General features: G+C 44.8%; 1 protein-coding gene across 2 annotated transcripts; it reads left to right on the top strand.

The window, feature by feature from the left end:
* The first annotated feature begins 88,499 nt into the window (after positions 1-88,499).
* On the top strand, positions 88,500-401,461 carry CDH2 (cadherin 2). 2 transcript variants are annotated; one of them, XM_085605715.1, is made up of 16 exons: positions 88,500-88,978; positions 119,634-119,745; positions 315,252-315,478; positions 331,209-331,355; positions 338,140-338,295; positions 345,896-346,040; positions 347,998-348,170; positions 353,778-353,915; positions 354,578-354,763; positions 360,130-360,383; positions 371,177-371,319; positions 372,134-372,367; positions 376,564-376,797; positions 381,277-381,416; positions 384,293-384,457; positions 400,060-401,461. In XM_085605715.1, exons 1-16 carry the CDS (start codon positions 88,886-88,888, stop codon positions 400,264-400,266), a joined length of 2,754 nt encoding a protein of 917 aa, XP_085461841.1. In that variant the 5' UTR covers positions 88,500-88,885; the 3' UTR covers positions 400,267-401,461. The 2 variants fall into 2 exon arrangements, with proteins under 2 accessions (XP_085461841.1, XP_085461840.1); XM_085605714.1 differs by lacking the exon at positions 88,500-88,978 and adding an exon at positions 118,911-119,115.
* The last annotated feature ends 175,255 nt before the right edge of the window (positions 401,462-576,716 follow it).

Here is a 576,716-nt window from a genome sequence, read left to right on the forward strand (position 1 = left end):
TCCAGCACCTCCGGAGAGTGCTAACCGCCCTGCGCCAGGCAGGCCTCACAGTAAAAGCCAGCAAGTGCCAGATTGGGCAAGGATCAGTAGTCTACCTGGGGCACCAGGTCGGGAGCGGTCAGGTCACCCCTCTACAGCCAAAGATCGACGCCATCCTAGCCTGGGAACCACCCACCACCCAAACGGAGGTCCGAGCCTTCCTGGGCCTCACTGGCTACTACCGAAGATTCATCCGGGGGTTTGGCAGCCTGGTTGGCCCCCTCACCGAACTCACATCAAAAAAACAGCCCAAGAGGGTGCAGTGGACAACTGCCTGCCAGGAAGCGTTTGATGCCCTAAAATAGGCCATGTGCACGGCCCCCGTCCTCCAGGCTCCCGACTACTCCAAGGAGTTTGTAGTCCAGACCGATGCCTCCGAGCATGGCATTGGGGCCGTCCTGTCCCAGGTGAATGACCAAGGCCTAGACCAGCCCATCGCCTTCCTCAGCCGGCGGCTGTTGCCCAGAGAACAGAGGTGGAGCACCATTGAGCGCGAAGCATTTGCCGTAGTCTGGGCCCTCAAAAAGCTGCGCCCTTACCTGTTTGGCACCCATTTCAAAGTACAAACCGACCATCGGCCCTTGCGATGGCTCATGCAGATGCGAGGAGAAAACCCCAAGCTACTGCGGTGGTCAATCTCCCTCCAGGGGATGGATTTCACCGTAGAACATCGCCCTGGTACGGACCACGCCAACGCGGACGGCCTCTCCCGGTTCTTCCGCCTCAGCGAAGAGAACCCCCCAAGATGATGGGTAGTTCTCTCCGGCTTTCAGCTGGGGGGGACGCGTGTTAGACCCGGCCTCGTAGCATGGCTCTTCCTGTCCTCGCACTACCTAACCTGGTACCAGGGACCCCAAGCACACGGCCCAGCTGATCCTTCCCACCAGAACACACACACGCAGCCCGGGCCTCCCCGTCCATGGCCTCTCTCCTTTCGGCCACCCCGGGCACGCGTGCCCACTTCGTGCACCAAGATGGCCGCCCGGCCCCAGCACAACCCAGGCCTAGAGGCGCCACTCCGGCTGGAGGACATCACGCTTCTAGGGGATGAGAGAGGGAGGAGCAGTTTCTATCGCACCTCTGAACTCCCCTGGGACGATGGGTTTCGATCGGCCCTCCGGCCTCCCTGAGGGCTGGCTCCACGCCTGCTGGGTGTCTGGGACTCCTCCCGACCCGGCCCTGAAAGGATCAAAAGACAATAGCAGGAAACCTCGACAAGCGACCCCCAGGTGACAAGACCCCTGCCTGCACGGACTCCGGACATCAAAGAGGGGTCGACCTATAACAAGGGGTGCTCTGGGACTGTCCGGCAGATTCGCCTTGGAACATCTGAGCCCTGCTGAGTGACTCGCGGCTCCCCGAAGAACGTAAGACCTCCGAACTTGTGCTTGAGCCCTGCTGAGTGACTCGCGGCTCCCTGAAGATCGTAAGACCTCCGAACTTGTGCTTGAGCCCTGCTGAGTGACTCGCGGCTCCCTGAAGATCGTAAGACCTCCGAACTTGTGCTTGAGCCCTGCTTAGTGACTCGTGGCTCCCTGAAGAACGTAAGACCTCCGAACTTGTGCTTGAGCCTTGCTGAGTGACTCGCGGCTCCCTGAAGATCGTAAGACCTCCGAACTTGTGCTTGAGCCTGCTGAGTGACTCGCGGCTCCCCCTGACTCTCTTTGGTCCCGCCGGACCCCACGACGACAAGCGTATCCCCCAGCTCGAGGATTGTGAGCTGTGCGCCGGGTACGCTCCTGCATTTGATCCGATTCCCCCCAAAGACTGTCCCGCTACCTCCTACCCCCGCCAAGACTCTGTGAGCCCACGCTCTGCTTGTAAATATCTGCCTTGCTGATCATAAAGATCCTACCACTTCGATTTGATAAAGCTTGAATCCTAAGAACCCTCGGTGTGGTGTCTCTTTGTCGTGTGGTGCCAAGTGTACGATCCTAGGTACGAGATTCCTCCCCTGCGGAATCTCCCGCCAGTGCCCGGCTACGATACCTTGAGGGTGGGTCTCAGGACAGTCAGGGCCCCCTCCGGGCTCCCCTGAGGTCGCCTTCTAACAGCCGTACAGGCTTCTGCCATTACCACTTGACAATATCTTCCACTGCTATCTTCTCAGCAACCCTTTCCCGGCATATGGGGGAGGGGGACGCTGACTCGGTTCTGCACACGGGCAGTGACCTGATTGGTGCAGAGTCATACTCCTCACACCTCGAACCGGGAGTCCACTCAACAGGCCACCTCACTGGACCTTAGTCCCTCCAAGGCTCTCCTCTTTCGCACATGGGTTTACTTGTCTTGGCAAGCAGGCAGGCTCTGATGCTCCAGGTACCAGGCATTGGTGCCTGGTCCTGGTCACAGGCAGAAGCCTTGCAGAGTTTCCCCTCCTCACAAACCCCATTTGGCTGTTTGGCATATGACACTTTTGGTATCTCAAACTCCCCTACTTATAGTCCACTTCCAGACACCAAATCTGATTTAGGGTCTTTTAAGACCCCAGAGGCACAATGGTTTTATAGAAGAGGCAGCAAACACTTGTGCGGCCCCTTCTGTAAAACTAATAGCACTGCTGCCAATGCTATCATGAGATAGTGTTTCCTCATTTTCATGGTGACGTTGCTCCCTGCAAATGAGGGATCCACTTTGCCTCTGCGCCGTATTGCCGACGTGGGTGCAGAGGCAAACATGCCTTCAAGAGGTGCAGTAAAAGTGCAGCAAAAAAGTGGCACACTTTTAGAACACCTCCTATAGGCAGGAAAGAGACAAGCATATGCCATGGCACAAACACATAAACCGTGTTTGCCCATGACAACAAAAATCAGTTTAGGGATCCAGACATCAGTACAGTTGAGCACTCAGGGCAGGAGTGCACGTCTATTACCATAAAAAGGACTTTTTCGTCAAGGATTCAGAATACGTCGTCACCTGTAGAAAAACAAGGGGGAGTGGCAAGATAAATTGGGGCAACCCTCAGCATCCCTTAAATGTTGTAATCAGTACACAAAAGAGGGAAAGCCTCACAACTGATGAACTCCTAACATTTTAAGAGGTCACATTAACTGGTTTAAATATATAACAAAGTGGAATGGGATCTCCACCCAGGTGAATCGGTGTGACCCTAGCATCGCATGGATATATAAGAAGGATCCTCACTCACTAGTACCACCAGTGGCATGCTTCATCGTTGGATCTTCATCCACTGCACCTAGTGTGAGTGGGTGGGCTCAGCACAGTTTGTGAGCAGGGCTCTTTCTAAAGCCTTAGTCAAATTAAAAAAGCCTTCAGTGTCCTAATTGTTGTTTATTAATGAGGCCCTTTAGCTGTGATTAAAACAGTGTTATGTTATATCTGTCCAATAACCCCTAACATCTATAGCTCAGTAAGGTCGGCATGTTTCAGCCTGTTACAGGTGCCACTCAGGGTCAGTAGGCTTTCTATAGGACCGACTAAATCTGTAGATTTTCTACAGATTATGTTAAATGCCAACACTTAATGCTGGTTTACACAGTACGCTGAACATGAAGCATGCAGTCATACAGACCATATTAGTAATAGCTAGGTCCCATTGGTGGCTCAGATAGTTCACAAGGAGAATTCTGTATCTCAGTTTGAGGTAGGTGTGTTTAGTAGATGCTGAAGAGATTGAGTTTAAGCATTATTCATAGATGAGCACCGATTTCCCTAAAATGAAACTTCAAGTTAAAGAACTGGTGGGAATCTTGTGATCAATGATGCTAAGGAATGAGTCTTGTATCTGCATTTGATCATGTTTGAAGCCTCGGATGAGACTGATTATCCACAATTTGGACTAGCCCAATAAGGACAGCTTCCTCCAAAAGTGCCTAAACCAACCCAAAGATCCACCGCCGACCTAAATATCTTTATCTCTGGGGTGCACCATAGGCTTGACTACTGTAATAGGGGCCTCAGTCTGGCCGTAGATCCAAAGTCCTTTAGGCCAAGGTCAAGTAGCATGGGTATAGTTGGTGTGCTAGAGGTCAATTCCAGCAGTGTTTTGAAGAACTGTACTTCACAGTATGATAAGTCGGGAAGTTAGAAAAACCCAACACTTCTGCACCATACAGAGTGCGCTTTAACCTTGTGCTCTGTTCATCTCCAAGGCCACTTGGATCAGGTGGCCACCACTGTTTTGAGCAAAAAAGAGAGTGATTCTGGTTCGGTAGCCCATCAGATTTCTTAAACTGATGACATGCTTCCTCCGTCTCCAATCGTAAGAAGAGTTTATACCCAGATACATAACATAAAAGACCTGGCTGAGGGGAGTAGTTTAAAACAATTTTTTTTCTTCTAAATGCCATTGTGTGGGCGAATCCTCATTAATCATTAAATCAGTTTTCAAATTGATTAAAAGACCATTGGAAGATACAAATCCTCCAAAATTGTTGAATATGCTCTGGAGATCAGTGGGGGGTTTTGAGACCAGGAGAGTGTTGTCAACAAACAAAAGCGTTGCCATTTTGGTCCCGACCAGGGCTGGAGCATCGCATATACAGGAATTAACATACTTCTCCACCTCGTTGACGTAAAGTGAAAATAATATGGGAGCTAGGAAGTTATTCTGTCAGACCTGACTTTGCCCTTGAAACAGTCTAGTGGCTTCACCAGCTGTGCCTCAACAAATCATTGCGAAATTCCCTTCATGCAGGCTAATTCCTAGAGTTAAGGTTCCAGATGGAATACCAACATCACACAGTGTATCTCACGTAAATGGTGAAGAACCTTTTCAAAGGGAAAGTGTAAGTCAACAAATACCACATATAGTGGTTGATTTGTCAGGACCGCAAAATTGATAAGTAGGAGATAGAACCTAAATCATTCGTCTGTGGGTCCCATTTTGTTCCTGAAGACGGTCTGGCAGTTGGATAAGATCTTGTGTTCCTCAGCCCAGCTATTGATTCTTGAGTGTGGTGCCCGTACATCAAAATGTCAATTTCATTAGGAATATCCACTTGATATTATAACATATTGAAAGATTCTGCCTTGCATACTCTTATGTAATCATTTTGTGAATGGATAGCAACAACAAGCTGCAGACCAGCACTAGTTGCAAGGTTCAGCATCCTACTAAGAATGCACATCATTATGCAATGAAAGCCCACAATATACTACAAATTGCCACTAGTACACCATTTTACTCATTATTCCAGGAAATGGAAGGTGAAGGGGCGACTACCATGTCATGGATGCCAAAAATGTGTATGAAATTGCCATCGTCATGCAAGAGCCAGCATAATACCAATGATCGTCACCATTATGCCATGTTGCCACCAATATGCAAGGAGTTATCACCAATATATCAGGTCAGCATTAAAGCACTGATGGGCACCATCATGCCCAATTATGTCCACATGTGCTATGCAAAAGAATAACGATGCAAGTGTCGGCATTATATCAGTGGTCGGTACTATTATGCTATACATGCCCACAACATTCCATGTCTACAACACACCTCTTTCAAACAATAAATCAGTATAAGGTTGCAATCCTGTTTTAGGAGTTGGTAAACGTTTATAGACTACTACAATGGGATTTCTACATAAGAAAAACCTATTCTGCGATTGCAAACTCTAATTCAGACTATTAGTGACTATAAATTAGATCAGTACATCTGGGAAGAGACTCAATAAGCCAAAGGACCTAAGTAATTGAAAGCCTGCCCGAAAAGCCAAATTTTTAAATTTTTAAGAAAGAGGGAACAATCCGCAACTGAATGGAGAGCTAACAGCAGGTCATTCCATAGTCTAGCACCCAGAAATGCAGCAGATCCACCACCCAGTCGGACCTGTTGAAATATGGGTCGTTGTACGATAAAAGCATTTGGTGACCTTAAAGTTCTTGAGGGAGTGTAAAAAGAGAAGATATTCTGCAGACCAGTCAGACCAGCTTTAAGAACAGCTCTGAGAATATGACATAACATTTCAAATTGAATACACCTAGAAAATGGGAGCCAGCGAAGATACCCCAGTCTAAGAAAATCTGAACAATGTTTAGAAATGTTAAGTAACAGTCTGGCTAAAGTATTCTGAACAGTATGCAGTCTGTCTATATGTTTTTTAGAGGTCCCTAGGTATAGGGCATTTGAATAATCCAGCCCAGAGGTGATAAACGCCTTGACTACTCTTTTCTTGCCCAAAAAAGGTAAAAAAGGAAAAACCTTACAAAAGTTTTTTAGTACACCAAAGTAAGTGGCAGTGACATACTGAATCTGCAGCTGAAAAGATAATTGAGAAACAAATTTGATTCACGTGTTGCATACACATTCGATCGGATACAGCGGGGTGCACAACTCTCCTGGCCATATATCCAATATTGAGGAATAGGGCTGAGAATTAGTAATTCTGTTTTATCAGAACTTTATTTTAGATGGTTTTGAGGCTTCCAGATGGCAAGTGATTTCATACATTGTTTAAATTAACATCTAGTCTGCTCATCATCCAGAGTCAGCAGAACAATCAATTGAATGCCGTCGGCATTGGACAACACTTCAAAGCAATAACCCTTTATGAATTTGGCTAGAGGGGCAACATAAATGTTAAAGTGCATCAGGCTCAATACCGAGCCCTATGGGACCCCACAATTGATTTGAATAAGGATGGAAAAATAGGAGGGACCCTTGACAGCTTCTTGTCATCCTTCCCAAAAATCTGAAAGCCAATTTCGACACCAATTTCTCCCAAGTGATGAACGAGAAACTTGTGGGAAAAGGTGTTGAAGGCTGCTGATAGATCTAATAACATAACGGCTATTGTGCCCTTATTATTCAGTATATGTTTCAGGGTTCCCGTTTGTGTAGGACTTGGCCCTTATTGGCTAAAGTCCCTAAACCTTTTGCTTTCCCCCTAGACCTTTTTTCTGACGTGGCGTTGCCAACTTAGATGCTTTGGACACTTTGCCACTGCTGATCAGTGTCAAAGTGCAAGTGCTCCCTGTATAAAGTGTAATGGTAATTGGTTGTCCATGATTGGTATGTTTGCCTTACTACTAAATTCCCTAGTAAAGTGCACTATGTGTGCCAGGGCTGGTAATGCAAATGCTACTAGTGGGCCTGCAGCACTATTTGTGCCACCCACACAAGTACCCTTAAAAAGGGAACTCAGGCCTGCCATTGCAGGGCCTGCACGCAGTTTGTTAAACTGCCATGTTGTTCTGTCAAGTGCACTCACTTGCCAGACCTTACCCCTTCCTTTCTATGCACATCAGACACCCCTCTGGTAGGTCTAGGGTAAGACCTGGACAGGGTGTAGTGCATGTGAAAGGTAGGATATGTACTAAAGTGTGTGTCATGTCCTGACAGTGAAATAATCTCCATTTCGTTTTTCGCTGTTGACAGAATGGGAAGGCTCTGTAATATGTTTTCCAGCCTATCTTCCCAAAGGCTTAAGGTGGAAAGGTGAAGTTTAGTATGCCTAAACTCACAGTGTAATAACACATCTTTTTATGTAGGTGGTTTTTGCATTGTGTGTTCAGAAGTCACTCTTTTAGAAGTGGCTGAGATTTTGTGCTCTGACATTTCTGTGTGTCTCTGCCTGGCTGTGGATTGAATGTCTGGATTTGAAAGCAATAGGATCTGGGGAATGTCTTGAACCAGGAGAGGAGGCGAGACAGCAACAGGCTGACCTGCATCTGGAGTGTAGGGGGAGGAGAAGCCCCTAGAGGTAAAGAGGCATTGGTTGCTGCTATAAAAACAATTGGCTCATCTCCTGCTGAGTGATTGAGAATCCAGACCCCCACAAATCAAAGGAAGAAATGTGTCATTGGCAGGGAGGCACCCAGAACTGGTTTGAACAGGGGTCAGAGCCCCCTGAAACACAAAGACTTCAAAGCCATTGAGGGGTATAACTATGAGAGCTGAAGCCCCTCAACTTTGGAGAATGGCTTGATCAAGTGTTAACAAGACTGGAGCTACTTCGTTGTCAAGAGGACCTTTGCCAGGGAAGAAACAGCTTAAGAGACTGAAGGATAGGACTGACCCATGCTGTGTGTTCTGGGGCTGGCCTGCAGTTTGCTGTTTTAAACAAGGAAAGGCTAAAGGGACTTTGCTGTGTGCTATATCCCCCTGCTTGAAGGACTTTTCTGTGCGCTGTGTCCTGAAGTAACTTACCCCAAGGGCCCGAGGCGAGCTGGCTCCCTGTTTGGAAAACACAGGAACACAAAAGTTTCCATGAGAGTCTCAGCGGCACTGTGTGTGCATGCTTGTTGCAGCTTGAGACCCTCTTAAGGCATGCACTGTGATCGTGGGCACCTGGAGTCCAAGCAAGGATCAGCGATGCGGTGTGCGTGTGCTTTGTGCAGCCTGAACCCCTTTGTGAGGATTGTCTAGTGATCGTGTGCACCGGAATCCAAGTGAGTCACATCGACGCTGTGTGCGGGTGCGTTGTGCACCGTGAGACCTTTGTGAGGATTTGCCTTGTCATCATGTGCACCAGAGTAAAGTGACGCTGTGCGCATCATCTTCGTGCAGCCTGAGACCTGTGCGTGGAGTGCCCAGTGATTGTGCACCTGAAGCATAAGGAAGACTCAGCGATGCTGTGTGCGTGTGCTTTGTGGCAGCCTGAGATCTTCGTAACTGAAGCGGCCCGGACCAGCAGTCCCGAAGGGGCTGAGTTGCCGGCCCGAGCCGCCATTGCCAATTCACAAAGCTGCATTGGAGGCCAAGGCTCTAGACGAGGAGAGGAAAGTAAGTTTGTGCCCCCAGGTAACGTGTGTCGACTCCTGGGGCGGGGCACGGGAGTGGAGGGAGATGCTCTTGGCCTCGCTCTCGTGTTGGCAGCGCAAGCCTCTGCTTCGGCTCGTATCGCTGCCCGTATTGCCAAGGGAGTGGCAGTACAGGGGCTGGAGTGTGAAGCTGCACTTTTTCATTACATTGTACCGTGTTGGGGGCAACTGAGAGAGGCTGACTGCAAGTCAGAAGGAGAGGCGGAGAGACCGCCTAAGGCCCGGTGATCGGGGCCTGAGTGTATTATGCATTATTCCATTTCTGCAGAACGGAGTACCTGACTGTCGTATTACACATTGCATCATTTCTGCATAACGGAGTACCTGATTAGAGTATTGCGCATTGCATTATTCCTGCATAACGAACTACCTGATTAGTGTATGACACATGGCATTTTATCTGCATAACGAACTACCTGATTGTCGTATGACGCATTGCCTTGTTTCTGCATAACGAACTACCTGATTAGCGTACTGCGCATTGCATTATTCCTGCATAGCAAATTACCTGATTAGTGTATTACGCATTGCCTTATTCTTGCATAACGACATATCTGGTGATTGTATAACGCATTGCATTATTTTACCTTGCAAAGTGCCTGATTGTTGCGTTACGCATTGCATTCTTTTCATTGCAGAGTGTCTGATTGCTATGTTACGCATTACAATGTTTTTACATTGCAAAAGTGCCTGATTCTAGCATTACGAACTGTATGAGATGATATTAGGAGTAAAGGAGTATGTTTAGAAGTGCTTATTTAAACCACCAGCTGGTTGGCCTAACAACCGGCCAGGAGAAATAGTACACAACCTCATATGTTGGATTTATATTGTGTGGTCTTATGAAATGAAATGAAATGAAAACAGATTTATAAAGCGCATGGCTGCCCTTGAGCGTCCCAGCGCTGAGTAATACACTGAACCACTACCCCAGGACACCAGGAGGGACCTACAGAGGGAAAAGATGAGTCTTCAATGTTTTACGGAATTTTACGGAACTTATCGTATATCGTTTTATATAAAATGTATACTTGTTTTCATAAAACTCGTGTGGAATCTTTTTGTGGTGTCATCATTGGGTTGTTGTAAGCGTGGTTGCAAATACTTTACACATTTGCCTTGAAGATAAGCCTGGCTGCTCGTGCCAAGCTACTGAGGGGGTGAGCGGGGCTATCTAAGAAGGTGACCTTCTTTTCCCTGACGTTTTTCCTGGTCTGTGAGCAGAGAAAATTCTCTCAGATGTGGACCTTCACACCCAGCCGCGGCTGCTGCAGGTTAGAGTGGTGGGGCAGTGGGGCCAGGTGGGGGGGATTTCAAAAAACGACCATGAGGGGAAATTAATCATTTATTGAATTGTTCCTCGTGGTCATCTCTCAAAATCCCCCCTCACCTGGCCCCACCGCCCCACTGCTCTTACATGCAGCGGCCACGGCTGTTCATACCTAGTGTTGGATAAAATAGGTGTTAATATAGTTTCGCCGAAAGAATGGCGTATAGTCAAAATCTTTACGTTAAAGTAAAGTGCCAAGGAATCGCAAGTGGCTTGGGAATGATTGACTTGTTGTCTAACTGAGGGCAGGAGATAATAGAATTGACAATCTTAAATATGGCCTTACTAGAATGCTATGTGATGCGATCTTGAATATTTAAGGAGTAGATTTGGCCAGTCTGATCTCTTTATGGTATGATTTTACACATACTGCATTGGCTTCTTTGTCTGTAGCCGCTGAAGTAATGTGCCATTTCCTTTCCAGCTGGCGTCTGCGACACTTTAAGCCAAGATCTTTGGTGAAATCATTTAGCAGGTGCTGGAAGAACCAGTAGGTCCTGCATATTTTCTCATCAATCTGCAACTTTGTTCCTAAGAATCCTCTCCTCCTCTCGATCTTTCACTGGGCATTCCATACTGCCAGATTCACACTTTCCTCACTGTTGCATACAATAGTAGTCTTCCTTCTACTTTCTGCTGAATCTGTTTCCACCCGCTGTGAGTTAGCCCAAAGTCACTTAATTTTTCTCCATTTTTGCTAAGTTTGCAAATTTGAGACATATCATCAGTGGCTCACTAGCACAATCAGCATATTTTGCATAGCGACTCTACGTTTGCGGAATTCACTGCGATTCACATGTGGTTATTTTCACTCCTACTTGTGCTCTGTGCTGCTGTTGTAATTTATGATATTTTATTGCATTTCCTCTCTTCTGATTGGGATGTGCTGCAGACTCGCAGCTAGTTCGGACTAGTGGCCTGGCTGTGTTACTTATCATGACACCGCGAAAGCAACCAGGCCACTCTGGGTACTTCAAGGACCTTTTCCTTCGTATGTTGAAAGAGGTATATGAATTATGAACTATACTTCGGCTGGAAGAGCCAATCAAGGACTACTGGGGAACAGCTGAAACCTAACATCTGACGACTTCAAAATAGTTATGTATGGTCCGCTTTACGTAGATAGATTTTGACATCTGTTGTGCTTGCTGGTTATTTAGACTAGTAATCATCTTTCTATATTGTTAATTTAATCTGGATGTATGTTGTTTTACTGCTTGATAAACTGGCTCTGCCCATAACAATAAAAACAAAAATAGGTGTGGCTATCTGGATGTTTGCTCTTTGTTGTGGGGGTGGGGTGCAGTAGGAAACATTGGTGTAACAAATTATTCATTTTTCCAAACAGCCATAGAAGCCTGTGTAAGAAGCTTATGTGGGAAAACATGTTGTCTAAAATGGACCATTACCTTGTTTAGCTTCATAAAATACACTAGGCGTGTAGCAGTGAACCCCTATATGCACCATCATATTTCATATATTAGGCACATTTTCTTGATCTAATAATACGTATTTTTACCAACAGTGTAAAGATGGGAATAGGGCCATCCAGTAGGCATATTATCCATGGTTGTCTTTTGTAAAGCCCACTTAGCATCAACAGATTCTTGTGAAATGCTGTGTAAATTGATAATGAGATATTGCATTACCCTAGTGGCATACAATATGTCTGACCCTGAGGCAACACAGCTGTGTCGAATATGTAGAATAGTAAATGCTTAGGGAAACAATACTCCTAGAGTAACCAACATACATTTGTAAGAAGAGGGAAATAATGTATTAAATGAGCATGGCACAGAATTGGTGTGCTCGATTCTTTGTCTAGTAATTAGAAAGGATGGTAAAATATGTTCTTTTCATTGCTAAACTATGCAAAAGTGAGAACAAGCTGGCATTAGATATGGAGGTTTCCTTGTGGCCTCTCACGAGAAAACATACTTTTCCGGGGGTCCTTAAAGTTGTCAGATGCCAAGTATAAGAGACCCTTCTCTATTTTACAAGTATTTTCCATCACTAGAGGACAGGTATAAACAACGTGATATACCTGACCCAGTTTTCAGAGCAATTCAAACTTCTCTGTCTGATATAAGGTGAAACACTGTTTTCTTTTTACTTTCCAACCTCTGACATACAGGTAGATAAAGATTCTGAAATACATCCTGTCCAATTCGTTAATGTACTGAATACAGAGCGACCCTCTAAGAACTATAATTACAATTGAGCTAAGAACATATAAATTAGTAATCTCTAAACGCTCTTTAATTACCTTTTTCTGAAACTAGTGAATACAACAGGCACTAGCACTTAATACTGCACTCTAAAAAAAAAAGAAAAAAACGTTATCGACTTTTAAGAAATAGCTACAATCATATTAACCATTTCCCCCAATTAATAGAGCATTCATTTGCTAAAGTGACTGCTGCAGGGAGAGAAGGGCGATTTAAAATGTATCTATATACTTGTATGAATCAATTTGCAGTGTTATTTTTAGCTTTTATCTCTTTGTGATGGTTTTAATTAACTGATACAAATAAAGTATGATAGTACAACGTTAACATACGAATAAGAAGTGCAGTAATTGTTTAAAGGGGTCTTTTGATTGTTTATTTAATTAGTTCACACTAGAGACAGCATAGAATGTGTTTACTTCCGTGCGAATTACTTTATGAATGACATTTATTGGAACTCCTCAACTGAGAAAGATGCTTGGACAGAAACCAGGGTAGGATCAGCAGCATTTTGAGGTGGGGTAGGTGATTTTTGCTGAATATGCATTAACACAAGTCTTTTACTGCATGTGTGGGTACACACATTCTCCCCCTTCGATTCCAAAACCTTCACTTCCCAGATCGAATAAAAGGACGTAGGGTTGCTAGGGTCCGGGCAAAAACCTATTTGTAGGCAATAAGCTCAAGGATGATGTGGCATGACATGAAAAACAGCTTTGAATAACAGGGAAAAAATAAGATTCGTGAATTGCTTGAATAAATGACAAAAAAGGTTCAGGGATGTCTTTGCCTACCACGGGGATGGGTGGCTGTGTTATTGGTTTGCAGGAAATGCAGATCTTAGAGGAATGTGGACTCCACCATGGTTTGCAGATCACAGCACATGTAAGCCACTTTTCCTGGAAGACACTCTTGATACTTTCTGCATATTTTTCCACCCCCTAAAGGTGATGAATGCCACATTAACTGTTCCCTTTCCTCTAATTCAGTTGTCATCACGTTCTCTCAATTCCATATTCAGCTGAAGTTTGTAAACTCTTTCTTTCACAAGATTGCTCCTATTAAAACTATCAATGAAGAAACGGAAGGTGACACGTTTGGTTCTTCCCAAACCAACATGGTCACCTCAGCATCGAGTAATGTTGTCACATCCTAACCTACAGTCATACACTGCTTCCTGGAGGTCACTTACAACTTCCTCTTTCACCTACTTCCTGTTTCATTCTATAAAAGGAGCAGGGGCTGTCAATACCATGTTTTGCAAATGCTCTAGTAACTGTGGTGGTGGGGTTTCCCTTCTGGTTATGTGCCACTGGTTTCCAGTTTTATCTCCTAGAATCTTTCTTCTTGTAGAATTCTGCTCCTTCTCCTGGAATCCTGCTTCTATCCCAGAATCCTTGCTTCATCTCCTGGAACCTAGTTCCATCTCCTAGAATACTGTTACTGCTGCATCTGGTCCATTTTTGTGAGTAACGGGTTCCTCAACAATCTCCACTTTGGATATCCTGTCTACCTGGAGGTCTTTTAGAATCATGTTTTTTTTCCTCCAACCAGTGACCCATCATGGAGACACCCGTTTCTCCTGCATGATTTCCGAAGTGTTATGCAACACAGTGCCTACTGGAAGGGTCTACCTTACTTCTGGAATCTTCGACAAGGGAAGAAGGTGTAACCACTGCGCTCTACTTTCAACATGTTGGGGCTGAAAGAGGACGAGCATGGAGTTAGAATATCAGAATCACAATGAAGGTAATTAATCCTTACCATGTCATCCCACTCACATTCCATCCCATTGGTCTTTTTTTTTTTTTTTTTTTTTTAGTCCTCATCTCACCAATAAACACCTGTGGGTCTTATGAAGCCGCTTGAACGATCTGTGGGGGTAACACACCCGGCTTACCACATATGTTTCCGTTGGCTGACCAGTCCCTTGTTTAGTATGGGTATCTGGTGTAATCATTGGACCAAAGTATTCAATCGTAAGTTGTGGCCCCAGCTCATGAAAGGATGCCAAAGATTGGTAGATTTTTCCTCTACTCCATCATATTCCAGATGGGCCATAGCAAAGGAAACCTTGAGCCAGTCTTCTCTGTTAGGTGGTTGGGGGTCCTTCCACCTCTTACATATCTCTCTTCGTGCAAGCAGAACCAAGTATAACAAAAGACCTCTATGCTGTTGTAATGCCTTCATACAAAATAATCCATCATCTCCAAAGAAGATCAGTGACATATTAACCTCGATGTTAGATTTAAACACATCTTTGAGGATGTCTCCGATTTCCTTCCAGAAGATCTTGATTTCTGGGCACTCAAAGAAAATGTGGAGGTCATTGGCTAGAGGAAGCTTGCATCTTGGACATTTCGGGGTTGGTGCTGAGGCGAATTTTGCAATTCTTGCTGGGGTGTAGTAAAGCCTATTAATGATGAAGAAATTATTCTTTTTTAAGGCCGCAGATTTAATATATTTGTACAGCAGCTTCAGTGAAGGCTCAAACAGTGCTTCTATTGTAGGTCCAAGGGGGGACTGTTCCCAAATTTTAATCGATGGGGGGGTCATCGGATCTACAGCTTCTAGGGCTAGATTGTACCACACCGATACCTCTTTTTTTATACCCAGGGTGGAGTGACAAAGCCTTTCTATCTCCCAGTGTCCTCTTGTTTGCTCTTTCTCTGCCTCAAACCACGAAGTCAGCTGTAGAAATTTAAACCTAGAGAATCCGGTACCTATCCTGGACCTCGAGACCTCCCAGGGCAGGATCCCCTCTGAGTCTACCAATTCTGACCAGATTTTGATTCCAGCGCTCTTGATTGGTAAAGCCAGCCCGTCCTTAAGACAATGAGGTGTCCCGGGGGAATCCCAAATGGGAGCATAGTGTGAATAATACCCTATCCCCCATGTAGTTCTAACTTTATGCCAAAGAACTAGGGCTGCCCTTAAGACCTTTAGGCGAACTTTTTTGAAGTACTTAGGAGCGCCAAACTTGTGGAGAAAAGCCTCTTCACTTCCTCCCCCTCCTTCCGCTCTTGCCATTTCACCCAGCAGCCTCCCCCAGGCCGATTCTTCAGGTCTCATCAATAGTGTGCGGATAGCTTTAAACTGAAAGGCTACTGCGTTCCAGCTAATGTCCGGGAGTGCCAATCCCCCCTTGAGAAGTCTACGCCTCAGTTTTTTCCAAGACAATCTGGTACCCTTATCTCCCCAAATGAAACTCCCAATTTTACTCTGGATTTTGCTTATTAGATTTTGGGGAAATGAGAGAAGGATAGCAGAGAAGACGTAAGAGAGCTTAGGGAGAGTGATCATCTTTACCAGATTTACTTTCCCGTATATAGTCAGAGGGAGGTTCCTCCATCTAGAGAAAAGGCGATCAATTTCCTTGGTTACTCTGGTCAGATTTATGAGGGGAACTTGTGCCAAGTCTTTAACTATATAGATACCCAAGTATCTTAATTCTAAAGAATCGGCTCCTCCCCATTGCTCAACATTCCAGCCCATCACCTCCGTCTTAGATTTATTTACCAAATACCCTGACAGTGCCCCAAATTCCTCCGTAATTGACTCTAAACAGGAAAGAGCCTCTCTAGGATTACTTGTGTATACGGTCAGGTCATCAGCATACAGAGCTAATTTGCTACTGTAGAGTTGAGATTTAAAGGGATAAATGTCGTTGTTTAATCTGATGGCTTGAGCTAGTGGTTCAATGTAGATATTGAACAGGAGTGGAGAGATCGGGCAACCCTGCCGGGTTCCTCTCTGGATGCTGAAGCTTGAGGTGAGCATCCCATTCAGTAGGATACGAGCCGATGCACCTTGATAGCAGTTTTTCAGGGTTTGGATAAAAATTGGGCCAAACCCTAGTGCTGTCAATACCTCCCATAGGTAGACCCAGCAGACTCTATCAAATGCCTTGGCCGCGTCCAAGGCTATTATAGCCAAGGGGTCAGATCTCGTAATGGCCAGGTCGATGTTCCCTATCATTAGCTGAGTTTGCTCTTGAATCTGCCTGCCTTCTACAAAGCCCTTTTGGTCACAATGAACCAACTTAGGGACCAACTTCGCCAATCTCCCTGCCAATATGCCCATAAAGATCTTGTAGTCAGCATTAAGCAGGGAGATTGGGCGATATGAATCAGCTCGTAGTGGGTCTTTACCAGGTTTAAGAATCAGGACTATGGTTGCCTCTTTCCAAGACTCCGGTACCTTACCAGCAAGACAATAGACCGAGTTAAACAGAGAAGTCAAGGCGGGGGTCAGTTCTTCGGCCAGAAGTTTATATACTTCATTAGGGAGTGAGTCCATGCCGGCTGCCTTTTTGTTCTTACAATTTTTAATTTGTGCACTTATCTCTTCCATGGTGATAGGGGCCTCTAATCTATTTCTGCATTCCTCTGTAATAGAGGAAAGAGACTTTGTGCTTAGCCAAGCTTGAACTGAGCAGGGGGAGGGCTCCAAGTCCTCTTTATATAGATCTGAAAAAAGGGAAAGTAGACAGGATTGCAGATCTTCAAATCTACTTGAAGTCTCCCCCGTGGTGTTTATTATCAGTCTATTAATGTTATTTTTCGCTCTATCTACTCTAGATTTCCAGGCAAGGAGGGCCCCTGCTTTCTCCCCATACTCAAAATTCTGCATGTTTTTTGCGTGCCACTGTGCTCTGCATTTTGCTTCTAGCTTTCCTCTAAACTCCCGTCTTACATCTTCTAGGTCTTTTAGAATTTGTGGTAGCTGATCTAAGTCTCCTGGGGGTAGTCTGTTCCTTTCCCACTCCAACTGTCTTATTTTCTCCTCAGCGGCTTTTAAGGCGCTTGCTTCAGATCTGTTTTTAAAACAGATGTGGCTATGGAAACTGCCTCTCAAATTAGCCTTATAGGCGTCCCATATATAATCCATTGACGTGGATCCCTTATTTAACTCAAAGAAGTCAATAGAGGAAAGCTTAACAGCCTTGATAATCTCGGGGACGGCTAGCATTGTTCTGCTTAATGTCCATCTACATTGTAGTGCCGACCTCTTGGCCCTATATACAAACTGAATTGGCGCGTGGTCTGAAAGATGACTAGGCTTAACTAATATTTCCTCGATGTCATTAAGGGATGGTGTATCTGTTAAAACATAATCAATCCGGGAGGAATGGCCATACTTTTTACTATAAAACGTAAATTCCTGTATCTCTCCTTTCTTTGCCCTCCAGACATCTGCCAAATCTAAGTCCTGCAGCATATTAATAAGGGCTCTACGGGATTTTGGAGCGCCAATATGGTAACTCAGGTTAGATCTATCTCTAACCGGATCGAGGAGAAGATTAAAATCACCTCCGATAACAAACGGGGGAATAGCCAATGTTAAAATCGACTGAAGTTTACAGATATGTGTAGGGTCGTCTATATTTGGGCCATAATATGACACACAGGTTAAGTTGGTACAATCAACCGTCAAGTTTGCCACTAACCACCTCCCAGAGGTGTCTGTCAGGCAGTTTTTTATAGAGCAATGTAAACCTTTTTTCACCAGAATCGCGACCCCTCTATTATGGGATGACTGCTGAGAGATACAAAAGCAATCTATCCAGGGGACCTTGGAGAAAAGGAGGGAACTTTCTATTTGACTCAGGTGGGTCTCCTGTAATATACAGACCTGGGCCGAGGAGAGCTCAAGGTATTTCAGAATCAACCTTTGTCTGCGGGGGCACCTTAGCCCGTTAACGTTCCAGGAGGTGAAAACAATCCTCCTACCCCCCATATTTTGGTTTAAGGCCATTTACTTTGTACCCAACCCCCAGACCGGAGACTCCCAGAGCTTGTGCTTAATGTGAGATGAGGTTCATTTTTTTGTTTTTTTACCCATTGCTCCCCACCCGTGCCCTCCCCCCCACCCTCACCCCACCCTCCCAAGTGCCCCCTTCTACCGTAAGGAACCCTCCCTTCCAATAGGCATGCCTATTCGACCCCCCCCCCCCCCTGGACTAATAAATCAAAAAAAAAAAAAAAAACATATATCAGCTGATTGGTTCTAGCTTAGAATCCCTTACAGATAATTATTAACTTTCATACCCTACTCCTTCTGAAGTTACTCTAGATAGGACTCCAAACCTATTTCTCTTTGCTACTTTTAATCCTCTCTATTAGGGCGTCCGCTTCTTCTCCAGTTTTTATTTGGTACGTTTGGTTGTTCCACATCACTCGGAGAATAGCGGGAAACTTCAACTGGGCTTTAGCTCCTATACTTTTTAACTCTTCCAATCTTTTCCCCAGCTCCCATTGCCTTGAAGCGGTCACATGGGAAATGTCAGATCTAATTTGAAAGGAAAAGGGGGTAGAACCTCTGAAATTGATGGAGCCCTCTTTGAGAGCTGAGGATAGAACCAATTCTTTTACTGAGTATGTCAAAAAATTAACCAGTATTTTCCTCGGCTTTGATTTAGCTGGGTTTCTCCTGAAAGGGTCTCGATGGACTCTCTGGATATCGTGATCAAGATCGATCTCTGAAGCACCCGTCAGGACAGTTTCCTTTAAGAGGGTGATGATAAAACCCTTTAAGTCCGCGCCCTCCAGAGCTTCTGGAACATTCAGGAATCTTAAATTGTTCCGACGAGAATAATTTTCCAGGCGTTCTACATCATCCCTAAGGTCCTTATTTTGGGCTGATATCTTGGCGAGCTCCCCTGCTGTTGAATTAATAGTATCCTTGATTTTTGGGATCTCTGCCTCTATTGCATCTGTCCTTAGGGAAACCTCATCCAGTCTATTAGAAAGAACCTCACAAGAAGCTTGGATGGCCGCCTGGTTTGTCTCGGAGATGGTAAATCTTTTTGATAGTTCTGCTTGGTTCAGCTCCGACACCTTGAACCTATTAGACAATTCCTCTTTAATTCCAAACAGAATGTCATCCAAGGAATGTGGCTCTGCTCCTAAAGTTGCTAAATTTGGAGCTGAATCGGCAGTCACTGTTGCAGCGCCAATGGCCATACCCAAGTTATCTAGACTGTCTGGTAAGGGTTTCATACCTATCAAGGTAGAGGCGGCGGCGCTATTATCCCCAGTTCGGGATGACTCTTCACCCCCTGACCGACCTCCGCATGAGGCTAGGGGAGAATATCTGTTGGATAGAGGTATGGCGGAGCACACCTCAACTGACACTGGCGCTGAAGTTATTGACAATTGAGCAGCTGATGCAGAGGCAGATTTAATCGTGTCTGGCAGGTGCTAGTTAGAATTGCATGAGGGGAAGGTACATAGGCTGAGGTACTCGCACTTGAAGAAGAAGACATAACCTTGTAAAAAGTTTTAAGGGAGGGGGTGATTTTAACCCTTGAGGAAGAACTCTTTTTACCTTTTGCTCCTCTCTTACTGTTGTCTGCCCCTTTATTTTTAATCTCCGCTCCCCCCTCTGTAGCCCCCCTCCGTTTCACTTCAGATACTACGGGGGGGTGCGGGAGGGATATCCAGGTTTGTCAATATTGGAGGCGCTAATTACTCTTGTCCGAAGGGTGTACCTGTTTGCTTTGGGTATGTCCATCCCATTGGTCTTGAATTTGACTTTATAGCCCAAATGCTGGAAGCAGAGATGGCACACATCTGACCAGTTTTCTAGTAAACCATTTAACAGAACTTCCTGCGGTAAGTCAGCATTTTGGAAAAATATGCTTAAAAAAAGCAAAATGGGTGACCCAAGTAGAAGCAACAAAAATGTCTTCATTGAGGATATGCATTTGAAAAGCTACTGTTACCGCCTTAGTTCTAGTGAAATGAGAACAAAGCTTTGTATGAAGATGCACTCCTCTAGTTATTTTAGTAAATCCCCCTTATGAGGTGAATGGATGATTCTAGTTTTTTAAAATGCTAATCGTCTCCAAAGAAAGGTCAAAGCTCTACACCCAGGTTAGGTAATGTCCTCAGCCTAGGAAGCATGAGGTCTTGGCTGCAAACTCTGATAATAATTAATTGGAGATGTCATTTTATCAAAATGTTTTGAATAAAAGGGGCCTATTCCGAGGACAGCCTTACCTATAAGAAGCAATAAAAGGATCAATGGAATAAGGAGTCTGAAGTTATTTTATCCTTACTGGCACAGTCATTCAAGTGTAATTTTGAACAATAGTTTGAATGGGGCCACCATTGTTCAAGTATGACATCAACATAAGTGAGGTAATGGTAAAGTCTTAGATCAGCATAGCATCTGAACTCAACATTTTACTAGCCCTGAGGTAGTTATGTAAATGTAATGTAATTTGGAAAAAGTATTCCCTAATTGGCTTGGATAGCATTTGGTAGGCCCTATCAAATTGTTAGTAATTGCTTCAAGTGTGGCTTCTGTGCAGTTCCAAAATGACACTGATTTGTTTTAAATCTGAAGGTAATACAAAAGGTTGGTGGGTTTCTGTCCTCACCTTCTAGGCAAGAATGTCTTGATCAGAATGGATAATATAACAGTGAAGGCATACATATCCTTGGGAGGGGATGGGAGACTCACTCAAACTTTCTGTCCAACATTTTGGACCAGATATTCAAATTGGCAGAGATGAATGTTGCCTCCCTTTCGGTGGCTCACATTGAGGGTGTTAAACTCAGTGGAAGATACTCTCAGCAGAAAGATTCCTTCTTCCCAGAGCTTTTGTTTGAATGCCAGTGTATTCTGGAACTGTTTGCAACTTTAGAGAAGGCTCTACTTCGGCAACTTTGCACAAGGAGGAAAGGGCCTGGAGTCAGGATGCACTGAACTGCCCTAGACCTCGAGCTGTTCTGTATGCTCTTCCCTCTTCTTTTCGATTTTGAGGATTCTAGTGAGAATGAAGAAAGAGAAAGTTCCTGTGATTTCGATTGCTCCAGCTTGGCTTATCTTAGTGTCCTCTACTGATACTGATGAGAATTTGTCATCACCTGTCTGAGACCTGGCATCTTTTGGCATGTTTCCTCTGTCTTTTTGCTGTCTGACCTTACGGTTTTGACTCTGTTTTTGCTGGTTTAGTGTCTCTGCGTACTTTCTCACTGCTGTTCAGTGGTAAAGCGCAAGTGCTCCTATTGTAAATTGTGTTATTGATTTGATGTTTCCATATTTGGCATATTTGATTTTTTAGTAAGTCCCTAGTTAAGTGCACTGAGGGTGCCAGTGTCTGTAAATCAAATGCTGCTAGTGGGCCTGCAGCACTGGTTGCGCCACCCACACAAGCAGCCCTTTAAAGGGTTCTCAGGTCTGCCACTGCAGTGTCTGCGCGCAGTTTGTAACTGCCATGTCGTCCTGGCATGTGCACCCACTTGCCAAGACCGAATATTACCTTTTCTTGCATGTAAGTCATCCCTAAGGTAAGCCCAAGGTACCTCTTTGGACAGGGTGCAGTATATTTCAAAGGTAGGACATGTACTGGTGTGTGACATACCCTGATAGTGAATCACAGCATAATTATTTTTTCACTATGGAAAGGCTATCTGTCCCATAGGATAGAATGGGAGTTTACTTATAACATCTTATAAGCATATCTTCCCATTGGGAGAAGATTGAGAAATGGGGTTTAGTATGCCTGAACTCAGAATATCAGTCAAAAATAACTTTATTTGGTCATTGCGACCATAAAACTCAGAATATAAAAATGCATTTTTTAGTAAAGATGATTTTTGTGTTCGGTGTTTGAAAATACCACTTTTAGAAAGTAGGTATTTTCTTGCTTAGCCATCCTGTGTGCCTCTGCTGGTTTGTGGATTGACTGTCTCACTTTGGAGTGACAAGGGCTGGAAATGTGCATTTTCTTCAAACAGCCACTGTGGGGGGGGGGTCGAGGTGTGTTCTGCCTTTCCTGGATGAGTCAGGGCTGGGCTGAATAGACCTGGGCTGCATTTAGAGTAGTGGGAGGAGATTTCCGTGCACTTAAATGGGCCTGGTCTGTCTTGGAGAATGCTGTGTCCACCTCCTGCCAGGAAGCTGGGCCTAGAGGACAGAATTGGTTTGGGCTGTGCACAGACACTCTCTGCCCAAGAGAACAAAGAGAAATGCAGTATAAATATTGGGACCAAAACACCAGAACTTTAGTACTCGCTTGGATCAAGGAACCTGCATAGAAGATGAGCTGGAAAAACTGCTAGGAGGAGTACTGCCCCTTTGCTGTGTTGTTGCTTTGTTGCGTTGGCCTGCAGTTGCTGCTTCTGCCATGGGCAGTGAAAGGACTGGACTGAACTTTCTTAGCTTGTGCTGAGTATCTCCAAGGACTTGAAACCGAACTTGCCTCCTGTTCACGATATCTCAGGGACAGGAAAGACTTCTCTTACCTATTGGTACCACCTCTGGAACCGGGGGTTTCAGTTGCTCCAGAGGGGGAAAAGCAGCCGACTCCATCACCGACTCTATTGCTGGCTCTGTGTCCTGAAGGCACCGCAGAGGGCACCGCTGCATCTTGCACCGCAACCCTGGTTTCACTGACGATGACGACTGCCGCCTCCACCGAGCCGCTGCATGCACCGTGACCTCTGGGCACCGCACTCCACACAGCATCCCTTCACTGTGACCGCCTCGCTTTACTTTGCCGCCCTGGTCTCACCAATGACATCGCTACCCACTGACCCCGACATGCGTGACCGCAGAGTGGTTTGGGGGCACCGCTCGGAAGTCACATGGTGCATCGCCCCGTCCCACACCACCATCTGGAACGACCAACGCTAGCTCCAACCAACCGACACTATCGCTTGACCTGGGACCTGTCAGCACCGCCACGAACACCGTCTCACTCTGCACTGCAGCCCTGGTCTAGCCGACGCTGCTGGATGACCGTTACCAAGCCGCTGTCTGCACCGCGACTTGAGCGCACCACACGCCGCACCGTTACGCTTCACATGACAACCGCGACAGTTGTCTCGACCGGCCCACACCAACATGATCGGCCACAACGAAAAGATACTGTTTACGATATTGCTGACACCACGACTGATGAGGTCCGATGGAACTGTTGGATTTTGCTGTTTTCAGTACCGCTGTAGCACCGGATGGAGCTACCAACCTCAAGGAACTGCATTTTAAGATTATTCTTGCAAAGGCACATATTTTTAAGTACTGTGAGTTGGATTTTTATCATTTTGGTCTTGTTTTGAATATATAAAGTATTCAGTATTTTTCTAACCTGGTGCTAGGTCGTTTTGTAGTGTTTTCACTGTATTAGTGTTGGTTATGTGCAAATGCTTTACACAATGCCTCTAAGATAAGCCTGACTGCTCATGCCAAGCTACCAAGGGGGTGAGCAAGGGTTATTTCAGTAGTGTATCCCCCTTATCCTGACTAGAAGGAAGGGTCCCTACTTGGACAAAGGTGCAAACCATTGCCAACTAGTGACCCTCATTTGTAACAACCTGATATTGTTTTTATATATTGTTCATAGTTCCCTCCTCTCAATGCTTTATAGTTCTACAGCAAGAAAACTTGAAGAGGCTTGATAGAGCGCGATGGTGCTTTTTCATTTGTATGGGTGCATTATAATCATGAGTAGGTCGCACATACATTTATTTCTTGGTTGTTTTAACCTGTGATAGTAGAATATGTACTGTAATAATGTGAAACATGATGTGCTAGGTATATATTTCATATAACGTGGAAAAATTACGTTGCAATATATGTGTGCTTAGCTGAAAACCTCAGTGGGTTAACTTGTGCTAAATGCTTGCACTTATGCATGCATCTGATGTGTTCATGTAACCTCTTGATTTAGAAAGGCTCAATAAAAGAGCTCATTTATATGTAAACTCGTGGGGCCTATGTATTATTCTCTTATGTTGGCCGATTTTTGTAGGTCTGAATGTACTCTCCCTGGTGGTCTTTATTAATGTTCGAATTTCAAGTGCATGTTGGATTTGTTATTTTCTTACGTTTCTGTTGCAGGTGGAGAAACCTGTCTTTAATAGTTAGAATAACGCTTTTGTTTTAGGAGTTAGGCTCAGGGGAGGAAAGAATACATTTACCCAAGAAAGAGCTGCTAACGTGGGACAGTGTTCTTTCTCACTGGAGAAGGCCTGTGAATTAAGGTCCTCGAGCCAGGAGCTGGGAGTATCTAAACTAACTGGAAAATCAGCTATGAGGAGTGCTCAGCCAGGTGAGGTGATCGAAGACGAGCAGTGGGCGTGCTAAGAGATTTTGGTGTTTGAATTAGGGACAGTGACCCGGGGGTTGAGTCACTAGAGGAGAGGAGATCGATGAGGAGGGAAGGAGCATCTTAGAGCTCTGTAGCCTTCGGCTACTTGACCCATACAATGTGAGTGTACTTCTCAGGATGTCTTCACGCACTGACCTTTTCCTGACTTGCCAGGGGAATGCTAAGTAGGGAGTGGTAGAGTAGGGACAAACTAATGCTTTTTACTTACGAACCTCCAATGAAGAACGCTCTAGATGTGGGGTCACTTATTGCCTGCATTCTGGTCTTAAAAAATCTCATCCTTTTCATGTTCCAGAAGCTGAATTTCAGTCATAGGTTTGGCTTTGTATTAGTTCCAATCTATTTATACAACCTCGTCTTGAGGTGCTTGTATGTCCAGTTGTTTTTGGCTTTGTAATAAACCTACTAAACCTGACAACCTGGAGTCTGTGATTCTTCGGACACCGGATTCTTTGTGCTGGGGATTCCAACTGAGTTATTTTTCCCCTCCACACTTCTAAAGCAGACACCAAAGGTCCATTGACCGAGGGTTCTGGAGTACAATTGAGCGAGGGAACCCGGCCAGGGCCGGACTGGCCGTAGCAGGCACCGGGCGTTTCCCCAGGGGGCCGATTTTGGGCCCCGGGAGGTCGGTTTTTTTACAGTGCCTTTTTTTCAGCATAACTGCAATCTTGGCCCCTGGAACAAAATCAGCCCAAACCGGCCCGGGCAAACATCTCATCCGCACCCTCAACCCCCCGGGGGGCCAGCCGAGCACTTTGCCAGGGCCGGTTTTGGTTCCCAGTCCGGCCCTGAACCCGGCTCCTTCAGGCTCTACATAGCAGTATGGAGGATGAATTCACAGGGTTAATGAGGGAAGGGCTTTCGGAGCTTATTCATTTATTTATTTAAAGAGCTTTATATAGCACGAACGTGACCCTTGGGTATCAGAGCGCTTCACAATTACATGAGGTAGGTTAAAGATACAACTTGTATAGCAGAACGTTTTACAATGATATGAGGTAGGTTAGGTATGCAGCTATACAGTATTAGCATACATATATACAGTGACACGATTTAGATTACCGTATTATGTCAGCAATAACATATATATATGTATTTCCTATATATGTTTATCTTCAATGCTCCAAATAAAGTTATTGGAACTGCTTATTGTACAAGGTGTACTGGAACTTCCAATACAAATGGTTCTGATTGTCTTTTTTCGTGCAACCTACATCCACGAGTCTCGAGTAGTATAGTACCGTGAAAGGTTATCCCCAGTATAACTGGTGACTTTATCTTTACTTACTTCGAAGGTCTGTTTTGAGAACATCTATATCACGGTGCTAGTAATGAACTGTCTTGCCTACGGAAGGCACTTACTCATTAGGAAGATCTTCGCTTCCCTCTTGAATGTTGCCGGGTTTGGAATTTTCCTAATGTTTGGAGGGAGTGAGTTCCAGATTCTGGGGGCTGCTCCGGAGAAAGCTCTATCATACGTTTTCTTCTTCCGGAAGATGGGTGGTCTCAGCAACTGCTCCTTGGCACTCCTGGCAGGTCTGTTTCCCCCTGATAGCTCAAATATCTTGGTGTTTTGTAGTGGAGCGCTTTGTGGGTAATACATGCCATTTTAAGTTGAATTCTGGCTTCGTAAGGTAACCAGTTTAATGCTTTCAGGTGTGGGGAAATGTGGTCGAATTTCCTCGATCCGGTGATGAGTCTTGCGGCCGCATTGAGACATGCTTTTAGTGGTGCTGTGGAAATTTTTGATAGACCTGCTAAGGTTGTACATCCATATTCAATCCTTGAAATTGCTAAGTGATTGGACTGCCAATTTGAGGTCTGCCGTAGAAATTAATGGTTTAACTTTTCTAATGTAGTTCAAGTGAAATCAGGCACTTTTTGCCATTGATTTGATGTGGGCTTTCATGTCTAAGTTCTTATCCAGTTTGATTCCTAGCGATTTCGCTGATTCAACTAGAGTAGGGGTGCAGTTTAGTGCTGTGATCAGTTTCATCCATTCTTTCGCTTCTGTGTGGTTCTATGGTGGTGAGATTAATAGGAATTCAGTTTTTTGTGCATTTAGCTTCAGATGATTGCTAGTTAACCAGTGTAATGATACTTTTAAAGCCTCATTCATTAACTTGATGTCTTCCAGAGACGCGATCATGATGTATATCTGCGTGTCGTCCGCGTACATGTGGTAGGATATGCTTGCATCTCTGAGAATTTCTGTAAGGGGTTCGACATACAGGTTGAAGAGTGATGGAGATAGTGTGGATCCTTGAGGGACTCCAATTGAATTTGGGCATGTTGGGGATAGCGTCTGGTTGACCAGGAATCTTTGCGCTCTGTTCTGAAGGAAGGATTCAAACCATTTCAGCACATTTCCAAACAATCCCATCCTGTCATGAAGCCTGGCTAGTAATTTTTCATGATTTACCGTGTCAAAAGCTGGCGACAGGTCAAGAAGGATTAGTAGACATGTTCTACTGTGATCTAGGGCCTGTAGCGCATCATCCACAATATGTAGGATCGCTGTTTCCATGCTGTGGCCTGTTCTGAATCCCGACTGGCAGTCGTCCAGCAGCTTGAAATTTGCGATGGCTCAGTTGATTTTCACACATTTCTCAATTAATTTGGCAAGTAATGGAATATTGGTTACTGGGAGGAAGTTATTAGGTTCTCCCGGGTCCACTGTAGGTTTTTTGATGATGGGCACGACTTGACCTGTTTTTAGACATTCTGGAAGGATCCCTTGAGATAGAGAGGCATTTATTATTTTTGTCCATATTGGGATGACGATATGGCTGATTGTTTTTAGGCATTTAGAGGGGAGTGGGTCATTATAGTGGTTATTAGGTTTGATATCCGAGAGCATTTTGGCGATGGTATTCTGGTCATATAGTTTGAAGGTAGCCCATTGTGTCTTGTTTTTTGTTCATTCATTTTCGATTGTCGTGGTGGCATTGTTCAGTGTGGGTGGTTGGTTAGGAAGGTTGTCGGCTGCCATCCTGAGCTCTCTTTCAAGCGTGTTGGCCTTGTCGTTGAAGAATGTTGAGAATTCTTCACAACTCAGTTGAGTTTTAGTAGTTTCTTGGGCCGATTTTGCCAACTTATTGGATTGTTGATTTAAGATCTCGAATAATTTCCGTGGTCTGTTTTTGGCGTTGTCCAGTTCCGATCTAATAAATTCCTTTTTAGAGTTGAGGATCTTTTTTTTGTATTCGTTTCTGATTTTTCTGAGAGATTTCAGCTTGGGGGAAGATGGGTGCTGTCTCCATTTTCTTTCAGCAAGTCTTAGTTTCCGCCTATCTTCATTCAGTGTTCCATTAAACCATGGATTTCTATCCTTCCTTGTGACTCTTTTCAGTTTTAGTGGCATGGTGGAGTTGACTATATTTGTTACTGACGTAATGTAGTAATCCGTTAGATCATTCACATTCTGCAAGTTGTTAGGCGGAATTAGGTCCTTCTCAAATCTTTCTATTAGTAGTTCAATATTAGAGTCTTTGGTGTCCCGAGTCCACTTCTTGAGTTTGATAGGCTGCGTGGTCTTGTTCTTTTTCAAGGTGAATATCAGGAAGGTTATTGCATGGTGATCTGACCAGTCGCATGGAACAATTGAGTGGATTGAAGTATCCTTGTTTCTCGATATTATCCAGTCTAACGTTGCTCCTTTCGAGTGTGTTGGCTGTGTGCAGGCTTGGGTAAGGTTTAGCTCAGTTAAAAAGTCTTATAGAAGAGTTTCTTCTTTAAAACCATATTCTCATCATTGGGGTTCATTTAGGAAATTGTGTGAATCTAAGGATCTGTAACCATTAACAGTGACTTTAATTCATTTTCCACAGGATGGTTTTCAGTTGTGTCTTAAATTGGTTACTATTTACTTCAATAAACAGCAAGTGAAGTATTCAAGCATCCTTGAGATTGTTTTTCTTCCATTTTAAGGGTTTTCTTAATATCAAGCCATCTGTTTAGGCAGTGGTTCCTTCTTGGATTCTCCTGCTGGTGTTAAAAGCTTTAAAAGATCTGCCTTTTGAGCCTTTAGGGTCAACATACTTTAAGCTTCTGTATCTGAAATATTTGTCTGGTGCTGTTTGTTCAGCTAGATGTCTTGGTGAACTGGGTTCTTTGTCTTGCAAACATCCTTTCTGTACAGCGTTTCCAGATAAGGTTGTCCATGGATCAGGATCTTCTTTTGTTCCAAAACCTGTTGAGCAAAGATTACTCTTCCTGAATTATGTTCTGCTCCTTCACCTTCAGAGAAAGAAAGGCTGCATTCATTAAATGTTAGATTTGCTCTTCTCTTCCATTTGTGTTTCATATTCGTTGTTTGTGAATTTTCGGCTGGCTGATAGACGTTCTAAACCTTCTGCTAAGACCTTAAGTCAATAGATCAGGTATTTGATTTCATAGGCATATACAGTTTCTGGCTCACTTTTTTCCAGTGGGTGTCCAAGGCAGGTCCACAAGAGATATGCCAGCGTCCTGAGTTGAATATCAGGAGCATCTATGAAGGAGATTTGTATGGCAGCCACATGGGTAGATCCTTCTATTTTCATTAAGCATTAAAGGATAGAGCAAGATCCATGATTGAATGAGATCCTTAGTTCGAGAGTACTCTCTTCTATGATGTAATAAATGAGAACTTTCTTTTTTTGTGGATTTGGTATTTTCACGATAAATGGATTTGACTGCACTGATTACTTAAGTCGTCCTATCTTTGAAATTTAGTTCATTTCAAATCATAAAGAATCAGGCGAGGGGGGGAATGAGGAGGTAATGTCTTCTATTACTTGCCAGTAATTGCATTACTCCGAGTCCTTCTCCCTTACTTGATTCAATATTCCCTCCCTCTCGTCACTTCCTGATAAGGCTTACATAATTTACTCTGCAGCTTCGATAACACAGGACGTTTGGTGAGGAGAGCGTTTATAGCTTCTTTTTTCTATTTAAGCATGGGATTGGTATGTTTGGGAGGAGGCGGATGCAGCTCACAACGTAATGAATGTGGGGGCATATCTACAAGGCGGCGATTTAAAATTATCGCCGCTTTTGCGGCCGTTTTCGGCCGAAAAGCGGCGATAATTTTATCTTTATATCAGGAAGGTCACTCTATCGCGTGAAGCCTTGCCTTAGCGCCTGAATTCCTAACGCCCATCTTTGCATCTCTAATGAGATGCAAAATGGGCGTTCCTCCCCAGGATAACGGGAGAAATGTCGCTAAGCGACATTTCTCCTATTATCAAGCCTCACGCAAAGCAGCATAGCCACAAGAAAAGTAGCGATAACCTCTGTTATCGCTACTTTCCTTACGCCTGCTTTGAAACTGACTTAGCCATGATATCCTATGTAAGGTGGATATCATGGCTAAGTATGTGAGGCCCTATCAGCAAGCTATCGCCAAACTTTGTGGGATTATCGCTGGGTTTCCAGCGATAATCTCACGTTTGATCGCTTTTGAGATAAGTGTTGCTAATAGCACGCTGTCTCAGTGATAAAAATCCATGCTAGCCGGCGATAATTATCATAGCTCTAAGTGCGCTTAGGGATAATTATCGCCGGTTGTTGCTGATATGCCCCCAAGTGAGGTAAGTGAGGGGCAAGAATTCGGAGTACCGTAATTACCATTAAGTACTTCAAGGCATGACTGGAACGCCCATGTAACCCCTCTCCCAATGAATACAAGATTTATGAATAGAATAAATCAAGTTCAACTCATAGTTCGCACTCTGTGGCACATACGAGCACGTACAACAGACTTGAATAAAATGGCATGTGTTTTAGCACCACTTAGTTCATTACATTTGGAAATCTGGAGGCCTGCTTGCTGCGTTGAACTAAAATACACCTCAAATCCCAAAATTATGAAAAGAGTGAAACATCAAAACCAAGAGTGCAAAATTATTACAATATATATTAAGGAGGAATGCCACCAATCACCAGGCAGATTCCTGCACTAAAGTAGTATTTTTATTTAGACGTAGATCCCCAAAGAGAGTAAATATAATTGAAAACAACATTAAAACAAAGCTATATGTGAATGAAGTGAAACGCTAGGTAGAAGAGGAGGACTAAGACGAAATGTAAATGATATTGGCATTTTCAGCCAATAAGAAGCATTGTGGGTCTGTATTTTACCTCAGAGGAGTGGTGCTAACAAAACATCTCACAAATGGGAAATACATTTGGCTACAAACTAAGCCGGTTCAACATAATCACACTCATGACTTCCCCGCCTTTAGAAAAGAACAAAATCATTTATACACTCTGTATAGTGCAGGAGATGTGTTAGGGTTGATTTGTAAACAACACAAACCGTAACTGTAAACAGTGCCATCTGTTATCTAATGTTCTGTTGGCCGGGCTAATGAAACGTGTGTTGACGCTGCCCGGAATGATAACAGATCTTTTAATCGGTGTTTGATGGAGATTAGGAGGATGTTTTCACATAAGATAACATTCTTTTAGGTTTAACAAAGGGTTAAAGAAAATACGGAAAAGGGCAAAAAGTCTCAACAAGAAAACCTCACCCAGAGCATATTTTAGGTACTAAGGGGGTGTAATGAGAGAAGTAACGCCAAAATGATTTGACTGTTAGCTTTTTGCTCACAATGGAGTGATGCACCAATACCACCTTAGTGGGGTGACACGCATGTGCAGATTTTCTAAATGTGAGTGTTGGATGAAACACACGTTTGCCACAAACAAACTGCCAAGTCACACGTGCAAAATGTGCGGTACACCAGCTAACTAAAAACTACACACTACTAACTTGGGGAGGGTAAAAGAGGAAGAATATCCAGCAGTGTCACTACTATCTCTGAACACTACGGCCCACATTATGTGTAGGATGGGAAACGACGATAGTTCCTCGGTTCCCCCGACCCTAGGAGTGACTGGGCTACTGTGGACGCCATTGACTATGAGGTGTGTTTTGGGGGTTGAGGGAAGGATATAGAATTACTCTTCATTATTTGAGGAATAGGGTGCAGGGATTTTTGTTGTTGTGCTGATTCTCGTATTTTTCCTCTCATATTTTCCACAGCGATTTCAGGTGGTTCAGCTGGCGAAAAATATGGGTGGAAAACACTGGGCAGTGATGTTCCTGCAAAACGTGTCATTTTGACTCGTTTGAACTCGTTACTGTGCCCATAAATATTAACAGGCCCTCGTAGTGAAGTCCTATGCCGTATCCGGAGTGTATTTATGGTGGCCCACCGAGGGTTGGGCACACACATATACTAGATCCTGAATAACATTAACTGCATCGTACAAATCTGGAAATGAAACTGACATTTCTGACAAAATAGCCTGTACTATTACTTGTCCATCTGTAAAGAGGTGCGCATTCTCCATATTTGGCATAGGAGATGTTCCTAATCGGTTGTGTTCTCCCTCTGGAACACATTCCTCCGTCAATTGTATCTAGTGCTGACCACTTACCCTCCAGGAAAGATCTAAAGAAAGGGCAGATGCTATGGAGAATCAATGCCGTCTTCCTGCGTTCACTGAATGTGCTTAGAAGTAGTTGTTAGACACTGTCACTGACCAGACCAATTGTACCATGCCTGACCATCCCTGCCGCTCAAAAGCAGGCCCAACATCGCTTTCTATTCAAAAACCCAAACTCAGCTAACTTACAGGTTAAGCCAGTTTGACTCTCTCCATACTCTACAATCAGCCTTACTGCAACATCCGGCTCCAAGAATTCACCAGAAAATGTGTACTGTAGCTACAGCTGCATGCTTGCCAGCTCAGGCTCTACACTGCCCACAAGGGAAAACACCAGGCTTTGCAGTGCTCTTGCATCATAATAAAAGGAACTTATGTTTGCATAAAGGACATTCATTCTATTAACGCCAGGGCCAAGAGACGAATGTATGACGATACTTAGCATGCCATTACTACGCATGCATTTAGTGCGACTTTTTTACATCGCAAACGGCATTAGTACGCATTATATTACTACGCTTACCTTAACTTCGTAAAAGCATGAATATTACTTAGCACTCCACCACTATGTGTTCATGCCCCTACACTACACATACATGACGACACTACACAGAAACCTTTAACACTACACACCACTACTCTTCCCTAAACCCTATATCACTACCCCCAGCACAACTTCCTACACTACAAAAACGCAACACTACCCTGAACCCTAATACGCCACTCCCAGCACGACCCCCTACACTACATATACACCAAAACACTACCCTAAACCATACCATACGACCCACCTACACTACCCTTAACCCTAAAACACTAACCTAAACTACACATACACCACAACACTACCCTAAACCCTAAAACACTACCCAAGCACGACCCCCTACTCTACACATACACCACAACACTACCCTAAACCCTACACTCAAACCTTAAACACTACACATACCCCTTAACACTACCCTCAACCCTTAAACTGTACCCCCAGCACGACCCCCTACTCTACAAAAACCCACTACATCCCCCTTACCTCACTCTCCTCGTGGTTCCTCTCTCCTCCTGGGACCTTCCTCACGTCGTCTCCGAGTGGCGGTGCACGTCGTTGTGAGGAAACAGCCTCAGTTTCCTTACAACGACATGGATCGATTTCTTTTCAAGCATACCATTGCAACGCTTGCGTAGTAACAACGCTTGCGATGTAACAACTTGCGTACTAATGGTACGCGTTGTAACATTGCAAGCGTAGTAACGCTTGCAAAGTAATGGTATGCGCAGTAGCAGCCGCGCACTAAAGGCTGTTTACCCCAAGAGACCCCAAAACTGGACAACACCTCTACCCACACCCAAACTAATCAATGACATGACATTATACCATGGCATTGGTACTGGTCTGGTTCATTCACAACAAATCATAAGCACAACATTGTTATTGAAGCCGCATTTAGCACTCTAAAAAGAGAGCACAGGTCTCTGGTTATAGAACATAACATTAAAACAAAACACAGCAAATAATCTTTGCACACTACATGCAAAGGGTGATGCATGAGTTGAATGAGTATTCACCAGTAGAAAGGAAAGCAGCAGCATCAAGGGCTTGACCCTTAGTCCAAATCGAACCACACAGGTAAAACCACCTGTGTCCCTGAGGGGCGGTACCACCACCTCGAGCACTTGACCACCTGCCATGGTCTCATGCCGCCCCAATGCCAGGCTGCCTCAGGGGCACCTAGAAAGTGGAACATGGAGCGACAGCCCCAGGCCCTACAATGATGAACCATGAGCTAATGCTCTTGAGCCAGTGTGAATGTCCCCCCCAGGATCTGGGCTCATGTTACTGTCCCATCACCTCTGTGCTGACCTAGGAAATATTGGAAGAAGAGTCCCTCTGCTGCTGAGGAGGGTTATTGCTGTGAGATGCTAACATGCCAAAACACCCTAAACCATGTTTGTCATGACAGAAAGGGGTAACTCGTTGGGTGGGATTTTGTGCTCAGGGTCCTCCTCTCTTCCCGAGTCCAGTCCTCCCCCATCACTGTGATGTCACAAAAGAATGGAACTCAGGTGGACTGGCCCTAAAATAGCACCACATCGTGACATCGCACCGAGGTGGGTGGAAGTGACGTATTCACCATACACCGCCTTTCTGTTCCTGCCTCTGGCTCCACGTCTCGCATGCCTGGGAACAGCAACTGCCTTGTGAGAAATCCCATTCACCCTGCCTTCAGCCAAAGAGTCGCAAGAGCAGGGGGAAGGCAAGTGTCTAAGGGGGTCCTCGGTCCTAATGGCACCTACCCCGACTGGGTGAACTTAATGTATAGGATCCAGAGAACCCAGACTGGACAAGACCTCCCCCTGCACCCAAACCAATCAATGACAAGACATTATGCTACAGCATGAATATTGGTCATGTTTATTCACAACACATCAAAAACCCAACATGGTTATTGATGCCAAATGCAAAACGCTACAAATGAAACACTAGTCTAAGAGTATAGGACATAACATTCAATAAAAATCACAGCAAACATTCGGTACAAATGATATGCAACAGGTGATGAATCAGTCGAATGAGCACTCACCAGTAAAAAGGAAAGTCACAGCACCAAGGTGTTGACCCGTAATCCAAACTGGACCACATAGACAAAACCACCTGTGTCCCTGAGGGGCAGGACCACCTCGAGCCCCTGACCCCAACCATGATTCCACCCCTTCCCCAACACTAGGCTGCCTCTGGAGACTCTATGAAGTGAGACCAGGGGCGAAAGTTCCATGCCCTACACCGCAAGCCGATGCTCCTGAGCCGGTGTGAATATTTCTCCCAAAAACTGGGTTCTTGTTCCTGTCCCGTCACCTCAGTGCTGACCTAGGAATATTGGAAGGAGAGTCCTTCTATCACTGGTAAGAGCTATTGCTGCAAAATGCTAACAAGATATTAGGGCAATGTGGGCAATAAGGTCCTATGCTCTCCATTCCAAAGAACAGTAACTGTGAAAAGGCCCAGATGCCATCAATGAAGAGATCAGTTCCTGCATCTAACAAATGCACTCCATCTTTGTGAAACTTGTCCTTGTCCCTGATTAAATTGTGAGGGATGTACTATAAACACACAAGTCAATTTTGCCATCTCAGCATTCAAACTCCACACAGACACATTCATGGCCCTGGGCTTGACCTCTCTACCCTAAATGCAACATGGCACAAGTAGAACCAAGCGATGATGGCATTTGGAAATGTACACCCTAACCAAGCAAACTGCAGCAGGATTGATTCTTTCAAGTCTTTCCCAACCAGCTGTACTAGGTCATTACCCCCAAGAAGCAACAATGCCAGATTTGGGAGCAGCAGTCCCACATGGCCTTTCATGTCTTCCACTAGACTTCACTGCTGGTTTATCTTGAGGCCACCAACATTGCACCATTGCAGCCAGTATGCTGCCCGTCACACAAAGAAAAAGCTAAGCACACAAACAACTTGGACTGAATGCTTACTAAACCAAAGAGAGAAAAAGAGGGGAGTAAGGAACCAACAGTGACCAGACAAGCATGCATACCAACTTCCTTACTCCAAAAGCTGAGGGCCAACATAGCATTTAAAACAAGTAGAGGACTATCAGCTGATCCTCTTCCTGCTATGAAAGCCCTGCACAAGCTGTCAAAATCGCTGCCCCTATCCTGAATGAATGGGAGGAATGTCCTGAGGGGTGTAGGTCAATGATTCTCAGGGCCGCGGGCAAGAACAGCCAAGAACTGATAGCACAATTGCCTATTTATGGTTTTAATAACCTCCATGTTGTCAGACGAGAAGATGACACTCATATCCCTGAAAACCTCAGACCAGAGTGTGAAAGACACAACTGAAAAAGCACTAGCACATGAGGGCAGCCAATTGCCCAAGACCACTGAGTGCTCAAAACTGCCCCAAAACCAACAATGACCACATCACCCATAAACAAGCCCAGGGTTTGAATGGATACTGATGGGCAGGCCACACCATATCCATTGAATTGTGCAAGGAAGCTGTGCCGATTCTGGAGGTCCTCCCTGACATGTGCCAGAAGTCTGGTGCAGTGATGTTTCTGAGTGAGCCCGGCCATTGACCTAGCGAGAGATCTAGAAAAGTGGCGTGCCATGGGTATGATCTTTAGAGTGAAAAATAAGCCATGCTACCAAGACCTGCAACATCACCTTTTTGAGGGATAAGACTGTGCCTATTGATTCAGAAAAGGTACTCACTTTCTCTGCCGGTAGGTAGCAGACCCCCAACACAGTGTCAGTCTCAATGCCCAGCAAGGTTAAACAGGTTGACAGAAGAACTGGTTTGTCAGAGGCGAGGAGCACGCCTTGTTCTTGGTATAAAGAAATTAAAGCGTCCAGAGTCGCCTTGAAACAGGTTGACCCGGGTGGCTTCATTAAGAAAGAATCAGACAGTTAGTAAATAACATCCTGTTGGCCCATTTTCTCCTTAAATATTCAATCCAATGCTGAACTGAACTGCTCACAGTAGGAGCAGGAGACCGAGCAACCAACTGGCATACACTTGTCATAGTAACACATGCTCAGAATTCAAAACCTAAAAGGTAGTAATCGTCAGGGTGCAGGAGGAGGAGCCTGAATGCAGATTCCATGTTGGTCTTTGCCATCAGGGCCTCAGGCCTCACGTCCTGAGCTGTACCACGTCCTGGCCAACTGAAGAATAATTTGCAGACCAGTCCCGGAAATCTATTGCATTGTTGACTGAAGTCCCTTCTGGGGCAGAGATGTTTTGGATCAATCTGAACTGCCCTGGTTCCCTCTTGGGAACCACCCCCATGGGTGAGCACATAAAAGCCTCAAATGGAGGGGTAGGGTAGGGGCCAGGAATTCTTCCCAGAGAAGACTCCCTAGGAAAATTCTCTGACACCTCCCCCACGTGAACACGTGTTGAAATGTGGTTGTCGCAATGGGACTGACATCAAGGGCGGGATTCTGAAGCTAAAGGAGAAGCCAGAGAACAACATCAAGGCTGCCTGCCTATTTGGGTACATATGAAACCAGGGCAGAAACTTTTCAACTAAAACAGGAGTAGACAAAGGTTGTCTAATTAGAGGATTTAGTCTAGTCCTTGCCTTTCTATTTGGACTTCTTGATGCACTTAAACTCGGGGTAGGAGACCTAGCCACAGAAGGAGCAGACATGTTTGAATTTACAAGATCACGCTGGATGGGTTGCACACCTTTCTTTTAAAGACCCTGGAGACTTCCTTCTTGTCCCCAGTGGAGTGTTGTGAACGGAAAGGTTGCTTAATGGAAGTCTTGTTGTAGACATTCTCTAGCCACACACTGAATTGCATCTGATCCCACCCAATTTCCGGATCTTCCACTCTGTCCCATCTGAAATAACAGAGATAATCTAACCATGCATTACCCCCGAGAACACGATGTGTCTTAAGAATTTTGTTAGAATTAAATATCATTGCGGTTGCCAGATTGGGATGCTTCTCCATCATAACAGTCATATAAACACTGAAACCAATATTTTCCCCAACCTTGGGTCTCTTTTCTTTGGAGGACTCCTTTTCATCTTTCTCCTTTGCCTCTGGGTCCCTCCCTTTCACCCGAATCAGGGAAAAGACAATGACAAAGTCACCCTTCAAATTTTTTCTTTGAGGATGGACCTCGTCAGCGTAGCCGTGCGGTAGTGGAGGCGGTTCACGCTCTCCCTCCGTGCTCCGGAACACCTACCCGGTTGCCGCTCTCCCTCCGGCTCACGGAGGGAGAGCGTGAACCGCCTCCACTACCGCACGGCTACGCTGACGAGGTCCATCCTCTAGCTAAGGAGGGCCGCATCTAGGGACACGCATAAACGACGTGTTCCGGTCCAACTTTTTCTACAATAATTCCTATAATTTAGGACTATTGGGATTATAGGGTGTCTTTTCCCGATTCCCATATTGCACATTCTTTCTTAAGGTCCTGATGAAGCGCTCCCAGATCCATTAGGGACTCACAAAAGCGCGAAACATGTCGACCCCCTAACATATCCACCTTTTTCACTACACGGGTGAGAGAAGAGGGAATGTATTTGTTTAATTTCCCCTCTCACATAGGCAACTGACCTTGCTTCTCCATCCCCCGTGATATATCTTAACCAGACCCCAGGGACATCCTCAATAAATTGTTAGTGTCCTTGGGTCTTTTTATATCTCACTCACCACCATCACTTTGTCCCACACACCCTCATGCACAAGTGCGGCAAACTCCTAAAAGATCTCCATCAAAGAGCCCCGTGAAACGGGCCCGTGAGGGACTGCAGCGCCACCCCCACGAGGAGCACCAGCCCGATGATGATGCTATACACCTGATAGGGTGTGTGAGGGCACCTCTGGATCCACACAGGAGTACCTTACTCTCTCTCGGCACACTCGAACTCTTTTGGAGACATCTCACACTTCTCTTCAGCCTACCTGGCTGTTTTTTCGCATTTCTCTACCTATAGGAACTGTTACCATCCCACTTGTATTACCCTGGAAAATAATCTAATAATATTTTATAAAAGGAACAATAATAAAAGAGAAAAAAATGTATGTAACACTCTCTTCCTTTTTCCTCGTCTGTTTCTTCATAAATTTCTAGGTGTCTATGTATATATATATATGTCTTATGGGCTTGATCCAGCCAGAGTGTCATTTTGTCCGTACTTAAATATATGATACATTGTACATATTCCAATAATAGGGGTAGAGTATAGCTTCTCTGCGTTGTAAGTATCCTTCTGCCAGACCCAGTTGGAATGATCTAACCTCATGTCTTGGTGTAATGTCTCGGGAAGCCGGCCCCAGTGCATTACCAAATGCACTCTGTTTGAGTGTGCAATCCTATGCAACTATCTTACTTCTTAGGATGAATGGCAGGACCTGCAGAGCTGCCTCTCATTCACAACTCTCAGTAGCTTCATAATAACTCTGGTGTGAAGTGCCTCTCATGGAATTCAAAACAGATGCTGTTTAAATAATAAAAAAACGGCCTTATCTCATCCTGACTGGTGCAGAAAAAATCTTTACTTAGTCTGGGTAAACAGTCATCTCCTACGAGCATAAAATAAAGCAAGAATATTGCGTTCTAATATGTGTCCCTGAAACTTACAGTGCAGAATACAGAACAACAATTCTTAAGCAGTAAAAAATTGTATCTTGTTAAATTAGCCTCTGCTCTCATGCCTTTTGCATACCAGCCGCATTTTGTGTTTCTACGGGGACTCTGGTGAAGTTAGAAGTTACGTGTTCACTGAAAGCTGGTTGTATTGATAAGGCTCGCGTGTCAGAGTCAGCAGCCCTGCCCTGCCGATGGGCCTATGTGCACGGATGTCTAATCTGTTAGCCCACCAACGCCTGTAAACTCCCTTGCCTATCTACAAAGTTGACGTGGGTAGGGTTTTTTCAGGATTCAACAGTTCAGCATGTAAGCATTGTGTAAAGGTTCACGTAAGGGGTTGTGTAAGGGGTTGTGTAAGCGTTATGTAAAAATGCTAAAGAGGATTATGTAAAGTGTGATGTAACCATGACAAAGGGGTTTTTGGTGAAATCCTATGGTACCCAAAATGTATAAAAGACAGGTCTCAGACAGTTCTAGTTTGTTCCCTCTCAGGCACTTGCAGTGTCTGTATGACGGAGCCATCTCATGAGATATAATAAACTTGTGTTTTGTGCCACTCCAGTGTCAATCCTCATTTATTGAACCCGTAGACAAGAGGGTGTCCCTGCACCAGTGAGATTGATAAGAATCTCGCTTCTACAATTGGCATTCAAGGTGGGACCCCATTGGGGGACACAGTTGGACCAGAAGGAGGTTGTTTTGACAGGACAGAAACACTAAGGGGTGCCCCGCAGACTGAGACTTGTTCTCGCGACCAAGGTGGTTTTCAGCTTATCGACCTTACCTTTGAGGCTGCTGTGTGTCTCAACTGGGGCTCTTCGGTTGGCATTTTGGAGGTGATCTATTGCTCCGAGGATCGGCAGGTGGGAGTTGGAGTAGTGCGATCAGGTAAGATCGAATTGGTTGTCTTTTTGGATTTTTGTTAGTAAAAGTCATTTGTGCAAATGCCTTTGACAGATAATGTGAGAATTTTTTCTCAGCTTTTGGTTTTGGTATAAGAGTCTCTTAACACTATTGTTAAGAAGTATTTGGTAAACATGCCTGTTTTGAGCACTCTTCGTGCACTATGTTGTTGTTGCAACAATAATAATGGTTTAGAAGAAAGACAGCCAGCACCTTTAGAAGGCACTCCGAATTATGAAATGTACATTAAGTATGATATTTCTTCCATACTGTTTAGTGCATTATGGAATAAATATACAAAAGTAGATGCTATTTTACAGTGGCCACTTCATGGTACCTTTGATTCAAATAAATTGCAATATATAGAAGAGCAACTTTTTAAAAAGAAAAGTAGACAGAGTATGTTTGATGCTTTAGCATTATGGAAAAATATATTAAACAGACACAGATTGAAGAAGACAAAGAGAGAGAGAAAGAAAGCTGAAGAGCAGACTATTGTGCAAAATATTAAAGAGTTACAATTAAAAATACAAGAAGAAAGTGTAGAAAGTGATGAGAGACAATTTAAACTTCAATTGCAGAAAGCATATGTGGCTAAGGAAGAACTAGTGTCTAAGGGTTTAGAGGAGGAGGATTCAGAACTAGAAGAAATGCTTTGCAGGCCAGCCCCGCCTCCTTATTGCCAAACCCTGTCGGGAATAATGCAGTCCCGATGGCATCTCCCCAGTTACCCCCAGTAGTTCAAATGTATCCTCCATTGCCTGCTGTCCCTGCTGCAACCCCTGTCCTTGATAGAAAGATTGGAACCCGTACACCCACAACTCCTAAACTACATCATAGATCTACCCTTACGGAAGATGACAAAGTGGTATAATTGGTTAGCGCTTGTGAATGGTTTTGGGATGACGATATACGATTGGATGAGGTATTCACAACTTTAACACAATACCCAAAAATGACTCAGCAGTATGTTGAAGGGGAAGTGGCCAATGCACTGATAGAGGACTGGAGGACTAATATGGATGAGGAAGCCCCGCATGAATTAATTAGGATATGTAAAAGAACAAATGAAGGAGCGCTGACCACTGCTCCTTTAAAACTAGCATTAGAAGAGATATTTACTCAGAAAAGAAAACTTAAGAGGCTCATGTCGCCATCAGCTAAAGCTTTTCCTATGCGAGAAGCGACCCCTGTGTTTCAAGCAGCCGTAGGTGACGGTCAGGGTGCTAACACGGCTGGGTTCTGGTTCCAATGGACTTATTCCCCTTGGAAGCGATCGGACGTATTGGCCCTTAAAAATTATTTCCCTGACCCTAGAAAAAACCTGAGTGCATTTTATGAGGAATTGAATGCTGCCGTGACTTCTTGTGTTATGACTTTAGTTGATATTGATACGTTTTTCGGATTGATATTGGCCCCTGACCTTTGGCTTATGGTCCGCAAACAGGACCATGCGGCTTTTGGTGGTACTTGGGTGCAATTACAAGCGGCGGATATTGATAGGAAAGCGGGGGAGAAACCACCACTGCTTATATTAGATTTACCGGGTCACATAATTACTTATTTGAAAGAGATAGAGCCACCAAAGAAAATATCATGGGCAAAATTGGTAGCTTGCAAACAAAGGAAAGATGAGTCGGTTCCTGATTTTTTCACAAGGTTTGAAACAGCATTTCATGATTACAGTGGTCAAGATATAACTTCTGATACAGGTCAACATTTATTTGTGGACAAATTTGTAGCTAACTTGTTACCTGAAATTTTGCAGAAATTACGAATAGCTGAAAGTACGTGGGCTTCCTCTACTCCGCCAAAGATTTTGGACATAGCCCAGTATTATGAGAACCAAGTAAATGATGAAAAAGAAAAGAAAGAGGGTAAAACTAAGGAATTAAAAACTAAAATGTTGTTGCTTTTCCATTCCCATTGCTTCCTCTAGCAGGTATTTGTTTGGTTTCTCTATTAAGGGGCGATCATTACAATTCTGTTGTGCTCCCCAGGGGTATACAGAAAGTCCAAGCATTTATAGTCAGGCCCTTAAACTTCAACTTGGTACATTGCAGTTACCCCCGGGCACTTCATTGTTGCAATATGTGGATGATCTGCTGATAGCAGCCGATACCACTGCGTGTTGTATTGAGGCTACCCTGCTTTTACTGACTCACCTTGCGAAATTGGGCCACAAAGTATCGAGAAAGAAGTTAGAGTTTTGTCGACCAGAGGTTACCTATTTAGGTCACCTCTTGTCGAAGGAGGGAAGGACGCTGACAAGAGACAGAATTCAGGCTGTCATACATAAACCTATTCCTCAAACGCAAAAGGACGTTAGGGCATTGATTGACATGGCTTCCTATTGTCATCATTGGACCCCAAATTTTTCACTCATTATTAAACCTCTTCTTGCCCTTACGACCCAAGATACCCCGTTTCCCTTGCCTTGGTCTTTTGAGTGTCAGGATGCATATCAGCAACTCCGAACAGCGTTATGTTCTGCACCTGTATTGGGAACACCTGATTATAAGAAACCATTTTCTCCCTATGTACACAAATGAAAAGGTTGTGCATTGTCTGTCCTAACACAGCCACAAGGGGACAAACAACGCCCATGTGCATACTTTTCTGCATTTCTGGACCCTGTGGCCACAGCACTCCCTGGCTGCCTGAAAGCTGTGGCAGCAACTGCCATTTTGATCAGACAATTAGCAGGAAATGTATTGGACCACAAATTGATGGTTTTTGAGACACAACATTTGACGAGTGCTCGTCTTACCGGGTACAAACTCACTCTGTTAGCACCACACATTACTCTTAAACGATGTCTAACCCTAAATCCTGCCACTTTGTTACCATTGCCTTCTGAACAGCCTAGTGATATACACGATTGTACTTTCACCACTGAAGAACAAACTAAGGGTCGAGTGGATCTTACCGATACTCCTTTGTCTGATGCCCAGGGTAAATTGTATAGAGATGGGTAGTGCTTTAAATTGCCTGATGGCACCACGACTGCAGCCTACGCTATTACTACGCTGCACACAATTGTGGAGACGGCTCGAATCCCCTATAAGTCTGCACAAGCTGCCGATCTTATTGCACTCCTGAGAGCTTGTGAGCTCAGCCAAAACTGTCTGTAAATATCTATACAGACAGTCAGTATGCCTTTGGAGTTGCACATAATTTTGGACGCTTGTGGCAGGAAAGGGGGTTTCTGACGTCACACGGAACAAAGATCCAACATGGAGAATTCATTCAAAATTTATTGACTGCATTAATGTTACCAAAGCAGGTGGCAATTGTTAAGTGTAGCGCACACCAGAAAGTAGTAGATGATGTGGGAAGAGGCAATGCTTTTGCAGACAGTACTGCAAAAGAAACAGCACGAAGCCAACAAGGAAAGATGTATGTAATGTATTCCTCTGCAGAATAAATTTGGGATATCAATGAAGAGATTAGAGAGATTCAACAGGTGGCAACAAAGGAGGAAAAATAACAATGGGAAAAGACAGGCATATTGGACAGTGAAAATTGTTGGAGAAAAGGGCTCAATGGGGACAGGTGAAAATTGCCCAGCTCTTATGTATTACCGTTTGTCACTATGGTACATGGCCTAGCACATGTTAGCACAAAAAGTATAACCACACAGTTAGAGCAAGTATGGGAACATCCAGAGAAAAGAAAAATAGCTGAGCATCATGTTGGACACTGCATTATCTGTTTGCAACACAATCCGGGGAAGGGAGTGGCTACCCCAAAAGGAGGGTTCTCTCCACCTTGTGCACCATTTGAAGTCCTGCAGATGGATTTCATTGAACTATATATGTGCAATAACCTTAGATATGCCCTGGTTATCGTATGTGCCTTCAGTAAGTGGGTGGAGGCATATCCTACAAAAGATAATACTGCACTCACCACAGCTAAGATTCTTTTAAAAGAGTATTTCCCTAGGTTTGGGATTTGTCGAATTTTATGGAGTGATAATGGACCTCATTTTATTGCACATGTTATTAAATTAATTACTGAGAGTTTGGGCATACGTTAGAAATTTCATGCTGCTAATCATCCACAATCTGCTGGGTTGGTGGAACGTTATAATGAGACTTTGAAGCTTAAATTAGCTAAAGTGCAGGCCTCGACCGGGCTTAAGTGGCCTGATGCTTTGCCATTAGCCCTCATGTCCACACGAGCAGTGGCACATAGCAAGTCCAGCCTTACACCTTATGAGGTGGTATTTGGAAGGCCAATGAATGTGTGGGGTCCCCCACGTCCTAAGAAAATGAGAAAACTTGAGTATCCTATTTTGTTAGATTACATGAAGGAACTTACAGACAATCCCTCTTTGATTCATCAACAGGTGCGAGACTCACTTCCTGACAATTCTGAAGGTCCTGGGCACTTATTACAAACTGGTGATTGGGTCCTGACCCGCAATTTCCAGCGTTCGATGACCTTGGAACCTCGTTGGAGAGGGCCGGAACAGGTCCTCTTGGCAACGCGAATAGCAGTCTGAGTTACGAACAGAAAGAGTTGAATACACGGCTCGCACTGTAAAAAAGTGCCAGACGATCTGACTCAGATTACAGAAAACGAGAATGCAGGAATTGCACACAATATTCTCAGCAACGAAGAAAAGACGGATCATTACTTTACCACACATGAAGAATTGCTTTTCACTGATCCAACGATAAGTGGAAGAGAGAGGTACAATCTGAGACCTTGTGTTACCCACTGAACGGAGTGCTTTGAAGAAAAGGGTGCGGCGAGTCTGGTCCGGTTAGAGGGGCTACTTGGCAGGAGACTCTGTGTTGCTGAGGCGGCCGAACTAGGTTCGGTGCGGTTTGTGGTGTCGATATTCTGAATCTGTGGAAGAACCCACAGTTTTGAACCATGAATTGAGTTGTGGCAAAATCATCCGTCTTGCAGTATTCGAATGGAGAGAATTCTAGGGTTTACGGTGCAGAAAACCCCTGACACTATTCGAGTGATTATCAATCTGCTATGCCCTGGACTGGAAGTAAAGTCAGAACTTTCCACTTCTTGGCCAAGGAATCCGGTCTAGAGTAAAATAGCTGTTGTTTGCCTTGGCCCAGAGTTTCAGTTCCCTGACTTTTCCCCCAACACGATTTTATAGGAGACATGAATTGCATCCTTTGAAAGAGGCAGTATATACGATTCTTGAAGCTATAGGGGATGAATTAGTGTACGATTTTTCTTGAGTACTTGTAATATTGGCTTTCTTTTTACTATTATTGTACTGCAAGCCTTCAACTAATTTTTGTTTGTTTTTCTTTATTTTTTAGTTTGGACTTTGTTGAGGTGAATAAGTGTTGTTTAATTCAAATGTTTGCTTATCCTCTAATATTCCCCATTGACTGGTACATGCATTGGACATAAACCATAGACACTTTTGTGCTGAATTTTAAAGAGACAATACAGTTAAGAACATTGTTGGTTTTTGGTCGCTAAATATGGAGGAAGAATGCAAGGATATTCAACACCTCACGTCGTCGAGAGAGAAAAACGAAAATGGATGTCCATCTGTTTAGCAGAAAGATTAATTAGTGTTATAGGAATTTGTGCAATAGCTTGGTTTGTACATGTGAAATTTCCTGTGCATACGCTTGTACCCCCAACATCCACACCGTCCGAACATTACCATTTCACACTATCACCGATAGATGAAAAACATAGACTCTCCTACAAGAACAATTCATTTATTCGAATGTTGCATTACACTCATAGCATTACTAATATTTCTATTTGTTGGGTTTGTCGATTGTTACCTGCACACCTGGGTGCAGGGGGAACTCCTCTCGTTCCTCTCCTATTTTCCCACAATGGTTCTTGTTGTCCTTGGTTTGCACTTTTGTGGGCGGCAAAAACTAGGGGTGTTTATAGGGCTGATGTAGTGGGTCTTAATAAGAAACTGAATACAGTATGTTATCCAGACGATGATGGTAATCCGCAAGCAAAGGGATCGGAATGGGAAATTGAGGAATATGCTAGAGGTACCGCTGCCATGAGATATGTCTTCACAAGCACACCAACCAAATTAGAGAAAGGATTCCCTATTATAACAGTAACAGCTACACGAGCTCCCCTATGTGTAAAATGTTTTGGTCCCATTTTTGTAGGTAATAGTGATTGTAACACTGTATTGACTATAACAGGTCCGATTCTTAGTAGTTTTCTAGCATCCCATAATATATATTTTATTTGTGGGAACAAGGGTTATTTTTATCTACCTCCAGGATGGTCAGGGATATGTTATGTATCTTTCCTCCTCCCTTCCGTTTATTTAGCTCCAGCTTCTTATCATAAGACCTGACTATCGCCTCTCAATCCTTTATTAACTCGGACCAAGAGAAAGATAGATATCAAAGCAGTGGATCAGACTGACACCTCATTGCAAGAATATGTTGACATAAACTTGGGTATGTTTTTCTTCGTTGGGCCACCCCTTAACAGTAGAAACATACAAAGACTCGCTAGAGTAGTTGAGGCAGTATTTAATCAGACTATGACAGCTCTAGGTAACATCACTGAGGAACTACAGGCGGCAAGGCTTGTAGTTTTGCAGAACTGTATGGTTGTAGATGTTATTCTTGCAGATCGTGGAGGTGCATGCCGAATTATCAGTGCCAGTTGCTGTGTTTATATACCAGACAACACACCTTCTGTTTATGAGGCAATTTCTAAATTACATAAGATAGCGCCCGAGATACACCAAGACACTGGAACATGGACCTGGTCTAGTTGGTTTTGGGGTATTGTTATGTCGTGGGGATGGAAATTACTTAATATTGCAGCCTGTATAGTAGGTGCTATTCTAGGATGTTGCCTTTGTAGTCAATGTATGCCTATTATATGCCCCCTCTGTACTTCTTTATGCATGCTCTGTATCCCTAAGAGAGTGGATATTCGTGATGCCAATAAGCAGCTTATGCTTCCGCAAAAAATAGATGAATTTGTGAAAATAGATACTGAAAGCTTGAACGATGCAGATAGAACACCTTCGAGTATTGCAGTATAACGTTGATTTGGTTCTTTATTTTTTATGTATTATGTATTCTGTATTATTTTTTTCATGCATATGTTTAAAAGATATTCTTGACTGGACAAAATGTATTTAGCAGAGGCTAAAATGAGGGACTGTTAAGCGGTAAAAAATGGTATCTTCTTAAATTAGCCTCTTCTCTCATGCCATTTTGTATACCAGCCCCATTTTGTGTTTCTGCGGGGACTCTGGTGACACTGTGTTTTTAAACTTGCTCTACTCTTTTGTTAGTAAAGCGCAGTGCGGGGAAGATTGTGGGCTTCGGTTGAAGTAGTCATGTTAATCACAGCTCGTGAAGGGGCTGTGATTAACACGAATACTTCAACAAAAGCCCACAGTCTTCCCCGCACTGCGCTATACTAAATAAAGAGTATAGCAAGTTTAAAAGCACAGCGTTTAAGTACACACTGCATAGCTGCCAACGTTTCAGATTGCTAAATGTGACATTTTCCTAATTACAGTGTAATTATGAGTGACGTTTCAACATGTATGAGTGACACTTTCTTACAAGCAAAAATCAAGCAATGAAGACGAGGTAAACATATCAATATCAGAAAGTAGACCCATTTAGGCTTAGAGAAACTCTAAGAAGATCTTAAAACTGGTGCAAACGTCTGCGACAGCTGACTTATAATTAAAATGAAATTATGAAACTGTCACACATAGCAATCTGAAACCATGGCAGCTATGGTGATCTAACCACTCGGTGCATTCTGGGAGCTGTAGTCTTGATATTCCTCAGTGGACCACTTTGTATAAACACACTTGATAGCCTTGGATTGTAAACATGGTGTCCGGCTCTTTTTTTAGAGGAATGGGACACATTTTTCATTATTCAGACGGAGTACGAGATAAAGGCGGAAAAAGAAGAAGGGATAGGAAAAATGTAAAAAATTAGAAAGCATAAACGAAAATGCACCTTTGAGAGGGCGATAAAGAGACAAGCAGTGTTGGGGTGGAAAAACAGACATTAGTTATCCACAAGTCTCGTCACTCCAGCATTCGGCTGCTCCTGCAGCGGGCCCCTGAGAAAATCTTTGGGTCCCTGTGCTTGATATTTTTTTAATTAGGCACAGTCTCTCTCACTAACTCTCATTTCCAAGAGTTGACAGTCTATGCTTCCCTAGTTCAGGACGTCCCTCCCTTGTGGATGATTTGTCCTCGCTCCCTGCGAGGCCTGGCCTTCACAGGTGCTCTGTGTTAAGGGCTCCCGGACTGCTTCCCTTCCCGAGATAATATTGGACCCCCTATCACTGTCTGTGTCTGCTGCTGTTTTCAATACGATGTGGCACCTGGGAGTTCTGGTGCCTCTCGCCCCTGGGTTTGTTTCCTGGTTTTGGAGGCCTCGTTCCCTGGCTACAGCTGCCAACTCGGTCTTCAAGGCGCACTAGGGATTGTGGGAAACACGCCTTGCAGCTCATGGCCTCGCTTGTGCCGTGTATAATAAGGCCACCTCAAGAAGCATGCAAAGCAGGAGAGAAGGAAAGTGCGGAGGGAGGGGAGGTCCAGAGAAGGGAGACTTCAGCAGAGAGGACACCATCCTGACAGTGTTTGCCATGGACATCCCCACAGTGGATGCCATTGTGCTGTCTTTGCTGCAGCTCAGCCTCACTCGAGCAAAAATTAGTTATTGCTCAGCCGCACAAAAATGAGGAATTTCAGCCATGCCCCAACTCTGTGACTAACTGCGCCGAAAACAGTTGCAGCAGCATAAGCAACTAGGATTAGTAATGAGACACTTACTTTTGCAGCAGCTGCTGCCAACGAGCCTGCTCCTGCGCCTTGCGGCCACAACGACTCAGACTGTGATGGGCCACCCCGCTGTGCCATTGCCTTTCCCCTGAAGCAGCTCCAACTGTGGTCCAGGCCTCGAGTCGAGGACCGTGCCAACGCGGCATTTGATAATGGCCTCAGTGCTGCTGGACACGCAGCAGGTTGCAGTGTCTGCTGAGGCACACCGGGGAATCGCAATCACGGATTATGCTACATTGTGGCAGTTGGAGTGAGTGAGCTTGCCAGCAGCCTTAACTCTGCTGGGAGCCCCACGCTGGCTATAGGAGCATCGAGCGCACCACGGACGGCGCACTGCCACCCTCAACAGTGAGGCAGCACTTTCAGTGGCAGCTGAGACCTGCATATGCGTGGCAATGCATTTCAGTGCGGTAATGCGGAATACCACACTGAAATGCGTTAGTCTAACGCGCGATGCGTGATACTTGACAGGGCTGCCGCTGTGTTTTTAAACTTGCTCTACACTTTTGTTAGTAAAGCGTGGTGTAGGGAAGAATGTGGGCTTTTCTTTAAGTATTCATGTTAATCACAGCTCATGAAGGGGCTGTGATTAACATGAATACTTACACAAAAGCCCACAGTCTTCCCTGCACCGCGCTTTACCAGTGCTTAATTTGTAAAATAATAAGTGCCGGGGCCCAAAAGTACTCAGAAATCGTCCACCTCCCCTATTCTGCCTTTCTATCTCCTGATCTTGGTCAAAGTATGAAATGTAAAAAAATAAGTCCCGGTGCCAAAAAATGAATGCTGGTGGAAAACACCTGCAACCACTGGCTCAAATGAGGCACCTCTTCAGCCTTTCCTGTGTATGTGGCTGCATAGACATGGGTGTATAGCTCAGTGTGACTCCTGTAGGGAACTGTTCAGGTATGGAGCTGCGTGCTTTGTAATGTAGAACCCTGTGCTCCCGGGCACAGACCGCAGGCATCCCTTCTGTGCTGTGCTAGAGTAGTGTGTCTGCATAGACCAGGCTTTATAGCTCAGGGGAGCACCTGTTCCTGTGGAGAGCTGCCCGGGTAGGGGCTGCTTACTATATAGTGTAGAACCCTGTGCTTTCCGACACAGACTGCAGGGCACCTCTCCCGTGTGCCCAGGTGAAGAGGTGTACACAGATACCCTGCTGTGCTAGACTGTCTCTTCTCCGGCTGTCCTGTGTACATCGCTGCACATACAGCGAGGCTCCAGTCCCTGTGCAGAAAGCTGTATGAGCAAGGAGTATTATTGGCACTCATCTGGGTAATGTTGGCCCAAAAGATTGATTTTCTTTGTCCAAACTAATGCTAACTAAAACCAGTTTAATCTTGTAGCAACTGTCCAGGAGCGAGAACAGAAACAGTGAGTAAAGAGAGGGAGGTAGGGAAATAAAAGGAAAGGAGTGATAGGGAAGGATAGGGCCTCTAGGAGAGGTGAAAGGGAGGTAAAGGCTAATGGACAGGAGAGTTAGAAGGGCAAAATGGAGGGAGAGATAAATGGAATAAGGGCAGAGGAATGAGACAAGGCGATGATAGAAACAAAGATCACCTGTGATTGAAGGATCAGGGAAAACTAGAGCAAAGGAAGGAAAAGTAGGAAAAGAGAAAAAACAATAAGGAGATGAGAGGTGAGGACAGAAGAAGAGAAAAGCAAAAAGAAGAGGATGAGGGGAGCAATGGGAGGAGACAGAGACAAAAGGAGAAGCAAGACACATGAAAGAGGAAAGGAGAGAAAAAAGGGTTGGGTTAGAAGGAGGCATAGAGTCTTTTGGGGGTCCACTGCCATTGATGCAGTATCTTAAAATAACTATCTTTCAGACGGGCCTCCCTTAACCCTCAATCATGCTCTTCTAATGGCTCCTCTGAAACCCCCTCAAAGAATTGTGTCTGTAATTGCACTTCCCTCCAATTATGAAGTGCATTTGAGGTGGCTTGCAAGAAGAGCTTAGAAATTAGAGTTGCATATAAGCCAGAATCCGTCCCACCATATTCCTTCCAGGTCAGTAGATATTGAAGAATTGGGGACTGTGGTATGTAGATAGGTCATGGGCCCAGTTTTCCACGTATTGGGTGCACCAGTAGAGCATGTCTCCCCTGTTGGGTATGTGGGATAGTATGAGATTGCACTAAGTCATGGAAGGTTCTAACTAAAGTATGTCAGTTATCCCTGTCAGCTTGCAGGCTCTCCCCATCGCCCATCTAATTTCTTCTCCCCAAATTTCATTCTGACCATTCCGTTATAATGGCATTTTCAGCTGGAGAACTGCATGTACTTCAGGCAGTCTATGGACCCTCAGCCGTTGGAGTCTTGTGCTTTTCTAAACCTAAAGTGTACTTGCCTGTGTAACCAATTCATATCATGTCATTGCAAATCTGTCTTAAGCCTCTTAATGTGGGTTGTATGTGTGGAAATGCACCGTCTTTTCAGTTTTTTAAATCAAAAGTTTGGAGTGATATTTGGCGCTGGTTCCTGGTACACACAGCCATGGCTACAGCGCACAGAGACCCTACACTGCCGCACACAGAGGAAAAAAATTAGAGGGAATATTGGACGTGATACTTCAGTTCCTTACTGCGAGGCAGGGGAGGTGATGCGTCGGTACCTTACTGCCAGGGAAGGTGATGTGTCGGTTCCTTACTGGAAGGGGAGGTGATGTGTCTATCTTGTGCAGTGATGCATCGAGAAAACAGGCGCTGGGAGTCGATGTGTGGACTTTTTCTTTAAATCACCAAGTTGCACTTCCAAGGGCCCAGAAACTGGATTTGGCACCACTTGGCAAGTCAGAGCTCTAAACAGAGGAGACCAGGCACCAGTAGGTGAAGTCTTTGATGGCCCCAAGATTTCTTAGCAGGAGGCAAGCATGCACAAGCCCTTCGACAACTTTGGAAGAAGGATATAGAAAGCAAAGTCCAGTCCTTTCACTCCCGGGACAGAAGTTGCATGTAGCAGGCCAGCACAACAAAGTAACAGGCTGGGTGGCAGTCCCTCCAACAGCATCCAGCTCTTCTTCCTGGCAGAATGGCCTCAGTCCAGAAGTGATCTGTTTTGGGGTGTCAGAGGTCCAATACCTATACCCCTTTCTGCCTTTGAAGTAGGCAAACTTTAAAAGAAAGGCTTTCTGGTGCACAAAACCATGTCTTTCCCTGATTTGGTTCCTGGCACACTACAGGGAGGGGGGTGTCACAGCTTTCTGTGAGGGCAGGCACAGACCTATTCAGGTGTCAGTGACAACTCCTCCCACCACTCTAGCTCAGGAAGGCCCATCAGCCTGGTAATTGCCATCAGAATATGCAAGGCACACTTCATTTCCCTTTGTGTGACTGTCTAGAGTGAATGCACAAGAGCCCAACAGTCAGCTCACCCAGATGTGCATTCAACAGACAGGCAGAGGCACGGAATGGTTAAGCAAGAAAATGCCCACTTTCTAATAGTAGCATTTTCAAACTCACTATTTAAAAACCATCTTCACCATAAGATGTGTTTTTAAATTGTGAGTTCAGAGACCCCAAATCTCTATCTGCTCCCATGGAAAGTCACACTTAAAAGATATTTCAAGGCAATCCCAATGTTAGTCTATGAGAGAGACAGTCCTTGCAATTGTGAAAAACGAAATTAGCAGCATTTCACTATCAGGACATGTAAAACACAACAGTACATGTACTACCTTTTAAAATACACTGTACCCTGCTCTTTAGGCTGCCTTGGGTCTCCTTACAGGCGACTCATGTACTAAAAGGGAAGGTTCGGGCCTGGCAAGTGGGTGCACTTGCCAGGTCAAACTGGCAATTTAAAACTGCACTCACAGACAACTGCAGTGGCAGGTCTGAGATATGTTTGCAGGACAACACATGTGGTTGGCACAATCAGTGCTGCAGGCCCACTAGTAGTATTTGATTTACAGGCCATAGGCACACCTGGTGCACTTTACTTAGGACTACTAGTAGATAGAAAATATGCCAATTATGGATGAACCAATCACCAATACAATTTACACAGGGAGCACTTGCACTTTAGCACTGGTCAGCAGTAGTAAAGTACCTAGAGCCCCAAAACCAGCAAAAATGAAATGCAGTGCGAAGTAAAAAAAGCGAGGTCAGAAGAAGAAAAACAGGGGAAATCATGCCAAAAGATGTCAGGTCTACTATGTATCTTTACAGCATTGTATTGAGATTTGTTTACCTTAAACTGACTGTTAACTTTTTTTTTAACTTGTTCTTTTACTCAGAAGTGCACAAAAAGTTAAATCACATGTTGTCTCACAAGGAGCAGTGAAAAAAAATTCAAAAGCAAGGGCCATCATACAACCTAACTACAGATGCAGTCTCTACAATGAACCGGATGTACTGTTGGCTCTCACAGCCCAGGAGCAACATGATGAAACACACATTATATTAGTGTACAGTACAGTTCATTTGGAAATTAACCATTCAAGGAAAAACATAACAATAAAAAATAAGTATGGCAGTGACAAAGTGAAAACGGGTACTACTGCCCACAGGATACTCGCACAGTGAACACGAGTGGGATATACAGAAGCTGGGCCCCTGGGTTTCTAGGGAAGACAAAAGTCCCTCCTGAATAGGGTTGCCATCTGGAGGGTTGGTACGGTTTATCAGGCAATGGTCAGCCCAACCCATCGATACAGGATTATGGTCTATATAGACTTTAGTAACAATCGGCCACCCAGAACCTGACTGCTAACTTTTTAAATATAGTCACTGATTCCTGGGCCTTATGGTGCAGCCAAATGGGTTGCACTGTTAATTAAATTAATTGGTGAAGTACTAACTTCCTTTACCTCTCAGTCGGCGAAAAAGGTCCACCAGATAAGAATGGTAAGAGGGTTGGCACAGTGATGGATCAACTGCTAGCTTGTTGGATGGTTTGTCACTGAGGTGAAGGAGTTAGGGTCCCATTCAGAAATTGCCCTGAGCCCAGTCCTAACCCCTAAAGCTCATGGTTCGCTCAAAGGATTGGTGGAGTTCCATGGGTTCAGAAATGATTTGCAGCAGCGGAGGTGTGAGTATTAATAGGGTTGCCGGTTGCAATTGCTTAAGTTTAGCTTGCTGTGTTTTGCAGTGATTGTGTGGGGTTCTGTGGAGATGGTTTACGTTCTTGTGTGAATATGGTGCTTAAAGCAGAGAAGTTGAAGTAATTCTTTGGTCCAAAGTGGCCTAAGATCCCAGGATATAAACAGAAAAGTTATCAGTGTAGAAGACACTGGGTGTAGTTGTCTGCTGTATTGTGGTGACAGTGGTGAGACATCGTCAACAGCCCTAATGAGATAGGGACTTTATCTTTGTGTGTTTGTGAGTGTGGTTGGTTGCGTGAATATCAGTGCATAGGGAAGAACTGTATCAATACAGCTCAGACCCCACTGGTCGAGGTTTCATTTCAAGTGAATGTCAGGGTAGGTCGGAAGTGTTGCTACGGGCCGTTTCTTGTGTGGCACCAGTAGATGTGAGTTCCAATTCAATGGGAGAGTGTTCAGGGATGACGGCCCCTCAAAATTGGCCTAAATGCCACAGATGCACTGACTGTTCCTTTTACAATTGGCCCTGTAGTTCACTTATATAAACCTGGTGTGGTTGGATATACTACACATCCTTTGACTGTTCCTACTGAGATGGGTACCTCAGGTAGCAATCCTGTGGGCTCGACAACAGGACCAATTCCTCAAATACCTCTGGTTCTGACACAAGGGAATACCCCATGTGCTGCAAGTGAACATTGAATCGGACAGGGTTTGACCCCACTGGAAAGTTTTCCCAAAGATCGCCACCCTTTTCCATGCCCCACACGAATGTGCCACCATGTGTTAATAATAGTACCCCCACAACAGAAATACCTATGGGTTCACCAAGTTCTGACATGTCTCTTTTGAAATAACCACCTAATGCAAATCGTGGTTCTTTTAGCAGAGAGATAATTCTTAATACCCCGGTAGAACAACATGGTCGTACTGCCTCAGAACTTTATGATTGGTTCAATCGCATAGACACGCCAGCTGGTAGTGGGAATCCCGTACCAATTGGAAGAAATATTCAACTCCCAGAGGGAAAAACCAATAGATGTAGCCAAACTGAAACTAGAACAAGTCAAATGATACTTGGAACTCTTGAGATGTCCCAATTAAACGCCTACTGAGATGATGAACTTTTGTTCATGTGTAAATATATTACTAGACATGCTAGACAAGCTCAAGAAAGGTTGTCTGAATTGGCTCATAGATATGAAATTGACTTACAGAAATCCAAAGCGTTACAGAAAAGTTCCCATTTAAGCTTTATTGACTGTGATCCCACTAATATGAGACTGTCAGGAATTAAATTACAGATCAGAGAATTAATTGGCTATGTCCAAAATTGGAGTGAGCTGGATAGGCAGGAAGGCAGGTGGGCAGGTGGGCAAAGAAAAGAGAACCGAAGAAAGTCATATTAGAACTGCCTCAGTCTAGAACAGAAGAGAAGGATGAGGATATATATACACATGGTTCCAATGCGAGAAGTGCCTGGTGGAGGATATGTCCATGCACCTTGGAAAAGAAGTGATCTTGCGTCGTTCACAAATGATTTTCCAAAATTGAGGGAAAACCCAGTGGAATGGTATCAGCAGGTTGACCAGTTTATGAAGCTCTTAAAGGTTTTTTGGATAGATTTTAATACCTTGTTTAAAATTGTGGTTCCAGCTGACTTGTTACTTGAATACAAAATAGCTGTGGAGTGGCCCAATAAAGAACCAATGCGACATCCCATAACAAAGGATCAGTCGCTAGTCAAAGCATCAGTCACTAGTGGTGATGAAATAGTATCATCAAGTGATTACATTTTTAAAATTGAAGGTGTCCCCTAAGGATTTTGATTGGCAGAAGATTGACAGGTCGACCCAAGAGTTCAATGAAACTATACATTCTTATTATGAGACACTGCTGCAAGCTTTTAAACAGTACAGTGGTACAGAGACTATTGAAGCAAAAGACATTGGATATTTTGTGTTCAGGTTTGGCAGGGACTGAAATCTGGGAATAGCATGATGATTCAACAGCGTCCGATTTGTTGTCAGAATAAGTCATTTGATGAGATCTTGGGGTATGTGAAATATTGCAGTGATGAATCGGAGCAGCAGAGCAAGAAACTGAAGGAGAAGTTGATGGTGGTACAGGTGAAAGCTGCTCAAATAGGTCAGAATCAGCAGTTTGTTGGGAATGTTGGTCCCAAGCAGGGAGTGTATCCTGTAATGTAAGGTGGAAATGGATTTCAACCGCAAGGCAGAGGATGTGGTGTCCCGATTGAAACGAGTACAGGGATTAATGTGCCTACTTTGATGAAAACTAATCCTTGCCATGTTTGTGGAAGTGGGAATGTCATCTAAATGCTGGTAACATGGCAAATGGGAATCGGGTTCAGAATGGTTGATTTGTGCAATCTCAAGGTAATAATTTGGTTCAGACACAGCCAGTGCAGAGGTAGAGAGTACAACATTTCAAGGTGTCCCAATCTCATGTGATGCAAGCCCCACAAGCCAGTACATTTGAAACAAGCAGATGAGGATTACGGCTCAGACCCATCGCAATGACGCTGCCTGAGAGGGGAGGAGGACTGGGAGCTTGGTGCAACCTTAGAGGTAGACCAGGGCGGTCCATTCGCTGAAGGTCAGGTGAATGGCCGCATCATTCTTCATCGATACTGGTGCTACCTGTTCTACTGTGAGAACAGCAGAGGTTCCCAACCAACACCTTTCTAGAAAAAGTATCCAAGTTGTAGGAGTTGCAAATAAACATTTGACTAGCCCTGTCACTGAAGTAGCACCTATTAAAATAGGGTCCTTCGAGATGAATCACCTATTTGTGGTATGTGATTCGAGTCCTGAGAGTCTGCTTGGACGCGATCTTTTGTGCTAGTTGAATTGTTCTATTTACTGTACCCAAATGGCATCAAGTTTCAGACTCATGATGAAGACTTTGTTTTCAAAATGCAAACCAGAGTTCAGATGTTAGATTGTACCCCATGTTGACCAAGGATGATCTGCCCCCAGAGTTGAGAGTCACTGTGCTACATGAAGTCTGAGACTTTTCAGGGAAAGACATAGGTCTCATTAAAGGTGTTGAACCTGTCCGCATAACTGTGGAACCTAATGCTGAGTATCCGAGAATCCCAGAGTTTAATCTGATCCCTGAAACCATTGCTGGTATTACTCCTGTGATTGACTCAATGAAATAAACAAGGCATTCTGAAGGAGAATAGTGGGTTGCAGTAGAAAATCTTTAAAAAATGTGCCCCCTCAAAATTAGTACTCAGAGCACGTTTGCCTCCTATCAAGCCCATTATCGCCGCTTTAGCGGTAGTTTTCTGCCGCTAAAGCGGCGATAAATTTAACTCCGTCCTTGATAATATGGCCCGAAGTTTTTCTCAGAAAAAATCAGACTAGCTGCAAACTCCACTAGGGAACTTTTTCAAACTGTCAAAAATTTGGAACAATAGTAACATCTTCATACCGGATGAATCCTTCTGTTATAAGTTAGCGGATTTCTTCCAATTCAAGGTCAACTCTATTTTTCAAGCATTTCTCTGAACACACTTGGTACTGACCTTTCTCTTCATCAGGAGGAGGCCATGAATCTCGGTGTATCCACAGAGTCCCTTTTATTTTTGAGAAGTTCTCTACTCTCTCGTGGGATAAAACAATCAGTCTCATGAGCTCTATCAAATTAGGAGCCCCCTCGGACCCATGTCCCCCACTGATTATCAACAAGGTGGCCAACCAGGTGGCTGGGCCACGCAAAGATTTACTAAATGAGGCACTCAGCTCCGGACACTACTCAAATATCTGGAAAAAAGCTTCCATTCTTCCCCTGGTGAAGAAACCTTCCTTGGACCCTAAGCTGGTGGAAAGCTACAGACCAATTTTCCAGATTCCGTTCTCTGCCAAGTTGCTAGAGAAGGCCATGAATCAGGAAATCCTAACTTTTCTGGACACTCATCAGTTGCTTGATTCTGCTCAATTCGGTTTCAGAGCAAACCATTGTACGGAGTCAGCACTGATGTCTGCAGCAGAGGAAATAAGAGTCAGGGTGGACAAAGGCGGCAGAGCTGCATTAATCCTAGTGGATCTCTCCACCGCCTTTGATACAGTCCATCATGTAGTACTTATTAAGCGTCTGCACGCCTTATGCTTTAGGAGCACTGCACTAACTCTGTTGAGCTCATTTCTGGAAGACAGAAAACAGTGGGTAAAGATGGGAGATGCAAGGTCCTGCCCTTGCTCCCTCCCCTGTGGGGTGATGCCGGGCTCTGCGCTTAGTCCCACTCTTTTCAACGTGAATGTCACCCCCCTGGTAAAGCTCATACATAGTTTTGGTCTGACTGTACTGTCCTACGCGGATGATACACAGATAGTGGTATCCATCTCATCACAGGTTGAAAAAGATGCAAGCAATTTCTGCAGATATGTGGCCGCAGTCGCGAGTTGGATGCAGAGTAATTGTCTCAAGCTGAACTCGGACAAAACGGAGGTGTTGCTCTTTGGGAAAGAGACCTCCTTTTGGAATGCATCCTGGTGGCCTTCGAAGCTGGGCAACTTTCCCAAGCCAGTGCAGAGGGCAAGAAACATGGGAGTCAACTTCGACACCAAACTGTGTTTCTGGGCTCAAATTAATGCGGTGACCTCTGGTGGCTTTTTTAAGCTGCGGGTTCTCAAAAAAATCCTCCTGTTCTTTCCATTTGACTTACAGAAGACGGTAAAGCTGACCCTCATCGCTTCCAGGATGGACTACTGCAATGCCCTTTATCTATGCACCTCCAAATACCTGATAAAAAAAGCTGCAGTCCGTCCAGAATGCTGTAGCTAGAACGCTCCTGAAGATTCCCATGTTCAAACCAGTCTCTCACTTATTGCACTGCCTTCACTGGTTGCTGGTGGAGAAGAGGATCTCCTTCAAGGCTCTGTGCCTAATGCATAAGGCTCGTCACAGGACCGGCCTGTCTTATTTCCAAGAAAGGTTCACTTGGAACACGCCTAGGAGAAACCTTAGATCTAGCTCTGGGCACATGGTCAGGGTCCCAAGAATAAAAAGAGTAAACTGGGGCGGTAGAACGCTGGTTTACCTGGGGGAAAGCTAGGGAACTCCCTTCCTCTTGAACTCCGTTCACAACCTACCATGCAGCTATTCAGAAAGCAGTTAAAGACCTGACTATTTCCTTTTTAAACAACTGAGTCACCTAGAATTCACCCTCAGCTAGCTGCACCTCGTTCGGCTCTTGATCTGCTCAGTGCTAAGACACCCTCAGGTAATTCGCGCTCTATAAAACTATCTCATTCATTCATTCATTTTATCATATGCCTCTGACTTATGGTGTGTTTTGTAGTTTGTTGAAGAGTCTTTTCTATGGAAAGGGATAGTTCTAATATTATTTTTCAATTATGACTTAGTCTTTTCAGAACTTCCCTTGATGAAATATTTGAATCGTCTGCCTGACGCTAGAACACTGGATATGGTTGGACATTTCTTTAAACTCACCAAAACATTAGGTACAGCTTATGCCATAGACTCATTTTGACTTGAATATTGACAGACGTTGAGAAGAAATGTATAGATTCAGTAGAAGAAAAAAAAAATATTATGGCTACAGCAGCGAATCACACAAATGCACTAACATGGGCTAAACCATAACATGAACATAAGTTAGCCCAGAAATGTAGCCGCATTAGCAATAGATTGGCAACATCATGGAAAACTGTGTGTATATACTTGAAAATCTAATTGAGATACTTATTTTAGGTAGGAGTGAATGTGACCAAACTTTTGAAACCCGCGGAAGTGGGGATTATATATAAATGGAGCAGATCCTGTTACTGCAGTACTCTACTGTATTTGTGAGAAGAATGTTTATTACAGGGTACCTACCAACTGCAGGCCTTACTGCCCTAAGGCAAGGTGCATTAAATCATGTGTGGTCATATCTGCCTGAGCAGATATTACCCTACAATATCAAAGTCCACTCTTGGATATTGTAAGTGTACAGGGAAGCCATATAGAGTACATGAGCTGGACACCCGCCATTGCGGGTTACCCAGCACCATGATGGCCTCACTGTGCCCAGGGATGTTTGGTACCAAACATCTTGTCCTAATGAATCCACACTGATGCCAGTGTTGGATTTATTAATTAATGCACAAAGAGGGCACCTTAGAGGTACCCCCTGAAAACCTAGCAAACACTGGTGTGGTCTCTGACTAGTCTGAGCCCGCCTGTCACTACTAGACATGTTTTTGACCTCCTGGAGTGACAGCCTTTGCTCTCAGAGTCCAGGAACAATGTCTGCTCCATGCCGGAATGATATTCGAAGGCTGGAAGCTTCAAAGGCGATGCCGCTTTTGAAATACAACCCAGGCATCTACAGTTAGTCAAGGATGCCAACCCCAATGTCCTGCTCCACTTTTGACTGGAGGACAGGCAGATGAATTAGTTAGATTTGGAGGTGTACCCAAATTCAGCCAGCACCACCCCTAAGTTGGGGCAGATGATGTGGATCTCACTTTTCCAACTCCCCCATCTTGTCTTGGAGAGACTTAGTCAACCAGGGTCAGGGTTATGACATATGAGGGTGTGGTTACCCTAAAGGTAGGTAGCCCATTGACTACTACCTGTCACCCCTTTAACTCCCGTAAATTTAGTATTTAGGTGGCACCCCATGACCCTCAACTTCAGGTTTGACAAACCTAAGAAGAAAACGGACAAAACAAAGCTGCTGACCTGAGAACCAAGTGCCTACTGTGGACTTTGGGCTCAAAACCTGGCCTACAGCTGCAAAACCTCAACCATTGTGGTGTGTTGGCTCGTCCTGCTGCTGTGAGGAATCTAAAAAACCCACAGAACTTCCAACCCTTCTAAAATCTCCCAAGAACTCCTTTAGAGTAGAGGAGCTACACCTTTGCAGACCGCAGGCACCGAATCCACAGAGTCAAGCCTATCAACATGTACTCATGACCTGGGAAGTCAAATCTGTCTCCCTACTGAGAGTGAAGACACTACGATCTACCTGAGTTGTGCCGTATCAATCCCTGGGGTACTGGGCCACTGGTGACTAACACCAACCGAGAGTGTCCACTTTGGAATCCAACTGCCAAGGAAGCAATACCCGACGAGGCACATTAGAACCCCTCAGACCCACTTTGTGAGTTGCCCAGCTGTCCAGAAATCATCCCTTCAACCTGCTTGCCCCTAACCGTAATGACCATCTTGATGCACAGAGCCTGGCTGACCAACCTGCTCTGCACCCAGCCTGCCCAGCATGGGTACCAGCGAACCAACAGTGCTCCTGTGCTCCTGAGGTCCTTGTGACCTGGTCCCTCAATTGGGGTCCCTTGGAGTTACCTACAAGTCCCTATGTGCAGCCTCTTTTTAGGTGGTCACCATCTTCGTGGCGACCCAGCTATTAACGCCTTCAGCACCCTACTCCCGGCTGAAACCGGGACGCCCCTGACAATCTGCTAGTGGAACATTGGACCTTGGCCTGCTGAAACTCTAAACCTCGAAGGTGAACCCCCTACAACCGACTGCACGATTGTGTATGTATTTTTAAATTTTCTCCAATAGGATATCATTGCGCATAATTGCGCTCAATAGTGAACTATTTTTCGGACTTTGATAAATCATGAGAAATTAAGTACAAAGTTCTTGGTCTGAAAAATTATATAAAAATATTTGTTATTTTTACACATTGGTCTCGGATTTATTCTTGAGTATGTATCTCATTTATTGCCTCTGTGAGTACAACAAATACTTAGCACTACCCTCTGATAAGCCTAACTGCTCACCCACACTACCATAAATAGAGAATTAGTATTATCTACATTTGCCTCTGTATACCAATCTGGGTCTCACTGGACTCTCTGCACAGTGTATTTTATATTAGTACACGATATAGAGAGCTAGCTTCCTAAATTGGTGGATCAGCTGTGGGGTTTATGACTTTTTTGCTGATACTACTTTGTCAATAATTGACCACACAAACAAATACACAAATTGCCTTTAGCTAGTTGTATTTTTTGATTGTTCTAAATTTTCCAAATTTCTAAAATCAACAGTTAGGGCTTTGGCTAAGTCCCTTAAAACAGTTGTTAAATTAAAAAAACTTACTTTAGTTAGGACAAAAAATTGTTCGTTTTTTTTTACTTTTCAAAAAGGTCCCAACTTTAGTGCAATAATGGATAACCCACAAGGGCAGGCTCAGGAGCTCGACCTGACACCTTACATGGAGATGTCATACTCCAGGTTAAGGGCTCTCTGTAAAGGTTATGGTGTTAAAACTGGTGCTCATGCTACCATTGCAAAATTTAGAAGTCTGTTGGCAGAGTATGAGCGAGATCATCCAGTGGATGAAAATTATTCCCATGAGGATCAAACAGGAAAGGATGATGCTGAAGAGGTGGTACAGACCCCTGTCTCAGAAGAAGAAGCTCCCTCAGAGGATGTGCTTCCTCTAGAAAGATTGGCCAGGATGGCAGCTATAGAAGCTCAACTCCTGGACATAGAGAAACAGAGAAAAGAGTTGGGACTAGGACCAATCTCTGGTGGAAGCAATATTATAACTAGGGAAAGCATGGAAATCTTTCACCCTAAATCCCCAAAAGAATTTTCTCCAAATATACAGATGATGATGATATCACAACATGTTTTACTGCTTTTAGATTTAAATATTTTTTATTGACATGGAGCAATGAGAATAAAGGATGCATAATGAGTGCGCCTTGCAGAGCACGTTATGGTAATTGTAAATGCAGGAAAATATCAGCGCTCCAATGTTAAACAAACGACCCCCCACCCACCTAAATGCAGAGAAGGGAAAGGAAATTTAAAAAAGGGAAGAAAGTGGGAGGAGGAGGAGGAAGGGAGGGAAGGAGACCACTCTTCACCATATCGGAAGTCGTTGACTCTTGGGAACATAGCATGGGGGGGCGTATTCCAGCTGGGGCCGAGGTGAATCATGCGGGAGGGTCTGGAGTAGTGAGGTGTAGCAGGCGTAGGTACTTGGGACAATACAGTTCCCTAAATTCTGGGGCCAAGAGGGCTAAGAAGGGTCGCCAGATGTCACTGAAGGAGGAACCCTTGCCCGCTAAGGTGAGCAAAATTTTTTCCATGCCCAGCATGTGCCACAGACTTTGGTACCACCCCGTGTGTGTGGGAACTCGGGCTGTCTTCCAGTGTATAAGTATGTTTTGAGTAGCTGTGCCAAGGGCAATGGCTATCTGTTTCCCCCTTCGTGATTTCAGGGGGTAAGTGAGTGGGTTGGGGACGTCAAGCAAGACATAGGCGGGAAACCGAGGGAGCTCCGTTTCCAGGTGCTGGTCAATCTCGTCAATCACGTGTATCCAATAAGATTGAATGTGTGGGCAGTCCCAAAGGAGGTGAACCAGGGAGCCCCTCTGTCCGCAGCCCCTCCAGCAGTCAGGGCTATGTGTGGGGTTGGCCTGATGTACTCGCTTCGGTTTGTAGTACCAGTGGTATACTAGTTTGGTAAGGGTTTCCGTTAAACCGACATGGGTGGCTTTGTGGCGAGCCCTGTAGCACGCACCATCCAATTCCCGAGAGCTAAGGTCACGTCCCAGGTCCCTCTCCCATCTTGCTCACCCGGCATGGTAGGTGTGAGTATATCTGGACAGGAGCATTTTCTAGAGGTCGGAAATCAGTTTCTTATCAGAGGGGCGTGTGATGAGCCATCGCTCGTATTGAGTAAGAAGCCGCGACGCATTAGTCCGGTTAGCGGGATCCAAGGCCAAGGGCCATATGTAGGTAGCCTAACATTTACCACTTCATAAATACCGAATTTTACCGATTCGGTATTTATGAAGTGGTAAATGATATGTAGGTAAAATAATACCGAATCGGTAAGTGTCGGTATTTTAGAATCGGTATTTACCGATTCGGTAATGGCAACTGGCTTCCCATTCATTGGAGGCCCATAGGAATGAATGGGAAGCCAGTTGCCATTACCGAATCGGTAAATACCGAATCGGTAATGGGGGAGGGATCATCATGGGTGGCAGGGTGTCACATTGACACCCTGTTGCACCCCTGATTCGTGCATGTGTGCACATGTGGCACACATACATGCCCTAAGGGCATGTATGTCTGCCACATTGCACACTTCAAAGTGCACAAAAAGGCTTTTTTACAGCTAATCGTCATTTACCACCAACTTTTAGTTGGTGGTAAATAACGAATCCCCACACCAACCACACACTCCCCCTACATATCATTTCAGGATTCGGCATTTACCGAATCGGTAAAATTACCGATTCGGTAATTTTACCGATTCGGTAAATTACCGAATCCTGAAATGTGCCCCCTACATACCAAAAGCCTAAATACCGGTTGGTAACGGGATATTTACCGAAAATCGGCCGTTACCGACCGGTATTGGGCTTCCTACATATGGCCCGAAATGTCAGACCTGTACATAACGTATGCGTTCCGATTCAGGAAGAGCATGGTCAGTTCGGAGTTGCGAAAAGGAAGCTATCTCGCCCTTGTGGAACAGTTGACCTAAGGCGCGGCATTCCGCTTCCCTCCATAGTGGGAAAGCCCAGAGGCCAACTTCAGGTCTGAAGTCTGGATGATCAAGAAAGGAGGTGAGAGGGGAGGGAAACGTGGTGAGGGCATGTCGTATATTGACTCGATCATAGACCCTGAGGATGGAACGTGTCACATGAGAGGCATACAGGTTGGGTGGACGGTGGTGTTTGGGCATGAAGGGGATCTTCATGAGTGACGTGCCAGCAACCGCTCGGTCCTGGAAGAGCCAATGTTTCTCAGATTCTGCTCTACTCCATTCGACCAGGTACCGGATTTGCGTGGCAGTGTAATAGAGTGCTAAATCCGAGACTCTGAGGGCACCCTCTTGCAGTGGAAGAAAGCTCACCAGCCGCTTCAGTCTCGGCCTACGCCCCCACCAGATGAAGGAGGAGAGGTTGGACTGGATCGTTTGAAACCATCCAGCAGGGGGAGGAAGGGGCAAGGTCTGGAAGAGTTATAGGACCTTGGGGAGGATAGTCATGCTGCTATTCGCCCCCGCCATTAGATTGGATACCGTTTCCATTGCAGCAACGCTGCCTGAACGTGTGTTTGCAGGAGGGAATAATTGATGTGACGCATAGTTTGTAAAGTTGGAGCCAGCTGAATGCCCAGGTATGGGACCAACTCTTCAGACCAGTGTAACGGGTAACGGGCTTGAAGATCTGCCAGAACGGCTGGCGGCAGGGACAGACTAAGCGCCACTGATTTTGTCAAGTTGATCTTAAAACCAGAAGCCCTCCCGAAGATCTCCAACTCCCCCAGGAAACCCTCGAGGGCGGTCGCCGGGTGCGTGAGGGTGGCTAGGACGTCGTCCGCGTAGAGGCTTACCATGTGAGTATCACCACCGAAGCGAATGCCGGTAATCTGGAGGTGGTCGTGGACCCTGTGAGCGAAAGGTTCCATATAGAGTGCAAATAACAGGGGCGACAGAGGGCACCCCTGTCGAGTGCTTCTGCTGATGGGAAACGATGCCGAAGTATAGGCATTTACTCTGACAGTTGCAGCAGGGAAGCGATAACAGTTCAGAATGTGTGTTCGCATCTTGTCCTGGATACCGGCGTGTATTAGTGTCTGCTCGAGGTATGGCCAGTAGACGTGGTCGAAAGCTTTCTCCGCATCCATGGCCAGGAGTATGTATTTGCCAGGGATGCGGGAGGCTTTTTCGATTAGATGTATGACTCGTTTTGTACTGTCACTCGTCTGGCGCTGCAATATGAAGCCTGCCTGGTCTGGATCTACCAGTCCCTGCATATAGGCTCCTTGGCGAGCGGCCAAAATCCCAGTATATAGTTTCAAATCAATGTTTAAGAGGGAGATGGGACGGTAGGAAGCGCACAGTGTCGTGTCTTTCCATGGATGCGGGGATTGCTCCAGGTTCGGCAAAAGAGTTAAAGAGCCGAGTGAGCAGGGGGGCCAGCGTGGGGCAAAATTGCTTGTAAAAGGCCGCGGTGTAACCGTCGGGCCCCGGTGATTTACCCAGTTTCAAGCGCGCAATGGCAGTTATGACCTCCTCGACCCTGATTTCTCTCTCTATGTGGGCCGCCTGGTCGGGTGTCAGGCTGAGGAGATGGGCCTGGGCTAGATAAGAGTCTATGTCCAAAGCTTCCAAGGGTTGTTCAGCTTAGAGATGCATGTAGAATTCACGGAAAGACCCGGCAATAGCCGTGTCGTCTGTGAGGATCGCCCCTGAGTGGTCATTAATCTCTCGAACCCCATCCTGGTGCCGGGCTTCTCGCAGTTTGTGCGCAAGTAGCCGCCCACACTTGTCTCCCCCCACGTAGAAGGAGTGGCGTAAGCGCATTGCCGCGTATTCTGCCCTATCCCTATCCAGGGCGGTCAGTTGCGATCTGGCCGCTGTCAGTTGTCTCCAAGCCCGCAGGGCCCCAGTGCGGTGGTGCATCTGCTCCAATTCCCGTACCTTCAGCGTCAACTCCTCTCTTTTCTGCTGGCGCTCTCTATTGTCAGCAGTGGATATGGCTATGACTTCCCCCCTTATGACCGCTTTGAGGGCCGCCCACCTGGTGGAGAGGGATGTGTCCAGGTTGTCATTATGTGATAAATAATTGTCCAAAGTCTGTTGTAGCCTTGTGACCGTGTCTTGGCGGTGGAGAAGGGCATCCCTGAATCGTCAGTGCCGTGTCGGGGGAAGTGTCTGAGGGAAGGCTAAGGTGAGCAGCACGGGGGAGTGGTCAGAGAAGGTCGGTGGCAATATGGCCGCTGAGAGCACACTGTCTAGGACGGGTTTGGTGCCCAAGAAGTAGTCTAGTCTGTCGTATGTTTTATCTGCATTGGAGTAGAAAGATAAGTCTCTTGTGTTAGGGTGGAAGTGTCGCCATAGGTGTGTGAGGCCCAGGTCATGCAAGTTTGCGTGTCCGGCTGGGGAAAGGGAAACAACCTGACTGGCACGTTGTATGGAACGATCCATGACATTATCAAATACTTAGTTGAGGTCCCCCCCCGATCAGTATGTGCGATCCGGAGTGGCCATCGCTTCCAACAGTGCTTCACCCAGAAAGCGTTCCTGGCCCTCGTTGGGTGCGTAAATAGAACCTACCATAAATGCACGTCCCCCTGTAGTGAAATGGCTGGTGAGAAGCCTCCCCCGAATTTCAGCCCCTTTGTGCTCCATCTTGCCCTGAAAGTTTTTTTGAGACCAGGATGGCCACCCCTGCTCTCTTTGCCGGGCCGGAAGAGTGGAATTGAGTTGGGAAGAAGCGAGATCTGAGCCTATGACAGTCTTTGGCGAGGAGGTGGGTTTCCTGAAGAAGACAGATATCCGCCCCTGTGCCTTCAAGATAAGAGAGGAGTGCCCGCCTATTGATTGGGTTGTTAAGGCCCCTCACATTGAGAGTGAGTATTTTAATAGAAGAGGGCGGCATTTAGTCCAGAGGGAGGTGTGTGCACTCCACTGTGAACCATTTAGAGCCAGGTCTCCGGCGCAGCCAGGCACATGACAGCCGCCAAGTGGCCGAGAGGCTGAGGCGACTTGAGGACCCCAAGACACCCCATGGTGGGGAGAGGAGGGGGAAGGAGAGGAGTGTGTAAGAGAAAGAGGGCGCCCCATCTGCAAAAAGAAAAAAGACAAAGAAAGAAAGCCCCACATTGCGCAACAGGCGCTGAAATTGGTTCAGTGTCCAAACATTTTCCGTCATCCAAGGATGGACGTGAATGAAGTCTATCGGGTAATCGCGTGGCCAACATCAGAACTACCACATTCTCTCTTCCACCCAGAATTGAACCCAGAAAGAATACAGCAATATAGCCAGGTACAGTCACTCAGTCGATACTTTGGCCAAGGCCTCCAGGAGGGACTCCAAGGCCGCCTGTTGCTCCATCTTGATTACTGTAGGGTCCGGCCTGTGGGCCCGCTGACGTCGCCTCTGCTGTCTCCACTGCGGCCGTCCATCACCCGACCCCTGGACGGGGCGAGCTCCCTCATCTGTGTCATCTGGAAGGGTGATTCCGAGGAGCTTACTGTCCTCTGACAGTGAACGAAGTTGGAATAGTTTGCTGTCGTGGCGGAACACCAGTCAAAATGGATGTCCCCAAGAATAGGGGATACTTCTGTGATGGGCGGGAAGGTCGTGCGCTTCTGAAGGGTGATTGCTGCAAGGTCCTGGTAGAGTGAAGGCATCTGGTTGTGGAAGGAAATTGCCTGGAGCGAGGGTGCCTTGAGTAAGATCTCCTCCTTGATTTGGAAGTCCTGGACGCACACTACTATGTCCACGGGGGGTGCTGTCGCTGCCCTAGGCGGACCCACTCTGTGGGCGCCGTCCAGTTTCAACGGGGTCTCAGGGGGATTACCCAGAATGTGGTTGAAAAGGTCCCGGACATAAGCAAAGATGTCCCCAGCTTCTTCATTGGTGCCTACCCCTCAAATCCGGATGTTGTGGTGCTGGGAGCTCTTATCTAGGTCCTCCAGATGAGATTGCATATCCACCTGCTGGTCGTGAATGAGGAGCACCTCCTGTTGGAGATCTGCCATCTCGGTGTCTCTGGAGTCGCTCTTCTCCTCCAGGGTCGCCACTCTCTCCCCTATGTCATCCACATCTCTGCGAACATCCCGAAGCTCTGCGGTGAGGTCGCGCTTGACAGTTTGGAGGTCCTTGCGTAGGGTGGCAAATAAGGATTCCAAGAATTCCTGTGTAACAGGAGCATCCGCTGAGGGCGAAATCTGGGAAAGAGGACTCGAGTGGTCCGGATCGCCGGACTCCTCGGTTGGCATCTTGGCGAAAAGGTATTTTAGTGCGTTCTTTTCTCTAGTGGAGGACTTGTCTTTTCGGCCTTTAACTGATGACATGGTTATGGCCCCCCTGGCCCCGGCAGCGGCAGCCGTTGGTGGAGGGAGCGGAGGCCAAGCGGCGTTGGTATCGGTAGGGCAATGGGGCGCTCCTTACCTGCCGGTGTATACGCCTGGAGGTTGGTGCAAGGCGCGTCTCGGAGTGCCTGTGTGGGGACCCCTCGAAGAAACCACATGTTCATACAGGTGCGGCCAGGAAGAAGCAGAACATATAGGGCGAAGCAAGGAGACAGTCTCAATTAGGGTGCTGGGCCTGAGTCCCGCGGGGGGGGGAGGCAGTGGTCTGGTGAGGTCAGGTCTGCAGGTCCCGGAAAGTCCTCCTCAGGGAGATCACCCCCAGCTCCAGCCGCAGGGCCCAACCCCCAGTAACTCGCGCAAGGCACCCGGGATCGCGATGGCGAGCAGCTGTAAACACAAGTGCCAGGACGTTCCAATGGCAGGAGGCAGCTCCGGTGACCCCGGGGATCCGGCGGTGTAGGCCGCAGGGCCAGAGGCCGAACCACCCCCCGTTCTGCCACCTCTTGAGTGCTAAATTCTTCACTGCGCAGGAAGGGTCCCCGCCAGGTCCGAGCAGGCTGGTCATGGGGGCAGCTGCAGTGTCGCTTCCCACAATAGCGACAAAGGATCAGTCAGAAGCAACGGAGTCGGTCCCCACTTGGGCGGTGGCGGCAAAAGCCGGGAGGCGGAGAAAGGGAAACGGCTGGTGGTCGCTAGGCAGGGTGCAATCCCAGGGCCGCATGAGGGCAGCCCGTGGGCCACAGGGTCGGAGGCCAAAATGCCCCCCGATCAGCCGCCCCCCGGAGCACTGGTGTCGCCGCCACACAGGGACGGCTCCCGCCAATGCCAAGCAGCAGGTCGGGGAAGTGGTGAAGATGGCGCTCGAAGAGCGGGCAGACTGCTGCCTCCAGCAAGGGCGAGTGCCGTGGTAGCCGATAACAGCAAGGCCAGGACCCCCGTGGGCGAGGCAGGCGAGGATCGAGTGGGAACAGAAGGGCTCCTAGCGGTGATCAGTGCTACAGGATCGGAAGGTCGGAGGCGCGGCAAAGGGCGGAAAGGATGCCGGGCTCGCCGCCCGGGAGCGAGCAGGCCTGCTGAGTTTGGGCTCCACAGGCCTCACCAGGCCCTGCGGGAGAACGCTAAGTCTGCTGCAACTCACCGGCGGCGATCTCCAGGCTCCACAGGTCAGGGAAGTACTGCGGGACCACTGTTCCCACTGCCCCACGGGAGGGACCACCCGATCTCCCAGCTCAGGGGCAAAGCCGCGGCCTCGCTTCATGTAGCACGCCGGTCAGCACGCCGGTCCCCCTCAGCGGCAGTTCCGGAGCCGAGGGCTGGCCCAAATTGGCAGCCAAGGAGGCCCCCACGCAGACTCCGGGGGCTCCCAGTAGATCGTCTACTGTTCCTGGGTGCTATAGGAGACACGGCAGCCGTTTCTGGTGCTTATTAGGGCCCAAGGCCGGTGCTGAAAGTTGGCGGTGGAAGAGCAAAGACAAAACACGTCTTAGCTCGCCGCCATCTTGGCCACGCCCCCCTGGTTTACTGCTTTTGAGGGAGCTTGCATCAATAGAAAAGTAGCCAAGAAGTTTTGGGACTCTCTCCTTTGGGAACATGTCTCTGGTAAATGCAGGGATAGACTCCAGACAATAAACAAGACAGATGCTAAGTGTTATGACCTCGTGAAGGGTAACCTGATTGAGGGCTTATTACTCACCACTTGAGAATGTAGAATCAAATTCTGGGAGATTCTAAAAACACATAGTCCGTCCTGGGTTGATTTTGTAGACTTTTCGGTTAAGAGACTAGGTAGCTGGTTAAAAGGTAACAATATGCATGTCAACAAAGGGCTTTACAGTTTAACCATGAAAGAGTTTCTGTTGAGTCATTGTTATCAGGAGAAGTTGCATCAGTTCCCGGTAGACCTAGGCCCACTTTCTCCTCAAGAGTTTAGGAAGAAGGCAGTTCCTGCTAGACCTAGGCCTACTTCCTCCTCAAGAGTTTGGAAAGAAGGCCCACCACTGGATCAAAACAAGGGTGACCAAAACAACCACTGGTGTGGGTGATCAAATGTAAGAGGCCATAAAGCCCCCCAAGAGAAAGATGGTAACCACAAAGATAGAAACAAAGAGTCTTCTAAAGGCCCCCAAAAACCTGCCCAGGTCCCATTTTGTCAGGGAGAAGACCTGTCAGCCCAAGAGTGAACTGAGCCTCAGGAGCTTGGACCTTACATGGCAGAGGTCTTGGGCCCAGAGGGACCGTCTAGGGAAGATCTGTGCCAGGGGAAGAGAACCTGTCCCACTCTTGAAGGCCTGAGACAGCAAGCTGCTGATCAGGAAAAGGGAGGTGTCAGTGGCTGGGAGGAGAGACTCCTCTACACTGAGGCCAGAGACCCCACATTTGGTTCCACTAGGAGTGCGGTAGTGCCTCAGCAGTTTAAGAGAGTGTCTCCTCACATTGGTCCATGTCATCCCATTTTCTGGGCATCTTGTCTACACCAAAACATGAAGTAGGATGGCGACCCTCTTCTACAGGCCAGGTATGTCCCAGAAGGTGAAGGAATTGTGCATCTCCTGTGCCTTCTGTCAAGCCAGTGGCAAGACAGGTGGCCACCTGAAGGCCCCCATCATTCCACTTTCAGTGGTTGGGTTCCCTTTGAAAAGGTAGGGATTGACATTGTTGGTCCCCTTGACCCTCATACAGCATCAGAATACAGATTGATACTGGTAGTAGTGGTCATGCTACCAGGTAGCACCCCAGACCCCGATCTTCAGATTCAACAGGCATAAGAAGAAAACAGACAAAAAAGATCTGCTAAACCTGAGAACCGAGTGCCTGCTGTGGACTTTAAGCACAAAACCTTATTGTCACTGCAAAGACTCAACCATTGTGGTGTGTTGGCTCGTCCTGCAGCTGTGAGGGATCTAAGAACCCCAAAGGACTTCCAGCCCTTCCAAAATCACCCAAGAACTCCCTTGAGTAGAGGGGCTACACCCCTGCAGACCGCAGGCACACATCCTGCAGAGTCCAGCCTATGAACTTGCAGTTCCCCGGCCCACCAGACACTGCAGCTGCCCAGGAAGACACACACGCGCTCTGGGAAGTCAAATCTGTCTCCCCACTGAGTGTGAAGACACCAGGACCTACCGGAGCCATGCCGTACCAATCCCTGGGTACCAGACCACCTGCAACCAACACTGACCTAAAGAGTCCACCCTGGACTCCAACTATCCAGGAAGGAAGCACCTATCAAGGGACATCGGAACCCCTTGAGACCCACTTTGTGAGTGGCCCAGCTGTCTTGAATTCGTCCCTGCAACCTGTTCACCCCTGACCGCGATGATCATCTTTTTTTTAAATTTTTTTAAAACATGTTTTTAATGCAGAATTATGAATAAGGCATCCATTAAGTCAACCTGTACACGCATGTTATCTCAGAGCACACCCATCGTTATAGCAATGCACACAGCCATTCAGCCCACATCCCGGGGGCCGGGCGGCGTACTAGTACAGAGACTCAGAGTATCATGGCGATCACCTCACAGAGATGTCAGGTCAACAGCCTAATACCGCAATGATCATCTAGACGCACAGAGCCTGGCTGACCAACCTGATCTGTACCCAGCCCGCCCAGCCTGGGTACTCATGAACCAGCTGTGCTCCCGTGGTCTGGGGCCTTGTGACCTGATCCCTCATGTGGGGTCCCTCAAACTTGCCTACTAGTTGCTCTGTGCAGCCTGTTTTTAGGTGGCCACTCATCTTCGTAGAACACGGGCTACCAATGCCTTCAGCACCCTACTCCCAGCCGAATCCGCGACGCTCTTGACGATCCGCTGGTGGAACATTGCCCTGCAGCTACCCTGAACCTCAACGGAGAACCCCTAGAGCCGACTGTATGATTTTATATGCATTTTTTTATTTACTGCTATAGGAATTAATTGTGCATAATTCTAATAAAACAGTTTTTCAGACTTTTGATAAATCATAAGAACTTAAGTACTTACCTGTGAACGAAGTTCTTGTTCTGAAAAATGATATAAAATATGTGATATTTTTACAAACAGGTCTCAGATTTATTCTTGAGTGTGTGTGTAGTAAGTGAGTATTTAATGTAGTTTTGCTCGTGGATTCTTTACGAGCATTTCTTGGGTTAAGTGAGTATTATGCTCGTTTTGTACAGGGGTATGCTCTTGTTGTGCAACCCCTTAGGAGTTTGTTAAAAAAACATGCAAAGTTTGACTGGTCTTCAGATGTTGATGAAGCTTTCACATCAGTTAAAAGGTTAATTCTCAATGCACCTGCTATTAAACCATTCACATATGTAGTTCAAAGTATCATAACTGTTGATGCTAGCGCAAAAGGTCTTGGGGCTGTTTTGAGTCAGATTGTGAATGGTCAAGAGTCCACGATAGCTTTTGCTTCGCGTACGTTGACCTCTGCTGAACTCAACTATAGCACCATTGAGCGTGAGGCATTGGCTTGTACTTGGTCAGTGGAAAAGTTTCGCATGTATATTTGGGGACTAGGTTTCAGCTTTTTACTGATCATAAACCGTTAATGTACATGCTTGGTGACAGTTCTTCCAACAAAGCATCTTCACGGTTGGTGAGGTTGTTAGCTAAACTTCAGGAGTTTAACTTTGAGATCAAATATATTCCTGGGGGCAAAAATGTTAGGGCTGATTGTCTCTCACGCATTCCTCTTCCTCACTGTCAAACAAACATTGATTCTGATGATGAGCTTGAATGTCTTTTTAGTTGAAGACGTTGTTCAAAGTTACAAAATCACGCAGGAGGATTGGATAAAAAGTTTTGAGTGTGATGATTGCTTGCAGAATGTTAAAAAGTTTTTAGTTAAGGGTTGGCCTTCGGACAGGAGTCTTTCTGTGGAGGAAAGACATTTTTCACAAATCGCTTCTGAATTGTCCTTTTCTAGTGATATTTTGTTACGACAGGATAAATTTGTTCCCCCTAGGGGTATTCGGGACAAGATTATTCTGCTTGCACATGAGGGACATCCTGGTATCACTGCTACAGTTAACAAAATTAAGCAAATGTACTGGTGGCCTGGTATTGACAATCAAGTCAAAACTCATATTAATCAATGTCCTCAATGTCTTTGTTCTGACAAGCATTGGAAGTCTGCTAATTCTCCCCTGTGTCCTGTTCAATGGCCTTCTGCAGCGTGGAAGAAAATTGGGTTAGATTATTCTGGTCCATTTTCTATTTTCAATTCAGATAAAAAGTATCTTATTGTTGCTGTTGATTATTTTTCGAAGTGGATTTATTTTTCTTTTGTCAAAAATGCGGATTCTGGTACGGCCATTTTATTTTTGCAACGATTGTTTTACACTGAAGGAACACCTGATGATGTTGTTACGGATAATGGTTCTCATTTTACTGCTAATGATTTTAACTTGTTCTTAAAAAAATTTGATGTTAAGCATACGTTAGCTCCTTTGTACAGCCCAGCTACTAATGGTTTGGTTGAGCGTGCTAACAGGGTCTTGAAAGATGCTGTACAAACAGCTGCTAGTAATGGTTTAAACATTCCTTCTTTCTTGTTTCAGAGAGTATGGAACTATAATACCACACCACACACTACCACAGGTGTTTCACCGTTCATGTTGTTGAGAGGCCGCATACCTACCTCTAAACTTAATCCGTCATGGTTAATGGAGACAACTTCTAATGTTCCACTTGATGTAAACAAAATCAGAGAGAATGTAATCAAAAAACAAGAGAACTATAAGCAAGATTATGATAAACGTATGCATGTTACTGATCAACCTTTATATCCTGGTGATTGGGTCTTGATCCGGAAACCAATTAGAGTTTCTAAAGGCAATTCTAAATTTTCATCTCCTGTGCAGGTTCTAAAAGTTTCTCGTATGTGTGTTCTTTTGCAAGATCGGGGCTGGTGGAAAAGAAATGCTCTGATTAAAATAACCTGTAAACAAGCTGACATTATTCGTAGTAACAAGCCTAATACTGATGTGACTGAAAATTTGAATTCTGATTGGTTTGGTGTCTGTGACGATATTGGTATTCGTTCACGGAGTCTTTCATCTCCTGGAGATGAAGGTCCATCTGATAGAGGTGATTCTAATTTCACTTTATCTCATCAAATCTCACCTTCTTCTACACCTCAAAAAGGAGAAGGTGATGGTAGTGGTGTAAGGTCAGTTCCTGGCTTTTCTGTTAGTTCAAGGGTTAGGTCAGCTCCTCTTCGTTTCCGTGATTATGTTATGACTTAGTTTATTATTTTGTTATTTTTGTTCTCTGTATGGATTATCTTTTATGGTTATGTTCTTATAGTTGATGTCTGTTTCTATTTTGTTAAAGGGGAGGATGTGTAGTAAGTGAGTATTTAATGTAGTTCCTTTATATTGTATGTGGTTGCTTTAAGATGTAGAATTCATGTGAGTGTTCTGCGTGACTCAGTATGATTCTGGAATGTTTATGTGTGACATCCAGATGAAGACTTGGTTGCGGATAGAGCACGTCGTGGGTCAACTGTACTTGGAATAAACCTCTTAACATTTAAAGTCTTCCTGTGTATCTGGTGTGCTTTACGATCCTTACTTCTGGAAGACGCTTACTACAGTGTGTTTCATTTATTGCCTCTGTCAGTACAACAACTGCTTAGCGCTGGGAGGTCTTCTGGTAGCCATGCACTTTAGAAATGCAAATTCATTCATTCGCACTACCCTCTGATTAGCCCAAATGCTCGCCCACACTACCAAATAGAGCGTTAGTATTATCTACTTTTGCCTCTGTATACCAATCTGGGTCTCACTGAACTCTCTGCACACTACACTTCATTTTAGCACACTATAGCCAGCTTCCTACCAAGACCTTGACAAGGAACATGGAGAGCCAGAGTGTTAACTGAAGGTTTCCGTCAAGGACTGTTGAAAAGAGTCACTGGTGATCAAGGACAATACCATTCTCATGTCTAGCCTGGGAGAAATTGTTAATGTTTCAGCTCACAACATGAGAATGGAAAGGACAACGGAGACCCTAATGATGCGAACATAGGGGTGTTACTTAGAAGATTCTGGTGGAAATAACTGGAGTCAACACTGTCTGAAGCTAAGCTACTTTCCTTTGGACTCTGAGAGGTGTAGACCTCTAAGCTTATCCTCTTTGACTAACACTCATTTCTCTATCCTAAGACTCTTGACAGAGCTTCTGAAATGCTGACACTTTCCAATATTTCCCCCATTTTCCTATATTCTTCATTTCCCTAATTCTTTAGATCCTTTTAGGGTTTTAAACCATCCTCTAAAGTTTGTACTTAATCTAGATGATTTTAGACTTCACCCATGAAAAGAATAGAGAACCAGAAACTTTACTCTGAGCATCAAATTCTGTTATTGATCTTTGGTATTGGTGTGACTGAACTTCTTGCCTGCCTTATTCTGGTATGCCTAAATTTTAGGAGGTTGGGTTACCCAGTTGTTATTCTGTATCATTACAGCATGGTTTTGAAATATGTTTACCTTAACCTGACTGCTAACTTATAATAAACCTTCTTAACTGTAGTCACTGATTCATTGTCCTTATTGTGTCGCCAAATGGGTTGCACTGTTAATTAAATTGATTGATGAAGTGCTAACTGCCTTTAACTTTCAGTCTGAAAAAATGGTCCACCAGATAAGATTGGTAAGAGGTTGTGCTTGATCAAGTAAATGCCAATGTTTAAATATTCTGTGGCAATGTGTGGAAAGGTTCAAATGAGATCTTATTGTTTTCTTTAGATAAAGTCTAGATAAGCATAAATGTACAACTAACTGCAAACCATCTTATGGAGGTATGCTTTTCCTCTATCTTCTGTGCTATCCAGAAAATGGTGGTGTGTAAGGAAAGAGAGAGAGAGAGTGGTGTTCATAGGTGTATCAAGGCAGGGTTTCTTACTCTCATTGCTTGATCACTTCCGATTGAAGAGAACTCACCAAATTGAGCAGTCCGCTGTATACATCTTACTCTGGACTGAGGTGAAATGGAGTCTGTAATCAAACTGGTAGGAAACTTGATACGTTCTCCTGTAGCTAGGTTTCTGACCAGTAAGATGCTGGCCTGGATTCTAATCCCTGCTTCAAAGCTTTAGATAGGTGTCAGTATTTGTGATTCAAATGATATATAATGAATGGCCAGATTACTATGAACAAGTGTTTGCTTTATTACTATGTACAGCAATTGTGGCAGACATACTTTACTTACAAAGAAATAACAATTTCAGACTGCTGGCTAATCTAAAAAAATAAGAAACAGGAGACTTAATTCTTTTTCATCCTTCACAAACCAGGATATCAGAGTTGCTTCACCTATGAGGGTTCACAAAGGGATCTTTCTGGGATCCAAATCTAAAATGTTTTTTTTACTTTCTACGGAGATCGATCGGTTTCTATTCTGATCGAAATCAATTCAATCTGATATTTTGGTGGCTTGCAGACCTCCACTCAAGACGTGCTACAAAGACTTCTGTCACAAATAGTTCCTTCACAGAATGGATGGGAAACCCATTTAAAACAGTAAGCTGTCACTAAACGTTGTGTAATATCTTCTTCCGAGAGATTATAGCCAGCACTCTCTTTCTCTCATGTGCATGTTTACAGCCAATCTACAGCTCTACAGCTGTGATTTCTAATTTGTTTCAAACGGGATTGTCCTGACTAGAATATTCACAAACTACAGCCAAACCTATGCCAGTATATAATGGAAGCTGACTCTCTCCACTGGCTGTGTGATCAGCAATCTGGAATATTACTCAAAATATTGGCTTCCATCAGTTGGTGAGAGGCCCAACACACCCCAATGGAAACATGTTCCACCTCATGCTCACATACAACCATTCAACCTTGAATTTAGAGATGTACCTTCAAAAATAACCTATCCAACCAAATACACATGACCAGTATCTGCGACTCTCTTCCCTGTCCTTACAGACATTTCAAAAATATCTCGAAGGATGATTTTTAATCATCAAACAGAATGATATAAGCCATGATACCTGACTCTACAGACAGTGCAGATTTTCAGGACAATCCAGAGCACGAGTCGGGGCTACACGCGGGTGGACGGCGTCTACCCCCTTTTTTCACAGGGTGAACGCCGTCCACCCTGCCAAGAATTTGGGTCCCACTGAATAATGTGCTGAACTCGTTCCGGTGTAATTTCCAAACACCGGGACACTTTCAGCAGTGCCTGCACGTTGTCTGCTATCCACATGCAACAAGCAACAACGTGCAGGCAGGGACGGGATGGGGCTTTCTTATTTAAGATTCCTGCTGGGCCCATAACAAAGGCCGAATTTGAGGGGTCATCAGGCCTCCTTTTGTTCGAGTCTCTTGGCTGGGAGCAGTTAGAAGCCTCACACCTGATGCAAATGAAGATGATGGGAAACAAAGGTTCACAACTTGTTAGCACTTCACACATACTTAAGAAAGGCAGCTTTTCACGTTGTTCAGTCCCTGTTTAGGAAATATGCATGCACTGTAAGAATGTCAGGTGTGTTGGTCTTTGCCAGTATTAACACAAAGCAAATTGCATTTATATAGAGCTTACTTCCCCTGAGGAGGCGTTGAAATAATTTAAGTACCACTATTTTTTCTTGTATAGTCCTACTCATTCCAATGCAGGGTGTCAGAGCGCTTTACATCAACACATGCATATTACATGTACAATAAATTATATAAGTTTGTGAATGAATGTACAGGAAATGGTACATAAACCTGGGGGATTGCAAGATGTAGAAGTCATATATTATCTTCCATAGCTCACTGTGCTATTATCCTCGCAATGCGTCAAACATACACACGATAGACCTGCTAAACATATATGTGATTGCTTTATATCTGATGTCACTTCTTGTGATGTCACTTCCTGTAAAGTCGTGGCTTGTGATGCCACCTTCTATGATGTAATTTCCTGTGATGCCATGTGCGATGTCATGTGTGCCGTGATGTTGAGCGCGTTGATGACACGCGCAGTGATGTTGCGCGCCGTGATCTCACTTGCATACTGCCTATCTAGGTTAGTCCCCCCACTTCTATTTTTAAGGACTTGTGCCCTGGGACAATCTCTACTGCAGCATATCTTCTGCCCTCAGTATTTTAGCTCCAGCCACAGTGAGAGAACCCAAACTAGGTGTCAAAGCAACCAATAAATGGTTCAAGCAAAGACTTGGTGAAAACTAATGCATCAACTGAAACATTTAACTTAAATGGTGCAAATCAAAGGCAAAGCATGCTAAAGCTTGCCTCAAGATATACAGGAGAGAATACTATAGAGCAATCAAGACAGTCTAAAAGTCCTGCTAGGGTCGGTGAATCAACATGGCAACCCACCAAAAAAGGACATCTACATTTATCACAATCTATCTAGTCCTGACACGCTGAAAATGGGGAAAGAAGGAGCCCCGAAAACCCAACGGGATCCCTGCCATTATTTTTAAATCAGCATAAACTTTCTGGACTGGGTTGCTCATAACGCTTTTCAACCATGCCGACGCCATCACAATGATTCCGTCATCTTGGAGAGGATCGATTATTTTTCCTATCCATAAAAAGGAGATCGTTTGAACCCTGCTAATTACCGGCTCATTGCTCTACTAGACCTCGATGCAAAAGCATACACCAGAATCATATTCGAAGAGCTGGAAGCCTTGGTATCTGAAAACAGCATTCGCCCTTTCTTCCAATCCGGATTCAGGTCAGAAAGCTCCACTGTGGATAACATACTAGCACTGACATATTTGTCACACCAAGCCACACGGCCCAAGCAACCCCCTGTGTTCTGCGGCTTTGTTGACTATAGCGCAGTGGTTGGATCGATAGATTGGGGAACATTTCCTGCCTGGGGGATCCCCCCACAGCTTCTCAAGGCCATAATATCCCTATACCAAGTGACCTTAGTCCAGATAAAAAACATTCCCGCCACTGCAACTGCTAAAGTGCCAACCAACAACAGTCTCAAGCAAGGCTGAGTGGTGGCCCCTCTTCTTTTTAATCTTTATACAGTAGATCCGGGCAGAATACTGGAAGACGGCAATCTAATAATTCCAAAGCTGGGGAAGGTGTGTCTCCAAATTCTGCAGTACGCTGACAATATTGCAATCATGCACCACTCCAGAATCGGCCTACAGAGAGCCCTCACCGCCCTCCATAGGTACAACCAAGCGAGTAAACCCTTGGTGACTCAAGGAAAGAACAACATTTTAATATTTGGTATATACCCACGCAAGAAACTAGCCCAATGGCAACTCAGAGACTTGCAAATAACAACATGCACGAATTACAACTACTGAGGCAGCTGGCTTACTGAAGGGGCTAAACCAGGAACCCATTTAAATCACCTCAGAAGCAAGCCTGAAACGCCTAAACCACCAGCTACACAGCCAAACCACGGAACCGATACTAAAAGTCCTGAGAGCAAAATGTATCCCCACTCTAAATTATGGTCACTTAGCCTTCTCCAGAGCACTGGAAACGTACCTTACGAATTCTCAAACCTAAGCTTATAAAAATATCTTCAATTCTCCTCGGCAGGCCAGGAGAGCAAGACTGAGACTGGAGCTGTGTCTCAGAAGCCCCGATCTTACATGTCTAGGGACCAAACAAAATATTATATTAGGACTCTGGGGTCCCAGCATCCTCTCTCAAAGCACAACTTAAAACAATTTTAGAAAGAGGAGGGCTCTCCATGGCACACAGCTCACAGTTGCCACCAGTCGCTTGAAAAATGAGACCTCCAACCTGACAAACAGGACATTCCGTTCTCATCCTGGAAAAACGCAGTGAATGGGCAGGTCAAGAAAGCTGAATTTGAACAGGACATTGAAAGACTCCGCCACAGAGCCATCTTCACCGCTCTGGATGCCTCATACACTCCGGGGAAAGCCCAGCCCTATTTTCAGCAACCATTGTCAGCCCAGACACGAAGGAAAATCACTTTTATGGGACTTCTTGGGCTTCCTATTGCAAATTTCAACCCAGCCTGGTCAGAAGGGACGAGGGAATATCCTACTGATTATGTAACTACAACCGAGAATCTTGATTTTACTGGCTGTGCTGCTGCCCCAATCTGGTTAGCGACCGACGTCGTCTGTTAGCTCCCTAATGCTGGGCAAATGGCATCAGACATTATAGAGAAGCTTCGGCCCTTTGCTTCTCCACCAACACCCCACAGACTCTGGCTAGGTTGGGGAAATTCACAGACGCCATTCGATCCACACAGCTTAATGCTACAACAGGGTGAGAAGGGCTCAGACACTGCAGAAATGCATCAGTTCGATGTCTCTCCGTCAATCAGTTCCAGATTCTAGCCGCTAAGGAAACCCACAGTCGTAACTTAAACTGCAGGCTTAGTGACTATGAAGTAGCCACACCCAAACTCCTTTCTACTCAAGCGCTTCAAATTTGATATCTAAACAGTAAGGCGACAATGATCAAATCTACAGGACACTTTAAATGCTGTAATAAAAGTTCCCTTACGGTCAAGTTCAATAGCAACACAGGCCCATAAACAGTAAAGCTAGAGCTTACAATATTTTTACCACAAGGAATTTAAAAGCTCACTGATGCTGCTATAACTTTTTAAAAGCTTAATAATCGTATAATTCTATGTAATTTATAAACATTTCCCAGTATGGTATAGTGGAAACTGTTGTCATTTGAGGTATACATGTAATGACTTCAAGTACCAACCGAGCAAAGCGACAACAGACAAGTTACAAGACACTTTAAATGTGGTAACATATGGACTGCTCCCGATCTCTCAAAAGTTCCCTGACGGCCAAGCTCAAGAACAATAAGGACCCATGAACAGTTATAAACATTTCCCAGTATGATATACAGGAAATTGCTTCCCTTTGATGTTTACATGTTATGATTTTAAGAATTCAAATATGAATAAATTTACTTACGGTGATAAAGCATAGACGGTATCTTTCATCTATCCCCACAATTTTACCCTGAAAATTGATTTGTGACATTATTTTACGATAATGACAACTGTGTATCAGGTTAAGAAAACACACAAACAAACTTGATTTCGATACTGCATCGTAAAAGCATGTAGCATGTTAGACGTAGGCCTCTGGTAACACCTATCAATAAGCTAATGTGAAGTTTAACAATTTTATTGACATATGTTTTCATGCATGGAGGAATATGGTAAATAAACGATAATACAGAACATTTCTCATATGTTAAAAAAAACGGTTAATAACACTTGAATGTGTAATGTGAGCACTGACATTGACGAGAAAAAAAAAATAGATGTTACACAAAGTGGTGTTATAATTTGTGCTTCGTAAAGGTTTATTTCAAATGTGCTTTAAAATCCTGAATGTTGTATTAACCTATAACGTGCATAGAAACTTACATTATATGCAAAATAATAGTGAAGTGTACATTTTTTTGTAGATACTTTACACTTACATGAATGAATTGCAATTTATATTGAAAACATAATAATCTGTCTAATTTAAGAACTAATGTACTGTTTTGAATAATTTGAGATTCCTATTTTAGAACAAATTCATCGTGCAAAAGCTGTGTTTCATGAAGGGCTCAAAACTTGCTTTCTTTCCTAGTATGAACTTATGAACTGAATAGTTTGAAGCCTATGGGAACCTTTCATAAAGTTTCTACTTGTGTTCTAACACTCAAAGGATTTCTTTCAGGTTTGTAGCTTGCTTGACAAAACTTGCAACAGAATTGTTATTTTCTAGAGCACAATGCTTGGGAAAAGACTGACAAGAGATGAGAACATTGACTTGCCTACGTCCTAAGTGTCACAGCCAATCAGATGACTAAAGAACAGTGGTCTTAAGGAAAATGCAAAGTAATGGATTACTTAATTCTTCTGGATTTGTATACTTTACCTACTACATCATCTCATCCTATCGAAACTGACCAATGGGACAGACTGGTCTGACAAATTTGGTGATGTCAAAGGGTGTAAACCTGGAATCGATGGGAGTATAATTGCCTAAACTTAGAACATGAGCAGCTCCTATCTTGTCCATCTCCCCTCTACCCATCTTGCGGTAGAGAGACTGATGATTTGGACTTCCAGAAACAATGCAAACTGTCACGAAATAATGCGTTTTTTGGTACTTGTTCGTATGCTTGCGTAGTGGAACCGTTTTGGCTGAAACAGTTCCGACAAGCCGCTGTGGCATTGACGTTGCAGTACAGACAGGGGCAGTCAATTCTGTCCATGGACTGGAACTGGTTATTTGGAAACTACTGACCTTTTATTAATTGGATTGGTATGAGAAACAAATGATTTCCTATATATTTACTTGGTTAGTATAAATTCTCCCTCGGCTGAGGAAGATTTGCTCCCTTCATGTCTGGATTTGACAAGCTTGTTAATGCTTATTAAATCTGATTGAATTTAAAATTAGAATTGTATGGAAATTATTTGAAGCCAGCTGAAAATACAATACAGTATAGAATATTTTGCTGATTCTGTTTCAATATTTGCAGTGGCTAAATTAATCTGATCTATGATCAACTAATTGGGTGGTAGAAATTTCCTGGGAGGTTACTTTGACTTATTGAATACGAACAAATTATTGAATATGAACAATTATCTTATTCCAGGTCCTCATATGATAGTTTTTGATCCCCTAAGTATTCTGGTCCCTTAAAGCACACAGCAAGATCCATTGGAGGACCTAAAAGGTTTGGTATGGTAGCTGAGGCTCTTCTGAGATAAGAGAAACTGGATCAATCAAAATAATTTATGAAGCCCAACACGTTTGCACAACAACAACTGTTACCTGCACCACCCATAAGACATGCTGGGGCATGGATCTAGCTTACTTTGAGAAATTTGCACAAATTCGCTAAAACTACAACCATATATCTCCAGACCTGTTATCCCTGAATTGGCTCCCATATGAAGCTCGGATACAGTTAAAAATTGCATACATGGCACACTAAACCATTCACTTCAATACCCTGCTGTACCTCGCTCAAAAATTGAAGCTCTCGTGTGGTTCGAGACCCTCCAGAAGCACCAGCACCCTATTGCTCAAACCACAAAAATGCAAGAAAAGAAAAACCTACAATTGAGTCTTCTCAGGTATTGCACCGAGGAATTGGAACTCCCTACCCCCTGAAGTCAGGGTGAATCCTTCCACTGTCCTCTTCAAAAAGGAAGTCAAAGTGTTCTTGATGAAGAAATTTCTGCCTCAGATTGGCTATTCCTTTTGATATTGAGGTCACAGTCGCAGATTTGTGGCCCAGCTGCCTGGGCTCCTGAGAATGCCTGGCTTTACAAGACTGTGAATTTTTCGCTTTGTTGGTTCTGTTTTAACTGCTTATATCCCTCTTGATGTATAAACTGTAAATCGCTCTGATACCCTCGGGGGTCATGTTCGCGCTATAGAAATCTTTCTAAATAAAAAAATAAACTGTACTCCAAAGAGACACCAGCGTTCATCCTCTGCCCACTTGATCCATCAATGATCATTCAGGAGGATGAAACTCAGACGTGGAACTCTGGGACTACCATGTCCTAGATGGTGGAAGGCCCTCAACCCATCATTGGGATTGGAACCAACCCAGCAGCAAGTTATTCAGGAAATTCCTGAAAACTGAACTATTTAGGCATACTTTTAACTGAACTTTCAGATCAGGGATAGTAATAGAATAATATTTGATATGGGCACTGACCCTACCCATGTGGACTCTAATCTCTCAGGTCACTTCCATCAAACCGTACACGTACTACACTCACGAGCAGAGGTAACCAAAAGTTTACATGCAGCGCTTTATAAAACTTCAAGATCAAAAAATAAATAATGTTTGTGTGGAAAAAGTATGGCAGGTCTTGGGTAATATTATTATGGCACTGGCTACTATTAAACACACTTTACTTTTAAATGATCCAATTTAAAATGCAAGGTACATACACTAAGTAAAATGTAATACATCATGCAACACACGCACATCGCAATGAAGATGTTTCCAGGGTCAGACTGGCCTATATGGCAATCAGGCAGTGCCCAATGGGGTCGTCTGAAATGTCAGTGTTTGGGTCGTTTTTTTGGTTGTTTGTGGGTATGTTTTTATGGTTTTCTGTGTCGATTTTTTTGTGTTAATTTCCCTGATATTCAAACAAAGTTTACCTGTAGTAAGCACAAATCAATGCAGTCTACCGTACCTCGCAAAACACTTATGCAGCGTGTCTTTATAAGTTCAAAACTGCCCCAAATTGCAAATATGGGCATTTTTTTAGATACCTAATTAACTAATGGGGGTCACTTTTATTTTGGTGCCCAGAATATTTTCTGCCCCTCTCAGACCCTGGGCGTTTCCTCTGGGCATTTCATTGATTCAAATTAACTGCACTATATGTTTTGAACCAACGGTCATAAACTAAATATATATACGAACATAGGGGGTCATTACGATTACAGCAAGACCTCCAAACAACAGGCTGTCAGTGGCAGTCGCACCGCCTTCGGAAGGCCATTCCCCACCCACCATATTACGGTGGCTGGCGGTTCCATGGTGGTCGGAAACTCTGACGCCCATGCATTCGACGGGCTCCTTGAGCCTGCAGGTGAGGTGGAGGGCCTCTTAATCCCTGCATTGGTGGCTGTGCCTACCAGGCACCGCTGTAGTGATTAGAATGTCCCTCCCCGCCAGCTTTTCCATGGCGGTTCACCCGCCATGAAAAGGTTGTCGGGTTGGACATTAGGGGCCCGTAGCGGCCCTCTTCCCCCCTGGCACATTTCTTTGGGTGTTGGGGGGCACCTATAGTGCACCCCATATATCCCTGCACCAAATGGCAGGCACCGCTTGGTGCTTGCCACGTAGTGCAGGGATATGTAAAATGTCCTGTTTTTATTGCGGCAGTTGCTGCAGTCATCAGCACCCGTCGCAATGTAAAATATGGGCATTGCTACCGCCGTGGTGGCGGTCACATTGTAATTGGCCATGTGAGACCGCCGCCTTGTAGACGGCTGGTCCCAGTCCCCGATACGATGCCGGATGGACTGAAGTCCGTCTGCCATTGTCGTGACCCCCATAGTCACGTCGGTAGATTTTAGCGATGAGCTGCACTTTGTACTGGGGATGTGACCACTGACCTGCCTAAGGGTGCTACTCCCAGGCGTTTGTGTCCATCTGTTCTCGACATAGGGATTACCAATGAACAGCAGTAGGTAATACCTTAATATCACGTGGGAAAATGTGCTTGTCTATTTTATGAATGAAGGACCTGCATAGTAAATCTAGGTTAATGTACGTCCAGACTACAAACTCAGGAAATCAGAAAGGTGGAATTGCGAAAAACATTTTTTTCTTTTTTTTTTTAGTTAAAGCAATAAATGAGTCGGGTGGCAGAAAATCATCTTGTGTGCTTCCGAATGCAAGTAACACCACAGATAAGTTCTATTTCTTAGAGTGACAATGGTTCCATTTGTGGCCAATAACATTATAATGTAATAGTCTGTAAAGTACATATGCATTCATTTGAAAATAATGTTACAATGTCTATGCTCGAAATTAAGCATAATATGGACTCTAAAACCATATGGAATAAGACTTTGGCACTCTCGATTCGAAGGCGGAAAGAAGCCGCTTCTGTGCAGTGTGCAGAAGGGGGCGAGATAAGAGTGCGCCTCTCGCGGTACATGGAGTGCAGATTAGGATATGTCCTAATGAGGTGGCAAATGGGGGTGGGCAAGCGGGATGCCGTTTTCCCCCGCATAATGTACCCGCTCCCCCCATGTATCGTATCGTTTGGTTGTTGTACGGTGCAAGCAGCCTGACGCCTGGACACTGTTCAAACTCCAGTGGGAGATGCACCTCAAAGTCAGTCGGCCAGCTCCATCCGTAGGTCTGGCGGAAACGTGTAGCACTGGGGCGGCAAATGGCAACTGAAGTGGGGTCATCTCCCTTCCGGGGGGCTTTCCCACCACCGCCCCCTAGTTTATTTAAAATTAAACGCTGAAGACGCGCAGCTGTTTGGAGAGGTTGATATTAGAAGCCCTTAAGAACAAAGCTTATAGAGGGGAAAAAACATAAAGACCGTTTCCAGCGGAGGTGACAGATGCGGGTCATTGATTGCTGCTGCCTCGTGGCAGCTAGTCATGGGTAGCAGTGGCATCCGGGAAGGGGATAGAACAAGTCCTTATACCATTACGAATGTGCCTGCGATCGCGTTGTCGTAAGACGAGTTTGCTTGACTACTGTATAGTGAGTTGGTATGTGTTTCGGAGAGTTGTACAACGTATGACAAAAGTGAGCGTACTGGCGGCAGCATTCGAGGTGTGTGAAAGAGTGTCAGCCAGCATGTTATTGTGTGAACGCAGCGTCGTGCCAGTATTGGTGGCATGCCCGTATGAGGGAGGGGGAAGTCCATCAATTTTTAGGGAAGTGCCAACCAACATGTTACCTGGTGTGTGCGATTGGCAGTACCAGAAAGTATGCAGTACGGGGTTCGTGTGCTTGTGAGGGTAGTGCCAGCCTGCGTACAATAAGCCGGCCTGCGTGTTATATTTCTGTGAATAAAGAGAGCAACCTCGCATGATATGTGAGACTGGGCAGCTCGCGCTAGCATAATATAGGAAGGATCTAGACTGCATGTTATGGGCGTAAGTGCTGTTAGCCTGCACGACTGCGTGACGAATACCGGAATGCATGCTATATACGCATGACGACGGGGTCAGCCTGCATTGCATACCTGTGTGTATGGGGCCGTCCTATGTAAGAAATGCAAGTCTCCATGGTGTGTGACTAATACCAGACTGCAGATAATAAGTGTGAGATCACTCCAAGCATGCCTGCTGTGAGTGCAAGTGGTGCAAACGCCTATGCTATGTGAGTGTAGGAGCAGTGCCAACCTGTATGTTATCTGTGTGTAAGTGCAGCTTCAGCCTGCGTGTATTGTGTGAGGGATGCAGTGCCAATGTTCACTATATGCGTGTTCAATCGCAGTGGTAGCCTGCATTTGATGTATGTGCGAAGGCAGTGCCAAGCGCCATGCTCAATGTGCCTAGGTGGGTGGCAGTGTACATCTGGCATCTGTGACGGCAGTGCTAGTCTGTCTCTTACACCTGTAAGAGGTCTGCCAGTTCGGTTGTTCTTTTTCAGGGCAGTTTCAGCCTTCTTGCTGTCAGGGTCTAGAGAAAGGGTAGGTCCGCATGATGGCAGTGGCAGCAGGCACACTGTATGGTTGGCACTGCTGGCCTACACTCTAAGTTCAACCGGCAGTGGCAGTATGACACTGGTCTGAGGGTACAGTTGCCTGTATGTAAAGAGTTTAATAGTGGCGCAATAGGACATAATTGAAGGCAGTGGTAATCTGCATACATTGTGGACAGTATGCATCCGCCTGCATATAGTGAGTGGCCACTGCAGGCCTTAAAAGTCGTGCGAGGGCGATTTCCCAAGGCATGTTGACTTTGTCTCCTTGCTGCGAGGGTCTCAGAGTGTATCAGCCTTTGTCGAAGTGTGTGAGGGTGCTGCTAGTCGGCACATTGTGCGCGGGTAGGACCCGCGTGCTCGTTACTGCAGGCTGGGTGTGGTGCGTGTGGGGACAGTCACTCGTTTTAGACGGTAGAATCCGCCTCCTGGATGTGAGGGTCTGAGGGCGGTGCCGTGCCAACCTGCATGACACTGTGCTGGTTTTGCAAGGGAAGCACGGCACAGGCAGTTTACATGTCGCTGGGGCAGTGGCGGCTTTTACCCTGCGAGCTGGCTGCAGTGCCAGCTTACATTTTATGTGTGAGGGTCGGTGAGGGCGGTGCGAAGCTCCCAGCCCCTCTGCTTGCCGTGTCTCCTCTTGTATTGTTCTCGGCGCTGATGGGGAGGGGAGGAGTGTAGAGTGCCAGGGAGACGGGAGGGGGAGGAGGAGGACAGGCACAGCCTGAGCGCACACACAGCCACCATGGGCTTACACTGACTGAGGCTCAGAGCAGCCGGAGGAGCGCAGGAGCCAGGCACCGGCAAGCGGATCCCATCCCGGCCAGGGGAGCACCGCCACGGGCAGCATCATCACAGAGAGGAACGCAGCACACGCAGCACCGTTAGGAGCCGGCATCAGCAGACCAGGCACCGGCCGGCACAGGGAGCGCCAGTCAGGGAGGTGCGGGAGCGGGACTCGCTGCACCGGGAGCGCCTCCTTCAGCGACAGCGGCTCTGCGGGCGGAGCAGGGGTCTCAGGACGCCGCATCATCACCGGGCGGACTCTGCTGCTCACTGCAGCCGGATCATCGGGGGCTGGGAGGCCGCCCCGGAGCGGCGCATCATGTGCGGGGCAGCGCGGGGCTCCCCGCGGCGGAGGACACCGCTCATCACCCGGGCTCTGCGGCTTTTGGCGGCCGCCCTCCTTTTGCAGCAGGTGAGGCACTGGGGCCACCGTAGGGCGCCCGCGAGACGTCCCACTAGGGGGTCTTGGCGGGAGGCAGCGTGGTGTCCTACTTGAGGGGGCTCTCCCCCCATCCCGGGCCGGCACGGAACCCCTCGCGTCACCCCGCGCGCGCCTGCACCCGCTGTGACTGAGTGACTACGGGCGCATGTCCGCCCGCTACGAAGCCTTTCTATCCCTCCGGGGCAGTCGCGCCCTGAGGGGACTGTACCACCTGCGCCGAGAACGGGAGGGGGCGAGTATGAGCTGAACGGTTTATTGATGGTGCACGCACTACACTTGCCCCAATTCGTTGAAATCACTGTTGTTTCATAGAAAGGCCCCTGCCCTGTGACTGTACGAGGCTGCACCCCTCCGTCCAGAGCCGCTGCAGGTGCATGCGGGGCGCACGCTTTCCCTGGTAACGGTTACTGCGCCCTCTGGTGACTGGCCGCAAGGAGAAATCCGCTCTCCCGGAGACCCCACCCCCTCCGAACAAGCAGCATCCTGCATGGAGGGATTGTATGCGTGGGTGCTGTTCTTTGGAGGTTTTTTACAAAATTGTTATATTTAGTACAATTCTGAATAAGGTAGATCGATTGGCGCTTACCATGACCAGCAGCACGCCACCACCTCCCCGGCGAGTGGCCTCAAATATTGGAGGGTCCCACGCTTCCTAGTCTAGCTTCCATACATCCCAGTGCTCCGTGATGCCCCGCGCTAGCGCCTCTTATTATTTAATTTGCCAGTTGGGAATGCCCTTTTGTATTACCTTGTAGTTTTCATTAGAACTCGTAGATGTCGCCTGCGTGTCATTTTCTCCCACTGCAGGTGTAATGGTCCACCCTTGGGTGCCATGTGCATGCCCTCTACAACTGGGTGTACTGTTGCACCCCAAGAGTGCCCCCTCACGCTTTGGAGTCCTCTCCCATAACAGCTCGACGCCCTCTCCTGCCCTAGAAGTAGCCTTCCTTTCTTCCAGGGTGCCATGCTGCAGTGTGTGGCCCTGTGTCCTCATGGCCGCTCTGTGCAGCGCGCTGTGCGGGTCCTGGGCGCTGTACTGCCTACGGCCCCCTCGTTACTATGCGCTTGTGTGGCTGTCACACTCAGTCCGCTTCTCGGACGAAAGCGTGAATGCCGTGTATATGTTGATTACTGTTAAAGTAACCGGGATCAGTGCACCCAGTACAGCGAAGTACAGACAGATGTGAGGTCTGTGCCATCTCTCATAGTGTCCTTCAGTCTGTGGTAGGGAGTCCCGGTCCCAGGCGCCCGCTCTCGGCCCCCCCTTGATGCGGAGCGGGGCCTGGCCCTTCTGACGGCTGCTGGCGGCCCGGCCACTGTCCATGGTGTTTAAAGCTGCCGCAGCCTGCGATTATGCACATACAGTTGCCGGTACAGCCTCAATCAGCCAACACCGCAGAGCGAGCTCGTGCTGCGCCTATAATAACGCCCCACCCCCCACCGTGGCGCCCACAGTGTGCACAAATGATCCCCTTTCCACACCATCCAGTAAGCTGCCCATAAGTAGGGGAAGAAAACACAATGCCCGAGTTGTGGATCCAGAGCGCAGGGTGGCGAAGCAGGGTTCTCTCAGCTCAGTGTGCCTGCTTAGAGTGGGGGCCAGTCTAACCTCCCTGCGATGCATTGCCCGAGGAGCGCGCACCATTTAGCACCTGTACTGAAGAGTCGTGCACCATACTCTACTTGGGACGAACAACGATACGTTTGCATACACTGCCTCGATCAAAGGCGCATACGTGCACTGTCATATACGCATACAATTCTGTCCACACAGACCAGTCGCACAAATCTACAAATTATAATTTACGGAAAGCAACATACACGAGCTCACAATCACGTACATTTGTGCACAAAACTGCGCACACGCATTTACCACGCAGTCACACAAAAACTGACATATGCACTCACCTCCGCAATTAATTATAAACAAAACATACAATGACAAGCAGCAATCACATACCCAACACAATCAAACAACATGCATCCCCCAGTCACTGCCTAACTAAACACCACCATGGTCGCCACCTGCATTACATCTATTGTTTAGTAAAATGCACACTAATATGATTTTGATTATTGCTATGCAACTGTGCCTTATTCTAATTTATTGCACATTGGCACTCCCAACCTCCCCTCGCCCTTGGTGCTTTCACCTGCAGTACAGCTCAGCTCCCCTTTGTGTTTAGGGAGTGGCGGAGATCAAGTTGAAGGGAGAGGGTGGGACAGAAACAAAAAACCCAGACATGCTGTTGCTGCTTTTCACAGTTTTTACACTTAGAGGATCCGTGCCAAGCCCTGCCGCTTTCATCCTCGTCCAATTAAATGTCCCTGAGACAATGTTGGCTATCTGGTGTGAACAGGAAATGGCCTCGGTGCCTACTCATCAGCCAGCATCAGCGCTAGGACTAATGTTACGGTTCAAGAATCCAATTTCCCCTTGGATGGTTTTGGTACTTATTAAATCCGGCGAGATGTTTTTGATGTGCTGTAACAGATTGCCCCTTCTACACAAAATCGATTGCTTTATTTATTTGCATCCCAGAGCAGGCTCTGTTTTTAGATTTCAGCTGAGTGTTTCTGGTGGGTGGAGCAAGCAGCACTAGGCGGCCATCCCACTTTGTGTTTTTTTTCAGATTAACATTTTGATCGTTTTTGTGGAGTGAACTGTAGCCATTTATTTCTCCGTCGGTTACACTCGTCCCAGCCAGTTTACGCCTTCCTTGTGCACTGCGCAACAGGCACCAAGTTTGTGAACCTCGGCATCCCGGGTCTAAATCATTAGCCTTGTAGCACTGCTGGGTGGCCCTGCATGCTGCACCGCTGGAGACCGATGGGTGGAGTAGTGGTCGAATGCTTATTAAGAGCTGGTGGATCCTGAAAGGGTTAAATGCTGCCGCTGTGGTGTCCACGCCGATTTCAAAGCACACACCTTAAGTGTAGTGCATCACAAATCAGAGGGGCATTGGAATTCTTCGAATCTGTACATTCTGGTTTTATTAATTTTTCTCGCTTGTAAGAAGCAATCACTGGAACGACACAGCTATTTACTCAGTTGAAATGCTACTCATTCAAGTGAACTCGCAAATGCTCAAAAGGGCAGTCGACGCATAGCAGAAACCAGTCACTAGTTTTATTTGGCGCCTGGTTGAATATCAAGTATATAATAGAGGTGTTAAAACATTGTTTTACAATGCTTAGCAGTAATTCTACCTACGAGCTTATTAACAGATGTGGGTACTGTTTATTGCCCCGTTTCTTCCCACATACCGACCTGCACCTCTTTTTATATGTTTTCTACAATTGTGTGTTTGTGTGCCAACTCTTATAGCACCTGCATTAAAAGGGCCGCGCCTTTTGCAAGCACGCGCGCCCAGCTGTTTCTTGTGGGGGAAGTCTTGAGAGGTTCATGATGCGTTCGATTCTTCAGAGACGTGTACAACCCCTGAACCAGTGCTCAGGTTGGAGAGTCGTCTCTCTCAGCATTGCCATATAACTCAGAGCATTCTATGTGTGAAGCAGTTTGTGATTGCTCGCACTTCAGCGGAAGCACAAAACACGCATTTGCTTTCTTCAGACACCAGCCGGTGACACCACCTGCTTCAGTGCCCCCACGCTGCTGTTAGTCGCAAAGACAGACACACTTCCGGAGACCCAGCACAAGGGCACCGAGGTCGAGAACGTTCCCTCTAAATCTTAACTCCTCTCACTGCCACTGCAGAGTTGGGGGTTATTTCTAACTCGAGGAAACAAATTGATTGCTTTTCCTCCCCTCATTCTTCTTTCTGCCTGTCCTGTCACCGGGTCATAATTTCTGCTCTTTAGAGGGAGTTGACCGTATTACAGAGACTTCACCCGCGTTGTTTACTTGCCAGAGACAATGATGCTGCTGGGGAAGGCCAACATTTTGGAATAAGGGGCGCGCATTTATCAATTATTGGCTTTCCACGGGAGTCTGGGAAATACCACAATGGACGGAATTAGAGCGCGGCCCAAAACCATGGGTACTTTGAAGTAACCTGTTTTCTTGTTTTCCTTTGAAAACAGATTTTAGTAGTGTGCGTTTTTAACAGAGACTGCCTCTTTTACCTATCAGGCGTGAGTGGAGCTGTAGCAGAGGAGATTATATCAAAACACGTTTCAATCGACTGGCCAGGTGTTTTGAAATTCCTGGCCCAGATGACAGCGTTAATGCAGTCGTATCCCGCACCTACCACTCCAAGGGGCCAGTTACAGCTCTCAGTCACCTCGTATTTCCCCCCTCAGACGAACATGGAATGTGTGCGAACAGGGGAAGGTGGAGCCAGCAGAGAAATGCCAGATTCCGTTCCGCTGAGCAGTTAATGTGGATCTGCTATATTTCTACAGACACTTCCCCTGGAAAGGGCTACAACTAAAAAAGGATATGGAAGGGGCCCTGGGCTGACTTCACTTGCATCACTGGCTTCTTGGTAGAATGATGGCACGTGATCAGGTGGAGTACTATGTCAGTTGATTTAAGTAAAGCATCTCCTTGGCAGCATCCTGCTTCTCTTTATTTAACTTTACTGTGTGCCTATACGCTAATGATCCCCACTAAGTACTTTCCCAGGCTGATTTCCATTTCGTGCAGCATGTTGATATCTGAAACAAGTACATGCATTTATTTTCCGGCCTGGTTTCATTGTCTGTTCAGAAGCCTTTATTAACCCACTCTTTGGAAATCTGCAGTGGGAGGAAATTCAAAGATGACACTTTCTGGGTGCCTGACTTAAGAAGGCATGCCACCCCTCCTAGAGTTCCTGTGAACAAGCCTTTTCTGGGGTTACTATGGCCAACAGGGCTCAATCTGCATTCACATGAGGGAAACTAGTGGGGTAAACAGCCAACTTGTGCAATTGGGCCAGACAGTCCTTTCCAGGGCACAAGGGCCTCTAGAGCGTCGCTACAAATCTCATTGCAAGATCCTGCAGATGGCGTCAACGTACACAAACTGCGGAGTTCAATCCAGTGGCGCTCATTGGGCGCCTTCCTGCTTTGATCAACCCTCTACTTAAGCGGGCAAGCAGAAAACAAAAAATAAGCTACTCACCTCTCACCATAGTAAATCTAATATTCTAGGGATTTCATTTGTCCATCTCAGCCCTCTTATCTACCACTCCTTCATCCCTGCTGGTGCAGGGGGCATGATGGAAATTTTACCTGTGTATTATCCCTGCCACTCCAGGAGGCATGATGGGAATTGTAGTCTCTCAGTTATGCAACGTCTGATTAATATGTTAACCCACCAGTATCCTTGCCTTTGCTGTGATCCAGTAACACAAACTGCTTTCCTTCTTGCTATACTTTCAATGAAAACATATTTTTAGCTGTTCACAGCTCCACTATCTAAAAGGGATTCACACAAACTTATGACCCATTGATGTAGGTTATATATTTTATTTCATTACAAGTAAAAACGGCTTAACTGCGAGCAAACAAATCTCAACCAGTGGAGAATTTCTATATAAAAGCACTCTACAAAATAAATGCTTAAATAAATATAAATGTACCCCGCTTCATGATCACCAAAAGCTCAGATTTTTACAGAACCCAGTGACACTTTTGCCATTGGGCCACTTTAGCTCAGGGCTGTTGCAGCTTTTGAATTTAATGAACATTTTGATTTCTGTGGCATGCATTTCTGCAGTGGTGGTGGGCAAGGGTGCCAGTGCAGGTTGCTGCTAGGTTAAACAACAGGATTGCTGGTCTGTATCCGCCTGTTACTCTGAGTCAACAGTCTGTTCCCAGAGCTTGGTGGTGACAGTGGCATACAAACATCCTCCTTAGGCACTATTCATAAAAGAGAGTGCCTTGGAGAACAAACAATTAAATAATGCATACAGGGAGAACAGACGCAGAACCCCCAAGACTGCAGTCTACCCTGGAGGATTCTTTGCGTCTTTGTCACCACAGTGACTGGTGCATCTGCGACACTGCAGCTGTATTTAAGAAGATGAGCTCACAAAAAGCCATACCAACGGATCTCTTGCATGCAGCGTAAGCTCAGCTGTTCACACCGGTTCCGGATATTCAATCTTGGCAGGGCGAATTAGCAACAGGCATTGAGGATTACTTGAAACAAATTCAGAATTGAGCAGAGGTACATAGGGTGTGTCCTGCCCCCAAGGATGCCAGCAGCCCCACAAGACGGGAGGAATGGACTGCTTTCAGCTACAAACGGTGAAGTCCCAGTGACTCATTCGTCTCTGCATGAGGAAGGATTAGAAAATACCAGGATATAACACTAGAAACAAAGCTCGGATCAAGAAAGCCACAAATCTGGTGTGACTCAGGACTCAGTCAGGAAATGGGACAAAAGAGCGGAATTAGCTACGATGCAACATGGCTTATAAAGACAAGCTTTCAAGCCCACCAAGAGATTTGGGCCACTACAGCGACATAGTCCTGGAAGAAGGTATTGTTAGGAAATGGCAAGTACTCATAAGAACGCTTGTGCTAACTCAAGGAGATGGTCATGCAGGATTATATCATACCACACTCTCCTTACTTCATGCGTGCAAAAGAGACCCTGCTGACGACAGGGATGTTACAGGCTGTTTCTTAACCTGGATACGATGATGGTGCTGCCACATGTAGGCCATGTTCATCCATCCACTGCACATATTGGACTGATCTGTGAGCCAATATCTTTGTGCTGAGTGCCCTTTTGATGCTGCTTATCAAATTTTTTCCACATTTCAACTTAGCATGTTGCTTAGGTTGTTCACATTATTTGGGCTCAGCAGCAAATTGTTCATGTGGAGAGCGGACTCCAGACTTATTAACAGCCCAGTATGCCCTAAGTGGGGTCCATTCTTGTTTTCCCTAGTAAGTTCCGTGGATATCCATAGCAGGATTACTTTAATGCGCTATTGCTTGTATTATTCTTTGTAACTGCATTGACTCGCATCCCTGCAAGTGAGTTTTCCAACAGTACTGGGTTTTCTTCCATGTTCTTAGTTTTCCATTCCCTTGTAGCATTTGGTTTTTAACAGAATCCACTGTTGTGTGCCACAGTCAGCACAGTGACGTATGTATGGCCTTACAAGATGCAAATGAAATTATTTGTGAAAACTGTTGGATCGCAGTTGTTGTTGTTATTCAGTTAATGTCATGGCGTTGCTACTTACGGTTTCATTGCAAGTAGCTGGTGGCAGGTGCTCACTACCGTGCTTCATCTGTGTACAGTAGGTAGATATGTCACAGGTCTTAATGCTGGGCAGTGTGCCTCGGCTCTATGAACGCTCGATGCAGAGTTTGCTGACTTTATCTGGGTGTATATGAGCTAAGTCTGACTGTACATAAGTCTGGGAGCTGTAAATGCATGGCATTTGAAGGTACATTCATTGCATGTTACATACAAGAACATAGTTCATCCAAGCAGCAGCCTTCTTGGTGGTTCTGTTTATGGTCATATTGTACGCTAACTTTGTTTCTTGAAAATATGTTGGTAGTTTCAGCAGCCCTCGGCTATGAGCTAAGCAAAATTTATTTTTGGACCACAAAAGAGCGTTCAGCCTGTTCATGTGATTTATTTTACTGTGATCAATGTACGCAGTGCAGTGCAAAACTATGTCACTTTCACAGTCATGACCACAGCACATACCACAAACCTTGCTTCTCCAAAATCCACTCACCCTGTGCACTGTTTATCCATACGAACTGCCTGCCGATATTATTTGTTTGTTCACTCTTGGTCAGCGAAACTTTAGGTTTTAAGACTCAACCTTACTGAAGAGTTAATTGTTTCGAGTTGTACCATACCGGTGTGGACTGCCATAATCTGAGGGCAGGTTTTGGTGGGGTTGGATCAGGGTCTCTCTCAGAGCTCTACAGTGTCTAGTGGTAGGGGACTGTGTCGGGGTCTAGCGATCACCAGTGCAGCGGCCGCAGGACCCTGTGGTGTGATGGGCCTACTGTAACTTAACTATGGCTGTCTTCTGCTTGCTTGTATCAAGGACCATGGACACTGGGGTCGCGACCAGGAAGTCATTACAGTCTGATTGTAGTTTGAGTCTGTGGACTGAGGTAGAGGTGGCTGCGCGAGGGGCTGCCCCCTTCCCATTGGGCTGTAGTCCACTTTCCACTTTGTTAGAAACACCTATCGGTTTGCTTATCAGAGAGGTTATAGGGCAAAGTGTACATGGATCTTTACCCTCTTCCGGGGGTTTTCAGGATTAGGGGAAACATTACAACAACCGCTGGCGCTGTTCCCAATGGTGTTTACATGAGGTTGATACCATCTAACGCTCTCCATCCAGAAGCTTCACTGGACTTAAACTCTGGAAGCACATGGGGTTTTACTGTGTTTAATTAAACTGAAACTGTTCCTGAGCAAAATGTTGTGAGCAGGTTCTGACCATCAAAAGGGAGAACAAATGCACCAGTGGGAAAGCAACCAACCGTTGTAGACTATAGATCATATACAATACAAGGTGACCACCGACAAACCGTATCTACTTATATGTTATGTTACAGAGTTGCATGGCAGTGTATTGCGATTCATAGGAGCCTGTAGCGCTTTGAGGGTTCAGGCACCTTTACCGTCTGGTCTAGAAAATTCCAGCCAGCTTAGCCAAAGTGCTTGGCCATCCGGTTGCGAGGATGGTGAGAGCTCACTCAGCTCAGTGTGAGTGACCCACTTGCCTCCCATCAGAACTATAAAATGGACACCCTCCAAATCGTTTAATACAATAAACATCATCCAACTTTCTTACCTCGACCCATTAAAAAAATGCATGCAGTTTAAAAGTTTATAAGTAGCAGCCTACTGTAGTTTTTCAAAGTTAACCTAGGATCTTTGCACTGGCGGCCTATGTGTGCACGCTGCATGGCTGCCTCCCAGGTTTCAGCGTAATTAGCAATGTTCGGTTAGTCTTTGAGGCGGAGGGGCCGTTCCCATGGACCGTTTTGTCTGTCATCGTCAGCCTCTGAAATGCAAACCCCTTGATTGATGGATAAACAGTGCAGTTTTCGTAGGCGCGCAGAGTGGTGCCTGCAACAAAGGGAGCCAGGGAGGGAGGGGGGTGGGGGGGGGGGGGCAGAGGGAGGGGAGGGCGGAGACCGCATGAAGCAGACCCATAATCCTATCGAGAGTTTATGAGAGCATGAAAGATGGGGGTTTGCAATCCCTCTCGGTACCAGGGATGTCATGTTTTCCATGCCTGTCGCACAGACTGCCAGCAAATGGGAAGGTGGCATTTAAATCTTATCAGTGGTTGAAATACAACCCCGGTCTTTTTCTTCCTTTCTTCCCGTGGTAGGCTTGTGTCTACAGCAGGGGTTGTGGTTTGCTGTGAACTGCAGACCTGGATGGCAGTCTAGTCATCATATCATTTGTGAATTTATTTCGTTGATTTATGTTGCCACTTTTGCCGTGACTTCCGGCGAGGCACTTTCACTTTTGTATTTCATGTTTTCTGTTTTTTTGTTTCTTTACTTTCTCTTTCAAGTAGCTCTGGCAATTGTTATTCTACCTTTGCTGTATTTTCCGGCGAGGCACTTTCACTTTTGTATTTCATGTTTTCTGTTTTTTTGTTTCTTTACTTTCTCTTTCAAGTAGCTCTGGCAATTGTTATTCTACCTTTGCTGTATTTTCCGGCAAGGCACTTTCACTTTTGTATTTCATGTTTTCTGTTTTTTCGTTTCTTTACTTCCTCTTTCAAGTAGCCCTGGCTGTTGTTATTCCACTGCCCGGGAGTCCATATCACGGTTACTTGCCCTACTTTTGGGCAAAGGCCGTCCGTGCCTAAAGGCGATTAGTTTCACAGTGTGCACAATTAGAAGCAGCGACAATAGTTCCAGATAAAATTGCACCCATTGAAGCGTTAATGTAATTTTGTGTTTTTTTCATGCAGTTGATTCTACATCAGTGGCAGTGTTGTTCACTTAGCGAACATTCCGAAACTCAAAAAATTTACATTTTAATGATTTAAACAGGGCTTATGTTTGCCTTGTTAGTGGCACATCTGGGAGAACAAATGGGAAGTAACAATGTTGTAAAACGTAACCGTAAAATAAGTAACTATCCTGCTTGCTGCCTTCGCCTTTTTTTTTTATATTTCCTATTTACCTTGTTAAGTAAATGGTAATTGTTAACTTCCGGCTTGCAAAGTATTTTGGTTAGTTGTTAGGTATCAGAGCACATGTGCAACACGCCGGTTGCCTTATCATAGTAGCTTTAAGTATGAGTATTTCTGGCATTCTACGATGGTTGATTTTGCCTCCATGTGCTCTCCACTGTGGGCTCCCAGTACTTCAGTGGGGGACGAAAAAGGCATGCAGATGTTTGTTTGGCACCATCGGTGCTGTCCTCCCGCTGGTGTTATTTTAATTGTTTCTGTTCATGGTTATTATCTTATGTCATGGCTTGTCTAAAACAGGACCTACTCTGAACATGATAGGCTCGGACTGAAAAGTGCAGTCAACAAATAGTACACTTTTCTACAAAAATCCACAACCCACCTGCGAATGAAAGCGCACGCACTCACTCTTACGAAGCAGCGCATATAGGCTTGAACAGGTGGTGGACTCATTGTTCTATCCAAAGCAGTTGTCCACTGTATGCTGATGCGTGGACCACTTTGCCTGATACCTACCAGCCCCAAAATAAAAATTCAGGCCTAGGATGGGCAGAAGTGACACAGATGGTTCGGTGACTTCCGGTGGTTAGTGATGTGGACAGGGTGTTAAACTCCTTGGCAAGAGGTCTTTTCCCTCATTTGCTCCTTCTCTGTCTCGCCTTTGAAGTCCTGCAGCAGGGGATGATGGCTCTCCAACAAACTCCTGCAGGATTAATAACTTTCATCATTTTTGCAGGCGTGGGGGTGTACTTTTTCATTTCTGGGGCGTGCAGTGTTTGCCTTTGTGCTCTCAGACTGCAAATATTACGGTTCAGAGGGTTGGGAGGGCAGGTCTGAGCCAAGTCATCTGCGGTGAATGGTTGCCAGGGCTGTCTCCTAAGCATGTGCTTGAGTACTTTCATACACATTTTAAATACAGCTGGTTCTCTTCAAATTTTCTAGACGGTTTCTTGAGGCATATGGCTTGTCTTGAAATGCTCAAGGTGTAATATTTAATCTCATAAGTAATAAATCCTTTATTCCTGGACATATGTTGATTTGTCCATGTTAATGTTGCAGATTAATTTGATTGGTTTGTGTATTACAGATGACCCAAAATATTTTCTATAAAACTGTAGTGGTCTGAAAATTCAAGCGTTCACCTTCATTTATGTTCATCACCTCAGTCTTAAGCATCCAATCTGGTTGTTCCATAATGTGGCAGCCAAACCTCTCTTCTGTTACAGCATCTTTTAGGTCTCGCTTTCAGACTTCCGACAGCCTTGAGCTTATTTTTGGTTGATACAAAAAGTACATATTTTAATCAAAGCAATAGGCCAAAACGTGAGAAGTATTGGCTTTTTCAATGCTTGTTTAATTGTTTAGTTGACTTGTAGAGTGTGGTGTATCCTCTGTGGCATCTTGACTTTACTAGAAAGTTGCCTTTGCAAAATAGAATGGAAGGCACAGGCCTTGCTTCGGAGTTCTCTCATGTTATCTTTACAACAATGGTGTCTTTCGTGTGGGAGGAGCCTGGTGCCTTCATGGAGGGGAATGGCCTGGCTGTTGTCTTGGTCTGAGGGGAAGGCAGTGCTGAAGGCTTGCCGACTGAGTTCTCTGACCTGGTCTGGCTTCCGTGCATTGTAAAGTCGTGGCACAGTATTCTGTCCCAAAGCTTCATCCACTTAAATGTGGTCAAGGCAATCAGATCTGCCTTGCCAATGTGACATTGTGGCTTGGAGTGTAGTGATGTTTCAGCAACTAAAGGCATTGTGGGCTGTTGAACCCAAATGCTTTAAAAAGGGTGTTCGATCTTCTGATTGTTTTTCTATAGACCACAGGGAATTATTCCATCTCTTAGAGGGGAAATTTATGTAGTAACAGCTCAAAATCAACTCTGAAATATCCCTTCTGATGAAAATTCTTTGACAAATAAAAAAAGAGGCAACTTGGGTAAACTATTTCTTTATTTATTTCACTCTGCGAATATAAGAATTTTAAATGGACAGTTTAAGGACGATTTACCTGCAGTTCCAACCTGCATTTCCACTTTGACAATCTAACAAGGGTGAATATGTTTAATGATGTGAGGTCTTTTAAAATTGACACTCGAATCCAGAGTGATAGTTTTACAAAGTTGATGGACCCATACGTCACTCATGTATTTAATCTGCAAAAGCTAAAAAAGGCAAGGCCCTGTTTTAGAAGAAATAATGCAATACTCGCAATCAAGTTGCTAAATCCATGGTGTGCACCAAAGAAGAACCAAATGTTAGTACTGATGAATTAATAAATCCTGAAAAATGGTCGCGGTTTGTAACAGTCCTGATGGAAACATTTGGTATGTCACACTGTGTTAGAGCCTCAAGTGTGGTTCCACATTCACAGCAAGGTCTGTGTGAGACACTAAAAGTTTGCCACTGCAAAAAAAACAGAAGTAAATGCAGAGGAAGCAAAAAAAAGTACATCTAACTCAGAGATAAGTTCAACATGAGCAAGTTAAAGAATTAGGATCCCTATATGATAAAAGCAATTTAGGAGGCACAACTAGATAAAATGTGGTCTCATCTATATCACTACTGTAGCCTGAACAATGCTAAGCGCTTTTCGGGCTTTTTGAACAATATAGCCATTGGGAGCAAGCTAGCAAATAACTTGAACATCAGAGAGGAAGATTGGATTACTCATGTGGTCAGAGTGAATGGCAATGGTGGAACACTAGCAACTATTGAAGAATCTGATATTGACATGAGTGATGAAATTTACAACACTTTTAAGGATACACAGTTAAGACATTGTCTCTGGTCCGAAACTTTTGAAAAAGATGGAAAATATTGGACAAAAATTCTTACTCCACTGTTTAACCAATGTCTACTTTTGAACTCTATACTAGAGTCCTGTAGAGGCGCTCTCCTTCACTCAATTTGAAAGAATGGGCACCAAGAAAATCCAGCCAACTATAGGATAATGGCCTTGAGTGAATACTTTATTGTATGATTACTTAAAATCATTACAAATGTGTGCAATTCAAAATAAAAGCATATTGGAAAGGGCAAGCAATTGTCTTGATAGACATAGGGCCTGATTCACAGAACTAACTTAAGACAAAATCCTAAACTTACTACCATTTTGGTATTCACAGAAGGCACTTACTCATTTTGGTATTCACAGAAGGCACTTACTCATTTCGGTATTCACAGAAGTTAGGAGTCCTAACTTTAGGACTCCTAAATGCCTTCTGTGAATACCGAAAGTCTTAAAGTTAGGATTTTTCTCAGTTTAGGAGTAGTAAAGTTAGGACTCCTAACTTTAGGACTCCTAAATGCCTTCTGTGAATACTGACATTCTTAAAGTTAGGATTTTTCTCAGTTTAGGAGTAGTAAAGTTTGGACTCCTAACTTTACTACTCCTAAACTGAGAAAAATCCTAACTTGTTGGCTTTAGAAATTCTGATGGTGAAGCCCTGTGATCAAACAACCCTCAACATGCCTGCTTTGCAGATGTAAGTTGTGGCTTTGTTAAGGTCCCAGGACAGCAATTGTGGGTGAAGCTTAAAGGAGGGCCCATATCAACTCACTTGAGTAGTTATACGCTGATACATGGGTTGCTATAAGTTGAAGTTTCTTCCATACAGGATGGGCAATACTCCTACAAAAGACTGTTTCCAAAAGGAAAGTAACATGATCTGATGCAAGCTTCAGACTTCAGACTTTATGGCTACAAAGAAGAGACCATTTTACATACTTTATGTATATGTCCAGTTCAGCTGAATGCTTGTAGGAAGTTACTGTGGAAGAGTATTGATCAGCTCCACATAAGAATCTGTATACAGGCTCTGCTACAGAGCCTACATGGACGATATATGCAATTAAACTGCAATTTTGTCAAATTTATGGAGCATTTTTAAAAGAAGTTGGAAGCCATTCTGTCTTTTAATCAAAGTTTGATCCATATAAATTTTACATTTATTGATTTTTATTCTGATTTTTATATTCATGTAGAGAAAGATATTAATTGTGTTTTATTGGTTTTGCATACCACTTTATCTAATGCAGTGTCTTTTCGCATGTTGCAACGGTTTTTATTATTATTTTTAAAAGAAGTTGGAAGCCATTCTGTCTTTTAATCAAAGTTTGATCCATATACATTTTACATTTATTGATTTTTCTTCTGATTTTTATATTCATGTAGAGAAAGATATTAATTGTGTTTTATTGGTTTTGCATACCACTTTATCTAATGCAGTGTCTTTTCGCATGTTGCAACTGTTTTTATTAACCATGTGCTATAAATTCAAATTGAATTGATGATAAGCTTGGGCAGAGTCTGGTCATCTAATTTAGAAGTCTTGCGCTTCTGATATTCTTGTGGGGGCCCCATGAAGATTATATTGAAGTAATTGAACTATGCATGAAGTAGAGGAATGTCTGTATGAGGACATTTTGTGATGTTGTGAGTTGACGGTTAATATTTTTTGTGGTTGCTGGAGTGATGTATAAAGGAGAGCGCTGGGTGGATCACGCCAAGAGGTTTAAGTGTCTATACAGGGCTTGCTCCAGTGTAGCTGCCCAAAGGAAAAAACATTGTTCTCTTGATGGAATAACAGTTCTCAGTATTTTTGGCCCTGGTGCTGTTAAGGTGCATGCTGCTTGATGAATAGCAGTGATAATGCAGCATTGTCCATTCTGAGATAAAGGATTGACTCCCCTATGGGGCCATGCCTGTAGCCGCAGCAGAGTTTCCTAGTTGGTCCAGGGAATTCACTGGTCCCTTGTGCCATATGCTGAAGATGTCGAAGATGATCTGGAACAATAATTGAACTGCATCGAGTAAATGGATCTTCATCTGTTATAGTGGTTTTGTTGCCCTTGGGCAACCTGAAGGACGATTGTGGATTATACAGAATGTTATTGGAGTCCAAAAAAACGCTTTTAGCTAGGAAAATGAAGGAGTTTAGGAATTTGCCAACTCCAAAGGCCAGCTGTTTTACCAGCAGTGCATTCAAGTTGGTGTGCTTCAAGATCCAGCGACTGACGCATCGTTAAGAGGAAGCATTCAATTACAGAAATGCTGGATTTCTGTCCTTTTTTAAAGACTTTAGTTCTCCCATCTGACAGTGAACGTACATTTTTTATCGTTTCTCAAATTCCCATCCTCTTCTCCCCTGCTTCTAAATTCATTGGGCGAACGGACTAAAATGTATATGCATAGTAGTAAGTAGGGTTTGCAACTGTGACCCCTAGTGGTTTGGCTGACAACTTCTGCGAATGTCTGTCTACACTATGGTCAGGAAACAAATAAGTTGCTTTTAATTAGAGTCTTTTCAGAAGAGGAGCCACCTTCATACCCAGCAAGCATTATAGAGCGCTACTTAATTTACTCTGTACTTGTTATTGTTGAGGAACGTCCGTGGACCTATTCCCTTTACTTTGCTCAGACAAGTTTTAGCAAACATCTGCAGTGAGAATTTCGAGGTCCACAATGTCCTGTCACAAGAACCAAGGGTTCTGCAGATAGAGAACTCTTATGCAGGCTTTGATTGGGAGCGAACTCCGGTTGAGTTGTGGCCGGGTGGACAGATGTGGGCAAAGATGCTTGCCATAATTTTTCTGTACTGAACGTCAAACGTACTAGGGAAAGATGTGACACAGTTGATTGATATGAAGTGAAAAACATTTGAGAAAATAGGCTTTTAATCCTACTGCTCAGACTACACACCTCAGGGCTCACTTTGTCTGAGTGGGGCACATGCTTTTTGCCTCTGCTCTCCTCTTAAGTGTATGCTAGATATTTTTTCTGTGCGGTGTGTGTTTCTTTTTAAATCCCCCAACTCATTGGGAAATGCTTTGCGGTGACATAGCAGGCTTCTGTGCAGTTTGCAGTAAATTGTTGCATTTACTGTTCTAAGGTGTGCATGTGAATCAGGAGCTGAGCCTGGCACTGTGCACCAGTCTCAAAGAGGACCAGAGAAGAAAGAAAGCAGATCCTTTCATTGTGGACTGCTCATCTGCTGTTATTGAGCAGAAGGCATCGAGCCTCGCTATCCGCACACAAAGTGTATTACATGTTTTCTAGCGGCAGGAATAGTGCCCTCTAGGCACTAACTGCAATATAGGTTCGATTGGATTATTTCAGAGCTCTTTTCTTGTGCACCGTCTCGCCACTGAAAAGCTCAATCTGTCTGATCGCAGGAGTGGATTTATGCGTGCACCGGCAAACAGCAGCAGACATGTTGGGCTAGGTGCGCTTTGCTGTCTGCATTATTTAACGCGCCTCAGCTGTCAACAGGTTATCTTGTTTCTTGATGCTGCTGAGCAGCCCCGATGGTTCAAACGAGAGTGATTCAGAGGGCCCTGCAAAACCGTGCTCTTCTGAGAGGAGCAATTGTTTTTCTCCCTGCAAAGATGACCTGTTTAAAAGCAGGCACAAACCACCTGAAAGGCTTCACTGCTGCATCTTGCCGGTTTCAACAAGCAGCGACATTTTGGCAGCACTTTTGAGAAGATGGGAGGTTCAAGCCACCCAGCTAACTTTATTTCTTGCCAACAACATTGGTTTCCCGTTCAACAATGCAATGTTTTGTTACTTTATATGTGCTACACAGTTGTTTGGTCTTTTTTCGTGGACAGACGGCACATTTTCTATTGCAATATCCACTACATTTGCACTGACATACAATTGTGCTATCATTTGCTCATCAACAAGTAGTGTCTTAATTGTCTTGATCCTAATAAAATCATTGTTTTCATCACACTCCAGAATTGCAAAACATGTGCTTCATTTTTGTTGTCCTAACTGCTGAATGTGTACAGTTCACACTTCACAGGTATTTACATTTTGTTGGGTGCTACAAAAACATTGTCAGCCTACAGCCTTTACTTTCACTCTCAATTGTCACATAATTCACTTTACTTTTCTTTCCCTGCAAAGTGGGAAGAGTTTGCAAAAGCAATCCCCATGTTACAAAGAATAGGCAGCAATTTGTCAGAAGGCATAGCCTGACATGTGACCTCTGTCTTATGTAACAATACATATAAAGAATTTAAAGGTTTCTTTTTTTATTGCTTGGACTTTTGTGACCCACCAAAAATCGGCTGGTGACCCACCAGTGGGTATAGAAAAACATATCTGCATTAAAGGCTTATTCTATAAAATTTTGTGCCGATTGGGCATGGGATGAGGAAGACATAAGAGTGCTTCAAAAGCTGCTTTTCTCGCCATAGTAGTTTCACCTTTGCACTACATCTCACGCAAAGGCAATGCCGATAGGTTTAGTCTTTGAAAGGGGGTAGGCAATATTTTGGTTTTGCCAATGCTTGTCGATGCTGTTCAGAATGGACTAACCCATCATATATACACTGGTATGGATCACTATGCCTTCATATTGTATGTATGATGATACGTTGCCAAGAAGTTTTTCATGTATTGCTAGCCCCAGCATGATGACCTGTAGGTGTGCATGAGTCATCTTTATTTTGTTTTTCAATTTACCATTCCAAGATAGTGGATACCCATCTTGCAGTAGTAAATAGAACATTTTTTTAATGGAGTGCCCGAAAATTCATTGTGAAGAAATGAGGGACCTGGAAGAGCACTGCACCTGTTGGGCCCACTTAAAGAAAAGACAAATTTGAACATGGGGCAGAAGAGTGAGTAATGGGGGGGGGGGGGGATTTAAGAATGCCTAGCTGACTAAAGCAACAGTGAGGGGGAGAGGCAGGGGAGCTTTGTAAGAACTTTAGGGTGCAGGAGGCATAGTAATAAAAAACTGAGCAGGATGGAAATGAGCGAGGGAAGCGATAGACGAGCTGAGTGGGGGAGAAACACCAAGATTGTGAGGCGGAAGCAGCACAGTGGGGAAGAGATCGAGAAGCTGCATGCACTTCCATGGAGTACTGAAAGCAAAAGGAACAATCTTTGGCAAAGCCAATAGTTTTCACCTTTTAACCTATTGACTTTCACCAATGCTTTGTGCTGATGGTTTGCAGCTTCACTAGAAAGCCCATGGATATTTACAGATACTGTGTGACATCACCAAGAATAGGAGGGGGAAAACTGCAATGATGCAGCTGGTTCTGGCACGTTGTTCTTTAGGCGCCTCTGTGTTATGATGTGTACCTGCCATACGGGATGATACAAGTACATTTTCTTGTAGATTTATCCATCCAAAACGGCAAATACCATTTGGATTAGTAAATAAAAAAATAATTTTAGTTGCCCAGAAGCCCTTTTTGGATTTGGGCATGACAATAGAGGAGGTGGTGGAGAGAACAATGGAGAGTTGTGCAGGAGGCAAGGTAAAACAGAGGTGCTTTAGGCCAGATAAAAAGCCTAGGAGGTTGTGGTGAAAGCAAAAGATAAGCTTGGGTAGAGATGAAGGAAGACTACAGAGAGCAAGAGGGAGGTTTTTGGGAGCGAGGCAGCAGCACACGAAAGAGAGAGATTGAAAACCCATACACTCATGGAGTGTGGTGAAAAAAGTAGTTCCCCGAATGTCAGCTGTGAAAGAGTACAAATCATCCAAACTAAAGGATGATAAAGAGACTATGATCCACATTAGGAACAAACAAAAGTTAATGATAGCAAGCCACTTAAAAAGAAACAAGCAATTGAGAGTGACAGTAAAGCCAACCAATGGTAAGCATTTATAGTTTTGAATATGGTCGTAAGAGCTCTTTTTCAAGTCGACAGCTGAAATCTGTCTGGGAAGCAAGACCTTGGAAGATATTCCTTGAATGTAAGCAGTGGGACATGCAATTTGTCCACTCAAAAGAATGGTAAAGAAGCTATGCTCTGGACAATGGATAAAAACAAGAAGAGGAAGGAATGCCATTGAAAATGAAACAAACAAATAAAAGTGACAAGAAAGCCGACAAATGATAAGCAATGGGCTGAACCAAATCCCATTCTAAGTATTGACATTGTAGACAATAGTTCTTTGAAGATCAGTCAGCAAAAGCTGTCTGTGGGCAAAAACTAAAAAATCTGCTGAGTGGAATTAACAATTTTTTGGCTTAGATCCTTTGATTGGCCTGTGTAGATCTGCAGATTTGAAACAATGAAGTCAAAACAATTTAGCAATATCTCTTTGGTTGGGTATGTAAACTGATTCCAAAACTGAAATGTGAATCTCAACTTTTAATATAATTAGTTGAGAAAAGCTTATCATTTTTAGTGCTGCAGCCATTAGGTGGTCCAGAGATCTATTGGTTTGCAATCCTTGTTTTGGCAAAAAAATACTTTGGCTATGAGATTGCAAGGTAAGCTAAGTAAGTTAAGCATGATCGGTCTCATGGGAATGGCTGTAGACCCCCTCCTGTGCATTTGGGGTACAGTCTTGCGTAGCAGGATGTGGATACACAGGTACTGTACATAATCACATCCCTTGCCCAGCAGACAGTGTAGTTAGGGATCCAGTGTACTGGGTAAAGCTAAAGACTATAATCTATGCCAGCTCGTGTTTATCACAGCTGTAGACTGTCCAGATGACGATGGGCCCTTGGATACTGGGCCTGGCCATAGAGCCAGCAGACACTGAGGATGTGCCCAGCGGGTACTGGGGCAGGGACGCTAGACAAATGATATGCTATGTATTATGCCAGGCATTGTACCCAATGTATGCAGGGAAAAGGGCATGCTGAAAATCAGAGTTTGTGCCATACGCCCTGTACAAACATGGTATGGCCCCAAGATGAACGCAATGGGTTCAGCTGGCATAGGTAATTCGTTACAGACCACAAAATTAACTTGGTCCAGACCACATGAGATCAGTTCACCACCATTTTTACTAGACAAATAGATGTATGGACATCAGCCTTGAAAATACACAGGCTTACCAGCTTTAGGGGTAAAGCTTGTGTCAGCAAGAATCAAGAGGTAAATTATTGAAAGATTTAAATAGAATTCTTCCAACATAATAATGGACTAACATAGAAGCGATGGGTAAGACATGGGAAGGGACAAGGAACCCACTACATTGATATTGACAAAGGATCACATTACAAGTAAATGGACCAATGCAGAGTACAAATTAATGAGGTATAAAAATATTATGTGAATAAATAACAGCATTAAAACAAGTTATGATTGGGCATTATTTTATTAAAAACCAATAGAATGCTTCTCATAAACACATTTTTTCAAAGTCATTTATTTGCATGCTTTTGTGGCCAACCTGTTAGTTACTTCTCTAGTCTCTTAATGAAACAGAGCAAGAAGATTTGATAACTGCAGAAGTTTATGTCTTGACCCTTATAAAGTAAAGTCACATCAAAAGGGGCATTTACATTTTTTCTGCAGAACATACATTTTTAAAAGAGATGTGTGAAAATTGTAGGAGATGTGTAGTGCTTTGTAAGCCACTGTCTGTCAGAGTTTTTCTCACTATTTTTATTTTTAAAAATGCACTTGTCTTCAGAGCAATACACTTGCTAATAGAAGTACTGTCGAGTTTATTAAATGTTTTCCAGATTATATGACAGCTACTTTGTAGCACCATTGTAATGTTTTTTCTGCTCCTTTCACTCTTGGGGCACCTATTAACCTGCCTGTGGTGTTGCAGGTTTGTGTTGCTACTCTTGGGGCACCTAGCAACTCCCTGTGGTAATGCAGGAGTGTACCGCTTGCTCTCTTGGCACCTGGTAGTATCCTGTGGTGCATGGGGCTTGCGCTGGTCGCTCCCGGGACCTCTCCTAACAGCCTGTGATAGTGTAGACATGCGCTGCTCACTAGTGCAATCCCTTCACAGCAGACTTATTTCAGCAGACATTTACTGCTTGCTGACTTTGGTCTGGCTTGACTTTGCAGAGCTGTTGTCATTGCTACAGTGCTTAATTTGTGCTGGTGGTGTCCGATGCTCGTCACCGGCACTTAATTGTCAGCGCCGGCTATAGTGACAGTCCTCCACTCGGTGGCGCATGATCTTTTTTAAATTTTGAGATCAGCACAACCGTGTTTATTAAGTCAATATACATTGAAAATTAATAATACTAGCCTCTCGTGCCGTTATTATAGCTGCGTGTGGCCTGAATTGTCACACTTGTAGGAGTGCTATAGTTAGGTGTCCTGTTGGTACTACCATTGTCAGTGCTGGCAGGGTATGGGTGGTGTAGGCCGCAGTGGCCTTCCGGGAAGGGCCCTGGCACTTCGTCTTTTACCAATTAAGCACTGCATTGCTCTTTTAAAAAACATATACAGTGGGCTTCAGTAAATATCTGTCACCTGGCGCTATTGACTATAATCCCATCGCCTTGGAAGTGCTTCCATTGCAGATCATGATGTGCATTGTTCACTATGTGGTGATGCAGAAGTCATTTTGAAAATGTTTCCTCCTCTACAAACCACATGTTCCACTTTATAAGCAAATGCTTATTCAAAGTGCGATTTAAAAAAAATACGTATGTTAATGCTTTATGTTATGTGTTGATTTTTAAAGAAATTATATTTTTGGTGTGGAAAAATGCTATGTAGAAATATTTTCTTCAAAAACGACACCTGACAAATATTGTCCAGCATTTACATACTTTTCGTGATGAATTGTACCATTGGTTTAATCACATCCTGCTTAATTCACGACGTTGGATCGACCAGTTTATTTTCATTACGAGTGTCCCCCACAAACGTATGCCACACTGTAATCCTTCGTCAGTGTTGCTGGTTGTATTTGCCACTGTAGTCCTTCTATTTTCCTTGTTGTATTAACCGCTGCAAACCTTCCTCCAGGTCAAGTGCAGTGCTAACATTTGTTGCCTTAGCTTTTGTAGCTTGTTTGCTAATTTCAGAATCTTTCTCCTTGGTGGAAAGCATAAAAGCTTTCATTTCTCTCATAACAAGTTATTTTTAAAATAAAAATGAAGCACTTGTGTGCTTTTTCAGCCTGGCAACAAACTGACTGTGAAAGAAAAAAAACAGAATAGCCGAGGGCAGTCAGTCAAAATACTTTCTTTCCAAGATATAAATTCTTATAGAAATATACTCACAATTCATAAACAAATGGATGATATTCTTTTAAATTGCCTAAAACAACAGTTTGCTCAATTAAACAACATGGTAAAATGTTTGCCTATGACAAACAATTCATATTATGCCTATCGTCTTGTATAAAGTGCAAAATATATAGCAGCTTATATAACAACTTCAATTGTCTCTCTTAATCTTGCTTCAATTTAAGACCCACTACCACTCTTCTTGCATATTCCTATTTGGAGATCCTCTCATTGCAATCTGGGTTTCCTTACTAAGTAAAAAACAGACCCATGCCAACATTATTTTAAAATCCTGAGAAAGTGGTAAAATCGCCGGTGTCTTTAAGATTTTACACAAATACTGGCCAATGGCTATCACTACATCTCGGAACCTAAAGTCATGTATCAAATCCAGGCCCATTTCCCTCATTTTAATCCCATATTTTTAAAATATAGGACGGAGTATTTTTTTCCTTTCTGCCATGAGGAATGTACAATCCATCAATATGTGGCTCACTGAATATATACTACCTCGTCTACAGGGGCACTGTCCATTGTTCTTCACAACTTCTATTTTGAATCCCTTGATACGCCACCCAGGGTCCATTCCACCATCAAACGCAAGACTTCATTATGTATGTGCCTGTCCGGAATGTTGTACAGGAATAGCTGAGGCAGTATTTGGAAGAAAAAAAACTGCCCTAGATGAGGTGTCAGTCGCTGGCCCGGGAAGTTGACTCACTTTTTGTTGCAGACACCTCTGTTTTCATGCATGAATTTAAAGATGTCTGACCCCCATGGGATTCGTTAATATTCTGCCCCGAATGCCATATTTTCGTTCAGAAAACTCAATTCTCATCCCCGTGCTTCTGGGGACTTTTGGACTGCGAGATCTTTTTTTAACTGTTCAATTAATAGAATGCGTAGGACAGCTTATTGACCTAACTTCAGCACGTGACACCTGTCTACCAGTATTCACTTTCTGCTTTAACAAACAATATCACAAGTGGTGATGGGATGGCTTGAGATACAAACCTTTCAGAGAAGCGTGGTGTTTATGACAGCATCTGTCATGTTTTCTGTAAATATGTTCTTTGGGAGATTCATTATTAGGAAGGATCAGATTGCCTTCTGCAAGCTAAATATGATAAGCGGTGGGTCTTTTATACTTCATCTGTCTCCTTTCAGCTGGCCATCTCTCAACATTCAATATTAAAGGAGATGATTTAATCAAATTATTTTAAATATAAGGCCTGTATATGAAAACTGTGAATTCCCAACAGATCAGACCTCATACTGTCTGTTTCGATCAACTGGTCGAGTACAGTGTTCCCCTTAGGGTCAATGCATGGCCTTAAATTCAACATAACTCAAAATTTATATATCATTTATTTACTTTTAATTTGCGCAGCTCTGATGCTGTTATGTTGCTTTTTTTAAACGCTTCGCCTTCAGGGAAGGTGAAAAGGAATATCGGTCTAATTGGGTTCCTTGAGCGTTGTGGCTTTAATGGACAAGGATTGACCCTGCAGTGGATTTCCAGAGAACACGTGGACACAGCTTGGTAAAAGGTGGTTTTCGGTCTATACAGAAGTTGGAAATTACATCCAAGCTTGAGATCGAGAGCATAAGAGGTTCAAGGAGTTGAAGCTCCAGTGTTGATCTCTCCCATGAAACATTTGTATTTGGCAGGATGAATGTTGAGCCAGGTCAGTGGGGGGTCTCACTAACTAGGCTTCTGATTGGTAGATATTGCAGGCAGCATTTGGAGAAGCATTTATCAGTATATCATATAAAGTATCCTGGAACAAACATAGGGTTTTGAAGTTTGAACTTATTTGAAGCTAAAGTTTGGCCATCTGTGCCGGAGTGACGCGAAAGAATATCATAACTTTACAATGGGCTGTGTCATGTGGTTTAGCATCATTTACAGTTTGTAGGTGATATTCACTGGCATCCAGATGTGTATATAGTTGCAATAATCAAACATTTATGATGTCACAGCTGGGAGGAGGGTGACCTAGTGCTGAATGGTTATGAAGGAAAGAATATGACTATGAGTAAATGCAGATTGTGAAGGACACACTTAATCATTGCATTGACATCAGCGGGGCAGGACGCTGTAAAATTAAAAGCCAACCTGTGGCTTTGGGTTGGGATCCTGTAGATACAAGTCAGTCACAATGAAAAGCAAGCATGCCAGTAGAAGTAAGGAGCTAGTCCTCAGCTTGAGTTAAATTTGAGCAGTGTTTGTTTTGGTTCATCCAATGTTTTTGCAGGTATGCATGAGTTGCGGCTTATACCGTAACCCCTAATGTAGTTTAACCACTAGCTGAATTTTGTGAGCATTTGTATGGTCCCTAATGTTCAAGTATTTGAGGATTTGAACCAGAGGGTTACTGTGTTTGCATTGAGCATGACCTCTCGCAGTGTAGATCCTTTGGGGATGCGACTGTGAATTGAAGTGGATTTTGAGAAGAAAGTGCTTAAATTAACCTACCATTTCCCAATCTCCAGGAAGCCAGACAACCAAATAAAGGACAGTGTCTTCCAATCCATCACATTATCAAAGGTTTTTCAGGAAAACCTTGTCGTCAGCATTATTAAAAGGCCCGGAGCGGCCGAGAAGCAGTAGGGTGTATGCATAACTGTGATCCGAGGATACGTGCAATTCCTTCCTTATGTTGGTGAATGTGGATTCTATCCCATGTAGTGCTTACAGACACCAGGCTGGAAGTCACTTTGGAGGTATAGGCTGAGAGTTTTAGGGCTCCACTCATTTTTAAGTCAAAAGACGTAACAAGGTGAAAGGGCGGAGTATAAAATCAGTTACAAATTAACTCAAATCTGAAATCCCATGTATTTAAAAAAATATAGGCTACAACGTCTGTGTTCCGAAGATATAGATTGTAGGTGCCTTTTTTAGGTTTTTAGATTTTTAATTATTTTGTATTGGTTATTACGTGAGGAGAAAGTCCACATGAATTAGCAGAGGTTCATGACTTACTCAAACATACCATCCTCTCTGTACGTGTGCGCACACACACTTTTCTCAATCCTTTAATTGATCCTCTTTGTAGCATTTTTCTTTCAGTCTGTGTCGGTCTTGTAATGCATTGCCAGATCATGGTATCAGTTGCCGGCCTCCTGTGCAATGGTAAAACAATGAACAATTACACTTTCCTGGGATTTATTTGGTCCCCCGAACACCTGTAGTCCCACGATTTAAGTTTTGGGCATGTGTGGTTGAACTGCTACCTTGAACCCATGCGTGGGGAATGTTGGGGCTGTTGGTGTTGAGCTGGTGGGGGCAGAGATTGCTACCACCTATTGGTGGCGGGAATACCCGCAGTGGATTCTTTCCAACGCCCGCAAAATATCTGCACTTCTGGACATACACTTGGCTGTCTCTGAAAAAAGAGTTTTTGAAAATGCTTAAGGGTCATTGAACCTTTTCTTTTCTGATATCAGTAGCATGGTTCTCTCTGCAAAATAGCGTTTAAGAAGCCACTTTTATTTTAAGAGTTGGCTGGGACGTTTAAACACAGATATTTACCTCTGTACTTTGATTTGCTGTGACTTGTGGAAATAATTATATAAACAACAAAGTTGCTTGTACTCAAATGTAGTTTCTTACAGAACCTGTTGAGTGATAATCTTGGTTGGTTAGCATGTGGTATGTGTCCACTAAAAAGTGATACACAGCCTAACAGTCCATGGTGCAAACTTTCAGCTGGGCTCACAAGCACGTTCCTGTGCAATAATATTAAGACTCCTTTAGCAGTGAGGTGATACCACAACCATCACTTCTCTACAAAATGATGCTGTGGTAGAAGTTAGTGTGTTGTCATTGGTTGGGTCCTTTCTGATTAGTTCTTGTTTCGTTGTTCCTTGATAGTGAATGCACCCAAAAGCTTTTCGAGAGAACTTACTTGTGTGGCAATGCAGTTGGTACACACGCATTTGCAGCATCATGCACAGTTGAACATCAGTCTTAGGTTGTTGTGATTCTGGGGCTTGGAACTAGAGACTGAAGGCCTTCCTGCATGGTGTGTTTTCACTTTCTTTCTAAAGGTCACGTATGTTAGGGTTGGAGTGACAGGTTACAGGTAGGGGACCGCACCAATGCCCGTGGCAGTTGTGCGAAACCCTGGGGCCTGCATTATAGACCACCCTCTACAGAGAAAGGCAAAGAATTGACCTGAGTCAATCAGATTTTGCGTTTGGGAAAACAGTTCTCAAGCCGTATTTATTACACTACACAATAGCATTAAAACATTTGATTGCTATCATACAGTGTGCATACTTTTACTTTTCAAATGGAAAACAGTTGGAGAACATTCATGCATTGGAATCATCTAACCACATTGTTGAAGTCATGTTTGGCCACCAAAGCACTGGCTAATTGACTTGGGAGCCCAAGTGCTAGCCACCAAGACCCCAGATATCATTTTTATAATGCGAACTCCCCTACTCCCTCACACAGTCAGCTGAGACCCTTAAACATCCATGCCAGTGCAACCCAAAGAGCGATCCTCCCTGCACCCTGCAGGAGAAGGACCTGGTAACCGGGCCAGGTCTTATCCACAGGCGCATGCTCCAACTCCCCACAATCTCCAGGGCAGTATCATAGAGTAGCCGGAGAGCCAAGGACAATTGCTTTAGCGCATATACCTGGCCCTGCCTTACAGGCGGTAGTACTTCTGCCCCATTTTGATCAAAGGTTTGAAGCCAAATGTATCCAGAATGTGACTGCCTTCTTGTTCCAAGGTGTCTGCTACCTTTGTGGCCAAACCTAAGTCTGTCTCCTTAACAGGCTGGTTTGGTTAACTGACCAGCCGGGCCTCTCCTGTACATCTACCCACCCTATGGATGAGAAAAATGTTGCGCTTGCAAAAGCCTCCAATGATTCCACAACTATTTTACTACCCTGTGTGGATAGGTGCAAACTATCTTTGTGAGAGAAGCTTGTGTGCAGGGCAGCAAGTTATTTCGGCGGTTGACGGGCACAACAAACCAGGAAGCAATGTGGATGCTCAAACCTATGGCTTAAATGTCCCTTCCTGTGCCCTTTCCCACCGCTCAGGTGACCCCTCTAACCCCTGGTAGCCGATGGGCACCAAGCGCGGTTTTCTGGGCAACCGGGAAAGCACACAAATTTGAAAAATTGTCACCGAGCAGAAAATACATTTGGTGTGCCCCTCCCCGGGCCAGGTATCATCCCCACCTGTGGCCGGATCCCGCCATCGCGATGTTGTCCCTCTTATCAGAGTTTTTGAAAGATTCTGCCAGGCTCATAGCCTGGACCCTGATTGTAAGTTTTTTAGCAATCTTTTTTTTTTAGGTGATTCGATTTGCTTTGGGACCACGTGTTTGGTCTAGTTTTGCTTGGAAAGTGAGGTTGTTTGTTTTCCAGTAGTTTGAATACCTGGTGTAATGTGCCTAATAGTGATGAGGCTGTTTGCTGATTGCTTTCCTATGGGGGTGACAGGCCCTATCTGAACGATGGATAGAGTGTTTGTGTTTAGGTTGAACCTGTCAATGGACTTGAGTCAGGGTGTTTTTCTAGGCGTGATGATAGGAGAAGGCTCGAAATGCACTGCACCTTTTATGCTGCTGAGTTCAGTGCAGAAGTTCATCGTACTGGTTTGAAAATCAGTGCTACAATTCCTAAGGCGGGTGTGTTCATATTGCTGTCCCTAAGTATCTGAATTTTAAATTTGAAGGATAGCAGGTCACTGACGAATCGGTGAGAGTGAGAAGTGTATTTTAAACCCTGTGGTGTTCCTCACTCTGGGGTGATTCTAATATTTTTTTTTACACCTAATAGAGGAAAAGGTGAATTTGTGTTATATGATTTTGCTCCAAGTTGTGATTAATTTTGTTATCCTCTCTTGTTATTTCTCTTCAGTTGATGGAGACTGGAACTATTTCCCCTTCCGTGCCCAACCCACCTGTTCTGACTTTATTAGTACGTCTGGTGTTTATCATTCACATTTTTTGCCGATTTGCCTACAGTCATCCCCAGTTTCACACACCCTTCCCACAGTAAACACTGTAAATAAGAAAGCACACAGAGTTGTTTCGCCTTTCAGTAAAACACACACCAGTATCATGAGGTCATGTCCTGCTGTAAATTGTAGTGACGCTTCTGGCTGTAAACTGCAGGGCGAGAGTTGACAATGGGCCGTGCATGGGAACGTGCACGAGGCCTGGCGCCCGTGAATGCCTGTACTCCGGAGGGGGAGGGGTCTGAAGCAACCGGGGCGGCCTCTGATTCGTTAGGCTCGAGGCTTTGTTTCAGAGGCTATTGTTTCTGGTTTACAATGGCGTAGTGTGTAGCTTCATGCACAGGCTAAAGGATTCCCAGGCCCCTCATCCCGGGTTTATAATCCATCCCCTCACCTGACCTGCCCACCCAGAAACCGTTCGGATTTATCACAATGGAGCTTCTGTTTGCGCCCACTCCATGTCTCCCCTACCTTGAAACCGCCCGACAGTACTTGTCTTAATTAGAAGCAGAACGCTTTTGGAAATGTAGCACCGCCATATTGTAATTTCTATTCACACTGCTCCAGAGAGAGCATGAACTCTTAACACCGATAAGAGATACCGTTTCTCTCCGGTGGTAACAGAGATGTCCACTCAGGAGCAACACCACGCTCATGACGTCTTGTCTCACTTGTTTCCAAAACATATTTCCAAAGTACAATAAATATGCCTTCTCTGTCCTGATCCAAATTTTATGTAATGCTAATCTTGCTAAAGCTTTTCACGTTGTAAACTTATTTTGCCCTTCTGCCTGGTCTGGCAGAAGGAGCAAAACGCCCACCCGTTTAACTTTCAAACGTATGGTGTTCAGTTAAAAAAGGGCTGAGGGTGGAATTCAGTGTTCTCGGATGGAGAGAGAACTCTTGTGTTTTTTTTGACGAAATAGAGGGTAAAGGTATTCGGAGTAAAAAATACATAATTGGGAAATTTGTAAATATGACGCGTTTGTTGAACCGTGACGTGAGCTCGAAGGGTCCCTCTTAAATTTGTTATGAGTGAATTGATGGATTGGGTTTCACGTGTGACACCGCAGGAGGGCAAAGGAGGCCAGCGCCTCTGAAATCTCGTTTGCAGTCATGTGACGTTTGTCAGTTTGTGTTAGTGTTTCATTTTGCATTTTAACAGAGGCTGCTTTATGCTCATCAGCCTCCAGTAAAACCCGAGGCATTGCCAGGAAGTGAGCTTTGTTACAGGCTCCGCAGCCAGGGTTCAGCTCCCAGAAGCACACAGTAATATGCACCTGTCTGTCTTTGATGTGCGTGGTTTAGAGATGACACTTGCGCACATGTTCGATTTTAGGCAGTACCGTACCAAGCCTGCCAAGGCTGTGTGCAAACGAGGACACTGCATATCTAACAATTCACGCGGTGCCGCCGTGTGACACACGATATCGGCTCCCATCACCTGGTCACCCGGCGAGGAGCCGATATTACACAGTGGCAGGGAAAACGAGCTGAACACCATATGAGGGGACTTACTGCTGACTGATTAAGGGATGCGAAAACACCCCAGTTTCCGCAAGCTTTTTTTTTTTTTTTTTTTTTAGGAAGGGGCTTGGGGTGGGGTGGGAGCAAAAGTGCTTTTTAGATCCTTCTCGTACGAGACCCCGCCCCCCTCCACACACAGTAAGATTTTTCTTCATGTTATTAGCAGGTATGAAACTGGACTCCACTCCTCACAGCTGGGTACTAAAACAGAGTTATATTGGGGTACGGAGCCCCCCTGACACTCCCTGAACCCCAGTGCCACTGCACCTGCCATAATAATGAGCGCTACACCATGGAAAGCTATTTGTCCTGTGGACGGGTCTGTCAGCAGGCAACTGCCCATGCGTGCCGCATGGCGCCACCTTGAGGCGGGCGCAAACCTGCGCACGCAGCAGTGGTGTTCAAGGGTGGTAGTGAGAACGCTCACCTGTGGCTCTCACGCCTCCGGCTGCAGGAAGGAGTTTCAGCTCCACATTAAGGAGGGCCTGGAGCCTTGCCCAGACATCTTAGAGCAGGCCAAGGAACACGTAATTACATTTCGCGTGAAATTGTGTGGGCCGCAATTTTAAAAGTACATCTGGATTATTGCTTGGAAAACCAAATTCACCTTACACAAACCATCACAAAGCAAGCGCCACCTGCAAACGCTTAAGCCTTTGGAGTGGTTGCGTCTCCTCTTATAGGCCTGGTGTGCCTGCGCCAAAGAAGTAAGCGATAGCGCTTCCGCGGCGCTTATTTCTGCTGCGAGGAATGCGTTTAGTCCCCTTGTAATTCCACTTAGGGCCCGATGACTAGGAAGTTCAAATCTTCAATCGCTGGAAGACAGACCTTGCAGTATTTAGGTCTCGCCGGACAAGAGGGATTTGTTCCTTCCATTCCCGTTATCAGAAAGTTGAACCTCCCTGCCCTGCGATTTCTAATTGAGGCCATTAGAAACAAAGAGTTGTTTGTGCCAGTGGTGGGGAAGGTGGGTTAATGCCAAGGGGAATGTCTCTGAGCCGCGGCCCTTGCAAGTATTAAATGAAATGTGTGTGTTGCTTTTCAGGCTCCAGCCGAGGCCTCTGGTGGGACGACGCTATGCACAACAGGCTTCCTGAAGGATGTTTACCACACCACTGTCTACAGGAACGTGCACGAAGGACAGCCTCTCCTGAACGGTATGGAACTACAGAGAACCCTTATTCTAGGTTCCCTGTTTATTTACAAAATGTTATACTTTTATCTAAAACAGATATTAAACTGGCACTTTGGGACAACCTAAGAACTCAACTTTTGAGAAAGTTAATAAAATGTAACAACACACACACACATACCATGTTTGTGATCCCTTAGTAACAAGGACATGACAGGGACTGTTAACAAATCACAGACTGACACAAACCCTGTTTTGATATTTACAGTACTACTACCGTTTCTATCACAAAATGTAACTTCTGGGTGCCTGAAAGGTGCCTTTGAAAAATGTAGGTGCTGGGTCAACCATGCGCCCTTCAGGCATGTGGACGCACATTGTGGAGCAGCGCAAGGGCATTTCTGGTTGGTCTGTGCCAATGAAGGGGCGGGGCAAGTAGCACTGGAAGAAAGACTGCTGGTGTGTAACAGGCCGCGGTCTGCTTTATTGTGTCACAGGAATGCTTGTGGGAATACATTTATCTCTTTTTTATACAATTGTAACACATCCTCACAGGTATTGTTAGTAAATGATTTTCAAGTGGTCCATGTCTGTGGAGAAGAATAGATTACTTGGCGTTAATGTTTAGCAAAAATATTTTCTTAAATGTGCACTAGGGTGACGCAGCCTTTGGTCCCCAGGTCCTGTTTTTCCCACCTCGCAGAATTTGCTGGCAGTGGGAGTACGTCAGCATCCGCCGGGTACCCTCCATTTTGGACAGTGGTGACAATGGTCACAATGAAATGTGTGTGTGGTTTGAAATTCTTGTGTATTTGGGTCCACTGTGTGTTGTCTGTCAGTGTAATAGGGGTCATTGCAAAATATTATACAATGTCCATGTTTGGGAGGGAGACAAAATTGAGAAAATGAGGGCACAGGAATTAATTTACAACCAATTTAACTCACAGCGGAATGTGGGTTTGATGCATGGATGTTTGGCCATATGGGGCAACCAGTGTGGGATTTTAGGGCAACAGAGGAAAGGGGTGAAAGTGATTGTGTTATGCATTGTTAATGTTTGTGGTATTTAACCTCATTACATTTATCCACTACCAGTAGTGACATCTTAAGGATTTTTGGGGCTCTGGTCCAAACGTATTTTGGGAGCCCTTGTTCACAACAGCTTTTAATTTATGATCCAATAACAACTCTGTCATGCCCTCTTTGGCCAGGTCACTGACAATGCACAGTCACTAAATGTGTTTACATCTAAAATTTAGGAATAGTGATGTGTGTTTCTACTGCAAATTATCTCTGTGACCCCCCTCCAATTTCTCACATGTGAGGTCCTCTTTTGATCTAAAAGAAACTTTTTTATGGCTATTGCATGAAACATAAACACACCATTTCCCTGCAAAATGTCTGTAATAGATTCATACACATAAACCACATTAAAAAAACATCTCTGACTGTCAGAGGTGATTTCTCCCTACATTAACTGACCCTTCTATGGTAAGAGTGTGCATTTCATATCAGTGGGACATGGCACTTTCTGCACCTGGAGGGAATTCCCTTGTTCACACCTTGCCTTGGCAAGATCCTTTCTGGGTCGTGGTGCAGTCTGTTGCACACCCTTGATTGTGGGTGCTAGTTTCCCTTGATAACCCATTTAGCAGCAAATATTAGGAAGCTAAAGCTGTCTCTTGATTTTACACCTCCTTTCCCAGTTGGGCTGTACCAAACAGCGACAGCATTCGTTACAACCCTAAAAACAGACCAGCTTTCGCAATAGTTACTACAATTAGCATCTACATTTGCTACAATATTAACAAAACGTGGCAGACCAGGAGCTCTAAGAGGAGTGTTTTAGCAGTGTCCCTTGCACAGAAAAACACCCTCAATTTGCAATGGTTTGGAATGTTTAACACGCCCGCCATGTAATACAGAGATATTTGGCATTAATAATAAAGGAAAGGGACATCCCCAAAAAGTCAGTGCGATATGTTGCAGTATCTTCAAGTCAGATTTAGACCAAAGGGAGAAAATTATACATCTTACTGCTTAAAGGAATATTCTTACATAAATAAGGATTTAAAATGCAGACAGCTGTTACCCAAGAGACCTACTTGGGGTGCAGAGGGGTCAGTCTTCTCACCAAAAAAATTTCAAAGTGTATTTCGAACATTACCATGGGTTCGTTAGTGCTTCAAATGCTAATTTCGCTAAGGTAGGCGTTTTTTCCTATTTAAAATTGCGTGGATGAGGAGGTCAAAATCTAGAAGTTTAGGTTTAAACGTCCAATTTAAGGTATGATTTTAACAGAATAGAGCTCTACATTTAATTGACATTTTTATTGAGCAGGCATATATATTTTTCCTTGTGATAAACTGAGGAACTGCCTTGTCTTTAAATAGGCAACATATGACATCAGTTGCTCTAACCTGTATTAGGAATGGCCTCCTTGGAACCAACCTCCATGCGCAAGGGTACTGCGGCTGTTGCAGAGCGCCAAGCGGTAAATATTCCCTCTGCTTGCCTGCTCGCGTGGAAGCGGTGAAGCTGCTCTGTGAGATTAGTTTCAGGCCGCTTTGAGTGCATTTTAAATAAGGATTCATCTCCTTCCTGTAGCCGGGTATCGCGCATATAAATCTGTCTTGTCGAATCTGGACTTCTAGATGAAGGTGCAAAACAAATGGTTCTTTGAGACAAAAAGCCATAGACTTGATTTAACTCGACTCTGTGCGGCAATAGCTCACATTAATGATATTTTCACAAACCTGCTTTCCATTTTTCAACCATAATTGAAACCTAAATGGAGAAAAAATGGATTATCTCAGAGTATTTCAACCAGAGGCATCAAATGACGCCAGTATTTTAGACCGTTATTAAGAGCACGCACTACACCTATATAATTAACTTTTCAAAACAAGCTTGCTTGAGAGCTCTCTGGAGGAAGGGAGGGCTTTGCTTCTCGAAGCATTCGCTGCAAAGCGCACCAGGGGGAATCTTTTTGGAGAAAAGGGGATTGATGGTTTCTCATCTGATGGAATGCCAAGGGGTACCAAGTCATGGGAAGGCCCGTGACCTGTCTGAAAAATGACCCAGGGAAGAGAGAGCCGTCTTCGCTCCCAAGCACAGTCCTCTGACTAGACCCATTGTAATGGTTGTGCCTTCAGGAAATCCTGCCAGGCCTACAAGCCTATCATTTTTGGTTGCACGTAAACATACAGTGTATCATTGAGTAGCTTTTTGACTTGACTTTAATTGCCCGGACAGTTTGAAATACTGTCATTATCCAAAGCCCCTTTTCCGGTGATTAAACTGGATGCAGATGACGGGGTTCGAGTTGTAGCTGCTTGCGAGTCACCTTCTTAACAGACACTGGGAACAAGTGTAATATAAAATTCTGATTGGCTGGTGACTCAGAGATTGGCTTTGCCATGCCAGGGTGTTTTCTCCCCAAAGGAGGTCCATAGATGGCTGTGATACGGGGTCACCCAGAATGCACTATTCCGCTGAGCACAGCCCTGCCTCCTTTCCTTTACTCTCTGATTACAACTGGTGATATATATAGATGTGGCGACTTAAACTGTGTATTACTGATAAGAAGTGTATTATAGACCCACACACAAAACAGATATACTGGATATAAATAGCATTATTTATATGGTACTCGGTACAAATATACGTTTTTTCCCCATATTGCTTTTTTTTTTTTACTTGAGCCCTCAGTGACAGGTGATGGGGCAGCGTGGGGGAAATCGTGAAAAAAACAAATAATAGAGTACTTACCTGCCACTGTCTGGTGCCGCCCCGGTGCTTCTGCTCCTGTTCCAACTCCCTGTAGCGTAACTTGGGTGCAACTGTGTGTCCGAGGCTTTTTATTGATTGTAGGTTTGGTCCAATTGTCCTTTGTTAATATAGCTTTTTACCTGCGGCTCTTTCAGTGGCCCGGAACAGTGAACTTTGATCACTGAGGCCCACACACAATGTTGTCAGGCCTCCCTGCTCACACCCACTAGCTCTACCTCCAAGGCAATCTTCTGAAGAGGTGGTGGCAGGCATACTATGGCTCGGGCTGGTGCACACTGCATAGGCTCCCCAACGCCAATTATAGCATTACCAGCATGAGAGAAGCGCTGGGATTGGTCTGAGCGAGCTGCTTTGACTCTCAGTTAGGGTCTGGGAGCCTGTGTCTGTTCTCCACTAAGTTCTGCAACACAGCTCCGGTTGTAGAAATCTAAGTGCGCATGTCTGTTTGGCCAACCTAAGGAAGCCCACCAAACTGACATGCGCACTAACAGTGCCCACTACTTCTAACTTTCCGTCAGAATGGCCCTGCCCTGCCCTAAGACTCGACTGGCTCCGGCTCAGTGAAAAATAAAATGATACTAAGATAGTTTTATCATCATTTTATTTTTCACGTTTGCCTCTGGTAGCTCTCATCAGTGGGGCAATGCTCCTCTGCCTTAACAGAGGAGCCACCGCTGCAAAGTTGAGCTTGTCTTGGTGAAACTAAAATTATGGAGTGTTGTAGTCCATTAGACTAGACAGATTGTATCTACAATTCTTTTGTAGTGAATAACTTCCCAAAGTTGGGGATAGGATGTAGCCTAACGGCTAAGTTGGTTGATCTCAAATTTGGAGAACCGGGTTCGTGTCTCGGCAATGACGCTCAATATCCTGTGATTCTGGGAAAATCACTTAATCTTCCCGTGCCTAACAAAAATGAATGTGTCCTTGTGTAAGCAACTGGAGCTTATGTAAAGCGCTCTGATACCTGATACCTTTGGGTCAAGTTTGTGCTATATAAAACTCTGGGGAAAAAAAGTCAAAAAATTGCATGCACAGTTCTTCCCTGCTGACAGTTGCTTTGTCAAAGATTACTTTGCTGCTTCGTGTTTGTCTCGTGTGCACAAAAATACAGTCTTTTTTTTCAAGGCACAAGGCTGTATCCTAATGTGATGCAGATAATTATTGAGGTCAGTTTGTCAGGTCTCGTGCAGTCCAAATGTTTCTGCTCTTGGACACGCGCTCTAGGCACCAAGGCTAGGCTCAGCGATAGGCGCCATGCACCACAACACGTTTTCCTTTCGATAATTAACAATTAGGATACATGTTCTGTATTACCTGCCTTACTTATTTTGCACTACTCACATTAGTTTGCAGTTTGTTACTTTGCATAGTCTCCTCAGTAAAGCTGCTGTGATAGTGAAGCCAATTGTTGGCCTTTCCCTGTGCCCCCCATCACGGGTGGACAGGAAACAGCAACCAGCCCTGGCAGATTGCTGCTCAACCGGCCCCAGGAGGAGAGGGGCAGGGGCAAGGGGGGGTATTAGTGCTGCAGAGAAGCACCGACCCGCTTTTGTTACAGGGGGCCAATATTGCAGTCCTGATGCAAAGCCAGCCCCCAGTAAAAACAATGCCCCCCGCCCATGGGTACAAAACCATCCCCCACGCCTCCCGCCTACCGGGGAACCGTCCCATGCCCGCTACGGCCACTCCGGCCTGCTCTACATGAACCCCATCCTCTCTTTTGAGGGATTGCAGTGGCCTCGGGAGACCTGTGTGTTCTCCAATTCCATCTTGCATTGGCCCATAAGTTATACGTTGTGTCAGCGACGAGGCCTGTGTTGGGTTTTGGTAGCACAGCAAGGGGAGCCATCAGTAGCCCAGCTAGCACAACCCTAGAAGAGCTCTCCCTCCCTACTCAACAGAGGGGGAAGAGTAGGCTGATTTATAAGGACAGATTAAGAGAGTAGGGACTCACAGGGGGAGGCTCGCGTGTCACATAGCACGTTCACAGCCGGTTTTGAAATGCACAAAGGTCCTTCTCAGCTATATAGGCGCTAGCAGATCCAGAACAGACGCAGTGAAGTGAGAGGAAAGTGAGCAGCGCAATGGGAGAACACCAGACAAATAGAATTTTTTAAAGTTACCGTACAAGTTAGCCCAGAAGGAACCAAAGTCCATCAATGTACCTAGAACAGTGGTGCACTTTCCCCCTGCACGAGTCGGGTACCTCCGGCTAATCTTTTGCTGTTACTCAAGGACTCTAGATGGCCTGATCCTTTTTTTGTGAGTGAGTGCCAATCCAATATCCTGTGGTTGATAGCTAGGCCTTCATTTGGGGTACAGCTTTGTGGTCACCCTCTCAGGTGGGTACCTTACAGAACAGAGAGTTTCTGCCAAGTTTGTGGCCAGTGCAAAGGGGGCTCTGGGGGTTAACTAAAAGGCACTTAGCTTTGCTCATTCGGAAAAAACCCATAAGATAATAGACAAAAAGCAGACATCTTGTAAAATGCGACTCCTTGCCCTTGAGGATTAAAGTCTGAGCCTTTTAGGCCCTAGCTGTAAAAATGTGTTGTTATGAAATACCAATTTAACGTGATTTCTTTTCAGTTGCCTTCATGGGCAGCGTTGAAGCGATGGAAACCCTATATCTTCCTAGCTTTTATGAGTGGGTTCAACTGGAACACACATGGGCAGAGTTATAAGGTGTTACTGTGGACTGGACGTTTATTAGGGAACTGGGGGCAGCAGTTGTCCAAATTCCAGACCCACGGTGATTGCACAAAAGCTGGTACTTGTGCACTGTGACATGTTAATTTAGTGTGGAGGTTCAACTCATGCACATCTTGTTAACATGCGGTTATTGTTTGATCTGTTTGTAAAAAACAAAATATATCCATCATTTTTTTTATAGGTCTGTTATAGAATAAGCACATAACCTTATGTATTTAATTGGGATTGCTTGCAGGTCATACATACGGTGGGTGCTTGTTCCGGCCTGTATTTAAAGAATCCTGTTGTTTTCTCAGATCTGTAAGTTACTACCAGGTAGGGTATACGAATACCACCTATTGATTGACTAGTTTGCGTTTGCTTTATGCGGTGAGTAAGACTCTGAACAAAGTGGATTATGTTATGTGAGGATGTGACCAGCCGTGGCCCGTGCAGGTAAGAGGGGTTGGGGTCGGGTGGGGAGTGGGGGGGATTTCGATAGACGACAAAGTGGGAAAAATCATTATTTATTTAATTTTCTATCAGTTACGTCTGTTGAAAACCCCACCCCCACCCCACCGCTCTTACCTGCACGGGCCGCGGATGGATGTGACTAGAACATAAAATCTCATTTATTGTGGTGCAGACATCGCTTTGCCTTTTGAGCTCTTGTTATGTTCAGGAAGGAGCCGTTCAGGTGTCGTGCTGCCTCCGGATTTTTTTTAGCTTGTGCCTCACACTGTGTGTATGGTTTTGCAGAGATAAACACTACAGACAAGTGCTTCTTAACCTTTTTACTTCTGTGGATCCTCACTTAATCTTTACTGGAAACCGGGGACCCCCACTGAATCATTATTGGAATCCGGAGATACCCACAGAGTTACTGCTAGCAGTGGACCCAGCCTGAGCATTTTCGGTGATTTGTGCCACATAACAATACAGAAAAATACAGAAACAAGCATTTATCAAATACACAGATGAAACATTTCATTTTGTTCGTAAACACATATTAAAAAAAAAATAACATTTTACGTCTAAGTCTAATGTGAGCTTTTAAAAATACAATTGAGGCTACTCATCGTCCCTACTATGTTCATATAATTTCTGGCCTCCAATTTCAAAATTCCTACACATTAATACAATGTCAAAAGGACATTTTGCCTCTTTATTTATATACACTTTAATAATCTGTTATTATTTAATTTTCTAAGCAGTTGCGGACACCCAGGGGTCTCAAGACCATGGGTGAAGAACCGCTGCTCTAGACGGAGTTTCTACTCTGACAGGAGAGGAGGATTGAAAATATTGGAACAAATCTGGATTTGTTTTACTTAGGTGCTGTCCAAAGGAGGAGCTAAGACAAAGCTGATTTTATTGTATTTTAGGTGTCTACGTGGCCTCCTCTACCTTTTGGTAAAACAGGTGCGGTCTTTGCATTATTTACTAAATGTTTTGAAACATATCCTTTCAGGGTCTTTGCTGTGAACTGAAGTATGGTGGTGTTTGCATACATCCCAGGCTGGGTAACAGTCTCTGCATATTGGGCTGGTTGACTCAGTGGTCACTGTTCGCAATGAGAGGCCCTCCAAGTGCTTGACTCCCGATAGAATAAACACAAACCACAGTGTATGGTTATCCCCTCTGGCTGTTTTTAATGCCTAGTTACATCCTATTGTAATCATGCTGTTTTAAAAAAAATAAAATAATTGTAGCATCTTTTATGGAATTTTTAGATGGCTTTCTAGTTGGAACAATAAATACATTCAAAGTTGATTTGATGTTAAAAAGGCAGTAGATCCCATTGCTCATCCTCATTCTCTGCATTTAATACGTATGTGGCTGATTGAAATGTACATTGTGTTGAATCAATAGTACTGAGAGAGAACCTCTCTTCACAGACAGTTTGATTTTAATTGAATAAGTTGTGATGGATACCATTTTCCACTAGTGGAAGGATACACTTAATACAGTTGGCTGCGTAGAAGAACTCTTCATTCCTGGATGTTATTGTAGAAAGGCTTGATTTATTGAACGTAGTCTACAGCTTCTTGCTCTTTAGAATGTATTTCAAATATACCTACTTGTCTGCAAGGTGTTATGTTGTTATGTTATGCTATGTTGATTTGTCAAGCACACTAATCTAATCACCCAAGTGGGTATCCAGATGCTTGAGCAAGGCGTGTGGTCCCAAGGTGCTTATATGATGAGCCAGGTCTTCTGCTTTTTGCTTAACTCAAGAAGAGAGGAGGAGGTTCTGATGTATTGGGGGAGGTTGTTTCATGTCTTATGTGCGATGTACGAGAAATAAGCTACCTCCAGTTTTGCTTTTGTGGATGCAGGGAGTGTGAGCAAGTGAGAGTGAAGCAGAGTGTAGATGTCTGGTGCTCTAGTTTCATATAACAATACACAATTGTAGAAATTAATCTCATAAACTGCGAGCACCAAATGATGCAGAGAGATAACCTCTGATATGGAAAATGTTACGAAACGTACAAGTATATAATGTAAAGAGAGATTTAATAATTGTTAGACACATAAATCCAACATGTTACATCCCATGTCAGAAGATGTTAATAGACACATTTCATTTCGTGCAATTCTTAAAGATGCAGATCTTGACACGTAGAGCGTCGTATCAGAAACAGCCAACGCGCGTTTCGTCACCACCGTGACTTCCTCAAGGCTGGGAAAGTAATCATGAATAAAAAGTTGGAATGTTCTAACATAAACACAGAGAGGACTTTGATTGTTTATTTCTAAAATTCTTCTCCTTAAAAAATAGTCAGTGAAGAGAAAATATTGAAAGAGATTTCTAGATTTATAGTTAGCCCTTCATCAATGAAAGTGAATAGGTGAAAACAAAAGACTTGAGTGAAAAGGGATCCAGGATGATCCCTTGATTTCTTGCGTGGTCTGTGGGTGTTGCTCCTAGCTCCGAAAGCCACCAGATGGAATCCTGCGTGGAGGTCTTATTGCCCAACACCAATACTTCGTCTTAACCGGAGTTGAGCTTCAGGAAATAGTTTTGCATCCAGTCTGCAACCATGGTCATGCAGTTGGTGAAGTTGTTTCTGGTGGTGTTTTTCTTGTTCATAAGGGAGAGGCTGAGTTGAGTGTCATCTGCATAGGAGATGAGGGTGATGGCTTGTGATCGGTTGATGCTGACAAACCGTGCCATGGATATGTTGAAAAGAATGGGGTTGAGGGACGATCCCTGTGGGACACCCCATATCAGATTCCTGGTCACTGATGTGAAGGTTGGCAGCCTGACTCTGGGCTATTTCCTTGAGGACGGAACAGATCCATTTGAGAGCGGATTCTTTTATGCCAATCTTTTGAAGTCTTCTGATGAGGGTGTTTTGGGAAACAGTGTCAAATGCCACGGAGAGGTCGAGCAGAACAAGTGCTGCTGTTTCGCCTCAGGCCAGAATGTTTCGAATGTTGTCAGTTGCCGTGATGAATGCTATTTCGGTTCTCTGGTTCTTTCTGAATCCTGATTGTTGTTTAGAAGATGGTGAAGTTTGAGGTGGGTTGTAAGTTGCTTGTTAATGGCCTTCTCAATCACTTTGTCTGGATAGGGGATCAGGAAGATGGTTCAAAAGTTGCTCCGGTGATTTGGGTCGGCTGTGGGCTTCTTGATGGTGTTGATTTCTTAAAGTTCCCATTCATCTGGGAAAGTGGCGGACATGATGGAGGTGTTAATGATGTGCGTCAGGATGGTGCTGATTGTTGATGTTCCCAGGTTGTAGATGTGGCGGGGACATGAGTGGATGATCCACATCATTGCCGCTTTGTTGTTTCTTCTGAGGGTTGTCCAATTGGTCAGATGGCCTTCTTGGTTGGTGGTGGGTAGATTAGCAGTGAGCTCACTGGGGTTAAGTTCATGTGCTAAGTTGCTGTAGATGTTTGCACAAATTTTGGTGTAGAAAAGTTTGATAAGTTGTCACAGAGATGTTGAGAGGCAGCAATGTTGTTGACAGTGGCTGAGGGTGAGGTGTAATACTTGATGATTGAGAAGATCTCCTTGTAGATGTTGGAGCTTCCTTCCCTGCGGTTCAACAGTGCTTTTTTCTTGGTGTCTCAAATTTGCTTGTGATTCCGACTGAGTGCAGCCATGTAGGTAGTTCTGTTGGGGTGTTGTGGCTGGCTCTCCATTTCCTTTCTAGCTGTTTACATTGTTGTTTAGCATCTCGGAGGTCATCTGTGTATCATCTGGCCTGCTTGTTTGATCTACTATGCTTGTTGGGTTTGATGGGTACGAGGGGGTGCATGCAATTCTTGATCCAGTTGAAGTTGTTGATGTCCTTGTTGAGGTTATCTGTGGGGCTAGGCTAATCAGTTCTGAGGGCACAGAGCCAGTCTGCTTCTGTGATTTTGCCCCAGCTGTGGCTTGGAGTATTGAAACTGGTAGTGGTGTTGAGTTGAGGTGTGTTAATTTGGGTGGATGATCGAGTGGTCCAGTCCATGTGAGCTGTGTGGTGGAGTTGTATTTGGTGCTGTCCGGTGGTGAAGATGGGGTCCTGTGTGTGTCCTGCGGAGTGTTTTGGTTCTGTGGTGAGGTGGGTGAGTCAGATATTGCTCAAGCTTTTGAAGAATGCTGCGGTTGTTTCAGTCCTCCAGGTGAAAGTTGAGGTCCCTGAGGAGAATGTAGGCTCTGGACTTGATGGTGAGCACAGCAACAAAGTCGGTGATGAGGTTGGTAAAGGTGGCTCGTGGTCCGAATGGTTGATAGGCAAGGGTTCTGTTCAGGGTGAATTGTTTAGAGATTTGCAGCTTGAAGTGCAGGTGTTCCATGAATCATGCGGCGCTCTCTGTGAATGTTGTTTATTTGATGAATTTGTTGTAGATGATAGCGAGTCCTCCTCCTGGCTTGTGAAGGCAGTCCTGTTGAGTGAACACAAGTTCAGCCAGCCAGGATTGCTGTAGCAATGTTGGGAGCCGATGAGGGGTGGAGCCAGATCTCTGTGATGTCTATTGCGTCTCTATTGAGAAGGTCCCATATTTCGGTTGTGTGTTTGCTGAGTGATTGTGCATTGAGAAGCATGCATACGAGTGGGTGTTGACTTGTGGGTGTGCTGTGGAGTAGGGTGGAGGTGAAGGCATTGTTGGTGCTTGTGTGGTGTGTGGGTTGGGAGTGTTGTTAATATTTGTGTGAGGGGTGTGAGTGGGTGGCTGCACAAAAACTGGCAGTGGGTACAAGTGAAAGCTCCCACCATGGTGTGAGGTGCAATGCGGCAGGAGTTAGGATAACTGCGTCTGGGGCCTAGCGACCTACGGAGTGCTGCAGAGCATTGCTTGTCGCTGATTGGACCAGGGTTTTTGGCTCTGGGCGCGATCCAGGCGCAGATAGACTTGCATTTGGGGTGGCTTCGCCATGCCCACTGCGCGCATCTGCTGCACGTCCATGTTGCTTATGTTATTAAGTAGGTCGTGGATGGACAGAGACGTCCAGGGTGCCATGATGCCATTTCCTGTGCTAATGGGTGATGGGAAATGAAGTCCGCTAGCTTGCCTTCCTCTTTTAAAGATGTTTTGGATGGAAAACCAGTAATGTCACTTCCTGTCCGAATAGATGATCGGAAATTGAGTGATGTCACTTCCTGTGCAGATAGATGATGAGAGAACCAGTGATGCCACTTCTTGCGCTGATGGGTGGTGGGAAATGAAGTCCTCTTGCTTGGCTCCTTCTTGTAAAGACGGTTTGGACGGGAAAACCAAGATGGTCATCAAAACCAAATCCAAAGGGAGCTTACGCTCAGAAATAGGTCTTCAACATCACTTTCACGCTCCAAAGCACTTTCTTACTTCTGTTCGCTCCTCCACACATTGAAGACATTGAACATCACAAGTACAGAACCTCATAATAAGCTTGCAATGAATATTCGCTCCTGAGGTTTTCATTATTTTGCCCAAAAACAAAACTTTCAGAAATTCATGTTCATGAGTAGGTATGTGGGAGAAGGGTAACAGTATTGCTTGTTATAACGTGCCCATCTTGACTTACTCTTTGGTAAATTATAGATTAAAGACCGTTGTGGTCCCCCTCTTCTTGGCACAGATTGAGCAGAGAGCTCACAATTACGATTTCAAAGGGCTGATTTATTAAGTCTAAACTAGGTTTTGTTTTGAGTAGATCAGTACTTTTTACTCAATTCAAGAAAGCTAGAGAGAGTCAGAAGAATCCGAAAAGAAAAATAAAGGGTTTCCATCATGGCCGAGAGTTTGAACGATGAGAATTTTAAGGGGAAGTGCATGGATCTAAATATGTATATAGTACATAAATGGCCAGATGAACACAGGTTGAACTGAGCCAACAAACAGGTAGCCTTGAAAAATGGCATAAACTCAACAGAGCCAAACAACAGGCAATCCTATAAATGGTGCCACAACATGACATCCTGTAGGCCATCTGATGAATGGATCCAGGAAACAAAAATTATTTCAAAAGGAGTCAAGAAACATGCCACCCTATGAAAAAAGCGAAAACTCAGGCAATATGATGAATGACGACCAAAACGGCCATTCTACAAAGGAAGTGAAGAGACAGAGCCTCTGATGAATGTATTCAAGCAACAGATCTTACAATAAAATGCAGCAAAGAAACAGCATCCAACAGACACAAAATAAATTCCATCTGACCAATGGTGCCAGGAAGGAGTCAGCTGCAGAAGGGTGGCCATTGGAGCTATAAAAAAAGGTAAGGAATGGGTACAAAATAAAGGCATAAAGCCAAGAAATAGGCTAGCGAAGGAAGCTATAAAGAGGGCAGCCGCTGCAAAGAGTGGAGAAACAATCTGCCTGACCTTTTAATAACTGTAGTCGAAGTGTAGCTTTAAAGAAGGGGTTAATCAGATTATCAGTAAATCCATAAAAACATGGTGCTGCCCATGTGTGCTGCTTTGTGCATCATTGACGCTGTATTTATGTTTTTAAATGGTTGGATGAAGTTTAAAAAATAACGGTTCTATAAACTTAAGGCAAGGCTATGTCCCTGATTAAGGTTTGAGCATAGGATCACACTATCTGGGTATTTTAGTTGTGCCAAACAGGCCTTGCTAGCTAAAAGGCATGACACAAAGCGTGTGTTTTGCAGAAGCGTCTCCTCGAATCAGCTATGGTGTGGCATATTACCTTTTTGTACAGCCCTTTATGCCCAAGAGCAAAAGAAGGCTGTTGTAAACATGGATGCCAAGAGGCAGCTGCATAGCTTGCTCTCTGAAATTCATCTTTTCGCAACCTTCTTAAGATGCTATTTCAAGCAATGGGGATAAAGCACAATGCTCTGAATATTTCATTTGTGCAAGGTCTGTGCAATCATCGCTTCATTTTGCGACCTGGAAGACCTTCCAAGCTGCAAACCTATCAGAACATGTTGTTTTTTTCCCCATAGTACACTGCGCGCTGCCTGTTTGCTTGTTAATCATTTCAGCCTATTATGCGCACTTGCACAGTACAAGCGCCTGAGATAGCTAGAGAACAGGACTCTGTTGCTCTGCTGTTCAGCAATCCCACTCTGCACTTCACGCATGACCTGGCAAACAGTGAGGGGCTTTGTTGGTGCTGATCAATAAATTCAGAACCTTTTGTTTTGCGAGATCAATACACTGTAATGAAGTCGGTGCTCCTGCTCCCCGCTAAGAATCGCCACAGGGGAGGGGAAAGTGTCTATTTTTCTGCTTTAGAGCCCAGAGAAAATGTATAATTTGAAATTGTTTTCTGTTGTTTGGGGCTCGAGCAACATCCATTATTTATGGACTTTTCCGTGCCAGCAGTATGAAGATTACGTGCATTAACCCCGGGCTTGGATTGAGGCGCGTTCCGCCACTTCCCTCTGCTCCAAGAACAAGCAGCGAGTTAAAATGGTCGCCGCCCTTTGTTTGAGAAGACGGAGTCGTGGAACTCGGTTACGTTCTTGTCTCCCGTAAAATTTGTATCAGAGCATCAGCAATGTCCGCTTTTGCATTCTCGTTTAGGATTGCGTTAAGCTCTCAATAACCTCATTTAAAGAGGAGGCAGAGCTTTAAGTGGTATGAAAAAACTGGGCGGGTCTATCAGAGGGGCGTGGCCAATGTAATAAGGGCATGGCTTAAAAACACATAAGCTAAAAATATGTGCTTAGCATAGTGTGCCACCCGCCTTGCATTTTGCTGTTTCTGTCAATGCATCCAGATATATGATACAAGTAATATCATGCCTACAAGTCAGGACTATTGGCTTTATCAATGGTTGTTAGTAGCATAAGATAAATTAGCAGCAACTATGACTTGTATACAATATTGAAAAAGCTTCCACTTAAAGTCCTGGTGACAACACAACAATGTTGCTGCTCCTGAGTTTCAAAAATAGAAGGGAAATCCTGAGAGAAACTGACTCTCTTTAAAGGATTTCCGTTCCCCTACAATGCTCACCTGGTATGATGTCATGCCATAACTTCTTCACTGGTGAGAAGCAGGGTTGGATTGGGATTAGAAATCGGCCCGGGCACGCTAAAAAAAAAAATGGCCCACATTTGCATATTGCCTTCCCTCAAAACACTGCTTCCGCAAAGTTTTATAAACACCTGAAAACAAGTGAGGCCACTTCTGAGTCCCCTGCCCCCACTCAGCATGCACACATTAATTGGCTGGCCCAGCGAGAGAAAGGGAGTGACACCTCTGCCCGTTGATAAATGGGAGGTAATGGACGCCCATCTGCCTCCAGAAAGGCCACTCAGGGCCACACTGTGCCGCTGGCGACATCGGAACAAACCAGACACAGCCCAAATGGGCCCCCAAGGCTGCCCAAAAAAGCAGCCCACAGCTGGAACTTCGATACCGGCCCCTCGGCCATTGCCCGAGTACCCGCCTTACCAATCCGACCCTGGTGAGAAGTGAGCAGTGTGGGCACGCGCACATCAATGTGCCTGCAGTCACTGCAGTCCAGAAAAAAAACAGACTGCCTGTGTCAGGGCACAATACAGAGTCCGATAGAGACCCGTTTCAATCTGTGGTGCTCAGCACCGGTGAGACCCGGCCCACTTAAAGCCCGTAGCGCATGCCAGTGCCAAAATGGATGTTCTCGAGATTCCTCCAGCGGTGCAGTGTAAGGCACTGCCCGGAAGGGCTAGGAGCAGCCAGGCCTTCACTGGGCCCAGGTTTGAAGAAGCCAACCAGCTACGCACGTGGAATGCATTCGCCTGGTCTCTCTTGATGACCCTCTTTGAGAAGCTTCCTCCCTCCTCCGGCTCACATGATTTATAGCAAGTGGACCTCAGCATTTCTCATGCGTTCAGCAGATTTCATATGCTAGTTAATTCTATTTAATAATGAAAATTGCTGTAAAAGAGAGTTGGGGACCTGGTAATTGGATGGCGGTTGCTCTTGAATAGCATGAAAGACGGAGCGAATATCGTTTGGATGTGATGTGAAGAGCCGCTTTGAATTATCATCTCATTTAAAAGAGAATTGAACTCTGCAGTGCTCTCCATCCCGCGCCTGACCTCAGTGTGAGCTCCATTTCCATTTTCTTTTGAAAGTACAAAAATTTCCAAAATGATTGCCTTATTTTCGGAGGAGAAAAGGTGAGCACCGTCTGTTCTTGGCATGGGCCAAGTACCAGAAATGTTCCCTGGGTATCTGCCTGATCGCAAGCACAGGGCCTTTTTTCAGAAACGGCTGGCCTGCACTAAGTAGGGTTTTTTTGCATGAGAGACATTGCCTGCTGTTCAGGAGTGTACAACAACGAAAAAGGAACATCCATAACTTCCATTTTGCTACTACAAGACATATATTTAAAAGAACTTCAGTGTTTAGCCGTCTTTTTTGCATTTTTTCCTCCATCCGTGGTAGTATAAAAAAAATTAAATTAGAAGCACTCTGAATTAGACACTGGAGGAGCCATCCTTGCCTAACGCTGGGGCAGAATTCCTGTGTGTAAACCCAGATACCTCCTCGGATGTTCATACTCTCCTGCCTTTGGTGCAACACCCATGCAAGCTCCTACATCCACGCACACACACACACGCACGCATCCTGATACATTTTTTTTATAACCTCCGCTCCTTGATGGTGGCAGTCAGACAAAAACTCCCATCCCTCAGCATACATAGCAGTGCTGGTGCGTGAGTTATCCAGGCCCTGTCTCTTAGCGACTCTGACCTGATACATCAGGGTCGTCCCTGAGGTTATGGAGAGCATTTAGGATCAGGCCTTATGGGAGATATTCACTGGGGTACCCAGATCAGACTTTAGATCAGCAGAGGGTGGCACTTTGTTGTTTGCTAGCAGGTCTTGGTTGATGCTCAGTTGTGGGGTTTCTGTCAAGAGATAGGGATTTGCGTTGCGGCAGCAGGTAGGGGATGGCTTACATTGTGCATTTCCCTTTGCTGTATGCTTTAGACAACAGGTGCTGCTTTACAATGTATCAGCATGCAGAGAATAGCATATATTTTTAGGAAGCTTCCACAGGTTGATGGTTACCTGTTTGGCAGCAGAAAATTCATTTGATGTTGGCATCCAGCTGCGTCATGTCCAGGTAAGAGTGGTGGGGTAAGGGGCCGGGTGGGGGGGAAGTTGACATACGATGACGAGGGAGAATAAAATGTAAAAAAGAAAAACACTTACCGTGCGGTTGCCGCATCACCGAGTTGGCGATGCGGCAAACGCAAGGTAAGTGTTTTTCTTTTTTAAAATGTTATTCTCACTCTTTATCATATGTCTATTCCCCCCGCCCCAACTCTCTTTCCTGCACGGGCCGTGGCTGTTGGCTGGCTTCTGCCCGAAACCTGGTAAGATCAAAGAAAGATCATCTACACCTTCATCTTCCACACGCTTCTCACTTCCACAGCCCCTTTCCAGTTTCACTCACCTTCACCACCCTTTCCATTAGCTACAACTTGTTGCTCACGTCTATATTAGATACTTCTATTACATATGAATCTTCTGAAGCATCGCTCTGCGGAGTGCTTTCTTAAAAACCCCACTCTCGCCATTAGTTTTCTTGTTACCTTTGGGACCGTTCCTGTAGACACATTAAAATGAAGGTGGGCAAAGCGCAGCATTCCCTCACCTGCAACTGAAGGGCTCTGGGTTTTCTAGAACCCCCTGGGGAGAAATCTAGGTGGGTGTCCTTGATGGGTGTAAAATATATACCTTGGCATAACGTAAAATTCCAGTGCGCTAAAACACATTCTTAAAAGGACTAGTAACATACAACGCATATGTGTCACACACAGAAATCCTACATTCTGGGAAAGCATGTGCCACCCTCAGTTCTGGTAATTTGTCACTGACATTAGTGCCTGACTCGCTCCATTGTCACAATCTGGGACATATTCTGAGGTGGGTCAATGGTGCAGCGTCATCTCATCCCTCCCATGGGATCTAGTGTGAGGGGACCGTGATAAATACGCTACTACCGAGACAGGTATATTTATCTTATCGTTGGATTTGATTGGGGGATATGGTGTAATTTGCGGTTTTCAGGCTTCTGGCAATGTATCCTAGAATACCTAAAGATTGATACCGAAGAACTCATTTACATAGTAACATAATAAGGGGTGGGTAAAAACGTTTTGAATCCAGTTCTGCTGTCATAGACAACTTCTCGGACAGGCGTTCATAGTTGCCCAGCTCCCGAACATCAAAGGTAACTGGGCCCAATCCCCACGATTGGGACCTATGAGCCCCTGCTTACCACATGGCCCTACAACCAGTTCTGACATAGACAAAACAGATTTCTTATTAACACGGATTTTCAGGCAAGCTCAAAACCCTGCTTGAAACTCGTACTTTCATGTTCCACTGTCAGCCTCAAGGCCACACTGGGTAGGTCCATAGCTTCAAATTAATGGAATATGGTGCAGTTTAGATGTGCCTTAGAACCCACACACTTCACAAAGAGCACGCCTGTTGAGGGAGAAAAAGAGAATAAACCATAAGCAATACAGCAACATTAAACTTGGAATTACAATTATAAGACACATTTTTCCAGACAGGCTGCCAGGGCGGCACAGGAGTTGGCACCTTAGAATAACACACAAAACCAGGCTGGGGCAGCAATGTGCTGCTCATATCTGTTAGTGGCTGCCAGCATGGATCGGAGGTAGGAGGGCGAGAGGAGGAGAGGACTCAGGGGAAGCGGGTATTAAAAAATAAAATTACAATTAAAAACGTACCTTCTCGAGGCTTCCTCACAGCATTTCTCCTTCGTAGTCCTCCCTCGCTGGCCGGAACAGGAAGCACACCCAGGCTCCCAGTCAGCCAATCACAACGCTGCCTTAGCATCGTTGTGATTCGTCTGAGCGCCGTGTTTTGGCGCTCCAACTCTGACTGGAAGCCGGGGCATGTTCTTCACGCAGGCTGTAATGCAGCCTGCATGGAGAACATGCGAAGTACGCAAGACTGTTCGGCCGGCCCGTGATGGCCGGCTAAGCAGTCATTGCACACTTACCACTCCTTCCCTGCCCCTGCCCCCTCACGCAAAGCTGCCAGAAGTAGGACAAAATAAAATGATAATAACGCAAGTTATTATCATTTTATTTTCCCTTTATTTCACTGCTAAGAAGCAGTGGGCGACGCTCTTCCGCCTTGGCGGAGGAGCCGCCACTGCTGTTAGAGGCCATGAAGGCCTAGCAACCCGTGAGGCTCTGTTAAAGGTGGTCCAGGCGCAGCGAAAGAGTCCTTGCCGCGGAAGCTAAAAGAAGGAATGCCAGGCAAGGCATAGGTTATCTTTTATTTCTAAGTACTTACTCCAAGCAGCAGAGAAAACGCATTTTAAGCTCCGATTACATTTTTTGATCTGGCTGGCGGTGAAGAGAGTAATGAGCTCTTGTGGGTTTCTGCTGTGTCTGGGATTTCTAGGGCCGAAAACTAAAACAGAGCACCTAATAAAAACCGAGTCCCACATAAACTAATGGCTATTGATATATTGCCTTCCTGGCGACCCGAATCTATCTTGCGCTCCCTTCGCTTCCGTGAAGGGTGCAATATTATAAAATGGCCGCCACTCTGGAAGCTTCACAGATGAGGGGAAACCAGTCAAGAATCCCTTGTGGACTGCTGGGCACTTGTGTTCTGGGACACTACAGTTACGAAGTTACAGCCAAGACGCATTGGCTTCGAAACCTTTGAGTTACGTGTTACCCACAGAAATATGTGTTATATGCATGATTATGGAGTGATGGGATGCGCGATACACTAGTATTAAATAAAGTACTTACATTGACCACTAGAGGTGGAACTAGCGGCGGCAGTTCTTGAAGGATGTTAAAGATGGTTTACACATTCAGCTTTAAAGCTATGACACCAGCTCCACATTTTGAAAATAGTTCCAGCACTACTAAAAGTGATAGAATATCTAATGCCCGGCTCCTATACAAGCTAGGCGCAGATCGTGTACTGGAAGAATATTAAAGTCTCAATGCCAACAAAAAACACAAACCAAATCATTTAAAAACGAAAATAGCCAATTGTGTACATTCTTGGCTCAATTTCTCGACGCCGTGTTAATATCGTTAGGATATTAAAGTTGCTGGCAATCGCTGCAGCGTATTTGAGAGAAAAGCTTCCCTCACAACCCTGCGGCCACTTTAGTCATTTCAGAATGAGGATGTGCCCTGTTCATGGCGACGTCTAGCCTCTAAAATGCTGACATGAATGAAAGAACAAAAATACATGACAAACAATGGTGACATCCTGATACTGCTGCTCTGTGTCCTCCTGACAGCGCCCCGCCGAACTCCTGAACCCAGGAAACTCATAAAAAAGGACAAAAGAAATCCCCAAGGTCACTGCCCAGTGGATCTATAAGGCGCGGCGTGACACCAGCATCCCAGAATTCTCCTTAATTGGCGTTGTTGGCACGTTTTTTTCCCCTTATCTGGGGAGCGTTCAAGCACGGGGCACTTCAGTAATGAGCTGAAGCAGAGAGGCATCGGAAGCACTCGTGATAACAGCACGGTGCAGTCAAAGGTCACCTTGGGGCTCATCTGAGCATGGGCACCCCTGACAGTCAGAATATTACATTTCACTTAAGAGTCACTGCGGGGAAGTCGCTGCAGCGTTAAAGTGAAACGCCAGGTTTTTTTTTTAATCCTAAATGTTCTCACACGTATGAAATCCCAACGACCTTTTATTATCTGGGAATGCATTATTTAGCAACGCCACCTACCTGCTCCACAATGGTATGAGCTCTCAAATAGGTATTCTAGGAGAAATGCAAAGTTTGGGTGGCTGTGTTCTGATCAATTGCACTTCCTAACTGACCCATGTATAGGGTTGAGTATGGGTGAAAAATTGTTAATGTATTTGGTGGAGCTGTGTTGGGATCGGTACACCCTGCCACTCTCAGTTTTAAGTCTGATAGTAAGCCCTAGGGTTCACCATACTTCAATTACACACAGATTTATACAAAGCACTCATTTACATAGCAATCATAAAATATAAGGTCCACAATGTCGGGTTATGTGGCACAATAAAGTCGTATTAATTCCATTCGAAGTTTCCAACTGGTCCGATATCCAATTAGCATTTACAACATCAGGCAGCCGACACGTGTTTCGTCTGAGGTGACTTTTTTAAGGTTGCAAATGTACAAAGATTACGTAACCGATATTTCAATCTTGTTATAATGAGTTATGATCTTCTTAGACCTTAGTATAAAAGGTTTGAAGAGAAACAAGATACTCTGAAACGAGAAAGACACCCAGTGATCCAAGTTGGGTAGTGATAAAAAAACTCCTAAACATACGGCAATACCCAGCCGTGATGGTAATTCAAAAGAAAAAGACCTGTGTATATCTAAGGCATGTGTAAGTATTAATACAGGTATCACAACCAAGAAGAGTCTTCAGCGAAAGGTGTAGTGTTGAGAAATATAAGATATATAAAAAAATATATACTAAATATGTATGTAGTCCAAAAAATACCTGAGAATGTGTCCATAAGTGTTGGACAGAAAGTCAAAAAGAGCATACCTGAAAAATAAAGTAAGCCAAATATAGCAATACTGTCCAAAATTGTTGGTATGATTGCATTAGAAACAATAGCACTTTACGAATGCCGAGAGATAGACGCGCATGGATAGAAATGAACAGAGGACTGGACTCCTATCAGCGAACTGTGGTTGCCATGTTGAGCCGGTGTAAATGTAATATGTTTGATAAAAAGGGCACATGTTACCCCACTGTGGAAAGCCCTTTTTGTAAAGGTTGACTGATCACTTTTCTGTTGCTTATTGCTATATGTGGATGTTAAACTGGTACTTATGAGGGGCAATATATGCCAGGACAGAGTCTTACAAGGGTAAAAATGACAAAATAATGCATTAATGCCATCACAAAATGTGCAGCATTATGCAGCTTAATTCACATTTGCTTGCTGCATAATTTAGTCATCCCTGCTGCATAATTTGATCTTCTCCTGCCGCATAATTCCAGTGGCCATGTTAATAATGCTATGAGTTCCCAGCCTGTGGTAGAAAGCACGGTGAATATGTAAGTCATTATTTTAAAATAGTATTTCACATAGTCTAAGCTAGGCTGCTGCAAAATGCTGCAGTGTTTGAGATAAAACAAGTTCATACAAAATATAGTTCTTTGTAATAAATAATCAGACTGTACTTAATGCAGACATTTTTATAAGTGTCTCCATTATTCCAGAACTCAGCTGATAACAGCCCTACATTACATCTCAAATAGAATAAATCTTTGCCACCACGAAGCTTTAAGCAGAGCCACTGGAATTATTCAGCAGGAGAGGACCACATTATGCTGCAGGGTTGACTAAATTATGCAGCAAGAAAAGGTAAATTATGCTGCACAATACGGCACATTTTGTAGTTAGCATTACTTCATTATGTTGACATTTTAACTCATGGTTACACTGTCAGGGAACTATTTCACCTAATTCGTATCAGTTTAGCACCCAAAAAGAACAATATGCAGGTACAAGATTAACAGTCAATCTTTGCAAAGGGCGTTCCACTGCTCTGGAACACTTTGCCTCATTTTAAGTAACTATTGTTCCGTTTGAGCAAGAATCCATTTTTTGTGTTAAAATTTGCAGACTATGCAGCAGATGATGGATTATGCCAAATGTAGCAAACTCATACTCATGTGGAAAACGTTGCTGCTGCAGAAACTCATAATTCCAGTGGCCCTGGCTTTAAGTGGCTTAATCAGTTAACGGCTGGTAAGAAGGCTGGTTTCTTGTTTAACTTTCTGCACTACCATCACACTCATCTCTTTCAGGCAAAGGGAACTCAAAGTCACCATTAACCGTTAAGGGGCAGTTTTTTGTGTGAAAGCTGTGTCCATTGGGTGGCAGGTAGAAGGCCCGCAGGGTTGCATTCAGAGGCAGAGCCCTAATCCCCTCGATCCCTGGGGCCTCACAGTAGTAGTTCTGGAGAAAGAGGAAAGGAGTGAGATTCATGGATATTGTCAAAGAGATGGTCCAGAATAGAGAGCACTGAATTGGGACTCATTTTTATGTTTACAAACGGCCAGAGTCTGCTTCTTTGGAGAAATACCCAAAGAAGGGGACAATGTATATTTTTCTTTAAAAAAGCCATTCATTAGTGCAGCAGGTACTGCTGCCAGATGTGTAAGTAGCCACTGCTGGTTATCATTGATGAAGCACATGCAGCTGGACTTGGGCGCAGGAGTTTGAGGGACCTACTGCATCAGTTATGAATGTCTACCTTTAAAAAAGAGGCATTGGAGCTTATTTTTATTTCTAGCATTAGGACTGAGGGGACACTTTCAGCAAAAAGGGAGACAACATGTGGGAGCTCTTTTTTTCTGAAAGGGGCAGAGAGCCTGTTTCAAGATCGGAGTGATGGCCAGGCATGGAGGGGAAAAGGTGAAAGATGCAAAGGAGATAGCCTGCTACTCAGGACCCCTGTTATCATTAATGCAGCAGGTACAGTTGCATTGGAGATGAAGAGTGTGAGGTACTCACAAGACCCCAATCATGGGGAGCAGTATTTTTTGTGTCAATATATGTTTTTGTTTGATGCATTTGCTGTTTTATAAGTGTCTTATTTAATGTGGAATATGAGCTATAGAACAGTACTCCTGAAATCATCCCATAAGCCCCGCCCCTGCACTCAGCCATGTCCCCTCTTCCAAATCTTTTCCCCACCTCCCCCGCTCCCCCAATCCTTGCCATAGAGTTTTGGAGGAGGGTCCGACCTCAAAACATTTTGCCTAGGGGGGGGGGGGGGGGGGGGGGTGGCTCAAAGCAAAAATGTTTGAACAACTCTGCACTATTGGGTTTTTACCAGGGCATCAGTCAATAAGAAGTCCTGGAACAGTGACTTGGCGTTTCAGTTCCTTTCTTAGATAATATTTGCAGATTGAGTTTGTAGATTCTCCAGGCTGAGCAGCAGGACTGATTCTAGGTGGCTCTGCAAGTGTGTGCTTCAATCTCTAGACAGGCCAGCCATAGTCTTTGTCTTTACATGCCATCAGGAAGGAGGGATCAGGCTAAAAGTCTAAAGCTCAGAGAAACCCAAAACGCAGACATAAAGGAGAAATAAGCTTTCACCTATTAACCTGCTTGTGGCAACACATTTTGGCTGATACAACACACTGGGCATGGGCAAAGGCTAACTCTGAACTTCTAAAGGAATAAATCGCCGCTTTACTTTTATAATCCGTAGTATAGCTACTAACGGAGCCATCAGTAATGTATGGAAGCATCCCTGCAATAGACATTGCTTGCCTGGCAGTCCACCTCTGTCACCCAGTTTGATATCTATCCTCACAGTGGAAATCCAAAGTAGATTCCATTGTGCCCTCAGTCACCGATGATATAACATTCCTAGTTCTTCCTGCAATGCACATACTGTGCAAATGCACTACATCCCCACAGACACCGGGATACAGCAAAGGACCCAGCTGAAGAGGACTGACAGCCAATTTTAAGGTTCCAAGTCCAGTAGGTAGCTTCCTGCACTGGCCACAGATAAAAAGGCCCTTCCTATTAAATGAACACATCACTGCCACTGTCATTATCGTGCAGCCTAGCTCCTCCAAAAACTGAGCCCCTGGCATGTCCATCAAAATTAAGAAACTTCTTTACATCCCTCTGGCTTTCAGGCGGATATTGTGAAACAGCTGGTCCTCACCAGACATACATGCTAGTTGTGTGCTATGATGCCCAAAATACTGCCAAAATGCATCAGAGAAAAGTACTTTGGATAACTCAGGGCAGGAGTGTGCTGCAGCAAAACCTGCTACAACAGACTCATTTTTTAAACATCTTGTAATGCAAATATGTAAAACAATAATTGTACACTGTGCTGTACAGTATAATCCCAATTACACACACCCTCACCTGCTTCAAACCCTATTTTCTAAAATCCTGTTTTAACAGGACACTGCTGTTCAGTACATAACAACTCATGTCATAACACTGCAACAGTAACAATGTTTTCTGTAACATGCTGTACTACTCCTTGGAGATAGGTGTATGCTATATGCTTTAAAAAATCAGCGATGATTTAATGAGCCTAACCAATTCTCTTTTCAGTGTTGCCTTATTCTAGTTGTTATGGAATTGCCAGATAGGTAGAACTGCTGACTTTAGAACAAGGATGTTAGAAGTTTGGTTTCTGGTTGGCAGATGTATGCACCCTGTTTAGGCAGGAACCATAATCCTAGTCAGGGTAAGTCAGACACACACCATAAATTAACCTGTGCTCACCCTCTGGTAGCTTGGCACAGAGCAGGTAGGCAAGTATTAGTGCAACACCTCAAACAGTAACACAGTTAAAACAAAAGAAAAATACTCCACACCAGTTTAGATAAATATCTTATATGCTTATAAAGGAAACAAGACCAAAACAACGAAAATCCAATAAGTATATTCTGAGTTATGAATTTTTAAAGAATAAATGAAAATGTAATGATTAAAAGTTTAAAGCACCAACTAGGGATGTCTTGCAGGGCTTGACCTGTGTAAATCCGAAGGTTCAGGCTTACCACGATGGAGTGCATGTCGGATACAGGGACCAGCCTTGGCCCGCTGAAAAAGTACCTTGGTTTTTTAATGTGTCTACGTCAGAGCTGAGATGTAGGAAGTGAAAGTCGAAGTGTCGAGGTCGAACTGCTAGATCGAAGGCGATGCGTTGTCATCGAGCCGTGGAAATTAGAAATGCATTGCCATTGAGCCGCAGGATGTAGGCGATGTGTCGGGAACTGGAGGTGATGAGCCAATACAAAGTTTGTTGCCCATGCAGTGGCGGCGATGCATCAGCGTCGAGGAAGTTGCTCCGGTTCTGATTAGCAGAACAGCGTTGATGTGTGGATTCTGGTATCTGCAGCATTTTATACCCACTTCCAAAGTCCTAGGAATGGTTTGGCACCACTTGCAGGGCAAGACTTGCAGCAAGCAAAGTTCAGGTACAGTTGCAGGTGAGTTGAAGTCTTTGATGTCCCTGAGACTTAGAACAGGGGGCAAGCCAGCATGCCCTGGGAGTCACTGTGGGTACAAGTGAGATGGTACCAGCCCTTCCTCAGCAGGGCAGAGGGTATCGGGCAGCAGAGCAGAAAAACAGTTCTTCCAAAACAGCCGTCTAGCAGAGTGGCAGTGCTTGTAGCAGCACAGCAGTCCTTCTTCCTGCAAGAGTTTTTCGCAGGTCCAGGAGTCTACTGAGTTGGTAGGGTCAGAGGTCCAGTACTTGTGCCTTAGAAGTGAGGGTGACTTCATAGAAGGGTCTTTGAAGTGCACACAGGTCTTTTCTTCCTTCCCTGGCTCCAGACTCATTACATGGGGTTATCTGAACCTGTGTGTGTGGACAAAGCACAGCCTATTCTGGTTTAAGTGTGAGGCTGTGCCCAGCTCCTTCCTCCCTTCCTACTAGGAAGTTGCATGAAGTCACACCCAGCCTTCCTTTGTGTGGAACTGTCTAGAGGAAATACACAAACTGAACTGTCACCCAGCCCAGCCAGTGACCAGACAGGCAGCAGACACAAAATGGCTAACAGCAAGAAAATACCCAACCTTCTAAAAGTGGCATTTTCAGAATGGTAACTACAAATCGATCTTCATTATCAAAGAGGATTAGTCATTTCCATTCCAAATGTATTCGACATGACACCTCTACCTTCTCTCCATTTGGAATTAATGCTTATTAAATGTAATAATGAATCCCAAATGTTAACCTATAAGAGGGGTATGCCTCTCAGTAGTGAAAAACGATTTTGTGGGTTTTTCACTCCCAGAACATGCAAAACTTGAAAGTACATGTCCTACTTTCAAAATACACTACACCCCGTCCAGTGCCTACCTCAGGGGTAACATATGTATTAGGAAGGAAGGTTTAGTCCTGGCAAGAGGTTTAACTTGCCAGGTCGACATGGCAGTTAAAAACTGCACACACAGGCTCTGCAGTGGCAGGCCTGTGACATTGTTAAGTGGGTGGCACAATCTGTGCTGCAGGCCCACTAGAAGCATTTCATTTTCAGGCCTTGGGCACATGTAGTGCACTTTACTAGGGGCTTATAAGTAGGTTAAATATGCCAGTTGTGTATGAGCCAATGTTTCCATGTTTAGAGGAGAGAGCACAGGCACTTTAGCACTGGTTATCAGTGGTAAAGTGCTCAGAGTCCTAAAGACAACAAAAATGAGGTCATAAAAACAGGAGGATGAAGGCAAAAGGTTTGGGTTGACCCTTCAGAGAGGGACATTTTCCTACAATGGGGAACCAGATTCAAATCCCAGCAGTGGCTCGAAATCCTGTGGTTACGGACAAATTATTTGATCTCCCTGTGCCTAAAAGAATGGGTAATATTGTCAGTTTCTGTTGTAAAGTGATTCAATACACTTGGCCGAGGTTCATGCTATAAACCAACTGCAAATACATTTTAGGTATAATTCTTTACTTTAATTGTACCTCTTGAAGTAGTAAACCGAAGAACTAATCAAATAGTACTGCAGAACTGCTTTCTTTTGAAAGTTGCAGTACCTCTGCAACCTGTTTATAATACTATGATTCCAGGATTGAGAGATACAGGGTAAGGCACATGCCAGCACGTGCTAAGGATATGATTATCTGGAACACTGAGAGCGATAGCGTTATCCGCCAAGCCTAAGGTAGGAGGGATAGAGTGGGTCGTTTGGTCCTGAGGCTAGCAAAAGACAAGGCTTTAGAAAGTTCCTGGTGGTTTTAATTTTTTCTCCTTTTTCCAGTCTGAGAGGAGACTGGGGGACGGCTGAGTATGACCTAGGATGGTCTGTAAAGCTGACCACATCGTGTGGAAACTGGTGCATCTATGGCTCAGTTCAGATCAAAAGCTCGGGTTTCTGCCCACTAAGCCAACTAAGTCCCTTGGGAGTAGTGGTGAGAGAAATGATTTTTAATTATTGATGAGAAAACCGCCTCTGAAAACTGAGTGTGTGATGTATCAAAAGCATATCTTTGAGAGTTATGACTCTATTTTTGACATTTCCAAATGGATCCTGCATTGGAGAGGCCGCTGTTAATGTGCCCCTCAGCATCAAAAGGGCACGACAGGCATTAAAGAACAGTATCTGGAGTGTAGAGCCAGAGCGCGACCATTTAGGTGAGCAAAGCTGGGTATTTTCTTCTCGTTTTAGATCGATGATAAAAGTCCTCTTCGCAGTTTCGCTGGTCTACAGGTCTATTTGTGCGAGTCCTATATGAAAGGGAGATTTTAAGAGGTTGGGTTTCAAGTGTAGACAAAAATGCATAGTACTGAGTGAATTGTTGCCAACTCTATGACTTTTCTTCATGTTTGCAAATTATGTAATCGGCAATCCAGCCTAATGATTTTACAAATAAACTTGTGGTCCCAGAGTATCCAAAGCCAGTTTCTTTTACCTCCATAGAGAAGGCTAAGGAGGAAGGGGGTTTCCAGTGACAGTGGGGAACGGGACAGAGTAGGCCAGTCTAAGGCATAGTTTCTTGCTTCCATTTTCTCTGGAATTGTTTACCTACCTGCAGCCTTCTTTTTGTTAGCCCTTGTGTGAAATATTTGCAATAGGAATGGGTATTATGTCCCCAGAGAACATTAACTTTGTCTTTTAGAAATCCTGGACTATTTCAGACTTTATGTCACAAAGGTTAGGCAAGGTCACAAAGGTAAGACAAGATGTACTGCTATGCAGTAGTTGCAGTCAATGCTTTAATTCGCAAGTTGAGGCTTTTAATAATGTAATAAATGCACTAAAATATTTCTGTCTTACACACAGAAGATTAAGTGCTTTGCCCTGTTCTAGAAATATTGAATGAGAATATTGCAGGATATTGTTTCCCGTCTCATGTAGATTACTTGCTAAATGAAAAGGCTGGAGGATTTCTGCAAATAGCTCACAGACTGTCACACAGTTTTAGACTTCCCAATAAAATAGATGACTCAGTTATGAGTGTCTCGCTGAACAGCCCAACTCTAATCCTTCTAATTAAGTTTATTGTGCTTCTAGGTGAATCTTGTTTCCCTGATAGAAACAATGTCACTGACTTTTACTTTCTAAAGCTTTCACTTCACTACAGAGGCAGTATAAAGCCACCTAGGCAGCATCTGTATGATCAGCCCTAGGGAGGTTTTGCGTTGGGTCACAGAAACCTAAGGCAGATGGCATACAAAGGTTTTGGAACACTTCAGTGCTGTGTTCCCTTGGTTTTAACGCAAGGTCATATCAACTTCGCACTTTTAGGATAGCCATCTTTAGATCGATAGTTGGGGTTTCATGGTGCTGACGAAAGTTTGACTTTCACTCACTAGTTATACGTGTAGATTCCCATGGCACTTCCTTAATGACCTCAGAAAGGAGAATGGTCCTAAAAGTTATAAAGATATGTTTCATATATTTATTCCATTTTGTGATGATGGATTACATTAAGGCTAACATGAAAACTTTTCTATACAATGGTAACATAAGTCATGGAAGTGGGGATAAGAGAAAGAATATGCTAGGGTGACAGCGTCCCAAAAAGCATACTCTTGTGTGGAACTTGATTGCTATTATTCTCCGCGATAATGGATATGATTTGATGGCAAAGTGGAAACTGAACTCAAGTACAAAAAACGTGTGGGCCATTGGAGGAAAATAGAAAATGAATTAATTTGTAAGTGCTGCATTTCTGTCGGAAATGCTTTACATCATAACACGTTCCTTCAATACAGCATTGGAAGAGGAATGGTTAAAAAGATGTGGTGGAGATGATTTCCGATGAATGGGACATGTCAATAAAGATACATCTGTTCACATATTTCTATATGATATTACACATATTTAGTCAAATGGTCTTTGAGTGTTTTTCGCGAGGATCTCGCAAGATCAAGAGTGGAATCCAGGATTAGACCCAGGCCTGCAGACCTCTAGATTCCAATATCAGCCACCTGAACATATGCCATCCCAGTAAAAGATCTAAATCCTGAGGTGCCACAGGAATATTTAAGGGAGGGAAAACAGTGGTTTGAGATTAATGTACCAAATGAGAATTTGTACAGGAACTGATGACAGAAGCAGGTAGTCGGGGTGGATCTGGGGAGGTTTCAAATTAAGAGGGGACCAGGTTTGAGAACTTCCTCCGATGTATGGAAGGTGTAACATAGAAGTCAACAATGAAACGTTCAATTGTAATGCTATATGAGCTAGGTCCTGGTTTTAGTGGTGAGGCATGTGAGATGAGCAGACCTTTTGTACTTCGATTAAGTGGAGATGGGCAGGAATGGCCATAGAGATGATGAATTTAGGCAGACGCATACTGTCTTCAAAGCTTACTTCAGGGTTTCAGGTTGAGTGACAGGAGATTATGCTCTCAGGAGGGAATTAGAAAGCTGATGGAAAAGATGTGGGCACAATGGGTGATAGTCTAAAATTAATTTGGCCGTGTTCTTTATGAGGAAGTGTAGGGCCATCCAATTCCAAACTGTGGTCTGGAAGTTTGATGCTTTCACTTAGAGGTGATGAATTAAGGTAAGGAAGAGGAGTATGATGGTATCAGAGGCAAAAACGTAGCATGAGTCTTCATTATGAGATGCAGAAGTATCATAGCGTGGTAGTGTACAGTTACATTGACAAGACCAAAGACTCAATCTTTGGATACCTCCTGGTACTGTGTGGGATTGGAGCTTGAAGAGCACCAGGATTGAGAGTAGAATAGCCAGAGACAGAGCAGTTAGACCCACAGATTGTAATGCTTGAGATTACCTCAGTAACCGGGGTTGATAGTTGTGTGTCAAAGACATCAAGAAAGGTGGGGATGGCGAACAGATTAATTTGCAGGGCTGCTGAGAGAAAAAGATTGAAATGGATAAAGGAGCTCTTGGTTGACTGCTGTTGAGAGAGGTCAGAGATTGTTTGTGTCGAGATAGTACGTGAGGCTGTTAAAGGTCATTGGCTAGGATTTTGGCTAAAATGTGTAGATTAAAGACCCAGTGGCAGTTGGAGAGCGTATGATACTCTTGCTATGGATCTTTGGGTCAGTGCATTCCGACCACCATCTTTTGATAAAGAGGTGAAGAGAAATGGATGGGTCTTGGATGGATGACATGACATGCCTACAGAATTCTGTTTTAAAAACTGCAGAGATGTGTGTGAGAGAGTTGGGAAGACAGACTGGAAGAGCATACATCTTCAACATGCCCCCATTAAGCCAAATGGAGCAAGTGGTAACGATAAACGCCAGCTTAACATACTTTGAAATCAGATGGTAATTTAATCCACATTTTACTTGTATTCAGGTTAATAGTATGAAAAGTAAACAAGTGATCTTCTCTAAGCGAAGACACATTAAATTACATATTGCATGTGCTTACGATCATGCTCAAAACTTTCCCAATCTTTCTAGCCTGCCAATGTTTTTTTCTTTTTCTATTTTCAGTTTATTATAAATAGATAAACACCTATATTCTTCCATGTATCGCTTATTAATGAGCCTCACTTAGCTAGAGAGCACACCTGGTGGTCTAGTGCTGAAGCCTGTGTGTAGTATCATAGATCACAGATTAGAGCGCTCTCAGGGAGATGTGTAACTTGAAAGTGAAAGCATTGACTCCCAGTAGGCTCACTCAAGCTATTTTCATCCTTCCAGGTTTCATTAACATGAGTAAGATTATGTGGATTAACACTAACAGCTTTTAGAGCGCTACAAAATGGCTGAGCTGGAGTATCAAGGGCTCTTTAAGACAAGTTATTTATTTTATGTATTCATTCCTTTAAAACATATATATCTAACCCTTCTAAAAGAAGTGCTGTATGTAGCAACAAGCAGGACAGGTGCGCACCTTCAATACCGACACCACAATATCGATGACAAAATATTCGAAATAAAAAATCGACAGGTAAGTTTTGTTTCTCTATACTTACTCCATTTATATGTACCTTTGTATATATATCTTCACGGTACGTAGATGTGGATTAAGGAATAGTAAATGTGTACTTCCCTGTTCACTTGCCTTTTGATATTTTGTCCCTTGCTATTGGGTCCTCAATATTTTGTCCCACAGTACTCGAGGGGACAGTATTCAGTAGTACAATCAAGGGAGCATAAGCCCTTTTCTAGTCAGAGCACTACTTAGAAGACAACTTGATGGGTGATGACTTTAAGAAGTGAAACACCAATAGAAAGATGTCCGTGGTAGATTATGAGAAACCTCACAGTCCCGGTTTCGTGGCCACCCTCAGCAATGGGAGGCAAAAAATTGTCCTGAGACAATCAGGTTTGCATTTGAGAAACAGTTCTCAGGTTGTATTTATTACAATAACTAGATGGCTTTCAAACATCAGGCTACCGTCACATAATTGTACATACATAAATTGCAAAAAGAGTATACATGAGAATCACCTAACCACATCCCTAGTTTATGTGCCATATCTGGAACCTGAGACACCGGGGTATACACCTCATATCAAGTCTGTACGTGGGTCATGTTTTCCGATGACGTATCACTGATATATGCAGCTGATGTGTACCACTATTGAATGTACTATCTGTTATAACTATCTGAAAGATCTATATGATGTACAATGTGTCTAATATAAGAATTGCAATAAAAATAAGTTACAAAAAAAAAAAAAATGAGAATCACCTAACCACATTTGTTTGTCCACCCCGCTGGTTCTTAGAGAACCGGCTAGGTGACTTGGGAGCCCAAGGGCTACCCACCTGGTCCCCCAGATATACTCTTTACAAGGCGACCATCTCTTGCTCCCTCACACGGAGAGGAGTCAAAGGAGTTAAAGGCTAGCAAGTCAGCTGAGCCCCTGAAGCCACCCATGCCAGAGCAATCCCAACAGGGAATCCCCCTCAACCTTCAGGAGATGGGCCTGGGCAACCGAATCTTGGTACCCTGGCGCAAGCTCCAACTCCCCACAATCACCAGGGCAGTGCCATAAAGTACCCGTAGACCTAAGGTCAATCTTTGTAGCGCATGTTCCTGCCCCTGCTTTATACACAGTAGAACTTCTGCTCCGACTTGATCAAAGGTTTCACGCCAAATGCAACCGGAATTTGCCTTGTCTCTTGTTCCAGCTGCCAAGGTGTGTTTACCAGCTTTGTAACCAAACGTGACTCTGTCGCCACAATAAATGCGACAGTCATGAGTAGATACATAGAGGATACCAAGATGGAGCAAATGAAAAACCATGAACAATCCTGTGCACCCTTTTACCCCAGATCATTGAACTAGGGATGGGTGAGCAGGTTAAAGCTAAAGTTCAGCGCAGCAGGGTGCATCGACGACTGGCAGGGGCACAGCTCTTTAGGAAGCAATGTGGGTGTTTTCCACAATCTATGGCTTAAAAACCCCTTTCTGTCCCCCTGTCAGCTGTCCAAGCGACCCCGCTGATCGCCTACGACCAATGGGGGCCAAGTGCGCTTTACCGGACAACCCAGGGAAGTGCATGAAATTTAAATAAAAATACCAAGTGGCAAATGACTCATCTAGGGGCCGAGGCCGCCATTATGCCATTACCCCTCTCTTCAATTAGAGCACTAAAGCAAAACTTGACGGGTGATGACTTTGAGGAGTGAAACGCCAACAGAAAGATAAAGACACAAATACGAAAACATGGTGATACATTTTGATACCAGTTATTCACACTATGTACAAAAGGCCATATTTCGCAAGGTGGTTCAAGAGCGACGCAAACCCAAAGTAATATTTTTGTAGCCACGCAGAGCCACTTTGCTTGGCTTTGAATGGCTTCATCAAAAATATGGAGTAATGCAATGCCGCACAAATGGCTGCGTTGCATTATTCTGCGCAAGGGAGGCTTTGTGTGGGTTTTCCCATGCAAATCGCATGGTTTTTGATGCAGGTAAATCTGGGAATGCGCCAAAAAGATAAACCTCCCTAGGGGAGGCGTAACAAGAAGTATGTTTATTTCTCCTCGGTTTTTCCTCTGTCTAAGACTGCTGCATTCTACAGCACACATAGAGGAAAAAGCCTCTTAGGACTGTTTTTGTGCAGGAAAGTGCAGCTTCCTGCATAAAAACAATCCAGCCTACAACACAGGCACCCATGCACCATGGTGCAAGGGTGCCTGCGTTGGTGCTTGACTGCCAAACCGGCACCAGCGCAAGGGGAAAGGACAGGAATGGGCTGTATTGGATAAATACGGCGCATTCCTGCCCTTTCCCTGTGAAGCAGGACAGCGCTGCCCTGTGCCACAAGGGTCATAAACATGACCCAAAATTTCTTAGGGGCTTTATATTATTTGCACACGAATCTTGAACAAAATGCATGATTGGAGACGCCTGCCTTTATCTCCCCTTTCTTCCCTAAGAAGCACTTTGCGAATGGCAAAATACCGGCATTCGTTGTTTTTCAAAAAAAATAATAAATCTAAACACTCAAAGTTACCCTTTACCGGGTTTGTGTGGGGGAAGAGCAACTGTTGTCAGGTTTTCTCACTAAAGCGCGATGGGTTTACCAACACAGCCTCCTACTGATGGACTTTGTTTGAGAAGCAGCGTGACTAACAAACTTGACTCACAAAAAAAATCTCCATAATGAGCCACTGCTAGAAGCGGTTTAAGCCTTAAACATACTGTGTTCCAGCGAAAAGCATCACCCCGGTGCCAGCTCTGGAGGAATGTGTGCGTGTGAAGCATTTCCAAAGGCCTTTCAGCTTGGTTTGTGCCGAGGTCAGCGTTTGCATGCTTCCCTGCTCATTTAGATCACCATGTGAAATTCTTCAGGCAGATATCATTAACCAGCACCCGGGACAATGAAGGCAGAGACCAGCCAGCCTTTCTTTTGGTCCACTGGGCCCGTCTGTGGCCACATAGCTGGGCTATGAAATCAGGCGGGCCTTTGAAGCAGGCGGGTCTGCGGTGGGTGTGATGTGACGGAGTTATCTGTGCGCGTGACAGCACTCTCCAAATACTATTTGGCGCAGATAGTCAATCTCTCCTCAGCTAATTGTTAGCCGTTATCTGCTGGATGCTGGTATGCGGTGATTCAGTCAGCGCCGACGTGTGCAGGGCATTGCAAATGATGCTTGTGTGCTGAAGAGAAGTCTTTCCAAGATGGCGTCGCGGCTCCTTTGTCTAGCCGTGAGTCAGTAGAGTTAAGGTGTATAGAGAGATTCTAACAAAGAGAGAGAGAGACAAATGAGGCGCAGTTTGGGGGTAATGGTCCATGCTCACAATAGATTTAAGATCCATAAAATGATAAATGTCTGCCCTGACGAAATAACTGCGCGCAGCAACTCCTTCAGGCGGCCACTGTGTGGGTCAGGGCAGTGGTTGATGTCACTGTAGACAACCATGGAAGGTGAATAAGCGACATTTAGCTCCCTCGTTTGCTTTACACCAGTTTCCCACTTGCTCATCCTTGCCGGCTTAGCAAGCTAGTCAAAGGAATTTTCCAGACGCCCTTTTCATATTCACAGTACCAGTCTCACTAGGTACACATTGGCTGCCCCTGGACTGGCCAGAGCAAGCAGAATACCTTGCGTCTTTCAGTAGTTTTGTAAAGTCCAGCTTTCTCTAATGTCAGACTGGATAAACAGCTAATGAAAACACGTTTTAATCTGCAATATGGATTCGGGAGAATTGTGTGCTCACAGTATGCTGTTGTTTTTAATGTTCTCTTCACCTGATATACAGGTGAATTTTTGCAATATAAAAAGGTACTATATGGATTATGGGTCAAATTTTGGGACCAAAGGCCTGCTAATCACAGTTTATCCCCCTTTTTAGCTCAGTAAGCAACAGGTAGGAAGGCATTGGCAGTGCTGACTATGTCGACCTAGGAAGGCTGAAAAAAAAAAGTGGCTTCAACCTGCTTGGAATCTCTGGAATTACAGAGACACACTGGTAAATGAGTTTGGTGAGCCACCTTCCCTCATAGGAACAGGGTCCTATTTGGGAAGACTTGAGTAAAAAAACATTTTTCCAACAGCTCACAGATTTAAACATGCATGAGAAGGAGACTCTCCTAATGTTCTATTGCAGAATGTAGGTAGACAAGAAGATGAAGAAATCAAGGGAGGCCTTCACGTCCTTCAGGAATAGAGTTAATGTTGTTGTTGCTCATAAAATGTCACATTTCTGAATATATGAAACATAGCCCCAAGCAAATCATGCCGTGTGAGTTACATCTCCTGATGTTCTCTAGCAGAGAGGCTGAGGCCAGTGACCATCAGATTTTCTCGGTGATGGCAGTGGGCGCGAGTAGTGATAAGGGGCCTAAGCGCTTCCATTTGGAGACTTTGTTCCTTGTGGTTTGTGTTCCTTTAGGGCCTGATTCACAAAGTGAAACTTACACTTTATTATAAATTTACCCTTTTCTGGAATTCACAAAGGAATTTTACGAGCAGTATCTTTAAGAGTGTGGAGTCTCACTACATAAAAAGATAGGCAGTTGTAAAGATACCACTCAGAAAATTCCATTTTATATGGTTAGCTCTTGTTACGTACCCTTTCCTGTCATTGATTCAATCTGGAATCTTCTCATGTGCTAGAGTGCCATCTTGTATGTCCTTGCTCTTACAACTGCAAGATCACCTGTTTAAGTGTTTCCTGAGTTGTCCTTCCTGGTCCCTTTGCTACTTCCTGATGGTGCTCTGTAGCATGGCGTAAAAGGCCAGAAATCTTAGTTAGGAGCACCCTCACGGTCTGAACTTTCCTGCCCTGTATCGATGTATTCTTACAGTCTCTTTGCCTTGGTGGTGGGCATGCTGTTAGTGGTCTGTTTTACCTGATTTTCCAGTTGCCACTTTCTTGGTATTCTCCGAGATGAAATCGATGCAGGATGTTGATTCCTTCATTGTGAGTAGTGCACATGGTTGATTAATTAAGGCTATTTAGCAAGGGTGATGGTGGGAGAGGGGAGCTCTCGTCCTCAATATCCTTTCTGCCCTGTTGGTGATCAGTCCGTCTTTTACTTTGTTGTGAGACACTTAGAGACCCTTGTTGATCCTTGGCAAAAAAGCTGCTTCTGTGTTCATTATTGTTCGCATAGACTGCATTTTGGGAATAAATTGTACGAAATCTTGCAGAACAGGAGAACCGATCATGGGTTATATTGTATTTCCTTGGTTCCCCTGTGACTCTACTAACTATAAATGGACTGGGATTGTCAAGGCACAGAATAAGAAAATATATGTAGGGTTAAAAGATGTCAACTGTGAGTATGGATAAGCCCAAATTCTATAAAGTACATTTAGTAGAGATCCTATGTTGCCAAGTCTGAAAGCACAACTGAATGGCAGTATTCCACGTCATGACCAGCCCAGCTCTGCTATAAAGGAACAGCAATTTCTATAGGTAATTATTATTCACTAGATACGACCTTTTTGTAGTGGAGTTGTATCGTTGCTTGGAATTTTGCATTTTGATTAATTTTACTGATTAGTTTAAGACCTTCTATCTTAAAATTTTTTGAATTTTTGCTGCCATTTTGATTACATATCATATAGATAATAGTTTCAATTTCTAAAGCGTGCAAGCATGTTTAAGCATCAGCCCCAAAGGACAGGCATGTTTTTGATGTCAAAGCCTTATTGGCCGATGTCCTGGCATTGGCACACTGCTCTGTTATCTCCTTTCTACCTGCCTTCTGGTTCTTTTCTCAGACAGACTGGTAACCAAGGATATGACTCCTTCCCACCCACTCATGAAAAGGAGGGGCAGAGTGAAATTAGCAGCCATTCATTGTTGCCCACACATTCTCCCTAGGTTGTGTCATTCACCTTTCATTGCCAACTCCCATGGGCACACATCTGCCCAACCCTGGCAGGTCTGTGTAGGGATGCACAACCTTGCAACATGTTCCTTTCGGGTAACCTTGACACTTCCCCCCTCTTTCAGCTTATCCCTCCTCATCACACCTAAATGCTGCATGCAAATTCAAAAAAAATAATGGAGCTTAGCAATGCAGTTTTCTAAATGTTAATTGAGAATGGTGCATAAGAGTCCTATTAGAGCATGATTTGTGTGTGAAAACAAATCATGAAATCCGGTGCCTAAAATGTTGGCATCTAATGTGAAGGCACCCTCGCTCTCATGAGAAGAAGTTTGGGTTATGTTAAAGAGATAGAGGCTAACATTTTATTTATTCTTTTTTTCTGCTTTACTGTCGGGTAATATGAGGAGGGAAAGTGTGAGATTATCTGGGTTTTTAAAGGCCTGGAGCAGACCCTTACCTAAGCAGAGAGGATACGTTTTACATAGTTGAGGGTAGCTCTAGTCAACATCGCAGCTGACAGGAAGTGACGAGGCACCGAATCACCTCTACACCCGGCAAATCATACTGGGCGTCGCACTATTTTAGTGAGTTTTCACTGTTTAGAATATTAGACTTGTGCCTGGTCACGTAAACGATACTAAAGCCATGCTTGGAATTTCAACCTGCTGCTTTGTTTTTGTGTATGTGTATTACAAATGTGCTTCTCAAGGAAACTTGTCTTCTAATACCGAGTCCGGCTGCAGCTGATGTGAGCGAGGGATTCGAACGCGTCTCGCGGCAGCTGTGCGATTAAAAAGTGCGCGCGAGGCTGCGAGGATGCTTTCGGCCTGGCACCGGGCCAGCCGCGAGTAATTGCATTTCATCTGTTTGCTGCCTCGACAGCTGGACCGGTTGAGCTGGACACTCGCACCCTTTGTCCTTCATCAGGGGCTGGACGTCCCCGAGACTTACATGGCAATTAGAAGTTAGCCGTTAATGAGGACATATGTTGAGAACACGACATGTAAGCATCTTAAGCTGGGTTCGTATGTATCCATGTGACGTGGCAGGATGCTCGATCTAATTTGTGACAAAATGCAGTTTTGTCGACGTCTTAACATAATAAGGCCTCGTGTTGCTGGTCTCGCCCAGCAGCATGGCATTCGTCTCTTCTGCCCGGCAGCCGTGTGCACAGGGTAGGTTTCTGGTGATGACAGGCAGCGTGTGTGTCTGTGGTGTGCTCACCTAGCTAGCAGCAAGGTATGATAGTTCCTCCCCTCCCGAGCTCCCGCCATGGGTCGCCATTCTCCCACACCACTCTTCCGGTCGCTCTACACCCTCTCCCACCGCCTGCAACCTAGCAGTGCCATTTAACACACGTGTGTGGCTCAGTTAGGGCATATTATCAAGAAACGGCGTTAAAATTATTGCCGCTTTAGCGGCAGTTAAAGCGGCGATAATGGGCTTGATAATATGCCCTTGAGAATTCCCTTAGAAGCCCATGTTCTGGTGTCAACATGAGCTTCTATTGGAATTCTCTGCGGCATATTATTAAGTCCATTATCGCCGCTTTAGCGGCAGTTTTCTGCCGCTAAAGCGGTGATAATTTTAACGCCGTGCTTGATAATATGCTCCTTAGGGGCATATCATCAAGGAGAGGCGATAAAATTATCGCTGCTTTAGCGTCCGATTTCGGGCGAAAAGCAGCGATAATGTTATCGCCTTATCAGCAAAGACACGCTCTTGCGTGTTTTGCTGACTTAGCGCCCGTTACATCAACGCCCATCTTTGCATCGCTAATGAGATGCAAAGTGGGCGTAACTCACAGAAATTACCAGGAAAATGTCGCTAAGCGACATTACTCCTATTATCAATCTGCACGCTAACCTTTGCAGCTATGATAAAAGGAGTGCTAACCGCGCTTATCGCAGGTTTATTTATGCCTGCTTTTCTTTTGACTAAACCATGTTAGCCTATGGGTGGTGGATCATAGGGCGGAGACCACCCAGCCCTATCATCAAGGTATCGCATGTCCTGTGCGTTTATCGCTGGATTTCCAGCGATAATCGCACCTTTTTGCAACTATCGCTGGTTTATATATCGCATCGGAGATAAGCGTTGCTGATAGCACGCTATCTCTGCGATATAAACCAGCGATAGCCGGCGGTAATTATCCTCGTGCTAAGCACACTTAGCGATAATTATCGCTGGCTGTTGCTGATATGCCCCTTGGTTCTTTAGATCCACCACTGATGTCCAGAACTCCGAGTAGCTCAGTGTTAGGAAAGTACTCCAGGTGCACGTGCCCCTGATTAACACGTTGCAATAAGCAAATGGCTCTGTTTTAGAGGCTGATAATTGGGACTTTCACCTCGTATAATAAGTTTATCAGCTTTGCTCCTAGGGCGCTATTTAACCTGACCAATCACTGACACTGCGGCAGGCCGCTCTGCTGGTATTGGACGACACTCAGTGGCTCACACGTCCTGTGCCCAGGCCCCTCCTCGAGGTTCTGATCATTCAAACTGCGTGCTCCTCTTCCTTGGAGTGCCCTCCCGTACTCTCTCCAGCAGACACAGCCTTTAAGTGAACCCCACTTACTTAACCTGGAGAGGTTTACGACTGAACCTCCCGGCCCCTCACCACCCCTGAGACCGAGACAGTGCAGAGGCTGCAAGCTTAGGGGCTGCTGGCCCGCTGGACCAGGGTTTCTTCCGCGGGAGATGCTCACATTGGTATTAATAGTCGAGTTTTGCAGACTGTGGGGCAGATTTACAAGCCCCTTACGCCACTCTTGCGTCACTTTTCCCATGTTAAAAGTGACGCAAAAGTGGCGCAAGGGGCTTGTAAATCTGCCCCTGTGTATTTTAAATTATCCGCACTTTCTGCTACCTGTATTAAGTGGGAGAGGATGTGGCGTTACGGCCAGAGCTGCTGCCTTTGAAACTGGGGAACCAGGTTCGAGTCTCTGCATCGGATCAACAGCCTCTGATTCTAAGCAAAGCACTTAGGGGCATATTATCAAGAATCGGCGTTAAAATTATCGCCGCTGTAGCGGCAGGAAACTGCCGCTAAATCGGCGATAATGGGCTTAATAATATGCCCATGTGAATTCCAAAGAACCCCATGTTCTGGTGTGAACATGGGCTTCTATTGGAATTCTCCAGGGCATATTATCAGGCCCATTATTGCCGCTTTAGCGGCAGTTACCTGTAGCTAAAGCAGCGATAATTTTAACGCCGCTCTTGATAATATGCCCCTTAATCTCCCCAGCCTTAAAATGTATCTGACTTAGTGTATGTAGCATCATTGGTGCTTATGTAAAGCTCTATAGAAAACCTGAAAAACAAACTGCTACTTTTTTCTGGAGTTTTGTGCACGTCTTCTGTTGGAATAACTAAAATGCATTCAAATACAGGCAAAGGAGACCACAAACAGCACTTCAAACCACCCCCCCCCCCCCGCCCCTCCCCAAAAAAATACAGTGAGTGCTTCTGCGGTGGAGCACTTCAAAGCCCAGTCTCCCCCGCAGCCCCAGGAAGACTTGAGAGGTGCTGCGCCCTTTTATGGACCAGCTTCTTCCTGGTGGCTGCCAGGTGCCAGATAGAGAAGGTGCTAATTGCGCTGCTTCACCTGCTCTCTCACGTCCTCTCCTCTTTTTTCTTTCTAGACGTTTCCCATTAAATGTGATTGAGAAAAGTAAATCTACTTTCCGGTGAAGACATATTTTCGTGTCTTGTCCTTAATGTGGAACTGAGCATATCTAGCTGTTTCGCTCACACAGTGTTTGATAATTTGCTACCGAAAAGGACAGCGATCAAAAGCTGTGCGTGTTTACGTAAGCGCTTGCGTCAGCGCGTGCGTGCCAGGCTTTCGTCTGCAGTTATATTTGCAAGCATGCAAACAACAACACGCTGGAATCAGCTGCAGACGAAGGCCTGCCTTGAAGTGGGATGAAAAAAAGTGTGTGTGTGTGGGGGGAGGGGGGGGGGGTTATAGAATCCCTAAAAGGGGGATGGCCCATATAATTAAGGGGATGGCTTAAACATGTTCACTAAACTTCTGCGCTTTCAATGGAGTGCTTCCCAACCGGTGTTATTGGTGCCCTTCTGAGGTTTCTTTTGCTGAATCCAGATATATTATATACCTAACATCTACATCTAAAACCATCCAGGACTTTTTTCTTTGACAATGGCTGTTAGCTGTTCTGAACAACAGTGATTTTGTTGTAAACAATTAATGTTGAAAATGATTCTATTCTGAAATTAGGAGACTGTGAATTAAACATTACTAAGATCTATTGGTCTTCAGAGTGTCTCAGTCACTCCCATTCTTCCCTTCACAGAACTTTCCTCTCCAGTGAACGTTAGACCCTTGCACCCTTATTCTCACCACATCTTTCTGAAATTCTCCATCTGAATATCTCACCTCATCTCTTTCCTCTCAGCACACCCTTTTCACTGTACCACCATAACACACACCCTCTGCTGCAAGCACTGCATTCCTTTTCACTTCGCCTGGTCAATATTTTGACACATTTTGTGCCTCCTTCACATCACACATTTGCACAGAATCACAACTGCAACTTGTATAGGTGACCACTGCTCCGTGCCCTCTGCATAGAGGCCATGGATGTGATGACCTTGTATGCTGAACACCTTGTTGACCCACTGACTGGCACTGAGAGAACCTCACACTGACTTCAGCCACAACAACTCCATAGCTCTCAGCCGTGGCCCGTTATAAATACATTGAGGCTACTCAGTTGAGAGTATGCACTGTCCAAGTGTAAGATGCGAAACCCATAAGATAGGATACTGGAAAAAGCAAACACTATTTGGGAATGCATGTTTAACTAAAATATGTGAAATATAAACAAGAACAACATGGATTATCTTAACGTTTTTTATATTCATTGTTCAGAAATAGATCAGTGTGTCTGTTAGGAGAAAAAAGAGAGAAAGAAAAAAAAAAGAAATAGATCATTGTTTTTGCCTGTACAGTTAAGGACATGATTACAGGGCCCCACAAGCACCTGATTCAAAGTCTGTTTTATATCACTACTGGGTCTGAAAAAACATAGGACTGCCTAAGATATTCACACTTGATCTAGTCCCACATGTAGCACTCTGAAATAATTATAAAGTACCTTATTGCCAGACTAGTCAACTCACAGGTTGCAATGGCGTGTTACGCGATACGTTTTATCTTGGTGAACAAAACACTAACTGAATAACACTATGTAGAGTAGGTTTCTAGCTTCACGTCCATTACTGGCTTTGCACATCTCCCAGGACATGGGGGGTTCCTTCAGAATCCTTTGTGTATTCTGAAGATGGTAGGCAGACCACTGGAACTATGCATCAAGGGAGGAACAAATAATGCAGCATACTTGACTAAATCTTGTGGCAAGAAAAGGCAAATTATTCTGTGTAGGCATGACAGATTGTAAACTCTCGCTCCCTTTCCATGTCCTTATCCCTTCCATTGCCCATCCATGGCTGGTCAGGCAGTGTACACTCAAAGCCCCACCTCCTCACCAGACCCGAGACCCTTCAAGCCTACAGCTCCTTTCTCACACCACAGAGATGTTTTATAAAACTCATAATTAATTAGCATTGGACAGTTTGTTTTTATTTTGCTAGTATCATGCCTTCAGTGATTCGGTGAGAGGGGATAGTGGTGACTACTGTAAGTCAATAACTCACCTGGTGAAAAAAATAATGAGTTATATTGTGGAGTATGAACATGATCATAAGTAATGTTTCATTCAATTGGAGATACAGTTCAAGGAAGGTGTTCAACATGGATGTTAGTGAGGGACCACATTCAAATTCACCAATATCTAGGACTCTCATGTGAGCAAAGGGCAAAATGCTACAGCTCAAGGACTTCTCAATACAGTACACTGTAAGGAAAACAGTGCTTTTTGTTTTTGCTTTTCAAAGCCAGGTGTTGCTTTTCAAAGCCAGGTGTAGTTTTACGTGGTACCTGATGGATCCGCCTTTTCTCCGCATCATGTCCTCCTGCTGTCTCAGTGATGAGGTTGGCATAGGACAATTGACACGTCTGCCAGCTTCCCAGCTCTGCTGCCACTGTAGGGTAACACCCAGGGGTGTGAAGTAGATGAGCAGGCTCTGTCCATGGCTCATACATTGATACTCCTGGTTCGTTCCTCGCTACCATGGCTTGTATCAAGGCATAAGCAGGATAAGAATGTAAACAGGGCTCCCAGTGCCTTGCTTGCTCTCAGTAGTTTCATCTCTGTGCAGTTCCCATAGACCCTCAGTAGCAATGAGAGGCTGTTGAGGGTCTGTCAGGGTGGGCGGGACAAAGGGACACACCTGTGAGGTCATCACTGGATGTCATCACTTTTCAAAGGGGAATGATGTTATTTTCACTTCCACTAATGTTTAGATGAGTCGACTTTAACATCTACATCACAACTACATACAACAAGCATTGTCAAAGGCAATAGGTCTCGTCTATGCAAGAGCTATTGGCTTTGCCAATGTCTTGTAGCCATGTAATTCTCTAAATTATGCACATACATATTGTGAAACATGTTCCTATGGTTTCACTGAGATTCCGAAGCAGGGAGTGGGGCTGAACAGGAGTGAGCTGCACATATGCTGCTGCCTGTCTTTTGTCGGAGGGGGGCACAGGTAGATAGGGCCCTGTCAGACCCTACCACGATAATGAATGGGCGGTGTGTGAAGACAGGTGCACAAACACAGCCCCTGTTTGCAGGCCACTCACAGCCACCTCACCCACTCTGTCCTTTAGTTATCTAATTTTACCTGTTCGTGCCTCCCCTGTAGGCTGCAGCCCCTTCACTGGCATCCCCTGTCAGCGCAACCACCAATTATTGAATGGCTTTAGATCCCTCCGCAATAAAGCATTCACTTGAAACCATGGTCGGAATGCAATGGGGCTGTGTGTGGGGAGGATGGGGATGATAAAGCCACGCCCCTTCCTACACTTTTCTGTAGCTGGGAGTAATTAAAAGGGGTAAAAGTGGAATAATCTACGTTAAATCCCCATAAAATAATATCAAACCGGACAGAATCCACAAAAATAAGTTCAGAAAGTTTCCTGTGTGTAAGAAGAGGATGTCGTAAACGTGTGAAGGGCGCGCCCTAAGGTTCGGGGGCACTTGTTCTTGCACAGGTACACATTGTCATCCACACAGGCACAGTGTCACGGGGACTCCCCTGCAAAAAGTAGCTCCTACTTCAACACATCTTGCTGAAGTTCCTCAGCTCACTCAAAAAGTAGCTCCTTCTTGAACACATCTTGCTGAAGTTCCTCAGCTCACTCAAAAAGTAGCTCCTTCTTGAACACATCTTGCTGAAGTTCCTCAGCTCACTCAAAAAGTAGCTCCTTCTTGAACACATCTTGCTGAAGTTCCTCAGCTCACTCCTTTTCTTAACGCATCACTTTTTTTCGGGTCAGTTAAGTTTCACACGAGCAACCCCAGCCCTGCATGTGAGTGCAATAATAGTGGAAATGCACGACTAAGGCTGGCACTGTATGGCGGATGGTAACAGGGAGGGTAGCACAGACAGTGGAACTGGGGCAAAGGTGTGGGGATTGGTGAAAAAGTGTGTATGCCAACCAGAAATCCCTCCCCTCCTCCCACCGAACACTCACTGAAAGCTGCCCATAGACTGGCCATCTCTCCGTATCAGAATACAGTCAGCAAGCACAGTGCCTCCTGCCTTGGCTCTCCACTCCCCTGGCTCCTCGTGTTGTAATGTTCTGAAATTTGCTTCTGCACTTCCTCGGTAACACCCTGCTTTTATAACCTGCAACTTGTAGCGTCAGGTTAAAACGTTTTACGGACCACAGTACACCTGCCTTTACACCCCCTCCATATGTTTTTGCAGTGTATAGTTACAAATGTACCAGGGAGTGACACAAGGTATTTAGAGGTACACATCATTTAATATGAGTATTTCATCTCTTTTTTTTTTAAATGTGCTCCCTGGTAGACTGTGTCAAGTTAATTCCATGCTCATGTTGAGGGAATGCTGGATAAACACATTCTCCCTAAGAGTGTATCCCAGAAAGGCAGCTTAAAATTAAGATACATATAAAGACTTTTTTTTTAAGTGCTAGGATACGACCAGTGTTGACTGCGTCATAGCATATTCTTTTATAAGTCAAACAGCAACAAGCAACGGGAGTGGGCGACAAAAGGTGTAAGTGGGTGTATGTGCAAACAAGGATGGTTGGAAGGGAGACAAAAACACTGAGAGGTGGGGTGTGGGACGGGAAAGAAGTAACATGGGCATAAAAAGTACCTGAATCACAGCAGGAGCAACTGAGGCAATAATTAATAAGAATCAATCTGTGCTTGGTCCATGTGCCAGACAAGAAACAGGAAGTGATGCCTTGCCGGCACTGTCCAATTAGGAGGCAGCAACGAAGAAGTGACAAAGAAGCCACCAAATGGTAAGCAATGGGCGGGCTCCAGGCCCTTTTTGTAAACTATAGTGTCTCACAAGCAGGCTCGGCCCTAAAAATCTTGCTTCTTCCAGTCTTTAGTGCCATGCTTACCAGTGCTGTGGTCTTCCCCGGATTCAGGCCTGCAGATGAACTGACATCCCTTCTATGTCCCCTGCACAAAAGTGTTAAAGAAACAACCATATCTAGCAAAGAAAGAGGTAGCAAATGCTCTTAGCCAAACGTAAACAAAATCGTAATTTATGTTGATCATGAGGAATATATACTGAAAAGCCGATTTCAGGTTAAAACTTGTATTTATATTTTTTTCCAAATTCCCGAGCAGCTGGACATTTTTGCCTGCGGCACAGTTACTGTGACTTCCCTGTTTTCAGTCGATCGAATCATACATTTTTTTCTTTATTTCAGAGACAGCCAAGAGGTGAAAGATTATACGTTATGCTTTGCAATTAGCACTTTCGGAGTGTTTAGAGCTCTGGACCGTTTGGGAACAAACGTGCCCCTGTGCTGGCTGTCTCTTGCATTTGCAGCACACACTGGGCTAATCTCCTCCCCTACCGCGCAGCAGACGGATTTACGGTGCTTTCATGGACGGATTTCGTTTTTTTGTTTTTTTTGTTAATAAATAGTACTGTTTAGGTGTATGTCTAAATGGGGAGCAGTAGTGCAGCAAAACGAATGGGTGCACATGGGCAGCGAAAACGTGAGCAGTCTTTTTTTTTTTTTAATAAATTGTACTGCTAAATAAATATTTGTATAAAGGTATTGGCAAATATACTAAATGTCAGATGGCCGAAAGCGTTCATTAAAACTAACTAGAACAAAGAACCAACAAAGCTCACCTGTATATTCGTTAATACTTGCGTCTACCATGCCACAGCATGGCCGCTGAGTAGTAAACCAAGTACAGAGGGAAAACTGTCCCAGCCTCAGCCTCCAAGGATGGAGGGAAAAAAAGCAGTTTCTAGAATGCAATGAGATGTGAAACTTAAAGAAAGGTAGCCACATGGCCTTGTAAGAGGAAAGAAAAATGGTGCTCTTGACATGTTCTGCGTGGCCAAGCAACCCTTCATACAGCTGAGTTCAGTCTGAAGGCGAACAAGAGATCTGTTTAGTGGTAAAACATTTCTCTGAGTTTTTCTTGTAGAGGTAAACAGTCCATTCATCATTGAACAGCCCATGCCGCACACTGCAGATCCCAGCTCATACCGATGCCCTATTTGTTTCTCAAGGATTAGGGCGAGAAGCAAGGCCTAAAGCCAAGAAATATTGAGGGTCGCATAAGATGTTACCAGCACTTTGTGCAGAAATGCATCCTTGTGTACAGTTTTCACAGAACAGCAAGCAGTTTCAGACATAGTGCTTCCAGAAGGAAGGGTCTAACCCTACCCCAAGCTGGCCTTCAGATTAACTGTGCTCAAGCAGCGGGCTGACAAGGGCCAGAGAAGCGAGCCACTTCATAGGCCATGAGAATTATTCACTGAAATGTAAGGAAAAATAATGACTCTTTCATTCAGTGCGTTTCTGTTCCTTCACTGAGAGTGTGCAGACAGAGTTGAGCGGAAGCAAATTGGCCACTTGCAATTTGGGGGTCATTATCCCTTCCCAAAGCAGCAGTACTAAAAAATAAATGATAGGAAAAAACAAAAAAAGGAATCAATCTCGACATTCATTACAGGTTTTTAGACGGTCGTTGGTACTAATTACTTTAATTGCTCCTCAGCAATTAGTAGAGGAAAATAGCGAAAGTTGTCCTTTGTCACACTAGGTGATCTTTTAGAAGATCACCTTTTGCTGTGTTCGAGTTTCATTGACTTCGGATTGCAAGTGTTAAACTGATGTAGCCTCAAATTTGCCTTCTTCCAGAACCCTGCAAAGACTGACTCGTGAATGTGAATATTGAGGTGACCACAATAGCACAAAACGTGATGGGTGGATGCTTAATTGAATCAAAGACACTGACAGCTACTGTGGTCTTCATTCCAGTCCATCAATTTTGGCTTGTCTGTGTCATTATCGACAGGGACCAATCAAATGGAAATCAGTCCTTGTTTCACCGCCACACGGGACAACAACATTGCTAGGCCAGGCTCCTTCTGAATAGAAACACAAGCAATCTTAGGCCAGTTTTGGCTTGGTGGGCCTCATCGGTGTCTGGGCATACTGCTTCTACTTAGGAACACCCACCTGGCATTATAAGCGATGGGTGGAATGCCTGGATATTTGAGATGCGAGGAGTACTCTTCCAACTGATGCCAGTTAGGTTCATCAAGCTCTTGCTCAGGTGGAAAACACATGCTGAGGACAGCACTTCAGATATGTAAACATATTGCATGATATAAGGGGGATCTGTATAACAAGGTGGAAGCTTAGATTTAGCTGTACTGTCTTGAGGGATTTTGAGGTGTATGTTCCCCAAAATATTTGAGGGAGCAGCCAGTGACTTTGCTTTAAGCAGGGTCACCGTTTGAAAAAAACCCATCTCAAAGCTCCTTAAGGTCCATATTATATTTGTGTCACATGCCACTAAATCACTGTCAGAGATGTCCAAGCTTTGCCCCGGCCCGAGCCGACTCTGGAAATCCCACATAAACGACTGAGGAGTGAGTATATGCTTCACAAGGATAATTTGCACCTCTCAGACGCGGTTCCGGATTTGTTCATTGAGAATATTTTGGTGGTCCCAAGTTGGTTGTTTTGTGGTGGGGAGGGCAAAGTACCTTATTACCCTGGTCGCCCTTGTGGCTGGAACTCTAATCCTGAATTCACCCCTAGTCAGTAGAGAGGTTCTCTGATACAGAACCCCCAGAACAGCACCCAGGGTAGGGCCCAGCAATCCTAAGCCAACCAGAGGATGTACACACCAGCTTGGGGGCTAGGGCATACAGCTCACTATGGGTGGGCATGAGGCTGTAGCTGCTGGTCACTATATCGCAGCCCCTCAGGCAGATTGGTGTTTTGGGGGCTGCGTCTTGGGATACGGACAAGGATACAGTGAGGTGTGGACCGCCCCTCACAGATGCAGGTGGTTGCTCCTATGTGGTCCAATGGTGTATGGGATTGCCAAAGGCCCTGGTGTGTTGATGTTCATTGCGGTTTGATATTACGGGAGAGGACGTGGTCTGTCGGCTAGACTGACGACTTTGGTGCTGGAAACCAAGGTTCGAGCCTCGGGGTAGCGTCCACATCCTGTGATTCTGGGCAAATCACTTAATCTCCCCGTGCCTGAATGTGTCCTTGTGTAACATAACCGGTGCTTGTGTAAAGCGCTCCAATACCTTCGGGTCGAGTTTGCGCTATAAAAAATCTGCAAAAAAAAAAAAATATAGGTCTGTATATGTTATGATTCTGAAACAGTTATGATTTAGTAAGACTTACTGCATTGCTTAATGGGTGATGCTTTTCTCCGGGTGCCTGACTCTTCTAGATGTGTTCCTGTTATGCTTTCTGATTATGCTTCACTTGCTTGTAAGAAATATGACTCTCTCACCAATCTCTGTGTGTTCTGTCAGTGCCTCGCTTGGGTTAAGGAGGGGCGTGGGCCAGTCTGGGGGTATCCCGGTCCTATTGCTTCTGACCTTTGTCCCCTGTCTCACAGACATGAAACGCCCAACAATTTAGTCAATAGTAATATCTGTTAGTCGGGTATGTGTTGAAGCTTTTTTTAATCATTTATGTAAGGGGAGTGCTGATTCCTGGTACTCAATTATGCATGCGAGGCAGAAGCCTTTGTAGCTGGCTGCATTTCTGATTTTCACCTTCTCTGTCGATAAACTTCAGCATTAACTACCCAACCTGTCACTTGTGGTTTTACAGGATCATTATTTTTTTCATGATGAAAAAAACTACATTTAAATTCATATTCTCGGTACTATTATTACCAGATCTCCAGCATTCATGGCTGAAAAAAAATTCTGATGGCTAGAAAAGGAACACTGTATATTTGACCCACATCTCATGTCTTGAGTACTTTTTTTTGGAAATTGTGAAGGGTAACTTTTTGACATTTGTTCATTCTGGATTGGACAAGACAAGAGGTGGTGACCTGTGGAACAAGCACTTAAGTTGACGAAATAGATAGATTCCAGTGGTCTAGCAGAGGAATTTTGCTTCAGACTGATTTTCTGATGCACCTGAAGATGATGTGCCAATTAAAAATTTAGAGTGGCCTGGAATGAGTGAGTCACTCTTACCACACAAGAATGGACAAAAAGCATTGTGAAGCAATGTGACTCTACACAAGAGCACTCAATGCTTTAAACTCTCATCATTTATCTTGCCTCCTGTGTCTTGTGTATTGGGCCTTCTGGTATAAAATGACAAATTGAGTCATGGCTATGACACACATCTCTTCGTCCTTTTCTTGGGAGCCCCTACTGTGATTGTGACTGCCCGCCTGCTTTCTTGGCATAACCATGGCGATATAACAAAACAGTGGAATTAGAGCCCGAAGAGTTTCATGCCATGGTCATGCTAAATGAGATGACGCTCAACTCTTGGGAAACAATCTCATAAAGGAACACATTCCAGAAGTGCCCTTAGCAACAGGGCTCCCAACCTTGGAGTAGAGTTGACCAGTGTTTACATATGCAGGCCCAGAAAAATGCAGAGAACAAAAGTTTTTTTTTCCTATTTCTCCTTAACGCTGACTTGCAACTCTTTTTCTGATAGTGCGCTTGGAAGGGCATGTCCACATCTTTGTTCCACCAAGATTGGATTTTCTTAATAGCTTCGTCCATTTTGCAACAGTTTTAAAAATGGAATACAAGTACCGTATATCCACTGAAGGTGGGGACTCATGGTTTGTAACACTAATTTCTTTTGTCTATATAGTGTTTCCATTAAAGTCTTTCAGCACCCTTTGTAAACCACACTTGCCTTTTATAGAGGGTTACAACTACACAACTCAGCGGTATTCATTTTATACACATTAACAGAATGAAAGGAATTAAAACGTGAGTGAGACTGGTTAGGTTCAAACTTTTAGGCTGCAGGTGTACACACGTCAGCAACCAATGTATTATCCCACTGAGCTATCTTACAAGCTATGTTACACCTATTGTCAGAGAAAGGTGAACTTGGTATTCCATTAACCAATATATCTCTAGTAATACTGTAAGACCAGAGATATTGGTTAAGGGATATGCTGTAGGACTCTTACGGCACATAACATAAATTAAGATAGCAAACACCCGTTTGACAATAACCTACCATGGACATTAAAACCAATATCTGCATATATGTGACACTTGTATTCTGAAATTCAACTTCATGAATGTGCGGGTCATTGTCAGATCTGATTAATAGAACACACTGATGAGAATGATTTGTAAAGTCACCTGACCAAAAAAAAAAAATTGTTTTACATTTTGAATTTGGTAACTGTGAAACACTTCACAATGATAATTTTAAACTTTAAAACGAATGTATTTTTGTAATTCAGGTCATTGCATGGTATCATCTACTAAATAAATGCAGATCTCATTCCACAGTAGGCCGCCTGCAATGGCCTTATCTGCTTGTCTTTACTTTTAGTCAGCTTGCTAGTGCTATACTACAGTATATAAAGAAAGATTTGCTGTGACCATCAGTTCCTGCGTGTAATGCAAATATTGCACATTTGCACACACTGTTGTGTAGGACAAATAAGCGCTCTCGATAGTTATAAACTAGATCTGTTGGCTTAATCAGTGCTTGTTAAGTTTAAAGATACAATTTCTGCAGGAACCACAACAGTAAAAACCTCATGTAAAGGGCCATCAGTAGCAACATTTCTAACAGTTTATGTTAATGGTTTTATTTGGAAGCCCTTATAGCAGACTTAGTATATCAAATTGATGTGTGCCAGGCATACAGTGTACGGGTTAGAGAGTATTCATTCACGTAGCATGTTGGGTTACACATGTCATTAATACTTTACATTTTAAAAAGGTGGTGCAACGGGCCTTAGTGGCTGTTGGACCATCTGGGACTGGTCATGTGTGTCCAGGATTATGCCAATCTGTTGGAGCAGGAGATTTGTGACTACATACTGGTTGGTGCTGAGAGAAAGTCTGAATGCATTTGGTGTCTTTATTTTTCCAAAAACACAAAGGGGCTTATTTACCAGACTCTTGCAACCTCCCTTCCGTCACTTTTAATATTGGAAAAAAGTGATGTAAGGGGCTTGTAAATAAGCCCCAAAGGGTCCGGTTGACAAAGCAAGTAGTTAATCTACTTTTGTAGATTTCCATGTACATGCAAGTGTAGATTTAGTACTTTCTGGCTTTTCCAGAAATACACATAAAAGAAACCCGCACCAGGTGCAGTTTCTATTCATATTCCTGGAAGGTCATGTGACATTCCCATAAGAATCCTGTTAATACTGAACAGAGTTCTCCATAGTGGAGAACTGTGCATGGAGAATAGGATTTCAGTGGAATTGTTTTTTTTTGTTTAGGTAGGAAAATATTATCCTTACCTCATATTGCACCAAACTGGTGGTGATCCATTCACCTTCCAACCCTGGAAAGTGATTTACTCAAGCCGTTGGCAAAAGTAAAGATCCAACTATTTCCGAACGGAAAGGGGAATGAGAAAAGTTTATGAATGTGAATGTTTGTAAGCATGAATGCTCATAAATGTAAGTTTGAGGGCGTTCACAAACTTCCAATGCTAATCATGCCTTCGAACACCCACTTTCCCTCACCTTGAGTGGGATTTATGAGAACAGACAACTCCACACTTGTGGCAGAGATCTCTCCCAGGTGAAGATCTCCGTACACATACATGGGATAATTGCCACCAGACTACTACCAGCCTTTAAAATGGTACATCTAGTCTGAAACTTACATATACAACCTAATTTATCATAAATTATTATTTATCCTTGAGAATAGGGCCGTAACTTTAGGACTCGTTTATTGGAGTCCAGCAGGGGTGGCAGTGGCAACCACCTTCAAACTTAGAATACTAGCTTCAGCCCTACCGGATCAAACTGCTCCTCTTGATAGGAAAAGACTGATTTCTACTGGTAAACAGACACTGCACTGCCTTGGTGTCGTTGCTGCTCTCTGGATATAACACTCTTCTGAAATTACCAGAAGGGCGTGTTTTATGTGTGCACGATTATTTGCCGCATGCTGTCCTGGGTAGGATGAAGTGATGCAGATATAATATAAGAAGGGCAGGGGGTAGGAAGTTGTTCAATCAGGCCTTCCCTTTCGGCCTTATCTTGAAGCAATTTCCGTAGTACGCTGACAAAGGATTTTGACAGCATGACCAGGGTTCGAGCCACTGGAATCCATTTTGTGACTAAAGCCCAACATCCGCCAATATCCTGCTTTTCATGAGGTCATCGATTCGCTGAGCTAATTTCGGCTTTCAGGGCCAGAACAATTTCTAGCTACTAAATTGCACGCTGGGAATCCAAATATCTCACCGGAAGCTTGATACACAGAGCAGCCCAAGTCTTCCCAAATCCCCCACATCTTCGAAGCTCGGTTTTTCAACAAATCCTAATCATACGTGTTTGTTGCTTTTAACTCTGTTGCAGCTGTCTGCACAAGGTACGGAATAATGCTAAAACTTGGCGAGTCAGAACAGCGCATGCACTTTGTTTTTATTTTGCACCCATGTTGTGCTTTGCACGGAAATCCATTAATCGGGGTGCCACAGAGTTGCCTCAAATCAGCCCTTCTGTCTTCGCCTGGAAGGGTCGGGTTTTGGAGCACAGATGTGCGCGCGCTCCATCTCCGATCGATTCGACACAGTCCAGGAGGTGGGTGCAATGATTTACGGAAGGGGCCGGGCAGCGGTTAGCTATGCGCATAGAAATCGCTGAACCGATTTGTGTTGGTGTTTTTATTGTGCTGGTGGGTTTGGCAGCCTTTCATTTAGGAGCAGAGAAATCCCACCCGTCTTTATGCTTCAGTCAGCCTGGGCTCACAGGCCTAAGAATGCTTATTATATCTGACCAAAGTTCAGTTCGTTTCAGACGTCGGAGGTTGGTAGTGTTTTGTTACGTGAAACAGCCTTCATTTCTCTCTTTTAAAAGCAGTTATCCTTTACTGCAGCTTCCCTGAGGTTTTGTCAGTGTAAAAACCTACAGATTTCTCAGTCATAGTAGAGCGCGCTTTGATAATGCTGCGATCAATGTAAGATGTCAGCCAAAGCCTTGATTGTCCCGGGAACAAACACTGGAGGTTTTTTAATGTTTCGGTTTCTACTGCTTGCCCGAACAGGGGAACTTAAAGATGCCCAGGTCTATTTCCAGAAATGGCTTCGCTTTCACAAACGTTATTGCAGTTGTGAAGCACAGACATATATTTATGCCCAATTATGGACATGCAAAGGTTTGTTGATTGTTTTAAGAGACAGAGGAAAGTTGATGGCACCTGTCACCTGTCTCACCTGTCTTTAGGATGTTGATAAGACTTTGATATAGCACAATGGTATTTAAAAAAAAGTGTTCTGAAGGAATTATCCTTCTCTTTGCCCGCCTAGACTTATGGTCTTAAAGAAAGTACCTTAGTAACACTTTCAGGGCGTCGGCAGCAGCAGCAACTGCATAGGGGAACTCCACAGAAGTGTTCAGAGTTTGATAACAGATAAAGACTGCAAGTCCTGCTTAGTTAGGCCTTTCTCCTTACATAATGAAAAGGCAGGTGTTACTTGGTCTCCAACTTATTGCAACTTATTAACGAGCATTGGCAAAGCTAATGTGTCTGGCTTACATTTTGACTTCTAGCTAAATAGGCTCCTGCCCTGAAACACCCCCAAAACAATTACTTTCTGTATATAATGCATCTGTAAGTTGAAGCATTTATTGTGTGATAATTCGGAATACTTTTGAGTTGTAAAATAGTCCCTCATGTATAACAAAACAAGAACACAAACGGGTGGAATAATGCACTAAACAGCCAATAGCATGAGGTGAAAGAGATGCACTCATTTGGGCAGAGCAAAAACTCACTCAATGTATATTTTAAAGTACTTGTAACAATAGGTTCTGAAGGCAGTTGTGTTGTCAAGCCAGACCTAAAAATATGAGCACCAACTAATTCTTCGCAGCACAGTTTATTCCTATCCGAAAGAGGATATCCAAAAAAACAAGTAATTAATGAAAGGGGATGGGTTAGGTTCCACAAACAGTCATATAACTGCAAAGAGGCAATTCATATTTAGATGAAATTGTTCAAGTAGCCATTTTGGGGATAATGCAAATTTCGAGGCCCGTCATCTCTGTGTGCATAACGAGTTTGTAGATATATTGGACTTTGTGAGTTTGAGGATCTGTGCTTCATGCACTGAATCCCCGCCCCTCGTGGTATGTTGTTGGCAAATTTAGTCTTATTCACAAAAGTACATTTGCATGTGTAGATCTCATATGTAGATCTACACCTACAGCTAGATGTAAACCTCCTCGTTGATTCTGCTTACCATTTCCATGTGCAAATTTACAACTAGTTGCAGGCTTAGAAATTACAGTGTTACTCTTTAATATCTGTCTGTCTGACAATGTAAAGTCAGCAGCTGGTGTTGCTACATCAAAAATAGATACCATCTTTAACCCTATTTCAACTCGCCAGTTGGAAAGTAGTGCCAAGAAACACTTTTCTACATGACATTTTTAGAACCTTTGCTCACATGACCTCACTTGAAAACCATCATGTTACATATATAATGAAGATGCCTATCCATGCACTGTTAGTTGGAGGCTGGGTTAGGAGATGCTCTACGCAAGATTTACACTATTAACAATGGAAAAGTGAGACCTACCCTAAATGCAGGTGACATTACTGCGGGAAAGCCTGGTAACTACAGTGTAATGATAAAGGCAGAATGTCATGCAGGAAAATGCACATTTTCCTAAGTAATGTAATGGAAATCTTTGCTGCTCTCAGTTACTCATTTAAATTTTACAAGCATTAATCAATTTACTGACAACCTTAGCAATAAGATTACCGTATTAACATACAATATTTCAGGAGCATCCTCTATTGAGAGAAGTAGCAACAAACAGGAGTATTTGCAATCCAGTGAACCAAGAGTGGCGTGAGTCACTGAGTTGTCTTGAAGTATAGATCTCCTAGTGCACTCCTGAGGATGGGTGTCAAATACAATCTATGTAGTTTTCATTAGGAAGGGGTACTTTTTCAAGCATTTGAAGACACAGGGGTGAAGAGTGGTATGGAAGGGTGTCCCGTAACAGGTAGGTGAGCCAAAAAATAAAAGAATTCCAAATGACTTTTGATAGAGACAAGTGAATGTCAGTTCTGAGTGGTCAAGTTAGTGGTATCAGTTTATCGACAGTGGAAGGCTGAGCTGTTAAATCAACCGACCAAGAAAGCTTGTGACTGGAAGGTCACTCATAGATAGCAACAGTGAGCTTAACTCAATAAGCCACTTTGTCAGTTATTACAGCACCTCTTTCTTACTAAAACCTGTAACTCTGTTCTCAATGTAGCATCATCTTCATAGGAGTGAAAAGGAAGTTTTTTTTCACACTTCCAGTTCTTTGTGTTTTAAGAATACAGTTTTGCTCACATTCTGTGATGCTGGGGTGGTTAGTAAGCAGATTGCACGTGGATAATGAAAGTCTGTGTTCTAGTAATATAAAGTCACATTTGCTGATTAAATACGAGGTGATAGAAAAGAATACAACCGTACAAACAACAGCCGTATTGTGAATGTGAATATACAGGTGAATTTGGTGCAAAAACGAACCATTAAAATATTCTTTGCACAGGGTATCTGGACGTTTTTTCTCCTGATTCCAACTTTTGTCCTGTGCAATTTGCAATGGGGACATATATGATGAGGTGTTTGCGATTTTAATTATAGATTTGTTTTTTGCTCATGATTTCCCTTGTTGCACTCTTTAGTCCACAGAAATATTTCCAGATAGTACCTGGAAAACTTTACTGAAGGAAAACTCCAGGATTGAACTCAATTTGATCGAAACCCATGAATGTAAAGTCGGGTACCATCGCTCTCTGTCCCTCGATTTTACACATAACTAGGCTCTCGAGTAAACGTTGAAAGGGACTGAATTCCTTGTGGTCGTTTTTTTGTTCTGTTTAACTAAAACATTTACACTCATGTCTACGGGTAGAGCCCTGGCACAAGATTACATACTAAAAAATAAACAGGCATTGGCAAATCCAGCGGGTCTGTTTTTAATGTGCTATATTGTATGCAAACTGCATTTGCGCGTGCCTCTGTTTCCATGTGTTACCACATTACAACCAGATGCATGGGCTTTGCCAATGATAGTTATGTATTAAGCTGCTGGATTGTGTGCTATTTTGTGTGTATTTGTGTGTGTCAGTAGCAGAAGAATACTCCTCTGGGCGGTGCCAATGCCCCTCTGTATATTTTAAAGAAATGGTAACAATACTTCATATAGACTACTCCGCTGTCAAGGCATGAAGTTCAGCTTCATATGGGAAACTTTTCTGATTGGAAGGAAGCAACAAGTTTCACTGCCTGAAAGGTGCTGCTCTTAAATCTCCTCATGTTCTTACTGGTGGATTGGCTGGTTGTACACCTTGATGTCAGCCACAAAGCAGTACCAGACATGCCAGTACTCTAGTTTCACAGACATGATGTACCAAGATGCAATGCAAATCACAAACATTGTATCAGTGAGCAAAATGTGCACGATTCAGAAAGAGGAAAAAAAGTTGTGCTTGTGTTACACAGTGTCTCGCTTGCTTAACTCGAACATTCACAAAATGCAATTGCTTGCAGAACAGCAGGTAGAAGGAGGGTGCTACAGTGACATCAGCCTATTTGATATTCACATGGGAGTGATCTACGACGTGATGCAAATGGTGGAAACATCCACCAATGGTGCAGGGTGGACACATTCCCAAATAAAGGCACATTTTGGTCTTTCAGCCAACCCAGCCTACCACCCATCCAAGGCCAGTAAATTGGGCACTATTAAATGTAGTGATGGTGACAGCTACAATGCGTAGAAACAGCAGAAGTGGGGGAGAACTTTATATAAAACAAATTACTTGCAACATGTAGCTGCGCGTGTTCCCAGTATACTGTTTTTGCTAGCTTCTCAAGAGTTTGAATGGAAGCTAGCGTGCGCATGAAAGCAAGCGCTGTACACTCCTAGCTAGTTTGAAGCAGTGCCATTGATCGATCGGCTTGGCCCTGGTCTTGTGGCTTCTGCCCTGTGCATTCTTCAACTGAGTGTACGTGCAAAGTCACCTTTGCTTTTCCATCTTGACAAATCCAGTGCATCTGCTGCAGAATTCCTCTTTGACCTTCGGTGTGTAGAACACAGAGCCTGCCCTGTTCAGAAAACACGAAACACATGCTCCATGTCCTCGTCTCCCCACCTCTCCTCATCTCAGCTGCCACTACCCTTCCCCACCTCCTGGCCAGTGTGTATGCAGAGTGTGCCGAGTGGCTAGTCAAGAGGGCTGTCAGTGGCGACGGCGAGACATAATCAAGGCACAAGAACAACTAGAGGAATGCATCTGCTCTTATGTTAATTTCTTCGCCACTTCATTGTGCCTTTTTGACATTTTGCTGTTGATTATGTGTGTAATTGCTGTGCAGCAGTACAATATAGACTCCGTCCGTCTGCATGCTGCTGATTACAGTCTGGGTTTCTGCTAGAGAGGGGAGTGCATACACTATGGCAGTGAGAACTTTTATCTGGGTAGAGACATGCTTTCTGCCAGTGATGGCTGTGTATTATCTATGGGAGCGGCATCGTTTACCTTGTCAGGTAGGGGGCGAGTGTCTACCACAACTAAAATATACCTATGGGTGCGCCATCCAGCTTGTGTTTGTGTCTTGATAAGGTGGTGATCCAGTCAGTGGTTACTTTGTAAAAAAATAAGTGTTGGGGCTCTCGTCAGGAGGCAGCTTGCACCAGCCCATTTCTCCTGTTAGCGCTGCCTAAAACAGAACCAATTAGTAACCATGAAAGTGGGGAGAGGGTGTGGCGTAATGGCCAGAGCTGCCAACTTCAGAGATGAGGAACCAGGTTTGAGTCTTGGCATCAGCCCAATATCCTGTGATTCTTGGCAAATCACTTAATCTCCCTGTGCCTACTATAAATGAATGTGCCCCTAACTGGTGCTCATGAAAAGTGCTGGTGTAGATGATTAAGTGCCAGTGCTGAGCACCGGAAACCACTGGCTCAAATTAAGCACTGATCCTACTGTGTAACGTACCAAAGCCCATTGGATAACCCTGCGCATATTATGCTGATTTAAGTCAATTCATTGTTCTGCAGCTCTAAATATCCCAGAAAACTTGGTTTAGCAAATTAAAACCCAGGGCTGGGAAGAGGGAATCGCTGAGACAGGAGTCACCTGTGGAGGAGGCACATGTGCAGAAATTATTAGGGAGATTACACAGTTTTTCTTGGTTTTATTTCCAAATGCAAACCTGCAGGGATGCAATGAGAAAAAAAACGAACTGGGCCCGATACTCCTAGGGGTTGAAGAAGATTCCTGCACATACATTCAATAGCTTTATTACTGGCCCTTTCAAACCCTTTGATGTGGAAGCTGCCACCTTTTGTTGCGGCTCAGGCAAAGGTTCATGAGGCCCAAGGCCATCATTCTAAGATTTCTCAATTTGCCCCTTGTCAGCCATGACTAATTCACTGGGCCCTGTTATTTGTTCGTATTATGGCGTTTGCGGCTTTCCTTTTCGAATTATGTGTGCATGACCGCAATTACCAGAATGTACAGGGAAAGGGAACACGGTGGACCTTTCACACACCGCGTGGAACAGCCCCCGCGCTGTCACAAAATATCTAACACACGATTATCTATGGCAATTTTATGGCATCTCTGAACACCTGACATAAGACAGCTTAAAACTGACCCATATTAACGGCAAGAAGTTAGCTTTCTCAGGTCATCACTTTGCATTTCGGTGCTTCTAGTTTTATTTCTGCTGCCTACAGTTGCAGCTGCTCCATGAAAGATAGGAGATAAAAAAAACAGGAAGCTAAAGTTGCTTGCATGAACATCTCAGACTGTGGTGTGACGGCAGAACGTAAAGAGGGTGCATTTCCCTGTTGGCTTACCCGGGAGTCTGGAAGAAAAAAAAAGGGCGAATAATAGAAATATCAGCAATTACAGTTGATTATGAAAGCCCCTGCGTCCCCCGCACGGGAGGGTATTAGTCTCCCGCCAGTGAAGCCTGGCGCTGTGCACATCAGACGGAAGAGCGCACAGGGGAGAGGTTAGGGGGCGGGAGTCTGGAGCGGAGCGATCGCCCCATTTCTCGGCAGCGGAGCCGAGAGACCTCCAGTCTGTCTCGTCTCTCCCCATCCCCGTCGGCTCGGCGCAGGACTCAGAGCGGCTCCGTCACGCTCTCCCTCCCACAGATGCACGGCCCTTTTGTGCCGCCTGCCCCCGACTTGTCTTTCATCCCGCCTTTTGTCTCTGCTGCGCCGAAATCGATCCCTTCGCGAAGACTGCTATCAAATTCAGCAACTGGCAAAAGGATAGCGTTTCCAAAGGCGGAGGAGGAGGCTGCAGGGAGAGTCGCCGAGGGATGAGTCCCCGAGCAAACAACATGGCCGCCGGGGCGCGCTGCTGCGCACCCGGGCCGCGTCCGAGGGATCCCACAGTGTGCATAACCCCGACCCCGACTCTGTGCAAAGCAGGGACTTGAAAGGGCGCCTTGTGTGCCAGGAGGAGAGGGTAAACCTCAGCCGGGCCGTGGAGGGTCCACCAGGGTTGTCCGTTTCTATCATGTAAATGGCGTATTCTGGAAGAAAAGGGTGCCTTCTGACTCAGTTCCGTTAATTAGACCCAAATTACATTCTTTTTGTTTGGTGGTGACTGGAACTCCGCAGGAACTGCGGATGCAGGAATGCTGGGGAGGCGGAGGCCTGTGATACCCAGCAAAGAGCTCGCAGCAGGGGCCCATTCGGTACCAGCCACCCTGCTTTCTCTCGCTCCCGTTTTGTTCCTTTACCTTTTTGTTTTCCTAATGCATACTTAAGAGTTTGTGACAAACCCACGTCGAGGCTGATCCTCCACAGCAGGTGTTTGCCAGTGTGTAGCATTTTGAAAGGCCCGTTCGCACAATAAATCACCAACCACCACTTACTTGTTAGCAAAAAAGGCCACTTTATTAAGACAGGTGCCAAATCATAATTTTTGCAATGCAATAATTTTCCACAGTTTGTCCACAAATCACCCCAAACCTAACCCCCAATGTAAAAACCCTACCCCTAAACAGAATCCCGACCCCTGTGTGCATTTTCCCTTACTTCTCATTTCCTGATCACGTGACTGCTCCCCCCCTCCCCCGTTGGAGGATAGGCTAACCCGCTCAAGGCTGCCCACCCCCCCAGCAAAAATCCGCCTACCCAGGACACTATACAGCCGTAAAAACAAAACACAAGAAAACCTGTCTTAGCGTGGCAAAAGGAAAAAGAACGTCGATGTAATGACAACACCAGGAAAAATTGGTGAAGAAAACAATGCTAAATAAACCAGAGGGTGGGTGGGTGGGACAAAAAAGAGTAAACCAGCCCCTCCTCCCCGCTCCCGAGGGCCCAGTGATTTTCCCGCCCCTGCCTCCCCCTACTTATCACCTTCGGCGCGCCTCGCGCCCCTAATCAGCACTCTACCCTGGCACCTGGGTGTCCGCTCCATTGTGCGAAGCCACCCAGGGGGAGACCTGGCTCGCGCCCTGCACCCCCTGGGTCCCCCCTCGCACAATAAATCACCAACCACCACTTACTTGTTAGCAAAAAAGGCCACTTTATTAAGACAGGTGCCAAATCATAATTTTTGCAATGCAATAATTTTCCACAGTTTGTCCACAAATCACCCCAAACCTAACCCCCAATGTAAAAACCCTACCCCTAAACAGAATCCCGACCCCTGTGTGCATTTTCCCTTACTTCTCATTTCCTGATCACGTGACTGCTCCCCCCCTCCCCCGTTGGAGGATAGGCTAACCCGCTCAAGGCTGCCCACCCCCCCAGCAAAAATCCGCCATCCAGGAAAACCCACAGAGTTTTCCTGCCCCACCCCGCAACTTAGTGGTCGTGCACAAAACCTTTTCAAGCGCACCATATTTGTTCCTTCCAAATTTTTGCAATCAAATCCCGCAACTCCAGCAGGTAATATGCTTGCCCCATCGTAGATAAATGCACCCCATCCTCCCGAAACATATACCCTTCCGTGCATTTAATGTTGGGGTGAGCTAGGACCTGCACCCCATGACCCTCACAAAAATGTCTCATAGTACGATTAACCTTTCTTCTCGCTTTTTCCATTGCTGCATGATGCCGTGCACCTCTCCAGTGCAACCTCGTAATGAACTCCGTCCAGATCAACTGAGTGCTCTCCCAGGTAGCCCGGAGGACTTCCAAATCATGTTTCATCAACTTTATTAATGACAGCCCTGACAAATCAACGAGGTCATTTTCCCCCAAATGAAGAATGAGCAAATGTGGCGGTCCCCTTCCAGAGCACATCGTGGCCAGCATCGGAAACAAACCCCCCAACGCATTCCCCCTTTTCCTTTCCATACCACCTCGTGGTTGGCACTGCACAGTCCAAGGGAACGCCCACACATCTGCTGTTCGGCATAGATTGCAGCCCATTTCACGAAGGAGTGTCCTACTATCCATGTCGATTTTTTCAAACTTACGGGCCCCGGAGCCAGACCTAGACAGAAAACAATGATTAACCAAAGAAAAACGAGAACCTATGCAGAGACTTTCCGCACATATTTCTCACAACATTTGGACTTCCACCTCCCAATACGGCGTATGTCTGCCCAGGACCACCCCAACCTGGCCGCCTCTGTAGCCGCCCCGATCCGAAAAGAGTGTGTCCCAAAACATAACGGGTTTTCCCCTAAAAGAAGAAGTACCTTTCTCATGACCGCTAGCAACTGAGCCACCAAAATAGGCTGCCCTGAGGCGTGGCAAAACACAAGCCCCATGGCCAAACCACTAGAAGTCTTGAAAGTTTCCCATTCCCCTACCGGGCAGCACAACCCATCCTCACTTCTGTTTAAGAAAACCCATTTACCCCTGCCCAGCTGATCCGTCTTTGACATTCTCAACCACAGGCTCAACCTGTGCCCCTCAATAAATACCTCATCACTGCGGATACCTGTCCTATTACGCAGCCCAAGCAGTTCAGAAGCTCTGAAAGCCCCAAAAAACAACCATAAGAAACATAATCTAAACAGCCTGCACTCAGACTCATCGTAACATACCAAAGGTAACTGCCGCAGCATTCCTTGCAGTAAATCATAAGTTATTGCCCTGCGTAACTGTTTTGTCCCCGCCTGCACCCTGCTTAAGCCTTTGAGGACCCTTTTCACCAAAACCCCCTGAACCAAATCCCTCCCCCACCACAATTGCCCGTAAAAAGAAACCCCCGCCAACTTGCCGGAAATGGTAGTATGCGAGAGGCCCTTGTCAATCAAGTGTAACACAAAACCTAGCACCAACTGAGCATCGGTCCAACTCCCCCTATTCTCAGCACACAGTTTACCATAGTGCAAGAACTCTTTCCACGCCTGCTGATAACTCCGTCGTGTAGAAACCGCTATGGAGTTTTCCACAAATGCGGCAAGTCTCAATCCCCCCACTCCCAGACACACTGTGGGATTGGCGTCTTGTTGTGTTCCGCCCCAGGAGCCAGCCTGCGAAATCTCGCCCACTGTAAACGAGACAGAGAGTCTGCTATACTGTTATGCACACCCGGGATATGACGCGCCTTAAACACAACATTGAGCTGTAAACATTTGAGCATAAAAGCGCGCAGCAAGCGTAAAACTCTCAAATCCCTGGCTTTCTGCTGGTTAATCAACTGAACCACCGTTAAATTGTCAACGTGGAAAAGCACTGACCGATTCTGAAACTCATCGCCCCAGACATATAGAGCAACCAAAAGTGGGAAAAACTCAAGAAAAGCAATACTGCGCCCTTGTGACATCCAATGCCGTGGCCAACTCTCAGCGCACCAGCGGCCCTCCCAAAATACGCCAAATCCATGCGCCCCAGAGGCATCCGAGTAGATCTGCACTTGCCAAATCATGTCTTCATCCGCAAAAAACAAAGACACCCCATTAAACTCTGCTAGAAATGTCAACCATATAGCCAGATCAGCCCTCGTAGCCGCTGAAATACGCACTCTGTGGTGCGGAAGAAAAGCCCCAGACATAGCCATGCCCAACCTCCTGCAAAATGTCCTCCCAGCCCGGACCACCCTGCATGCAAAGTTGAGATAACCCAACAGCTTCTGCACCTTCCTGAGCTCCAACTTGCGCTCTTCAATCACAGATGACAAAAATGCAGAGATTTCTTGAACTTTCTCCGCTGGTAACCTTGCTACCATTGCAATGGTGTCTATTTCAATACCCAGAAAAACCATCGTCGTGTTGGGACCCTCTGTCTTATCCGGGGCCAATGGCACACCCAGCTCCTGCGCCAGCGTCTGAAAAGCCCGCAGAGCTCCCTGGCACTGACCTGTACCCTTAACTCCAATGAAAAGAAAATCATCCAAATAGTGACAAATGAGGGCATGGCCAGTAACCTGAGTGAATCGCCACTGCAGAAATGAGCTGAAAAGCTCAAAGAGGGCACAAGAGATAGAGCAGCCCATAGGAAGCATTCGATCTACATAAAAGGCTCCCTGCATCTGCATCCCCAACAATTCAAAATCAGAAGGATGAATGGGTAACAGCCTAAAAGCAGACTGGATATCACTCTTGGCCAATTGCGCCTCCCTCCCTGCCGATCTAACCAAACGCAAGGCATCATCCACCGAAGCGTATGACACACAGGCATCGTCGGGCGAGATGAAATCATTAATGGAGGAGCCCTCAGGCCATGACAGGTGGTGTATCATACGGAATTCCCCCGCTTTCCTTTTAGGGACCACCCCCAGTGGAGATACAATCAAATTGGGCATTGGACAGTTGGAAAAAGGACCAACCACTCTTCCGGCGTCTACTTCACCCTGCAACTTCCGCTGAACCACCTGTGGCAACTCCTTAGCTGACTTCAGATTATCAGACCACCTACCCAGTCTAGGCCCCTGGTAACCTATCTTGAAACCGTCCTTGAAACCCCAAAAAAGCCTACTAGCGGCCTCAACATCAGGATACTCCTGCAACCATTGCCCCAGAATCTCCACCTTAACCGGAGTAGGACCCCTTTCCTGCAAACTGGACAGCATTGCCCCTTCCCCTCTGTCCCCTCCCCAGGTCACTGAACCTCTGGCCGGCGAAACATTGCGTGAGGGGATGCCTCCCACCGCACTGAGAACATTCATGTTTATAGCGGCAAAACTGCCTATTGCAGAAACCCCTGTTGAAATTCCAACAGGCTCCAAAAATAGGGGTCTGACCTCTGCCTCCAAACCCCGCCCCAGGCTGGGCGGGACGAGCGGGAAAGGGCCGATAGGATATAGGTAAACCACTAGCCGTGTGCGTAGTAGCAGGCGGCTGAGAAGACGCCATCCATTGAAGCCACAGTTCGGAATCCACATCACCCCAAGGTCTGTCCTGAGACACACTTAGCCGGGCTCTAAACTCCTCGTCATAAGACAGCCACGCAAAACCCCCAAAGTAACTCTGAGCCTTCCGAATAATATCCATGTATTTGAAAATCGCTACCGCCCTATCTGGGTATTTTTCACAATATACACTGGCATATATCAGGAAAGCAGACGACCAGTTCTCAATATTCTTAGGCACCCTGGGACGCCTCGCCAGCTCCCACTCCTCCTCCTTGGAGCCCTCCTTTGCCTGAATGTCACGGTGCAACAGTTTAAAAACATCTACAAACTCATGTCTCCAAATCCTGTTTTTTGTCTTATCAGATAGATGTGAGCCCAACGGCATGGCAATCCCCATGTACGGCAATTTCTTGTGGATATTTTTATCTTCCTCCACTACCTCCGGGACCCCTTTACCTTGCTCCGGAAGAGGCTGAGACCCAGGGACGGGGGCAACCCCCCCCTGCCCCACACCCAAGGAGGAACCTTGCTGCGCAGGCACTGTCTTGTCCCCCAAAGTATCTCCCCCAGTACCAATAGACCTGGTCGCTTTTGTTGGTTGACCCCCCTGTTGCCAAACCGACCACCACCCCGTAGTACCTGAAGGCAAAGGAGCTGTTCGAAGAGTGTTGCCGGGCCACGCTGCTTGCTTGCGACTTGTATCTTCCAGAGCCTGGTCCGTTGCATTGTCCGCACTAGACGTCTGCAAAAAACTAAGCACATTTGGTTGCCCCACAAAACCCCTCTGCCCCTTCACCGCTTTCCCCACTTTTTTCCCCCCGGCACCATCCCCATCTCTCACTTCCCCATCCTCCAATTCCTCATTGTCCACTTCCATATTTCCCAATGTCTCCAACACACCCGAAGGCGCCCCACTGTTCCCATCGTGCCCAGAAAGCTCCCACTCCCCGCACCTAAATGCCACTGTGCATCCGTGTGAGCCAAAGGGTGACCCAACTGAGAAAGGAGATCCGCTCCAGATCGCCCTCCTGTAGTAGGCCCCCCAGACAGAGCCGCAGTGTGCTCCATCCGTCTGGAACGCTGGCCGGCCGCAAGCCGTGTGGCTAAAACCGGTATATCTTCCTGGAAGCCGCTCAAACCCTGTGGTTCCTGTGCGCCCTCAGCAAACTCCCCATTTCCCAACAACCCACTCCTACCAACTCCCGGGGCACCCCCCCTGCCCACCCAGACCCACTGGCCCACCTGAGAATCCGGTACCCTGGGTGTGGTACCCCCTGACAAAGGAAGAACGCCTGGCTTGAGCCCAGACACCCCGACAGATCCCCTCTCCGTAGTCTGGCCGCTGAAATGAACCGGCGAAGCCAGGGGGCATGCGCCCAATAATGCGGGCGATCGGACCGGCAACTGCTGACAATCCACCCCGCCATGTGTACTCCTCAGCCTCAGCGCGCCTCCACCATCTTGGCCTGCCCTCGTGCCCACCACACCCGAGGCTCCCTCCACACTTTGCAGGGACCATATCCCTGATGTCCCCCCAGAGGGGCCCTCAGAGTGGGGGTCCGTATTCACCAATACAGGCATGGCAGGTGCCGGGCTCAACAGAAAATTCTGCCCATTTAGCTGCACCAATTGCGTGCTGCACTGCCACCCCGCACTCTCAGACCCAGCCAGCGGTGGGGTAACTTGCTCCTGCACAGGCCCGGGGGACTCCAGCCCCATACAACTCTTCGCCCTTCGTCCGCGCGTAGCGCGCCTAGGCAGCCCGCCGGCCCTGCCCCCAGCGCTCCTCCCACGAAGCCCGGTCGACGCCAGGGACCTCCCCCGCCTTCCTCGCACTGTAGCGCGCCTCCCAGCCACAGTAAAACAGGCAGGCGCACGTACCTGGGACAACGCGGACCCCTCATCGGAAGGGCCAGCCTGCGCCTCCTCCCCTTCAACACGGGCCGGTTCCAGACCCACCTCCAGACCATGCGGGACCTCCGTAGCTGCTGCCTGCCCCGGGGATAAACAGGCCGCCACCGCCTTCGCGACCCCGCTGCTGGCCTTCCGCGGCGCCCGTGTCAGGCCCACCCACGCCTGGCCAGCGACTCCCGGCTTCAGCAGGTCGCTTCTGCCTGCCTCGCAGAGCACCCGGACCGCTTCCCGCACCGCCTCCTGGGACGTCATGCTGCCTAGGTAGGCCTACGGAATGCTACTCTGGACAAAAAAGAGTAAACCAGCCCCTCCTCCCCGCTCCCGAGGGCCCAGTGATTTTCCCGCCCCTGCCTCCCCCTACTTATCACCTTCGGCGCGCCTCGCGCCCCTAATCAGCACTCTACCCTGGCACCTGGGTGTCCGCTCCATTGTGCGAAGCCACCCAGGGGGAGACCTGGCTCGCGCCCTGCACCCCCTGGGTCCCCCCTTCCAGCTGCTGCTTGCGTTAGAAAACATTCCAGTGGCGGATTTTAAGTTTTCAACATTGATTCACCATTTATTTCGGCGATGTGCATGTAGTCTCTCTCCTATTGGGGAGCGAAAAATGATTACAATTGATTAGCTCTGAAGGAGAAGCGTGTAGCGACTTACTCTGCTAATCAAGGCAATTTAAGCCCCAGATCTTTATATCGATTCGCGCTGTTTTGTTCCTTCTGAGAGCTAAAAAATAGTTTAGACGTGACGACACTTTGATCAGAATGCAGGAAGAAGAAATTAAAGACTTGGGACAACTTGTGCATGATTGATTCAAACTGCGCGTGGCATTGGGGCTGATTGGCCAATTTTTCAAGAGAGCGGTCGCCATCTTATAGGGAGCATGGCGCTTGGACGGCGATGAGCTTGAAAGAAGAAACTGTACTTAATGTGATGCGTGGAAAAATGAACCCTCGCGTAATCGACACACCAAACACGTGCTTTTACACCATTAATCTGCAGGTGCACTATTAGCATAGACATGCACTTTTTCACGTTAACAGCACATGTGGTATTAGCACCTTGTCTTGATTATAATGCAACAATGATCACAAGCAAACGTGACAATGAGGGTTTGCAAAAACGCTTCCCTTCTGTTGCCATGATACAGTCTCGGATGAAGGTGCTAGAGATGTAAAATAAAATTTGCGCATTGGACTCAAAAGTTAAATTTTCAGTAGGAGTGCTCGCTTCAAATAACACATTTCAAAATGCCTGTATTTCTTTGCATCGTCTAAGCGATCTTTTCCTAACTGCTGAACATGTACGCTGTGTGATGTCAGATTCATCCATCCCTCTTAATTATTATATGTTGTGCATTTTGGTACCTCTAGATTTGTATGCATAGTGGTAAAACGAGCACTACAAGTACCAGATTGTAAGGAAACGGAAAGCTCTTGGTAATCTATCCACACCAGTACACTCACATTATGTTTCCCAATTAACTTATGTCACCATGTCTTCAACCACCCTATTTAGATCTTTACGTAAAGTTACCAGAAGACAGCGTGCCACGTGACACTGTAGTCATTGTCTTCGATCTGATTAATCCGTGCATTCTGGTAGATGTAGTCTCAGTTATTTATATGCATTGAAACAATTTATACCAACAAACCTGTGAACAATGGTTTGCACATGTAAAGCTCAGAGGTGGAGAGGTTGCATTCCGATGCCGTGGAGCAATTGATAACCATATCTCTACTTTAACTGACCTTTACTCTGGCATGGCTCTTGCACTTAAATTAGCAACAGCTCGACTTACATTAGAAAATTAGTCAGTTCAAGCAAAGGTCAGTCAAAAGACAGGTCAAAGAAGGGAGGTTAAAATCTAATAGCCATTCGGTGTGAATTTATCCTGGCCCACACTAATTCTGCCCTCTGTCATTTTTGCAAAATCTTGTCTATTTCCTCTTTGGTTGATTTGTCTTGGGCCGAGGTGCTCATGAGAACAGTTTTCTCTTGGTTTATATCTTGTTGATCTAATTTGTTTTGAAGCTATCAAACAAACCTGTTCTAACACCTGTATTTTCATATACGTCTATAACCGAAACCATGGATGCGCGCAAACATTTTCCCAGGAGCCAAAAGGGTTGGTATGTGATGTGACAGAGGGCCGCATTGATGTCAGCTGGTGGGTGGTCGAGGGTTGGCGGTAATGTGGGTGTAGGGGAAGCAAAGCATATACATCTAGGGGCTGAGTTGCACAATGTGAAACCAGAAAAGCTGGGATTAATCCTGGCTTCCCCACTTAACCAAATTCTATGATCCTAGGCAATTATTTTATTTCTGTTTCCCTACTTTTTCTTCTTTATCACATAGAAGAGGACCTTGAAATGCATGACTTCAGGATGTGCACTGTACAAAACCTTCTCCTGTACTTGATTTAATCAACTCTAATGTTGTTCCTGTGTAATAGGAACCCAGGCCACCCATAGAGTGACCCTAACAACTGACTTGCCTCTTAGTTCACTATTGGCATTGTTGTCAGGGTGGGGGGAAGAATTAATGTTTCTAAATCCATGTTTCGAAACTATCACTTAAAAAAGACCTCTCAATACACTGATAATCTGATGTACTAAGGTGAAACGGTTTTGCATTTTAAGGAAATACACATTTTGAATTCTGAAGAAACTTTATCATATTTCTGCACTTTTGCTGCAAGCTGTTTTATAAAAAAAACAGAAGGTGTTCCTAAAGTGCAGAACACCTTAGTTCCTTCCTTTCTTTAACTTTAATTATTAGCCCAGAGTTCAAATTCTGGACTCTTCATTGCATTCTGTTCAAATCACTTTTCTATAGCATTGGATCTTTCATAGATTTAAAAACTTGAATAATTCTGATAGTCTTGCTGGAAAACCCTGTTTTTTCAAATTAGCAAAAAAAAATGTTTTGACATTCCTATTGGCAGAACAATGGTATTTGTTTAGTAGCACGTTTACATCATTTGAAACCGTCCAAACTTCAATCAAGAAGGAGAAAGGGCTGAGATATTCTGGACAGTGTTGAATGCAATGCCCTTGTTTCTCAATCAAATTATTTGAATATCATGTCTTTAGGGATATCATAGGACACATTTGCTCTGGCTGACACGGGATTCACATGCAAATGATTCTTCCTTTGCAGTGCATAAAAAGCGTTTGAGTGTTGTAGCATAAGAGTTTACCACCAAAGCTCTGTTGGCTTCACACAGTCAAAGCAGTGTTTGACTTTTAATGTAGGTCTCATTAAAACGTCTAGACCTTACTAACATTTTGTAAAAACATGATAAATGGAGTGGTAAACGTGGTTCTCAAGTGTTTCAATTTATTAAGTGATGGTTCTTTATATATTTTTGGGGGGATTGAAAGAGGCTCTGTGTTAATGATCCCAGCAGCATAGCCTCGGTATTTTATCTTTCCAGTTTTCTACATCCAAGTGGTAATGCCTAAAATGCAGTATCTTAATCTACTGTGATGGTTAGGACAGTACTTACAAGATTTTTGCAGATGAACACAGGTTTCTTTTCATTCCTTTTAATGGTTTTTACCACAGAGAAGTTGTCACAATGTTAATGAAGAAAAAGGCATAGTTTGCTTACCACATTTGCATGGTAGAGGATTGCAGGGGATGTGATGTGATTTATTTTGTAACTAAGAAACAGAACACAATTAGCACCATGGCTCGCCTTTTGTTAAGAAGCGAGGCAAGTCAATATTGTTCGATTAGTTGCTGTTGTCATGGTTACATTAGCCAGTAAAGTCAAATGTGATAGTTTGTTTTTAATAGTGATCAACAATACATCGAAGTATCTTTTCACTTTAAGAAAAAATGCACATTTATCATGTCCAACTTGTTATTTTTTGTTCCCTGGGCCAAAAAGGCTGACTCCTTTGAAATTTCGCTTTCAGAATACAAAATCAAATTATTGGATCCGGCTGACAACAGGTTATGTGTCAGAACTAAGGGTTGTAATTTGAACAGACATATTCAGCCGTCGTCTTTGAGAAATGGATATCTGGTAGCACGCAAACAATTAGACATAAATTATTCTTCAGCAATACAATATCCAGTATCTATCCTCTGTGGTGAACGGTGGTGCCCAGTCTCAAAAACTATTAGAAGAATATGGATGCAATAATTCCATGTATATGTCATCTGCCAAGCCCATGTAGCAAAATAGAAGATAAATGTACCCTAAGATCTTTTACGGCAGCCCAGATAAATTACTGGCCTTTGTTTTAACAGACACTAAGTTTTTTCCCACAAACATAGAATCATTTCTAGTCCAAGTGATTTAGTACTAGCAAAGGTGTTTTTTGGAGGAGCACAATGCTTTCCATGTTCTTTGTGTACCTATGTACTGTAGACTTGTGCTTCAAGGGACTCAGCAGAAATCTGTAACATATGCATGTTCTAAGTTCAGAAGGGCATATGCATTTTTTTAAGTTCAGGCTTATAAAGAAGTTACATTTTATACTCTTCCACTGACTCGTTTCTGGACAGGACAGCAATAGAAAGTGACTCCGTCTGGCATTATCATTTGCTGATGCTTGGTGCACATGTTCACAGAAAGAAAGAAGAGGTGTATTCTAAAATGGCCCTTGATTTCCCTGAATATATTTGCAAGCTGGGTCTTTTGGTCCCAAGATTGGTGCCTGAGATTAATTCCGGCATTTCATCTATTATTTTTTTGTATATTTCAGTGTGATAACCGAAGTGGGACAAATATGCCCAGATGAATATCCGGTGCTTACTTTGCGACTGGAACCAAGCTGCACCCGAGTGACGAGCCCCAGGCAGGGCAAAACTTGTCTTGTGTTGCTTGTATTCCGGTGCAAGGAGGGCCTGGCTTTGCAGTTTGGGCTGGACTGTCCCTGTTGGAGCAGGGTCACGACTGATTTGCATATGGCTTGGGTCCAAACTGAATTGGCATTGTATGCAAATAACGACGGGAGTGGGATAGGGGCATAACAGTGCCTGAGACTAATTTGAGAAGTCCATCTATCACTTTTTGTATACTTCCTTATTCAAATAAGCAGTATACCAAACTCAAGATTTCTCACCCTCATTGCACTGCGGATATAGGACCCAGACCCCCCCAGGTTGGCTCCAGGCCCCGGCCCCACCCCCATCCAAACCTACAAATCAATACTTGACGACCAGAGCTGTGGGTAAAAGAGGCCATGTTTATTACAAACCATCACAAACATGACAATATATATAAATAATACAATTTGATACGATATGGATTTATCAAATTCAATCGCTAAACAATATTTACATTTACGTTGACCATAACATCATAATCCATCAGCAAGTCTGACAGAACTCCATTTATATACACGAAGAATGTTGTCTATTGCTCCAGCACTAAGTGGCCTTCTGGCTCGCGTCCCCCAACCAACTGAGAACCACGCAAGGCACAACCCACCTGCATCCTTGAGAGGTGAGCCCCTGCCATCTGGTCCTTGTCCGCCAACTGAGGGCCCCCCCCTCCGCCACCAGGCTGCCCACCGGGGCTCGTAGGGAATAACCAGGGGCGGATGCCCCATGCCCTAGTTTGTAAACTGTCGCCCTTGCCCCCAGTCGGTGTCTCCATTCTCTCTGGGGTGAGCTTACCGTCTCTCCCCCTCAGTGCTGGCCTATGGAGTATGCAGGAGAACTCCCCTTAACAATGTAAAGGCAATTTATGTGGCCTCCTTACCGCCACTATCTAATCCACTTCCAACACCTCCCAGAGCTCTACCTCTAGGGACGGGTGGGAGATTCACGGAGACCCCTGCATACCGGGGCCGGCGCCGTAAGGAAGAGAGGGCGAGGACCAGGGCAAGTTGCCCTAAATAGGCCCATGCCCGCTCCTCCCCCTCGTTGTTGCCGGCTCCGGCCGGAAGTGACGTCACAACGTTGCCCCGGAAGTGATTCCTGCTGTAGTGACGCCCAATTCATTGACGAAGAACCAAAAAGGGAGGGGGGGTGACCGGGTTCCAGGGGGGCCGCGTCCTAATGGCGCGCTTCATTATATTTCACACTTTTCCATAGGACCCAGACCCTCCAGGTTGGCTCCCGGCCCCACCCAAACCCACAAATCAATACTTGACGACCAGAGCTGTGGGTAAAAGAGGCCGTGTTTATTACAAACCATTACAAACATGACAATATATAAATAATACAATTTGATACGATATGGATTTATCAAATTCAATCGCTAAACAATATTTACATTTACGTTGACCATAACATCATAATCCATCAGCAAGTCTGACAGAACTCAATTTATATTCACAGAGAATGTTTTCTATTGCTCCAGCACTAAGGGGCCTTCTGGCTCGCGTCCTTCAACCAACTGAGAACCACGCAAGGCGCAACACACCTGCGTCCTTGGGAGGTGAGCCCCTGGCATCTGGTCCTTGTCCGCCACTTGAGGGGCCCACCCCTCCACCACCAGGCTGCCCATCGGGGCTCGTAGGGAATAACCAGGGGCGGATGCCCCATGCCCTAGTTTGTAAACTGGCGCCCTTGCCCCCGCCGGTGTCTCCATTATCTCTGGGGTGAGCTTACCGTCTCTCCCCCTCAGTGCTGGCGTAGGGAGTATGCAGGAGGACTCCCCTTAACAATGTAAAGGCAAATTATGTGGCCTCCTTACCGCCACAAGGGAGATCAGGGCAGACCGCCCTTCGCCCTCCCCACCACGAGGCAACCCCTGGATCATTCAGTTCCCACCAATCCTCAGGCTCTGAGCCATGTCGGATTCAAATGCCCGGATTCATCCTTCTGGGTCCCAGGTATACCTGTGCCCACCTTTGCAGTGAACCCTACGATCCCCAAGCCCCAACTTTTTGGCTGCATCAACAAGAAGGCCCCCTACCCCGGGCAACGCTAGGCCATACCGGCCCTCCCAGCATTTGGCCGAAATTTAACAGGGCATCTAACAATAGACGTGGCTCTTAATTTCCCCCTGGCATCATGAAACCACGCTATCTCGGAAAAAACCTACCCAAATATGGGCAAACCCAGACTGAGCTCCCTCGAGGCCCGTTGACCTATGTAACGCAAGATAAACCAACTCAGAGGACTGCAGTCCCACATGGTGTCTTCCGCCAGCTGCCAATGTGTGGGTTCCGAGGATCCCCTGAGTCACTCACCCGAGGGAGACCATCTCACTGCCCCCCGAATGCAACTCGCGCAGCTGCTTGCAAAAGAGCCATGCCGACCCAACGCACCGGCAAGCGACCCAGTATCTAACTCGCTTTTGGCAAACATATCAACTCGATCTTGTTTGGTGAATTATACGGGTTGTTGCGCATATCGCGACCCCACTTCTGATTAGAGTGACCGACTACCCCAATCACCCATCTGCGGGAAATAATCCAGCACGCGATATGCACTAACTATGCACAAGTCAGCACCTGTTAATCGAGGGCATGCACGCCCCCCCTGAGCATCCACCAGCCGCTACAGTTCCCTTCCAAGTAAGCTCAGGTCATAAGCTCCCCCAGGGAGTGAGTCTGTCTACCTCAAGACCCAGTGAGCAGGAACTGCATACCCCTCATTGACGAGTTTTGGTACTGCCGGTTTGAAATAGAACAGGAAGATGAACCAATAATGCATGATTCAGTTTGGCCCAGTCCTATCTTTCTAAACAGCCTTCATCAACTTCCCAGATGTGTCACCTGGCAGGGACCTGAGCGACACCAAAAATAGTGATGCATTATAAATGAAGGTGTGCAGAAAGCCCCCTTTGCCCAAATGTCTTTTTTCCGAGTTTTATATAGCGCGAACTCGACCCGAAGGTATACGCGTGCTGCACCTGGGCACCAGTTGCGTTATAGACGGACACAATAAATTTGCTATGCATGGTCAGATTAAGAGGCAGGTTTACAAGCTCCTTGCGACTTTTTTTGCATCACTTTAACAAGGGAAAGCAATCTTATTCAAAAGGAAGGATTTCTGGCCTGGCAATGGGCAGCTTCCTTGAGTCATGAATCACTAATGGGCCTCATCCGGTAGTAAGCTGATTGCAACGCGGCATCCGCAAATCTGCCTTATTGGCTGCCCTAGAGACTCAAAACCGTATGAAGAACGGGTCACCTGAGAGTCCATCCAGTGCAATGTTACACTAAAGGGAAGATTTCCGGCAATTAAGTCAAGCCATCAATCCCTGCCAAGACTGAGCCTAAAGTAAGCTGGGTTAAGTGCAAAAACTACCAGACCCAGAAGAGGTGCGGCTAATCACAAAAAAAGGGTTACATGATGCCTACATGGGTGGTGTTGAAGGACACTTTACCCCCCCCCCCCCCACCCCCTGAGTATCCTAAGAAAGGTACGCGGCCTACTGGTATTCCGCAGTTGAACTTAGATGAATCCTGTAACCTGAACAAGCTGCCCAGAAGCCCTATTTTTAGCAAGCATGTTCCCTGGCTGTACACTGCAGACAATGGGACACATGGTAGACCCAGTGATACGGGCGACTGACTTATGACGGAAAAAGAACAGATTACTCCAGTCCTGCGAACATACCTGTGTAAGGTACACAACGCCACCCCTGGCCCATGTACGTTCTCCCCTGGAAGGAGCAATGCAGCAGAGGGGCAGGGGACCCAGGGATGGAAATGGGCAGAGAGCCTTAAGGCAGAAGCTATCTCTGCTACCCTCGACGGTCCACTGACAACCTATTGTCTCACAAAATGACCACCTTGTTACCATCACGCGCTCATTACGTCCGCGCCTCCACTAAGCAGGTACAAATATGTCCCCAATACCAGTGTCATTTCCCAGTGTAGTCACTAGGCGCGATTTCCGGCCCACCCCCTTCAATGCCCGTATTATAAGTCCCATTGAAGCGTACATCTAGGACATCATCCCCCTTCATCACTCCCGGGCTGGGTTCTAGTATGGACACCCCCTTAATCCTAACTGTCTTCTCGCTTCCACCCCACGCGAAGTTCATGAAGCACCTACTACTTCGGCACACGCAAGCCCCTACTGCCCTTTTCCCCTACTCGCGTGATAGATGCCCCCATGCTGCTGGCGACGTTACCTCCCCGAGGACTAAGACACAGGATGCAACCCAATCTCTTGATTAATAATGGGAGCTTCAGAGCACTGCACAAGAGCTCTAATTGTGTTACAGAAGAACTCACGCCATGCTGTCATTAAGCGAGCCTGGCATTAACCTCCTTGAACCCCATCTTTATTTCTGGAAATGCCCTGCGACATTCCAAGCAGCATCCTATTCCTGCTGTATAAAATTCTTCCTAGCGATGAACTGTGCAGAGGCGGAATAGAATCCCCTGTACAAACATACTTAATCTGGGACCACTCCGTTCCCCTTCCCACCCTGAAAGAGGAGTTATGCCAGACCTTGGTTGGGGGTAAATCACTGAACATTTCAAAAAGAGCAATTTGCGAATGCTGACACATCGCCATGCTTATATGAATTAAAACTGAATTTCCTTTAGGAGTAAGCCCCAAAGCGGATTCCAAGAAAAACTAAACTTACACTCGCATTTCGGTGTAACACTGCGTGAAGAAATGTAACTGTCTTTGTAAATTTGGCTGCAATTATTTACTAATATTAAATAAAAAAGTGGAACAAGGAACTCCAAAGCGACCTATACAGAGCACAACATGCATGCTGTGCGGCACACAGCAGTATTACCTTGCCTAGCGCTACCTGTTTGCTATGCACCACAGTACGATTACTTAGGGCCTGAAAATTACTCAGGGCCCGAACATTTACCCAGGGCCCGAACAATTACCCAGGGCCCAAACAATTACCCAGGGCCTGAACAATTACCCAGGGCCCGAACAACTACCCAGAGCCCTAACAATTACTCTGGGCCAGAACAGACCACTATCAAGCCTCGCCCCCATCATCTACCGCCCCTTCGGGACACTGGAGCAGCGCGAACTATAAGGACTATCACTGGACATTTCAACAGAGCGTCCGAAAAAACCTAAATTTACGCTCCACCCGGCACTCTAAAACGCCCTGTACAGCGCACAACGTGCATGCTGAGCTGCACACAGTATTATTTTTCTTAGTGCCCCACGTTTGCTATGTACAACCGTACAATTACTTAGGGCCTGGACAGACCTCTATCCAGCATCACCCCCATCCTCTACAGCCCCTTCAGCTCTTTAAGAAAAGAAGCAGTATCAACCAGACCTGTTTTGAATACCTCTCAAAGCGATCCCCGTAACCCGCGCACCGTGTAAGCGAGTATTTCAAGTCAGTCCCGCACCCGAAGCACCGCGGCGAACTATCTTTCTTAGTGCCACACGTTACCATTAACATAATGCAGCCTCCAATTTTCAGTCAATATTGTGTACAATTAGCAATGATCGCCATCTGATTGGAAGGCTGTGTGAAATTGCTTTATGTGGTTCAAGGATGAATGTAACGCCACTTCTGCAGAAATGAGAATTAAAAACCGCAAGGCCAGGGCGCGCCGATAATCACATAAAACAACAGACTCGTTCCACTTGAAAGGGACTCACTCATCAGTTCTATACGGCGCAACTAAGACCCAAACAAAGACCACAATTGCTACCTCTGCAGACGGACTCAACTGCAATGACTCCGACCCGCAAGCCCTACTTTTAGGACCTCCGTGAGCAGAGTTCACATATTCCAATGTTCTGCTTCGCAGGAGAGAGCCCCTCACCACCAACGCCAAATTGGAGGTCCACGACCACTTCTAACTCTCTGCAGCCGCCACCCCTCCTGAAGCAACTTGCAAGAAACTCGCTCCCCATCTTTAGAAGGCGCACCCATGAGCTCCCCCACACAAGGACACATTCATGTCTTGAATCCCCTGATGCTGAGCCGAAACAAGGCTCGCCCTGGGCTAGGCGCCGCACATACAAAGCCCTAGCTATGTCGACGTGCCAAACATCCCCACTCGGTGCAGCAGCCTGAAGAAACCCGTCTGCATACACATTGTGCCACGCACCTGCAAAAGGTCTATACACTGCACCAAACGCTGCATTCATTTCCTGGTACTCACGAAACATCCAGTAGTACCCGCGAAACTCTGCATGGAACGCACACGGTCTTCTAAATGGCAAGGAAATCCACCATTACTGAAACATGTAAGCCATACCACCAAGATGGGACTCGAACTCACGACCCCAACTCCGGAAACTGATGCCTAATCCCTTCAGCCACTGGATTAATGTAATTAGAGGAGGAAAGGGGATGAAAGGCAACTGAAGCGGACACTCCTTTCCCGCGCGTTTTAATTATGCGCACTGGGCAGCCGCCGGGACCATAGGCGAGGGGGGTCACCTGATCCAGTCCCCCCTGTTTTACCATAAAACATTCAAAAGCCTCCCCCACGATTGCCCTGTGACACAACCAAAGGCTCCCCTTCCTTTACCTCTGTGCACCGCAAGTACACTACTGCTAAATCCCCTCATCCAAGGCTGCGCCGCACTTCTGGCTGTACGGGAACTCGCTGTTCTCCACATCCCTGACTTGCAGCGAGGCTATTACAGAACTGCCATCCGTAAACTTCGACGAGTGCCGGTCCCCCCAACGTCGCGTAGACCCGACGACCTGCATAAAGACGAGACATGAAAAGAGAAGCCTGCGACGATCCGAAGATTCACGGAGACCCCTGCATACCGGGGCCGTGCCGTAAGGAAGAGAGGGCGAGGACCAGGGCAAGTTGCCCTAAATAGACCCATGCCCACTCCTCCCCCTTGTTGTTGCCGGCTCCGGCCGGAAGTGACATCACGACGTTGCACCAGAAGTGATTCCTGCTGTAGTGACATCCAATCCATCGACAAATAACCAAAAGGGGGGGGGATGTGACCGGGTTTCCGGGGGGCCGCGTCCTAATGGCGCGCTTCATTATATTTCACGCTTTTCCAGAGTTGCTTTCGGGTAAAGCCCGCTCGCGATCTAGGCGAGTAGCAGAGCTCATTACCTGTGCATTATCTAAAGTGGGCGAAAATTAGCTGCTTTTTTCCCTTCTTTGCAGTCTTGGTTACAGGTGTACCAGATTATTCATATTTCATTATTATACTCTTATGAAGCGCCTCGACTTCTCTCATCATTCAGAGGCAGCCCGAACCAGCTGGATATATGAATGGTATTAAATATATTGTGGCCTACGGACTGTACAATAACCTCATAGACGTCTTATAAATGATCCCTTTGTTTGTTTTCTGCATGATCTTTTCTGCGGTGAGGGGAAGATCAGAGACTTGGATGTGGCCACTGAGACAAAGCCGCTGGTGAGGACCACAGAACGGAAATGTCACCATTGTGGAATCCTTCTGCCTGTCCCCCACAAGCATTGCTGTAATTCACCAAAGTGTTCGGAATTTCTCCCGCAGCGTATATGTATGTACAGAGGCCAGTTCTTGGCACACCTCTGTTTTCTTTATCACACACCTGCCGTAGGTTTTCGAGCTATTTTGGTCTCGTGCTGAGAATTATCGGGCATTCCTGCTCATGACAAGAAATAAACTAATATCGGTTGATTCAAGAATATCAATTTAAAACACAAGAATAACTGATTTGCTCTATACTATAGCTCTTGATTCTACTTTTCTGCTGTTTTTATCTCTCTACATAGTAGGTGTTACAATTACCCAATTTCACACGCTCTAAGAATGTTGGGATTGTGTTAGCCTACCTAAAATTTGAACTGTTCAGCTGCAGATGGCTGCATGTTTTAGGGGGAGTGTTGAACTCATTGAGCCACCGGGTTGGCTAAGCGGCGTCCATGGTGTTCAATGATACCATGGTCCACGTGCAAATCATTTTATAGAAACATTTCACCTGTAGGCAAAGAAGCCAGCCTCTCGTTCACAGGAGTAGTGAAAAAAGACCATGCTTTTAAGGTTCCGTATCACACTTCTTGACGTCTTCAAGGAACATCAACTTTCCATTCAAGCTTTTGTAGCACAAGGAATTGCGTATGTGCACAGTGTCACATACAGTGCACATACCAGCACCAGCAATCATAAACTTCGACCTGAATCTCAGTGTGTTAAAACGTCGACTGAGAGGATGTGTCTGGAACATTTTGTGCTGTTTTCTAAGGATAGATCCAACAAGTGGCGCTAAATAACACGCGTTATCATTGATTTTCATAGATGTTCCTTTGTAAAAGTTTTATTTGGGAGATACATGTGTGGACCATTACTGTTGTAGATGTGTATATACAGGCCATCAATATAGCATTTAACTTACAATTGCTACACGCACTACACAACACACTATCTGAAGCCTGCTGTAGTTGCAGGGGTGGTGCCACTCCACTGAGGAATAAAGTATTTCATTTGTGTCACCTGATGCACGCACTAAACCAAATTAAATTAGGTTGGCATGAGTGTTGTGTAGTTCAAATATGTTAAGAGGCGACAAGATAGCTGCTGATCACTTGTGTGAATAGTAAAGTCTTTTGACACCAATGCATACTGTTGGCGAGGTGGATTGAAGGATTGCCCTCCATTTTATATTCAAATTGCATCTTCTCTGCAAAAATGCCCCGGTTACTTGCCGGTAATCTTCATTACTCCGAGTCCTGGTCTTCCTCGCCACAGTAATTACATAATGACCTTTAGCCTCCCACAGAAACACCCATGTCAAAAGCCAGCATAAAAGCCTCCCATCCCTCCAATATGGCCAACATCCTCTTCCACCTATAAAGAGGAAGCCCACCCACATCGCATCCTGTTTTTTGGTTTCTGCACTACTCCAAGTGCTATCTTCTGGTTGGTATGGTGAGTGGGGATTGCGGACCTTCTTTAGCGGACTATATTTTCCCGGAGGGTCGAGTTGTGCTGGGCTTGCCGTTCCGACCACTTTCTCTGTGATGTTCACGCTCCCCGGATTCGACAGTCCTGCTATAGCAGACTCCCAGGGAGTGCGGTTGAGGCCTTGTACATGTGCAGGCCGCAGGCTGGGTTTGCTTGGCTGCATCCTCTACGGGCTTTGTCCAGCTAGAGCAGACCTGCCGGTGGGTCGGTGCCATGATTTTTGTGTCCCGGCAATGATGTGGTATGGTTGGTTGCTGTTTTCCTGTCTTGCCTGGGCCTACAGCCAGTGCTCATGGACTGAGCACTGGATGTCTGTGGGTACTATAGAATATAGAAGTGAAGGTACTCACTATTTAGAGTACCAGTTTGCTCCTGAGAAGAGCAGGTACTCTTCCCATTAAGTGTATTGTAGCAGGGCTTAGGAACGCAGGTACTCTCCCTTTCAAATTAAAATTAAAGAAGTACGGGACAGTACCTGCCCATTTAAAGCACTGGTCAACTATGTTAAGTAAACCTACTTGTACTTATATATACTTACCTTCTCAATATTTTCATTATCAATATTTTTGCTTCAATTTGTGGGTTGGAAAAGGATAACAAAAAATAATACTCCCTGGTTGCGCCGGTGCCTGTTACAAAATTATGATTCATTTCACCTAATTATCGTTCCTAAGCAAAGGCAAAGATATCTATAAAACGGTTTAGGATTTCGAGGGGTGAAGCGACTTTCATTAGTACTCCTGATGATCAGTCAGTAAGTTTGCTGCATCCTAAAAATGTAATACAGAGATGATGATCCTTAACACAAATGTTTGCATTTGTCTTCAGCAACTTAGTTGCGCCTGCTAGAACAAATGTGCCCATCCCTCTCCAGTTCATCTCAAAGTTCTCATTTTGGGACTTCCCACAACTCCCAGACAAAGCTACTCCTCCAGTCCCTTTTGGATTGATTCCAGGGGGCGTGTTGGAGAGACTTGGATACAAAGTGGATGGTGACAGGGGTGCAATGACTGTTGGAGCAGAATGTGGAAGAAGTATGGTCGAAAAGCGTAGCAGTAAGTTGGGAAAGAAGTAACAAATCCGCCAATTTCTAGTATAGTGTAGAGTGGGGCAAGACATGGAGTCAAAGGGACAGGGAAGGAGGGGCGGGAGACGGGAATTTACATGGGCTTCTCCGGCAGGCCGATTCAAGGACACAAATAAGTCTATAGTTAAAGAAATTAAAAGTAATATGTGATACCGAAATAATAGGCATCAGATTGGAAGCAGCAGTATCACCTGGAGCTGTTCATTGCCATTTCTGTTTTGCTTTGATCCATTTACTCAGGGATGCAGAATTTCACCGAAAGCCTATAGACTGTCATTCAAAACTCCTGTCTGTGAATTGGCTTGGTTGATTACGATAGTACCTGAACTATTGTCTCGTGAAGACCAACATAGAGATCTAACAAAAGGCTTATGGCAGTATCAAAGAACTGAATGCAAGCAGCACCCAGTCATCAGGGCCTTTGCTGATTCTCAGCCAAAGTAACTATTCAGTACAAAACCATGGTCCCAGTTTGCCAGACTGTCTCAGTTGGACAGACAACCAAAGTTGGTATCCAACTGGAGAACTGTGTTTATTAGAGCAAGGAAACTCACTCCCCAGATTAAAGACAGTTGACAATACAGTCCATTGACTCTCGCAACCTGACCCTGTCTTTAGAATTCCTCTTCTCGACTTTCGATTTATGTGCAGCCCCAACTATTCAAAATGACTGTCCTGTGTACAGACAAATCTGCCTCTACAGTAACCATGTCATTCAAGTATACTGTAAGTAAACGGCGGTCCATAGGTTAATATGGACTGGCTATTGGACCAAACCGAGATAACCAGCTCCTCGATGGTACCACCATCATGTTTGGTATCAAACACCGTGCTTTTTCACCCATTACATGATTCTCTTGTTGAGGGTGAGCTGGCATAAACCCAGGCGGCACCCTTAAAGACTGCCCACCAAGATACCAAGTCTCCTTACGTGTTGACAGTGTTTCTTAGCTGTTTGCTGCCAAGACCGAAGTCTGACCTGATGTTTGTGAGTACTACCACTCCCAGTGGACGTGAGACAAAAGACCTGGGCAGGGAGGAGGTCACACCTTTTCCTTCCCAGGATGGCTAGTGAAAGACCCATCAGGGTGGTGAGCCTCAAAGGTTTCACCGCCTCTGATATGTAAGTAACTTGTCTCCCAGTGGAGGCAAGGTCCCCCTGCCCCCAGGCACTCGTGTTTGTGAACAGAAATAAATTAGGTATTCAGAATGCGTACACCCCCCAAAGGCTAGCCACACATCTAGGGTGGGCTAGTGGGTCAGTACAGCTGAGAATGGTGCATGCCATCTTGAAAAAGTCCTAAGAACAGTGGGGTCTGGGTAGTTTGGTGACATATACCCCCAGATGTTGTCACCTCAGAGGCTAATTGGCCTGAGGACTAGCAGCCCATTGGCTACTGCCCTCACAGACCTAAATACTCACCCCCCTAAATCCAGGATTTAAGGCCCCCCCCTGACCCGAGAACTCCAGATCTGCACAAAAGAAGAAGAGAATATAGAAGAGACAATGTCAGGACAGGACTCCACGAAGAATAGGTGCAAAGTACTGCTCCTGTGGCAGCCCGCTGCAGCCACTGAACTATAACTCGTCCAGGACCAGAGTCAGGTTCCAAAAGGAAGGTGAACCCCTCTGTGACCCAAAGACTTCACCAGGACTCCCTAGGACTAGAGGTACTAGTCCCCTGCAGTTGGCAGGCACAAACCGCACTTCCTAGATCCAAAGAAGGAGTGTCCGCCGGTCTCCGTCTACGACCCACCCGATAATAACCAGCCAGGTGCCTTCTGGGAAGCATAGTCCTGAACCTCAGCGTGTCTCTGCCCTCTGCAGTGTTCCCAAGACTAGTGTAAGAAGATTTGCTTCACCGCTGCATTTGCCGTGGCCAAGGTTTGTTGGTGGTCTTGCTAACTACTAACTACTATACTCGATGCGCCAAAATAAGGGAATCCCATGCTCCGTGAACTATCTCCTTCTGTGGCGCAGTTGCCTGCGTTGGCACACCTGGTAAAGTCAGCTTCTGCAGTCTCGTTCAGTACCACGGATAGCCATGTACACCTCTGCACTCAAGACGCCCGAGCTAGGCAGAGCTGTTCTGCCTGGCGATTCCTGGTCCAGGGACCTCTCCAAGCTTCACCCCCAAGGGGCTCTTGTGAACTCGACCTGCTAGAATCATGTTGCTGAGTATTGCTTTTCAGCACCTGTGGCTCCTGTTCTGTTCAGCACCAAGGACAACCAAGTCACCTCTGCACCCGGACTCCCTGGGCATGATGAAAATGTCCTGACTCGAAACTTGGTCTGTGGAACCGCAAGATCTTAACTCCAAGTGGGCTCCATGGAACTCACCCCACAAGGGACAAGGTGTCACCTGAGATTGTTCTCATTGATCGCACTGATAACGTTTGGCAGCTCTGCAAATATTGATGTTATTATCACTGTAAATTCTATAACTCTGGTTAAACGAACTGTACTAACTTCATTCTGGTGTCTAAAATTATATACAAAATAAGCTCTATTTTTATAGTTTGGTGTCTGATTTCTTTTGAGGTGTGTCAATCACTTATCATCAATGTTGGTACTGTAAAATGTTTTACACATGTTACTCTAAGTAAGCCTGTCTGCTCTTTGCCACTCTACCAGGACCGAGAGAAGGATTACTGGTATGAATCCAAGGTCCACTTTTGGGCATTGTGTTAATTTTACATGGCAAGGTCTCCCGGCCACACAACATAATTTTGCCACCTTGCTACAGCGCTGCTTTGCCCTACTCCAGGTTTTTAAAGCCATTCGAAGCCACGGAAAGTGGCTTTGCTTGGCTTCAAAAATCTAACATTGAGGTGTGTGTCATGCATGTACCAAGTTGCATGGTGCAAGCATGACGCAAAGCTCTCATAAATATGCCCCATTCATCCGAGCCATTGGTGGGTAGAGGTCTTCAATCTCAGGAGTGGACCCCAGTGGGCCTAAATTTATCAGGGGAGGAGCCAGGCTCTGGCCAAGAGGTGCATTTAATATGCCCGTGGAACAAATATCATGCTTAAAACCGTGCAGTATTTTTAGTAAAAGAAAACAGGGGCAGTGAGGCACTCTATTGGGCCATCAGCAAAGTCGCTTGTCACTTATGTGCTGGATGGAAGTTGGTGTCCAAGTGTGTAGGGGGAATCCCAAATAGCACTTCTGAAAGTGTCTCCCCCTTTTCTGATAAGCAATCACACCCTGGATACTTTTCACTTTTATGCAGAACAGCCTCCCTATAGTATATTGGCAATCATGTATTTGGTTGCATTTTTCAAAAGGACAACTGAACATAACTGCATTGTTTGAATTGTTAAATCTGTTCAGAGCTTTCAGTTTTATAGCTACATTTTGAAAATAATGTTTAGTATTCTGAAAGGGCGACGATGACATTTTCTTTAGTCAAGTGAGGTGCGGTATTGAAAAGTTTAAATACCATTGCCTTTAGGCCTGCAAAACCTATTTTAATGTAGAGTACTTAAGTCATAACAATATCATAAACAAATAATTCAGTTTAAATAAGTTATGCTTTCCTGTTGATGGCAGAGATCAAAAATGGGAGCTGTGCAAATCTAACATTGGCTTTTAAGGTCGAAATAATATGAGAAAGCAAAATGCATGCAATACAAAGGAGCACAGTAATTCTTTCTCTGTGCCACTTTTTCGACGCGTGGGCGGATAGGTTTTTGATAGTTTCTCATCTACTTCCTGAAATAGAAAACCGAGCTGTGTGGTTTATTCTCCGGACTCTATTCCAGAAGTGTTATTTTTTTGTGGTGGCTGTGTGTGCCCTCTTCAATGCTGTATTCCCTATCGTATTAAATAGAAACAAAACTTCGAGACAAGTTCCAAACGTTAAATGGCTTTATGTCCACAAGAAAGCGCTTGAGAGGCTGTAATGAGGCTGTCGAACGAATGTGTTTTCGTTTAAGAGGAGGACGCTCCAGGAGGAAAAATAAACACACGTGAATATGTTATGTTAACAACCTTATTTATGCTTGAGCATGAAGTCATGTTTTTCTAGTTTGCAAGCCATGCTTTACAAAGTGCCTAATAGAAAGATAAATATACATTTAAAAAGACACATTTTCTTTGACAGCTCTCTGAGCTAGAGGCTGCGTATTTTTTTTTCGCAAGCCAAGTAGAATAGTCCAACAAGAACGCATGTACTCACAATGCTTTCCTTAAGTTTCTGTTTTTGCCATTCCTGGGATTCAAATGCTACCTCATCCTGGGACTTTAATTGAACTCCATTGAGGACTATTTTAGGCATATAGCCCTCTCTGTGCCCTCCTGCTGGCTTCCTCTTGATTGACTTGTTCTATTGTGCTAACTCTGCATGCATTAGACCTAGGCATTTGGGTGTTGAAACACATATCTAATAAAGATGAAACGCCAAAAAGCGACAAGAAACATTTAATACGTGCGTAGTTCGCAGGCTTGATATGTCGGTCTTGGATGGAACGCAACATTTGTAGCTCTGATAACCTCAGAGATTGACGATAGAGTTCCACTGGTGTTGTCCTTGATTCAAGAGTTCTTGCTAACCTGTGGTGTTAAACCTATTCTGTTCTATGAAGCACTTGTCAAGCACGTAGCTACCAGTAGGCATCCCTGCGCTGAAGGTGCGGCACAGAATCGTTACGGAGAATTAAAGCGACCGGATCTGAAAAAGTCAAATTTTTAATGCTTTCCGAAAAGGGAGTTCCTTTTTGATTGAGTGAAGAGAGTGGAAGGCTGTTTCACAATTAAGCAGCATTGTATACTTAGGAGCGTCCTCCGTATTTTGCCCTCTTGATGACTGGTACTTTGACAAGATTTGCATTGGAGAAACAAACAGATCTCCCGGGAGTGTAGGAGGACATCAGTGCACAGTATATCAGAGGCCCTTTCTCAAGGAGGGTCCTATGAGCAATGCATAGAGAATTGAATTGATTCTCTCCACAGCAGGGAGCCAATGGAGAAGGCAGAGAACGTCTGGCAGATTGGTGTCTGGGAATATTGTGCAGTATCCGGGCAGCGGAGTTCTTCACTGCCTGCAGTTTCTTTATTGTGGCTTTGGTTGCTCCCAAACAGAGAGAGTTGCCGTAGTCCAGACAAGAGAGTAGAAGCACCTGTACTACCAGTCTCTTCGAGGTGGGGGGAAGAAGAGGGAGATTTTTACGAAGCATTCTCAACATACCAAAACAGATAGCAGCAAGCTTTACTACTTGGGTGTCAAATTTAAGTGATTCATTCAACCACATACCCAAACTCCTTATAACAGGTTTTGGGGGAGGCCTAAGCAAACTGGCAAACTCAGACTCAAGGAAAAGATTGTTGCCCAAGACCATAAGCTTGGCTTTGTCTCCATTTAATTTGAGACAGGAGCTGGTCATCCACTTAATAACTTTTTCTAGGCAAAGGCCTAGAAAGGGGGAGAGGGAATCTTCATTCTGAGTGAGCGAAAAGATCAGTTTTGTGTCGTCTGCATTAGATATTAGCAAAATCCCAAAGGGAAGGACGACATCAGCAAGTGGTCTCACATACAGACTAAAAACTGTAGGGCTCAACGAGGAGTCCTAGGGTACTCCCACATTTTAATGGGCGACTGTTCGATGTGCATTGCCTATCGAAGACACAAAAGGTCCTATCTTCCCGTAATGACTTGAGCTAGGCCATTGGCGGTTCGAGTAATTCCAGCACTCTGTAACCTGTTAGCAAGAATACTGTGGCTTACAGTATCAAAAGCTGAGCTGAGATCGAGGAGAATAATCGCTGCCAAACCTCCTCAGTCGAGCATCCTTTTTGCTTTTTCTACAACCGCCAAAAGGGCAGTTTCAGTACCATGATAGGGACGAAATCCGGTCTGAGTTGAATGCAGGGTATTGTACTTTTCTAGGAATTCTGAGAGCGAACAACGTACATGTTATTTTAAGATTTTACTTATCGCAGGCAGAAGACAAGAGAGATCAAGCTATAATTTCCTAGCTTAAGGGTATCCAGGCTGGATTTTTTCAAGAGTCCTTTGACCATGGTATGTTTCCATGTCACTGAGACAAGGCCAGTGGTAAGGGAGAGATTTAACATTTCGAGCAGGGTCGGAAGAATCACCTTGGCTATTTAAGCTAGGATGCGTCGGGAGGCCGGGTGCTTTGGAGACCCACAGATTTAATTTTGCTCAAATTGCCTGATAAACTGCCTAATGTCAGAGTGGGAAAAGCGCTCAACGTGGTCATATTCGTGACCACCAAGTCATTGCTGTATCCACATTGGGGAGAGTGTTGAAACATGTCATGAACTATCTGTATTTTTCTCAGAAAAAAATTTGCCTGGTCATTGCACAGGATGGATCCGGTTGAGGAAGGCTCAAGGAGTGTTTTCACAACGCGAGACATTCCGCGCGAGGAGTTGGCAGCACAATTAGTTTTATCCTCAAAATAAACATCATGTTCTTTCTTGATTTCGGCATGATAAATTCTAATGGTGTCATAGTTTTTCTGCTTGCATGTCTCCCGATAATCTGTTTTACAGAACTATTCTGCTTTTTTACACGCTCACGTTCTCAGAGGTTGGGAGTATACCACGGTGCAGATTTATCTTTAACTCCTAAAGTATGGGGTTTTTGGAGGAGAACTTATCGAGTGAAGATTCAATCCAGTGAGAGATTCTGTCATATGCCAGGGTCGGATCTGGCCCTTAAGTTGGTCTAGATTTCTTAAGCACCTGTTCCTCAAAACAATGGGCAATTTAGACCATGGACAGTCTGTCCAGCTGAATGCTTTAGAGTTTGAGGGTAGCTGAGAGTATTCCAAGGTAATCTCAAAAAATGATCTGACCAAGTGACCGGGGATAGTTCTTTGACCTTTAACAGGTTATCATTAGTGAAGACAGGATCCAGTAGGTGGCCTTTCTCATGGGTGGGCCCTAACACACTTTGTGAAAGTTGAATGGTCATCAGTTCTTGGATAAGGCCTGAGGCTGGAATATTCCCTGTCTCTTCCAAATGTAGATAAAAGTTTCCTAAAATAGAGAAATTTGCTCTGGCACTAGCCAAATAGGGAGTTACTTAAGGGAGGCAGTGGAGAAATGTGCAACTTAGCCCTGGGCGTCTATACAGTAACGTCCCACAGAATGTGGAATTAGGGGACCAGGCAATAGCGAAAGCCAAGCTTTCACAGTCTGGGATATACGTAGGTTCAATGAGGCAGTTGAATTCTTCCATAAGAATAATCGCTATCCCTCCATCCTTCTTAATTTCCCGGTCTTCCCTTAAGATGAAATATCAGGAGGACATAGCCAGAACGAGCTCTGGTCCAAATTTAGCATGGAGCCAGTTTTCTGTAAAGAGTATAGAGTCTGGTTTATTATCATCAAGCAAGGCTAAGAGTTTTCGTTTCTGAGGCGGCAGGGGTCTACAATTAATTACGAACAGTTGCCCCATATTTTTACCATTAGAACGTTTCTTGGGATCCCTTGCCCAGGGAAAGGACCAGGAACAGTGTTTGCAGGTAGTTTCTCCTGCACATGGGACAACAGAGTGAAGCCAGCTATCATTAAAACTCCCTCGTAAGGTCAGTAGTTGGAGGAAAGAATAGACTCGCTCACTCGCCTGAAATGAGCTATGGTTCCTGGACCACTTCAGGTGCGGTTCGGCATGCGTATTCCCTGTGCGTCTGCACACTGGGTATCATTATATGCAGAATCCCCTGACAAAACTGGAGCGCTGCCCCCCCCTTGTGTCTCCTTGATAAAAAAGTGCAACATTGCACTGCACGTTAAAAAAGATATTTTTTTAAAAAAGGATTAAAAAGTGCACCAACCACAATTTCCCGCTCTTCCTCTCAAATAGCAACAGTACGATAGAGTTCCCCACAGTTTGGCAGTTTGTAACACTAAAGGCGCGGCTGCACGCCGGATGTCATATGCATAATCCTCCCCCAAAAAACTGAAGCGCTAACCTCCTTGCGTCTCCTTAATAAAAAGGTGCAACAGTACAGTTCAAATTTAAAAAGGTATTTTTTTAAAAAGGATTAAAAAGTGCACCAACCACAATTTCCCGCTCTTCCTCTCAATTAGCAGCAGTACGATAGAGTTCCCCACAGTTTGGCAGTTTGCAACACTAAAGGCGCGTCCGCACACCGGATGTCATTATATGCATAATCCTCCCCCCAAAAAACTGAAGCGCTAACCTCCTTGCGTCTCCTAGATAAAAATGTGCAACAGTACAGTTCAAATTTAAAAAGGTATTTTTTTTAAAAAGGATTAAAAAGTGCAACTACCGCAATTCCTGGCTCTCCTTCTCAATTAGCAGCAGTACGGCAGCGTTTCCCTCAATTCGTTAGCACAACACTAACAATGCGTCCACACACCAGATTTCATTTTATGCAAATCCCCCCAAAAAACTGAAGTGCTGACCTCCTTGCGTCTCCGTACTAAAAAGGGCAACAGTGCAGTGCAAGTTTAACAAGCATTGGCATAGCCAATAGGTCTCGCCTTTGGGACCTTATAAGTGTTTAGCCATGCAACAGTTGCATAACTAAACACTTATAAGGTCCCAAAAGCGAGACCTATTGGCTATGCCAAGCGGCCACGAAAGTGAAAGTAATCGCGGTAAAAGCAGCGCGCCCTCGCACATGCACTGTGGCTCTAGGCTGGCCTGCTAGCACTTTTTGGAGCCCTCTCAATAAGTCTCGCCAGACCAGCGCATGCACTAGGTCAGGCGAGACCTAACCAGACCAGCGCATGCGCTGGGTCAGGCGAGACCTAACCAGACCAGCGCATGCGCTGGGTCAGGCGAGACCTAAAAAGGTGTTTTTTGAAAAACGGATTAAAAAGTGAAACAACCACAATTCACCGCTCTCCCGCTCAATTAGCACGCCTTTGCACAATGCTAAATCTAATGGGCAAGTACAAGGGTTCATACATTTATTAAGCATAAACATTATAATATCTGATGTAATGTACATGAATATAACAACTTTCTATGTCTGATGCTGCCATGAGAATAAAGGAACAGAAACTCCCACATGTGTAACCGGATCGCGTGAAGACAAACAAACTGCATCATTAGTGTCAGTTAATCCTACCCCTTGCAAAAACAGCATTTCACCATGTTCCATGAAACAAACAGGATGGCCATCAGAAAGGAAGCAAGACATGGGGATCAGTGGTACGCTGTTTGACTGTTCTCGGTGGTACAGGATTGTTTGCGGTAATGCATACCGGTGCAGCTTTTTCCTGTCTTCCAAAGGAATAACTGTTCTCTTTTGTGCTTGTCCTCAAGTTTGTTTATGCTGGCCCCTCTAGTTGTAGACGATGCTTGCATCAATTCAAATACCACCTTCTCGTACAGTAATAAGTAAAGGAGGTTGAGTGGGGCCAATTCCTAAATTCCTTTAATATTGTACGATAATAGCAGGGAGCCAGGGAGGTGATGTGATTTGACCAGGCTCACTTTTTGGGGCCAGGGTCAAAATCTGAGTTTGGAACACTGGACTCCACGACCCAGCCAATTACACCTGACTAGTGCTTTAAATAGACTGGCATTATCAGGCATTGAGTATTTGCACTTTATTGTGAAATGCATAGTACCAACACCTCAGCAAGGATGCAATGTTTTAAAAATGAGAGTATCGGCACTTCTCAGCAGCAAACTGGTACTCTTGAACAGTGAGTTCCTGCTTTTTTATATTTCAATTTCAAGCACTGCAATAGAACACATCTGTTCTATTGCTGCTGACCGTTCTTTCACTTCTTGAAATCTGTTATGTGCAAACTTTAATCCTTAATGTACTTCTCTTAGCCAATACCTCCTAATTCACCTTTTTAGGTTTTGCCTAAGACAGAATGCATGCGCGGTCAGCAAATTCCTTTGTTAACAAAAAAAGAGCTTAAAACGGGCTAGAACGTGCCCACTACTTACGATTACTTTCTTTTGGTTGGCTTTGACGTCACTCTTGTTTCTCTCCTTATTGGTCAACGCTTGCTGCTCGCCTTCTACTTCCGTCTGGGTCTTTCAATGTTTGTCCCTGCTTTGATGCATTGACCGTGTACAGTGTCCTGTCTGCGACCAGTGTTCTTCCACTGGCCGCAAGCTCCTATAGGTACTTTGAAAAATATATTTTTTAGATGCGCTCTGTAAAAGTGCATGTGTCTCCAGTCCCAACATCATCCCACGTTCGTACTATTGCCCCCACCCACTCACCATTGTGTTGCTGTTCCCACCCTCCTCCGCCACACATCCCTTGTGTTGCTTAATCCCCCTGTGCTCCCCACGCCCTCTGTTGTGTTGCTAGTCCCTCCCTCCTCCCTGACCTGGTGAACACTGGCTGCATGATATGACTTTTTGTTTGTACGTCAAGCTATGTTGTACAGCAGCACACGCTGCCTTGCAACGTGTCTAAATAAAAAAAATGGCAAAGCCATTAAATCTCGCATAAGCGAAACCTATTGGCTTTGCCAGTGTGTGTTCTCTGCTTCTTTGCTTGGTAAAGCATGTCCATTTTTGTATCCCTGTGGCATGCCACTCATTAATTTTTGTTATAAATGCATTGGCCATTGCTTTGAGCAGCAGTGAACAAAGCAAACTTTTTAATGGGTAAGACCTCGCCTGTGACATGAATTCAGATTGAAATAAATTGAATATAACCCCTGTCATAAAATGACTATTGGAAATACAATTACAGAATAATTAAGTTGTGTTTTCTAATTTGTGTTGTCGAATAATATTGTGCCTCAATGCCCTCTCCTGCTGCAGCATTGAGTAGTCGGACAAAATAATCTCCTCTATCAGTCAATGCTGCTTACATCGACTTTGATTCAATTTACTTTCATGAACGTCTTTCATCTTACTCTGCAAGATCCTTCCTACTTTTCCACATTATTGTGTTGTTTTTCTTTTCCCTCCTCATGCGCCATATTATCCAGCGGGCTCCAATGTGCTTTCTTTTCATTGTTGTATTTTCTTTTCCGTTTCTTTTCTTTAATGTTACTGCCCGATTCTGCTGCTAGACAACCACAGGCTGTAGGATCCGGATCAGGACCTTACCCTGTACTCTACTAGAGACACCGTGATCATGATGATTTAGGGAAGGGTGGGAATGTACGATCATCTGAAAAGAGGGGGGTAACACAATTTTTTCCGATAAATGTAATTTCTGCTGGAGGAGTCTTGACACGAGGAGTTACCGCCTCCATGCTGGTGATGTAGTTTCTCGGTTATAGAGCTTGCTTGACGCAATTACTCTTATGGAGGAAATCAGATGCCCATTGTTTTGTTTACTATTGCACCTTAGGACCATTCTCTAAAAGGACCTATTAGTTTGACCCTGTACTTAGCCGAGTCTGTATCCACACATCTTTGTCCTCTGTTGGTATCTGTTCTTCAGACACGTATTTGTAATCTGTACGTGCTCTGAAAGCAATCAGTAATGGGTCCATTCTCATCTGTAGCTCCAAATCAATAAACCATTGAAATGATTCACGACCCGACTCAGTTGTGCCATGGAGTGACCATCAAACATGAATAATTGTCATTGCCTACTACCCGCCGGAGCTTAAAATGGCAACCAGGAGAAGACAGACTGTGTCTTCTCACCTTCTGACCGTGAAGTGTGGCTATAGGCGACTGTTGCACAATCCGAGGCCCACATATATTTATTTTCTCTGAAGACTACCAGACCATGAGCCCCTCTATGTCATTCTACATCTGATCAGAATGGTGGTCACACTTTCAGACTCATTTACTTGTCAGATGTAAGAAATAACTTTTTTCAAAAGTGTTATTTACAGTATTTGTTCTTCAGTATTTTGTAAAAGTATAAATGCACCGAAAATGTGTGCTCACGCAGCACACCATGTACTTACTGTGTGCCATTCCTCTGGGTAAAAATTGTGATTGGAATAGAAAGTGTACAAAGCCTTTGCACATAGAACATTGTCGGGCCTTCTCTTTAAATGAAGTCTGATGGACAGGGCAGATGTGTTTACCTCCCCTTCAATGAGAATTAAAGCAGTGGGGATAATGCAAGGATAATGCAACTACATTGGCTAACTTCCCTCTCCTGCTGCGCCTTGGGGCCTTCAGTGTGCTTACTTTGTACAAGGTGCACTTTAGCGTTTGTGCATCCTACTTCTGCCTTGCCTCTCCTGTGTTTTGCTAGGTCTAATGTAAGTCAACACACATTGTTTGAGCATCTTTCGCGTTTCCTGTCTGTCCTGTGATGGTAGTGTACTGAGTCGATGTACTCGAAGGGTCAGGTGCCACCCGTGCTGGACTCGGGTGACATTGGCGCATGCGCATCTTTAGGAATTACAGGAAGTTGTACACCCCTCAAGGACTCAATGAAAACCTCCAGTACAGGATGGTGACTTTGCCTCCTTAAGACATGCCCTGGAGAAAGGAAGGTGGCATCTTCTAAAGGTTGGATGAGGATTCCATGCTCATGGCTGCAGTAAATACTTACATGTGCTGTGCAAGTGGCGACACCCCTTCCCATCGAAGGGAGACATGGTCTTATTCAGACCATTTCTCACAATTTGCTGTCTTGGTTGCATTTGACATAAAAAGTGTATCGGGTTACTGTGTCCTTAATATTTTTAAATCATAGTCTATGGGTGTGCTTACCTGGGTAACCTGCTGTAGGTGATAGAAGGACCCATCTGGGCATCTGTTTACAGACTTTCTCCTTTAATTCTTGTTTAATCCTTTTTCTCTTTTAGTGAAAGCAAACTGATTCAATGCTTTAAATCCTGCAGACATGTTAGTCTTTACAAGTGAAAGAACGAAGTCTTTCAACATGTGATCAGCCAGAGAAAAAATAACCCAGGGTACTGCCGATCTGTGAAAAGAGGGAATAGCTGTGAAGATAAGACTCTGCTCTGCAATGCACTTTAATTTTTATGCAGAGAGAAAAACCAGCATACGCTTTAAATGTGCTCATGGTTGATAAAATAGGAGGAAGCAAGCAAGTGCAGAAAGAACATATTATGTTAAATTTACTGGTATTTGGGTGGCATGAGTAGGCCCCTTATAGTTTTAGATTGTGCTTTTCTGATGAAATCAGGTTTGACAAAGTATATGTTTCCTCATAGCTCTGCAACTTCTCTTAAGGGGTTTTGGGACCCCGGACAAGATATATTTTAGAGCCCCCTGCTCAGAACAGCTTTAATAATATTACACATTTTCTGCTAATTGAAACCTACATAAATCAAAGCAGCACTGACTTGAACTTTCAGAAATGGGACCATAAAACAACAGCTAAAGTATGTCTTTCTCAGGGTCTGAATAATCCTTAGAATGACACTGCTTAGAAAGAAAACGAGTGAGAGGTATAGTAGGTAGACAGAGAGAGGGAGAGTGCTTGAGATAAAGAATTAGCCAGAGATGTGATAAGGAGACAAAAAGACCACTTACCAAGAGTGGAACCTTATAAGGTGGAAAACCTGGGGAATTGCCAACTTGCCCATGCCTTAAAACGTATCTGCAACTCTGGCGTTTAAGATCCCGGACACGAGAATACATTGCAGTTCTGTTAGCATGTGCAAACATCCTTGACGTGGCTTGATGTTATCCATGGGTATGGAGAAAGTTGTGTGCCTTCCTCTCATAAGTCCTGGTAGAGTTGAAAGAGTGGAAAAGAAGCATTTGAGGCTGTGATGTGTATTATTGTGGTATTAAGCAGCATGGTGCCATGGCACTGTGGAGTTTGCAAATTTGTAGGGTTTGGAGAGGTGAGATTGGATCGGAGGGTGACATATATACGATTGTATAGGACAGAGAATAGCATAGATGTTCTGTTGAGAGCAACACATTGCCTGACTGCTAGTCTTTGGCTCTCTAGTGATAGAAAATGTTGAATGAGCGGTGCCTTTGGCGTGTGCACCTTACGTACTTAAGTGGTCATTTAGTGGGTGACTCTTGAATTCAGCCCACCACAGTATCATTTCGCAACAATATGCAGGCACAAACGTAGCTCTGCAAAATACATGCAGAGCAACAGTAATATCTCCACCACCCTCCACATGGCACTGCGACCACAGCATTTGTTACCCCACCATGATTCCATCACCCCTAATAACACACAACACATCTAGCATACCCCACAAGCCACCCCCACTCAGCTACTCTTACTCTTTGCTTTGGCAGTGCACACAACTAATGCCCACCTTCCAGTAAGATTTATGCACACTTAACACATGCACACACACACACACACACACACACACACACACACACATGCAACACACAACCACACATCTTAATGCTTCCCTGACACAAGCTTTTGCAAAAATAAATAGTTGTGTTCCAGTAAGTATGCTTGAGTGTGTCTAAAAATCTCCATAGACTGGTGTGGTTTGGTGCATCTTGAGTGGAATGCATGTAGAGCAGTATGTCTGAATGCATGCATGTACTGAGGGGGTTATAATGTGATTGGTTGTGTCTGAGGTTTTTGTTTGTGGTGCACTGTGACTGAAATTGTCTGAAAGCATATTGGAGAAGGGTGTGGAGGAATTGTGCGCATACTGTGTGACTCGTCCTGGAGTTACAAGGTGTAAAAGCGCTAGCCTCTGGTATGTCTACCGTGCATCATCTGTGCTTTTCTGCTGTGCATCTGGGTCAACATCTTCTTTTGGAGGACACTTTGCCTGCTTAGGTCTCCCCTGCCTAGAGCCCACATTGGTTACCATTGGGCGATTTAATCGTCACTCTCATTTGCTTGCTTGATACTTTAACTGTGTGATCTTTCCTTCACCTTCTTGTTTGTCTCATCCCTAGAGCATAGACACATTACCATAGACTTCCAGTGCTTGCTTTTTCAGGCAGTACTTTTTTCGGTCTCGCCTGAGCCAGCGCATGCGCTGGTCTGGCGAGACATTTAGTGAGTGGGGGCTTTAGAAATGCAACCACAGCTTTTTAAGTGGCATAGACCTTGCGGTTACGTGCACAATGACGAGCGGAGGCGTCATCTGGCTTTCCTCTCTCGTCATGGTGCGCGCTCATCGCACACCACTCGCCAGCAGACGTTCCTCCTTTTTTTTTTTACAGTTACGAGCCGTCATGTCTCATTAAGTGCTTTAGCGCGTCATACTCAAAGATGCAAATCATAAAGGCTATATCCCTATTACCAATTGTGAGCTCGTTTCTGTTATCAATTCTAAAGACGATTGAAGGAAACTGTTGGTACGCGACTTCAGATAATGTGGAGTCGGCGCTTGATGCATGCATCTGCAGAAGCTACAGGAGACCGATTTGATGCGACAATACAGTCTTTCAACCTCTGCGACCGTGGAAATACTGGCGCTTGCATGTTTGTATTATTTACATTGGGACAGCCTAAGTCGTAAGTAATATGGCTGATAAAAGCCATCAAAAGCATTCAGCTAAATATTAGAATGTTTTTGCAGTGCCTTACTTTACAAAACATTAGTCGGTGAAAACAATAAAGCTGTCCCTAGGCAAGATCTAAAACAAGCATTGGCATAGCCAATAGGTCTCGCCTTTGGGACCTTATAAGTGTTTAACCATGCAACAGTTGTTGTTGCACTAAGGCTATTGTGCTGCATAACTAAACACTTATAAGGTCCCGAAAGCGAGACCTTTTGGCTATGCCAATGCTCGTTCTTTTTGTTTAAGCACTCATTGAGAAGGCATGAGTTTTCCTTTTGTCTCCCTTGTGTACTTCTCTTCCCTCCTCCTAGCTCTATGCTCCTTTCGTCCAGATGCTTGTTCCCTGCTCCCTCACTTTGCTTTCCCGTCTGTGTGTTTTCTCCCCACCAGCTCCATATTGCTCTCTTTCGCTGTTTGATCCTCCCAGCCAAACCCCCTAGGTGCTTCCAACATGATTTCCTCATGTTGCTTCCAGCCCCACCCACAACCCATGTTTTGCTTACGCCTCGTTTTGCTGCTCCCATATTCTTTATGACCCGCTCCACCTGTGCCCCAGTGTTGCTTTCCTCACCTTCTTTCCTAAAATAAAAAGATTTAGCTTCTTTTTATCTTTTTAGTTACTGATCCAACTCAAATCGGTAACTAAAAAAATAAAATGCTTTTTGATTTTGTCAGGGATGTTGTGCCACATAGCTAAAACCTAAAGACAGTTAGTTCCAAAGGGGAAACCAATTGGCTTTGCCAATGTTTGTTTTTAAAAGGAGATACCAACCTGTGATCTTTACTTGATGCACCCCGTAACATCGAGAGACTGGAATAGCCTTGCTCAGGATTCTGGAATTGAAAGGTCAGTCAGAAGGCTGCCTTGGATAGTTCAGTATACAACAAGCAAGTCTCTTTACTTGATGCACCCCGTAACATCAGAGACTGGAATAACCTTGCTCAGGGTTCTGGAATTTAAAGATCAGTCAGAAGGCTGCTTTGGATAGTTCAGTATACAACAAGCAAGTCAAGGTGGTGGGAACTCAGGTAGGAGGGAGGGGACGCAGTCTAGTTTCCTAATGTTCACTGTTAGATATCAGGCAATTGCATGCTGTTGTCTAGTTGTGGATCAACCTGGACACCCAGTTCAATGTGTGTTTGCTATGAATGCTGTCTATGGGCTCATGACGTTTGTCCAACGCTTGTACTCATTAAGTACCCTTCCCTAAGGTGTAGTTCAACTGTGTGAATTCTCCAGGCCTCTTCCTGATGTGTGTGTCCTCTGTATTGCCTTAGTTTGAGCATTTATGTGTCAGGGTGGTTGTGGGGGTCGTTAGGGGCTTTGAGATGAAGAGGAGTCAAATGGCCAAGCAAGATATAAAGATAGAGTGGCAGTGATGGGGAATGATTATGGGGCGGGACTTCAACCCCCAAACTTGCAAGATTAAAAAAAAACCAAAGAAACCATGACGGATGAGTCGTACACCCCATAAAGAAATACAGAATCTTTGAAAATCAGATTACTGTTGAATGTCAAGTAACTAGCGGCACACTTTTCTCAGTGTTCATGTTGAAGAACAGTCGTCGAGCAGCAGCACAGCACGTATGGACACGGACCATAGGATAAGTGCAAATTCATTTATTTTGTGCACTATGTCACCATATATACATATGTTTATAAAATTTTTATTTTGTATACGAAGATCAATAAAACACAGTACAATGAGTAACCAGATAAAAACAAATACATAGAAGACAATAAAACCAGCAATCTCGTATAAACCTCAATCCCACAATAGGATAGGGAAGAGAGAAAAAAAACATAAAAAAATGCACTTATAAAACAATTGCTTCAACACTATGACTCTGCATATGAAGATTATCCAGGCAGCGTAGAAAAATTTAGTAATTCCAAAAACAGGGACCTCTCTCGTGTCCGAACGTAAAGTGCGTAGTGCATGAGCAAAATGACGAAAACCCAAATGATTACATACTGGCCTCAGCCATAGTTTTCATGGTCTATCATAGGCTGGACAGAAAAAGGTAAGATGGTGCGGAGTTTCTTCTGCTGAATTACTTGAGGACACATGTTAGGTCTGCAATAGTGCGCGCCCCATTATACAGAGACTATTTAACGGCAAAACCCGTACCTCCATTTTAAAAAGAGTTGCCGAGGGATGGGCCCCGACATAGTGTCAAAAAATGATTCATAAGCGGGGTAGAGCTTGATGTCTAAAAAATGATTAGTGAGACTACCTGCTTTGACACATTTCAGATCCCTCAACCACAGATACTCCTTTAGTCGTTGTTTGACAATGCAGCAAGGGAATTGGTTTGCCATGACGGGTATCCCAGAGCAAAGGCAAGCCTATCCATTGCAGTGTGACTTTAATATAGGCAAACCAAGCAATCCTCTTGCAACCCAGAGATTTAAGAAGAGCCCTGATCACAACTCTGTAGGATTCTAGTTCATCTGTGGACCAAAGTCTGTGCCAGTATAGAATAAGGCGACAAATAATACGTGTATTTATAGGGACAGTCCCCAAATCCAGAATGTGGGGAGGTGAGGGCACTCTGCGGGAGGTTAAGAATGTTCCCCATAAACCTATTTTCTGTTTTGCCAAGTTCATTACTCTTGGCGTGGCCCCATAGTTCTACGCCATACATAGCTGTACTTTTTGCTTTAATGTTGTATATCTTCACCACTAGTTCTAAGGGGTACGCATGGGCCTGTTTGCACAGTTTAGTTAGAGCACCAGCTTCTTGTTGGAGGTTTAGTGAGCATCTCTTGATGTATGTGGACCAACTCATTATGTGATTCAAACAGACCCCCAAATATACAAACTGCTGCACTTTCTCTAGAGTGCATCTTGATATTTCCTCTATTTTATTACTATTTATTTCAAGACCATGATCGCAGCAGAATTTTTTTAAAAAAAGAGTAGTGCCTCTAAACACAGGGTTTTAGAAATTAAAAGCGTGCCTGCAGTGTGCTAAAAGTAGCGTCACAATTTTATGAAAGCCAAGTTTGGGTGCATAATTTCCGGGGATGTCAAGTGCATGCACTAAATCATTAATATAAAGAGAAAACAGTGTTGGGGCCAACACACAACCCTGCTGGACACCAGTTTCAATCTTAAAAGGGTCTGTGAGCTCACTGCAGTCGCCATACCTGACTCTAGTTGTATTGAATGCACGCAACCTAATAAGGACAGACAAAATATTACAGGTAACACCCATTTTTTCCAGAAATTCCCACAACTTAGCCCTAGGAATAGAATCAAATGCTGTCTTCAGGTAAGCGAAGGCTATATATGCAGTCGCCAGTAGGTAATTATAGTTACAACCTAGTTTCTATAGAGAAAATGCTTTTGGGTTGCCAATTACTTTGGCGCAGTTTGACAAATCTTCCCATAATTTCTGTCTTGAAAGTTTCAGGATGATCCGTTAAGCGGGGGCCGAGAAAAAGGGGGGCTCCTAAAACGTGTTTTTCTCATGCAAATTACCATAGGGATTTTGAACAGGACTACAACCCGAACTGCTGGGTAGAATTACATTAAATGTGGCAGAAAGCTAGATCGTGCTCCAGAAAGAGTGCTTTTTTGTAATCTGGTGTAAATCCGTTCTTTAGTTTTGGAGTTATTAAAGAAAAAACATTTATGTATATCTAGCGACCCAGAAAGTCCGCGAATCCGACAAATCTCAAAATGAGATCGTATTTGTTGCCACCACTTCATCCAGAAAATGGTGGCAGCCTTTTTGGGACTTGGACTCAGCCGAGTACCCATAAAAAACATCACAAAAAGAAAATGGGCAGGGTAGGCATACCCTGGACCCTAGGCCTCGTTGTGGGGTCCAACAGGGACCTCACCAGGGGCCCAAAAAGTAGAGAGGATAACTTGGAAAAAAAATTTAATGAGTGATGGGGTGCATGCGGCCCCCCTCCCCGGGCCGCTTTGGGTCCCGAGGACCCCATTTCCCAGGGCTTGGCCAAAGTAGAAAACAGGATGGCAGACACACAACCCCTTAAAAAAAAGGTGGCGAGTCCCATGGTATCAACCAAAACTCGTGTCCTAAGGTAACTATAACTCACTCTCTCGCCATGAATCACTGATAATATCACTGCAACATTTACAATAAAATTATTGATAAGAAAACTTTGCATGGTGGGGCACGAATTATAGTTACCTTGGGCATGAGTTATAGTTCATTGAGATAAGTATAACCATAACTGCTGAATTTCTGTGGTTTTGTGCATGTAAAACCTGAACACAACCCTGTAACCGTAGGTTTTTTCAGTGACTACCTAAGGTTTTTTTAATTCTATTTCCTAACTATAAAGTCCATGTCCATGTAAATATATACTGATTAGGAAAAAACACTTTTTAAAGTGACGTTATAGTTAAAATGTAAGTTAAACATACTGTTTTATAAAAAAAAAGTGAAAATATTTAGTAGCCAAGCAGGTAGGAAGCTGCTGTCAAATATCATACATCTGCAGTCAAGTATCAGAAATTGTTATGCATGTGAGTGTTCAAAAATATTTTACATTTTAGTGTCAGAAAATATTGTACCCTCAAATGTTAGGAATTATTGTGCTGAAAAATTACTGGCAGAAACTCAGCAGTGCAAATATTCAAAAACAACTTCCATTGGGGGGGAGAATGTTTTTAGTTTACTAAAGAAATGTTGTGCAGACGACCACTCTGAAAAAATTTGCAGGCGAATTTCAGGAAATATTTAGCCCTTGAACATGAGATGTTTTGTGGATATGAATACGCGGTGGGAAATTCCTGTCTGGAAAACCGGGACACGCCATCATGATGTCTGTTAGTTGAATTTTAATGAATATTTTACGTAGCGGGCCATTCGTTTTGAAAATTTCGCGAAGATTCGTCAACCGGCCCCAAAGATATTGGCAAATCAAAAAACGCTTTTCCTATGGAAAATAGGTCCTAACTATACCTACCTACTGGCGACCGCCAGTAGGTAAAATATACATAATATATATCATATTTTTTGCAGGGAATGTTCACACTGTCTTTTCTTGTTTAGATTGTGAGGGGGAAGGGAATGGAAGCCCTGAGCAACATCATCAGAATGAAAACATCCCAAGCTTTCTTTGTGTAATGAAAGTTTATTGACTCCAGGCAAGTGTTGGTGTTTCTGACAGCGGTGTGATAGGAGCGTCATTTCGAGGGCCACTCTGGCCTTTGAAGTTAACACCATGGGTGGACACTTGGATGACGTCCATGCCTAGCCAGTTGTATTGTGTCAGCCTGCGAGGCGGCAGACGAAGAAAGACAGGACCCCATTGATTTCTGGGGGGAGGGACAGCTATCTTTGCAGCCAGCTGGGACACACAACCGATTGAAATTCTGTCTGATGCGAAGAGCAGCCAATTTTGGAGAAAACGTCAAAGGCCGCAGGTTTGAGATTCTGAGAACGCCCTTCACATTACTGTAAATCAACAAAAGAGTGGGGTTGTCAGAGCCGGGGTGTTTTCACATTTACGCTTGTGAGCTAGTGCTGTTCAGCAACTAAAAATAGACATGTTTGTTAGAAACAAGCAGTTATTTTATTTTCGCATTTTTTACAGCGTGACTTCTGCTGCATCTGCTAATTTGGCAAAAATGTTTTATTATTTTTGCGCATGCTGTGCCTTGTTCTTGAGTATTTGGCAGTACTTAAAAAGATCATTTCGATACAGTGAGCTGTTTAGTGACCAGAAATGAACAAGAAACTTTTTAAATAGCCTTGAAAAGGAAAACGTATTTTGTCATTATAGGCCGAAATGCTGTTTTGAAATATTCATATGGTGCAGAGTGGTTTATGGGCACCAGTTACTTGAAAGGAGTCCATGCTTGTTCCTTCTGACATTTAAAAGTGCAAGAACAACACTTGGAGGGATTTTGGACTGATTACTTAGGAGCATAATTATAGGGATGTGGCGCAGGGCAGTGCAGCAAGTCACCTTCCTGCGCTGTCCTGCATCAAAGTGAAAGGGCAGGAATGTGCCGTATCTATGGCCTAGAGCACATTCCTGTCTTTTCCCCCTATGCTGACGCCGTTTCTGCAACCTAGCGCCAACGCAGGCACCCTTGCACCATGGTGCAATGTTCTGGTGTTGCACCAGGAACCTTCCTGCACAAAAGCAATCCTCAGAGGTTTTTTTCTTCTTCTATGTGTGCTGCAGAATACAGCACACTTAGAGGAATAAACAAGGAGAAATAAAGTCATTACGTCTCAGGAAGCGTTTAGTTTTGACGGATCCATAGGTTTCCATGGTCCTGTACATCTTGGGAAGCGTCAAAATCCATGGGTGTTGCGTGGAAACACCCACTGCACCGCCCATGGAAGGCCGCCCTAGCGTAGAGTAAGGCAAAGCAGTGATTTGCGCTGCCTTGCCTTCCGCCATGTCTATGAGGCCATTCAAAGCCATGCAAAGTGGCTTTGCGTGGCCTCATAAATATGATATGGTGGTTTTTAAAAGCTATTTTCAGGGTGTTAAAGAACCTTTACAATGGTAAGTTTCAGGATTTTGCCAGTGAGATGTTAAATAGCGGTTCTCAGTAAATTTATAGCATGACTCGCCAGAAATGAGTAACCATCGATCATGTACTTGCTTACTGCCTTCTGCTGCATTGTTACTGCTGGTACCCAGATAGGCCACATGCTTACTGCTGTATCTCAGAATGGCTACCTAGTCCCTGATCCTGCTCAGATTTGCTGCATAGCAACTGCTGGGTCTCAGATTGGCTGCATAATTAATGCTGGAGCTCAGAATAGCCACATGGTTACTGCTGGAAATCACAGTGGCCACATGGTTACTGCTGGACCACAGTATTGCAACTTAGTAACTGCTGAAGCTTAGAACAGGACTGACAACTTATTGTAGAAAGTACAGAGTTGTGATTTGTGATGTGAGAAATTGTCATCCAGGTGCTTGAGTTTGGGGTCTAAGGCCCACATTATGAGTATCCCAGAGAATAGTGTAAAATGTACGGCACCCGATGAAAAGCAGTTTGCGGGGCTTGGTAATTCTTCAGGTGCTATGTTTAGCATCTATGTCGAGATCCCCGAATAATGGGAAATAAAATGCACATCGTTATGTCTACCACAATGAAACTCACTTATACTGGAAGGTACTGGGATTTTTCCCCTGTTGCATTGTGGCAGGTTTGACCTGCCAAAACTTAACAGAGGATACAAACGTACCAAATTCAGTGATTAAAAGGTGTAGTGAAGTCTGCTTCCCTTGTATTGCTGATATCCTGATTCCCTTTTAGGGGGGCTAGATCAATTTTTCCTTTTTTTTAAAAAAAAAAACAATGTTTTTTAATAATTTGAAATACAAGGTTTTAGTCATTTGGCTCATAACCAGACCCACTTTAATTAACACCCTGGAGAGACCAGAACGGTGCTATAATACTGCAGCATTGTGGGGGAAAATCGACCTTGGAACAATAAACCTAGCATTCTTATCTATGTCCTACGCGAGCGAATGATTTGATCTTGGCCAGTCATATACTCCTTTATACACCTTTGTGCTCCTATCTGCTACTATATGAGAAAATCTTAACATGCACAGTAGAAGAAATATAGCTTCAAGGAGATAAACATAGGATCGGTCTTGGGTGCAATTTTCATACATCATATCACATTTGTATGTCTTAATGCGTATAATTAACATAAAATGTGACATAGTGTGCCACCTTTCTCTGATTCATAAAGCATCCTAATACCTTATTTACTTTAGACTGTGGTCCTTGAAGTTATATTAGAATTCCAGGCATACCTCAGTTGGATATCTCCTGTGGAAATGGAGGATCAGCAATCCGGTAGTTCCGATCATTACAATCCAATTCCAGTCACCTGGTGAAGTTAGATGCCTTCTCTGACTAAATCTCAAAAGTGCCCTGTCACACAAAACAAGGGTCTTTCGTATTCCCAGCAATGTTTGACATCCTATAGGCACCTCCTGCAACAATTGTCAGTAATCACTGCACTAGCTACCAGCTATAGAGGAAGAGGTGTGGTGCCGCGGCCAGGGCGACTGACGCTGGAATCTGGGGATCACGGTTCGATCCCCGGCACCAGCGGCAGATTAGCCCAGCACCATGTGACTCTGGGCAATAGCTTGCTTAATCTTTCTGACGGCCCCCAGTGCCTAGAGACCCTTACGAGTGATTGTTTGCGCTATACAAATGTGGATTATTATTATTATATACAGGCCTAGATCTGTGTCAAGATACTCAAGGACATGGGTATCATAATCATTGTCATTGCCTCCCTGTTTCAAATACAAGATTGAATAGAATAAATCTGGCTGTGTATCAGGAAAGCACAGATCTTGCTGTGAGGATCCAAAGACCTTACAACAATCCTGTTTAACTGACCTTCTTCCATGGTTATGCCACTCCGAAGACCTTCAACTTCATTCCAAAGTCCAGGGGTCGTCTTTGATTGTGAGTTGTCATCCTACACATCTGCAATGTGTCCAAAGCATGTTTCGCCAACTTCGTCACCACTGCATGAAATTTCTGCCACTCTCTGCCCTGGACATATTTGTCCTTATCTTTACTGTTATGATACCAAGCATTAGCTAATGCAGTGGAATCTGCTAAAATCGCTGTGATCTGTGATAACGATGAGCACGTTCCAGAGAACACAAAGCAATGCAATGTGCCTGATCCTGGCTTAGAAAAACCCACGGCAACTCTCCTGCACTGTCTGCTATCACTCTACTGGCTGTTGGTTAAACATAAGGTTCAATTAAAAAAGTTTTCACTTGTGCATAATGCCTCGCACATCGACACTCTTGAGAACCTATCAGAAGTCTTGTTTACAGACCGCCTGACCAGACACCTAAAGCGAGCATTCTGGAACTCTTAATCTCTCTCACTCTACTCCTTACGAGATGCAATTAGTTTGAGGTTAGATGTATACATTTCCAAAGTTCATCCCTCTATGACTCACTAGTTTCATCCCTTCTCCTTGAGGAGGTCTTAAAACTTCAAAAATGTCTGAATGCCCACCTCGTCCTTCAACCATATGGGCTTGGTTAATTTTAAGACTTCTGTGCCCTCACACCACCCTCTATAATCCCCCACTGCACCCCCCCCCCAACCCTTGAGCACTCTAAAGCATCATCTGTGTGTTAGCTCCATACATAAATATTACATGAAATAAATGATTTCTGGTGCAGGCAAAAAAAGGTGTGATGTGAGAGACTGACAATAGATGTACGTTCCTCTGCTTGTGTGGGTTAAGAGGACACATGATGAAGTGTGAGGGTTGGGACAAAATAATTGTATGCATAGGTTTTCCGCCTGCTTTATGACTCGAGTCCCTTTTTTCCTATGGCTGTTCTGTATATAGTATGAAAGTAGTTTTTGGTGGGGTTAGATTGTTATTGTATTTTTCCTATCACGTTTTTGTTTTTCTCTGTTCAGTTTCCAAACTTCAGTCCTCATATTCCTGATAGATGTATATTTTTCTTAGATGGGATACAAATATATGTGGGGCTCTGAGGCGAATTTCTGGAGTAGAATGTTGGCGAGATTACGTAGGTCAGGGGTCTTTTATGAGCAGCTACCTTTACACCTAGAGTCAATCTCTCAAACGTGTGGATGCTTCAAATATCAACTTATTTGGCCGTTGGTCGTCATAAGTATGAGAACCCCGACTCCGAGAACACTCCACGTGATGTGGCTTAGCCAGTCATATTACTCTGGTTCCATAAGCATTTCTGAAACTTTTTTGAATGCATTTCGAATGCCCAGTACATCCATCCCTAGTTCCTACGGCAACTATTGCATCCTTGGCGAGTGCAGTCCAGTTGCCTGGGCAACGGGAAAGCCATTTTGAAATCGCAAAAGCAAATACTTCCAAGAAGTGGCCATCAAATGTGCAGCATCTAAAAAAATTGGAAAAACAATACTTGGCACACATTAATGCCTGTGTTCTCGACATGGCATGGATCTGTCCTTTATCAAACTGCTTCTTTGCTACACTTGCAAAAGTGGAATTACAAGCAGGCATTCTCTTATTTTCTGTGTACCAGTATTGTTATAAATGTTAGCAATTTGAAAACAACGCCTGTTTAGTAAGGCTGTGCTATTTTGTTTCACTGTCCATGGCTAATGGAGTCAAGCATAGCTGGTCTCCGTTATTCTTTCTTAGCTCCTAGTGATCTGATGCTGCGGCGGTAGGCGCGGCATATGGTACAGTACTGCTCAAAACACACACAGCAGTGGAATCCTAGCAACCCTCACAATGGGGCATTTCTTTCAGACAGAAAAATGCCAAGACTTTACGTCTAATGTTCCTTTTAAAACAGCGGTAAATTGAAACTGCATAGAAAAGAATGTGAGAAGTGCTCGGGGTAATTAGAAGATCACTGGTTTCCCACCATGTACAAGTGATATTAATCGCCTCGCGTGGCGCAGCGCACAGTGCTGCAGGTACACCGTCAGTGACCTTCACGGAGCTTATGCTGCTTCCAGGCTCACCATTGTAACTTTATTTTCTTTTTAAGGACAGTAAAATCTCTGTATATTTTTTCAGTTACTCTCTACTGACTACTTAGCCAGTGGCGGCTCCTCCGCCTTAGCGGAGGAGCGCCGCCTCACTGCTTTTTTGCAGTGAAGCAAAGGGAAAATCTAATGATAATAACTTGCGCTATTATCATTTTATTTTCTCCTACTTCCGCCGCTTTGCGTGAGGGGGCGGGAGCAGGGGAGGAGTTGTAGCACCCTCCTAAGTGCACAATGACTGCTTGACCGGCTCTCTCGGGCAGCCCAAAACACTCTTGCGCACTGCGCATGTTCTCCATGCTGGCTTCAGTACAGCCTGCATGGAGAAAATGCCCCGGCTCCCAGTCAGCGTATGAGCGCCGAAACACGGTGCTCAGACCAATAACAACGTTAAGGCAGCATTGTGATTGACTGACAGGGAGCCTGGGTGTGCTTCCTGTTGAGGCAGAGCGAGGGAGGACTACAGAGGAGAGACACGGCAAGAAGGTACGTTTTTTTTAAAAGTATGCCCGCTTCCCCCACATCCTTCCCCCTCCCACTCAGGCCCACCCCCCACCTCCAATCCATGCGGCCACCTCTGTTTAGCAGTTTCGGTGACCTAGAACTTTTCTTATACTTAAATAGCATTTGCTTCTGTTCCTCTTCCCACTCACTAAATAAAGTAAGCACCACAGAACTCATTTTAAGAGCTGTCACCCTCACCCCAGAATCATGGCACAAGCAGATAACATTTGTATACTGATTTTGACTGAGGGACACATATTTGTGAAAATCTCAAGCCTAGTACAGAGAAGTATTTTCAGGTTTTGCAGAGTGTATGAGGCCTCCCCCATTTTGAGGATATTGCTCAGGTACACAGTTTCCACGTCCTCAGGATTTGGTGAGGACTTCACCTTTGAGGCAACCAGCATTAAAAGAGAAGAGGCAGTCCAGGAGAGATGGTGAATGGTTTCAGAGTCATGGCTGTTTAGCTACCCTACTCTGCACCATCAACAACCTGGACCTTAAAAGCAGAGTGGAAATTGCCATACGGGGGGGGATCTCTGCTTTGCTATGTCTTTCAAACTGGAGAAAACCTGATATACTTTATGGACAAAACTTTTTTGTTGGAGTTCATTGCATCCATTTTAATAGACTGAGTCAACCCATCGCCTACATTTGCTTACTAAACTGACTGGCATATCTGTTATGGAAAGTACCCAGGTTTGAATGAATATGTGGGAACTACATGTTTGTTATCTCAGCTTTCAAACATAATGATCTGTCCTTCCATAGTGGTCCAGTCTAAACATGTGAATAACACGTAGCAGCACTGTATGTTACTACAGCTCTGGAGCGGTAGTAGTCATCACAAAACCATCTGAACTTTATTTGAATTGAAGGTTATTATTAACAGAGTTTTGCTCCATTGCCAAGTACTCTTTAATCACATAGTCTAATTCATATACATAGTTCTCTTTTTAAGACCAGAGAGCCACATCATTTGATCGGTAATGTGCTACTGAGTCTTCAGAGAGTGCACAACTTGTTTGTAAATTCTGGAACATATGTCTCTTTCTACCACAAGAGTACATGGTTATGAGAGAGCCCCAGGCCTGTGGCACTGCACCAGGTTTATACAACAAAGATCTGGCATTCGCAAGCACATTCTCAATTTCTTATAGGATTAAAGTGAGGAAAGATATTCTTATCTATACCCCCAGCCAGCTATGCTATAGCACAGTATGGCCAAATCCTCCGTGCCCACTGGTTTTAAAACAACTATAGAAACAGAAAAGACAGGAAATTGGTCAGTCAGTACACTCATATCATCACATAACCCCTCTATCTTAAGTGTATATGTGCTGCAAAATGTGTAGAGAAAAGAGAAAGTCTCTCACGTGCGCCGCACCAGAGGAGCTACTGGTAGGTTCTCACCAGCTTGCAAACGTGGGCAAACTGGTGAGAACCTACCAGTAGCTCCTCTGGTGCTGCGCACGTGAGAGACTTTCTCTTTTCTCTACACATTTTGCAGCACATATACACTTAAAATAGAGTTGTTATGTGATGATATGAGTGTACTGACTGACCAATTTCCTGTCTTTTCGGTTTCTATAGTTGTTTTAAAACCAGTGGGCACGGAGGATTTGGCCATCCTGTGCTATAGCATAGCTGGCTGGGGGTATAGATAAGAATATTTTTCCTCACTTTAATCCTATAAATAATTGAGAATGTGCTTGCGAATGCCAGATCTTTGTTGTATGAATAGATGTTGATTGGAGGGTGATCTGGCACATTATTGCTCTCTACAGCTCCTTATTGAAAGCGCACTGCACCAGGTAACAAACTCTGAGAGCGTGAGTAATCCACAAGAACCTGCGGAAGGAAGAACGAAGGGGTATCAAGGAGCCTGCGGTGTCATAAGTTGACATTATGCACGCTTGCAGTGGGTAAGGTCTTAGAATACACATCACCCATGCCTCACATTGAACGGTTCTGGCATTCTCACTGTAGTGGGTAATATTCTGTAAAATAACCAGCCAAAATAGTTATGCACTTAGACATTTAGATTTGATTTTCATTGGCTAAGTGTGGGATCACCCACTCATTCAGTGTAAATGTTTCCACAAATGTTGTGGCCATTAGGACTTTCTATTGAATTGGTTCTCAAAGCTTAAGGTCCAAATTACCAACTGTGCTGTGTTCCAGCTGAGGTTTTGTGCTTGATTTTGAGTATGATGCTAAACATACTGTGCATAGTATTCCGTCTGTCTGCCGGTTTTGCACATGTCGGTACCACAGTTTATGTGTTGGGCTCTTCCTCTTATTACCAGTCAACAGTTTGCCAAGAGCAAGCATAATATCAAGGCTAACGCAATTTGCATTAGCTCTAAAATGGGTTTTAGGTTAAAAAAAAATTAAATACCTTCTCCTCTGTTTTAATCTAACTCAAGGGTCAAAATTAGGCCTTTCGTCTGTCTTTCGCATGTACATGATATCTCTGTTAAAGAATAGCTCTGACAGCAGTACTAACAAGCATTTGCAATGCAATAGGTCTTGCATTTTCGAGAGTTTGAGCTATTGGCATTGTAAATGACAATGCCTTTTATGTATGTGTTGTTTTTAAAACAGATAAATAAAAGACATGGTCATTTACAATGCCAATAGCTTAAACTCTCACAAATGCAAGATGTATTGCATTGCAAATGAGTTTGGTGCCCGTGCTATACATTTTTTTTTAAAAGCATTAGGAGAGAGCGTGTCCTGCCTGCTGTGAGAAAGGTATTTGAAAAAAATAGTGCTCGCAGGTTGTAAATAAAGCCTACCGAGTAACAGCACATGTAACAATGGTTGTAGCCATGGGAGGTTACAAAATGAGACTAGGCAGTGATAAGCAGGGACTGCTAAGCCTTTTGACCAATGAACAGCCACAGTTTACAGTGGAAAATGACACAAGCCAATAAAAGATATGGGCGGAGAGTGGGCGAAGCTTCAAGTCCCTACCTGAATACAGCATGCCTTGCAAGGCAGCATATGCACTGTTCAGGCTCGACCTAAAAATATCATTGCTATACAGAGGTATAAAACATCACAACCTTGGTTCAAATTCCGTGGCTCAGTGGCATATTATCCTGAATTTTCATTACATTCTACCATACTGATCAGCATCAAATTATTTGTGCAGTTTTAAACTTCTCAGTTTTCAATTCACAAACAAAAGGTTAAAAATAAAATGCAAGTGCAGCGTTTAGTGGATCAAAACTAAACAAATTATTTTGTACGGGTTGAAGGATAGCCTTTGGACACCTCTGTTGGAAGATGTACTCCTGCCCCATTGTTGCACTGGCCATCCCACTTGGCTCTTCTGATTCTCTTGTCCTCCACTCAGCTTGGAATCATGTTATCTCTGTTGCTTCCATCACCTGTATTGAGACCCATTGAATTATTTATTCTGCCTATTTTGTAGAGCAACAAGGTTGAGTTTATGTGTCAGGCACACTCTCCCGGTGTGTTCTGTGGCGCACTGTTAATGGGTGCAGTTGGCGAAACCGGGACTGTGTGCCCGATAAGGAAAAGGATTGGACAGTGCTACTTTGAAAGATTAAATAAATTAAAGTTCTAAACCGCTTCTCCATTTTTAGGTTTCACCTGCACAGTGTTGACTCTCTGCTTGCAAAATTTCTTGTAAGCAAAAACAAAACTGAAAAGAGGCACAGAGTCCGCCCCTTATTTACCATAACTTACCATTGGGTGACTCCAACGTCACTCCTGTTTCCTTGCATCTTATTGGTCAGAGCCTCCTACTTCTTGTGTGTCCCTGCCATTGAGCATTGACCAAGTACAGCTTCCTGTCAGAAGGCTGTGTCCTTCCACTGGCCACACACTCCTTTGGGTACTTTTAAAAAAACTTTAGTAGGCCTACAATATGGCTTTTTCAACCAGACAGCTTGCTTTGTCTGGTAGGCAAGACCTAATAAATGATTCCCATTTAGATTTGTCATGAAAAATGTGTCTCATGTGGGTATCATGAATAGCAGGCTTTCTTCAGTCTCTCGCAGATCGAAAGTTAAACAAGAGTCGCCTGGAACAGATAAACAGAATGGAGTCATCTACACAAATCAAAGAAAAATCTGCACTAGCAAGTTAAACCAGAAGACAGAAGAAACAGTGAAAAGACTATTGCTGGTAATCTCCAAAGCTATTGAATTACTATCTGTGGGAGAACTTCACAAAGCATTCTTTCTTGAGTAGCTGTAACTCATTCCTGGAAATTCAAGAGTAAACTAGAAGTACTTCCAGAGTAAGAAAAATCTATGTGAATCGGCCTTGTGGGCTTTTAATGTCATATTATGGCAAAGGTGTTTTGCTTTGTCCGCAGGTGCTAAACAGGACAGTTTACTGCGATACTAATGCAGCTTCCCAGGCTGTGCTTTGAAGATGCTTGAGACGAAATGTGTATACTACTGCTTCTATCTTTCTATCTTTTGATGAATCTAATTTTCAGCATTTTTGATGCATGGCCTTCATCTCTGCCATGACAGGCATGGCAGCCATAGGAGTTCATATTGTAATCTACTGCTTGTTCCCCGCCACCAGCCATGTCTAAGTGCTCACCAGTTTAGTGAAAACATAACAAAGTTACTAAATCTCAGAAATCATATCCCTGCCCTTTTTGTCAGTGAGAGCGGAAGGTGTGCTTTACCTAGTCATTATCAAACGCCTCTTAAATTCGACCACCCTTAAATGACGAGGGCCACAACAGAGCAGTTTGCAGTTAATGGAGACAATTCTATCCACAATTAAAAGGCCCAAAATTAGGTGCCAATTCGGTGACCAGTAAACCCCAATCGTAACACAGTCTGTATGTAGCAGGTGCACAATTTGCACCGGAGACACCAAGCAAGGCGAAGACTGGTGAAGGACACAAAAAGTGATTAACGAAAACACGGTGCAGTGAACGTTTGTGTTATTTGTTTCTTATTGGTGTCAAACTGTGATGATGGAACCAGCTTCGCACCAGTCGTCACGTCTAACTTGTATTGATTTTCTATCTTTGATTTATGATCGGAGTAGTGGCTACTCGCCAAAAAGGGCTTCAATGCCTCGTCAAGGCTGGTAAGCACTATATGATTACAATTACAATCTTAATACATAATACCTAATGATTTTCGGTGCAAGTTTATATAATTTCTACCCCCAAAACTTGAATAGTATATTGTTCCATCAATTGGTGTGTGAGTTGTTATTCCAAATCACAGGTATCCCTGATGCCATGTAAAAAAAAAAAAATACATATGCTTTACAGAAAGTTTCAAAAACAAAATCAATAACTATCCTGATGCTTTAAGGTTTGGCTCGGAAACCAGAAGTAATATTTCTCTGCGGTAGTAAATCTTGCGTGCCTGTAAGAATACCATAAGTTACTCCCTCAAAGAGTGGGCTGCATTGAAATGTGCCATTATGGCATCTAGGGCAAGGTGTAGAATGACGTGTTTAGTAAAACCACGTTTTTAGGTCGAGCCTGGGCCGCACATGTGTTGCTCTGCGAGGCATACTGTATTGAGGTATGGCATTGAAGCTCCGCCCATTTCCCCGCCCATCATTTCAATTGGCTCTTGTCACTCTGTCCTTTCAAAATAGTTGCTTTTCATTTGTGAATAGGCTTAGTAGTCCCTCCTTGGTACTGCCTTGTCTGCAATTGTAACCTCCCATAAAGATTGGACTTTTTACTTGTGTTGTTACACGGTCTGCTTTATCTAGTCAGTGAGAACTATTTTCTTAAACTACTTTCTCCTACCAGTTGTTGTAGGCAGGACACTCCCTCCCGCAACCGCTTGTTTTTTTATACAAGCGGGCACACCTTATGTTTTACAGCTTCCAGCGTGCAAAAGAAGTGGCATGATGCAAGGGGCCATCGTGTCACTAAAACTTTTTTTTTTTACAAAACACACGCCGTGCTTTATCTTTATCACAACGCCTGCTTTTTTTATTTTTTTTTTAAACATTTTCTTTACCCAGAATCGCAAACCGCACTTCATCTATAACATGGTGCACACACTTAACAATGGCGGCTGTGGCTCGCAGCCCGTCACCCCGTCCCGCCCCCAGGCGCCGTGCTTAATGTTTCAGCATGGCGCCCGCTTATACTTTCACAATGGCAGTGCGCCTCTCTTGTCGTGTGAGGAAGTGGCCAATGGCTGCCACGCACCTTTTATTCAAGAACAAACGCTTTACCCTCGTTTAATATCTGAGGATTGGGGATGTGTGTGTTTTTTCTTCCTCTCTTTTAGATGAAAAAGGAAGTAGCAGCTCTCGGCCCATGATCTGGGGAGCCAAGAAGACTTTTAGACCGCAGCTCAGGCGCCTCCAGTGGCCAACGGAGAGGTATGAGCTTGCGAGGTCGGGGAGTTCCAAAGCCAAGGCATCTGTGATGTTAGCTCTGAGCCCCAAATATTCTTTTGTCACTCCCATAAACAGTTCACTCTGGGGCTCCCCAATATGAACACGTGCTGCAGCAGTACACCCAGACTTTGTGGGGAAATCTGTGCATATGAATACAGCGGGTCTTTACTGCCATACATGGTAATGCCACCGTTAGCTTAAAAGCCCAATGCAGTTTCATAACTTTGTTTTTAGCCCATGTCCTCATTAATTCATTCGTTTTCTTTGTGCCAAGCACTCCATGCAATGCAATTGGTTAAATAGCTCAAACTCTCGCAATTGCGAGTCCTGCTGCATTGCAGAGGCTTGTTTTAATTGTACAGGCAACACCGTAGCCCAATGTCTAGCCTTCCACAGCCGCCTACCTGGAGATTCCTCTGTCTGATCTCTCAAGGACTTTATTGTAGACAGTAAAACATCACATTCGGTATTAATCTCAAATCTTTAAAGTGGAGGACAATAGCGTCACATCCTGCTCTGTGCTGCGTGCTTGAAGGGAAAGCAGTACCAGCACGTGCGTCTGCTCACGTGCCTTTGTAGTGTGATATTATGAGGCCTCCAATTGCAGGACTCCAGACTCCCGGTGGCCATATAAACTTTCACTGCGAGCAACAGCCCCCCTTGAAGTCTAGCCGCACTAGGGCCAGCAGAGGTGATGACTCCTGTCAGGGTAGTGTGAAATCCTACACTTCCGATGTGCTGAGCTAACTGAACGCCCCCCAGGGCTGCCTGCTGCACGCCTTAAACAGGTCTAAGGTCCCTGGCTGGCTTCCTGAAACTAGAGACCCCCCCCTGCGAGCTCCAAGTCTCTCGTTGTGCTTGAAGGGAAGGTCTGCAAAGACTGCATTAGAATAGGGTAATGCCTGGGGGTTTAAGAGCATTTGGGGGTGAGTGACCTGCTAGCGAGGAAGGAGTTTGTCACCCTCAAAAACATAATATATTGCGTCTGTTCTTCCTTCTGTCTGTCACATGGAGATAAACAGATCTGTGAAGGCCGAGCACCGAGGCATCCATTTAGGGCGCTGTTCAATGGCCCGACTAAGCTTCCTTCTTCATAGCAGGGATGTCTCGCCTTAGCGCAAAGAATGGACTGCAGCCTCTCATTGGGTCGAACTTCCGGTGGGTCACTGATTTGCTGTTATAAGACTTTAAACATGGGGGGGGGGGGGCTTTTGGCTGTGGCCCCATGACCTTGGATATGCGGATGCCCAGTGGTGTTCAGATATGTACTCCGACACACACACACTGCTGCCCTTACCATGTGTCATGCGTGTGTATACATATGACAGTTATTTTCCAGTCACAGTGCTACACATCATGTATTGCTATCAGAAAGTGAGTCACGTAACAACCCGCCCACGGCCCCTAATAACAATAAATGGTTCAGTAAATTTTATAGATGTTGCATAGATTATTACCTTTATGATGAGGATTAGGAAAGCGGAATAAATAATGTTTTGATAAATCTCGCACCCTTGATGGTGCTTATGGCTGGAAGGTGATACTTTAGCTCCTGCACACAGGGTGGAATATGATCAGCCCTGCGTTTGGGGTCTAGAATAAGTTAATGTACGCTTGTCAACCTGGGGCGGTTGAGTTTTGCCCCCCCCCCTTAACACCCAAACCCCCTCACCACCAGCAGTGAGGCGCCAGTGAATAATAAGAAATAATACAGAGCCGCTGGTGGATGCTGTTTCCTTACTTAACTTAGTTAACATTTATTTTATTTTTATTTATTGAGTTTTATATAGCGCTGGCTAGACCCGGAGGTATCAGAGCGCTTTACATAAGGAACAACAGCAAGTTACAACAATAATAATTTAAACATTTTTCACGGAAATTTCAAAGTGAAAGACAGATCATAGGAGGCAGAGAGAGAGAACGGGGGGTAAGAATATGAGTAAAGGGATAGGTGGGGGGGAGGGAGTAAAGGCAGAACGGGCGAAAAGAGAAAAACGTTTGACTCAAGAGTTAAGGAATCATAGTGATTAGCATAAGGTCAAGGTACAATTCGAAGACAGAGTTGCACAGAATTAGCAAGGATAGTGGAAAAATCCAAAGGGGGGTGGAGGTAGAGGGGGACAAAAGTGGTGTTATGAGAGAGGGTGCAGGGGTAGGATTGAGCCGGGGGGGTGGATTAAGGAGGACCAGAAAGAGGGATAAGTAAGTTTGAGGATCGTCAGGAAGATACCGGAGGAAAGGGGGAAGGACGTAAGTTCAACAAGATGGTGGGTCCAGGTCCGGGGAATCGGCGGTGGTCAGCAAACAAAATGGCGGGCAGGGCAAAAGTCAAAAAGACAAAAAGTCCATAGATGCGAACCAGGGAGCATGACTTAAGTGCAAAAAGAAAAGAAGTCAAGGGAGGGTACGCAGTTCAAAGTCAGAGGCGGGAGGTAGGGAGAAGAGGCGTGCAGAGGCTCAGGACCACAGGGGCATCAGTGTCGGCAATCCGCTGGGCAAAGCTCCCGCACCCCCATACCTGGAAAAGTACTCTCAGGTCACAGAAGACGCAATCGAGGCAGAGTACATCTAAGCAGACGGCCAGCATGGGGGAGGCAGCAGCGAGGACTGGGGGAGCGAGTTGCCCCCATATTGGCAGACTGCAGGTGGGAACACGGGTCCATCGGAATAAACAGCGCCGTGACTCTCACCTTAGACCCTGTAAGCGCTGCAGGTGATAAAGCGTCGGGGCAGGCAGTTACTTCCGCCGCCATCAGGAGTCTTCTGAAGATGATAGCGCTGCGTAAGGCTGGTCGAAACACCAGCCATCCGCGGGTACTTGTTCCAGGGGAGGCAGCAGAGGGAGAAAACAGCAGCAGCGGGACGGGGAAAGTCATGTCCCGATGTCCAGCTGGGTAGGTGCAGTGCATTGCCAGTGCATTGAGGCAGTGCATTGCCAATCCAAGTGACTGGCAATGTAGCCTGGACTAAGTCCACTGTGCATGTCAGGTTGGACAGGTCTCGGACAGTGCACTTAAGGCCTCAAATACATGTTCTGTTAATTAGCTGGGGGGATATAGCTTGGCCTCCCTGGTCTCTTTTGGAGTGTTGGGTTTGCATGACCCAACTAATCCTTGTTTTGCTCTCATGCCGTTTTTGATATAAAACGCATGAGAGCAGAGCCTAGATTGCTGCAGGGCAGTCATGCTTACAAGACAGCGCAGGTATGGAACGATTAAAGGGCATTACCAATCACTGTGCTTTTTTATCTTTAAATCCAACGTGATTGGTCATGCTTCCAGCATGTTGATGCAATGACGACACTTTTCCCATCATGCACAGCACCAGTTATAGCGTTGTGCATGAAAGGAGTGGAGAAGAGTAGTCCCCTCTTGTGAGATGCGTCCTGCAGGCCCATTACTTCACGTACATCGTAACAGGCCTGCCTGCTGTTTGTGACCATCCAGGCCTGTGCTCGGAGGACTCAATGCCACACTGGTAGTGAAACATTCTCTTGATGGGCCCTCATACTCTTCTGTCACTCTATTCATTCACTTGCCTTGTTCTCCACTCAAACTATAACACATATAAATTAGCCATTGTTTGAGTCATACAGTTTCTTTCACTCACTCTGACAATGTCAGCAAACAGTGAAAACATGTAGAGCTTCAAGGCTGCCACCTATGGCGCTTCGAGCAGATGTTGAGGGATTCTTTTTTAAGAAATCAAAGAACTGCATTAGGAAGGATACCAGAGGAGCAACAGCTGGGAGGAAAGGTAATGGAGGGAAGGTTAATGGGCAGCACCGAGGTAGATTGAGAAAGGATTGCTTGGAGACAGAAGCAGAGTGACAGATTACAGAGAGGATGGATAGCAGAGGAGCAATAGCTGGGAGGAACTGTAGTGGAGAGAATGGTTAGCTGTGTAGGACAGAGGCAAAATGCATTGAGAAAGGATTGAGCGGCGACAGGAGCCGAGACTGAAGAGATAATGTAAAGCAGAGGAAAGAGGAGACAGCAAAGAGGAAGCTCGGCGCACAAAAGACTGTGGATAGCAGAGCAATATTACGAAGCAGCATAGATGACGAATAGCACAGGAGAGACAGGCAGCAGAGAGGAATGATAACAAAGGAAAAACTGTGAAACACTGTAGCGAGGGAGGAACAGAAGCAGAGGAAAGACACAAGAAAGAGAGGAAGGTTCTGCAGAAAAGAAGGGAGCAGAGTTAAGACAAAGAGACAGACACAAGAGAGAAAGTTTAGCAGAAAGACAAACTGCTGAGGGGAAAGATAAAATAGGCAGACTAAAAAAGCATAGAATAGACAGACATCAGAAACAGATCATAGCAGTGAAGCGATAGAGCCAAACCACAGAGCAGAAGAATGGGGAAGAAATGTAGAGAGAGACAAACTGCAAATAGCAGCACAACACTCTTTCGAGGGTAACTATGTTGTTTATAAGCCTCTTGTATTATGTCTGTTAAATATGAAAATTGTGCTAAAAATGCACCGTTTCTTCAAAACATACTCCACCAAGGGAGTCAGACTCCTTCACTTACCCAAGTGATCTACGTTACACTTAGGTTATTTATGCCTCAGCAGTTCCATAGTTCAACAGCCGCCACTTTTGTCTTCGTGCCTTCTAAATCTTGATCTGTTGAATAAATATATAATTGTCAAGTAGATCAATTTCTATCCAATTCAGCAATACACCCCCTCATTTCACTTGTCTAACTCAGGAAACTTTGGCCTTTCCTAAAATTTCTAATTTATATCATTCCACAGTGGAGAACCACAATAATAAATTGCCTTTTAAATCTGAAAAATGTATAGCCTCTAGATTTAAATCAGTAAGAGCTGTACAAGCCAATCCGAAGTACAGAGGATCTCTTAGCTGGGTCCCTTACTCGTAGCTGGGTCCATTCACCTCATAGCATAGCACCCAAAGTGCTAGCAGTCACATGACATTTATCTGACATATATGGATGGCATCTACTCAGACCTTTGTGACATGGCTGAAGTAACTGAAATCTCCTACAAGTGCACCCAAATATTGGAAACGATAAACACTCCCTTGGTGGAAGGATGTATTTTATTAATTAGTTAATAACGTCTGCCTCCAGTATTGTCACCAAACATGGCCTTTCTGTCTTTTGAGTATCTAGCCTCTAGCCAGGGTGTTTCCCACCACTGAGAATCTCAAGAGTGGAGGCAGTATGGAGGTCAGGAGTTGGTTTTGAGTTTAGAGCAGCACACTCTAATCTGTGACTTTGTAGCTGCTTGTGAGCTCTTGTTGGAATTCTTGTTGTAAAAACAACATATGAGATTTCGCTGCTCGCATTGGAGAGTGAGTGGGCGTATTCGTTCCTACATTCAGTTGAGCCAGAATGCGTATGGGGACCATAACTGATTAGTGCAATTAAAAAAGTGTAAACCAGGCATTATAGTGAACGGGGGAATTATTGGATTCCTGTGAGTTGTGATGGCTAGATGCAGAGTGACTGAAGAGGAGGGTAGGGATTGGTAGATCTGTACCTTTATCATCAATTGAGGACAAACTACATGGAAATGAAAACATATAAAATGGTCACAGCCATGTCGGTAAAATGTCTTTCCTATTAATCCAGAAAATGTATAGTTGATTATTTTTTTTAATGTAATCTAGCCTGTAATCTGGTATTTGTTAGAAAACCAGAGTAAATGTTCATGAATCGCGAGAGCCCCCACTCTCTATCCATGTTATGATGCGTCTACCCCCCCCCCCCTTTTTTTTACTGTGTATAACTGTAACAGGTTGTGACTGGGATTCCTTGCGCCTTTTAAGTATTGTTTGAAACAAACGGGGGCTTTGGTTTTTAAGCTTTACATTTTCAACTTCAAGGTAATAACAACATCTAAATGCACGCAGGTTTTTTGCTTCGGCCTGGTTACTTTCATTATATTATGTACCTGCAGTGGGCGTGGCCAAGAGGTCCGGTTCAAAGTGTCATTTTCACCAGGGCATAATATATTAGGCCTTAAAAGGGACAGACTGATTTGTTTCTGATATGTAGGTAAAGTTTAGGCCATCTCTCCCTTTGATTGACTAAAATCCTCAGGTACAGGTGAAGACACCCTGCAATGTTTCGGTAGCACGTGCGGTCATACATTCCTCCCCCCCCCCCCCCCCCCCCCCCATCGTTCTCCAGACCAGATGCCTGTGACCTGTTAGAAATTACAGGTGTTTTTTTCGGTTAATGTTGTGAACAAGCAACCTGCAGTCTTTATGAACCTTTTACACAATTTGAAATTTATGGATAAGGGATAAAACATCTTTCAGGTTGTTCCTGTCCAAATAAGCCCTTTTTCGTTGAGCATTTTTGAAGTCTTGTGCCAGTGTATCTCTCAGTCCAATCGACTGGAAGGATCATTATATTTACAATTAATCGTACATTCCAATGCCTGCGCAAAATGTAAGTGTTGGGCATGTTTAGAATAACAAAATATTCACAGTCACATTTCTTCAAGTAAATATGGTAATAGACAATTTATTCTGAGGTCTGGTGCGTGTTTTCATGAATTATTTGCAATTTGAGTGGTATTTTACATGCGTCAGGGCGGCTTGACACTCAGCTGGGGAAGCAAATGTAAGCAAATTAAAGTGTTGCTGCAACATTTATAATATTTCTGCCGTTCTTATCGCGCCGGGCTGCCTCTCAAGAGCGCGGGCTTCTTCGTTGGGGGCGCCGGTCTCCTAGCTTTTCATGCATCACCGAGGCATTGTTAGTTGAATTTAAAAAGGGGAAAAAATAAGAAAGCTAATGTTCGCTGTGCCTTTGCATAACTTGACTCTAATAATACCGCTGCCCTTCTTTACTGGTTCATTTGCACAATAAATCATTTGCTCCGCGTGTACGTACTGCTTCGCGAAATCAGCTGACTGCGTGTTCCATAATTACGAAGACCTTGGAACAGTAATTAGTTTTCATCTGCTCATGCATGATTAGAAAAACAAAGCAGACAAGACAAAGGTTTTGTGGATGTGCCGTTAATGTTCTGGGCTCTGCGCGTTAATAAATTACGGTTGTGTTGATGTGTTTCTCGGGTTTGAGGTACGACAAGCAGCGCCGCCACAAGTTGGCCGCCTCGCGCTGCCTCGCGCCGATCGCGCGATCAATAGGCCAAAGTCACCTTCTTGGTCGGCCGTTAACCAAGCTTTTCTGCCTCGACGGCCTTGTGGCTTTATTCCGACCAAAAGCAAAAGGGCTGGAGTCAAATGTTTGCCTAGGGACTTGACTGAAACTCCTCAAACGGAAAAAAACAAAAATCTCCATTGATCTGATATGGATTTTTTTCTGCCCTCCATCTTGAAAAGTGAAGCACATGAGTGGGGCAGCAGGAAGCGTGCAGTGTACCTGTGGGTGGATGGAATGGCTTCAAGTGTGGACGTTTCCTCTGAAAGGCTGCACCGCAATTGGTAAAAGCGTATTCAAGGGTCACACCTTTCCCTGCAGAGCTATACTGCTGCCTTTCAGTGTTTTGCATACTGGTATAACAAATGTACGTTTTGATAAGAACACTCTTAAAGCACTGTTCAGTTTTGTAGCTTTTATGGATAATAAAATCTGATTTTTATATTTTATCGTTCAGAAAAATCTTACTTGGTTTAGCAGTACCTTTTTAAAGGCACATTTGGATATCATTTTTGGCTTCAATTTTTCACATGCATCTGAGATGCACAAGTATTTCTCGCAAATGACGACATAAACTTGGCAGCTCCTCTTCTGTTGTGCTTGTCTTTCTGTTGTTCACCTCTGGATGTGTTCCAACCAATTGACGACGAACGGCCATACAATCAAGTTGCTGGTGTATGTTGATAACAAACATCCTCTTACAGCCTGCTAGGATAGTAAGGAGCGTGGGCGCTAACGAGACTTATCCTTTCTCAGCTGCCATTACCATATTCGCATTCCCAGTTGAGGCCTATGCCGTTCGCATTTTTCATATCATGGGGCTGTCACAGCATTCATAATCTCATCCATGCAAGACTACAGCGCTGGTACCTGTCCCTGAGGCAGCAGTTGAGTTCCCGACCTCAGCACCTGCAGAAGGAGGCTTTGGAGATTTCGATAAGTTTTGGGCACCAGAATCACACACCGGTTCGGAAAGTTAACACTAATTCCTGATGAGTAGATCATTGCATTTATCTTCCGATCTCCTATTGGGGACCGGTCTTCTTGGTGCAGCGTTCTGCCCTACAGAATACCCTCCTCATGCCACTGCACGTTCAGATTAATCATTTTGTTACTCTTCGCTTTTTACAGACGAATGCGCTTATTTCTACTTCTTTGGCCCCGTCAGAGAGGCATCAAGAAACCTTTTTTGGAATATGAACACTAAAAAGATGGCTATGCTATCAAATTTGGAAGTGTTCAGGTGGTCTGTGGCTTTTTTGCAGTTCTCTGTTTTGTTGTCCCCACTTGTATGCTGCTTGGCGATGCACTACGTATGAGTAAAAACTAAAAAGATGATGGAGCATGCTTTGCACTCATAAATGTAAATGCGAAGCAAAGGTGTTGGAGCGTAAGCTTTAGGTGTCTGATTTTCTCCAGTCATGCCTATGATGTAATCAATATTAAAGGAATAACAAAGCCTTACATTAATAACAGAATATGAAGCTGCAGGGTTTCTAACATGTTATACTTTACTTTTTAGTAGACTTGTTACAGACAGCTTTAGCTATTGGCCACCGTTTTGTAACCAATACTTGTAATACATAATTATAACGGGGTTTGGCTTGCCCCTGGCTCATAATTGAATTAGTTTCCTGTCTATTTCAATTACCCACTGCTGTTTTCAATAGCTTTCCTCCCTAATATTGTATTTGTCCCACCCCTGAAACATTTAGATTTCACCACTTATTGGTTGAGTACATCCTGGCTCTGATGATGTCAGGGAACTTTCTATCTTGTATCCATGTTCCTTGCCATTCTAGCTTTAGCACTCAATGGGACTGCATGTTGTGCTCCTTACCACTTCTGTATTTCTCCTCTTTTCTCTATCTTCCCTCACCACCACAATCATCCTCTTATTCTCACACTGCCTTTTGTCACTCTCTGCTCATGCACCCTTCCTCTGCAGACACTGAGCACTGCTGATTCTCAGTGTTTCTCTCCCCTGCGCCCCTCTCTCCCTTCCACCATCTCTCTCTCCCTCTTACTCCCCTCAGGACACCCAGCCCTTCGATGGCCACCATTGACGTTGCTCATGTTTGTAGAATTGCATCACAAGTTTTAGTAAAGTCATTAGTGGTGGGTGGTCATCTTACAAAGTTATTTTGATAGTTCCAGGATGACCACCACGTTGTGTCTAGACGCAGTGTGGTGGTCATCTTGAAATCATACATAAAAATGTTCAAAGATGGCCACTCACCACTGTTGCCTTTGCCAATGCTTTTGCCACATATCCACAAGAACTGTAAAATGCCAATACAGGCTGCCCCCAAAAAATGTCTTTTCAAGATCAGTTGGCTTGCCAATGATTGTTTAGCTTTAGATTCACATACCGTCTAAGCCTATATTTTTTTTAATTGGCGATGGCACTATCCCTGTTGTGCATAGCCTTCCATTTTGAGTGGGTAAAGCTTATGCCTTTCGAGGGACAGGTCTTTGGGATGGAAGTTCAAGGCACATTAGATTCAGTTTGTTTCTGCACTGTTTGGTGTGATACACCTGTTTAGTCATTTTAGGTGGGTGACAGAATTCTGCCCTTTTAATTGAATTACTCTGATGTGAAAAGTCTCTAATTGAAGGCACGAGTCATCAATAAAGTATGCCAGTGAAGGCATCCCCACATATTGGCATAACTATGCCCCAGAAAAGCCATAGATATTCATTTGTCAGCCCTCGGCCCTTGATGGCTGTTATGTAGCGCAGTGAATATCTGATTTGAGGTCAGCCAGTGTGCATAGATTTTTGTAGTATTGCACCTGAGACGCGCCAGTAAATTACTTCTTAACAATGAGCTAAGCCCATGGACCATCCACTTGCTGGTTAGATGTGTCATCAATTAACAGTTGTAAATTTTCTTTTGGAAAGCACCGCTGCAGCTTGTTTCCTGAGGAAAATGATGCTCAACTAGCCTTATTTCCTCATTCTGTTTTTGTTTTCTGTTCTCTAGATCCAGGCTCATAGCAAGATGTTTTGCTTGGCTGGTGCAGTCCTTTATACTTTAAGCAAGATGTTTATAGCAGTGAAACAACCAGTCATTCATTAACAGCTCGATGACCTCAATCTCTGTGGTCTGGAAGCTTCTGCCTGCAAGTAACTATGTAGAGAGATCAATTTGTGGTGGTGGTGTGACACTGAGGGCGAATTTCAAGTGCCAATCCGATAAGGAAAACGCTACTGGAACACACAAACAGCAGTATGAGCTATATAATGCACACAACATAACAATAAATAAAGCGGCATATGCAGCCGTGGCTTGCACAGGTAAGTGCTGTGGGGCGGTGTGGCGGGCGGAGCAGGGTGGGGGGTAGTGCAATCCGACATACGACGGCAATGTGAAAACTAACTAAATACATCAATAAAACCACTTACATTGCGCTCACTGCATCGCAGACTTCAGCGATGCGGCGAGTGCAAGGTAAGTGGTTTTATTTATTTATTCAGTTCGTTTTCACATTGCGATCATATGTCTGATTCCACTACCTCCCGCCACGCTCACCTCACCCCCCGCCTCACCGCACCACAGCATTTACCTGTGCAAGCCGCGGCTGGGCACATGGTAGGAATAATGCAGCCAGAGTGTATTACCCCTACTCGTTACTGACTGTAAATTTCGAATTAGTTCAGAGTCAGCCTTTGACAATCACCTTCTTGAATTATCGCTGTCCAGAATATCATGGCCCCCTCTATTGTCTAATATAGTGAGAGACTCTATACCCTGTTGATATGCATATATATGTTGTTCCTTCCTGGATTTTAATTAAAGAAGAAGTCTTTGCTGCAGAGCAGGGTATATCTCAAGGCTATCAGTAAAGCGTATCGCAGGAGGGCAGCTTGAGATGACATTAAATATAGCCATGGCAGCCATGTTAATAATCGGCTTCATAACCCGTAGCTTCACGCCAGGTATGCAGATGTGCTTATCATATGCTGCTCTGACATGAAATAGGCACAAGTCTGTCAGGATGTCTGTCACACTGTAATCCCAATAATTACACCGCAAGTGACAGCAAACTAAAATGTTTGTCAAGATGTGGAAGCAGCACGGCAAAACAGCCACTGCCTGCTAAAAGCACGCGGAATGTCTTCAACAAGATAGTGAATCACCTCTCGAGAGATCTGGAGAGGTTCTGAATACACTTTCTGTACATGTATAAGCATCAATATATCGCTTTTACAACTCCTACTGCAAACACGCTTCAGGGGAATTTGTCATTATCTCTTAATTGACATCATACCAGCCATGGCCTAAAGATCTAAAGTATGTGAAATTTACAATCAAAATGGAGTATGGACAAGGCATTATATTGAAATGACTGAATTTGGTCACTAAGAGTTCAATATCTTTTGCAGTTTGTCCACCAGTAGACACAGCATACCAGTGCATGTATGTGGTACCGGAGTGTCTTTATCAGAATATCGTCTCGCATAAATATTGTTGTTATACCTGCTGCTCAGCCAGTGTGTGTGTGGTGACAGAATGTTGAGTGGAATGTTGGTGAGTGTGTGAGTCAGCTGGTGGATGGGCTGAGCAGCAGGAAGGCTGTTCCTGGTGGGGCTCTTCTTAACATCTTATCCAGAATAAATATACTTGGATAAGATGATAAATAGAGCCCCGCCAGGGGCAGCCTTCCTGCTGCTCAGCCCATCCACCAACTGACTCACACACTCACCAACATTCCGCTCATCAACATTCTGTCACCACAGTCACTCTGGCTGAGCAGCAGATATAAACAATTGTGTCCTAAATATATTCTACAAAATTATTCCCCTATAAGAGATAATAATAGATAATCTACACCCAGTGGATTATATTTTTGTAAACGATGTTTAGGCCTCAGAGTTTATGTCCGACAGAATTACTTTATATTCCGACACGCAATTGCTTATGTAGAGGGCTTGGATGGGAATAGTAGTTATCGAACCATTGACTAGCTGTTGCAAGGAGCAGTTATTGAACCATTAAGTAGCCTTTGTAGGGATCAGTTACTGAACCATTCAGCTGTTGTAGGGATAGATCTGCTACATTGTTGATCAGCGAAGGAGCTAAAAGAAGAGATTACACCTTCAAAGAGGGTGCATTGGTTTTGCTTATGGCCCCCTCTTGTGATATTTTTAATGAGACTGCAATTGGTGAGTAGAGTCGGGAAACTGGCAATTACCCTAGACAGCTAAAAAAGAGAATCCTAGAACATAATAACCATGAGGCGTTTTTGCACTCTTGTCTAACCAAGTTTTAGATATCCAGGTTGAGGAAATTGTGTTGCCAGTGCTGTGTCAAACTAAGGAAGGCACGTGCTAACAGAAGTTGCACATAAACTCATCCACATCTCTTAATGTTGGACTCGGTCAGTAATGACAATACTCTGAAGTCATCTCCTTACAATGCAGTGCCATGCAGTGTGTGGTAAGGAAATTGGACACATTGCAAGGAAAGGCAAACGAAAGCCCTCCCTTGCTTGCACGAGGTGCAGTGTGATGGAGTGTTGCTTTATATTTTTGAAAATACTTTTGTTCTGTTCTTCTTATTTACATCCAGGCCGCATTTTCGGTGATATTTGCTTTTCTAATCATGAAGTTACCTTTGATGATGCACATTGTTTTACCCACGCGCGTACTCGAAAAAGCTTTTAGCACAATTGTTTCTCAGTAGGTGACAGCATATTTTTTATCGGAGTTTTGACACAGATTGCTTTTTTCTGGCAATATTTGATTGTTTTTCTAATTTGTTTTGGACAGCTCTTTTTGCTTCTTTTGTATTAGAAAAAAAAGCACCAGGAATAATGTGTCCCTGACTCAGTGATGTGCGCGCTGCTGTTCTTCTCCCCATCCCTGGTTCATCAGCTGGCAGCACCCCCTGGCACACCGAGAGCTGTGTCAATACTAATCCTCTGTTTGACCCCATGGCGCCGAGTCTGGTGATCAATCTAAGAAGAGCTTCTAATTTGCTATTGGATTCCTCTTCATAAGTGGCTACACATTTATTGGCTGCCCGACAAAGACCTTAAGGCAGCAGGCTCAATGCTAATCTAACCTGAGAAAAATTAATAAAGAGGGATTTACAAAACACAAAGCAATCGGATGAAAGGAAATCCCTAAAAGATGCTGTATTTTGTTTTGAATCTTCGCAGTAACATCTGGTGGTTTGACGCACAACCAGTGATGCATTCTTCGCGATGTTCGTTGGATGCTTTGCTGAGTAACCACTCTTGGTTGCTTTGGCGGATATGTGCATCTTGCGATCTCTGCCTTGCTCTTACACTGTGGTACTCAGTGTGCTAATTTGGGATCCCGGTGTAACCTGACCGATATCCTCGCTCCATGCCTTGAGACGATCCTAGCATCTTATCTACGCGGCCTCGTATCTAGAGCTCTCGAGTGGTGTTCCGCTGCCTGTAATGGTGCCATTAGTCTACCTTTTTAGCCCTTAATTGCACTCTGTCTGAAGCACGAGGAGATAATCTACCGAGTCTTTATGTCAGTTGGAACCTTATTTTAATATAACATATTCCCTTGGGCACAATTCGGACTAAGCGCATATGCCTCCCACTCACTCCACTGAGCGATGCATGCTCGAATACGTAGACCATTTCTGAACTCAGTTTTCGTCTTTGCGATGCTATGTTTCAACGATGGAAATATCAGCTTATGGTCAAGTTTGAGGGCCAGTATCAGACGCCTGTTGAGCAGATTGAAGGGTTTAAGTGCTCTGCCTCTGCCCTCCTCCAATATTGTATTCTGTATTTTAGGATAGTAGTAAATCTCTATAATCTGTCACCCTCCCCCCCCCCCATCCGCCCACCACATCGTAATTCACTTGTTGTGTTTTTTACTACAGTTATTAATAGGCAAGGAATGGAATAGGCTTTATTAGTACCTTGTGTGTCACTTACAGCATCAGTCAAGGGCTTCTATGACCCATGTTCCATTGGAACTATCGCTTGAGCCAAAACCTACTCGCTTTGTTTGTGGAAGATGTAACTCAGTTGAACAGGGGTCTGGAGCAGTAAATTGTTGAATGGGTCACCCCTGGGGTGGGGCACTCGAGGGTAATTAAATGCACGAGAAACGATTGCAATACTCCTTGCAACTGAAATCATTGGAATTCATCCCATTGCAGACAGATTATAATATTACCGACTGATCTTATCTGTAGCTCATAAACCAATGTGCCCGGAGCCCAGTCCTGCCTGGCACACATTTAAAAATGCAAATTCTGTACATTTGACCACCTTTGCAATACAGTATTCCACCTTAGCTAGCACAGACAGAAAATGCAGCATCTTACAGTCATAACTGATGTCCAAGAGAGAATATAGTTGACTGTATACATTAGGGACATTTTACCAAACTCCTAACTGTCCCACCCAGTCATGAATAGTAGAGAGCATTTTTGAGTTAGGGTTTTAATGTCTGGAATTGTTAGGTCAGCATTTTCTTTGCCCCTTATTTTTATTTTTTTAATTGATGTCCGAGATAGGTCTGAGTGCCACTTTAACCCAAACTTAAATATACTGCTTTTAATACTTAACACAGGTTCAGGAACATCCTCTGGGATTAGGTTTTATTGAGTGTAGAGTCAGATGCTGCAGAATAATCATTGATAAGTTTTAGCACTTCTGGTACAGATGTTTGGACATACAAAACAAAAAGTACAATGTGGTCTGCCTAGGCGAACTCATGGTAAGAGTTCTTGCCTTCTTCTATTCCTTTAAAAGTCTCATTTGTTCTAAGTAGAGATTCGAGAGACACATCTCAAGTTCATCATTTTTTTTTTTAGCTAAGACCTTGCATAATTAGTATACAAATATTCTATGATGTCCTATCATACATTGCTATGTTCCTGTGCATGCTATTTGTGTTTTCTTTTCATTTATGCTGTTCCGTTTTTTCTCCTCATATAAATTGTCAACAAAATGTTTTGAATGGAAACCAGGCCAAAAGTCGCATTTTTCCTACTTTAAACTAAAGGCCCGCTGAATAGGCCGCATTCCTAAAGTCCTTGGGTTTAGTGAAGATTATCTGGAAGGGCTGTTCTCTTTGTAGGGCACAAATCACTGCATTCCTCACCACCTGCAGCTAATGCTCATTAGCGCGCGCAGGACAAAACCACCATCACTCCCTCGCGCCGGGAACAGCAAGGGTCTCTGGAAGAGGCAAAGGGAGTAATCTTAAAGTACAAAATACTTTTACATGAGGATTTGGCCGCCAGACATCCGAAGTTCATTTCTTATGGTATGTTCAGTAATGTGGTATGTTTGTAAATAAGCTTAGATGTAGACATAACTGAAAACCAAGCCTAAGGTATTTTAGTCTTCGAACGACTTCTGTTAAATATTATTTTCTACTGTTCTCTTTCAATGATCAATCGCCTCATGAAGTGGCAACTAGGTTTTTGTCCTAGATGTCGTTGAGTAGAGGATAGATGTTCTAATTGCTGAGAAATATGACGTTTATCGTATTTTAGTGTTTCTTGTAGGACATGGTGTTTAGTTGTATTTAGTGCCTTGTCTGGATGAAATACCCTTACCTCATGTTTGGGCCCTCCTGCTTGTGGCAGGAATTGATCAATAAATTGGCTTTCAAGTGGGACAATATCGTGTGCATCAAATTCCTAAAGAAAAAGCAAGGAAATATGGTTTCTTTTGGCAGTCCTGTAGCTGATTTACCTACTAATCTATGTAATTAACACTCACCGTTTCTAATTTGAAAATATACTAATTATATTTCAAAACTGCCTTCAAAAACTTACCACCTTACAGAAAGCGCATGTTGGGGATCAAGACTTCTCAGTGTAAGTAGGTGCCTCATACAATATCTTCTTTTTTAAAGTCGTGCCTAAAACAGCGCATGTCTCTCGCAAAACATTTGTTACCTTAGAGGGGGCTGAGAAGCATCTCTTTGCTTACCATTGGTTGGCTTCAATTGTCGCTCTCGCTTGCCTGCTTTTTATTCAACATCTTCCATAGGCTTCCTTCATCTTTGTGTGTTTGTCCCACCCCCTGAGCATGGACATATGACTTGTGTCCTTCCACTGTTCATTTTTTAGACACTACTGTCTGTTTTAGACGTTCCTTCTCTCACCTCGCTGTCAAGTCCTGGAACGCCCTCCCCCTCGGCCTACAAACTTCGTCCTCGCTGACAGACTTCAGGAAGGGCCTTAAGACCTGGCTCATTGATTGAAACCCGCAGCCCAGTGCCTGGATACCCACACGGGTGATAAGTACCGCATGATAGATCAGTTGATCTTTTTGTTCAAGCAGTCTACATGTGCACCTGGATACTCATAGGATGATAAGTCATGCTCTACAAATCCAAATAAAATAACATATATATATGCATGTGTTTTTTATCTGTCTCCCTCGGATACTCCTCCTCTGTCTGTATTCCTCCCCAAGACACTCCTGGCCACCCTCTGTTTTCTGCTTGACCTATCCCCTGCTGAAGTCTACATTGGCCATGTGCTTGCTCCAAGCCCCTCCTGCACACCCTCCATTGTCTGCCTGCTTGCCCTGTCCACCCAGCCTCTAGTGTCTGTCTGCTGGCCCCTTCAGCCCACCCTCGTCCGTCTGCTTGCCCTGTCCCATCCCGCCCACCCTCTGTCGTCTATGTGCTCCCCCTTCATCTCTAGCCTGACCTCACCCGCTACCTGTGCCTTTCTGTCCGGCTCTCCCTCTCTCCTTGTTGCCTCGGGGGTGCACACAGCTGCAAATATAAAAAAAATGTCATGGCGCGGCCAGCGCACTTAAAAAAAATGCATCAGAGGTGTCTGCATTATAGCACTTTTTAAAAATTAGTTTTAGACATACTGCACAGCTACTGTACAACATGGCTACAAAATATTGCCAAAGGCAATAGCTCTTGTAGGCAAGCAATATTGGCTTTGCCAGTGCTTTTTCACTCTGGGACAAGGTCCATCTCATGACCTTCTGCAAGCATCTGAAAACCTGGTACTCTGTAGTTATACACTAGTTTTGTTGTTTCTCTGCAAACTACAGAGGCAGCCAGGATGACATTGTTCACTGTACAAGAACATGCAGTGTAACAGAACATCCTGCTACTTCCTGGACTTTCACTGCACTTGTGATTGAATCGCATACTCTAATGAATATTGGAATATGCCGTTCATTTAGAAACCTGCTGCGTGGTTCTAGAAAAGACAGTATTTGAACGAAGTGATGAGTTGGGGAAGTATATATCCTCAAGCATACTTGCTTACTTGTTTAATCTGGCTTTACACCCACATTTCATTTGTTATTCATAATTTAAGATAACTATTTTTAGAATGGACTTTCAAATGTCCTCGGCTAAGATTAAGAATGCTACCACATATTCTTCAAAGCCACACCCTTCCATACACAGTGTTTTGCCGATTTCAATTTTTCCTGACTCCTGAATTTAAGGTAATTGCTGCGTTGGCAGCTTTGGCATGCCTCTAAAGTTAGGAACACCTGAACAATCGTGTTTAGACCCCTGGGCCAGCCCCGTACAAGATGTGACAGTAATGGCGCAGGTTTAATGGTACCAAAATCAAACCCTGCCCCCTAACTAGCCAATAGTAAATCTTCCAATACTGCCCACTCCTTCCCCGCTAATTCATTTGTATTAACATTTCCCGCTTCACACTGCGACAGGAAAGGGTGTGTCTTAAGTGACATGGACAGGAAGAAGCTGCGTTCCTTCCTGTAGCTCTTTGGAGCACGAAATGCTAGTACAATCCCTACCTCCTCGAAGTGCAGGGGAGACAGGCAGCTCGTGTTGGATCCTCTTAGCTTTCTTAGAAATACTTTGGTGTGTTTTTGAATTTTATCATCCAAGGGTTCAAGAGCAGTACCGTATTCTCATGCACCAACAAGGTATTGAAAGTCTTCTTCATCCCCTCGTTCCTGACAGCAAACAGGTTACCAAAGAATGCTTATGGAGTGATATTTACATAGTGTATTATGTGAAGTGACCATGTTGCCCATAGAGCCTCAAAAGTATTTTAGATACGGGATCCTTGCCAGAAGTCGAACAATATTCTAATGCATAATTGTGGTAGCTTGGAGAGCAAGTGTTCAAGAAAATTGTTAATGTACCTAATTGTAAATGCTGACATATATTTTTCGTGGACGCGTAGTGCGAATGTGCTTGGGTTAGTCTGATGAAATGTTCCTTGTGTCTTTCTTCTGCTTCCTCGGATGTTTACTCTCAGTGTTTTATATAGGTCTTGGCAGGGGACTGCTATTTCACTCCCTTTGTCTCTATTTTCAGAAAGCGGTTCATATAACAGTTCAGCTCTTTGTGAACCGCCATGCTGGGCTTCAGCAATAACAGCCCTAGCCTGTGGTTATGTGAAAAGTATGCCTTTTCTGTGGGGTGTGGTAAGGGAGGATGAGTTGGCAAGTAGTTCTCCACAAAGGAGGCGGCTGTTCCGCGTCATATGCCATTCTGAAGTCATCAGAGAACAGCACTCTGAGAGTAACACAAAAGTAAATGATTTTAATCACTCACATATATATACATATCTGTATGGTTCCCAGAGAACAAGTCCACCCCGTGGGCTCCATTCTACTACCCGTAAGAACAAACCCTTCATAAGTAGTATTCAGAAATGAAGTGAAAAAAATAATTATTCCATCAACATCACCCATTGTAAATCTTAATTTATCTTAACTGAATTAATCAAATTGAAGTGAACTGACAAATATTGAAGGACTCACGACTGAACATGGGCTCTACTTGACTGGGTCCATCCCAATTGTTAACCAGTAATTCACTATAAATATTATATCCTCTGGTTTGTTAAATATGAACCCATTCCTACTTGTAGTCTGAATAATCTGTAACTTTGTCTTATGACCTTTTTAGTCCTTTTAAGTACCCACAACTCTGTTTTGCTGGTTTTTAATTTTCACTGATATGAAAAATATTCATGGATCCCTGTGAAGTATGTAAGTATTTCACAGGTGGCTGTGAAATATGGATTTCATCATCATAATGTCAGACCTAAACCACTCTGCACAGCTTTGCTGTTGACCACTGTCTAATCAGCTTTTTATTCATGAAAGGTAAACAAAACCTTTTGTTTATCTCTAATTCCCCAGATAGAATGTGTTTTTTCTAAAACAATGTAACCACATAATAATGTGGTTTTCTCGTATGTTTTCTACAGACGGCAACACTTTATAGTCCTGTATTTTATTTACACTTTTCAAGAAGCAGTTCTGTTTTTCAAAAACACAGTTTTCAGTCCAAATGAAATGCATGATATAAAAAACTACATAAACGGTTATATATAGTACAGGGCCTGTATTGATCCTATATTGCCACCTCGAGGTGCTAGTGACATATTCAGACCACTATATTTATTGTGTGTGTGTGTATGTGTGTATATATATATATATCTAGAGAGAGAGAGAGAGTGTCAGATCTGGCATACTTGCTGTGGGTTTTCCCCATTTTATGCCTTCAGTCTTCCTGTTTTTGCTGACCTCGTTTTTACTAGCCATAGGACTCTGCACACTTTACCACTGCTTACCAATACTAAAGTGCTTGTACTCTCTCCCTAAAATATGGCAATATTGGCTTCTACCCAATTGAAACATTTAATTTACTTTTTAAGTCCCTAGTAAGGAGCATGTATCCTAGGCCTGTAAATTAAATGCTACTACTGGACCTGCAGCACTTATTGTGCCACCCACTTAAGTATCACTTTAAACATGTCTGAGGCCTGCCATTTGAGCCTACATGGGCAGTTGTAAACTGCCAGTTCGACCTGGCACAATAAACCTTTTGCCAGGCCTAAACCTCACTTTGTAATATATATGTCACCCCTAGGGTAGGCTCTAAACAGCTCCTATGTCAGGGTGCAGTGCTTTTAAATATGTTGGACTGGTACTTTTAAGTTTTACATGTCCTAGCAGTGAAAAACTCCTACATACGTTTTCACTACTGTGAGGCCTCCCTCTCCCATAGGATAAAAATGAGTTACCTAATTACATTTAGTTAGTGATAACTTTCAATTGGGAACAGGTAAGAATGTCGAGTTTGCTGTCTGAAGAATTGTAATTTAAAACCCTCTTTAATGATAAAGTCAGATTTTAAGTCACTGTTCTGAAATGCCACTTTTAGAAGATTGGCATTTTCTTGTACTAACCATTTGGTGCCTGCAGCCTGTATCCTGGATTACATGATTTGGTGTAGCTGGTGATTGGTCTTGGTGTATTCTGATCAGACAGAGACAAAGGGGAGCAGATGTTGGTAGGATGGGCCATTTTTGCCAGGATGAGGGGGGAGCCGTCACCAACCACACTGGCTCATCACAAAGACTCTGCCCTAGCCCACTCACAAAGGGTTTAACACCAACCTAAATTGCCCCCAGACAAACTCGGGCCTGGGCAGGGAGGAAGGAAGATACTTTTACAGACCTCTGTAGGTAGAGGAATCTAGAAGCTACTCCCACTTCAAAGCTAGCACCAAGAATAAATAGTGGACCCTCAGACCCAGCTATTGAGATCACTTCTTTACCTGTGGCCAGGAAGAAAACTGCCCAGATGTGAAGTGTGTCCTGCTGACTTGTTAGCTGGCCAGGGACTGCTTCTATGCCCAAAGCCTGCTGTTTCTGCACCAGGACTCTTCTTCTGCTGTGAGCTACCCTGCTGATTCCAGCCAGCTTGTGTGGACTCAGGTCTCCAAAGATTCTCCAAGAGTCAGTCGGCTGGCCCCCTGTTGAAGCCACAAGGACATAACACGCTTCTTCGACATTGATGCAACTCCACGCATCTCACTGCATAGTGATGCAACTCTTCACCTACATTGGCACAGTGCGACGCAGTTCGTCCTTGATGCTGACACATCTTTGAAGCCCCAGTGGCTTCTTCGATGCCGGTGCAGCCCAACACAGGCCCAGTGCGAAGCATCTCAGCCCCAGCACAGACGCACCGCAGCGCAAGTCTTCACAAGCCCCACCAGCTTCCTCAACAAGATCGCAGGACCTCACACCGCAAGCTCGCGTCGACGGATCATCGACTCTGCCACTGCGTGATGCGACACATCTCAACGTCGGGCCTCTCATCGCAGATCCTCATCAATGACTCTTCGACGCCGGCCCTCGCAGCTCAATGCAAGGACTTCATATCTAAACACCCAGACCACAAGGTGTTTTTCAGGGGACTGAACCCAGTCCTGTAGCCAGCCCCACGGTTGGCCTGAACTTGTGACTTGGAGCGGGTCTACAGTGATCAGATAAGCCTGGTTGCTCTAGAATTTATTAAGCCTTTTACATTTCATACCACCTGTTCTAATTGGATTTTTGGCAATTTGGTGTGAAATAATTGATTACATTTTACTCTAATTTTTCTAAATTGGTGTGGGATTTTTCTTGTGTTGTGTTTTCACTTTATCATTGTCTGTGTGCTGCATAAATAATTTACACATTGATTCTAATTTAAGCCTGACTACTTTTGTGCTGAGCTACAAGAGGGTTAAGCACAGGTTAATTTGAGGTTTGCTTGTGTTTCAACCTGACAAGAACTGTGGTTGCTGCTTGAGCAGGATTCCACCCCACGCAGGAACTCAATTTCCTACTTAAAGAGAGAGCGAGAGAGAAAGATATAGATATATTTGGTAGTCTCGCAATTTGGTACCATATTGATAATCCAGGGGGTTTGTGAAATCACAAGCCATGGAGACCAGGAAGTTTGAACGGTTTGTAAATGGCTGTAGCGCCCCAAGGTGGCAATATGCGGGTGCGTGGTATGTGTATATTTTGTCTTAGGTTTTACAGCCTATGTGGGTAGGCTAAAATAGTGAATTAGCATTAAAATAGCAAATAATGTGCAAAAAGCAAAATGAACTGTGTGTTGCAATATTTAACCATGACATGTCAAGGAATGCCCTAGTAGGCTGAATTAACTGCAGTCAGTGGAAATCGACACAATGCTTTCAAGCTATGTGCAGATTTGTGTATAATACACAAGTGTCCGTTAATGTAGTTTCCAAAATAGCAATCGCTCATCTGTTGCACACTTTAAGGAGTGTTCTCTTGCATGTTGGGCGACCACAGGTAGAACTCATCAGGAAACAATGGTCAGCCCATGAGCCAGTGACAAATAAGAGGACATGCTTTTAGGTCACATTCTCAAGACTTCAGCTTCTGGGCCATGGCACAGTTATGGAGGTCTGGCTTACAATGTCTGCGACGATGAACAATCAGCTGCCCCATGATCAATTCTTTTAACTTTTAGGTGGACAGCAGCATTTGCATGTGTGTCTAAGAATACTCTTGCTTTCTACATTGGACATTTACGATTTAACATAATGACCAAGCATATTTTATGACAACATTGCTATTCTAATTCTGTTGTACCCCAGGAATGCAATATTGTTGCTTTGGATACAGATATGGCCTAAAATTTGCACAAATCCCACATTTTCCCATCAAGCCTTGCAAATGGTTCTACCATATGCACAAATGACAAATTTTGCTCATTTAGGCTTCTGTGTTTTTACTGATAATTTAAGAAACACTTCAAGCCGAGTATATGAGGTCGGTCCTTCTGCACATCGTGAAACCTTGTAAGTTTTTCTTAAAGTGAAGGATCTGCCTGATGACCGTCTCTTCAGGGACACGTGTACCTAACACCAGGTCACACCACTAAGTGGACAAATCCTCATTCATTAACTTGCTACTTTGCACTGTGGCTGGGGAAGAATACTGGTGCCTTGCTAGAACCTAAATGTAAAATGTAATTTTGATACTTGTATAGCGCACTACTCACCCGCAAGGGTCTCAAGGCGCTTGTACGAATACCACTGTGGAACCCATCCTGGCTTTCCCTGTGAGGCGTCCACTCCTGGGCACCCCCAAGGTGGAGGCCAGGCATCCTTAGCGTTGTGGGGCCGTTGTGGAGATTAAGCAAGCTATTGCCTAGAGTTGCAGAGTGGGACTCCATGATCGGAATAGGCACCGAGGCGAGAATTATCAGGTCCGTGGAATTTTTTAGCCCAAGACCCGCCGAGGCGGGGAATTGAACCCTGGTCCCGGGCTAGACCTCTGCATCAGGCTCTGCCACTCTAATCATTGAGCCACACTTCTCCTAGATTTAGGGCTTTAAGTTATGATGTCTGTCACATTATTTTTATGCCCTATTGTAGATACATGCATGCACCATGCAGGTTTACCACGTTTTTTTCTTTCACTTGTTGTTCAAGACAAGTCCTGTAGCATTACATTAACTGCCAGAAATAAAAAAAACTTTTAGCAGCCGGGTGACCTTATTCCTTGAACCTGTGGTATTTTTTACGGTGCTTGTGTGGTTTTCAGAAAAAAATATTTCACTAGATTATAAATACTTGTAGGAACTGGGATTTGATCAAAATGCTGAAGATGAGAACTTAAAGCATTGAACACAGAATACCAACAGGCACTGGTGTGGGGGAAACAGTCCAATAGAACAGAAAAGTGGAAATACCAATGATCATCAGGGGAGGGAAAAATCAATGCGAGAGAAAAAAAGCAGAGACTGTTAGCAGGCATAGACAACCTGTGAGAAGAGAATGTGTTTAAGTGCATAGGGAGCTCTACTGGGCACAGAAGTGCATGTTCATTATACCGGTTAGGAGTACCAAGACTGGCGAACACTAGCGGCCATCGAATGGTCAAAGTACAAAGAGCATGGAGTGCTGCTGTCATACACTGCTCTATGCATGTGTGCAAGGCAGATGCGCTGGAGACACCAGAGGCAGTGGCCACATTCGGCCATAAACACAGGAGGTAAAACATGACAGGGGCCCTGGATGGAAATACAGCACCTCCATGGATGGATGAGACCTGACAGCTGCCCCCAATGTGACTTCTCTCACGAGCCCGCTCCACTCTGCTCATCATCCAATAAAAAAAGGTCTGATATGACAAAGCCCTACAAGAATAATTGTTCAAAGTCCACATGCAGTGAATGAAGATCCTGTGAGAGAAAATGTGTGTCACTGACAACGAAAGGATGGATCGTGCACTGTAGGCCACCAGCCACAAAGATTTTGTGAAAGTAGGGCTGCTTAAAGATCCGAATGTAAGCTATTAAATCTTCAAGCGGGTGTCTGGCTTCTGTGCATCATTAAAGGGACTCCATCAGATGGTTCTCCCACTCTTTTCATCTTCTTTTGTCCAATTTGGAGTGGATGAGTTGACTAAACCCATCGTGGCCAGAAGGACAAGGTACTATCGGGCCCAAATCAATTGGTGACTATTTTAAAATCTTGCCTGAACTCTATTCTTCTTTTTTAGACCAACCTGCTGTCATTCTGTAGAATTTGTGAATGTGTAAAAATGCTTATAAGACATATGCAGTGTTTCTACTTGTTATTGCTCTAGTGATATACATTTTTATTTTTAATTTTATTTTGTTGAACAGATTTTATTCAGTTCTGTGCCTGTAGCTTGGGTTATTTATTTACGCCTTACCAATTTTGAGTTGCAGTCTTGTACTGCCTGATATCAAAAATAGCCCTGATCATTCCTACAAGACATTTTTGTAGAAAACTGTCAAACATCTGATTCTGGAGAGGATTCTAGTTCGCCCTATTTACCCATAACCTTGCCCCCTTTGAAAGTGAGATAAATCATTGCACAGTCAGAATGATCTGCTTTTGGTATAAACAAGAGAATTTAAACATATTCTGACATATTTTGTTTCTCTTTGCTTTATAAATAATGTAGGCCGTAAGAAAAGTTTGGATTCCTTCAGGCACTTTGCCAGGTATTAAATATTGAACATTTTCTGCATGTTTATTTGTAAGATTGTTTTAGCTTATGGCTTAACTATTACAGTGCGTTTTATTTAGATATTTTTTTTTAGGATATCGTATGTGCACCGCAGAAGAAAACAATGGTGAATTAATTGATCTGTTTATTAAAGCATTCAGCTTGTCTCATATTGAGTGCGTTATTTTGAGTTTTGAGGGTTTCTGACCCATATCATATTCTATAAGGTAAAATACTTTTATTTTGCACTGCAACCAAAACCTGAAGTAAATCCGACATTGCACAAATTGGGTTCTAATACTTTGGACTTCAGATTGCGATATTGTGGTCTGGAAAGCCCATTGAGCTCTTTGGATTTGGAATCTAAGGTTTCCGAAAATGTGACTCGGGACCTGTGGCTCTGGAATGTCTGTTGGGATCTGGCTGTCTGGTCCAGTGGTTAGAGGCTCTGTTTGAATGTGATTGAAATGTTCCTTGCTCTGTAAAGCAAAGAGAATAGCTGTATGGCTGTGTCAAATGCTCTATGAAGAGAGTGAGACGCTATACAGTGGTGCTATAAGGTGGACTTGTCATAGGCTCTGTAAACCTGTTAGCCAAAGAGGTCAGGATTCTTTAAAACATGTGGATTAATGTTGAAATGCTTTGTGAATAGTTAAGGAGTTCTGTATAGCTGTGGACTGAAGGTCAGAGGTTCTGTAGGGCAGTGGACTAAAGGCCCTAAAAATAAGTTAATGTTTCTGCCTAAAGGAAAGAGGCTCTAAAAAGTGGCCAGAAGCTATGTACGGCAGTGGCCTAAATATCTGGGGCTCTATATAGATGATGGCAGCCGTGTAATAAAGGCCAATCCTCTCTTAAGGGACCATATGCTCTGTATGGATGTGGAATGGTGGAATGAAGACCAGTGCTCTGTACATAGGCCGAAGACTCTTCCCCGCTGTGTAATAAAGGCCAAGGCTTCAAAAAAAGGACAAAGGCTCTCAACTGAAGAGACCTAAATATCGACCCCTGTACATGAGAAGGAAGCTCTCAATGGCTGTGTAATAAGGGCACGGATGTATAAAGAGACCACAGGCCCTGTATGGCTGTGTAATAAAGGCTGAGTCTCTGTAAAAAGATCATACGCTCTGCAGAGCTGTGTAATACAGACGAAGACTGTAAATTAGTTATGATCTAAGTATGGCTGCGTAAAAAAGGGCCACGGCTCTGTAAGGAGGCCAGAGTCTCTGTGTGGCTGTAGAATGACCAGCCAAGGTGCTATAAAGATGTGGGAGTTTCTGGAAAGGCGTTCGAATAATGGCCAGAAATGAAGGAAAACCGTAGGAAATGTTCGTGTCATCATACACATAGGTTGGATATCAGATCTGTGCTGCTCTTGCAATGAAAATCAATAGTAAAGGATTCATTTTTTTGCCTATTTCTATGTTGTTGCCATGTGATTGTTTTCCAGTTCTGATCTTGGTTTACGTGCTGAGACAATATAATCCTATTTCTGCCAACATAGGTATCACTGCAGCATGCACCAGGGGCGGTTCCTCAGTTATGGTGGAGGAGCGTCACACCACTGGTGGCAGTAAATTTAAACAGCTGAAAAATAAAATAATTAACCAATTTTATTATCATTTTATTTTTTTCTTCTTACCTGCAGGCTGCCAGCAATGGTGGGGCGGGGCCAAGCACTCTATGTGCAGCAGTGGGGAGGAGGGGTGATGGGCACTACTAAGTACGCATGACAGTTTGGCTGGCCTCTTCGGCTAGCCAAACTGTCATTCACACCTATTATTTCTCCACCCGCCTGTGTTGTATACCGGCTGGATAAATGACGCTGTAAAGTTTTGTATGTGTATATATATATATATATATATATATTCCATATGACGCTGCCCTGTTAGTGAGGCGCCACACATCAGCGTTGTCAACCTTTTTTATTCACTTGGGTGTCAGGGAAAACGGCAACTTCAGGCAGCAAATGTAAAACACCAAACGCGTTTCAGGCTCTCAAAGCCCTTGATCACTGGTTGAGTCAGGAGGCATGCTGCTTGGTTTTTGCGCCGTGTTTGCAGCGCTTGATATTCATTTCCGCTACAGTGGGCGTGGCTCGATTGCATTATGGTCATCGTGGTTTAGAACTGTAGTAGTTCGCCTCAGTACCTCCTTTCAAAATTGTACATCCTTTAGTAGGTTCGCTGATACTGGAGACCGCCGTGTCCCATCCAGTTTTGCCCAAGAGTTCGGTCACGCTGTTCCCTCTGATGCCGCTTTGAAATCACACAGCATAAGGGAGCCGCTCTTCCGCGGCGGGGCGTCTCGCGACCCGAGCCGGGCCGCAAAATATTCCATATGACGCTGCCCTGTTAGTGAGGCGCCACACATCAGCGTTGTCAACCTTTTTTATTCACTTGGGTGTCAGGGAAAACGGCAACTTCAGGCAGCAAATGTAAAACACCAAACGCGTTTCAGGCTCTCAAAGCCCTTGATCACTGGTTGAGTCAGGAGGCATGCTGCTTGGTTTTTGCGCCGTGTTTGCAGCGCTTGATATTCATTTCCGCTACAGTGGGCGTGGCTCGATTGCATTATGGTCATCGTGGTTTAGAACTGTAGTAGTTCGCCTCAGTACCTCCTTTCAAAATTGTACATCCTTTAGTAGGTTCGCTGATACTGGAGACCGCCGTGTCCCATCCAGTTTTGCCCAAGAGTTCGGTCACGCTGTTCCCTCTGATGCCGCTTTGAAATCACACAGCATAAGGGAGCCGCTCTTCCGCGGCGGGGCGTCTCGCGACCCGAGCCGGGCCGCAAAATATTCCATATGACGCTGCCCTGTTAGTGAGGCGCCACACATCAGCGTTGTCAACCTTTTTTATTCACTTGTGTGTCAGGGAAAACGGCAACTTCAGGCAGCAAATGTAAAACACCAAACGCGTTTCAGGCTCTCAAAGCCCTTGATCACTGGTTGAGTCAGGAGGCATGCTGCTTGGTTTTTGCGCCGTGTTTGCAGCGCTTGATATTCATTTCCGCTACAGTGGGCGTGGCTCGATTGCATTATGGTCATCGACCACGATGACCATAATGCAATCGAGCCACGCCCACTGTAGCGGAAATGAATATCAAGCGCTGCAAACACGGCGCAAAAACCAAGCAGCATGCCTCCTGACTCAACCAGTGATCAAGGGCTTTGAGAGCCTGAAACGCGTTTGGTGTTTTACATTTGCTGCCTGAAGTTGCCGTTTTCCCTGACACACAAGTGAATAAAAAAGGTTGACAACGCTGATGTGTGGCGCCTCACTAACAGGGCAGCGTCATATGGAATATTTTGCGGCCCGGCTCGGGTCGCGAGACGCCCCGCCGCGGAAGAGCGGCTCCCTTATGCTGTGTGATTTCAAAGCGGCATCAGAGGGAACAGCGTGACCGAACTCTTGGGCAAAACTGGATGGGACACGGCGGTCTCCAGTATCAGCGAACCTACTAAAGGATGTACAATTTTGAAAGGAGGTACTGAGGCGAACTACTACAGTTCTAAACCACGATGACCATAATGCAATCGAGCCACGCCCACTGTAGCGGAAATGAATATCAAGCGCTGCAAACACGGCGCAAAAACCAAGCAGCATGCCTCCTGACTCAACCAGTGATCAAGGGCTTTGAGAGCCTGAAACGCGTTTGGTGTTTTACATTTGCTGCCTGAAGTTGCCGTTTTCCCTGACACCCAAGTGAATAAAAAAGGTTTACAACGCTGATGTGTGGCGCCTCACTAACAGGGCAGCGTCATATGGAATATATATATACTCGTTTCTTTATTTGTGGACCCGTTTGTCGGCCATAATATATATATATTCATGTGATCAAGGGTTCGAGCCCGAAACGCGTCATGGCGGCAGATAGCACGGAAATAAAATAATGAAGCACTGATAAAGTGGAGTCCGTTCCGTCTTTCTTTTATGAAATAAACAAAGAAAAAGAAGTATTGAGTAATTTATATATATTCAGCACTACTCCTTCACATCAAAAGAGACCCAGCATTCCAAAGTGGGTCCATCAATTACTTTAATGGATGTCGAAAAATTATTTAAGAGATGCGTTTCGGCAATCTCCATGCCTTTCTCAATCTTAAATCATCCCCCTTGTAATTGCGCTATTTAAATACAATACTTGTCCATAGACATGGAAAACAAGCCCAGTATATCGTTATTGGCAACCATTTGGTCATGATAAACATAATGTCTTTAAATATCAAAAGTTGCAAGGTGAGTATGCAAAAATAAAAAGCAATGTTCGTAGGGAAATTTTCTGTCCTTATTTTTGTATCCTCTTCCCTTCTGCCCCCCCCCCCCCACCCCCCACCCCCCACTCAATAATTCCCCCCTCCCTGCCGATCCCGAGCAGCCGCTACTGGCTGCACACGTGGATTCCGGATCTCCTGATGCATGATTTTCCTAATCTTTTTGACTTGTGCAGATAACCTTAACATTACGCAGACGCTGGAGCAGGCCGTGCCTGGAGGAAGGCACAGTTCGTGGCGTGGGCCAAAGACATGTACACTCCCTAAAGTCAGCTTCCAGTTCGGCCTCTGCGCTCCTCTCTTTGTTGGAAATAAATCGCATTGAAAATAGCACAGTAGCTTTACCAGTAAATACAGCCTTATTTGGAATTTTTTTCTTGGAAACATGGCTGTTTCCATTCGTTTTAGTTTCTATTAAAAGCCAGTATGAGCGTATAAAAAAAGAGAAAAAGATCTTAAGCCTTTTCAGGCACAGATAAAAGCAATGCTATAAAAATGCTTGGAATCTCCGAGATGCAGCCTGCAACATAAAACAGGAGGAATGGAGGGCCTTCGCAAAGGTCAGCGAATTTTCAGTCAGGCCGGATGCGAGCCACCGGCGCGTGCCATGGATCCAGGAACAGCTCATAACTCAAGGCCCATAATTGAAGAGGGTTGCTGTATCGACCGGAAGTGATGTACCGGTGGCCAGGGAGCTGCTAACGCAAGGATCCTATTTTGTGGACAGTAGCCTTCTGGCAAACCAGAAAAGGAGGTTTTACCACATGTGAGCAGCATGAGGCCTCTCTGAGGAGGGAACCATGGTGGCGCAACGGGGCCCACATGGAGGAGCAAAGACACAGAGGAAGAAGCGGTTGAGGATTCCTTGAAATCTGTCTTTGGAACAGTGACTTTTGAAGAGCCTCCATTGACTTAGCCGCCCAATGAGTAACCAACGAACAGGTCGCTTATTAACTTTGTGAGAGCAGGAAGTGGTGTTCTTACTTAAAGCAAGGATGTGCCGCTTTTTCATCTGGTTAACGTAGGCAGTGCGGGGCCTCTCCCCGGCCTTATTGGTGTTACACATTGTGATGGTGAACATTTTTACTTGCCTTAGTTGTGATGTAGATATTTGTATACAGGTAAGTTGTAAGTAGAAGTGGACATTCGTTAGGCAGAGCTCGCAAGACCCCTGCGCTACTATCAAACTTCCAATCGTGTTGGTTTAAATGTGTTGCAGCACCTAATACGATAAAGAAATTTCATATTTCACTATACTTATTCACCACTAATCCGTTTTGGGTTCCGGAGTATCTGGCTACTCGTCAAAAAAGCGCATCAACGCTGCGTCAGGGGTAGTAAGCGCTATATAAATGCAATTACAATACAATACAGTAAGATGCTTGTCGCTGGTTGCTCTTTCCTCACTGCTGCCACATTGCACTTCTGCCCTTGAAGTTCTAATGTTCTCCATGCATATGAAACGGGGAGCTGAATAATTCATCAGCTCTTCAAAACCCTGCGCTGCTAGATGCAGTCCAGCACAGCTCAGGCTCTGTGCGTTTTGTTTATGACGCTCAATTGTTTCCTTTCTATTCTGCTCTGAGTTTGGACATATCATTTGGTTCTCAAGATCAGGTGTGCAGGAAAATGAAATTGAAAAGAGAACTTCTGTCCTGTAATTCAGTTTTCCTTTCTATAGCCTCTGATGTTATTATATCACTCTGATTCACGTTTCGAGCCATATTGCTGTTTTTCCCTAATTCGCAGATTATCGACATTGAACTCTACGTTTTGCTCCTTGACCCATAACATTTTCCTGTCTTCTATTTGTTTTGTCTAGGATTTTTTTTCTGCTACACTCATTACAAGGCCATATTTCTGTTAGGTTGCCTAACCTTGGACTCCTGTATGCCACTTTCGCAGGAACTCTTTTTAAACATGCCACTTTCACGCTTCCACCAACACTTCCATCTTTGCTCTGTGTGTTACTTGTAGGTTCTTTCTATCTCTCTTGATTCCTTTCTTATTGTCACCAAGATTTTAGCCATGGTTTGATATGTTTTGAATAAAGAGATTTTACCAGCTTACTGGCAATTCTGTGTAAATGTGTAAATGACAAGTTTTACTATGGGGGAGTCCTAGATTTTCAGTGCAATTCATGCCTGTTACATGTCTTTTTTGTTTGTGTTTAATAATTTATTGGACTTTTTATTGATGTGGGCAGCCTTGGAAGTCTGCCAACACAATTTGGATGTAAAATGATGGCTTCCAGGCCTTGATCGCTTGGGTGACATGATATGTTGCTAGTATGGAATTTATGCAGGTTTGTGTGTCACTCACTTTAAGAAAAATACTATGATCGATGGATCAGCCCTATAATTCACAACTGCCTTGAGAACATTTCTCAAATTTTGCTTGCTGAGCCTGAACTCTTGCAACCTCTGCAAGGGAGGAGGCAACTTCAATTCAACAGCTGAGCTTTTTTTTTAAAACCTTTTTTCTGGACAAATAATAAGCCTACTACACTACAGCTTAAGACTTAAAGAAGCATAAATGAAAGACTTTTGTGTTAGCGATGATTCTATCAAAGCTGTATATGACTCAAAGGGCCTGATTACTACTTTTGGCAGAGCGGTGCACAGCAGTACAAACTGCCGCGCTACCGCTCCACCGAAGGTCGCTGCCTCCCGCCCGCCAGATTACGACTTTAAAGTAGTCTGGCGGGCGGCGTGGCGGTCCCGCGGTGGTGCCTCTTTCAAAGGCTGCGGGGCTTTTGAAAAAGGCTCCGCAATGGGACCGCACAACAAGGTTTCTCCACGGCATGGACTCGAAATCTCATGCTGTGCAGAAACTTATGTGCATGCACACAGGATAAACATGTTATGCCCCCTGTGTACACTCACATGCGATGGAGGCACAGAGGGGCCCTATGGGGCTCCCATTGTTTCCTCTCCGCCAGGGTTGAAAAACCTAGTGTAGAGGAAACTGGTATGCCTTGTGGGACCATGGCGATCCCGCCAAGCATATTGCGGCCCCTGGACCGCCACACCAACTCCAGGGAACAGCAGTTCCCTGGCAGCAGTCCCAGGGAAGTCCGACCGCCCAAGTCATAATTGGGCGGACGGACAGCCGGTGCGGCGGTGGCTGCACCGTCACGCCACCTCGAGTCTGGCGGTCTGACTCGTAATCAGTCCTATAGTAGGATCCACTGGGCTTTCCTGCAAATCTTGGAGCCTTCCAGGTAGGTGGAAAGTATGGGCCTGATTAAGAATTTGGCAGACAGGTTATTCCATCACAACATAGCGGCTATCCCGTCCACCTAATTACTAGTGCCATAGGCGGGTAGGATACCCACCACATTTTTGACAGTGTAACAGGTCCACCAACTCTAAATGAGGCCCTCTGTTCTACATTCTTAGTCGTATTGAGACTACACACCCACGGGCACACAAAGGCATACACATGCACTATTTTGTAGTTTTAAAACAAGATACCCAGAAACACCAACTAAAGAGCAACTTCATTCATGTCTCAAATTCATCTTACTGCTGGTTGTACTCTGATAGGGCCCATTTCAAAGTATCGCCCACAGTCTGTAGACTACTTATATATGTCATCCATACAAAGTTATGTTACTCTACAGAATTCTTGTTCTTTAAGACAGATGTGTAAATGTACTGAATATATGGCAGCCAGGTTGGTGCGAGCAGTGCTTTGCCACTAGAAGTTTATATTATTATGCATAAGTCTAGCTTTTGGTATTAAATTTGACTTAAAATGATGAACGTTGATAATTGGGTGTTTCCTAAATACTGACTCTTTTATTGTCTATTACTTGTTCACTCTTGCTAAAAGAGACTTAAAGAAATCCCTTAGAACAGCACTTTTAGTCAGTAGTCAATATTGATTTAACTATAGTCACAGTGAAACATCTGGGTGTAATATGCAAGCCATTGTATTTCACTATTTTACCAATACAGCTAGCGTGTTTAATAAATTCGAAACTTTGAACAGAACCAAATCATTTGCCCGCAGGAACACTGTGATTATTATTTTTTATTGTCTAGCCAAATTATTGAAATTATTGGCTTTCTACTTCATTGCTCTTTTTGTGTGTTGAACTGTCCCTTTTTTGTGAAAAAATCTGAACTCCTCTGGCAAAATGCAGGGCCAGACTTGCTGTAGCGGGCATTTTGAGTTTTCCTGGGAGACTGGAAGGGTGGGGTCCGGTTCTTCAGCAAGGGGATGGTTTTGTTCCTGGGGTCGGTTTTGAAGCGGTACTGCAATATCGGCCCCCAGCAACAGCCGCCCCGCCCCCCTAGGGCTGGTCCGCTGAATTGCCATGGCTGCTTTTGGGTCCCAGCCCGGCCATGGCAAAAAGCCCTGGGTAACAGAGAAACAGTGGAGGGCAATCCATCTTGTCCTGATCTACCCCAGGACAGCAGTTCGTCACCCAGAATGGTCCTTTTCAATGCCTGCAAAGGGCTGTGTTCATTTGTTGATCAGTGTTGAATGCCATATTTTCAGACACTAATGTATCACTCCCCGAGTTCAATGAGAACTACATTTCATAAACGGTATGGGAATAAATGTATTATTCCTGGATCTTCACTTGCAATCTCTACATAAGGAGACAGATGAAGGTACTGACAAACGTCTTCTTTGCTGAGAGTACATGGCCATGCAAAGCCTTGGTCTACTGTGTGCTTAAAACATGCCCTCAAAATAGTAGAGGCTTTGAGGGTCTTGAAGAAATTAGGTTGTTGGTTAGGGTGGAGGGGCTGCCTTCTTCAAGCAAAAGCCTCAATCGCGATATGTGGTTTTAAAGATTTAAGCAAGTATAGCGCCTAAAAGCACAAAGCGCCACTAGCAGTTATCTGGTCATACTAGACCTGGTGAAAATCGTGGCATGTTTTTTCACTTTCTCATATTAAGAGAGACATACCACACTGCTCTTCACATTGCAAAGTAACTATTTTCTTCGCAAATTTCTATGGCAAGGCAAAACCTGTTCAATTCCTCAGTGCTAGTGAAAAAAGTATTCACCACATGAATATGTGACAAGAAGGGTACCATACTTACTTCTTTTATGGATTCAACCAGGTAGTCCTAAAACATCCAATATTAGTTGTGTAGAATCTAATTCCATTTTGGGACAGCGTTTAGATTATAGGTTAAACCGCTTACCCCCTCTACAGCCTTCTCAGACTTGTCACCGTATAACGATTCTGCTCCCTGCCAGTGTTCTTCAACATTATTGAGCTTTTAAGGCTGAACTGCCAAAATTAAGTGTCCAGCCAATTGATAACCACTATGTTGGCAATATGTATATCTCCAAGATACGTAGAGACAGAGTTAAGAATATTAAAAACATACTTAAATAAACTTACCTTTGCAATAGAATGGTAGTCAATATTCTAGATGTAATATTTTTGCAGGACAGAACTACGTGTTGTGATATTACCACATACACCCTTCTTGACTCACTTTCATGGAATCATGAATTGTAGAAACAATTTGTCACAGAATTCAAGTGCCTGCTCAAGGCCAAGATACCTCCATAAGATTCAATCTGTAATACTTGTTCACATTTTTACCACTGTTAACCGTTTTGGAAAATGTGTTACAGAAATTAAATATTATATACAAACGGTCTGTCACTGTCATACAACGGGTGTGTGCTCCTGAGCTTTAATGCAGCTGAGAATCATAAACAGTGACGTGGCGAATGAAAACGTCATTTACTGCTGCGTTGCCTTTAATGAAACCGCCTTCAGAAGCCGCTGCGGTCAGGCATTAGCTCCTCCTACTCAGGCTCAGAATAGAGATTAACAAATACTTTCTACTGGAAACTCCTTTGACAATGGCCAATGACAGAGGCTTTAATAGAAGTTATACCCTTTCCCAGATGTTTACTTTCCTCCCTTGTGTTTTTTTGCAATAGAGACAAAAGGGGTGTCAGCGCCCGGGAAGGTTTTGTGTTAGTGAGTGGCAGGGGCAGGAATTCAAAGGGCCCAGTGAATCAGATGTAATTCAGGCTCTGTCTGAGGCACCAAATCGGTTCTGCTGAGGCCACCGTTTCGGTGTTGAAAAGCTGTGTAAGCTTTTCCATTGAATAGAAGGGGCCTCAGTCCTATTTTTATCCTGTGTCCCCTCTTTTATGAATGTGTTCAGTGTGCAGAGAGGATTGTGGGAGAGGGAAACAAACTGGGTAAAGTGTAATAATTTTAAATCGAAACCCTAAATTACTCTAAAAATAATGTTAGGTTCTTACAAAGCTAGAGTTTCCACAAAGATTCAACACCAATTAACTATTAGCAAAACACTTGGATCCCAACCAGTTGGACTAGAAAATCCAGATATAAAGAACGCAGTAGATTTTACAAAAGTGTTTTTTCAGGGTTTACCACTGCAAATGCACTCTTATTCAACAAAGGGGTTGTTTTTTGTTATTGTTGGTGGGTTTCCCTTTTGACGTAAGTGGCAGTGGAGATATTATTAAGTGTTTTTTTAGTGAAAGGACATATTTTGTTTCCCTGGAGCCACTAGATTAGATCTTAAAAGACAGTTGTGTTTCGTTTCCGTTAATGCTGATCCATTCGTATTTGAGATTCTGATTTTGTCACTGAAAATTCTATATAAGCCTCATGACTTGTCACAAAAAAAATATTTCATTAAGACATTTCTTGGTAATTTGCTTCCATTATTTGTTAAGGAAATTGCTTCTTTATTATTTTACACCTCATTGTAACATATGGACAGTCGCTCTGTACAAGCTATTGTGCCTAGTCACTTTAGGGCATTTGATCCTGATCTTTTTAGAAGTGCATAATGTTCGGACATCCTTGCATTTGACTTCAAGGGCATAACGATGGACCATCAAACATAAGCCTATTAGAACAATCCCATGGTAAGATTCTTACAAATCCAGGGTGTCCAAGGAAATCACGTCATCATTAGGGCATCTTTGTGACACATGGATGCCTTTCTTAAATTATGCAGGTGGTGTCAGGTGGTGGTGAACAGCACTCTTATGTTTCATCATCAGGCTGTGACCCACAACAAGAGAGTGAAGGGAATTACATGGAGACAGAAGGAGGAAGAGAAAGAAAAACAATGAGAAAGGGAGAAAAAGCATGCATGATAAAGAAGAAGAGTAAGATAAAGAGACAGGGGAGCTGGGGTGGTGGAAAAAAGGTGTATGAAGTGTTTTTGGCAATCCTGGATTGAGCAGCACCCACAGCTGGCTCCCGAGAAATCTTGGGCTCCTGCACTTCTATTTGTTTTACACATTATGCTCTGCTTGGATTGCACGTCTTACTAATAGCAGTTGAAAACAACTGACCCACTATTTGGGATTCAGTGGCTTCTGGCCCAGAGTTATTTAAACATACTCCATTTGAAGATAACCTTCATATTAGAAGCCAGTAAGCGAACTATTCAGTCATGACTAGCACAGCAGCTTTTGTGTGTCTATTTTGCTGTACTGTCTGTCACGGGTTATCAATAAGCACAAACGCTGGTGACTTTACCCCTTCAGCACATTTGCTGTGAAGGATGATGGTCTGCACTGGCCCTGTCTATAGTGGATGACAACAGTGCGGTGTCAGCTTGGACTCTTGACGTCAGCTCAAATGTACTTAGCTCCACAGTAGCCATGCTTTTTTATTCTAGATATTTCTGTCCGTCTCGTGTTCTTGGCGTGCCTTTCTCTACAGCTTTGCATTTAGTGTCAATAAACCTCTGGGGTAAACGCTATTTACAAATTATTTAAACATCGCATCTTGGCCTGCAGAATGGTTGACAAATAAATGCAGATCCTTGGGGCCGTGTCCGGGGGCAAACAGTCCCTGCTGCTTGAGACACCCATCTTTCTCTGGATTTATACCACAGTTTTGGAATTGAATTCTGTTGCAGGTTCAGACACAAATTTTATTCCTGTGATTTCGAAAGAAGTGAAAATCTCTTCTTTTAAAAAAATATTTTTTAGCAGTAGATTGGTTGCTGATTCATATAACATACAAATGGCAAGGACAGCTGTATATTTTTGTGCATTGACCAGAACTGTATAATAAAAAATAATCGTTAGTATTTAATTCATTACTTTTTTTGTGTACGAGACGCTGACATTCTTTTGACTTTTATGATTTATAAAATTGGTTAGTTATTATCTACACACAAAAACATACTAAGCTAAATCACACATCAGAAATATTTTTCATACTTAACACATTTGACCAGTGTGTTGTTCCTGAGTCCATTTGCATTAATGTAGATGACATGAGACTTCATTCTAATCTGTTAAGTCATTCTGAAGATAGTTGTTGTGAATACATTAAAAAATGCTATGAATTATTGCAAAACGTGAATTGCCCAGCTTCAGCCCCAGGCCTCGAGTCTGACTTTTTATAAGATAAATGTGGCACATTTGCATCCGATTTAATGCGGCAGCTTCTTTACTAATGCGCCTCTTTATGCATTAAGTGTTTTGCTTTTCGGAGTGTGTGTGTGTGTGATGAATTGTCACGGTGAATAGTTTTAGGGGGTAATTTCTTGATATTTTGTTTCCAGTAAGTATGAGAAGTTTTGGTTCTGTGTCAATTTTCAGCCTAACGCCCCATCTTGAAATTTAATGTTTAAGTGTGTATTTGTTTTACTAATGTATTTAGGACGTTTGTGTTGATTTACGGGTTAAGCCTTTATATAATAAGTATCATATATCAAACGCATGCTTATTAATACATTGTAAGTTCATTCAAGATCATTCCCACAGTTTGGCTTAAAACCAGAATAGGACATCTCTGAAGAACATTCTTAGTATTGTACCATGGATAAAGGTCTGTTTTGGTGTGGGCGTGGTTATGGTTCCAGCCTCAAAAGTCACATGTCCTTGAGTTTGCCTCTAATACGTCACTGCTTATATGTGGTTGGCGACTGAATAACCCCTGACCTTTCTGACCATAGATTATTGCAGTTCATCATTGAAAATTATACCATCTCTGACGTTTCTTAAATGAGGGTTTGTGACTGAGGTGAGAAGAGAAGATAACATCCTGAACACACATTCCTATCTTTTGTCATTTTTGTCCTTGAAGTAGTGTAAAGCTTGATATTATCCACCCTTTACCTTTATGAGGGTATATTTCATCAAATGTTGCTGATGTCCCTCAGCACACTTGCTACATATCAGCAGGGCAAAATCAGCCATTGCACAAGTATCTTTTCGCCTTATTGCTAAATGGCAGATGTGCTGTGCTCAGGACAAGCTGCAACATTGTGGTTCTGCATCTCACTGTCCTATCCTCCCTCTGCTGACACAAACTCTGCCCTCTTATTTCACACTACTGGCTGCCCCACATTTTCGAGCTGTAAGTACTGTGTTTGTGTTACTCCAAAAAAACAATATTGTCATGTAGCTGAGTGTATTTCAAACGAGCAACATTGTCAAAGCGTCTTAAAGAGTGTCCCTTAAAAGCCCCCTACGAGGTTACCATAGTCCCAATAAACTGCAGAGGGCAGCCGCGGCCCCCGCTGGCAAGAGCGGTGGGGCGGTGGAGCCGGATGGGGGGTATTTCGACAACGACGAAGTGGGAAAATTAATTACTTATTTAATTTCCCCTCATGAACGTCTGTCGAAATCCCACCTCCCACCCGGCCCCACCGCTTTTACCTCCATGGGCCGCGGCTGGCAGAGGGTGCCTATAAACTCATTCTGAGACGCCTCATACTCACCTTACTTTTTAAGTGTACTCAATTACTATTGTGCTTTATTTAGGTGCCAAACCTCAATGAAAAGGCAGAACTGTGAGAGAGTGACAGTAAGAGACCATCACATGTCCCTTAGTTACATTTAAAGAAGCAGAGGCTGCTGGTATACACAGCTACTTGTATTCAAATTGTTTTTCAGTTGTGGACACATGGACTACTGCTGTATTTGTAATGCAAGGGTCTGTGCATTAAGGTACCTCCTACCTCTACCCACAAGTGACTTCAGTTTGCACAGCTTGGTGAGTGCAGTGGGAGAGGGACTGCCAGGGAACAAAGAGCAGTGCAGCCTAAACACATGTGCTCCACCTCGTTATTCCTCATTACGATCATAGGACTGCACTGCTCTGCGTGCAATCCTTAGCTCTCCTTAGCACCAGCTCCAACTTGGAACCAGAATCTTAGCCAGCACATGTTAGTGCTTGAATGTGAACTGCAACACCAGTACCTGCTGATAGCCTCCATCCCCAGCAGCTGTACTCAGGGCCTTCACCTAGCCTCGCTCAGAATGCTTGATCAAGGAATGTTTTTTGTTTAGCTTTGCCAACCGGGTGCAAAGTTTAATGCTCCTCTATAAGTGATATTTAAAGCAAAAATGTGTAAAGGTATACATTTAGCAATAAGGCGAAAAGATACTTGTGCAATGGCTGATTTTGCCCTGCTGATATGTAGCAAGTGTCCTGAAATTTTCTGGGACTTGATCAGTAAATCTATACTTTTCGTTCTACCGATTTGTGCCGATCATGCTTTGGAAGGAATGTCAGAACCACCGACAGTGTTAGTCCTACAGGAATTAATCACAACATTAGTATTATTAAAAAAACAGGTGATTGAACTACCGGCTATTCTCGTCATTTACCAGAGCTAATGATATTCAGTAGCCAGGAAATATACAGATCACATTTGTGTATAAACTCTAATTGTGTGAATCTTATGTGATATTAAACAAGTGTTAACAATGGGTAATGTCCAGATGGATATGTCGTGTGATATGGCATGCAGAAATTAATTCAGTTTAATACCCAAAAGTTGTGTTCTAACCCGATATTTCATGTGTGAAAACGTCACTTGGATCAAACACAGTTTTGAAAAGGTGTAAACCACCAAATTTAATAAAACATCCCACCACTGAGAGGCCAGCAAAAATAATGATAGATTTATGGATGGGTAACTGGGTTAAAGGGATATTTTTCACCAAGAGGTTCTGAGTTACATCAAAGAGACAACAAGAGTGAACCAAGTTTTTGGGTTTCCACCATACGCCATAAATGACATTTGTATACCTTTACACATTTTTGCTTTAAATATCACTTATAGAGGAGCATTAAACTTTGCACCCGGTTGGCAAAGCTAAACAAAAAACATTCCTTGATCAAGCATTCTGAGCGAGGCTAGGTGAAGGCCCTGAGTACAGCTGCTGGGGATGGAGGCTATCAGCAGGTACTGGTGTTGCAGTTCACATTCAAGCACTAACATGTGCTGGCTAAGATTCTGGTTCCAAGTTGGAGCTGGTGCTAAGGAGAGCTAAGGATTGCACGCAGAGCAGTGCAGTCCTATGATCGTAATGAGGAATAACGAGGTGGAGCACATGTGTTTAGGCTGCACTGCTCTTTGTTCCCTGGCAGTCCCTCTCCCACTGCACTCACCAAGCTGTGCAAACTGAAGTCACTTGTGGGTAGAGGTAGGAGGTACCTTAATGCACAGACCCTTGCATTACAAATACAGCAGTAGTCCATGTGTCCACAACTGAAAAACAATTTGAATACAAGTAGCTGTGTATACCAGCAGCCTCTGCTTCTTTAAATGTAACTAAGGGACATGTGATGGTCTCTTACTGTCACTCTCTCACAGTTCTGCCTTTTCATTGAGGTTTGGCACCTAAATAAAGCACAATAGTAATTGAGTACACTTAAAAAGTAAGGTGAGTATGAGGCGTCTCAGAATGAGTTTATAGGCACCCTCTGCCAGCCGCGGCCCATGGAGGTAAAAGCGGTGGGGCCGGGTGGGAGGTGGGATTTCGACAGACGTTCATGAGGGGAAATTAAATAAGTAATTAATTTTCCCACTTCGTCGTTGTCGAAATACCCCCCATCCGGCTCCACCGCCCCACCGCTCTTGCCAGCGGGGGCCGCGGCTGCCCTCTGCAGTTTATTGGGACTATGGTAACCTCGTAGGGGGCTTTTAAGGGACACTCTTTAAGACGCTTTGACAATGTTGCTCGTTTGAAATACACTCAGCTACATGACAATATTGTTTTTTTGGAGTAACACAAACACAGTACTTACAGCTCGAAAATGTGGGGCAGCCAGTAGTGTGAAATAAGAGGGCAGAGTTTGTGTCAGCAGAGGGAGGATAGGACAGTGAGATGCAGAACCACAATGTTGCAGCTTGTCCTGAGCACAGCACATCTGCCATTTAGCAATAAGGCGAAAAGATACTTGTGCAATGGCTGATTTTGCCCTGCTGATATGTAGCAAGTGTGCTGAGGGACATCAGCAACATTTGATGAAATATACCCTCATAAAGGTAAAGGGTGGATAATATCAAGATAATATCTGTTTTTCTGATAGGAATTGTTAGAGCATCAGCAGCTGTCCAGTTGCTTCGCCATTTTGGCAGACTAGGACCGTTCCTTTTTTGTCATTAACACTAGGAGCATGTGGCCTACATAGTCATCATTTATTACTGGACCAGTGACAGGGATATCAACCTCTCATTTCTTAGTGTCTTAATCCTTATGAGGCCCATAGCAAACGCGGGGCTAATCTAGTGTTAAATGTTAAGATCATGTCCAGTGATTTAACTATGACCTTCATGCCAGGGCCTTGTCCTCATGGCTCCTATCACTCCAACTAAAGCTATAAAGAAATCATGCTAGACAATCGGTGAATGTCTGTTCCAGTGTAGCAAAGATTGACTTCCTGAATATTTAAGCCATTTCCCTTCACATTTCAATAGCCTAAGGAATGTGTGTGATGTCCTAAAAGTGATGTTGACTATCAGTCCTAACGTTTATCAGCCAGGAGCGCTCTGTTTGCTCCTTAAAGTTCTCCCGTCTTCTGCTACAAGATTCTAAGTGTCTTAGAGCTTAGAGGATCATAAGCTCGTGTGGGACACAGTCCACAGCCACAGAGATCATATCATTGGATTACCAAGTTTGGAGTTTGCAGGAATGCTGAGTCTTACTTTGTCATGCAACCTGTGGTCCTTTCTGGACCTGTTAAGGAGGCTACTGTGAAAAGAGATAGACATTGTGGAAAGAGCAGGATAGGCTTTTGTTCACTGTATCCTCAGTGGGTGCTGTATCATTATCCCAAAGAGCCAAGAATATTTCTGAGGGTGGTGGTGGAGGTCGGATTGTTAGTAGAAATCTTAAAATGTAAATTAGCCTTGTTGTCCTTGGCCAACATTCTAATAGTGGTAGCAACACATCTTCACTCAGTGAATGGCCTACTTGTTTGGCTGGAAATCAAGACTTATCCTCAGCAGGTCCTGTCTTGTTTTCTGTTTGTCTTGGGCCCCTTAAATGACACATGCTTCTATATATGTTTTTCAGATTCTTCCCTGTGGCCTCCCCAAAGGCACCAGTTCATTGAGTTTGTTTTGTTTACCATTTCTTTCCCGCCTCCCAAATGGAATAGAGGAAGAGAGATAACATACAGAAATTGTCCTACCCAGAAACCTGACATCTAAGTCACACTTGGCCACATCTCCGCTTTATTTAACACATTGAACAAGCAGTGGTATGCACAATCTTTCTTTGTACAGGTTAATAAAGAATGAGGATTCATTCTTTTTTTGATTGAGTCGCACAGGATAAGTGATCAGCAAAGCCGATAAGCCATTGTTGGTAGCAATATACTGCTGACCAGCTTGTTTGAAAGATCTCAGCAAAGCCCAATTGTAATTCCATTACAAACACTCCAATGTTACAATTTTTCGAATTTATCATGGTAAGATTCTGTTTTTCGCTATATTTTCCTAATATGTGTCTATTATCACAATTTTCTAAGACAAAGTGCTGGTGCGTTTAAAAAAAATACTAAAAGCGTTGCTCTATCCTCTGCTTACAGCCAGAGTTTTAGATTAGGGCAGAATTGAAGGTGATTTGATAGGATCAGGTATTAAGCGGTGTTGCAAATGTCTTTTGTTAATGCTGGACACCTTTTCCCTATTTGTAATCATGTTTCCTTTATTTTGGCTCAAGTAAAGCAATAAAAGGCATCAAACATACATTCATAATAAGACGTAATACATGCAAAGCTGTTACTAAGAAAAAATTTACTTTAAAAAGGTTTAAAAGGATTTTAAAAACAACTCATCAATGTGGTACAGTCTATAAACACATTGAGGGCAAAAATCTTTATCTCTGAGCAAGGGCTTTTGAACTAATATACCATATCCCGATAAAAAAAAATCATAATTGAAAATACAGCAGGGTCACCAGTGTTTTTTCTGCATACCCTCAAGGCTGAATGGCGATCCCTGAAGCCAAGTAATCTGAAAAAGGCTTAATCCAGCTTGAACTCTCCCTAGTTGTCTGTCTTTTTCAATGTGTGTGTCTCTCATTATGAAGCTGAAAATCAAAGCTTTCAATTGTTACCTTGCAAGAGTGGAAATCCTTTGGGGATGTATAGATATCTAGATTTGAGCATTCTTTAATTGACCACAGCCTCGGCAGGGAAACTGATACCCAGTGCAGCGCTTGGGGAGTACCCACATGTATCTATTATAATCCTGAATGAAATGTGATGGAGATGACAGGAGCTTCTATTGTGGTGAGGTTGGGGATTTCAGTACAGGAGCAGAAGCACAATCAATCCAGATTGTGGCTGGTGTTCTAGGGGCAGCAGCAGCAAGCGTTGGCAAAATATAACTGTATTTTCTGTCAGAAGTGAAGTAGTTATAGAATAGTACTCTGCAAAACAATTTGTTAATTAGCTTCTAACTAAGTTCTCCGGGTCACCTTTCTCAGCACCCGAATGTAGTTTGACCCAAGCTTCAAATCCCCCTTCTGATCTGCGCCATTTGTACGTTGTGTGTCCTAGTCGGGCGTGGCCTTTTCCTCCAGAAGGAGCTGGCTTGCTTCAAAGGCAAAGCACCTAAGCAGGGATAAGGTTTTTAGCCACAATATATTTTATTCACACATCTGTTTTTCTTACAAATTTTCTGCACCCTGCTGTTCCCAATTGCACAAATGAAGCAAGCACAGGAACAATCTAGCAGAGGCAGACCTGCCATTCTCCATGGGAGCCCAGTTAGCAGCTGCTCTTGGCCCTGCTGCTTTGTCTGCTTCCCACCAGCCCCAGATTCTCGGTGGCTACCTCAGCACCTCATTTGCTTTCTTAACGATTTTTGACAGTGTGCTATTAATTCCCAAAGAGCAAATTTCCATCAGCTGAAAAAATAAAATGATGTTATCGCGACTACAAGGTCGACAGAGATTTCTTAGATTCAGTGAGGCCCTATACCTGCTAGTCTCACATAACATAACTACGTTTGGCATAAGTGGCATTAGCAGTTTATAGCTTGCCACATTTACTGTTTAAAGTGTATTGTGCACATGAGTATACTGTTCAGTTACTGAAAAATTGAAACACATAGTCATTACATGACATAATAGACATAATAATTTTGTGAAATGTTCCACTGTTATATGCAGAAAGCTAAATTATGGTAATTACAAAAAATAAGACAGACCAATCCCAAAAAAGAAACGAATAGTAAAGCAAAAAAACAAACATTATTGAGAACATTTTTAAGTGCTTCCATTATGTTCTTACTAAGCGCTTGCCATAAGTTACTTTACAAATTAAAAGGGAATAAGAGTGTTTTTTGTTTTAATTCCTTCAAATCTGCTTTCCAGCTTATGCACCGTTGATGCTTATTTCACCAACTGACTCCAAAATGACATAACTTGTTACCCCCACTTTAAGGAATTTACATTTGATGTGACAAAAAAGTTTTTCTTATTTTAGCAGAGCATTCTAATGACATGGCAGGGCTTAAGTTTGTCCAATCAATACCGTCGAGCAGTAGCTCATACATTTATGAATATCTTACAAAGATAGTTAAAGTGAAAAGTTTGCAGCAGTTTTGATTAACAAGCTCACTTTACCCAAACCGCAGAGTTGTTAGTGAATAGATTTAGACTTTTGAATGCTCCTTCCTGCAAAGATTTTACATTTTTTTTGCTTTTCCAATTGACTATTAAAAAAACTAACAAATTATATATACCAAAACACAAAAATGGGCATACTGTGTCCTAGCTCTGTCTTCATGCAAACGTTGTCAGTCTGTCCTAAAATTTTCCCTGCAGTGCAGAAAACATTTCCGGCTGAACACTTGAAGAACATTTTCAACCTTTGGAATCTACCTTTTACTCCTCCATCCAGTCTGCGAAATAATAAAAAAAAGCTTTTTTAGCAAAGAAAATGCATTTGAATTTTTCTATTGGGGACAGGTCATAAGTGATCAAAAAACCCTTCACTGTGAACTATCCAGGTTGAATATAATTGCAGAGGTCCCAATTTACAAAACAAACGAGTTCTCGCATTTTCAAGAGACAAAGCAATATTCTCAAATAAATTTAAAAAGTGCCAAATTCCTCAAGATGCCATGTTTACATTGCTATACTGGTGGCATTGCCCCATTCAAAACCGTGCTCTTGCTCTGTAGGCAGTGTGAGAGCCAGTAAAGTGTGCAGATGCTACACTTGTTTTTATGGCTGGGTGTGTCATACATAATAAACTATCTTATGCTAGCCTGCTTCTCTCTTGTGCATTGCTCCCATGAGCCTTGCGGGCATAGTGACTGGCATTTAGCACACATGCCCCTGTCACATGTGTGATCGTAATTGACGTACTACGGGCCTTAAAGGAACTGTATATGTTAATGTTGAGATTTACAGAACCATTCCTGATTTGTGAATGAAAATATAAATATTAAGTCCATAACTCATGGTTTTCATGAGTGGTGGAGTATGTGGTTTACAATAGAGATAGGAGATATTTTTGTCGCCGGCATGCATTATACCTTCCTCTGCGGCAGCCATGCTCTAAATCAGGCCTATTGTACGTGAATGGGTAGTGCCCGAAGTGCAGACGCCAGCACATCTCAGTTGATAAAGTATCTGCAGAAATGACGATTGTTATAGGTTCACAGAATCAAGAATCGAGATTTTATTAAAGACAAGGGGGCTAGCATTGTGCATATAACTTTTATTCACTCCTTCTGAGCAGCAAACCATTAAACGCTTCCAGATACAACTTTAACAGCATCACATTGGTAAAAAGAATGTTCAGTCTCATATAAACAGCGTATCCTCCATTTTCCTCCTCTTTTGTTTGTTCTTCTTCTTGACTTTTCTGTAAATCATTTTCTCAAATCTATCCTCTTCTAATATGCAAAAATAAACCAAAGTATGTAACCTATTTTTAACCAATCAGCACTAACAAATAATTAAACTTTCAATTAAATGTTCTATAATAACAGAACACATAGAATCTTACCATAACAATGTGTACAACATTATCAAACACCAACCCCAACCACGTCACAAGAGAAGGATGGATGGGATAATGCTAGCCTCCTTGTCTTTAATAAATTCTCGATTCTTTACTCAGTACACCTATAAGAATCATCATTTTATGCCAAGACAGGAAGCCAGCATTATGCATGTTCATAGTCTTTCAAAACACATTTCAAAGCATGAGCCACAGGTTAAAAATAGAACCTTCTAAATGTCTCTGCAGACCAATCAGCTGCTTTAAAAAATATCTACCAAACGACCACCCAACATACAGACCTTACTCGCCGTACCTCCTCTCACTGTACGAGCTGAAAACTTTGACACATCCACACCTGCCTCTTTCATAGCAGCTTTCACCGATCTTGCAAGTGTAGCAGTTGATACAGCTTTAAAAGGTTTCGCATACGAAATTAACAGTTGTTCAACTCCTGCAGCTCTTTTTTCCAACATCATATTCTCATACTCTTTTAAACATCATAACACACACAATTTAGATGATTCATCGAAAACTGGATAAAAAATACTCCCAGACATGGTTTTAGCCAACCTGCATACCTCAAAAATACCATTTGGTTGAATAACCCTACTTGAAACGTCCAGAGCCCTCACATACGATACTCTACTTAAGGAAATGAGACAAAGTTATGTAGCCAACTTCCAAGAGAGTTCTCTCACCTTTAAAAATCTGTTGCCTGGCAAATTCTCAAATAACTTAAGTACCAAATTTAGGTTCCATATGGTCTGATACTTCAAATTTGGTGGGCATCTCAACGGAATCCCTTTTCATCAATCTGCATACCAAAGGGCTTCTACCGATTGATATACCCTGTTGAAGTGAATGACTAGCTGCCACTGCTAAACTATAAACATTCACTGTCCTATACCACCTACCCTTTTAAAACAACCCTGATCGGAAATCTGCTACATGAACATCACCTGCCTCCACGGGATTCAATTCCCTTTCCAAGCACCAACATAACCATACCTTCCATGCTGCTCTATACCTTTTATTTGTAGCCCAAGATTCATCAAGTAATTTTGCAACTGATCCCGAAAGATCTGTGAGTCCTCCTTAACACCTGATATCCTCCATACTAGAAGATTGAGAGCACCAGATTCCATCAACTGATGCTCCTCGCTCTAAGCTTGACAAAAGACCATTGCAAGACATTATTAAAATTGGTTCCTCCTCTGCCATTTCGATCACTGCCGGAAACCACTGATGAGTTTTCCAAAAGGGTATAACCAATACTATCTAGCACTTCTGCCTCCTCACTTGTACCAATACTCCTTGAATTATTGAGAATGGGTGGAAACGCATAACCCCCCATTTCCTTCCAATTGTGTATCATTGCTCCAGGATCCGGTCCCCAACTGAAATAATTTGGTAACTGAAAGTTTAACGTGGAAGCAAAGTGAGCCACTTCCACAGGTTCCATTAGCGCTATGATTTTCTGAAAAACATCCTCTCGTAACTTCCAATCACTGTAATCAGTCACATTTTGTGAATTCCAATCAGCTATGACATTCTGAACCCCAGCAAATATTCCGCCTTCAAGTCTATTTTTGTTCCAAACAAAACTCCCACATTTTCTTTGCTAACACCGCTAGTCCCTTGGACCTGTTCCTCCTAACCTGTTTATGTACGCCACAGCTGTCCCATTGTCCATTTTCAGCAACAGACTTCCTTCTCAAGTCTGTTCTGAAACTCTGCAAGGCAAACAAACCTGCTTGCCACCTCCAAGCAATTTCATCTGCAAGCAATTTATGTGTCTCTCCCTTTATAACTGTGTCCAAACTCCCCCTGTCTCCTGACCCAAACAAGTCACTCCCCAACCTGAGTTGCTCGCACCTGTCTCCGAATACAAAATCTGGCTTTGTTCCAAAAATTGCTTGACTACTCCAAGCCTCCAGATTCTCCTTTTACCAAATCAACTCCTCTCTTGCTTCTATAAATAGAGACACCAAATATCTGTCCCACAAACCTCTTTCTAGACCTAAAGTCTTCAAACGCAGTACGGCCATGTAATGCAAGGGCCCAGGAAAAATCGCTTGTGTTGACAGCAGCAAATCAGTCAAGCAAATTCTCTCAATTTTATTTCCTCTTTTTTTTATTAATGTCTACACCTCCTGTTATATTTTTTTTCACATTTTTCTCTGGAAGTCATAGCTGACACAACACTGTGTCCACTACGAAGCCCAAGAAATCCAAATTGTGCATTGGAGTTAAAACCGACTTTTCCTGATTTACTACAAATGCCAAGTCCTCCAACAAACTCCTAACCATAATCAACTGTTATTTCAATTCTTCAATATCCTGATTCATTATCAAGATATAGTCCAGATAGGTAATCATTCTTACTCTTCTCTCCCTGAGAAAACCAACAACCGGCCTCATCACCTTCGTGAAACACCAAGGGGGTGATGTTAGCCCGAATGGGAGACTCTGAAACTGATACAGTTGGCCTTTCCACCTGAAATGCAGATATACCTGACTCTCCTTTGCTAGCAGTATTGTGAAGTAAGCATCCCTGAGTTCTAACTTCACCCTCCAATCCTGATCTTGTAGCGAATATTGTAAAAGATGTATACCTTCCATCTTAAAATGCTGATATGTCACATACTGATTTAAATCAGTTCAATTTATTACCGGCCTCCAAACGTTGTCTTTTTTTGCTACCAGAAATAAAGTACTTACAAAATGCTTTTCCAGCTCTTCTATTCTCACAATTGCATTCTTTCTCAACATTTTTAATACCTCCTCCTGCACTGTTTGTTCCAACTCTTATTGAAATCCCAATTTGTTTGGCTCTCTCAGCTGTACAGGTTCTGCGTTGAAAACCTATTTGATACCCCTGTATGGTCCTTAAGACCCACACATCTTGTGTCACTCCTTTCCGATTGTCTTTGAGGAATTATAATCTTCTCCTTACACTTGTCAGGGTAGAAACAGAAGTAATCCTCAATCTCACCCATGTTTTGACCTTGTCTAGGATTTTGACCCCTTCCTTTACCTGTGAGAACTTGACCTCTCCCTCTTTGGGGGTAAAATTGGGAACCTTCTTGGCTTGCCCTTTAGTGTCCATTTCCTTGGTTCTCATACTGGGCTCTAAAACCTGCCCGGCTGGTATGGTGCCCTCTCCTACCAGCCCTCCCATAAAAACTACTATTTTAAAAAACTCTACGCATAGTGTATTAAGCTTTTTCTAAACTCGTGAAGGTGCAAACATATTTAGTAAAGACTTCACCATTCCATCTCCAAAAAGTAAGACATGGGCATCCTGACTAGATTATTTATTTGCTAAATCACTCAGTTTGGAATTAATGATCCTAAGCGCTGTGTTTCTCCTTTCAACTAAAAGGCCTGTGTTTCCCAAGAAACAAATGGTCCTTTGGCACCACCTATGTAATAAGATTAAAACTAGGTCTGAACCTTTCAAGTAAGCCTCTTCCACAGCATCAAAGATCTTTACCATTGGGCCAAGGATGTCAGGTATCTTATCTTGGCACTGCTTCACTGACTTTTCTAATCCCTTTTTGGATCCTTGCCCATTTTGAATAAATACTTTATGAGTTCTGGATCCAAATTCGGCATCATAGACATCTTCTCATCAACCATGCCATGGGCCTGCAGCACTCTGCCTGCATCACATTTCTTTCGTCCTTCTTCAAGGACTTGTGCAGTCTTGCCATGATATAATCTGAAACATGGTCCAACGGCCACCATTCCTTTCGTCTTGGGTGCCTGATATCCTTTGGTTTAAATAATTTTTCACCAAAAGGATCTACTACTGTCTCTTTGACCTTTCCTCTAACACTCACCTCACTCTCCTCAACTAGTTCATACTTGTACTCTAAATCTCATATATACTCATCTAGATCTTCATCTGTTCTGCTTCTTGCTATCCCTGCTTGCTATCCCTCTCTTGGATACTGATCCATATCAGCGTCAAGCTGACCCTTCATTGTACCGCATTGGGTACCTCTCCTTTGCAAGCTACTTTGGACTCCAATCTCAATTGATGTATTCTCCAAGTGCTTCCTTTTTGAAAGGCACTTCCCACCTGGACCTCTGTGACGGTCCTCTTCTTCAGATACAGAAAAGTATTCCTCCTCATCATTACTCCTTCTCTTCCCTAAAGCCTACTTGACAGATTTTTGTATTGCCTCTTGTAACTCCTTAGAAACAATTTTCCTTATTAATTCTTCCTGATTCACATCTTCCTTATTTAATTTTGCCACTCTCGATGTTTTCTCATATTATTGTGATGCCTCTTTTTTTCTTCACCCAAAAAAACATTGTAATGCTCTTGTTAACTCCTAACTACAGTTCCTGTCATGAAGCTCACCAACTGTGATTCGTTACCCAGGTGACAGCTTCACAGATCTGCCTACTGTAGAAAGAAGCACCCACGTTTAAAAAACAAGGCCTACTGCCTTTGGAAATCAGCCATAATGTTAACCAATGGGGATGTGAGAAGTCATACACCATGTCGCGATGCTCACTCTCCCACACGGCCGTCCCTTGCCCTCACCTCAGAAACCGACTCTGGAGGAAAACTCCTCGTGCATGGGCAAGAATCTATGCAGCCTCGTGCTCCAAAGCGCACTTGCCTTTGCGCGCCAATAACAGACTGTGCTCGAGCGCATCACTTCAAGTAAGGCTACATAAAATGTTCTGCCTTTCTGAAACTGTCCAGTTTAATAATTACGGTCCACACAATGTTAATCCAAAATGTAGCACTTTAGCACTATTTGATTACAAATATATCCTTTGTACTACTTTTAATACATTGCACTAAGTACCATACACCATACCTAATACCCATAAATTGGGTATTATTGTTACTAACATCCTCATAAATACATCTCAAACACTACCACATCTATCAATTATAATAATTTTGTTATATACTTACCTGCTCAGCATTTGCAAACCAAAGAAGAGGAAAATGAAGGTCACACTGTTTATATGGGACTGAACATTCTTTTTACCATTGTGATGTTGCTAAAGTTTTATCTGAAAGCTTTTAATGGTTTGCTGCTTAGAAGGAGTGAATAAAAGTTATATGCATAATGCTAGTCTCCTAACTTGACATAAAATCTCAGAATGGTGCATGCCTTAAACCTCCATATTTGTGCCATGGAAAGATAAGTGTGAAAATGCCAAAGTGCACACAAACGCAGCACATTTTGGGATGCATAGCTTATTTTTTTTGTGAGCCAAAGCATGTACATAATGCACGTTTTTACTCCATTAGTGACAGCCAAAATTTCGAATTGCTTATTGTGCATCAGAAGCAGAGCCCCAGAGATCAGAAATGCTGAGATTTTTCTGGTAAATTTTATGACAGATTTCAAGGAACCATAGCCACAGTGCCGTGAGAAATGCCTAGAAATGTTTCTCCATAATATGAGGCAGGATAGAGGTGGAAAGCCGCAGGAGGCGGGCAAGGGGCTGTAGCCTCGGGTTTCTATGGGGAATTGGGAGCCTGAAGCCAGATCAAGTGTTCAGATTCTGGCTTTTTACAGCCACAGTTCTCAAGTTAAACTGAACTGCAGCAAACGACTTCAGAATACACCTATCAGAAACACGGAGCTCAGCAACTGGGGGAGGAAATATTAGGTTTAATAGGATAATTAAGTGTGCCATGTAATCTGTAACTTCCCAGTCCCTGCGCCGCATAACCTCAAGCAGTGACCCCATTTCTCAAGGGCAACGTTTGAAATATAACAGCTGAGTCAGGAAACATATGGAATGCCGAGCTGTGCTGTCTCGAGCCCGGGGGAAATCCATTTAGGGTTCAGCCTGTTTTCAATGCAACCCGGGCCTAAGCGGCCAAGTTCAGCTGTTGAACCACAACGGCTACCAGAAAGAGGTACAGACATTAAACTAACAGGAACACTCCGCCTGGCTTGCTTCTCGGGGGTTATTAGCTGATCACAAGAATTACAATAACTGAAAACAACAAGCATTTACAATGCAATGGTCTCGGCATTGGTAAAGTTAGAGCTATTGGCATTGCTCATGACATTATTTTTGTTTATGTTTTTGTTTTTAAAACATTTAAAGAAACGGCATTGTTATGATCAATGCCAATAGCTCTAACTTTAACAATGCCGAGACCGTTGCATTGTAAATGCTTGTTTTACTAGGGCCAATTGAATTATTAGTAATGAAATTCCACAAACCTCGCTCATTTTTTTTCGCAGCAGTGACCTGGAAATGTAAAACGTTGCCTTTAAAGTTACACCTGGCTGCATTAACAACACAGTGTGCATAAATGTAAACTCATTCGGAAAAATGCCTAAATAGATAAATTGACGGTCAAACTCTCACTCTGCGTGCAATGGCACGGTCCACATGGCTAAGCCAGGAAATTAGAAGTTTTTGTCTTCCTCCGAAGTATGTAGACTTGAGGACACAGCATTGATTTGGTTAACGTGTTGGTGAAACTCAAGCAGAACCTATTTCATAGTCTGAAAAAATAAAGGAAACCTACTGTCAACTACATCTTTAACAGGCAAATATAACTTTCAGGCATGCCTGACTTTCTGATACCAGCACTAAACAGGCTGGGAGCTGTGGGGCTATGACAAGAAGCGCGGAACTACCACTACCAGGATGCTAGCCGTAAGCCGTTCCTATTAAAAACACCAACGCCAATCATAAAGTCACTCTCGTGACATGAGACCATCGTACAGCTATGATTAAATGAGAGTCGCTTTAGAGGGCTAATGTATATCGCTTCCCATCAAGGCTATTTCCGGGAACACCAGCATTCGTTGTGTTGTATCCCGTGCCTTTTGATCTGACTCTCCCACAAGTACGTAAACGTTAGTGCCCCTAGATAGGGCGCGGAGGGAGGTGGGGCTAGTGCAGCCCCTGAAACCCGGGTAAAGCAAGGGGAGCGCAGGTACATTGCCAGCGGGGGGCAGTGGGCCTTAAACGCACCGATCCCTGCAACGCAATACCAGCTGTCAGCAGCCCGCGCTGAGAAACACGAGCAGGCATGCTGTAAACAAGGAGCCCGGAAGACGCACTGAATAGTGCCGCTTTCCTACGCTCCAGCTCCTGGCCCGGGCACCGTCACGCAAGACCTCCCCCATCCACGTACCCCCAGTTTAACAAGGTCACGCACCTTTCCTTGGCGTAGCGCTGCTCACGGCTCCGCTGCAGGAAGGCCATCGGGATGCGAGTTCAGGCAGCCCCGCCGTGTCCGCCAGGAGTCACGCGGAGCGCCGCCTCCTTTGAACAAGCCGGCCGGGCAACGTGATCTGGAGACGCCGCAGCAGCCCAGCTCAGGCTGCAGATACCTCGGCTGGTGTAAGTGGCCCTGCGCGAGTGTATTGTTGCTGGCTGCTCACATTACAGACCACAGGAGAAGGGTTGTTTGCTGTTGTAGTTATGGTGGGCTCAGCACAGGGAAAGAAATTGTGACTCGCGTGTTTCCTTGTCATAAAGTTTGCAGCCGCCTACGGCTCCCTTGACCTCTTCTGTCCTCCCCGGAAGGGGGAGGATGTTTAATTTCTTTGCATGTTGTGTTGGGCAAAACGGCCGATCTAAAAATCCGTCATTGCTTTCTATTGCTGGATTAATCATAACCAATAATACTTCTTGCATATATAATTGGTATGCGTGGGCAAAGAACAATTCGTATTCCACCCGCCGATTGGCCATTTTAACAAACTGACACCGAGTGGTAAATATTAAGACCCATGATTGTTGCAAAAATCTATCAGTCACGCAGAAGGCTAGAGACGCCGGAAGCTACGATAAAAAGATAACGAATGCTGCCTTACCAGAGCAGCAGCCAAACACGGGAGCCAACAGCAGGGGGAGAGGACGCCAGGAACACCACCGCCTTTCTACGAGGCGAAGCAGAAATGCCTCGGAGAAACGCAGCGGCGTTTTCGGATTCGGGGGCGTGTTTTGCTTTTATCTCCTCTTGCCATTGGCTGGAGGAGATAATTAGACTTTCTGCAAAAAACACGCCCCCGATCCGAAAAGGACGGGGCCTAATCGGAATGATGGACCTCTTCTCCAATGGCTGGCCAGCATTCAAGAGGCCAGCCAATGGAGAACAGGGGAGAAGAGGGGCGGGTTCAAGCCCCTCTTCTCCAAGTCATTAACCCCTTCAGCGCGGCGCGGATTTCCGCGCCACGCTGAAGGTTCTGAGCGCGGGCGGGGCCATGACGGAACGGTTCCGTCATAAGCACAGCCCAACCGACGTGCATGACGGAACCGTTCCGTCATGCGCGTCGAAGGGGTTAAATCTCGCGAGCGAGACTGCGCAAGCGCAGCCTTCGCTAGCCGAGACCTAAAAATCACAAGATGCAGTCCATTCTGGAGCTCGTGAAAGAAAGACTGTAGTCTTTCCTCTTTGCCCTTCCAATTTGTGCATTTCATTATGTGTCACCCCAAGCATGGAGGGGTGAGAAGGTTAGTCGCTCACTGCCTGGAATGCTCGCCACAAGACGGTACTTATTTTTTGTTCCTTAAAAACTGAAAGTTTGATTCGATTTTTCTTTATACTGCACCCACTTATAATGAATATTTGAATAATCTGGAAAACCTGCTTATTTTGCTTTGCAAGTTTGTGGTAAACACAGGCACACACAGCATTCTATAGAAAAAGTGTAAGCATTTTTCAGTTGCGCTGTTTTCAAATATGTTGTGCCCTCAAATGCGGAAGTAACATTCCACTTGGCACAAATGCAGGGTTGAGGCTGCATCTAGTGCCCGCTTGATGGACACATGTACTCTACTTCAGTAATGTTTACAAAAAAAGAAAAGCAACTGTGAAGATGTCCATTGCAAAGAGGTTGAGTCTAAAAAGCAGCAAGGGAGGATACTGCTTCCATGAGTAGATATGCCCGTTGAGTCATAGTCCCTGAACAGAAGCATTATGATTGCTTGCGTCAGAACCACTTCCTCATGGTAACTGTTAAAATGATACCTTTCTTTACTTCGCTCATAGGCTTGCTCGCGTCTATTTTGGTCACAAGATCATCCAGAAGAGTAAAACAAAATCGCATTTGCTATTTTTCTCGTCATTGTGCTTTTTACATTTTTTTTTTGCTGTACCACTATAAGAAAATGTCAGCCATGTTGATAAAAAGCTGTCGAGCTGGTAATCCTTACACTGGTGCACAGATGAATGGAACTAGTACTGTGCGCTTAATTTGATAGTGTGAAGGGTAAGGGAAGGATACCTTTTCACACAGTCTGTGTGCGCTTGGTTGAAGCAAGTTTTTCTGACACTCTAGGCCTAATGACTGCCAGATACAGGGGACAACAACTGCTACTTGCCCGGACTGCATCTGACTAAGTGCAACCGTTGCCACTTGTAGAGACTTCATCTGACTGGGGGCTACCGTTACCACTTGTATGGACGGCATCTGATTTCGGGCAACCCTTGCCATTTGCATAGACTGCGTCTGACTCGGTGCAACCATTAAGACTTATAGGGACCACATCTGACTGTGGGCAACTGTTGTCGCTTGTACGGAGTGCATCTGACTGTGGTCCTCCAGTTTAAGTGGTTGCTTAGTCTTGCTATAAACTAGACCATGTCTCTGTGATAAAAGTCTTCATAACACCGCATGCTTGGATTCGGTACTCCTAGCCGTAATGTTTCCCATTTGATGCTTCCTGTAAGATCATGTCGTGCTCTAGGAAATTTTGTAGTGATAAGGACAACCCTACTTAGCCTAAGGATGATAAGCCTATTGTTTTTCTTTGAAAAATAAGTGGCTAGAAGTCTAGGCTCATGGATGAGGTTGGATAGATTAAGCTGCTGCCTAACCTAGACTCATTGACCTATCCGTTCAAATACCGAGTGCAGATTCACCTTGCTAAACTGAAGCAGGGATGAGTCAAGGCACTGGGGCAACATCCTCCTTTGCCACTTTTTGACAAGGCTCCTGGGACATGGAGATCCTGCTCCCACTTAAACATTTCTCAAAAATACATTAGAGAAGACAAACATGTTGGAGGATAGTAACCCAAAAGTAACCTCCCGACACTCCCAGCAAAAATGTGTTCAGAGCATGCTTTATGGTTGCTGCTGTAAAGCAGGAAAACAAATACAAAACTATAAAGCTTGATCCAGCTCAAGAAAATAGCTGTTAACAGGAGCTGTGTGACACACACCAGGCTTTTTATTGCACTATTATCCAGAATGTCTCCCTTCAGAAAGCTCCTCAGACACAACACTTCATTAAGCACGGAATACAAAAATGCAGTTAGACAGTACGCGCAAACTCATGAGGGCACTTAAGGTCCAAAACACCAGGTTCTATTGAAGAGAAGAAATAAAACACTAAAGTTTTTTTAGTGAAAAAACAACTGGCATTTTTCTTTCAGTTAAGCCCAAAGATTGTCAGTTGGAGGATAACACGTCTATTTTTATATAATAATCTCAGGATATTGGCACCCTTCCCTCATGCGCGCTCTAATGACTCCAAAACCTTAAACTGCTTCATTGCTATTCCTCCTTCAGGCAACCAGCTAGCATATAAGATGCAGTGAAAACCCTCTTTCATTTGACAGCAGCGGCTAAAAATGTATGAAATTGCCAGCATCCTTGCAAAATGAATCTCTTTGTGCAAGTAGCCATATTAACAAATTACACTGGACTATAACTAGCCATAATTGCATTACCTGACAGATGCAGGTTGTGCAGTGGCTGCTTCGCCCCTCTGACTGCATATCCATTATTCTCTCAAATTTGATTTAGCTTTATTTGGGTTTTCGACAAGAAAAGGGGGAGAGGGAAAACAGGCAGTCTGTTCCCAGAGAATTTTGACAAATGATGTTTTGTAGAGAGAGTAGATTGCATATTCATATGCTCGGAAGAAGGAAATATGGTTGTCACTAGAACTCAGTAACCTAGTCTTCCAAAAGGAAAAAAAAATAAAAACATCGGACTGCTTTTTATTCTCGTCTTCCAAGTGGGTATTGTACACCACCCCTATGAGCTAATGCTCTAAAAAAATTGTAACAAAGGAAAAAACATTTTTTTCAAAATTGATTTAACTTGAACTGAAAGAATATGTTTGCATTGATTTCTGCGGGCACTTGGATTTTTCTAGGTTCTTTTATGACTCCTTGCAGAGTCCAGGGCTTTTCTTATAGGAAGACACAGAAGACTCAGAACTGTGAAAAAACCTACGATGGCTTCCTGTAGGGCAGTCCCTATGGAATCTGAATTTCTGTGAGATGCTATTATGATTTACTAGCATATTGACAAGTTCACTAGATATTCTCTGTGGACTGTGTTTTATGCTAGTGTCCTTTAATAGGAAATCATCGTACAAAAAATGTCTGGTGTGATATAAGATCTTTCCTTTAGAATGTTGCTGAATAGGATTTTTTTTGGCCCAATACACCTCCTACCATGGTGTTGAATTGCTTTTCTTTTTAAAGCTATATTTTTTTTTTTATTTTTTTTTTAAAAGGTTTTTATTAAACAGAAAAAAGGATACAAGCATGGGCCTACAACCACCAGGGCCGGCCGCTAGATTCAAAACGGATCACACAGTGTTAAAGTCATCAACCGACCCATGGTCCCCAGCCCATTACAGAAGCTCCGGATACTCCTAAGGGAATCAGGATACATACATTTACCATAAATACCAACTAAAAACAAAAGGCGAGGCGTAGTGACATGAAGTGTGCGTCAGACTACAGCAGGGGGACCCTACATCCGACCACCAGATGGCGGTCAAGGGAAGGAGGACTAAGAGGTCAGGGGGGGGTCACGGGAGAGCCAGGTCTACACTCGGATATTCCAAATACGCAAGGAACCATCAAGGGTCAGGGGGACAAGGCAACCTCGGAAGTGTCCACCAGGGGGGGGGGCACAGATATTTCCTCGATACTGATTCCATTGCCCCCAGATTCTACCCCATGCCCCCGGTTTACCACGAGCCACATACACAGTCTTCTCCCTGAACATGCACCAGTCCATGTTCTCCTTCCACACAGACACGGTGGGCGGCCGCTGGGAACCCCAAAGCTGCGCTATATCTCTCTTGGCAATCATGTTCCCCAGGGCCGCCCACCGAGTCTGGGCCGCGTTATAATCATTGGGCTCCCACACATTCAGAACACAGCGACGCACCTCCGGCAACAGAGCGACCCCGGTGACTTGTCCCATTACCACATGCACCCGGCGCCAGTATTCCGCCACCTCGCGGCACTCCCAAAGGATGTGGAGAAAGGTGGCACTAAGTCCACAGCCCCGCTTACAGAGCCCGTCGTCAGAAAATCCCATCGAAACCAAACGGGGACCCGTCACGTACACCCGGTGGAGAATCTTAAGCTGGACCAGACGGAGACGGGCCGGGATGGCCACCTCCTTAGGGGACGACAGTGCGGACTGCCAGTCCTCGTCGTCCAGCTCCACCCCATCTCCCGTCCATGCCTCCCGAAGACGCACCAAGAGGTCAGCCCGATTATTAATAAGTTTTTTATAAATTAGAGAGATAGTGCTGTCAGGCACGTGACCATCGAGTATGCGGTCCTCGAGGGGCGAAGAAGCCGGGACCTTGGTCCCTACCCCAAAGACCGAGAGCAGGGCATGCCGAACCTGGGCGTAACGGAAGAACTCCCTTTCAGTAAGCTCGTATTCACTCTGGAGCGCCGCGAAGGTTTTAACCGCGCCCTTGATCCATAGGTCTCCCACTCTGCTAATACCGATCGTGTCCCAACGCTCAAAGCCTTTCGTTTTCCAGAGGCTTCCCAGTCGGTCGGAGGCAAATAAAGGAGTGGCACATGTTAAGCGCTCACTCCAGCCCATGGCTACATTAGCCGCCTTCCAGATCCTTACCGCAATCTTAGTAGGGCCCGTAAGGGTCCTTCCAGCCGAGCGGGAGTAAAGCGCCCTATTATAGTCACCGCCGGGAAGCAGGAATTTATCCATCTCATACGCCGGGTTCAAGCCAGGCGCATACGTGGCATGGTTAATGGCCGATAGCTGTGAGGCCCAATAGTACCTTCTAATGTCGGGAAGCGCGATGCCCCCGTCGCACCAGGGGAGAGTAAGCTTTGCCAGAGCGATACGCGCCCGCCCGTCCCATACCAGTCTCCTCTGCAGGCTCTCCACCTCCCGAAAGTAGGCCACCGGAATGACGTCGAAGGAGTTCTGAAGTGCATAAAGGAATCTGGGAAGGGACATCATTTTAAACAGTGCTGCGCGACCAAGCGGGGACAAGGGCAGCTTACACCACCGAGCCGTATCCTCCCTCAAACGCCGAAGTGGAAGCAGGAGGTTCTGCTCATAGCGAACCGCCGGGTCCAACGAGACGTACACCCCCAGGTATTTAAAGCCGGACAGAGATAGTTGGATCGGAAGCCGGGGCGGCAAGAGAGGAGGGCCACCAGAGATAGGATAGACACAGGATTTAGACCAGTTAATCGTCAAACCCGAATTTCTCCCAAAGGAAGTAAGAACATCAAAGAGAACATTAAGCGACTGCCGCGGCGAGGTGAGATACAAAAGAATATCATCCGCGTACAACGAGACCCGATCCTCGAAGCCCGGGGCCCACCGGATCCCTCTGATCGAGGGCTCCCAGCGGAGCCAGGCAGCGAGCGGTTCCAAGGCGAGAGCAAAGAGCAGAGGGGACAACGGGCACCCCTGCCTCGTGCCCCTACCGAGAGCGAAAGGCCGGGAGACCCGCCCATTGACAACCACCTGAGCCATTGGTCCAGTGTAAAGAAGCTTCACCCAGCCAAGAAATCCCTCCCCAAAGCCGAATTTGGTCAAGACACCCCAGAGGAATGGCCACTCGATGGTATCAAAGGCCATCGTGGCATCCAAAGAAACCAGTACGGCTGGTTCGGAGAGGTACTCCGCCCTAGCGAGGGCGCCGTGGAGACGCCGCAGGTTAAGAGCGGTGTTACGATGAGGGATGAAGCCGCATTGATCAGGATGGATCAGATCACAGATAACGCTCAGCAAACGATTGGCGAGGACTTTAGCCAGTATCTTAGGCTCGGCGTTCAATAGAGAAATAGGCCTGTAGGAGGCACAGCGGTCTCGTGGCTTACCTTCCTTGGGGATCACGACTATAGTAGCCAGACGCTGGTCGGCGGGAAGGGAACCCGTCTCGAGGGACTCCTGGAACATACGACGGAGGAAAGGCGCGATTTTATCAGGGCACAACTTATACAACTCAATAGGCAGGCCGTTGGGACCCATAGCCTTGCCAGAGCGAATGGACCGAATCGCGGTGGCAATCTCGTCAACGGACAAGGGGGTGTCCAGCTGTTCACGGTCCTCGACGGACAGGCCGGGCAAAGCAATATCCCGCAGCAGAAGGCGAGAGTCTTCCTCATCCCTATCCGTCACCGGGGAGTACACGCCCGGAGGTGGTCAGCGAAACACTCCACAATCTCACCAGGCTCAGTCACACACGCTCGAAGCTCCGGGACCACACGATTCACTCTCTGCTTCTTGTCCAGCCAAGCAATCAATTTACCCGCCTTGTCCCCGGCGTCATACAATCTACCCTGCTGCTCCCTATACATAGTCTTGGCAGCATCAGTAACAAGAGACCTGTATTCAAACTGCTTCAAGCTGAGGGCATGGAGCCCGGCCGGAGTGACACCCGCCTCCAAGGCCGACTCCAGCCCCGAGATGTCAGTCTCCAGCTTCACCACTGCCTCACTCTTGATCTTCTTAGCCACAACTATCTGGGAGAGGGCGTGTCCGCGGAGCACGATTTTAAAGGCTTCCCACAGGGACATTGCGGACGACACCGACCCCTCGTTTTCAAGGAAGTATTGGTCAATCGACTTGACCAAGCTGTCGCGAGTTGTAGGGTCTCGCAGGTACCAAGGGTTAATGGGAGCGATCCGCCCTGCAGACCGCGACCCGGTATCAAAGAGCAGCCACAGCGGGGAATGATCAGAGATACCCCGCGCCAGGTGCCTAACCTCTCGAATCCGAGCAGTCTGGGCCGCGGGCATAAGGAAATAGTCTAATCTGGAAAGACTCCCATGCGCCCCAGATTGAAAGGTGTACTGACATTGTGTCGGATGCATCAATCTCCAACTATCTACCAGACCGAAGGTCTCCAATAGTCCGCCGAGCCATGCCTGGGCAGCGGGGAGGGCCCTGGGCGGGTGACGATCCAGGTCACCCGAAAGCACCGAATTGAAGTCCCCGCCCATAAGCAAAAGACTGTCGGGAAGTTCAAGCAGCATTCTACCCAAGTCCGAAAAGGTGGAGTTCTGGAGGCCCGGGGGGACGTAAACTGAGACCAAGGAAAGGGACTGCCCCTCCCACCTCCCAGTCAGACCCACATAGCGCCCTCTATCATCCGAGACTACCCTGGTGATCTCTAACGGAAGTGAGGATCGCAGGAGAATGCCCACCCCTCTAGAACCTGTGGTGAAACCAGAATGAGCCACGAGGCGGTATCCCCCCCTGTTCATTGCATGACAAACATTACCAACCAGATGCGTCTCCTGTAAAAACACCACATCAGGAGCCAGACGACGCAAATACTGCAGCACAACACCCCGCTTGATACGGTCCCCCAACCCATTGACGTTCCATGACATCAACCTCAACCCGTCCCCCCCCATCCCCTCCAGTAGATCAAAGGTCCCCCAGCCAGTAGCACAGCCCCCGAAACTGGACAAAAATCAATACCTCGCCCTGAAAACAAAAAACACACATCAAAACAACTCCTCCCACCCCCCAACCCCCCCCCAAATCCAACTCCCCCCACCCTGCACCCCTGCGGTCCAAAAAACCACCCCAACTTGCAGTGTGCCTGTCGCCCTACTAACCCCATTCTACGAAAAGACCCCGGAGGAGGAAAGGGACCCGTCCCCGCCCGCCCCCCACACAGGTCATAGTGAGACAAAATGAACAAAAGAAGTAAAACCCAACCGAACAGTGCAAAATGGCAAAGTCAAGGACCAAAAGTCACTCCAAAGGGGATCCGTCACCTTCGGTACCGGCAGAGGGCCCAGGCCGGTCACCCCTGTCCGGCAGCGAGTCCAGCCAGTCACTCACAGTCGCGGGAGAGTCAAAAAAGGCAGTCCGACCCTCATGTTCCACTCGAAGTTTTGCGGGATAAAGCATAGAGTACTTAAGGCCCAGGTCACGGAGACGACGCTTCACCCCCTGGAACCCCATCCGCTGTTTCTGGACAAGTTGGGTGAAGTCCGGATAAAAGTTAATTGACGAGTTCTCATGACGAACCGGGCCGTGGACCCGTGAGGCCTGCAGAATCGCATCTCGGTCTCTATAGTGGAAAAGTTTGGCTACAATAGGCCTCGGGGGGGCCCCCGGCCGCGGTCGACCGCCCGGAACTCGATGGGCCCGCTCCACGGCAAAGAACTTACTTAGGCCAGCGGGGGCCAGCTGTTGGAGGATGAGTTCCTCAACCAGGAGGTCAACCGGGCGGTTGTCGGAGGACTCCGGTACGCCTATGACACGGATGTTGTTGCGTCGGGCTCGTCCCTCGAAGTCCTCCAGCCGCCGGGCCATCTGATCGTTAGCCATCTTGATGTCGCCAAGAGTGGTCTGCAGGTCCAACACATCCGCACCAAGGGTGGACGTCCGCACATCGAGCGCTTGAACCCTCTCATTGGTTTTAGAGAGATCCGCCCGAATTAATGTGACATCGAATGCCACCGTGTCGATTTTACGGGCCAAGGCCTCGTACTGCGTGGCGATGGTCTCCCTGATGCCATCAATGGCGCCCATGATGTCCTGCAGGGACAGCTCCGGAGAGCCGGACGTGCCACCACCGGCGGCGTCTGGGGGGGCGCCGGCCGCTCCAGGGGACCCTCTGCCATGAGTGTAGCGGTCCATGTTGTTCGCCTGGACCGGTCCCCCGCGGAGGGAAGCTTTAGTCTTGCGCCCCTCGGGGCCCCCCTTGCCCCCCATTTGGGCCACGCTCACCGAAGGGGACCGCCGATCAAGGGTCGAATGGGCACCGGCACCGCAGACGGGCGCCTCACCAGAGTCCGCAATATAGCGGTGTGAGGGGACCAAAGGCAATGGGAACACTAGTAGCAGGCGGAGACAAAGGCCTCACGCAGAGGCCTAAGAAACACCCAGCCACACCAAGCGATTCCGCCGTCCAGCCCCTTCAAAGTCCAAAAGTGAAACCGAAAGTGATGGAGCGACCACTGGCACAGCGCTGTAGCCGCTGTTGTTCAATTACACCCCGGCTCCACAGTTCGCCCTCGCACCGGGCACCGCCGTCGGGTGGGTCCCAAAAGTTCAGACCACGATAAATCAGGATTCCCAGGTCCGATTCGATTTCTGAAAGGAGATCCGTGTTCAGCCAGCCTTCATCTTCCAGATTCCGTAAACTATATCAGGATAATCTCAGGATAAATTCCGAGGAGCAGCGAGGGTCCGGGGAGCCCTGTGCTCACGCGACCATCTTGGATGCGCGCTAGGCTCCTCCTCCAAAAAGCTATATTTTTGTATAAATTTGCACCACTACCAACATTTGGGAAAAATGGTTTTTCAGGATATTTGTTACTTATAAAGTATGGAACAACAAAGCTATTTTTTTGTCCTTCTAAGGCCCTGATTACAGTATGCTGGGTTTTGTGCAGGGATTCCAGCAAAATGGAATAACCACATTGGCTCTTACATACATAGGTTAATTTCCCCATGGTTTTCTCAGGGAGAAATCAGAGTTTCCAGACCTGATAATTCCTGGACCTTAGACACTCAAAATTGCTGGTGGTGGATTTGCTCCTAAAGTTACATCTCCTGGTAAAATTCCATGAAACTTTATTGTGCGATGAACTCACTCCAGATCATTCCACTGTCTCCAATTCTGAAATATTCACCTACAAATCATTTATTTCAGGTGTGTTAGCCTTATTAGTTCAATGAAAGCAAAACAAAGCTACAAGTAGAATCCATTAGGCTGTTGCATAAAAGTCCAGGACTGGAAACTGTGTCCTTAATGACCTGTAGCAGGGTGGTCACCGTGCTCGTAATCGGGGCCTTAGATGAAAAAGATGAGCCTATATGTGAGGTAAAATGTGCTTGTTCTGGTTTTGGTGTGTAAGCGGTAAGCATAGTCCATAATTAATCTGCTTTATTGTTGTTTTGTTGCACAATCTGTTGCATGCGGTTAGTGATGAAAACCGGTATGCTGTATTAATTTTCACAAAAATAGCAAACATCAATTTGCACCATTTTTGCAAATTAAAGGTAATATCGTATTATTGCTGTGTGACTCTGTTAAATAACTGTTACAAATGTTTGTGGAATTTAATAAGGTAGTGAAATCCACTGCTCAGTAAAACACCATACAACCCTGCTGTAGGTTTCAAGAGCAGGCAGAAATGCAGAAGGCATTTTTATCTTATCTTCTTTCTATTCTTGTCTCGGCGTCTAAGTGTGGCATTCCTGGGTGAAATGTCTGTGCTGCTGTGCAGTCTGATGGAGAAGTCGAAAACAAATCCTTAATGCTTCCTGGGCCAAGGCACTACTTTGTGATATGGATTGCACTCACTCAATAAATATTGGCGCAGCAGAAAGGATATATTTCCCATTAAATCGAGGTAAAGCCCATTTTTAAGAGAGTGGGGAAGGGTCATTTTGAAGCTGGTACCAGGAAATGGACCTGGCAACTTTCCTTGTATTTTTGTGTTTAGAAGTACAAAAAACACTGCACAATATAGATATGTAACTGAAAGACGTTCACATGTGGTGCAAACTGAAAGCTAAAACCACATATTTAGACAACAGAAACCTAATTTTTAACAAATGCCAGGGTATTTACTCAGCCCATTTCCATACACCGCCCATCTAGAAGCTATTTATCCAAAAGAGTCATCCTTTGAACCCCCCCCCCCCCCAATTAAATTCAAGACATGTGACCTCAAAAAATTAACCTAACCTATCTGATATCTTCTAAAAACACATTAGAGTTCAATAAATCAGAAATTTTGGACAGCATATTATCACGTGAACCAGTGTTCCCGCTTGGTAGAGTTGTTGTCGGTGGCATTTGTTCAAATAACTCTTTAAAATGCTTGCTAATTGGCTGCACATTTCTTATAGTCCGGTTAACACAAATATCTTCATCCTTATGATAGCCTTATATAATAATGGCTTATGCCTCACATTCTGAACTTTTGTCCAGAAACCTATATTGGAGATTTAAGCGCTTTGTTACACCTTTTAAGTTAAGTCAATGTACTTGTGACCAGCCTATACTATACAAAATAAGAGTATATTGCCTGTGGCTTAGGTGGAGCTCATCAAACGACTACAGTTATTTTGGCCTAAAACAGTATTTGCACCCTCACTGGTGTCTTGTAGATCCAGGGAGCACTCTTAAGTATATTAGTTTAAGATTGGCTTTGTACATCTTCGTTTAGGGTGTTACTATGCTCTGCTCTACTCCTTCTAACCACATCCCAATGTGGTTTTAAGTGAACGTTTTAGTATTGTCTCTTGTGGTTTAACATATTCACCAGATATTCTCTCCTGGCGACCCTCTGGTAATATGAACACTCTGCATTTTTGGTATGCCATGTTCCGCAGGGATTTCAGGCAAGCCGTTCATAAAATCTACCTTATCTTTATCTTAAACTAAGAGTTTGCCATCTCTCATGCTATACTTTTCCCTTTCCTTCTTGCTCCCCCCCGTCGGTCTGAAAAGTCTTATATCACAGCGCTATGTCAGAGGAAATCTTGAAGAGTGTGCTACATATGGGTCTCCTTTACGTGCTTTATTGGAGTCTCAGTGCCTGATTTTGAGTTTGGCAGACATGTTTCTCCATCACAAGCGTGAAGGTTAGGCGGTTATTCTGTGTGCCTTATTGCAAGTGTATTATAGCCTCTGGCATTTGTAATAAGGCAGACAGGATATCTGGCACATTTGTAGCAGCGTATTCACTTTAATATATATTCAGTTATTTAATTTGTATTGCAGTAGGACTGCAATACAATAATAATGTATCATTATAATTGTTATAATTAACACAACCCCATACTCTGCCTTAATGATATAGTTTATTCAGAGTCTCCAGTGCCACTCTAGGTTGTTGTGTTCCGTATTTATTTAATCAGCTTTTTGTGATTTTTTTCTGTTTAAAACCTGCCTGCAAAAGTTCTATTGGAAGAACTCTAAATAAATACAGCAGTTCAGGCAACATAACCATTTTACTAACAGCTATTCTGCTGTTTAGCGATAAGGAGAGCATTATGCAGAACAGAAACGTTATGGATTTCTCAACCACGTCAAGATTATTCATAATACAATTCCTTGTCATCATGGTTTACTTAAATGCACAGATATTAAAATATTTGCAGTTTCCACTCTAGCTCATAATCCCCTAGGAGCAGTAATTAGCGTTCCTCCAAACCGAGTTAGCATACAGTTCTCATGCTGCCGTAGTCCACGGACGCTTCCAACAGTCTCATTTTCAGGATAGTATTATCTAAGGGCCTGATTCCAAGTTACAGATATCTCGTCCACTGTATTACGAGTTCTATTATGTTCCACTGGATATAATGGAACTCGGAATACGGTGGGAGGGATATCCGCCATGTATGTGATGGAGTAACCCGTCCGCCAAACTCGGAATCAGGCCCTAAGTGTCTTGTATAAAGGAGCAAATTGTTTGTGTACATTATATGTAGGTGACACGCCAGCATATCATCCAAAACGTGGTAAAATTGCAGTTACCTCAGCTCATGTTTCACACGACAGCGAAATATAAATATTTGTTTCCGTTAGCTGAGGCAAACTGATGTGCTTGAAACACATTATGAAAGAATAATAAATAAGAGATTATATAGCTGAAGAATTGCAATAATATGCATTAATTTTTAATTGGGAGAATTGCCATTTTTAGGTCTCGTGACCTGCGTTGCACCGCGCAGCAGTGCTCGCGCAGGCGAGAGTCCTTTTGTCCGGGGTTCAGAAATGGACCCTGGAATCGCACACGCTTGTGTGTGTGCGTTTCCTTTTCAGCTCCCCCATTTGCCTTTGCGTGCGTCTTATTCTAAAAGACTTCACGCAATTAGCCCGAGGTGCGCGCATAGCTCCTCCCATGGCCTATTGGTGTCTATTACGCGCACCAAGCGTGTAATAGACACCAATAGGCCATGGGAGGAGCTATGATCATGCCCAGATACAGGCGTGATGCGCGCGCCACTTGTTTTTCTTTACTTTTGCTATAAGCGTGGCACCTGCGCTTTACTTTTGACGTTATAAGTAAAGCGCGGGTGCCGCGATTATACCAAAGGTAAAGAAATAGAAAAAAACATCTATTTCTTTACTTTTGGTTTAATCGCGGCACCTGCGCTTTACTTATAACATTAAAAGTAAAGCGCGGTCTTGATAGCTATTTGAAGGTCTGAAGTAGAATCCCCCGGATGTAGCCTGACCCACATTTTTTTTGCCCTTATGCCTCGCCTTTTGTTTTTATTTGTTATTTATGTTAAACCTATGTATCCTGCTTCCCTAGGACTATCCGGAGCCATGTACGGGGCTGGACCCCGGGAGTCGACTACTGCCTTAACATCTGTATGATCCTTTCTGAATCTAGCGGCCGGCCCTGGTGGTTGTAGGCCCATGTTTGTAATTGATTTATTGTTCAATAAAATTTTCAACAAAAAAAAAAAAAAAAAGTAAAGCGCGGGTGCCGTGATTATACCAAAGGTAAAGAAATAGATTTTTTTTTCTATTTCTTTACTTTTGGTATAATCGCGGCACCCGCGCTTTACTTTTAATGTTATAAGTAAAGCGCGGTGCCGCGATTATACCAAAAGTAAAGGAATAGAAAAAAACATATATTTCTTTACTTTTGGTATAATCGCGGCACCCGCGCTTTACTTATAACATTAAAAGTAAAGCGCGGGTGCCGCGATTATACCAAAGGTAAAGCATTTGCAATGCAATCAGTCTCGCATTACTGAAAGGTTGAGCTATTGGCTTTGCAAATAATTATGCAACACCAATAACTCACACTTTTAGTAATGCGAGACCTGTTGCATTGCAAATGCTTGTTTAAATTATGATGTCCACGTTTTTCTTCTTCACCGCCTATTCATATGTTATCTACAGTCCATTTCCATTAGATATAGAAGCCTTTTACACAATATTGCCTGTTGAGTCTCCCCAAATTAAGTGAAGGAAAATGTTCTAGCCTTAAATATAGGGCATTTAGGCAAATTCAGGCTTAATGAAGAATTGTTTGGCAACTCAGTTGAAGAAACAGACTTCTCATTAACCCCAGGTTCGAACCATTTGGTCTTGGTTAATCTGTACACGACAGTTGTAGATAACACTGAACTGCCCTTTGATATGTTCATATTCTCAATTCAGAAGCACCTCAAAAAATAAAGGGGTCTATTAAGATGGCAGGGTATGTCCGCCGGCGGTGCACCGCCGGACCGGCAGCGGCCATCCGCCCACCATCGAAACCCGGAAAACCGCCGGTCCGATTGCGGTGTGATTTTCCTCCCGCCACTTTTCCGCTGGTTGCAGTCCGCCGCTTGCCTGGCGGGCGGAGCTGGACCGCTACAATTGTTGTGGATCAGGGCCAAGCACCGCCAGCACGATTATGATGCCGGCGGTAGCCAGCCTTTCCGCTGCGGTGGAACTGCCATGGATAAGCATGCGGAGACATGTTCCAGGGTACCATTGCGGGCCCCCAATGTGTTGGGGGGTAGTGTGGGTGACCGCCCTGCTCCTCGCAGAAGAGGTCGCTCCCAACGCTGCTCCCTGCTGCCCTTACCGCCAGACCGATAAGTGCTTCCTGCCTTGCTTGCACAACTTATTGCATTTTACCTGCGCAGATTAATTGCATTTAAACCTGATTGTAGCGCTTGACTGCTTTGCCACTTAACCTGCCCACAGATCGTAGCGCTAGACTGCCCTACCTAATTTGGATCTGCTTTTATTTCTATCTGCACGCGCTCGACGGCGTCGCATTGCTACACTGTAGCTTTCTAGTGCCAAGTAACTCTCCATAGCGCTTAGCTGCCAAGGTGCGCTTGCACTCGAAGCTATTCCGATTGCGGCCATTTTAATCGCACTGGTGTTGTTGTTGTTTAACCTCCCTGACCTCAGCCCCTCCCCGCTCCCGCCTCCCAGCTGACCACCCCCTCCCACGGATACTGCACTCCTCTCCCTTCCGCCCGAACGCTGTGACCGCCCTGCTCCTCGCAGAAGAGGTCGCTCCCAACGCTGCTCCCTGCTGCCCTTACCGCCAGACCGATAAGTGCTTCCTGCCTTGCTTGCACAACTTATTGCATTTTACCTGCGCAGATTAATTGCATTTAAACCTGATTGTAGCGCTTGACTGCTTTGCCACTTAACCTGCCCACAGATCGTAGCGCTAGACTGCCCTACCTAATTTGGATCTGCTTTTATTTCTATCTGCACGCGCTCGACGGCGTCGCATTGCTACACTGTAGCTTTCTAGTGCCAAGTAACTCTCCATAGCGCTTAGCTGCCAAGGTGCGCTTGCACTCGAAGCTATTCCGATTGCGGCCATTTTAATCGCACTGGTGTTGTTGTTGTTTAACCTCCCTGACCTCAGCCCCTCCCCGCTCCCGCCTCCCAGCTGACCACCCCCTCCCACGGATACTGCACTCCTCTCCCTTCCGCCCGAACGCTGTGACCGCCCTGCTCCTCGCAGAAGAGGTCGCTCCCAACGCTGCTCCCTGCTGCCCTTACCGCCAGACCGATAAGTGCTTCCTGCCTTGCTTGCACAACTTATTGCATTTTACCTGCGCAGATTAATTGCATTTAAACCTGATTGTAGCGCTTGACTGCTTTGCCACTTAACCTGCCCACAGATCGTAGCGCTAGACTGCCCTACCTAATTTGGATCTGCTTTTATTTCTATCTGCACGCGCTCGACGGCGTCGCATTGCTACACTGTAGCTTTCTAGTGCCAAGTAACTCTCCATAGCGCTTAGCTGCCAAGGTGCGCTTGCACTCGAAGCTATTCCGATTGCGGCCATTTTAATCGCACTGGTGTTGTTGTTGTTTAACCTCCCTGACCTCAGCCCCTCCCCGCTCCCGCCTCCCAGCTGACCACCCCCTCCCACGGATACTGCACTCCTCTCCCTTCCGCCCGAACGCTGTGACCGCCCTGCTCCTCGCAGAAGAGGTCGCTCCCAACGCTGCTCCCTGCTGCCCTTACCGCCAGACCGATAAGTGCTTCCTGCCTTGCTTGCACAACTTATTGCATTTTACCTGCGCAGATTAATTGCATTTAAACCTGATTGTAGCGCTTGACTGCTTTGCCACTTAACCTGCCCACAGATCGTAGCGCTAGACTGCCCTACCTAATTTGGATCTGCTTTTATTTCTATCTGCACGCGCTCGACGGCGTCGCATTGCTACACTGTAGCTTTCTAGTGCCAAGTAACTCTCCATAGCGCTTAGCTGCCAAGGTGCGCTTGCACTCGAAGCTATTCCGATTGCGGCCATTTTAATCGCACTGGTGTTGTTGTTGTTTAACCTCCCTGACCTCAGCCCCTCCCCGCTCCCGCCTCCCAGCTGACCACCCCCTCCCACGGATACTGCACTCCTCTCCCTTCCGCCCGAACGCTGTGACCGCCCTGCTCCTCGCAGAAGAGGTCGCTCCCAACGCTGCTCCCTGCTGCCCTTACCGCCAGACCGATAAGTGCTTCCTGCCTTGCTTGCACAACTTATTGCATTTTACCTGCGCAGATTAATTGCATTTAAACCTGATTGTAGCGCTTGACTGCTTTGCCACTTAACCTGCCCACAGATCGTAGCGCTAGACTGCCCTACCTAATTTGGATCTGCTTTTATTTCTATCTGCACGCGCTCGACGGCGTCGCATTGCTACACTGTAGCTTTCTAGTGCCAAGTAACTCTCCATAGCGCTTAGCTGCCAAGGTGCGCTTGCACTCGAAGCTATTCCGATTGCGGCCATTTTAATCGCACTGGTGTTGTTGTTGTTTAACCTCCCTGACCTCAGCCCCTCCCCGCTCCCGCCTCCCAGCTGACCACCCCCTCCCACGGATACTGCACTCCTCTCCCTTCCGCCCGAACGCTGTGACCGCCCTGCTCCTCGCAGAAGAGGTCGCTCCCAACGCTGCTCCCTGCTGCCCTTACCGCCAGACCGATAAGTGCTTCCTGCCTTGCTTGCACAACTTATTGCATTTTACCTGCGCAGATTAATTGCATTTAAACCTGATTGTAGCGCTTGACTGCTTTGCCACTTAACCTGCCCACAGATCGTAGCGCTAGACTGCCCTACCTAATTTGGATCTGCTTTTATTTCTATCTGCACGCGCTCGACGGCGTCGCATTGCTACACTGTAGCTTTCTAGTGCCAAGTAACTCTCCATAGCGCTTAGCTGCCAAGGTGCGCTTGCACTCGAAGCTATTCCGATTGCGGCCATTTTAATCGCACTGGTGTTGTTGTTGTTTAACCTCCCTGACCTCAGCCCCTCCCCGCTCCCGCCTCCCAGCTGACCACCCCCTCCCACGGATACTGCACTCCTCTCCCTTCCGCCCGAACGCTGTGACCGCCCTGCTCCTCGCAGAAGAGGTCGCTCCCAACGCTGCTCCCTGCTGCCCTTACCGCCAGACCGATAAGTGCTTCCTGCCTTGCTTGCACAACTTATTGCATTTTACCTGCGCAGATTAATTGCATTTAAACCTGATTGTAGCGCTTGACTGCTTTGCCACTTAACCTGCCCACAGATCGTAGCGCTAGACTGCCCTACCTAATTTGGATCTGCTTTTATTTCTATCTGCACGCGCTCGACGGCGTCGCATTGCTACACTGTAGCTTTCTAGTGCCAAGTAACTCTCCATAGCGCTTAGCTGCCAAGGTGCGCTTGCACTCGAAGCTATTCCGATTGCGGCCATTTTAATCGCACTGGTGTTGTTGTTGTTTAACCTCCCTGACCTCAGCCCCTCCCCGCTCCCGCCTCCCAGCTGACCACCCCCTCCCACGGATACTGCACTCCTCTCCCTTCCGCCCGAACGCTGTGACCGCCCTGCTCCTCGCAGAAGAGGTCGCTCCCAACGCTGCTCCCTGCTGCCCTTACCGCCAGACCGATAAGTGCTTCCTGCCTTGCTTGCACAACTTATTGCATTTTACCTGCGCAGATTAATTGCATTTAAACCTGATTGTAGCGCTTGACTGCTTTGCCACTTAACCTGCCCACAGATCGTAGCGCTAGACTGCCCTACCTAATTTGGATCTGCTTTTATTTCTATCTGCACGCGCTCGACGGCGTCGCATTGCTACACTGTAGCTTTCTAGTGCCAAGTAACTCTCCATAGCGCTTAGCTGCCAAGGTGCGCTTGCACTCGAAGCTATTCCGATTGCGGCCATTTTAATCGCACTGGTGTTGTTGTTGTTTAACCTCCCTGACCTCAGCCCCTCCCCGCTCCCGCCTCCCAGCTGACCACCCCCTCGCCCCTCCCCTTCCCAGTATCCATATATGACAGTCGCACTTGCGCGCAGCGTTCACGCGCAGCGCCCGCGCCCAACCCGCGCCGAAGGTGCGCCAAAGGTAAGCCCGTCTACGCCCGTCCGCGCCTGGACCGCGCCCAGCGCCAGACCCCCTGCCCCTCGCGCTGCCCAGCCCTCCCGCATTACCTACGATGCCGCCACCCTCCTAGCCCTTAACCCCGGTCGCATCCCCAACTGCGTCCAAGCCGCTCCCGGACACACCCATGGACCTTTCTCCTGCTACTCCTGCAAATTCAGCGGCACCGACAACATCTCCGCTACGACCACACCACAGACTCCCGACCCCAACCACCTACAATGCATCCTTCTCAACACCCGCTCGGTCCACAGACACGCCATTGACCTATGGAATCTACTAGACACCATTTCTCCAGACATCGCCTTCCTAACGGAAACATGGATGAACGCTTCCTCCGCACCAGACATCACCATTGCCATCCCTGAAAATTATAAGATCACTCGCAAAGACCGTACCAGCCACACAGGAGGAGGAATCGCTATCGTCCATAAGAAAACAATCCGCATCTCAACCAGCTCTGATGCCAACCTCGCCAACTCAGAACACCTTCACTTCCAGATCCACATCGACCCCAAAACAACACTCAGAGGCACTCTCCTCTACAGACCACCAGGACCCCGCGCAAAATTCAGTGAAGACATCACGGACTTCATCACCCCTCACGCGCTCCCCTCCAAAGACTACATCCTTCTGGGAGACCTCAACTTTCACCTTGAAAAGATAAACAACCACAACACCGCCACCCTCGTGGACAACCTCGCCAACCTCGGACTTAAACAACTAGTCACTTCCCCCACCCACATCGCAGGTCACACACTCGACCCCATCTTCACCTCCAGCAATCATGTCTCCTTCAGCCACACTACGGAGCTCCTATGGACCGACCACAGCTGCGTTCACTTCTCCTACAACAAGCCGAAACCCATCAACCACTCCCAACCTACCCTGCAAAGAAACTGGAACAAAATCACCACAGACCAAATCTCCGCATCGCTTCTTCGAAACTCCCCAGCCCTCTCATCTAACGCCAACGAAGCCGCCGCCAACCTCACCCTATGGTTAACCAACACCGCCGACACCTTAGCTCCACTGAAAAAACGTCAAAGCAAACCTGGCAGCAAGAAAACCTCATGGTTCAACGATGATCTCAAGAAGTCCAAGAAACTCTGCCGCTCCCTTGAAAAGGCCTGGAAAAAAGACCCAACCACCAGCACCAAGGACGCCTTCAAAAGCGCCACCCGCACTCACCACCAACTGATCCGAAAAGCCAAGAAAACAGCATTCAAGGATCGACTTGACAACAACGCCCACAACAGCAAGGAACTTTTCAACATCGTCAAGGAATTTTCCAATCCCTCGGCCAACGCCAACGACATCACCCCCTCTCAAACCCTCTGCGACTCCCTAGCCTCTTTTTTCCACAACAAGATTGCAGACATCCACAACAGCTTTGACAACCATCCCGGAAACCAACCCACCCTACCATCTGCTGAACATCTTCCCCCCGTGAACACCCTTAACGCCTGGAACCCAATCTCCACTGAGGACACCACCCGCCTGATGAATTCCATCCACTCAGGATCCCCCACAGACCCATGCCCTCACCACATCTTCAACAAAGCAGACTCCGTCATAGCACCGCACCTCCGAGACGTCATCAACTTCTCCTTCAACTCCGCTACCTTCCCAGAAGACTGGAAACACGCTGAACTCACCGCCCTTCTGAAAAAACCAACAGCGGACCCCACCGAACTCAAAAATTACCGCCCCATCTCACTTCTTCCATTCCCAGCCAAAGTCATCGAGAAAGCCGTCAACAACCAGCTCGCCGCCTTCCTCGAAGCCAACAAATCCCTCGACCCCTCACAATCTGGCTTCCGAGCAAAACACAGCACTGAGACCGCCCTCATCGCAGCAACAGACGACATTCGAACTCTACTGGACAATGGAGACACAGTCGCCCTCATCCTCCTCGACCTCTCTGCAGCATTCGACACAGTCTGCCACAGCACCCTTCTACAACGCCTCAATAACATCGGAATTCAAGGAAAAGCACTTGAATGGATCACCTCGTTCCTCACCGGAAGAACCCAGAGAGTCCGCCTTCCTCCATTCAAGTCCGAGGCCTCTGAAGTCATCTGCGGCGTACCTCAAGGATCCTCACTCAGTCCCACCCTCTTCAACGTATACATGAGCCCCCTCGCGGCCATCGCACGCCAACACAACCTCAACATCATCTCTTACGCGGATGACACTCAACTGATCCTTTCCCTCACCAATGATCCCAGCACCGCCAAAACAAACCTACACGAAGGAATGAAAGAAGTTGCCGAATGGATGAAACAAAGCCGTCTGAAACTGAACTCAGACAAAACAGAAGTCCTCATCTTAGGCACATCCCCCTCTGCATGGGACGACTCCTGGTGGCCGGAAGCCCTCGGAAAAGCACCCATCCCGACAGACCACGCACGGAACCTTGGAGTCATCCTGGATTCTTCACTCTCAATGAACAGACAAGTCAGCGCCGTATCCTCTTCCTGCTTCAACATTCTTCGCATGCTCAGAAAAACATTTCGCTGGATCCCCTCCGAAACAAGGAAAACAGTCACCCACGCTCTGGTCACGAGCCGACTGGACTACGGAAACACCCTCTACGCAGGTACCACCGCTAAACTCCAGAAGAAACTCCAACGAATCCAAAACGCCTCAGCCAGGCTCATATTAGACATCCCACGCAACGAACACATCTCTGATCACCTTAAAGACCTCCACTGGCTACCCGTCAATAAGAGAATCACTTTCCGACTGCTTACCCACGCACACAAAGCACTCTACGACATCGGACCAGATTGCCTCAACTCTCGAATGTCCTTCTACACCCCCTCCCGCCAACTTCGTTCTTCCAGCCAAGCCCTCGCCACTGTACCCCGCATCAACAGGACCACCATGGGAGGCAGATCCTTCTCATACCTGGCTGCTAAAACATGGAACTCACTCCCCGCTTACCTTCGCCTCACCCAGAACCACCTAGCGTTCAGAAAGCAGCTTAAAACTTGGATATTTGACAAATAATCCTCCTCCCCTTCCTAAGCGCCTTGAAACCCTCTGGGTATGTAGTGCGCTATACAAATTTTATGACTTGACTTGACTTGACTTGACTGAGGGGGTCCCCATGGTACCCCCCTACATGCCCCTGTACTGTGCAGTGCCTACCATGCAGTCCAGTGACATGCATGACTTGCTCCTTTTCACACCGCGGCGGTGCTGCGGGCAGCAGCAACCGTCGCAATGTTAATCGCCAGAATCCGACCGCTGCGGTCGGATTTCGACTGCGGAGCATCCTAATTGGACCGGCGGTTATGCCGCGGTCCTTGCGGACGGTCTTTTCCCGCTACCATGGCGGTCGAGGAGATTTTCCGACCGCCATCCTAATAGACCCCAAAGAGTTGAAACACTCTTACTCATGCAATTGCAGAAGTAGTTCAAGTGAAATTCCATTGCAGGATTCACCATTCAAAATATGTGTTTATACTCACAAAATTTGGGAATGTTCCATAGATTTTGTATGAAACACACTTTTCTATTTTCGCTATTATAGACAAATCTCAGCAGATTGTTCTGATTGTTCAAATCATGAACTTGAAACGTACATACACATATATATTACTTTATTTGCAAGTTCAGCTACGGTGCACCAAAAACCTCTTAATGTGAGATCTAAACCAGGGAGGTGGCAAGAGAAAAAGAGAGTGCTGTGATTCTTCGATCTTGCCTAGACAAAGTGTGGGCTGTTTTGCCCACCTCATGTTTTCTGTAAAAAAAGAATGTAAAAATAAATGTATGCAATTATAGATACAAGGGTTTTTAATAATCCCTCTTCATTTATTAGTCTGTTCGTGTGCCATTTTAATTTTGATTTTACCCATCTCGACATGCAGCCTTGGATTGATGGTCATTGGCTTTTTTTTACTGTGAGTGTCTCTTATTCTCGCATGTTCCCATCCACCTCGAAAGGTGTCCACTTTAGTGACAAGGGTTCTGGGCCAATCAATGCTTTAATTTCTTCTTTCATTTCTATTTTCTCTTATTTTTGTTTGCGATGGGTCATTTTTTACAGATTGTTGTAAACACATGCACACCACTTTAGGAGAGTAGCATTTCTAATTTATTGCTGCATATCATCATCAAAATAACTTTCTTTGGTCTAACAAGACTATAAAAATACATGAAGCATAATTACATACATCATTCAATAAAAACAAAATACATCCAAATCCAAAAACTGCAAAAAAAAGTTTGATCATGCCTAGAGTAAATTATCTTGGCAGTAATCAATTTGCACAGTTAAACACTGAAGGGGACATACTATACATATTAAGGAGGTATAATAATCATTTGAATCAGTCATACCTAAAACAGTACCTTCTTTGTCATCCCAACAATAATACTGTACAAACAACAGTCACAATATAAAATACCACCACATTTAAGTCCAGCTAAATGTGCTCTAAGGAGACTTATTGTGCACATTTGGCAAATTAATAAACGTGCCAGAAGGTTTAAAAACATATTAAATTAGCCAGAAACGATAGGGCAGGATAAAGTGCATTATATATGAAACTGACTCACCCCAATAGAGTGTAAGACATTCAGGTAAGAATTCCAGGCCCCTCGACAAGTGTCTTTCTCAGCCTCAACGATGCGTCCAGAAAGCAATCAACAAAATGAGTTATATTTATATCCGGGAGTAACTGTAGATTCATAAGATCGGGCTTTACCTGAACAGAATGCTAAGATGCCCGTAAATGCAGCAAGAATGTCCTACGACAGATGTCTTCAAAACCACAGAAAAATAGAAACTGCAAAAGGTCCTGGGGAGATAAATCGTTACAAGTACAAGGGCTCAGCTGCGTACTCCACACGCCAAGTTTCGGAAAAGCCAACAACGTGTGGAATTGGTTAAACCTAAATGTGGTAAGGAGGAATCGTGATAACATTAGGGTACTAAGCAAGTAAGGTCCAGTGCCAGGACATGTAACAATCAGTGCATAACCTCTTACCAAGGGTTTCTATAGCTCCATACCCTCCTTCTCAGTTTTCCATCATTGTAAAAATTGTACTGTGTCCAAAAGGTGTCTCCCTTCAAGATAGTGGATGGCGACTCAAGCAGGGTAGGTCTACCTAACTTGGCAAAAGTGTCCCAAATATATGTCAGGCATTTGACGGACCTCTACCCCTCCAGCTCCAAGAACCCTTGACTATCTCCCTACTTAGGTAGGGAGTAGGGTTCTCTGGACGCACCCAAATGGTAAGCAACCTAATAGGGGGATGTAGGGCAATGAGATCCAACAGATAAGGCAACCCTAGCTCCTCGTGGACCATGAAAACAGGAGTAGAGGCGGGAGCCGCCAACAGATGCCTGCAAAACCCATCTTCCTCCACTTGGAGTTCACTTGAGTTTAATAACCCCATACATCGCTGTCATAACCAGCGACTGAGACAGATTTGGCCAATAAATCTTAATCAGAGCACCCAATAGTTTGCTTCCAATTCGAGCACAGAAAGAAAAAAGTGAACCTATGAATCTGGACAAAGCTAATCTCTTGGATTTAATCAGACGGGCCCACATAGATTGATCATCAAAAATGACTCCTAGATATGTATAGGTCCGGACCCTGGACAACCAATTGGCCTGAACGTGAAAATGTCTTGACTTGGTCCTTTTAGGTCCCACCACCATTACCTGTGATTTACCATAATTGGTAGAAAGGTTGAGACTATTTATATATGATAATGCTCCATCAAGCAATGTCTGAAGACCCAGGGCAGTTCTAGCCAATAAGACAGTGTAATCTGCATTTAGCAATGCAGGAATCTGACTGGAACCTATTCGAGGGCAGTCCACTTGTTTATCTAGTAACCTGGCTTCCGGGTTGTTTACAAACAAATTATTGCTGCATATATTTACAAAGAAATGTGGATTTAAAAAACGGCTTGCCAAGGCCCCACGTATCGGCTTTGCCAATGTTTATTACCAAGTCACTTATAACCTTACTTTTTTTTAGGTCACGCCTACTAGACAGTACATGCGCTGTCTGTTGCAAAACATATTGTGCGCTCACCAGGAACATACATCAGTTTGTAGCACACCCTTTACTTACCTTTTGTTGGCTTTCCTGTCACTTGCATTTGCCTGCTTCTTGTTCCAGCTGGTTATTTTTGTGTTTGTCCTTTCTAAGGAGAATAGCCTCTTAACCATTTCTTTTGGTTGGCTTGCTCTTATGCTTCCCCTGCTTGCTTTTCAAGCACAATTCTTTTCTCCTGGGTTAAGCACCCCATGGGAGTGTATGTGTTTTCCAGCTTTCTCCTTCATATACTTCTCGCCCTCTGTAATCCATGTTGCTTTCTATCACAAGTGTGCTACTCACCACCCCCTCCATGTTGTGCTTGTGTACTTTCCCCCATAGCTTTCTCACCTATGCACCTCTCCCCCGCCTGTGCCATGTTACTCTGTCATCTATTGTTTCTCCTCTCTTGCGTATCAGGTTTGCACTTCAGCATAACTAAAAGCCATTTGCAAAGCCAATAGGTCCCAAACGTGAGACTTATTGGCTTGGCCAATGCTTGTTTTTCATAGGCCGGTGGTCTCCTCTTCTTTATACCAAGTATGGTAACCGCTGCTCTGCATTCCCGTTCTCTTTTTATCTTTCCTGGCTTTGTCTTTCACCTAAGTATGTAAGTGCTTTATCTGCCTTTTGAATGGTGGTATGATGCAGTCATCTCAGTGGTGCTGACAGTTTGACCTATGAAATCCAGCTTTACGAATGCTTGGCTTCCTCCAGTACTAAAATATGTGCTCCTCTCGCCATCTTTCCTTACCGTTTATACCTAAGCCAACTTGGGTCAATACAAGCATAACGAACACAGAAAGCCAGGCACACACACGATTGCTAGCTACACCGTGAACTGCTAGCCGGCTTTGAATGTTCAGTGTTCGGTTTTTTAAAGAGATCGGTGATTGATTGATGACCCCAATTAAGGCAATATGTTCTAGTGCTTCTCTCCAGGGACAGCAGCGAAGCTTTCAGGGCTGCACTCTGCAGTGCACTTAGGACTTTTCTTTGTACTCAGCACACGAGATGGGCTCGTCGTCTCCTCGTCGCCAGCCATGTTCCACTGAAAAAAATATTCAGAAGCGAAGGCACCAACCACCGGCGTCCCGGCCAACCATTAGAGAGGCTCAGACATTCCTCGCAGACCTCCCTCGCTTATTCCCCAGCGACCCTCCGCTTTTCCAACAAAATACCACGCGGCCCGAAAGCTATTTGAATACCAAATGCGCGCGTTTCGTTGTCACAGACATCACGTTAAGTGCCCCCAGAAGTGCCGTGCACTCATTATTGCTTGTGTTTTTATCTTTACAGTGAAGTTCACAGACTGCAAAGAAAACAGTAGAATACGGTTCGAGACCAGCAGTCCGGCCAACTTTCGCATAGACGGGGATGGCGTGGTGTATGCAGCGAAGACCTTTGACAGCTCCCTGAGACACATGGACTTCCTGGTGTACGCGCAGGACGAGGAAACGCAACAGCAGTGGCACGCGACCATCAAGTTAAGCCAAAAACCGTTGCTCAGACCGGATGTGATGCAGGTAAGAGTTCCTCTGAGACACTGCAGTATGTGACTAAAACGCAAATGATCTCAAACATAGAGGAATCAACTATTTGTCATTTGTGCCTTTTGCTTGTAATTATGAATCTTAATATTTGGAAGGAGTGTGCAATAATAGCAAGGAAAAGAAAATATTTCCCTAATAGCCTGATTACGAGTTTGGCGGACGGGTTACTCCATCACAAACGTGGCACATATCCCGTTCGCCATATAACGAGTTCCATCATATTCCATTGGATGTAATGAAACTTGTAATAGGGCTGATGGGATATTCCTCACGTTTGTGCTGGAGTGACATGTCCTCCAAACTCGCGATCAGGCCCTAAGTGTGCTCCTACAAGGAGATAACTTAACATTAAGGCACAGATGCCTTGGAGGTGGATTTCTAAACATTCCTACCCCAGAGCAGATCGGTCAACAAAACTACATAAAAACGTATAATGTATTAATGATGCCTCCTGACTGATCGTCCTCCCTCAACCAAGCAAGGGACAACCAAACACCCCAGGAGAAAGAAACAAATGCCTTATTTAGAGTTTAGGAGGTGTGGGACATCCGTCAATATGTGGCAGGAGCCCCTTCTGCCCTAGTTAGATGCTAATGATTTCTGTGCACCCTAATTGGGCGGACGGGATGCCTGCCAATCTCTAAATGAGGCCAGAGCCCTTTGGCACGCACTTCAATACTCATGGAGCACACATGACAGCATCTAGCTGACCACTGTCCAGTATGAATCATTACTAAGCAGTGCACTAGCCAGTGCCACCCTAGCCAGCCCTCACCTACCATATTTCATTGCGAGACAATGCAAGTATAACCAAAGGAAGTGTTATCCTCATTGACTTACCAATGACAATACAAGAACCATATTGGGGCCCCCAACTCCGAAGCACTGCGGGAATGATGGTAAAAATGTGCTGTACAAATGCTTGTAAAATAACATAACCAGCTAGAGGAACCCTTAGGAAACCACTCTGCATTTCCACCCCAAATCTCATTGCACTGTAGCGGTCTTCAAAACTTTTGACAAGGTGCAAACAAGACGTCGGGGTATACAAGACTCAGGCGAAGAGGAGTGAAGCCATCTTGACAAAATGTGCTTTTAAAAGATTAAAATGGCCATTTTTGCAATGTTTGAAATGTTCAATATGTTAATATAAGAAACCTACGAGCATCAATTTGTGTCATAAAGTGTTGGACGATATAGGGGCTGTACTTTCAAAGTCCAAAAGACGTTGAACTCCCTTATTTCTTATGTATGTGAAATTTGCTTTGCTGTATTTGTTGTTGAGAAAAATGCAGCACAACAGTTTTGTTTAACTTATTTAAGGTTTCATTCCGTGTTCCCATTTGAAGTGTTTAACTCACTTCCAATGTCAAACATGGCCTATATTATTGTGTGAAATTAAAATGCTTTACTGAACATCAGTCTTTGTATTTCTGGCAGGAAATATCCTCGAGCTTCCCTTATGTAACTAAAGCCCACTGATGTGCGTTGGTTAGTTCAGAAAATGTAACTTTTTATCTAAAAACTGAGAGAAAATATTGTTATGACATTTGGAAGTCCGGCTAAATTATTAGACAAAAGCGGGATCTCAGCATTGAAATATTTGAAGAGCTGTTCTCCAGGAGGTGACTTGCATAAGCAGGAGTTATCAGCAGTAAATGATGTCAAGTTTGCTATTTCTTGGAGCCAAGGAGCTGGGGGCAGGCATTTTTGCCACCAAGAATGCCCCTTATCCGCTGAAACCTGTTACATGGTGTAGTGTGCCATATGTGACACAGTGGACGGCAGGGTAGAAAGGATACCTTTTTCTGTAACACAAGCCAAGAAAATTGCCTCTGATTTCACACTTGAATAGTAACAGGGCGCCATAATTACGCTGCAGTGGCCCCTCCCATCCCTGGGCCGGATGCTACTGTACCCGCTGCAATAATTTCAGCCACGCCTCTGGTAGCGGAAACTGGCGAGTTCCAGTTTGCAGCATTGCAGGTTGACTCAGGCCTGTGACACTCTGGGCATCATCGGCTTATTGAACTATTGCTATGAACTGCTTGGCCTTCGGAAGTTCAGTTCCGAAAATGTGAGTTTCTAACAATCCTTCGTGTCAAGAATGGACCCCCTTGGTCCATGCTCAGTATCGTCTGCTATCATTTAGATTGATGTTTTGACGTAATTCTGTGACTACAGAAGGGATATTCATTAATACATCAGTGTATTCCTACCTAGGGATTCATTATGCCCATTAAATTCTTTTTCTGCTTTTAATGGTATTTTTTTTTAATGTGAGAACAAAGAAGCAGTATCGCACTTCAGGGATCCTCGAAGCCTTTGTAACAGTAGATTAATCTAAAAACCTTTTTTGACACTTGAGGAATTATAATATCTTAGCCATGCAAAATCTAGGAATTTCTTTAGGTGTGTAAAGTCATTTCTTACCTGGTATAAGCCTGCAAGCTGTCTTTTTTCAAATTTTCTGATAACATTCCCGCACTTATCAGGCCGCCCAATAGGGACAGTGGATAAATATTCCTCGGTGAGATGGTATCAAGCTGATTTATTGGACAAGGGCTGCAGATTTACAGTGGTTGCAGGCAGGGATTTCTGGCTGAGCACTGATTTCCTCTTGTTCCTGCACAATCTGATTGAGGAGCGCAAGCAGTTAATGATTTTCATTCTGCATCAAGGGGAGGTGTGCTGCTTCTGTTAGAAACCACCACAAACCAAGATTACCTGGTCTAAGAAGAAAGCGGCAGCATTTCAATTATTTTGCTTCAGAGATTCTGCCAGTAGGCTTGATGGTAGTAATTCTTGCTCTTCTATGAATGTATGCATCTGTATACACAAGTATTTACATAGATGGTGATTTGCAGAAAATCTGCATTAGCATATTTTATGCTAGAAATGCACCTTTTTTGAAATCCGTGTGAGTATATGTCTTTATACAGGCTCAGAGATCTCCAGAATTTACTAGAGTACAAGCGGCTGCTTCACATACATCTTTTCTTCAATTTCATCCTGTTAAGAAAGTGCATGAATACATAATGATTTATAAGTTTTCATATTTCTTAGGTATGCGCTGTGTGATAGTATTGAAGTTTATATTCCATCTTTCACAGCGTAACCTAAATGCTAAGACACAAGGCCTTTTCTCTTGCCATAGCGCCATCCCTCAACATTTGCATACCAAAACAATATAATAATTAATAATAACAATAGTAATGATAATATAATGGTTCCTTAGCTTTGAATATTAGCTTTTAAATCATTTAACTGCTGCTCGGCAAGACACTGCAGTGGCTGTAGTATGGAATATAAAGTATGGAATATTGGAATATCAACTTAATATCAAACTCAAAACATCGAGGACGTGACCAACTGTTCGATCACCTACAGACTAATGCCGATATAATTTCCTTTTCATTTTTAATTTACCTATCCAAGATGACGGATGCTGCTTGGATCAGTAAATACAAAAATGCATTTTTTTAAGCTTGGAAATGCAGAATAAAAAAGGACTGCAGAGTAGGCGGAGCAGCAGTGGAGCTGGTGGGGGAGCATACAGTGATGGATGGGAAAAGCACCATGCATGAGAGAGCAACACAGGCGAGGGAGAAGCATAGGATTAAGAGAACAATGGGAGGCGGTGGAGTGTGGTGAGAGATAAGCAAACAAGAGAGGCTGAGTAGCTCACAAAGGAGAGAGCAACATCAGGCGGGAGAGAGGCTCTTGAGAGAGCAACACAGAGCACCTGGAAGTCTGGGGAGAAGCACTTGAGAGGGAAAAAGAGTAGCATTTAACAGAGACAACAACATGGAGCATAGGGGGACAGGTATGTGGCAGGGAAGAGGCACACGTGTGAGAGCTGGAAAACAAATGCACTTTCATGGAGTGCTAAACCAAAGAGACAAAATTCGTTCCCTAAAAGTGAGTAGTGGGTACAAGTCAGCCAATCAAAATGATGGTAAAGAGGCTATGTTCTAGGGGAGAGAAACACAAGAAGAAGATGGCAAACTATCGAATAAGAAGCAAGCACATGAGAGGGGCAATAAAGCCAACCAGTGGTAAGCAATGGGCGAGCTGTAAGTCCACTGTATGTTCACAATAGATCTTTCGCATTCAGATAGCTTACTGTGTCTCAGATGTGAAACCTAAAAATGTTGATGTGGGGAAGCTCTTTCCACCTTCTTCTTTGTCTGATTGTACTTGTTGACAATTAGGCGTAGGCGACAAAATACTTACTGTCACCTATCCAATGTTCTTTTCTTTATGCCACAAAGACATAGGGAAAACATTGTAAAGCAAAATGAACAACCCTGCCACGATGACAGAACTTTTGAGGTCCTGCCCATACTGGGACTAAAAAATGGATGCCTAGGTCCCTTCTGAGAGATTACCTGTATTTGCGAGTAAGCAGCCTTAGTTTTGTGCCGTACACCTTAGGATAAGGCAATAGCATATTGCCCCTATAGGATAAGGCAAGAGCATATTGCCCCTATGTTCCAAAACATCTGATTGATATTTTCCACTTCGATATCTTGAGAGACCCGGTTGTATGTAGAGATGTCACTGCCAGTTCTGTGGGTCTATCCTGATTCATCAGACCAGAGAAACAAGTGTGATATACGATTACCTTCATTGTATACTTATTTTCTGGGGACCAAACTGGTGTCTGGCTTGCTGAGACTTTCTAAATGTCACTGGGCTCGAATTATTAGCATCTGAAATTAGCAAATCTGATAAAAACCACAGTGTTCTAGATGTTTTTGATGCTTGTATTAATTCTGTAAAAGCTTCCTCAAGGGGGTACCCTTTTAGTTGCCCCTGATCAGATCTTAGTTTGTTTCTCATTGTATTTATGGAGTGTGGGATAGACCCACAGAACATCAGAGGTGTTAAACGGGTTACATTATGAGAAAGAAAGACTTCCACTACTCCTCAGACCCCCTTATTTCCAGTCCTCCCTGTAAGTGATCTCTTTTCTGGGCAGCTTATTTCTGCTCATGTAAATGGGTCCATTCTCTCAAGTCACTTGGTGGAATCCGGACCGTGGCTTGATTTGCTCTCAAGTTCAGATTGTGTGAGCTCTGTATCCAGGAATATTGCATCAGACAACATCTGATGTCACAAGTTGGGATGCAGGCATATAGTCAGTCTCCTGCAGTCATGATGAGCCGCACTGATCCAGTCGCAGGCGAGGGCACGGTTTGGAGGTGAGGGAGGGGGATGGGGGAATAGGAGCGGGGGAAGGGGTGTGATGGGGGGGCAGGGGGGGTGGGGGAGAAGGGCGGGGGAAACAAACCTCAAAGCGGATCATAGACATCCTATGATGATACAAACAACAGTACAGGATGACATAAATTATGTATGCTGACCCATATGTTATCGCTGCCCGGCCTCTGGGATGTGGGCTAACAAGCTGTGTATGAGTGCCTTATGGCACAGAAAAGAAACGGCACTGGTGTCTGCGGTGCAGGGCCACTGTGCATGTACGTTGCCTATCCTGTGATTCTGCAATAAAAACGGTTTTAAAAAAAAAAAAATGATGAGCCGCACTGATGGGATTTAGAGTAGACGGTGCTTGCGTAGACCCACCTAGTTCAGAGCTGTTCCACTTTGTTGATACGTACCGCGATATAATGCAGTCCTTTTGGTTCTTTCCTTTTATTTCCATCGCCAGGTCAAAGTGTCTTCTCTAAGCCTCTGCCTAAGGCGCCTCCCTTGAGTAGGAATGAACCGTATTAGACCCCAATGTGTAGACAAGTGTGTCAGAAAGGGCAAGTGCTTAACTAGTGTTCAGAAAGTAAGCGAGTAATTAAATCTATTGTAGGTTAATTATAGCGATGCAGTTTTAATAGCATCACAATGAGTACGCCCGTCCTTGATTACAAAATATAAAAGGTGTGATTAGTCAAGGGTCATACAACTATAAACCTTATTTCAAACATTAAAATGTGAAATATTTATATTTTTATAAAATGGGTGTTATTTTAAGCAGTAAAATGTAACAGTTGCAGCAATCCTTTTTACACATACAAAATCTTCAAACAATTGTCCCATATCACCATGGTAGACCTACTTAATTAGTGTCCTTTATCTTTTGAGCAAGCAATTCCATAAATGTAACAAAACAACCTAACAAATGCCAATCAAGACAGTATATATAATTCGTTTTAATTGAATTCTTAATGTACTAAAGCAGTGATAAGTAATAGCGCCTCTTTGTCCTAACTGCTGGACAATAACACAAGATGTGAGCCTGAATACTTTTGTCATAATCACAGAGTTAACATTTTTGGGTTGTTTCCTTTCTTTTCCAGGCGTGGCAATATTATTCAATATCAGACAGATTAAAGCGGAGGGGCACATATGCTAATTTAGTGAACCAAACAATATAACTTTCTAAGCTCCTCTGAAGTTCTGATTGCACATATGAATTGTCTACCAATGGACCATGCTTCTCTGGCACAAAGGCAAGTGTATCTGCCTCTTGATTTTGGCCGACAGTGTTAGAGATTTGCTTCTTGAAAAAGGTTTAGAGAGCCACTTTTGCAAGCTTCACACAAATTCAGATTTTCCAGTGCTGAGTGTAAAGAAAGAGCCCAAGGATGTTTTGTTGAAGTAAAAAGGCTCTCACGTGACTCAGCCCAAAATCTCACTTATATAGTATCAGCCTCAGTCCCTCTGGCTTGTGACCAACACCAACGTCAATTTGCCTCCAGTTTGAGTTCTTCAGTTAGTAAGCAGAACTCTAGCCGAATTTGGGATAGGGACATCGAATCCAGAAAAATCAAAAGCGACCTGTAAAATTTACATTGGATCAGATATAGCCATTTCCACTAGAGCCTGGAAAGGCTTTTTGAACGTAAATCAAAGCAGGTAAACAATTTGGCTCTTACTACCTCCACTGTCATATTCTTGACAGTTCTCTGTGGGTTTAGCATAAGAACTGTGACTAATTTTCATTTTATGAAAATTCTCGGTGTAGTTGCTCTTGTCACATAAATCTACATCCAAATTATTGAATGAGTATACTCTAGCAACACCGTGCCGTCTGTGTACTGGATTATAGTAGTTGGGGTGTAGCTTAATTTAGGAGGGCACGCCATTTTTGAGCACACAAAAGTTTCAGTGTCAGACATGTAGAGGTTAAACAACAGTGGTGCACGTACATACCCCTATTTAAAACCGTTTTTAGGTATATATCCTTGTTGAAAGGCTTATTGTACTTCCTAATTTGATTTGTATCCATGTGCCAGTATATAGATCTTGAATGCCTTTTAAGAGGTTTTGTGGGATTCCCCAGGTCATTAATTTTACCCATGATTGATTCCTGTCAATGCTGTCAAACGCTTTCTTAAAATGTATGAAGCGTGCATGTCAGCTGTTTGAATCAATGCACGCAGAGCGATTGATCAGCATTGATAGCGCAATTAGAATGGCAGTATTACCGCTTTCAGGAGGGAAACGCTCCTGAAGCCAGTGAATACATTTGCGGACATGTGCGCAACCTCTCAGATTGCCCAACAATAAAGAGGCATTGAATTTTGCCTCCATGTCTAGTAGAAAAATGAATCCATAATTATCTAAATTGCTGTTACTACCTTAGATGAAGAGTGGAACCATGCCAAGTGTCCGTATTAATATTGAAAAGATAACACTCGTTAAAGATGGAGCACATAGATGTTGTCTAAGTTTAGGTTTCTGATAAATAGATAGCACAGGGAATCCCATTTGGATTCTGCAGAATAAGGATTTCTGCACTTATTTTAGGTAAAACCTGGTTCATTCTAATCCTGCTTTCAAAGTATTTTGCGATAAATTGCTTAGATCCGTCTAGCAATAAACGATCAGTCCCTGAGGAAGGGGGTCCACGGTGCCATGGCCTATATTTACGTATAATTCTGTGGCATAGTGCTCCCCTTTCTCTGCAGAGAATGCATCCATTAAATCCTCAGTTGCGAGGTTATGTTTTTTTTTAACAAAATCCCAGAATTGTCCTAGTTCGACCTCTCTGCGGATCTGATTCAAGATCCTGTTCATAATATTTTCTCTTTGCTTCCCACACTGCTTCCTATGTTCAGCACGAAGTGCTTTAAGAGGATGAGTCTGTTTTCATTGACCTACAGAAATTGCCTTTTGGAATAAAGATGTTTTCTCTTTTTTCCCTTACAGCCAAATTATACTAGACTGATCCCGGTTATTCAAACGTCGTTTTAGTAATATAACTATATCTAGTGAAGAGATTTAAAATGGAATGAAATAGGGTTCCCAGTATTTCCACTTATCAAACTTTTTTGCTCATGCTTGTAAGAGAGATAAATAAATCAGCGGCGATAGTTTGCTCCCATGCCTTTAATCTTTCTTAATCAACCGTAGTCCATTTAAGTTCCTTCAGACAAAAATGGCCTTTGCATACGTGTTAAGCGATCTAACTTTTATTCAGATTTAAAGCTCTGTCACTAGGGCCATATGATCTGACTCAATTCTCTGGGACTGACTAAAATTTACATGCAATTCAAAACTAGAACGGACATGAAAAAGAAGTCTAACACTGCTTTACCATAAACAGAATAATGTGTGTAGACTGTCGGAATATCTTTCATGTCCTGCCGCTAAGGGCTCTATGTCCTATTGAATGCAGGTAATGAAGAAGGTTTCTTCCTAGGAGCTCGCAGCTCTGAACTGGAACTGATGCTTCTGCCATGCTCGACGTGGCATTTTGTGCAGGAATCCAATCCTCTTCTGAGGCTCCTTGTTTAAAATTTAAATAAAAAATCACCTTAGAGCATGATTTGAGAGCCGCTATGGCTATCCATAAGGTCAGAGAATTATGCAATTAATTGTTTAACAATAATTATTTTACCTTTACTGCCTTGCGGTCGCCAGTAGTTAGTTATAGTTAGGACCATGTTTCCATAGGAAAAGTGTTTTTTTACTTGCCTATATCTTTGGCACCATTTGACCAATCTGTACGAGATTTTCGCAAAAAAGTGCGCAGGCGATTCTTGTTGTGCATGGAAAGTTTTAGGGCTACCCGTCAAGTGGGGGCCCACAGAAAGGGGGGTGGAAAATAGTGTTTTCCCCATGCTAACGTCCCTAGAGATTTTAGGCATGGCTACAGCTCAATCCGCTAGGCAGAATTACACCAAGTTTGGCAGAATGGTAGTTCTTGGTCCAAAAAGAACCCTCTTTGTTATTTGGTGTAAATCCGTTCAATAGTTTTTGACTTATCAAAAATATCCAATTGTGTATATATATAGGACACAGATCTTCTGATGATCCGACAGTACCTGTGCTAAAATATGATTGGCTGGCAACAATTCAGCCAGGAAGTGTTGGCAGCCATCTTGGGACTCGGCTTCAGCCGAGCCCCACAAAAAAAAAATGTAAAATGAAAAGGGGGCAGTGTAGGAATACTCTGAGCCCTTAACTCTGGTCATAGGGTCTCAGGGAGACCCTGTCAGTGCAAAAAAGCATTATTTTGAAATTTTGCTGTGGAAATGCGACAGAGCAGCAAATTTCTGGCTCTCATGCTTGTTTTGAATAGATCCCTTTGGTGGGCCAGGTGCCGGGAATATATTTTTTTTTAAAGGAGGGAGGCACATGGGTCCCCCTCCTAAGGTTCATTGAGCCCCGGGGACTACCACCTCCCTGGGGCTTTGTTTCAAATAATAGAGGTGGAGGCATGCAGACTCTCCTCCTAGGCTTCTAAAAAGCCTTACGGACCACTACCTTCCAGGGCTAACGAAACATTGATGGGTGGCTGTGCGGACGCCCTCTAGCCCCGGGGGCCACCACCACCCCATGGCTATATAACACCTAATGGGGGGAGGGCGCAGACCCCTCCAAGGACCACCACCTCCCCAGGGCCAAATATCTTTTTAGACAATAGGAATGGGGCTGCATGGTCCTCCACCCGGGCTACATAGGGCTCCGGGGCCGTGCCTGAAAAGTAAAGGGGGGGGCCTGGGGACCGCCACCCTCCAGGGCCGGCAGCTTCTATGTCCCAGTGTGCCCACTCCCTGGACATAGCTGTTTGCTTTTGCTTGGCTGGAAAGCAAAAGCAAACACTCCGGTTCCAGAGGACGGGAGCTGTCAAAGTGCTCCCGCAGGCTGGAAGTGGAGGTTTCATCTCTTTCCCTGCCGGCAGAGTTGCAGGCAGGGAAAGAGGTGAAACTATTGCTCCTGCATGGAGGGGGCTGCCTTTCCAGCAACTGCCTGCATGCAGCAGCAGTGCCGGCTCCTGCATGGGCTTGAGGCTCCACCCGCAATCCCTATCGTGCACACTGGGTTCCCTGTCGGGGACCAGGACATCCAGACACACATGGCCGGGGATGGGGTCCCCAGGCTGGAATTGACTCAGGAAAGAGAGCTGTGTAGTCCCCCTCCCCCATCGAATAATGGCCGGATCCTGGGGGATGGGGTTTCCAGCGCCTCCCTCCCCTATGCAGAGGACAAAGCATAAAAACTAGCAGAAAAGGGAAAAGGGAGGGCAGAAAAACAGCAGTAAAGTCAAAACGAGGGTAGAAACACGAGCAGAAAAAGTCAATACTTGGAAGGAAAATTAGCAAAAAAAGCAAAACAGAGCAGAAGAGGTCAAAACAGAGAGCACTCAGACACCCACTCACAGACTCACTCAGAGAATCATGAGCCCACTCACACCCACTGATACACCCACTCAAAGACCCACTCATGCACACACTCACAGACCCAATCAGACACTCACACACCCACTCACAGACCCTCTCAGAGACTCAAGCACTCACAGACCCACTCAGAGACCCGCACACCCACTTACTCACTCACTCAGAGACTCACACACCCATTTACGGACCCACTCACAGACTCATGCTTTCACTCACAGACCCACTCAAAGACTCTTTCACCCACTCACAGAATTAGTCAGACTCTCACTCACAGAACTACTCAGACTCACTCACCCACTCACAGACCCACTCATATTCACGCATCCACTCACAGACCTACTGATTCGCACATCCACTCACAGACCCACTCACACCCTCTCATAGACCCACTCAGACACTCACGCACCCACTCACATACTCAGTTAGAGACTCATGAACCCACTCACAGGCCCACTGAGGAACTCATACACCCATTCACAGATCCACTGTGACGCTGATTCATGCACTCACAGACTGATCTACAAACTCACACACCCACTCACAGACCCACTCAGACTCACACACTCACTGACAGACAGACTCAGACACTCACACAACCTCTCAGAGACTCATGCACTCACTCAGACACCCACTTAGACACCACTCACAGACCCATTCAGAGACTCATGCACTTACTCACAGACCCACTCAAAAACTAATGCACCCACTCACAGACTTGTTGAGACAATCATGTACTCACACACTCACTGTCAAACATTAGTGGTTACAGTTAGGAAATAAGTTTTTACAAAACCTTTAAAAATTCCCTTAAACCAAGGGTGACAGGGACGTTATAGTTAGGAAACAACATCAAAGAAAACCTTAGAAATTCACTGAAAACAACAAAAGTTACAGGGATGTTATAGTTAGGAAATAGAATTTTTTTAAATGTAGAATTTCACTGCAAAAATCAAAGGTTCTAGGGACATTATAATTAGGCTTAGATTTCACTTGTACAAAACCAGTAAAATTCCGCAGTTATAGTTATATGAGCTAACTGTAACTTACGCCCACACAATGCACTGCTTATGACCTCACATATTACATCACTCATAACGTGGTTAGTGACATCACTGATGACATCTCTAAAAAAGGGTAAAAAAATGTGCACATGTTGCAGCTAAGCAGGCCACTCGAAATGCGGGCCTTTGACTTTAACCCATCCCATTCACAATGCATAGACCTCCCTGTTTATAACAGCACCATTGGTTTAAATATGTTAAGAATCTTAGGGTGAAGAATACAAGTGGTGCATATGAGATTGAGCCTTAGCATGTATAAAGATTAGGTTACTATGTTGTGTTATAAACATTTGAGTAGTGCTATATCTCAAACTGATCTCCCTTTTGGGCAGATCTGGGAAGGCTATCACACGAATGTGTTTGGGATTTGTTGGTTTTTGCTTGTAAGCTTAACAGAGTATGCTTAGTGCTTAGGTTAGAATTGGTTTGAGTCAATCAGTTTGACAGCAAATTCCGCTCCATCTTGTGAGAGACTTGTGTGTATAGGTTGGGGTGCTGCAGAGCTTTGATGTCTTTTTGTGAATTTTGTGGATAGTTGTCCATTGCTGAGCCATAGTAAAGTGTTCTCTAACAATGCATTAAAGTCCATGTGGGTAATTGAGGTGCAATGTTGAGTGAATTTACTTGATCAGAGTGGTGTTTTGTGTATGTTACTGTAGTAAATGGCAGTACTGTGGGTTTGCAGCATTTTGCCAGCTATAGGACACTGATACCATGTTGTGTACATGAGGGTGTAAGACTTCTGTCTATCATTTACTGTCTGAGGGTGACCATTTAAAGGTGTGTATTGAGCAGTGGTGCTTGATGTTGTGGAGGGTGCTGTTGGAAATCCAATGAAAGCCTAATTGTGGGACAACAACCATATGTTGGGTGCATATGTTTAGGATTGTTTATAGAGTACTAATCGTGAGTGCATGGTGTGTCTTGGGCTTCAGTAAATGTGTATTTTAAAACAAACTGTTTTCTAAGTTAGGGCCAGTTTGCGTGCTAGAGTGATGTTAAGCAGGGATTACCGAAGGGATAAGGATCGTCCAGCAAGAAAAGGCATGGTATGTAAAACATGGTACACCATGACAGTTATGGAATCATTATTGCCTAACTAAAGCAGGCAACAAGATCAACGTGCATAGAGCATAATTCAGAATTGCATAGTTCACAGAATACAGTATTGAATATAGTGGAACATTGAATACATGCAAGATAAATCTGCCATGGTAGTGTATGAGAACCAGATATAATGCTTCCCTTTCCTCAGATTTGTTTCACCGGGTAGGTGATAGGAATTTGTAGTACTTTTTTTTATTTAACAGAGTTTTATAGTTGGCAACATAAGTGCATTTGTGTGGAATATCATGGTGTGGCGAAGGGATAAATGGCTTTGTGGTTTGGGACAAATTGTAAAATACTACTGATACCATTTTGGTCATTGAAATACTGATTATAAGGAAGTGTAGGGAATTTTCTGGTGCGGTGAGTTTAGAGTTAATGTGTGCTGGGCAGCTATCAAGATGATCTCACCCGTCAGTAGTTCGTACCATGCTTCTTTTTGTGCTCCAGGAGGTGAACTAGCTGGCCAACCCATTGTTATTTATTGACCTCTTTACATGGTTAAAGTCCACCTGAAATTACTCAATATCTGTTTAAGGAAACATAAGTGTAAAGGCTTATGGTTGGACGTTCTTTAGCCTTGACGTTAGGCAGATAGATCTGAGAGTCTTGTAAAGGTGGCTAGAAGGGAGTATAGTAGATGTGATTCAGGCTAGAATGTTTGTAAATGTTTACATTTGAACCTGCAGGCTTCAAGCAGCATGTTCAGCAATAATTTGAGGAGTTACTGTTTTGAATGAATCAAAAAAGTGAAGGAATGAAAAGACAAGATCTTACATGGCTGGCTCTGTGTTTCAGACAAGATGTTATGGTATGGGCGCACTGCTTTAAATCATCCATATTTCGCATTTCAAAGAGCATGTACTCTCCCCATGCATTGAGAAGGCAAGGAGCCCTGACAAAAAGGTTCCTAAACAGGTAGTTGATTCTTGCTCTGTCAGTCTTTAGCACCCTGACCTCCCAACCCCCTCCACAGAGGCAAAAGTTAGAACAGGCTTACAAAAATGTGCCCATGTATGCACACCCCCCGCTCACCACTGTGACCCTGATCCTACTACTTTGATTTCATATATCAGGGTTTGTTCCATTCTGATGTTTCTGCCCCCATTTAGAGTAGGAACCTGCACAGTATTTCGAATGTTTCAATGTATTAGCCATATCTTCAGGTTTTTCATTTCATCGAGAAATGATTACATGTCACCCACTAAGCCTTTTTCTAACTTCTAAATTTACGTCATCCAGTTAATGCCACGGCTTCTCGGGTGCATTCGAAGTTTTTGATCCTTTGAGGTGAACTGTAGTGTTACAAATGTTACTTTCGAACAACTGTAGCAGTTGTAGGCTTTCGGCTACCTCATTCACTTGTTACCTCTATCCATAGCTTGGATTGGTTGACGGTTTTTAAACAATTCGACTCTAATATTAGGAATATATGTGATTTGCTGTATTGCCTGCAATCAGTTTGTCTCAAAAAATGTTTTAAGTAACGTGGTATCCTCTTCAGCAGGCAGCTTTGCACCATTATGTTTGTGAAGCAATTGTGTAGCCTGGTAGCTCTAGATTTGCAGGTAAATCATGTTGTGTGTTTCTCAGTTGAGTGCATGAGACAAGCTTCCATGGCCTGACTAGCTCTTTCAGTCCAGTGTTGCCGAAGAGTTCCCAGCTAGGTGTCTTCTTGACCTGAGATTAACAGTACATTAAACTAGAAAGTGTGCCACAACAAGCACTGGTGATATAGAAGTGTGGCTTTAACCTTGAGAGTAGGGCTGCAGTGAGCTTCAAGCCATGAGCCGGGAGGCAAATCCCACTTCCAATTTCATTCAATTGCCTCCATAAGTGGCTTTTTCTATGACTCAAAGTAAAACAAAAAAGCAGGAAACACAAACCACACATTCAGAAATAAGGCTGAAATCCCTAACCACACTGTCAAATAGATGCAAATCACTAACCACATTTCCTTTGCAGTTAAGAGACTAGTCATTAACTGACGACATCTAAATCCACGTTGTGCATGTATGTCTTACACATAGTTTGCAGACTCTGGGAACTGGGTGCCTTGTTTTAAGTATGACGAAACTGAGAAATAATCCCCATTTGTGTGCTGAGGCAGAAGCACTTACTTTGACCATGCTCTGCTTCTCATAGACTTTTACATTTTCTTAGAAAAATTTAATTTTCACTTTAGTGCTATGGATGCCCCGGGTACACGGCTGTTTCCTCACAAACCTCGGGGCTTGGGTGTGGGAATCAGGGAAAACATCGGCTGAAATCAATTGCAGACTGGAAGAAAAGAATCGAAGCGAAATGTTGACAGTCAGCAAAGATTAATGTCCACTGTGCAAAGTGGGTCATCTGCCCCATCCATCATGGCTGACATAGGTTTAAAAATAATTAGAGCATTAATTCTATGGGATTTAATAGGGTCATAAATATTTGAGACATTCCTTACCAGTATGTATTAAACTTCTCCTAGAGCGCAAATTATATTTTAGCGCGCTCCGATCTGAATTTAATGTACAGCGGGGCATTGCCTGAACTGTAGACCCGGCTAATGGGAAGAGGAGGGTTGGGACGTTAAATTCAGCACTGTATTCATTCACACACCGCCAGCCAGTGCAATGCGGCGAGCGACTCGGCAACCAAATGCTTTTTAATTCTATGTATTTGCTCAGCTGATGAGATCCAGAATGGGGGAGTTTGAAATTTTAATAGTTCTATAAAAGGTTAATTGTGTGTCGAATTATTTTTGGAATCCTCCGCGTGCTGTTAAACCTTGTGAAGAAGTGCCACGTAAAATGCAGCATTGCGGCTTCGCTCGCAGTCCTGCGTTGCAGCGGTTGATGGATATTCACACGGCCTTGTTCATTTTTCTCTCATTTTGCATTTGAAAAGGAAAAGCGTCAAATCAGAGAAATCTCCTTTCCGCATCGAGAGCACGCGCGCAGCGGGCACCTGCGGCGGCAGAAGAGAGACTGGGTCATCCCGCCAATCAACGTGCCAGAGAACTCCAGAGGCGCTTTCCCTCAAGAACTAGTGCGGGTGAGCGTTGTCCTTTGTGCATCTAATATATAAACAAGCAAACATTTCTGAATCTTACAGGAAACTCTCTGCTGAAATTCAGTGTGTGAAAATGTCTTTAACATGCTTTCCCTTTTGGAGAAGAGGAGCAAAAAATATAAGGTTGAACAAGACGAAAGTATACGCAGGTGTCTGGTGTGTGTTTCAATTTACACAGTATGTAAATCAACAAATGCTGTCACTTTGGTATAAAAGGGAATTCACAGAAACGTGTATGCAATGGGCGCATCTCCCCATATGTGTTATTGGAAAAACTTTGCAAAGTCAAAAGAAAAGTCCAAAATGTACTTCGTAGCTTTTGCCCTGCCTTGCTCGCTCTGGCCAATTTAGGTAGTTCTTGGCTATGCCTTGTACTCAATCACCCATCCAAGAGCTGGGTGGGCACTACTACAGACTATACCAGCTCTGGATGCTTGGCCGGGCAAGACAAGGTCGTGTCTCAAGACCTGCTGCACCAGAGCCAAGCGAGCGGGCTTCTTGCCATGGCCTCTTGACTCTCAGTGCAGTGTATGCCCACTATCCAAGCCTTTTACCCAGTTCCCCTTCCACCAGAGCCCACTGGGCACACCTGCGCCTAGGGCCACCCGTCTTTCTCTGCACCAGGTCCCATAACACCATAGCCTGCAAGTATCCGCGAGAGCCGTGTTCAGCCAACTCTGCATGGAGGGCACAGCTTTACTTATTAATCACAAAGTTTGGGAGAACCTTGAAATCATTTGATTCTGAGTGCACTGTGTAAAATACATCCAGTGTATATATATTATATTAAACTTTTAAATCTGTTCCACATACTTAAAACATCACTGACTATTCATATGGCATGCATCAAACATGTAATTGTAGCTTGCCTCACTTATGGCAATGCCCTCGGCACTCCTTATTCAATCTTTTTAAGGTTATGAGTTTTGAAACTGAATTTGACCAGGTTGTCAGGCGTGGCCAAGGTTATGAAAGAAAAGAAAAGTATGTACATGTGTTCTAAGCATCTCAACCATACTGCAGATTCGCTGTTGCCACCTACGTAATGTTAAGGGTACATATTTATGAACATTACATAATTTGGTGTGTAGTGCTTGACTTTTGTGAATAGTTTAAAAACATGTACTTTATGGAAATTGACCACACGCCCACAAATCCCCATCCCGCCATTCCCCCCCCCCCCCCCCCCCCCGCCCCCTCGTGTTTCTGCTGCCCGTAATGCAAATATAAATCATCTTTTGGTCTTTGGGTGTTACCTCACAGTCATCAGCTTCTATTTAATTGGCAATATTGTAACAAGAAATTTGCAAGAAAGGGTTCGGTGGCAGTACAGTTTATTGCTTTCATAACATCGACAGACATATTGATGATCGACGTCACCAGACAGTCGCTAGTGGAGGGGCTGCAGGGGCTACTAACGTGTCGTGTTCGAATTCCCCGTCCAATCCCTGGTATTATTTATTCATTTCGGGATGGAGCTGCCCCCCACAGGTGGCTGCCATGGCCCCGATTAGGCCTCCTGCAGACAAATGATGATGCGGTTGTGTCTTTTGGGCCACAATTAACACCGCCCTTTCTGCAAATGAAAATGAATCCTGCGAGCGCTGCTGGCAGGCGCAGACCGATGTAGCCCAGAATCCCCAGCTCACCAGGGGCTCGGATGCAAATTTAAAATCATGTATATTTAACACTGCGGGGCCTATTCTGAGCCAGAACTCTATTCCTTCGGGGTGATAAGTACATTTCGTGATTATTGTTTCAAAGGTGAAACATTCATTCTTGTGAGCAGGGTTAGAAACGAAATTCAGCTACAGTCTGAACCCTGTCACAGGCCATGTGCCTAGGTATGCACATTTTCAATAAGCCGCCTTTCTCTTCAGCTTCAATACTTGCAGTGTTATTTCCAGTAAAACATTATCAGGTGTGCAGATTAATATGCAGTGGCAAGAAACATTCCCGATGGTGACCTTGAAACAACTCACTCACTCCTGTAGCATTTTGTTTAGGGGGTTCACTCCAGGAGCAATGCTGAAGTACTCAAGAAGCCAGGTGAACTCAGAAGAGTGCCTTATCCTTTAATTTGTTGAAAACAGTGCGATCCAGAAAAGGCTCGGAGCAAAATCATGAGCAAAGCAGGCTATTAAGACTGCTTCTCATCCGCAGACTGTCCGGTCCCATATATTTTCAACAGTCAGATTTGTTTCATCCTCTTTAGGATTCCTTATTGTGCCATGTTGTCGGTCGAGATGCGGGACTTAACATTGCACGTGTTTTCGGTGGTACTCATAGACCACTCCACCAGATACCCCTGTTATTGCTTCCTGTTACATAACTATCTTACTCATGTATCATCATTCAACAGAAAATAATTTCTGATCGATTAAAATGTTTAAATTGGTGTCCTGAGAAAATATTTGTCTATTCCTTGAGATCATGGACAGCTCTCCGACGCTTTAAGTCAGTCTGATCCTGCTTCCAAGAAACCTCTCTATGATGACTAATAACAGTTCCTTAGCACTGTGGTTTTTTTCAAGTGGCTTTTGTAGTCAGGTTCCACATAACACAAGTATGGGTTGAGTACCTAGCTTCAAAAAGTACCTGCAGTGTACAGATTTGAAAAATGATTGGAGTTTCGTTGATCATTCTGTTAAAACCTCTTTTCGCACTCACACTCTATATGATCAGAAAGCTGTATTGTCGGATCACTAGGCCGCTTCTCTCTGGTATTTACTTAAGAGTGTTTGGAGTTATTTTAACTTTGCCTTTGTATCTTGGCCCCTATCTCTGAAAAAGCCTGTATGGAAATGAACTTATGCCCGGGAATGTAGCATGAGCACAGAACTTCCACCTTACTTTCTGAAGTTCTTTAGATGAAATGTGATGCCTGGAGCCATAGTCATCCCATTTAGTCGTTTATGCTTATATTGACTTGGCTCTGGGGTTGGTTGCTGAAGATCCCATTTTCATTGGATACTGAAAATGACATACAAGGTCTATTAATTACATCTTTTTTATTGTTAGCATTTGGGAAATGTTCTGATGGTGATAAAGGAAAACATATGGTACTTAGAAAGATAAGAAATAGGATTCTCCTAAAATGTTTTTTATAGAGTCAGGTGTTTCAACCATTCTCCCTCGTAGGGTTGGAAATTCTGTGTACCATTACAGAACACTACTAACTTTCATATATTTCATATAGAATTGAGTTTGCTCTGCAATGAGGGGATATGCTTTAACGTCCACACCCTACTGATTGCACCACATTTCAACAAAATGTTATGTTAATGGAATCCCTATTATATTCTTTTCTTATATCACCAATTTTATTCAGACAACTGTCCTTCTGCTGGGAAAATCGCTTTAGAAGAAATGTTTTGGAAGCAGACACATTGTGCTTGACAAATAAGATGACAATGTCATTCCGTTGTGGTATCATCCATTTTGGCCCCTGGAGCTTCAGTTAAACCTAGAAGCAGATCCCCTGGAATTCTTGGTATGATCTTTGATTGAGCGATACTGCCCTTATCTGCTAAAGGAAATATACGTTGCTGACCCACACACAGAATACTTTTACTCCCTGCATCTACTCCATGAACCACTGGACTGTCTGATTTGCCAATCTTTCTCCACAAAAGCTCTTTGTGACTGAGAAAGGCTCTTAGACTTTGTCTCAGGGAAATATTGGTCTTTCGATGTGTAATTAATAGGAAGCACATCATTGTCTGCTAAAAAAAACAATCTGAAAAAAAACCACATGGAGTGAAACAAGTAATGGATTAAAATGGTGAAAGTTCAAAAACTGACTGATGTATTTATGCCTGCCTCAGCAATCACGATCGTTGGCTTGTCACACTCTCAAAAAATGATCCAACAGTCTTTGCTTAAAAAATGCTTTGCAGTGATGGCCCTGTCAGTGATTGCCTTATTCGCCATAACCTCCACCTCATTAACGAGTTGCCTGTCAATGAACTCTGCAATGATCAAAATATAGTTAGTGAACTCATGTCAAAACAAGACCTCATCAACAAGAGCCTTGTGAATCATCTCCTTGTTACTGACCGGGGCCCTCTTAACATCTGCCTCAGTGAAACAAACAGTATCAACGAGAACCTTTTTCAGTGACAAAAGCGAAATCATTGGCTGCCTTGGGAACCAGAGTCTCAAAAGTGACCAAAACCCCTAAAGTACCACTTTGTTATCAACATTGTTGATTGCTACAGTTTCTTCTCGCTCCGCTTTATGTCAAGTGCTCTCGGTGAGTCCTCTCACTCAGCTAGTAGAAGTCCCACTCCAGTTGTATGATGATATAGTGGCCTCTGAGCGATTTCAGTAAGAGTGGGTCATGCAGCTAGGTATTCACTTCTTCCTGAATGATGACTGGGTAGAGACAGAAAAGGACAAAGCGAAGGAAGAGAATATATATGTTGATAACACTTCAGCAGGTGTCACTGCTCCCATCTCTGTTCCAGACACCACAGCACTGAAATCATCTGGCCGCTCCCTGTTCTCTCCCTGCTCCTTAATTCCATCCAGTCAGAGAAGGAAGCTGCCTTGATACTGTGCAAAAAATATACATTTTCTGGGTACCGCTGCAGTTAAGGGAGGTATTGCGTTTGCTATATTAGGCTGTTTTCCTTGCCCACTGTGGTAGGGCTTAGGTGCTTTCTTGTAGTTGTTCCTGGAAGATCATGAGACAGAGCTTCTTGAATGAAGGATAATTAACTTTGTTATCTTTTGTGGACACTGCCAAAGACATTACATCATCGGGTATCCATCAACTGTCCAATACCACAGTCATCTGGAGACAAGGATGTCTTGGAAAGACATTCCCTATCATAGCCTTATTCTTTTTGGTAAGCGTGTCAATGATGCCTTCGCTGGTGCTGAAATGTTTTCTTGAATTTATTCATTTCAACTGGTGACTTACAATAGGGGTCTCCAGCTCTACACAGAAATCACCTTCTCTGCAATGGATCCTTGCCACCATTTTGGAATGGAGCATCAATCGAAAACATCTCATTAATCATCATCAATCTAGTCATTTAGTTGAGAGTTTTGGATCAGTTCGAAAACCTTCATTTATCGATACGCGTTTAGTATATAGTTTAGTTCTCTTTATTCCAATTAGTAAATCAGATACATCTGTTTACAGAAATTTCAAGAAAATCATGGTTAGAGTCAATCAAGAAAATTGCAGCCTCTTCCATAAAGAAATATACTCCCTATTTTACTCTAAGCAGACCATAACCTACCAGAAATCATAAAGAGCCCTTTTGGAAAAGAGCAAGATTTAAAGGAGCTTTGAAATAGAATCAGATTGCAGTCAAACTCCTCATGAAGAGTAGTTCCAGAAACTCGCCTGAGTCTTTTCTCTCGAACCAGCATCAGCAAACAGTCACTGTAACATCTGTTCAAAGTTAAGATAAGAAAATAGTCACAGCAGTAGCCATAACTGTTAAAGAAAATAGACACCCGCAAAGTAGTAGGCGTCAGAAATCACCGTCAGAAGTAGCTCACAGCGAACAGGGCGAAAAGCACCAAGGGAAAAGAGATTTTCACAGAAGAATGACGTGGACCAGTCTGGAGAGCACTGCCTTAATTCTAACTAACTTCAGCATTCCATCCATCTTCTTTTTGCCTTGTTAATTCTAACGAGGTACACATATATTATAAAACACAAAAAAATGTATCTGATTGTTGGATCCATGTTTGGTATAAATTGAAGTTTGTTATTAAATAATCTATACAGTTACCCAAACAGATTAAATGTCCTCTACAACATGATTTTCCTAATGCCCTAAGCTCTCCAAATATGCCGGAAGCTGTTCTCTTTTGTTTTAATAAATACTTAATCTCTGAAGGCCAATAGACAACGCAGTCTTTCAGCAGTGGAAATGGGCAACCTAGCCTTCTGTAAGAGAAGTTTGTATGGATTTCATGATCAGAAGCCAATTTTGAGGATAGAGGATGGAGGGGTGTCGTGCCTCTGCCTGCCCTGCAGCAGATCTCCACTATATCTAGTGTTCCCAACTACATTAAAGGGAATTTCAGATAAACGTTATTTTGCCGTCATGATGGAGAATAATCTCAGAAATATAATGCCGGGTTGGCCACCAGGGCTTGGTGGCTCCCTCTGCTACTATATCTTGTTTCGCTGAAATAAACCCAAAAGGGCAGACTGATTCCGAAAACAAAATACTGATGGCCTTGAAGAGCAAGGAGTTTTTTCCTTGCACATATGGGCCATTTGTTTCCTTGTTCAGGACTGATATGCAATACTGGCAACCTTCAAAGTAACTGATTCAGCAATTAAATAAGTGCTGCTGTGCCATGTGGTTAAAGAAACCACTTTGTTATAGAGACCTAGCATGGTAGTCCTAGACTGGAAAACATATGTGTTGGGGTGAATAAATATGGTAGGTCTTATGTCACACAGCCCTGGCAACCTGCGGCATTTGGTCGTCTGGTCATGGGTGTACAAAAGCAGAGCCAGCTGAAGTACACATATTGCATCATGTTTTTTACTACACAGGTCGGTATTAGTGATGAGTAATGTGAACTATCAATTTAGGCTTTTCAGGGAGCCTTTTGATCATCATTATTTTGAGTTGTCTAGCCCCTGTGTAATACTAGTGATTGCGTGTGCCCCTCAATGTTGATATTCTGCCATTTTCATATGTATTCTTTAAAAAATTGTTTTATTTGATTGGCCTTTGAATGTGTTAGGCATATGCATTAATGCAGTTCTTTTACTTTTGCTGCTTAGATCCGGTCTGATCGAGATAAAACCAGTTCGCTTCGCTACAGTGTAACAGGACCAGGAGGTGACCAGCCCCCAACTGGTATCTTCATTATCAATCCTATCTCTGGGCAACTATCTGTGACCAAACCTTTAGATCGGGAACACATAGCTTCCTTTAACGTAAGTTGTTAAATACACATTAACATTTACTCTGACCTTACGTTTGTTTTTAGTTGCATCTGCCATCTTCTGAGAGCTGAGAAAGAGAAATGCAATTATAGGTTATTTCCTCATGAGAGTGTCCAATCTCCCGCTGCAATACCAGTCTTTAGCCTGGATTTCAATGTTGGTCTCACATTTAAATTTTTTAGTCAGCAGTCATAGTAAATAGAATGATAGAAAGTAAATGTTGAAAGAAAAGATCATGTACAAATGTGTGTTTTCTAGATTCTGAGTCAACTACGTACTAGCTAAATTGCAGGAGATGCCCATTGGAAGGGGCAGTTTTTTATTACAACAGTACTGTGACCTCCCTCGACCATGAGGGTTTAAAACGCCTGCCTCAAAACAAGTGATAATTTACACTTGTGAGGGAATTGGCATTACATTTGACACCGTCAGGAATTGGAGCCTATGCATTATTTTTGGGGACTTTGGCAGTACATTGTAAATTTACCCATTCGGCCTCAATACTCCTTCTCTTTCCTCCAGCTATTTTCCCTTGCCAGCTGGGCATCTACAACTTAAAAATTGAATCTGCCAAACAGGAATGGTGCAAGGATTTTCAATGCTCCAGGCAAAATAGAAATGTCCTTTCATGGATGCTCCCCACACATTACAAGGGTCTAGATGGGGTTGTAATGCCTTCTTGAAGCGTAAGTCCGATTGACAGGGGCAACAATACTCAGTATTGCCTTTTCTCCATGCTCCGTTGTCATTGCAAACTTATTACCACTAGAGTGGACCTGGATGTTCATCCACTCAACGCCATGGTGAGACTAAAACCTGCCTTATACTGGCTGAGATATGGCTGGTCCCTGAGCTGGAAAGCTACAGGAACAGGTTGAAGGATGTTCTTCTCAGTTCAAAAGAGAATTTTATTAAAAGTAAAAATGTGTCATCGTACAAACATGTGGGCAATCAAGAAACAGCATATCATAAATACACTCCAGCATAAATACAAAAATAAGAATAAAAAGCTGAGAACATATTAAAGAAAGTATAGAGAAAATACAATACATAGTAGCATACAATATAAAGGAATAACCAAAGAGAATTACGGGGGTTTGGGTACTTCCTGCTGAGATGGTTTAGCCAATGAGTACTGCCTTGCACAGTTATCAAAGAATGTTGTAACGGGGAGTCATAACTGAGTTCTCTTCACAGCTAATTTTAGAGGGGAAGTAGAAAAAGTGTCCAAACGATGGTGGTGGCGAACATCATACCACCAGGCTTTATAAGAGATTTTACTGAAGTCCTTCCAATTTCTCGTTATTTGCTGAAATGCAACAGCTAATAATAGATCGACAATTTTGAAATTAAGCTCACAATTACCCCAGGAAGACGAAAGGCTTCCCAAAAAAGTTTCTTTTGCACAGAATTGTATATTGGTACCAAAAATCACATTATTTTGGGACCAAACAGGTTTCCAAAAGTGAGATACAGGTGAACAAGAAAAAAGCATGTGAAATAAATCAGCATCAGGAGAGTTGCAAGACCAACAAGTACTTGGTGAGAGAGGAAATCGTTTGTTAAGCACATGTGGAGACAACAAGAGTCTATTATAAATGTAAAATAATGTTTGGGTTATGTTAGCTGTTCTTGAAGTTTTGCGTATTTTAGTCCAGATATTGTTCCACAATGAGAAAGGCCAAACCACATCAAAATCTTTCTCCCAAACCAGGTCAATACTAGATTTTTGTTGCGTAATATCGGATGAGTGAAAGGAAGCGTAGATTTTTGATGCAGTAGGTTTAGTATGTTAAAGAGAGGACAGATCTGTATGCAGGTCATTTGTGGGGGATTTGTGAAGCCCACAACCGAATTGATTAAATACGCTAAGCACAGTGTTACGAAGAATATGGTATTTAGAAAGAAAAGAAACAGGCAGATTATATAACTGTCGGAGCGAGGAGAATGAAATAAACTCATCATCAGAGAATAATTGGTGAATCCAAGTTAAACACCCTTTGCTTCCATGTTTTCCAGTAAAAGGGTTGTGTATCAATACAGTTTTATTGTGCCATATAGGTGAAGCTAGAAAAGATTCAAGAGTGTCATGCAATAAAGGATATATGGGGCTAAGGAGTTTAGAGGTAAATTTAAAAAGAGGAGTAGATAATGTTTGGGGTTTGCGGGAGAAAGAGAGATATTCATGGAATGAAAAAGGAGACAGAAACGACTTCTCAACTGATATCCATAAAGGAAGTTCTTCCGTAGGATAAAGCAACCAATATGAAGCCTGTCGCAACATAAACGCCTTGTGGTAAGCTGGAAAATTGGGAAAAGTAACCCCTCCTTCATTTTTGGGTTGTATTAAATTAGAAATAGACATGCAAGGCTTTTTGTTATTCCATAAAAAGGAAGATAGCATTGAGGTAATAGATTTAAATAGTTTGGTGGAAATGGGAACCGGATTGTTAGATATGGTATATAAAATTATAGGAGAGAGCATCATTTTTATTGTAACCAAACGACCCCACCAGGATAAATAAAGAGGATGCCATTTGGTAGTAAGTTCTAAAAAAAAATTGAACGCAAGTATTCATACACAAAGTAACTGTACCTTTAATTGTAGGCATAAAATTTAAACCTAAATATTTAATATGAGAGGAGTTCCAAGAGAAATTAGCTGAAGCAAAGTCAGCTTTAAAAGTGTATTTGTTTAGAGGTAAGATTTCACACTTATCACTGTTTAATTTATAACCTGAAATTAGTGAAAAGGAGTGGACCTCCTTCAGGAAGGCAGTAATTGAGTCCTTGGGATTGGAAATAAGAAGCAAAATGTCGTCAGCGTACGCTGCGAGTTTGACATTGGTTGTGGGAGACACAAACCTGTGTATTTTGACGGATTTTTGAAAGGAAAGGTTCAAGGGCTAAATTAAAAAGAAAAGGGACAAGGGGCACCCCTGACGCACTCCTCTACCAAGGTCAAAAAATGATGACATGAGACCATTGACACAGACAGCGGCACATGGATTAGAGTATAAAAGGGAAATTAGGGAAGTAAACTTGGGACCAAAACCAAACCATTTAAGAGCATAGAAGAGATATTGCCATTCAACTCTATCAAATGCTTTTTCGGCATCTAGCGCTATTGCTGCAAGGGAGTGTTTTAAGTAGGGGGCCTTAGATAAAACATCAAAAAAAAGTATTGTATTATCATTGATTACTCGACCTTTCACAAAACCAGATTGTTCCTTGCCCAATAAGCTTGGCAAAATAGGGTCTAAACGTAAGGCTATTGCTTTGGAAAAGATCTTATAATCTACGTTGGCAAGTGAGATGGGTCTATAATTTTTACAAAAGGTCGGATCCTTACCCTCTTTGGGTATGAGACAAATATGGGCATCCGAAAAAGAACCCTTGGATTTCCCCGCCGAGAAGAAGGAATCAATTAAACAGTATAATTTAGGCAATTCAAGTTTAGAGAAATGAAGATAAAATTCAACTGTAAAACTGTCTGGTCCTGGAGCCTTATCTTTTTGAGGTGTTGGAGTGCACCTAGAAGTTTTTGTTGCGTAATCTCCGTTTCTAAAGTGGATAAATCAGGGCAACTCTGTGGAGTCTTATGTAATGTTGAAAAGAATTGAGAGAGCAGGTGGTCTGTAGGATTCGTTTCCGAAGAGTATAAAGATTTGTAAAACAATGCAAATTCATTTTACATTTCTGTGTCTTTGAATTTTAAGACAGAGTGTTCATCAAAAATACAATCAATGTTCAGCTTGTTCTGTTTAGTTTTTAAATAGTTAGCTAACATCTTACCAGTCTTATTTTTCCCCCCATAAAATGTTGCACTAGATTTCAGTAGAAATAATGAAGCATTATCATTCGATTCCTTATTAAACTGTAATTTTGTTTTTACAAGTGCATTAAGAACATCCTTTGAATTAGATGTGTAGAAGGAATGCTCCAGTCTCTTAATGTCTTGAAGTAGGGATTTGGTACGCTTACGAGCAATGGAATGTTTTTAGCCACATAACTTATAATAAAGTCTCGTGCTGCAGCCTTAAAGGCATCCCAAATGGTTGAGAAAGGTAGCGAAGTCGTATAGTTAATAGAAAAATATTCCTAAAAAAATAGTAAAAGAAGAGGAAAACTCAGGCTCTAAAAGAAGAGAGTTATTAAATCGCCAACGTTTAGGGGCATTGACTTTAGGCAAAATGTCCAGGTCAATTGAAATGGGAGCATGGTCTTATAATAATATCGGCCCTATTTCTACAGACATAAGTGTCTGAGACAATCTGAGGGAAACAAAAAAATAATCTATCCGTGATTGAGAGTGATGCACCGGAGAGTAAAAAGTATACTCTCTAGTAATCGGATTACAGAGCCTCCAGGCGTCTAAGAGTTTGTGTTGTTTAATAGCATGAGTAAAAGCTTTATGAGGTTTATTGGGGACGAATAAGACTTTGGAATTCCGGTCAATAAAAGGATCAAAAATTTGACTGCAATCTCCTGCAAAGATAAAATTATCTTCTATGCAGAGAGTAATTTGCTTGGCTATCGAGCTCCAAAAGGAGGAATCACCGCCAGTGGGTGCATAGACATTAAAAAAGGAGACTGGAACATCCCTCACCATCATCTTAACATTATGCCAACGAACGTCAGTATCTGAAATTTGGGATATAAATTTGAATTGGAGCGATTTACGACAAAGCATAATAACACCATTACGCTTGCCATCACCATTGAAATAGAATATTTCCCCCACCCAGACCTTTTTTAACTTCAGTGACACGCTTAACGTAAGGTGGGTTTCTTGTAAAAATACTATGTCTGCATTTAGTTTAGCCAAATGAGTTAAAATCCTTTGTCATTTAATGGGTGAATTCAGCCCCCTAACATTCCAAGAAACTAATTTCAGCGGCATGACATGCAAAGAGTAAAGATAAACAGAGATAATAAATAAAGGTAATACAATTCAATGAAGAGATCAAGAAAAAAATAAAAGTGGACAGGTAACGTAAACAAACTAATCAAGGTCAGTATGAAAAGTAAAAGGTAAACAAATAGTAATGAAGATAGAAAATCAAAGTGATAAAAGAAAGCAGGAGTACGTGAAGATATAAAACTGGAACTGTAATGCCAGAAAGAGCAATGTAAAAACGATAGTAAAATGAGAAGAGTAAGTAACAAAGAGAACTTGAAGTGAACAACTGCAATTAGACAAGTGAAAAAAGCATAAGGAATAGTAAAGTGAGATACGCTGAGGAGAAGGTATTTAACGACAACCAAAAGAGGAGTGAAGAAAAGGTTTAGAAAGGATAAAAGGAATGGGAAAAGGAGTAAAGCTCAAACAAAGATGTAGGAAGACAACATACCTACAAGAGGAGACACGAGGAAGGATGTTCATTTAATTCCCAGGTGTGTTGACATTCTGCAATGGCTAAGTTATGTTAAGCAGTCCCTTTTTGCACTGGGATTCCTTGATTTCTGGCTAAGTCCAGAGTCTATCTCTTCTTCCTTTGTCAAAAAAGTAAAAGATGCTTTCTGAGAACACGAGTGGAGTAAGATAATGAAATCAACTAGCCGTAGTAGCGTAATTGAGTACGTGTTAAATCATAAATGTGAGCCAAAGTTTGAAAGCTTTTTGGATGGAATTGCCTCGCCATTCACCAGATCGTTGAACATAAGATTCAGGCTGGGTACTTGCTGTTTGCATCATTTACTTGTAAGTGCAGGCCCCGCTCAGAGGGCAGTGCAGCTTGCCCTGCCTGGGGGGCAGATGAGGAAACAGATGTTCACCTACTTTTTTTCTGTCCAACATTCGCAAGACAACAGACGCTGGATCCTGCCTCCTTGCAGATATCTTCAAATACGCCTTTATAAGCAAGTCTTGCGAATCTGTGGGTCAGATACTGGGTCATGTGACGTTTTTTCTGTTGCTTGATTCCTACAAGCAATCAGCCTGTCCGTGCCAGGATTGTCAAGCTAGCAGTAGTTGCTAATACTGAACACAGGAATTAGCTTATATCCATGATTGTTATCAACTAACATATCGCCAAGCTGGGCGGCTGGCCATTAAGTCTAACCTACAAAGTTGCTTCTGTACTTGTGTTGCTTTGATGTCTAACCACAAGGTTCATCTTCATAATTGCCCCAAACCCTATTGAATTTTGGTGGATTTACTGGTGTGGGGCTTATCAGGAACAGCCACAACTGTTTATTTAGTGCTCACTAAACCATTACTTTGACTTACTCCTGTGATTTAACAAAATGATACCTATTTACGCTGTTTTTATTACTTTTTAATGTTGTGTTTCCTATTTTTAAGACTGATTATGCATGGTTATTTCATTTGAATGCAAATTTTAAGGATTTTGGATGTTTTACTCGTAAAACTCCTTGTGTAATGTGTCCATCTTTAGCTTGTACTAGCCACAATAGCATTGTCATGTATTTTTAATCTGTGTTACCTTTACGGTCTCTTACCGAAATAAAGTATTTAAACTAAAATATATTACCTCTTACCCAGGCCCTTCATGTTGTCACACTAAGCATCAATCAATACATGTATCAGGGTGTGCCTTAGGTATGTCCAGACATGAGAATCACTGTTTTAGGGGGGGTAAGAAATGTAAGGATTCTGCCCTGTTAGTATCAACACTTCTCTGGGGGTTTCCCTAAAAAGGACAGTTAACCCTTACAATAAGCATCATCATGATATGGAGGGCTTCTGTGGAATGGAAAGTATGTGTAATCCTCCTCATCCAGAACCATCAGTAGCTGACCCACATACTACACTGAGAGCAGTGCTTAATTTGAGCTGGTGGTTTCCCATGCACAGCACAGGCACTTAACCATCAACACCAGCACTTTTCATGAGAACCAGTTAAGGACGAATTCATTTACTGGGAGAATAAGTGATTTGCCCTGAGTGGAGATTAAGTGATTTGCCCAGAATCACAGTATGTTGAGCCGACGCTGAGATTCAAACCTGGTTCCCCAGCTCTGAAGTCGGCAGCTCTGGCCATTACTCAAATCCTCTTCCCACTTTCATGGTTCATAGTTGGTTCTGTTTTAGGTGGTGCTGGCAGGAGAAATGGGCTGGTGCAAACTGCCTCCTGACGAGAGCCCCGGCACTTTTTCTTTTTTTTTTTTTTTACAAATTAACCACTACCTGAGAGTCCTCTTGGTGGGAATCTTATAAACATCTTTTTTAACAAATCGATCATTGAGGTTACTTTGAAGTCATAAAATGTGGCATCTGGCTACAGCAGAAGGGCCTGCATGGAGGTAACTGCTATGCCTTTCCATGACATCAATCTTGTGTGAGTTAACAAGTCGATATCCTATTGGCTATGCTGGTTGGAGCCTGTCCTAAAGTACATCTGTGTTCTACCACATTTTTAAAGAATCATTACTCAGGTTTTTTTTTTTTTATATATTGCGCTTACGTGTTTTTCTTTTCAAATAAAACGTTTGTTTTACTTCACTGTACATAAAAATAATCAGTTGCATGAATTGAAATACGTTGATGCCATGTGCCTGACTGTTGGAGGTTCATGCGTGCTCTTCCTGAAAGACGAATATTCATGTTTGTTCGTTGGTTTTGCAGCTAAGGGCACACGCTGTGGATGTAAATGGCAACCAGGTGGAGAATCCCATTGACATTGTCATCAATGTCATCGACATGAATGACAACCGGCCCGAGTTCTTGCATCAGGTTTGGAACGGGTCTGTCCCTGAAGGATCAAAGCCAGGTAAGAGATGCTCGTCCAAGCGAGCTTCCATCTTGTTTGTAAAAGAGATTACTTGCCAGTTTTATAAAGTCAAGTTTGGAATACATTACTGTCCCATGATGATTTACGAGCAGGTAGAGGAAATGCGACATGATTCTGTTATCCATCCCGCCCTTCACTGGTTTAGCTGCTGGTGCCATATTAGCATGCTGCTGTGTGAAATAACAAAGGAGTTTATACAAAAAATGCAACAAAAACGTTAGTTCTGGTGCAGTATGGCTGCATCAGCTTCATAAAACAAAGGCCACGATTCAGAAAGGTGATAGAGAAAAGGAGAGATTTACACTAAAGGCCAGTCATAGCTTCCAACTGGCTCTAACGCAGATCGGAATTGCGACACTTTTTACGCATGCGCTTAATGACAAAATGAATCTGCACGTGAGTCACGTGCAAAAATTGCCTTTCTAACAGGCGTTTGCGACTTGCACAGAATGTGCACCAGGTACCAGTGGGAGGGGTGTGCGATGCCCTGCGATCTGCACCTGATACACTTGCTGGGCATTGAAGGTCAGACCTACGCCACCACTCTTGGACGCCATGATCAATAGAGTAGAACATTGTATTTGTCCCCCCATAAGGGACAGAAATGCAAGTCAAAGGATGAAGGTGCAGGGGTGCATTAAGGTCCATGTATGTCAAAGCTGCTCCCATGTGTTATATGGGCGCATAGACGGGACTCTGCTAACATCAGCAGGACCCGTTCCTTCACCCATATGCCTCGTGTTATCAATTTATTTTGGGGTTTTGCAAAGTGCAAGCAACTATCTCTTTGGTGGCCTCGGAGCCTCATGGGAGCCAACGTTCCTAGAGTAGCAGCTGCACGCCCTCCGCTCTGATATGCACTGATGGCCGGACTGAATGGACGAGCATGGTTAACACCCCAGCCCCACCCCACAAAATCCAGGCCTGCGGCCAAAACGAATGACAGCAGGTACGATCATTATTTCGCCGTTACATGCCATTAATGTCCCTTTCACTGCACGACCCTGTGCACTCTGCTGCACTTTATATGTGTTAAATAAAGATAGAAAGTGCAGCCCCCAGGCTTTGTAAGTTATCCACCGTGTACTTCCTTGTGGCAGTGCAGAACACCTGCTTTGCATGTTACATCCCTGTTCTTATGTAGACGCTGCTCTGCCGCCCTTCTGAATTTCTGTGTGCATAATGTGTACGTGTTGGGGGCGTTATTCATATTCAAGACTCTTACATTTCCATATTGTTCCTGTGAATCGTAATTAGTGTTAGCATGTTTACATCACATCACACTTTGGTAGCTAAGCCCATGAAATCAAAATGCAGCCAGTCTGATGTCACACGTTATGTCATGGAACTATAAGGAGCCTCTTTGAAGTTCCATCAAAGCCAGCGAAGGGTGAAACTGCTGTAGAGTTACGATTTTATTTTTCACTTTGAGGGTGAGGGCAACAATGGAGAGCCCGATAGGGACCCGCTGCTTTTTAGAACTGCCAGTCCTGAGCACCGGCAAGACCCGGCCCACTTAAAGCCCTGTGTAACAGCATGTGCTGCCCGTTACCTTCCTTGAGCTAGGGTTTGACTCGGAGGGCGTCCTTCTATTACTTTCTTCATTTTTTAAGAGTGCTAATAATAATGCACGTGCTACCTGTGACCTGTTTGTCAATCTCGCGCAAACACACGTCATTATTATTGTTGCTGCTGAGAGGGTCTTCATCTTGACACACCATTATTTGATGAGACACAAACAAAATAAAGCACCCTAAAGTGGCCGGTGTTTCGGGGGTATCGATTACGCCGCCCTGGCAGTGTTGTGGGCCCCGGGGCTCGTGGGATTGCTGAAGGTGAAAAGTGTTTTGTTAAAGGAAGTGGGTGTCTTAAGCGGCCCCTGGTAATGCAAGTTAACTGTTGATTTAAAGCTCACGGATGTTTGTTCTGATTTTAGGAACCTACGTGATGACGGTGACTTCCATTGATGCTGACGACCCCAAACAGCCAAATGGCATGCTGAGATACAAAATCATGTCACAGAACCCCAGCACCCCGTCGTCCAACATGTTTACCATCAACAATGAAACCGGGGATATCATTACGCTGGCGGCGGGACTTGACAGAGAGGTAGGACTATTTTCGCTGGCACGCAGTATTTAAACAGGCAACGGTGACAGAATGCGTCTTTCTGCTCGACGCTATCTTGCGAAAAGGACGTTTCTCTAATTTGTGGAAATGGGAAAATAACTGGGCGAATAAACAATGAATGAATAGATAAAGAGATTTATGAGAGTTGCGTGCGTGGTGTTGGACGGGGGCGTTGACTGAATGCAGGCCTTTGTGTCGTCGTGTGAAAAGTGTGGTCTTTGGTGGCGTTTCAGACTCACACTTCCTGGAAAACGAACACTCCCTGTAAATGATATCCCATTGCTCATTTCCTAGCTATTCTAGCCGCTCACAAAGTCACAATACAGGTGTAACCCGCCCTAGCGGGAACAACTTCAGTGTCTTCGCCTGCCTCCTGGGAACGAAAGGAACAGGTCGATCCGACCCATGATGTCAGAAAGCATGCCTTATAGGGATAGGCGGAGAATATTTTTAAACATGAAGTGCTGAAAAGTAGCCTCCGGAAATTTCGTTTCAGTACTTGTTTTGAGAAATTGAGCCCTATTACATGAGACGTTCACTTTGGGTTTTGAAACAAACATTGCAGTGTTCTTGAAGACAGACGATTGCATATAAAGATAGCAGAACTTTCTTTACAAAGTACATGTCATTTGAGGCACAATGTTCGACATGGGTTTCAATATGTGCTTTGCCATAGTCTGACTGTAGTTGCCGAGAACTTGTCCAAGCTGCTCCACCATGAGTAATGCTTCGAAAGACACCTCACTTTTACACTTAAACAATGCAGCTAAAGGTTATATGCCCTATTCAAACGGTGACCCTCTGAAGCTGTTTTGTGCTTAAACCAAACACAAAAAAGCTGTACATTTTTAGAGGTGTGCGTGGCTTAAGAGATGTGAGTACTGCGTTGCTAGAATTGGAATTTGCTTACCTCAGCCCATTTTTTTTCTGGGAATTTGCCATGGAATCCCAGCCCACTAACTTTACCAACTTGGGTTCTTAATGAATCGAACTAGGTGTCACATAGATTCCTGGATATTTTGTTAAAAGTATGAAATACAGACACTGATTGTACATAATAAACTGCCATCACTGTCAGAAATTACCTTTTAGAATCTGGCATATGGCGAGACCTTTTAATGTTACTAATAGTATATGTATAATGTACTTATAGAAGCCTTCAGCTAGCCCTTTTCATCCATTGGTCTGTTGTGCCATTGACATTTTTCTTTCGACCACTACAAAATACTGCATGGGTCAGAGGGTCATCCCACTTCAGCCATTGGCTAAATTCTTTGTGAATGACAATATTCTGCTCTTTTATAAGGAGCACATCCACACACAAAGTAGTTTTTTTCAGTGCCAGGAACTACTAGCGCAAGGTGAGCCTTTTCGGATAGAAACCTTTTTTGCTTTCAGTCAGACAGCACCTCAAAAAATAAAGTTTTACAAAAACCCTGACAAAACTAAACAGCAAAATGGCGTGCAGCCAGTATCAGACCTATTGGCTTTGACAATGCTTGTTTTAAATGTGTTCTCTTTTCTGGGATGCAAACTGTAGCATATCTTATAGACGAAACTGCTAAACGTAGCCTTGGCTCTCCAGATACATAAGTTCCTTCAGATTCTCATTTATCGAGCACTGTGCAATTTTGTTCCACTCCACCACAACAAATTCAAATTCTGTTCCCTTTTTGGAGCTCACAAATAAATCATGGGCTTTCCACATTGCATTCTGTGAGTTCTGCTTTTTCGATGAAAACTAGAAAGGTGTTTCCTAACTCTCCGATTTTGTTGGTAGGTAATGTTTTTCAAAGAGGTTGAAAAAAAAAGAGGGTCCACATATAGGAGTAAGAGAAGTCAGTATTCATCTAGCAGGCTGGGCGCTTTTTGTATCCTATTCCCCTTTCAGGTACCCACTGCCTTCCTCCATTTCCGTGCGAGCGAGCAGCATAGGCCTACATCCAGCCAGCCTATGACATTCATAGCTAAAGTGAGAGATATGCTTGGACTGAGAGGGGGGAGTGGGAGTGGTCCAAGACCTTGCAGAAGAGATGCTCTCTGCATTCATAACCTTAACTCTTTTGCAAAAAGTTTAAGGCTTATTTTGCAGCGTTACTAAAAGTCTGTAGAAAAGATCCCGGTATTGTTTTTATTGGGTGTGATGTGTACAAATGCTTTACATGTTTGACATTTTCGCATTAAATCAGATAAGTGATTTCATCTCATGCAGCTGGATGTAGCCTTACTGCCCCGGTGACTAAAATGACACTTAAAATCATAGTTATTTAGAAGTAGAAAGCTCGCCTTATTTCATGCATTTTTTTGTTTGCATGTTTTTTTGTTCTTCCTCTAAGGGTTTCAGCCCCAGATGGATCTCTGTGCCTTGCTGTGCTGTGCTTCTGAGCGTTGCACACATTTCCTCGCCCGGCCTCAGACTGGCTTGGGAACAGCACCTCAGACTACCATTCTCTTTGCATGCAGTCGCTTGCCTCTCCCATGAAGGCCTTCGCTCTGTGACCTTGAAGTGACCCTGCTGGTTGAGAGGCAGACCAATGCTTGGCATTACCTCTGAGGTTGCGTCTCTGCAGTACTCTGGATTCGTTGCTGGCCTCTGCAAGAGCCGCTTCTGCAGCAGCCAGATTATCCACGGCTCGGTGGTGGTATCTGAGGGTGGAGGTGGGGGGGCAAATGCCAGTCAAATAAATCCTTGCTTCATAATGCAAAGACGTACAGTTCAGCCTCGGGCGCTGACCCCTTGGCAGGGATATGTTGTTCTTAGTCGCCGCATTGTCCGCGTCTTCCGCTCATACTTTAGCGTTTAGTAATTCTAATGGTTGAAATTCCTCTTGCTGACCCGTCGCCACATTACTTATTGAAACAGTTGCATCTGATTGGTTCATGCTGCAAGACTGACTCCACAGCTACCAGACAGTTTACACCAGCAAATGAGTTATGCCGTTACTATGCATCAAATGTCAATCACTTTCAGAAATCAAAAGTAATACAAACTGAGATGTCTAATTATTGAGCAATTTATTAAAATTGCCACTACCACTAAGCTACTCGCAGTGCCCTTGATGTATAGAGCTATTATTTTTAGTTGAGCCATCACTCAGGATTTTTGCACATTGTGGTTCCAGGGTTCCCGTTTATTAATGGGTTTTATCACCATTTTAAACTGTGTACATAAAGGTGGACATTTGGAGCCTCAGCTCGATTGATGTACCCTTACTGTAGCCTAGTGCCATTCTAGGCATTAAGGTACCACTGCCAGTGAAAATGGTTCCGGCAGCATAAAGCGCCAACATTAGTGCCCCCATTGTGAATATAACAAACTGCTCTTTTTAATCAAGGCAAGCTTTACAGAGAGTTAAATGTGTTGATGCAAAAAAATATCCGACAATTGCTCAAGTCCAGCTAGCCAACTGACTCTGTAATAGCTCTGTGTGCCGCAGTTCCCATAGAGACACCCATTAGTGGCGCCAAGACGTTTTACTCGCGCGGTCGTCTTCGTACGCAAGCTGTGGTAGCTGAAATGAGGCGTTCCACCGCACGCAGGGTTTCTTAAACAGATTAAGTAAACCCCGAGTACTCTTGAGTTTTCTTGAGCCATCATGCCAACTCCGACCACTTATCTCGATTGGTGGTTGGAACAGCTGAATTCTTTGCTTTGATTTCAAAATTAAGCAGCATGTGTGGGAATAAATATATCCTCCTAGCCTTTAAAGTTTGGACGCTAAGGTAGGAAGCGAGGGCTGGCTAATTGGATAGGGGGAGGCCAAACAGCTTGACATGGAAATGTTTTTGAAACATGATTTTCTGCACATTTAAAATGTCCTTCTTGCTGCACTGTGTAAAGTTAACATATAAAGCAATGATAATACTAAATTTATTGTATGACTGTTATTCATACAGTGGTTCATTCTTTGAGGAGCAGTGCGCAAGATTATCTCCTAATTTGAATTATTATATTCCTCACAATTTTTACTAGGCACCTTATGTCTTTTTTGGGTTTTTTGTTGACATTTTTTACATGACTTTCCGAAGACGAACAGGGCTTTACGTTTTAAACTTGGTAGATACATAATGAAAACACTCCCCTTTTAAACTGCTCCCATGTTGTGGACAAGATCCTTTGCTTAAGACCTTGGTTTACTTTCACATTGACAGCTTTCTCACCCAAGACAATAAATCATACCGTTTATATTGTTTTATGATATTATGCATGAATTGTGCAATAACAAGTGTCGCTACTAAAATTCCTCTTTAAAAAACGTCAAATACAGTTTTCCAACTGCTTGGTGCCCATCACCTTCACTGACCTCCCACAAATCCCAGCTCACACCCTATACACTTCTAAACATTAATTTACTCCTTCCTAGACTTTTACCCATTCTCAGCATTAAATATTGTCCAGGTGAGCCCTGGCTGCTGGAGTGCAGCTTCTGCAAATAATACTGCTTCCATATTTATTAGCACAATACAAATACAAGAGACCGAGTGGAATTTAAGTACATCCTTGTCTAAATTATCCGTCAGCACATTAACTTAGCCACTTTAAAATAATTGGTTCCAAAGAATGTAAACCCTTATAATATGATTCTATTTGCCCTGTTTCTGAAACTATTGTTGTTAGTACATTATTTTGGTACTCCCGACATTCTATATGTAGGAATGCCTCAGAAACTATTTGCACATTTCTGGAATATCCAAGATGCCATTTTGTACAATGCATTCAAAGCAAATGCTATGTTGCTTACTTAGTCAGTTTTGCAAAATGGCACCAGCCACTTCACATTCAGACTCTCAACACTGATGCATAAAGATATTCATTGTAAATTTGTAGCAACCTGTCTAGAATCTACAGATATTTGACTCCATACTCAAGAAAGCGAACTACAGAGATTGCCAATCCCAAGACGAGTCAGTTCCATACTAGTTTTGAACCAGATCCGTAGATAAGTTCTGTTCTTGCACGGTTTGCTCGTTAAATTAGGACAATAGCCTCAACACCAAAATATAGGGACTGACTATGCGATCAGTATGCAGGAGCCTCTCACCTGCTGTATCTGCTCCACTGATTTGTTCTGATCCAACAGGAAACAGAACTGATGTTCCCTGACGTGGACATGGGCTTCAAAACATTGGGTTCCATCAATGAACTATTTGAGAAACCCTCATTTACAGCACTATGCAAACAAACATGTACCTGTACATGGGCGTCTGATGGCAGGATCTCTGCTCATCTCATCGTCATCACTGACATCCTCCATTTCTTAAACTGCTCTGATTAAATGCATATATCAGTAAGCAGCACCTGTAAGATTATTATGTTCCACTCTTTTCCATGTTTCTTGCAATGTGAGTGGTTGATATTGTGAGAATGCTGGCGTGATACTAAGCTGTCAAGGTGGAGGTTGGATCCTCTTGATATTAGTCATGCTCAGCTATAGAGAAATATGCTTTTGGTCTGTTATTGCTGTCAGTCAAGGGTTTGACACATTATCACTCAGTATCAGCCACAGGCCGTACCTATTCTTTTAGGAATATGCCATTGTATTTGAGATGTGTGTAACTGCATGCTCTTGCTCCCTTGTCTTTCAGAAAGTGAAGCAGTACACCTTGATTATTCAGGCTACGGACATGGAGGGGAACCCAACCTACGGCCTCTCAAACACAGCGACTGCTGTTATTTCAATAACAGACATCAATGACAATCCTCCCGAGTTCACAGCCATGACCGTAAGTATCACTACTGCTGCAGTTCGAATCCATCACTGGCACAAACGGTTTGATGTTCTTTTTGCAGCTGTGGCATCGGTTGGTCCTTTTCAGTGGTTGTGGCTGACCAGTGTTTTTTGACTTCCCAGCCAAAGGGCTGGTTGCCGGTATGACTGCAGGTCGGCGTGAGTTTAATATTCCAGAGAGCTTCGCAAGTCTGCTGGGCTGTCAGGACTGTTCCCCTTAATAAAGCACATGTCAGCTTCCTCAGACAAGCGGGTCGCAAATCATATTGATCATCGCGTGACGATAAAGCTCAACCGCATGAAACACCTACTACTCTTCCAATGTTAGCTTGAAATTGGACAAAGATAAACTGATGTGAAGTTTGTGAGGTGTGTTCAGAATTTCCCCGCGTTTCTCATTCAGTAATGTTACTTATCCGGAAGACCCAGTGGCAGGCATACAAGGTGATGAAATTTGCTGTCAAATGTAAGAAACGTAGAACAAATCACCGTAGTGTACAAGGGGCTCATGGTTGAAGATCCCTCTCTTTAGAAAGAATATGTGTGCCTTAAGGAGCTCATGCATTCTGGGGAGAAAGCGGCAATTAGTCTTTTTTCCCTTTTTTGCTGTGCATAAATCTTCATTGCAGTAATTTTCATTTTTTTCTCTTTCTTCAGTTCTATGGCGAGGTTCCAGAAAACCGTGTGGATGTTACAGTTGCAAATTTAACCATTAGTGATAAGGACCAACCACACACTCCGGCCTGGAATGCAGTGTATAGGATAATTGGTGGCGATCCAGCAGGCCACTTCCGTGTTGTCACTGATCCGAATACCAATGACGGCTTGGTAACTGTTGCAAAGGTGGGTAAGAATGGCCATGGTAAGAGCACTGCACTTAACCATTAAAATTATGTCAATGGTCTAGCAGCTGGAACTCTTGTTTGTTGTATTTTTTAGTTTTGTTTTTTAAAATTGTCTTTATTGGCATTTCTGTTACCATACATTATGTTACAGGAGGACAGTTTCAAGGTACACATCAATATTTTGGCATTTCAGTGCATACAATACACAGACAGTCTGGCACAACTACCTCGCAAACCAGGCAATGAAGGCATCAACAGTATCATTAGGTTGTAACCGTTTGCATTTCTAGGCATTTTATGTTGACATTGACCGTTTAGGTTCATAGGGTGTATGTCCACTCTGGGAAACGTCTGGGGTGACATTGCTGTTACGTGTGTGAGGGGTTTGCCCCGTGCTGTGCAGTGGTATTTTTTAGTTTTTACCTACACTATTGCCTGTGCGGTTTATAGAATTCTTGTAGGCAGCAATTTCCTTTTTGAAAGTGAAGCCCTGTTCGTGCCGGCTTTCCTTTGGGTCTTTAGAGCTGGTCAGCAGAATTATGCTTGATAAGCTGTCCAGTCACCGCCATTCTCAGATAATATCCCATCCATTACATTGCTACAGGAATTTCATCATAACAAACATTCCAATGACCACGCTGCATTCCATTTTCCAACAATTCCTGTGCATTTTCTTCTGTGTCCTTGTTAAACAAACTGCAACTGTTCCAGCTTTCTTCTGTTATTTTAAGGTTTAATTATAAGAGCAGCTCCAGAATGGACCCTTTCTAATCCAGTTCCTGATGACATGGGCAATGTTCCACACCACATAATCAGAACATAACACTTAACTTCATAAATTACATTTATATGTCGTTCATGTAATAACATTGAAATCAGGTCTTTACCTATTCTCCTTAAAGGAAAGAAAGCATAGGTCGATTGAATGTGCTCCTTAAGGAGTGCGGAGATTTACCAAGTGGGCCTTTATTCGATGAAGTCTTCACACTAGCTTTATTTAAGTTTATCCCTTAGACGAGAGAGTCGCTCATCCTTGATTGGAAGAAAGAAAGTAAAGCAGTGCCAAGATATGGCTGTAATACAAAGTGTGTGCCTGTATTTGTGTGTGTGCGAGTATGGCGTGTGTGGTCCAAGCTTGCTTCGTGTGGATATATTGTGGCATATGTTGAAGGTTACGGATTTCTAGTTACCACATGCCGTCAGTTACTTTTAGAAGATGCTGGCTGATGAGTAGTGGGTGAGGCTGGCAAACATCTGTGCGGCAATATTATGAATAAAAAAGCATGACCGTCAAATGTAGCTAAGGTAATATATTAGTAAATACCCAAGCATTTTTCCTCTCCAGGGCAATTGTTGGTAAAGCAATGCAGTAAGGACATGCCATGTTGCCTCTCCTAATTCAGTGGACAGTAACTCAGTGTATTCAGTTGACTTACTTTCAGTGTGTTGGTTTCTAAATTAAGCAAATTAGTCTCATCTTCTAATACCATGCAACAGAAAATCATTTGGAAACTCAGGTTATTTCACAATAAGGCTTCTGCTCGGAGTTAATACATATTTTGAATTTTTACCTTGTTCCCAGATTATAATCCGCTTTTAAATCAATTATGTGCTAAAGGAGTCATAGTTTTCAGATTTATGACAGTCTTATGACATCCCCTACTTACTTTTACTCAGGGATTATTCCCAGGGGGTAAATGTTTGTTTTTATTCCTTTTGAGATGTGATGGTCTTCCTATAGTGGTTGAGATCCACAGGCTTACAATTGTCAACAAGTGAGATTTTTGGTCTTGTGTACAGAAAACCTTAGCTGTCTGTTGCTTAAAGATCTTTTGTCTACAATTCCAATACTGATCTGATAGAGGGCTTAGGGTCTCCCCAGTGCTTGTCATTGGTTGCTTTCTTTCAAACCCATTTACTTGCTTCTTATTGGATAGCTTTCCTTCATCTTTGAGTGTTTATCCCTCCCCTGAATCATTGCTTCTTTACCATCCTTTTGATTGAATGAATTGTGTCCTTCCAGTACTTTAACCTTTTAAATTAATTCTGGGAATTACTTCTTTTTTGCTTTCACCACGCGGTGGTAGGACATGTGTTTTCTTGTTCTATCCTCCTCTCCTCTGAGTGTTGCTTCTACTTTGCATTGCCTCATGTTGCTTTCCCACTCTCCAGCATTTCCACTCCTCCCGCACCCCTCCTCACCCCCCTATTTTGTATAAATATACCCAGACCGGGGTTTCTTGTTTCTATCCAGCCATCCCTGTTCATCATTGCTCGTCAGCGGTATTGGCTTGTTCCCCCTTGATCCCCTGCTCTTTCGTTGCTCCCCTTCTCCTCTCTGTTATTTGTTGTATTAGTGTTTTATTTGTACTTTTCAGGAGGGACCAGAAGTTGTCCATTTCTGCTGGCTCACTCCTTTGTCAAAGTGTTCGTTTATTCATCTTTTATTTATTTTTAAATTTTAGTGCGCCAAGATGGCCATCCGCCATCTTAGAACAGTAAATTATTTTGTTTTTGCCAGTGCTGTTAGGCTTTAACAACAAGCATGTTTTTCTGTTTTTTACTGATGCCTTTCTACATTGGCAACAGGTGCAGTTAAAGCTAAAAGATTGGGTAAAGTCTTTTAAAGGCAAAGCCTATTGGTATTTCCGATTGCTTTTTAAAATGTGTAACAGTCTTTAAGAGCAGAGAAGTTGTTTGTAAAAAGTGTGGTTATGTGGAATCAGCATTGCTTATGAAAGGGTATCATAGCTTGCTCCACTTTTCTTTAGTCTTGGTGTTCCATTATGTGGCGGTTTCTGGTGCAAGACATTTGCTGGCTAAGAAATAATTCTCTTGCAATAATGCATGTCTCTTCTAAGGTGAAAACTGTCGCCACGATTTGCCCTTCCCTGAGATTTGGTGGCGAAGGAATGCACCTGTGGTAGGTGCAGGGCCATCACAACCGGAAAGCCGTAAGGCTTGCTGCCCCATCCTGCTCTTTTGAGGGCCAAGCGCAGCCACTTCTGATTGTATGTCTATCACAGAAGGAGTATAACCTGCTTTTCTGATGTGTTCAGGATTATGCAGGTAACATCAGTCGGCACTATATGGCGCCATTTACTGGTGCGTTTCTTAGGCATCTGCAAAAGCTACTAACAGACCTGGGTAATGGCTAGGTGCCATCTATGCTTCTCTCAAAATGCCCCAAAAATGAATGCCCCAAAAATGAGGGATACTATATAACTGGTAAAAACAAAAAAAGATATCCCTTGAAAAAAAATATAACATTGTGTGCCATCAATTCACATCAACCACTCACTGCAAAAAAGGAAGTAAACCCCCTACTCTACCCAGCACATCTTTAAATGTAAAATAGTACTAGTTAATAACGAGATCCTCCCCACCCTATAAACTCCTCGAACTTTTTATGTTAGAAATTGTAAATAATTATTCATATAATAAATTAATACTTATCGGGGGACCACTTGTCCCAGTATGTCCAGAATGCTGTTTATAGTGCAGGAGGATCTGTTGTAGGTCCAACATGACTGAATGCACTCTAAATCGTTAGGGAATCCATATGAGAACAATTTACATACACGGGATAAAAATAGTACTCATTTGTCTAGTCGGGGGTCATTCTGGGAATCAGGGAGTCTTTATTCACCTAATGGACCTACGTTGGACACCCATGATTTAAAGAATAGTATTATAAAAATAATGCCTAATTAATCAATATCATAAAATGTGGTGAAAACGGGTAATTATATTATGTGAATTCTCTGCCAATTGACTCGTCCATTGGCAGATTCAGCACTCCAAAAGAGAAAACACTGCAGCCCTAGGAGCCCGAGAGCTTCAAATATGGCTATTTTATCACAACCCACATCCAAAATCTACCAAATAACCTCTCAAAAACAAGCACTGACAAGGCCAGTAGGTCTTGCCTTATTGATCTATTGGCAGCACTGTCGATGTAATATCAGTAAAGAAAGGCTTTTGCTTTGACATTGTTTGTAGTAGACTCAGGGCCAGATGTACTAAACACAGGTCACAAAATACTGGTTATAAATTCCAGTACTTTGCGACCAGTGTGGCATTTTGGCTAACCGACCTCTATACTAATAGGTTGGTTCGCAAAATACTGAATCGTGGAGGGTCTTAATTCAACCTATCTCATGAATATTAATAAGTAGGTCACAAATTGCAACGCACTACAATTCGCTGCCATCATAGCGCTAGGTGGCCTCCTGGGGACAGCAGACCACTATCTCTGTGATTGCTGTCAAATAAAGCAATCCTTTTTTTCTTAAAATGCAGCCCGTTTTCCTTTAAGGAATAAAGGATGTGTTTAAATAGAAATGAAAAGCTTTACAAACATTTTTAAGACTAGGCAATGGTCCATGGTATCCTTGGGCAGCAGCATAAATATTGTGGCTTACCTCTCCCTCCTGTTTTTTCAGTTACTATTGTATGGGGTTGCCGGAGGTCCTTCACTGTAAACTGTCACCTTGACTGGCACGGTACAAAGGGAACAATTGTCAAGAAAAGTTGGATGGGAGTTGATCTCTAAAAAGTACTTAAACAATAGCCAGCAGGTGAAACTTCTGGCACATGATCATGTGCTCTTGTGAAGGCTCCTATCGCGTGCAGAGTCTGTGATGAAGCTTGTATTTACCTTAATTCGGTTGATTTAGGTTTGTAAGCTTCCATCCCTATACTTTATGGACTTATGGACAGTATATGTGACGTCCTGAAGTTTAGAGGAATATTTAGCATGTGTGTCTGCAGTGTTTGTCGGTCTGCGTATGCGTGTCTACAGTGTCTTTGGTTTTGTGTCATATTAAACCTGCATATTTGGTTATTCATTTCAGGAATATAGCTTTCATAGCAGCATACAGGTCTTATAAGATGCCCCATTTATAATTTGTAGGAAATTCTTCTGTTTTACTCAGGTAGCGTGAGAACCCCTATGCCATGTGGCATCTGGTTCCTGTACATGAAAGTACACATTTCACAAGGGATATTAGATGGTCACTTCTACTATGTGATTCATTTTCCACAGATATTTAAATCATACAGCTGTAGCAAAGCTTTAAACCAAGAGAGGCAAGATTCAACTTTAATGAGTTCTTCTGTATTTTTGCCATCTTTTTACCCCCTTTTCACAGACACTTATGCAATCAAGCTTTGGTGTAAGATTGTCATTTCACATGCAGCATTCATACACTTTGAAATTTTATAGCAAATCACAGTTCTCAGTTTTGCATATGTGTTGGGACTGTACTTTAGTACATGTCTTGTGGCTATCTTAGTTGCTGTATTAACTAGTACATTGGGGTTTTCTTACCACTCACTCTAAATTATATTCCCCTCTCCTAGCCTATTGACTATGAGTCCACTCGGATGTTTGTACTTACCGTGTCTGCAGAGAATCAAGTGGCTTTGGCTAAGGGAATTCATCATCCACCACAGTCGACGGCTTCTGTCTCCATTAAAGTCATTGATGTAAACGAGAGTCCCTTTTTCATGCCAAACCCCAAACTAATACGACAAGAAGAAGGGCTACCGCCAAACACCAAGTTGCCAAGCTTCACTGCACAGGATCCAGATCGCTCCATGTTGCAAACTATAAGGTACATATAGTAATTGCTTTTGTTATGACTTTTACTTCAATATTCTGAAGGAACCTTCAACCCGACTGTTTAAGGATTAGAACTTATGACTCTAAAATGTTTTCATGAAAAATGAGACTTGAATAGAAGAAAGTGTTGTGTACCCCAATTGCTATTTGTGACTTTTCTTTCAGCGGTTTACGTGTGCGGTGTGTATTATGGTTTGCATGGCTGTTGCGTGGGTTATAAATCATGGTCATAACCATAACTTGCCAATTTCAGTGGTATTCGGTTCTAAATTCTAACAATAAATGTGCTTTGAATGTGTTTTTTAAGTGAACCACTGATGTTTGAAATATATGTGAAGGTGTTATAATAAAGCCAACCACAAGGTCACTTTAACTCTTTAGTTTATTAAGTAATTTTTTTTGGATCATGTAACACATCCAAGCCCAACCTGCTGCTGACAGCCAACTTCTGCTGCACATGGCCTTTTCCCGAGCACAGTAGGAGTGTGTGACATGGCTCTGACCAGGGCCTGCACCCAACCCTCCACGGGCGGCCTACTCCCACTACTCACAGCCTTGTGCTTCCTGCCTCTTGCCAAACATTGTCAGAACAATTGACAAGACCTTGCCAGACCAGGTTCTGCATCCATGCCAGAGGCGGCCAACCCCACTGATCATGGCTACCTTGGGCCCAGTCCCTGCTGTGTATTCCATGAATCGCACCATATTTCATTTTGTTTATTTTCTATTTTATTGCAATGTGGGTCCCTCTGGGCCCCAAAACAGTGGCCTCAAGGTATGGGAGTACTCACCCTTCCCCTTTATGCACTTTTCGTGTAGAATTTTCCCAACATAGTGCTCAGTGCACCACTAGGTAATAGCAATGCTTCTGTGCCGGCCAGTCAATCAGAACACAAAGCATTTGTGAATCTGGTGCTGTATTTGTAAATTTCCAGTGTAGAACGGGAGCAAAAGCTCCTTCATCCTACTGTGTTTGTTCACGGAGGAGCTGCGAATAAACAGGTAAAATGACAGCCTGTGGAAGTTTAGTTGCAGGGACTGGCTAAAGCCCATGCTCGGTGCTGAACCACAAACTGCTGCTTCACACAGTGGAACGCTGTACACAGTGGGTGGTTGGGTGTCCGTGTCTGGAACAGCGCGCCCAAACCCACGCAGCGCACAGCTAGAGTGTTGACGGATTTGCTCCCGCGGTGGGGTTGGGTGCAGGGCCTGGCCAGACATCACTGATGACATCATTCAGTCATTATGACAGCATCCAATAGGGTTTGTAGACCATGAAGTAGTTCAACCTGGTACAGCTGTGGTCAGTTTTCTATCACCAGACATGGGATAATGCACTTAACCTTTGACCATATGCTGTACACATATCATTTGTGTCAAGTCGTCCATATTTGTGAAGATATTATCCGTATTTTTTTTGAGTTTCATTTAGTGCGAACTAGACCTGAAGATATCGGGTATCAGAGCGCCAGTTTCGTTACACAAGGACACATTCCTATTTGTTAGGCATGGGGAGATTATGTGATTTGCCAAGAATCACAGGATGTTGAGCGTCGTTGCCGAGACTCGAACCCAGTTCCCCAGCTTCGAGGTCGACCGCTCTAGCCGTAGGGCTACATCCTCTACCCCGATTTGATTGGTAATCACCTAGTTTACAAAGGAAATGTCTCCATAGACTTTAATGGGGTCACTCCCCCTTTTAAATCTTAAATACCACCTGGAAAAAGAGTTCATGCTTTGTTTGCATTAACAGGATCACCTTTTAAAAACTTCACATGGCCCACAATATGAAGTTGAGAGATTGGTAGGTATGCATTTATCACTGAAAAGACACCTTCTACAATGCCCACTGGACAACCCTCCGTAGTTTGGTAAAATCCACTACACACATTGTGATATAAACCACCCCTAAGAGGGACACTGCTATATTCTACTTCATTCAACAAGCTGCAATTCTTTCTCTAACCGTATTAACATTTTTTTTTCATAGAATGTTTCTATAGCACTTTATTACAACTCTTTTGCTTGTGCACATGCCCACATATCCTCTGGTGGATAACCTATCGTTAACAGAAGCTTTGCATTGTATTAAGTCTCCGAATTTTTTGTAGTTGGCTTTGGCATTAAGGTATAGTCTACCTTGAATCACACCTTTACATCCCACATCAGGTCTGCTCAGCCTTTACTGCATTTTCCTTTGAGTACTACGTACTTTAATAATTATCAGTGATGTAATCCGAGATGTCATGAGTGATGTAAATCCAGTATTTGTAAATCCAGTATTTGTAAAGCGCGAACAGCTACCCGAAGGTATTCCGGCGCTGGGGGCTGTCGGGAAGATTAAGCAAGCTATTGCCCAGAGTCACATGGTGCTGGGCTGACCTGCCGGGGATCGAACCTTGAGCCCCAGATTTTAGCGTCAGTCACCCTGGCCGCAGCGCCACACCTCTTCCCAATAATGTCATTTAACATGTCATGAGTGATGTAGTATGCGAGGTCACAAATGGCATGGGTGCAAGTTACATTTATCTCAGTAAACTATAACTGGTGAATTTCAGTGTTTTCTTAATGTTTTTGAAACATTAATTTTATCTTATTTCAACATCTAACTATAGTGCCACTTTAACCTTGTTTTTTTCCAGAGAAATTATAGGGTCTTTTTTTTCCGTAAGCTAAGTTCTTATTACCGTACTTATCTATAACATCACCTTAATTTTTTGCAGGGAATGGATCAGAGTGATTACTAATTTCGCACATCATTAGGGGCACTCTCTCAATTCCTGATTTTTTACCTGCAAATCATTCATTCCAGGTGGGTTAGTTTAATCAGATAATTGGAAACAGAACACGGTTACTACACCAAGAATGATTTCAGCTATGACACAAAAGAGCAGAACAGTGTCTGTAATGGCATGGAAGGAGGTGATCACCCTAAACCCAGCTGCCGTTGCCTTTGTGCAGCTATGGTTCAGCCATACGTTTTTTTTAAAAGACATTCTTTGATTTGTCTATAAATATTGTCGCCAGGCACCAAATTTGACTTTTGTTTTGCTTAGTTAGCTAGGGCTCAGCCTGCCAAATTTTGTACAGCTCTGTGTAGTAGCATTTTTGTCTTTTTTAATATTGTTTTATTATCATTTTTCACAGTCTAAATCAGTGAGAGGAACAAAATACATTATACAGATCGGATGCACATTTTACAGGATGGTGAGTTGACAGATATTTGTCAACTACAGGACGGTAATTAGACAGCTGAGAATGCATAAATAGTTTTGAAGGGTACTGGGCGACCTCCCTGTGGCAGTAATTAACCATGAGTGTGACTTGCATATGGAAGAGGACACGATATTATGTTAAAGTGTTTGTAAAGCGCATGGCTGGCCCAACAATGTGGCGTCCCAGTGCTAGTTTTGGAAAAGAGATCAGCTGAGGAACAGCGGTTAGACGGAGAATAGCCAGGTCTCCATGGCCCTTCTGAAGGCCCAGTGATTCTGGATGCTCCTAATGGACAAAGGCAAAGTGTTCCAAAGGGCAGAAGCTTTTGCAGAGAAGGAGTGCCCTCCTGCTGTCGCTCTTAACACCCGAGGAACATAGGCTAAATGAAGCTTAGCAGAGCGCAAGGCTTGAGAGGGGACATAAGGACGGAGCAAATTAGCTAGAATGGCGGTATCCTGACAGGTGAGAATTTTATGAGTAATGCATAGGGCCTTGAAGAGGATTCTGTGATCTGCCGGGACCCAGTGCAGCCTTTTGATGAAGCCAGAGATAGAACAGAACTTTGGATGGGCGAATAGAAGCCGTGCTGCAGCATTCTGGGCTGTCTGAAACCTTTTGATCACAGTCTTATTGGAACCCCAAAACAGTGCATTGCAGTAATCCAGCTTAGAGAGTATAGTGGACTGGATAATCATCTGTCGAGTATGGGAGTCAAAGAATCCCAAAATGGGTTTTAGACCTCTTAGGTGTCCGAAGCAGACACCTACCATCGATTTTGACTGGGCTTCAAAGGGACAAAGCATTATCGACCCAGACACCCAGATTCTTTACTGTCGTTTTGGGCTGCGGAAGTAGTCCTAATGCAGAAGGCCACCAGTGATCGCCCCATAAATGGTTATCTCTCCCTAAAAGAAGACCACTAGAAATGAACTAAAGATAATTGGCCGCTGAGGTGGCGGGATGGGCATGGGAGGGAACCACCCACGTTACTTCTGTCATGTCAGGGCAATGAGGTTCCATAACAAAGTCAGCAGTACTAACCAAAAGATGATATCCGTGCATACAGTTCTTATTCCAGCTCAAGGAGTTGTTGGTATGATGGGTCATGGCGTGGAGCTTTAAGTATGATATCAGGGGTCCCCAGATGTTTCTAAGCTGTGGGACTCTGGCAAATTTTTCACATAGAGCTCCAGCTGCTGATTAAAATGTACTAATTTCCCATCCATTTCTTGACTTTTGGAGCCCTGTCCCTACCTCAGCGACATGCCACCTGTCTCCTGGACAGTAACAGTGCCAGAGCCAGGAATCATGTTTATGGGGTGTCTAGTTCCCTCTCCAATCCCAGCAATGTAATGACTGGATCGATTGATAGAGCACAGTCAACAAAAATGGATTGTGCCGCCGGTACTACTTCCCAATATTTGAACACCGCAGAACGGACCCTCGCTCCAGCGCACTCCACTAGTTACAGGCGCCATCTTCTTTCAGGCCAAATTTATGTAACCTCTTCGGGGTGTAATATGTTTGTTGTAAGAAGTTACAATGGATAATGTGGAGCTTACTGCTTGAAGATACTGTGCGTGTCTGAAAGCAGGTGAAACTTTGTGTCTTATCTGGGATTACGCGCCCCAACTCCCACTCTCAGTGGGAGTGGGAGGTCTGGGTATTGCCCACCCTACCTGCCTTTGAAGCACTGTAAGGTGTTTACTAGTGCTGGCATCTAAAAGACGTTTCACAGGCGGGAACGCAGGTGGTACTTTTGGGTCGTGTGGGAGGGAGGATGTGCAGCTAGGGCATATGTGGTATTATGTAAACATATAGAGTGCAAAGCAATGTCTGTGTCCTTTTATAATCTTCCAGTGTTATGCATACAGCGTTCCTATGCAATTCGCCCCACTTCTGCAAGTCTCTAGTCTGAATTTGTGTCAAGAGTGCAGGGGTTCATATGTGAATTGCATCGGGGGTGATGGCTCAAGGGGAGTTGTATATGTAGCCCGGTCCCAGTTTTTTACTCAGTCTGTTCCAAGCTCTGATCGTGCCATCAATAGATTGACCTGGGTGCAGGGAGAAGAAGTTAAAGGGGGATTGAAAAAAGTTGTGCTTTCCACTTCTGCTTCCATTTGGAATTTTGCTTGCGCCTACAGACAAAGCCTCTGAACGTATGCACACCAAACTTGGCAATGAAAGTAGAACTTTCCTCAGAAAATGTGGTTTCAGTGGTTTGGTGAAAAATTCTTCAATAGTTTTTGAGATATAAGTTTAAAAAAAGGTGCTGAGTGGGCTTCATAAGGTCAACCCTGGTAAATCTGTCTCATTTAACATCGTGATTCAGGACATTGAATCCTTCCTGACAATCACTTCTGATTTTGTTTACTTAAGTGTGATTGGCCTATAAATGGGATTTTTTTCTCATAAAAAGTTTAATTTTTGCACTATGGAAAAAATTATTCCCACAGCACTGGTGCTGATGGGACATGCAATGAGAAGTGCCTGATCTTGAGGATGTTCTGGGGGGCAGTCAGGTGTGGAAAATAGCAGTAAAAAACTCAACACCAGTTGAGGTTGCAACAAAAAAAACAAAAAAAGTTGAGTTTGCAACAATGTAATCACAATTAATCAAAAATCGTAATTGTGTGACAGCCATTCCATGCCTCTGAAAAAAGCAACATTGTGTGCAAAAAGTCATGAGTTTCATGGCATTCTTAAGTTTTTACTAAAAAACGTTGCAATATTTAAAATAAAAAAACGTAAAAAGAAAAAAGGTGGGTCATGAACCCTAATTGTACAGAGCCAAAAGACCTGGGCAGTGAGTGTAAGGGGTTGGGCAAAGTTCTGACAGCCTCCGTTATATACAGTCAAAAGATATTTAGCCAAAACCTGGGTTAACTTTGTGCTGTATGTTAAAATCACCTTGAGAAAACCTGTAACTATTAGGAGAGGGGTTTCCCTGTGTAAAGTAGTTGTTACATGCAATCTGTAAAGCAGTAAAACGTGTTTTTTCATGTCAGTTTTGCTGTACTGTGGTAATAAACACATATTTGACCATTGTACTGCAGTAAGAAATGTGTGAGTGTGTGGTTATTAGTGCAGTTGCTCCTAATATAAAGTTATTGGGCCACATTTATTTTCAATACTATGGCACACATAAACATATATTACAAAATGATTTGTCTTTAAATTGCTTTATCAAAGCAGAATAAAGTTTTGGGGTATTTTTCCACTGAGAAGATGGACATGTTCACAGTGCTGCTTATCCTGCTTAAACTAAAAGGAGATCACTCGTCATGAGACTAAGCAGTCGAATGTGCACTCTCTGCAGTATCCCCCACTACCAGCCCTCCCTAGTACCATGCATCAGGTGTTAGACTAATGCATTTTAGTGTTGTAGTCCACATCAGTGCACTAAAATGTATTAGTCACACATCTTAATGCGCCCGGGACATCGCCAAAGAGTGCTTTACTATGGCGTTGCAAGCATGCTGGCAGTGACCGTTCTGTCCGGTGCTGCCAGTGGAGAACACAGAGCACTGTGCTGGCATGTCTCTTGTAGCGATGGCACGGTCGCGCCTGGACCACAGTGCTCTTTATGTGAAAGTTCAGGTAGGGTTGCAAGCGACTGCTGCCGTCCATGTTCATCAGCCCATCTCCTGCCCCCTGCGTGTTCGTTCGCGGTGCATAGTTCCTGTTGCCGCCTATGATGCGTATTTTAGGTCAGTGAGGGGTATCTGCGGCTGCAAATGGCTCATTTGCCAGGAACTGCATGTAAAGGGGCAGGTTTATTCCGCTCATCAGTACACCAAAGACCAAATCTAGTTATGTCCACAGCAGCCTCAAAGAAATATTTTATTTCAATGTATTATTGGTGGATATGGTGGCGAGGGATAGGCCAGTACGGCCGTCACCTTTCCCAGGGAATAATACCAGTACTTTGTTCATGTGTGAAGATTCTGAAAAAGCCTTGACATGATAACCAGGCCTTTATACAAATAGTCCCTATTAATTTTTTACTCTGCCTTTATATCTTTTATTACTTTACTTTATCAGTCATGGACCTTCAAAGTAGCTCTGCAACACATTTTAAAGTGCTTTACTCATGTTTCTTGTTTTAAATGTGCACTGATAAGAGGAGAAAATGCAATCTTTGGGTGATTTTTGTGCTGGAACATTAAAATACTAGTCAGGCAGATAAAAAAAACAGCCAGGTAGCAACGCTATAGGCTGGGTCTTGTTGCTGTATCGGGGGCCAGAATTGCTTGAGCTGGCTGGGTTGCATGGATATGGTGTTTCAATGCACGGGGCAGTGCTGATTGGATCATACTGGGGAAGGGCTACTAGATGGGAATGGGCAGGGCCAGGATGGTTCAGTTGAGGGTTAAATGGTCTAGAATGGGCTGGGCAGGGCCGCACTGGTTCTGGTGGATACGAGTGGAACTAAAATGAAATTCAGTTGGCTGGGATGGCTCTGATGAAGGTTAGGGGGTCAGAGTGTGTTGAGCAGGGGTAGATCTGCTGGATGTGTGCAGGGTTCCTACACACTGGGTGGCCCTGGCTGTTTCTGATCCTGTCAATAGAGGTAGGATGCTCTGGGTGGGTCAGGCGACTTCTGATTGTCTATTCATGGTGTTAAAATGGACACTCTTGTCAGGTTAGTGCTTCTCATTCCCAGAATGTGTTAATTTGTGATATTTAGCTCAATATGGACTTCATTGCTTAATTCTACTGGTGAGAAAGTGTTGCTCATTTTGTCACTCATTGGGCAGTGGAATGTTACTCATATGTACACTAAAACCAAATAAATCTCACACATAAGCAATCTGAAAACTTGGCAGCTGTGCTTATACTAAGCTATTAAATTTGCTTTTTAGGCTAGCACGCGGTCATGAATGGTCAGATCAATGAGATCATCTTTTGAGCAGCTGCAGTGCCTGCCTGCCCTCTGTTACTGAGAACTGCAGTCACGCAGTCTGTCTCCTGGTATTGCCCTTCCGTTTCTAGTGCTTTTCAGCAGTTGTAAGATCTTCTTAGAGTTCCTCGTTGCTCAAATGGGTGCAATTTCTGATATGTATATGTTTCCCTTGTCTTCATTGCTTGATTTTGCTTGTGAGAAAGTGTCACTCGTAGTCGTTGACATGTCTCTCATAATTACACTGATTTTATGGAAATGTCACACATAGCAATCTGCAACCTTGGCAACTTTCAACTACCATGGAAACTCTTTTTCTTATCCCTGGAACCGCATCTACAAAAGACCTGCGGTTGGTGGGTGGAGACATTTTTGGATGGCATTTCTCTTTAAATAAGAGGAATTAAGAGAAATCTTTTCAGATTAGATGTCTAGTATTTTTTTTAAATGATCCGTCTTTTGTACATTCGCATATTGTTAGATTGTAACTTTGAGAGTTAAACCACAGAGGTGCTCATAACCACTTTTAAAAGGGCGCACTCAAAAAAAAAATACGTCTCCTGTTGTAGGTGTCTGGGATCGTTCTGTGTTCTTGAGGCTCCAAGGATGAAATGCAGACCATTAAATCCGTCAGTTGGAGGCAGCCATTGAGCTCACTCAGTCGGCTCTCCAGTCTGCATCACAGGGCATCTTGTGTCTCTGAGCGTGCTTCCGCTGTCTCACGAGATCTCATCCGCTTTCATGTGGGGGAGGTGCGGCATGTGCTTCCCCTTCGGATGACTGTAGTCTGGAAATGAATTTCTGTTTTTTTCCCAGTAAATGTCGCTCCCATTTGTAATGCACATCAACCTAAATATTAAATTTCCTAGTCTTTTCAATGAATACATTTTTTGTAGGTCAGTGAAATATGAAATCTACATACTATCTACATACTGTGGAGGAGACCACTTTATGATCAAGGGACAGATAGGGCTACTTTAAGACAACATTTCAGTTATTGCACGGTCGAGGTGTCTTTGGCCTTCATATCTCTATACGTTTTATATAGTATATACACCAGTAAGTCAAAACGGCTTATAGGTTTATGAGTTTATTGTGCAGGTGAAATCTAGATTCATGCAATAGAGAATTGAACGTGCTATCATTTGTTAAATAATTTTCGTTTAGATTTACGTTCGAGGAAAGAAATCATTAGAATTTGTAGTGTGTAGGGTAGTGTGCCTTTTAATTTCTTCAGTTTGTAGTACAGGTATTGAATTGGTACATAGAAATTACCGTTGAATTCTCTATCCCCTCTGTACTAGAAAATTCAAACAACTTGGCCAGGACAAAGTTGTGATGTGTTTTTTAATATTAACATATGAAAAATGTAAAAATCAAAAAGTAATAGTAACAGCGCTGCAGTCTGAAAGTGGCGTGCATTTGTTTGTTAAAAAAAAAAGTGAAAAAAATGTCCCGATTGCAAACTGGGGATGCGGTATTATTGCTCCAGGTCATGCCACCACCAGTCCTCAAGCAAACTGCACCAATATTCACATGAGCATACTTCACCGTCTTTTGTTGGGTGGTAGAGGCTTTTCTTCTATTTCACCCTCCCACCTACAAACCCTTTCCCTTTCACCCACTACTGTGGACCAGTTGGATGCCATCTAGTTGCAACACCATGAGCTCTGCATGCACAGTGGCAGATATAGGCAGATCCAGAACACAATACAGATCTCAAAAGGAGGAATCTCTGACAAGGATTTACTCTGCCTTTCTGCCAGGAACTTCAAAACATGAGAAAAAGTGAGGAGATTAGCAGTGGCCTTTCTTATATTTACCTTTAGCTATTTAGGCATACACATTTTAAAGGACTCACACGATGCCCCAAAGCTGGCATTCAGACCCAGATCAGTTGGTGCAAAGTCGTCAGCTCATTACAGTAGGCCTAAAATTCATTATGTATCGCTCCCTTTGAGGTTTTATAATGCACCATTTTCCACTTTTGGAAAAACGGTGGGGTTTCAGATATTTACCACCCACACTAGGTAACATTTATAGATTGTACTGAAGCTTGAGCATTATAGGGGGTTTCAGATATTTACGATTAACATATTTAGGCATATAGAGATCTGATGTCCTTGGGTCAAATGTCATATGATGTCACTTCCTGTAATTGCACTGGGGTAAATGGTTTGGTGGTCTGGCTCTCACACTTCAAGCTGCTCCGAACTGTTGATATGTATGTGCTTGTACAAGAGCATCTCAGAATTTTCTTACACAAATATTCTTAAATCAGTCACACTTCTCGCTTTTGCACCAGTCTTAACTTAGCACTTTGCTTCCATGGTTGCTGTGTAAATGTAGCCCGGTCTCTTCGTAGAGATTCAAATCTAATTTTGAACCACACCTCTTTGTCCTCAAGCAGAGTGAGTCAGTGAAAATAGAAACTTTTCAAATATTCCTTGTTAGTTGCGTTAAACCTTGACATTTAAGTCACAGAGCCACTTTCCTGACAAAATAAAGACAACCTTTGTAAGTTCACGAGTAGAACGGGAGCCAGATAATAAAAGAATGGTGCTTGTACAGCGCTGTGAAACAGAGATTGTGTGATACATCCTTGAGGTATGCTTTTAACATGGATAATCTCAGATTTATCTTACATTCTTTCTGCCCTTTTCCAGATACTCCAAACTTTCAGACCCTGGAAACTGGTTTAAAATTGATCCCGCGACTGGAGTGATCACAACCATGGCTGTTTTGGACAGAGAGTCGTTGTATGTGAAAAACAACATGTACAATGCAACATTTCTGGCTACTGACAACGGTATGACCTAAATATTGAGTTATTTGCTTGAATTTCTAAAATTGTGAAGTCTATTTATGTGTAAATTAGCCTGTTGCTAATTTGTAAACGAAAACTAACCTCTTTAGGAATGACACTCTCATCTCACTTGAATTATGACAAGCGTCTCTTCTCATATTTCTTGTCTGAGTAGGGGTCCCTGTGAGATTTCTTACATAATAACTGCATGCATATCTGTCTCCACAGCCCAGTGTATTTTGGGTTATAGAGAGAGTATCTGCTGTTGGGTTTGGAGGTCAGTCTACCATTTACAATGTTATTATAAATCCATCAATTGAACGGTAAATCCAGTCTACATCCCATTGCACTTTGTCAGAAAAGTATGGCACCCATTTTCCATATGTCAATACCGCAGTTTCTTCTGAGTGGCTGCAATGTAATTTATTTTAGCTTGAAATTCTTTACTTGTATTATGTAGAAGATGAGCTATGCAATTTAGTAAGTACGCATGGGCAAATGTGTTGGTTCCCACACTCTCCACAACACTTAACAGGGTTATGCTCATGACGTTACACACACCTTACCCAACGGCTCCCACCCTGGACATGCTCCATCCAACACCCGTCAAGATCATACTCCAAAAGCGCAGCAAGGAAACCGATTAAAGTCACAGGCTCATAAAGATGTATGCTGCCGTGCAATATCATATTTACCCACTCCATACGTACTGTATTTCAGCCCAAGCACCTATTGGAAGACACACACAAGTCCAGAATCTACTACAACACATTGCTTTCAGGTGTTAAATTGTTGTTTCTCTCAACATTTCTTCCAGGTATTCCTCCAATGAGCGGAACGGGCACGCTGCAGATATTCTTACTTGACATTAATGATAACGCTCCCGAAGTGTACCCACAAGAGGCTGAGATTTGTGAAAGACCAAACCCCAATGCCATCAACATCACTGCGCTGGATGCTGACATCAACCCCAATGCTGGGCCATTTGCCTTTGAGCTCCCGTACCGGCCTACGGACATTAGGAAGAACTGGACAATTACACGTCTCAGTGGTAAACCTAAAACCATTTCTTTAATTAACCTTCAATTATAAATTTGTAATTTACAAGATATAAAACATAAATTTTTAATATTACGCTTAAAATTGGCATTGTAGCCGACAGATAGTCTGAACACTATAGGGAGCAAAATAGGTTTATAGAGCTACATTCATTAAAGGAAAGCATGATTGAACTTCCTCAAAGGATAAATATTCAAGGTTTTTTTTAAGCATTTATGGAACCAATGTAAAATAGCGGTTGTTTTGTTTTACAAACTAGCACACATGGTCCTTTGGCTATATGCCATTTGCTACCTGCTTCCTAATATTGAGAAATGCTATGTTATATAAGCACTATAAGTATCATTCTTAAATCCTGATCCACATTTCCATGCTCGTCGGTTGTCTTCGAATGAGTGGATGGAGGAATGCAGCCACAAACAACAAACTGATGCAGATATCACTCAATATATGTTTTAAACAAAGGTAAATGATGGATACCTTGAGATTATGTGACGCTGATATAGGTTGCACCTTTGCACATCTGATCCGCCTGCACTTGTCATCTCCCGCACTGTAGTGGGGCCCTAGTGTTAAAGCATCTTCCAGAGCAATGTTAGAATACTGTTTCATGGCTCTATCAGATGCTCAATTTGTAGACCTGGTCCCTGAATCCATTACCATATCTAGTTGGAAGAGCATAGTGCCACCCTCTGTGCGATAGACAGAATATAGAGCTGAGTGGAGCAAGGCTAGAAAAGACAAATGGGAGCACCATAATCAGAGATGCCACCCGGGCATTTGCAACTGGGGAAAATGAGAGGGTTTAACTGTAGACTAATGGTCAGTGATTGAAAGGTGCAGTTATATCAAAATGCTTGCATCTCTATTTTTGACTCGCATAATACTAATTTGTTTGTAGGGGGAAAATAAGTGGAAAAGACAGTTTACAATGCAGATATCTGTTTGGAAACTGTACCCCTACTGATATGACCTTTTCTGCACAATTCAGTACAGCTACTTGTTCTGATCATTTGTAATCTCAAGTGAAGTCCCTCTTGTTCTTCTATGCTCACTAATCTAACATACAACCGGTGAGGTTGAATATAGTTTAAGTTGGTGGTAAGCCTTACTTTTTTGACAAGAGAAGTATACAAAAATCAAATTACCAGTAGAACCTGAAAATGTCTCCATGTTAGGAGGTCACAGAAATGGAAGAAGTGAGAGTAACAACACAATCGTGTATGCAATGCAGTTTCTGTCTACAAATCGTTGGTCAATAGACAAGGAGTGCTTAAGGTTATTATCGACTAAGCAACAGCAAAGACACCTCCACTTAAGTGTGCATGTGTAGTGCAGTAAATTGCCACTCTCTGTTATCTAATAATCATCTGTCCCCCAATGCCCACTGCACACTCAAGAGAGTTCCTTCCTACTTGAACCCACAACACTCACCCAACGGATGTGATAGTGGAATTCGGGATTGATAGAGTGTTTGCCACCAGGTATCTTAGAGGAAGTATTATTGAGAGTTGGAGATAACACAGCCTTAAGTTCTTTTACGGGGGAAGGCATTCAGTCAGATCAGGTATGTTTTATTAGAAGGTCGGCAAGGACAACATTTTTAAAAATGACACTGGGCTGTAGAATTGGCATTCTGGGAAATTGGCTGAAGTTGAATTGGGAGCGCTAATAATGATCTGTGCCATCTTCTGAAGTTCCACACAGCCATGGCATTAAAAAACAGAAATGTGGAATCAGCTGCTGTGTTAATTTCTAAGTGTGTCGCAAAATATTGAGCCATCACTGGTGCTGTTTTGGGGGGAGCAATTGAGGGTCTCACCGATTGTGGTCTTAGCCCCCTGCCACAGTCAGGCTGAGGAATCTCTGACTCCACTGGGAGGAACTCTTGCCAGGTTTATTGTGGAGAAGTACTGTGAGACAGCTGCTTTGTGAAAATGTAACAGGCCCTGTGCTGTGAAAGCACGTGGTTCAAAGTGTATTCCAGTGCAGCATTTACTGAAGTATATTGTGATGTTCTGAGAGTGGCGGAGTGGGGGTTCCCTGCACCCACTGTCCTTCTAAATTAGATAGTCTTTCTTTATTTTCACTGGGACTATTTTTGTAGGAAAACAGAATTTGAGATATTTTAGACATATGCAACAGGAGGGTTTTGTATCAAACATATAGATTATAGAAATATCGCAGTAAAGAGAATATTGTAGCAAAAATATAGACAACCAAAATATTGTGAAGTAAATAGAATTTACTGATACTGACCACTTACCTTGAAGATATATGTATATATATTTTCAAAAAGATCAAAGGTTAAGGGGGCGATTACGATGCACATCGTAATCGCCCCCTCGGTTTAGTTTCTGACAGCTGCATTGCAATGCTGACAGTCAGAAACTAAACCGGCCGGTCATTCTGGATGGCTTCCGAAGGGCTCAAGGAGCCCGTCGGCCAGTCAGAACCGGATCGTAATCCCTAAGAACAGGCCTTTCCGCCATTGGAATTACGATGTACGGTTTCCGGCATAGTTTCCATGCCGGCCTGTCCGACATGGAAACCCTGTCGAAAAGCGTGTTTGGGGGCCCCCAGCAGGGCCACCTTAAGTGTGTGGCCTCCAGTTGGGACCCTAGTGGGCACCATGGTGCTCCCCTGTTGATCCTGGCACACCACCCCTGATCCCTGCACCCACGGGCTGCAGGGATGAGCAGCACCTCCCATTTCTCTATGGGAGCATGTATTACGGCTGGTTTATGGCCGTTATGCATGCTTTCATAGGGAAATGTAGGAATGTGACCGAACAGTGTTCGGTCGCATCCTAATTAGGCGGTCGGGACCACTGACCAGAAGTCGATCAGCCCCAGGACCGAGGCAGTGTTGGCTTAATTAGCCGCTTAAGCTTAGTTATAGTTAGGAAAGCCTATTTTCCCTATACAAACCAAGTTTAAACTACACAAATTTTAAAACTTTTCCAGTTATAGTTATAACTTCTAATTACAATTTATCCACCACCTTCATATTATAATAAGTAGCTGACCTCGGTACACAGTCTTTTTAGCTTGCTTACCAGACAACACTAACTATAACTCGCCACTCTACCATGCACTGTGTTCTCACAAATAATAATACTCCACTGTACAACACCATACTGTACAAGACTCTGATGGTACCGGAGATTTAAGTTCTAACTTTGTTCCCAGATCAAAAAATAATCCACAGCACTCCTCACGGTGAGAAAATAGGTTTATTAGAGATTCCAGGAGAACGCGTTTTGGCTTTACAGCCTTTCTCAAGGGTGGATTCCATCCACTTTAGAAAATAAATCGCGCTTGCCAATCACCAAACTTAAAAAACATAGAAACATGACTATGTAATATCAAGAATCAAACAATGATAAATCATTTGACCTCAGTAATACTGTTGTAATTATAAGAAGCACAATAGACTCGACTATGTATTTTACAAAAATCAATGTCATTGTGATCTGGACAGAGGGACACAAGAGATATACGTCCCACATCATAATGTGGATAAGATACATAAACAATTTATTTATCATATGGGATGGTGATGAGAAGCTAGCTATTGAATTTGTGAATTCATTACAATATCAACAACTTGAATCTCACCTTAAGTCATAAGATCAGTGCCACAAGCATATAATACCTGGACACCTGTCTCACATTAGTGAATGGGCAATTGACAACAAACTATGCAGAAAAGAAACTACTGACATGGCATACTTCATGGTGATAGTCACCACCCAACACATTTGAAATGGAGTATGCCATTTGGGGAACTCCTACATACTAAAAGAAACTTCTCTCATTAAATATGCAAACTCCTGGACATTTTAAAAAAACATAGCAAAAATAGACTTCTGTTTCCTGTATGACATACCAATTGGAGCATAACCTTTGTAGGTCTCTGCAAATAACTCTCATAAATATACGTATTAGCTAAGGTTATTGGATAAAAGATGATTGTGAAATATGTTTTGTTAGGGGAACAATCTACATCATTTTTTATTTGAAAAACAAGTTCAGACTGCAATGTCATGAGGTAAAATTGAAGTTATGGCTATTTTCATTATGAGCAGTGGTTTGGTCTTTATATTTCTCTACCTCTGTCCTTTGAAAACCTGCAGCACCAGTATGATTTGTCTCTCAACCCCTCACTTGTTGTCTTCCTATCTAGGTGACCATGCTCAGCTCGTTCTGAAGAGCGGATCCCTGGAGAGTGGCCTTTACAAAGTTGAGATCATTATCACCGATTCCGGAAATCCTCCCATGTCCAACACTTCCGTCCTCAGAGTCAAGGTCTGCTCTTGTGACACCAATGGAGACTGCAGCGGGGTGGCCCCAATTGTAGGTGCGGGCTTGGGAACTGGTGCCATCATTGCGATCCTACTCTGCATTATCATCCTTCTAAGTAAGCATTCCCATTATTTTAATATTTTCTCTGTTGTGTTTTTCTTTGTGCTGAACAATGTTCCCTCACAACCAATTTGTGTGCATCTTCACTAATTTGATTAATATAGTTATAATTTATCCTTTGAACCACTGACGTAAACCTGGAAAACTAACCCCACCTTATCAGCTGCCTTGCTCCTTTTCACTGGTGCAGTTAGCATATAGCACAACTCTTTTGTGCGCTATTCTTTCATCTCCCCTCAAATACTGCAACAGTGTATACTTCCAAAACAAGGTTTTTAACCCGTGTGGATGAAAGTTCTTTTCACCAAATCCAGGAATAATTGGATGTAATATTATCATGTGAAGAGGCCCAAGCACTCGCCTTAAAATGCCTGCTGGTCTCATGCGCTATTCGGAACGTGTGCTAGATATGGATTCCGTTACAATAAGTGAGGTTCTGCTCTTATCCAGGAATACAAAGTCAAATAAGCAGCACCTTCGAAGGACACCAGTAATATGCATGCACACATGAAACAAAATGGCTAGACATTTAAAGGATCTCTGCTGTCTCTGGAAGCCTATTTTAAGTAATCATGATTCATTGATAAGACTGTGGCAGAAAAAACATAAAATGTGAGCAGGCGATTTAACAGCACTTGAGTATTGTGACTCACTAACTTTAGATAATCAAGTTGAAAGAGCTAAATCTCTGCACCAACATCAAAAGAGTGAACAGGCAACTGCTAGGTATCAGACGGCTTGGTGAGGTAGATGCTGTTGTTTGAGCGGAGGGATTATTTTTCAATTAAAATCTCGGTTTACCAGCATCAGGGCTAACACCCGCTGCTCTCTTTGACAGCCAATGGATCTTTGCTGTTTTAGAGAAGATCATGAGCTGCACTTCACAAATTATAATCATAATCAATAATCTATTTTCAGTCAATAATGAGAGTTTGTTATGAATTGAAGGGTTTTATTTATCCAATCTTTTAGTAATTTATCTTTATTAAAGTCACAAATTAAATTGTATTAATCTCAATCATCAAATATGAATAGAAATCGATAATCAGTATTAGTCAGTAAAAATCATAATAATGCATGAAGCGCATACCATAAAGGAAAGAATTCCGGTTCTAGGAATGAGAAAGAAAAGGTGTCAGTCAGAACCCATAAATGTTCCAGTTCGAGAGAGAATGAGAACCTAAGCATAACGCTTTAGCATAAAAAATCAGCTAAAAAAATCAAGAATAGATCAAAGCAGAACTTCTCATAAAGAGAGGTTCAAGAAACTCAGTAGAGTCTCAAAGCAGCGTGAACTGAGGAAAGTAAATGGATAAAGTCTCTGGCAATAAGTTTGGGTACAAAGTGTCTGCATCTGCTCTGGGAACATGCACATTTATAGACAACACATTTTATCGATGTTGCAGCTCGTGGTTTTCTTCCTTCTTCAGCCAGCCAATCGTCTTTCGATCCTCTTATGGGAACATGATCACCTCTCACCTTCTCCCAGAAAACCCATTGGCTCTACATGGCAGCTTTCAATATCGCTTACTTCTTGTCATCTAGCGGTTACATCTTGTCTATTCATTATACATTTTCTGGCTTAAAACTTCTTTCCCATGAGGGACATTCATGTCTGTCTTTCTAATTTAAAACATTTATTTATTTGTTAGCAACAATCATTGTGTAGGAAGAAACACTTACATAATTAAACGAAAACATAAAAGCAGCTATTATTCATTATGAAAAACATGTCCATGGAAAGGTAAAAAATAAACCTTTTATGCACATTAAGCATTTTCTATTCATGTCAGCTTGTCAGGCAATGTTGCTTCAGCCATTTGAGGCCTAGTACAAGTAAATACGGTTGCCTTCTACAATTTGTGCATTTAAACATATTATAATTTTCATTAGAGCCTACACGTTAATTTTGCACATTATTATAAACTGTATTATTTTCTTGATATTATTAAAACGCTTCCTCGCAATTGTACCACATGCAGTCCATAGTAAAGCTAATCTTTGGCTGCAGGTCACTAGGAGGCAATTTACTAAATTTGAAGGGTTGTCACTTGCTAAGATAAGTACTACTCCTTATCATTACAAAAGGCCACCAACACTGGAAAAGTAAAAGAGAATATGGCTTCAGTTTGATTAAAAATAGCTTTCAACAAAGAATAATATTCCTCTGTCAGATTGCATCAGTCTTTGATTCCTGCAGATTTGCGAATGCTTGCCTTAGAAGCCGTATTACAGTAAGTTCACAATGTCCCTGGTTATGCCATGGCACACCTTTGGCTAGGTGCACTAGGTGCAAACAAGGACATTGCACCCTATTACTAATAACATGCTGCCCCCTGGCAGTCATGAATGCGTGCCACCCTGGGAGCAGCGCATTAGTGTAAGGCGGACCAGCAAATTGAAGTCACTTTTCCACTTTTCCCAGCGCAGGTGACACTCATCCTGCCCTTTCAAAGGGGGCAGACACCACCCTGCAGATGAGTGCAGTGAGTGACAGCGACTGGCTGTAGGGGGATGTCTGGGTGTGGTTCATTGGACCCTCTTTCCCCGCTCCAGGGGGCACACAGCTAGTGTCCTGACGGCTACTTTGCCACTGCGCCAATATCGATAATACAGCACATGAACAGAGGCAAAGTTGTTTCCCTTATTTTCATCTGGCCATGCCTCCATGCAAATGAGGGAACACCCCTTTAGGACAGCAATGGCACTACTTGGTCGCCAGTTTTATTGGTATTCTGTAACACCAAAGTACCCCAAGAAAGCCGATGCACAAGCCCCTTGTGCACCCGTGGCACATTACGTAATACAGCTAATAGGTCAGTTATAGGATATGTATATATATATATATATATATATATATATATATATATATATATATATATATATATATATATATATATATATATATATATATATATATATTCACTTAAGCACAATACAAGGAAAACGTACAAATTAGAAACCTCAAAATTCAGGTGTCTGACCTTTTCTCCCAAACTTTTGATCAACATATTGTTAATGTCTTAGCTTCCAAGTTTTTCTCTCTTTTCAATTACAAATTCTCTTCCCCCATATGTCCCTGAGTTTCTCCTTCCATAAATTTCTTTACAGGAGTAACTATCTCCCTAAATTAGAAGGGATCGGAAGGCAAACTGATTTTTTTTATTGGCTGGTAGACTTTTGATGGACTGGTGTCCTTACTCTAGTGGAATTGGAACTAACCTGCCAAATTGAATTTCAGAATCACCAGAAGGGAAGAGTTCCCTTCTGCTGATTCTGAAGTTCAAATAGTTGCATTTGGAGTTCCCTCCTTCACTGTAAATCGAATTGGTGCTTGCTTGGATTTTGCATGAACTTCTCGATGCCCTTTACAAAAAAACATTAGATGCAGCTTTGTCTTTGCTTCTTTTTCCTAGACCTGCTTGGCAAGATCAGGGCCACCCTATGAAGCAACTTTGTTGCAGCTTCAGTAACTTTTTGAATTCTCCATTTCCAGCTCTGACTGGTTCACAAGCTGCATTGACTCTAAATATTCCTTTCCCTTTAAATTAAGGGGACGTAAAATAATTTAAATCATGGTCTCTGGCACAATTTTGGGCTATCGGGTGACTTAAATAGTTGAGCTGAAGCAGTATTGTTTCATCGCCGTAGAATGCGGTAAATGGTTGTTTGTCATAAATCCTTGAAGGAGAGTGTTCCTTTTGGCTTGAAATATATCAGTCTGTATTGGCATCCCTATTGTCTTTACAGAACACAAAGTAAAATAACATCATAAAAACATGGGGCACAACACGTCAAAACAAAATGGAACACAACAACCACAGTACAACTCAGCGACACATTGCAGTAATGCAGCATTAAAAACAACAAATCACAGTAACTAAATGCAACAAAACACATTTTACATATTGCCACCGCCACAAATCTGCTTTCATAATAATGTGAAAAACGGTGCTTGCACAAAGTGCAGCCTTACTTACAGCCAATGACATACAACAGTGCCTATGAAAAATATTTGTTGAGCTGGTTCCCTGCTCTTCAGAGGCCCGTTTTGTCACGCACTGTCACATGTGGTGCAAATGTGCGTGCTGACTTAACTTTGATTCTTTGTGTGGTGATGTGGGCTTTCAATAAATGGTGAAGCAAAGTTTATTTTACATTTACAGAAAAAAAGAATATTACATTTTTAATACAAATATGTAGTAATTCTTGAAGGGAGTGTTATTCATATTTACCATATGACAATGTGATTGTAAGGCTCGTGTCAACATTTACGAAATGATGAGTTCCTTCAGTCAGAAGAATTCCTCACTTTAACAAAAAATGTATGTTTGGCACACATTTTCCTTCAGTGGTTCTTTTATATATACCTGTATTTTTCTCCTCTACATTCTCCATAGAACCTATTATTTTTTTAAGATTGGTTATCCAAAAATTGTAACACCCTTTTTTGTTTCCTTCCATCCTTCGCTAGTCCTGGTGTTGATGTTTGTAGTATGGATGAAACGCCGCGACAAGGAGCGACAAGCCAAGCAGCTGCTCATTGACCCCGAGGATGACGTAAGGGATAACATTCTGAAGTATGACGAAGAAGGAGGTGGAGAAGAGGATCAGGCAAGTAATATCTGTTGGTCCCTCAAACAGGACAACCTTTGCTTTTTTATGAATGTGAGGAAGCGAGCAGTGAAAGAGTGTGAAATACAGAGCTGCCCGTTTCTTGCACAGGTGTTTCAGTGTCCATGACCCAGAAGGTCTTGTGCCACATGTTAATGCCTTATGCACTGCTTTCCATTCCTACTGTAATAAGGTATGGCAGAGAGGTTTAGCATCTACAGTTAGAACAGCATCCCTTCTGGTCCAGTGAGCGAGAATAAAACACTTGGTTTAGATTGCCAACTATTCCAGGACACTGTACATGCCGGTGCTTAATTTGAGCCGGTGGTTTCCGGTGCTTAGCACCAGCACTCCAATTGGCAGCACTGGCATTTATGACAGTGTGCCACATGGTGGGTTTTTTGTCTGGTTTAGAATGAGCACAACAACAGATGTTTACCAATTCAATATACGTTAAAATGACTAATACTGGCCACCCTTGCTAATCTAATAGCTTTGGGGCCCTGGAATAGTCTGAACTGTCACACATGTAGGAGTGTGATGGTTTGGGACTGTCATTGGTATCGCTAGCAGGGACAGTGTAGGCCGCAGTGGCCTCCTGATAAGGGCCCTGGCACATATTTTTTTACAAATTAAGCACTGGTGCATGCTGATCAGTCACAGACGTGGACCTTTGCTAGAATGTGCTCAGTGCTTAATTTGAGCCGGTGCTGAGCACCGGCACTTAATTGGTTTCCGGTGCTCGACACCGGCACCTAATTTTCAACACCACACTAAGTGCAGTCTCTTACATGGTGGTGCTGCTCATGTAATTTAGAGATGAGCAGTGTAACAGTTGTTTAGGAAAACAATATACATTAAAAAACTGCTAATACCTGCCTCCACAGCCACTCCTTTAGCTTTGGGGACCTGGAATAATCTGACCTGTCACTTTTACCTGCGAGAGAGATGGTTAGTAGTTGTTTTGGCAGCGATGACAAGGGCGATGGGTGGTGCAAGCTGCAGTGGCCTCCTGGCCAGACCTCTTAATATTTTTCAAATTAAGCACTGGACGTGCTGCTCGACTATAACTGTTTGAGAGCAAGGTGCCTATGCTTCTTCATGCAGAACAGCCTTAAGAATAAAGTGTCGAGTCCCTCCGGAGCTTTGCAGAACCCAAGACCTCGGCTTTGGACTAAGGCGAGCAAAAAGCAAACAGCTGCGCCAGTGGCAACTTAAGGAGCAGATCAGCGAGTAATAACCTGCCAGCGCGCCGCATGAATGCCACATCTAAAAGCGTTTTTCTTTCACAGTTTGCTCCCTCCTTATTTTACACACTCGGCGGCAAGTATAAGCACTTTTAAACTAAACATTTTTACGTCTTAATGTTGAAATGAGTTCCGCCCGGCAGGCGCTGTTGGTGAAAGCATTGTGCTTTAAATGCCTCATGTCGGATTGTATACAAATACGACTTCCCATTTGACACACGCTGAGTCGCGTTGAAAGCATGAATATGCCATGATTGCAATGGGGGTAAAAATACGTTTGTACTTATATACAACTGATTAGAGTACCTCCCATAAGCTCTGTGCTCACAAACCCTTTCTTCCCTGCCGCAACGCCTCCTACCCTTTGCAAAAAACCTTTGCATCTTGAGAAAGCAAATGCCATTTTTTACGGCTGTGTCGTGTTCTGTGCTGCGAAACAAGGCAGTGAGATCTTTAAAGCATAGAATGAGACTGAACATCAGACTTTGAAACTGAATATATCTCAGATAGTTACAAGATGTTTGTGTGCATCTGGGCGTGCAGAGCCAGATAGCCATCTCACGATTAATTGTTCCAGCCCTAATCCACAAATATTGTTCTCTTATGTGGCTTACTTCTGCTTTACTACCTGAATGGCCAGGTGTAAGTGATACCTGCCCATGGCAAAAACCTTGGTGATTTGGGTTCGCAACATTTATTTTAAACACCCTCAGACTCCATTTTTAAACAAATGCTCTAATTTTCATATAGTTCTTCTGCAGTGGCAAGTAGGTGGCCACTAGAAAGAGAATTGTTTACATTCACATGCTCTTGCAAACCTCATTCTGAATGGCATTGCTCATAGTTAGCAAAGCGACTGCTATTTGTAATTGCATTTATTTAATGCTTACGACCCCTGACGAGGCGTCAAAGCGCTTTTTCGGCGAGTAGCACGCTACTCCGGAACCCAAAAAGGATTAGTTGTGAATTAGTATAGGGCGATATGAAATTAATTTGAGCGGTGGATATATGAGTTTGTTAGTTAGATTGAAAAAAGAATAGTGGCGGGATAGAAGAGGGAAGGGTTTGCATTAATACTGACGAGGTGTCGAAGCGCTTTTCGGCGGATAGAATGCTACTCCGGAACCCAAACATGATTAGTGGGGAATTAGTATAGGGAAACATAAAATTAATTTGAGTGCTGGACATGTTAGTCTGTTAGTTGGATTGAAAAGGATAGCAAAGTGATAGAAGAGGGAAGGGCCTATAATATATACATTTTTGGGGGAATTCATAGCATGTGAATCACAAGACATCATTTTCCAGTTCACCAAACACTGAAGTGACTTCCTTACATTGCACTTTTTTACATTTTATTAAAGTATGACACTTCACAAGAGTTTTTAGATGATACATCCCGTAAGTTATTTATCACACTACATGGACCCTTTGAAGCATAGTCCTATTGTTCGATGTTTTGTAATTGTTTTCCCAGAGTTGCCACTGATAATCATGTGATTGTGGGGAATCCTGAAGGGGCTTCCAAGGAAAAGAAGCACTTTCTGGTCATGGCTATAGAACTGCAGCTCTGAAATGAGGGCCTTTGGCAGAGTCCCTTAGAATAACCTCATGCGTACTTTGACTCTTTAGGACTATGACTTGAGCCAGCTTCAGCAGCCTGATACCCTGGAACCAGACACCATCAAACCTGTGGGAATCCGCCGGATGGACGAAAGGCCAATCCATGCAGAGCCCCAGTACCCCGTCAGATCAGCGGCCCCTCATCCTGGTGATATTGGGGACTTCATTAATGAGGTAATTGTTATTAACCTTACGAGTGACAAGCTTTCCTTTCTTTAACAGGTTTGGTTTTTTAATATGGGATTTAATTTTTTTGAGGTTGGTACATTTGTGATAGTATCATATAAGATGTTGAGCATGAATTTACAATGTAAAGCAGAAACATATGTGACTTTGCCACAGTGTCCGTACCTTTGTACACCATGTGCGATGGATTAGTGAAGGCTGGCTCACAAATGTGATGCAGAAGTGTTCGAAAGAAACGTCGACCCAGAGTGACGCAGGTTTTTTCGATTGGAAAGACGTTGGAGAAAATCTGTGGTTATGGTTAAGTTGCACTTTCCACAGGAAATAGATTTTTTGATTAGCTGCTAATTTTAGAGCTGTTCGAGTCTGCGTGAAATTTGCCAGACCTTCATAATCCATTTCAAAAACATGTTGGCAAGGCTTGGCATTCAAAAGGTTAATTTCCTACATATTCTGACTGCCGGGTTAGGAACTGGTGTTGTGAGAACCGATTTTGAAACTTAAAGCAAATCTAGCATTTTTGGTATAATCGAGAACTACTGCAACCTTAGTGGCTTTCATGGCTTGGAAATATTGCTGCAGCCACCACAATATGATGAGAAAGGTTGGAGACGCGTTCTCAACCCCGGGTTGTCTGATATAAATAATAGGGAGCCAAGGAGGAGCAATGGGGGCATGCATCCACACAAACGATCAGGAGAAATCACAGCAGAATGGAAATGGCTTTTAATCGACAAAAAAGGTTTAGATAGACAGACCATGTTGAAGAACCATAAACATATTTCTCAAACTAGTTGAAGATCTGTTCGCGGTTTAAAAAATGGAAACAGACATTAAAAAATGCCAACAACCTGCAATTGGTTCTGAGGATACAGAGGATGAGCAGCAGGCAAGATGGAAGTCTACACCCTGCACCCAGAGTCCATTGCAGATGACCAGAGATCAGTGGCGGCTGGCAGGGGACTGGGGTGTTGGGCTGGGGGGGTGCTTGAAAAAAAAAATACAGAAAGAACACTTACCTTTTAAATGGTCGCCGTCTCTTCGTCGCGTTGACACTCTTCTTGGCGAGGTCCAAACCAAGAAGCACCCAGGATCCCCACAGCCAATCACAATACTGCGTTGTGATTGGTCCGAGCGCCATGGGTCGGCGCTCAGATGGGGACAGGGAGTCTGTGCATGTTGCTCACCAGGCTGTGCATTACAGCTTGGTGGGAAAGATGCAAAGTGCGCATAACGGCCAGGCAAGTAATCATGCACATTTGGAGTGTGCAAACCACTCCTCCCATGTGACCCTAGCCCGTAGCAAAGAAAATGGTAATAATAAGGTTATTATCATTTGAAAATAAAATAAAAATCTCTGCGAAAAGTGCGGCGACGCTCCTCCGCCTTAGTGGAGGAGTGGCCCCTGCCAGAGATCTTGTGCAATGGGAGCCATATCCTGCACCCAGAGAATGTTACACACCGTCAAAGACTACCTGCAGCACGTTCAGGACCAGAGAGTTTGTGCGTCTGTTGCACGTAGGCAAAAGGGGTGTGCACAGCAGTTTCTTGCTTGCATGGAGCCAAAGACCAGCACTAGAAAACAATTCACGGAAATAAACCTTGTTAACAGGAAGTCATACTGCTATATTTTGTAGCGAAATAGTTTTATTTGAAAGTCACAAATTCCCGGTAAAAATTCCATCTGAAGGGAGGGCACGGTTACAATGCTAAACTTAAAAACACTTCGGTTTGCTAATTATGGTGAGCGGCACCGTCTTAATTCCACCCTGCTGTACTACCTATGACCCCACACATGATAAAACGCGGTTGTTTGTCGAAATATTGTGTGGGAAATATCGATCTGCTAAAATATCATAGCCTAAATGTCCAGGATTAAACTATTGTAAGTATGTATAGGTCTGTATAAGCTATTTTAGGTAATATGACGAAGGTAGGTTTACATATAGGTTACTATATATTTATGGTTAACTCCACATCTAGTGATCTAAAAGATACACAGCCCAGCAGCATATATGTGGACTTAAGTATAGCACATCTATACTTACCTGTATATATCTACCTACATGATATTACCTATAATCACCCCTAATTACCTGTACATACATACCTTTATAATATTTTGGTTCTCGATATTTAAACTACTTTTTCCTCGACCTGATCCTTCCCGCATGATATTCGGGTGGAATACCCAGAGCACTCGGCATGTCCAGTAGCTAGTACCAGTCACCTCTACCGGCCTTGCTGGAGCATATGTTGGTCACCACAGCCTTGGGGTCAGATGGCGCCCAAATTCCAACCCGGATTGGCACCCATGAGCAGTTTCATTATTTGAACAGGGGAATTTCAGAATGCCCTTACGCAGATGTGCTTAGTGCGCTCTCTCCATTTGTACTAACCTAGTCTGCACAAGCCCAAGCCACAAATATCCAAACATCCTTTATGAATGTAGCATATAGTATTTCATATACACATTGACTATGTTGTTGAAATTGACTGTGAAGGTACATTCATTTTTTTTCAACGTGGGCAATTGTAATTAAATCTTTCATTTTGAAATGGAAGATGTATCAATTAACTCTTTTATATCTATAGTAATTACACGCACAACATTTTATCGGACCTAACCGCAATCTCCTCCAGAGGGATTATACACTGGTTTCCATTTAATGGACTAGCAAAACTATAGTTTAGCTGTAATGCATTTATTAGCTTGGATTAATTTAATAATACCAAGAAATTCATTTTGCTTTTCTTTGCACATTACCCTTTGAGTCATTATAATGGTTGAAACTGAATACTTTGAAGGGAACTAAAAGCGTTTCATCAAATAAGATTACCGAGCAGGGCACCAAATTACATTTCTTTCATAAAGTGCTTTAAATATTTGTCTTGCCTTGGATTTAAGAGCCAGAACAGTGGATTGCTTTTTGAAATTTATATAGAAATTTGCTACGGTGTGTTGCATTTTTTTTTAGCGAACTTGTCAAATTGTTTTGTTTTTCACTAGCTACACGTTCTATAATTATTTGTGTGTGTATGCTAAAAGTCTTTGTTTAACACGTGGTAAAACATTTCAAGAATGGTTTCTCACATTACCTTTGATTCATAAACTCTGATGTTAGATAGGGTGAGACAGAGGAAAAGCCCACATATAAGATATTGAAGTGCAAAATGTCACTGTAATAGGACAGAACTGTAAGTTAATCAGCTTCAAACATTACAAAAAGAAGTTAACCACACCACAATAATACATAGTATAATCTGGCACCCCACCCTTAATTCTCTCTGAGCCCCGACGATGCCCAAAACAAACCCACTCAGACTCTCAAACAGCCAACTACATTCTACCTGACAAGTGCCCGTCCTTCCACATTGTTACCTCTATGTCCCCATCCCTTACTAATTGCCCGGACCATGTGTCTATCAGCTAATGTCTGTAATTCCAGGGCACCCAGAGCTAGAAACACCTGCACCGTAACTACCCAACACACTCCAACTACTGACTCCTCAGCTCCCCTCCTGCCACCCAGAAAAAAACCCATCCTGTTTCCACAAAATGTACCCCAAATTAAAAAAAACTATCCTAACACTAAAGCCTCTTTCCCAAAGTCTTTAAAAGAAACCTTCTCATCTCTAGTAAGTAGTGTTTGTCCATGAAGAAAGATGCACTCTTAAAATACCCCCTGACTAATATTAAAATGTACAACTACCCTATGCCTGGAGGATGGCGGGAACTTGCAACTCTGTTTAACTTTCTGAAATCTTTCAAAATAGCAACCTGTTACCTCCACATTCCTGCCTCAGAACAAACTTGGTCCAGATAACTAACGTTTCTGCGCACAGGCTTTTACTGCTTGGCATGTCTGCCTTCAACACCTTCAATAAACCCAAACCCGACAGTTGTGCCAAGTCATTTCCTCCCAAATGAATTACCAGAAGGTCGAGGCAACTGCGTCCTGAGTATAATATCTCTGTCAACAAAGGCAATAGCTGGGCCCATCTCTTACAACACCAGCCTACAACATTCCAGCTGTCATTTAGCCCCAGATAACGTCCAGATAGATGCCAGTTAGCATATTTGACCACCAACTAAAGAGTGCCCTACAACCCATGTCATAGTATTCACTGGCCGGTGGCCACATATTCATCCTGCAAAACTAACAGCCCAAACATAACATCAGATAAAACCTTAGCAAACTTCACAGCCCATGTAAACTGTTCTAATACTTCTCACAGCAAGCAGAATTTCAACTCCTTGTCTCCTAATCTCATCCCTGGAGAATTGGAGAAACTCAGCCTGTACCCCTCCGGGGGTGCCCCAGTCCTAAAATAATGTGTGTCACACAGTTCCACTATCAAACCAAAGACTCTTGTTGCCTTCCGTGAAACCCTCAACGGTTGATACTCTATCAGTCCAGCTCCATTCTCATGGCAAAAAACTATGTCTGAACCTTTGCTCTGCAACTCATCAATTCCACAATACAGCCACCGGACACATGGAACTAACTACCTTCTGTCTCGTTAGAAAAAAAACACCATCTCCAACACTTTGCTAACCGGTCTGAGACTATCTCAGCCATAAAGCTACAACACTTTCCATGGTCTCAACTTTCTGGTACGAAAGACCCATGCTACCACAGCGATACAGCAACTTAGATATCCTAGATGCCCAAAAAAATCCAAAATATGCACCGAGAAAATATTTTACACGTCAAATACAGAATAACAACACTCTTTCTTGCTAGATTCTCCTGATAAATACATTTGATTTCTAGTAAGCTTAATTACTCCTTGTGTGATCTTCATCGCACCATTCCTTACATCAGTAATAAGGCAGAATCTATTAGCACAGACAGAAATAAAACAGGAGAGGATTGGGTTACGGCACTCTTCTATAGCACCACACCAGATCGCTATCAGTGAATGTAAGGGTAAAGGGCACTAGTTTTAATTTGTTAGTGGAGGTAAGGGTGAAGGGCACTGGTTTCAGTTTTATAAAGTTGTGTGCATGGGAGGTGTATTATGATAAGAGTAATTTGGTGGAAACTGTCATATCCATTTAGTTTTTGTGCTGTTCTTCTTTAGAAAACTTTAAACTGGGACTATTAAGTGTATACCTTAAAAAGTGATTTTTCAGTGGCATTTTTTAAGTTGAAGTAACTATCAGAAGGAAGAAATGTTTCGAAAATCCCCACTACATGCCTTTTTAAGCAATTGGTTTATGGTTGAGCTAACCAATTTCTGGCTTCCCTTTCCACTTCTTCACTGATGCAGGTTTGTCCTCCTCTTTCTGTTTAAGTTGTGTTGATAGACCCTGCAGGTGCTGTGGTATCACGCTGATGCCATATAAGCGCCCACAATAAATAAAGGAGTTATAAATAGAAATGTAAAACGTTGTTTCTAAATTAATGTCCCAATCACTCATTAAAGGCACTATAGTTTCAGAGGTACAGGTGTGTATCTTTAGCATGAACATAAAAGCAGCTGTCAGTTAACTGTTAATTGCCCAGTGTTTGTTTTTCCCTATAATTTGGTGGTCTGAACTTTGGTTTGAATGATAAAACTGCAAGTATAAACACACATTGGTAAGAACTGTAGGTTTAGCGTATAAGTGAATATACCTCTTCAGTGATTGGTGAGTGTGTGTGTGGTATTGTGGATAGCTAAGTGGGTAAATGTGAGTTTGAGTCAGTGGGTGGATAAATAGATGAACGACTGCGAAGATGAGTGACCAGGTGATGAATAAGGAGTCATTGAGTGTGTGGAGTAAAGCATCCATTTGTCCAGCCATTAACTTAATCACACTTTCGCCCAATCATAATGAGACACACAAGCACTCACATACACCCACACACACCCACAAACATGCGCACATATTCATCAGTCAACAACGAAGAGGGATTTCCAGCTATAAGACTGGCCTGTTACCGTTCGTAGTAATTCAAGTTTCAAATCGACGTGGAGCAAAAAGATCTGCTACAAAGTCTACTGCTCATCAAAAGGGTGCAGTCAGTCATAGTCCTATAAGGTTCCACGGGAAGGCAGCTACAAGGAGGGGTGCAGAGGGAAGAATGGCGGGGAGACAGTCCTGTCAAGTAAATACTACCACAAATGGGCTAGCTTTCGAAACACAAGCCAGACACAGAATAACCAAATCTTTTTCGGTCTGACTTTACATGGCAGCTATCAGTACGACATAGTGTTACCATTTTTTTAAAGTGACATAGAGCGGGCTTTGGCTGCACCCAGAGGAGCATCACTCACTCACTACAGGCTATTTGTGAACGCCTGCGTGTGAATGCGTTGGCACAATGAAGCCAGACGACCTGATGGTTTTGCATGGGCTGCTTGTCAGTTGATTCCCAATTACCACGGTTGGGATACAAGAGCATATCAAGATACAGTTGCTCATTTTTAAATTTCACAAAGACCTGGAAGCCTTTATTCTTGAAAAAAATTGGAGATGTAGCTAGATAGTGGATGTGTTCCTTATCAACCTGTTTGGGAGGCTTGCTTTTCTTTAAAACTGCGAAGATTAATTTGCTTATGTAATGTAAGAAGAGACACTTTGCCCTTGCTTTTATAAGGTTTCCTTTGCTGGATTGCCTGAATGTTGCTGGGCCGGTGGTTTTTGGAGAGGTAACAATCTTGTGACAGGTGACAAAGGTTTGTAGGTTCTAAGTTAAGCATGTAGTATGAGATGCCATCTCATGAAATTAACTCATTCTACTTTTGTTGGTCTGAATATTCTTTAATCAGGCAATTATCTCAAAAATATGGAAATCTAGGCACCCATAGATGGAAGAGTGAGTCCTGTGTGGTGGTCTGCATTTTCCTAATTTTCGAAACTACATAGCAAGTTAAAGTGGAAATAAACTGTAAAAGATTGTGAATCGTCACAAAGAATTTGCATTTTGAATGTTCACCACGTTTGCAGTAGGAAGTCTACGGCACTCAGATGGATATGATAATTTTAACACCCCCAACCCACACTTAAGGGTTTGTTAAGTGCCGCCTGCGTCTGCAAATGATCACAGATCGTGATGCCGTGAATCAGTACTTGTCATTTGCAGATGAAGGTGACATTTCTACACACTCATGACTAATGGGCAAAATGTATTACGAATCTGTCCCAAAAACACACTGACAATCGGTATTCACTTGAAACTAACATTCTTCAGTGCAAAATAGTAAAGTGTATACGCAGCATTTTAATTCAGAAAAATAATAACCACAATATACCACTGTGTCCGATAACCTAGAGCATATATGCACTAGTTAAACAGACTACAAAGGCGTGAAAAAATTTCATCAATTTTATATAGCTCAAACTCGAACCGAAGGTATCAGAGCATTTTACATGAGCACCAGTTGCGTTACGGACGGGCATTTTCATTTTGTTAGGCACAGGGAGATTAAGGGATTTCCCCCAAATCACATGATTTTGTACGTTCCTGCCGAGACTCGAATCTGGTTCCCCAGCTTCGAGATCGATTGCTCTAGCCGCTAGGCCACATCCTCTTTAAAGTATAATGCTTTTTCAGTGGTGCCGAGATAAAACCAGGGCATTAACAGACAAAAAAAGCTACAACCACGGAAATTTTAAAATTGTATTTATACAACACTTACTACCCTTTATGAGGCGTTGAAGCACTTTTCGGTGAGGAGCACACTACTTCGAAACCCAAAAGGATTAGTGGTGAATTAGTACAGGAATATATGAGTTCATTTGAGCGGTGGACACGTGAGTCTGTTAGATGGATTGGATAGAAGAATCTAGATGTGTTGTTTGGGAGATCGTAGTTGTAAGATGAGGTATGGGGTGAGTTAAAAAGAGAGATGGAGGAAGGTAGAGTTTCTAGAAAGGGATTGGGGAGTAGTAAAATGAGGTTTGGGATGAGTCACAGGAGGTGTACATGATGACATAATTTAGAAAGGGTTGTTTGGGGGATCATAGTAGTAAATGAGGTTTGGGGTGAGCTAGGAGGGATAGAGAATTATGTTTAAACCTGCAAAGCGCATTCCTAAGGAAATATGTTAATGGGCAAATTCTATGACGAAAACAAAATAAGAGAAAACCAGGGGAGCTGTATGTTTTCCAGTGCCTTGAGTGCTGAATGTAAAATAACTAAAGTTTAAAATTCGTCCACAGTAAATCTCATAAATGCTATTACTAACGCAAGGAAAATCTGAACTATTTACAAAATTCATGCCTTTTCAATATCATATTTGAATAGCTCTTTAATTGAGCTTTAATGTAGAAGTTATGGTGTGGGAGGGAATTTTGACACCACGAATCTTCAGCAAATATAGTGTAAGCAAAAACAAAGAACCCAAAAAGTTCAGACCTCTGCCTTAAAGTGTAGCAAGGTAGCAGATAGTGGTACTGGGGTGATGAAAGGAAGATGTTATCAAAAAACAGAAAACTCAGTGTAAAGTTCAGAAATACACAAAAGATGAAAGAAGTAGCAAATCAACATTTGCATCCAATTCAAAGACAAGTAAGGCACAAAAAAAGTTAGACAAACTTGATGGTTGCACACAAGATTCACAGACAACCCATAAAGAAATCAGAAGCTTTTACAATGTTTATTTTGCCCGACCCAGACCAGTTATCTCATTTAGGCAGCATAATATATGCAGAAGAAGGTTCTCCAAATAATGCATTGTCTCTTCGAAATCATCACCCGGAACACTTGTGGACATGAAACCAGATCCAGCACACGATCATCTAAAAGCCTACGAATCTCAAATCTGGCTTGCGCAAGAGATCAGAAGAGCGAATGGAAAGATGTTCAAAAATACCCATTAGAGCACACTCTTTTTTTTCAGAGAGTTTGTGCTGCCCCCAATTGTCAACTATGACCAACAGTCAGAGCACAAACGCAATTTGGACATCAAGAATCGTTGGAGCAAAAAGAAATCCCCTGAAACTCCTGTAGCACACAGTAGATTCCAACCAAAAGGCAAAGTGTACAAAGGGTTAAACAACATATGGAGTCTTCTTTGAGGAGAGGACAGACGTGCACAGTAAGCAAAGCTAAAGGTCAGAAATAAGAAAGTTGAACATATGCCACAAATCTAGAACATGTCTGTTCCCATCACTATCATCTTTTGTCACTTTTATCCTGGCTGAGAAAAGGTGTGAAAAGGGAAGAGATTCCAAATATTCTGAAAAAGTCAAAAAGTGATGGTGACTGAGAGCTGGTAAACAGCCTGAGTCATTGGGTTCCAACCGGGGATGTAAAATCGGTATGGCCGAAAAAATCTCATGTACGCCTGTCAGGCCTGAACAGATTTACTACTGTGGATCTGTCCACCAATAGTGTGAAGTATGCCTGGGGTAGGAAATGGCCCATTACAATGTTTGATTTGCCTTATATGTCTGTTAATCCTTCAAACATGATCGATTACAGCCATTCACGAATTCCTATCAGACCCCTACATACCCTGGAAATGGTCAGACATTTTCTCCAGCCAGTAGCTGAAGAAACTCTCCGAAGGTGGGAAAGCGAACTGGTCATTCCCAGATTTTGTGGGATGTACAGGATTTGCCTGCTCCATCAGGTAAATGATTTCCAAATGGAAAAAGAAAAATGTGCTTTTCCACATCAGATTCCCCGTTCCGAAGTCTATACTATGTAGATTTCCTCAGAGTGGGGATAGGAGATTGTGAGAAATGTCCCATTGTAGCTTTCCGGGCATACCTCTGCCAATGCTTGTGAATTGAAAAAAACTAAAAGTAAGTTCAGGGGGTTATGTAAATCTCTTACCGTACATTTAATGGGTTTGTTTTGTGAATCAGGCCATAAATATGAAGCATTAAAAGGTACCTTAGCTGTCACACATTTCATTAAACAGTTAATTTGCCTGGTGTGAAATTAACAGTGTGCATTATTGATGCCCAAAGATTGCCTCTGCACACCCAAGATCATTTTATTTAATTTCAAATTCTGAATTTCGCACACATTTTGGTTTGTGACCCTGTCTGAAAATCTCCCTATTTTGATGTATTCTATGTCAAAATGCTTTTCTATACAAAATATGTTTCGATCTTTCTTTTGTTGGTGACACTTAGAAAGATACCAGAGTCATTTACAGCTACACGGAGATGTAGCCGCAAATTACATTTAACAACAAAGTTAAGTGATGCACATTAATTGAATCTTGGATAATTGGATAGCTCCAAGGAGAAAACAGGCATTTGGTTTACTTTATTTCTTCAACTTGCAAATGAACATTTGAAGTCTGCCTCACAATAAATCCAGGGTCGCATTTTCATAGAGAAGTGAGACCCATTCCCCTGAAAGATGAGAGCAATCGCTGGGACAGCTCTCTCCCAGACCGAAGCGTGAGAGACTTTTTTTGCGAAACTATTGTTTAAAATGTAATTTTGTACTTGGGTGATGCTTGCCCCTGTGTCAGCGAGTCAGCCAGGCCATCACTCATGTTAATTTGTTTTTGTATATGTTTTTAAATTTTGTTTTATTGTGTGTCGTTAATAATAAACCATTACAATTTGAAATAAAAATAGGCCAATGTTTAAAAGCAATCACAAGTTGGTGTGGGAAGTGCTGAAAGTTCAATCATAGCATTGTGTTGCAGATTGAACAATTAAGTACTATATGTTTTGAGTACTCACATGTTATAGGTCTACAATTTCCACAGTGCGTCACGTTACACTTGTACTATAAAGTGCAATATAATTTGTATGGCAGCGTGATACAAGTAGTCCAGTACATCTTGATCCCTGCTCGTATATTTGGTGGATTTGATGAATGGAAGACCTTCAGTGGTGTGGAAGCAAGATAGTACTGCCTCATTGAAAAATCAGTTACAAAACAAAAGGATCCACCTCTGGGGGGGGGAAAGGGGGTGGGGGCGAAGAAGAACCTTCTGATCCTTTTGTTTTGTGTGTTTCTGTGTGGAGAACGTATCCACCTCCTATGCCCGTGGAGGGCTTTACCTCTACACTCCCCAATCTTGGTATTTATAGTCATTGAAAAATCACACAGCAACGTATTATTGATTGACTTATAAAGTGCTATATGATTTAAGTGGTCATTTATTGTTGGTATACAATTACGAAGTTGCTCCTATTTATATAAAGTACTAAGTGCTGGAGCAGCAGTGTGGTACAGATTATCCATTAAAGTGCCATACGATTTCAATAGCAGAGTGGTTCACATTTTCCAGTTCATCTAGAATACTGTTCATGTATGTAGTACATTTGCCGATTAGGACACCGTTAATGGTATTAAAACAATGTAATACTCACTCTTTGCATGAACGAATTCCCAGAGACATAAAAATTGGAATCAGAAAAGCTCTCCACTGTATATAAGATTAGGGAAATTTGAAAAGGGCACAATACATACAATAGCACCCACATGTGAGAAAATAATTATGGTATGGAAGTACATTAGAAAGTAGGAGCCATCTCTTATGAGAACTATTTATCTATCCTCTTGAGCCCCCCACAGTATCCCCATCCCAGGGTAATGTGAACCAGTTGGAAGTTGCTAGATCAGTAAGATTCCTTTCGGAGTTAGATAATTCCACAAATCCTGAAGCTCCAATGTCTTAAGTGTGCAAAAGTCTGAATGGTAACCAACAGAATATTCTGGAGTTTAAATACAATCTTAACTCCACATTACCAGTAAGTACTTTGCCAACATTCTTTGAAAGGGCTAACACATACCAGGGTAAGCCCTGCATTTTATGGCTCATTTTAAAGTTGGGGGATCAGGAACCTGGTTCCATTTTTCTGATTTAGACCGTCAAGAGTTGAAGTGATAGTTTCCCCCCACCAAGAGCATGCCAGCTCATTTAGGCCAAGACTTGCTTGAATAGTAGAGGTGAGGACTCTCTAATTAGACTGTCTTTTTCAGCAGCCTACAAATCTTATTTGCCCAGTATCTGTCTATTGCAGTTCCGCAGTAGGAAATTTCCCACTTTGTTTCAGTTTCAGTAGTCACTAAAACCGTTTGTGTTTGCTGGAGTCTGCGTTCTTTTCTCTCCTTCCCACAATTTTGACTGTGGATGGAGTTTTGGTGCTTTGGGGCAATTAAGTTTTCTGCTAGGCGCTGTATAGATACAGTACATATAAAAATGAAGTGAATATAACAATATAGTACAATACAACTGTTTGCCAGTTGTTCAGCTTCTCAGTTTAAATCTTATTCTTTCGTCTGGTACTCATGTCATTTTTTTATTTTAGTTTTATACCGCTCACACCCATCCCTTATGCTGCCACTTCAGGCAACTAAGGGAGTGCATACATACATAGAATATGGCTTTTTATTTGATTGTCTGCCAAGGTGAATAGAGGCGTATACGAATATGGTTGGTTCATCTTTGGTTGGGTGAAGTAATTTTTTTGTCCGGACTAGGTGTCTTCCAGGTAGTAAGCCAAGTGTAGCTTGCTTAATGCAGCAAGCCGGGTCTGGTGGCTCAATGGACTAATGTGACCTCTGCAGGGGCCTGTATTCAACCTCATGGTCACAGGTTCAAACCCCGGTGGGTCCACTCAGCCGTTCATCCATCTGAGGTCAATAAAATGAGTACCAGTGAGTTGGGTAACAATAAATATGTGTTATTCAGCGTCAAGATACCTCCGGGTGAACATGCACTTTAAATACACATGTTATGTTGTTGGATTTATGTCACAGTATCAGTGTGAGTAATAACAACCGGCACATACATCAACTCCATGCTATTGAATAAAAAATACGGTATGTTAAACATATACAAGGATGTATGGGGTGGATGTCATCTACTAGATACAGCACACCTCACCGAAATAACCTTACACAGTTGGGCCCTTTGGGTCACCGCTATTTCTGCAAAATAAATGCAGAAACTTGCAGTTATGCTGATAGAACACCTTCTACAGCTCCTCAACTGCTCTTTGAGCACCCGTCCGGTTCCTCAAGATTGGAAGTCAGCTGTCATCATACCCTTATTTAAAAAACACACTTTTAGAACCCTCTTACCTCAGCAATGTTAGCCCAATCCCACTATTGCCTTGCCTTCTATCTACCCTACTTAAAAGATGGGTGTTTACTCAACTTCTTGACTGTGGAATCAAATTAGATTCTTGATCCTTTCAAGCTGACTTTAGGCCGGTAATGAGCAATGAATTGGCAGTGAACCCCACCACAAGGTGATCTTCAGAGATTAATGGATGCAAGGGGGTCCAGGAGCTTTAGAGCTCCGGGACCTCTTTCCAGTCGTTGATAACATTGTCCATAACATCTTACTTACAAGAATGTAATAGAGCAATATTAAAGATATATCACTAGTTGAGCTAAAATATTTTCTAGCCTTACATCAGCACATGGTTATGCACCAACCTGTTTCCTCTGAACCAAAAACCACATTCAATTTGCTGTATCACAGGACTCTTATCATGTTCTCCCTACTCTTCAGTATCTCATGAGACCACTGGCAGATGAATGTGTATAACAGGTCTTGGCTGCCCATCTTCCTCGGGTCCTCCTCCTGTTGCAGTGCCACAAGTCTGCAATCCAGGTATATATATTGATTGAACCTCAGACTGAACTCTCATGTATCCAAAGTGTCCAACACGTGTTTCTTCCACCTACAAACCTTGAAGAAAATCTTCTCTTTCTCGGATGATGAATACAAGGCTCCAGTTCTAGTTGCATTGATGCAATCCCGACTGGATTATGGGAATGTCGTACTCCTGAACGCTCCTAAGAGCACAATCGAATCTAAAACTCTACTGTCAGGCTGCTTTGTAGGTCTAATGAACATGACTCTACCTCTCGAACTCTGAGATCATTACACCAGCTACTTATGCACACACATATTGCTTTTAAATCAGTAGCCATCATACACAACACATTCTTCATAAACAAACTGGGATTTCTTACAAAAAAAGTCACATGGCATAAGCCGGTGAGGCATGTTCGACCGGAAAATACAGTTCCCAAAATCAGAGCAACGACTTTGGCAACAATTTATTATAGCCTTATAGCCCGCCGTAGCGGGCTATACCGGCTGTTAATGGCCCGCTGCAGCGTTAAAGGCCCGAGCCGAAGGCGAGGGACTTTAACAACAGCAGCGGGCCATTAACAGCGGTATAGCCCTGCTACGAAGGGCTATAAGGCTATTAGAACATTCTGCCACTAGAGGGCAGAATGTTCTACCAAAACAAAGCCCTTCAGGGAGCGTGAGGGGATTGAAATCCCCTCAGGCTCCCTGAAGTCTTTGTTCACAGCCAGAGCTGTGAACAAAGACACATTGGAATGTTGGAGCTCCGGGCTTATACCGGCCAGTGTTAGCCCGGAGCGCTCCATTGTCTTCAATGGAGCTGCCAACGTTCCAATGTTCTAATACCATTTACTGTTCCTAACTCCACATAAGCTTACCTTCACAATATGTTGTTAGGCGATATTGTGGAGTCAATATAAGTGCAGGTCAATGTTAAAACTTCAATATTATTGTAGATTACCACTTCTTCAACGAGTGCCATTATTCAGGTGGTGCCACACATACCTTCATTAAATCCATATGTTTACATTTACGAACAAGGGCTTTCATGCTAATTATTTTCTGAAAAACATGCCAGGCACAGTCGTTTCCCTTTTTCTGTTTTGCTTCATTTAGTATGTTGTGCACGGGAACAAAGTATTGCTGTGCTTCCTCAGGACAGAGGGCGGCATGCTTTCAGAGGCTCCATCTGTAATGCGCGTTACAATTGTGTGGAATTTATTATTATGGGTACACATTCATGAATCATATTAATTATACATTAAACCATAACAGCAAGTACATTAACTAGCCATTACAACCTGCCTCTGGTGGTTTTTAGGCACCAGGCCAAATGCAAAGTGACTCATCCTGTTGAAGTGTTGGAATGGTGAGATAAAGCATGACTCTGGAATCTTAATGTTGTTATAATGGAGGTAATTTGCATTGATTTCCTTTGTTTGCTTAACTTTCTTTTTTTACTTTTCCGATACCACACTATGCTTCCATGTGACTTTAAATGAGTGTAAAGGATCAGCCATCACACATTGTGTCTTGTAAGAAATACGATTCCAGGCCGTTTACACCATTTCTTCTAATGGCATGAGCATTTTCAAAAACAGTTTAAATTGTATGAACATTAGTATTAAGCCACATATGAAAAAGATGGTGCCAGGATCACACATGATTAATTAAATATTATATTTGTCTAAGCAAAAAAGCAAGCTGAATTGTCTCTTTGAGAAAGAGGTAAAATGATTAGCTAAATTTGTGGTATCATTTAAATAACTTTGGAAAAGTAGAGAATTGGATAGTTCCTGACGGGTTTCGATCTTGTGACCTGAAGTTACAAGCGTATCTCTGCAGCAGACATTTCCACCCATTCAGATGTTAAATGTATGTGCATTGTAAACTTAATATAAATGTATGCGATAGATCTGAGAGATAATACTAGTCCGCAAAAGGCAATTTCTTTAAAGGTGTGTTGGCTGGAACAAATTTTATAATTGGCTTGAACAAATTTTATTATGAACCAGTGGTACCCTGATTTCCACCAGAAGTGACAGTCATTCATTTTCTTACTTTTGCAGGGACTGAAGGCAGCAGACAACGACCCTACAGCCCCACCATATGACTCCCTGCTAGTGTTTGACTATGAAGGCAGCGGCTCTACGGCTGGGTCCCTGAGCTCTCTCAACTCCTCAAGTAGCGGCGGTGAACAAGACTATGATTACCTCAATGACTGGGGCCCGCGCTTCAAGAAGCTTGCTGATATGTACGGCGGCGGTGACGACTGAAGTTCAAGATGAGACTTTAATTTTTTGGACAAGGACAAACATTTCAACTGATATTCCCAAAAAAGCATAAAGAAGCTAGGCTTTAACTTTGTAGTCTACTAGCACAAGTGCTTGTCCGAAGGCTTCGGCATAGGCTGCAAACCAATGTGGGCTCATTGGGAATATCTGTAATCCAACCAATACTGCTTGGAGGAAATTGAGCTCAGTTACACTTGAATTTTACAGTACAGAAGCACTGGGATTTTATGTGCCTTTTTGTACCTTTTTCAGACCGTAATTAGTTTTATGTTCAAGGCTTTAATGGTACTGATTTCTGAAAGGGTGAACTAAGCAGACAAGGTACGCTGTGGACTAGAAAGAGTAAGTGACATATTTTGCTTCGACACGCTGGTATTACATTGCATTGCTTTTATTAAAATATGGAAGAAATTGAAAAAAAAAGATAAAACAAAACTCATGGGGTCATTTTATTGGCTGGACAAACAAATCCGTGAGGCTGAAAACTGTACAGAGCATTACTTCTAGTTTTAGATTATTTTTTTCTCACTAAAATTCTAAAACTTATGCAGCCGGTTGCGAATAAAGGGAGTTGTCATATCACCCGTTTGTCGCAGATCTTTTCTTTTCTTCATATACAAGTAGGGTATTAGACACGTTTTGGTCTTAATTCATGTGCACTCAACAATTTATTTTGGTTCTTTAGTTTTTTTTCACTCCACTGTAAAAATGGTTTGTGTACATAATGTTTTTTCAGCATAGTCTATGAAGAAGTGCAGAAACTTCTGAACATGTGTATGTATTATTTGGACTATGAATTCAGGTTTTTGCAATTTGCATGTTTATATCTTTTTTTGTTATGGATAAAGTATTTACAAAAGAGATTGCGATCAAGTGAAAACAATTCAGCTCATGAAACGTAGATTGAATTCTCAATTTTTTATTGGTTTGAGAGTTGTGGGGAGGGTATGGGGCAGTCTTCTTAGCACAAATGTTTTACATAATTTGTACCAAAAACAGGACGAGGTGGTTTGACACTGGTGGCACTCATAATGTGTTTTAAAAAACCCAACAAAAGAGTCGCTTTTAAACCGGAGAGACTTCTTACAGCGGCCTTCCCTCTGTATTGTGTACCGGAATATAAATGATGCACCTCTGACCCCCAACATTCTGAATAAAATGCTAATTTTGGATCCGGTGACTGGTTGCACTTTTTCTTTTCCACTCGAACAGCTTTGAATGTTGAGAAAATCCCAAGATGCTTACATTTTATTGTGAAGAATAGGGGAGAAAGAAAGCAGTTCTTCACCACTCAGCATGCCGGAGCTGCGCGTGCGATCCTCCGAAGACCAGAAGAAATCGAATTTCTGTTGTGAATATGAAAGAGATATGAGAACGATCTTTAGGTTCCTTCGTGCCATATAAGCCTTAACTGCATGTCTTTTAAACTATCATTTTTATTTATTGAAAAGGACGCACATGTACTTTTAAAACCGGTTTTATGTACTAATGTTACTTCAGTGGCTTCCATGCATTTTTTAAAATTTGAAATACAAAGGAACTTTTTCTCTGGCCCAGAGTACGTGCAAATGTATTCAAACGTCTTGCACATATTTGTTCTGTTATAATGGTGCGTGTCTTGTTTTTTGTCTTTTTCTTTATTATGTGTATGGTACGTTTTCTTGAGTATTTATGTTTCTTTTCTTTCACGTACTGCTGACTTGCTTTCCTCCTCTGTACGGTTCAATGCACCGATCGGAGCGTCTCATGGCTAGCCCAGCAGACATTGCACCAGGGGGCCTTGTATATATGCACAGTGCACTTTGATATTGTAGCCTGATTCTAGTATTTTGAGAATTCCTCCTCATCTCTACCTATTAAACAACCACTAAAGCACAAAAAAGTAATTACCTAAATTCAGCTCTGCATTGTTAGTGGCTAAAGTATCTGTTAAATGTTTTTCTTGCATAACTGTGATGATGTGCGGCCAAGACATGCGTTCATTAATTTAGAATGTAGATGCTGTGTTTTTTACACATCGTCAAGCCTCGCGCTACATTGCAAGTTGTATTACATTTCATAGATTGCGTACAGCTCTAGATGCTGCCCTGAAAGCACCAAATACATAGGCAAGCACTTTTCACCTGATTGTGAAAGAACTATAAGAAGAAATATTCCCACAGGTTTATGGGCAATAAGGTCTGAAAGATTTTAGACAGATGATGGACTGAACTAAAGGGTTCCAGATAAAAAAAAATATCGACAGACGTGTTTTTTCTTACTTAAAGTGAAGTCGAGTACACACGTTGGTAATGATGTGGCGAGACCACTGTTGCTTTGCTATGAGAACAAGCACTTGCAATGCAATAGGTCTCGCATTTGCAAGATTTTGGCTTTTTACATTGTAAATGACAATGCCTTTTATTTATGTGTTTAAAAAACCTGCAATAATAAAAAGCATTGTCTTTTACAATACCAATAGGTCAAAGTTACGAAAATGCGAGACCTATTGCATTGCAAGTGCTTGTGTTGCCGGGAAGGGGGCTTAGTGGACTAATGCGCCCATGGTAGGGGCCGGCGCTTGCCCTCATGGTCACAGGCTCAAATCCCGTGGGTTTGCTCAGCCTTTCATTCTTCCGAACTCGATAAAATGAGTATCATTGAGTTGGGTGACAATAAACATCTGTTATTCAGCGCCAAGATATCCTTCTAGGTGGACGTGCGATTTACAACTACACATTCTGTTCTGTTTATGGGGTGGGTGCAGACACTGAATCAGGGGCTTTCTGACCTATAGTGGGAGCACCCTCTGCAGGATAAGTACAGTTTTACCCTGGAGTAAAGCCAGTAACTTTGAAAGACTTTGAACGGGACTGCCCAGTGCCCTGACAACCCCTGTTTTGTGACCCTTCACTGATGACCTCTCGTTCACGCCCACTTGTTCTCCATGGCTTGTCACTCATACATCCTGTCGGCTGTCCTTGGGAGCCGTGGGCTAAGCAAACTACCCCAGAGTCCTATCCCCTAGGGACTAGGTTGACCACCTGGCAAGAGGGCAAATTCTGGACATTGATAATAAAAATTCAGGGCAAAGGGTCAAATTTCAGGCAAAAAGATCATTTTTACATACCAGTTTGAGGAAGCTTCACGATTATAAAATAGACAGCTGACAGAAGTACAAGCCAAATTAGGTTTATGTTCTGTAGCTGTATTACACATTGGAGTATTGAGCAAACATTCACATACAGCTGGACGTATTTAACGATGAAAAAACTAGCAAACCTACACTCCCCAAGCAGAATGTGACAGCTGACCTTGAATAGTAGTGCCAGAATCAGCACTGTGCTAGTGGACGTAGAATTAGAGTTCACTACTAGAGTGAAATTGAGTGAGAAATGATGGTGAGAAAAGAGGACCAAAGGATACAAACAGAGATGGAGAGACAGAGTGTTGGAATAGTGAGAGTGAACAGTGAGAGAAGGGGAAAGCAAGAGTTGGCCAGCTGAGAGAGAAGAAGAAAAGATGGTGAAAGAGGGAAAAGACTAAGATAAGATGAGGCAGAGAAAGGCGTGAAAAAGAGATGCAGAAATATGCTGAGGGTGACGGAAAGGAGGTTGAAAAGAGGAAAAAGGTAGAGGGGCAACTAAAAGAGAACGCTTGTGGGTTAGAGAGGCAGAGACAATAGCAAGGTAGGGGAGAAGAGGTAACAGATATGAAGGAGGGGAGGTAAGGGGGATGAGGGGGCTGGTTTGTGGCATAACGGCCAGAGGTGCTGATTTTGGAACCTGGTGATGGAGAGTTCATCTGCCTGAAGCAGGAGTAAATCCCTATCCAGGGTCTAAATGGGTAAGAAACACCTCACAAAATGGAAGCGGGCATAATAGCCAGAGCAGCTCACTTTGGAACTGGGAAACCAGGTTAGAGTCTCAGCATTGACGCTCAACATCCTGTGATTCTGGGCAAATCACTTAATCTCCCTGTTCCTAACAAAAATGAATGTGTCCTTGTGTAACGTAGCTGGTGCTCGTGCAAAGCGCTCCAATACCTTCGGGTCGAGTTTGCGCTATTGAAAACTGCAAAAAAAACACAAAACAACAATAAAGGGGAGGGTTTTTGCATAGGTCAAAAATATTTGAGAGAATCCCTGACATGCATTTGCACCAATGCAAGGTCACTTCCGTGTGCATGATGCTCACCGGTCTGGATTTGAGGACATGGCTTGGCATAAACGTAAAGGGAGTTTACCCTAGTTTTCCAGTAAGCGTTGGGATTCCCAGAAAACTGAAAATCTGCATTTGGAAGCGTGAAGCAGGGAGTGTAGATTGGGGCGGGTTCTTGTCTGAGGGCATGCAGCCAACGGGATGAGAAGTGTCAAATGAACTGTGGCTTCTAATGCAGAGGATCACACGCGAGGACAGTGTGTACTTTGTGTGAGAAATACATTTACCGAATGGGGCGTGGCCATGTCGTGTCCTCCAGAAGGAGGATGTTTGTGGGCCCCAGAGATGCTTGGCAGGCCTGCACAGTCTCCCTGATGTTAACCGACCTGTGAGGCTTGCCAAGCATCTTAGAATTAAATTTTTATTAATTTAGTGTTTCAATTAAATACTGAGTAGATGTGGCCTAAGAGACAGACCTGCCGGTTTTAGAACTGGGGAACCAGGTTCGAGTACCGGTTTCGGCTCAACATCCTGTGATCCTGGGCAAATCACTTCATCTCCCCATGACATAACTGTATGTAATGTAACTGGTGCTCGGCTAAAGCACTTTGATCTCTCGGGCCAATATACCACGTCTCTGCTATTTCTCAGTGCTGTGATGGCACTCAGTTTTCAAACTTCAGAAAAGTGAGTCGTGATTCAAACTTCTGACTGCAGTTCACCAAGTACCTCAGTAGCGAGCGTTTAACCCCCCGAGACATCCCGCAGCAAATTGCAAATATAAAAGAAAATGACCCGAATTTGCACTGAAATGTACTAAAGCAGCCAATGTGTCCCTGAAATGTAGGAAAACTGAAGGAATGGCTTCAATAAGTAGTGTTGAGGAAGCTTAAAATGTAGATAACAAACACCAAAAATGCTTCCTGAAAAGCACGAGCAAGGTGGGCGGGGCCTAATGAACAGGGCAGACACCAACAAACGCCGAGAATGCTTCATGAAAAGCCAGAGCAAGGCTCGCAAAATATGTAGTCACGGTGGACGGGGCCTAATGGCGACAGGGCGGACACCAACTCCGCTTCCAGCGAAGCTGGACACAAAAGCAAAGACAATAGTTCTTGACAAGGCGAAGCAGCACATGCGCTGCAACGCAGGCGAGAACTAAAAAAGAAGGACCCCATTTTCACCAAGGTGTGTACATATACATAAATTGGTTACTACGATCTCATAGCCATACATAAGCTTTACAGACAACCTCAATACCCGACTAGAAAAATGGTCCTCTAGAAATTCAAATAGTTAAAATCAAAAATGAAAAATAAAATGCTAAAAAGTGAGAGCTATCCGGTAGTTTGGGAATTTACATATCTGGAGGGATTTTGTCCTCGTGCCCTTTGAAGAAATTGTGTACATCCCAGAAGACCTACTTCTTTAGCATCTGAGTACTCAACAGTTTTAGCAAAAAGATGGAAAAAGACTGGACCACAAAGCATGCAAGTGAGGAGAGTTATATCAGCACAAATCTTTTTATCATATTAAATAAACAGAGTTATTGTTAGTGCAGACCTGGTCATTCCAACTACGGGCCAAGGAAACAAAAGTACATCTATTCTTACCGCCAGGCTCTTTCCAATACATGGATCCATACTTCATATTTGGCTCATCCCCATCATTGAGCGGTGCAGGTTGGAGCCTCTTCGATTGCACTTTGCAGGTTATGCCCAAAAACCAATAATGTTGGATCATTTCTAGATTTTTGTGTGTTTTTTTTCTCTTCTATCTTCTAATTCCTTATGCTTACATCAAAATTCTCTGTCATTAAATAATTTGTTTAGTGCCATTTGTCACTTGCGTCAGCTCATGCACATAACATCTTCATTTCATGCTTTAAAAACAATCACCTGCGGCATGCGTCTGTGCTATATTTGAGGTTGCTGTAGAAATGCCTTGCTTGCGCAGCGATCAAGGGTGCACCAATCTCTAAAGAAACATTACATTTCATCAGACGGTAGTTAGAAGATGAGCACATGGTTTTAGGCATGGGACTCAGACATCTACCCCAGTGTGCCTCCAAAGTGGAGGTTACCCTGACTGGCCCTGCTCATGTAGTGCAAATAGGCCTGAGGACGCTGACAGTGCCTGATAGCAAGGTAATTTCCATGGTACCAGATAACTTCATCCAACCTGACTGTTGTCACAGTCCAGAGAAAGGGCATTTAGCTCAGTGCAGATGGGAAGCCTTTTTGGTCCAAACGCTCATCTGCATGAACCAAACTCTTCTCTTAGGGTTTTGGCTGACCTGTTGTAGTGAGCAGTAAAATCAGTCAGCTTTCCTTCGTAAGGGGTAGTCAGAAGAACACGTTTCATTTCGCTCCCGAGACTTGGATGTGTGGACCTCAGCTTCTCCTGTGAATGTGTTTTTTGTGACAGTACCGGCCACATCAGATATGCCCATATTCACCCTCTTCCACCACTTCCACAGTTGAGTCCAGCTGCCACACTGAAGGCACTTCGGATGGAGAGCACCAGTTGGTGACAGGGGCGTCTCAGAAAAACAAGAAGCACAGGCGATAGGCCTCACCCACTGTTTGGGCACACCTTCTTTCTCCCTCAAAACTAGAAGCATAAGAAAAAACAGACATCGAGAGGCCTGGTAACCTGCTACGAATGCCTCCCTGGATACCCAACTTCTTTAGTTGTGCTGAAAAGTCATTGCAGCATCAGAGACGCTGCTCACCAAGGAGTACTTGACTCTGTCATATTTTCTGCTGGCCCAATTCATGGAGGAACAATATGTGATACCCGTTTACCCAACGCATCTTCATGGATCTTATTAGCCTGTCCTTGTACCCGTAGTTTGACTCAGTGTTCAGTGGAATCTCCCTTGTCCAGTCCTCCTGAGGGATTCTAGACCAGGGATTCAGACCAGGTGCTGCTGGATCTGGAGTGTCTAAAGTTCCCGCCATCCTCTTCTCTCCTACAGCGCATATTAATTTCAGACTCATTCCTGAATGCGCTGAGTATGGATTTGAGGGATATGATGACCCCTGTGGCTCACAACCTCAGAATCCCTACTACAGGTACAGCAGACTCCTGTGCAGCTCCTGAGACCATGACCAGACAAAGGCACCAATCCCTCTCACCCAGCTGGCACTGTTTTCATGATCTGGTTATCAGTTCTGATACCTATTATACTTTTCACATGCCTTCTTTCAAGATGGCTCCTATGAGGAAACGGGAAAACGATCCAGGGCCTTATACCGATAACAATAAGGACATGCAACGATCTGATGCTACCATGGTGTCATGGCCAAGGCTTTGTAGGTTATTTCCATTGAGATCTCGATGCCCCTGCCAGAGAAAGAAGGCATCTGTTCCAACATGGCTGCAACAGCTCTGCCACCGAAGCTTGCCATTGCAATTGAGCCTTAGATTCTCAAGTAATGACGTGCTCTTTGAATGTACAGGGCACTTATATTCATGTACATATTGGGTTCCTAGTGGGAAACCAACACTAACAGTGGCTTTTCTTTGACAGCAGAAAATTAGTACTTTTCTATAACTCAATGACTGTGTGAGCAGATAAGCTTCGAAGGAGAAGGCAGATGTTGTTTTAGCTATGAAACTCACATTCACATACAAACTGTGGCTCCCGGTTAACTGCCCAAATCACTTTTGGTTCCATCTTGAAGGATTCTGTTCACAGGAGTGATTGTGAATGGCAATCTGATTGTAGCTTTTCTTCCTTCAGAGAGGGTAACAGCGAACTCCCACCTAGTGGATCACTTTATTTCCAACAAGACAGTGACAGCCTTGTAGTGTCAGAGGCTTTTCGCACTACATGCTGATGACTATGAAGTCCTGAAGAGTGCACTGATAGATGGGTTTGGCTTAACCACTGAGCAGTACAGGTTGAAGTTCAGAGACACCCAGAAAGCACAGACTCAGGACTGGACTGACTTTGTAGATTGTGCAACCAAGGCTCTGGAGGGTTGGCTGGTTGGCAGTAGGGTTACTGATTTCAAGGGATTGTATAATCTAATGATGAGAGAACAGATCCTTAATAATTGCCAGAACCAGTTGCTGCATCAATACCTGGTGGACTCCGATCTGACCTCTCCCCAAGAATTGGGAAAGAAGGCAGACAAATGGGTCAGAACCAGGATGAGGCAGAAAACCCAGAACCAAGGGGGTGACACCAAGAAGCAGGATTCTAAGGGCTCTGAGAAAGGTGGGGATACTTCAAAAGACCAGAAGTCTTCACAAGGGCCCCAAAAATCTGCATCTGGGGGGGATTCACAATCCAACAAGGGAAAAGGCCAATAGAAGCCCTGGTTCAAATTCTGTAAACAGAAAGGGCACTGGACCTCTGATTGTAACACGTCCAAAGACCAAACCACCACCACTCCTGCCCCTAAGGCAACTGTTCCCCCTAGTGCAGCTACTGGTGGAGGTGGTACACAGAATAAGGCTGTAGTAGGGTTGACCCTGGGATCTGAAGTGGACTCTAGCCTAGTCAGAGTACCCACTCAGGCATTGCTGATTTGTGATGGAGACATAGATATGTCCTTCCTAGTGAGCCCCAGTAATCTGGGCAAATACAAACAGCAGCCTGTAATAAATGGCAAACAGGCTTTGGCATTCAGGAACACGGGTGCTAGTGTCACCATGGTGGCAGAGGATCTTGTGGACCCTGGACAGATCATCCTGGGTGAAATTTACCAGGTAACCAATGCAAGCAATGTCAGGACCAACCATAGTCTGGCAGTTGTGAATTTCTCCTGGGGAGGGGTAACTGGCCTCAAGAAAGTAGTAGTCAGTGCAGACCTCCCTGTAGACTGTCTATTGGGCAATGATCTAGAGACTTCAGCCTGGTCTGAAGTAGAGTTATGGACTCATGCTGAGCTGTTGGGCATCCCTGCAGAGGTATTTGCTGTGACCAGGTCACAGGCCAAAATGCATAACACTGAGCAAGCTCTGGATCCTGAAACCATGGACCAGGTGCTTCCCAAGAAGAGGAGCAGTAGGGTTAAGGCAGTGCCTTCCCCTCTGTCTCAGATCACAGATTCACCTCTTGAGGGAGGAGAAGCAGATCCTGTAGAAGGAACTGCCCCAGAGGGACTTGAGCCTGATCAGGTTGAGTTCTTGGGGGCAGGGGGCCTTTCTAGGGAAGATCTGAGTAAGGAGCAACAGCACTGCCTCTCTCATGAATCCCTCAGACAGCAGGCTGCTGCTGAGGCTGCTGGGAGTGCTAGTGGGTCCCATAAAGTTTATTGGGATGAGGGACTCCTATATTCTGAGGGTAGAGATCCAACCCCTGGAGCCACCAGGAGGTTGGTAATACCTAAGAAGTTTAGGGGGTTCCTCTTGACCCTAGCACATGACATCCCTTTGGCAGGTCACTTGGGCCAAAACAAGACCTGGGACAGGCTTGTTCCACATTTTCATTGGCCACATATGTCAGAAGACACCAAGGAGTTTTGTCTCTCCTGTGTCACTTGCCAAGCCAGTGGCAAGTCAGGTGGCACAACAAAGGCCCCCCTGATGCCACTACCTGTGGTGAGGGTACCCTTTGAAAGGGTAGGGATTGACATTGTTGGTCCCCTTGACCCTCCAACTGCATCTGGGCACAGATTTATCCTGGTGGTAGTGGATCATGCCACCAGGTACCCAGAGGCAATTCCCCTGAGGATCACCACAGCCCCTGTGGTGGCAAGAGCCCTCATTGGAGTTTTCTCCAGAGTGGGTTTCCCAAAGGAGGTCATCTCTGACAGAGGTACCAACTTCATGTCAGGATATTTGAAAGCAATGTGGAAGGAGTGTGGTGTAACTTATAAATTCATCACCCACAATGCAATGGGTTGGTTGAACGTTTCAACAAAACCCTTAAGGGAAGGATTAAAGGACTCCCAGAGAAGCTTAGGCGAAAATGGGACCTTCTTCCCTGCTTTTTGTTTGCATACAGAGAGGTTCCACAGAAGGGGGTTGGCTACAGCCCATTTGAGCTTCTGTTTGGACACCCTGTAAGAGGTCCATTATGCTTGGTAAAAGAGGCCTGGGAGTTACCTCTCAAACCCCCCAAACAGGATGTGATGGACTATGTACTTCGTCTCCGCTCCAGGATGGCCGAATACATGAAGAAGGCAACCAAAAACCTGGAGGCCAGCCAAGAATTACCAAAAACTTGGCATGACCAAAAGGCTGTGCTGACTGTGTACCAGCCAGGACAGAAAGTGTGGGTGTTGGAGCCTGTGGCCCCAGCAGCCCTCCAAGACAAATGGAGTGGCCTCCTATACCATTGTTGAGCAAAAGGAAGAAGTCACCTATCTGGTGAATCTTGGAACTCCCAGGAGCCCCCTGAGGGTGCTCCATGTCAACAGATCGAAACCATATGTTGACAGGGCTGACATGGGCTTGCTCATGGCAACTGATGAGGAACAGGAGGAGGAGAGTGACCCTCTCCCTGACCTGCTCCCACAGAACCCTGATGATGGGTCAGTAGATGGTGTTTTTTTTTTTTACAAGCGCAGCCTCACTGACCATCAGCAAACTGAATGCAGACAAGTTCTGCAACAGTACAGATATATGTTTAGCCTGACCCCTAGTCAGACTACCTGGTGCACCCATGAGGTGGACACTGGGGACAGTCTGCCTGTCAAGAGTAAAATCTACAGGCAACCTGACCAAGTCCAGAAAATGTTGGAATTAGGTGTGATTGAGCCTTCAGATAGCCCTTGGGCTAGCCCAGTAGTCCTAGTACCCAAACTTCATACCCAGGGTAGAAAGAAAGAAATGAGGTTTTGTGTAGACTACAGAGGCCTCAATGCAGTTACCAGGACTGATGCCTGTCCTATACCAAGGGCAGATGAGCTGATTGATACTTTGGCCTCAGCCAAGTATCTAAGTACATTTGACCTAAAAGCTGGCTACTGGCAGATCAGGTTAGCCGATGATGCAAAAGCCAAAACAGCATTTTCGACCCCTAGTGGGCACTACCACTTTGTGGTGATGCCCTTTGGATTGAAAAATGCACCTGCCACTTTTCAGAGGTTGGTGAACAAAGTTCTGGCAGGGATGGAAACTTATTGCTCAGCTTATCTAGATGGTATTGCTGTTTTTAGTTCCTCCTGGCAGGATCACCTGGTCCACCTCAGAAATGTTTTGGAGGCCCTGCAGAAAGCAGACCTCACTATCAAGGCCACTAAGTGCCAGATAGGGCAGAGTCAGGTTGTGTACCTGGGACACCTTGTAGGTGTGGGCCAGGTTCAACCTTTACAGAGCAAAATCCAAACCATTATGGAATGGGTTGCTCCAACCACCCAGACACAGGTGAGAGCCTTTTTAGGCCTGACTGGGTATTATAGGAGGTTGGTAAAGGGATATGGATCTATAGTGACCCCCTTGAATGATCGTACCTCAAAGAAAATGCCGAAAAAGGTTCAGTGGACAGCTAGCTGTCAGAAGGCATTTGAAGACCTAAAGCAGGCCATGCGCACTGCTACCATCTTACAGAGTCCAGACTACACCAAAAAGTTCATTGTCCAAACAGATGCTTCTGAGCTGGGTGTGGGAGCTGCACTGTCTCAACTGAGTGATGAAGGTCAAGACCAGCCAGTAGCTTTCATTAGCAGAAGGCTGACCCCTAGAGAGAAACGTTGGTCAGCTATAGAGAGGGAGGCCTTTGCTGTGGTGTGGGCCCTGAAGAAGCTGAGGCCATACTTGTTTGGCACTCACTTCATAGTTCAGACTGACCACAAGCCCCTCCTATGGCTTAAACAGATGAAAGGTGAAAACCCAAAACTTTTAAGGTGGTCCATTTCCCTACAGGGGATGGACTATACAGTGGAACATAGACCTGGGACCCAACATGCCAATGCAGATGGACTCTCAAGGTATTTCCACTTAGAACACGAAGACTCAACTGGTCAAGGTTAGTTTAGTGTCCCTGCGTTTGGGGGGGTGTTGTGTAGGAGAGTAGGATCTGCCTCTTATGTTGCCCCCACTTTTTTCTGATGTTTACACTGGTTTCTGGCTATAGTCTGGCTGGGACCCTGCTAATCAGGGCCCCAGCCTCTCTGTTCTCTCTAAACAACCTGGAGTGCATATTAGGTGCACTAGTGATTGGATACTGTGGTGCCTTATGAGTCCCTAGTATATGGTACCTTAGGTACCAAGGGCATAGGTACTTCACAGGCCTACCAGGGGCTGAAGCATGTATTATGCCACCCCTGGCAAGCAGACTAAATCTGACACCACAGGCCTGCTACTGCAGCCTGGGTGAGGTAGTGTTAGCACTCCTCACTAAGATATAGGTTCACTATATCTCTCCCTGCACACACATTTAAACTTATCAGTCACCCCTAAGGCAGGCCCTATCAATCCTGAGGGCAGGATGCTTGGTTTCCATTTGAGGGGGTGCCTCTGCCTGAGCAGGGCCCCTCTGCAGCTCTCAGAGTTCATTCTCTGGGGCTGTTTGTGAATGCGGTCAAACCATATACTCTTAAGTGCATTATAACCTCGCGGTAAATGCTAACTTTGGGATGGCTGCATCAAAACATGTTGTGTTTAGTGTCAATCGCTTTGGAATCATACCCCCACACCAGTAACTGGTGTGGGAGTATGATCCCACCCTTCTAGAGGGATAGACATGTACCTACTGTGGAAACACGGTAGAATCCTGAAGAGCCTTGGCATCAAAATGTATGCCACCAGTCACAGACACAGGGCTGCCCTCCTGCTGATGAGCAAAACTCGCAGTGGAGGAGGCCCAACAGTAGGCATCCTGTCACAGGGAGGTGTAACCACCTCCCAGACAGGGTTTAGTGTATTGGGGCTGGGTGGGTGCACTCCTATAGTGCTTTGAAGTCCTGCAGTGGGGGAGCAGTAGGCTCCTCTGTGCATACACCAGTTCAAACAGGCTCAGGGGCTACCTGCCCCTACTCAGGCGCGAAACTGGACAAAGGGAAGTGGGTGTAGCCACCCACTCCCCTGACCCTCCCATAGGTGGGGTCATAGAGCTAGTCCCTCCCTTTCTTTCAGTATAGGTTAGGGAACCCTTGCCATTGCAAACTAGATATCCCTGGACGATGCTCTGAAGAAGAATCCTGGACCTTCGATGTTTCATTACCTCTGGAAGACGGAAGAATCTCCCTTGGAGTCAAGGAGTGACTTCCCTGCTTGGAGGCACCAAATCTTGCAATCAACGGTCGCAAACTTTCCCGCTCCCGCCGGAGTCCAAAGTCCCTGCAGCCCTGGAGGAGGATTTCCTGACTTCTCCAAGGCCATTGTGAGTCCCCAGTGACGCTGAGGCAAGTGGACCCCACGAGTGATGAGGATCTGCAATACCTGGGTACCATGCACTATTTTCGAGTGCAACCCCTTCACGACGTTCTACAAACTTTTGCATTGGACCACGTGTGGTCCAAGCCTCCAGCAGGAATGCCTCCGAAGACCAGAGGCCTACCCCATCTCGAGTGACCGTGGGCCCCTGTTGAGTGAATCCTCGAGAGGCGTCTTCGCAATCCCTTGCCGGTTGGCTTGTGGGTCCCCAGAAGACTTTTCTACTGTTCCAAAGGGCTCCCCTGGTTGCTCCAGGCCTGCCCTGACTTACCCTTGCTGGGTGAGTCCCTCAGATCTTGCTGGTCTGCACCGCTGACTTTTTATCCTTTCCACGAGACTTGCTGTTACCAAGGCTTGTTGGCTCCAATCTCGTCACCGACACCGCAGTAAGCTGCAGACTTCGTGGGACACGCTGAATCCAGCTCCTGGTCATCGTCGACACCTCCTGGACCTCATGGCTGAAGAGTCAAGACACCCGTGGATCACCTGAAATCACCCGACGACTGTGGGCATCCATCTTCCTTGCCCCGGGTCACTGCCAAGTGACTTTTTAACACTGTCCCCTCTGCTTTCCTTCTTCTGAATCCAGGGTTGGATTCCACTGGACACTTCTCCTGTCTTCACAAGCAGCAAGTCTTCTTTGGCTCCCATTGAAAACGACACCGCGACCCGACACCAAAAGACACCTATGCACCCGGCTTCCCTGGGTGAGGTAACTCCAGCACTACGGTGCTCCTGTGGGTGTTGGCTCTAGAACTACTTACTGACAAACATATATACAGAAGGGTCATAGGGAAGATAATTAAAGACTGAGAAATCTCAAATCCCCACTCAAAGACCTAACAACTAACAAGAGATACTCAGTCAATTGAAACTAAACAGATACCTGCTGAGACTAGTGAAAGAGAAACTAAAGATAGAAACCTAGGAGATCAGATAGTTTGTTCACACATTAGTAAGATTATAGAGTCCATCAGCCCACCCTTAATGGCGGTGCCTCGTCATCTGGACCTATAGGAGAACAGGAAACCGGCCGTAGTATAGAGCCACCAGGCCCAACTGGGAACCTGACCCTGATACTCCTTAAGAAACTCTTAACCAGATGTATATCCCAACTATGTGAACTCCCCAAAAAATTATGTATATAAGTGTGTGTGCAGTGCTCTAGTGTAAGTGCTGGTTAAAAATGACTACTGGGGCAGAAAACTATGTTTATTGTAAGTGTGTCCAAGTGTCATGTCTAAAATCACCTAATAGTCTTAAGATATATAGACTAATTCCTAACTAGATGCCTTTGTGGTCGACATGTTTCAGCCGGAAGGGTCACTCGACCCGGCTTTCTTCAGGACCTCAACAAATATAAGGAATAAACGAAAATAGCTACTGCAAAAATAAACGCAAAAGGTGCAAGTGTATACATGAGACAACTCTTATAACAAATGATAATACATGTACTGGTCCGACAAGTCTTGTGGCAATAGCCACCCTACCAGATGACTGGACCCAGTAGTAGGAAGGTGGGAATCACCTCTTCTTGTTGTTGTTGATATGCCCCTTAATTTCCAATCGCAACTTGCTCCATTGAAGTCAATAGGGATTTGCGGCTGTGTTCTCACACTGCATGTGTCTCCCGTGGCTCCTTTACTTACCTGCCTTGGGTGGTTTTGTGAGGCCCCAGCGCTTCTGAAGGCCCTAGGCCTTGTCCCCTCGCAAGTCGTTATCTCTAAGTCTCTTTTTTAGTATATGGTCTGGTACGCCCCTAGGGCCCAAGCCATATTTGTGCTTAACTTATTGTGAAATGTTGATTTGTGCATATGTTCTTGACTTCTAATCTCATAAAGAGATTAGCAGAGAGTTGTTAGTAATAAATACATATATATTTGATATATATACCTGTGTGGTGTCCTTTCATTTAGTGATTCAAGAGATTATAAGGTAAAACAAGCTGCTTTACATTCCTCTAAAGACTTAGCCTGAAGGCTGCTCTCCACAGCTACCCTAGGATAGCTTTCTTGAAAGGTTGTCTTAAACCTACTACCATAAGAGTCGAATTGTACTGGTGCAAGGTGTCCACTTTAACTAGTGAACAGCATATACCGGGCCAACTTCTCACAGTGTGTGTTTGTGTGCGCATGCGCACATGATCATCCTCCCACGCTGACATGCAGCAGAGAAAGGAGCAAATAGATATCAGGCAGAAAATAACCGTCTAGGGTGGTCAACATATCAGAGTGGGAAAGCTATTATCTTGGCCTGGAGAAATTAGTGTAGAACCTTTTGAAAAGTGGGTGCTAACATGATACATTCTGCTGACTGTGATAGGAGAAAGGTAATAATGAGATGTACCTCTTTGCCAAGTGGGGCAGTAAAAACGCATAGTCTCACACAGGAAACAGTGACACACTGGTCTAATAATGTGATGAGCAACTCAAGTTGGGCAATGGGGAAGAGTGAGTCAGAAAGGAAAAATCTGAGCTAGAGAGTGCACTTTGTCTGTTCCATGGAAAGGTGACTTACTTTATTACAAATTTGTTCTAAAGACTGACAGTTTCTTAATGACATAAAAGAATTGTGTAGTATCGGATTTACAAACAAAAATTAGTACTCTCTTACGCCAGTGCAGGAACTTAAGCGCTTTGTTACAGTCTTCATTATCCATGCTCACTGACACACATCTCATTATAACTGCAATATAAAAAATGTAGAACGAGTAACATGCAATATGACCCAATGAAGTCAACATAGCATAGCGTTCTGTTGACTGTTTTAGGAAAACCTGCTACTAGGTTTTTTGGTCTCACCTACGTGAGTATGCGTTAGCGCATGTGGTCATGCTTGCAAGACTCTTGTGTTCTATAATGGGCTTGGAACCTGCCCATTGCTTATCATTTGTTTGCAGCAATGTCACTCTTCTTTACTGCCCTCTCATTTGGGTACCGCTTGCCATGTTTCATTTCCTTTTCTTTCAAGAGCGCATGGACGAAGCACAGATGAATTACCTTTAGTAGCGTCACTCCTCTGGCTATGATTCAGGTGCTAGTTCTCAACAAAAAAAACACTATGATGCCCACCCGCCTTCTCTTACCTGTTTCTTTTTCCTCCCCTTGCCCCTGTTTCTTCTTCCCCCTACCACTCTCCCTCCCATCTGCTTTACTTCTCCCCATCCCACTGACAGAAGTTAAAAAACAAAAAACAATGAAGCGGTAAGCACTGGCCGCTTCATAGCACTTTTGTTAACCGTCCCAATAACCACTCACCCCCACCCCCCATTACCCTGTTACCCACACCCAGCCAACTGCCAAATCCAATAACTTACCCATAGGCCAGGCCTATCGGCTTTGCCAATGCTTGTTATTGATGCACGCAGTTGGTCAGTGACTGCCACTTGGTGAAGCCTATCATGTCGTCATCTTACTACCCCTGAGGCCTATCACATCGCCATTTTACTACCCTCTCAACGTGGGTGCTTTTTTCCACACTTCCCCCTGAACTCTTGTATTTTTGAGTAAGTGTGGCATTCACGCAGGTTAGGGTAATAGGGGAAGGCATTCTGTTATCGAAAGGTGACTGCAGCCCAGATATAAAGTTGTGGTTTGCCTGCATGACCCACATCCATATTGCAGGCCTAATCCTTTTACTATGTTTTATTTTTTAAATAACAAGTTCTCTTTTGAAGCCCAGCTCTTTTTTGTTTTTGTATTTAAATGGCAGCTGCCCTCCTGCTGTACTCATTATGCATGTTTGTTTTCAAACATATTAGCGGAGTATGCAACAGGTGTAAGATCACTGTTGGCAAAAAGTTGGTGGTCCCTTTTTTCATTTTATTAATTTATTTGAAAGGTTTCATATAGAGCGAACTTGACCCTTTCATGTATCATAGCATTTTACAAGACGATGAGGTAATGACATACAACTCTTTAAGCATAGTTAAAGTACATACGTTGTCGAAGAAACAAATAGCTCTAGGGGCAGAGAACTGATGATCTCTGCCAAGAATTTGTTCATTAACAGGAGTTTGACTTTTTTCTTGAAAGAGGTAATGAGGGAGTCAGTCTTTTATCAGGGGGGAGACAGTTCCTAATTCTGGGAGCAATGCCTATGAAAGATCTGTTGTAGGTTTTCTTCTTGTTGATTCATTGTGGCTTTAGCAGAACGGTGGTGGAGCTTCTGGCGGCTCTAGAGCCTCCAGATAACTCAAGCTTGTTGGCGAGATAACTTAGGGTGTTGAAATGTAGAGCTTTGTGCGTCATGCATGCAATATATAGTTGATTTTTTGCTTTGGTAGGGAGCCAGTTGAGGGATTTCAGGTCAGGGGAGATGTGATTGAAGCTTTTTGACCCTGTGATAAGTCTTGCCACTGAGCTGAGTGAAGCCCTTAACGGGGCTGTTGTGACTCTAGGCAGGCCAGTGAGAGTAGCCCTTCCATATTCCAGTCTGGGGATCACGAGTGCTTGCACGGCCAACTTGCAGTCATTTTGAGGGAGCAAAGGTTTTAGTTTTCGTAGTATGCTCAGTTGTAGGTTTACTCCTTTAGTGGTGGCACTAATAAGCTCCCGCATATTAAGGTTTTTGTCAAGGATTATTCATAGCGATTTTGCTGAAACAATGATTTGTGGTGTGCAATTGAAAGCTGTTAAATGCTTTATACAATCGCTCGTTGAGTATATCTGGTTGGGTGGGGCGATTAGGAGGAATTCAGTTTTTCGAGTGTTAAGTTTGAGGTGGTTGCATGAGAGCCAATTTTGGGTGTTTTGAAGAATAGGATTGAGGAGCGGATGTCTTCAGGAGATGACATTTTCAAGTACAATTAGATGCCATCAGCGTAAAGATGATAGTGAATAAGCAGGTTGAAGATAGTGGGGTAAAGAGAGGAGTCTTGTGGGCCCCCAAGTGTGACTGGTGCAGTGTTAGAAAGGGATTTATTTACCTTGACTTTTTGAGTTCTGTTTTGGAGAAATGAGGTGAACCAATTTAAGACAGACCCTGATATTTCCATCCTATGCTCTAGTAAATCGAGTAGGTAATTATGTTTTACCGAGTCAAAGGCAGAGGAGAGGTCCAAGAGGACTAGTAGGCATGATTTGTTTTGATCCAGCATTTTTAGAGCGGCGTCCACTATATGTGTCAAGCCGATTCAGTGTTGTGTCCAGAGCAGAAAGAGGATGAATTGGTCGATGTGATTACAAAGTTGGATATGAATACATTTTTCAAGAACTTCAGCCAGCGTTGGGATGAAGGAAATGTCAAGGTTGGTTGGATCAGCCATTGTTTTTTTAAAAATAGGAGTGACCTGTCCAGCTTTTAGGCAGTCAAGTATTTTACCCTGATTTAGTGAAGCATTTACAATCGTAGTACAGAGTGGGATAATCAACATTTTTATATCATTGAAGAGGATGGAGGGAAGGGGATAACTAAAGTGATTTGAGGGATTCAAGTCTTAAAGAATATTGAGAATTGTGTTTTGCTCAATTGTTTCCAATGAACTCCTGGAGGCATTGCTTTTGAGGATGTAAGCCGGATGGTGCGTGAGATCAACTGTACCAGTAGTGGAAATTCTTGTGTTTGGTGATTGATGAGTTTGCTGTCGTGGAGTTTGAAGGTCAGCTATCAGGTTATTAGTCTTTTCCAGAAAGAAGAATGCAAATCCTTCTCTATTGGGCAGTAGACTGGGACCGTTTGGGGGTGAGATTGGGTAGGCCTTAAGATTGCTGCTTGTCCAGAACCAACAGTTTTTGGCGTGAATTTTTGCTTGATCATGTTGGTTGCTGAAGAAATGAGCTTTGCATTTATGATGCTTTTGTGAAAAATATTCCTGAGAGATTTTAGCTGTATGATGTGTTCCAGAGTCAGAGAGGCTCTCCACTTTCGCTCTGCTAATCTAATCTGAGGTTGCGTATTTCAGTATTAAGGCTTTTGTTGTACCATGATTGCAAGACTTTTGTGGGTAGTATTTTTAGTTGTAAGGGTGCGGTTGCATCAAGAATATTTTTTCTGGAACTAATATAGTGGTCCGTAAGCTCTTGTACATCTATCATATTCTCAGAGGGTACTGAGTGATGTCAGTTCAGTGAGATTGATGTTTCTCGTGTTTCTTTTCCAAATTTTCGGGTTTGCATACTTGTGTGGTAGTTGTTCTCAAGGCAATAGTGATGGAGAAGACGACATGATGTTGCTTGTGTTACTGTATGTGCAGGTACATAATGGTGAGTGAGTAGACGTGCAAGGTGTTTTCTTTTCTCCTCACAAACAACAGAACCAATCTCTCAAGAAACAGTAAGCATAGGACACCATCCCCTTTTTGGAAAGCTGACTTGTCATATGGGTCCCAAAAACTCAGTATAATCTGCTGCTGGTGTTTATTCTTTGAACATTTACAAATTGTTTCCCAAGTGTTTATTAAGCCTTACCTTTCTGTGACGTTCCATCAACCACTCTCGCACAGATATCACTCTTTTCACCTTTTAATACTTACAGATACAATCCCTTGCTAATAAATTCAAATAGAATACCAGCATTCTTTCATCCTTGTTTAAGGCATGTTATTTTTGTGAATCCTAAAGTTAATTAAATTAGCACCAACCTCAATCTTCTTTGAGAACATCTCACCAGTAGCCCTAATTACAGCTGACCAAAACTACTGAAGCATATGACATATGCAACACATTTGGATGTCATCAGTATCTGCAGCTTCACACTTGGAACACACTGCCAAAGACTCTTGACAGGACTTAGATTTTACCATGACAAATACATCGTGAAAATAGTGAAAAAGGGCTCCTTTTTGATGCAACCGGATGAGTCATGTTTTACAGAAAGTGAAGAGATATGTGCCATACATGTGGTACTTGTAGTTATGGCAATGTCTCTGCCCATATTTCTCCCAGCTGCTCCATATTTTTCTTCTCCTTCCAGCATTAATTGGTATGACTTTGAAACCTGATTACTGATCAATGGTTGACTTGGTGGTCAAGTGTTGTACGTCAGTGAAGAGCATCTTGGGGCATTGCTACAATAAAGTGGTAAAGTGTGTCGTTAAGCCAAGAAGGCTAACAACACGCTTCATCACTGTAGAAATGCAGGGCTGCACCATATTCACTAGAATGTGCAGTCCTGTGTTTCCCCCTGAGCTGGCGCTAACTTTAGCTGCCTAGTGCCAATGCAGGCACCCTTGCACCATAGTGCAAGAGTGTCTGCGTTGAGGAGAAGATTATTTATGTGCAGGAAGGTTTCACTTCCTGCACATAAACAATCTTTAAATGCCATTTTGTAACTTCTATGTGTGTTGCTTAATGCAGCACACATAGAAGTTGCAAAACAGCATTTTTTTTAAAATGACTGTTTATGTACAGGAAGGGGGACCTTCTTGAACATGAACAATCATAAGCAATTGCTGCTTCTATGTGTGCTGCACAAGGCAACACACATGGAAACAGCAAAAACGAGGAGAAATAAAGCATTTCTTCTTGTTTCGACTTTTTAAGACTAGGTTTTGCCTGGTCTTAGTCTTGGCGCTGCCTCCTATTTACTCTGCCCTTGTAAATAGGGGGCAGCGTCAAAATCAATGGATGTTGCGGTAGAACGCCCATCTCAACACCCATTACCCTCCCCTTTCACGCTAAATACAGGATGAAAGGGTGCCTTATTTACAAGACAACGTTAAGCCACATTAAGTGGCTTAACGCTGCCTTCTAAATAAGGCGAGGCCCCTATCGCCATCACAACATCACTGAAAGTGACTTTGCGGTGGTGATAGGAGCTTGTAAATATGCCCCCTTGTATCTTAGCTTCCTTTAGGCATTTGACTAGGTGACTTGCTGCGTTACATTTTAATAAATATGGCCCTGAGTTTCTATATCTCTATTTTATGAAAGCGAGAGCCTCTGCCCCCAGCGCTGCCCGGGCTGGTGTTCGAGGCCCCTGTGCTGCTGTGCGCTCCGTGAGATCCTTCAGACCTTTTCCATTCACCTTGCGCTTTTTCTAACTGTGGTTCATTGCCTCCTTTTCTCTCCTGACTTTTACGCTCATTTTGCTCTTGACTTATTTTTCAGTTTCACTCTTTCCCTCCTTTTTTGCCTTACTTTTCAGTTTCGCTTTTCCCTCCTTTTTTGTCCTTTTCGTCCTCCCTACCGCCCTTGCGGCCCCTCCTGCATATTTCCGCTCATGCCTCCAAGGTGCTCTCCTTCTCCCCAACCCCTACTTAATGGTGGGTGCTGTGCAGCTGTGCAGCGCCAGTCCGCGACCAGCGCCAGGAACCCTGTCTCTCGGACCCACCAGCGCTACAGCTCCTCGGCCCTCCAAGCTCTCAACACAGGCCAGTACAACAACTACAAGCGTTCTTCACCAATCAACCTTAACGGACCCTTCACCTGCCACACCTGCCGCCACTCCGTCGCCTTCACTGAGACCCAGGACTCACCACAACCCCTAAGCCTGCAATGCATCCTCCTCAACATCTGCTCCCTCCATAGAAACGCTGCAGAAATCTTGGACCTCATTGACAGCCTCACCACCGAAGTTGCCTTCGTCAGAGAAACCTGGACGAATGCCGCCTCCAGACCTGACATCGCCATCGCCATTCCCGAAGGATACAAGATCTTCCAGAAAGACCGCCCCGTAGGAGGCATCGCCATCGCCCACACATCCAATCTCCGATTGAGCACCCACACCGATGGGCCCACAGACTTGATGGAACACCTTCACTTCAAGATACAGACCAACCCGACCACGACCCTCTGGGCACCCTCCTCTACACACCCACCGACCCCGCGCATCCTTCTCCAACTCCATCACCAACATCCTTACCCCGCAAGCCATCACCTCCACTGATTACACCTTACTGGGAGACCTCAACTTTCACCTCGACAACCCCCAAGACCCAAACTCCACCTCCATCCTGTAAAGCCTCTGCAACATTGGACTCAAACAGATCACCAGAACCCACACTCTCAGCAGGACACATCCTCGACCAGCTCTTCACAGCGGGTAACTCCATAACCTTCAGCCACACCTCCGAACTCCCATGAACGGACCATTGCTGCATCCATTTCACTTTCAAAACTACCATCACCTGCAAACCTCCACACCAGCGCCCTCGCAGAAACTAGAACAAGATCTCTTACGACCATCTCACCGCCTCCCTCAGCAGCTCCACTTCAACCACTATGGACGATGACCCAACCACCGCAGCCCGAATTCCGCACAAATGGATCACCGAATGTGCCAACACCATCGCCCCCTGAACAAAACTACCAACACACACACCAAGAGAGCCAGCTGGATCTCCACTGAACTCCGAGAGTCCAGAAGAACCTGCAGATGCCTCAAAAAGATCTGGAGGTACGCCAATACACAGACCATGACAACTTCAAAGCAGCCACCACCGCCCACCACAACACAAGAAACACAAAGAAGAAAGCACTCCAGGACAGAATCTCTACCCACACACACACCAGCAAGGAGCTTTTCAGCATCATCAAAGAGTTCACCCATCCCAACAGTGAGACTACAGACATCCCGTCCTCCCATGACCTCTGCAACAAACTCAGCCCATTCTTCCACCACCGATTCAAGACCAACTTTGATGATGATAACCAACACAAGGAACCTACACCTCCCACAGCTGACAACTCACAGCTAACACTTGACAGATGGTCCGCTCTCACCACTGAAGACCACGGAAAAACTATTAAGTCTATCCACTCCAGGGCCCCCACGGACCCCTGCCCCCATCACATCTACCACAGAGCAGCCAACATCATCGCCCCCAAGCTTCTCCGATTCAATAATTGCTCCTTAGAGACCACGTCCTTCCCCGACGACTGGAAACACGCCGAGATGAACCATCTCCTGAAAAAACCTTCGGCAGACCCCACTGACCTCAAAAACTTCAGACCCATCTCCCAACTCCCATTTCTGGCAAAAGTCTTTGAAAAAGCCGGTAACAGCCAGCTCGCCTCCTTCATTGAAGAAAACAACATCCTCAACACCGCCTAATCCGGTTTTAGGAAAAACCACAGCACCAAAACCGCCCTCCTTGCCGCAACAGACGACATTCGCTCCCTCCTCGAAAGAGGGGAGACTGTGGCCCTCATCCTCCTGGACCTTTCCGCAGCCATCGACACAGTCTCTCACTGCACCCTAGCCCGCAGACTCCATGATGCAGGGATCCAAAGCAAGGCCCTCGACTGGATCCGCTCATTCCTTTCTGGCAGAATGCAGCGAGTCATATCCTTCCTCTCAGACCCCAGACCGACCACCTGTGGAGTACCCCAAGGATCCTCCATCAGTCCCACCGAGTTCAACATCTACGTGGCCCACTCGGCCCCATCCTCAGATCCCACAGACTCAACATTGTATCCTATGCAGATGACACTCAATCATCCTCTCCCTATCCAACGAACCCAACGTCACCATACACAACTTTCCAGAAGGAATGGAAACAGTCATCAGGTGGATGAAGATCAGCTGCCTACAACTCAACACAGACAAAACCGAAGTAATCATCATGCGCCCACACCCTGAGGCCTGGAACAACACCTGGTGGAACCCGCCCTCCGCCACGCACCACGCAGCAACCTCGGAATCAACCTGGACTCCGAACTCAAAATGCACCGGCAATTCAACGCTGTCTCATCCCCAGTTTCCACACTATCCAACTCCTATGAAAGACCTTCAAATAGATACCCCGCAAACACAGAAAAACATTCACCCACGCCCTCATCAGCAGCAGACTTGACTATGGCAACACTCTCTACGCTGGAATCAACAAGAACCTCACCCGCAAACTCCAGACCATCCGTTCTGGAAGGTCTGGAGTTTGCGGGTGAGGTTCTTGTTGATTTTGGCGTAGAGAATCCGCCAGACTAGTCATCAAGCTACCGCGCCACTGCAACATAACTCAACACCTGCAGACACTTCATTGGCTCCCCATCGAGAAGTGAATCATCTTCAAGCTTCTCACCAATGCACACAGACCCTCCACAACACCGGACCAGCATACTGACCTACCGCCTCTCTTTCCAAGCACCCTAAAGATCCAGCCGCTCAGTCCAGCTCTCCCTTGCTACAGTGCCTCGTGTCAAGAAGACCAGAACAGGAGGCCGCTTCTTCTCCCTCCTCGTGGCCAAGGCATGGAATACCCTCCCACTCCACCTCAGACAGATGCCAACACTTTCCAAGTTCACAAAGGACCTCAAGATCTGGCTCTTCGATGGAGCGCCGAGACCTGCGCAGTCCCACCCACTCCGGCACCGTGATACCCTCTTGGGTGAGTAGCTGCACTTAACAAACCTCTGATTGATGTCAAAGATAAAACCATATTTGGGATGGAATATAATTTTTTATTACGTTGATCCTACCTACAAGTTTAAGCAGGATACTCTCCGTTCACCACTTCAATAAACCTCTACTCACCTCAGAGACCATCTTTAGTTTTTCTATTTTCTGATGCTTGTAACTCTTACATACTCTTTAGCAATAGGAAAGTTAAAACAACATTTCCACACCATTGTTTCTGACTTCTCATTATTTGCATTGTATCCTCGGCACTCCGAACGTCTGACCTACGGACGGGCCCAATAAGGCCGCGGGAACTTTTCCCTCTAAAGACTCCAGAGTTATTGGCTTGAGACTACACTACATCCAATTGTTCCACTGTATATTTACAGAAATTAGGACTTTCGCCGACAAGTGTGAGATTATACAGTCTGTCGTAACATCCCGAATTGGGAGTTCAACAGTACACCTGAATCCTTATTGTTAATGGACATATATTCAGTCCAGAACTCGGGTTCTACAGAGTTCTGTTTCTGAGCACACGGCAAACATTTCTTGTCATCAAAAGAGTGGGAGTCGCTATATAGAATTCCTACCTATTCTTCACGTGTATTTGTGACTGATCCAGACATTTGTGCCGGGGAAATATTTGAGTACAGCGCAGGACATCTCATAGATACAAGGATTTTCTATACTCAACTTGGTTTCCCACTAATAAGTGCGATTACCCTTAGGAGCCCTGATGAAGTTCTCCCAGGGAGAACGAAACGCGTTAGCTGGAATCTAAAGCTTTGATAATGACTGAACAATAAAGAAATTTTGTAAATCTTACTTTTGCTATCTGGACTTTATCATTCTGCGCACGCCTATCAATTGTATCCAGAAATAGTTGAGAATGCCTTGATTCTTCCACTAGAAGCCAGGGATTGAATTTGTATAATAATTATAGGGAGCTGCCCCTATTTTATTTTGGGGTAATATCACACCCCAGAGGGCAGATCCGGGGGGGGGGAGTCAAAAGCCCACTAGACACCAGTGAAATATAGTTGTCATATTTCGAGGAGTGGCCCCTTGGACAAGGGTCACTCCCTTTTATTGGTGCAATGTTCTGGCTGTTTTCTGCCCCTCCCAGGCCGAATTGGCCATAATTGTAGGCCCATCTGCCCCTACCACTGCAGGAAGCCACTAGACGCCAGAAATTGTATTTATTTATATGTTGGGGAGCGGCCCCTTTGGCAAGGGTCGCTCCACTTTTTTGGGGTATGTCTTTTGGCCGTTTCTGCCTCCGTTGGTGGGCAGATTGGCCACATTTTTAGTCCCATCTGCCCAACCATAGGACACAAGGCAAAGTTTCTGTTTGTGTGTGAACTGGAGTTCGTCTGACGGCCTGTGTTTACTTGGTGTGTGTAGGCTAATGCTTGGCCGGTGGTGTGTGTAGACTGGCACTTGGATGGTGGTGTGTTTAGAATGGCGCCTGCCTGGTGGTGTGTGTAGGCTGGCGCTTGGTTGATGGTTTGTGTGTACTGATGCTTGACTGGTGGTATATGTGGACTGGGGCTTGACTGGTGGAGTGTATGGACTGGCGCTTGGATGGTGGTGTATGTTGACTGGCACTTGGCTGGCAGGTTGTGTGGTCTGGCACTTCACTGGCAGTGTGTGTGGACTGGTGCTTAGCTGGCGGTGTGGGTAAAGTGATGCTTGGCTGGCGGGGTGCATGAAGAAGCACTTGGCTGGCAGTGTTCGTGGACTGGCGCTTGGCTGGTTGGGTGTGTAAAGTGGCACGTGAAGACGTGCTTGGCTGGCAGTTAGCATGAAGTGGTGCATGGCTGGCGGTGTGCGTGGACTGGCGCATGGCTGACAAAGTGCATTGATTGGTGCTTGGCTGGTAGTGTGCATGAAGTGGCACTACCTGTGTTGAGAAAAGCAAGAGCACGCATGGCCATACTTTGGTTATCATTGCAGTTTCTCTAACGAGTCAGGTGTCCTACCGTATGAGGGCATAGCATTTAGATAACACTGCGCCATGGAGTCAAACCCTGAGGGAGAACTTTCTACATTATCGCATTCTTACCTGGTGCTGCTTTGAACTTCCTGTCCTGCCGTGAGGAGAACGTCTTTCATCGGTGGAGCCCTGTCTGGTGGTGTCCCGTGCAGTAGTTTGTTTTCCGCTGCCGTGAGAAGAGCAGTTGCAGCGAACTTCATTCCCCAGCATCCCCTGCCCCGGGCGCCTGCCACATACGCAATCAGGCAGCGCCGGGGAGGGATTTAAGCCCACTGTTAGCCCCGCAGCGCGGGACGTGCATTCTTACCTGGTGCTGCTTTGAACTTCCTGTCCTGCCGTGAGGGGAACAGCTTTAATCGGTGGAGCCCTGTCTGGTGGTGTCCCGTGCAGCAGTTTGTTTTCCGCTGCCGTGAGAAGAGCAGTTGCAGCGAACTTCATTCCCCAGCATCCCCTGCCCCGGGCGCCTGCCACATACGCAATCAGGCAGCGCCGGGGAGGGATTTAAGCCCACTGTTAGCCCCGCAGCGCGGGACGCGCATTCTTACCTGGTGTTGCTTTGAACTTCCTGTCCTGCCGTGAGGGGTCGGCTTTCATCGGTGGAGCCCTGTCTGGTGGTGTCCCGTGCAGTAGTTTGTTTTCCGCTGCCGTGAGAAGAGCAGTTGCAGCGAACTTCATTCCCCAGCATCTCCTGCCCCGGGCGCCTGCCACATACGCAATCAGGCAGCGCCGGGGAGGGATTTAAGCCCACTGTTAGCCCCGCAGCGCGGGACGCGCGCGTGCCGCGCCCGGGCGAAGCCCGGGCCAAAGGCGGGCCCGTCCTTGCCCGTCACTGCCAGGAAGAGCCAGGCCAGGGCTAATTCCCTAATACTTCGCCCGCCAACACCAACTGGAACATTCAATCGAGCCTGGCTGAAAAGGGATTTGACTTTGCTTGAAGGTACCTCTTTGCTTGGGAAAACTAGTCCATTTGCTGCTGTTTTTCTTCTTAGTTGGTTCAATTATGGGCAAACGAAAAACTATGGAGGGGCCGGGGGGGCTCAGGAATGAATGCTATGCATGGCCCTAAGAAAGCCAAAAAAGTCAGGAAAAGTTATAAGAAGGTGACCAAAAGCAATACGATGGACCGCATCGAAGCTTTGGCTGAAGACTGTGAAAATATCTTAATTGGTGTTCCGCTAGAAGATCAGGAGGCAATTGTATTAGAGAAGGGGGAATTGGGAAATTCTCACAAAATAAATCTTGTACACATACCAGAGATGTTTCGCAAGCCTTCCGGCCAAAGAGGCGTGCAGAATACCCCTTCCTCGGAAATTATTTCTCTTTCCCAAACACCGACCCAGCCTCTTTCCCAGCATAAGCCTAACCATTTGGAGCCCACTGTAATAGTGTGCACCAATAGGTTTGCGGCCTTAGCAAATGAACCGGCCCCCCACGAAATTTCGATAGCTAATAGCCCTGCGGAAACTGCCTTGGGTGCCCAAGTAGACGATGGCTTGGACACAGATAGTGACTCCACAGACATGAAATTGTCTATTAACTTACTAACAGCAGAAGTAAAGGACTTAAAAGCCCTAGTTAAAAGTCTGAAAGCCTCCCTAGAACTGTTAATATCGCACCATACCTCCCTAGCCCCAGTTGCCCCACAGCGCGTAATACAAACGACAAATAAAATGCAAAGTTGCTATAAAAATAATGATGGGGTACGCTCTCAGTCCACTCAACCAGAGCTCCCCATTTCAAACCATAAGGCAGGGCCGCACACCGTATCTGCGATAATGACGCAGTCTAGGAGACCTTTTGGTGGCTTGCCGGCCTCAACCCCTTTGAGATCTCAGGCAACTACGCACGATAGAGGCACACTAGGTGTCCCATCTAGCGGCCTCTTCCCTTCTTTCACTTCCTTAAAGCGGTCAGTCCTTATGGTCCTTCTTTCACTTCCTTAAAGCGGTCAGTCCTTATGGTCAACGTTCCTAAGGTGGTGGGTAAGGAACATGAGGACTCACTGATCAATAAGGCTACACATTGGATTAGGCACGTTAGAGGCTGCTACTCAGTAGTAAGAGAGGATATAGTGAAGGCTACTAGGCACTCACATCCGGCCCAGCGATTGGACACTATCGAGCTCATCTTGACATCCCCGCATTTAGCAGAGGGACTTTTGACTTTGGATTACAGATCTTGCCCCCCTGCTACTTCGAACATCCAATTTAGGCATCCTTCTATGATAGGCATTACAGCTTGGGGGGATAAAACTATGAGGCCCCCTAGGGGATCACCTCTTGGGAACGACTGACTGAGGAAAAATTCTACATTGCCGGCCTCTCCCACATGTGACCCCGACTTATCATCCTCTCATGGTGTTCTTACTACCATTTCCATCCCTCAATGCCTAAATACCCGGATTTTTGCCTCAGGGATTGTAACAACGAGCCCTAATACTAAAACTCCCCCCCTACAACCTGACTGTGCCTATACTCAATCACCTAGTGAAAAGGGGCCTGCAGAAATGAATAGCGCAGGCTTGAAGATCCTGTCTTGGAATATAGCTGGCCTCTTTAGGAAGCTCTCCCTTCCAGATTGGAATAACTTTATTGATGATTATAATATATGCATATTCCAAGAGACGTGGTGCAAGATTGAGCACCATAAAGTAGGTTTTGCATCTTATTCTGTTCCAGCAGTATTACCACAAACAGGAAAGGGACGGCCATCGGGTGGGCTTTTGGTATGGATAAGCATATCCTTGAACTGGTCACTTAAACAGGTCCAATGCATTTCCCCAGACCTCCTAAAATTGACCATCCGGGAGAACCAAGGAGGAAGAACCCTTGTAATGTTCAATGTATATGTTCGGGGAACTAAGGGAGGTGCTGAGTCACCAATAATTGCATCATTGGAAACCGAGCTCTCTAACTGTCCCATTGATTCACATATCCTAATAGCAGGTGACTTCAACTGCACTTTCGAGCCTCTTGCTATTGAGGATATCTTAGGTATCGAGGAGGATGATGCAAAACGAGGAATTCCTCTATCCCACCTATAAAAAGATGGACTAAGCTTGCTGTTCAATTGAATTCCTTGACCATTGAATATGGGCTAAGAGCAACTAATGGTAGGTCTCTTTCAGATGCAAATGGGGCACATACTTACAATAGGCTGGGCTGTTCGTCGCGGGTTGATTACATTTTTCTAAATTTCAACCTGTGGCAGTATTTAATAGATATGGAGATAATACCGACAGTTGACAGCGATCATAACCCACTCTCTTTAACTCTAAAATCCGTGTGGTTACCCGAATCTGGTGGCTTGTTACTAGAAGATCTAATGCCAACAAGGGAAGTAATTCCCTCTAACTGCAACAGGTACTTGAAATGGAACAGGGTCCTCCTAGATGAAGGGAGGCTATGCGCCATTAATAGAACTGTTGCAGAGGCACTAGAAGATCTGGGAGGAAATTCCTTGGATCACGATGTTGCTGTCAAAATTCCTGAAATTTACGACAAAACAATTAGCACTCTCCAAAATCTTTTTTGTACAACAACTAGAGCAGGACATTGGCCCGTGCCCTTAAAAGCTAATAGTGCCAATTTATGGTATACATAATCTTGTAGGCAAAAAAAGACGGCTTTAGTTGCTGCAGTTAGAAGCAGATCTCACTCTAACATTAAGCAAGCAAGGAAGGACTACAACAAGGCAGTACTTAGTGCTAAAAAAGAATGGGAAGAGCGGTATTGGCAGGATCTGAAAATAGCTAGTCTAGAAAAGGATGCCTGCCGGTTTTGGAATACCATTAGGACAAAAATGTGCCCCGAAAGTGACATAATTACTTGTAACATCCCAAGCTCCGTTTGGTACGAACACTTCCTGAAGCTTTACTCTGCCCCTGATGATCCTCCATTAATGGGTTCACCAATAGAATTAAGACCAACTACAAGGGCACTAAATAGCCATCCCTTTTCCGAAATGGAAGTGGAAACTGCCATCCGGTGCATAGTTCCAGCCAAGGCAGCCGGTCCAGATGGCATACCTGGAGATCTTTTTCGTACGGACCCTGTAAACTGGGCAAAATTCATTTCCATCCTAATTAATGCTATTGTTACTGGCAGCCAGATACCAGACTCCTGGAAAGGTGCTGAGGTCGTCCCTATATATAAAAAGGGAAAAAGGGACGATCCAGCAAATTATCGCCCAATAAGCTTAATTGACTCCATGCAGAAGACTATTGGGAGGGTGGTGTTGGAGAGAATCCTGGAATGAGCGGATGAAAAGAAGATTCTCTCTGACTACCAAGCAGGCTTTAGGGCAGGTATGGGGATAATTGAGCAGGTGTTCAGACTACTTCTCTTGTATTGGAAGGTGGTCAAGATAGGCAAAGGCAGTCTTTATCTTGCATTTATAGATCTAAAGACTGCCTTTGACCTGGTTCCTCGAGGGCGCCTCTGGAAAGTCTTATCTGATCAGGGACTCCCGACGTACATCTTAAACCTTTTGGTACGCCTTCACGAGGGAAACTATGCCCAGGTCAGATGGGGCCCGAAGCGGCAGAGAACGGACAGAATTTCGGTGAACAGGGGCGTCCGCCAGGGCTGCGTTTTAGCCCCCACCCTATTTTCTTTGTATATAAATGGGGTGGTGGAGCACTTGCAGCAAATACCATCTGACGCGCCGGCACTGGCGGGCGAAAAAATTCCTACTCTCCTGTTCGCCGATGACACCCTCCTTATCTCCAAGACCCCGAGGGGCCTACAGCGCCTGTTGGATGGTTTCCAATCCTTTTGTACTATCAGAGGATTGGTTATCAACACAGAAAAAACTAAGTATCTGGTGCTGAACTCTCCTGCTAAACTAAGAATTTCACCTGTCCTATACAACGCCCAGCTTGAGAGGGTCGCTGTATTTGACTATCTAGGCATCCGCATTTCAGACTCCATGTGCTGAAGCTCACACATTCAAAAATTGCTCCTGAACCACAAAAGAGTTACTGGAGCTATATTTAAAGAACATCGTATGTCAGTTAGCAAACCCATAGCTCCAGCATTTGACATATATAAGGCGAGAGGAGCAAATTCGGCCCTTTATGGAGCCGAATTGTGTGGCTTTTCCAATTTAGATCAAATTGTGAAGTCTGAAAATAAATTCCTAAAAGATCTTATGATGTTGCCTGTGAGGACTCCTACCAGACCTCTGCTACAAGATCAGGGTGCCATTCACTCAGAGACTTGGCTAGACTTCACCATCTTTTACTATGGGCTCGCTTGTGGCGAACCCCTGATGCCTAAATGAAGTAATGAACATGGATCGCTGGCATAAAATCAACTGGCTTACTACCTTGAAATCACTGCTCTACGATCTGGGCCTTAAAGAGATGTGGACAACTAGATCTTCCCCACCCAAGGCAGAACTCAAGAAAGCTTACTGGTCTTGGATTCATAACAAGGTTTTTTTGCACCATAAACTAGGTAGGCTCACCGAGGAATTTATGCAGCACAAATTTACCATCTATTATGAACCTTACCTAGATGTTATTCAAAAACCTTATGATAGAGCCCTATACTTTGAGTTTAGGGTTGGCTCACTCCTTACCCGTGTAATGACTGCCCAATGGAATGTTCCTTACAAAACATTAGCCTCTTGCCCAAACTGCACGGCAGAGCATGAGACAATAGCCCATATCATGTTCGTATGCCCAGCCTACAAAAACCCAAGAAAATGCTGGCTTAAACCACTCTGTAGGGAGTTGGGCACTCGCAGCCACTCTGCGGCATTGCGCATCCTAAGATCTGATTCGCGTACTTTTTATGCTTGCAGCGTGGCAAAATTCTTGAGTTGGGCATGGAATATTAGATCGAGAAATTTAAAAGCCAATTCTTGAATACTTCACTGTTAAGAGTCAATTTGTGTCTTGCGAATGAATTTTTATGACGTTTTATCCTATTAACTCAATTAGCTTGTTTCTTCTTAATGTCTTCTTAACTTTGATGAAATGTTTTGTATCTTGCAAAATGCTGATTTTTCTTTTAAAAAGCTTTTATGATATGTCTTTTATCGAAATAAAGCTAATATGACTGACATTATCTGGCTGCAAAAAGGAATAGTCCACTGATATTCTCGGAACCCCCAATACCATTACCATATAGACTTGATAATATTTTTCTGGTAAAATTATTAAAACTATTTGGAACTGGAACAATTTGCTCTGAGGACAATACGTTTGTCAGAATATCTTTTGAAAGATGTTATCAAGACACCAGTATGAGTAGAGATTTCATTAATACTGATTTGCATAATCATATTGGAAAGTGATGGGGTCCATTAAGCAACCAGGAGGATTAATTGCATGCCTTGAAGGATACATTTATGCTGTTCCTTTTAGGGATCTTGGAACCAGAGGGACTAGACGCAACACCGAACCACAGTGTGTGTCCGACTTCACTTTGAAAATGTTTACTAGTGTTGAAGAAAATATTATTTTGCTTTGTTTTGCATCAACATTGATTTTGTAGTCAGTGAACTGCATATATATGAATAACGAAACAAAATTATTAAAGATGATGTTACCTTCAAACGGAAATGATGTAACATGCAGACAAGTAGAGTATGTGGAAAATATGTACATGGAAACTGTGACATAGAAAGAAGACCAAGGGTTTATGGTAGCCACAGCTAACATCTGTGAGGAAAATCCCTGTGATGCATATTTTTGCCACTTACTGTTACCATTTAAAGAAACAGTGCCTCACAATGAATGTAGACATGGTGATGAATGGATAATATGCAGCTTTATGGTGTGCACCCTGAATATGGAAGCCAGAATACTGAGGGAGGCAAATATCTAAGGCAAACTACTGAATTCAAAATATCAGAAGGTAAGTAAGCATAGCTCCACATATGTGTACCATGACGATATATCTTGAAGGCAAGTAGATGTGGAGATAGGAATACCAGATCTATACAACCAATATATGCACTTACCTTTCAATATTTTGTTTTTTGATATTTTTTCCATGATATACTCAAACCACAATATTCATAGGCTCGGTATTCAGTAGAACAATAGCAGATTCATCTCTGATGTCTTCTTGTCTTCCTGGTGATTAGACACACATGTGAAATTGGGAATATTGTATTTGATTACCCCCAAACACCTCTTTCTTGCACCTTATTGGTTGCAATAATGATCAAATCTACCACAGAAGCAGTTGTAATTGAGACTCTCTGTGTGTAAGTTACTCCTTACGGGGCATATCAGCAACAACCGGTGATAATTATCGCTAAGCGCACTTAGCGCTAGGATAATTAGCGCCGGCTAACGTGGATTTTTATCTCTGAGATAGCGTGCTATTTGCAACGCTTATCTCAAAAGCGATAAAAATCCTAGCGCTAACTGCCTAACGTGAGATTATCGCTGGAAACCCAGCGATAATCTCACGAAATGTGGCGTTAGCTTGTTGATAGGGCCTCACTAACTCAGCCATGATATCCACCTTCCATAGGATATCATGGCTAAGTCAGTCCTGAAGCAGGCGTAAGGAAAGTAGCGATAACACAGGTTATCGCTACTTTTGTTGCCGCTATGCTTCATAGCGTGGGGCTTGATGATAGGAGAAATGTCGCTTAGCAACATTTCTCCAGTCATGTCAGGTCAGGAAATCCCACTTTGCATCTCATTAGAGATGCAAAGCTGGGCGTTAAGAAATTGTGCGCTAATGCAAGGTTTCACGCTTTAGCGTGACCTTGCTAATTAGGCGATAAAATTATCACCGCTTTTCGGCCGAAAACGGCCGCAAAAGTGGCGATCATTTTCTATCGCCGGCTTGTAGATATGCCCCTACGTGTCCTTTTCAGGTAGAGTTCACATTTGCTTTGTTGCAAGGGTTTTACCGCATTGGTATGATTGCAGTTCTTATACTACTTGCAATGAAACTGAGCTATTTGTATATATGTCTGCCATCATACAAATGTAGTGAAACCCTTGCAACAAGGTATATGTGAAGACATATAAGGAGCAACTTACACAGAGGAAGCTTCTATTACATATTGCCCCTGTGTTGGATGTGATAATTACAGCATCCGCTAAAAGGCGACAAAGAGGTAATTGGAATTTATTAAATGCAATATTCCCAATTTCTCACAGAAATATGAGACTTAATGTGGCCGTTTGGTGCTTATTCCACCAACAAATATTAACAGGTTTGACCTGCTGAAATTCACTTGCGGAAAATTGTGGGGTGTGGTGCTTGCTGAAAATCTTATAATTACAATATAGGCTTTAATTACAATATAGGCTTGTGCTGTTAGTGTTTGTGCTCATGGAAGCGCCTGTAGGTGCTCGTGCCCATGCCCTCTCCTGTTAGCAGGTGGAGTCGTGGGCGCAGGGAAACTTTGATTCTTTCTCACTATGACTTCTTGGCCCTCCCGCACCACAAGGCAGACAAGGCCCCCCTGCTATCCCCTGGCAATCCCCAATACTATACAGCATCCAGATACATCGAGGGATGGGCATAACAAAAAAGAGACGCAAGTCCTTGCATCAGGTCAGCCCTTCAATATGAGTAGTCGTCAGTGGGCAGATCTTCACCTTAGTTCCCTTGCCTGAGTCTCTCTTTTGATTCTTACTGGTGGCTGGTTGTCTAAGGATGGGCAGTGTGGAAGCTGGGGTGGGGGGGTCAGAGTTGGACTGTCTGCCCTCTGGCAGAGGGGAGAGCAGTCAGAAGGCAAGAAAAGTGACATGGAGGCAAATGGTGCAGCTTGCGATGCACACACCCTTTTAAAGTAAATCCTCCTGCTACCCTTAAGCAAAACATTTCCATGGCTTAAGTTCTCATTTGACATGTGAGCATGGGTGGCAAGCGACTCATTTACGTGGATTTCTTTCACTGTTCACCTCTCCCACTCTTATTCATTAGAGTGGTAAAACTTTTAAAACAACAACCATGACTATTAAACAATTAAGGAATAGACACATTTTTGTGAGATCTCCTTGAGCTTCATTTAACAATACGAGCACAATGAAGGTGCGACGACGAGCTCCACATATTGGAGCATTAGCCAATGTGCCACAGACCTCAACTTTCTTTACTATGAAACCACTCTGCTCCCCTCCACCTATACCCCTCGACCTGCCAGTAGAGGCGGACAACTCTAGGGGGCAAAAAGAGTGATCACTGATTTCATCTTGAGCCCTGTACCAACTACGGGTAATAAATAACAGCTACAGGAATCCTTGAAAGTGACTTCTATGAGGAAACACTCTTTCCCGGTCACAAGACAGTATCCTAGATGTAGATATAGACTCTAAAGTTTTTATCTAATGCCAGATTCAAGATTGCAACATCTCAGAGTATTCAAGACACTCTACCCCAGAGGGAGACATTGGCTATTTTGAGAGTAGCCCCCTACCTCCGGATGACCTCACTAACATCCCAAAGCTTCCAATAAACACCAGCGTTCAGCACGGTGGAGAATATGTAGTTTTATCCGAAGCCCTTCTAGTTCTACAGGGTATATTGGACTCTACAATAAAACCTTTGGAGGAATCTACTTTAAATTCTGATCATATTCTGGATTCCCAATTGGCTATTCTCTTAGAAATTAACCAAGAATGAGGATGAGGTGGGCACTTTAAAATCATCCTGCCTCGACTCTTCATCTTTAGTAACCTCTGCTATTCACCTAAAATCTAAAAAAGGCAAAGATAATGAAAAGGGATATATCAACAGAGGCGGGTATCTCAGTGTGGAAGGAAAAAAGTAAGGAGGTGAAAAAACAACACAATGTCTATTTGAATCATTCCAAAGAGAACAAATAGTACACTCTGAAAGGGTTTAAAGTTTGCTGCATCGTCCCATTGAGCAAGTGCCTACAGCTGTATTCCTCAAACTTGAGGAAAAAGGGACTTACTAGATTAGGCAAGTTCCTTTTCAAACAGAACATCTGATTAAAACAAACAATTCAGAGAAAGAGGTGTCTGCCTGCTCAATTAAAGAAAAAGGAAAAAAGAAGAAAAAGAAACAAAAGACTACTGGGAAAAAATAGATTCCCAAAAAAGGAGGTGGAAAATAAGGTTCAGTGAACCAATTTTAGGTAATTTTTAGGGTAGGCGTGAAAAAGATGTTCAAGAGCTTCAAGCTAAAGCCAGCACTGCAATTTCCACATGCATAATATTGCTTTTATTACCGGTAATACGATTACTCTGAGTCCTTCTCTCGCCGTGATGACTCACATAGTGAGGCCCCTGTGCCTCCAATAACAAATCTTCCCAATGCATAGTATTCCCCCCCTTACCTCTTGTTCCGCATCAAGCCCAAACACCACACAGTTGGAGTGGTTAAAAAGGGCGGGAGGAGGGCCCGAGTCATCATGATGAGAAAAGGAACTCAGAGTAATGATTCTACTGGTAAGTAAATGCAGCATTACCCCTTTGTCCCTCTCGCCATGATGACTCACATAGTTTCACATAGTGAGATGTTCCAAAGTCAAGAAACAGACCAGGACAACTACACAGCATATGCCAACACAAGTTTTTTCCAGAGGTATCAAAAAACTGAAAACAGGTTACAACACAGAGCTCAGCACTTTGAAACCCAACAATTTTGGAACCTCCAGACCCTGGGCTACCCGATAATGGGACATTAACATGGAAGGAACTGCCCAAGTGGCAGTCTGGCAGATCTCCTGCAAAGAAGCCCCCTGTACTTCAGTCATTGAAGCAGCCATGCCACTTGTAGACCTCCCCTGGATCCCCAGAGAAGAGGACAGACCAAACTGCTTATACACCAGCTTAATCGCCAACTTGATCTACCTGCTCAATGTCTCAGTGGAAGGCTTAGCCCCTTTCGAGCGGGACCAAAGTTATCAAACAACCCGAAAGCGACCCGAAAGTCCCTCACCTGTTCCAGGTAAGTCAGAATCACCTGTCGCACATCCAGAGAACCAAGTGCCACCTCCTCATTAGACTGACTATCCGGACAAAAGACTGGAAGGATCACCACTTGCTACCCGCAAAATAAAGAATTTACCTTGGGCACAAAGCCAGGACCCAATAGAAGAACAAGCTGATCCTCTAACACCAGCAAGAACAGAAACAGCAGGACAACAAGCCCAACTCCCCTAATTCGAGAGCAGAAGTGACTGCCACCAGAAAAACACCTTAAAAAGGTCATAATGCACAAACTCACAGAGGATAGTGGCTCAAACAGAGGATATTGGAGAGCCTGCAACACCAGCTGTATACCCTAAGATGGTCACACCACCTGGGGAACCAATCATAGATTAGAAAAGTCCTTAAAGAGCAGGAAAGCCAGACTCTGATCGTCCACCAGACACCCCAGGAAAAACGAAAAGCCTTAATTGGTGCCCATAGCAGAGTGGCAGGACTCAGACACTAGCAAAACCCATCCTGAAGAAAGTCCAGCACCTGAGGCAGGGACACAGAAAGATGAAGCACCTGCCGACGATCACACCCTCCCTGAAACATCTTCAAATGACTAGCATAGGAAGACCTGGCAGACAAGCGCCTGCACAGAAGAAGGGAAAGAGGCTGAGAGACCCTTCAGCATCAAGCCCCCTGTTCAACATGGACCTGGCTAGGGACAGCATTTGGAGACATGGACATCTCAAGGGAGACTGAACCACCAGAAACCTTCACCCCTGGCCCATACTTATCTACATCAACAGAGGAAACCAAACAGAGCGAGCCATGCTGGAGCCACGAGAATCACCTTACCCGGGGAAAAGCCAACAGCAGGCCCACCTGCCAATGACCCATCTGGGCATCCATCCCTGAAGCCGACTCCTCCTTTCCACAAGAAAAAGACTGTGGAAGAAGTGCATTGCCTGGATTCGCAAACAGATCATCCCAGGGTGACCCCACAATTGACACACTTTGGTCAAGATCTGGGGAGAAAGACAGAAGTCCTGAAAGGACGGAATCTCCCTGCTCAGGCAACCGTCCTGACAATTCAGAGTTCCCTGAAGAAACGTAGCCCTCAAAGACCCCACAGTCGATTGAGCCCAAAGAAATAATTGATCCGCAATTGCCAATAATGACTGAGCCCTTGTTGCCCCTTGTTGATTGACATAGGACTTGGCTACGGTGTTGTCTGTCTCAACTACGACCACCCTGTCTTTCAGGAGAGGCAAAAAATGAAGGAGAGCCAACCAAATCACCTCCAATCCCTCCTGTTGGATGACCAGGTGCTCTGGTCTGCCTACCAGAGACCTTGAAACCATGAGATTCCACAAACAGGCTCCCCAGCCACTTTCAATGGTGTTTGTCGTGATGATGACTGGCTCCGGGGATAACAAGGACACCCCCTTTAAGATATTGGATGGATGTGGTCACCACCCCAGTTCCTCCCGGATCACAGAGGTCACTGGTAGAAGACATGTAAAATTCTGCACATTGGGCACTCATTTGCTCAAAATGGTCCTCATGAGGATATTGAGCTGCCATCAAGACCAGGGCACCAACAACTCTGTGGCCGCCAGGTTGCCTTGCACCCTCATCCAAAGGGAGATAGGCTGGACACGCATTGCTGGAATATTTCACAGATGTGACTGAATCTTTGGCACCCTCAAATGTCACAATAACCAGATCCGTCCAGGACAGGGCCCCAATTAAGATGCGATCCTGAGATGGAACCAGGGGGACTCCCTTGCATTCACCAAGTACCCATGAGATGACAGAAGATCTAGAGTTTGCTCAACATGCAAACAGGTAAGGGGAAAGAATCACCCTTGACCAGACAGCCATTGAGATACATCCACAATACACTGCAGCAGAAGGCTCACAATCAGAGGGACCAACACCTTGGTAAATACATGAGGGGCGGACTTTAGGCCAAATGATAAAACCCAGAACTGATAATGCATCTCCCCCATAGCAAAGCACAGAAGCTTCTGATGACTGACATGCAAAGGCACATGTGGATGAGCATCCCGCAGATCAATGCTAGCCAAGTATTCCCCATGACCTACCAAGGGCATGAGTTGTTGGGAAGACATCTTTAATTAAATGGATGTCATCCTTTGGTAGAGGTGCTCTAAATCCAAGACTGGCTGAAACTCCCCAGACGTCTTCTGTACCAAGAACAGAATTGAGTGCACCCCTTGACCAACTTGATCCACTGGCACCGGGATGATTGCCTTTTTCTTCAACAAGTCCTCAGCGCCCGCCAACAGCGCAGCCTTCTTGACCTGTGTCTGGGGACAGGAATAGGGATGCACCTTGCACCTGGAGGCAGCAAGATGAAGTGGATAAAATAGCAGTTCTGCACAATGCTCCTCACACAGTTGTCGAGGACCGAAAGCATCCATTCTGCAGAGAAGGCCGCCAACCATCACCCCACCAGTTGTCAGTCCAAAGAAGTCCCACAGTCGGGATCGCTGACCAGAAGTCCCCACTCTGGGGTGGACATCTTGCTGTTTACCTCTCCTGGGCTGGAACTGTTTCCTACGAAAGGAAGAGGAACAGTAATCCTTGCAAGGAAACGCCCTATTGTCACTGGGATCCAAACTATATCATGGCCTAGAAGACTCGCGAGACAAAGACCTGTAGAACCAAGTATGTTTCTTGTCCTTGAAAGACATCCAGAATAGACCAGCCAACTGCTCACAGAACTGCTTACTTCTCTCTAAGAGCAATTTCAGAAATGCAGCCTTCTCCGCCAGATCCTTCTTCCAGTCTGGCAACCACAAATTGTGCTTGGCTACGAGGCCAGATGAAGACGCCACGGAAGTGGCTTTGATGACATCGCCGGACAGATCCGCCAGACACTTAGCCTGTTACTCCATGTTTACCAGAGCCTCAGACACACTGGCACCCTTCTGCATGGCTTCCCCCAAGGCTATAAAATCCTTCAGCGAGGACTGAGCTGTCAAGGCACCATAGGAAGCAGCCCTAAGCATCAGATTAGAGGCAGAAAAAGACTACTTAAATCCACCATCCACTTTACAATCCATCCGATCTGGAGGTAAACTGTCATCAGGATGCAGAGAAGAATGCGGAACCAGGCAACAGTCAGTATGCTCCCAAGACCGAAATATTGCCTTCTTGATCTGTGTATGCAAAGGCAACACCAGTGCTGCAGGCTTGGTGATATGCGGGAACAGCTCCTCTGCAGCCTCTTCCGCAGAAGGCACAACCATGCCCAGATTGACTCTCATATGAGCCAGGATCTCAGCCAGTTCGTTTCTGGATCTGAATTTCCCACCAGGTACCACATGTCTCGGAAGCTTAGAAAGATCTGAATCATCAGAGTCCACATCATCCTGACGCAAGGTGAAGACCTCCTAGCCTTACTCTTGGAGGACAAGGCTTTAGAAACTGAGGCATCAGTAATGGCCTGGACCTCCACTGCTGTGAGGGATACTGAAACCCCAGCCACATCAGCAGAATCTCTCATAAGCCCAACCTGCTGCAAATCACTCCCCTCCTCAGAATCAGTAGAAGAGCACCTCCTTCATTTTGCAACACGCTTCTCCATTTTCACACATCAGGAATGCCCAGCCTCACAAAAATCTTGGATGACACCTCCTCCAACAATGATCATCCATAAAAAATCCACTCAAAAAAGGCTGAGACACTCATATGAGTCCTGACCCCATGGACCGGCTACTAGAAATCTAACCAGGTTTATAAAACAGCTGCAAAACTTCCCATTACAAATGGAGCCTGCCGCCATGAGAAACAAATGCAGCCGGCGTAGGTACCAGAAAATTACTAGCGAGACCGCTTCTCTCTGGCAACCCAAACACTGTAATCGATTATTTCTGCTGAAATAAAAAGGGTATCTTTGCCTGACAAGAATAACTTGAACCTTGCAAGAGGAGAGTTCTGGTCTAATCTGGCTCCAGATATTATCGTTTTGAATGATGTTTTTTTTAAATGAAGAATGAACATGACCTTTATCCTGTATCTAACAAACAGGTCCTGGAAGGGGAAAAGCAGGATAGTACGAATTGCAAAACTCCTAAGAGCTCCTTCCTTCTAAACGTATATCTCCTGGACCATCCGAGGGACCTGCATAGTCTTGCGAGGTCAGTAAAACTAGGAGTTCAATTGTAAGATCTATGAAAACACAAGAACAATATGCTGACCAGTAGACAAGCAAAAATAAAACCATAGGCATTACTTCCTGGAGCACTTGGCAGTAATAATATTGTTGCTTTGAACTCACGATGGTTTAGTAGGAAATATTGCCTTATTTTTTCATGGAATGTTGCTGGGATCGATAAAATGAAAATAAATGATCTCAAATCTCTGAACCATGCTTTGATCTATCCTCAAGAAACTTGGCTCACTAACGGTTGACTCATATTATGTATTCAATTGCCCCCCCTGTGCCAGTATACATAGGTCATGCTAAAGGGGGTCTGGTTATTCTACTCTCCATGGAGTTTGACTGGAAAACCCAAATAATGTAGCTTGAAAGCAACTTTCTCCAATTTTTAAAGATTTCACTCTCTAATTTGATATAGTTGTGGGGAAATTCTCTCAGTCTTTAATGTTTATGTGCCCCCAAGCAGTCAGAACAATTGCATTTTTAAAGAAATATACAAGATAAAGAGAAAATCCCTCGGCTTCTAATCACAGACTTACAAGCCCCTTGCGAGACATTTACGCCGCCGTTGCGTCACTTCTGTGACGCAGCGGCGGCGTAAACCATGCGTCATGTTGTGCCTTATTTACAACGTGACGCATCTAGGGATATGCGTCACGTTGTAAAGCCCTGTGCTACATTAAACCTGCGTCAGGTTTAATGTATGCAGGGTGGGCGTTCCGTCGGAAAAAGCCTCGGAAAAGTGACGCAGTGAAATCTACAAGATTTCACTAAGTCACATTTCCGACGCTGCTGCGTCAAAACCCTGCGCCTGCTTGAAGCATGCGTAAGGCACGGCGCAGCATGTTAGGTATTGGCAGCCCCTGAGCATTGCTGGAGTTGCGTCGTGCTTGCGACATGACTCCAGCAATGCGCCACCCTTATGCCATCAGATGCGTCACGCATCTGTTTATCCTTGCGCCACGATGCGCTGCATTGTAAATGCGGCGCATCTGTGGTGGCGCAAGGGTAAACTTGCGTGACGCATCTTTCCTGGCGCATCCCTGCTGATTTGCAGGGATGCGCCAGGAAACATAAATCTACCCCCAAAAGTCTCTAGTGCTTTTTTGGATCTCTCCCAGCATTCTGAGTTGGAGGAAAGTTGGAATATACCGGAGGCTTCTTTCCCAAAACTTATCAGATGCAATAGGCGAGGATTGCTTCTTCTGGATGAAATACATTTTCTGGAAATGATCCCTTTAAATGGTGAAATAGATCCCGATATCCCAGCCAAGGTAATCAGATGTGGTATTATTGATTATATGTTGACATCTTTTTTGCTGTTGTTTGCTTTCATACCACCTCCGATAAGCACCAGCCAAGCTTCTCGCACCCGTTGTGCTCAGTATCGGACTCAACTTCAGGCAGGTACAGTGGGCTGTGTCAACTGGTTTCAACCTCCCCATCCACTACTGACTTGAGAGGGTGTAATCATTGGACGTGATGTTACTCATCCTGTCTTCAACTGGTCCCAGAACCCTTCTCCCTCAACTTACTTTTTACTCTTCCTATCCACCTCCTTAAAATACACCACCAAACTCTTTGACGCTTGCCACGTAGGTGCAATGAGTTGGCACCAATGGTTCCAGATTTCTCTTCTTGCACATAAAATCAAATAAAAGATCAGACTTCGATGCTTTTCTGGGAGGGGGGCCTCCCTCCACCTGCTGGAATAGGCCAAATATAATTAAAACGGGGGTTAGCTCCATACTGGCTTCTAAAGAATCAGAAATTATCTTACCCACACCTGCCCAGAATTTTTCTGGAATTGGGCAGGTGGCGAACATGTGTACATCATCGGAGTCACAAGTGCCCAGCCGTATGCACTTCGAACCTTCACTTCCCAGTATTTTTGCCAATTTCTCCGGGGCCCAATAGGCTCTATGAAGAGTGAAGGAGTGATTTTTCCTTATTGCAGCAGGTTTAATCACAGAATAACGCGTAGACAAAGATACTTGCCATATCTCTTACAGCTCCGCGCCCGGCAAGTATCCGTCCCATGCGAGGTGTGGAGGTTTCATATTTTCCTCCACTGCCTTCAGAAGATGAGATATGTTTACATCATATGCGATTTTCCAACTAATATCATGCTTTTCAGTAACAGATACACCATTTAGTGGCCAGGATCTCCTTTCATCTACAATGATATAAGCTCCTGAGAGTGCAAATGACTGGTCATTGGGTGTGAACACTGGGACGGTGGAGCGTCACTGAAAAAATGGAAAACGAAGGGGCATATTATCAAGGACGTCGTTAAAATTATCACCGGGTTAGCGGCAGAAAACTGCCGCTTAAGCGGCGATAATGGGCTTGATAATATGCCCTGAAGAATCCCAATAGAAGTCCATTTTCACACCAGAACATGGACTTCTATTGGAATTGTCTGCGGCATATTATCAAGCCCATTATCGCCGCTTTAAAGGCAGTTTCCTGCCGCTAAAGCGGCGATAATTTTTGACGCCGTCCTTGATAATATGCCCCCAAATTGGAAACCCCGTAAAGTGGCAAAGTTTAATAAAAAAGGCTGCTGCTTTTTCATTCGTCTAGAATGTGTCATTCATGTTTAATCTGTTTCCACTTACGATCCATTCGTGACTGATGTGGTTAAGCACATAAAAAAAGTATAAAAGGAGGCCTCAAAGCCGAGGTGCACCCAAGCATGGAAAGACAGTTACCAATGGAAATAAACAAGATAATCTGCAAACAATATATATATTCTTTTCCCCATTTCGCAAAAAGGCAATAAAATCCTTGAAGGAGAAAAGGAAGTGTTTAAAATGTAGACAGCAGGACATACTTTGGACTTCCCTACAACAACAACCTACTTTGGACTTCTCTAGGACAAGCAGCTGCAGAGAACAATGCACGGGCTTTTTGGGACATAATTGTCCTTAACTCAGGCCTAAAAAAGGGCCAGACAGCAAATGACTTACCGCTGGATATCTGGTCTGACCACATTAAGAAATCATGCATACCAAAATAAGAATGCAAATTTCTATCATTCGTCCCACATAATAACTGAATCTATCCAGTCTCCCTCCTATGACTAGATAACAGGGTACATTCGACGAGCTAGATCTTCTGCTGCAACGGGACCAGACGAAGTTCCAGTCTTGGGAGCATATTATCAAGACAGGCGATAAAATGATCGCTGCTTTAGCGGCAGAAAACTGCCGCTAAAACGGCAATAATGGGCTTGATAATATGCTCTATGGAATTCCAATTGAAGCTCAGGTTAGATGTCCTTCACATCTAACATGGGCTTCAATTGGAATTCCATAGAGCATGTTATCGAGCCTATTATTGCTGTTTTAGCGGCAGTTTTCTGCCGCTAAAGCGGCGATAATTTTATCGCCTGTCTTGATAATATGCCCTTTGGTGCTAAAAATCTCGAACTTTGGGCCCCATTTATGGCACCCCGATTCAAACTTTGGGGCATATTATCAACGGCCAGCGATAATTATCGCTGGGCGTACATAGCGATAGAAATATTATTGCCGGCTATCGCTGAATATTATCGCCATGATAACGCTATATTTACAACGCATAGCGCTATGGCGATAATATTTCAGGGATAGCGGAGTTTTCAATGGAACATCGCTGGTTTTCCAGCGATGTTCCATTAAAAACAGCGATAACATTGCTGATACGACCCTTTGGTCCTATCAGCATAATCCATCTCCCATTAAAAGTATGCCTTAGTCAGGAATTTAACAGACGTTAAATTCCTGAGTTAAGGCTGAGGTAGCGTGATTTTTTTTATCGCTGCACCTCCATGTTAATATCGCGAAGCTGCCTTCACGATATTAACATGTGTTGTTTTCACAGCCACGCCTTCTTTGCATCTCATTAGCGATGCGAGGCGAGGCTGTGAAAAAACGGGCTCTACATCAAGGAAACACGCGCTGGCGTGTCCTTGATGATATTGCAAAATAATTATCGCCGCTTTTCGCCCAAAAACGGATGCTAAAGCGGCGATAATTATATCGCTAGCCCTTGCTAATATGCCCCTTTGTTTCTCTACCGGTCAGTTGCCAAATTTCTGGAGAGCGAGCATCGTCATCCCCCGCACAAAAAATGAAGTAGACAAGCTCTGTGAAATTAAAGTCAAATTGCACTTCTGGACACGTTGGGGAAATTCTTTGCCATGAGTATGCCAGACCATTTGGATAACTGGGCTCAGGATGCGAGCATTATTCCACCAGAACAATCCTGCTCGAAAGCAAATTTGTCGCTCATAGGCAAACTAGCAGTTTTGCAGTGTTTTTGATAAAGCAATTTTACTATTTTTATTACAACACTCAGTACAATCCGTTCCAATTTTAGCGTACAGTAGATAGCAATACAATGTTACATCCCCATTAATGTCTACAGATCAGTCGTCAATCACTCTCCAACCCATAGCAAGACTACCACTTGCCCCAAATTTTGGAGTGGTTCCAAGGACAACCCTGGGCTTGATTGGTCGGGTTTTTGCAGTTTTGCAGTTTTATTAGATCAATATGTTGTAAGAAATAAAACATTTTTATATGCTCTTCTTATCAAATTCTCTACGGTGTTTGAGTCAGTGGACAGACTAAGGGGCATACCAGCAACAACCGGCGATAATTATCGCTAAGCGCACTTAGAGCTGGGATAATTATCGCTAAGCGCACTTAGCGCTAGGATAATTATCGCCGGCTAGCGTGGATTTTTATCGCTAAGATAGCATGCTATTAGCAACGCTCATCTCAAAAGCGATAAAAATCCTAGCGCTAACTGCCTAACGTGAGATTATCGCTGGAAACCCAGCATTAATCTCACAAAATGTGGCATTAGCTTTTTGATAGGGCCTCACAAATTTACCATGATATCCACCTTCCATAGGATATCATGGCTAAATCAGTCCTGAAACAGGCGTAAGGAAAGTAGCGATAACAGGGGTTATCGCTACTTTTCTTGCCGCTATGCTTCATGGCGTGGGGCTTGATGCTAGGAGAAATGTCGCTTAGCGACACTTCTCCTGTCATGTCAGGTCAGGAATGCCCACTTTGCATCTCATTAGAGATGCAAAGCTGGGCGTTAGGAATTCCTGCGCTAATGCAAGTTTTCACGCGTTAGCTTGAGCTTTCTAATTAGGCGATAGCATTATCGCCGCTTTTCGGACGAAAACGGTCGCAAAAGCGGAGATAATTTTCTATCGCCGCGTTGTAGATATGCCCCTAACTTTGGGGCATATTATCAAGACAGGCGATAAAATTATCGCCGCTAAAACGGCGATAATGGGCTTGATAATATGCTCTATGGAATTCCAATTGAAGCTCAGGTTAGATGTCCTTCACATCTAACATGGGCTTCAATTGGAATTCCATAGAGCATATTATCAAGGCCATTATTGCTGTTTTAGCTGCAGTTTTCTGCCGCTAAAGCTACGATAATTTTATCGCCTGTCTTGATAATATGCCCCCAAATGGTTAAAGCTGTCTGAAATGGGGATACCAAATAGCTAACTTCGATTATTAATGTCTCTTTATTCTTCAACATGGTATAAAAATGTATTGGGAACAGGTAAGGGCCTTTTATCCCTATCCTCACTTACAATGAGTTAAAACAGGGCTGTGTGTTGGCACCCACATTATTATCACTTTACCTCTCTGATTTCCCACGCCAACTCGAGGATGGAAAACATTATCTTCCGGAACTCATTTCTTAAGAGTTGCACACCCTCTTGCATGCGGTTGACATAATTATATTTGACCAGACTCCTATAGGACGCCAAACAATCTTAAGGGGGTTGCACAGCTGTAGCATTTCTTAAAGATTAATAGTACAAAAACATTATTGTTTTCAGAGGAATTACATGAACTCGGAAATAATAAACATATTTAGGTAGAACCTTCTCAAAAAATTTAAAGGACAAGTATTTTTTTTATAGATATGAGCAATAAAGCACTTCCACATGCAGAGTCCTTGTAGCAAGTATGTGGTTCCATGAGGAGAAGACACTTCAATCATTTAATTACAATTTAGAAAACTAAAGCTCCTCCTACATTCATCTATGCCTTGGAGCACACTGCAGTTGGATCTTGGTTATTTTTAAATATCTTCAAATGGAAAATTTAAGCAAGCATTGGCGTAGTCAATAGGTCTCGCCTTTGGGACCTTATAAGTGTTTAGCCATGCAACCGTTGCATAACTAAATACTTATAAGGTCCCAAAAGCGAGACCTATTGGCTATGCCAAGCGGCCGTGCAGCCGCGAAAGTGAAAGTAACCGCGATCAAGTGCGGCGCGCGCGCCCGCGCACATGCATTGTAGCTGTAGGCTGGCCTGATAGCACTTTTTGGAGCCCTCTCAAAAAGTCTCGCCAGACAGCGCGTGCACTGGGTCAGGCGAGACCTAAAAAAGTTTGTTCTGTAAGCTTGTCTCCCCCGGTACAATTACTCAGACTGCAGCTTGGCATAATTAGTGAATTTGCTCAGGCTGTAGCAAACACAATTTTTGGGGGTTATACATTTCTTCATGTTCCTAATTTCTTTCGGAGGTCTCTTTTCAAGGTAGAAGTAATGCAAGACTCCATAGTTCACTCAGTCTTTAAGAGAAACGGATAGAACCTAAGAGTATTTTAAATGTAATATTAAATTGTTAAGAGAATGATTGCCAGGACATCTTAGACTTTCCCTTAGATTCTAGTCTTCGTGACTTAGTTCTATGCTGGACATGGGCCACTGTGCTTCCTTGTAATTCTATCATACACTAGATGAGGATATTTCCTATGGCTTGATTCAATTTTATCTATCCATAAGAACTCCTCAAAGTGTCAGATGTTTTACTATGTCTCTTTGTATAGGGAATGTTCCTCTAAATAATGTAACGCCATTAAGATGAGAGTAGTTTCCCTCAAAAAGTGAAGGAAAGTCTTGATTTTGCAATGCAGGTTACCTAGTGCTGTGCAGTCTGTCGTCTGTGCAATTTGCCCTTTGTATTTAACAACGTTGTCACTGTGGAAGCCTGTAAATATAATAAGTATGCATGATCCAGTCCTGGAATTCACTCGCTTGCTGATGCTGGTCTTACACAAGGACTCTTTTTTAAGGAGTTGGAGTCTCAAAAAAGCCTAAGACATTGAGTTTTGGATGGTAGAGAGGCAGTTGTTTTGGATGCCAGATCACACCTTTAGGAATAGCTACGTATCACTACATAATGGCGGATTTTGAAGTTCTTGCTTGCCTTGAGTACCAGCTAGACATTAACAATCACTAAGAAGAAGATGGAGTCTTATGGTATGCTATGGGTTGCAGCCATATGTTCTGACCTTGAGGAAGTCATCCGAACAAACTGGAATATGATGTGTAGGTAGTAGGTGAACTATAAAAGTGCTGTGCTTCCAAAGTCCATTCTTAAAAACAGGATTTTGTGCAGGGCAAGATGGCTGAAGGCAGCTAAGGTTGCTGAGCGATAAAGTGGGAGGAGGCAATATGACTCTTCTATTGATGCACATTGACCTTCCTTCCCCATTCCACTGTTAGTAGGTCAGAATACATTCTCCATGATTGCATAATTGAGTTTTAAAATAACTAACATAAGCACTTAAGTTCAATTTGGTGTGCACTATTAAAATAGAGTACGCTTTCCCGCACTTTAGGGCCAAGGATATCCATTTGAAATAGTGACACTTGCTCTCTCCATACTGCACTGCCAACATTCCTCTACTTGTCAGCAAGTCACTTTATTGATGTAATGCCCAACATGCTTCAGAAGCAAAAGTGAATGCCTGCTTTAGACATAGATAACCCTTTCACATATGGCAAGCTTCTTACAAAACCCTAGGCACTTGGTAGTAAATCTGTACATCAGAAGTAAACATTTGGAACTTTGGTTGATTTTTCTAGACCACTTGTACCACTGTATATATGTAATTGTTAATTAGTAGCATTGAAAGAGATTGTATTACACCTCTTTGGCATATTTCATTTACCTGTTAGATCCTCATATAGTGGTATCCCATATATGCCCAGGGTATGTAAATTGAACACTACTAGTGGGCCTTGCAGTGCTGCTTGCACTACTCACAGATGTAGCCTTTTAAACCTGCCTCAGGCCTGCCACTGCAAGGCCTGCATCTGTAGTTAACTGCCACATTGACTTGGCATTTAAAATTACTTACGGTTGAAGGTGGATTTTTAAATACTATTTTAAAAATTGCACTTTTAGAAAGTGGGCATTTCTATGTGCTTATGACGCTTTGTGCCTTGCAGCTTGACTCCAATCCATATCTAGGGTAGAGTGACAGATGGGCTTGTGCATACTTTCCAGACAGCCATCACACAGGAATGGTTGGGTGTAAAAGAGTTGCATCTGCATTCATTTGAGTAATGAATGGTCTTCCTGGGTTAGGAGAGACGGAGCTGGAACACCCTTACATTTGTAAAGGCTGGGCCCTGCCCTCACACAAAGGGCTTGTCTACTCCCTACTGATGTCAGAAGCCAGGGCTGGGATTGAATGGGGGTGTAGTCCACTTCTAAAGCTCTTTTGATGTTACCTCCACATCAAGAAAATTTTTAGTATAAGTACAGTCGCTCTGACCCCATGATTTTAGACACCGTATGGTACTTGTAACCAGATGCTGGTGGCGCTACACACTGCACCAGAGGATTTCTGTGCTGCCAAGAAAACAAACACTTGGACTTTTTGTTTTATTCTGCTGACCTGCTGTAAGGACTGCCTCTTTGCCTGCAAGGAACCTGTGTGCTTGCCTGTTGCCTACCTTCCTTATAGTGTGCGCCCCAGTGCTCTGCATGGAGTGCTGTTCAGGCCCCTTGTCCTTGCCAGTGTAGCACCTGGTGAGCGCTGTGGACTGCTCCTAGTTTATCCCACATCAGCGCATGGCGATCACTGTTATTGCCCCTTGTGGATCTAACGAGAGGAGGTTGAGTGCTTGCTTTTCAGCAAGAGAGGGGCTGGGATCACTCACTGCTTGTCCCAGTGTGTGTTGAGCACTTCACTTTTGGATTTCAGTTTATATTAAAAAGGAGCACGTGGTGGGCACCTCCTCTTCAAACAATCAGCGCAGTGCTGGGGGTATTGTCAGTGCTACTCCTTGCGGTGGGTGCCTTTGTGGGGTATCACTCTTGACGAGATAAGCGCTGCATTCCTTACCCTTTGCCCATTAAACAAACTGCTCCTCGAGCCAGCGCACTTGATACACAATGCAGTTCCCCTGCTCCGGTCGACACCCAGATCAGAAGAGTTCTCTGAGGTGCTTGGGCCAAGCAGGGCTGTGTGTGGGCAGCTCCACCACAGTCCTTGGGTGCAGCCATGACTTGTATTTTAACTGTGGGGGACCGAACGGGGTCTCTCCACGGGTTCTACCCCGGTTGTTTCCCCTGCTTTCTCCAGTCTCTTTGGGACCTTGGGGGCATTGATTCTCTGGCATTTTAGAGGATGGAACATAGAGGTCAAGACCACTGACTCATTGTCAGAGAAATCGCTCTCCCTCCCTCGCAGCTCCACTATTAACTGAGGCCTTCCCCCGAGTCCCTGCACTCTCGAGTGTTGGTGTTCAAGGCCCTCCTCCACCCGCAGGTTTCACCTGCACCTCATCCCTGGTGGTCCAGTTGACCTCTGTCTCCATTCTCTCGCTCTGCTTTTTCTCTCCTTTTTCACTCGTTTTTTCCCCTCACTTCTATCTCCCCCCTTCACTCTCCTTCTGGGTCTTTCCTCCATTTTCTGTTATTTTCCCCTCATTTCAAGCTCCCCCTTCACTCTCCTTCTGTGTCTTTCCTCCGTTTTTCACTCGTTTTTTTACCCTCATCTCAATCTCCCCCTTTCACTCTCCTTCTGTGTCCTGTGTGTCTTTCCTCCACTCTTTCTTGCACTTTTGCTGACGTATTTGCACTTTTCAACCCAGGCCGCATCAACAACTGCAAGCTAGCATCACCAGCCGACACCCACGGAACCTTCAGCTGTCACCTCTGCCGGCACACCTGCAGCACCGCCAAGACCAAGGACCCAGCGCAACCCGCCCGCAAGAACACAACCGAACCGAAGACCCTGCAATGCATCCTCCTCAACGTCCGATCCCTCCACAAACACACCACAGAAATCTGGGACCTCCTCAACAGCACCACCCCAGACGTAGCATTATTTACCGAAACCTGGACCAACACCACCTTGGGACCGGACATCGCCATCGCCATTCCCCAAGGATACAAGATCTCCAGGAAGGACCACCCCACCCGCCAGGGAGGAGGAATCGCCATCGTCCACAAATCCACCCTCCGTCTGAGCACACTTCCCGACGAGCTCACAGACCTGATGGAAAACTTTCACTTCAAGATACTGGCCAGTCCTACCTCCCCTCGCAAGGAACCCTCATCTACTGACCCCCTGGACCCCGCGGACTTTTCGCCAACTTCATCATGGACATCATCTCCCCACATGCCATCGCGTCCACCAACTACACCCTACTGGGAGACCTCAACTTCCACCTCAACAACCAACTGGACCCCAGCACCACATCCCTCCTGGACAACCTCCACAACATTGGACTCGTGGCCGAACACACGCACTCAGCAGGACACACCCTCGATCCCCTCTTCACAACAGGAAACTCCATCACCTTCAGCCATACCACCGAACTCCCATGGACTGACTATCGATGCGTCCACTTCACCTTCAGAACACCCACCATCCACAGACACCAGCACCTGCTCCCACGAAGAAACTGGACCAGAATCACCGACGACCAGCTAACCTCATCACTCAGCAACTCCACCCCAACCATCACGGAAAACGATGACCCCAACACTGCAGCCCGAACCCTGCACAGATGGATCTCTGACAGCGCCAACACCATAGCTCCCCTCAAGAAAAACAACAACACCCACACAAAGAAAGCTAGATGGTTCACCACTGAACTGCGAGAGTCCAGATGCCATGCCGCTGCCTCGAAAAGGCCTGGAGGAACACCAAATCCACAGAAGCCCACAACAACTTCAGAGCCACCACCAACGCCCACCACCAACTCACCAGAAAAACGAGGAAAAACGCGATTGAAAACAGAATCTCCACTCATGCACACAACAGCAAAGAACTCTTCAACATCATCAAGGAGTTCGCCCAACCCACTAGCGAGTCCACCGACATCCCTCCCTCACAAGACCTCTGTGACAAACTCAGTACCTTTTTCCACCACAAAATCAAGAGCATCTACGACAACTTCGACAAAGACAACCAACACACTGAACCCTCACCAACCACACCCGACACCCTGAAGCCAGTGATCGACAACTTGACAGCCCTCACCACCGAAGACACACTGAAGACGATGAAGTCAATCCACTCCGGGGCTCCCATGGACCCCTGTCCCCACCACATTTTCAACAGAGCCACCAACACCATTGCACCCATGCTCTGCCACACCAACAACCGCTCCTTTGCAACCGCCTCATTCCCCGACGACTGAAAAAACGCTGAGATCAACCCCTTCCTGAAGAAACCCTTGGTGGACCCCACCGACCTCAAAAACTACAGACCAATCTCCCTGCTCCCGTTCTTAGAGAAAGTCATAGAGAAAGCCATCAACAGCCAACTCGCCACATTCATCGAAGAGCACAACATCCTTGACTCCTCCCAATCCGGATTCAGAAAAAACCACAGTACGGAAACCGCCCTCCTCGCCGCAACAGACGACATCCACACCTTACTGGACAAAGGAGAAACAGCAGCCCTCATCCTACTCGACCTCTCAGCGGCGTTCGACACAGTCTCTCATTGCACCCTAATATGCAGACTCCATGACGCAGGGATCCAAGACAAGGCCCTCCACTGGATCCGCTCCTTCCTCTCCGGCAGAACGCAGCGGGTCATACTCCCCCCTTTCCTCTCGGACCCTACACCTACCACCTGCGGAGTCCCCCAGGGGTCCTCCCTCAGCCCTACGCTCTTCAACGTCTACATGGCTCCGCTCGCCCCGATCGTCAGAACCTACGGACTCAACATTGTGTCATACGCAGACGACACCCAACTCATCCTCTCCCTATCCAACGAACCCAACACCGCCAGACACAACTTTCGAGAAGGCATGGGAGCCGTCGCCAAATGGATGAAAAACAGCTGCCTATACTAAACACCAACAAAATGGAAGTACTCATCATGGGCCCAAACCCCGATGCCTGGAACGACACCTGGTGGCCCCCTCCCCCCGGAAGCCTGCCCACCCCCACGGACCACGCACGCAACCCGGGAATCGTCCTGGACTCAGAGCTCAAAATGGACCGCCAGATCAACTCCGTCTCATCCTCCTGCTTCCACACCCTCTGCCTCCTACATAAGACCTTCAAATGGACCCCCCTCCAACACAGAAAGACCGCCACTCACGCCCTTGTCACCAGTAGGCTCGGCTACGGCAACACACTCTATGCCGGAATAAACAAAAACCTCACCGCAAGCTACAGAACATCCAAAACGCCGCCGCAAGACTGGTCCACAACCTGCAAAGACACAGCCACATCTCCCAGCACCTGTGCACACTCCACTGGCTCCCCATCAAAGCTAGAGTCACCTTCAAGATGCTTACCCACGCTCACAAGGCCCTCCACGACACTGGACCAGCATACCTGAACAGCTGACTCAAATTCCACGCACACGAAAGAACCCTACGATCAGCCCAGCTCTCCTACGCAGTGGTCCCCCACACCAGAAAGACCAGATCGGGAGGCCGATCCTTCTCCTTCCGTGCGGCCAGAGCCTGGAATGACCTTCCACTCCACCTCAGACAGACAACATCGCTCCCTACCTTCACAAGAAACCTTAAAACCTGGCTCTTTGACAGACCCCCTCCTTGATGGACTGAAACCTGCGACCCCCCCCACCCCCCAGTGCCTTGAGACCCTTACGGGTGAATAGTCGTGCTTAACAAACACCTGATTTGATTTGAGAAGACCCTGAGCACGGCATCGAGCCGCCAGGGAGATGCTAAGCTGGTAGGGGAAATCTCGACAATTACCCTATCCCTGGTAGTAGGTGCGCAGATGCTCCTTTGGCCTACGGGTTACATCAACAAGCCATCTGTTCTTTTGCAACCAGGCTCAAAAGGATTACAGCCGTAACCCAGCTAATAGGAGTGCAGGGGTCCTGGCTGGTATGGTGTTATCGATGCTGACATGTTTATGGTGTTAATTAGTATTGATTAGGCTAAGGGATGAATTATGGGTTATTCCTAACCAAACTGCTGCATTTCCATGCCCTGATGTTATGAAATGTGTTGTTGTATGCCTTGCATTGACATGATAACGAGTAATATGTACAGTGATGGTGTTTTAATGACATGTGCAACATATAAGTCTATAGCTTATTGCACTAATTGTGATGTTATGACAGTTGCCTATGCGAAAGGCGTTCAAAAAGCCAGGTTTCTAACAGGCCCATTAAGTGTTAAATTTCTTATTTCGGTATGTCTTTTAGTTAAAAGTGTGTCTGAATGAATGAAGTTGGGTTTTATAAAGCGCATAGCTACTCCTATAAGAAGTATCCTAGCGCTGAGAAGTCAGAAGCAACTGCAGGAAGCAGAGAAGGACAGAAGCCTAAAAAAGCCAGGTCTTAAGATTTGTCCAACAATGAGGCTCGGACGGATATTGCCTCAGCTGCAGTGGAAGGGAATTCCAGAGTTTAGATGCAAGAAAGTGAAAAGATCTTCCGCCAAAGCGAATGTTCTTGACTCTGGGCACCTGCATTAATAGTGCCTCTGAGGACCTGAGGCACCTCCTAGGAGAATAAGAAGTGAGCAGAGGAGGCAGATGAGTTGCCCCAATCTTCCTATGAATCCCATAACAGTAGCAAAGGGCTTTAAAAGAGGCGCTTCTCCACTGGGAGCCAGTGCACTTTCTGACGTGGCATACCCATAGATGCACACTTGAGTAGAAAGTGAGACACCAAGTTTTACGCTTGTTGGAGTCTCCTGATCCTAGCCTGAGAGGCTCCCAGATAAAAGATGTTGTAATAGTCCACCCTAAAGACCACTAAAGCCTGGAGCACTGTCATCTGGGCAGAGATCCGTAGAAGATGAATAAATCATTTGAGAGATTTAATAATGGCAAAACATTTGCCCGCTAAGGCTGTGATTTGACTCTCAAAAGTAAGTTTGTCATCAAACCAGAAACCCAAGCTTTTAACCTTTGGTTTAGGCTAAGGAAAGGGACCCAGAGACTCTGGTCACCAGGCTGAGGACCATATTGAAGGCTGCTTGCCAAGATCTGGACCTCCGTCTTGCATGCATTTAACTTCAGGCAGTTGAGGTCCATCCAGTGAGACACCTCTGACAGGCAAGCCTTCAGAGCATTGGCCCCAACAGCAGAATTATGGGACAAGGTAACGATCAACTGGGTATCGTCGGCATATGATATTATTTCAAAGCTAAGTCAAGTGATAATGTCTGACAGGGGGTGGATGTACAAATTAAATAGGGTAGAGCTCAGCGAGAAGCCCTGTAGATCCCCCTGTGACAGAGGAACCACCTTGGAACAGAAAGGCTTCTGGAGGACCTTGAAAGTGCGACCATCCAGTAAAGATGCCAGCCAACTTAAGGCTTTATAGGCGAAACAGAAACCCCACAACAGCTCTAAGAGGCGGCCATGGGATACGGTGTCAATGGCCGCACCGCAGCACCTAGGTGATGTGTGAGAGTTAAGGTCATCTAGTCTGGATTGCTAAGGCGGACATTATTGTCATGATTTGGGGCAGAAGACGTTCTTGTAACTGGTGAATGAGTAATTTAGTTTCTGTGGGGGTTGTGAGTGGTTTGGTCCTTATTTATCCCCCAGTCAGTTGTCTGATTGTGCTGAGTTTTCTCTAGGACCAGCATCTTAATGGGTGCACGGCGATGATTAGTTTCATCCTTGGCAATATACCAGACTTCAGCGCCCACAATGATTTAGTATGGAGCACCACAGCTGGATTTTGGTGGCTTATAGTTGTGTGCATGGGCCTGTAAATTCCTGTGGGTCAGGGAGGCAAGTGGTATGGTACGTCAAGAGATTGAACAAAACGTTGAGGTTTCCTACAAACACCGGCATGGATCATGACGTTTTCATGATGCTATAGCTGTTGTATCGTCTTTTTATGTAGCTCCATGCATGTGGATTCCTTCCCATATGTTCAAAGTTAAACTCCTCAGGATTTTGGGTCATGATGCTACTTTCAAGATGAATGTGAACGGTCCCTCTTTCATATGGAATATAAATTGTATTTGCTTTCCCCTCCCCTGACTGGTACAGAGGATGTGGTCGGCCAAGTTTGTTTCTGGATTCTTTATCTAGATGGGTTCTTCCACTTTCTTTTGGCATATTTTTAGGGATGTTTCATTGTCAGCTATTTCATAACTGCTGTTCTTTATCATCAGAGTTAGGTGGTATCATGAGGTATTATCATTATTATTATTTTTATTTATATGGCGCACGAATCATCCCCAAAGGGATCTCTAGGCGCCTGGGCGGCGGGCTTCTACAGCGAGATGTGTCAGTTGTATAGCCAGGTTTTTAAATGCTTCTTAAAAATAGTTAACGAGGGGCAGGAGCGCAGTTCTAGAGGCTATGCATTCCAATGTTTCGGCGCCAGATTGGAAAAGGCATGTGCTTTGCAGTGAGAAGACCATACTATTACTCGGTCTTTCTTTCCCTACTGGTCTCTCTTTTCTTTTGTGTATGGGTCTTATTTACCTGTTAGATGTGACAGTCAGTCTATCTTTGAATATGTCATATGTGATGAATATTTACTATATAAATGATTGAGTTTATAGGCGGTGACTATGGCAGACTTCCAGGGCTTTTGGGCAGTCCTCGTTTCTTACTGACAAGTCAGGCTGGGAGGTGGTATATATCATATGTCTAGCCATGCTCTAAGCTGTGAATGCGGTTGAATTGCCAGTCGCCTGATTAGTGGTTTCAGATACGTGGGCTTGATAAGATAATTTGTGGAGCGCAGGGCCGGCTTTAGGGCAGTGCGACTGGTGCGACCCCACTGGACGCTAACCCGTGGAGGGGGCGCTGACCTCGGGGGGAGGGGGCTGTTTAGCAATAACTTATGACTGGAGATATGAGGGCCACTTTTATCGGGTGGTAGTGAGAGAATCCGAGGAGGCGGTCATAGGGTGTGGGGGGTGCCAAAAATGATTGTCGCACCTGGTGCCACAAGCGATAAAGCCGGCCCTGGTGGAGGGTGGCCTAGGCCGTTTATATCATGGATTCTTAGTTACAGTGTAAGGAGTAGCAGCGGTAAGTACTGCTTGGAGAATGTTGTTGGATGTGGACGGGGGAGGGAAAGGGGAAGATCAGAGACTGCTATAATACCTTAACGACTGCATTTTACATTACTTCTGATTTACTATTTGGAGCCAATTTATATAGCAAAGGACGGCTTAAGTGGAATGAGAGTTCTCTAAACTTTCTCAGCAATTAGCCCTAACGTGCTATAATGACTGCAGCTTCAAATGGGTCATTGTACAGCCCCAGCTCCTGCTCAAATTTCAAGAGTCTATTTTCTCAAGAGAGAATATTATCCTCCGGGCATGAATATTTAAATTGCAAGAAATTTAATTGGGAAGATGTCTTCGGTGGCTGTATTTTGAAAACAAAATGCTTTGATGTATGTTTTTCAAATTAGTAACAGAAATTAGATTTGCAGCAGAACAGTATAAGAAATACACTTCCCAACCAGTACAACATTTATCTATGGCCTTTCATCTAACAGCAAACTTGGCTTTTTATGTTGCAAAAAACCTTTTGAAAGCATTTACTTTTGTATCAAGACTTCCTGTGTTTGTATCCAGTATCCTCTACCATATCTCTGTTTGTAAATATACTATCTGATCAAGACATAAATCAGAGGTGTAAAAGAAACTTTCAAGGTGTTGTGTCAGGAAATACAAACTTTAGAGAACGATTTACAATACCCATTTCTTTTAAAACAGGACAGTGAAATATTTGCCGAAGAGACAGGCCTGTATTTTATAAGGTTTACATTCTGAAAGAACAGACTGCTACGGCCAATCTAATTGAAAACAGCAAATAATGAGACATTAGCCATATATGGTAACTCAATTCATTAGGAAATGAGAAATCGTAATTTCTTTGAACTTAATTGATTTCGCTGGAGGGTTTGGTGTGTGGATGAACACATATATTAATGACTCCAGAGACCTTGGCCCACCGAATGTCTTCATCTTTCGAATATTCCAGGGGTCGGGGAATATGTGAATGGTGTATGGTTTCATTTTTCACACAGTTATTGATACAAACTGTGGAGATGCCTGGTGTGTGGTAATGTGAAACTGCTGAAATGTGCATTTCACTGAATAACAAGTAGACATTAATATCACATCTCCTTCAGCAGCCCTATGATAGAGTTGGTGATTTTCTCTGTGCACATTCGAAGACCATGTAGTGCTATCGGATGGATCGAATTTCACAACATAGCTTTGCTAAACCATACATTCAATAAATGTGAAGCACATTAGGCTCTACAAGAAAGACAGAGAATGGTTACGTTTTAAACCATGAAGGTTTATTAAAAATTAACGATTTACACAGTGGCGGCTGCCAGTAACAAAGGGTGGTGAGGCGGGGTGGGGGCGGGGTGGGGGTGTAAAGCGAGGGCGGGGGAGGGGCAATTCATAATAATTTAAAACAGTAATTTGCAATTCAATACAACTCGCATTTACATGAGACCTATTGCATTGACGGGGAGCATTGACAACGCGAGTGCGGGCAGAGGGAGAAGGGGGCGAGAAGGCACAGACAAAGTAGTGCTCACAGTCTAAATAACACTTATCCTACCGTGTAACACTCAAAGTAAAGGGGCCAGTAGCCATGGGAGGGTACAAATAACGACATGGCCATAATAAGGAGGGACTAACAAGCCGCATTATCAATCAGAAGGCAGCATTTACAAAAGACAATGACACAAGCCAATTCAAAACATGGGCGGAAATTGGGCGGAGCTTCCACTGCATACTCCATTACTGCATGCCTCGCAGAGCGAGCATCGCATGCGAGCTGCCGCTATAGGCTCGACCTCAAAACATACCTGACGCAGCCATCCACCTCCCGCATTGCGTTGCTCCTGCTGGCTGTTTCCTGGGTCCCAGCAGGCCCTGGGACAGACTCCCAGACAATCTCTGTGCTGCAGAGCAGCGTGGGGATTGGTCTGAGCAGGCAGAAAATATGCCCTGATCAGACCAGGGAGTCTGTGGGTTTTCTCCAGCCAGGCTGCTCAATGCAACTAGGCTGGAGAAAACCTAAGTGCACATGTGTGTTTTGGTGAGCCTGAGATGGCTGGCCAAACACACATGAGCACTTAGGGACCAGGGAGTGCACAAGGAATCCCCTCCCATGCCCGCCCCTCCATGCACAAGATGGTAAACGAAAAATAAAAAAATGCTAGAGCATCATTTTTCCTTTACTGGCTCTGTGCCAGTCAGGGGGACGAAGCTCCTCCATCATTGTGGAGGAGCCGCCACTGGACTTACAGAAGGCAAAATCCAATTAGCATCAATCAAAAATCAAAATGCATCAAATAATATGTAAGTCAAAATATTAGATTCATATACGTCAGAAGACAAACCAACATAAGAATGGCTCATAGAGGAAAGGACAAAGGAAATCTGTTCTCTCACTTGAGGGAGTACTCTAAATAGCCTACTCTGCTCTGTGCTGCATCAGAACTCACTGTAATCTATACTGTGTTAACTTAAAAACACAATTCTAACATTTTCCACAGTTACCCATAGATCTCATAACACAATCCAAACATATTAAAAAGACAATATAATAATATGCTTGTTAGGTTTTCAGGACTCCTCACAATGCAGACTTTGCTTAACATCCTTCAAACTTTCAAGACCGGCAAAAGGATAAGATACACATACCAATCTGTACTCTGCAGGTGTCTTGTGAATGTGCTATTCAATAAAACATTCCATTGCTATCTTAAGGAAAAGAAACATTTCTTCATAGGGTTACAGAAAGCAAAGGAACATTGCATTGTCTAAATTAGACTTCAGTTTCACCTAGAAATAAAATGTTCATGTGTTGCAAAGTTAACTACGGTAGCCATTTTGAAATGCAGACCTATGTTAGCTATGGTCAATTTAGACGTAACTCCCTATCACCCTCACCAAGCACAATTACATCTCTCAAGATCTTCAAGAAAGAAGGTAAAGCCTTGCTACTAAAAACATGTGTCTTAAGAGAACTCTTTTACACCTGATTGTATATTGTATTCTATTATTTTGGAACCTGCTCTCTGAATACTATTTGCTGCGGATCATAAGTTAAGGGTGTTTGTAATGTACCGCAACTATTTCTTCAGCTCTCTCTTTGTACAGCGGACTGATACCATGATGGTGCTGTTTGCGCTTTATAAAACACTATAAATAAAGAATTGAAAATGAACGTAGTTTTCTATACACACACACACTCATGTGCAAGGGATGAAGATAGGGAACTGATTCACCAACATAAATCTACACTTTTGTGTCAGTTTACAATTGTTTGCTATTCACAAAGGAATTTTACTAGTAGTATCTTTACGACTGCGAAGTCTCTGCACATAAAAAGGTAGAACTGTCCTATCTTTTTATGAGCAGAGACTCCACAGATGTAAATATGCTAATAGTCAAATACCTTTGTGAATAGCAAGTAATCGTAAACTCACGCAAAGTTGTAGCTTCAATTTTGTGAATCAGGTCCTTAATGTAACCATTTCAAATTTGATCTGTAAACTTCTGAGATTTTGGAAAAGTATTGCACTTTGTACCAGAACATAGGGGGCATGTTATCAAGAAACGGCGTTAAAATTATCGCAGTTTTAGCGGCAGAAAACTGCCACTAAAGCAGCGAAAATAGGCTTGATAATATGCCCTTGAGAATTGCCATAGAAGCCCATGTTCTGGTGTCAACATGGGATTCTATTGGAATTCTCTGTGGCATATTATCAAGCCCATTATCGCCGCATTAGTGGCAGTTTTCTGCCATTAAAGCGGCGATAATTTTAACGCCGTGCTTGATAATATGCCCCATAGTTTGTCAACTCCTCAAAATGGCCCACTTTCCACAATATATCAGTTGGGAAATTAAGAGAAATTAACAAGATTATGTGATAAAATACCCAGTATGTGAATATACTGAGGTACTTGATTTTGTTTTGTCTGCAGCTGAAAGATAGTCGTCAACATTTTTTATTCCCTATATTTACTTTTATAAGATTAGAAATTCAAAGAGTAAATTTACTTGTTCTTGTTATAATGAATTATAAGAATGTAGAATTATGTTCTCAACTAGGAGCATTTTAAGTGTAGAAAATAATTTAATTTCCCTGGTTTCTTATGAATCATTAAGCGGGAAAAGAATATAGTTGTACAAGGTTTGTTTTTATTTGTTTTTTAAATGTTTGTATGACCTATATAATCATAATATCAAAAAATAAAATAAGCTTGATACTTGAAACTCAACAATACCTCATATATAAAAAAATTCTCCAATCGCCATTTACTTGCCAGTGAAATGTCTGTCAAAAGTGGGGAATGGCAGGGAAATCGAACTGCAATGAGGAAAATAGAAAATTATGAGGCCTATGTGTCCCCATGTGCCCCCCAACGCTTATGTGCACATGCATGTATCCTGTGTATTTCCCCTCCATGGCCTATCTATCATGATACTTATGCTATAACGTGGCCTGCCATCATTCAGTCTCCCATGAGAGAAACGACAAATCTGTATCGAGGCCTACACGTTTTTCATCATGTTTTCCTGCACCACATAAAAACCCGTGTTTTGTGGCTCAGCCAGACCCGAGAAGAGGTTTCAGGCCTCAGCTGTAACTGCGTATCCTTGGCCTTGCACACTTGGGCCTCAGCCAAAGGGGCCCTGTCAGAGGTGCCGAGACAGTATTGAGCACGGTTATCTGCTTACTCCTACAGAGCCGCATTCCTGCCTGGAGAAGGAGGGATCAACATTACCCATCAGCAAAGGAGAAAGCCTAGCCTTACTGTCTCTGTTTATGAGATTGCAAAGCTCACGTCAGTAAAAAGCCCATAGCCCCCATGTAAGGCCTCTGCAGTAAATGAAGTAAATGAAGAAATAGATGCCACATCGGCTCTTGGTGATGGGCAACCTATGTCACAAATCGGTCCCCGCTCCAGACATCAGATATCAGATAAAACAAGATGTGCTGGTCGTCCTGACACCGAAGGCCTCACTCGCTGAAGGCCTCACTTCCAGACTTCCCGGTTGCATAGCAACCCTTCCCCACGTCAGTTACACGTCATGCTCGAGTTGAACACAAGTAAGGCAAAGTTCCAGTACAATTCCAGCAGATCACGCAACCCCCTACAGGTATCCACCCACCTATGACAAATTACCCATTATCATCAAGTGGACGCCCACATGGACGCCCACCTTCACACCTACTTACACGCCCACACGCTCTTATCTCATTCTCTTTTGCTCTTTTGCTTACGTACAATTGAGAAATGTATATATACTGTACTCTGTGAATAATGTTTTGAGAATACTTTGAGACCATTCCAGATCCCTTGTGGTGATGGTAATATTCTCCCTATGACTCGAGTTATTGGAATAAAGCCCTTTTTGAACCTGATATCACAGACTCAGCCTCTTGCTTTATGTATGATCCTATTGATATTCTGAAATTCAGAGAGCGTAATATTTTATTTACGACATAATGGCGCCCGAACAGGGACAATTCTCTTTCCCCACACGCCGGAGATGAAGGTGCAGTTTTGCCCCCTTCCACAGCTGTGACGGACTTCAAGTACGTACGTCGCGGGTTTTCCCGCCAACTCCCTCAGGCCAACGAAGGAGACGGACTGCGACCAGGCATCCATACGAGGCGGTGAGGAACGCAGATTGTCCTAACCCAGAGCCCACCTGCGAGAGAGCTGTGTCCGAGGTTTCTGGAGATCCACCTAGGATACGCCATTCCCCGCGCAGCGTCAAGTTTCGGAGGCCTTCGACTTCAAGTTCAAGTTCAAGTTCAAGTTCAAGTTCAAGTTCCGCTTCCCGGTGAGTTTTCTCATGGGGGTTGCAATCAAGACGGGTTCTCACTTGTGAGACCTGTATGTTCAAGTGCATGCAGCTAGAGTTATAGGAAATAGAGATCTCAAAGTATTCAAGGTGCACCGATATACCTGTACGAATGTTATTGTCCTAGTCAGGTTCAGTTAGGTTTGAATGTGACAGGTTTCATGTAAGTTTGTTTTATTATAGTTTTTGTTTTTACAGCGCTATTGTGATTTTTGTTTTTTGGCTACTTTCCAACATGCCGTTATTTTCGAAATTACGTACAATATGTACCAGAAAAGGTGTACTAGAGGAACCAGTTAACATTCCGCCTAGGGACACACCTGGACATTTCATGTACTGTAAGCATGGTTTAGATGCCGTGCTGTTTTTAGAATTATGGGTAGATTACACGAAGGATTTAGAGACAAAATATAGATGGCCTATCACGGGAACGTGGGATGCGGAAAGCATTATGAAAGTAGAGGAAGAGATATGGAAGAGAAAATCTAGACCTGCTCAGAAGGATGCCATTGAGTTGTGGCGTAAGGAGTCACATAGAAAAACAGAAAAAGAGTTCCACAGAATAGAGAGAAGTAAGGATGAATCTGAAAAAGCCAAAGAAAAGAAATTATGGGAGGAAGGGGAACGAGTAAAAAGAGAGCAGACTGAAAGAGAAATGAATACTGTCGTTGCTGGTATTTACCCCGTCCTGTCAGAGGAACTAGCGAAAGTGACTCCAGTAGAAAGACCCATTAGAGTGCCTCCGCCAGTACCCCGAAAATTAAAAACAGCATCCGACAGGTTTATTGACACCTATCTAGAGGAATCGCCACCAGCATACGTGGACGGATCTTTCCCTGCACCCCCGACGCCAGAACAGCTCCAGGAGCTCGATGACGGCGGGGAGGGGGGATCCGGGACAGCGTCAGGAGGGGTGTCGACAGTAACAGTAGACATCCCCAAATGTATATATGATCCAGACCCAGGAAAGGGCGGGATGCTTGTGTTTTCACTACGGCTTAGAAGAGCAGTCACAGATCTGGAAAAACTACCAGATATGGATAAGCATCTAAAGAAAATGTACACATTCATAAGAACAGGGGAAGGTCCTGAGAGCATAGCAGATGCTATACAAAATAGAAAAGTGGTTGTTAAGAATTACATCCTTCGCTTCCTAATTAATTGTCTGATCAGAGAAAAAGACGAAGGAAACGGGGATGTAGACCATCGTTATACTGGTTGGAGTGATCGCATAGATGCCGGTCAGCATGATAAATCAGGACAGACTGACAACATGTTGACCAAAATCCGAAAAACAATAATAGCGTCACACGAAGCAGGACCGCACGATGAAGCTGCTTTATCATCTGATGATGAAGCAGGAGACCAAGATAAAATACAATACGTGGGCCATGCCCGACGATTCGAGAAACCTAGAGGCCTGAATTACCGTAAACAGGGAACGGATATAAAAAAGAGATTTGCCCTTGAAAAATTGTTCCAAATCACCGACAAAGCGGTGAATGAATGGTTAGGTAATGAACAGCCCTTAACCCCAACCGAACTTGAATTAGCACGATCAGCCACCCTGTGGGTATCCCAATACGATCTATATAATAATGATGTCGTAGCACAGACGTTTTTGAGCCTTCCACCGAATGAACAGCGCTTAGCTGGTGTTTACATGGTCCAACATTTAATAACGTTATATGAAAGTCAGTACTCTGGTCCTGGTATATCGTATAGGTTGCTGGACGACATAATACTAGACAGATGGATGAACTTGGGTACTGACCTGATTAATGTCATCTTGGATCAGCGACACAAATATATAGTATATGTAACTAGATCCCTGCTTCCCGTTCCACCCCAGGTTAAGGGGCAGGCATACGACAAACTGAACCCCCTACGAGAGGTACATCCTGTAAAGGATGCAAATAATGAACTACAACGGGTGTATGTCTACACCCCTCTGTCAAAATTAGAGATACTGTGTTGGAAAACCACACTCCCACTCTGAAAGGGTGGTGGTGGTCTTCCGGACACACTGTGGTAGCTTGGCTCGAGTGGTCAGGAATCAGGCTCCGTGCTAAGCATACGACATACCCATACAATAACCATGCGTGCATCCGTTCCAAAAACGACTCTACACCGTAAAAATTATGAAAATATCTTTCTTTATCTTCTTTTTCTCTTAGTTGCTGATTGGAGAAATAAATAACAATCACAATATACAACTTTTTAGATAGTGCAGGACAAATAAATACTGGCTTAATGATTCAATAAATAGGGGTGATCATAAATAATGAAGGCATAAATATAAGTGCAATACATACAGGCAATTAAATATTCTGAGGCAATAAATACTGTAAACCAATAAATATTGTGCATCAATAAATACTGTGGACCAATAAATACAGTGAAGCAATAAATAGGTTAAATACAATAAATACAGTGCCCCTAATAAATACTTAAAAGCTGACAGTGACACTCATAGAATCAGATCACTTTTGAATTCCTAAGGGCTGATTTGGCCCAGGCACAGCTTGTGGGTATGTGGAAGGCTTGAGGGTGTCTACTCCCTGGCTTGGACAAGGCTGAGGCCTAAACTGAGGTAGATCAAGGGGGGAATACCAGAGACCTGGCTCTCTCCCTCCACACAACCTCTCTAGATTAGTCCCAGCTCACCCCTGGCACAGTCAGGTTGGTTCCAGCACCTCCCTAGCCCCTTAGAGCAGTCTCTCAGGTCTCCACAGGGCCTTAGGCGCCCTCTACTCCACTTACTGCCCTTTTTCTGATGCTCCGACGCCGCTGGAGTCGTGTCGACGCCGTGAGGCGGTTCCGGTTCGATGTCGGCGGCCTCGGCACAATGTCAGTTCCTGACGACGCCGGTAGGCGGTTCCGGTTTCGATGTCGGCGGCCTCGGTTCGATCTCGACCTCCGATTCGATGGCGTCGGGCAGTCTTTACTCGATGTCGACTTCGGGCGGCTCCGGTCCGATGGCGACCTCAACTTCGATGACGTCGGCCGGCCTTGACTCGATGTCGACTTCCGGCGGCTCCGGAGTGCGATCCTCACTCCCGACCTCCGGTGCTCCTCTCCTCAGGTTTCCGGCGACTCCGGAGTGCGACCTCCACTCCCGACCTCCGGCACGATTCTCTCAGGTTCCGGCGACTCCGGAGTGCGATCCTCACTCCCGACCTCCGGTACACCTCACCTCGGTCTCCGATGACTCCGGAGGGCGGACTTCACTCCTCCGATGACGCCGCTCACTCGACCTCGGGTGACTTCCTCCTCGACCTCTGGTATTCCTCACGACCTCTGACGGCGCCCTCTCTCGACCTCTGGCGGCTCCGGGTACGACGTCCGCTTTCCAGTCGGCGCCGCTTCTCCACCTCGGGCTCCCGGTCTCAGGCTACTCGACGTCGGACTCCAGGGAAACCAGTTTCCAGGTCAGGATCTTGCTGTTCTCTGTTTCTAAGGCCTGTTCCTGCTGTCCAGGTCCTTAGGATGGGTTTTCTTGCTTCTTCCCACACAGGGCTCCAGGCTGGGCTCAGTCAGTAGGGACTAGTATCAAGGGTGGGTTTATGGACCCCACTCCAGGCACAAGTTTCCACCCCTGCTGCTTCACTCCTTCCTCCTTCAAGTTTCTGCTGCTCACTCTTCACCAGTCAGGTGCCAACTGCCAGCTCCAACTGCCAACTCTCTGTCTTAACTCCCCAACATTCTAAACCGCCTCCAACTGTCACAGGGTTCTGGAATGTTCTGGAAGGTGCTAGCAGGTTCCAGTGGATGCTGGTGATGTCACAGGTGGCCACCATTTTGTGCTCCAGGCCCTCAGACAGAAGTTTCAGGGGTAGGTAAAATGGCTCCCTGAATCTGCAGCAACACTAAAAAGTCTGGTGGTTCCCAAAAAGGAAAAATTCAAACAGGGTTTGAGGCAAAAGTGGGACAAAATAAATAATGATGAGGAGGGACCACCCAAAGGGCTGACAGGTCTAACACGCGTCCCCCCCAGCTGAAAGTGGGGAGAGCTACCCAACCCCTTGGGAGTTCTCATCACTAAGGCGGAAATACCTTTAGAGACCGTCTGCATTGGCGTGGTCCACTCCAGGCCGATGTTCCACCTGAAAGTCCATTCCCTGTAGGGAAATAGACCACCTCAACAACTTGGGATTCTCCCCCTTCATTTGCATCAGCCAACGAAGGGGTCTGTGGTCGGTCTGAACCAGGAAGTGCGAGCCAAACAGGTATGGCCGCAACTTCTTCAGAGCCCATACCACTGCAAAGGCTTCACGCTCTATTGCACTCCACTTCTGTTCCCTGGGAAGTAGTCTCCGGGATAGGAAGACCACGGGTTGATCCAGACCCTCTTCGTTGAGTTGCGATAACACTGCCCCAATGCCATGTTCTGATGCATCTGTCTGGACAATGAACTCCTTGGAAAAGTCTGGGGCCCTTAAGACCGGGGCCTCGCACATGGCTTTCTTCAATCTCTCAAAGGCTTGCTGACAAGCCTCCGTCCAGACTACCCGTCGAGGTTGTTTCTTGGACGTGAGCTCCGTGAGGGGGGCTACGATGGTACCGTACCCCTTCACGAAGCGGCGGTAGTATCCCGTGAGGCCCAGAAAAGCTCGGACCTCAGTCTGTGTCTTGGGGGGTTCCCAGGCCATGATGGCCTTGATCTTCGCTTGGAGGGGTTGCACCGCTCCCCTACCCACCAAGTGTCCAAGGTACACTGCCGACCCCTGCCCGATCTGGCACTTGCTGGCCTTGATCGTCAATCCAGCTTGTCTCAGGGCCTGGAGAACAGCTTGCAGGTGACGCAAGTGATCCTCCCAGCTGTTACTGAAGACGGCTATGTCATCCAGATAAGCAGCAGAGAAACTCTCCATACCGGTGAGGATCTGGTTTACCAGGCGCTGAAACGTGGCAGGTGCGTTCTTGAGCCCAAAGGGCATCACACAGAACTGGTAGTGGCCATTGGGCGTGGAGAAGGCTGACCTTTCCCTTGCTCCATCAGTCAAAGAGATCTGCCAGTACCCTGAAGTAAGGTCAAAGGTACTTAGATATTGGGCAGCTCCCAGCCGGTCAATCAATTCATCCGCCCTAGGGATCGGATGAGCATCAGTTTTGGTCACTGAATTCAGTCCCCGATAGTCCACACAGAACCTCAGTTCTGGTTGGGCACCCGGTGGTGCAGCTTTTGGTACTAACACCACCGGACTGGACCAGGGGCTGCTAGAAGGTTCGATCACTCCTAGCTCCAGCATCTTAGTGACTTCACTATGAATGCTGGCCTTCACCTTGTCTGACATCCGGTAGATCTTGGACTTCACAGGTGGGCTGTCTCCTGTGTCCACGTCATGGACGCACAGGTGAGTCCTACCCGGGACAAGGGAGAACAACGAGGAGTACTGCCCCAGGACCTGGCGACAGTCCTCCTGCTGTTCAGGAGTTAGAGATGGGGAGAGAATCACTCCCTCCACCGACCCATCCTTCTCTTGAGACGCAAACAGATCAGGGAGAGGCTCGCTTTCCACGTCCTCTCCTCCGTCAGTCACCATCATCAAGATGACTTCGGGCCTCTCGTGGTGGGGTTTGAGGCGGTTGGCATGCAGCACCCGCAGGGGCTGACGAGGGGTCTTCAGGTCCACCAAGTAGGTAGCCTTACCCTTCTTCTCCAACACCTCAAAGGGTCCTGACCAGCGATCCTGGAGGGCACTAAGCTCTCCCGGTTCGATCACCCACACCTTCTGGCCAGGCTCCAACTCCACCGGGTGAGCATTGTGGTCATACCACGCCTTCATCACTGCTTGGCTGGCTTCCAAGTTGTCAGAAGCTTGCTTCCACAACTTAGCCGTTTGGCTCCGGAAGGCCAGCATGTAGCTCACCACATCCTGGGGAAGCTTTCTGGGAGTTCTTTCCCATCCGTCTCTCACCAGGTTGAGAGGTCCACGTACAGGGTGCCCATACAGAAGCTCGAAGGGGCTGAAGCCCACTCCCTTCTGTGGCACTTCCCTGTAGGAAAAAAGTAAACAGTGTAGGAGGACGTCCCATTTCCTCCGCAGGCTTTCAGGCAGACTTCTGATCATGCCCTTCAAGGTTTTGTTAAACCTCTCCACCAGACCATTTGTCTGGGGGTGGTAAGGAATGGTGAACCGGTATGTCACTCCACACTCCTTCCACATTGCCCGCATATACGCTGACATGAAGTTGGTCCCCCTGTCGGACACAACTTCCTTGGGAAAACCCACTCGGGTAAAGATTCCCATCAGGGCCCTAGCCACAACAGGTGCTGTTATGGTCCTCAGAGGTATTGCCTCTGGGTACCGTGTGGCATGATCCACCAGAACCAGGATAAACCTGTGACCAGCTGTAGTCGGCGGATCTAACGGACCCACAATGTCGATGCCCACCCTTTCAAAGGGGGTGCTAACGACAGGAAGTGGTTCCAGGGGAGCTTTCAGCTTCACCCCTGTTTTCCCACTGGCTTGGCAAGACACACATGTCCGGCAGTAGGTATCGGACGACACTTTCATCTGAGGCCAATAAAAGTGTGGGACAAGACGGGCGAAGGTCTTGTCTTGCCCCAGGTGTCCTGCCAATGGTATCTCATGTGCCAACTCCAGAAGGAAGGCTCGATAACGTTGAGGAACTACCAAGGCTCGTGACGATCCATGTAGGGGTGCCTTGGGTTCACTGTAGAGGAGGCCATCCTCCCAGTAAACACTGTAGTTCCCTTCAACGTTCCCTGCTGCCTGGGCTTCGGCCTGTCGCCTCAGCCCCTCAAGGGTAGGGCACTCCCTCTGGCCCTGGCAGAATTCCTCCCTGGACGGGCCTCCCTCCACGTGCCACTCGGCCGGGATGGGTAGGTCCTCCAGGTTGGTAACGTCCCCCACCGCAGACTCCTGGTCCACCACCTCCGGTGGCCTATCCGTCCTACGGGGTGTGGACGCCGAGGCAGGCTCCTCCTGTCCTCGGTTCTTCCCTTGACTGGCAGCTGGCTGGGCCTTTGTTCCAGGCTCCAGCCGAAATGAACTCCCTCTTCGGGTAGTCGCGGACCTTGTGCTAACACAGGCCCAATCAGGTGTACCCAGCATCTCGGTGTGAGTCCGGTATTCCACCTCCTTCCAAGCGTTGTGCTCCATGTCATTCCCCAGCAGACAATCGACTGGCACGGCAGGGCTTACGGCAACTCGAAGTGAACCTGCAACCCCCCCCCCATTCAAAGGGAACCTCGGCCACTGGATAGTGGCCTGTTCTGCCGTCAGCCATCGCGGCTGGGTGGAGTACATCGGGAATTACCTGCTCTGGAGACACCAGTTGACTACGTACCATAGTCATACTGGCTCCTGTGTCTCTCAGAGCCTCCCCTCTTTGGCCGTTGATGGTGACCCACTGCCCATACTTTGCGGTATTTGTGGGCACCTGGATCTTAGGAACCATCTCCCGTTCTCCCAGGGACACTAAAGTGACACCCGCCCACTCCCTTCCCTTAGTTAAGGGCATCTCCTCCCCGAGCACTACACTAGCTACTCCGGGGGTCTTTCCTCCAGTGGGAGGGGGTGGTCGTTTCAAGCACTTCGGATCTCCTTTATAGTGTCCAACGCCACCGCACTCATAGCAATGGATAACCCTTGGCTGCTGACTCTGGCCAGGATTAGGGTTTCTGGGTGGGTTAGCCCTAGGGGTGAATCCTGTTCCCTTCCCTTGGAAGTTATTTTGGGGACCTTTGGAGAACTCCTTTTTCTTTTCCCCTCCCTCTTTCTTCTGGGGGGCGCCCTGTCCGGCCTTTTGAGTATCCCCTCCAGTCCCCCTTGTGGACACCCGGGTACTAGCCCAAATGTCCGCCTCCTCAGCAAGCTTCCGGGGACTGGTCAGCTTGCTATCCACCAGGTGTTGCCGCAGTTCAGGGAAACATTTCTCGAGCAGGTGTTCCTTCAGTACTAGGTCAAACAACCCCTCGTAGTTCCTCACTTCACTGCCCTGAATCCAACCCTCCAGTGCCTTCTTTGCATAGTCCAGGAAGTCCACCCAATTCTGTGTGCCCAGTTTGTGACTACCCCTGAACTTCTGTCTGTACTTTTCAGGTGTTAGTCCAAACTTTCTGATGAGCGCCAGTTTCATGGTGGGGTAGTGGGTCTGCTCATCCTCCTCGAGGGCCAATAATGCATCCCTACCAGCTGGAGGCATGTACTTGTACAATCCCCCTCCCCAGTACTTCTCTGGAACCCCATGGGCCCTCAACGAGACCTCATAGGCCGCTAGCCACTTGGCGATATCGTCACCCGCCCCATAGCTAGCTACTATGTCCTTTGGCAGGTAGGGTTTAGGTTCCCTGGTGATCTCTTGGGTTTGGCTGCCACCATTAGGAACAGGTTGTGCCCCGATTCTCAGGATCTGAAGATCTATTTCTTTCAGTCGTAATTCATGGGCCATCCTCTGCTCCTCCTTCTCCTTCTCCAGCCTTGCTAAGTCCCATGTGAGCTGTCTTTTCTCCCTCCGGTCTGTTAACTCCACTTCAGACAAGCCACCGCTAGAGGCACTGCTGCCCTTCCTGGAAATGGTTCTGGGCCCCGCTGACAGGTTCCCCACCTCAGGTTGGTACATCTCAGCCCCCTCGGGGTCAGGCTCTCCATCCCTGTCTTCCTCCTCAGCCTTGCTTTCCCGTCGTGCCTCCCCCCAAGCCCTTAAGCTGGTTTGGAGTGCACCCTTCTTTGCTCCTGGGGGACAGTACACCCCCTCCCGCTGGCAAAACTCCCTGAGTTGGGCCACAGTGTACGTTTCTAGATTTTCTAGTACAAACTCCATCTCGCCCACTCAGGTTAGAGGACAGGTTTTGTGCAGTAACTATGCAGGGTGGTACCTTTAATAATACCTCCTCCCACCACCAGAGTAAATTTGGGAAAAACAAAAACCCACAATTAGGAAGGCCGCTTTGAGAAAACTCCCGGTGTAGGCCTATGGACTACCCACAGTTATTGTTGAGTATACGTAGGCACAGCTCTATCCCACCACTGAACACCAATTAATGTTGGAAAACCACACTCCCACTCTGAAAGGGTGGTGGTGGTCTTCCGGACACACTGTGGTAGCTTGGCTCGAGTGGTCAGGAATCAGGCTCCGTGCTAAGCATACGACATACCCATACAATAACCATGCGTGCATCCGTTCCAAAAACGACTCTACACCGTAAAAATTATAAAAATATCTTTCTTTATCTTCTTTTTCTCTTAGTTGCTGATTGGAGAAATAAATAACAATCACAATATACAACTTTTTAGATAGTGCAGGACAAATAAATACTGGCTTAATGATTCAATAAATAGGGGTGATCATAAATAATGAAGGCATAAATATAAGTGCAATACATACAGGCAATTAAATATTCTGAGGCAATAAATACTGTAAACCAATAAATATTGTGCATCAATAAATACTGTGGACCAATAAATACAGTGAAGCAATAAATAGGTTAAATACAATAAATACAGTGCCCCTAATAAATACTTAAAAGCTGACAGTGACACTCATAGAATCAGATCACTTTTGAATTCCTAAGGGCTGATTTGGCCCAGGCACAGCTTGTGGGGATGTGGAAGGCTTGAGGGTGTCTACTCCCTGGCTTGGACAAGGCTGAGGCCTAAACTGAGGTAGATCAAGGGGGGAATACCAGAGACCTGGCTCTCTCCCTCCACACAACCTCTCTAGATTAGTCCCAGCTCACCCCTGGCACAGTCAGGTTGGTTCCAGCACCTCCCTAGCCCCTTAGAGCAGTCTCTCAGGTCTCCACAGGGCCTTAGGCGCCCTCTACTCCACTTACTGCCCTTTTTCTGATGCTCCGACGCCGCTGGAGTCGTGTCGACGCCGTGAGGCGGTTCCGGTTCGATGTCGGCGGCCTCGGCACAATGTCAGTTCCTGACGACGCCGGTAGGCGGTTCCGGTTTCGATGTCGGCGGCCTCGGTTCGATCTCGACCTCCGATTCGATGGCGTCGGGCAGTCTTTACTCGATGTCGACTTCGGGCGGCTCCGGTCCGATGGCGACCTCAACTTCGATGACGTCGGCCGGCCTTGACTCGTTGTCGACTTCCGGCGGCTCCGGAGTGCGATCCTCACTCCCGACCTCCGGTGCTCCTCTACTCAGGTTTCCGGCGACTCCGGAGTGCGACCTCCACTCCCGACCTCCGGTACACCTCACCTCGGTCTCCGACGACTCCGGAGGGCGGACTTCACTCCTCCGATGACGCCGCTCACTCGACCTCGGGTGACTTCCTCCTCGACCTCTGGTATTCCTCACGACCTCTGACGGCGCCCTCTCTCGACCTCTGGCGGCTCCGGGTACGACGTCCGCTTTCCAGTCGGCGCCGCTTCTCCACCTCGGGCTCCCGGTCTCAGGCTACTCGACGTCGGACTCCAGGGAAACCAGTTTCCAGGTCAGGATCTTGCTGTTCTCTGTTTCTAAGGCCTGTTCCTGCTGTCCAGGTCCTTAGGATGGGTTTTCTTGCTTCTTCCCACACAGGGCTCCAGGCTGGGCTCAGTCAGTAGGGACTAGTATCAAGGGTGGGTTTATGGACCCCACTCCAGGCACAAGTTTCCACCCCTGCTGCTTCACTCCTTCCTCCTTCAAGTTTCTGCTGCTCACTCTTCACCAGTCAGGTGCCAACTGCCAGCTCCAACTGCCAACTCTCTGTCTTAACTCCCCAACATTCTAAACCGCCTCCAACTGTCACAGGGTTCTGGAATGTTCTGGAAGGTGCTAGCAGGTTCCAGTGGATGCTGGTGATGTCACAGGTGGCCACCATTTTGTGCTCCAGGCCCTCAGACAGAAGTTTCAGGGGTAGGTAAAATGGCTCCCTGAATCTGCAGCAACACTAAAAAGTCTGGTGGTTCCCAAAAAGGAAAAATTCAAACAGGGTTTGAGGCAAAAGTGGGACAAAATAAATAATGATGAGGAGGGACCACCCAAAGGGCTGACAGGTCTAACATACTGGAAATGAAAAAGATGTTGCCCTCCCATGACAAAGACCCGGGGGGTTTTCACAGGGAATTAAAAGACATTCTCCGCTTAGGGGAATATACATATGCAGACATTTTAAAGTTATTAAAAGTACTATTGCCTGCTGGTATTTATGAGAAACTCAAAGAAAAAGACTGGGAGGTGGGAGAAAGCAAGATTAGCTGGGATGTGTTGCAAACAGAAGAAAATGCAAGAGGCCCGGGGGTTGGTCTGGGTCCCCGAGCTAAAGAATTACCTGAACTCCTTGTACAAGTTTTGCCAAGATTATTAATTACCAAGAAAGAAGACTGGGATGCTATTTCAGCCTGTAAACAGAAGCCAGACGAGGACACTAGCGATTTTTATTCTAGGTTTGAGAAATGTTTTACTATCAATAGTGGCCTTAAGCCCGGTAGTGATTCATATCCCCATCTTTTTGTGAGCAAATTAGTAGAAAATTCCATACCTGAGGTAAAGTATAGAGTACTGAAGGTTGAGAGTACTTGGCAAGCAAACAGCCCTTCCCAAATGTTACAGATGTTACAGTATCACCAGAACAGAATTAGAGAGGAACATGACCAAGAAAAGAGACGCATGAAAGACACAAAGATGAAGATGCTGGTGGCACAATCGACACCGGCAAACACAAATGCAAGCACGAACAAGAATAGCACGAAACAAAACGGTGGGACTTGTAATTATTGCAATAAGCCAGGCCACTTCGTAAATGAGTGTGCAGTGCTGAAAAACAATATAGCGATAGGTAAAACAAAGCCTCGTCAATATCATCCCAAGGACAGTAACGCACATCAAATATCAGACACGTTTCCACCGCCGCCACCGTCCGTCCATGCACCTGCACCAGCCCGAGCTACAACACAAATGTATGAGCATGCTCAAAACAACTATCCAGAATACCAAGAATATTCATGAAGCTGCCCAGAGAGGGAATTCGACCTGCCCCTCATTCCAGTTCCTGTGGACCAAGCGGGTCCCTATGTACATGCACGGTTACTGGGACAAAATAAAAGGTTTTTGATTGACACTGGGGCTAGTAGAACTACCATTAGTCATTCCGAGGTGCCCGGGGCACCCCTCTCGGACTCAAAGAGTGTATCCCTGGGATTTTCGGGTAGACCTATTGTTAATGAGGTTTCGGAACCAGTCTCCTTAGGAGTTGGTCCACTGATACATACTACTGACTTACTACTTACTAAATCATGTCCGGAAAACTTGCTCGGTATAAAAACATTAAAAGAACTAGGAGCAGTAATCTGTTGCTCACCAGAAGGAGTGCGACTGTATTTACGTGATTTCAAGGGACATTTTGTAATGAAAGATATTGACATCAGGCTCCGAGACGTACCACAGCACCTATGGGCACAAGGCCCAAGTGACGTAGGTTACATGAACATTACACCACACCAGGTCACCCTAAAGGAAGGTTTAGTGCTACCACGGATTAGACAATACAAAATACCACCCGAAGCTGAAGTGGGTTTACTAAAAATAGTAGATGACCTGATTGCTCAAGGGGTGGTGATTGAGACTGATTCGAATATATGTAATTCACCGGTCCTTCCTATTCTTAAAAGAACTGACCCCAATATACCACCTGTATATAGATTAGTTGTGGACCTGCGAGAGTTAAACAAATGTGTGGTACCACAGTACCCTGTGGTCCCGGACATCTCTTCAATATTGACTGCCATTGATGCGAATGCTACGTTCTTTACAGTGATAGATCTGAAGAACGCATTTTTTAGTATTCCAATACATCCGGACAGCCAATATCTTTTCGGTTTCAGTTTAAAAGGTCGCAGCTTTAGATTCACGAGAGCACCACAGGGCTTCACGGAAAGTCCTAGCATTTATAGTCAGGCACTGAAAAGACAACTTGACGGTATTCATATGCCTAGCTCTACAGCACTGATACAGTATGTCGATGACATTCTCATCACTGCACGATTGGACCATGATTGTGAAAATGCTTCCCTGATGGTTTTACATTTCCTGGCTGACAAGGGGCACAAAGTGTCCCCTTCGAAGTTGCAATTCTGTGAACAGCAAGTGGCGTACCTTGGGCACTTGCTATCCAAGGAGGGTAGGAGACTGACACCTGAGCGTATACAATTAATTTCAGGTCTTTCACAGCCCACGACGCAAAAGGAGGTACGTGCATTCATTGGCCTCACTTCATATTGCAGGCAGTGGATTCCCCAGTATGCTAATACAGTTGACGACACAGGAGGCAGCCTCTACGAAAGTCCTCCCTTGGACACAAGAACACACTGTGGCATTTGAAGAATTAAAGAGAGCTTTATGTCAAGCACCGGTTTTAGCGATCCCTGATTATAACAAATCGTTTATGCTTTTTGTGACAGAGCGGGATGGAACAGCACTATCTGTCCTCACACAAGATCATGCAGGAAAACACAAGCCCTGTGCTTATTTTTCTAGTACATTGGACCCAGTAGCACAGGCTTTGCCTGCGTGCCTAAAATCTGTTGCAGCAACGGCCTTAGCCATAAGACAAAGTGACTCGATAGTGCTGGGCCACCCCCTGACAGTACAAGTCCCACACGCAGTGGAGGTTCTCTTGAACCGGACACAAACCCAACACCTGACTATAGCTAGACTGACAGGCTATGAGCTGACGTTATTCCAACCACACATAGAGATCAGACGATGCAACATACTGAATCCCGCTACTCTATTGCCCTCCAGTACAGAAAGCCTTTCCCCACACGACTGTGTTGAAGTGATACATACCGTGACTAAGCCAAGACAAGACTTGACAGATGTTGCACTTCCAGACCCTGACCTAACACTATATGTTGACGGTTCATGCATGAGGACAGGGGCGGGAGAATTAGTGGCAGCATATGCAGTGACTACTGACACTGAAATAATAGAGACTAAAAGAATAGACATATTGTCAGCACAAGCAGCAGAGCTCATCGCCCTAACACAAGCATGCATAAGAGCTGAGCACCTGAAAGTAAACATTTACACCGACTCCCAATATGCATATGGGGTAGTTCATGATTTCGGGGTGCTCTGGCGAGAAAGAGGGTTCTTGACCTCTCATGGGGCCAAGATACAGCATAGCCCCCTTATTCAAGCCCTTCTGGAAGCGATACATTTACCAACAGCCATAGCTATCCTAAAATGCAAAGCACATACTAGAGCCACAGACACCATTTCCCAAGGCAATGATCTGGCAGACCGAACTGCTAAACAGACAGCTCAGACCCTACTAGACATGACAAAGTCACAGGTACCATCAGTGTCCAAAGCCATGACAGTTAGGGATCCTTCCAAGGATGTACAAGACATACAGTCACATGCAACTCTAGACGAACTAAAGAAATGGTCGGAACAAGGAGGGGTACTGACTGATCAGGGTTGGATGACTAAGAGCAAATCCACATGGTTTCTTCCTGATTCGATGGTACAAGTGATCATAAATACCGCACATAGTCCTGCACACCTAGGAGAGAAAGCAATGCTAGACAGCCTACAGAATATATGGTTCAACAAGCACCTGCGTGCAGCAGCGAAACAAAAAGTCAGGACATGTATGATCTGTTGCCAATTCAATCCAGGTAAAGGCATTCCGATGGAACAAGGTGGATTCCATCCACCTGACCATCCTTTTGAGGTCCTCCAAATGGATTATATCCAAATGAATAGACGTAGAGGTTACAAGTATGTCCTGGTAGTAGTATGTTCATTATCAAGGTGGACCGAAGCCTATCCAGTCCCTGATTATACTGCTGTAACTACCGCCAGACAATTGGTACGAGAGTGTTTCCCACGTTATGGATTACCGCGTGTCGTATATTCCGACAACGGTCAGCCTTTCTCCTCTGAACTCATGAAACAAGTGTCCCTTCTGTTAGGGTATACCTGGAAGTTCCATTGTGTGCGACATCCTGAAGCAGCAGGCCTTGTAGAAAGACATAATCAGACATTAAAAATAAAACTAGCAAAGATTTGCGCAGACAAAGGTGTAGATTGGATGGTAGCCCTAACGGTTGCCCTCTTTTACATGCGAATGGTAGCCCATTCTAGAACAGGCTTATCTCCCTATGAAGTGGTTTTCGGTAGACCACCGAATATGTGGGGCACTCCAATGCCTAAAAAAATCACTGATGTTGATAGCAACATGCTGACAGATTACCTGGCTTCCTTGATGTCTGCACTACTCTCTTGTCGCAGGTTGCTGCCGCTTTCCCTGACAACACCCAGGTCAAAGAATACTCGATCACTCCTGGCGACTATGTGCTGATCCGGAACTTTGATAGATCAAGCCCTCTTGAGCCGAGGTGGAAGACGCCAAAATTGGTGTTGCTAACCACAAGGACCGCCGTTAAAGTCGAGGGACGGAAAGGATGGATACATCTTCACCATTGTAAACGTTACTTCGGGAATAACTGTACTTTCAAAAAGAACACTGACTGCTCGGACTTTGAGCCCCCTTTACTAGAGGAGACTCCGCAGCAGAAATATAAAGCTAAACTTAGATCTCATAAGTCAGAACCCGTTTGATCGATTAAGTCCACTAGGTGGTGAAGCGGTTGAACATGCATTCTGGCTTGCATAAGATCTCGAACAAAGCGAACGAGAGAAAGAGCAAGATGAAAAGCAAATACTGTAAAATATTACGTGGCAGATGTATAGTTACTTTGATTTTTCTATCTCTTCTGTGTATCACGATAATATGTGTCAGCTTAATACTACATGCTATTTTTCCTCCTATTGCTTCACTCTTACACTCCTCGTCTAATGATACCATAAAGCACACATTTAGTGATCTGCCATCCCATGAGCTATCATATCGACTTGCCTTACGCAACAATACCTTTATTCAGATGCTGCACCATTCACATCAGACTAGCAATGCTACAGACTGCTGGGTCTGTGGCCGACTTCCCCTGTATCAGAAGGTGAAGGGAGTGTTGCCTCTTTTCCCATTTCCATTCTCCCATAATGGTTCTTGCGGAGCATGGTTTGCCTTAATGACATCCATCAACGGAGATGCCAAAGAATGTCAAGACAAGGAGTGTAGAGGTGACTGGGTATGGGGTAACTTGAATAAAGTCATGAATGAAGCATGTTTCCCAGATGAAGAAGGTCTTCCCCAAAGGAAAGGTACAGATCTAGAAAATGAAGAGTATCTGCAAGGAAATGCGACCCTTGACTTTATAGTGTTGAATGTTAAGCCCATACACAATTTAGGTCCATCCTCAATTACAGTCCTGCCAGTAAAAGGGAACTTGTGTGTCAGAAAAGAAGGCTCAGTACATTTGGGGCACAGTGAGTGTGATACTGTAATAGTATTCAAAGACAAAGGAAAGTCCTATTTCAGAGCATCACGACACACCTACTTTATTTGTGGCCAGACAGCCTATGTGCAACTGCCCTTAGACTGGGGTGGGACTTGCTACATATCATTTCTTCTACCACCCGTTTTCCTGGCCCCATCGAGGTATCATCAAGATCTTCGGCTCACACTTGTCAGACACAGACGAGGGCTCGATGCCTCTGGCATTGACCAAACTGAGACAGCTTGGGAGCAATATACAGATTTCAACAAAGGATTCTTTTTCTTCATAGGTCCCGTCCAGAATAGTAAACTTATCCGAAGGTTAACAAGGATTCTAGAAACAGTTGCTAATGTGACTGCATCGGCCCTGGGGAATCTGACACCCAGGAACAGTATGCTATGAGACTGGTCGTTCTTCAGAATCGTCTTGTTCTTGACGTCATCCTGGCGGATAGGGGAGGGGCTTGTAGGGTCATCGGTTCTAGCTGTTGCATTTTCATACCTAATAACGCACCATCTGTATACAAAGCAATAACGAGGCTCCACAAGATTGCCCAAAGCATACACCAAGACCCAGGCACGTGGACATGGTCCAGTTGGCTCTGGGGATTAATATCGGCATGGGGATGGAAAGTATTGATCGTCTGTGGGTTGGTACTATTAATAATATTCAGTTGTTGCCTATGTCTGCAGTGTGGCCCGGCCATTTGCGGCCTGTGTGCCACCGCATGTGTTCCACATCCCCATTTACAGAGCATTGAAAATGGAAAAATAATGCTGCAAGAACAGATCAACTGTCTCATGAAAATAGATGTTACATAAGGGGTTCACTAGGGAACAAGGAGGGAATGAGGAAAATAGAAAATTATGAGGCGTATGTGTCCCCATGTGCCCCCCAACGCTTATGTGCACATGCATGTATCCTGTGTATTTCCCCTCCATGGCCTATCTATCATGATACTTATGCTATAACGTGGCCTGCCATCATTCAGTCTCCCATGAGAGAAACGACAAATCTGTATCGAGGCCTACACGTTTTTCATCATGTTTTCCTGCACCACATAAAAACCCGTGTTTTGTGGCTCAGCCAGACCCGAGAAGAGGTTTCAGGCCTCAGCTGTAACTGTGTATCCTTGGCCTTGCACACTTGGGCCTCAGCCAAAGGGGCCCTGTCAGAGGTGCCGAGACAGTATTGAGCACGGTTATCTGCTTACTCCTACAGAGCCGCATTCCTGCCTGGAGAAGGAGGGATCAACATAACCCATCAGCAAAGGAGAAAGCCTAGCCTTACTGTCTCTGTTTATGAGATTGCAAAGCTCACGTCAGTAAAAAGCCCATAGCCCCCATGTAAGGCCTCTGCAGTAAATGAAGTAAATGAAGAAATAGATGCCACATCGGCTCTTGGTGATGGGCAACCTATGTCACAAATCGGTCCCCGCTCCAGACATCAGATATCAGATAAAACAAGATGTGCTGGTCGTCCTGACACCGAAGGCCTCACTCGCTGAAGGCCTCACTTCCAGACTTCCCGGTCGCATAGCAACCCTTCCCCACGTCAGTTACACGTCATGCTCGAGTTGAACACAAGTAAGGCAAAGTTCCAGTACAATTCCAGCAGATCACGCAACCCCCTACAGGTATCCACCCACCTATGACAAATTACCCATTATCATCAAGTGGACGCCCACATGGACGCCCACCTTCACACCTACTTACACGCCCACACGCTCTTATCTCATTCTCTTTTGCTCTTTTGCTTACGTACAATTGAGAAATGTATATATACTGTACTCTGTGAATAATGTTTTGAGAATACTTTGAGACCCTTCCAGATCCCTAGTGGTGATGGTAATATTCTCCCTATGACTTGAGTTATTGGAATAAAGCCCTTTTTGAACCTGATATCACAGACTCAGCCTCTTGCTTTATGTATGATCCTATTGATATTCTGAAATTCAGAGAGCGTAATATTTTATTTACGACAGCAAAACCCACTCTTATAGGTTTTTCTCACATTCTTTTAAAAATTCACACATTTTTCACAGTGAAAATCTTTTGTTTGTTTCTTAGTGTTGTGAAAGGGGAGTAGCACTCCACCAAAGTCACAGTGTTGGAAATCCATAAGGATAAGTGGGATAGGTGCCCAACACGCCAAGGAAAACATTTATTTGTATGCACATCAGAATGTCTCAATGACATCCACATCTATCCTACTCGCTTCACATTTCCAGGTCCCTTTGAAGGTGATTTAGATGATGATAATGACCAAGATAGTATCCAGGACAATGTTACAACTCTGCTTTATCATCTCCTATAATGAGTCCAACTACACAGAGCCGGGAAAGATAAGCACAATGAAAGTGTATAACAGCGCCAAGCACTGTTTTGTAATTTGATGAGATCCAGTATCGCACCTACGAGCAGAATGATCTCACTTTGACTAGGAATGAACTAAAGACTGGTAGACTATTTGTGTAGCCAATCTTTAATCCATCCGGTAATTGGGTAAGTGAAACAGCACTTTAGTCACTTTCACAGTTAGGTGCACTGCCTCAAATAAGGTTAACGCTATGTTTTTTTATTCTTCACGTTATAAAGGAACATGCTGAAACTTGCTTGGTGAGGTTTTCAAGCTTGTAAACTATGCAATAAGAATTTTCTAGACTAGGTAGTCACCCATTTGTTGGAAAATTTCGGCATGAAGAGGGTTTGGGGAAATTTAACTTTTGACTTCCTAAAGTTCATTCCACTCATTTTAAAACAACTCAAACTACCATTTCTAAGCAATTGTCCTAAGGCTTATTTGAAATCCCAATATGCTTATTTCACATCTTAATTCAAATTTGATTAATATCTCAGTATCAAACCAGCAAAAAGCTGTCCCTTTGTGCAGGTGAACTATCTGATATTTCTGCTTTGGAGAACAGAGGTCTACCTCCATTATATCTGTGAAAGAAGTCACAACTCCTCATCTGGTGTTAAAGCTGGCATATTATTTGGGGTACTCTTAAAATGTGACGTATGCTTTTAGAGATAATTATCCAGTCTTCTATATACATAGCTGATAATATAATAGCTTGAAGAAGGAAGGTTTCTCACCCTCCTCAAATCTCACTTTTTGTAAACAAAAATGTAAAACTATTAATATAATTATAGTGGTTTATTATCAGTCTTCTGTAGGTTCCAAAAATAACTTTTTTTGGAGTCTACTACCATACATGGATTAAACTATGAGTTACGAGGGCATACATTTATAGTTGAGGCCTCATGTGAGTTGTGGTTTCACTGCACTGACACACATTAGAATGCTGAGAGATGTAACAGTTGTTCTTGAATAAAATATTAAAACTATACTCAAGGTAGAAGAAGTGGCTACAGTAGCTGCTACATTGTAGTCACATAGAGCAGATTCTCATTCAAAATTCAAAATGAAAATTGGAGGTGGAGAGACTGGTTTGTGTCTTCGAGTAAGCTTGTGAGGAGCCCGGGCTCCCATGTACACCAGATATTGCCTGCCAAATTAAACTAATTAAATCTGTTAGAGCCCTAAATAGTCATGCAACCCTTTCTGGGCATCTCTGGTGGCCCTCAAGGTGACCTCGGGGTGTTCCTCGTCAAGGGCTACACAGTGCTGCGATATACATAAGTTACAGGCAAAAGCGTACTGGACAAAATGTCTGTTGCTTGACTTACACTTCAGTGGCTGCCTTCTGGTCAATATCATGCATGCGTGGATCCATGGCACTATAAGGAAATTCCTCTGGGTCATCTAGGGACTTATCAATCGGGTTTCAGTCGGCTGTCTTCAAGTCCTGTTGCATTGCTCTTATGGATGTCTCAACTTACTTCTGAACACCTTTCCTAGAATTGTCCCGGAGAATCTGTGAACAACTATTCTTTATTTTTTCTGGTGGCGTTTCTGATATAGAGAGATTTGTAGACTCAGTAAATATTCTCCCTTATGGAGAAAGTAACTTTCCTCAACCATTGACAGTTCAATAGAGAACTTAATTTTATATGCTTCTCTAACAAATTGAATTTTTAAATAAGAGATTTTGTACTTGCTACCATATTTGTAGATTCTCCTATTTACTTTTGATGCCCATAGTGCCAGCTGCTCCCTTCACTGTGCAGCATCATTAGTTACTGCAAAAGTTGTTTCACAGGCACTGTCAATAACAATTGGTTAGAAGGGCCTTTGAGTGCAGATTACTCAAGCAAAGGCCTCATGTGGTACTATTTTCTGTTCCTTCCATTCACAGCTCTTGTTCACATCTTGGAGCCTTTGGTTGATACCTTCAACCCTGATCTGACTTCCTCTCCTCAAATCATCATTTCGCTATGCGTGTTTGAAAATCAATGTACTCTGGTTAGTGCCTAAAAAACAATTCCAAACATGTCTGGAATGGCACATAAATGAAACAAGAAACAATTTGTAGTATTTTGGTGCCTTTTATTACTTTTTGCCAGAGTTTATTTGGTGTCTTTTCCTAATTTGTGTCAAAGTTTACTTGATATAATTGACTAAGAGGAGCCCACCTCTCTAGGCATCAGTCTAGAAGGTACATACTCTTGATGCCAGCAGGCATATGCTGAGCTACACAATGAAATGACTAGTGTGATTCTGAAATGCACAAAAAACAGATGTCTTAAAAGTGAAGGCTAGGATCCCATTCAATGTGGCATCAGTGAGTAAGAGATGGACTGCAAGAGGGGAATCCACACAATAAAATGCCTTTGCATAGGAACCCCTTAGCAACTATAAAGGAACTGAGCAAGATGGATGACCTGCGGTCTCCTTGCAATGCAAGTGATGCAGAATGTGTTATATTGCAGACCACATAAAAGCAGTGTGAATGCTAGGAGGAGGCTAGCAGCTAGAGTAGGATAGAGCAGTGTGCAGAGAAATGAAAATGTAACTGAAGCACTATGGGTAGTATCATTGTTGGTGTGGTTTATAACGCTGAATCACTTGTGGTGGATCCAGGCACTGACTGAGCTATGTGTGGAAGTGAAACAGTGACTTTTCCTTTTCACCGTAGGAGACAGTGTATATGATCAAAATAGATAATACCATTCTACGTGAGACATTCAATTCCTGTTTCATAACAGCTACATGTGTAGCAAATTGTGAAGGATCATAAAAACAGATGCACCAGGTCTCAGCACAATCTTATATTTCTTGGATACATAATAGTGGTGTTTTAGCTAGGCTGGTCAGATTTAATGTGGCACTAACTTGGGTGAAGTGATCATTTACCCAGACAGGACTTATGTGAAAGAATTTATGACAATATATTGTGAGGAGAAACGTCTTCTCACTGACAAGGGCGCACTTAATATACGATGAAACACACGGGTTTCTTCACCAATTTTCATTTATTGATCGAAACACAAATTATTTGATTCCATAAGATGAGTTTCAAATGTTCATCAATTCATGTGGAAAATCATGTTCATACTTCATTTCCAATAAAGTAAAATGTTCTCTTTCATGACAACCTTAGATGTCCACCCAATGCATTTCGGGTCAATAACAGCTGACCCTTCTTCAGGGGTCTAAAAATAAATGAGACAGGACCATTAAGTTCACTATGAACATTAAACTAAATACATAAACAAAAAATCAATAACGAGTGCTAAATCATGTCAAATATCAAATCATAAATGATCATACACTCTGATGCTAAAAATTAAACAACCTAAAAGGTGCCTAAAAACTTGAGAAATGTGCAGCGCAAAAAACGGAAAGTGACATAAGCTATGGGAAACATGCACATGATCTGAAGAACGGTGAACTCAAATCTATTGAAAGATGATCTGTCCATGAGCGTATAAAAAGTGAAATACGATCAAAAAGATCGCATAAAAATTATAACTATCACGGTGTAGACTTACTGGGGACTAAGCGGTCTCCGTGGCTGTCAGGTTTCTGAACTCGACGGACGGCGTTCGCGCAAAAACAGGTAACGAGTCAAAGTGAAACATGATGGGTCAGGATTAGTAGACCAAATCACGTGGTATGAGACTGAACTAAAAACTACACTATGAATGGCTCTTGGGGGAACCAGTGACAATAAGTGGCTGCGGGTGAACCAATCATTACGAGCGAAATGTCAGTTTCATTTGTAAGACACGTTGGGACTCCGTGTGACACAAGGAGCGCCAAAATTATTATCTTGAACCATTCACATATTTCTGAGTGCACGGGGATTACACAGTGTTGCAAAGAATTTATGACCACACAGACTGGCAAGAAACTGTGCAAACTGAAAGTTGCCTGAATGGATTCCATGATAAGATGATTGAAGAATTTGCTACTGAATCACAAATTCACATTGATAAGCTAGACAATTTAATCAGTAATCTCACATTTGTGAAAACAGTGGCTAAACTGTTTCTAAGACCAAGAAGAGAACCACGGAACTGAAGAGAAGTATGTATTATTTGGAAGATAGTGTTCATGCTAATAAAGGATGGATCACATAGATGGTTACAGAGTGTGAAATGCACAAACGCAAGAGGCAGCTATGTAGCATTGTTGGCCATGCTGAGAATTGTAGGAAGAGATTTATAGAATCATAAAATAAAGGGTTGATAATCGATTGTTCCTAACGCCACCACGCTTGGTCGATGATATTATGTACAGGAACACTAGCTGGTCTTCCTAGACCTTTGATGATTCACAATTGCAATAATATATATATTTACTTTCAGTCATGAGGAATGCTGATGATAGGTAGCATCAGTGGTACCCAAGCATTATGATGCACTTATGAAACACCTGAGAGAGCTCACCATTAAATATTCGGTTGTTGAAATGGTCCCATTAGATTTTAAAACAGGAAGGCTGTTCTACAAAGATCCAGTACTAGGTGTTGTGCATCATAAAGTGTTCCAGTTGCTTGATTAAGGACCACGGTTTTTACTTTGGACATGGTACTGATGCAGGGTAGTGAATGATGCAGCAAGTACTTGGTATAGCTAAAAGGAAAGACTAGGTTGAACAGTAAAGTATGTATTATGCCTAGATAAATATATAGAAAAGTATGTGAAAAAATGGCGAGTTCCTTGAAGAAGATTAACGCTTTTAAAGCAAGCATGGTGTTCTCAAAACACATAATTAAATGTTATGGTAGGATGTTGCACCACTGTAAACAAGATATATTGTAATGTCATTGAGATGTTGTCAGTGATGTCATGAGTGATGTCACTGACCATGTCATGAGTGATGTAATATGTGACATCATCATCAGTGCATTGCGGGGGCCCGAGTTATAGTTAGCTCAGCTAACTATAACCGCTGAATTTCTCTGGTTTTGTATGAGTGAAATGCCTGCCTAACTATAACGCCCCTGATACCTGTGGTTTTTTTCAGTGAATATCTAAGGTTTTTTAAATGCTAATTCCTAACTATAACGTCCCTGAAACCTGTGTTTTTTTCAGTGAATAGCTAAGGTTTTTAAGTGCTAATTACTAACTATAACGTCCCTCAAGCCTGTTTTTTTCAGTTAATTTCTACGTTTTTTAAAATACTAATTTCTAACTATGACGTCCCTGAAACCTGTGTTTTTTTCAGTGAATATATATTTATATATTTTTTTACCTTAACTATACCTTGCGTGATAAAGGCATATGCGTCTTAAAGGGCATGGTAAAGGCATATGCATGGTAAAGGGGGAACAGCCATTACAACGCGGTTTTTACCACGCGCAGCTTTTACATCGCATGCGTTACAACGCATGCGATGTTACAACGCAATGCCATTACAACGCAAGTCTTTACATCGACTTGCGCTAGATGGCGTGGTAACATTACAAATAGTGTAGTTTACTATCCCAACACCTTCCCTACTGTTAAGTGGACTGGAGTTGGAATAATAAATTACACTTTTCTAATGTTAGCACGCCATCTAGCGCAAGTCGATGTAAAGACTTGCGTTGTAATGGCATAGCGTTGTAACATCGCATGCGTTGTAATGCATGCGATGTAACTGCACGCGTTGTAATGACACGTGTTGTAATGTCATACATCCATGGTAAAGGTATGCGTGGTAAATATTGTATGGTAAAAGCATTGCTTGGTAAAGACTGTGTGGTAAATGCTGTTTTTTGTTTTCCACAGAATCCACATATGTGAAGAACCACATGAACTGGGTAGGTTGCTGTTGGACTTGGCCCTTTTTGCAGGGTTATCCCTGAACTTTTTGCCTTCCTCCTGTATTTTTCTGACCTGTAGTTGGCTGTTTTATGACTCTGGGCACTTTACCACTGCTGATCAGTGCTAAAGTGCATATGCTCTCCCTACTGTAACAGACTGTATTGATTAGTGATTCCATGATTGACTGATTTGGTTTACTTGTCACACTCTAGTAGAGTGCACTGAGTGTGCCCAGGGCTTGTAAATCCAAATGCTGCTGGTGGGCTTGCAGCACTGGTTGTGCCACCCACAGAAGCAGCCTCGTAAAATGTGTCTAAGGTCTGCCATAGCAGAGCCTGCGTGCAGTCTGGTACTGTCATGCTGACTGGGCAAGTGCACCCACTTGCCAGTCCCTAAACCTTCCCTTTTCTTCATATCAGACACCCCTATGGTAGGCCCAAGGGCAGGGTGCATTGTAAGTATAAGGTAGGACATGCCCTGATGTGTGTGGCATGTCCTAATAGTAAATTACAGCCATTATCATGTTTCACTATTGCAAGGCTACCTGTTCTCCATAGGCAAGAATGGGCTGTTAGATTATTACATGTTTATAATCTTAAATGACTCAGAGAACATGGTAGAAATTCGAGTTTAGTATGCCTGACCTCAGAATGATAAAATGCATCTTTTAGTGAAGGTGGTTTTAACATTCTGTGTTTGAAAATACCACTTTTAGAAAGTAGGTATTTTCTTGCCTAACCTTTCAAACCTGCCTCTGCTAGGCTGTGTATTCCTTTGTCTGGAGTTTGAGTGACAGGGCAGGGGAATTCCCGGAGACAGGGTGAGTCCGCCCAGTGGTGAATAGAGAGATCTGCATCTAGATGGGAAGGAGGAGTTGCACCTGGGACCTGAATAGGACAGTGCCTGCCCCCACAGTGCTGGCTCCACCCCCTGTGGTGCGTCTGATGTTTCTGCCCTGCACTGTGAAAGGAGAGAAGGAATCATGTCAACAAAGTGCTCCAGGGCTGGGCTTTCCCTCCACAATGCTGGCTCCACCTCATGTGGGGCGTCTGATGTTTCTGCCCTGCACTGTGAAAGGAAAGAAGGAGTCATGTAAACAGAGTGCTCCAGAACTGGTTTGGACTGGGCAAAGGCCCCTCTCCCCTCAGACAACAAAGGATTTTGGGGTATAAGTAGTGGGACCCTGACCCCAAGAATTTAGATCACTTTTGGAACAAGAAGAAACCTTAACTAAGGAGCAGAACCTGAAGAAACTGAGGAGAGACTATCCCTAAGCTGAAGTGCTGCTTGGGGGATTGGCCTGCAGTGGTTTGCCTGACTGCCAAAGGAAGGAGAAGAGACTTTGTGTGCTTATTTCAACTTGTAAGGATCTCCAAGGGCTTGGAACAGAGCTTGCCTCCTGCTGAAGTCTCAGGGACAACAGAATTCAACCCCCAGCTCCCCAGAGTTCTTTGGAAGTGCCTGCTGCTGTTTTAGGCCTTCTGAGGGACTGCGTGTCGGAAGGAGCTGGAAGCGCGACTCAACGAAGCCGAAGTGTGTCGCCGTCGCTGCTGCTGCCGTCGCACTTCTGAAAAAGGGTGTCGCCGCTGGAGTTGCCGCACTGCACCGCATCAAGAGAAGCGTCTCGCAACGAAGAGGAAGCGTGTCGCCGTTGCTGCCTGCCGTCACACTTCTGTACAAGGGTGTCGCCGCTGGAGTTGTCGCACTGCACCGCATCAAGAGAAGGGTCTCGCAACGAGGAAGAAGCGTGTTGCCGTCGCTGTTGCTGCCGTTGCACTTCTGAACAAGGGTGTCGCCGCTGGAACTGTCGCATTGCACCACATCGGAGAAAGTGCCTCGCATCCCTGAGAAGCGCGCTGCTGTCGGAGCTGCTGCCATCGCATTTCTGAACAAGGATGTCGCCGCTGTAGTTGTCGCATTGTGCGGAAGCTTCGTGCATCGTGGGAGAAGAGTGTCGCAGTTGGAGCTGTTGCCGTCACACTTCTGAACAAGGGTGTCGCCGCTGCAGTCCATGCATCGAACCGAGAACTTCTCGCATCCCCGGAGAAGCGTGCCGCATCTGGAAGATCTTCACGTTTTTATTTCTTTGCACCAGAACTGTGCCGCATTTCCATTGCTGCGACATTGCTTGTCGTGGAAGCGCAACGCATCGTAAGGTACATTGACGCAAAGTGTTGCATCTTAAGAACTGAACTGAACTAAGCTAAAAACTACCATCTTAAAGTAATAGTATTGTGTATTTTTGTCATTTATGGTCTTGTGGTAAATCTATATAAAGTATACGTATTTTTGATTTAAAACCTGTGTGGTGTCCATTTGTAGTGTTGTCTCTGGATTACTGTATGCGGTCACAAATGCTTTACATACTGCCTCTGAGATAAGCCTGTCTGCTCATGCCAAGCTACCGAGGGGTTGAGCAGGGGTTACTTTAGGAGTGTACCCCCTTACCCTGACTAGATTAAAGGGTCCCTATTTGTCACAAGTACTTACCTGTGCCAACTAGAGACCCCCAAATCTAACAGTTGCATTTATTTTTATTTCTACTTATCTACTGTAGGTGCATAGTATGATTTTTTTCTAAAACCGATAATACTTGTAGAGGCATAGAAAAGTGGTCATCAAAACAGTAGGTCTCAACTGTGGCTACAGTAGGTCTCAACTGTGGCTACAGTAAAATGATTCTACTAAATTCACATAGCACTGACACTTCAGACCTTTTTGGAGAACTTTTTCAGCGAGTTGATAAAACGCATAACACTACCTTATGGTAGGTAGTCTTCAACTGGGTTATGGACACAATGATGGACCGGTCCTCAACTACAGGGAGCATTGATTCAGATGCTACACATCTCCTAAAAATGGCATGCATCAACTATTAAATTGTCTGAGATTTGGTCTGAGCTCAGGGCTTGAGTGGGTGAGAATATTGATAATACTCACATATTCATAATAACTACATTAGAATCATTAATCTGAGAGTCAGATATCTAGACTATCAAATAGTAGTTTTTATCCATGGTCAGATGCTCAGTATAGTAAACAAGAAGTATGAGAAATCTTCAATGTAATTCAAGGCATGTACTGCATAGTATGCAAGTTTTAATCGTAATGCAAGAGCATATAAGACTGTATTCTGGGATAATTCTAAAAAAGTACACTTCAATCTCTATGTGTAAAATCCTTATATATCTGTTGGGGGGGATATGCATGGTTCAGAGATTGCCATCTACAATTCCCTTAATGGATTTAGAGGGCAACAAATTGAACAGTTTCCTCTCATCCATTCATCCATATGGATAGTAAGTGCCATTTTTGAATGGGGAGAGTACTAGCTGCAGTTGAATCCTGTACCTTCATCTCCTATATTTAGTTTACCAAAAGAAATCTGAAAGCATTTTTTGCTTTTAATTATTTGTATTGTTATAAGTTCAGAACAGTGCTGATTACATATGTCAATTGCAAGTATCATGGTATACTTATTACAGGTTAGTTTGTCAAGTAACACAATTGTACACAGTAGCCTTACCCCACAACACAACATACATAAATTTCTAGGTCTCCGATCTCGAGTATTGAAGCGGTTTTATGATAGATCGTTTGGGTTAGTCGTTTAAATCTGTGTCCGATTCTTCCGCTGGGGTGGCACAAATATTGCCACGGAACGAATTCCATTTGCCCCACACCCACTTATTTGGACACCCTCTGTGTATGAATGCCGCCTTTTCTGCCACCATTGCTCTATCGAGGTCTTGACACCAGTGCTGATGTCGGGGGCAGTAGGCGCGCCCCAATGTTGTGCAATATTTTGTTTAGCTAATGCAATCCCGAGGGTTGCCCAGGCCTGTGCTGCAAGGTTGAGGTCCATTGGCTCCCAAATATTGAGCAGGCACCTCCTCAGTTCCGGGGGAACCCCAAAGCCACAGATCCGGGTGGTTGTTGCCATGCCTGTCTCCCAATAGTGTGTTATGTTGGGACAATCCCACAGCGTGTGGTAAAATGTGCCCTTTTGCCCACATCCCCGCAGACACAAAGGTGTCTCGGCCCGTCCAATTTTGTGGAGCATCGTTCTAGTATAGTACGTCCTGTGCAGTATCTTCAGCTGCACAAGTTGTAATCGGGACGGAATTGCTACCTCTCGCAGGGATGCCAATGCCTCCCGCCAGTCCTGGTCATCCATATCACCCAGTTCAGCCCGCAATTTTTCTTGCAAGGTGTGTGTGCAGTCCTTCTGATTATTGATTAGTTTGCATCTGCAAGCATTATTTTGATGGCTTTCTTTTGAAAGACTTGAGAAATTTTTCCTTTTTAAATATTGGCCACCAATCAAATGAGTGAGATTGTGGGCTTTTAGGAAGCATACAAGATTTATGAGTATCCAGTGCTAAAGCTGGTCTGTCCTGAATAAGCTGCAAAATTCGAGGCAGTAGAATATGCACCTAATAATTGTGGTATATGCTGAAATGTTCAATGATACACTTTTGCCTTTTGATTTTTCTCTGCAGGCACACTATGAATTTAAGAATGTGAAGTAATTGCCCAACACAGTATTTTAATTCCTTTAGTGGGTAGTTAGATAGGACTCTCAGCCTTTCCTCACATAGAATGAGGGTGAACATAGAGTAGGGCACACCAGTATGGGGCAGCAACACCACCCAACACTGTTGAGGCAGGGACAGAGATAGGAGGCAGCTTGGGGGAAAGTATAGCAACACTAGTAGGTCTCTCTAGGGTTTTTGTTGATTTTACATTGAGTTTTGCAGTGATTATGAGAAATTCAGGAAACTGTTTAATGGTAACAGTTTTCAATTTGGTGCTCGTGTGAGATATCTTTTCATTTTACTCATCAACACTATCTGTAGTTTTGCATCTTACCACAATTATTAGGTGTAAAGTGTTTATTGTAACAATTGTTCAACATACAAATGGAAACATGGGGCTGATGCTTAGTTTATAAATTAAGAAGATGATTGCATTGGTCACTTCAAAGGCTGCTTTATTTATGATAATGATATGCAAATTCATTATCGGAACATTACTGAGATCTGAGATCCGATGACCAATACTGGAGATATGAGGATTGGATTCACTGTTGCCTATTGATTGTACAGAAATGGTCAAATGAAAGGGTGAACATTTATCATTCATGAACCATGAGAAGCAGGGTCTGTACTGATCTTCATGAGCCTGTCCTTTGTCAAGAGCAGCCGTGGTCGATGCAGGTAACAGCTGTGGGGCCGTGGGGCCTCGTGGGGGGTATTTCGAGGGATGATGGCTAGGAAAAATTAATTATTTATTTATTTTCCCTCTGCATCGTCCCTTGAAATCCCCCCCACCCGGCCACACTGCTGTTACCTGCATGAACCGTGGCTGGTCTAGAGTGGCACAATGGGAGAAAAGCAATAGGTTGGAATGCTAACCAGAGTTATTGTCAGTGGTTTGATTATTTGCAAGCATTTCTTCCATCACCTCTTTTGTGATTTAGGGTTAACATGTAGCCACAGGTCATGTGATCTTCGAATGCAATTCAATGAAATATAAACTTGGGATTTTTCCCTAGGGAAAAAAGTTCAGTAGTATATCGGCTCAGTAGACTCACACAAAGGGGGATAATACATGTACATTTGACATATTTGAGATAATAGTATAATAGTGTTAAGGCAATAGTATAACATGGATCATTGAAATGTTTAAGAACTCTTTTGAGATAACTCTGAGAGAATATGCTAGATCATGAAGAAATTGGATATTTCATAGAGTCTCTTTGGAATAGCTTGTAAAACTTATTTTAGCAAATATAATTTAAAATTGTTCTTCACAACTCATTTTTTCGCTCCATTAAAAAAACATTTAGGGCCTGAATACAATGTCAGGCAGAAAGCCCCCGACCAGCGTACAGAGGCTTTCCGACTGACATGATAGGTTTAAAGTCCGAACGCCATATTAGGATGACGGCGGTCAGAGTTTAAACCTGCGGGGGAATCCAACTTGGTTCGACGGCCAGTCATAAAGGCAGCATAATCCCTTAACCCCTTGGCTGCGGCAGGAATTCCGCCGCAGCGCTGGGGGGGGTTTGGGGGCAGCGCGGTGGCGCTGTGCTCATGACGGAGCCACTCCGTCATGAGCCATGGTTGAGCTGTGCTCATGACGGAGTGGTTCCGTCATGACTCCGCCCACTGCGCTAATCGCCCGCACAGGCGGGGAATCAGCGCAGTGTGGGAGGAGCGGCGGCCAACGGCCGCAGCATGACGGAACCACTCCGTCATGAGCACACGGCACCCGTGGCTCATGACGGAGTGGTTCCGTCATGAGCGCTGAAGGGGTTAAGGACGGCGTTCCGGCATGTTGGGATATGATGTCAGTTTCTGACAGCCATTCCATGTCGGCCTTTCTGACATGAAAAGGCTGTTGGAATGCGACATTAGGGGCCTCTAGCAGAGCCTCCTTTCCCCCTGGCCATCCGCATACTACCCTGAGCAGCACCTTTGGTGCCCCCCTCAACAACCCTGCATTGTTTGGCAGGTACCGTGAGGTACCTACCACATGGTGCAGGAATGTTTACAAACTTCCATGAAAAAATAGAAGTTTCCAACCGCACTATGTGCAGTTGCATCATAATTGGGATTGCGCAACCCATGGTCGGGCAGTTCCTTTCCCGCAACTGTGTTGAACAGACACAAGTCTGCCCAACATCATAATGAGGACCTTCGAGATATATACTGAAACCTCCTAAAGATTGAGGGACTCAGTCACTGTGAATTGAACTGGTATGAAAACATTTCCAGGACTGCTTCTAGCTCCATATGCAGTCCTGAGAGGGAACCTAAGTGCATGCAATAGAACAATGTTTCCCAAGCCCTGATCGAGATTTATACTCATTCTAGTGCTTTCCTAAGACTCATGCCTTTCAGATCAACCTTATTTCCTGGTCTTTTATATCTTCTCCCAAAATGTGTGCCATGTTCTTATTCTTCCTCCTCAACTTACTTTCTCTCAGAATTATTGGCAAATACTCATCTTCCAATGCCCCATAAAAATGATTAAACTAGTGTTAAAGAATATTTTTTTCTACACAACAGCAAATCATTTGTGCCTTGCATTTATAGGAAAGGAGGGGCCTATTCCAATTTAATAAACGGACCCTAGTTAAGTCTCAATGGAAGTCAACATTTTGGATAGCCCCTGCACTGAGATAGTACAAGATAGATGATATATTACAGCTTCCCCAGACAGTGAAAGTGTATTGCCCGCATTCATGGAGATGAAGGGAGGAGCTCAGCTACTGAAGTGTAAAAGGATGGAGACATGGCTACCCTTAGAAATTGTATGAAGACCTTTTATCATGGGATGGCTGATTAATTCTTCTTGAGCACTATCATTTGGCTGATGGTAAGGGAGTGGGGGTGAGTCATCCCATCTGTTGCTAAGGATGAGGTAGGTTCTGTCCTTTTGTCTTTTCCGAATTGCTACATCTTAAAGGCTGATGACAGTTAGCAAATAATTTTCACACTTCTTTGTCCCTGTGTGTTAGACCTGGCATCTCTGGCATGGTTTTCCCCTTACCTTTTGCCTTAAGACCTCCTGTTTTTGATGACTTTGTTTTTGCTGGCACTTTACCACTGCTAACGAGTGCTAAAGTGCTTGTGCTCTCTGCTCAAATCAAGGTAACATTGGCTTATACACAACTGGCATATTTAATTTACTTACAAGTCCCTAGTAAAGTGCACTACATATGTCAAGGGGCTGTAAATTAAATGCTACTAGTGAGCCTGCAGGATTGGGCCACCCACTTGGGTAGCCCATTAAACATATCTCAGACCTCCCTTCGCAGACCCTGTGTGTGTGAAGTTTTAAACAGACATTTTGACCTGCAAAAGTAAACCTTTTGCCAGGCCCAAACCTTCCTTTTTACTAGATATAAGTAACTCCTAGGGTAGGCTCTGGGCAGGCCAGAGGGCAGGGTGCAATGCATGAAAAATTCTGAAAATGACACTTTTAGAAAATTGGCATTTTCCTGCCTTAACTATTTGGAGTCTGCAGTCTGTCTGTGGTCATATGAATGGTGGTAGTTGGCAGTTGGGCTTTGTGTATTCCTCCTAGTCAGCCGCACACAATGGGAGTTTAGGTATGACTGGATGGGCCATCATCTGCAGAATGGGAGGAAGTAGCTGGGTCCAGCCTCACTTACACCTGAATAGGCTGTGTCTTGTCTCAATACAAAATACTGCATACTCCCTCTATTTAATCTGGAGCCAGGGCAGGGAAGGCAGGGCATCTCTGCACTTCAAAGGCATGCCTCTGGAAGCTCCTCCCTACTTGAAAGGCACAATTCTGTATAAAAGAAGGACCTCAGCTACCACCACTTCAGTACACTTCTGGAGCTGTGGATACTCTGCCAGGAAGAACAACTGCTACAAGGGTTGCCACTCTGCTGGACTGCAGCTCTGAAGGAACTGCTACCCTGCATTGCTGACCTGATGCCTGCTGCCTTGATGAGAACGGCAGGACCTGCATCATTTGAACTCAAAACCCAGATTAACTCCAAGGGCTAGGTGGCTGGCCTGTACTGATGCCTCAGGGACATAACAGGCTTCCCACAACCTTGCATCTGCACCTGGACTCTGCCATCTGTGAGTCTACCCTGCCAAGTGGTGCCATTCCAGTCCTGGACCCTTGTAAGTTGGCCTAAGGTGCTCTGCCAGCCTTTGCAGATTCAGCGGAACTGACACATTTCCTCTGATGCGAGGCACAATCCATGTAGACCCTACGCACTGCCACACTGCGTGGGTGGGGACTGCTGCAGCAGACCCGTATTGCAGCCCAATGCTGCATAAGAACCGCTGCAGAGTGATGCATTCAGGGCGCAGGCCTAATATCTGTTTTTGATGGCAGCATTGAGAACGCTGGACTCTGTATCGCAGCCTCACAGCTCTTCAGGACCGAGCCTTCATCACCCCAACTGTACGCTTCATTCCCGCCACTGGACTTCACAACGCAAGTCCCCATCGATGGGTTTTTCTACGTCAGAGCAACAGGACCTCATGCCACAGCCTTGCCGCATCTCGGAACCCAAGCATCACCTCGACTGTGCTGTGCATCTTCAAAGTGGATCCATGCAATGCTCCGCGAGTGAGGATTTAAGGTACTCTGTTCAGCGGGCATAACTGGGTCTCTATAGCCGGCCCACGCAGCATTGTAGTCAGCCTAAACTTGTGACTTTGTCATGATCCAGCGCAACCACATATCCATAGTTGGTGCTTTACACCAATTTGCACTATTTTCTCTAAAAACTTTCAAATTCAATATCTCCCATTGCACTTTATTTTATATATATAATTATGCTCTATTTTTCCAACCTGGTGTGGGATCCTTTTTGTGTGGTGCTTTCACTGGTTTACTGTTTGAAGTGTTGCACAAATACTTTACACATTACCTTTAAGTTAAGCCTGACTGATCTGTGCCAAACTACCAGAGGGGTTGAGCACAGGTTAATTTGGGAATTGCTTGTGCCTTACACTGACTAGCATTATGGTCGCTGCTTGTCCAGGACTCACACCCCAGTCAACCAACAACCGAATTTCTAACACTGTGTTTTAGAATTTGCAGTTAGAAGGACATGGCAGTCGAGCCTTAACAGAGCTTCCATCATCTGATATTAATCAGCCCTCATCCTGCCTGACAGAAGCCGTAATGGATCCCCTTCTCTGATCCCTGACATCTGTGGCTCCTTAGACCCCTCCTCGACACTCTTGGGGTGATGGCGGAACTGCAAGGACTTTACTGCAGAGACTGATCGGAAAGTGGGCCGTGGTCAAAATGGCAACCACAGGGCTGGAAGTACCCAGTGGAACTGATGGACAGACCCCCTCTGTGAGTGGAGGAGACCCTAGGAGTGTAAGTGAGGCTGTGCAGGTACCAGGGGGCAGCCTCAGCGGTTACAAATGTGGCCAGAATGCAACCTACCTGATTCAAGAATTGGCCGTGATCGGACTGGCGAGGCAGCTCCCCGGCTGGGCAGCGGAGACAGACTGGGATCCCCGGGACCTCTTATCCCCTACCATCCAGTAACTGTGGGTGCCACGTCGGTTATAGTGGACCTTCCCCAACCGACAGCAATGTCCGTGGACACCCCAGGCCTGCAGGCATGTTGGGGCCCTAAATCAATGCTGCATATAGATCGCACCTGCAGGCTGCGGAGCCCAGCCTGAAATGCAGTGGGCCCGCATGTGGGGGGCTATGTGGGGTCCTGTGGCAACATACCCCACGCGGAGGTGGCCTGAGGCCCTGTAATTGATGATGTGCTGACTTATATGGGGCAAAGGGGTCACGCCCTGAATGCCTGGTGATCTCTCAGAAAGAAGCCACACACCATTGGATGCGGAGCACCGAGAGGAGAGGATACTGTGCCTTGATAGACTCACTGATTCGCCGACCAAGACCCCAGGGGTATTTCTTAGAGACTGAGGATAGTAACGGCTCCAGATCTGGTACAGATCTGCGCAGGGGGGTTGTCCCTGGAGGGCTTGGGCAGTGCACTCTTTGGGAAACCCCGTGGACACTGGCAGAGTGATGGGAGAAATCCTGCCTTGTGACTGAGCATTCATCTGCCTGAACTCATCCTCCTGTTCTGGTTGGGGGCTTCCCGCCTGACTTGGGCCGGCCGCCGCTGACTGCTTGTACTCTCCTGGTGCACATGGGTCAGTGACCACGCAACTCCTCTATCAGCCCTACTCATAAGCCTCATTTGATTCAGCATCAAATTGTTACAATAGTGCCACCTCCCCAGTGCAGATCTACACTTGGTGGAGCTGGCTGCTCATGCTGCCCCAGGGGCAAGCGTGCTGGCTATACCGTATCATTGTTCCCTACATCAACCCTCACCTTACAACTGGAGCTGAGGAGCGATAAACCCCGTGCTGTAGCAACCCTGGTCAAAATAGACCAGTACCCACTTCTGTGCCAGATAATAGAGGGGGTATTGGGGAGCCCCCGCTATACCTTGCCAGCCCCCACAGGCTTGAAGGCCATCCTTAAAGCAATTCAGGATTCAAGGGAGGCGATGGAATTCAAAGTATACAGTGTCTGCATTGATCTCTCCATGTGTCAAGACCTGTGCAAAGTGGCGGAGAGTGTGATGGAAACAGAAGCCCGGATTTCGAAACAGAAGTTAAGGCAGTGACCCTCAAAAGCCAAGTCTCCAAACTGATATCCACAGCCACCCTGGAAGAAAGGGTGGAAGACACTGATCCAGAAGGAACAACCTGTGCCTTATTGGCTTTCCAGAGGGGTTGGAGGTCTCCAGGATGGACGGCCTCATAGAGGAATGGTTCTGGCCCTGGGTTCTGACAGATAAACTGCCTTGTTGTTTTGTGGTGGAACAGGTGCATTGTGCCCTTACTAAAAGACCTCCAGATGGGACCCCTCTCGCCATCTGATAGCATGTATCCTCAACCATCCCAACCCACCTCAAGGTGATCGCTTACTAATTTTTTTAACACCCCTGAACAAGCCTGGAAGTGGGTGATGGAGCGGCAAACTCTGTGACTAGCAGGCTCTGTAAGCAGGTAGAATGGTGAGGGAGGTGGGAGGAGGGAGGTGGAGGCCCTCAGGACCATCTTCCTACAGTTGTCAAATATAAGCGTTCATTGTCAGACGCTGCTGTCAGGCACTGTTATCATTTCTATGGGTGACTGGGAACCTCGGCTAAGCTTTCCCCTGATTTAGTGGTACTGTGTTATTCTTATGGGTGACAGGTGCTTCAGGATTGGAAGTATGGAGTGGGGATGAGTTGGGGGGTATGCTGTTTGGAGTCTGATTTATGTTTTGGTATGTTTTCTTTTCAGGCACACATCACAAGGGTTTGCCACCGCAAATGTCTCTAACTATGTGTTAGACACTATGGTATTATGCACTGACCTTCCCCCGCCTCCGTGGGACTGTAGGTTGATCCACCATTTCGTAGGCCCCCTTCCAGATAGTTAGGTCATCTCCTGGAATGTGAACGGTATTTTGGACCGTATCAAAAGATCAGCGGGACTGTGCTACATCAAGAGATATAGACCGTATGTTGTCCTGCTCCAGGAGATGCACCTCTTGGGATCCAACTGATCTTTCTACAGCCAGTTTGGATATGATGCGCCTTTCACGTAGGATCATTTCGGGGCTCAAGAGGGGTTGCAATTCTCCTATATAGATCTTTTCCATTTGCGGTATCTGCTTCCCATGAAGACCTCCAGAATAGATATGTGAGGATTGAAGAGTGCCTGGAAGCTAAACACTATAGTTTTGTCTCATGCTATGTTCCCTAGCACATCCTACATTGACTCTGCAGGTGCTCCAATCCCTAGTTGTGGCCCTATCCCCATAGACGACCTTGATAGGTGGGGACTTTAATGCGGGAGATATCCAACGCACTGTTCCTCAGTAGAGTGGTACTCCCCGTTCACTTGACCCCTTGGGCCGACTTCATAGGGCTCTGTGAAGCATGGCATTCATGGAACCCCACACAGCTGTCCTACATGCACATGTCCGCAGCCCCCAAAACAGAGACCAGAACTGACATTCTTTGGATTCCTGTCTGTGACTTACTACCACTACGGTCCATTCAGATCCTGCCACCAAGCTATCCGATCATGCACTCTGCCCTCTAGAATGCTGTACCCAGGCAAGCTCCCTCTGTCCAATACGGAGATTTGGTGTGTAGCACCTGATGGACCAGGAATGCGCGGACTTCATGGAGGAGGAACTACAGGCCTTTTTCTAGATCAATCACGGCTCAGTGTCCTCCACTGGAACCTTATAGGTGGCATGCAAGCCTACCTTATGGGGCCTGCCTAAAGGGTATATGAGGAGAATGGAACAGTGCCAGCTGGCACAGGGGGCAATGTAGAGGCCCAGATCCTACCTTGGAGCGTCAGGCTCGTGGTAAAGACCTGAGAGAAGTCGAATGCCAACTGACGCTGGTACGGCCTAGACTGCAACAGGTCTCTCTGGTAGAGGTGAAGCAGTGCTGGAGAGCATCAACCCAGCAGGTGTATGAATCCAGTGATACGTCTAGCAAACTGTTGTACTGGCTTGAGATGTCTCCAACAGGATGGTGCCGGCCATTAGAACCTCCCCTGAGGCCCTCTGTGAGGAGTTGCCTGTGATCGCACAGGCCTTTGCAGCATTCTACTAAGACCTCTACATGGTGCCCCTGATCCCCCATGTAAGGTTGAAGTCGTCCTCCTTCGGGAAAGCCCTCTGCCCTCAATTCCTGACTCCTTGGAATGAGAACTTGATCAGTCTCTAACGACAGAGGAGGGAGTGTTAGCTATATCTGACCTCCAGTCTGGCAAGACCTCTGGCCCTGACGGGTTCCCCATCGAATTCTTTAAACGCTATCGCACCCATCTGATACCCCACCTGTGGGCCCTCTCCACTGAAGCGTCGAAACGCTGTTCCTTCTCTCAGATCTTGACATTCTCACTATTGGGGTTATACCTAAAATGGACTATCCCGCAGGCTTATGCTCCACTTACCGGCTGATTTCCCTTATTAATGAGGACACCAAAATCTTTGCAAAATTGTTAGCAACTAGGTTGAGCCGAACACTTTATTACCTAATCCATCCAGACCAATCCAGCTTTATGCCATGCAGAAGCACCGGCATCACATTCGGAGGGTGTGGCTGACTCGTTCTCCACCAAACCACCTGAGCCACTCCCTGGCCCTCCTTCATGTCGATTTCCAAAAGGCATTCAATATGGTTTTGGACCCTCCCTCCCTCAGTAAGCTTGTGGGTATCCTATACAACATCCCTACCACCCAGGTCTGGGTCAACGGTGGCCTTTTTCAACCCTTCCTGATCTGCAGAGTAACTCATCAGGGCTGCCCTCTGTCCCCACTATTGTTTGACCTTGCCATAGAGCCTCTAGCTCGTCTGATATGGTGGGATGCTCGGGTTTGGGGATGGCAATGGTAACGAGGCGTTGAGGAGCACACCACTCTCTATGTGGATAACATCCTTCTCTTTCTCAGCAATCCACAGTCCTCAGGCCCTAGATGCCACGAAATCCTCCATCTTTACGATGCGGCCTCCGGCTTGCGTATAATATCTGCAAATCAGTCTTGGTGGTGGTGGCTGAAGATGCCACTGGGCATCACTGATGCCCCAAGATACCGGCATGACAGAACTCCTTTAAATATCTTAGAATTCATGCCTCCTGCCTCCCAAATCTAGCCTGTTCCCTCAATTTTGACCTCTCAATTCGGCCTAAGATAGGGACTTGAGTTAGTGGAGCCACCTGCCTTTGAATCCGATGGGACTCATTGCTGTCTTTAAAATGATGTGTCTCTCTGGGTATCTTTATACTCTGATGAACTTTCCCCATTCGATCCCTCAGACTTGGTTTCAATCCCTGGCTTTGAAGATGACGGCCTTCTTCTGGGCGGGCAAGTGAAACAGTGAGGCCTTTGTCTCTGCACGAATGTCCCCATTCGATGGAGGCCTTGGCATGACTGATATTTAAGGCTATTACCCTGCTGTGCATCTGGTCACATTCAAAGAGTGGTTTATAGGGGAATGAGGTATACCATCGTGAGCTGCACCTCATGGGATTCAATGGTCTTCTTGGCCTGCTTTATGGTAATCCAATACCTCCGGTGACTCCCTCCTGTACCAGAGTGACACTGCTTTACTGGAGAGCGGCTCTGCGTTTTATCCACTGGCATGACATCAGTGTGGTAGGGTACCTGGCTCAGGCCGGTGTTGAATCTTTTGCGGTTTGCCCGATGGGTCAGGTTAGGAGTCCCATACCTGGGTGACATCGCCGAGGGGGGTAATTGATATCCTTTCAGGAAATGCAAGACCAATACAGCCTCGCCAACACATCATTCTTTTGATACCTTCAGTTGCACCACTCCTTACTGGTTCACCTCCCAGTGGATGCCCAGAACAACGAATGCAGTCCCCTTGAGGCCAAGCTAATGACGGGAAGATTGGGAAAGGCAGTCATGTTATGTTATATGGACTTCTAGAGTGCACAGCTGCTCCAGCAAAGGGGCGTCTCGGAGCTAATAGCAGAAAACTGCACAGCCTCGCACAGAGAGGAGGCCTACAACAGAGGGAAGAGGAACGTTTTGATTGCTTTGTGAAATGCCAGTTTGTATGCCAGAGTACAGAAGGAACGCCGATGATCTATCACTCGCTGATGATAAATGCGCCAGATCACTTCCATCTTCTCAGGCATAGTTGGGAAAGCTGAGTTGGATGATGATGACTGAAGGGAAGCATGCTTGGCCCCGAGAGAATTGGTGATTTCCGCGTGACTTCGGGTGATCTCAATTAATTATCTCCACGCAACATATCTGACCTCCCCAGTGGCTTCAGCAGATGGGCATTGTGGCTCAGGCCCCTTGCATGAGAAGTTCCTTCCCTGCCGCCAACTTCTTTCATGTGGTCTGATCCTGCCCAGTCTTGTCATCCTTAAAGTCTGCCCCTATGACCACGAAAGGCTCACCATAATAAACTGAAGTGCTAAGCTTTATTCTCACAGGCAGGTAAAAATGAGGCCTTTTTGAGAGGCGAGAGATAATGAGTTGCACTAGAACTGCACATTGAGAGGAACAACAATGGTCAGAATGAACTCTTAAGTATGAAACATATGGAACTGAACTAAGGGTCCTAGCAGAAGCCAAGTATTGAATTCACACCTGTGTAGATTCTCGCACATGAATTTTCCTTTATTGCTAGGTCACTCTAAGAGAGCAGGGAATACAGCCACTGTGCTAGAATGCTGTGATGTGTGGAAAGTACAGCCATAGTGCTAGGGCATTGTGCTTTGTGTGTTAACTATAGAAATTGGTTTGAGGACCTAGTGTTGTTGAACCCTGTACCTGAACCTCCATTACTGTGTGAAGTATTTTGTTTTCCTTTGCTGTTAAAGTGTTTCTTTCTTACAAAAAGCACTCTGCTGGGAAGTATGTTAGAATGTCTGCTGGTTGATTGATAAATTCTGAGCCTCTCCCCACATTACCTCCCTGAGAAGCTTATGAATGCTAGCCTTCACTACTCTGAGAGTCAAGTGTGGAAAGGGTGTAGTTGGCCCAATGTGAAGAGCCACAGTGGGCGGGACCCCAGGGCACTAGAAATAAAGAAGCTCAAGCACCACAATTGTGAGACAATAGCCCTTCCTGCCATGTGGCCCCATGAAAGGGGTCTAACAGTAGACTATTATTTTGTTCAAGATTCCGTCTGTGCTAAAAGTTTGGGAGGACCAGAATATTGATACTACTGACACATTCATAACATTTATACTAGAATCAATCATCTGAGAGTCAAAAAACATACCTATTGAGTAGTATATTTATGTTATCTCTGTTGTGGATTTTCTGCATAGGAAGTATACAAAATCTCCCACATAGCCTACACTACATCTTTGAATCATTTTACTAGATTTTGCCCAAGCAAAGATGTCAATTAAGAATGTCAACCATACCTGTGCCTATTCATGGAGAATCTAGCTTAGTCTACACACTGAAAAACACTTTTGGATATTTAGTTACTCTGATGGCACACTATTTAATGTGCAACATTTTTACATATTAAGCACCCAGTTTAAATTAGTATAGAAAATAGGTTTTCCTACTTGGCAAAGGTACTTTTCCTTTCCATGTGTCACACCAATTCTTATAAACTGCAGACCAGCCAGAGCTCAGGGGTAGTAGTGACAGCCATAAATGTATGTCATATATGTGGGTGGTGTAACTAAACACTGCAACCCACAAATATAGTTTGACTTCTGTTGCCACTGGGTCCATTTCTGTGCCATCTATTGTGCCTTCCAGGAAATTTAATAGAACAATTGATTGAGAAAAATTTTGACAGTACTTTTTCATGGCCAGAAAGCACACATTGTGGCACTGAAGAGCAATGTCGTAGTGCACAGAGTAAAAATACCAGCAATAATATGGGCAGGGCCACTGGAATTATGCGTCACGGGAGCACCAAATTATGCAGAAGGGTTGACTAAGTTACCAGGCAAGAAAATGCAAATGATGTGGCACAAAGCAGCACAGTTTTTGATAGTATTACTTCATTATTATGTCATTTTTGCATAGGGTAATTCCAACTTGGCAAAGGCTTTATCTCATTAGTACCAGTTTAACAACCAAATACAGAAATAAGCAACCAAAAGATGACCAGTTAATCTTTGAAAAGGGCCTTCCACTGCGTACAATCACCTTTCATGTTTTTAGTAGCTTTTGATCCGTTTGAGCTAACTAGAGATAAACATTTTTTATTTAAAATCTGCAGATTATGCAGCAGACGATGGATCACGTGGTAAATGCATCAAACCCAAAATTACGAGGAAAAAGCAGCGGCCACAGAATATCATAATTCCAATGGCCCCTAATATGGGCCATGCCAGGTGAAAAATTGGGTCTGACTATGCAGAAAAGGTGACTTTGTAACACTCAGTCCACTTTTTGTTTCTATGTCTTTGGACCTGTCTCACTATTCTCCCCTTGCTAATAGACATTAGTTCATTGTTTTTGCTAACTTAGATGTGCGATTACTGTGATTTGGTTTGATTTTTTAAAAGTTTGTGCTACTGCCGGGAGGTGTCTAGGCACCAAGCAGAGGGATTAACAGGTATAAAAGGCTAGAAGAGGAACATAATTCATGAATAGGCCATTTTACTGAGGGAAAAGCCATGTTTTGAGGGCCTTTCTGAATTCAAACAGATCAGATGTGGTCTTCAGGTGAGAGTCTAGGGTATTCCAGAGTTTGGACCTGAAGGCGCCAAAACTCCTACCCTTCCACCTCTCGAGCCGATATTTGGGAACTTTGACCAAATATGCTTTAGTGGAGGGAACATTTCTTTGAGGGATGTACCAAGAGAACCTACGTTAAAGATAAACTGGTCTGGCATTGTGTAGGGCCGTGAAGACGATGCAAAGAGCTTTAAAATCAATGCTCTTCTTCATGGGAAGCAAGGGAAGAGAGAGGAGTGATTGAGTTGCGGTCTTCTGCCTGGGAATCTGATACAAAGAAGAAGAATCCTTTATTCTTGACTCCTCTCTCCACCAGCATTCCTCCAGTCCCTCACTCAACATTCTAAGGTCCCCTCCAGGGACTAGGAACAAACCAATACAAGAGGGGTGATACAGGAGGAACATACCAAGTATAATTGTAACACATCTTCCCCTTAATACAAATGAATAAACATTGAATATAACAACCTCAACTTAAAGCAACTAAATATTTACTTGTACTTAATAAAGTCTTTGTGCCAACCTGGGGTTCTGCATGTTCTTCGTGTGATAGGTAAATCATTGGTGTCTTGGTTTTGTGTTACTGCTGCATGGTCATAAGACTGGCTGTGTGAGTTTTGAGATCTAACTAACCTGTCCATGCTCCACATTTGGTCATTATCTAATATGGCTGTGTTGTTTCTTACAGCTGTGATGCGCATAGGTTTTGAAAACTTAGTTTCAGCACCGCTCCTTCTTGGCATCTTGATGCATACCCAGTCTCCCACTTTCCACTGTGGAATTTTGGTTCCATGTTTAGTGTCATACTGAGTTTTGTACTTTGTTTGGTGTGCATCAATTTTGTCCCTGAAAGCTTGCATGTCCATTGTGATGTGGGATCCCCCTCCTAACCAATTTGGGAAGAATTTTGTACCCGGTCTCCTTCCTCTCACAGCTGAAAAAGGAGACATACCAGTAACTGAATTCGGAGTGGTGTGATAAGCCCACAACATTTCTTGTAACGCTTGTTCAGTGGGTATTCTATTTACCACTGCCAATTGTATACAACCTTTGACCATGCGGTTCATTCTTTCCACTAACCCATTTGCCCAGGACAGTATAGTGGCGTTCTCAAATGTGATATGTCAAGTTTGCTTAAGAATTCTGTCATGGCGTGGGACGTAAACTGAACTCCGTTATCAGTGATCATGGAGGACGGTATGCCTTCCCGAGCAAATGTGTCTTTAAGAAACTGAATTACAGATGCAGTCGTTACCTGGTAGATCATTCTGACTACGGTCCAGTGAGAGTGGAAGTCAACTAAGACCAGTGCGAACTGTTTTCCCACCACCTTGAAATTGAGGGGACCTATGATGTCCAATGCAATCTTTTCCTATGGTTTATCTGGTACAGCTATAGGGGATATGGGGGATTTCCTGGTTACTCTAACGTTGTCACTGTCGGAACATGTAACGCAATTTTTTACCTTTGTCTCCACTAAAGAGTCCATTTTGGGGTACCAATACCTTTCACGTAACCTTGCCTTCGTTAAGCTCCTGCCCAAGTGGCCCTCGTGAACAAGGTCAATTATTTTACCCCTAATAGACTCCGGTGGAACTATTTTATCATTTCTGAACAAAACGCCTTGATATAAGTTAAGCTCAAAACGTACCTCCCAGAACATTCTTAAATCTGCACTAATTTTATCAGGAGACTCAGGCCAACCCTGTACAGTGTAAGAAATGACCTGTGTCTGAGTTCATGGAATCTAGCCATTCCTGTGTAGTGATGGTATCCAGGTTGAGTTGGAAGACCGGGTACTCAGGAGTTTCGAATTGTTCCTCCTTGTCAATTGGACTTCTGGACAAGAAATCTGCTGCTGAATTTTGAATACCAGGAACATATTTAATTGTGAAACAGAAACCCTCTAAGCCTAGTAACCACTTAGCTATGCGGGGAGTGTTACATGAGTTATTCTTTGGGTTAAACATGAAAATGAGTGGTTTATGATCAGTACGTACACAAAATTGAATACCCCACAGAAAGAATTTGAAATGTTTCACCCCCCAAAAACAGGCCAACGCTTCTCTTTCCACCACCGAATAGTTCTTTTCTGCTTTGGTAAGGGATCGTGATGGAAACGCAACAATTCTTTCTTTGCCCTCAATAACTTGCGAGAGCGTAGCCCCTAATCCTTTCCCACTTGCGTCTGTAGTAAGAAAGGTCCTGCGGTTGTGTTCAAAGTTGCACAAATACGGAGCAGAGAGTATACCTTCCTTTACTTTAGAAAATGATGTCTGATGTTCCTCTGCCCATTTGAATTGAGTGTTGTTCTTTGTAAGTTCTCTGAGGTTGGCAGTTAGATCTGAGAAATGATTTACATATTTCGCCATATATTCAGCCAACCCTAAAAATGATTTAAGTTTATCTTTGTTTGTAGGTGCAGGAGCATCCCTTACCAGTTCAACAAGGCAATGTTTGGGTTTAAACCCCTCTTTAGAAATACAATGTCCTAGGTATTCCACAGATTCCACGCCAAACTGGCATTTCTCTTTCTTAAGTGTAAGTCCAGCGTCTCTAAATTTAGACAGGATTTGTCTTAAAATGGTGTTATGTTCTTCCACATTGGCACCATAAATTAGGATATCATCCTGAAAGCAAAGCGTCTTTGGCACCTCTTTTAAGATATGTTGCATAATTCTCTGAAATACCCCTGCCGCAGAGGCCAATCCGAAAGGCATGCGGCAGAACATGAAGGTGCCCATGGGTATAGTGAAGGCAAAGAGTCTTCTAGAGTCTGGATGAAGCTCCACTTGATGGTACGCCATGGAGAGATCCAGGACGATGAAAAAAATTGCTCCACCCATGGTGCTTAACATCTCGTGGATGCGGGGTAAAGGATGTCTCTCTACCTGTATGTTATTATTTAGGTCACGTAAATCAATGCACATGCGAATGTCTTGACTATGACCTTTCTTAGCAATAACAATGGGGGCGACCCATTCAGAACAGTCAACAGGTTGAATACTGTTCGGTTTCTCCAACCTATCTAGTTCTTTTCTCAAAGGTTCCCACATAAGATGTGGAATAGGTCTAGTTTTGTGGACTACTGTAGCCTTTCAGAAATGACTACTAACAACATTACTACCAGCCAGTCACATGTCATTATGCGAGGTAGACCGACTTGCAATAGGTGAAATTTGGCTAGTACAAATACCCTTGAAAGAGAGATATCACTGCAATTGAAGGAAACACCAACTTCTAGGTGTCTAAAGACTAATCATTATTTAAGGTGTGCGTGTCACCGATGAAAATCAGCTTGACACGCTAGGGAGTGCGTATCTCCGCATGAAAATTTTAAAGAAATACCTTCTAACCTTTGGCCCACAGCAGCTGATGCGAAGAAGCACTCGCTGAGGCGAAATTTAACTACAGAGCGGGTGAAACGTCGGAGGCGTACGAATTCACCACATGTTGTCGAAATAAATCGTTTCTGACACTCTGTAACGGTGTGCGTGTCCCCGATGCAAATCAGCTTGACACGCTAAGGAGTGCGTATCTCCGCATGAAAATTTAAAGAAATACCTTCTTAACCTTTGGTCCACAGCAGCTGGTGCACAGGAAGCACTCGCTGAGGCGAAATTAAGCTGGAAAGCGCTGAAGTGTCGGGGCCTCGTGTCTCACAGCGGCTGGTGCGCAGGAAGCACTCGCTGAGGCGAGGTTCAAGTGTAGAAGCGTCGGAAGCGTTCCTGACAGGAACCAGACCCTCATCGAAGTTCGACAATCCGGAGATGATGTATCGCAGACCGACTGTTGCTCACTTAATAAACCACCGGAACGATGCCCAAAATAAGGAGCAGGCAAGTTAATGCCTTCCACAGACGTCATGAAATGCGGACACCTTGCCTCATGCCAATCTATCACATGTCCCACTGCAAGACCAGCGCAGATTACGCTGAAAACCCACAAGGACAGAACAGCTGGAAGAGTAGAATGCGGAGCTCTTCTCCTATTCTACCACCATAAGCACTGTAGGTCTACGCAGGACAGATACGACTTTTAAGAGTCACTATAGTCCGATGAGCAAAGACACCTCGTGAACAATGTTAGACAACGTATTTCTTCCTTATGAATAGCTGGTGGAGTGGCACGCAGAAGGGGAGGAGCAGGATACATCTGTCCCCTTGCACAGATCGTCGCCAGTGATACAAAGAAGAAGAATCCTTTATTCTTGACTCCTCTCTCCACCAGCATTCCTCCAGTCCCTCACTCAACATTCTAAGGTCCCCTCCAGGGACTAGGAACAAACCAATACGAGAGGGGTGATACAGGAGGAAAATACCAAGTATAATTGTAACAGAATCTTTAACAGAAGTTGGGCCGCCACATTCTGAAGAACCTGAAGTCCGGCCAGGAGACCCTTCTGTAAGTCTACAAAAAGGGCATTGCAGTAGGCTAACCTGGACAGAATAAGAGCAGAGACCACAGTTTTCTGCAGGGCCTGGGGAATAAAAGGACAGATTTATTTGATCATTTTTAAGATATAGAAGGTGGATGAGGTGATTGCATGGACTTGATGTTTAAAAGATAAAGCTGTGTCACAGATTACTCCTAAACGCTTAGCTTTTGTTGCTGGAGTGAGCACAATTCGAAGTACCTGAGGTAACCATTTGGGTGACCAAAAGGAAACATTGGGTCCAAAGAGCAAGACCTCGGTCTTCCTTGAATTCAGCTGTGCATCCCTGAAGACAACTGTGCTGCCAAAACCTAGAGAATGCCTGCCCAGGTAAACTTTGAAGTCTGCTATTCTTGTAGACATGTGGCAATACGATACTTGAAAAAGTATTGTCAAATAGGTTGGAGATAATGTTTCCTCATATTGTATATCAAGATCAAACATTATTGGCTAGAAAAACTGCTCTGAGTCTCAAAGGTAAATTCTTGGTCATGAATCCTGGATGCCACTTTAACTGCCTCTTACCTGCTACGAGGGAAACGCGAGGGTAAAGGACTTTGCAGTCGGGTGCTCCTTGCTGCCTGCACACGTTCTCGTTGCCGTGAGGGGAACGGCCCATCAGGACTTCATTTCCCAGCACCCCCCGGCCATCGGCGCATACGGTGACGTCACCAGGCAGCGCCGGAACACTACTTAGGCCGCCTGGTGCCACCGCAGCGCGGGACGCGCGCGGGCAGCGCCCGGGCGAAGCCCGGGCCAAGGGCGGGACCGTCCTTGGCCGTCAGTGGCCGTTAGTGGCTGGGCTGGGCCATCTCTCTTGGTTTTTGTTCCCGTTGTGTAGTCGACCGTTGCAGGGTTTTATTATTGCACTTGGCTCTATTTGTGGGGTACTTGATAGTGATATTTTCACTTTTATAGGGCTGTTTGTTGTGTAAGACCCCTTCCAACATGAGTAAAAGGAAGGCTGAGGGTAAGTTAGCTGGCACACTTGACGATTACCTAACAAGGGTCGAATTAGAAATTACTGACAAGATCTTAGCTGTGGAACGAAGGCTGTCATTGGACCCTACTACAGCCTTGTCTTGTGCCCTCACCACAGCTGCTAATGTCACCCCATCGGTAACGTACCCAGGTTCATGTTCACCGGGGGGTCCAGTTAGTGTTCCCTCTAGCTCTGGACTCACCAACCCCCCCCTTACCTCTAGTCGTCCTTCCTCTCCAGCAATGGTTTCCACTCGAGCGAATAATAGAGCTGTAGCCCCCAAAGTTAGAGAACCCCCATGTAAAAAAAGGAAAGGTAGGGTCCAAAATAAACCCCCTATCTCCCGAGTTGCAACTGGCTTTTTGGGTGCACAATCCCCAGCACAACCTACTGTCCCTATAGGCACAAGCAATAAGCAATCCATAGATCAGCAGAGCCTCGACATCTTAAGCTCCGTACTTAGGGACCAATTAGCGACACTTATACAACCTGTCCTGGATAAGCTTGAAACTGTGATGACTAGACTCAACCATATTGAAGCTAACCTGCCAAAATGTCAGCCATTAGCTGCAATAATACCCGAACAGAATAATGAGGAGGCGGTTAGCAAAACTAGTGTAAGGACTACTACTGGTCAATATGTTTCAGGAACTCATATTAGTACCCCCCCCGGTCCCTTCAGCATTAGGGGCCCAACCTACTAGGCCTACGACCGCCCCTAATGCTGTAAGAAGACCGTTGAATGATCAACAGCCCTTAGAGGAAACAACTAGGCCTGTGACGTTTAATGCAGTGGCTCCCGAAGCACTAAGAAGTTTACATCTCCCTTCTGAGGCCACCCCTTATACAGTCATTCTAGCCAATGATCCCCAACTGCCGGAAGGGTCTAGTGAGCATTGGTCCAATTTAAAAAATAAAGCTCTGTATTACCTTGGTAGGAAATTTGGGGCGACCCAACCTTTATTCGAAGAATTTAAAATGGTCAGGCGGGTGCCTTGGGTTGGTCATACTCAAAAGGCCATGACAGGTGTCTGTGTGGTGCTAAGTTTCAGGTCCCGCCTTCTGGTTGAACGTATACTGGAGATGGCTTCATATCACGTTCCCTCTCAAGATGAGATTTTGATCCTTCCTCTGGGTTATTTTTACAGGCCTGTAAGGGCTGCGACCCATATGCAGTTATGTGCCCCCTATCGTAACCCCCAACTAGATTCCCACCCAGTTGGGTTAAACAACCGTTTTGCTGTTCTTTCATCTTTGGAGGACAACGATTGACAGGGGGATAGTTTTGTTTTGCCCTGGATGGATCTAACTGGGAGTTTACTGCCAGATTGTTGGGAGCCACTTGCTCCTTTGCAACCCACGGCACATGTTGCGGAACCTGCCCTACCTACTTCCCTTGAATACCTAAAATCACCCAGTGTATGTTCTATTATTGACTCCAATACGGAGACTCGTATGCCGAACCCGTCGGTCTCCAATTGTAACCTATTATTCTCCTCCTGGAATATAGCTGGCCTCCAATCAAAATTGACCTCTCCTGATTGGGTGTCGTTTGTAGAACAGGTTGATATTTGGTGCTTCCAGGAGACGTGGGCGGTTGATCCCATTTTTCGAGTAGGGTACGTGAACTACTCTAAACCAGCTATCAAGGGTACTAGAGGTAGATCGGTGGGTGGTTTGACAATCTGGGTTCGCCAATGTGAGGGTATTGTAGTTATGGAAGTTCCGATAGATAGTCCTGACATATTAGCCATCCGAGCTTCCTCTACAAAGGGTCTTAATATCCTCATAATTAATGTCTATTCTAGGGGAGTTCCTGGAGGTAAATGTTCCCCCTCAGTTTATGTATTAGACCAACTACTTCGTAATACTCCTAGAGTTGGCCATTGGATTGTGGCAGGTGATTTTAATACCTGTTTCGAACCATTGGGGTCAGATGACGGAAAACTATCTGAGGCTGAGTATTCTGTGTGGGGTATTCCCCAATTAGCATTAAACCCTATTAGTAAATGGACTCAAGCAGCCCTTTTTTTGAAGGGGCTCTGCTTAGAAATGGGGTTGAGGGCTGTCAATGGTAGAACATCATCTGACAGGCAGGGGAAGATAACCTTTAATAATGGTAGAAGTGGGAGCAGAATTGACTACATACTGGTAAATTGTGAGCTGTGGGCAGATGTCATCGATATGGTGGTGACTGATAGGTTAGAAAGTGATCATAACGCCCTGTTGCTGACTTTAGCCGATAGTAGTTTTGTTGTGCCCCAAAATGACAATGGAAGTCCTCTGTATGCGCAAGTCACCCTGTCTAATGATATGAGAAGGGTCCGCTGGCCCAAAATTGCTTTGGATCCATCTACCCGGGCTGCTATCAGGAATTTGGTTAATGCAGCAATGTCTAAGTTGTCTAATTGTGAGTCAAAGGAAGGGATCATAAACTCCATATCGGATATCCACAGTGAACTGTTCACAGGGCTCAAATTTTTTTTTATTAAAATGGTCCCTGCCACTACAAAAACCACTCGTCAGAGGGAAAACTTGTGGTTTGATGCAGGCTGTAGAGAGTCAAGCAAAGCACTGATTTTAGCAATCAAATCTAGGCACCCGCAATCGATCAGGAGCTGTAGAGCCGCATACAAATCTGCCCAAAGCCTGGCTAAATCAAATTGGGATGAATCACGCTGGCGAGAGTTATATGAGGCATGTGAGGGTAGAAACATGACTCAATTTTGGCACCTCTTAAAATGGGGTAGGAACCCGCAGGCTATGATTCCGGCTAACCATGTCGAACCTGGTCAGTGGGTTAGTTATTTTGAAAACCAGTTTAAATCCAGGGAGACGCCTTTAAACGCCTTACGGTTGTTTGGTGGTGCCGCAGTGTTAGAGTTCACCACTAGTGAGGTGGTGACAATTTTGAAATCGCTGCCGAGTGGAAAAGCCCCAGGACCTGACTGCATTCCTGCTGATCTATTCAAGCAGGAGCAGGATTTATGGGTACCCTACCTAAAAACATTAGCCAATGCTCTGGCCAGTGGAGCGTCGGTTCCGGAATCTTGGTTTGGGGCAGAGATATTGCCAATCTATAAGAAAGGTGATCGCTCTGCGCCTGCCAACTACCGTCCGATCAGTCTTATCGACGCAGCCCAAAAAATTACTGCCCGTTTGTTGCTGGGTCGCATCACCAGATGGATCTCTGAAAATGATATTTTAACGCCACTCCAGGCAGGGTTCCGGACGCACGTCGGAACCATAGACCAAGCCTTTAGGTTTATGCTTCTTTATTGGAAGGAAGTCTACCTTGGGGGGGGGATGCTTTTTGCAGCCTTCGTGGATCTCAGGTCCGCATTTGATACGGTGCCAAGACCTAAACTGTGGGAAGTCCTCCGGGAGATGGGCATGCCGGCTGAACTATTGCGGTTCCTAGTTATTTTGCATACACACACATATGCCCAGGTTCGATGGGGTAAACCAGGGGAGGTGACTGCGAGATTTGATGTGGACAAAGGGGTCAGACAAGGGTGCGTACTGGCCCCTACTTTGTTTTCCCTGTTTATAAATGGTGTAATCAGGTACTTTTCAGATTTCCCGACAGATGCACCCACGCTAGCAGGCATGAAAGTTCCTCTGCTCATGTTCGCGGATGACACCCTCCTCATTTCTAAAACCCAACAGGGGCTTCAACTAGCACTGTCACGGTTTGAGTTATTCTGCCGCGAACATGAGCTTGAGGTAAATGTGGGAAAAACCAAGTTTATGGTCCTCCGCGGCCCTCGTCCCGTCAAAGCCAGGTTTGAAATGGGTGGTGCTACGCTGGAACAGACTACCACCTTTACCTATCTGGGGGTCACCTTTAGTGACAATCTAAGTTGGAGACCCCAGATCGATCTCCTCAGCCTTAAGCATTCACAACTAGGTGGAGCCCTGCTTAAAGAACATAGGCAATCCTGTACCAAACCTGTAGCACCGTTGATAAAAATCTATGGATCCAAAATTCTCCCAGCAGTTATGTATGGTGCCGAGTTATGGGGGTTCAGTAAATTGGACCCTCTGAGGGTGGCCCAAAACAACTTCTTGAGGTCATTAGTAGGGCTACCTACCTCTGCCCCACGTATTCCCCTGCTTTATGATCTAGGATGTCAGCCCATTGAAGATATGATCCGGTATAGGCCCTTGGCGTTTTGGCGTCGCCTATGGACTACCCCGGAGTTATCCCTTTATGCAAAGACACTGTTGGAGGTAAAAGACCTGGGGAGCTCTCATAGAATTGGCTGGCTGTCAGAAATTAAACATATTCTGACTGACATGGGTATGGGCGATCTGTGGTCTAACCCTGTGTCGGCCGTTTTTCCCCCCAAAAAAACCTTTAGGGAATCATACCGGCAATGGTCTTTGCATAAACGCCATTCTTCTTTGACTGACAGCTCTTTGACTACAATTTATTTGTCTACCAAGGATCAACCCTCTCTTGAGGCATATTGGGATGTAATAACCAAGAAGCTGGACCGGAAATTATATCACCGATTCAGCACCGGGTCCCTTCCATTATGCTCTTTTACCTCAAGTTGGACCATTAACGGCAATGATAAATGTCCAACTTGTAAGAATCTGGTTGAATCAGATGATCATTTCTTATTCGTTTGCCCGGAATATGATCAACCCAGAAGAGCATGGTTGCGGCCTGTGTGTCGTGAATTAGGTGTCAGATCAGCCCAGGCCGCTAGAAGGATTCTTAAGACAGATACATCTTCTCTTGTGGTTATTGGTCTAGCCAAATATATTAGCTGGGCCTGGCTATTACGGAGTAGACGTAATACATTCAATCCCCCGGCCCCAAATACAGAAGCATAGTATATTTTATTCTTATGGAGTATGTTTTAATCAATTTCAAGTCGCTGCTATTGAATTGTTTAATATTTTTTTATTTTTGCTTTTAAATTGTTATTTATCAAAAGATTTTTTATGTCTATGTTGTAAATAATTCCACACTAATTTTAACCATTTTAATGAATTATTAAATATGTCTTTTAAGATGAAATATTCGAAATAAAGACTACTTTGACTTGACTAGGATGTACTTGATCCCCATAGTTGGAAATGGCTTTACTTGATTATGAATAAGCTGGCTTTAGAGGAAAGATAGAGACACTGATTCAAAATGTGCTGCAAGCCTGTGCACACGTCAGAGTCGAGTGCAGAGTGAGTACTCCTTATCTTAAGATTCTATAATGAAACATTAAATCAGACCCTGCAGCATTTTGCGATTCATGAAAAAATCGCAAAATCAGCTAACTAGAGCGATGGCCCGATATTTGCAAAATTGGCCTTGATATTTACAATAAAGTGTCTACTGGGGGACACCAAAACAAACAATGCCCTTTTATTGGCTGTGCATGCACACGTCACTATGTGCCGCCTTTCAGCTATCCAATATCTGCTTCCTCCTGGCCAAGCTGTGAGAGGAGACGTGTGCATTACAAATTCCCATTTCTGTAGTGATCTTTTTTGTTCATCGTAGACTGCGCGCTGCTCCTTGTCACTTAGAACTGCATAAACTTTACGTGTGCCCTCATCTTTCTGTTTCTCGGGGACTCGATCGGGGTGCACCTTCAGAGAGACGCGACGGCAGGTGTGTCGGATCTCTCCTTCGCAGGACGTCTTCCCCTTCAATCCCAACACCCAGTACAGGTCTGTCGTACCGAAATACTGCTCGCAGCGCTCCATGAGGCCTGGCTTTAATAAGGACGGCATAAAACTCCACTTGGCCACTTTAGTGGTGACCTTTTTAAGGAGGGGTTGCGAGCTTGGAAGTGCGTGGATGACAGGAGAAGCGGATACTCTGTGGGCATTTTTGTCATTTCTGCTTTTTGTTTGTTTTGCTTTTGTCTGCAGCTCCTTTCTTTTTATGTCACCTCATTTCCCTATGGTGCTTTAGAGTTGCCTTTGAAGTGTGAGCACTATAGGGCCGATCACCATTACCAGACTTCAAGATAGGAGAACAGTGACAAAGGGAAAAAAAAGTTGGGATATAGTAAGAACCGACAACAGCAGATACACCGGAAGTGTTGAGTGGTGAAAGAGAGAGTTAAGAGGTGCATCAACATGAGGTAGCTCTGATATTTGGCTGCTATGGTGTTTGTCAGCAGCGGTGGCCAGCTCCTGAGAAAACCTTTGGGCCTATACACTCATATATTCGACATATTAAGTAATATTCAGTACTATATCTACAGCACAAAACCTTGCGCTCGAGTTTGCCTCCAGTCCCGTTTTTTCTGCCTTTGTGCATAGTCTTGTTTTCATAAGTTGCATGCTGTGCACTCCCCTGTTTACTTTTTTTCATTCTCACCTTTTAGAAGTACATGCTGATCAGTTCACCAGGCGTAAACTAGTCAATGACAACCAATCGGACACTGGTACTCTGCCATTCAGTGGCAATGCATTTTATGCACAGGTAAATTCCTGCCCCTTCCCCTTACATCTCACCTGTATATATTCAGTATTCGGCTGCATCTACCAATGCTTCAATTAGTTACTGGTAATTGCATTACTCCCAGCATGTTTTCAACATAATTAATTAAACCCCTCCCTCCCATCCTGCTAGAGACAGGCCAACTGTATACTATGCCTAAGGGCCAAAGGTGCCGACCTTGGAGCTGGGGAGTCAGGTTCAAGCCTGCCGTCCGCTATACTGTGATTCTGGGCAAAGGATAGCGGAGGGGTGAATGCTCCTACAGCAAATATCTGGGTGTGGCAGCCTTTCACCCTTCAGAGAAAGTTAAAAAGCAGAGTTCAGGAATGGCAACGGGAACCCTTATAAGTTACAGAGGTAACACCCCGTGTTATATTCTGGACGGGTCCAGGAGGCAGAGGTGCCCAGGCAGGGGTACATTCATGGCTGCTAGAACACCCCAGGGAGAAATAGGGCCCCCTCTCACAAGGTGCCTATTGGAGCTGTGCTTCCGTAGACCCGCAGACACTTTAAACATGCCTATTTCACAGTGGAGTACTCTGCTAATTCAGTTTACATTGATTTAAGGCTGAAAAGGAATGATTACGAGTAAAATAATAATGCCGCTAAATTTCAATTTTTGTGCTGCTAAATTTCCATTTTTGTGATGCTAAATTTGCAAATCTATGCCGCAATATCCTGGGGGGTCTGTTCAATGTATGAGAGATTGACAATAAAAACAAGATGAACAATCTTGAGTGTTCTGTTCTTCTTTTACTCCCGAACAGTTGCCCAGCCAACACGTGTTTCGTCTGGGGAAGTACCCCAAGACTTCTTCAGGGCTTTAAGGCAATGCCAAAAGATATCTTAATTCTCACTGCCGGTTGTATTTCCATCCCGGCTTGTTGAAGAAAGTGGGTGTAATCCAAATGTTTAGGGTGTCCAAGTTCAGACGTCGTAGAGGAGCCAAAGTGTGGGCTTTACTCAAAACCAGTTATACTTCCATCTCGGCTGTGGTGGAGAGGTGAGGGTTAATAGGAAACAAATGGTCCAGAGTGGGGACCATAAGATGAGGCCCAAAAGGTCTTGTCTGGTACAGCATGAGCGCTGTCTGCCAATAACGATCGCAGTGCCTGGGACCGAAAGAATTTGTTTTATTTCCTTTGCCAAGTCAATGTCCGCAATATCTGAAGAGTTTGACTGGTATGGGTACCAGCTTTTCCTAATTGTGTTTGAAATAGGTGTTGAAATCTTGCCATACTGGTGAAACATCGCCATATGTAATACACTGTCAAAATGTGTGATACAAGTTTCCAATTCCCACTTTTTGAGGTTGGTTTGATGTTGTGTCTGTGGAGCCCTGGTTGCCACATTGCACACAATGAAAGAGTTCCAAGATGCTGCAGGTATCAAAATAAAAAAGTCAAAGTCATGGCAGCATCTAGCTCTGGGAGAAGTAACTGCTCAAGAAGTGAGCACACCCCTGCTGTGAGTACCAGTAGGGTTTTCATTTCTGTTTGTGTTTATAGCAACTCCTGAAAATGTATTTAAGGGTGGCAGTATTATATAGGTGAATAATAAACAGTGCTTTAAATGGGAAAAAATAAGTGCAGGTACTCATTAGAATAGAGGCGTGGCAAGTGGGCGGGTCTAGGGGCGGGACGAAGAGCAATATATGATCTCTACCTAATGACTTCTGTAACAGTTGCAGCACATGTCAAAACACACGAGAAATGCGTTTATGGCAATAAAACAGATTAACCCTTTACACATAATTACATGCTCCTCTGAAGCAGAGCGAAATCTGCCCTGGAGGAGAAACCTAACCTGCGCCTGCCGTGCTGTGGATCAGGGTACCGGTACTCTCCCTGGGTACAGAGAAGTGCCGGTACTGAGGGCAAAACAAATCGGAAGTGCCGGTACTCAGTACCGGTGAGTTCCGGCCCATTTACAGCACTGCTAATAAATATGAAGAAAAGTTTAATAAATACAATCAATTAACTCCACCTTTTTTAAATCAGATTGCAGTTGTTACAGTGATGACGTTACGGAATTCCTTGTGCATCTTAATGCACTAAACATTATTACATGTTTAATAGACTGGAAAATATATTGCTTGCTATTGCGCCTGCAGTTTGATTGAAGAGGCTAAAACGAGGTATTTCTGAAATGTAGTGCGAATAGCCAGATACGTTTTTCTGTTTACTGTGATTGGCCTTCTCATTTGTAGGAAGACAGCTTCGTGGTATAAAGTCATGTCTAGCAGTGCAGTTTAGAAAGCCTCAAGTAAAAGCTATTCAGAGCTTAAATAGTTTCCATTTCGAGTAATATGTCTTTATATGAGTATAATAACCTTAACCAAACAGTATTCAGGGTATGGGAAAAGTCAAGAAGTTATGAAAAGTAACCTTCACATATTTAACAGAATGAAACCGGATGAACTGTCCACTTGAAACCTCACAACTTGCGTGCGAAGTTATTTACTTATTTTTTTTTTATGACAATGTTTAAAAGTTTTTAAATACTGGGGGTCAGATTTACAAACCCTTCTTACATTGTAGTGAAGCAAGGCGACTTGCGGCGCTTTGTTTGGTATAAGGGAGAGAGCAGAAATGTGCCACATCTACTAACATATGGTGCAGTTCTGCTCTCTCGCAGCTCTGGCCCACTACAGGCACCCTAGCGCCAACACAGGCACCTTTGCACCAAAGTACAAGGGTGCCTGCGTTACAAGTAGAATTGATTTTGTGCAGGAAGAAACACCTTCCTGCACAAAAGCAATCATCTGACGCTTTCTATGTGTGCTGCAATGCAGCAGGCATAGAAGGAGGAAGTAACAATGAGAAATAAAGATATTTCTCCTCGTTATGCCTCACCTGGGCAGTCGTAGCATTTTGTTGCATTTCCATGTTTACTAATCTAAGTAAATCTGGGAATGAGACAAAAACAATGGGTGGATGCTTCGTAACACCCACGCTCCACCCGCGGAACGCCTTCCCAGGGCAAAGTAACTCAAGGCTGCGACTTGCACAGCCTTGTGTTACTCAAGATTTACTAAACCATGCAGAGCCACGTCAATCTCACTGAAGCCCTTGTGTTGTCTTGCGCTGCCTTGTGTAATACATTAACAACATAGGTGCTTTACAAATTGGGGTCTTGGTATTATTACTGATTGCTGACTGCATAAAAAGAATCATGTACACAAAAAGGGCACGGGAACCCAAACCAGGATGTCCATCAGCCCCCCTGTGGCAGACCAACATGAATAGCATTAGGCAAGACAGCGTGAAGGGTGCATCTGACAATGAGTGGACTGACCTGGTTTCTTACCAGTTGTATTCATTCTTTCAAGCCCTGGTTTTCTTCTTCAGGATATTTACAATTTGAGGTTGTCCCATCAATTCCACAGGATTTTCTTTTGCCTCTGGACTCATGGAAGCCCATGCCCTTACTTTCCAGAAAGTAAGCTCCCTCCATTCCCACTTCCTCTAGTCACAGGCTGTTCCTAGACTGAGGTGGTTGATCACAAGACGGAAGGAGGGAGTGAATTTAGGGCTGTGACAAAGAAGACCAGGGTTCGGAGTAATTAAGATTATTATTTTTTTTTTTTGTTTGTTTTTTAAAAACCTTTATTTATGCCAGTCTGGAACACAGCTATTTAGCCGACATCCCGGAGGTTCGGCAGCCAAGTAAGGACAACACCTGGAAGTGTCCATAGCTCTGGTACAGGAAAAAACAAAGGTTCCTTTTTGAAAACAACCTAAAATAAATAACACAAGCAAGGCAGTGTACTCAATAAACACGTGCAAGTTCCCGGTGGGGGCGCAGCCCCATTCTCAAACACAGAACAAAGTCACCGGTCGGGTGGATGAGGGAGAAGCAGAGGCACTAACAATCTAGCATATTATCCTCATAAAATCCCAAGTTGGAAGTGAAGCTAGGGGGAAAGTTGCTCCTCCAACGGTTCAGTGGCCGGGGGCAAACATATATCCCCCCTATACTGGTTCCATCGCCCCCATATCTTATGCCATTTCTTAGGTCGCCCCCGGGCACAGTACACCGTCTTCTCCCTGAACATGCTCCAGTCCATATTTTCCATCCATGCATCCACAGCGGGAGGTCTCTGAGAACCCCACAGTCGCGCAATATCACGCTTCGCCACCATATTTCACAGGGTCACCCATTGAGTCTGCGCAGCATCATAGTCAGTAGGACCCCAGACATTCAAGAGACAGCGCCGTGCCTCTGGCAACAGTGCAAAGCCCGTGATCTCCTGCATCACAACATGAATCCGCTTCCAGAACTCCGCAATCACACCACATTCCCATATGATATGTAGGAAGGTGCCCACCATCCCACAGCCACTCTTACACAAGCCATCCTCGGAGAAACCCATATGAATCAGTCGGGGGCCCGTGACGTAGACTCTATGGAGTATCTTAAGCTGTACTAGCCTTAGCCATGCCGGGATCGCGACCTCCTTAGGAGAGGAAATGGCATACTGCCAGTCCTCATCATCCAGTTCAAGACCGTCCCTAGTCCACTGATCACGCACCCCGAGGAGGAGGTCGGTCCGGACATTAACAAGCTTCTTATAGATTAAGGAGATTGTACTCTCAGGCATATGGCCATCCAGAATCCGGTCCTCCAAGGGAGAGGACTCGGGCACAGCCTCCCCCTCGACGAGGACGGACCGCAGAGCGTGGCGCACCTGTGCATACCGGAAATATTCCGTACCCTCCAGATCGTACTCCGTCCGTAGCTCATCAAACAATTTCACTCGTCCCTTAACCAGAAGGTCCCCCACTCTGGAAATCCCAATGAGGTCCCATTTCTCGAACCCCTTCGTGTGCCAAAGTTTCCCCAACACATCGGAATCAAACAACGGAGTGGCGCGGGTAAGCCGATCCTTCCAACCCAACGAGTTCGTAACAGCCTTCCACACGTGCACCGCCGTCTTGGTCGGTCCCGTGAGGGACCCATCCATTGACCTGGAGTAGAGTGCTCTAAAGTAATTACCCCCGCGCAGCAACCATCGGTCCATAGCAAAGCCGGGGCTCAGCGCCGGTCCGTAGACGCCGTGGTTGATAGCACTTAACTGGGTGGCCCAATAGTATCGCCTGATGTCAGGAAGCGCGATACCCCCATCGTACCACGGAAGGGTCAGCTTTGCAATAGCTATACGCGGTCGGCCCTCCCACAGCAGCGAGCGCTGGAGGCTCTCAACCTCCCGAAAATAGCTGGCAGGGACCAGCTCCAGAGTATTCTGCAGAGCATAAAGAAAGCGGGGAAGAGACATCATTTTGAACAGTGCGGCCCGGCCTAGGAGGGAAAGCGGCAACTGCCGCCAACCCGCCACATCCCGCCGCAAGCGCGCCAATGGAGGGAGCAGGTTTCTCTCATACCGAACAATCGGATCGGTGGAGATATAGATCCCTAGATACAAAAAGCCATCCCGGGCGATCTGGATCGAGCAATTCCGCGGGAGAACAGGGACGTCTCCACACAGGGCGTACAGATACGACTTACCCCAGTTAATGGTGAGACCCGAGTTCCTGCCAAAAGAAGCCAAAACGTCACAGACTACTATGAGAGACTTCCTGGGGGAGGTGAGGTACAGCAAAATGTCGTCGGCATAAAGAGAGATGCGGTCCTCATAATCTGGTGACCATCGGATCCCCCTTATGTCCGGGTGCCATCGTATCCATGCCGCCAGCGGTTCAAGGGCAAGAGCAAACAACAACGGCGACAGGGGACAACCCTGCCTGGTGCCCCTCCCCAGCTCGAACGGGCAGGACGCCCTACCATTGACCGCGACTTTGGCTAAAGGTCCTTCATATAGTAATCTCACCCAGCCAACAAAGCCAGGCCCAAAGCCGAATTTTGCAAGTGCAGCCCACAGATATGCCCACTCTACCGTGTCGAAGGCCATCGTGGCGTCGAGCGCGGCCACAACGGTCGACTCCTGCAGCGTCCCCGTCCGTGCAAGCACGCCGTGGATGCGCCTAAGGTTCAACGCAGTGTTACGATGCGGGATGAAACCGGATTGGTCCGGGTGAATCAGGTCCCCGATCACCCTAATCAAGCGGTTGGCCAGTATTTTAGCAAGGATTTTCGGCTCGGCATTAAGTAGCGAAATCGGCCTATAGGAGCTGCATTTATTTCTGGGCTTGCCATCTTTGTGGATGACCACAATTGTCGCCAGACGTTGGTCAAATGGAAGGCATCCCATTTCCCGCGCCTCCACAAACATAGCTCGCAGATGCGGAGCAATCTTGTCCGGACGGAGTTTATAGAACTCAATTGGCAGACCGTTCGGGCCCGAGGCCTTGCCCGGGCGCAGTGAACGGATAGCACCCGCGACTTCGTCAGCCGTGATGTCACCATCCAAGTCGTCCCTGTCTATATAAGAGAGGCAAGGCAGAGCCAGATCACGCAGAAGTTCACACGAGTCCTCTACCGGCCTGTCTGACACCGAGGTGTAGACCGTGCGGAAATAATCCGCGAAGCACTGGACTATGCCATCCGGCTCAGTAACACTATCGCCACCCTCTGTAACAAGTTCTGGCACAACACGATTAACCCGCTCTTTTTTATCCAGCCACGCTATTAATTTCCCGGCCTTGTCCCCAACATCGTACAGTCTCCCCTGCTGCTCCCTACTCAGGGCTTTGGCCGCGTCCGTCACCAGGGCCTTATACTCCGACTGCTTAAGGCTCAATTTGTGCAGCGTTGTTGCCAGAACCTCCTCCTCCAAGGCCAACTCTAGAGCCGCTATCTCCGCCTCAAGCTGTGCGACCTCTGCATCCCTCCGACGCTTGGCCGCCGCTATCAAGGAAAGGGCCTCTCCCCTCAGCACAGTTTTAAACGCTTCCCACAAAGACACCGCAGACGTGACCGAGCCTAGGTTTTCCAGGAAGTAGAGATCGACTGCCTTCAGCACAGCGCTACGAGTCCTAGGGTCACGGAGATACCAGGGGTTGATCGGGGCCACCCTGCCCCCCACCTCTCGACCAACATCCATACAGATCCACACCGGCGAATGGTCAGAAATACCCCTAGCCATGTGCCTAGCCTCAGACACAAAGGAGGCGTGTGCAGCCAAAGTAAGTACATAATCAATTCTAGAGAGACTGCCATGCGCCCCTGAGTGGAAGGTGTACTGCCGCTGAGTGGGATGCAGCAGTCTCCAGCAGTCAACCAGACCAAGGGTATCCACAAAATCTGTAAGCCATTTCTGCGCCCCCCCCAGTGCTCCTTGGCGGGTGTCTATCAAGCAATCCGGAACCAACCGCCTTGAAATCGCCACCCACCACCAACATCCCCTCCGGGAGATCCAGCAGAGCCCTCCCCAGGTCCTCAAATGTGGAGGGCTGCAGCGCAGGAGGGACATAAACAGAGACCAGGACCAGCGTCCTGCCCTCCCTCCTCCCCGCCACAGCCGCAAATCGCCCCCTTTCATCAACAGTAGTGGAATCAACCTCAAACGGCAGTGAGGCCCTGACAAGTATTCCAGCCCCTCTGGAGCCCGAGGAGAACCCCGAGTGCGCAACAAATTTATAGCCCTTCCTGTTGAGTGCGTAGCACATGTTACCTATCAAGTGCGTCTCTTGCAATAGAACTATATCAGGGGAACATCGCTTCAGAAATTGCAGAACGATCCCTCGCTTAATGCGATCCCCTAAGTCATTAACATTCCAACTGAGTATCTTTAAGCCCCTACCCCCCATCCCGAAATGTAAGGAGACCACCACCCCCCCCCGAAGAACCGCACTTGAGCTACAGAAGCTTGCATCACTACGCCTTGCAAAACAAAAACCAACAACAACCATCCCAACAATCTCAGTCCGCCCCCCACCCTGCACCCCTGCGTAAGCTTGAAAAGCCCCCCCAACTTGCAGTGTGCCTGTCGCCCTATTCTAAAACTAATCTACAAAAAGAACCCCAGAGGAGGAGAAAGCTCCCTTCATACCCCCGCCACCCCCCGGGTTACTACCCTCCCGGAGAAACCGATAACTGTGAGTCACTGTCCGGGGCAAAGTCAAAATAATCTAGCGCCAGAGTCCTCACTCTTGATCAACACTGCCACCTTCTGCTCCACCAGCATGCTCCCCGCCAGCCCGTCGTTGGGGCAGTGTGTCCAGCCATTCTCCAACCATGTCCGGTGATTCAAAAAAGAAAGTCCGCTCTTCATACACCACACGCAGTCTGGCCGGGAAGAGCATGGCGTATTTCAGTTCCATCCCTCTAAGCCTTCTCTTAACCGCCAGGAAGCTCTGCCTCTGCTTCTGCACCGCCTGGGTAAAGTCAGGGTAAAAGCTCACTGTGGTGTTCTGGAAGGCCGTCGGGCCGGACACCCTTGATGCTTGTAGAATGGCGTCACGGTCCCTGAAATTAAAGATCCTGGCGACAATCGGTCTCGGAGGGGCCCCCACCTTGGGCCTCCCACCGGGGACTCTGTGGGCCCGTTCAACAGTAAAGAACTTACTGAGGCCTTTGGGCGCCAGATGGTTTACCACCAAGTCCTCCACGAACAGGTCCACCGACTGTTCCTCCGAGTTTTCCGGGACCCCAATAATGCGCACGTTATTGCGCCGTGCCCGGCCTTCAAAGTCCTCCAACCGTCGGGCAAAGAGGTCGTTTGCAGACCTCAAATTGCGGACTTCCAGCTGCAGGTCGGAGACATCACCCAGGAGGCCAGAAGTTTTAAGGTCCAAGGATTGAACCCGTTCATTGGTTTTCCCCAGATCTGCCCGAATCAAGTTGACGTCGATCGAGATGGTGTCCACTTTGTGTGCCAAGGTCTCGAATTGCCGCCCGATAGAGGCCTGCATTCCCTCGATGGCACCCATAACATCCTGGAGGGTTGGTTCCGTAGCGGGGGGCAAGCCGTCCTTCAGGGCTTCCAGTGGCCGACCCGAGCCGCCCGGTGACTCCTTCTGCCGGGCATAGCGGTCCATGTTGTTAGTTTGGGTGTACCCTCCCCGCCTGGTGCTCTTGGGCTTCTGTTTTTCGGCTTCCGCTTTGGCTGACATCGTGATCTGCAGCCGAAAACAGTACCCTTGCCCATCCAGAGAAGACAGTGCAACAAATGGCCGGCACGGCGCACTCCCAGGCCAGGGCGCGATGAAATCAGGAAAGTGAAAGTGAAAGTGATGACACCGTCCGTCCGATGGCTCGCCCCACACTCGGCCGTTGTTGTTCAATTAGTGCTCGGGCACCGTGCCAGCGCAAGCCCCGGGCATCATCCGGGGAGCAGGCCGCAATCTTCCATGTGGCACAACTTCGGCGTCCGGTGAGCGATTTCAGTCCGGACAGCGACAATCACCTCAGCAACGGTTCGCCTCCAATATTCCGGGTGTTAAAGACAGGATTCGTCACAGGATATTTGCCGGAGGGAGCGCGGGTCTCAGGAGCTCTGAGCTCACGCGGCCATCTTGGTCACGCGCTAGGCTCCTCCCCCGTAATTAAGATTATTGATATGTAAGCTGGTCATTATCTCCTCACCTGTCTTACTCTTACCAGCCTTATACATATACCTTAAAAATACAGACATGTATCTGGTTTAAATAAAAGATTTAAATAAACTTTTTACTCAGACAAAACACATTCAACTTTGAGGAACCAAAATCTGAGAAAAAAAATTCCTCTAACCTGCAACCTGTAAAGAACTATGGGGCATATTATCAAGAAACAGCATTAAAATTATCGTCGCCTTAGCGCCAGAAAACTGCCGCTAAAGTGGCGATAATGGGCTTGATAATATGCCGCAGAGAATTCCCATAGAAGCCCATTTTCTGGTGTCAACATGGGCTTCTATTGGAATTCTCTGCGGCATATTATCAAGCCCATTATCGCCGCTTTAGCTGCAGTTTTCTGCCGCTAAAGCGGCGATAATTTTAACGCCGTGCTTGCTAATAAGCCCCTCTAAGCATATGGGCAGACGCCCATGTAAAAGCATTACAAATATAATTTCTGGAAATACAGTGAAAAGCTGTTCATGCAGAAGACATCCTTGCTGGACTCCGGAAGACAAATCAACACGTAATGCCTGTTATACATCCAAAATGGCAGACCTGTCCATCTGTTTACAGAAGCTGTTTGAGGGCAGTGATGCTCCACAGGCAAACCAAAGGTGGCAAATGAAAATCTTCTTTCCTAAAAGAGGCTGTCATTTTCAGGAATATAGAAGGTTTTCGGTGCACACCCAAAGTGTGAAAATTACCTCGTGATTAGAGGAAGGACAGTGAAAGATGATAGAACGCACTATATTCAGACAAAGATGGACGTGGGACTATTTCATCTGGAAAAATACAGAAAAAGAAGAAATGAAATCTTAACTCATCAACCAATGAAAAAAAGCAGGTTTGCTGTTAGGCATTTCAAATCAACACTATCTAAAAGTTCAACAAGAAATTTCTGCAGAGCTAAAGGCATAAGGTAGGTTCCACAGAGGGACTGGAGAATGGTCTACTAGCCTCCTAAGGAAAAAAAATTAAGAAGTCTAGAGAATAGATCAGCTATACCCTGACCGTCATTACCCTGAAAAGCTCAAATTTACAGCCCACTGAGCCCTGAACAAGGAAATTGACAGAATCAAACGAAAACCATTTCTCAAGAAAGTCAGAATTTTGTATTGGTTTACACTGAAACACTTGCCAACCTTTCAAGGCACACTAGGACTCAAAATCACACCATTGGAGACTCTCACAATGTTTGTCCCCTCCGACCCGAGCCGCAGAGGTTGGATTTCTAGCCCCTGGTGCAAGGACTCAATTCAATGCGCTAATAAGGGGGCCGATTCCGATCCGGGTTGGAAGGGCATCGAGCGCGATCCGGCTGGAAAAACTACGAGCCGTATGCGTGTTTTCTGCCCGACTCGTACAGCTGTACGAGCGAGCAAGTACGATGCGAGCTACATGAAATTCACCGACCGTTTCTGGGTCCAAACCGCTCTGTACGTCTCGGTCGTAAGCTAACCGTGGCGTGCAATGGATGCGATTCACGACCGAGCCAGTACGATGCACGCGTCGGACAGCCTGTGTGAGCCGGAGTGTCCGGCTCGCAAATCGTCCGGGTGGTTGCCATTGGGGGTCCGTGTCGGACCCCCTGTCACCCGCAGCCCTATGACTCGGACACAGGGGGAGACCCAAGGGTCCCCCCAACACAGGCATGTATGGTGCGGATGGCACTGACGCGTACCCACTGTAGGGGGTGCCCTTGCGCGAGACATACCCATTCAGTCAATGGGAGCCCATGTACGCATTGTACGACCGGCTCCCATTGACTTCTATGGGAGTCCGATCGAACCAAGTCCGGCAGTCCGGCAGCATACGGCCGCATCGTACTCACTCGGTCGGACTGCAGGACTCCGGCTCGGTTGGAAAAAACTCCGGATCCGGCTCGGTCGGAGTGCTTCCCAACCCGGATCGGAATCGGCACCTAAGAGTTAGAAAAACAGTCGTATTGAGACCTCTACACTACTCACTGATCAGTACTGTATTAGAAGTATTATCTGGTCATGACTGTTCCCACTAGATGAAATGAGGGACACTCTGGAACTCCAAACCCTTTTTTGTAAATGAAAAATACATTTAAAATAGTATCAACATACAGAGATTGAACTTTAAAATTATACTTCTTACAGCCCACATTCAGTGCATAAAATATGAACAGTAACCACACAGAATGCCAAAATAAATGTAGTAATGTATGATATAGCCAGCAAAAACAACAGGAACATTCCTACCACGATTAGTAAGTTACTATAATCCTAACACCCTATTGCTACTTTTTATTGTTCTAAATAATTTATTAGCATTTTTAAGTAAAACAATTAAAGCAAAACAACACAAGATGGTGATACGCCAAAACCTGGAGAGTTCAAATGAGCACAGTAATAACAAAAACGCAACAATTATCACATTGGTCATGTCAGGGAATCTTTTGCAAATCATGTTGAGCTAGGAAATAGAGACTAAACATTTGGTAACGGTATGATCATTCTTAAAGGCGGTTGGAAGCGGTCTCTTTCTGGAAATCACTAGAACTGCGGTTGGCTCCTGCGTAATTCACCCTATTGCTACTTCTAAGCCCTATGCTAAAGTTTAGCAGAAAATAGCAATCCTTTAAATTAGGGGGCATATTAACAAGGGCCAGCAATATTTATCGCAGGCCCCATATAGCGGTTGAAATATTATCGCCGGCTATCGCTGAAAATTATCGCCATGATAATGCTATATTAACAATACATAGCGCTATGGCGATAATATTTCAGTGATAGCAGTGTTTACCATGGAACATCGCTGGTTTTCCAGCAATGTTCCATGGAAAACAGCGATAACATTGCTGCTACAACCCTGTGGTCGTATCAGCATAATCCACCTACCATTATTAGTATGCCTTAGTCTGGAATTTAACAGATGTTAAATTCCAGTGTTAAGGCTGAGGTAGCGCGTTTTTTTTAATCGCTGCACCTCCTTGTTAATATCGCGAAGCTGCCTTCGCGATATTTTCATGTGCTGTTTTCACAGCCACGCCTTCTTTGCATCTCATTAGCGATGAGAGGCGAGGCTGTGAAAAAACGGGCTCTACATCAAAGAAACACGCGCTAGCGTGTCCTTGATGATATTGCGATATAATTATCACCGCTTATGGCCCGAAAACGGACGCTAAAGCAGCGATAATTATATCGCCAGCCCTTTCTAATATGCCCCTGTGTCTCTTAAGATGAACACACAACAAACCTTCTGTAAAAATTGCTTTTTATCTATTGTCTATCACAGCTGTTGCCTGGGAAATTATATACAGTGCAAGACTGAAGGCAGACCATGAGTGAGGCTGGTTGTTGCTGCCACTCGGCATGATCTCTGGCAAGATAGTCCTGGGTGAAGCTCCTCCATTTAATGGTCAGATATCTGGCTTTTTATAGTATCTGATTGCTTATTTTATCTAAAACAAAAAAATGTTAGCCTAGATCGGGGGCAGACTTGATAGTACCACTTCTTCATATGTCTAAACCTCCACTCTTTCTACTAAAAGAGTTAAAACAGTCTGGAAAAAAAGCAAAAATAGGAGAAGTGCAAACCAGCCTTCTGACGGTGTTCTTGACTAGACCTTTAGGGTCTAAAGTCTTCTGGATGATTGGCTAGATATGGCTATCTCCTTTGAACAGTCCTGCTGATGTAGTCATCTGACTGAGAAGGTTGGCATGCGTATTTGCCTTCTCTGGAAGATATGCTGCCCTCAGAGTCTGGATATTATTCTCTGCCTCTAAGATTACTGTAGAACTGTTGCAGCTAGAATTGGAATCAGAGTGCTCCCACTCAGGACGATTGAACTAGGAAGGATTCACCTGATGGTCTATCCTCACATGAATGACCTGATTTTGACTATGAGGGGCAAAGTGAATTTGAGCAACCTGCACTGCTGCTAACTATTTCCATTTGGAGGAATTGGACATCCCTTCTTGAGTCCAGAGACCCTGGATGGAATGGCCCTACAACACTGCACCCCATCCTGTTCTACTGGCTTCTGATCTTAGAACTAGAGGAAGAGGGACTGTAGCCACACTCCCTTGTTTAAAGGTTGAGGACTCGACCACCAAGGAAGGATCAGAGAATACCCAAGGAAGCTGGACCCTAACCTCATAGTCCTTTGAGCTTGTCCTCCAGTGGTATAGAAGGTGGTGAAAAAGAGGTTACAAATGAACTTGCACCCAAGGGACAACTTGGGGGCTGGATGCAATGTCCCTCAATACTCTTAGCCCGTCTCCCACTGTCACACTGGGAGAAAAGATTCACAGCTGAGATATCAGTATATGCTTCCTTTCTTCTGTGAAAAAGACCTGATTCCCTCCAAATGTAACATTCCCACTAGTGGAACCATAACTTTTGCGAATAGCCTTGGAGTCAATGCTAATCCCAAAGGGAGAACTCAGATTGGTAATAAATATATCCCACGATGGATCCAAGGTACATTTGGTAATTTTGATAAATCAGGATATGTAAATATGAGATAAATGGATGCCATTTCCTTGAAACATCTTAGTTATAATAGACTGAATGGAAATCATTTTGAATGGCTTCTGGATGGCAAAAGTCACTGCATTTAGGCCGAACACTGGACTGAAGTAGTCCAATGTCTTCTCGACCAAAAAAAAGATGTAATAATATTCTAGACCCTTTTCTGCGTGTGGCATCAGTACAGTTGCCGCCTTTGAAAGTAACTTTGCTACCCCTTGGGGGAGAGCTAGTCAATGAGTAGGAAAAGCTGGAACCGGGGTAGTTAAAAAAACACCTGGTTGGTTGTTCATTGAAATAAATTTGGTAATCACTCCTTACTATACCCAGCACCCATACATCTGCAGTTTCACAGACTCTTAAAAAAGGTCTTTAGATGCCCCCTTTCCAGCATATCCATGGCATAGTCATGTCTTGGGGATCATAGGGAAAGTTAAACTGACTGAGGACTGGACCCAACACTATCAGTAGACCTACAAAGGGTCTGGAAAGATGCTCTGACTGAAGGATCTGGCCTGTTAGAATCTGGGTTACTGGTTGACTGGGGTGTGAGCCCTGGTCAAGCAGCAACCCACAATCCTAGTCAGGATAAGGCACAAGCAAAACGCAAATTAATCTGTGCTCAACCCCCTGATAGCTTGACACAGAGCAATCAGGCTTAACTTAGAGCCAATGTGTAACGTATTTGTGCAACACTCCAAACAGTAAAACAGTGAAAACACCACACACAAAAAATATCACACACCAGTTTAGTAACACACAGCTTAATCTAATGAATAAAACAAGACCAACATTAAAGGAATCCAATCAGTAGAACCAGAGTTGTGAATATTTAAAGAATAAACTGCAATATGGCGCCTCAAAATATAAAGCACCAATTGTGGCTATCTGTTTGCACTGTACCGGGTCAAAGTTAAAAGTTCAAGCCAACTGCGATGGAGCACGGTTGGATACAGTCCCAGATTAGTCCCGCTGAAGTTTTACCTTCTCAAGTTTTGTGCAAAGAGTACCGATCGACAAGGTCGCAGGGAGCTAAGAGGGCATCGCTGGCGGTGGTCGGGATGGCGCGAGGAGCAGGCTGGGCAACACGGCTGGGCAGACTGGTACTTTGCAGTGGCTGTCCTCCTGGGCGACCTCTGTTTGCTGTGTAAAGAGATGGGCTTGTGGTGGCTCGCGCTGCATTTCTGTGCCTGCGGCATGGTTCTGGTGCGGACAGGCCCATTTACACGGACAAAGAGCCCAAAATCGTGAATTTAAGAACTCAAGAGCCACACCAAGGGTCCAGGACCTGAGAGGCACCACTTGGGTGTCGGGAACTTGCTGAAGACAGATCCAGGGGCTGTAGGGGAGACTGTTATGCCACTGAAGCTCAGATTAGGTGGCCAGTAGACTAGCCCTCTGAGTCACTCTGGGGTCCTGGGTGCAAGATTGAGTTGCAGGTCCAGTTCTTCTTCCCGAACCAAGGGCCCGATTCCGATGTCGGGGGTCAGGAACTGAAACCGACTAACCTCCTGCTGTCGGTTACAGACCTGCAAGTAGGATGCGACGAACCCTGTTCGGTCACAATCCTATACTTAACAATGGGAGCATGCCTTCCGAAAGGAATGTATGCCAGCATTGTTAACTGCAGAGGTGCAGTTCATCCCTGCACCCTGTGGCAGGCCTGCCACCGGGTGCAGGGATCAACAGGTGGGCACCATAGGTTCCCCCTAGGCCACCATTTGATGGCCTCACACCCATAGGGGCCCTACTGGGGGCCCCCAAAGACTGTTTCCCACTGCCTTTTCATGCCCGAAAGACCGGCACAGAAAGGCAGTGGGAAACTGCCATCGTACTCCCTCGGCCGGAAAGAGGCGGACAGGGGAGTACTGAAGGGTTTCTGGATGGGCTCTCTGAGCCCGTCATAAGCCATCCGGAAAACCGAGTCGGATTCCTTTCCGACCGAGCCCATCAGAATTGCTCGGTCAGAAAGGAATCCAAACGGCACGTTCTGAATGCGGTAGGAGGGCTCCGACTGACGGTCAGAGCCCTTCCTGCCGACATCGGAATTTTGCCTCAATTGGGCAGCAGGCATCAGGTCAGCAAAGCAGGACAGCAGTTCTTCCAGAGCCGCAGTCTAGCAGAGTGACAGTCCTTCTAGATGCACAGCAGTCCTTCTTCCTGGCAGAGTATCCACAGGTCCGGAGAAGCTTCTAAACAGAGTCTTTGAAACGCATGGAATTGCCTACCTCTCCTGCCCTAGTTCCAAATTGGCTGAAGTGCCAATGCAGGTCCATTATGCCCTTTTGGATCATATATTTTTGTGCAGGAAGAGACACATTCCTGCACAAAAAGAATATCCTGAGGCATTTTCCTCTTGTACACTTAGAAAAAGGAAAACACAAGGAGAAATAAAGATATTTCTCCTCGTTGCACCTCACCTTGGGATGCATAGCAAATTGATGCATTCCCAGGTCTACCACTTATCTGGAAATGCATCAAATTGCTATGCATCTGGGAATGACACAAAATCCAGGAACACCCACGCACCACCCATGGAATGCCTCCCTGGGGCAGAGTAACGCAAGGCAGTTATTTGCCCTGCATAGCGTTACTCGATTAATCAAGCCACTCAGGGCCATGCAAGGTGGCCTTGCATGGGTTCATAAATCACATTTAGAGTTTGCGTTGTGCACGCACCCCCTTGCATGTTGCAAAAGCGACACAACTAGATGATAAATATGATCTTCAGTGTGGAGACAGGACACAGCCTATTCAACCAGTGAGGCTGGGCCAAGCTCCACCTCCCTCCAGTCCTGTCAGTGATGGACTGTCCAGTCACACCTAAGCTCCCATTGTGTGTGAGCTTCTAGGAGGAATACACAAAGCCCAACTGCCAAATGCACCCAGACATGTGACCAGAAACAAGCTGCAGACGCCACAAAGCTAAGACAAGCAAATGCCAAATTTCTAAAAGTAGTATTTTCCGAACTGTAATTTAGAATCCGACTTCACTATAAATTACGATTTTTAAATTAGGTTCCAGAGACACCAAACATGAACCAGTTGTCTCTTCCCATTTGGAAATTACACTTATAAAATGTAACACGGTAACTCTGATGATATGATATCGGAGAGCTAGGTCTTACAGTAGTGAAAAACGAATTTAAGAGTGTTTCACTACCAGGACATGTAAAACTTAAAAGTACATGTCCTATATTGTGAATACACTGCACCCTGACTTCTGGGCTGTCCAGGGCCTACCTTAGGTGTGACTTATATGTATTAAACGGAAGGTTATAGCCTGGAAAAAGGTTTATTTTGCCAGGTCGACCTGGCAGCTTTCCCTGCACCCACAGGCTCTGCACTGGCAGGCCTGAGACTTTTCTAAAGGGATACTTAAGTGGGTGGCTCAATCAGTGCTGAATGCCCACTAGTAAAATTTCATTTACAGGCCCTACGCACATGTAGAGCCACTTTACAAGGGAGTCCTAATGCTAACCCAAACAAATTCAGCAAAAATAGGAGGAGGGAAGGCAAAAGGTATGGTGATGACCCTGCAGAGAGGGCTAGAGCCAACATGGCCCAAACACCCACCTTGCACATAAGCCTCACCCTCTAAAAGGAGGACAGACAGGAGTCATAAAATTGGACTCCTCAGTTGACTTCTTTGCCATTTTCACAAGCAGTGGTCTAAACAGTTTAGAACTGGTGAAGGGCAGGTGCATCAGAAAATTATTTAGAGTACTGTCAACTTTCTATCACCTCATCCATAAGTGACACCTTGCTATAATAGTGGAGCCAAATGCTGCTGCTGCTGCTCCTGCATGTAAACAGTTACACAAAAAGTCAGAAATAAATTCTCATCTGCTGCTCCATGATTTCTAGAGTGAGAGTACAATGTTTATTTTCTGGCAAATCACCAACCAGACTTTGAAAATCCTGCAGTAGCAAGGTCGCACTGGCAGTACCGGGCATCACCGTTTCTCTTGGAGGCTGGAAGGGTAGAGGGGGGGGAGGCGCTTTTGTTACCAGGAGCTTGTTTTGTAGCAGTGCAGTAGTTTTACAAGCACTGCAATGTTCCTTGTATATCTAACAGTTTTTAGGCAACAATAAAAGTGCCAAGATAACTCCGGTGATTAATTTACCTGCTAACGAGATACCAGAGTTTTTTTCTAGTGGCAGTCATCTATGGTAGCGCCGAGGGTTTTATTTATTTATTTATTTTTATTTTTTTTTTTTTACAGTTTTATATAGCGCGAACCAGACCCGTGAGGGTATCAGAGTGCTTTACAGGATTGAAGGGGGAATAAGACGTAGGGACGGGAGGGATCACACTGGGAGAGAAAGGGATACAGGAGGAGATTCAGTTTCAAGTTCAAGCTACCTGAGGGAGAAAAATTAAAGCATGCAGAGTAACAATACAATACAAAGTTTTCCAATCCACGAGGTGCATCCTAGCTGCGGTTGACGCTACAAATGGGATAAAAAGTTTGAGCAGGCAGTTATAAGGTACAAGCGGCAAGTCTGATTGTAAGGAGTTCGCTAGATGAGGTATTTTCCCATTAAGAAAGTTTTGGTCTCCTTCTTAAAGTGTGCCAAGGACGGGAGTCTTCTAACGGAGGGTGGGAGAGAGTTCCAGATTCTTGGAGCGGCTCCAGAGAAGGCTCGATTGTAGGTTTTTTTCTTCCGGAATTTTGCTGGCTGCAACAGCAGGTTTTTGGCAGATCGGGAATTTCTGGCCTGTCCGGATGTCACGAGTTTTTGTGCAAGAAATGTCGGTGAGTTCGCGTATAGAGGTTTGTGAGCTATGCAGGCCAGTTTAAATTGTATTCTGGCCTTTAGGGGCAGCCAGTTCAGAGCTTTGAGGTGGGGAGAGATGTGGTCAAATTTTTTTGAGCCCGTTATGAGTCTGGCAGCGGAGTTGAGGCAGGCTTTCAGTGGGGCCAGAGAGTTCTTGGGTAGCCCTGCGAGAGTAGAGCATCCATATTCAAGCCTGGAGATGACAAGGGCCTGGGTAGCCATTTTAAGGTCGGATCTCTCGAGGAAGGGTTTTAGGTTTCTTAGGTGGCTCAGGTGGAATCTAGCCGTTTTGGCCATCGCGTTTATATGACTGTGCATATTCAAGCTGCCGTCAAGGGTTATTCCCAGGGATTTTGCCGAGTCAACAATGGTAGGTGGGCAGTTTAGTGCCGTGATTGTCTTGATCCATTCCTGGATGTCTGGATTAGGTTTGGGTGGGGAGATCAGAAGGATTTCGGTTTTGTTGGCGTTGAGTTTAAGCTGGTTGGCAGTGAGCCAATGGACTGTTAGCTTCAGTGCCATGTTTAGGGAGAGAATGTCCTGGGGGGAAGAGATTTTAATGTAGACCTGTGTATCGTCGGCATACATAAGGTATGAGATGTTGGCGGCACGCAGAACCTCGGTGAGAGGTTCGAGATAAAGGTTGAAAAGGGTAGGGGATAGGGTTGATCCTTGGGGGACTCCCACGGAAACTGGAGATGGGGCGGATAGATCGCCATTGATAAGGACTCTTTGTGAGCGGTTTTGGAGGAAGGATCTAAACCATTCAAGGACGGTGCCCTCCAGCCCCATCCTGGATGTGAGGCATTCAAGGAGAATTTCTTGGTTCACCGGATCAAAGGCGGAAGAGAGGTTTAGAAGGATTAGGAGACAGGTTTTGCCTAGATCTAGGGCTTGGAGAGCGTCATCAACAATGTGGAGGAGGGTGGTTTCTGTGTTGTGTCCCGGTCTGAAGCCTGATTGAAAGTCATCGAGCAGGTGAAAGTTGTTGATGTGATGGCTTAGCTGCTGTTGCACACATTTTTCCAGAACTTTGGCAAGGAGTGTGATGTTGGAAATGGGTCTATAGTTCTCGGCGGAGGCAGGGTCCAGCGTAGGTTTTTTTTAGGATGGGGACAACTTGACCCGCCTTGAGCGAGTCAGGAATTGAGCCCTGTAGGAGGGAGGCGTTGATTATTGAGGTCCAGGAAGGGATGATGGCCTTGGAGGCGGCAGCTAGGCAGTTAGAGGGGAGAGGATCGTTAAAATGATTGTTCGGTTTAAGGGAGGCAAGAATTTTACAGACAGATTGATCGTCATATAGATTAAAATTGGACCAGTGTGCTAGGTTTTTGGGTGAGGTTTGGGTGGACAACACAGAGAAAGAAGGTGGAGCTGGCTGATTTTGATTTTGGTGGAGGGTTGCAGATTTAAGCTCATTTCTTAGGGCCGAGATTTTTTCACAGAAGAAGGAAGAGAATTCCTCACTTGATATTAAGGGTTTCGGTATTTCTTTGGCAGTTTTCACTAGTTTGTTGGATTGGTGTTTGACCAGGTTGAACAGCTTGCTGGGCCTATTTTTCGGATTTTCCAGTTCAGTTCTGAAGAATTCTTTTTTTTTGTTGAGTATTTTCTTGTTGTAGGCATTTCTGGCCTGGCGAAGGAGATTTAGATGTGCCGCAGATGGGTGTTTTTTCCAGATTCGTTCAGATTGTCGCAGGGATCTCCTCTCCTTGTTGAGGTATCCACTGAACCAGGGGTTTCTGTCTTTGATCTGTGTTCTTTTTAGTTTTAGCGGTGCCAGGTCATCAAGAATGTCGGATATGGTGGAGGAGTAGTGGTCCGCCAGGTTTGTGACCATTGTGCACTGTGGAGGGGGGGGAGGTCAGATTCACAACGGGCTGCCAATTTCTCGTGGTCAAGGTTCTTGGTGTCTCTGATCCATTGTTTGGGAATCACAGGTTGGGGGGCCCATGGTTTGCGAGTGTTGGGCAGGAGGAAGGTGATGGCATGGTGGTCAGACCAATCACAAGGATCAATGGAGATAAGTTTGACCGCTGATTTCTTAGCAATGATCCAGTCGAGGGTGGCACCTTTCGCGTGAGTGGGGAGGGTGCAAGCTTGGGTAAAGGCTAGATCGGCTAAGAGGTCTCTGATTGCATTGACCTGAGGATTTTTAGGGTCGTTCCAATGCAAGTTAAAGTCACCAAGAAAAATATCATTAGAGCTTGGGGACACCTTAGCAGTGAGTATTTCCATGAGGAGGTCCGTAAAGCAGTAATTTTTGCCAGGGGGGTGGTAAAAAATGTGCAATTTGCACAGCTGCGATGTGTTGTTGGAGATGGCGAGTGCGAGGTATTCACAAGAGTCCTTGGGGTCCACCGGCAGTTCTGTCACAAGGAGGTTGGAGCGGTAGATACAGGCAATGCCACCCCCCTTTTTCTTTGAGTGTCTGTGCAACCTTACAATGCTATAGTTGGGTGGGACTAAGAGGTTAAGGTAGGGTCATGAGGAATCCTTGAGCCAAGATTCAGTCAGGATTGCAAGATCCGATTTGTGTTTCATGATGAGGTCGGCGACATCGGATGCATGCTTTACAGCTGATCGGCAGTTTATTAGGAGGCTGGCTAGGGAGGGGTAGGAGTGGGTGTCGACCGTAGCAGCAGAGGTAGGAACTATGGCTAGGTTGCTATTTACCACCCCTCGGACACGGCGGGTAGCAGCTCTGTTAGGGTTGGTTGCAACTGTGCAGATAGGGTGTTCTCCCTCCGGGTCTAATGGGCATGGGGCTATGAAGGCAGAGTCGTAGCTACGTAGGAGGTCAACTACTTCTTCCTCTGTGAGTTCTGAGGGATTGATCATGCCAGGGGAGGGTTTATAGGTGTAGAGGAGAGCAAGAATTTCCTCTTCAGAGAGGAGGCAGGGTTGCTTGCGAGGGCATAGGTGTCTTTGGGATAGAGGTAGAGGGTGAAAGAGGGGCTTCGTGATGGGGATGTGAGTTTCAGTCTGTGAGAGCCATAGTTTGGAGAAGGTGAGTTCAGTGATGTGAAGGAGGTGCTTTAGGTCCAGAATCGATTTGTGGATACTCAGTGTTAACTCTGAGGATCTGCGGTGGAGAATATCAATACCATAAAGAGAGGTGAGTTCTGGAAGGCCTGCGGCCCGTTGCCGGGGCGCAGTTTTGATGGTATGTCCTAGCGGTGAGATCAGGCGGGTTGAGGACTGGTGGCAGGTGAGCTATAGGGAGACACTGGACCGTTCTGACGGTATGTTCCGGTAGACTCGAGGCGGGTTTAGGTGGGCTGAGGGCTGGAAGCTGGTGTGCTATTGTGATAGAGTGAAGGGGCTTAGGTTGGTCCGTGTCCCTATGTGAAGAGGGATCTTGTGGGCAAGGGGCCAGGCGGGTGGGAGCGATTTTGCCAGAATGAAAAAGCAGCCTGGCGGAGGGGTTAACTCGACCAGGGTTCTGGGCCAAATGAGGTGTTTCCAGCTCGGTATTGCAATCCCTAGCAGGGGTTACCGGGGGCCGGTGGCCGGAGGTTAAGGGTTTGGGGACGCTTCTGGTGAATGCTGGAGGTGAGATGGAGGGGCTGGTGTTACAATCAAAAGAAAAGCTAGGTAGTCCAGGGATGTGGTCCAAGATTTTAGCTTTATTCTTTAGATAGGATCCACAACAAGTTCAGATTAAGCTTTGATTAATATTCATTGATGCCCCACCAGGAGCAGCCTCCCTGCTGCTCAGCCCATCTCCAACTGATCTTTGCTTCCACTCAAACACACTCAACATTCCAATGACATCACACAGACTGAGCAGCAAGGCAAGGACAGAAACAGAGAGTAGATGCATTATAAACTTCCTAGATTACAACACATCCCCCCCTCATCAAATTAGTGAAAATATGAACATGCAAAAACAATGTACTTTTGTGCAAATCGTGAAGATAGTAAAATGCAATAACAATGTACTTTCATGCAATATATGCAGATAGTAAAATGCAAGAACAATGTACATTTATGCAACAAGACTAAATAAATAAATTGTGCGATGATAGAAAGACACACATACCCCAAAAACCAATGAGCTTCAAGAATAACACAAAACTTCAAGACGTAACACTAAAGGGTAATTTTTGCAACCCCTAACAACAGGATGATACAAATACTCTTGTCCGCACCCGTAACGCACAGTCCAACACCTCACACGAGGTAACAAGCAATTCAGAGGGTAAAACCAAACAAGCAAATCAGAGAAGCTTCAAAAGAAGGGGTCTTCTCATGTGCGCACCCGTAACGCACAGACCGACACCTCACACGAGGCAACCACCAACACATAAGCAAAACCAGACAGGTACTTCTGAGAAGCCTAAAACAAAGGTCTTCTTACGTGCGCACCCTCAACGCACAGACCAACACCTCACACGAGGTAACCACTAACTAAATGGTAAAAACCAGACAGGTAAGTCTGAGAAGTCTCAAGATCAAGAGTCTTCTAACGTGCGTACTCGTGACACACAGACCAACACCTTGCACAAGGCAAAGTTTATATAAAAACATACACGAACAAGACCAAAGACACACAAAACCAAAGACACATACTCACTTTCTCCCTCTTTTCATACAAACACACACAAGAACAACCCTCATGAACACCAGCTCCCAGGACTGGAAACACGAAACACCTCCCCAACAACACCCCTTTACGCACTACAATGCAGCTACACCCGCAGGACTTAGAAGGTGACACAAAGAGAAAGTGACACAAACACCCTCCTCTTCTGCAAAAACCCAGGACTTAGGACATACGTAATCCCTAACCTACACACACCTAACACCATATACTGGTGACATGACATACCAGACAACGTTCATTCATCACTTCAAATATCCTTGAAAGAACATGGAACGAATGCATAAGGATGGCGTTAAACATTACAGCACAACTCAGACTTCACATTAAGGAAATTTAACCAAACAGTCACTTGACCGGTGAGCGACTTCTCACCCGAGGCTCACAGGTGCCAAAAAAAACTCCTCCCAGTGACTTTTCCGTTCTTGCTGCAACACAAGACAAAAAAAAACTTTCCAATTGGCTGCCAACTTAGCTCTGGACTTGTAACATTCCATCTCTAAATTTTAGTCAGAAAAAAACGGCGATCAGAGTTTTACAACAAAAGTTAACAAAGAAATCTTCCCTGCTACTCCGTGTCTCGCCGCTCCATTTCTTGCGATACTGCGTAACTCCGCTCCACTGAATGCGCTTCTGCTTCACGGGAAAGTCCCCTCTCTTACAATCGGCCGTGAATCCCAAAATGCTGGCACGTAGGTGACGGCGCGCCGGATGGCTCACGGCTCGTCGTCGCAAGCAGGCTATGCGCTCATCGAAGTGGATCCATGGCAACCTCCCCGCTGACCAGCTCACAGGTACTTCTGCGCGCGCTACCCAGGCACGAGCGACGCTTTCAAATCCCAACGTAACAGTCAACCGCAATTAATGTGACGCTTGAAAATGCTTAAGATAGCCTTATAAAAATACCTCCACTGTTCAATAAATCCAGCACTCCTCCCTCCGGATATCTGCCGGTTCCTCCGTCTAAACACACTTCAGTTGTCTTGGTATACTATAGGACATGCATCCAACACATCCAAATTACCACGAGAAATGTACCTCGAGCAGCGGCACGTCGGCTCTCTCCTCCAAGCCCCACCCGTGACACAAGGAAGGTTTTAAAGTCCAAACTTGGCGCTTACTTCCACACGCAGGCAATTTACAGCTAAACGCCCACAGCGCCTCTCTTGGTGTTTAATCTCCTCAGATGTCAGGATGTCCAGTGTCCTGCCCTTCCACAACAGGTTACAGCAGGCCAATACAGAGACAATGTAGCAGGAACTGGCACCTTGAGTTGTGGGCGACCGTTGACAGGGTCACTGGTGGGGCATTAGGGGCGCCAAGTTCCTTCAAATCCAGAAGATTAACTTACTGAAAATTCAGTTTTAATAGTCCAAACAGCACACAGGTTCATGAGAAATGATTCCTTCACTTTTAAAAGTCCAATCAGCACGCAGGTTCTTCTAACTCGTCGCCAGTGTTACAATCAAAAGAAAAGCTAGGTAGTCCAGGGATGTGGTCCAAGATTTTAGCTTTATTCTTTAGATAGGATCCACAACAAGTTCAGATTAAGCTTTGATTAATATTCATTGATGCCCCACCAGGAGCAGCCTCCCTGCTGCTCAGCCCATCTCCAACTGATCTTTGCTTCCACTCAAACACACTCAACATTCCAATGACATCACACAGACTGAGCAGCAAGGCAAGGACAGAAACAGAGAGTAGATGCATTATAAACTTCCTAGATTACAACAGCTGGGTAGCCGAGAAGGGGAGATCCTAGGGCGAGCTTCGGTGTTCGATGGCGAGGGGTTTCCTGGGAGGTCAGGATGTGGAGGTAATGGGGCATAGTGGATGGCAGGCATGGGTGACATGGAGGTAGGGCCGGGACCCCCCAAGGTAGGGCCACTGGCAGGGCCAGGTACCCCCAAGTCAGGAGTGGATGGTAAGATGCAGGGTATACTAGGCGGAGTGGGTGCAGGGAGGAGTGGCCGGAGTGGGGACTGAGCTGGGTTGTGAATATGTATTTTAAGGAGGGTGAAGAGGTCTGCAAATTTGATGAGATTTTTGGGAGGCCCTTGAATCAGCATGGTGCCGCTGTTGTATAAGGAGATGGTAAGGTCTGCACGCAGATTTGCAGAAGGAGTGATTGTGAGTTTTTTCCGTGTGGGATGACCCTGGTTTCTTGTACTTTGAGGAGGCTTGAGAAGGCATTGCACCAGAGGGACGTTTTTCTGGAATGGAAGATGAGGTCATTGATGACAGTGCCCTGGTTAGCGCAGAGACGATGGTCAGATATCAGAGTTTCGGGATGATTTTTCAGGATAGAGTGTTTAAGGGTTTTGGAGGCAGATTTGGAGAGCTTAGGAGGATAGGTAATAGTGTAGTAGTTGTCACCCGTGGAAGTCAGGTGGGGCTCTGCCATGCTGAGGAAAGTGATGAGACAACAACCCAAGCGGTCGGTTTGCGTGGTGAGATAGATCAGTAGCTTACTGCAAAGAGTGTGCACTATGCAGATCACGGAACATTATTTTGTGTGCATTGCTCAGTGGATTACTGCTTTTGTCACAGAGATCCTTTTGTTATGGTGCAGTTCATAAGTTGCAATTGTAATCAAGGTTAGAAAGGTATGTTTTTTCCCAGTCTTTCATTATCATAATTTTGCTTAAAGGGTTTGTTTGGGTAGGAGTAAATTCTTATAAGTAAAACCAACACTAACCACTGTGTTATATTCTGAATCATGAGTCTGTGCCTCCCTAAACCAAGGACTTTAAAAAAATGCCTACCAGTATGGATGACATGTGAGTCCTACACCTTGTAGTCCCTTATGTCTTATGTAACATTTTCTATACACTGATTTACACATGTATGATTTATTGTCTCTGTATGCGTGTGTGATGTGAAATGTTCCAACACCCTGCACTGTTATGAGAGGCCCCATAAAATAAATGAAATGCATGTGAGAGAGGGGCTATTAAGAGATGAGAGGCATTGCTAGAGGGTGATAGAGAGGGAATCATTAAAACAGGCCAATAATGCGATATCTTGTTGCACTGTAAGGTCATCATTTAGTATGCTTTATAAACGAATACAATTGAATATATAATGAAACATGTGTTGTAGAATGCATCATTTTTTCACACTTTCTTGGGGGGATAACCCCCCAAAACCACTTGTAGTGGTCAGGCTCGCTGCTTTGGGTTCTCAGTATGGCCCTGCTCAAAGAGACTGACCAGCGTGTGTACATATATTTGTATACATTTATGATCCTGCATATTGCTGGTACCAGGATCTTCTTGCCAACTGCGAGAAGCCTCACTTTCTCGTTTATATACTCCCCCTGAAGATAAGTTCCCCGAGCTTCTACACACCTCTTACATGACTGCTGTCATATCGCAATGAGGCTTGGTGGCGGCTCACGTAACAAGAAACGTTACAACAAACAAATGATGGACGGAATGCTGACAATGCAGACATTCTCCCCCAGTCAAGAGATCTGGGTTAAATCCATCGTTCTTTTGCCCACTACGCCACCCCAGTTTAGACATGGCCATATGCAAATCAGTCTTGACCCTGTGCCTCATGGGAACAGTCCAGCCCGAACAGCCAAGCCATGTCTTCCCTGGACCGGAATCAAGCATCCTAGGACCGGTTTCTGGCTATCAGCCGTCATCAGCCAGGATAGCTTGACTCCAGTGGCGTAGTGAGCATGGGTCCCACGTCTGGGAATACCCATCCCACTTAGGGCGAAAAGCGTTACAACAAACAAATGATGGACGGAATGCTGACAATGCAGACATTCTCCCCCAGTCAAGAGATCTGGGTTAAATCCATTGTTCTTTTGCCCACTACGCCACCCCAGTTTAGACATGGCCATATGCAAATCAGTCTTGACCCTGTGCCTCATGGGAACAGTCCAGCCCGAACAGCCAAGCCATGTCTTCCCTGGACCGGAATCAAGCATCCTAGGACCGGTTTCTGGCTATCAGCCGTCATCAGCCAGGATAGCTTGACTCCAGTGGCGTAGTGAGCATGGGTCCCACGTCTGGGAATACCCATCCCACTTAGGGCGAAAAGCGTTACAACAAACAAATGATGGACGGAATGCTGACAATGCAGACATTCTCCTCCAGTCAAGAGATCTGGGTTAAATCCATTGTTCTTTTGCCCACTACGCCACCCCAGTTTAGACATGGCCATATGCAAATCAGTCTTGACCCTGTGCCTCATGGGAACAGTCCAGCCCGAACTGCCAAGCCATGTCTTCCCTGGACCGGAATCAAGCATACTAGGACCGGTTTCTGGCTATCAGCCGTCATCAGCCAGGATAGCTTGACTCCAGTGGCGTAGTGAGCATGGGTCCCACGTCTGGGAATACCCATCCCACTTAGGGCGAAAAGCGTTACAACAAACAAATGATGGACGGAATGCTGACAATGCAGACATTCTCCCCCAGTCAAGAGATCTGGGTTAAATCCATCGTTCTTTTGCCCACTACGCCAACCCAGTTTAGACATGGCCATATGCAAATCAGTCTTGACCCTGTGCCTCATGGGAACAGTCCAGCCCGCACTGCCGAGCCATGTCTTCCCTGGACCGGAATCAAGCATCCTAGGACCGGTTTCTGGCTATCAGCCGTCATCAGCCAGGATAGCTTGACTCCAGTGGCGTAGTGAGCTTGGGTCCCACGTCTGGGAATACCCATCCCACTTAGGGCGAAAAGCGTTACAACAAACAAATGATGGACGGAATGCTGACAATGCAGACATTCTCCCCCAGTCAAGAGATCTGGGTTAAATCCATCGTTCTTTTGCCCACTACGCCACCCCAGTTTAGACATGGCCATATGCAAATCAGTCTTGACCCTGTGCCTCATGCGAACAGTCCAGCCCGAACTGCCAAGCCATGTCTTCCCTGGACCGGAATCAAGCATCCTAGGACCGGGTTCTGGCTATCAGCCGTCCTCAGCCAGGATAGCTTGACTCCAGTGGCGTAGTGAGCATGGGTCCCACGTCTGGGAATACCCATCCCACTTAGGGCGAAAAGCGTTACAACAAACAAATGACGGACGGAATGCTGACAATGCAGACATTCTCCCCCAGTCAAGAGATCTGGGTTAAATCCATCGTTCTTTTGCCCACTACGCCACCCCAGTTTAGACATGGCCATATGCAAATCAGTCTTGACCCTGTGCCTCATGGGAACAGTCCAGCCCGAACTGCCAAGCCATGTCTTCCCTGGACCGGAATCAAGCATCCTAGGACCGCTTTCTGGCTATCAGCCGTCATCAGCCAGGATAGCTTGACTCCAGTGGCGTAGTGAGCATGGGTCCCACGTCTGGGAATACCCATCCCACTTAGGGCGAAACGTGTTACAACAAACAAATGATGGATGGAATGCTGACAAAGAACGATGGATTTAACCCAGATCTCTTGACTGGGGGAGAATGTCTGCATTGTCAGCATTCCGTCCATCATTTGTTTGTTGTAACGCTTTTCGCCCTAAGTGGGATGGGTATGCCCAGACGTGGGTCCCGTGCTCACTACGCCACTGGAGTCAAGCTATCCTGGCTGATGACGGCTGATAGCCAGAAACTGGTCCTAGGATGCTTGATTCCGGTCCGGGGAAGACATGGCTTGGCAGTTCGGGCTGGACTGTTCCCATGAGGCACAGGGTCAAGACTGATTTGCATATGGCCATGTCTGAACTGGGGTGGCGTAGTGGACAAAAGAACGATGGATTTAACCCAGATCTCTTGACTGGGGGAGAATGTCTGCATTGTCAGCATTCCGTCCATCATTTGTTTGTTGTAACGCTTTTCGCCCTAAGTGGGATGGGTATGCCCAGACGTGGGTCCCGTGCTCACTACGCCACTGGAGTCAAGCTATCCTGGCTGATGACGGCTGATAGCCAGAAACCGGTCCTAGGATGCTTGATTCCGGTCCAGGGAAGACATGGCTTGGCAGTTCGGGCTGGACTGTTCCCATGAGGCACAGGGTCAAGACTTATTTGCATATGGCCATGTCTGAACTGGGGTGGCGTAGTGGGCAAAAGAACGATGGATTTAACCCAGATCTCTTGACTGGGGGAGAATGTCTGCATTGTCAGCATTCCGTCCATCATTTGTTTGTTGTAACGCTTTTCGCCCTAAGTGGGATGGGTATGCCCAGACGTGGGTCCCATGCTCACTACGCCACTGGATTCAAGCTATCCTGGCTGATGATGGCTGATAGCCAGAAACCGGTCCTAGGATGCTTGATTCCGGTCCAGGGAAGACATGGCTTGGCAGTTCGGGGTGGACTGTTCCCATGAGGCACAGGGTCAAGACTGATTTGCATATGGCCATGTCTGAACTGGGGTGGCGTAGTGGGCAAAAGAACGATGGATTTAACCCAGATCTCTTGACTGGGGGAGAATGTCTGCATTGTCAGCATTCCGTCCATCATTTGTTTGTTGTAACGCTTTTCGCCCTAAGTGGGATGGGTATGCCCAGACGTGGGTCCCGTGCTCACTACGCCACTGTAGTCAAGCTATCCTGGCTGATGACGGCTGATAGCCAGAAACCGGTCCTAGGATGCTTGATTCCGGTCCAGGGAAGACATAGCTTGGCAGTTCGGGCTGGACTGTTCCCATGAGGCACAGGGTCAAGACTGATTTGCATATGGCCATGTCTGAACTGGGGTGGCGTAGTGGGCAAAAGAACGATGGATTTAACCCAGATCTCTTGACTGGGGGAGAATGTCTGCATTGTCAGCATTCCGTCCATCATTTGTTTGTTGTAACGCACGTAACAAGAAACAGCACAGGAATTCACTCCCATGTGCATACGGGATACTTGCACTTGACCACAATGGTCTCAAATGGCATACTGTGCTTCCAGTTACCACGTATATGCTGCAGCAGAAAATCGGAGGGATTAAAAGTCGTGGTTTACCAGCATCAGGCCTACGCCCTCCGCTGCTTGTTCTCATAAGTGATGGATCTTTGCTGCTGTTTTAAGAAGAAGAGGGTTGAACATCTCATAAAATATTAATCACAATAACTAATTTATTTTCAGTCAGAGAGTATAAGTTAAATGGTTTTATTAATAAATCTTTAGGTAGATCATCTTTATTGCCAATCACAAGTTAAATTCCTACTAATCTCAATCATCAATATATAACAGAAATATAAAATCAACATAGGCTAATCAAATCATATAATAAATGCATTAATGCACGTTCCATAAAAGAAAGAATCCCTATACTAAAAAATGGAGGGGCATATTTTCTAGGAAGTGGCGGTGAGAGGCGTTAGCCTCCTTGGCTTAACACCTCTCATAGCCACTTCGGAAGCGCCAGGCTGCACCACGGATATGGTGCAGCCTGGCGTTTCGCCCTGCGATGGTGCTAAATCTCACGACTTAACGCCAACGCAGGCACCCTTGCACTAAAGTGCAAGGGTGTCTGCGAGCATGGAGGTTTGTTTATGTACAGGAAGGTGTCACCCCTCCTGTACATAAACACACCTAAAATGCCATTTTGTATCTTTCATGTGTGCTGCTTCATGCAGCAGACATGGAAGTTACAAAATGGCATTTTTAAAAAAGGTTTGTTTATGTACAGGAAGGGACACCTTCCTGTACATAAACAAACCTTGGCATTTTGCTTTTTCCATGTGTGCTGCACAAGGCAGCACACATGGAAAAAGCAAAACGAGGAGAAATGAAGCATTCCTTCTCCATCCGCCACCTTAAGATTTTCCTGGTCTTAAGTTCGGCGCTGCCACCTATTATCGCCTCTATTGATAATAGGTGGCAGCGTAGAAGTGAATGGGTGTTGCGGTGGAACGCCCACCACAACACCCACTGCACGCCCCTTTCATGCTAATTTTAGCGTGAAAGGGGTCCTGTTACCAAGGCAGCGTTAAGCCATTTAACGTGGCTTTTAGCCACATTATGTGGTTTAACGCTGCCTTGTGTTGACCTTATTGCAACCACAACATCACAAAAAGTGACGTTGTGGTGGCGATAGGGGCTTGATAATATGCCCCGTAGTTAGTTAGAACCTATAAAGAGTTCTAGTCTGAGTGAGCGAGAAAAGCATGAAGCTTTAGCATTTAAGTCAGCTCAAAAAGATCAAAATATTACAACAGAATTTTCCATAAAGAGAGTTTAGAGAAAGTCAGTAGAATCTCAAAGCAATATGACTTACAGTCTAGGTCTGGATAATATGTCATGGAAAAATAATCTAGAAAGTGGTAACCTACTCTAGGAACATGTACTATTAGAGACATCACATTTCGCAAAGCTTTGCAACATGTTGCTCTTCTCGTCTCCCATCAGCCAATCAGCGTCCTATGCTTTCCTGGAAGCAGATCACTCTTCGTCACGTACATGCATACAATAGTCCACAGACAGCAATGTTACGTTTGCACCTAAAGTGTAACAATTATGGGGCAGATTTATGTTTGACTTCCGCCTCATTTACGCCGCCGTTGCGTCACTTTTGTGACGCAGCAGCGGCGCAAATCCTGCGCCATGGTGCGGGGTATTTACAACGTGACGCATCTGGGAGATGCGTCACGTTGTAAAGCCCTGGGCCACATGTAGGCGTTCCAGGGCAGGTGGGGGCGTTCCTGCGCAGGAACGCCTCCTAAAAGTGGCTGAGTGAAATCTACAAGATTTCACTCAGTCACTTTTGAGCCCATGCTGCGTCAAAACCCTGCGCCTGCTTGAAGCAGGCGTAAGGATTGACGCAGCATTGTGCAGATAGGGCACCCCAGAGCCTTGCTGGAGCTGCGTCGCGCTTGCGACGCAACTCCAGCAATGCGCCACTTTTACGGCACAGATGCGTGACGCATCTGTGCCGTTTTTGCCCCATGGTGCGCTGTATTATAAATGCGGCGCATCCATGATGGCGGAGCTGGGGCGCAAAATAACTGGCGCATCCCTGCTGATATGCAGGGATGCGTCAGTTATTATAAATATGCCCCTATGTGTTTATGTGGATATTGCCTTATTGAGGCCTACTTTCTTCCCACATATTTACTACATCTTTAACCTTCTAATATCAAGTCTCTAAACAATAGTGTATGTAGAGGTCGAAACAACTGTATTAATAAAAATGAAAAAAATCACCACTGATTGAGAAAAACAAGTAGGTTCAAAAATCAAGTTCACATTTTAAATTCTGCCTTTCAACGTGTGAACTCTTCATTAGCCCATTAAATGACAAAAATGAATCATGAGTCAACAGTGGTCATTATGTAGAGAGAAACATTTTACGGAAATACTCGAAATCACATAAGTAACTGATTTATTATGAAAAACATGTTATTGAGAGGTCCAAATTCAAACATTATGTGTATTTAGCATTTTCTATTCAAGCTAGTTTTTCAAGCAGTTTTGCTTTAGTCGTTTAAAGCCTAGTACGAGTAACTAGGATAGCTTACAGCTTTAAGAATTCAAAATGCATTGTTTTCATCAATACTTGCACGTTAATTCTGCACATTTATTTTATACTGTGTTAAATTCTTGTTAAATTTAAAAAATCTCTCCCTCACATACATCGAAACAGCAGTTCACAGGTAGCACCGCTGAGGCAGGTTGTCCCAATAGTTCATTAATCTTAATGGAAAAAAGCGGCGTTCTGTCTATTGCCCAGAAACGTCAGTGTTTAAAACCTGACTGCTAAAGTAGGCCGGAATAAACATATGTCAAACAATAATAGGCACTTACCTTCAGCTAGGAATACAGCACACATGTAGGTGACAGGAACAGAAAACAGGAAGTGGGGAGGTTGGGTGTTTCCTTTGTATGGACTACTTGGAGTGTGGAGGTAGAGGTACAGACGAACATAGATTTAGCAAATAGTTTCCTATTGCTAAGATAAGCAAATCATTTTCAGTTGAGAGGGCAACCTCAAATTGTAAGGAATGGGATGATGAAGATGGGGAGGAGGTAATTAAACATTTTGATTAATTGCAACTAAGGTGAGTGCATCTGGTGTGAAGTGGTTGAGGGCGTGTACCTTCACGGGGTTTGGGAGTGGTGGCAATAGAGAGGGCAGCAGCATGAATGTTTGGCAGAACAATTTGTCATGGGACTCATAGCTAGAAGTAAGAATGGGTGGCGACAGCGAAAGCTCCAGGGGTCGGCATTTCCATTGGACAAAAAGTGAATAGTGCGGAAAATGTATGCAGATGGAACAGAGAGTTGACGGAATGTGACTAGAAAGAGAGTCATAATGTTTAGAAGAAGGAGGACAGAGACCTCGGATGCTTTTAAAATATTACAGTTGTACTCCGATCAACTGTCATTCATACTACATCATGGTGAAAAAGACCTAATAAAATAAAAACTATATATCATCATGTTTATTAAGAAAATATGTGTTGCTGGACAATTTCATGGAATTATGCATAAGTGAAATGCGGGAACAATATTTTTCTTTGATTTCGAAAATGGAAACTTAACGGTTTAAACAACAGTTCAGATACAGGTCTAGGTGGGCAGCACGTGACAGGCCCTTAATGATGTTAACCAGTATGGCTACACTGCACGGGGGATTGTCCTTACAACTGAACTACAGTTATCGAATATAAATACGCAGGTCACAAACTCAGTGCAGGTGCAAATAGTTACTAAAATGCAGACACATTTCCTATGCTACTTAACCACAAAACATAATTTCATACCTGCCAACTTGAAAAACAATCTCACAGTGTGAGGAGGGGGTGTGGCCTTGAAGGGGGTGGGGCCTCATGCCCAGAAGTACATAGGAGGCACTTTTGAACCCCACTCCACCCCCAAACCCCCTCCTCCCAAAATAAAAAAAAGTTTTCCAAGGATGGTGCCGATTTCCTGGGTGTTTTCATATCCCTTAATGGACGTCAGCAGTTCAAAGCCTCTCGAAAATGAGGTGAAAACCACTATATACAGTGGTTTCAGCTATTTTCCCTGCACAGTGTGATATTGTCTCCTCACCGGTGACTATGTGATGGGAGCCGATATTGTGTGTCACACTGTGGCACTGTGTGAGTTGACAGGTATGTAATTTATTACCTAATACACACCGTGACCATAGGACTACAATGCATTAATGTGAAAATGTGGTGTACAGATACAAATACTTTGTAGACATGCTCCCTGAACTAAAACTAACAAAGTGCACATTTGATCTACTATCTTAATGTCGGTTCTTCCTGGGGATGTAACAACACAGTAGATGACCCTGCCAAGTAGCAACAGTGACGGTGCTTATGTAAGTCCCCTCCCCTAACCCTGGACAACAATATAATATGTTATAGGGCATAGCCTGGAATGACCCGAAATGATAATTAACCCTTTCCTCCACAATCCTCAATGTATGGGTTCTGTTTGAAGACATATCTCTCTCATCATATATTCACTATCCCTATGCTATAGCGAGAAATATTGTGGTCAATTAGAAGCAGTGTGAGATCCGTTTGCAGTTCATAATTTGTGCCAGTGGTTGCAGTGGCGCATAAGGATTTAGGGGCATATCAGCAACACCCGGCGATAATTAACGCTCAGCGCTCTTAGCCGGGTAACGTGGATTTTTATCGCTGAGATAGCATGCTATTAGCAACGCTTATCTCCTCAGCGATAAAAATCCTCACGCTAACTGCCTAAAGTGAGATTATCGCTGGAAACCCAGCGATAATCTCACGTAGTGTGGCGTTAGCTTGCTGATAGGGACTCACAAACTTAGCCATGATATCCACCTTCCATAGGATATCATGGCTAAGTCAATCCTGAAGCAGGCGTAAGGAAAGTAGCGATAACAGGAGTTATCGCTACTTTTCCTGACGCTATGCTTCATAGCGTGGGGCTTGATGATAGGAGAAATGTCGCTTAGCGACATTTCTCCTGTCATGTTAGTTCAGGAATGCCCACTTTGCATCTCATTAGAGATGCAAAGCTGGGCGTTAGGAATCCCCACGCTAAAGCAAGGTTTCACGCGTTAGCGTGGCCTTGCTAATTAGGCGGCAAAAGCGGCGATAATTTTTTGTCGCCAGCTTGTAAATATGCCCCTTATTTTTCTTTATCAGATGGTGATCTAGAGCTGAAGAGAGAAAGCAGAAAAGGGAGAAAGGAAGAGGAAGAGAAAAATAGAAAAAAGGGTGAAAAAACGGAAAAAGCAGGGATGAAAAGGATCCTGCAAGAGTGAGATAAAGTGACATGAATTGTAAGGCCTTGGATGAAAGTGACTTGATGTGCAGCAGCCTTGGCATTCGGCACCTTTGTCATTCAGGTGCCCATCTCTGCCTCCTAAGCTAAATTTAGGACATCTGCAGTTGTTTATTTTTTTACAAACTTACACACTATGCACAGCCCACTTTATTTAGGTGTCCAACTTAGCAGTTGTGAAGGGTAGGCGAGGGAAGACGTCGCAAGTGATGGTCTCCAGAGATTTCAGGTCATATAAATGCATTAATAACTATGATGGTGGTCAAACAGAAAACATTGACACACAATAAAGTGCACGCGCTGCCATCATAATTATTGTCATTATTGTCATTATAGGAACTCAGTTGAAAGTTAAATAATATAGTTATTGATTAAACAATTTTTGGTTTTTTTTATCAACTATAGACATTAACAGCTGTAGCAGGATGAGAACAAAAATGGACGGCATTCTTACATAGACATTAACAAATGTAGGAAATAAAAAACAGGTAGCAATCTTTAGTCCCATTTCAATTACAGTGCATGAAGGAAACCAAGGTTCAGTACCTGCACAAACAATAGGCTAGGAGTGAATTGCACTGGCTTATACTGATGTCACATGTCAGAATCCTTCAGCTACGCGCTATGATGTAAAATTGTCTCCTATGTGTCCTAAAAGGATAAGGGGGACCCAATGAATAATAGGGTTGGGTTGGAAAACGTGGAAAAAGGAACTAGGGGGTGCACAAGAGATAATAGTGTAGTGCTGTGAAACAGAATTTGGGGGATTCATGGAGCAGGTGTGAACTCTGACGTATTGTGATGGAGAGGGAGGGTAGCCGGGGACCTGAGGCCTATAATTTAACATCGTGAGGGAGGGGGTTCTCTTCAGCCAGTTCCTTGTACTGTATAAGCATAGCATCCAAGGTAGCAGCAATAGGACGCGTGCGTATACAATGGGCCTCCTCCCAATGCAGTTGAGAACTTTCTGCTTCTCTCCCACTAAATACTGCCTTATGCCATAGGGAGAGAGCCGGGAGGTGTTAGACCTTCCAGTGCATGGTTAGTAGACACTTGACCAACAGGAGGGGGAGATTCGCGAATTGCATCTGTACCCTGTGAGTTTTTTTGTCTGTGGACAATACCTATGGCAGTATCCCATGCATTTAATGTGGTGAGTTCTGTGACCATGCCCAATGAAGCATGTGCAGCATGCCAAAAACCTGCTTTTTTAGGGCAGTACCAGAGCCTGTGCCAGAAATCAGCAACTTGGGTAAAACCGTTAGGACAAGTGAAATTGGCTGCGGGGAACATATGATTTAATCGAGAGGGTATAAGGTAAGCTCTGTGTAAGATCGTATATTGGATCATTTTAAAACAAGCATTCCTCAAAACAGTCTTAGGGGACTCCGGGGTTCTGGACCACTTGGGTGTCGCAAAGAGGCCACGTTAACTCCTCCTCTCTGAAGCGATGAAGGTGAACCAAAGAAATGATAAAACGCCAAATCTTGTTGATGTGATGTATATTGGGCACCATATCTAAAACAAACCTTTCTTCTTCACAAGATTTACACACCAAGTAAAAGAAAAAGGGACTTTTTCCTGAGAATTGAAACTAAATTTGTGTTTTTGTTTAAAAAAAAAAAAAAAAAACTCCTTATGAAGTACTCCTGTAACTTATTTAACAAGCAAAACGAAGGTGGAAAGAAATAAAAAGTATATTCCAGGCTCTGGGATTTTCTGCCAGCCCAGGAGCTTGTGCAAGGCCAAGGGGGTCTAGATTTCACGACAGGAAATTGACTTATGCTGCAGAAGCGCTACCATTAATTAACTGGCGCATTATCAATGACGGAGTGCTAGTTAATCATGCAAACACTTCTGCAGAATTTCATTGAAAAGTCTCATGAAAGAATTGATTGATGTGTTAATTAATATTAGCAGGAATATAACCTGCATACAAATAGAATTTTACGAGATTGTAATTCACAAGAAACTAATGAATATTATTGTTTAGGTCTCGAACAAAAGAACAGAATATTGTTTAAAACAGTAATTTACTGCATTATTTGTAATATTTCTAGTTAGCATGATTTATTATTCTTTTAATTACAATGTTTTAAATGTTGAGCTTTGAACTTCTTTGGAGGGTCATGCATATATTTGAATACAGTGACTTTGGGTATAATTGAACAAAGTTGGGTGGCTGAAGTTTTTTATGTGCTTTTTAAGCTAATACCAGCAATCAGCACTAAGGGGCAGATTTATGAGGGACTTGCCCCTTTTACGCCGCCGTTGCGTCACTTTTGTGACACAGCGGCGGCGTAAACCCTGCGCCATGTTGCTCCCCATTTACATCGTGACGTATCTATGGAGATGCGTCACGGTGTAAAGCCCTGCGCCACATGAAACCTGCGTCAGGTTTCATGTGGGTGTTGCTACTCAGGGGGGGCGTTCCGTCGCAGGAACGCCCCTGAAAAGTGACTCAGTGAAATCTATAAGATTTCACTGAGTCACTTTCCCAACGCTGATGCGTCAAAACCCTGCGCCTGCTTGAAGCAGGCGTAAGGCTTGACGCACCATGTTAGGGATAGGGTAGGTTGGAACAGTGCTGAAGTTGCGTCGCGCTTGCGACGCAACTTCAGCACTGCGCCAACCTTACGCCGGCAGATGCGTCACGTATCTGCTTGTCCTTGCGCCACGATGCGCCGCATTGTAAATGCGGCGCATCTGCGGTGGCGCAAGGGCAAACTTGCGTGACGCATCTTCCCAGGCGCATCCATGCTGATTTGCAGGGATGCGCCAGGGAACATAAATCTGCCCCTAAGTTTGATAAGAGTCGTAATAATGTTAGGGCTAGAGGGTCATTATAAGTTATTGGCTGGCGTGAATCGCTCACAGCAGGGATTTGATCATCTGGGGTTGTATTTCAAAAAGTGCCCTGCGCGCTTGTGCGGCTCCTTTTATAATACTGATTGCACTGTCACACATTTTGCGCAGTTATGATCACAAGAGAGCATTCCGTCATGTGCTTGGGGGTGTTGTCCCATGTAAATGAGAAAATACCTAGCCTCTAGGCTTACACATTATTATTGACCCAAGCACAGAAGTCAAAAAGCCATCAAGAGGCGCACTGATTGTGTACCATATAGTGGTGCCACACTGTCTGTGTGCCCCATAGAGTGAACCTTGAAAGGTGGGAAAAAGACACACCTATAAGCAGATGCATTTACTCACTCTACCTGCCAGCAGAAAGATCTCTACCCCTTTAAACTGTGGCCAGGTTGCTGCCTGCACAGTTAAAGGCAGATCGGTGGCTTCAAACAGCCGGTCTTAATTTCATTAATGCACTATTTCCAGTGCATGCACAGGTTCAGGCTTGCACTGAGAACAGTGCATTAACATTATTAGGGTGCACTGTCCCACTCTACGCCTGAAGCATCCAGTTAAAGTTGTCCTAGTAGTCGTTATACATAATACAGACTCTGGTGTTACTCATTACCTTGTCTGCAGAACTTCTCAGTCATAGGACTGTTTCAGTAGCTTGGTTTTCATCCATTTCCTAAAGAGGAGGTAGTTCGGTTATTCAACTGGTGACTGGAGACAGGGGGCCGGATTTATCATTCAATTGCGTTGCTCTTGCATCACGCAAAGTGTTGCAAGGGCAGCGCAATCCGTAAGTAAAATTTACCAAGCAACCCCCATTACCTTCCTCAAGGGCCTCATTTACAAGCAGGCTATGCCACCGTTGCACTAAAATTCATGCGTGACGCACAAATTAAAATATGCAAGGAAGGCGGTCTCATGCTAAAACTAGCATCAAACTGAAGCTGTCATATTTATGGTTTTTTGGAAAAATGACACATTGTCAGCAAGCGGTGCGCTGAGGCCAAAATGCGTCAAATTTCCTGTGTCGGTAGCCCAGGCGTAGGAAAAGGCGCATTGGCAGTGGTATATAAAGAAAAACAAGACAGAAGAGTGTGGGAAGCTCAACTACACCATGGAAGTGCTCATTTTGCAGCGAGGAGTTGCCAGGAGATGACCACCACCCTATCCCCTCCTCACCACCACAAAGGCAGCGCAGGAGAATGGAGCATGTTTATCAGCAGCAGACTACCCTAATTGATCTCAGGGAGGATGAGGTCATCACCTACTACCAGTTCAGGAAGGAGTCCATTGTCCAATTTCTACACAAGATAGCCCCAAGGCTCCAGCCACCAACTCCCAGGTCCACCAACATCCCTCTGCAGGCCAAGCTCATCGCTGTCCTCCATATGCTGGCATCTGGCCCATTCCAGATTACAACATTCAGAGCGGCTGGAATCTCCCAGTCATCTTTCTCGGCCTTCCTAGCCCGTGTCCTGAACGCCATCATTTGCCTTACACCCCACCACCTCCTCTTTCCCAACATGCAACAACTACAGCTGGAGACCAAGCAAGGGGTCTATGTCATCACCAGTTTCCTACATGCATTGGGTACTATGGACTGCACACATGTGCTGCTGGTTCCCCCTGCAGCAACATCCCATCTCTACTGGAACCGGAAGCATGCGTACTCCATCAAAGTCCAGGCCCTCGTGGACCACTGGGGGATGTTCACCAATATGCTGTCCAAATACCCTGGGAATGTGTATGATGCATAACACTTCAGGCACTCCATCGTAAGCAAACGCTTCCAGAATGGCCTATGTGGGAATGGCCTACTTGTAGGTAAGCAAAACTCAAGTACCTAACAGACCCACTAGCAGTTAGAAATGGATGGTGTAATCGCCATCTCTGTGTCTGTCAGAGCATGTTAGGTCATAAGTATGAGGGGTGTCCTCCATACATGCACCATGCATCAATCCACGTGTCAAGCAAACCCCCAACTCACACATGTCAAGACTTTTTAATGGTGTGAAGGTACATAACAAAGCGTTGCTGGCCAAAATGCAGTATGCCAACACTGTGTGCAAGGGAGTGTGCAAGGGAGGTGTTCCATGGGGGTGTCTCAATGCCACTCCCACAGTTCATGTATCATGTTATGCATACCACCCCAGGAAAGGGATAACATTTGACAAACAAGCTGGTCTCCCCAGGTGATGTCTAATGATCTAAAACAACTGAGCTCATCCAAGTCACTTCCACTTCCAATGTGTGCTGCATTCTGTGATACACATACAGAGATGCTTGCCTCCGAGGCTGCACCCTTTGTAGGAAGGTACACCATCCTGCACAAGAACAATCCTGCATGCAATGCAGGCCCTTGAGCATCTGTGGTGCTAGTGTGTCGGTGTCTCTGCTAGGCAGCACATTGTGTGCGAGTGCAGGCTGATAGAACCAGAATCTGCTGTATGGCCTAAGTATGTCCACCACTGACAATGTGCAGTGCAGTGCAGAAAGGTGCCTGTGTCCATGTGCCATGTGCACATAATAGGACCAATGCCATGCAACTGGTCGACCGTGATGTGCCACATTGACATGCACAAATCAATCTGGCTGTGGCAGTAGCAACACTATGTCACTGATTTGCTATGTGTCAGTTCAATCTGTGTGGATGGATGGAACCACAACAACTGTACTGGCAAACAAATCTGAACTCACAAAATGTGGCATGACAGCCAAGTCAATTATGAGGATAAAGGCAACATCATAGAAAAGTCTACGGTGAGTGTCTCCTCAATGGTGTACCAACTCTTCATATCACTCACAGGTCAACAAGCTCAGTGGGGTGAGAGCAAGTACTGTAGAGATAAGCACGTGTGGCACACATGACAGTTTACTTGTATGTTGACCACAGTTTTAGGAGGAACACAGGAAGAACTATGTGGAAACACAATGTGTGGCATGCTATGTCAGTATCGCACCCTGATAAGGCTACATCTCAATCCTGGATAACAGTTCTGATACCAACAGTTCAAGACACACATGTCTCAGCAACACTGACTGTCTATGTCCCTAAATAAATGCGAGCAGACACAGTCATTGACGCATGTCAGCAATGTGATTGTTCACCTGCACTGTGTAGTCAGTAGCCCAAATGAAAAGCAGATGAATCCAGTAATGTGAAACTCACAAACACTAACACAATGCTGCCAAACATGTCATACATCAGTCATCAACATAGAATAGTATCCATCCTGGACAAGACACCACAGTGTACTAAGGACAACAATCTCAACATGGATCTCCCACAGCTATGAGAATAAATGCAAGGGATACGGATACACAATCCCCTATAGGTTCTACTCCTACACATACATGTGAATAAATAAAGTATTGTGGCTACTCAGGTAGTACACAGCTCCTCATAACAACATCAGTGTGTCCCACATGAGTATGGCCCACATAGCAATACATATGTGTCAAGCAAAGTGCACCATGACAACTATTATGCCAAAAACAATAGTGGATGGCAGAGAATGACTAGCATAACAATCCACACGACATGTGTGAACTGCTCCACATGTATGACCTAATATCACATGGGCAAGTAAGCATACCATGAAAGGCCTGTGCCAATGCCATGTAGGCAACAACAACATCTGTGGTATGCCATGGAAATTTGACTGTGTCAGTGTAAACCAAGTTAATCATGTCACAGCCTACCCAGGGAGGACAAACTAGTTAATTATCTCATCTCCAGTCTGTCACTTTATACATGTAGTGGGAGCACATAACATAGAGTGGCCAGGGCCATCTCCAGATAGCCATCACAGAAAGCTGAAGGATCAAAATGTAAGTCAGGATGCAGACGTGTACACTGTCTCAGCCCATGCCCAGCATTTGCCATTACAGAGAATAATGGAGGCAATATGTATACACCGTTGACCAATTCTATGAGTAACACATATTGTGAAATACAGTTAGAAATATGTATGATCATTTATCTTCACATTACACACATGGACCTGTAAGCCAAAGCAAAAGCACAGTGAGCAAACGCACTGACAGTTGTCCTATCTTTTTTACTTCCAGCTAACCAAGGATATGTTCTCCAGCCATGGGTCATGACCCCCATATGCACACCCCCCAGAATGAGCTGGAAAGAAACAACAACCAGGCACTCTGCAAGACCTGGAATATTGTTGAGCAAACTTTGGTCTGCTTAAGGCCAGGTTCCAACGTCTCGACATGTCAGGGGGGATATTGCTGTACTAGCCCCCAATGGTGTGCAAGATGATACTTGTCTGTGACATTCTGCACAATATATGTTTGCGGACGAATGTCCCGTGGGATGGGGACCAGCAACAGCAGGGCCCAGTGGAGGAGAAGAAGGAGGAGGATGGTGGAGACATCCAAAACTCAGCGGTTGGCAATAGGCGACACACACGCATTGTGCCACAGTTCTTCATCTGAATCACATGTACAGTGATGAAGCAATGACTACCATATCATGATTGTTTAACTGGCAAATACACGTTTGAATCTAATCTTTGTCTTTGTGTTCATGTCACAGTTCCAGTTGACATCTACTCACCCACATCTCATCAAATAGAAGTAGGCCTCAAAAGTTCACAATCATGTCATCAGAACTGTTGAGCAACATGGGCCCATGCCGCACATCTATCAATTGCACATATACAGAAATGCTATGTGAAACTGTGTACTTCAGCAGAGGGACAGGCCAGGCATGCCACATTTCCCTGTCCAAGTTGAATGTCAGTCTCCTCTTGCACTTGAGCAGTGTTGATTTGCACAGCTAGCAGCCTTGCTGTTTTGTGCAGCAGCAAAGTGTACAGCAGATGGCAGTCAGTAACGTTTGGAACACAAACCACCAACTTCCAGAACTGTGAATATCTTCAAAATGTACTGTGTCTCAACACTGTGTCACCATGCAGATTACATGCATCTTGCAGGAACTCATCTGGTTGCAGATACCATTTTGAGATGACGAGAGACAGTTGTCATGGACAAAGGCCTTGTGTCATGCTAACATGTAAACGTTGTCACTTCTAAAGACTGCATACATGCATTTGTGGCTTCACACATAATACTGAACATATGAACTATTTAAAGGTAGCATGCACCGAGGCATTCCAGGTTAAAGTGGTGTATACTAGCAGTAAATGCATATATGGCGATCCGGTGTGAATGCCTACACACATCATAAGTTAACGCACATCTCTTATGCGAATGATGTAATACATGGCAATGGTAAGCATATTCCTACTTGGAAGTCATCACACATGTTTAGCCTACTCAAGCTGACCTTGTGATGATCGTAATATAGGTGATATGTTTTCCAGACACTTTTCTGCAGGTGTTCTGTGCATGTGTCACACATATAGTGCCAAACACCAAGTCCTACAGCAAATGTGTGAGCACCACAACATGATATGTTGGTCAGTTTTGTCTGCTAAATTATGGCATGCACATATGAACCGGAGACCTATAGGCAGAGCAACATAACTTTCATATCTAGACAATCAATCTGTGAGCTGGATGCCACACACACTGTAGACTGGCTGAAGCAGCCAATGTATGTCATTTCCTGAGTGTGTATTGCATCCGTATCACATACATTGTCCGGAATGCAGATAAATAGTTTGGTCTTAAAGTATGGCCATAATCATGTATGACAATTGTTGGACCTAGACCTTTTTGCAGGCTTATTCCCAGACTTTTGCCTTCCTCCTGTATTTTGTCTGACCTGTTTTTGTTGGCTTTATGACTCTGTGCGCTTTACCACTGCTAGAGTGCTAAAGTGCACGTGCTCTCTCCTTTAAACACAGTATAATTGGTTTACACCTGTTTAGCATATTTAATTTACCTGTAAGTCCCATAACAAGTGGTATCCCATATACCCAGGGCCTGTAAATGAAAATGCTACTAGTGGGCCTGCAGCGCTGTTTGTGCCACCCACAGAAGTAGCCTTTCAAACCTGCCTCGGGCCTGCGAGCACAATCTACTGTTGCAGTGACTTGGCAGTTAAAGTTACTTGCCAAGCCTAAAACTCCCCTTTTACTACATAAAGGTCACCCCTAAAGTAGGCCCTAGGTAGCCCTATGGGCAGGGTGCTGTGTAGGCAAAAGATAGGACATGTGCCTTTATTGTGTGGCGTGTCCTGGTAGTGACATACACCCTATTTAGTTTTTCATTACAGTGAGTGCTGCTCCTCTCATAGGTTAGCATTGGGAATTCCCTTATACCTTCGTAAGTGGTTATTTCTGATCTGAAATGAGTAACATTGCCATGTTTGGTATGTTTGGAATAGTGGTGATAAATCCTGCTTATTGGCGTAGGTGGATTTTTTATTACTATTGTAGAAATACCACTTTTAGAAAGTGTGCATTTCTATATGCTTATGACTCTTTCCGCTTTGCAGCCTAACTCCAATTCACACCTATGGCAGAGTGAATCTACTAATTTGGGCATTCTACACAGGTAAGCCAAACTTACTATGACGAAGGTATTAAACAACATATAATGTGCACCAACCAAGAATTGTTATAAAACAAATATCTGTTTTTATTCAATATATGAAGAAGGATTGAGGGTAGGTAGGAGGGTTGTTCCTAATAGGAACGTGCAAGGGATGTGCTGAGGTGTAAAGGGTCAAAGGAAGGGAATTCCAAGAAAAATCAGGGGTATAGCATTTACAATGTTTATAATAATAAGACTGATAACAAATAAACAGTCATCATAAACCTAGCCAACCACAACATAAATCATATATATTAATTACATATAATAAAACGCTAAATCTCCTATGTGAGAAGGGGGGGCGGGGCGGAGGGCCAAGGGAATATTGTCCAGGTTCAAGAAGGACGGGAAGGCGTCGACGTTTCGATCCAACTTAACGGCACAAGAGGGACTTTACAACCTCAGCCAAGCGAATCTTCCTCAGGACAGGGTATTGAACAGGGAACAACCCTCAAAAACTGCAGTAAAGGATCTAATTCGATGGAGCCACCCGTCTCGATTTCGGAGTGACACCCAATAGCTTCAGGAAGGGGGGGAGAGCCTGCGTAATAAATCGTGGTTTCCGCAAACACTGAATTGAAGGGGACTAACAATACAGTAGACCCAACAGTAATAAATCACCAGCCGCATTTAAATTGCAATTTGGAGCCATCGCGGCGAGAAAATTACCCTGTGTTCAATCGCGGCAAAAAGGATCTACTCCCTAGTTGCCCAAAGCAGTGGGGACTAAAATATTTGGCCCACAATAGATAATTTAATTATCTGAACTAAATCAGAGGACTTGTTCTAGCAGGGGCCTTCACTGACCTCTGGGATTAAATCTTCCGTATGGCATAACCTGATTCTTAGCACATCCCTTGCACGTTGCTATTAGGAACAACCCTCCTACCTACCCTCAATCCTTCTTCATACATTGAATAAAAACAGATATTTGTTTTATAACAATTCTTGGTTGGTGCACATTATGGTGCCGATTCCGATCCTGTAAAACCCGGGTACAAATGGTCGTACGGAGCGTACGACTCGTACCCGGGAAATCCACAGTACAAACCAGCAAGTACGATTCGTACAGAAATACCATTTCCGTACGAATCATAAAAAACACCGTGCGGCTAAAAAATACATACAATTCCGATCCTGGACAGCGCGTACGCGACGTCCGCACGGAGTCAGGCAGTGTTTTACGGACCAGCAAGTACGATTCGTACCCACAGCACTCCGCACGGCTATATTTTTACGGGAGCCAAAAAGTGCCGGAAAAGCTAAGTACGCCACGATGCACGAGAAAAAGGGGGCCCGGAACGTGCTGTACCCCCAGCCCCCCATAGGTACGCGCCGTACCCCCAGCCCCCCGTAGGTACGCGCCGTACCACCAGCGCTATGCACTGGGGGTACGGCGCGTACCTATGGGGGGCTGGGGGTACGGCGCATACCTATGGGGGGCTGGAGGTACGGCGCGTACCTACAGGGGGCTGGGGGTACGGTGCGTACCTATGGGGGGCTGGGGGTACGGCACATACCTACGGCGGTGGGGGTACGGTGCGTACCTACAGGGGTGGGGGTATGGCACGTACATACAGGGCTGGGGGTACGGCGCGTACATACAGGGGTGGGGGTACGGCGCGTACATACGGGGGTGGGGGTACGGCGCGTACAGGTGGGGGGCTGGGGTACGGTCCTGGGGTGCGGCGCGTACAGGTGCGGGGCTGTGCTACGGTGTTGGGGTACGGTGCGGAAGGGGGGTACGGTGCTGACATACGGGGGTACGGTGCTGACATGTGCGGGGTGTGGGGGGCTGTACGACTCGTATCCGGGCACAAGTTTACCCGTGTACATGTAGGCTACAGCGTTCGCTCCGTACGGGGCATTTTACATGCAGTTGTGTATTCGGACGGGCGGTACGGATCGTACTTGCGCGCTCGGACTTCTGTTTTTTACGATTTGCACGTAAAAATGTCCGGCTCCCTGTCGGACACTTTTCCCGACGCTATTCGGACGTAAAAATTTACGGCTCCCTCTCGGACCATTTTCCCGACGCAATTCGTATGTATTTTTCACGTATGAATCGTACTTGGCTGTTTGTACGGTACTTGTACGATTCGTACGTAAAAAAATACGGATACGAGTCGTACGCAAAATATTTTTAACGGATAGGAATCGACGCCTATCTGTTTTTTAATACCTTCTTCATAGTAAGGTGGGCTTACCTATGTAGGATGCCCAAATTTGTAGATTGATTAATGATTGGTAAAGAAATTATTTTGTTAAGAGATTGGTCTAAGATCATTGTTTTTGTATCAATTGACACCGAGGTCCAGTGACTTTATTGGGTTACCCCATTGATTATAATGCTTAGGGCAGAGTGAAAGCTGTGCTTGTGCATACTTTCCAGTTAGCCATCACACAGGAAGGGTTGGGGTAACAGGGTTGAATCTGCATTCATCTGCATACTGAATGGTCTTCCTGGGCTGAGAGAGAGGGGGGCGGGGTACACTTACATATGTATAGGCTTTGTTCTGCCCTCACACAAAGGGCTCGTTTACCCCCTACTGATGTCTGGAGCCAGGGCAGGGGTTGAATGGGGGTATTGTGCACTTTTAAGGTTCTTTTGAATTTACCTCCACATCAAAGACATTTTGAGTATATTTCAGAGTATCTGACCACAGGATTTTAGATACTGCATGGGTCTTGTAACCAGACGTTGCTGGCTCTACATGCTGCACCAAAGGACTGCTGTGCTGCCAGAAACGATCACCACTTAAACTGTTTTTGCTCTGTTGTGCTGACCTACTTGCCTGCTTGGCTGCTAGAGACTCTGCCACTTTGCTAAGAAACCCACTGTGCTGGTCTGCTGCCTGACTGCCTGTGCTTTGTGTTACCCAGGGTTCTCAAGGGACTGGTGGCTTCTGAAAGGATTTCTGGGGTAGCACTGAACTGGCCTTGGGGGTGGAGTCCAGTAGCCTAAAGCCCTTCTCCCCAGCATGAATTGAGCACTGTTATCAGACTCTGGAGAGTGATTGATACTTTCCCTGCTTGGGGCAGATCCAGCACGTAGTGAGCGCTGGTTGATGCCCTGGTGTGTGGTATTGAGCACAGGGTGAATGCTGTCATTTGCCCCCTTTCCGGATTCACAAAGCACAGGTTGAGTGCTTCAGTGTGTGTCAAGCATACAACCACTGTAAAGGTGGGGCCGCTGCATCACCGTGGGAATCCCACCAGGCGGGATAAAATCAGAGAAGCTGGCCCTGCTACCAAGGCCCGCCACCCTTTCTGCAAGGAGCTTCCCCTAGGTCAGCGCTATACTCTCTGATGGCCGGGAGAGAATCGCCGTGGAGCCTGGGGAAGCCTCCACTAATGGCACACCTGACTTGCCCGACCCACCGGGAATCCTGGAACCAAAAAACACAGGAGCCAACATCCCTGATGACGGGGGAGACCATCCTGTGCTCCTTTACAGGCAGTCCTGTGCATTCAGGAGGATTGCCAGGGACCTGAAGGGGCCCCTTGGGGCCCTAATGAGTACTGGGTCCTCCCTGTACTCTTTGCAGCTGAACTGTGTGGTCACGAGCAGCTGCTCTCTACAATTTTGCATTTGTTCGGGACAAAGGGAGGTTCCCCCGTTATCTTTTGCAGTGTGGGTGTGCCCCTACCCCTGTCAGGCCTTACCTTGTGGGTGTACCAGAACCACTGTGGTTTCCGGGGTGAGACCTCGATGGAGGCCCCCATTTGGCTGGTGTAAACAATTCACAAAAATTACCGTAATCACTGAAGTAGGTGTGCAGGTGTTCCTGTAACCTAGGTTTGGTGCTCACATTACTGCCTAACATATAATAGAGGAGCAGGTGCCCTGTATCTATGTGTTTATTATGGCATTTTCTAACCCAGGTAGTACTGATGATATGTAATGACCATAGTTGGTTATTTATGTACTGCAATGATGTTTGATGATTCGTGTGTTTTCTCTTACAAACCTAACTGCTGCATATATGTTGTTTTTACCTTGCATTGTCAGGATAACAAGTATTATTTCAGGATGTACATTGTATGCGCAGTGATGGTGTTTTCATGACGTGTGCAACATATAAGTCTTCACCTTATTGCACTGACTGTGATGTTTGCAATTGCCTGTTTGGCAAAGTAATTATTGGTTCATGTCATTTTTGTCAATGATTTATGTACAATATATACAATATCTTGATACAATCCTGTGTTGAGTCTCTTATGTGGTGTATTCATTGTGTCACGGGTGTGAGTGTGCTGTGGAAACACTTTACACATTGCTTCTGGGATATGAATCACTGCTTTTGTCGAGCTAACAATGGGGTGAGCAGGCGTTATCTTTGGTGTGTACCTCCCAAATATATACTTTTTCTTTGCATGCCTTTACAACGCAGTTGTTACAACGACCGCGTTGGTACAACACAAACTATTACATCTCAAGTCATTTCAATGACTTGCTGTAGGGGGTGTGTTGAACTTCGGAATAGTATAATTTACTATTCCTACTCCAGTTTGTGCAACAGCAGGGAAGGTGTTGGATTCTAAATCCTACACCAGAGGGCCCCCTACAGCAAGTCATTGAAACGACTTGCTATGTAGTGGTTCGAGTTATAACAACGCCGTCGTTGTAACGACCGCATTGTAAAGGCATGTGATGTAAGACATGTGTTGTTATGGCTGTTTCCCATAACTCCCTCGCCAGAGTGGTGGGTTCTGTCAGCTTAAGTGCATACCCTATCCAACTGTAAACCCCATTTCTAACAACAATGTGTATATAATGTGCATAGTAGTGCAATATCTGTGAACAATAAATGCCTACTATGCTGATACCTACGTCAATGCTAGCATAGAGCAAACTACAATACATCTTGATAATATCAAGATATGTACATGTGACAATGTCTGTGTATTCCACAGCAATATATTGCCTGTTCTAGTGTCCGCAGCATGAACGCAAGGAGTCACACATATGCCCACTGTTAACATACATCTGCAACACATCCCAAGTCTGCAAGCATGTCAGCAAAGATAATTTGTGCAAGAAAAAGGGATCCCTTGGAGTGTTTACCTGCATTGTACCAATCAATACACTGTACCACACACAAAATGCTAGTTGCTTCAATGAAAATACGCGCATTGGCCCATTGTGTGACAAATTGCACATGGAGCACCGGGCAGAAGCCGCGCATCAACACCAAAGTGTCCAAAAAATGCATTGTGCATTGTCATGTCTTGTGTGTAACTCACTCATTGGCTAGTTCTCTAGCAATGTGTCAAAAAAACTACGTTTTGGTAGGAAAACTGATGCTTTAGTGGGAAGTATGATGCATCAGCCCAGGAAATAATGCAATAGTTCAGCCATTCAGCAAACCAAAAATTGTGCAGTTCCTTTCACTTACAGTCTTTTTGTCTGTGTTGGTTGGTAGATGTGTTTGGTCTGTGCACTTGTGAAATATACTGTTTTTGGTGTTGTTGGTGTCTCTACTGTGCCTGTTGTGTACTTAAACTGTTATTTATGTCTTTTAATTGTATTACGTATTGTTTTATTCTGTGTATTGTTCGGTGTACATCCATTTAGGGGTTTACTTTGTAGTAGTAAATAACCTTCGGTAGCCAGGGCCATTAAAGTTTCGCACAACATCACCATACATACATTAAAATAGAAATAAAAACATAGAGCTTTGATAAAAGTAGCTTATAAAATACATTAAAATTACACAACACAGAATGATTAGAGGATCCGTTGTGCTTCTGTTAAACAAAAAAAGAATGTGGAACAGTAAGTCTACTGCTTGACCAATTTAATTAAGCTCGGTACTGGCTGGATGATATCATGTATACAATACATAAAATACATAATTTGATTAATTATATCTAAAGTAAGAAGGATATGAACATTGTATCCTCAGCCCCATACAGAACAACAGTAGACTGGTGGCAAAAAGATAAAGGTGCCGATCACGATCCGTTAAAAACCGGGTACGAACCGTCGGACGGAGCATATTCTCCGTCCGACGCGTACCCGGTCGTCAAAATATACAAACATGGAATTACGATTCGCACGGGTACACCATTACCGTACGAATCGTAAAAAAGACCGACCGAACAAAAAACACCTACCAATGCGATCCGGGAAAGCGCCGACCTGACGTCGGGACGCACGCAGCCAGCCATTCACGACCCAGGAATCACGATTCGCACCGACGTCACCCCGCACGGTGAATATTTTGCGGCACCCAAAAACTGCCGGGAAATCAGGACGACGCGAACAAGGACCACCAGTACGCGACGGACAGACGGCGACGCGAACAAGGAGGACCAGTACGTGACGGACACACAGGACGACGCCACCAAGGAGGACCCGTACGCGACAGGACGACGCGATCAAGGAGGACCCGTACGCGACAGGACGACGCGAGCAAGGAGTACCAGTACGCGACGGACAGACATGGACCCGAACCTACGAGTCATCCCTGCCCTCATAGCAGTACACCTCCTCTACAGGTTACGACGCAGACGCCGCAGAAGGTCAGAATAACTAAGGGAGGGGGGAAAGTGGGGTGGGGTGGGGGTGGCACTACCAGGGCAGGCCACAAAACAACCACATGAGTGACACACTACACATGGCCTGGACATACCTGACTCCCATGCCCTGGTCACCACGAGGGGGTGGGGGCGTGTCCTGATAATCCAGCGACCGCCACAACGGAAGTCCGTCACCACGCGAACCGGCAACACAACCAGACAGGTACGTCCCGTACCCACGCCTGAAGAGCGTGGGTACGAGTCGGACCACGCCCACACACGTCACCCCAACAATGGCGGGACGGATCGCACCCACGTGGCAAAGGCCTGGGTACGGGCCGCACAAACATCACATAGCGTGGGGACGGATATGTACGGACCCTACCCCCACCCCGTATGCAAGGAGCGTACCCCCCTGCCCAACAGTGTAAGTACGACCCGTACCCCCACCCGCGTATGCATGGAGCGTACCCCCCATGCCAACAGTGTAAGTACGACTCGAACCCCCACCCACGAATGCAAGGAGCGTACCCCCCTGCCCAACAGTGTAAGTACGACCCGTACCCACACCCGCGGACGTACGGAGCGTACCCCCAGCCCAACAGTGTAAGTACGACCCGTACCCCCACCCGCGGACGTATGGAGCGTACCCCCAGCCCAACAGTGTAAGTACGACCCGTACCCCCACCCGCGGACGTACGGAGCGTACCCCCAGCCCAACAGTGTAAGTACGACCCGTACCCCCACCCGCGGACGTACGGAGCGTACCCCCAGCCCAACAGTGTAAGTACGACCCGTACCCCCACCCGCGGACGTACGGAGCGTACCCCCAGCCCAACAGTGTCAGTACCACCCGTACCCCCACCCGCGAATGCAAGGAGCGTACCCCCCTGCCCAACAGTGTAAGTACGACCCGTACCCCCACCCGCGTATGCATGGAGCGTACCCCCCATGCCAACAGTGTAAGTACGACTCGAACCCCCACCCACGAATGCAAGGAGCGTACCCCCCTGCCCAACAGTGTAAGTACGACCCGTACCCCCACCCGCGGACGTACGGAGCGTACCCCCAGCCCAACAGTGTTAGTACGACCCGTACCCCCACCCGCGGACGTACGGAGCGTACCCCCAGCCCAACAGTGTAAGTACGACCCGTACCCCCACCCGCGTATGCATGGAGCGTACCCCCCATGCCAACAGTGTAAGTACGACTCGAACCCCCACCCACGAATGCAAGGAGCGTACCCCCCTGCCCAACAGTGTAAGTACGACCCGTACCCCCACCCGCGGACGTACGGAGCGTACCCCCAGCCCAACAGTGTAAGTACCACCCGTACCCCCACCCGCGAATGCAAGGAGCGTACCCCCCTGCCCAACAGTGTAAGTACGACCCGTACCCCCACCCGCGTATGCATGGAGCGTACCCCCCATGCCAACAGTGTAAGTACGACTCGAACCCCCACCCACGAATGCAAGGAGCGTACCCCCAGCCCAACAGTGTAAGTACGACCCGTACCCCCACCCGCGGACGTACGGAGCGTACCCCCAGCCCAACAGTGTAAGTACGACCCGTACCCCCACCCGCGGACGTACGGAGCGTACCCCCAGCCCAACAGTGTAAGTACGACCCGTACCCCCACCCGCGTATGCATGGAGCGTACCCCCCATGCCAACAGTGTAAGTACGACTCGAACCCCCACCCACGAATGCAAGGAGCGTACCCCCCTGCCCAACAGTGTAAGTACGACCCGTACCCACACCCGCGGACGTACGGAGCGTACCCCCACCACACCAGTGTCAGTAGACACGTACCCTCACCTCTAATGCAGTGTGCGTAACCCCACCGTGTATGTGCCAAGCGCACATATCCAGAAATCGGAGGTGTGTGTGCAGAGTCCACCCAGCAGTGCCCTGAGACAGGAGGGGTGGGTGCAGAGTCCTCCCAGCAGTGTCCAGACCCAGGAGGGGTGGGTGGTGAGTCCTCCCAGCAGTGCCCAGAGACAGGAGGGGTGGGTGCAGAGACCTCCCAGCAGTGCCCTGAGACAGGAGGGGTGTGTGCAGAGTCCTCCCAGCAGTGTCCAGACCCAGGAGGGGTGGGTGGTGAGTCCTCCCAGCAGTGCCCAGAGACAGGAGGGGTGGGTGCAGAGTCCTCCCAGCAGTGTCCAGACCCAGGAGGGGTGGGTGCAGACACCTCCCAGCAGTGCCCAGAGACAGGAGGGGTGTGTGCAGAGTCCTCCCAGCAGTGTCCAGACCCAGGAGGGGTGGGTGCAGAGTCCTCCCAGCAGTGCCCTGAGACAGGAGGGGTGGGTGCAGAGTCCTCCCAGCAGTGTCCAGACCCAGGAGGGGTGGGTGGTGAGTCCTCCCAGCAGTGCCCAGAGACAGGAGGGGTGGGTGCAGAGACCTCCCAGCAGTGCCCTGAGACAGGAGGGGTGTGTGCAGAGTCCTCCCAGCAGTGTCCAGACCCAGGAGGGGTGGGTGGTGAGTCCTCCCAGCAGTGCCCAGAGACAGGAGGGGTGGGTGCAGAGTCCTCCCAGCAGTGTCCAGACCCAGGAGGGGTGGGTGCAGACACCTCCCAGCAGTGCCCAGAGACAGGAGGGGTGTGTGCAGAGTCCTCCCAGCAGTGTCCAGACCCAGGAGGGGTGGGTGGTGAGTCCTCCCAGCAGTGCCCAGAGACAGGAGGGGTGGGTGCAGAGACCTCCCAGCAGTGCCCTGAGACAGGAGGGGTGTGTGCAGAGTCCTCCCAGCAGTGTCCAGACCCAGGAGGGGTGGGTGGTGAGTCCTCCCAGCAGTGCCCAGAGACAGGAGGGGTGGGTGCAGAGTCCTCCCAGCAGTGTCCAGACCCAGGAGGGGTGGGTGCAGACACCTCCCAGCAGTGCCCAGAGACAGGAGGGGTGTGTGCAGAGTCCTCCCAGCAGTGTCCAGACCCAGGAGGGGTGGGTGCAGAGTCCTCCCAGCAGTGCCCTGAGACAGGAGGGGTGGGTGCAGAGTCCTCCCAGCAGTGTCCAGACCCAGGAGGGGTGGGTGGTGAGTCCTCCCAGCAGTGTCCAGACCCAGGAGGGGTGTGTGCAGAGTCCTCCCAGCAGTGTCCAGACCCAGGAGGGGTGGGTGCAGAGTCCTCCCAGCAGTGCCCTGAGACAGGAGGGGTGGGTGCAGAGTCCTCCCAGCAGTGTCCAGACCCAGGAGGGGTGGGTGGTGAGTCCTCCCAGCAGTGTCCAGACCCAGGAGGGGTGGGTGCAGACACCTCCCAGCAGTGCCCAGAGACAGGAGGGGTGTGTGCAGAGTCCTCCCAGCAGTGTCCAGACCCAGGAGGGGTGGGTGCAGAGTCCTCCCAGCAGTGTCCACACCCAGGAGGGGTGTAACACATGTGTGTGATGCCACAATTACCCACATCCATACTGCCTACAAGGGAACATGTCCCCATGAACTCATGTCAACTGACTCCACACACAAGTACAGTGATCACCAAGGATGCCACGATTGTTGCAGGTGGAGACATGGCCATGCATGCATGGCCAAAGTAGAAGGGCTCCGTCACACGCACAGCTCATGTAGACACAGCTCTGCGCTAAACATTGGGATCACCCTGCAGGGAAGAAAGCTGGGTACACAGAGGAAGGAATACACCCTGGGACAAGTGCACCATGCAGTAACTGCTTACATGAACAAAGAAAGTTAGCCAACACCTTGTGATGGCACACAGATCCTAGGGTGGCCCCAAAGAGCAGAACACTACTACAAATCCCACACACCCAAAGCCTTAAACACCACCCAAATCAATGTAGCAGCCCCACCAACACCAATACCACCATAGCAGGAGTGTGATAATGAAAAAAAAAATAAGCTTTAATCAGCATGAGCACAATGTCCGTGGATCAACGGCAGTTCAAAGTCAACAAAGGCCATAGGGCAGTCAATTATTCCCAGCTGCATGGGGGACACAGTGGGATGTGTGTCCCCTACCTTGCCTGCACAGTCAAATGCCATCGTCTTCCATACTGGTGAGGGCATCAGGGGGGGGGGAAGCAACAGGCACCGCAGGGACATCAGGGCAAAGGGGCGGCGTTGTGGGTGCAGGGATGGAGGACTCAACCACAGGGGGTGTGTCATGGCCAAAGGCGGAGGCCAGGATGGCACTACACACCTTAGCAAGGTCCTCCAGGGAGTCCCCTGCACCCGAAGTGACCTCAGGCCCCAAGGAGGGGGGGGGTTCAGAGGGATGGGTTGCAGCGCCACCGGGGGAGGGTGGAGACAGGGGGGGAGACTCAACCACCCTGACCGAGGACTTCCTTGACCGCTTGCGTGGTGGCGTCACTGTGGGGCTCAGGGACAGAGCGGCCATGAAGGAGTCCTTGGGGGAGATGTGGCCAGGAGAGCTGAGGGGAGGGGATTTGGAGGGAGTGGATTGTGTGGAATGCGGACTCCCACTCTGGCTGCGTGTCACACGTTTGCCCCCCGACCCAGTGGGTGTGCCTATCTCACCCTGTGTGTGCGTGTCAGGAGGAGTGCGGTGGACCTTCCCTGCTGGTGTGGTGCCTGTGTCTGTTGTGGTGGGTGCATGCCGACGTCTGGGTGTACGTGGGACAGGCATGGAAGTGGGAAGTGTGGATGGGGCAGGGGTAGGTGGGGGGAGGTCGCGCTGCAGGAGACCCACTGCTGCAGTCAGTGTGGAGTCTAGGGACCTCAGCAAGTTGCGTTGGTCAGCCTGCAAAGAATGAATGCCCTCCAAGAATGCCTCGATGTTGCTGAGGGTTTTCCCGTGGGAATGGAGGACATTCAGGATCGCAGCCTGACCAACCTGCATTTGCCGCTGGATGTCCATAGACTCAGCATTGGCGGCAGCAGTGGAGACAGGGGCAGGGGGTGCGGTGCCTGGCAGGAAGGAGACATGCGGTGACCGGGCACGCTGGGAAGGGACACGAGCAAGTGGGAGGCGGTTGGTGGGAACTGAGGGGGCGGTGGCAGGTGTTGTTCCACTGTCAGCTGCTGGTGCAGCCTCCGCCAACCCTGAGACATCCTCCTCGGACCTGTCAGCTTCGTAGTCTGATGTGCCAGTCGACAGGTCCTCGGCCACACTATCCTCCGCCTCTGTCCCACTCGATGTGCCAGCCCCGATGTCACGGCTGCCACTGGTGCTCGGTCCCTCCGCCTGGTCCGTGTCCATGTCTCCCTCTGTGTCCCCCGACGATGCTGTGGGCAGGGTGGAGAGACAGAAATTAATCAGACACCTGTACATATCTGTCACATGAGTCCAATCTACATAGTCAACATTGCATAGCCTGAAGAGGCAGATCCCTAACATCTGCAAAACAAGGTACCGATGTAGGGCATGAAACACAGTTGGTTGAGCCACCATGCCACTGAAATACCATGGAGAGCATGAGACAATAGCTGATGACAGGAAACGGAGTCTGACATAGCACCCAGGCCCTGGGGACAATCCTGCACTGCCTCTGCACCACACAGCGTTTGTGAAAATACCTATGACCAGGGACAATATCCATGAACTTGAGACACATGCTGCATAGGTAATGCTGCAAACATGCCCAACATAACTCGGTCACTGCACCTTGCGTGTGTGTCCAGTAACATCACACACTGTCCAGACCCAGCAATTAGGAATCAGGATTTGACACATAGGCATTGCCCGCCCCAAGCAACCCCCACACGATGCTAATTGCTGAGACACAGGTGGCACCAACATCTCATAGTCTGGGTGATAAACACAGTGGCAGGCAAAAGGCTAGATTGGACGCAAAACAGCAAAGGTGCGCCTGTACAAATAATGAGGTACCAGTGCCCATCCTCAGATGAGTATAACAAGACACACAGGCACTGGCAACTGTGAGTATGAAGAGGGACAATCAGGTCAGGCTGCACAGTGGACACCTGTACATAATAGCACGTCTATATACATGGTGACAGGGGACAATGGCACAGAGCACAACCTACGCTGTAGACAGTGAGAGTGTCCACGTTGATGATGACACAAACAACACTGAGGATAAGGTGCCCCAGGGGACAGTATTGGGCACGCAACTACATGCTACTGAATGGCTGAATGGGAATGACTGCTACACACGTCACCATCCCTGCACTATGCGTAGCGCACACTCATGCACATCATGTCACAGGCCACTACATAGGACATGCGCGCTGTAAGGCATGACACATGAGAGACCAACTCCCATGTCTGGAGCCAGCATCAGTGCCAACTGACATGGAACCCACATGCAGTGAACTTGACAGTTCACAGGCAAGGTCCCACAACCTGTTACCCACCACCACCACCCATGATGCTACAGTCATTGTTCTCGTGGACAAAGCGCCAGCCTACATTACCTGGTGAAGGAGTGACTACACACAGACCAGGGAACACATTGCAAGGAGGGGAAGGGTGGCAGGGGCGCAGCGCTACACTTGGGCAAACTGGATGGGCACAGCACCTTTAAACCCTGCCAGTGAATTAATGCCACTGTGCCCTTACAAATGCAGGTGACACACAACAAACGCACATGTACCTACCCCCTTCCGCCTGCTGCATCGCCTGTAAGCGCCTCTCCAGGTCTGGAAAGACCACCGGCAGCACACGCCTGTGGAGGTGGCTCAGACGGCGGCGGCCGCGGTTCTTGTGGCTCTCAGGTGAGTCCCCCAGCAGGAGCCGTGCAATCCTCCGCGTCCAGCACCGGATATCCTGCCAGCGTTTCCTCACCTGGGACAGGCTCCGCCTCCGACCATCCACACGCCTCACGGCACTGACGGCGGTCAGCCAGATCTGCTCCTTGGCAGAGGCGCCTACCTGTGAGGAAGTACAAGTGACACCACATCAATACACCAGCCACATGTCACAGAGAGACATATGTGAACATAATAGCTGGTTACTACATGGCATGTAATGCAGACAACGCATTGCACCTCTGTCATAGGGACATCA

The sequence above is a fragment of the Triturus cristatus genome, chromosome 5_1, assembly GCF_964204655.1.
Source record: "Triturus cristatus chromosome 5_1, aTriCri1.1, whole genome shotgun sequence".
NCBI classification, from domain to species: Eukaryota; Metazoa; Chordata; class Amphibia; order Caudata; family Salamandridae; genus Triturus; species Triturus cristatus.

Coding starts and splice junctions, on each gene's coding strand:
- CDH2 (XM_085605714.1), top strand. CDS start 118,930: ATGCGTGCCGCATGGCGCCACCTTGAGGCGGGCGCAAACCTGCGCACG. Junction 338,296..345,895: donor AACACATAGCTTCCTTTAAC/GTAAGTTGTTAA, acceptor TTGGTTTTGCAG/CTAAGGGCACACGCTGTGGA. Junction 381,417..384,292: donor GAGGTGGAGAAGAGGATCAG/GCAAGTAATATC, acceptor TTGACTCTTTAG/GACTATGACTTGAGCCAGCT.